The sequence below is a fragment of the Pristis pectinata genome, chromosome 14 (assembly GCF_009764475.1).
Source record: "Pristis pectinata isolate sPriPec2 chromosome 14, sPriPec2.1.pri, whole genome shotgun sequence".
Classification (NCBI taxonomy): domain Eukaryota; kingdom Metazoa; phylum Chordata; class Chondrichthyes; order Rhinopristiformes; family Pristidae; genus Pristis; species Pristis pectinata.
In genome coordinates, this window is record NC_067418.1 from 2,009,352 (window position 1) to 2,492,713 (window position 483,362).

The 483,362-nt window shown below is 47.8% G+C and overlaps 4 protein-coding genes across 9 annotated transcripts in view; 3 read left to right on the forward strand and 1 right to left on the reverse strand.

Annotated features, from left to right (window-relative positions):
- usp47 (ubiquitin specific peptidase 47) overlaps positions 1-94,849 on the forward strand; it is a 151,263-nt gene extending 56,414 nt beyond the window's left edge. For 2 of the 4 annotated variants that reach the window (XM_052028850.1, XM_052028847.1), the window contains exons 2-28: positions 5,010-5,213; positions 9,150-9,263; positions 14,256-14,406; positions 17,987-18,083; positions 19,538-19,683; positions 19,797-19,876; positions 22,700-22,849; positions 24,241-24,336; positions 24,416-24,568; positions 30,240-30,407; positions 32,367-32,498; positions 34,443-34,519; positions 39,955-40,010; positions 41,378-41,490; positions 42,374-42,478; positions 42,697-42,904; positions 47,598-47,713; positions 59,419-59,538; positions 67,767-68,550; positions 80,830-81,005; positions 82,189-82,269; positions 83,549-83,664; positions 85,963-86,081; positions 88,058-88,188; positions 91,092-91,139; positions 91,739-91,869; positions 93,355-94,849. In XM_052028850.1, coding sequence (XP_051884810.1) covers positions 5,010-5,213; positions 9,150-9,263; positions 14,256-14,406; positions 17,987-18,083; positions 19,538-19,683; positions 19,797-19,876; positions 22,700-22,849; positions 24,241-24,336; positions 24,416-24,568; positions 30,240-30,407; positions 32,367-32,498; positions 34,443-34,519; positions 39,955-40,010; positions 41,378-41,490; positions 42,374-42,478; positions 42,697-42,904; positions 47,598-47,713; positions 59,419-59,538; positions 67,767-68,550; positions 80,830-81,005; positions 82,189-82,269; positions 83,549-83,664; positions 85,963-86,081; positions 88,058-88,188; positions 91,092-91,139; positions 91,739-91,869; positions 93,355-93,529 — 4,047 coding nt within the window. In that variant the 3' untranslated portion in view covers positions 93,530-94,849. Of the gene's footprint in view, positions 1-5,009; positions 5,214-9,149; positions 9,264-14,255; positions 14,407-17,986; positions 18,084-19,537; positions 19,684-19,796; positions 19,877-22,699; positions 22,850-24,240; positions 24,337-24,415; positions 24,569-30,239; positions 30,408-32,366; positions 32,499-34,442; positions 34,520-39,954; positions 40,011-41,377; positions 41,491-42,373; positions 42,479-42,696; positions 42,905-47,597; positions 47,714-59,418; positions 59,539-67,766; positions 68,566-80,829; positions 81,006-82,188; positions 82,270-83,548; positions 83,665-85,962; positions 86,082-88,057; positions 88,189-91,091; positions 91,140-91,738; positions 91,870-93,354 lie in introns of all 4 variants that reach the window. The other 2 variants (XM_052028849.1, XM_052028846.1) reach the window with 1 other exon arrangement.
- Positions 94,850-97,054: 2,205 nt separating this feature from the next.
- On the reverse strand, positions 97,055-112,915 carry LOC127577594 (dickkopf-related protein 3-like). Of its 3 annotated transcripts, none has more exons than XM_052028854.1 (6): positions 112,727-112,915; positions 107,551-107,673; positions 104,430-104,522; positions 102,584-102,728; positions 100,345-100,501; positions 97,055-97,719 (listed from the first exon to the last, which is right to left on the reverse strand). In XM_052028854.1, exons 1-6 carry the CDS (start codon positions 112,886-112,888, stop codon positions 97,431-97,433), a joined length of 969 nt encoding a protein of 322 aa, XP_051884814.1. In that variant the 5' UTR covers positions 112,889-112,915; the 3' UTR covers positions 97,055-97,430. The 3 variants fall into 3 exon arrangements, with proteins under 3 accessions (XP_051884814.1, XP_051884815.1, XP_051884816.1); XM_052028855.1 differs by having other exon boundaries at positions 104,430-104,519; positions 112,727-112,910; XM_052028856.1 differs by lacking the exon at positions 104,430-104,522 and having other exon boundaries at positions 112,727-112,910.
- Positions 112,916-145,834: 32,919 nt separating this feature from the next.
- mical2a (microtubule associated monooxygenase, calponin and LIM domain containing 2a) lies at positions 145,835-367,069 on the forward strand. Its single transcript, XM_052029660.1, has 32 exons — positions 145,835-145,982; positions 202,462-202,813; positions 229,583-229,790; positions 231,772-231,888; positions 238,083-238,184; positions 238,654-238,809; positions 241,103-241,203; positions 244,373-244,630; positions 246,864-246,979; positions 253,295-253,421; positions 254,165-254,255; positions 255,886-256,033; positions 257,388-257,587; positions 260,473-260,585; positions 263,238-263,306; positions 263,908-264,036; positions 282,314-282,500; positions 286,770-286,864; positions 287,777-288,159; positions 302,867-303,204; positions 311,331-311,505; positions 316,748-316,908; positions 320,273-320,347; positions 322,175-322,272; positions 326,505-327,900; positions 333,919-334,004; positions 334,376-334,462; positions 338,876-338,968; positions 351,123-351,131; positions 357,308-357,405; positions 362,645-362,718; positions 364,385-367,069. Exons 2-32 carry the CDS (start codon positions 202,550-202,552, stop codon positions 364,567-364,569), a joined length of 5,739 nt encoding a protein of 1,912 aa, XP_051885620.1. The 5' UTR covers positions 145,835-145,982; positions 202,462-202,549; the 3' UTR covers positions 364,570-367,069.
- A 12,869-nt stretch (positions 367,070-379,938) lies between these two features.
- On the forward strand, positions 379,939-463,178 carry LOC127577673 (alpha-parvin). Its single transcript, XM_052029076.1, has 13 exons — positions 379,939-380,335; positions 431,489-431,578; positions 431,668-431,738; positions 433,877-433,979; positions 439,199-439,339; positions 443,719-443,834; positions 446,156-446,214; positions 447,319-447,338; positions 448,513-448,574; positions 453,018-453,086; positions 457,295-457,396; positions 460,914-460,986; positions 461,887-463,178. Exons 1-13 carry the CDS (start codon positions 380,203-380,205, stop codon positions 461,961-461,963), a joined length of 1,116 nt encoding a protein of 371 aa, XP_051885036.1. The 5' UTR covers positions 379,939-380,202; the 3' UTR covers positions 461,964-463,178.
- Positions 463,179-483,362: the final 20,184 nt, after the last annotated feature.

The window sequence follows — 483,362 nt, forward strand, 5'->3', positions numbered from 1 at the left end:
GAATATTGAAAGTTGTTCTGGATGCCACACCTTGGGATGGATATACGGGTTTTGGAGGGAATGCAGTAATTTACCACTGTAATGCTCTACCATTGGGCCATTAGCTACAAAACTCCAGCTGAAATTCCCGGGACTGAGACCTGTCCTGCTCCTGTTGCTTCCAAGCTGTTCTGTCAGTTGTTTGCTGGTCTGTTGAATCAGACATAGACTTGTGGATTGGCAAGAGTTTAATTTCTTTGTTATAGATGCCAGCAGATATTGGCCTTTGAATGCAATGCCTTTGAAGCCTTTCAGTAACTAAATGAGAAACTATTGGAATGAATAGTGCCGTGGACTCTCCCTGCAGCTATTGAGGATCATCGGTTCAGTTTAATGCCATCCTGCTTATCTCATGGCCAGGAAGCAGCCATTACTTGACTTTGTCTAGCATTTGTAAGCAGCTTTGTGGAGCCCTACTGCCTGATTACTTCACTGGTAAAGCCAAGATACTTAGCACATTTACTCAAAGAAAATTACCTTCAAGAACATTTTGTCAAATGCAGCTCAAGATGCCTTGCCTCCCCTTATTGTAAATGAGTCTATAAGCAAGCCATTTATTATTGTGCTGTCAGTAGCATATGTTGTAAAATTTGACTCATTAGTTTTTTCTAATATTGCATAAAATGTACAACCCCAACAGGCTATTTAGCCCAACCTGCCCATGTTACTGTTTATTCTCCACGTATGCCAACTCCCATCTCTATCACCCCTTTTTGACATGTATTCCTTTCTTACAGTTGTGGTTTCCCCTTAAATGCTTCTCTGCTATGCAGCTCAACAGTTGTCTGAAATTTTGATTAGTGACTACCTTGGTGCTGGTAGAATAAGAGATGCTTTGCACCCCTAGTGAGAGGCCGGTGATGCCTTGATGCACCCTACACTTTTAGTCCTTGTGTTTTATGACAGCGTCACTTGCAGGTTTGGGAACTTCATGCTTGCCATGCCTAACATATGGGTTTGTTTTGTGTTGGAGAGAGAGTATTTTCTGTCATCTGCAACTAATATGGTAAAGGGCAGAATGTAAATTTATTCAATTTGTGTCAAGTTCTTCAACCTGTTACAATTGTAAATTATCACATTTGCCAGCCAGTTGAAATGAGGTAATTATTGCTATTAACCTTAGGGTTTTATTGAATCTATTAACACAGTACAAAAATATCTGACTCTTCATTGTGTTTCTTTGAAAACTGTGGTACCTGCCAATTGGCAAACAAAGCACAACAGATTGTACATGCACAGGGCCTTGCATCTCTAGGGAAATATCTGCGTGTTTAGAAGTCTGGTCCTTGTTGTGCACACAAGTGGTAGCCAGTGTACATGGAGGAACATCCCACAAAGTGCAATGAGCGAATGGTGTGGGAAGATGGTGGTGAGAATCTCCATTACTTCTGTTCAGATCATATGGTATTGTTTACATCCACCTGAACAGAGATTTTGTTTGACAGCTCCTAAAACCTGCAGTCTCCCAAATACTTTATGATTAATGCTGACTCTGAACTCAAATCATGGAATGTGACTTGAACATACAGCTTTTTTTAACTCAAACAAGGGTGAATGCATCAAACCCAGTTAGTTGAAGTAAAAATTAACCTCCTTGCATTCCAAGCCAGGCTGACTTCTGTGCTTTTATTATAGTGAGTTTTGTTGCTATTCTGCAAACAGCACTGCATCGGATGTCCAAAACTGCACGTTTGGATAGAAGTGCTGGCAGTGTCCATATCACCTTCAATTCTTGAGTCACTGTTGACCCGTGATACTCAACAATTTTTTGGATGGATTTTTACAAAGTTTTTTTGTGGCTTAACAAACTTACTGTTAGATTAACCAGACTAAATGGATTCACACCATAAGCAGGGGATGGATATAATGACTATTACTTCCAGAGCACAGATTTTAAGTTGATAATTGATGTTAAAAACATTTCTATAGAAGAAAAATCCAATTTTCTATCAACTATGTTGGTAAGGCTGTGAAGAATGCCTGATGTGTTGGAAAGGCCACCTGTGCCTTGATACGGGGTAGGAATACATACCTATAAACCAGAATCTTGCTTCACAACTGTCTAAGGTGCAGTCTCAAAGTTTGCACTGGATCTTGTCCAGGGTAACCAAGTTCTTTTGTTGCTGCTTTGTCTGTTTTCAATAATACACATAGAACAAGATACTTCCAATTCTGAGACTGCTATTGTGTGAAATCTTTTGTCTTCCACTAGTAGTATTTTACAGAAACACATAATTAATGTCCATGGTAAAGTTCTTTAAGCTTCAAGTCACATTGCAGGGTTAGGGGCATTTTCAGTAAGAGTAAGGTGCAGCAGATTTGTTATATTTTAGATTATTCGATAAAATCATGTCCATTTATTGCCATGATATGGAATGAATACTGTTGCATTAGCAGTGAATAAGGAACAAGTTACAATCAAGTCATGAAACAAATTCAAGGACTTCGTAGTTGCCATGGGATTCTTTTTCTCTTCAATTCAGGTTTGGTTTATTGGTTTATTATTGTCAGGTGTACCAAGACACAGTGGATAAACTTTAGTTGCGTGCCATTCAGGCGGATCATGCTGTACATAGGTACATCAGCATAATAATGCAGAATATCGTGTAAGAAGCTACAGAGAAAGTGATACATTGAAGAGGATAGCTAGAAGTATATTTGGTGCAAATTCTGTCGGGTCAGAACCGGCCAGTTTCCGTCATTGCCCGGACTGGTCCTTGATCTCCATATACAGCTGTGGTAACTGCCAGGTTTCAGATATAAAAGAACTCGTGTGACTGCTGCAGCTGTCTATTCTGCCATGTCAATGAGATGAAAGAGAGCCTAACGTAACTGTTACATTCCCATGGAAGATAGACAGTGGCAGAGAGCATGAGAGGGGGAAAATAGGAAAAGATGCCATATTGTAGTGGAGGGGGAAGAGCTGTCATGTTGTGGGGAAAGGTGTTGATTTGTCAAGGAGGGGTTGAAAGGGGAAGTGATGTATTGTGGGGGAGAAGTGTAATGAGAGGAGGGGTGTGTACAGTGGAGGGGAAGAAGGAATGTGTAATGTGCTGGGTGCTGCTGTGGTGAAAAGATGGAAGTGATTTGCACAATTTTCAGTGGGGGGGAAACTAATAAACATTCTTAGGCACTTTCTCTGGATTGAGGATGATTTCCTTTCAGTCAGGCTTTCTGGGTTCTGATGATGCCAATGTGAGAACCACAGACTCTTCCACAGATAGGGCAGGCAGATGCAGGGGGTGAGGTGTTGCACTTGGGCAGCTTACACTAAGTTTCTCTGTGCATAGGCTTGAGGTTCACAATTCCGTCCCAAAGGCTACTTCTCCAGTTTGTGTGGTCATGATCCAGAGATTCCGAAGAATCAAAGGAGATGTTGCAGTTCATCAAGGAGTCTTTGAGCCTATCTCTGAATCTTTTCCTCCATCCTGGTAGTCTCTTCCTGTTTCAGAGCTCAGAATAGTGTCTACCTGTGTCAGTCTGGTGTCAGACATACAAACAATGTGGTCTGCCTAACGTAGCAGACTGAGTGTAACTAGAACCCCAGTGCTCGGAACTGTTGGCCTGGGAAGGGACACTGATGTCAGTTTGCTCATCATGAGTGAACGTGGAGGATTTTGCAGAGACGGCATCGGTGAACCTTGTATGATGACATGATTGTTTTAAAAATTAATCATAATTAGCTCATAACCTCTTATCCATAAAAGCATTTTGAAGTGCAAAACTTCATTCCCTCAGAATAATTGTGTGATTTTAAAATTAATGTTATCTTATTTTTTTAAAGTAATGCCTTTTTTAATCTTCCCTCTGATTTTTACTTGCCAATGCTGTCTATATGAATTATTTAATCTGAATAGGTGGTCAACGTGTTGTTTGACACCCCAGATGGTTCCGAAGTGAAATTTACACTGGAATAAAGCAAAGCCATGCTGTAGGGGCCATGAAATCTTTTCTTGAGGTTGGCAGCACACACAGTACTTCCACCATTGACCACAGTGTTGGTGTGAGAAATTCACTGATGGAGGTACTTCTCTCCTGATTAAGCACATGAGATAGAAGGTCAAGATTACATAACTAACCAGGGGCTGAGACACCCCACAGCAAGAAACTGGAGACCATATGAAGTTGGGAAAAAATGTATGATAAAGGTAGTGACAGAAGTGTTAGTGACTGGAGTATAAGATGAGTAGCAAGAAGACGGGAGCGAAGAGGAATTGTTTCTCAGTGCCTGCAGTGGAAGCAAATTCAGTAGTAACTTTCAAACAGGAATTGGATAGGTACTTGAAGGAGAAGGTAAATTACTGGGCTACAACTAAAGCAACAGGAGTGGAAATGATGAAGTCAGCCCAGGCACATCAGGCCGTGGACACACAAATTCACGGAGCATGGAAATGGGCCCTTCAACCCACCAAGTCTCTGCCAACCAATTTAAATTCTGTACAGCATCAGAGGTCAGGATCAATCCTGGGTGCTGGAGCTGTGAGGCAACAGCTGTCCCAACTTTGCCACTGTGCCACCTACATGTCTGCTCAGCCTCCCTACCGACGTTTAACACTTCTCAAAATTAAATTTCATTTGCTGCCTGTTTGCCCATTTCACCAGCCTGTCTATAAGTAGTGATCCCAATACCAACCCCTGAGGAACTCCACTGCAGATGTCCCTTCAATCTGAAGAATAAATGTTCTTTCTCACTCTGATATTGTGGATTCCATAGGTTTAGAGTATGCATTTTTTGTTTACGAAGTTTCTGATGTGTGCAAATGATTTCAGTTGAGTTCTGTTGCTTGTTCTGGATATTTACTTCAATTCTATTGTCTGTAGGGACAAATTCATGTTGTTTTGTTTATTATAACTGGGTGAGACAGATATGGTGCAGTCAAAAGCCTTGAAAATAATGAATGGTGAAGTTTTGTTTCTGTGATCTATAAATGCTGCTACTCTGTATTTAAAAATAACTAATGTCTTTGCAGTCAGAGACAGCAGCAGATGAACCACGGGTGCTGTGTATTGTTCAGGACACCACTAACGCCAAGGTGGTCACTCAGCGGCTCACTCTAAACCTTCCCGCGTCAACTCCAGTCAAGCAGCTGTTCGATGACGTCTCGGCGAAAGCAGGCTACGTCAATGGCACCTTTGAGTTAGTCTGGAGCAATGGTCTGAACAACCCTGACCAGGTGAGCTTAAGAGTGAACTCTCACTTCTTGGGGCAATGATGTCCAACCTCATCACATATGTTTAGTGTGGTTTCCAACAATCTTGATCAAGAAACAAGTAGAGTAAGTCATAAAGTGCAAAAGGAATCTCTCTGCAAGCTAACGGCCAAGGCCATGAGCCATGGACTCTCCATAGATTCTGGTGTTTTCTCAGCTTTAGAACAGTGCATCTCTACTGAAGGATAATAAAGCTTTTACCTTAAATTGTCTGTTTGCTTACAGTCTGAGTTTGCCCTTGAAGCCTGCTTATTCCTGGAGCGTGTTTCTGGGTGCTGTCTCTCCCAATGCACCTGGGAGGCCTTGGCTCAATTGCGAACTTGCTCCTTGATATTGTTCCCACTAATGGATGATCTATATAGTCCTAGTGGTGAACTTGGACCTCTTATTTCTTAATTCTAGGTAGATAGATTCTCTCTCTCCAGCACAGCAATGTTAATGATGCTCTCCTTGACAAACCTGCTGCTACCTTCCCTTCCTTTCTTAAAGCACCTTTGAATCAGGAATTTTTGGAATCCATTCCTGCCCTTTAAACAATTCTCTGTTACTACCACAACATAGTAGTCACTGTCCCTTCAATTCGTAAACATGTTTCTTGCATTTACCCACTATAAACCTATCTTCGACCTTGCTGCACGTTTTCTTCAGCTGGTTTGTCAATGAATGCTTATTTCTTATTCTGGAGCTATTTATCTCACCCAATTCTCTTCATGCCCTTTTTTCTCTTGTTCAATGCTGCCTCATGCCGACCTCTTGTTTGTGAGCATCTCAGTTGGAGCTTCCCCACTGTTAAATAGATAAAGGGTGGTAGTTCTGAGACCAACATGGGTTGCATGCTGGTGCGGCAGATAGTGCTGCTGCCTTCCAGCTCCAGCAAGGCAGCTTTAATCGTGACCTTGGCTGCTGTCTGTGTGGAGTATGTGTGTTCTTCCTGTACCCATGAGGGTGTCTATCAAGTGCTCTGGTTTCCTTTCACATCTGAAAGATGTAGATAAATTGACCACTGTAAATTACCCCTTGGTTGGTAAGATCATCAGAGGGGAAATGATGGGCATGTGAGAGAAAATAAGTTGCATGGGATTGCATCTCTGGGATCTGGCGTGGACCCAGTGGGCTGAATGGCCTCCTATGGTCATGGTAAGAAAACTCACCTGACAAATTTAAGTAGATTATCTGGGCCAGTATTGTATGAGTATTGAGAGAGTCCCCTAATGCGATTGCTTTCCTAGTCTTGCTATTCTGTAGTCTCATTTGTGGCCAAAGGAGTATGTTGCCTCTCTGGTGCTAGAGTCAAAAATGTCTGAGCAGTAGACTATGACACATGTTCTGCTCCCTGGCCTGTAGTTTTCCTGCCTTGTCTCCCTTTTTTGAATAAAGGGGTTATATTTACTGTTTTCCAATCTAATGGAACCTTCCCTGAATCAAATGTGCAAGGGTAACCTTGAGAACAAGTACTGAGTGTATTTGGGATGGTCTCTGAAAGCATTGGGTTGAGGAATCAACCAGGGAGCAGGCTGTTTTAGATCTGGCATCAAGTAATGAGACATGATTAATTGATAGGAAAGTAAAGGAACCCCCCAAGAGTAGCATGCTAGAATTTCAAATTTAGTTTGAAGGTGGGAAACTTGGGTCTGAAACTAATGTCCTATGTTTAAATCAATGCAATTACAGTGGTAGGAAGGCAGAGCTAGCTAAAGTGAACTGGCAGAATAGATTAAAGGGTGGAATGGTAGATATTTGCTGAGACTTTTAAAATATCTCCTTGAAGGTATATACCGGTGAGAAAGAAAAGCTCTACAAGGAAGCATTATCCATGACTAAATAAGGAATTTTAGGATGGTATCTGATTGAAAGAAAAGGCATACAATGTTGTGAAGACTAGTGGTAATAAGAACTTCTACAGGGATATAGAAAGAGAGCAGCTAAAGTAAGCATCAGTGCTTATTGGATGACACTGAGAAATCAATAATGGGAAATGGAGAATTGGCAAGGATTCAAACAAATTGTTTTGGATCAGCCCTCAAGGTAGGAAACCAAAACTATCTCAGTAGTAGATAACCAAGGGGCTAAAGAGAGGGGGAAAAATTTAAAATGATCTCCATCACTAGAGGAAAAAGTGCTGGCCAAACTAGCAGGCCAGCAAATCCCTTGGTTTTAAAAGAAGTGGCTGCAGAGACGGTGAATGCTTTAGTTGTTATGTACCAAAACCCATCATTGCAGTAACAGCAGAATATTTGGAAAGTTGTAAGACAGTTAAGCAGAGTCACTATGGTTTTATGTGAGGGCAATAGTGTTTGACAATTTACTAGAGGTCTTTGAAGTATTAACATAGGCTGCATAAAGGGGAATCAGTAGATATTGGTGTTTGGATTTGCAGATGGCCGATGGTAAGGTTCTAGATAAAAGGCTGCATCGTAAGATTGCAGAGGATTGAAAAGGATAGGGGATTGGCTAACAAGTGGCAGGATACATGGATCATTTTTGGATTGACAGTGAATAATTAGTGGGTGCTCGAGGCATCAGTACTGGTACCTCAACCATTCACAATCTCTAATGACCTGGATGGAGGGACTGAGTGTACTCAGGCCAAATTTGCTGCTGATTCGAAGATAGGCGCTTAGCAAGTTGTGAGGATGGCACAAAAGAGCCTGCAAAGGGATATAGGTTAAGAGAGTAGGCAAGAAGTTGGCAAATGGAGTATAATGTAGAAAATGTGAGGTTAGCCACTTGGGAAGGAAGATGAAAAAGCAAAATATTTAAATAGTGAGATATAAGGTTTACTCAGTTTTACAGGGCTCCTGTGGGAGCACACATAGCATGTTCCTAAAATATGGCCTCTATTCAAGGCAGTGCAAAGATGGTTCACTAGATTGATTCGTGGGGAAAGGTGTTCGACTTGTGCGTAAAGATGGAATGAATTGACCCTATGCTCACTGGAGCTTAGAAGAATGAAGTGATCTTATTGAAACACAAGATTATGAGGGGGGTTGACAGGGTGGAAAGTAAGCTAATATTCACCCTAGTGGGGATATCTAGAACTAGGGGCTTAGTCTAAGAATAGGAGTTCATTCACTTAAGACGTGACGAAGAGTTTCTTCTGAGGGTCTTGACTCCTTGGAATCTTCTACCTGAATGAGCTGTAGAGATGGAGTCATTGAAGCAGTAAGTGACAGATGTTTGAAGAGAGAGTCAGGGTATGTAGAAAGAGCAGGAAGGTGGTGCTGAGGCTTAGATCGAATATTCCATGATATTTGTTGGATGGCAGAGCAGGCTTGGCAGGCTGATGGTCCACTCCTCCTGTTTCATGTGTTCTTGTGTATTTGGTGCCTTTGGTTACTCAAGCTTGGGATCCCAAATGCTTTATTAATCTGAATTTAAAAATTGAAAATGCTTGGAAACACTCAGCAGGCCAGGCAGCATCTGTGGAAGAAAACAAAGTTAACATTTCAGATCCAAGACCCTTGTTAAGAACGGGAAAGGAGAAAGCAAGTGTCTGCAGTAGAAGGGAAGTAAGTGTAATAAAGGGAATATCTTTGATAGGGTGAGACCAGATGAATTAATATGGCATTTAGAATCAAATTATGGTTCTTTGTTTGTGTAATGTGTTGCATGGAGAGATGTGCGACATGCCTAGCAAGCCAGACTATACTAATGGTTTTGGACCTGAAACGTTAACTGTGTCTCACTCCACAGATGCTGCTTGACTTGCTGAGTGTTTCCAGCATTTTCTGTTTTTATTTCAGATTCCCAGCATCTGCAGTTCTTATTTTGCTTTATTCACCTGTCCCACCACTTGCATTTCGTGTACATCCTCCCCCTAGGCATGTTTGGTTTTAGTGTCTAAAATTGTACTGTTTAGCCTGTATTGTTTCTCTGTAAACATTATTTTGTCTGTTCCAGAGCCCCCTGGATTATACCAGTGAAAAATCTCTCACTGATTCTGGATTTGAACCAGGAAAGAAAAACTTCCTTCATCTCACAGATAAAGATGGAGAGCAGCCCCAGTTTGCATCGGTAGGTGGCCTTGCCCTTTGACAAGGCATTAATTGTCGTCGGAGCTAACTAATATTTAGAATTGATTCGCTTTCTGGTTCGTGTAGGTTCCACTTCAGTGAGTTTTGAGACTCCACTACAAATACGAACAAGTAAGCTTTACAGCCACTTCAGAATGTTTGTTGTGTGTGTGATACTTTGGGTGCTGGAGAGATCTTGAGGTATTAGGCAGTATACAGGCATAGATACATGGAAGTGCTTAGCAGGTCAGAACATAGAACAGTACAGCACAGTACGGGCCCTTCAGCCCATGATGTTGTGCTGACCTATATTAACACCTACTCCTTGATCAATCTAACCCTTCCCTCCTACACAGCCCATAACCCTCCAGTTTACTTGTATCCATGTGCGTATCTAAGTCTTTTAAATTTCCCTATTATATCAGTCTCTACCACCAACCCCGGCAGTGTGTAAAGAACCTACCTCTGACATCTCACCTGAACATTCCTCCTCTGACCTTAAACAGATATCTGGTATTGGCCATTGCTGCCCTGGGGAAAAGGTGCTGGCTGTCCACTCTATCTATGCCTCTCAAAATCTTGTACACCTCTATCAAGTCGCCTCTCATCCTGCATCGCTCCAAAGAGAAAAGTTCTAGCTCATAAGACGTGTTCTCTGATTCAGGCAGCATTCTGGTAAATCTCTTCTGCACCCTCTTTAAAGCTTTCACATCCTTCCTATAATGAGGTGACCAGAACTGAACACTAAACTCTAATAAGTGTGGTCTAACCAGAATTTTATAGAGCCGCAACATTACCTTGCGGCTCTTGAACTCAATCCCCTGACTAATGACGGCCAGCACACCATATGCCTTCTTAACCATCCTAGCAACCTTGAGGGATCTATGGACTTGGACCCCAAGATCCCTCTGTTCCTCCACACTGCTAAGAATCCTGCTATTAACCTAGTACTCCACCTTCAAGTTCGTTCTTTCAAAGTGTATCACTTCACACTTTTCCGGATTGAACTCCATCTGCCACTTCTCCATCCAACTCTGCATCCTGTCTATATCTTGTCGTAACCTACGACAACCTTCTACACTATCCACAACACCACCAACCTTTGTCATCTGCAAACTTACTAACCCAACCCTCCACTTCCTCATACAAGTCATTTATAGAAATTACAAAGAGCAGGGGTCCTAGAACAGATCCCTGCGGAACAACACTAGTCACCAACCTCCAGCCAGAATACTCTCCAGCTACTGCCACCCTCTGCCTTCTGTGGGCAAGCCAATTCCAAATTGTACACAACCAAGTCTCCATGGATCCCATGTTCATGACTTTCTGGATGAGCCTATCATGGGGAACCTCGTCAAACGCCTTACTAAAGTCCATATACACCACATCCACCACCCTACCGTCATCAATTTGTTTTGTCACCTCTTCGAAAAACTCAGGCTCGTGAGGCATAACCTACCCCTCACAAAGCTATGCTGACTATCCCTACTAAGACTATATTTCTCCAAATGCTTGTAAATCCTGTCCCTAAGGATCCTCTCCAATAGCTTGCCCACCACTGATGTAAGACTCACTGGTCTCTAATTCCCAGGATTATCCCCATTACCCTTCTTGAACAAGGGAACGACATTTGCCATCCTCTAATCCTCTGGTACCACTCCTGCATCCAGGGAGGACGCAAAGATCATTGTCAGCGCCCCAGCAATCTCTTCCCTCGCTTCCCGTAGTAACCTGGGATATATCGCAACCGGCCCCGGGGACTTATCTATCCTAATGTTCTTCAGAAGTTCCAACACTGCCTCCTTTCTTAACCTCAATATGCTCCAGCACATTAGCCTGTTTTACACTGACCTCACATTTGTCAAAGTCCCTCTCCCTAGTGAACTCTTGATGCAAAGTATTCATTAAGGACCTTCCCTACCTCCTCCATCTCCAGGCTCATGTTTCCCCCTTTATCCCTGAGCAGTCCTACCCTCATTCTAGTCATCCTCCTGTTCTTCACGTACATGTAGAATGCCTTTGGGTTTTCCTTTATTCTACTTGCCAAGGCCTTCTTGTGTCCCCTTCTAGCTCTACTAAGTCCCCTCTAAAGCTCCTTCCTGGTTACCTTATAATTCTCAAGAGCCCCATCTGATTTTTGCTTCCTAAACCGTAAGTATGCTTCCTTCTTCTGTTTGACTAAATCTTTCGCCTCTCTGGTCAACCATGGTTCCTTTACCCTGCCAGCCTTTCCCTGTCTCAGTGGGACAAACCTATCCAGAACCCCATGCAAGTTGTCCCTAAATAGCCTTCACATTTCTGCTGTGCATTTCCCTGAGAACATCTGTTCCCAATTTACGCTCCCAAGTTCCTGCCTAATACCATTGTAATTAGCCCTCCCCCAATTAAAAACTTACCCATGTCACCTGCTCCTCTCCTTGTCCATGGCTATGCTAAAGGTCAGAGAGTTATGGTCACTATCCAACTTGCTCACCCACCGAGAGTTCTGTCACCTTACCAGGTTCATTGCCTAGTACTGGATCCAGTATGGCCTCTCCTCTAGTCGGCCTGTCCACATACTTCCTGGACACAACAAATTCTGCCTAATCTAAACCTTTTGCACTAAGGAGATGCCAATCAATATTAGGGAGTTTGAACTCTCCCATGAGAACAACCCTGTTATTTTTTGCACCTTTCCAAAATCTGCCTACTTATCTGTTCCTCAGTGTCCTGGTGGCTATTCAGGGGCCTATAGAATACTCCCAATAGAGTGATCACTCCCTTCCTGTTTCTGATTTTCACCCACACTGACTCAGGATACAATCCCTCTCCGACATCCTCCATTTCTGCAACTATCCCTGATTAGCAATGCCGCTAACCCCCACCACCCCCCCACCCCCTTCTTTTACCTCCCTCCCTATCCCTTTTGAAACATCTAAACACCGGAACATCAAGCAGCCAGTCCTGCCCTTGCAACAGCCAAGTCTCTGTAATGGCCACAACATCGTAATTCCACGTACTAATCCATGCTCTCAGTTCATCACCATTATTCTGAACACTTCTCGCATTAAAGTAAAGACATTTCAACCCATCCAACTGGCTGTGTTTATGACCCATCCACTGTGTGTCCGTCTGCACAATGCATCTACCTTTCCACCAACTGCTCTATCATCTGACCTAACACTCTGGTTCCCATCCTCCTGCCAACCTAGTTTAAACCCTCCCCAACAGCTCTAGCAAACCTGTCCACAAGGACATTGGTCCCTCTCGAGTTCAGGTGCAATTCATCCCTTTTCTACAGGTCATACCTTCCCCAGAAGAGATCCCAGTGATCCACAAATCTGAAACCCTGCCCTCTGCACCAACTCCTCAGCCATATATCTGTCTGTCATACCTTCCTATTCTTACCCTCGCTGGCATGTGACACAGGCAGCAATCCAGAGATTACCACACTTGAGGTCCTGCATTTTAGCTTCCTTCCTAACTGCCTATATTCCCTCTTCAGGACGTCATCCCTTTTCCTACCAATGTGTACCATGACTTCTGGCTGTGTACACATCCTGCAACCTAGATGTGACTGCCTCCTGGTAACTCCTTAAGAATGCTGTGGACCCAATCTGAGACGTCTCTGACCCTGGCATCTGGGAGGCAACATACCATCCAGTTTTGTTCTCGTCCATAGAATCTCCTATCTGTTCCTCTAACCAATGAACCCCCTATCACTACTCTACTTCTCTTCTCCCCCCTTCCCTTCTGTGCCACAGAGCTGGACTCAAGTGCCAGAGACCTAGCTGCTGTGACTTTACTCTGGTAGGTTCTCCCCTCCTGCCCCCAAACAGTATCCAAAACGATATACGTTATTGAGGGGAACGGCCACAGGGGTACCCTGCACTGACTGCCTGTTCCCTTTCCCTCCCCTGGCGGTCAGGTCACCCAGCTACCTTCATCCTGCAACCAATAGAGTGATCACTCCCTTACTGTTTCTGATTTTCACCCACACTGACTCCTGGTAACTCCTGTCTATCACCTCCTCAGTTTCCTGAATAATCCGGAGTTCATCCAGCTCCAGTTCCCTAATGCAGTCTGTAAGGAGCTGCAGCCAGATGCACTCTTGCAGGTGTAGTCATCAGGGACACTGGAGGACTCCCTGACTTCCCAAATCCTGCAAGAGGAGCATACTACTGCTCTGACTGCGATTCCCACTGCTCTAACTCTGCAATACCAAAGAAAGGAAAGACAACTTACCAGAACCTCACCTTAGTGTCCTCTCACTTCCTCCACCTCTTCACGCTGAAGCCTCTTGAGCCAAAGCCTCAAGGCCACACTCTTACACTGAGCCACTCACACAATGACTGCTCCACAATGGCTGCTCTGCTTGAGCTTACCATTTTATTGGCATCTGTAGGGAGAGAAATAGGGTTCATGTTTCCAAACAATGGTCTTTCATCAGAAAAGTTCCATTTCTAATGAATGGCCGTTAATCAGAACACTAACTCTGTTTCTCTCTCTGCAGATGCTGCCTGACCCACTAAGAACTTGCAACATTTTCTTTTCTTTCAGATTTCCAACATCTACAATGTTTAGATGATGCACAAACCAAGTGAGAATTTTTTTTTGAGCTAGTCCAAGAACATCATTAAAGCTCGAGTGTAGTGGCAGCAAAGATGAAATGAAGTCATAGCTCTTAGTCTGAGGCACAAGATTAATATGCAGCACTTTCTTATATCCATTTGGTGACTCGATTAATACTAGTACTGACCTGGAGAACAGATTGTACCTAATATGAGGCAGGAACTGATGAATTGCTGCATTCTCAAGCAATAAAATGATGTACTAAACATGCCAGTAGGAATTCTTTGATTGCAGAAAAATTACCTCTTCCATCAAATTTGTAATTATGGAGTGACAGTTTATCAGCTGTAATTTACTTAGGACCCCTTCAAGCATCTCTTGATGGTCTTAATCATTTGTAGGCTAGAAGGATATATGACTTGTGTATGCAATATCTCTGCAGGATGAGTCTGGTACAGCAGAAAGCAGTGGACATGATGACAGCACTCAGGAAAGGATTATTGGCCCTCAACTGAGGGAAAACTCTGTGGGTTGTGGAGATTACAGTAATCACAGCTACTCGTACTCTCCCATCCTGGGAAAGTCGGAAACGGGTGAGTGAGAAATGCACATCAAGTGTCCTCTGCCCAGAACTATACTTTTGTAATGTTTTTCTATTTATTTCACTGCTGGGCTTTTTGAGAAGTTACTTACTTATCAGGAATGTTAAAAATTATGCAAAAGTTTACATGGAGTTTGAAAACGAAAGCAAAATGTAATTCTTTGGGTGCTAAGATGCAGTAATCTGGGAAATGTGAAAAATCCACGTGGAACTATTGTTTCCTGGAGTCATTCACATCTAAAAATATGGCTTTTCTTTGAGAGCATTTGGGCCATTGGAGTCTTCATCTTGTTGTCTGGTGTGCTTCTTTGTTTAAAACTTCATTTGAAAGTTTGTGGTTATTTTTGCATTGTGCCTTGGTTTGTTCATGGTCTGGCTTTGACTGGAGATGAAGTATTAACTGAATACTATAATTTCCCATTGCCTAATACACGGTCACATCGACTTCCTGCTTCTTGCTTGGTCTATTGAGTAACACAACTATAACTAGTAAAGAGAGAGATGACAGGTTATGCTGTTTCTCACAGTGTCAGTTAAGAGGTGAATGCTGGTTAGCACATAGGATGGGAAGACAATGAATAACTTTCTGCTGTTCAGATATCTGGGCATTATGTCTATTTCTCAAGCAGATGGGGGATGGTGGTGGTTTCTCAGTTTAATGTCTCCTTCTGCACCATTCATTAAAGTCATGGCTATTCTTATTACCACAGCACCACTTTCCTGCACTAACTCCATACCCTTCTATTCTCTTAATATCTAAAAATCTTATTGATCCCTGACTTGAATGCACTCAGTGACTGAGCCTCCATAGCCTTGGGTAAAGAATTCCATAGAGTTGCTGTCCTCTTGAGTAAAGATACTTTTACACTGATCTGAATCACTGAACCCTTTATTTTTAATCCTGTGAACCCTGGATCTAGACACCTGAGCAAAGAGAAACATCAGTTTCACATTTACCTTGCCAAGACTAGTAAGAATTCTGTTTGCTTCATTGAGATCACTTTGCATTCTTCTGAACTCAAGGGGTACAGGCTTAATCTATTTACTCTCTCCTAAAGGACAAATAGCCCCATCTCAGATATCAATCTGGTAAACATTCGCTGTACTTGCTCTATCATTATCCTTGCAAAGGGAGACCAGACTTGTGCATAATGTGTCTGACTAGGCCCCTATTTAATTGGAGAAAGACATTTGTACCCTTGTATTCAGATCCTTTCGCAATAAAGGCCAATGCATTGCTTATTGCCTTACTTGTATCCTGAACCCACATGTTGTTTCATGCACGTGGGCACCCACCTTTCAAATGTTTAAAATAAAAGTGTTGCCTTTCTACCAAAGTGAACGACTTCCCATTTTTCCATATTATATATTCCATGCGCCATCTCCTTGTCCATTTGCTTAGCCTGTCCAGATCTTTATGAAGCCTTTCTGCAACCTCTTCACAGCCCACTCTGCCACCCAGCTTAGTTTCATGAATGAACTTGGATAAATTACACTTGATCTACTCATCCAATTAATTGACTTTGATTGTGAACATCTGGGTCCCACTGGTCACAACCTCCCAACCCAGAAATGAACTCTTTATTCTTGCAGCATTGTCTGTTAACTAATCACCAGTCCAGACCAGTGTATTACTCCCAATACCATGCATGTTCTTTTAATTTACTAATCAGTGTGGCACCTATTAAAGTCCTTCTGAAAGTTCAAATATACATCAACTGATTTTCCCCTTACCTACTCTGCTATTTGCAGCCTTGAACAAAACGAATAATTTATCAAAGAGTCCCAAGTGGCACATTGCTTAAAACAGGACCTGTCAAGGAAATCTTCACTGCTTTAAAATTATTTAAATCCCATTTAAATATGACATGGTTGGCACCTGCCCCAGCTGTTAAAGGATGGTGCATCATGTGAATTTATAATTATTTTAGTCAAAGGTCCAAGCAGCTGACCTCTCCTTGCAGCAATGTGGCTATAAATAGTGCTGGTAAATGCTCCGCCACTGTACTGTATTTGTAAAGTGTGAGAGCATCATCTAGTGGTGGCAAGGGTTTTTACTTCATATGATTTAAATAAGATTACTTCTTCCCTGGGTACCAAACAACTCTGTTCAAAGTTATTAATGATATCTAGGTGATTGCAGCAAATGGAATCTAACCCCCCCCCCCCCACAGTCTTCTTTAATCTGCCACAACAGTTAAACAAGCACTCAACTGGTTCCATTCTTGCCTGAACTGTTAGATCTGATGTTCACTAAGCACCTATCCTTGGCCTCTTCCAATTTCTCATCTCAAAGTTGCCTGTCATCAATGTCAACTGAAAACACGGCATCTGTTCCCATGTGTGTGCATGCTGCAAGCATCAAGGGTTATTTTGTTATAACCTTTTGACCTCCATCCAGTTCTGGGGGAGCAGAAATTTACTTCATCTAAATATTGGGAAGAAATCTGTTCCCCTGCTACTGACTCCATCTTGTTTCTTGCAACAGGCTGAAAGAGAACCTCCAGTGCATGTTTAACCCCAAGTAGTTTCCACCTCCTATTCATCTCGTCACTAAGTTTGCTTGTTTTTACTTCCTCAATGCCGCCTGATCCCCACCACGTCTCCACCTACTTACTGTTGAAACCCTCAGCCACATCTTTATTTAATGCAGTTCCAGTCATCCACCCTCTGTTCTCTCTAAGCTTAAGGTGATCCTTGCCTTAATTCAAACTGTGTTGTGTTCACCCAACACTTGTGCGTGCTGCCTTATCCTGGCTTCCATTTAAGTAAAGATCATCTAGTTTTCAATCTCCCTGTGGCCCTACTCGCTCTCCTGGCCCCTTCTCTGGCACTCTCTTTGATGCTAAATGATTTTGCATGGTTATATATCTCAGAAATGACCCTCTGACAAAAGAGCAATTCTCCCAGAAGAGAGCAGGCTGTTTTGTGAGGATCTGCATGACATATTAGTGAAGAGGAAACTAAATCGTATCCAATCTGATACCTTTTGTTATTTATAATGCAAAATTACTTGTTTAAATTGGCCATATCTGATCGTTTGGAAAGATGGTGGAATGCTTTGAATAAAAATACTGGTCAAAGTCTTGCCACTTGAGTGCTCAAGGTTCACTAAGCAGTTTTCATTGGAATAGAGTTGCTGGCTGTTTTGAGATATTTTATTTCTAGGGTCGTAAATTTGTCCAAATTATAGGAAGTACCATTAAAGAATGTTTGAATATACAAATTAATATTTGCAAAGAAATAACAATTCCCAGTGAATAAAATCTTGCATTTTTATAGCACTTTTCACAATCATTGGATGATTAAGATTTTTTTGAGGCATAATCACAATTGTGTGTAGAAGGTATGGCGGTAAGTTTCCACAAGCAGTGATGTCACAATGACACACAATTGTGGTTCACTAAGAGAAAGCTTATTTCGCCCATGTTCATTGATGGAATTTTTGTGATGGGGCAGGCAGTAAATGCTTGGCTTACTGGTAATGCTGATGTCCCATCGATGAAGTAGAATATTTTCTTAAAGTTGTGAAATTGAAATTTCAAGTGTGACTGAATTTCTGATTCCTGCAGGATATGTGGGATTGGTGAATCAAGCTATGACCTGCTACCTGAACAGCTTGTTGCAGACGCTCTTCATGACTCCTGAGTTCAGGAATGCACTGTATAGGTAATGTCTAATTACTTAAGCATTTCAAAAAAGAAATATTATTAGACTGGTTGAAACATGAGAGTGTTATTTTGCTGAAAAATTAAAACCCCCGTTTGTAATTCAACCTTTGATCAACATTTGCTCTTGTACATTTTCTGGAATGGAGTCTAAGCTTTCATGATCCTAGACCCCTCATGCAGATGCTATGGAACCTCAGGAACGTCATGCAATATTGTTCAGTTCATCTCCACAGTGTTGGTTACAAGTACAGTATCAGTTGTGATTTGTCAGATTTGGGATTTATCCATTGAGTCAAGAACACATTCTTTAAAGCCTCCAGTTCTACAAAGTTCACACATGGTAATAAAACAGGGTTAATTTGGGCTCTGATGTGCCATGTTTATAGGTCTTGGGGAAATGTGTGGGAGCCATAGGTGCTCCACCATCTGCAGTCTGGATATTCTGCTTTTAACTTGAGCATATATGTCTGGGAGAGCAGGGATACGAAGAAAACCAATCTGGGAGAGAAACATTTCTCTTTCTGTTTTTATTCTCCTATCTGTTGAGGATAAGTGTGAGATTATAATATTGCAAGCTGAGATGGCAGCTCTGGGGAAAGTACTGGTTTGAATCCAAAGGTGACCATCCTGACCAGAGTCCGAGAGCAATACAGCATGGATACAGGCCCTTCGGCCCAACCAGTCCATGCCGACCACGGTACCCACCCAGCTCATCTTAATTTCCTGCATTCAGCCCATATCCCTCCAAGCCCCGCCCTCCATGTACCTATCCAAGTTCTTCTTAAATTATACTGTTGTACCTGCCTCACCCACTTCCTCTGGCAGCTCTGGGTGAAAAAGTTGCCCTTCCGGTCCCTTTTAAATCTTTCTCCTCTTACCCTAGACCTATGCCCCCTAGTTTTGGACTCCCCTACCCTGGGGAAAGGACTTACCGTTCACCTTATCTATGCCTCTCATAATTTTAAACATTACTATAAGGTTGCCCCTCATTCTCCTACGTTCCAAGGAATAAAGATCCAGCCTGTCCAACCTCTCCCTATAACTCAGGCCCTCTGGTCCTGGCAACATCCTCGTAAATCTTCTCTGCACTCTTCCATTGTAACCACATCTTTCCTCTAACAGGGTGAACAAAACTGCACACAGTACTCTAAGCGTGGCCTCATCAATGACTGTGTTGTAAAATTGCACTGATTTTTTATCAATGAATTGGTTAGGATAAAATATATTATTGTTTGCATTTATATTTAGTCAATAATCCAGTCATGTTACAACCTAGGATTATATATTCTGTAAATAACCCTATTGGGAGCTCCTTGGCCACCGTCTCATAAACTGTCAGCCTCTGAGCTCTGAATCTTCTGACCTAATGATTTTTAAAGGTTGTTAGGCAATAATTTCCAGGAGCTGGTATATTCCAACTGGTTCCTTGGGCTCATGTGGATGTTTTCACAGGTGGGAGTTTGAAGAATGTGAGGAAGATCCAGTTACCAGCATTCCCTACCAACTCCAAAGGCTCTTTGTCTTGTTGCAAACAAGTAGAAAAAGAGCAGTGGAAACAACAGACGTGACACGGAGCTTTGGTTGGGATAGCAGTGAAGGTGAGCAGTGCGTGGTGAGCAGTATAGGGGAACATATTCCCAATGTTGTTGTAATTGATTTTCTCTTGATGTGCTTTATCAAGGCCTAACTATGCTCATGTTCCTCTTGCTAGCCTGGCAACAACATGATGTTCAGGAACTCTGCAGAGTCATGTTTGATGCACTCGAGCAAAAATGGAAGCAAACTGAACAGGTAACTAATATTGTAGGTGTCCTTGCAAAGTCATAGTCATACAACACGGAAACAGGCCCTTCAGCCCAACTGGTCCATGCCAACCAAGATTCCCATCCAAACTAGTCCCATTTGCCCATGTTTGGCCCACATCCCTCTAAATCTTTCCTGTCTATGTACCTTTTAAATGTTTTTAATGTACCTGCCTCAACCCCTTCTTCTGGCAGCTTGTTCCATATATTGATTACCCTCTGTGTGGAAAAAGTTGCCCCTCAGATTCCTATTAAATCTTTCCCCTCTCACCTTAAACCTAATTCCTCTAGTTCTTGATTTCCCCAATCCTGGGGAAAAGACTGCACATTGACCCTATCTATGCATGATTTTATGCACCTGTAAGATCACCCCTCATTATCCTACACTCTAATGGGGGGGAAAGTCTCAACCTACATCCATAATGCAGTCCCTCAAGTCCTGAAAACGTTCTCGTAAATCTCCTCTGCACTCTTTCCAGCTTATGGCATATTTCCTATAGCAGGCTGACCAAAACTGAATACAGTATTCCACATGAGACCTCACCAGTGTCTTGTACAACTGCAACGTAATATTCCAGCTTCTATACTCAATGCCCTGACCGATGAAGGCCAGCATGCCAAAAGCTGCCTTCACCAGCTAAGCTGAAAAGGATATACCCCTCCTGTCTTTTGTCAGATACCAATTCTCTATTGATCTTAATATGTTGCATTTAATACCTGAACCCTTATCTTGTACAGGAAACAATTATGTGGCGTTTGGAAATTTAAATGTACTGCATTGATTGCTTCCCCCCTCCCCCATGTCCATGCTAGTTACTGAAAAAAAATTAATACATTTTCCACATTTTCCTTTTCATAAAAACATATTGACTGTTTAATTGTATTATAACATTTGTGTCTGGTTAATATTCCCTTAGCAAGAAATCCAGTTTTTTTTCTTTCCTCAGTAGCTGCCTAAACCAGCTACAAAATAACACCTTCCTCCCTATTTCCTCCCTCCCACCCCAACCCGTGCCCTTCAGTTTAATTTTGCCTAGGTTCCATTATGCTTAACCACAATACTGTGTTCATTTCTTTTCCTCCCTGTAGTTCTTGCTCTCACCCACACAGGCTGCAAAAACCTTATGCCCTTTGGATAAGTGTCTGTGTTCTCAACACTACCTTCCAGGTTTCTAGGCCTGCCTATCTGATGGTCAGGTTAATACCTAACCTAAGGGGTGTAGCTGCTCTCTGGATTAAAGTATCCAGTTAATTGGCTTCCTACCGCCATCACTCTGGCCCACTCCAAAGTATTGTGTGTCTACCACACAAACATTAGCCCAGCAGTCCTGGGCCAAAGCTCCTTGAGATGTAGATGCTTACTACAGATGTGAATGTTGAGGGTCTTACAGATCTTACAGCTGTCCTGCGATCAACATCTATTCTTTCTGTGTTTACACAAATTTGTTTACATTTTCATTCACCTAGTATGTAGTTTATTTTCTGACCAATTACTAAAAAGCCTATTCTACTTTTAGCCTTCTATAAACTTTAAATATAACACAGTACGTTATGCAAAGCACTAGATGTTTAAATATTTCCTACCCTGAAGCTAGCACAACACCTCACTTGGCGATATGAAGCACTACCTTTATTCTCCCTACTCACCAAAGTCGCAATGCTAACGAGGAACTCCAGTGCCTGGAGTCCTGCTCCAAGCCCAACGTCACCTTGCTGGAGGTCACAGTCGTGGAATTCCCAACCCAATGGCACTGTGGGAGCACCTGCATCCAAACTGCAGCAACCTGAGGTGGCTCAAGTAATGGACAATAAATCTTGTCTTTGCCAGTGATGACCACAACCCATAGAAGAGAATAGGAAGGCTGTCGAGGCTTTAGAGAGGGTGCAGAGGAGGTTTGCGAGGATGCTGCCTGGATTAGAGGGCATGTGCTATCAGGAGAGGCTGGACAAACTTGTGCTCTTTTGTCCGGAGCGACGGAGGCTGAGGGGTGATCTGTTGGAAGTGTATAAAATTATGAGGGGCATAGATAGGGTGGACAAGCAATATCTTTTTCCCATTATTGAGCGATCCAATACCAGAGGACATGCGGGCTCACTCTTAAGTTTTAAGAATAAATCGGATAGATACATGGATGGGAGAGGTCTGGAGGCTTATGGACTGGGTGCAGGTCAATGGGACTAGCGGAATAAAGTTTCGGCACAGACTAGAAGGGCTGAATGGCCTGTTTTCTGTGCTGTAGTGTTCTATGGTTCTATTTAAGGTGAGAGGGGGTAGGTTCAGAACAGATGTGAGGGGTACGTTTTTTACTGAGAGAGTGGTGGATGCCTGGAATGTGTTGCCTGATAGGGTGGTGGAGGCAAATTCATTGGGGGCTTTTAAGAGGGGCTTGGATGGGCACATGAGAGGAAAATGGAGGGATATGGGTATTCTGTAGGTAGGAGGGAATAGCTATGTCGGCACAACATTGTGGGCCGAAGGGCCTTTCTTTGCTTTACTGTTCTATGTTCTGTTTAAGAGTCAAGGAAGCAGAAGTTTGGCAAAGTTAATTTAATGGGTGCTGTTTTGTAGATTTCCTCATTGCATTTTATTTTCAACTTCTGCCTTCATTTGTTGCCATTGGGTCATAGCTGCTGACTGTCCTGCAGCAACTTGTCATCTTAAGACCAAAATCTGATGTGAGCACTGAGTGCTGGGTCCAAGGGAAGAGGTGTTATTTGCATCTTTGTGCTGTAATGTGATGTGGTAGAATTTAGTCATACTGTAGCAGTGCTTCATTGTTCATTCCAAGGAATCTTTTACCTACTGTTTCAGGCTGACCTCATTAACCAGCTGTACCAAGGAAAATTGAAGGATTATGTCAAGTGTCTAGAGTGCGGCTACGAGAGCTGGAGAATTGATACATACCTCGATATCCCACTGGTGATCAGACCATATGGTTCCAGTCTGGCGTTTAACAGTGTGGTAGGTGCTAATCACTAAATAAGGTTATGCAATGCAGATGGACAGTGGAGATTCATTGGATTTATATGATACAAATTGGTCCACAAGGGTAACCAGTGAAATAATTTCTGTTACTTATGACACAGAAGGAGGTCATTAAACTAATTGTCCATGATGGTTTCCAGCACAGCAGTGGCATCATTTTCCCCCTCTCCTTATTTCTCTGCAGTCCTACAAATTATTCTCTCTTTCATGCCCTTCAACTCTGATTTTTTTTTTGTTTGCCACTTAGCTACACCAGAGAGCAATTTACAATTTGGGGTGTGTGAGGAAACCAGAGCAGCCTGCAGAAACCCATGAGATCACAGAGAACTCTGCACAAATACCACCCAATGTCAGATTGGGTCCCAGGAACTGTGAGGGAGCAGTGCTAACTGCTGTGCTACCTGTTCAACCCTGATACTTCTAGCCCTTGCTCTTAATATATTGACAACGGTCAAGTGCAGACACATGACAAGATGCTGCACAGCAGGGGGTTAAAGATGTGATTTGCTTTGGGGATATTAGTTGAGGGATAAATGTTAGCTGGATGTTAGTTGAACTCTCCTCTTCAAATAATACCCTGTCCAAGGCAAAAGGTATCATTCGCACCTTCGTGCTATAATTTGCTGTGGTAAAATTAGTCAAGTTGCTGAACTTGCCTGACGGGTCCTTGTGTCCAAGAAAAGCCATTTGAAAGAATACAGCTGTTACTACAGTACAGCACCATAGCGACTGCAGTGGGACTAGAACCATTGTTTAATTATACAGTTGCCAGCTGAGCTGACGTTTTTGTAATCAGTAGGTCACTTAAAGCACGCTGAGAGATTCAGCAGTTATCCTGCCAAGAATGGAAACTTGAGCACTATATGTAAACCTTTCACTTCTCGTGGTACTGTTGATTGATCTAATTGAACAATTAGACACATGGAGCAAACCTCTGCTTCATCCAATGTGTTCCTGACAATTATGATTGCTGTGTGTCATTGTATCTACACTCCCCATCTCAACCAAAACCAGGTGGTCAAAACTGATCCAGGATGTCCCTAGCCCTGAAATGCATACCTTTTGTGTGTGTTGATGTCTGCCCTTGTCAGAAAAGTCCATGAATCAGAGTCTACCGCATGGGATGGCAGCCTGTTCTATTGCCAGGAATAGACCAGGCTCTGGCATCCAAACTCCCAATGAATTTGAATGACTCAAAATTGGGCTGACTCCTTCTGAATCATATCATTGAAACAAGCTGTGTACACAATCTTTTCCCTTCAACGTCCTGCAAATCTAAAATTGTTGTTGAAGGAATGAGTGATTGGAATACAGTTAGCTGTTGGTGTGCTGATGTGTTTTTTTTTTTGCCTGTTCTCTTATTCCAGGAAGAAGCTTTGCAAGCATTTGTCCAGCCTGAGACTCTGGATGGCCCCAACCAATACTTCTGTGAACGCTGCAAGAAAAAATGTGATGCCCGCAAGGTAAATTGCTTCTGGCGATGAAAATTTGTCAGTGCATTTAGAATTACAAAATCTGATTTGTGGTCTTGTTTCCTTGCAGGGACTGAAGTTCCTTCATTTCCCATACCTGCTGACTCTGCAGCTGAAGCGGTTTGATTTTGACTACACCACAATGCACAGGATAAAGCTGAATGATCGGATGACGTTTCCAGCCGAGCTGGACATGAGTCCTTTCATTGATGTGGAAGAGGAAGTAAGTTAAACACTGTTTAAGATCCACTTATTAGATACAACAGAACGGTTTTCTGAGTTCCTGATTCAGCTGCCAGTTGCAAAAGTGGCAGGAAAGTTAGATGAAAGCAGTAAAGGTGCACAGGGTTTACATTTATTTAACATTTTATCAAAGTCTTGTGATATCTGAGGGCAGTTGATGTAGTTTTGAAGTGCAGTCTGGTATTGTTGGAATGCAATAGTCGGCTTCTACAGAGCAAGTTCACACAAACAATGATATTTCACTGGATGTTGGATGAGTAACAGAACTTGTAGAAGATGGGCATATTTAGAGCTCCCCAATCTTGTGAGCATTCAGGCCATTAAACGAGAGCTGTGTTGATGCTGCATGTGGTGTCGTCCTTTTATCCAGGTGAAGGCTTTGAAGAAAGGATGATGCAGTGGTGCAAGTAATAGAGCTGCTGCCTCACTGCTCCAGTGACCCAGGTTCAATCCTGATAGGTGCTGTCTGTGTGTAGTTCGCATGTTCTCCCTGTGACCTCCTGGCTGCTCTGGTTCCACCCACCGCCTTCCCCCTCCCCCACACATCCCAAAGATCTGAGAGTTGGTAGGTTAATTATCTGCTATAACTTGTCCCTTGTGCAGATGATTGGTAGAACCTGGAAGGTGTTGAAGGGAATGTGATGGGGATAAAATAGGTTAGGGAAGATTAGTGCAACACTGGCGCTTGATAGTCAGCGCTCTGTTCTGTATACCTCTGTCTTTATAAAACCACCACAGATGATATTTTTTGCATATATCAGGAACTGAGATAACAACAAACAGGTGGCTTCATGAAAATTATGGTGATTGTTAACAAAAATTTTTGGAGGACTTAAGCTAAATTGAGTTTGTGAATAGATGTAATGTGGTGGATCTTGGATATGTTCTTTATTGGAGAGACTTGCCAGTAAATGTTAGCTCTGAAGCAAACGGTGTAGATTAATTTTACAAAATGCTAGATCAGCATAGAGAAAGGAATAGAAAGTAAATCAAAACATTGCAGATGTTGGAAATCTGAAACAAAAATAAACTGCTGGAAACCTTCAGCAGGTCGGGCAGAATCTGTGGAAAGAGGAATACAGTTATTGTTTCAGGCTGAAGAAAGGTCTTTAATCTGAAACAGTAACTCTGTCTCTTTTTCCACAGATGTTTCCTGACCTGAGTGTTTCCAGTATATTCTGTAATGAATAGAAAGAGTTGTTGATAGGGTGAGACAGAGTGACGAGAGGAGACCCAGAGCATTAGCACCAATGTAGATTTGTGGGTTGATTTTTCTCAGTTCTATATAACATATGCGTAACAAGTATTATCCCTTTTTCTGGTACATAGCTGGAAATTTGCAAGTTCCCCGCAGTCTCCAAGCTTCCCATGCCCAACTTGGGCTGACCTTTGTGGTTCTGACCAGTTCCAACAATTACACTTCCCTGTAGAGATTAGTTAAGTAACAGGTGGAGTAAAGAGGCCCGCCCTCACTAAATACAAAGTGCTGCAGGTGCTGAAACACTCAGCAGGTCAGAAAACTTCTCGAGAAGAGAAAGGGTTAATGCTTCAGAGTGATGTCCTTTGATCAGAATTGTTGCTCCAAAATGTTAGCTCTGTTTCCCTCTACGCTGGTGCATGCTGCCTGTCGGTTGCTTCTTCATTCCTTCTATTACCGCTGCTTCAGTGTTGTAGCAATTGGCTAGATTGTGAATAATAGAATGCAGTAGCTTCAGATCAGCTGCCTCTTTTGCCTTCTGGCAGCTGTGACAAATATTGACAGCAGAGGTGGTTATTTGATTTTTTTTTGCCTGAGGGCTTGGTTTAATTCAACAGTGCATTTGTTGAGAAAATAACTAAAAAGAGAGATGAGCTGGCCCAGTTAAATTGGAATCAAAACTTGCCATTGAATAATGGGAGGCTTTAAAGTGTGTTTCGGCTACAGTCTAGGTAACTTCCATGTAAAGAAATGGAGGGGAAATTAAAGATCTCCATGAAGAGCAATAGTGAAAAGTTTCTTTTCTGGACTGGAGGGAAGTTTATTGTGGAGTGTCCCAGAGGTTAGTATTAGGACCACTTTTTTTTTCTTAAGATGCATTAATGATTTGGCGTGAATGTACAGAGCACAATTTCCTAATTCACAATGACAAAAAAATTGAAACTTTAGTAAACTTGAGGATAGTAATCATAGAATCATAGAACAGTACAGCGCAATACAGGCCCTTCGGCCCACAATGTTGTGCTGACCTCTAAACCTCTCCTAAGACTATCTAACCCCTTCCTCCCACATATTCCTCTATTTTAAATTCCTCCATATGCTTATCTAGCAAGCTCTTGAATTTAACCAATGTATCAGCCTCCACCACCACCCCAGGCAGCGCATTCCATGCCCCAACCACTCTCTGGGTAAAAAACCTTCCTCTGATATCTCCCTTGAACTTCCATTACTTTAAAGCCATGCCCTCTTGTATTGAGCATTGGTGCCCTGGGAAAGAGGCGCTGGCTGTCCTCTCTATCTATTCCTCTTAATATTTTGTACACCTCTATCGTGTCTCCTCTCATCGTTCTCCTCTCCAAAGAGTAAAGCGTAGCTCCCTTAGTCTCTCCTCATAATGCATACTCTCTAAACCAGACAGCATCCTGGTAAATCTCCTCTGCACCTTTTCTAATGCTTCCACATCCTTCCTATAATGAGGTGACCAGAACTGAACACAGTACTCCAAGTGTGGTCTAACCAGAGTTTTGTAGAGCCGCATCATTACCTCACGGCTCTTAAACTCGATCCTGACATCCCATAAGCTTTCTTAACTACCCTATCCACCTGTGTGGCAACTTTCAGTGATCTGTAGATATGGACCCCCAGATCCCTCTGCTCCTCCACACTACCCAGAATCCTGCCATTAGCCTTGTACTCTGCCTTGTAGTTTGTCCTTCCAAAGTGTACCACCTCACACTTCTCTGGATTGAACTCCATCTGCCACTTCTCAGCCCAGCTCTGCATCCTGTCAATGTCCCTCTGCAGTCTTCAACAATCCTCCACACTATCCACACCACCAACCTTTGTGTCGTCTGCAAACTTGCCAACCCACCCTTCCACCCCCCTCATCCGTCATTAATAAATATCATGAAAAGCAGAGGTCCCAGGACCGATCCTTGTGGGACACCACTAGTCACAGCCCTCCAATCTGAATGCACCCCCTCCACCACAACCCTCTGCTTTCTACAGGCAAGCCAATTCTTGAATAATAGACTTGAAGAAGATATAGACAGTGGTGGAGTGGGAAGATAGGTGGCAGATGACTGCTGAGAATCATGGTGCCTTTTGGTGGGAAGAATGAGGTAGTATAAACCAGAGGAGCAAGAGCAGCGGGCAGTGTAGGTGGAGGAATGGTTACAAAGAAACAGCCCCATGAATAGCCATAGAAAACAAGAGTAAGGAAGTCATGATGAACCATTACAGGTGGAGCGTCGTGTCCACTTCTGGGTACTGGACTTCAGGAAAGCTTTGGAGAGGATTTGCCAATGATTCCAGGGATGCAGGCTTCAGTTATGTGACAGGCTAGAGAATCTGTGCTGCTTATCCTTGGAACTGGGGGAGATTGCAAGATTTAAGAGAGGTATTTAAGAACACAAATGACGTAGGCAGAGGAGTGCAGAAGTAGGGGGTGGAGAATGGAAGTGATTGGCAAAAGATCCAAAAGTGACACATGGAAAACTTAAAACAACATGTGGTAGCGCCAGGAATGTACAGCTGCGGTAGTGGTGGAGAGATTGTCAGTTGCAATATGTAAAAGGTTGCTGGTTAAGTAGCAGAAGCAGGGAAGTAGATTAGCCAGAACCACCTCACATAGTGCTGACTTGTTGGAGCAAACAGTTTGTCTTGAAGTAAACATTGGGATTCTGTATCCAGGTAGTGGATTCTTGAGCCAAGAATCCTCAGTAAACAGAATGGAGAAGTTGTGGATGTTTATGACCGAATTAATCACACACGTTCAGCCAACAATAGTTAGGCAAATTGGAGGTTTGATCTAGTGTTCAATCAATTCATTATTTTTTAAACATACCATATCTTGCGAATCAGTGTTTTTTGCAGCCTGCTTAAATACATCACTGGATTTTAGTGCACCCTGTCCTCTCCAGGATGTGGGTGCCATTTGAATTTGTTTATTGGTTGCTTCTGGTTATCCTGACAATTGAATAGCATTTTAGTCACAAAATGAAAGCCTGAAGATGCTGTTGGAAGCAAATTCAAAGCAACTTTTAAAGGAAATGGATGCATTCCTGACACCAGGGACTGTGTGCACAGAAGCAGACCAGCTGAATAGTTCCTCAGAACCAAGGTTTTATTAGCCATGAAGAGTGGGACGGAGCTGTGTGTGGCTCAGGATGGCAGTAAATCGGTAGGTGCCTCTGTACAGCCAGCATAGTCAAAGACCCCACCCACCCGGACATTCTCTCTTCTCCCCCCTCCCATCGGGCAGAAGATACAAAAGCCTGAAAGCACGTACCACCAAGCTCGAGAACAGCTTCTATCCCGCTGTTATAAGACTATTGAATGGTTTTCTAGTACGATAAGATGGACTCTTGACCTCATCATCTACCTCGTTATGGCCCTGTACCTTTATTGTCTGCCTGCACTGCACTTTCTCTGTAACACTTAATTCTGCATTCTGTTATTATTTTCCCTTGTACTACCTTGATGTGCTGATGTGATGAAATGATCTGTATGGATGGCAGGCAAAACAGTGTTTCACTGTACCTCGGTACATGTGACGTAATAAACCAATTTACCAGCTCTTGCCACCAGCTTACAATGAAATGAATTTATTGAACAAAACAAATGGATGCTGGAAGCCTGAAATAAAAGCAGAAAGTGCTAGAATACTTGGCTAGCATCTGCTTCGAACTTTTTACCATCATTTTCTGTTTTCTTTTCAGATTTAGTGAATTCAATCCCCACAATATGACACACTCGGTTTTTTGATGAGCATCATGACTACTGCAGTATTGCCCCTCTTGGGATAACACGTTACTTAGGCATAACAATACAATGCCTTTGCTCCACCTAAATCACTTCGCTTGGATGCACAATGTGTCTTTGTTTGGTGATGAATGCAAAAGAGCTTCCCAAGGCACCTGCCAGGAGTGTGAACACTTAAGAGTGAATGCTAAGCCAGACAACCACCAAACGTCGGGGAGTAGGAGCAACAAGCAGTCTGCTGGAGGAACTCGGTATGTTGAGCAGCATCTGTGGGAAGAAAGGAATTGTTGTCATTTTGGATCTAAACCCTGCATTATACAGGGTTCCAATCCAAAACGTTAACAATTCCTTTCCTCCCACAGATGCTGCTTGATCTGCTGAGTTGCTCTAGTGGACTGTTTGTTTCTCCAGGTTCCAGTATCTTCAGTCTCTTGTTTCTAGCGGGAGTAGGAGTTGGGTAGGTGAAGAAGGGAATTACGGAATCAAACCTAAGGGAGGGGGAGAACAGGAAGAGAGATGGGAAGGGGGGAATTGGGAGAGGAGGATGTACAAGATGTCATCAGGCTAATTTTGATGAAAGTTGTGATGATAGCTTGAGCTCTCGCCAAAGATGCTACCTGACCTACTGAGCATTTTTTGTTTTTATATCAGGCTAATTCTGTGATCTATCCAGGACATTTTGCTTTCACAGAAATCTCCTCAGACCGAAAGCTGCACGGATAGCGGTGCTGAAAATGAAGGGAGTTGTCACAGTGATCAGTTGAGCAATGACTTCTCAAACGATGATGTTGTGGATGAAGGGATCTGCCTGGACAACAACAGTGCTGGTGATAAAACATCAAAGGCAGGGAACGAAAAGGTACATGGTATGATCAGTGACATTGCTCTGGGGTTTATTTCAATGGGTTTGAAATTCCAGTTCTTTCTAAATGTGTTGATGAAATGGTCTGAGAATGGCAGATGGAGTTTAATCCAGATAAACATGACCTGATGCATTTGGAATTTGAAGGCCAGAGCTATAATGAGGTGCTTTGTTTTTTTTGTTGTCTGTAAAATTTTAATCTTTGTGTTGACACTCTCGTCAAAGTCCTTAAACCTTATGCCGTTACACCATTCAGAAAGCACTTGTTTCCTGTGAATGACCTTGCATGTACCTAAATGAAATTCATCTGCTACCATTTTGCCCACGTCCACCAATATTCCCCTCTAATTGAATGTTTCCATCTGCACTATTTGCAGTTCTGCCATTGGCAAACTTGGATAAGTGCCTTTCTGGTCCTTATGTAAATCTTTTATAAGTAGTTGCACGTTATGACAATATTTGGTTTCTGACCTCTTTGCAAAAAAAAAAGTCTTTATCAACTAAAGGTAGCGATTAGTATTGGTGTTTAAAGGGAGTGGAAGATGTGCTCCAGCTATAAAAACCCTGGTGCAGAGAAGTTATGGCAGCAGGGTCTGTAAAATGAATGCAGTGTTGCAAGAGATTCCTACTGCATATTTTTCTTTTCTATATTTATTAGTGCATTGATAGAATCATAGCATTGTACAGCACAGAAATAGCCCCTTGTATCGACACTAATCCCACTTGTCTGCATTAGGCCCATATCGCTGTATGCCTTTCCCATCCAAATGTTCTTTAATGTTGTATTTCTATCTGCCTCTACCAGCACCTCTGGCAGTTCGTTCCAGATAACCACCACCCTCAGTGGAAAAACTTACCCCAGATCACCTTTAAATCTCTCCCCCTCACCTTAAAACCCTATGCCCTGTAGTTCTAGACTACCCTGCTCCAAGGCTCTAGCTATCCTATAATATATCTTATAATTTTATAAACCTCTATAACATTACCCCACTGTGTTCCAGTGAGAATAAATCCAACCTATCCAGTTGCTCCTTATAACTACAGCCCTTCACTCCACGCCACATCCTGGTGAATCTCCTCTGCACTTTCTGGAATGCTGCCACATCCTTTCTGTAGTGTGGTGACCAGAACTGCACACCAGGTGCGGTCTAACCAATGTTTCGTACGGTTGCAGCATTGTTTTTGATATTTTAAGTGTTTCACAATGACTACACTCAGTAGCTGCTGCTCTCAGAATTCCAGGGAGTATAACAGAGGACCCTGGGAGAGTACCCAGTACTTGCAAAGGTCCATGAAAACCACATGCACTCAGTGGTGTTGCAGTAGTTCACTCATCCATGGTTTTAAAATTGTGCCTAAAATACTGTAGGGTTTTGTTATATATTAAAGGGTTTTCACAGAGCAAGTAAAGTGGAACTGAAACCAGCAGCAGAAGGGTTGGTAACCAGGAGATACAGATTTAAAGTGATTGGTGGAAGTGAGAGGGATGATGAGAATTCTGCTTTGTGCTGCTGTTTGGAATGAATTGCCTAAAGGGGTTCTGGGGAAGTTCAGGGGATTGGGACTAATTGGATTCTTCTTTCTAATAACCAGCACAGGCAATGGCTGCTTCCTGTGCTGTTGTATCACACTCTGATTCTATGAAAGCCAGCTTATAACTATGGTTATTTAAGGTTTTTTTAAAACTTTATTTATGCGGCATAGTAACAGGCCCTTCCGGCCCAACGAGCCCGCGCTGCCCGATTATATCCATGTTAGCCTACTATCCCATACATCTTTGGAATGTGGGAGGAAACTGGAGCACCCGGAGCAGTCATGGGGAGAACGTACAAACTCCTTACAGACAGTGGCAGGAATTGGAAGCCCAATTGCTTGCGCTGTAATAGCGTTACACTGACCGCTACACTACTGTGCTGCCTGTTACTTCCTATTTTTTCCATTGTGTTTTACTTTCAGAGTGGCTGGATTTACGAACTCTTCTCAGTTATGGTTCATTCGGGGAGTGCCGCTGGAGGACATTACTACGCCTGTATTAAATCATTCAGTGATGGACAGTGGTATAGTTTCAATGATCAGCACGTGAGCAGGGTAAGTAAGCAATGAGATCTGTTTCAGAGTGTGCCTTATACAACAGTGTATCAGTGGAGCAATACTTGGTCTGATTTTTGAGTCCCCCTCGTCTTTTTCCCAAAACTACTGTCGTTCCTGTTCCATCTGTTGTTTCTTAGCTATCAGCTAATCTCTCATTCCCTTCCGTCTCTGTAAGCTGCTTGCTAGCTGTCACCTGTATCCATTGGTCCAGACCTGCTCCCTTTCTCTGTAATCTCCTCTACCCATGTAGGCACTTTTCCATCTCTGGCACATCAAACACTCCTGGTTTTAATAGCTCCGCCATTGATAGAACTGCCAATGTCCTAAGTTCTGAAACTCCCTCCCTAGACCTTCCTACCTCTCTAATAGAGCTTTTGGTGTCCCAATGTCTCCTAATGCTGCAGAGTGATATTTTGTTTTGATTTTTGCCCCAGTGAAGCACTATGATGTATTAAGTCCTGTACAAGTGTTGTTGAGATGATGGCTACTTATTTAAAAGCAAACCTCAATGCAAATAAATCGATACTTCTGTAGAGAAGCAAGAAGGAATTTTATTTAAATTCACTTTATTGGATCTGGGTGATGTGGGAAGGCCAGCATTTGTTGCCCATCCCTAACAGTCCATGAGATGGTGGCAGTGAGCTGTTGATTTAAGCCTTTTGGTGATGGTGCTGCTGCAGTGCTTCTGGGTGTTCATGGAGGGGAACTGCAGGTCTTTGGTGGTTGGGAGTTGAGTTGGGAGTATCCTGGGTGAGTAACTGCAGTGCATTTTGTAGGTGGTCCATACTACAACCACTGCACTAGTGGTGGAGGGAATGAATGTTTAGGGTTGTTGACTGGGTGTGAAATTTAGTTGTTTCCTACTCTTGGTGTTTAGAATTCATTTTGTAAATGAAAGTGATGAACAACAGGGGAAGAAAAACATTGCTGAGTTTGATTATTTAGATGGTGGCATTTTTAAGGGAAATATATAAGAACAGAAACACAAATTGGCTATTTTGTCCCTTGGGCTTGTTCTGACGTTCATTACGATCATGGCTAATCTTTTAGCAGAGCGCCATTTTCTTGAACTAACCCCATTTCCCTCATTCCTTCAGTATCTATCGTGTACGTGGACCTTATCTAGTTAAGTTATTGCTGTTGAAATATGTTATAAATATACACTTATATCATAGACATTTCATCGAAGATTTCTTAAAATGTAAAAAAGAATTGCTAAGTTAAAGCAGTTTCCAAACGTGACAAGTAACACTGAATATCCAGATTTCAGTATGGAGTGTTGGCCTTCATTAGTCGGGGTATTGAGTTCAAGAGGCCGTGAGGTGATGTTGTTCTATAGAACTCTGGTCAGACCACACTTGGAGTATTGTGTTCAGTTCTGGTCACCTCATTATAGGAAGGATGTGGAAGCTTTAGAGAGGATGCAGAGGAGATTTACCAGGATGCTGCCTGGATTAGAGAGCATGTCTTATGAGGATAGGTTGAGCGAGCTAGGGCTTTTCTCTTCGGAGAGGAGGAGGATGAGAGGTAACTTGATAGAGGTGTACAAGATGATAAGAGGCTTAGATCAAGTGGACAGTTAGAGACTTTTTCCCAGGGCGACAATGGCTAACACGAGGGAACATAATTTTAAGGTGATTGGAGGAAAATATAAGGGGGATGTCAGGGGTAGGTTTTTTAACACAGAGAGTGGTGGGTGCGTGGAGCGCACTGCCGGTAGAGGTTGTGGGGTCAGGTACATTAGGGACATTTAAGAGACTCTTAGACACGTGAATGATAGAAAAACAGGGGGCTATGTGGGAGGGAAGGATAGATCTAAGAGCAGGATAAAATGTCGGCATGATGTTGTGGGCCGAAGGGTCTGTACTGCGCTGTCGTGTTGTATGTTCTATTTCAGGGTTACTTTAATTGGATCTAATAATGAAACTATTTTCCTTACAGATTACTCAAGATGATATTAGGAAAACATACGGCGGCTCTCCAGTGACCAGAGGTTATTACTCAAGCGCCTTTGCTAGGTGACTACACGGCACACACTAAACATTATTCACTGAGGACCTTTGGGACTGTTGGATGTAAATATTAACATTGGCAGATTCTGTAGCAGTAAACTATTGCCTTGGTTTCAGTTTTCAAGAACCATAAGATCAGTAGGAATTTCTTAACACCATTTATCTGCTTTGTTCCCGCAATCCCTGACCTATCAATACTTAATTTTAGTTTTGAAATTTTCAGCTACACACAAAGTGCTGGAGGAACTCAACGGATCAGGTAGCATCTGTGGAGGGAAATGAACAGTCAACATTTCAGGTCAAGATCCTTCAGTCCAAATGAAGAGTCTCGACCCAAAACATCAGCTGTCCATTTCCCTGCACAGATGCTGCCTGACCTGCTGAGTAACTCAAGTGCTGTATGTGTTGCTCCAGATTCCAGCATCTGCAGTCTCTTGTGTCTCCATTTTAAAATTTTCATTTGATCCCAGTCTTAACAGCTTTGTGGGAGATAGCTTTTGATCACTTTTGAAAATCTGTCTGTTCCCCTGCAGTTCCTCAATACTTAGAAAGCTTTTAAAATCTCCCCATGGTTTCACTCTTCTCCATCTCAGTAACCTCCTCCAAACTCACAATATGGGCCTGCAGTTCTGACCTCGTGATCATTCCTGAGTGTTATCACTCCATCATTGGTGGCCACAGCTTTAAGGTCTGGAATCCCTAAATCCCTTCACCTCCATTGCCATTTCTTAAAACCTGATACTTAAACCAACACTTTGATCACTTGCCCAATACTTCTCTGAGTGACAAATTTTGAGATAGGAGATGCTGTAATTTTCAGTTGGTCCTGGTCCTGATGCAGGGTCCCAACCCAAAACTTCGACCATCCCTCTGCCTCCACAGGTGCCGCCTGACCCACTCAATTCCTCTAGCTCTTTGTTTTTTGCTTCACTGCCACATTTTGTTTGATAACACTCCTATGAAAGGCTTTGGGCTATGTTAATTTTGTGACCTAAACTCGCCTCTGCTGTAATGGATACATCTAGGCCATGAAAAGGTGAAGTTTTTGAGTGAGAATTTTAAAATTAAGTTGCTTATCTGAAAGCTTAATATTTTATTCTTGTCTTTAGACTTGTGTTTAGACATAATGATTAATCATAATGGTCTTGCTCATGCAGTCTGTTGTGCAGCTGTATAAATAATATTACTTGTAAACAGAGTAATTTATTTTCTTAAGCAGAGGTTTTTCTCCTATCTTTGTAATGTAGACCCAAGAATTTAATAAAATCAGATACTTCAGTGTTGAGGATATATCTGTGCTGGCAGTAGTGCAGCACTGGAAGAGAGCCACACTGCTTTTAATTTCAGATGCTAAGGGCCCCTGTCAGCTCCTCATTTGGACATAAAAGGTACCATGGTGCTATTTGAAGAGCAGTGGCGTTCTCCCCTGTTTCTCAGCTCGTGCTTATGCTTCAGGCCACAAAACCAATAGAGGATTTTCCAGTCACTTTCCTGTTGCTGTGTGTCGCTCGTGCACAGATTAACTGCCACATTACTTGCCTTTAGAAGGACACAGATGTACAGGTGAATTGACATATGGCAAATGAAATTTAATTTGGAAAAGTGCAAAGTAATCATTTAATGGAAAGTACAGGTTTAAAGGGAGTGTAGGAAAAGAGACCTAGAGATGCAAAGACACATTTTTAGAGGTAGGAGGATAGTTGAGTCTGTTAATGAATATGAATGATCCTTGACTTTTTGAATGGAAAGGTGGAATGCAAAATGAAGGAGGTGATGCTGAACATTTATACGCTGCAGCATCAGCTGAAGGCCCCATATGTCAGGAAGGGTAAGGAGGACTTGGAGAGGATGCATAACTGATATTGGTCTCGGAGGTTGGACCTTGGTTATGTTAAGGGTTTGGAGAAGCTGGGATTGTGCTCCTCGTGAGCAGATCTCCATTAAGAGAAGATTTGATGGAGGTGTTCAAACGTATATGGTTTTGATCGAGGAAATAAAGATGTGCTGTTTTCAGTGATTGGAAGGTTGATAACCAGTGATCAGAGTTACTGATCAGCAAAAGGTCAAGAGGTGAGATGAGTAGCTCAGGCTGATCACAGGAGAGGACGTCAAGTTCCAATTCTGTGACGTGGAATTTTATCAATATTTCACTGGTCACTTAATTTGGTAATTGGTTTATTGTTGTCCTGTGTACTGGGATACAGTGGAAAAACGTTGCATGCCATTCAGGCAGATCATTCCAAACATTAGTACATCGAGGAAATACAAAGGGCATAGCAACAACAGAATGTAGTGTTATAATTACAGAGAGAGTGCCGTGCAGGCAGGCAGTAAGGTGCAAGGGCCGTGACAAGCTAGACTGAGAGATCGTTCATCTTTATTGTACAAGAGGACCGTTCAAGAGTCTGATAACACCAGGATAGAAGCTGTCCTTGAGCCTAGTAGTGTGTATTTCTGTGTCTTCTGTCCAATGGGAGGGGGGAGACAAGAGAATGTCCGGGGTGGGTGGGGTCTTTGATTATGTTGGTTGCTTTACTGAGGCAGCGAGAAGTGTAGATGGAGTCAATGGAGGGGAGGCTGGTTTGTGTGATGGACAACTCTCTGCAGTTTCTTGTGGTCCCGGGCAGAGCAGTTGCCGTACCAAGACATGATGCATCCTTTTACTGTTCTTGCATAAATACCATAAGTTAATATTTGATGGTGACCAAATCACCACCTTATAGCAAAAAAAGAAAATGCTGTGAGTACTCAGCAGGCCAGAGAATGGAAACGGAGTCAAAGTCTCAGATCGGGGATCCTTCCTCAGTTTTCCAGCATCTAGCAGTTTTGTTGGTTTTCACCACTTTACAGCAGTCCCTTTTTTAAGCTTTTCTGAAGGAAGTCCTTTAAAAGTCAATGCCTCATGATGGAACTTTTAACAAAAGAAACCAAGTAAAAGCTTGAGTTAATTTTATCATTAAATTAAAAAAAATTAAAAAGTCGGAAAATGCTAGATCAACTTAGTAGGTCAGGCAGCATCTATGTTTCTCTTTCCATAGATACTGCCTGAGTTTTTCCAGCATTTTCTGTTTCCGCTTCAGATTTCTAGCATCTGCAGGAAAAATGTTTGCCAAGGTGTGTGGTGATTAACATCAGACAATGTGACCGTGAAGTTGTTGGCTGCTTTCTCCCTGTTCCATGAACATAACGGTACAGCACAGGAACGACGTCTGTGCTGAACACAATGCCAAATTACACTAAATTTCTGCTGCCTACACATGATCCATATCCCTCCATTCCCTTCATATTCATTTGTCTATTTAAACGCCTCTCAAATGCCACTGTCGTATCTGCTTCCACTACTACCCCTGGCAGTGTGTTGAAGGCACCTACCACTCTCTGTGTAAAAGAAGAAAAACGCCCCCATATCGCCCTTAAGCTATCCCCCTCTCATCTTAAATGCATGTCCTCTAGTGTTTGACATTTCTACTCTGGGGAAAAGATTCTGACTGTCTACCCTATCTATGTCTCTCATTATTTTATAAACTTCTATCAGGTCTCCCCTCAGCTTCCGAGGCTTCAGAGAAAAAAAAGCCAAGTTTGTGCAACCTCTCCTTATAGCTCATACCCTCTAATCCAGGCAGCGTCCTGGTGAACCTCTTCTAAACCTTTTCCAAAGCCTCCACATCCTTCCTATCATGGGGTGACCAGAACTGAACACAATATTCCAAGTGCGGCCTAACCAAAGTTTTATACAGCTGCAACGTGACTTCCTGACTCTTGTACTCAATGCCCCGACCAATGAAATACAGCATGTCATACTTCTCCTTTACCACCCTTTCTACTTATGTGGCCACTTGAAAGCTTTGCTTACTCTGATCTAACAGCTATCCACTGGGACCTATTACTCTGCCTTTCTGCGTATTTTAAATATTCCCTTTAAACACATCTGTCATTCCTAAATAACAGCTATTAAAAATGATTCTGCCTTCACTGCTTCCAATTAGCAATTAAAATAGTGGTTGGGAATTTTGTTTTATATTAAATTTTCTCCTTCTGGTTAATATGAGAAGACTGTTTAAACCTTCAAGCCTGTTCTAGCATTCAGTGGCTGATTTTTTTCAACCAAACTCCATAGAGCTATCATTTCCTTGCATGGTAATGTAGTGGTCGGCGTAACCCTATTACAGCGCCAGCGACCCGGATTCAATTCCGGCTGCTGTCTGTAAGGAGTTTGTACGTTCTCCCTGTGTCTGCATGGGTTTCCTCTGGGTGCTCCAGTTTCCTCTCACATTCCAAGGATATACGGGTTAGGAAGTTGTGGGCATGCTATGTTGGTGACACTTGCGGGCTGCCCCCAGAACACTCTACACAAAGATGCATTTTGCTGTGTGTTTCGATGTACATGTGACTAATGAAGATATCTTTGTTGCTCTTAATAGCATTAATTTTTGTTAACCAGTGTCAGATTTTAAATCTAACAACTCTTTGTTCTGTGGTGTATTTCCAAATTTCACTCTGGAAAGGTCTGACTTTAGGTTTGAGACTTTGCCTCCCATTCATTGTCTCCCCAGTCAGCAGGAATATATTTCTTTCTATCTGTCTTATTTGTTCTCTTTTAGAAAACTTGAAGAAAATGGCTACTTATTTTCTGGACATTTAAAAAAATATATAACTACTTTTGTAATTTCTATCACTTGCTAAGTAAGTAGAACATAGAACACTGCAGCATAGTACAGGCCCTTCGGCCCACAATGTGGTGCCGACATTTTATCCTGCTCTAAGATCTATCTAACCCTTCCCTCCTACATAGCCCTCCATTTCTCTATCATTCATTTGTCTAAGAGTCTCTTAAATGTCCCTAATGTGTCTGCCCCCACAACCTCTGCCGGCAGTGCGTTCCACGCACCTACCATTCTCTGTGTAAAAACAAAACATCCCTGACATCCCCCCCATACCTTCCTCCAATCACCTTAAAATTATGCCCCCTCGTGTGAGCCATTGTCACCCTGGGATTTGAGAGAGATTCTCTGATTTCACAACCAAAACCCCTTCTCCTTTTGAGTCACTAAAGTCTTGTACATAGTGAAAATATGAGGCGGCTGCAGTAATATAGTTACCTTAATGTCATCATCCATTTAAGATAAGATTTCTTTATTAGTTACACGTACATCAAAACACAGTGAAACGCATCTTTGCGTATAGTGTTCTAAGCACATTTGCCTCACTGTAGCTATGCGTGCCTATGTTTTCCTATTCTAATGGTGTGTGGTATTCTGCTGTGGCAGTTTATATTTCTGAGATCATTTGTAAGGAATTCAAAACGAGCCTAAACAAATGTGCATTTGGTGTGTGTATAGATATTTAGTAAGGGATCAAGCTGGAAAGTTATCCGTTAGCTAATGTGGCAAATTCTGAGCTGAGAATAGTGTGGTTAACAGCTGAACCTTCTCTCTCACCAGCTCAACCAATGCGTATATGTTAATTTACAGACAAAGGGAGTCCACGAGGAATGCAAGTGAGTGAATTTATTTTATGCAGGTGAAAAGTTTCACCACAGCATCGTGTTACTCTTATTGGTGTTTGCAGAAAAGATATTCTTTAAATGTTTTTCCATTATATCACACTAGTTTAATCTTTGCCCATGGATGGATATCCACATTTGTGCTGTCCTTGATCAGAATCACACGATTTTATGCCCTCTTCATTCAGGCACTTGTCAACCTCTAAGAATGGAAATGTGAATTATGGATACCCTAAACTTTTGGCTGAACTGGACAGATATTTGATTGAATTATGTAATGAAAAGGTGTTTTTCAGATGTGATATTAAAAGGAGGCCTTCGTTCCCTCTTTTGGTAGACACAAATGAACCCATGCAACTAACTGGAGTAGAGCAGGGGAATTCTTAGTGTTTGGGCCAATATTTGTCACTCGCCACCTTGAAAACGTATTATCTGATCACTGCCATTGCTTTATTTGTGAGCTTGCTGTTTGCGGGTTTGGTACTGCACTTTCTGCTTTACAACAGTCTCTGCATTTTAGAAAGTGTCTACAAGACTGTAATGTGCTTTGGCACATTCTTAAGTCTTGCAAGGTGCTTCCTTCCTCTGCAGTGCTCATACATCTGTGGCCTCCCAAAGTAATGAACTATTGGCTGCAGAGCTGCACATCTGAAGTGATGCAGTTGTCCCAAGCTAAGATTCTCTTCAGTTAAATTCTCTGGATACTCCTTGCCGTATATTTGATTGTTCCATAAAGACTGGCATTGAAATTTCATTTTTCTAATCTGTAGACGTGTCTCTGGAGTTTGATAATTTCCATTGTTATGGGAGTTCAGCTCACTCATTTCCTTAAGGATTTCCAACCTGTGAATCACTTCCTCTAACATTTCTCTCCAACCTCCAAGGAAATTCTCCTCCTCTTCACTTTTTTGGATGTCTATTTTGTTGTCCTCAGCATTGCCTGGGCATGGCAATTGTAAAATGGTTGTTTAGACCAATAAAGTGTGTGATCCAAACGTTTAAGTGACCTAAATTTATATATTGCCTTTATCAAAGGCACCCATGCTTTTTACACATTATCAAACTGAAATTTAACACCATATGCCAGAAGAGACTACAGCAGACTGGTGCCCGAGAACACTTTCAAGGTTCATCACTAGCTTCTTTATCAGCACCTAGGATTTAGGTGTCATCCATCCAGGGACCTATTCCACAGCTCACTTACTGCTTCCCCACACTCCCTTAGTTTTAGTGAGTAATCCTTTAAAACCTTCAATTACTGTTGTACAATGACCCATAATGCAAGCCCATAAGAAGGGCATCTTGAATGTGTAGCTATTGTCGTGTTTGGGGTATAGAGCATAATTTTTCTTCTTTGGTAGAGTTCTTGGAGGTGCATGATTTTCCAAAGCACATTGAACGTCTGGTCCAGAGGGAGAAAGAATCAGAAGAACAAGAGAAAAGGCAGAAGGAAATTGAACGCAACACATGCAAGGTAATATACTTAGTCACTTTCAAATTTAACATCTTTGCTTCAGTTTAAAGGCAGCAGCTTTATGCTAATCTTTCAATTAAGTATGAAAGGAATAATAGAACCCTTTTAGCAGTTACTCATTTCTATTGATGTACTTTGAGCTGTGAGACCAGAGTCAATTACAATAATGAGTTTAACATATAGTGAAAATCAAAAGGGTACGTGAGGGAGAAGCAGGGAGACGCCTCCAGGTTTACATTCCAGGCAGCTGCATGGAGGAATGATGAGATCTGTTGATGTGGAAGAGGCAGGAAATGGAAGGTCTCGGAACAGCTATAGGGTGGAGGAGGTTTTGGCTTTGACAGCACCAGCCAAGGCAAGCATTACTGAATCCCCATTCCGTGTGCCCTATTCCTGTGTAAATACTTCCACACTGGCAGTTTATTTTGCACCTTCACTGACATCTGTGACAAATGTCTAACAGCCTGTTTTCAGTGTCGAAGGCTTTATCCCTGTTCTTGAATTTGTAACTACATTTTTTCTAAATATTTGATCTGTAAATGTATGTGTTGCTGACAAGACCTATGCTATTTTGTCCATCCATCTTGGCTTTGGTTTGATATAACTGGACAGCTTGATAAGCCAGCTCATCTTCATGGATTATCAAACTTGGTGGCGTGGGTCTAGACTCAGTGTTGAGTTTTATGTAATGCTTTTTACATAACAAAGTATCCTAAGGTTGTTCACAGAAGTGATTATTAACTAGAATTTTCACCCTGAGTCACATAAGAAAATATTGGAGCAGTTGACTAAAAGCTTGGACAAAGGGAGAGATATTTAAGTGCGTTAGAGGAGAGTGACGTAGGTCAATCCTCTAATGGTTTGTGCCATTTTTCTGTCACAGATAAAGCTGTTCTGCATGCATCCCGTGCGACAGATCATGATGGAGAACAAACTGGAGGTCCACAAGGACAGAACATTACAGGAAGCTGTGGAGATAGCATACAAGGTATGAAGATGAGGAAAGAGTTTGGACTAACCAATCTTCTATCAGAGAGGGGCTGTTTTCTTTTAAAAGCAGAATAACCAAATTCCATTTCCATTTGGGAAACTTCTCTTTTTTTTTGTCTCAAAGACAGCTGGGCTGTTCACGGAGAATGTTACACCACCATAGTTGATGGTGCATTAACAGTAAATAATAACTTCTGTTTCTCTGCCATTTTGAAGCTCATGGACCTGGACGATGTACTTCCGCTAGATTGCTGCCGGCTGGTCAAATATGATGAGTTCCATGATTACTTGGAGCGTTCGTATGAGGGAGAGGAGGATACCCCTGTGGGCCTGCTCCTGGGTGGAGTCAAGTCATCTTATATGTTTGACTTGTTGCTGGAAACGAGGCGACCTGATCAAATTTTTCAACCGTACAAGTCAGGGGGTAAGTTTCCTGCGCTGGTGTCGGGAAAGCAACACCATTGTTTAAATTTCAAAATAATTGTTGAGGAATAACCTGAATTAAAATTGCATTTTCATTTTGGAATGCTCTGCTGATAAATCACTTCAGAAAGAAAGGAACTGCAGTAGTTAAGCACTCCTTCAATCTTGCCCTGAACATCCAGCCTACATTATGTCTAAAACCTCCTTGTGAAGTTTTCCCTCTTCAATTTTAGAAGCTGATTCAACAATATCTTTCAAAGTCCTTTCAACCATTGGATCCCTGGTCATCACCCCTTATGGAATAATCAGAATCAGATTTATTATCACTGACTTAGACGATGTGAAATTTGTTGTTTTGCGGTAGCAGTACAGTGCAAAAGCACAAAATTACTATAAATAACAAAAGTAAATAAATAGTGCAAAAAACAAAGGAATAATGAGGTAGTGTTCATGGACCGTTCAGAAATCTGATGGCGGAGGGGAAGAAGCTGTTCCCGAATCATTGAGTGTGGGTCTTCAGGCTCCTGTACCACCTCCCTGATGGTAGTAATGAGAAGAGGGCATGTCCCAAGAAGGTGAGGGTCCTTAGTGATGGATGCTGCCTTCTTGAGGCACTGCCTGTTGAAGATGTCCTTGATGGTGGGAGGGTTGATGGAGCTGGCTGAGTCTACAACCCTCTGCAGTCTCTTGTGATCCTGTGCATTGGAGCCTCCATACCAGACTGTGATGCAACTAGTCAAAATGCTCTCCACCGTACATCTGTAGAAATTTGGTAATATACTGAATCTTCTCAAACTCCTAATATTTCTCTTGTGCTGCCTCTAATTCTTGCCAAGTAGCTTCATCCATTCTGATGGAAGTCATTGAGCTGGAACATTGACCCTGTTGCTTTTACCACATGTGCTGCCTGAGTTGCTGAGCACTTATGGAATTGTCTGTTTTTGTTTCATATTTCCAGCATCTGCGGTATTTTGTCTTGCTGCGTTCCATCTGTGTTCTCTGGTTACTGACCCACCTGCCAGTGGGAGTGGTGTCTTCTTCATCCTACTGATTAACACCTAAAAGGAGAACATCCTAGCTTCTCCAACCTCTGATGTCTCTTGTCCATAGGACCATTTTAATAAACCTTCTCCAGCAATCATTGAAGTTGGATACCCAGAAATAGCTGCAGTTGTAGCTGAGTTCTAACCACTTTGCTTTAAATGTTTGCCATAACTTCCTTGGCCTTGTGCTCTTCTCCACTGTCCATAAAGACAAGGATCCTCTATGCCTGCAATAGTTTTCTCAACTTGTGTTCCTACCTTTGTGTACGTAACTTTCCACAGGGATCCAAGCTTTTAAAGTTCTCTAAGACTGCAGCATTTAGTATGGCTCTCAAACACTATTCTTTTCCTATCCCTCTGATATTCAGATCCAAATGGTGTTTCTCCCCACAAGCTCTTGTCAATGCCATGACACCTGTTGTGAATAGTCCCTTCAGGTACCTTCTGCCTGTAAGTGCTAGTGCAGTAAGTTCAGCTAGAATTTGCTCTATGGACATTCCCTAGAGAAGGGGAATTGAACTATAGTTTTGAGGGCTGAAACATCAGTATTTAGGTTTTCATGGCACTGACATTACCGTCCTCAAATCCCCCATCTCCATATGTCCTGGGGTCACCATTGGCCAGAAACGGAACTGGACTACCCACATGAATACTGTGGCTACAAGCACAGACCAGAAATGGAGTACCCTTGGGTGAGTGATCCAGGGACTTTCCACTGTCTTTGAGGCACATCAGGAATGTGATAGAATACTCTCCAGTTGCCTGGATGAGTGCAGTACCATTGACTCTCAAGAAACTTGACAGCATCCAGGATGGAGTAGCCCACTTGATTGGCAACCCATCAACCACCCTAAACATTCATTTTCTTCACGACTGGTGCACAGTGTCTCCTGAGTGTAACATCCACAAAAGGCACTGCATTTACTTGCTCAGGCTGTTCTGACAGTGCCTCAGAAATGTGCAGTCTCCACCACTAAGAAGGACGAGGGCAGCAGGCATGTGGAAATCTTATCTCCTGCAGGTTCCCCTCCAAGCCGTGCACTTCGAAATAAATCACCGGTCCTTCGTCACTGTGTATAAATTCTGGAAGTCTGTCCCTAACAGCACTCTGGGAGTAACTTCACCAGATGGACTGCTTACCACCACCATCTCGAGGGCAGTTAGGGATGGGCAATAATGCTGGGGTTACTGGTGACACCAATATCCTGGACCAATGTCATTTTAAAAAAAAACAATGTTCAAAGTTGGGAGCAACAGGGTAAGGTAGCATGCATTCAGTATGTCTGAAATTTAATCAGATCTTATATATACTTGTCACCAGGGCAATATTTGGCTCTCCAAATGATGATGCAAAACCACAAATTAACCAAAGTTAAAGAATCAATTCTTGATTTAATACAGGATATGTTTATCAGCCAGTTAGTTCACTTGTGCAATCAATCTTCACTTGGACATTGAAGTGAGCCGAGACTTTGTTCTTCAGATGATTGAACCCATATCAGGCCGATGCACCAAGATTGGAATCTCTCTTGTACACCATGAGAAAATCAGAAGGTGACCTTGCTTTGAAAATACTGCTCAGGGTTGCATGGCATATTTCCATGTCATCTGGTTTCAATGTAGTTCCATCCACTTAATAAAAATCATTGTGTACATTCCTTGCAAGAGCCCAGAACCCTGATGTCCCAACACTTCAGTGTATCAACATCAAGTCTGTGAAGTATTCTGTCAAAGTATTGCTGCAGATTTCTAAGTTGCATGACAGACACAATGTTAGAGGAGGAGCTCACTCTGGATCTTGGTGGGGACCAGGTGATTTTCTCCTCGCGTCACACTGAATGTGAAGCAGACATTTGGAAATACTGCAGTAACGCTAGACGTGACCTTAATATCAAGTGACTTGACCTGGTCGCAGCGATCGTGAGATGACTGGCCATCTTCCACCTTGCCAGTTACCCATCGTTTCCAGCCTGTGGCTGTTAACTCCACAATTGAGCCATTTTTCCATTCCAGCTAATTCCAGGGTTAACCCCATTAAAACTGATGGATAACCCTATTAGAGATTCTAATTGGTAGCCAGAAGCAACCTCTGAACCCCAGAAAGCACGCATAGACGACATAGAACATTACAGCACAGTACAGGCCCTTCGGCCTACAATATTGTGCCGACATTTTATCCTGCTCTAAGTACTAATAAAGATCTTATCTATCTAACCAACCCTTCCCTCCCACATAGCCCCCCCCCCCCCATTTCTCTATCATTCATGTCTCTATCTAAGAGTATCTAAAATGTCCCTAATGTAGCTGCCCCCACAACCTCTGCAGGCAGTGCGTTCCATGCACCCACCACTCTCTGTGTAAAAAACTTACCCCTGACATCCCCCTTATACCTTCCTCCAATCACCTTAAAATTATGTCCCCTCATTTTAGCCAATTTTTAAATAATTTTTAATTTGATTAGCTAATTTTTAAAAAAGAGACACAGACTGCAAATGCTGGAAACTTGGAGCAACAAACAATCTGCTGTAAGAACTCAGCAGGTTGAGCAGCATCTGTGGGAGGAAAGGAATTGTCGTCGTTTCAGGTCAAAACCCTGCATCAGGACTGATGAAGCAAAAATCTAAAAAAATTGTTGCTTGGGCTTTTTTGAGACCTGAGTAACTGCCGGAAGCGTGGCAACACTTGCTGGCTGCCCCCAGAACACTCCACGCAAAAGATGCATTTTACTGTGTGTTTTGATGTACATGTGACTAATAAAGATCTTATCTTAAATCTTAACTGAATGTATTGTATGTTATAAGTTACTGAAGGAAGCAGTGATAACAATGCTCCTTCCTTGTATTCTTGCCCATGTATCATTTTATGACTGAGGAACAGTTTAATGGATAAGCAGTTTCAGAGCACAGTTTATTTGAGGTAGAGCGATGAGGTAACACTTTGGCAGCGGGTAATGTATCAGCCTTTATTCGCTGCTTCCCTGCTAAGTTTATCCATTCCTCCTGGGACTGCAGGGGCAGAAATCACACTGGTGGTTAGCAGCAGAGACTGCGCAAGGAAGCCCAAGATTTGATTGCAGTAAAGATTATTTTCCATGCACCAACTTTCAGCGCTGGATCTTGCAGTCGTGTATGAGTAAATGGTTTAAATGGGGTGGAGATGCTATTTTTCTGCGAGTAATGTTTGGAATCCTGCAGATCTCCTTGCGTACCTCATGCTGCTGTTTCCCTGGAGATGGTGGAGGCTGTGTAGGTGATCCCTGGGTAGCCATGGTGGAAGTTTGGGTGAATGCCAGTCATTTAAAAGGAACATTTACATCCATCAGTTGAATTTCTCTGGGCAGCTACAGAACTTACTCAGGGCTTTATCGACAATTTAAAATCAAAAACACCGAGTACAAGGAAAAAAGATTAGGGCAATTCCTTGTGTATGCTGACTAAGTGTTATGAGCTTTAGAGGCACTGTATATTCAGCGGTCGGCATGTTTTAAGTTTAGAATATTCATCACAAAATATTCAACTTTAGAGCTTTATTTGTAGCTGAAACATAGTGTCAATAGAGGCCATAAAATGGTGTTGACAAAGGTCAGCTGCAGAACAAACATGTCATTGTCATTCTTGCCCATCTCATGTTCATCCATTACTTTTTGTTCAGAAGTGATGGTGAAGGTGCACGTGGTTGACCTGAAGACAGAAACGCTGGCTCCACCCATCAGTGTTCGGGCCTATCTTAACCAAACAGTGGCCGAGTTCAAACAGATCATTTCCCAGGTAGGAGCTGTGGGCCGTTTGGTTCACGAGTTTGTGTGTGTTTTTGTAGTTGTGTTGCATCTGCAGAGTCCACAGTGCGTTGTTGTCACGGTAGACTGAATGTCCACCTGCCAGCAGTGCTGGCTCAAGTCATAAGTTTCAATATGATTAGCAGTAGACAGATGTGACCACCTGCTCAGTATGAACATTTAGTTTTTATCTGACCCATGTACCTGAATCAGGAAAGGATAGCTCGGAATATTTATTGCCAGGCAGCAGTAAAGGAAGTGAGGATTTTAAGATAAAGACAAGTAGCAAGTACAAAATTGATATGTGACATGAGGAAAAAATGACCTAACAACTGGTGAAAGGCACTACTGGGGTGATAGAAGCCAATTCAATTACAGCTCTCAAAAAAGAGCCAAGTAACAAGCTGAAGGGAAAGATTTTACAAGGTAACGGGGAGTGGATCTAACTGGATGGTTCTTGCATTGAGCCCATATGACTTGACTAGCCAAATGGCTGGCTCCTGTGCTGTAACTGTTCTGTGATTCTGATCAAAAAAATTTGATAGAGAAATTAAGTCATGAGAGCAATTTAGCTGGAAAAGCACAACCGACTGAGCTACTATAGCTCTGTGAAGTGGCAGGTTAGCAAAAATACTTAGATCCCATTGAGGCAATAGGTGAAAATATTACAGAGAATAAGGAAATAGCAAAGCAATCAAACAATTTTTTGGTGGGGGGATGGGATCGGTGATGACCAGCATTTCTCGTCCATCCTTAATTATCTTTGAGATGGTGGGGTGAGTCGTAGTTTTCTGGTGAAAGCAGCTCTGCAGTGCAATCAGGGAGCGCGGTCCTGGGTTTAGACCCAGCGGTGATGAAGCGCTGGCTATATGTGTGTGTGGTGCACCTGATGCCCTTGCTGTTGGGAGGTGGGTTTATGAGGTGCTGTCAGAGTAAACTACACCAGTCCCTGTTGTGTAGATACCACACAGTGCAGAAGTTGTTCACTAATAGTGGAGGGAATGAGTTTGTTTACATTTCTTCACTGCACAGAATAAGAGTAGCAGAATTGGGGTAGGGAATCAAAATCTAATGACACAGAGGAATTTATCATTTAATATCAAATACCCTTGGACTGGCTGCCTGTATCTTGGGTTTCTAAAAGAGGTGACTGCAGAGATGGTGGATGCCTTGGTGATGGTCTTCCAAAATTCCCTGGAAATGTCCCAGCATATTGGAAGGTAGCAAATGGAACACTGTGTTTTAATGTGGGGTGGGGGGAGAGAAAAAATTAGGGAACTAAATGCTAGTTAGCCTGATACCTTGCCAGCAAAATGCTGGAATTTGTCATTATACCAGTGGTAACCAGACTGAAGTAGTTATAAGAATGAGCAGAATTAACATGCTTGTCTGAAGGGAAAATCTCGTTTGATAAATCTGATAATTTTTTTCTGAGGATATAACTAGCAAGGTAGATGAGGGAAAATCGGGCGATGTGGCATATCTGAATTTTCAAAGAGATTTAATAACAATGGTTACAGCTGAGAGAGGCCGTTCATCCCATCAGGTCCACACTGGCTCTATGTGGGGGATCCAGACAGTCCCATTTCCTCGTAGGTGTGCAAGTCGTTTTTCGGGTGGTTATCCACCTCTCTGGATTGGGGTAATTGAATCCACCCTTCCTGCTACCCCTGCCCGTGCACTCCAGATCCCAACCACTCACTGCATTAAAACATTTTTTCTTGTGTCACTTTTGGTTCTTGACCCTCCTATCAATGGGAACAGTTTCTCTTTATTTGCTCTGTTTGGACACTTCCTGATCTCACGTATCTCTATCAGATCCCCCTGAACCTCTGAGAAAGCTTTGGAGAGGGTGCAGAAGAGATTATCCAATGATTCCTGGGTAGTTGTGTGATAAATTGGAGATGCTGGGACTGCCCTCCTTGGGGCAGAGTTTAAAGCCAGAATTGGTCAGTTGTGGTGAACTAGTGTTTCCTAAAGCTTCCTCACGACTTCCTTGTCAATAAAATCCTGGATCTTGTATGCTTTTAACTACAACTTGGCCTTCCCTGGTATTTTCAAGAACTATGTACATATAGGAGAGAAACAAAGGACTGCAGATGCTGGAATCAAGATGAAAAACATGATGATGCTGGAGGAACTCAGCAGGCCAGGCAGCATCTGTGACGTAAAGAAGTCGGTTATTGACCTCCTGCTTTTCTCCACGGATGCTGCCTGGCCTGCTGAGTTCCACTATGCACATACACCCCAGTTTCCTCTGTTCTTGTACCTTGTTTAGAATTGTGTCCTCTAGTTTCTGTTGCCTCTTCGTTCTTCCTGTCAAAATTCAGCCCTTCCCATTTGTCAGCAGGAGGTTTCATTTGACACCTACCCACCCATTCCATCGGCTTGAAGGCCAGCGCTAGTCTCCTCACCGTTCACCTTACCTCCAAGTTTTCCCAACTGTAAATTTGGAAAATATGGAAACCACAAGGTTGTTACACAAAAAAAAAGTACATGAGATGGGGGGAAGGATTGTGAGATTGGCTGAAGGGCACAGAAAAATTGGGCATTCACCCAGTGGAGTGTCACAGGGAAGGGTGCTGAATCCTCAGCAGTTCCTAGAAACAAAGTAAAATAGCAGAAGTAGACTACTCAGCTTTTCGAGCCTGCTTTGTCACTCAGTGCTATCATGGCTGAGGCTCGACCTCAATATGATATCCCTGCTGTTTTCCCATGTCTCTTGATTCCTTTTGTGTCTGGAAATCTGCCCATCTGCTACTCCATTATATTTAGCGATTTGGTCTCCACAGCTTTTGCTGGTAGACAATCCCACAGATTCACCGCCTTCTGAATGAAGAAATATCTCCTCCCCTCAATCTCAAATGTCTTATCCTGTATCCTGAGATTGTGACCCTTGGTCCTAGACCAACTCCCATCTAGGGGAAACATCCTCCTTGCATCCAGTCAATTCCTATCAGATGTTTTTGCATTTCAGTGAAGTAATCTCACATTCTTCTAAACTCTGTTGAATAAAGTCTGTCTAATCTCTCCTCGCATGACAGTCCTGCCATCCAGGGATCAGTCTGGTGAATCTTTGTTGCACTCATACTCAATGGCAAGTATATGCTTTCTTGGGTAAGAAGACCAAATCTCTGCACATTGCACCAGGTGTGGTCTCACCAAGGCCCTGTATAATTGTAGGAAAACATCCTTGCTCCAATACTCAAATCCTCTTGCAGTGAAGACCAACAAGCCACTTGCCAACTGATTGTACGTTTTCTTTCATTGACAAGGACAACCAGATCACGTTGTCCATCAACACTTCCCAATCCAATGTAATTTAACCACACTGCCTTTCTGGTTTTCCTACCAAAACCAATAACTTCACCTGTTATGTATCTGCCCACTCACTTAACACCTTGAAGCCCCTGGACCCTTCTCATAACTCTCAATCCCATCCAGTTTTGTGCCAGCAACAAATTTGAAAGTGTTGTATTTGCTTCCCTCATCCAAATCATTGCTGTGGATTGTGAATAGATGGGGCCCAAGAACTGATCCCTGCTGTACCCGACTAGTCTCTACCTACCACCCTGAAAATGTCCCATTTATTCCTACTGTATCCTGTCAAACCATGCTGGCCAAGCACATATGCTTTAATTTTGCACACTAACATCACGTGAGCCTTCTGAAAATCCAAATACACATTTATCTAGTCTGCCACTTACACCTCAATATCCTCCATGATTTCCCTTTCATAAATTCACAGTGTTTAATGGAGATGCAAGAGAGACTGCAAACGGTGGAAATCTGGAGCAACACACACAATGCTGGAGGACCTCAGCAGGTCAGGCAGCATCTATGGGTGGAAATGGATGGTCGATGTTTTGGGTTGAAACCCTTCATCAGGACAAGGGTCTCCTCAAAACATTCTGTTTACCACCCTCCATAGATGCTGTCTGACCTGCTGAATTCCTCCAGCATTTTGTGTCACTCGTGTGGTTTAATCCTGTTGATATTTTCTAGGTGTCCTGATATCACATCCTTTATAATAAACAACTTACATTAATGCTTAAGTTGAAAGGCAATGTAAGTTGTCCAGGCGTGCTAATGCTACAAAACTAGGTGGGAAAGAGTGCTAAAGGGGACGCTAAGAGTCTGCGAGTGGTTGCAAGCGGGATGTGTGAATGGCTGAGGACACTTTGTGGGAAAATTTATTGTTTATTGCTTGGTACAAAGAATAGAAAAAGGTTTTTAAGTGGTGAGAAACTAATGTTTTGTGTACAGAATCATCCTGGGTACTGGTTCATGAGACGTAGAAAGTAAACATGCAGGTAGAGCAATCAATTAGGATGGCAAGTGATATGTCACATTTTATTACAAGGAGGTTAAAGTGAACTTAAAAAAAGATTGTACTGTGCTTCAGAGCAATCCTGTTTGAACTCTTGTGAACAGTTTGGATATCTGAACTGAAAGGACATTATACTTGGATTCAGTGCAGCGCAGATTCATTTGATTGATTTCTGCCATGGGGGAGTTGTCCTCTGAGGAGAAGTTGAGAAGACGTGTTCCTGTTCCTTGTATGATCACAGATTTCACTTACTGGAATTAAAAAGCAAAATGAAAACTGCAGATGCTGGAATCTGAAATAGAAACAAAAAAATGCTGGAAGCTCTCAGCAGGTCAGACAGCATGTGTGGAAACAGCCTCTTCAGAACAGTCTTTAATCTGAAACCTCTGCTAAGCTTCTGTAATGATGGCTGAATCACAGGTTTTTAATCACAGATGTCCATGGATTAAATGTGCGCTGACTTGTTCAACAGGGAAAGAACCGAGTTACTGGCGAGACCACGGTAATGGGGGAAAGAGAGGCCCACTTGAGGGAAAAGATGAACTAAAATTGCAGTTCAGGAGCATGGGAAAAGAACCCGAATGGTGCAAATTTGGGTTATTAAATAGCACAAAAGTCAAAGTCGAGTTTATTGTCATATGTGCAATGAAAACTTGCTTGCAGCAGCATCACAGGCACATAGAATCATATAAGCAGCATTCACAAGAAAAACATAAATGAAACACACTTTTTATAGGAAAGAACACGATTAGAACAAAAAAAACAAAGTCCATTGTAGTGCAAAGTGATCAAAGTGGTCCCAGTGTTGCTATACCAAGGTAGTGATTAGGGTTGGTTGAAGGGAAGTAGCTGTTCCTGACCTGGTGGTGTGGGACTTCAAGCTTCTGTAGCTCCTGCCCAGTAGGAGCTGTGAGAAGATGGCATGGCCCAGATGCTAGGGATCTTCGATGATGGATGTTGCTGCCGTGAGGCAGTGCCTCCTGTAGATACTACCAATGGTGGGGAGGGATGTGCCCAGAAAGAAAATTTACCAGGAGAGAAAATGAAGGTCAATATTGGGCCACTTGTACTGACTAATCTCACTTTTGCATTTCCAATGCCTGTTCGCACTCTGCATTTGTTGTCTGAACATCAGTGAACTGATTTGATCTGTTGTCAGTTCTGAGCAAAGTGGATGGTTGAAATGTTCGTCTCTCTCCCCGCAGCTGTTGAGTGAGTGATTTGTAATTAAAGGGACAGTTAAAATTAGGGCACGAAGCTATAAGCATTACTCTATCAGCACATTTTTTGCATATTCCCCACTGATATTTAGCACCATAAGGAATTTATCAAGTTTCTTTGAATTAATCACAATGGAGATAAAGCTTTGATCAGGCCAGAGCTGGAGTACCTTGTACAGTTCTGGTGGCCACAGTGGAAATTCATTGGGATGTTATATTTCAGTATGAGGTGAGATTAGGTACGTTGTGTTTGTTTACATTGAGGCAGAAGAGGCTTGAGGGGGGAACTGATAGAGGTTCAGGCTGTCGCCAGGTATGAACACCCGACATGGACATCCCTACTTAAGAACGAATTCCCATAATATTACAAAATTCAAATGTCTGATGTACATTCATACATTTGTTCCTACAAACAGCAGACTTAGTTTCCTCTCTCTCTCCACTTCCAGTAATTCTTTATCAGTCTTGTACTTCTGATGCCACACTGAGTGATTCCTGTGTATTTGCTGACTTATGGACAAAGTCAACTAATGGATGACTGTATAAACAGAACCCATTCATTACCAAGGGATGACCTGTATGCAAAATTATGAGTGGCAGAGATAGGTTAGATAGTAGGAAATGTCTCCCCATTGCAGAGATGCCTAAGAGAGGTAAGAAGTTTAGAGGGGATCTGAGGAAGAACTTTTTTCCACCTGGAATCTGGAACGCGCTGCCTGAGAGGGTGGTGGAGGCAGGTACTCTCTCAACGTTTTAGTATCTAAATGAGCACTTGAATTGTCAAGGCATAGAAGGCTATGGACCAAGTGCTGGTAAATGGTCAGCATGGATATGATAGGCTGAAGGGCCTGTTTCCATGGTGTGTGATCTGAAAATTTACAGAAATGGATGATTTAAATTAATTTTTATTGATGCAGGAGTCACTGTGGAGAAACACTGCCATTCATGGGTGGGTTTGAATGTTTTTTGCAGGGAAACACATTCTATTCCAATATATCCAGGTGAAACATGGACTTCAGAGAAGTTGTTTGTAGAAGTGTGGTGTGAACTTGCAGTTGTTCAGCTTGAGTCTTTGCCCAGGCTGCATCAACATCAGCTGCAACATTGTCGAGTTGTTCCACTCCCTTCTCTCCCTGACATTCCTCTCCGCTCCCTTCAGTCCCCTTCCTCCCTCTGCCAATCCCCTCTCTCTCTGCCACATGGAGAATTATGTTGGCAAAGGTGAGGTTATCCACTCAGGTAGGATGAATGGAAAAGGAAAATATTGTTTAAATGGGAATGTCGCTGTAGAACGTCCTCACACATGAAACACAAAGTTAGCCTGAGGTACAGCAAGTAAATAGAAAGCTGAAAGGGATGAAGTATAAAACTAGTGAAATCTTGCTACAACTATACAGAGCATCACACTTGGACTTACTGTCTGCTATTTGATCTCTTTAAATACTTGCATTAGAGGCAGTTCAGAGAAGGTGCACTAGGTGAATTCCTGGAATGAAGGGGTTGTCTAACGAGGAAAAGTTGTGCAGGTTTGGTTTAAACGTGGTGGAGTTTAGAAGAATGAGAGGTGACCTTATTGAAATGTATTCCGAGGGGGCTTGGTGCTGAGGGTGCTTCCCCTTCTGGAGGAATCTAGTAGGGGCATAGTTAATCTGACTGAATCATGTGGATCTAACCAGAATATACTAAAAGCCAAGATAGGTTATTTTTGGTCTGTAAGGGATTCGAGGGTTATGGGAAACGGTCAAGATCAGGACAGCAGAGCAGATCATCTTTTTTGGGTTCATGCTCCTGCCGAGTGCCAACCACTTACAGCGCCCACACCTTCTTGCTGTCCACCATTGCCCAAGGCTCCCCATACCATTGCCCATAACCAAGCTTCTCAGAAGGATGGCCAGCTAAACCCCCCCCCACTCACTTTGCATGTATGGATGGCTACAGCTGATTTTTCACCACCTTTCTCCTGCTCTCTGCTTCTACCTGTTCCTTGACCCAGTTGCACTCACTATGTGAATCTAAACTGCATGCTGTTCTAGATCCTGCCTACCAGTGAAAAGAATGCAAAAAGCTTGTTCTGTTTTCAGGAAATTTGTCTCCTAAGCTATCACCACACCTTGCTGCATAGCAGTTCTCGTATTTAATGACAAGCTTTTAGGTGGTGGTTCCTTTGGATATGGATGTACGGATGTGAGAGTATTATCTGGCCACTCCAGTTATCACAGAGCTCAGTGATCACCTGTTCTAACTTCATGCTTGATCAGTCTTTGTCCACAGAGTGGAGCTCTAGGCTTTCACATCATTAGTGTGAAGTCGACCAACTGCATTATCCATTGTTTCATTGGTGATATCCTTGATGCTTTGGTGTGCACTGCATGTTGATGCAAGTTTTTGCATGTGATGATTATAAAGGCAGATGCTCATAAATCTTCTGTTTATCAATTTTATTTTGGATTAGTGTTGTAATGTTATTCTGAGAGCATATTGAAACATTTGCAGAAGCAAGAATGTTTAGTCTACGAGCAGTGAACATTTCCATTGGGACATTTGGGCTGAAAGTGTTTAATGTGACCGTGTGCAGTTGGCACTAACCTCAAACATGGGACTTTGCTCAGCCTGCTCACGATAAAGTTGCTTGGCACTTTCATCAGAGTCATAGATGCAGCTGGAAACAGACCCTTCAGCCTACTGAGTCCACACCGACCAGCAACCTCCCATCTACACTAATTCTACATTAATCTACATTAATCCCATTTTTTATTCTCCCCATGTTCTAATCAACTACCCCCCCCCCCCCCCCCCCCCCCAGATTCTGTCACTCACCTACACATTCGGGACAATTTACAGCAGCCAAGTAACCTACTGACCCGCACGTCTTTGGGATGCGGGAGGAAAGCTATGTCACAAGCAGAATGTGCAAACTTCATACAGACAATAACCAAGGTCAGGATTGAACCTGGGTCTCCAGCACTGTGAAGCAGCAGCTCTTCAGATGCTGCCTGACCCCATGGGTTTTTCCATCATTTTCTGTTTTTATAATGGATTGGATGGTGGCTAATGTAATCCCATTATTTAATAAAAAGTAGAGAGGGAATGGTCAGCCTGATATAAGAACACAAACAAGTTGTAGCAGGTGTAGACCACCTCTCAGACTCTGGCTTACCATTCAATGTGATCGTAGCTGATCTTCCCCAGGCCTCAATTCCTCCTCTACCAGATCTGCATAGCCCTCAATCCCCCGATCTTTCAAAAATGTATCTTCTAATGATCCAGTCTCCACAGCTCTCTGGGGTGGGAAATTCCAGTGACTCACTGCCCACTGCGAGAAGAAATTTTTATGTACCTGTTTTAAATGACCAACCCCTTTTCTTGAAATAATGTCCCCTCATTAGCAGATACATCTCGGCATCTGCCCTGTCTGCCTCCTGAGGATCCTATATGTTTCAATAAGATCACCCCTCATGTAAACTCCGAAGGATACAGACCCAACTCTTGATAGGGGGAATTGCTGGAGTCCATTATAGAAGATGTAATGGCAGAGCTCTTGGAGAACTGACGTGGACTTGTGAAAGGGAAACCAAGCTTGACAAATCTTGAATTTTTGGAGGATATAACTAGCTGAATAGATACACGAGAACCAGTAGATGTGGTTTCAGAAAGCTTTCAGTGAGATCGCACATAAGAGATTAGCATGCAAAATTAAAGCACATGGTATCAGGGGTAAGGTGCAGATATGGATGAACAATTGGCTGGTGGACAGGAAACAGTAGGAATAAACAGGTGTTTTCCAAGTGGCAGACAGTGACTAATGGGATACCACAGTGATCAGTGCTGGGACCCCAGCTATTCACAATACATATTAATGAGTTAAATGTAATAGCTCCAGGATTGCAGAGGACACAAAGCTGGATGGAAGGGTGAGCTTTGAGAAGTTTGTGGAGAAGCTGCGGGTTGATTAGGACAGGCTGAGGGAGCGGCCAGACACACAGCAGGTGCAGTATGACGTGAATAAACACGAGGTTATCCACATTGGCAATAACAGGAAGGCAGATTACTATCTGAAAGGCAATAGATTTGGAAAAAGGGGAGGTGCAATGAGACCTGTGTCCTTGTGCACTGCTTGCTGAAAGTAAACATGCAGGTGCAAGAGGCAGTTAAGAGGCATCTTGTACACTGGCCTTCATATCAAGGGGATTTGAGGGCAGAAGCAGGGATATCTTGCTGCATTTCTACAGTGAGACCCTACCCATGAGTATACTGTGCAGTTTTAGTCTTGTCTGAGAATGTTTTTGCTATGGAGGCAGTTCAGCAGAGGATCACCATCCCTGGGATAGCAAGGCTGATGTATGAAGAGAAATTGAGTCAATTAAACTGAATTCGCTAGTGTTCGGAAGAACAAGAGGGGATTTCTCACAAACATACTAATCGGATTGTACATATTAGATGCAGGAAGGATGTTCCCTATGGTGGGGCAGCCCAGGATCAGGAGTCAGTCTTAGCTTAAGGCGTAAAGCACAAGGTTGAGTGGTGAACCTGTGGAATTCTCTACCAAGGAAAACAGTTGAGGCCAAATAACTATAGAACATAGAACACGACAGCACAGTACAGGCCTTTCAGCCCACAATGTTGTGCCAACATTTTATCCTGCTCTAAGATCTATGTAACCCTTCCCTCCCACACAGCCCTCCATTTCTCTATCATTCATGTGTCTAAGAGTCTCTTAAATGTCCCTAATGTATCTGCCCCACAACCTCTGCCGGCAGTGGATTCCACGCACCCACCACTCTCTGTGTACAAAAACTTACCTGACGTCCCCCTTATACCTTCCTCCAATCACCTGAAAATTATGTCCCCTCGTGTTAGCCGTTGTCGCCCTGGGAAAAAGTCTCTGACTGTCCACTCGATCTATGCCTCTTATCATCTTGTAAACATTATATGTATTCAAGAAGGATTTAGATAAGGTTTTTATTGCTAGAGGGGTCAAGAGATACAAGGAGAAAGCTGTAACAATATTTGCTATGTTTCAGTAAGAAGATATTAGGGGAGATGATAAAAAGCTTGCCCAAATTTGCAGAATATAAACTTCCCGGTTAAAGGAGAGGTGAAAGCAGAGTTTGCAGAAGCGAATTGTGGAGTTTGGGCTCAGCAGCTGAAGGCTCGTCCACCAACGGTGCTGGGGTTAAATTCAGCGATAAGCAGGAAGCTGGAGCTAGAGGTGCATAGAGATGTTGGAGAGCATTAGAGCTAGAGGATGCTACAGTGATCAGAGGGGGTAGTATTGGAAATGAGAATGGAAATATCTAAATTGAGGCTTTGCTGAACTGGATGTCAGTGCACAGAGCTGATGGTGAATGGGACGTGGTTAGGATATGGACAGCAAAGTATTGGATGAGCTCAGAGTTACAGTGGGGGTGAGGGAGGCTGTAGAACAAAGGAGGTCATCTGGGACCGAACCGGGAATAGTCAGATCATTAACAAATGCACGGGTGAAGGTCACAGCAGCAAATGAGCTGAAGAAGGGGCAGAGCCTCCTGATGTCAGGAGGGTGGAAGTAAACGGTCTTGGCAATGAATCATTTCTTAAGATCAAATAAGGTACCAAATACAGTGCAACAAACAATCTGCTGGAGGAACTTAGTGGGTTGAGCAGCATCTTTGGGGGGGTGGGGGGGGGTGGTAAGAAAGAATTGTTGATGTTTCGGGTTGAAACCCTGTATCAGGACAATTTGCCCTGAACCTAGTCTTTACACACCTCTATCCCCCATGGGGGAAGGTATTAAAGCCCTCTGCTTTCTGCAACAAAGATCCAACCAGTTCCCCTCCACCAACACGCTCTTCTGCCTGGCTGAACTTGCTCTTACCCTGAACAACTTCTTTTAATTCCTTTTCTCTCACAGATGCTGCTCAACCCACTAAGTTCCTCCAGCAGATTGTTTGTTGCTCTAGATTCCAGCATCTGTAGTCTTTTGTGTCAATCAAAAAATGGTTCAGTGTCAGACAGATAGTAGAAGGAAGAATGGGGCTGTGGTAGTGTTTGGCTGCCATTTAGTAAGGATATTAATAAAAAAAAGTGTTTTCCTTAATTTGAAAGTTAGCGTGGTTTTTTAAAAGCTATCCCTTATGGGAATCATTTGCCTTTTGTTTCAAATCACAGGCAACAGGACTCTCTGCTGAACACATGCGTATTGTACTAGAGCGCTGTTGCAATGACCTGCGGTTGCTTCATGTGCCCAGCAAAACACTGAAGGCTGAAGGATTCTTCAGGAGTAATAAGGTGAGTTTACAAGATCAGTAAAAGGATGATGGAGAAGCAGAGGGAGCTGGATGGTTGCAGGTGTGTGATTTAAGCAACTCCAGTTTAATAAGAGTGGAGCAGGTAGTGTTAAAACCTTTTGGTATGAAACCACCTTTAAAAGAACTGTATAGGATGAAGTGATTAAATACAGATTATAAAATACTGCTTTGCTGAAGGGAAATATTTTAATGTGGAATATGATTTTCATACATTTTTCATATTCATATTTTCCTTTTGACAGGCCGTTCAGCCCATTGTGTCGATGCTGGCACTCAGAGCAATCCCCATTTATTTTTCTGTACCCTATTCTCTCTCCTGTGCTCATTAATTCTCCCTGATTCTCTTACCACCTACCTACGCTAGGTGCAATTTATAATAACCTACCAACCCAGGTCTTTGGGATGTGGGAGGAAACTGGAGCACCCAAGAGAAGCCCATGCAGTCACGGGAAGAATGTACAAACTGCCACAAACAGCACTGGAGATTACGATTCAACCTGGGTCGCTGGTGATATTGGGCAGCAGGTATACCTGCTGTTCCATTGTGCTGCTCCTGTTGTGCAGCTAATTGTGAGATTATACAGAGAGGGACTGTGTGTGTGAGTACATTTGTGCTTGTGTGTATGTGAATGCACAGTTATATTCTTTAGTTAATCTAGATTCTAGATTTCTTTATTAATCACATGTACGTTGAAACACACAGTGAAATGTATCTTTTGTGTAGTGTTCTGGGGGCAGCCCTCAAGTGTTGCCACGCTTCCGGCGCCAACATAGCATGCCCACAACTTCCTAACCAGTAGATCTTTGGAATGTGGGAGGAAACCGGAGCACCCGGAAGAAACCTACGCAGACACGGGGAGAACGTACAAACTCCTTACAGACAGTGGCCGGAATTGAATCTGGGTCACTGGCGCTGTAAGGTGTATGCTAACCGCTACACTACCATGCCTGCCTGTCACATAATACACCAGTTTAAATAATTCATTTCCTTTGGGAAACCGATTGTTTAAGCCTTTATACTTCAAATAATCTGTGCTTTTAAAAAAAAGGATACTGCAATTTGTGAAACTTTTTATGTATTTTGTAGATCAAGAAATCATTAATCCAAAGCATTCATAATTCATCCAGAATTTTACTACATGCATTGATCCAAATTTTGAAAAATGTGCAAAGGCATATATGTAATCTCACAGAGCCTCGATGATTACAAAATGATTTGCAGTCAATGAAATTATTTTGAAGTGGAGGAAATGTGACAGTTAATCTGTGCAGAGCAAACCCCCACAAGCAGCAAAGGGATAATGATCAGATCTGCTGTAGCAATGTTGTTCAAAGGACAAATATCAGCCTGTGACACTTGGGGGAGCTCGCATTTCATCAAAAATATCAACACTGGCATATTTCACAACCGTGTAAGAGAGCGCACTCCCAAGTCTAATTAAATATCAGAATTCCCGCACTTCTTAGTGTGTAGTACACCTACAGTATTGAATATGGTCATAGTCAAGTTTATTATCGGCACAAGTACGTGTGTGCACAGGTGCAATGAAAAACTTACTTGCAGCAGCATCACAGGCACATAGCATCAGATAAGCAGCATTCACAAGAAAAACAAATTAATCATAAATTGTACACAATTTGTACAAGAGAGAACACATTAGAACAAAAAAACAAAGTTCATTTTAGTGCAATGTGGTCATTGTGTTGCTAAACTAATGATTATAGTTGTGCCGGTTGGTTCAAGAGCGGAATGGTTGAAGGGAAGTAGCTGTTCCTGAACCTGGTGGTGTGGGACTTCAGGCTTCTGTACCTCCTGCCCGATGGGAGCTGCGAGAAGATGGCACGGCCCGGGTGGTGGGGATCTTTGATGGATGTTGCCTTCTTGAGGCAGTGCCTCCTGTAGATACTCCCAATGGTGGGGATATACAGTGGTGAGCAAACCAGTGCAAGGGATAAATCCACTGAACCTTGTTCTCTCCAATCCCCCTATAGTGATGCATCTATTCTGGACAGCAGTGGTAGGAGTGAGCACTTTAATATCCTCACATTGAGGACACTTGCTATCATGTGTGGCACTGTCATCATGTTTATGAGCTAGACTAAGCATGGATTTGGCAGCTCAAAGCATGGCCTCCAGGAGGCATTGTTGACCATCATCAGCAACAGAAATGTACACCAGCACAAACTTCATGGCCTGCCATATCTCAGACAGCACTACAGTCAAGCCAGAGGATCAACCCTTGATTAATAAAGAATGCAGATGGCCATGCTTGGAGCAGCACCAGGCATTACCTAGAAATCATGTGCTAACCTGGTAAAGCTGCAGCAGAAGTCCATATGAATGCTAAACCATAGGGGCAGCATGTAGAAGGCAAAACTAAGTGATCCCGGAAGCAGTGGATCAGATGAGTGACTGTAGTCCTGCCATGGGCAGTTCTGAATGGTGACAGACAATTAAATCACTAATGAGTGAAGGCATTTCCAAAACAACAACTCATTAATGTTAGCAGGCCCAGCACAAGCACTAAAGATGAGGCCGAATGTGGCTACAAATTCTTCAGCCAAAAGGAGTGAGTCGATGGTTCATCTTGGCTTCCTCCTGGATCCACACATCAGAAAAAACAAACCAGCTAATACAATTCAATCCATTAATACAGTGGCATGCAAAAGTTTGGGCACCCCTGGTCAAACTTTCTGTTACTTTGAATAGCTAAGCAAGTAAAAGATGACCTGATTTCCAAAAGGCATAAAGTTAGAGGACACATTTCTTTAATACTTTAAGCAAGATTACTTTTTTATTTCCATCTTTTACAGTTTCAAAATAACAAAAAAGGAAAAGGGCCCGAAGCAAAAGTTTGGGTACCCTGCATGGTCAGTACTTAGTAACACCCCTTTTGGCAAGTATCACAGCTCGTAAACGCTTTCTGTAGCCAGCTAAGTGTCTTTCATTTCTTGTTTGGGGGATTTTCACCCATTCTTCCTTGCAAAAGGCTTCTAGTTCTGTGAGATTCTTGGGCTGTCTTGCATGCACTGCTCTTTTGAGGTCTATCCACAGATTTTTGATGATGTTTAGGTCAGGGGACTGTGAGGGCCATGGCAAAACCTTCTGCTTGTGCTTCTTGAGGTAGTCCATTGTCAATTTTTGAGGTGTGTTTAGGATCGTTATCCTGTTGTAGAAGCCATCCTCTTTTCATCTTTAGCTTTTTTACAGACAGTGTGATGTTTGCTTCCAGAATTTGCTTGTATTTAATTGAATTCATTCTTCCCTCTACCAGTGAAATGTTCCTCGTGCCACTGGCTGTAACACAAGCCCAAAGCATGATCGATCCACCCCCGTGCTTAACAGTTGGAGAGGTGTTCTTTTCATGAAATTCTGCACCTTTTTTCTCCAAACATACCTTTGCTCATTGCTGCCAAAAAGTTCTATTTTAACTTCATCAGTCCACAGGACTTGTTTCCAAAATACATTAGGCTCGTTTAGATGTTCTTTTGCAAACTTGTGACGTTGAATTTTGTGGTGAGGATGCAGGAAAGTTTGGAGAAAAAAGGGTGCAGAATTTCATGAAAAGAACACCTCTCCAACTGTTAAGCACGGGGGTGGATCGATCATGCTTTGGGCTTGTGTTGCAGCCAGTGGCACGGGGAACATTTCACTGGTAGAGGGAAGAATGAATTCAATTAAATACAAGCAAATTCTGGAAGCAAACATCACACTGTCTGTAAAAAAAAAGCTGAAGATGAAAAGAGGATGGCTTCTACAACAGGATAACGATCCTAAACACACCTCAAAAATTGACAATGGACTACCTCAAGAGGCACAAGCTGAAGGTTTTGCCAAGGCCCTCGCAGTCCCCTGACCTAAACATCATCGAAAATCTGTGGATAGACCTCAAAAGAGCAGTGCATGCAAGACGGCCCAAGAATCTCACAGAACTAGAAGCCTTTTGCAAGGAAGAACAGGTGAAAATTCCCCAAACGAGAACTGAAAGACTCTTAGCTGGCTACAGAAAGCATTTACAAGCTGTGATACTTGCCAAAAGGGGTGTTACTAAGTACTGACCATGCAGGATGCCCAAACTTTTGCTTCGGGCCCTTTTCCTTTTTTTGTTATTTTGAAACTATAAAAGATGGAAATAAAAAAAGTAATCTTGCTTAAAATATTAAAGAAATTTGTCCTCTTTAACTTTTTGCCTTTTGGAAATCAGGTCATCTTTTACTTGCTTAGCTATTCACAGTAACAGAAAGTTTGACCAGGGGTGCCAAAACTTTTTCATGCCACTGTATCAAGGAATGGCTAAGATACAATGTAAGCTATAGGACTTGGCAACATCCCTGCTGTAGTACTGAGGAATTGTGCTTCTAGTCATATCTGTACAATTACAATAGGACCATCTATCCAACAACGTTGAAACTTGTCCTCTTAAAAACAATAACTCTAGTCTGACTACTGTGAATCATAAGCAATGTGGTGGGAGGTGCTATTATCGCTGTTTCCTGGTACAGCACACAAACAGGCCCTTTGGCCCATCTAGTCCATGCCAACCTGATCTTCTGCCGAGTCCCATCTACCTGCACCTGGACCGTATCCCTCCAAACCCCTCCCATCCACGTACCTATCCAAACTTCTCTTCAATGTTCCAATTGGACCCGCATCTACCACTTCTGCTGGCAGCTCGTTCCACACTCGCACCACCCTCTGAGTGAAAAAGTTCCCCCTCAGATTCCCCTTAAATATTTCACCTTTCACCCTAAACCTGTGACCTCTAGTTTTAGTCTCACCCAGCCTTGGTGGGGGGAGGAAGCCTGCATGCATTCACCCTATCTATACCCCTCATAATTTTGTATACCTCTATAAGATCTCCCCTCATTGTCCTGCATTCCAGGGAATAAAGTCCTAACCTATTCAACCTTTCCCTATAACTCAAGTCCTGGCAACATCCTTGTAAACTTTCTCTGCAGTCTTTCAAGCTTATTGATATCTTTTCCGTAGGTAGATGACCAGAACTGTACACAATACTCTAAATTTTGCCTCACCAACGTCTTGTACAACTTCAACATAACATCCCAACTCAATGCCCTGATTTATAAAGGCCAAAATGCCAAAAGCTCCCTTTATGATCCTATCTACCTGGCACTACTGTCAAGAAACAATGGGTCTGTATTCCCAGATCCCTTTGTTCTACTGCACACCTCAGAGCCCTACCATTCACTGTGCAAGTCCTCCCAAAGTGTAACACCTCACACTTACCTGCATTAAATTCCATCTGCTGTTTTTCAGCCCATTTTCCCAGCTGGTCAACGTCACACTGCAAGCTTCGATAGCTTTTCTCACTGTCCACTACGGCCCCAATCTTGGTGTCATCCACAAATTTGCTGATCCAGTTTACCATATTATCATTTAAATCATTAATATAGATGATAAACAACAATGGACCCAGCACTGATACCTGTGGCATACCACTAGTCACAGGCCTCCAGTCAGAGAGGCAACCATATACTACCACTCTCTGGCTTCTCCCGCTAAGCCAATGTTGAATCCAATTGGCTCCTTCATGCTGAATGCCAAGCAACTTAACCTTCTGGACCAGCCTCCCATGTGGGACTTTGTCAAAAGCCTTGCAAAAGTCCACGTAGACAAATGTCCACCGCCTTTCCCTCATCGACCTTCTTGCTCACCTGGTCAATTTGGGTTTTGCTGGAACCACTGGATTCCAGATTTCTTCAGAACCTTAGTCCAAAGGTGGACCAAAGCACTGAAATCAGAGGTGACATGCGAGTAACTGCTCCTGACATTGGGGCAGCATTTGAAAGAGAGTGGTGTGAAGGAGCCCTGGTAATTCTGAAGCCAATCTGCGTCCTGTGGTTAGTCACACATGGGTCAAACAGAGAGATGGTGTGGTTGTTGGAGGTGGGTCATCCCAATCCGTAGACATCACTGCAAGAGTTCCTCAGAGCAGTGTTCCTTGGCCCAAATGTTTTCAGCTACTGCAATGACCTTCCCTTCCTCATAAGGTTAGAAATGGAGATGTTCGATGCTGATCCCATGATGTTCAATTCCATTCGCAACTGCTTTCAAATAAAGCAGCCCATCCCTATGTGCAGCAAGACCTAGATAACAATCTGAGCATGGGCTGTAACATGACAAGTAATATTCATGCCATAAAAGTACTAAGCAATGCCCATCTCCAACAAGAGCGCCTAACCACCATCCTTGACATTTAATTGCCACCCCACCCATCATCCTGTGGGTCACCATTGACCAGAAACCCTTACTGGAATGCCTCTATGTATACCGTGGCTGTAAGACCGGATTAGAGGCTAGAGGTATCCTACAGTGGACGATTCACCTCCTGACACCCCAAAGCTTGCAACACACAAGTCGGGAGTGTAATGGAATGCTCTTCAGTAACATCGATCAACGCTGAAGAGTTTTGTCAACAAAGCAGGCAGCTTGATTTGCACACCATTCACCACCACTGCACTGTGACTGCAGTGTGCACCACCCACAAAGTACATTGCAGGTTACTTGTCTCAGCTACAATGACATTATTTCCCAAACTTGTGACCTCTATCAACAGGTGCATGGGAACACTACTGCCTTTAGATTCCATTCCAAGTTGCACACCATCCTGACTTGGAAATAATTGCAATTCATTCATTGTTGCTGGATCAGCGTCTTGGAACTCTCTCCCCAACTACATTGGGAGAGCACCTTCAACCTAGTGACCACGGTGGTTCAAGAAAGCAGGTCACCATCTTTACGTGGGACAGTTAGGTTTGGACAATAAATGCAGTCTTTACCAACAATGTCCAAATCCCCCCAAAAAAAATTTTAAAAAAGGACACAGTGGGGCAGCACGGTAGCATAGCAGTTAGCGCAATGCTATTACAGCGCCAGCGATCGGGGTTCGATTTCCCGTCGCCGTCTGTAAGGAGTTTGTACGTTCTCCCGTGTCTGCGTGGGTTTCCTCCCACATTCCAAAGACGTACGGGTAGGTTCATTTGGGTTTAAAATGGGTGGCGCGGACTCGTTGGGCCGGAAGGGCCTGTTACCACGCTGTAAATAAAAATTCAAATTTAAAAGACACTGAAGATGCTGAAAATCTGATGTTAAAAATTGCTGGAGTTACTCAGTAGACTGGGCAGCATCTGTGGAGAGAAATTGAGCTAATATTTTATCTCAATGACCTGTCATCAACTGCAAAGTTAGCTGTGTTTCTGTTTCTATAGATGTTGCCCAACCTGCTGTGCTAATTTAAGGTTTTTGAGTGGTTTGTGTTAAAGTGGACATCAACATAACATTGTAACCAGTAATTCATTGGGGGTGTTGTGACTGAGTCACCAGAGAGACACTGTGAAGCTGGTGATATAAGAGTCTTTATTCAACACAGCGGATCTTCTGAACAGAATCTAGTTCTCTCCTCACACAACATTTTATACTTTTTAAACGTAAAGACAACAATAAACGATTAACTACAGTTTCAATGGCTATAATTACCTACTTTAACATTTTGAAAGTTAGACAAGTGCTTTTGCAGAGTTACATATTTACAATGGGAGCACATCCCAACTAGCAGAACCCCTTTGACTATCAGTGACTGGTCTGAAAGCTTCTCAACACAAGCTCCAGACACCCAAAATATACCCCTTTTGTTACAGTGTTGAGGGACGGCTCCCTGATTATACAACTAACCAGAATATTAAGTGACAAAATAGACCTGTCCTGAACTGCGCATTAAGTGGCAGGACGTGTCTTTAACAGTGTGTTAATACACAGGATGGCCACTAATTGCCTTCCCTGATCTCATCCTGAAGTTTCCAATGACCACAAATTAACGTGAATGTTCGTCTGTTGTCTTCCCCTGCGTAGTTTCAATGGGACAGAACCAGAATGTCCCACATCCAATGATTGGTTTTAATGGCAAAGTATCATTTGAAGTTAAACAGGTTTTATTTCCTGAAGACTGGTTCTCATTTTAATTAATATCTCCTATCCATAATTTCATAACACTAGAATAATCCCTAACATTCATGAAAAACCCATAACCAGAGTAGTAATGCATGATCATGGAGCAGTTTGCCTTAAATCATACATATGTTTAAGAACAATGCTAGATAAACAGGAAGGTTTAAGATGGCATTTATTCTGTGTGAGACTGCAGAACAGTGATTTCAATCCATGTTAACCTGAGTTTTACTGTGTTCTAGATATTTGTCGAAAGCATGGACACGCAAGATAATCAGGCACCGTTCACTGAATCTCAGCTCTGGCATCTACTAGACCAGCATGCCAACACCATTCGGCTGTACGTTTCGTTGCCGGAACAGTCGCCGGGGTCCCAGGGGCTGAGGTGTCCACATCAAAAAGCGGCAGGAGATCCAGTCAGCCAAGAAGACAGCTGCGAGTCTGCAAGGGGGTCTTCAGCCCGCAGGAAGCCTGTGGAGGCTATTTTGGAGGAGAGCACAGAGAGACTGAGAAACCTTTCACTGCTGCAGCACCAGCAACAGTCATCCTGCACGTTGGGAGGGAACGGCGATGGACTGAAAAGCTCAGAAGGCAGTGACTTTGAAACGATCGAGTCCCCGTCACAAGAGACCGAATTGTCGGCCTCTGTGGACAACAGGGAACTGGAAAACCGGATTCCCTCCTCGGATGCCGAGGCCCCGCTGCAGTCGGAGGAGCGGTCGGATTCTGACGTGAACAATGATAGGAGCACCAGCTCCGTGGACAGTGATATTCTCAGCTCCAGCCACAGCAGTGACACTTTGTGCAATGCGGATACGGCCCCCATTTCCCTGACCAACGGCCTGGACTCTCACAGCATCACGTACAGTCGCCGCTCAAAGGCCAGCGAGGGGAAGAAGGAGACGTGGGACACGGCGGAAGAGGATTCGGGGACGGATAGCGAGTATGACGAGAACGGGAAGGGTAGAGGATTAGCGCGGTACATTTACTTCAAAGCAGAGCAGTGCACATCTGAGGATGGATCAGGTGATGGACAGAAAAGTATGTTGCATTCTGTGTTTAGTGCTTATTAAAGGAACTGTTTCTGTTGTGTGATGACAGGATTGTCTGTCTTCTGACACCACCAACCTGCTAAGTAATGAATAATATAACTGCAAAATGCAGTGACTGTTTCTACTGACCTAAGATGCATCGTGCTATTGCCTGTTCCAGCAAAAAAACTTGTATTTGTATTGATGTAGTTTTCATTTGATTTACGTTTTAGGATGTGGGTTTTGCTGGACTGGAGTTTATTGCCTGTCCCTAATTGCTCTTGGTAGTGATCCTCCTTGAACCACTGGAGTCATTTTTGGTGAAGGAACTCTGACCATAGCATTGAGAATGGAGACACTAGGGACTGCAGATGATGGAATCTGGAGCAACACACAAAACGTGTGGGTTTGACAGTTGGGATTGGTGTGGGGAGCAGTGCATTCAGAGGGGTGAGGTTGGAGTGGGCAAGGGGAGTGAAGTTGAGTTGGTTGATGTCCCATCAGTAGTTAGAAATGAAAGGATCCAGAGAGTGCAGAAGAATTGGTTTATTATTGTCACATATACTGAGGTACAGTGAAAAACTTGTGCACTCTTCATACAGATCAATTCATTACACAGTGTATTGAGGTAGTACTAGGTAAATCAATACAGAATGCAGACTAAAGTGCCAAAATTTCAGTGAGAGTGCAGTGCAGGCAGACAATAAGGTGCATGGTCATAACGAGGTAGATTGTGAGATCAAGAGTCCATCTTATCGTACTAGGAAACCATTCAATAGTCTTATGATGACAGGATAGAAGCTGTCCTTGAGCCTGGTGGTACGTGCTTTCAGGCTTTTGTATCTTCTGCCTGATGGGAGGGGGGAGAAGAAAGAATGTCCCAGGTGGGTGGGGGTCTTTAATTATGCTGGCTGCTTTACTGAGGCTGTGAGAAGTGGAGGGGAGACTGGTTTCTGTGATGTGCTGAGCTGTGTCCACAACTCTCTGCAGTTTCTTGCGGTCCTAGGCAGAGCAGTTGCCGTACCAAGCCATGATGCATCCAGATAGGATGCTTTCTGTGGTGCATCAATAAAAGTTGGTGAGTGTCCAAGGGGACATGCCAAATTTCTTTAGCCTCCTGAGGAAGTAGAGGCACTGGTGAGCTTTCTTGGCCGTGGCATCTACGTGGTTGGACCAGGACAGGCTGTTGGTGATGTTCACTCCTAGTAACTTGAAGCTTTCAACCCTCTCCACAGCACTGTTGATTTAGACAGGAGCATGTACGCCGCCACCCTCCCCCACACCCCACTTCCTGGTCAATGACCAGCTCTTTTGATTGGCTGCCTTTTTTTGTGGGGGTGGAGCTTTTCCTGCCACCTTTTTTATGTGGCTATCTCCCCTCTTTCTTTCCAGCCCTGATGAAGGGTCTTGACCCGAAACATTGACTGTCCATTCCCTCCATGGAAGCTGCCTGTCCGGCTGAGTTCCTCCAGCACTTTCTGCGTTGTTGCCTTTACTTGTGCTTAGAACAGTGCAGTCCCGGAACAGGCCCTTCGGCCCACTGTGTCTGCACCAACCGTGATGCCAGTCGAACTAAGCCCATCTGCCTGCACGTGGTCCTGGCCTCTTCATGTGTCTGTCTAAATGCCCCTTAAACATTGCTGTAGCATCTGCTTCCACCACTTCGCTTTGTAGCAAACTGCTCCAGGACCGTGCTTTCAACATTGTCCCCACTCTATGCTTGGAGGTTTCTCCTGAATTCCCCATTAGATTTATAGGTGGCAATATTACGTTTCTATCGAGTTCTTATCTTTTCCACGTGTGCCTGGCAAGTTACTCCATAATTTTTAAAGATCTTTAAAATAAAGTTCAGTGCTGGTAAATGTGAGGTGATTGCAAACTTAGATATTCACCAGTTTGCCATCTGGCTGGTGTCTGCCCTTTCATTTGCTGTCTCTCTGCTTCACCCATCCCCCTCCACTGCCCTGCCCCTTTTCTCACCCTCTCCCAATTATTTTGTAAGGAAGTAGCATCATTTGCTTTCACCATGACGTAGTTTAGACAAGGAAATTGCAAACCCAATAATCTGGGAGCTAAGGTTATGTTTAAAGCCTGTTATTTCTTATCTGTCAATATAAGTATCCGGTCTGTTCATCGCAGCGACGATGTTAAAAAGAAATAAATGAAAAATACAGATGGTAATTTCCTGCAGATTTCTGATGTTGGCAAGGATATGAAAAAGCAGTTGCCAACCTACAGAGAAAACTCTCCTGACAGAAAATACTCACAAATTAACCTCCTGTACCTCTTAGCAACGGATAACCGTGCAGCCAGATTACACATCTTGGCAACAAAATAGTAAACTTACACGTTTGGTAATCCTGCCTTCGTAAAACTTACCATGAGTAATGCCACAGGAATTGTCCTTGTTTATTTTAAAATACCAGAATTACTGAGTAAGTAGATTAAGAAGGATGTGGTCTTCAATTTTGCCGTTACTCTGCCGTTTAAATAGCTTTCCTGTTTAAAAGTTTAATTCCTAGGACTTTTTCCTAATGTTAATCTGCTCCCCCAGTGGAGATATGATAATTGTCAACGATCTTCACCACTACCATTCCCCCATCACTTTCAAGTCAGAGCAGCAATTGACCCTCGCACAGTTCTTCTAATGTGGCTGCTGATAGGGAGAATTTTGAAGTTTGAAGTTAGAAGTGCAATAGTTGAAGGGCCTGCTACGACTCTGGGCAGAGGCTAGAGTGTGATTTGGGACTGTAGTTTTCAAGCAAGAGCGTGTAGTTGTGGCAAGTTGCAGGGGCAGGGTCGATGAGGCCACAGAGGGTTTTTGATGCCGATACAGTACGTGGGAGAGTTTCTGACTGGAAATGATGCAAGTATTACCAGACAGAAAAATAATGGGTGTAAAAAATGTTGGTACTACAACAGGTAGGAGAGAAAAATAGTTCATATTGTATGTTAATGGTATTTGCAGCTAATGTGAGCTGGGTGGGGATCTTGAGCAACTTTTAAAACTATTTTTGTCCTTCAAAGCATTAACATTTAATATGGAAATAGTTCAAGATACTTAAACTGTATGAACCATATGTTTAGGCTACAAGGGACAAATACTCCTTTACTTTTTAGAATTTGCTTAGTGGTTAGACAGCTTTAAAGTGCTATCCAAGTATAATCACTCCCTAAAACCCACTTCATCATCATGAGTAGGTCTTGTTTTTCATGGCTTACTTGGATTCTAAGGTTATTGAGGATCAAGCTTTCAAAATGATTTAATTCGTCCCTTCCACTTTTCTGCATTAGTTATTTGGCTAAGATACCATTCTGTAAGCTAAATGCCCACACTTAGCAATTCTTCAGTTTTGTAATCCCCTTTTCTCATGGGCTACTATTATTTTGTCAATCAGTAATCATATGAACAGATTAAGACACTTCATAAAACCTAACCCTTTCACCAAACTTTTTGATTGATCCTTTTGTGTCAATTTATATTCAATAACCTTGTCTGAAGCACTTGGAAAAGAGTAGGACAGTTAGGGTTCTGACGAAGAGTCTTTGATCTGAAACGTCAGTTCTGTTTCTCTTCCCACAGATACGGCCTGACCTGCCAAGTGTTTCCAGCATTTTCTGTTTCTATTTTAGGCTACTTAGCTTCTTGAGCCTTTTGCACCATTTATCACCAACCATAGACATTACTGCACATAACTGCTTGTAACCCAGATCGCTGAATAACATTTAGTTAATGGAAACCTATTAATTTCTGATTCAAAATTAATAATTAACTCAACGTTTCCAACAGTTTGTTAGAGGAGAGTTGCAGTCTGTGTAGAAGTGTCTCCTAATTTTACTTGGGTCCTGTCACCATACTCCCTGGCCAGCAAAAATGGTTTCTCTCTACCTACCTCTTAGTGTCATGAACATGTTGATCACATCGCTCTTTAAATCTTCTAACTCTATTTTGTGTAATTCCTCTTTGTAATATAATCTTTGGGTGTGAGCATCATTCTGAGATGTGCACTGCTCTTCCTCCTAGGCCAGTATATCCTTCGTAGGACATAAAATAGAACAGGAACGGGACCTTCCACTCACAATGTCCACGCGGACCATGATGCCAATTTACACTATGCATCTGCCTGCACGTGGTCTATATCTCTCATCTTCATGTCTCAGTCTAAATGCCTCTTAAACATTGCTATCAAATATGTTCCTACCACTCCCTGTTTTTTTTAAATTGCCTTGTAAATCTCCTTTAAACTTTCTCCCTCAAACTTATGCCGTCAAGTATTTGACATTTCTGCCCTGGGAAAAACACACTGACTGTCTACCATATCTATGCCTCTTATAATTTTATAAACTTCTATCAGGTCTTCCCTCAGCCTCTGACATTCCTGGGAAAACAGTCCAAGTCTGTCCAACCTCTCCTTATAGCTAATACTCTCTAATCCAGGCAACATCCTGGTGAACCTCTCCTGCATCCTCTCCACAACCTTCCTGTAATGGGTTAACCACAACTGCACACAGTACTCCAAATGTGGCCTAACCACAGTTTTATACCTTCCAAAGATGTTTTGCCCAGAAGAGAAAACAAATGTTCAAGTGTGATCTAATCCTGGGGCTGTAACATGTTTTAACCCCTTGCATTCTGATCCTATCCAGCCTGTATCCCTGTTATAGGAAAGATGTGGTTAAACTGGAAAGAGTGCAGAGGAGATTTACGAGGATGTTGCCGGGACTCAAAGGGCTGAGTTATCGGGAGAGGTTGGCCAGGCTGGGTCTTTATTCAGATAAAGATAAGATAAGATCTTTATTAGTCACACGTACATCGAAACACACATCTTTTGCGTAGTGATATTTTGGGGGGCGGCCCGCAAGTGTCGCCACGCCTCTGGCGCCAACACAGCATGCCCATAACTTCCTAACCCGTATGTCTTTGGAATGTGGGAGGAAACCGGAGCACCTGGAGGAAACCCACGCAGACACGGGGAGAATGTACAAACTCCTTACAGACAGCGGCCAGATTGGCAGTTACAGAAAACCATTAAAAAGACTAATAGAATAAAATCATAGAGCATTACAGCACGGATACAGGCCCTTCAGCCCAACCAGTCTATGCTGACCACAGTGCCCACACAGCTAATCCCAATTTCCTGCATTTGGCCCATATCTCTCCAAGCCCCCACCCTCCCCCCCCCCCCCCCCCCCACCTCCATGTACCTATCCAAGTGCTTCTTAAATGATTCTATTGTACCTGCCTCACCCACTTCCTCTGGCAGCTCGTTCCATATACTCACCACCTTCTGCGTGAAAAAGTTGCCCCTCAGATCCCTTTTAAATCTTTCCTTTCTCACCCTAAACCTATGCCCCCCCAGTTTGGGAGCCTCCTACCCTGGAGAAAACACTTTTACCATCCACCTTGTCTATGCCTCTCATAATTTTAAACACTTCTATAAGGTCGCCCCTCATTCTCCTACTCAGTTATGAGGAGGGATTACACAAAGTGGAATTTGGAAGGTAAATTGATGGAAGTTGTCCAGATATTAAGGGGAACTGATTAAGGAGCTATTTCATCATGAAAGAGGAATCCAGATTGGGTTTAAAATTAGATTCAGGTTTCTCCAGAGAGGATGGTATAAATTTGGAAGTTCCTCCAACAAATCATTGTTGTTTCTAGGTTAATTTTTAGTTTTAAATCTGAGGGTTGCAGATATGCCCACCAAACGTGTTCATGGGGCAGATGTGTAGAATTCATTTACTGACAAACCATAAATGATGGAACAGCCTCAGCTCTCCTATTCCACTGGATGTTTTGCCATTATTTTCTTTACTAATCTACTTTTAATTTTATTAAGATGGATTTTTTATGCCTCCCGTGATGGCTTCTTCCACTACAGCAAGTACTGATACAAAATAATTATTTAGTCTGCCCTATCTGATCCCTTTTTATTTAAATCACCATGGGTATATCTCTATGGGCATATTTTTTTTAAAGAACCACATTTGTCTTAAACAACTTTTGATATAATTTGATTTTTATGTTTATCTTATGTTGTAAGTCTTATTATGCAGTATTGAGGCTTTGAAGTGTTTTACCACTACAATGGCATGAAGTCCAATTTGTTGCTGTTATATTAAAATATCGTGTGGGATGTCCATTATATGGTCATCTTATAATCATAAATCTAACATATATCAATCTAACATATCACTGCATTTAATTAGGTTTTCAGACTTTGGATGTTTGTCAGGAATTAAACGATAACACTGAGTAAACAATGATGAAACAAGTCCTAATGAAGTTTACAAATACTGATTGGCAACTGACACAGCTGCACCATCTTTTATCTTTAAAGACAGAACAACCAGTCTGCATTTCCCAATATTAATCCTTGATGACTCCATTTCCAAAATATTTGTAACAAAGGAGGTTATTTAGATTTTTCTAACTCCAATTGGAAATTCTCCATAATCCCCAATTAAGTTTACCCGCCACACATTGCATAAGAATCTGACTTGCATCCTAAACAAACTCTGACTTGACCCAGTGTTTATTTGAAGCCACTTGTTTAGAGGCATAGCCTGTACCTAGTGCCAGAATAATACATTGTGCATCAAACAAAATGAAATTGGTGCTTTTGAAAAAAAATCATACATTTTTCTTAACACAGGGGAAATCTACTGTTATACCTAATGTAGAATCACAGTTACAGCAAACTATTCTGTATGAATACAATTGAAAAATATTTAAGAAATCAGAGGATTGGTCCCAATCACTCTTGAGCCCTTTGCAAAATAACAATAACTAAATGCTGCCCAGTGAAATCCCACAATCATTGGACAAGAAGCACTTGAGAGGCAACAAATGACGGTAACATTTAAAGATGATTGCCCTTCTTTCAAGAATCATGGTACATGTGGACCATTTGTCCCTCATTCCTGGAGCTGCTCTCTGGTAGAACTATTGGTTCCATTCCCCTGCTCTTTCCCCAAGCCCTCTAAATCCTTTCCTGTTTGTAGGTTGTTGAGGAATCTGCTTCTGATACCCTTTCAGATCTAGTATTCAATATACAAAATAAGTTTGCTTATCTTTGGTTTGTTTGTTAAGTGACCATAAATCTACATCCTCTTGTTACCAACCTTCCTGTCCCTGGAGGAGGTTTTTCCTTACTAAAGCCAAATCATATCTCCCCTTACCACCTCTGTAGGAAAGAGAACAATGTCAATATATGCAATCTCCCACTTCTGGAACCACTTCAATAAATCTCTTCTCTGGAGCCCTGGCATCCGCCCTTGGGTATGCTGTCCAGAATTATTTAAAGTAGTTCTTGTGTTTGTATTCTGTGCCCAGCTGAACAAGGCCAAGAGCTGTATCTGAACTTTTTAAATCACTCCATAGTATCTCTGTCCTGTGGAGTTCTTCATGCTCCCGTGAAGAATTCTTCATACAATGACATTTTTATAGAAAAAGTGTGACTGTAAATGACAGTTCAAAAGAAGTTTTAAGCTACTTTGTGGTTAAACTTGAGTCTTTTTTGTCCAAGGGGTCTTGAGTTAAATCTGATGTCACACACTGGAGTGATAGAGTAGGATGATCTGGTTGGTAACCAAATGTGTGGTAAATAATTCCAGTAACAGTAATGAAAGCTCCTTTTCATCTCCAGCAAGATTGCCAGCCCTTAAATTACATCTGGAGTTTATTACACCATAATATGGAATCCTTGAAGTAAAATAGCAAGTCCATTGTTAGTGATGCTAATTTAATTGGAGCTATCAGATGTGCGCCTACACAAGGTGTCTGACCACATTCAGAAGCCATAAATATAAGTCTGTCACTGATAAATCTAGCAGAAGCCTCTTTACCCAGTATGGTGAGAATGTGAAAGTTGCTACCACTCAGTGGTTGAGGTGAATAGCAGCAATGGATTCAAGCAGAATTTGTATAAACATCAGGACAGAGGAAGAAACAGAAGGGTGTGGTGATGGCTCGGAGGTAGCTTGTGTGGAACATAAACACTAGCTTGGAACAGCTGGACTGAATAGCCTGTGTAGTGTAATTCTGTATATGCCCATCTTTTTTATTTAATATTATTTCTCCTGCTAGTTACAAAATAATCCATAAATTCTGCTCATCCAATCGGTATTTCTTCATCATGTCACCGTCTTCCCTCGACTGAATTAATGAGAGGTGTGCTTGGCTGGGTTAGTAAGTGACATTTTTATTGCTTTAGTATTGAATGCCAGAAGTAGTACAATGCTGGAATAGTTTGTTCTGTGTTATAAACTCTGGCCATTTCCACATTTAGTGCCCCAGTAGAATGTGAACATTAAAATAAAACTAATGGATTAACACACAAGTTCCTTGCAGTCTAATTAAGTGGAATAAGTCCTTGGGAGAGTATACCAATCAAAACATTGTTTTGTTGCTACTGGCAGATTTTCAGAATGACTTCTCTCTACATCAGTTTCGGCTCAGTTCACTTTGCAGCTTTTAGTCTCCAAGTCAGCATAGGAAAAGCCTCACCAAGGCGTGGGCAGGACAGAAGTTAGTGAACTTGTTTCAACCTCAAGCTACTTTTAAAACTGCCAGTCCCTAGCATGATTGTATCTCACGGCAGGTGGTGAACATGAGGGATGGGAGAGGAGCAGGTTATTTGACCTTCAGAATCTGGTTGATTTTCTACTTTGGTTCTGTTCCCTTGCACTATCCCTAGATCCATTGATTTTGTTAATAACCAGAAATTTGGCAATCTGTTTGAATGAACTCTGTGACTGGTATGTATGTTCTAAAGATTCAAACAGTTCTCTGGGGTAGAGAATTTTAAAGATTCATCACCCTCTGAGTGAGGAGACTTCTAAGTGGCCTCCCTGTATTTTGAGACTGTGACCCCTTGTCTTGGACTCTGATGGGAAGCATCCTGCATCCCGCCTGCCAAGTCTCATAGTGATTTTTGTAAATTTCAATGAGCTCTCCTCCCAAATAGAGAATACAGGCCAGATCTATTCGATCTCTCCTCACTACAGGAAGGATGTGGAAGCCATAGAAGGGGTGCAGAGGAGATTTACAAGGATGCTGCCTGGATTGGGGAGCATGCCTTATGAAAACAGGTTGAGGGAACTCGGCCTTTTCTCCTTGGAGTGATGGAGGATGAGGGGTGACCTGATAGAGGTGTATAAGATGATGAGAGGCATTGATCGTGTGGATAGTCAGAGGCTTTTTCCCAGGGCTGAAATGGTTGCCACAAGAGGACATAGGTTTAAGATGCTGGGGAGTAGGTATAGAGGAGATGTCAGGGGTAAGTTTTTTACTCAGAGAGTGGTGAGTGTGTGGAATGGGCTGCCGGCAACGGTGGTGGAGGTGGATACGATAGGGTCTTCTGAGAGACTTTTGGATAGGTACATGGAGCTGAGAAAAATAGAGGGCTATGGCTAAGCCTAGTAATTTCTAGGGTAGGGACATGTTCGGCACAGCTTTGTGGGCCAAAGGGCCTGAATTGTGCTGTAGGTTTTCTATGTTTCTAAATGGCGAACCCGAGGGTTAAAAGCATCAATATTACCAGTCGCAGGAAGTCTAGCATTATGCACGGGTGCATTAAATGCACGCTTCTGATAAACCAGCTGAGAATAAGAACCCTGTGCACTTGTGGCCCAGGATTTGTAGCCGCATGGTGGCAGGTTTGATGCCATTCACCGTCCTTTGAATTGTGGAGAGGAAGAGCTACCCAGTGAATTGTGAATTGTTCCAGGTTTCAGGACGTTCTCCTCACAAAAATTACTATGACCTTAACCTCGAGTGAATCTCATGAATTTGAAGCACTGATATCATTAGAGTTATAGGGTAATTCAGCATGGATATAGGCCCTTCGGCCCAACTAGTCCATACCGACCACAGTGTCCACCCATCTGGTCCCAATCTCCTGCATTCGGCCCATATCCCTCCAAGCCCCGCCCCTCCATGTACCTATCCAAGTGCTTCTTAAATGATACTATTGTACCTGCCTCACCCACTTCCTCTGGCAGCTCGTTCCATACACTCACCACCTTCTGCGTGAAAAAGTTGCCCCTCAGGTCCCTTTTAAATCTTTCCCCTCTCACCTTAAATCCATGCCCCCTAGTTTTGGACTCCCCTACCCTGGGGAAAAGACTGTTACTGTCCACCTTATCTGTGCCCCTCATGATTTGATAAACCCCTATAATGTCTTAATTTTTTTTTATTTCCAAAATAAACTTTATTCATAAAAAATAAGTACAAAAGAATAAATACAGTGCAAAACTTTGTATGTACATAATCAATACATTCAGTAATGTTACATTTTTTTACAACCATAACACTTGTCACTCATGTGGCCCGTGGGGTGATCTCAATATTTGAGGGGCTTCCCCAACCGACTCAGCTCCTCCATGTGCGGTAGCGGAAGGAGCCCAGACTGTGGACCTTCCCCACAGAGCGTTAGTATTGACTGCACCGAGCTTCGGTGCCTCTCTCGGCACGTACTCCTGCAGCCTGGAATGTGCCAGTCGGCAGTGTTCCCTTATAGACACCTCACTGTGCTGGAAGACCAACAAGTTGCGGGCAGACCAAAAGGCGCCTTTCACCAAGTTGATGACCTTCCAGCAGCACCTGATGCCTGTCTTGGTGTATGTCCCCGGGAACAGCCTGTAGATCAGAGAGTCTTCTCTTATGCAGCTGCTTGGAATGAACCTAGATAAGGACCCTTGTATCCTTCCCCACACCCTCTTAACAAATCTACAGTTTGCAAAGAGGTGGGTGACCCTCCCCCACTGCTGCCGTCCCGAGGGCTGCGTGCGTTGATGTGTTAATCATCCATTCAACTTGACACAAAGTTAGGACTGGTACCTAGCACCGTTAATGGATGGCGTAAAGATCCTGTCAATAGCTCGCTTTATAATCACAATGCCACTGAGGTTCTCTAGCCCAGAAAAGAAACAAGTTACTTAAACTAGTAATTTGGATTATTTTTTTGTCTCCTAATCTGTCATATCTCTCTTTCCCCACCCCCCCCCGCCCCCCAGCACCTGCTTTGAACTTTCATTCTAAACTTTTTTCACTTGTAATCTTTCATCTGAGCCTTTCTCAGTCTTCTCATTGGTTGAGATGAGAGCCTATTTGTCTGGTCATTCAGAGCCAGATACCCCCCCCCACCCTCTGCACCATAATAGGCATGTTGCTGACCAAAGCATTCTCAGGCTGAAGGGTGAGGGAAGCAGTGTACCCAGCAGGACATGCTCTGATCACCACATCTGAACTGATGTTTGAAACAGAGTCTTCCTGGTCTTTGTTTAACACTGGTCTTGGTCAGAATCAGGTTTATTATCACTGACTTGTATGACATGAAATGTGTTGTTTTGCAGCAGCAATGCAGTGCAAAGACAAAAAGTTACTATAAATTACAAAAATAAATAAATACTCCAAAAAAAAGAAATAACGAGGTAGTGTTCATGAACCATTAAGAAATCTGATGGCGGAGGGGAAGAAGCTGTTCCTAAATCGTTGAGTGTGGGTCTTCAGGCTCCTGTACCTCCTCCCCGATGGTAGTAACGAGAAGAGGGCATGTCCTGGATGGTGAGGGTCCTTGGTGATGGATGCCACCTTCCTGAGGCACCGCCTCTTGAAGATGTCCTCGATGGTGCGAAGGGTTGTGCCCGTGATGGAGCTGGCTGAGTCTACAACCCTCTGCAGCCTCTTGTGATCCTGTGCATTGGAGCCTCCATACCAGGCTGTGATGCAACCAGTCAGAATGCTCTCCACCGTACATCTGTAGAAATTTGTAAGAGTCTTATAACCAAATCTCCTCAAACTGCTAACAAAGTAGAGCTGCTGGTGTGTCGCCTTCGTGATTGCATCAATGTGTTGGGCCCAGGATAGATCCTTGGAGCTGTTGACACCCAGGAACTTGAAGCTGCTCACCCTTCCCACCACTGACCCCTCAATGAGGACTGGTGCGTGTTCTCCAGACTCCCCTCCCTGAAGTCCTCAATCAATTCCTTGTCTTGCTGATAGTGAGTGTTGTCTATACTGGAACTGGGTCTAGGGAGCCAGCAGCACAAAAGATCGTGATAAAGGACCTTGTTGCGGTGTAGCAGTTCCATGGTAACATCCTGTTCCACTCCAACTCTGTTTGTAGTTTAGCTTACACAAAGACACTTCATATGCCTACATAATGTGCAAATGAATGCAGAAGTTTTGACTGAGTGGAAATTGTTCTAATACTGTGTGCACTGAATGCTTGGTTGTCATGTTATTTTTATATCAATTTTATTCTTGCAGATTTGTTGGTGTTTGTTGATAAGCGTATCACACTGGCTGCATTCAAGCAACAGTTAGAGCCTTATACTGGAGTTCCATCATCCCAGTTTAAGATCTTCCGAGTCTATGCTAATAGCCAAGAGTTTGAAAGTGTTCGATTAAACGAAACTCTTTCATCATTCTCTGATGACAACAAGGTGAGAAATGGAATTTAATGTTAGTTCTGTGGAGCCAAGACCTCTGTTTTGGGTTATATGTTTAGCTTTTCTACATCTGATGAATTAAGTAATTTCAAAGTGTTGCAAGACTCTTAAGTAACTTTATCCTCCAGTGTTACATCAAACTGGTTTAGGAACAAAGGCAAAATAGAATGAATGCTGTGACTCGTCAAAAAAGAACAACTACTGGCAATAATCCCAGAGAGAGAATTATTGATTAAGTTTGACCTTGCATCAGAATTGGAGCTCTTCAAGTTTTCAAATCCTTTGTAGACATTTGCAGTATTGACAGAGGTTATTCAGCCTAATGAAGAGCTCTCACTTTCTAGTTTTTAGTCTGTGTTCATTCAAGTAATCCACAATATAAAAACAGGCGAAATGGGTACAATAACAAGGAATGTCTCCGTCATTCAATAAGGTTAGGGTTGACCCTCCAGTTCTATCTCCCTTCCAATTCCCATATCCTGATAGCATCCAAAGATTTATCACCGTCATTCCTGAGTAAATCATTGACTGGAAATCCACAGTCAATGAGCTTCCCATAAGTGGAGAATTTCAAAGATTTGTCGTCACCTTGTGTCTCAAGACTGAATTCCTAGTTTTAGAGTGAGCATGGGGAGTTGTAGGTTAAAGGGGTTTAGTACATGCAGCATAGTTCACAGCTTGCAGAGGGTGTGTCAAGATGAGATACTGGATAAATGCCCATTCCCACTGTGTTCATGCAGAGAGAGGATGTGTGGAGTAACCTGCATTCTGATCCACACACACGATGAGAGAAGTTGGGGACACCTTGCTTATCTCACCCATGGTCAGCCAGTTAATGCAGACATTGGCGGCATCTAATTTTTAGATTAAGAGCAATAATAAGAGCAATATGTCAAAGTCGAGTTTATTGTCAGATGCACAAGTCCATGTGTGCACAGGTGCAATGAAAAACTTACTTGCAGCAGCATCACAGGCACATAGCATCAGATAAGCAGCATTCACAAGAAAAATGTAAATTAAGCATAAATTATACACAATTTTTACAAGAAAGAACACAATTAGAATAAAGTCTATTTTAGTGCAAAGTGACCAAAGTGGTCATAGTGTTGCTAAACTGTAGTGATAATTATAATAATTTGATATTAACAAAATCCAATCTTTAAAAACAAACCTACAGATAACCGTTCGACTTGGGAGAGCTCTGCGGAAAGGAGAATATCGTGTTAAAGTGTACCAGCTACTGGTGAATGATCCAGAGGTAAGGCTGGTTACTTCTGTGTAAGCTTAGTCACAAAGCTGAGAAAGCACTTGAACTGCCAGCCTTCGATTTTGTGCTCAAGCCTCTGAGATGCAGATTGAGCACAGAACCGGGAGGGGAGGGACTGCCAGTCACTGAGCACAACTTCAAATTTAGGTGAATTAATTTTTTGTATATAAGGCAACTGTATGAACGTTGAAACAGATTTAATTATCTCTACTGTGAACTTAATTGACCATTTGAAATTTAGATAAGATGAAAAGGTTGTGATTTGTGGTACTTTTGGCTGTACGGTGGTCTTGTAAGCAACTCATAAACCATGTTTTAAGATACTTTGAAATGCTGTGAAATTTAACCTGTGGGACCTATTACATCTGAATGTCAGAAGCTTGTGAATGCATCCTTGGCTGGTTCATTTTAAAATTCCCACTAGGGCAGTAAAAATGGAAAATTGAAGTGAGGTAAATTTCTGTGTAAATCCTAAAGCATTTCCTTCAGGAGTGGAGATTTTCACAATTTTCTATTTCAGTTCCCATTTGGGAGCCACACTTTACCCGACAAAATAACATTCCAGTGTCACTGGTTACTTGAGAGTGCTATAAAGTATTGCCTGCTATGGTTCATGTTACAACTTGCAGATGTACTTAAAACCATGCAGATCTGGGCATTTCTAGTGAGCTGCCTCTGCTTCTGTATTGAGAGGCAGAAAATTGTCTGGAAAATTGGGGCAGATTATTGAAAATTGTCAACTTGCAGTTAGGCAGTGATTGGTACAAGAATAACAAGGAGCCAAGTTATCCACCCCTCCCCAGTGACGTTTCACTGAGCAGTCCCTACCATGGCAATATAACCCGCGTGATCCTGAATGATGCGCCACAGCAGCCGCTGATCCCTTGTGGTCCTGAATGAGCAAGAAGGTGCAAGTCTGAATCCTCGTGAATGGTGAACTGAAGGCCATAGCTGGATTGTTACTTTTATAAAAAAGCCTTGGCTTCACTAATGTCCTCTTGTAAATGGGATCTGTGTCTATAATTGCCCCTCTTCTACTTTGTGGTTGAATCAATGCCTCTGGATAACTGGGGGCGGGCAGCAAATACTTCACCCATTTTGGTTGAATAAATGCAACATGAGGGCACCTTTTGGATGTATGTTTCTGACTAAATATAATAACAAGAGTTTAGTCTGGGTAGGCATGTTATTTCTAATAAATTTCAAGCCAGAATTGTATTTGCATCAAAGATTGTTACGCATATACTGTACATGTGCTCTTGTATTGCAGCCTTGTAAATTTCTCCTCGATGCTGTGTTTGCTAAAGGCATGACAGTGCTTCAATCAAAGGAAGAGCTCCTGCCCCAACTGAGAGAGCAGTGTGGGCTAGATCTCAGCATCGACAGGTAGGAATTGGGATGAAACACATTAAAGCAATAGGTGCCTATTTCTAAACCATTTAACACATTGTCATCTGGTCCATCTTATCTTTTCCAGTCTGCAGTTCTTCTAATCTGGCAGGTTTACATCCATATCCCTAACTCAGAATTTTGTATGAAAATGAGAGATGTTACCAAACCAGCAAGGACTGATATTCCACTTTGTTATGACAAAGGACACTTCCAATGTGCTACCCAAATAGGTGAAAGCATAGATGACAAACAGATCTGGCTGGATTCAGAATGTTTAGTAATGAATGATTAATTAAGACTTATTTCTGTGGTATCATTCATATCCCTTTCATTATGTCCTTAAAAAAAACCAATACCAATACATCCCAGCCAATGAAGTCCCTTTGAAGTGTGGCCATTGTCGGAAAGTTAGCAGTGAATTTTCACATGATCCCACCATCAGCAATGTGATAACGAGCAGATAATCTGGTATTGGTTGGGGAATAAATATCAGGTCACTGGATTAGCTTCTCTGTTCTTAAAAATAGCCGTGGTATCTTTCTTTTATACTCATTCAAGGGACGTGGGCTTCACAGGTAGAGCCAGCATTTAATTGCCTGTCCCTAGTTGCCCATGAGAAGGGGGCGGTGTACTGCTGCCTTGAACCGCTGCAGTCCTTGATGCGTGGGTATACCCGCAATGCTGTAGGGAGGGGATTCCAGGGTTTTGACCCAGTGACAGTGTAGGAACGACGATATATTCCCAAGTCAGGATGGTGTGTGGCTTGGAGGGCAACTCCCAGGGGGTGGTGTCCCCGTTGCTTTTGCTGCCCTTGTCCTTGTAGCTGGTAGAGGTGGTGGGTTTGGCAGGTGCTGTATAAAGAGTCTTGGTGAGTTGCTGCAGTATGTCCTGTAGGTGGTACAGGCTGCTGCTACTGTGCGTAGGTGGTGGAGTGAGTGGATAATATCTTATCCAAAAGATACTGCCCCCCTCAGTGCTGCTCTGGTGTCAGCCTGGATTTGTCTTTTCAGGGAACCATAATAATTTGCAGCACGGGATTGGGGAGAGGAGTGGGGCGCATTCATAGAATCATAGGAAAGGATTGGGTTGGGAAGAGGCCATTTGACCCATCTTGTACAGTATATACTGATGAGTCGCCCAAATATTCCCACCTTCCAGCACTGGGTTGGTAGCCCTGTTGTTCCAGTGCACATCCAATACTGTTTAAACATGGGGAGGGTTTCTGCCCCACTGCCCTTCCATGCAGTGAATTCCAGGCTCTCACTACCCTCCGGGTAACTTTTCTTTATTTACCCTCTGATCACACTACCAATTACTTGAATTTTTTTGTCCCCTCTTTTTATTCTCTTGCCCTTAAGTGAAGGAAGTAGGTCCTTCTTATTGACTGTATCTAGGTTCTTCATAATTATGTTTGCTAACCTTAATTACATTTCTCCTCATCCTCCTTTATTTAAAAAAAAACAACCCTAACTCATCCAAGTTACATTCTTGTAAGTCTGGAGACACAAATGGAATCTGGAGCAAAAAATAAACTTCTGGAAGACCTGCTGAGTTCTTCCAGCAGTTAATTTCTTGTGAATCACCTCTGCACCCTTTCCAGGACAGTCACATCTGTCGTGCAATGTGGTGACCAGAACTGTACACTGTGCCCAAGCTAGTGTTGTATACAGTTCCAGGTTAGGAGAGAGCATGTGCTTGGGGACAGGGAGGGCTCCTGTCATCTGTGGCTTGAGCATGCAGATTGGAAATGGTGCATACAGATATTTATTATAAAGAAAAGAACAAATTTATTTCATTAACATTTTTCACGTGGAAATGTATATCCAGTTTATTTCCAGCAAGCTTCCAAAAACAACAGTGTGATTAATGGCCAAATCTATTTTTTGTTGACTATTTGAAGGAAACTTTCCTTTTCTGGAATAGTGCTGGGAGATGTTTTGAGTACATTCATGAGAACAGATGTTTGAGTGAAAGTTGGCTCTTTGTCAGAACTCCCTCAGCACTGCACGAGGAGTGCAAGCTTGAGGCTGCGGAAGGGGGGCCTGAACACAATCCATCAACACCGAGGAGCAACCAGAGTCATGCAAAGATCAATGACAGTAAAGTGGTTTGCTCATTGTCCGAAAGGGATTATATGGTACTGTTAGTGAGTATGGTTCAGTACATGTTGGCTGAATAGAGGGTGTAAAGCTGAAGAAATTGCAGCACTTTATACTTTATCAGTCCACTTGTACATTACTGTCCTACATCTTCCCATGGTATATTGGCTGACAATCTCTTATGTGTTGACAGGTTTAGACTCAGGAAAAAGACCTGGAAAAATCCTGGAACAATCTTTCTGGACTACCACATCTATGAGAATGACATCAACATCTCCAGCAACTGGGAGGTTTTCCTTGAGGCACTTAATGGTAATCTTCCTTGGGGAAATGTTGGGAAGGACATTCCTGATTCTAGATCTGAAACAGCTGAAGGCATGTCCACCAGTGGTGAGGTTTCAGGTTGGGGCGTAGTGAGATTGTGAATAAGAATTCTAAATTAACGTGTTAGGGACAAGAAGCCATGTTAGGTCAATGCACACAAAATGCTGGAGGAACTCAGCAGGTCAGGCAGCATCTATGGAGGGAAATAAACAACGTTACGGGTCGAGACTTGACCCATAGACGTCGACTGTTTATTTCCCGCCATAGATGCTACCTGACTTGCTGAGTTCCTCCAGCATTTTGTGTGTGTGTTGCTCCAGATTCCAGCATCTGCAGAATCCCTTGTGTCTCCACGTTAGCCAGCCATTGGCTCACTTTAAGTATTGATAGAATCAAGTACATTAATTGCCCTTTAGTATTGTGTTTGTTTCATGTCTGGTGTGGATTCGAATGACTCCCTTGGTATTGAATACCTTCCCAATGTTTGTACAGACGTGGAGAACAGTGATGGTTTGCCACTACAGCCTTCAGCTGAGGAAAGATAACCCATAGTGTAGGACGAGGGTTATGGGGCATTCTTAATCACAGCTTCTGTTGGGTTGCTCCCACTGATTGCCCATCCCCGTTTAGTCCTTGAAGAATTAGTGGGCCACACACAGCATATATTTAACGAGTTCATGGTATTGGGGGAAGTGTGTTAGCATAGACTAAAGATCGGTCATTACATTGAAGGCAGAGTTGGGATAAATGGGTCTTGTTCAGGGTGGATGTAACTAGTGGAGTGCCTCAAGGATCAGTTTCTGGCCCTCAGTTACTTACAATTTATATTAACGATCTGGAGGAGAGGGCAGAGTGTAAAGCAACCAAGTTTGTCAAAGACATGAAAGTAGGTGGGAGGGCATGTTGCGATGAGAATATTTGGACCCTGAACAGGATAGAAATGGGTTGAGTGAGTGGGCAACAGCTTGACAAATGGAGTTTAATGTAGCAGAAGTGTGAGGTCATGGACTTAAGTAAGAGGAATCTAAAGGCAGAAAGTGCAGGGGGATCTCGGTGTTCTAGTGCATGAATCACAGAGTTAGCAGGCAGGTGCAGCAAGTGGTTAGGAGAGCCTTTATTACAAGAGGATTGGCGTTGAGAAATAGGAAAGTATTGTCACAGTTGTATAGGGTGTTGGTGAGGCCACACCCGGAATACTGTGCCGTTTTGGTCTCCTTAATTAAAAAGGATGTACTGGCATTAGAGGCAGTTCAATAGGGATTCACCAGGGTAATTCCTGGGCTGAGAGAGCTGTCCTATCATGAATGGCTAAAGAAATTAGATCTGTGTTCTTTTGAATTTAGAAGAATGAGGGGTGAACATTGAAATGCAAGTTCCTAAGGAGCCATGATAGGGTAGGTGCAGAGATGTTTCCACTAGTTGGAGAGTCATGAACAAGCGGACGCAATTACGAGGTTAGAAGGTGGAATATTAAACTGAGGTATGTAGAGGCTTGCAGAGTGGGGTGGTGAATCTCTGACATTCTCTTCCTCGAGAGGTGGTTGTGGAGGCTGGGTCAGTGGGGGAATTTAAAGAGGAGGTAGATAAAGTTTTGAAAGATCAGGAGATTGAGGGTGATGGGGAACTGTGACCGGAGGTGCCTGGGCCAGATCAGCCATGATCACATTGAATGGTGGAAGAGGCTTGAGAGGCTAGAGGCCTGCTCCTACTTTCTTCTGCTCTTACATAGCAGCTGCAGGATGGGGTCAGGTGTGCACAGAGGCCACAGTGAACCAGTGATGTGCACACAGTGGCTGCAGTGTGTCTTTGGCGAGAGTGGGGTAGATCGTAGGACTAATTGAATGGAAGCTCCCTGTCACTTTACCGGTGAGTGACGGGCATTTGTAGCACCGAGGTGTTTCTAAAGGGCAGTAACTAAGTGCCACTTCCCAATTTTCCTAACTCTGTTTTGGCCTTTCTCATAGAACCTGAGAAGATGAAATCCTTGTCCCAGCTGGCAGTGCTGACCAGGCGATGGAGGCCGTCACAGATGAAGCTGGACTTGTTCCAGGAGGTTGTCCTGGAGAGCAGCAGTGTGGAGGAGCTGAAGGAGAAGGTCTGTCACTTATAGTCGCACTTGCTTTTAAATCCGTCGGAAGGTATCGGTGCCTCATGGTGAATCGTTTTCACTGTGGAGCTCCTGTGACGTGGTCCTAATGTGTGGTGTGGAAATTAGACTGTGAGCTCAGGTAAACACTGGGCTACGGATGTCCAGAGTCAACTGGTCAGTTTATATCACTGCATTAGCCTCACACATCTCACCTGGCTCCTCTTTTAGCTGTGTTTGGATTTTCACATTAATTGTCACAGGAAGTTAGAGCTTGTAATTCTCACTATCGGACGTTGTAACCCACTGCCTGTTGGGTGGTGGAAACTGTTAATCGGGGCTTTCAAAAGAGAATTGGATAGGCACTAGAGAGAATAACTGAGGTCTACAGGGAAAGGGCAGAGAATGAGACGTGTTACATCATAGGAGGCGGCTGTTCAGCCCATTAGCTGCATGCCAGCTCCTAACAGAGCAATCCCATAAATCCCTTTCCCTGCCTCCATATTTCCCTTTAGCCCACAACATACTCTCACAGTCCCATCAGCTCCCCTGCGATTCTTTTTGCCACCTCCCTACAACGAGGGGTAATCTAAGGTGACCAACTCACCTACTTGCACATGTGGGAGGAAGCCAGAGCACCCGGGGAAAACCCGCATGGTCAGGGGAGAACGTGCAAACTCCACACAGACGATGCCCAAGGTTAGTATTGAACCTGGGTCCCTGCACCCACTGCAGGAGCATAGACCTGATGGGCTGAATGAACTCCTGCTATGTAATATTTGTTTAAGCAAAACCAGTTAACAATGGACAGGAAAGATAACAATTGTTTAATTCATTCCTGCATGTAATCATTTATTAGGCATGTAATCATTTATCAGCTTGTGCCAGGGGTAGAGAGCATGGAGGGTGAAGAGCATGGTACTGGCGTGAGACAGGCTGTACCTCAATGCTCAATACAAGATGCTGGAGGAACTCAATGGACGAGAAAGCATCTGTCGAGGGAAATGGACAGTCGACATTTTGGGTTGAGACCCTTCACTTGGATTGATAGATGGGAGATGGCCAGTATAAAGAGGGGGGGGAAGGGGTGGAGCAAGAGCTGGCAGGTGATAGGTGGATCCAGGTGAGATGGAGGAGGGAAGAGTGGAAGCAGTGACAGAGGCTGGGAGGTGAGAGGTGGAGGCAACAAAGGGCTGCAGATGGTGGAGTCTGATGAGAGGAAGGTGGACCAAATAAGGGAGGTGGGGAGGGCAGATGGGAGCAGTGGGGGAGAGGACCCAGTGGGAGGGGTGTGTGAGTGGAGTACCTTGATGCAGAAACAGCTACAAAATTGACAGCTGTGGATTTCAAGGGGGATGTGATGACCATTTGGAAAAATAAACATTTAAAAACGTGCTGGAGAATGGGATTAAGAATATGGCCTGCCTTTGTGCTCTGGAGCAAGGGATAGGTGGATGCAGATCTGTAGGAGGGAAGGGTTAGATAGATATTAGATCTAAAATGCAATGTAGAGATGCAATGTAGATCTCTGTCTTTACCTCTCGTTGTCTTGGTGTAGCAGCCAGCATAATCAAAGACCCCACCCACCTGGGACATTCTCTCTTCTCTCCTCTTCCATCGGGTAGAAGATACAGGAACCTGAGGGCACGTCCCACCAGGCTCAAGGACAGCTTCTACCTCACTGTGATAAGACTATTGAACGGTTCCCTCAATATGATGGACTATGACCTCACAATCTACCTTGTTGTGACCTTGCACCTTATTGCACTGCACTTTCTCTGTAGCTGTGACACTTTACTCTATATTGTTATTGTTTTTACCTGTACTACCTCAATGCACTCTGTACTAACTCAATGTAATTGCACTGTGCAATGAATTGACCTGTATGATCGGTTTGCAAGACAAGCTTTTCACTGTACCTCAGTACAAGTAACAATAATAAACTAATCCCAATACCAATAGAGCAGGATAAAATGTCGGCACAACAACGTGGGCCCAAGGGCCTGTACTGTGCTGTAATGTTCTTTCTGTTGTGAAGTGGAGATTCTGGAGCACACATTGGACGTCTGTGTTGGGTTCCAAATTCATACCACATAAATTCAAATTATTATAAAGGACATAGAGGTTTGTGTGCCCGACCATTTGTATTGCCTGAAGACAGGTCCTTGGTACTCATTTAAAATGACTGTTTTAAATCATCAGGCTGTGCCATTTAATATCAATTTCTTTAGTTTGAGCAAAGGGCACATCCCCTTCCCTTCAGGGAGCATAGAGTTGTAGAGAAATGGGCCCTTCAGCCCACCAAGTCCATGCTGTCCATGTGGAAAGTGACCCTGGCGCAAGTAGTTCAGCCTTTAAGTCCCATCTCTGAGGGCAGATAAGCCAAGGAAAGTGATTAAAGAAATCGACTTATCAACACAGTCTCATACAGGGTGCAGTTTTACATGTGACATGGAGACGCAAGAGACTACAGATACTGAAACCTGGAGCAAAAAACAAACTGCTGGAGGAACTTCCAGATGAGGGGTCTTGACCCAAAATAGAACCATAGAACACTACAGCACAGAAAACAGGCCATTCTGCCCTTCTAGTCTGTGCCAAAACTTTATTCCGCTAGTCCCATTGACCTGCACCCAGTCCATAACCCTCCAGACCTCTCCCGTCCATGTATCTATCCAATTTATTCTTAAAACTCAAGAGTGAGCCCGCATTTACCACGTCAGATGGCAGCTTGTTCCACACTCCCACCACTCTCTGAGTGAAGAAGTTCCCCCTAAACCTTTCCCCTGTTGACTGTCCATTTCACTGGAGGTTCTGTCCGACCCACTGAGTTCCTCCAGCAGTTTGTTTTCTGCTCTGTTTGTGACGTGTTGTGCTGTGGTTGATGACTGGTTTGTTTCTGTTTCTAACAGTTACACGCAATAAGTGAAATTCCCATTGAAAACATAGAATTTGCCAAGGTAAGTGGTCTTTAAAACAAATCAAAAATAAGTGCTAGAAATCTGAAATAAAACCGGAAATGCTGAAAATACTGATTAGGCTGCTGTTAATGTTTTTAAAGCAAAATTGAGCTAAAGTGTTAACTTTCTGTCCACACAAATACTGACCCAGGTATTCCAGCATTTTGTATTTGTTTCCCTCAGAGTAATTAGATTTTTCTGGTAATTAATTGCAGAGTATGATACCACCTTTATATTACCCACAGTATACAGTAGAGAAACAGACCACAGGACCCAATTGGTCCATACTGTTCATTATTCCCACAAAGAAACACCCTTCCACCTAACCCTATCAGCATATCCTGTATCATGGTACAGATGCTATCTAGGGTTCCTCTAAGTCAGGAGGAGGTGCTTGAACATAGCACATACAAACGTAGACAGAGTAGTTATCTGCTCCATCTCCCTGTGGTATAGCTTCAGCCACAGTAGGCTACTGTCATGACTAGGCAGTGATTTGTTCTGAATCGACGTGTTGGTTTGAATGCTGATCATCAGTGTAGGATTTGGACGAGCATTGTTGCTAAGTTATTAATGGTGCGTTATCTTGTGTTGCACAGGGCAGGGGAACATTTCCCTGTGACATTTCAGTGTTGGAAATTCACCAGGATTTAGACTGGAATCCCAAAGTCACAACTCTGAATGTCTGGCCACTTTACATCTGTGACGATGGAGCAGTCATCTTCTACAGGTAACTGAGATTCACTGAGTGGTATGGGGTAATGCAACAGTCTAATACTGTAACACCTCACCTCTGGAAACAGCTAGCCCAGCTGCCTGGTTGTCTAGTGCACACACTGTCCCCGTGCCGGCCATCTCTGGGTAAATCCCATGTACCATCACTTGGCCTGTAGCCTTCTCTGCCAAGACATCTTACAAGATGTTGTGTGAATATCTGCCTCCACTGCCCCCTCGAGCAGTGCTGGGGGTCCAGACCAAACCTCATTGTTGGATGTGCTGCCCAGTTTCTCATTCTTTGTTTACGCTGACACCACAATCAAAGGTTTGCATCTCCAGGGTGAGCGAAAGAGGAATAAATCGCTGTTAAAACCTGTGCAATTTTTTACTACAATTTTATTTTAGTGTGTGAGGTTATTACAGTACAGCAGTTTGTATCTGCATGGTGCCTCCAGGCTGCCATCTCAGGCAGCCCTTCAGGATCGAGGGCAACGTGCTTTCACCCTGGTCCTGTGGGGTAAGAGGAAGCCAGTGTGGGACCCGCAGACTCTGTGGGTGGGCCAGGAAATGGCTGATGGCTGGTATTGTGCTCCTTATGCCACTTGCATTGCAATCCTTCAAGGATGCTTGAGTCTTTTTTTTATCTCTGCCCACCTGGTAATCACCTTGCACAGCAGAGCTCGGACTAGAGTGTAAATCAGAAGTCCAGTATTGGGTGTGTGAGCAATACGGTGTGACGGTGTGGTGAGTGAGGGTAACTCAGTGCTGGAATCACACAAGGTAACTTTGGTTAGGCTGCACTTGGAGTACTGTGTGCAGTTCTGGTCACCCCATTACAGGGAAGGATGTGGAGGCTTTGGAGAGGGTGCAGAAGAGGTTCAGCAGGATGCTGCCTGGATTAGAGAGTATTAGCTTTAAGGAGAGGTTGGGCAAAGTTGGAGCAGTTAAAAATTGATGAATTTTCTCCGGAGCAGCGGAGGCTGAGGGGAGGCCTGAGAGAACTTTATAAGATTATGAGAGGCATAGATAGGGTAGACTTGTCTTTTTCCCAGGGTAGAAATGTCAGATACAAGAGGGCATAGGTTTGTGAGGAGGGAAAAGTTTGGGAGATACGTGGGGCAGGATCTTTCACACAGAAAGTGGTAGGTACCTGGAATGTGCTGCCAGGGGCGGTGGTGGAAGCAGATATGATAATGGTGTTTAAAGACTTAGGTATATGAACATGGAGGGCTACAGATCACGTGCCGGCAGATGGGGTTAGTTTAATTTGGCATTATGGTCAGCACAGACATGATGGGCTGAAGGGCCTCTTCCTGCGCTGTACTGTGTAACGAGCAGTATTCAAACCTGACTTTTGTAAGACCATGCGATTCACAGCTTAATTAAAAGAGGTGGTTTTAACCAGCTCATCTTGGTCAGAGTAAATGACTGCTGGCTGTGACAGATGTAATTTAATGTGCACTCCCACTACCTTTGACTCTCCCCTGTCCCTCCACAGGGACAAGACTGAGATGCTGATGGACATGACCGAGGAGCAACGCAATGGGCTGCTGAAGAAAGAAAGCAGCCGACTGCAGAAGTCGGGTCACCGGGTCAACTACTCTCCCCGCAAAGAGAAAGCACTGAAGATCTATCTGGACAGCGGCCCCAGTAAAGACTCAGGCCAGGAATGAGACCCAGCCTGGCCTGCTCCAGCTCAGCCCTGCTGCTCTATGGAAATGGGACCGATTCACCACTGCTGTGTAGAACTCCTGTGGCTGTCCCATTCATCATTAGGTCTACCTAATGACACCAGCACTGATTGGCTTATTGCCCACCAATCGGAAGCCCAGTGGGGATGACTGACTCTGAATCATGTCGTGCACTATAGTCTATTGTACTGTAAAGTTCAAAAGGACGTGCAAACCACAGGGAAAAGTTTGAATATAATGTGGGCTCTGCACAAACTCGCTGGAAAAGCTAGACGCATTTGCAAACGGGATTTTGTAGCTGAATAAAACCTGTGCACAGTCCAAAGAATTTGTCATTTATTTTATTCACGTATGAGCACGTATCTCATTGATGAATTTTAAAATAAGGCGTACTCTATGTGGGATAGGGAGGGAGAGCTTTGGGGACGGAGTGCTATTAGAACTGGAGGAAAGGGCGCGATGATAAACCAAATGAATGAGTGTTGTTAGCGACTTTTGCTTGGCCTGGAGTTCTGTGCATGTGGTTTGAAAGTCTGTGCCCTCGCATCTTGTCAGAGGCATCGTGATTGTAACTTATTTTTAGTTCCCAAGCTGTGATTTCGAGGATCTGGCACTCGTATTGCTCGGCAGATGTTGAGACATGGAAAATAGCTGCAGCTTGGCGGATAACTCATTGGGCCAGGGCAGGAGATATATCCCCTCCCAACCCCTGTCTGCCTCAGGTACGCACACCAAGCCACACCGCGCGTGTGGTGCACTCTTAGAGGGCTGCTTGAACTTGTATTTTTAGGTGTTTTCTTTCCTGTCTGTTTGGTTGATATTTGGACATCGATAATTATTATGCCTTTGTTAATTCTTTTGGTTTTTATCACCTTCTAAGTCCATCTTGGTTCCAATACTGTATGCTGTACTTTTGTGACCCTGTGTCAAATGGTTTAATTGGTTTGTGAATCTTGTTCCATGAGGAAGCATAGATTGATTTTAATTTTATGCTGTATTTAATTCACTTAACAGAATAGGGAAGATCATTCTCATGTGAATTTATTTCAATCAGTTCAAAAAGCAGTTGAAACAATTTTGTTTCATGGCTGGCTCCACCTCAAACACTTGTCCAAGAAGCTCTAGCAAGTGGAAACACCACTCTTGCAAAACCTCCACCGCTGTTCTCTTTTGAACTTTGCAGGAGTTCTCAATTTTTAATGACACAAATGGATCATCAAAGATGCATTTTGGTGAATATTTTTTCATACCCAATGCTGTTCACAAATGAGTAACATGCCAATAAAACATTTATTCATTCTATTTCAATTCTCAAGTTTGCATTTTATGGCAACAGAATCGAGCTGCTTTTGCCCGGTAGCTTTAATGGCCTGTGATGTCTGTTGTGAAGTTTCAGTGCAACCACAGCACCGTGCTTCTACTTGCAGAACTATACGTATTAGTGGGTTAGAATCATTCATGCTTTAATTCATTGTGGGAATTGTGTCCAATTCTGGGCCCATGCTGCAGGGAAAATTATTGAAGTGGAGAATTGTAGGTGAGAGACTGGAGAGGCAGGTGGCTGAATCCCATATATTGTCATGGTGGAACCTCTGGTTATGGTGACTGTAATTTTCCCTCATTGCTTTTTAGACTTGCTTCCACTCCAAGCCAGAATCAAACAGTAGTGAATGCAGGGACTGTAGGATCTGGTTTATGTTTCAGACTGAGTGGGAGCAGTTCAATGTTGTTGTGGTTCCAAGTGGAAAATTCCTACACTGAATGTGGAGGGGGTGGGAGCAGTGCTGACTGGAGGAACATTTGCTTTGGGGGATTGGGTTCAGCCCAGACAATGGTGAGGTACTGGGGCTGTTGGAAGGGAGCCTTTGGGGAAAGATTCCTGGAGACAGTAGGGCATTCAGTCCCACTGCCAGACACCCCGAACCACCACGATGCCTGGCTCTAGCTGCTGTGTACACAGCAGGTCTAGCTGTCACTGTGGTTTACAGTGTACGTCAGTGTCGTACAGGCTCTCACCAATGAAGCAAGTCACCACCAGCTGTTGAAGGATTTGTATGTCATCTTGCAGCCAGCAGTGGAGCATTAGCCTTTTTGCAAGGGGATGGAAAATCAATGTTCAGGGTGTTGGGAGACCACATTTAAAATGCTGCATGTGTTTTACATAAACCAGTACAGCACAGGGACAGGCCCACAATGTCTGTGCCAAGTTAAACTGCACATCTACCTGTATGTGGTCCAGGTCCCTTCAATCCCTGCCTGTTCATGTGTCTATCATATCTACTTCCTCCAACTCTCTGGCAGTACATTCTCTGTAAAAAAAAAACTTGTAAATGTCCTTTGAACTTTCCCCTCTCACCTTAAAGCTATACCCTTTAGTATTTGACATTCCCAGCCTGGGGAAAAGACTCAGATTATCCATCTATACCTCCCATAATTTTATGTACTTGGATCTCCCTGAAGTTTGGGTAGATACTTCAGCTCAACCGCCCAAAGAATGTTTGTGGGTCACATGCTGGGGAAAGTTCCAAGCGCAGAGAAGCTGAGTAACCCAGGCACCTGTGTGGCTCTTTCTGGTTTGAGGCTTCACTGATTTCTATGTCAAGATCTGCTCTAGGATCAGGCTCCTAGGCAGCACAATGTCCACCCCAACTGCTGCAGTGACCAACACTTGAACCCACCTGTGATCAGAATAGATTCAGAAACCACTACCATACTGACACTTTTTAAATGGGTTGTCAACAAGGAAACTGGTTCATTTCTATGGGAAGAGAAGCGAAAAGCAAGAGTCTGCTTTGTATAAAAGGCCCTTCGGCCCAACTCATCCCTGTTGATCAAGGTGCCTTCTCGAGCTAGTCCCATTTGCCTGCATTTCACCCATAATCTTTCTAAACTTTTTCAAATGTCTTCTAAATGTCATTATTGTACCTGCCTCTACCACTTCCTCTGACAGACCACCACCCTCTGGGGAAACTTACCCCTCAGGTCCCCTTTAAATCTTTCCCCTCTTACCTTAAACCTGTGCCCTCTAGTTTTAGACTCCCCCACCCTGGGAAAAGGGCTGTGATCATCCACCTTACCTGTGCCCCTCACGGTTTTATGCACCTCCAGACCACCTTGATATTACAGGCAAAGCTCCAGCAGTAAACTAGGAGCAACGCGTCCCATGGGCAGTGGCTATAGCAGAAGCAGCAGCAGTGGGTCGAAGATGTACCAACACACAGGAGCAAGGAATCAGCAGCAGTACTGTTGCTTCGGCTCATGGGTCCTACTTCAATCTTACCCTGAGACGCTGTGTTTGTTCTCTCCCTGACTCTGCGCTCCAGTTTCATCCCACAACACGCAGGGGAAATGAGGTGGATGCAGGTCCCCAATGGCATTGCTGTCCTGGGAGAAGACATGGAGTTGATGGGCCAAATGTCTGCCTCCTGTGGGTCATAAACAGCAGCAAAGGGCACAGGCATGATTCTGGGTTGTACAGTTTACATCAGTAATACCAAGGTCCCAACATCACTTCTGAAAGATGTTCCTTTTATTGATAACAGATTTGTTACACAATATGTTTAGAACATGCAACTAACTGCTGACAGTTCTAAACACAAACCTGGAGCCAACAGAGTGGACTGTGTGGTTGCAGCAGTGATGATCTGTACTGCTCCAACCTGACAACCCATCCACAACCAGCAAAGTTATGTCAAAGAATTTGAATTGGAGCCTAATTTACTGACTGTGAGCAGACCAGATCGCTAACAGCTAAAGATGTTACTAAAAATGCCAAAAAAAACTACACTTTATTTCAACAGAGCATTAAAAACAATGAGCTTCTGTTCTCCTTGCTTCCCCGAGTTTGGACAGACTGTGTGCAGGCAGGGACTGGAAAGCAAGGTTAGCTGTGAGTGTCCTCTCCTGCCTCCAACACAACCTCATATTCAGCGACACCTTCCGGATTCTCCCAGTCGTAGAGGTCCCTCGTGGAATCCAACATAGCACTCATTGCAGTCTGAATCTCAGCCTTTTTCTCATCTGGTGTCATGTGGTGATAACCTTCCCCAGCGCTGGGGTCCTCATGCACAACGACACTGAGGAGCGGTAGGTCTTCCATTTCCATGTAGTCAGAGAGGTCCCTAGTGACTGCTGCCTGCTGCTGGTCCTTGCACACAGACATCAAGGTGTTACTAAGAGGGAGGGATAAAAAAAAAGATTAACAATTGCTGTATAATACAAACTTGTACCTACAGAGCACATCCCTACTGCCCAATCCTTGCAGCTGTGGGCATGAACCGGAGACCCACAGTTCCTTGGGCCAACCCAGAAGATCAGAGTCCTTGATCACTCTGATGTGCAGCCCCTTGTGGTTCAAATGCCTCTGAGCCAAACACACATTAAAGGAGCTTGGGGAGAGAATTTCAACCCCGATGCACAACAACATTTCTCATCAGTCCTAAATAAGTGACACTTAGCGTCCTACAGCACAGAAACAGGCCCTTCGGCCCAACTCATCCATGCCGACTGAGCTAGTCCCATCTGCCCACATTTGCCCCATAGTCCTCTAAACCTCTCCTATCTATGTGCTTATCTAGATGGCTTTTAAATGTTGCTAATGTGCCCACCTCAACCACTATTCCTGGCAGCTCCTTCCAAATACACACCACCCTTTGTGTGAAGAAGCTGCCCCTGATGTCTCTCGTGTCTGATCTTAAACCTATGCCCTCTTGTTTCTATCTCCCCCTCCCTGGGAAAAAGACTGTGTGCTCTCACCCTGTCTATGCCCCTCATGATCTTATACACCTCTATCAGGTCACCCCTCAATCTCCTACATTCCAGGGAATAAAGTCCTAGTCTATACAACCTCTCCTTGTAACTCAGGACCCCAAGTCCGGGCAACATCCTGGTAAATCTTTCCTGCACTTTTTCCAGTTTAATAACATCTCTCCTACAACATGGTGACTGTAGGCATGAGAGAGGAGCTGACCAGAGTTGACTGGAAGGGGACCCCAGCAGAGATGACGGTAGAGCAGCAATGGCAGGAGTTTCTGGGAGTGATTTGAAGACGCAGGATCAGTTCATCGCAAAGCAGCAGCAGCATTCTAAAGGGAGGATGAGGCAACCGTGGCTGACAAGGGAAGTCAAAGGCAGCATAAAAGCAAAAGAGAGGGCATGCAATATTGCAAAAATGAGCAGGAAGCCAGAGGATTAGGAAGCTTTTAAAAACCAACAGAAGGCAACTAAAAAAAGCAATGAGAGAAAATATGAAGGTAAGCTAGGCAATAATATAAAAGAGGATACCAGACGTTTTTTCAGATATAGAAAAAGAGAGTGGACATCGGACCAGTGGAAAATGATGCTGGAGAGATTGTAATGGGGAACAAAGAAATGGTGGATGAACTGAATGAGTATTTTGCTTCAGTCTTCACTGTGGGAGACACCAGCCAACATGCCAGAAATTTGAGAGGGTCAGGGGGCAGAAGTGAGTGTAGTCGCTATTACTGAGGAGAAGGTGCTGGGGAAGCTGAAAGGTCTGAAGGTGGATAAGTCACCTGGATCGGATGGACTACACCCCAGGGTCTGAAAGAGGCAGCTGAAGAGATTGTGGTGGCATTAGTGGTGATCTTTCAGGAATCACTAGAGTCAGGAATGGTTCCAGAGGACTGGAAAATCACAAATGTCACTCCACTCTTTAAGAAGGGAGGGAGGCAAAGGACAGGAAATTATAGGCCAGTTATCCTGACTTCAGCAGTTGGTAAGATGTTAGAATCCATTAAGAATGAGGTTTCAGGGTACTCGGAAGCACATGATAAAATAGGCTGAAGTCAGCATGGTTTCCTTTAGGGGAGATCTTGCCTGACAAATCTGTTGGAATTCTTTGAGGAAGTAACAGGCAGGATAGACAAAGGAGAGTCAGTGGGTGTTGTTTACTTGGATTTTCAGAAGGCCTTTGACAAGGTGCCACACATGAGGCTGCTAAACAAGATAGGATCCCATGGTAATACAGGAAAGGTACTAGCATGGATAGAAGACTGGCTGACCCTCACCAACTTTTATTGATGCACCATAGAAAGCATCCTATCCAGATGCATCACGGCTTGGTACGGCAACTGCTCTGCCCGTGACAAGAAACTGCAGAGAGTTGTGGACACTGCCCAGCGCATCACAGAAACCAGCCTCCCCTCCATGGACTCTGTCCACACTTCCTGCTGCCTCAGTAAAGCAGCCAACATAATCAAAGACCCCCACCTACCCTGGACATTCTCTCTTCTCCCCCCTCCCATCAGGCAGAAGATACAAAAGCCTGAAAACACGTACCACCAGGCTCAAGGACAGCTTCTACCCTGAACGGCTCCCTAGTACAAGAAAGTAGACTCTTGACCTCACCATCTACCTCATTGTGACTTTGCACCTTACCGTCTACCTGCACTGCACTTTCTCTGTAACTGTGATACTTTATTCTGCATTCTGTTACTGTTTTACCCTGTACTACCTCAATGTACTGTGTAATGAATTGATCCGTACGATCGGTATGCAAGGCAAGTTTTTCACTGCACCTTGGTACACGTGACAATAATAATTCCAAGTGACAATTTACAGTGGTTAATTCACCCACCAACCTGCACGTCTTTGGGATGTGGGAGGAAACCGGAGCACCCGGGGGAAACCCACGCAGTCACAGGGAGAACATGCGAACTCCACGCAGTGCCGGAGGTCAGGATCGAACCCGGGTCTCTGACGCTGTGAGGCAGCGGCTCTACCCGCCGCCCCACTGTGCCGCCCCAGCCAACTGGCCTATTGTACAGATTCCTTACCCTTCTGGCAGACACAGCAATCCCCTGGCACAGGGACACCTGTCCAAAGCTCCATCCGGCTCCATTTCCCAAGTGACAAGGTCCAACAAACGGTGGGCAGGGTCATGACATGCCTGCTCCCTCTCGGCCAGTAGGGTGCACACAGGGAACAGGAGATCTGAGCAACACCAAGGAAGATCTTGTGAGACCCTTACAGCAGCGACATGAGCACTCAGGCAACGAGCACTCAAACACAAGCACCAAAATTAATAGTGCATTGTTGTAGAATAATAAATATTTGCAACAGATCTGATTTATTGATCGTGACGGCTCAAGTGAGTCAATGAGAACAGAAGTACTGGGTTTAAATAATTTAATCTATTTATTATGGGCCTCACAGTCCCTGTAAACCATCTGATTTAATGTAAACTTAACATAGTCTCCGGTCAGTCAGAGTTGAATTTTCTTCTTGAGGTGAGAATTTGAACTTGTTTTCACCAGTGGAAGGGTCACAAACAAGGGGACATAGTTTTAAATGACCACTAATCTCTGGAAGTCTCTTCCCCCGGGGCTGGAGCATTAGATATACTCAAGGTGGAGATTGCAGAATGGAGGGGGACGGGGAACTGGGGCCAGTGAAGACCTGCCATGGTCACATGGATCTTAGGATCAGGATTTGAGAATCATGATTTGAGAATGGTATTTGGGGATCGTGTTGTTAAATACCAGAGGACGTGCATTTAAGGTGAGAGGGGAGAGTCTTGTTCTCATACAGAGAGTGGTGGGTGCCTGAAACAGGCTGCCGGGGCTGGTGAAGGAGGCAGATATGAAAATGGTGTTTAACAGGCTGTTAGACACGTGAATGTGCAGGGAACGGAGGGATGTGGATCACGTGCGGGCAGAAGGGATCTAGTTTAATTCAGCATCACGTTCAGCACAGACATCGTGGGCCGAAGGGCCTGTTCCTGTGCTGCACTGTTGTGTGTTCTACACTGAATGGCAGGACAGGTTTGAGGGGACTGGTGACCTACTCCTACTTTGCGTTCTTGTGAAAAATTTACAGGTCCTGGATCATGTCCAGAAAACTGCCAGCTTTAAATGGCTTTATTTTTGTGTTACGATAATTTGTGCTAAGTTGTATCTGGTGACTTCAAGCGAGTCAATGTTCAGCGCAGGCACATTCCGTTAATTCAGCACACCCAGACTGACAGATCTCCCAGACTGTCAGGTGTCTTTTATTAATACGCCAAGACACCGCATTCATTTCGTAAAACATCACCCAGGAACTTCAGCGGACCCAGCGAGGGGAGGGAGAAGTGGAACTGGGGCCCCGGTGAACGTGCAAACGTCACCTGGTAAGCCATCAGATTTCCCAACAGTCAGGCAGTGGATGACTGGGGTTTTGCTGTAAATGATAACAATTCGGAAACTCAGGTTTGGCACAGCAGAGAACAGTGAGCCCAGCCGCTTCCCAGTGTTATGGACTCAGTGAAAGTCCCTTTAAGATAGAGAGTGTGTGTGTATGTGTGTGTGGGGCGTGCTTACGTCAATAGAAGATAAAGGACGTAATGACGTTGAAGAAGAAGTTAGAAGAAGAAGAGAGAGAGAGAGAAGGGAGAGAGACACCAGCCTGCTTGTTTTCTCTATCGTTGGATGAGAAACAATAACTGTGTTTGCCACTGAAATCCATGTATGGAAGTTGGAAGTAATCCGGTGGAGTTCACTTTGTTGCTGACCTGTAGAAGGAAACAGGTATTTGTGAGTGGACGACCACGGTTCGGATGCTTTTCGGGGTGAGGAAGTCACTACCGAGTAAACACTGAAGTGTCGTTTGGGTTCCATCGTGGAACATTTGGATTTCGTATGTACTCTCTCTATGTTTTTCTACATCTACATCTTATCTTCAGACAACGGTGGTTGTTGAAGAAGCCCTTGCTCATGTTTCACCTTATGGCTTGCGGAACGGAACTTTAAGAACCATTCAGGAACTGGGAGTTTTGGACTTTGTCACACACACACACGAAGAGTTTAGTTTTGGGGTTAACGTTCAAGGTTTAACATTTTTGAATTCTAACATACTAACATTTTTACTTTTATTTTACGTATTATCATAAGTAGTAATTAATAAAATAGTTTTTAACACTGAATCATGCTCAGTGTGTTTCTTTTGTTGCTGGTTTGTGACACCAGTCAGTTACGTTGGTGTGCGACAAGGGTTAACAGTACGGAAGGGTCCTGCTTTGACGTCTGGAGAACTCACCGGTGTGGAAGGCACAGCACAGGTGTGGACCACAGTCCTGCTGGTGCTCACAGATGGAGCCCAGTTGTCCCCTGACTGCATTCATTCTGCACTCTCCCCAGATACACAAGTGGTCCCCCTTACACTGGGCGTCCCGAGTACAATTCTAGGAAAATTCAAAACCAAATGTTAACAGACAGACAAAATCTGTTATCGATATTGACAACAAATGAACAATTCCAACTTCATTGGTCATTGGGCGAGGGATGTTGGCAAATGTGCACCAATTCCAAGGGAACACTCGATGAGCTGTCGAGGGAAGAGGGGAGAGAAGTGACACGGGAGGCTGGGCTGAGGCCGCTCGGAGGGGAGATGTGGAACTTTAGTTGTTTCCCAGTGCTGAATATTCCAGTAATTCAACAACAAAAGGTAGGGATTGGCTTTGCTTTGTTCTATTCTTCACACAGGGGATTTTACCAAATTTGTTCTTGGGACATGAAGACCAGCAGCAAGTCTGCACTGACTGCAGGTGTCGACAGATGGGGTGGTGAGGGAGCTGGAGTATCCGTCTAGCATGTTCACGGCTCCGAGTGTAGCTCTCCAACAACACACTGAGATACAAGCCGCCCCTTGTGACGTTGCAAACATTTTCTGATTCCCTCTGCTGGCAGAATTGAGGGATGTCGTATCAATGATGTAGTGGTGTTTCGAGCAAAGGTAGAGCCCAGACCGAACTCTGAGCAAATCTGCATGGATTCAGCCCCAGCCTTGGGCACGACGACAGCACAGCATCGCCCCACAATGCTGCTTCCTTTTCTGACCCCTGACACGAGGGCCACAGCATTACGTCACTGCCCAAAGACCCATAAATCAGGAGGGACTCCTCGGAACTCAACCCCAAATGATTCTCATTCTTGGGAAGGTGGGAAATCCTGATTCCAGAACCCAGGGGTTAATTTTAACCCTTTCCACACAGTGCAACGCTTACTGCAGCAGGAACCTACACTGGGAGTGTCTGGATCACTCCAATCTCCCCTGGATAATACTCCCGAGGTTAATGTCAGAAACACTGGGTCCCAACATTTCACCTCGTCCCGTCCCACTCACAACAGGCCTTTACACAGACCATCCACAACCAGTCACAAAGTTAGTCCAATCATCGAGTACAAGAGTTGGGACAACACGTTGCAGCTGTACAAAACATTGCAAAGAGAATTGTGTACAGCTGTGGTCACCACACTACAGGAAGGATGTGGGAACAATGGAGATGGTGCAGGAGATATTCACCAGGGCATTGCCTGGAATGGAGGGCTGTGGTTTCAAGGAGAGGTCGGACAGGCTGGGACTGTTCTCACTGGGATGTAGGAGGCTGAGGGGTGACCTTGTAGAGGTTTATCAAGTCATGAGGGGCAGGGATAAGGTGAATGATCACTGTCTTTTCCCAGGGCAGGACAGTCTAGAATGGAGGACACAGGTTTGAGGTGAGAGGGGTAAAGCAGATCTGAGGGGTAAGTTTTCCCCCCCCACAGAGGGTGGTGGGTATCTGGAATGAGCTGCCAGAGGCAGTGGAGGCATTTGGACTGTACTTGGACAGGAACAGAGTAAGGGGACACAGGCCTACTGCAGGCAGGTGGGATTAGTGTACATAGAATTACGGTCGGCGTGGGCCAAAGGGCCTGTCTGTGCTGTACGTTTCGATGAAAGACGACCTGGAACGACACCGTGCATTCGGACTCCCACACACCTTCTGCTCTGAACACCTCACTTCTTTTTCCCTCCTGTTTAACGTTATTTGGTTCATCACCTCCCCGGGATAGTCACTCCCACATCCGAGGATCAACCAACCCCAGCAACCGGCAGAACTTGCCTCTTCCCCTGCTCTCCGTGGAAGGCACTTGGATTCCAACAGGTCGGTCTGGCAGAACCGGTCTGTCCCACAGTCCTCATCCACGATACACTGCTGCAGGAGACAGCAAACTCCATCAACAGTGGCACTAACCGGCAACGGATACAAACAGTTCCCGTGTGTACCTACATCCCAGGTACTACAAGAAGTCACCCTGCAGTGGGGGACACTGCGCCAGTGGGACAAGTTTAGCAATGGACAGAGCTCCAGAGAACAATCAAACAAAGTTGTCTGGGCCTCACGGATAGAGTGTGGCAGGTGGTCGGAGGAGGGCGCTTTAAGGAGCATCCTAAAAGGCATGAGGAGGGTTCAGGAAGGAACTGACGAGGCTGTGGCCAATAATTCCCAAGGAATTGGACGTGGAGATCCCGGAAAGCTATGAGACCCAAGGCAGGGAGGAGTGGGATCAGGGAGGGATATGGGGTGTCAGTGGACTGAGGGCTCACGTGCGCCAGCAAGCTCTGGGTTCACCTTAGGGTGAACAACGTGGCTGGGATCCGCTGGTGATCGGCATGGGTACAGACAGCGGACCCAGTCACTGGGACAAGGCACCCACTACCCTATGCATGCCATCCAACACAAAATACCCATGCACCCAATACCCAACACAAAATGCCCAATGCCCCACACACACCACCCAACACCCTATGCACCCAATACCCTACACACACCACCCAACGTCCAACACCCTATGCACCCAACGCCTTATGTGCCCAACACCCAGCACACACCACCCAATACCCATCACCCAGTATATTTGAACTAAATACCACTATGTTTTCCTATCACAAGTGTGCACAGTTTACACACCGGGGAAAGAATTAGACCACAGGCTCATCGATGAAAACTGATGAGGTGCTGGAGCCCCTCCCACCCCAACACTTGCTGCTGTGACACCGGCCCTCGCAGAAGGCTGGGCCACACCCAGAGCCCCGCACAGTTTTGATCTCCTTAGCCAAGGACAGACATACAGGCAGTCCCCGGGTTCCACAACGGTTCCCGTCCTGGGACCTGTCTGGAAGCAGATTTCTCCCCAAGTCAAAAATGTCTGTTTTCCATGGTTACCCACATGGCATTGCCCTGCAGACAGAAGGGATTAGTGTAGTTAGGTGTCATTGGCTCAATGAGTTCGGCACAACACGGTGGGCCGTACTGTCGTTTGTTCTATCCTGCCACTGACAGCAGGCTGCCTGGTGATGCCGTCACGGTTTGTGGGATCTTGCTGTGTAAACGCTGGCTGGGGTGTTCACTGCATTGCCCCACGTTCGGCCAGTCGGGGAGATGCTTTGAGTCAGCGGTGGGTCCTGGAGGAGCCTTTCCCACCCTGGGCCTGGGGTTTGCACAGTTCTGTCATTCCTGTGGCTTTGTCTCTGGTCAGAGCTTGTCTTCATTACTGGAAGAAAACCACACTGTGAATCACATTTTCCAGGCTTGGGCAGCCGTGCCAGACTGGAAGGCAGCGAGTACTCCAGGCGTGACTGACGGCTGCTGACCAACTCTTGGAAAGCCCCCGCTCCCGACGGTTCCACTGGGAGAGGAACAGCGAGCCGTCGCAGAGAGGGTTCAAACCCACCGCCCTCCTCCTGCACCATTCCAAGGAACTCCACCTCAGTGAAAGCTTCTGGAACACAGGCACCGACCGTCCCACCGCAATGAACAGGCTGCCCAGGCAGCAGCACAAGAAAGGCCTTTAACCCTGTTTCACAGATCGCGGTGAAGCACAAGTTCTGACCGTTCACCGGAGACTGCTTCCCATTTAGAAAAGTCCCACAGGAGCTCAGGGAACCTCCAACTGTGCATGGGGAAGACAAAACACAGAACAGGCCCTTCGGCCCACAATGTCTGTGCTGAACACGATGCCGAATTAAACCAAATCTCTTCTGCCTGCAAATGATCCACATCCCTCCATATTCAGGTATCTACCTAACAGCCTCATAAACCCCACTACTGTATCTGCCTCCACCCCCACCCCTGGCAGAACATTCCAGGCACCCACCACTCTCTGTGTAAAAACCTTGTCCCACACGTTTCCTTTGAACTTTCTCCCCTCACCTTAAATGTATGTCCTCTAGTATTAGACATTTCTACCCTGGGAAAAAGATTCTGCCTGCCTGCCCTATCCCAGGTAGGTTAACTGCACAGTTAACTTCCCTTATGACAGAGGAAGCCATTTGGCCCATCAAGTCTACGTCAGCTTACTGAGCAATTCCATTGTAACCTACAATCCTACCACCTACACCAGGGGTAGCTTACAATAACTGATTAACCCACCGACCCCCGCACGTCGTTGGGATGTGGGAGGGAACCACAGCGCCCAGGGGAAACCCACGCCATCACAGGGAGAACGTGCAGACTCCACACAGTCTGTTCCCTATGTAATTGACTGCTGTGTGGGTAAGGGGTGGAATCTGGGGGGAGTCGATGGGGATACGGGGAGAATGGGTTGTGGGTGGCACTGGGAAATGGGGCAGATGGGATCGGTCTGCTGGGAGCTAGCAACGAGCCTGTGGGTCGAATGGCCTCATTCTGCATTGAAGCCGGTAACACAACATTCCCGACTACAGTGTACACCATCCACACGGTTATTTTATCCCGGCAGAGACTGTTCCCCTGGGAGCAGGAGTACTCCCATCCCATCAGGAGGGGTTGTAACAGGGAACGGGGAGGGGGGTGGCCCCAGAGTGTTCTCCCTCTCAGTCCTGCGCTAGTGTTGCGTTTATCTGTTGCACACACGCTAGTTGTGTGTTGTTTGTTAACTTGTGTCTGTCATCACCTTGTACTCCCAGGGCAATCAACTCAACCAGGAGGGGAGAGGGTTGACCGGGGAGGGGGATGTCCAGGGGAGGGGGTGTGAGCAGGGGAGATGAGCGGGGTCACCAGGGGAGGGGGGTGGGGGAATTTTTCCCGCAGGGAGCTCGTGCTCTGGGATGTGCTGCAGACAAGGGCAGTGGGAGCCAATTGGACAGCTCTACATTTGACGGGCTGAACGGCCCGTTTCTGTCTGACACATCCCATGTGAGAGCGGCGTGCACAGGAGGAGTCCACCCTCGCCAACAGATCCCAGACCCTGGGATCAGCCTACCTTCCTGGCCTCCTGCCAGCTGCCGACGGCCTCTCTCGTCCCGGGGCGAGAGGCGAGTTCCCCACGCTGGTCCACCGTGGTGGGCTCCGGCTCCCACGTCGTCCTCCCCGGCACCAGGTCCATCTGTGGCACCGGACACGAGAGAGGTCAGAGCAGTGAGACCACCCCTCCACCGTGCTGGGGGTCTGAGCCCCTCACCTCGCTGCTTCTCGCCCCCGGAGGCCGTCACTTAAAGGTACATGTCTCAATTTACAAACCAGCTTAAACAAGTAAAACCACCCTCGACACGAGAGACGTGAATCCCTGAAGCTCACCCAAAGAGGGAATACATCCCGGGTCGTGCAAACTGCCCGGATATTTCTTCTTGTAGGGCAGGCACGGTAGTGTAGTGGTTAATGTAACACTTTACAGTGCCAGCGACCCGGGTTCAATTCCGGCCGCTGTCTGTAAGGAGTTTGTACGTTCTCCCCGTGTCTGTGTGGGTTTCCTCCGGGTGCTCCGGTTTCCTCCCACATTCCAAAGACGTACGGGTTAGGAAGTTGTGGGCGTGCTATGTTGGCGCTGGAAGCGTGGCGACACTTGCGGGCTGCCCCCAGAACACTCTACGCACAAGATGCATTTCACTGTGTTTCGATGTACGTGTGACTAATGAAGAAATCTTCTGCGCGATGAGGATTAATGAGCTGATGGGCACTTTCACCTTCACCTGATGTGGTTGCTCTAAGACAATGCTGGCTACACGTTGATGCTGATTTACAATCGTAGTTAGCGATTGTTGTAGAAGAGGGACCTAGGAGTACAGGTACACGGTTCCCTGAAAGTGGCGTCACAGCTAGACAGGGTGGTGAAGGCAGAGTTTGGCACGCTGGCCTTCATCGGTCAGGGCACTGAGTACAGGAGTTGGGAGGTCACGGTGCGGTTGTACAGGACGCTGGTGAGGCCGCACCTGGAGTATTGTGTTCAGTTTTGGTCGTCCTGCTATAGGAAAGACATTAATAAGCTGGAAAGAGCGCAGAGGAGCTTTACAAGGATGTTGCCAGGACTCGAGAGCCTGAGTTACAGGGAGAGGTTGGACAGGCTGGGACTTTATTCCTTGGAATTTAGGAGACTGAGGGGTGAATCAAAAGAAAGTGCTGGCTACATGGGACATAGAACAGTACAGCACAGAACAGGCCCATCAGCCCACAATGTTGTGCCGACATAGTTAATCCCTCCTACCTACAGAATGCCCATATCCCTCTATTTTCCTCTCATTCATGTGCCCATCCAAGCCCCTCTTAAAAGCCCCCAATGAATTTGCCTCCACCACCCTATCAGGCAACACATTCCAGGCATCCACCACTCTCCCAGTAAAAACAAAACATACCCCTCACATCTGTTCTGAACCTCTCCCCTCTCACCTTGAATACATGCCCTCTGGTATTGGATCGCTCAATAATGGGAAAAAGATATTGCTTGTCCACCCTATCTATGCCCCTCATAATTTTATACACTTCCAACAGATCACCCCTCAGCCTCCGTCGCTCCGGACAAAAGAGCACAAGTTTGTCCAGCCTCTCCTGATAGCACATGCCCTCTAATCCAGGCAGCATCCTCACAAACCTCCTCTGCACCCTCTCTAAAGCCTCGACATCCTTCCCATAGTGAGGTGACCAGAACTGCACGCAACACTCTAAATGTGGCCTAACCAGAGTTCTATAGAGATGCATCAATACTTCTTAACTCCTGTACTCAATACCCTGACTAATAAAGGCAAGCATTCCATAAGCTGCCTTAACCACCCTGTCTACCTGTGTAGCCACTTTCAATGAGTCATGGACTTGCACCCCAAGGTCTCTCTGCTCTTCAACACTGTTAAGGGTCTTGCCCTGAAGAGCGTACTGCCTCTTGACATTAGTCCTACCAAGGTGCAACCCCTCACATTAACCCTGTTCCCATCAGCTGGGGTGGGGATGTGGTTAAAGTGAAGGCCTAACAATGAGAGGAGGACACACCAGGTACCTCACCTAACGCACCGTAACAAGAGCACTCTGGAACCACTGAAACCTCGACTGCCATTTCCCCACAGACGCTGCCTGACCCGCTGAGTTCCTCCAGCAGTGTGCTGCTCCAGATTCCAGCAGCTGCAGTCCCACACGTCACCTGGTAAGCTTCGATAATTTTGTTTCCCGTTTTACTCTGGACAGATGTTTCCTTCCCTCTGGGTCAGAGTGCCACAACAGAGCAGCAGCAGATGAGCAAACCCTTTCCGACCTGGAGCTCACCGCAAGGGAGATCCACCCTGGGCCGGGAGAAGGACCTGTACCAACACCGGGAGAGAGAGAGGCTGATGGGATCGCTCCACAGACAAGACTCAATGGGCCAAATGGTCTCCTCCTGCAACATTATAGAGTCATACTGCATGGAACCAGGCCCTTCAGCCCAACTCGTCCATGCTGACCAAGGTACCTACCTGAGCTAGTCCCATTTGCCCAGGTTTGGCCCATATCCCTCTAAACCTTTCCTATCCATGGACCTGTGCAAGTGCTTTTAAATGTTGTTGATGTACCTGCCTCACCCATTTCCTCTGGCAGCTCGTTCCATGTACTGACCACCCTCTGCGTGAAAAGGTTGCCCCTCGGGTCCCTTTTAAATCTTGCCCCTCTCACCCTAAACCTACGCCCCCTGGTTTTGGACTCCCCTACCCTGGGGAAAAGACTGTGTGCATTCACCCTATCTGTGCCTCATGATGTAATACACCTCTATAAGGTCACCCCTTAGTCACCTACATTTCAAGGAATAAAATCTTAGCCTGTCCAACCTGTCCCTACAACTCAGTCCCTCGAGTCCTGGCAACATCCTCATAAATCTTTTCCACAGTCTGTCCAGTTTAATGACATCTTTGCTACAATGGCGACCAAAACCGAACACACTACTCCAGGTGTGGCCTCACCAACGTCTTGTACAATGCCAACATAATGTCCTGACTCCTGTACTCAGTGCCCTGACTGACGGCCAGCGTGCTAAACACTTTCTTCACCCGGTCTCCCGTGACTTTCAGGGAACAGTGTACTCGTACTGGAGACACAGCAGACCGCAGATGCCGGAACCTGGAGCAGCACAATCTGGTGGAGGACCTCAGCAGGTCGAGCAGTGATTCAGGGTTTCGACACAAAACGTCAACAATTCCTTTCCTCCCACAGAGCTGCTCGACCCGCTGAGTTCCTCCAGCAGATTGACTGTTGCTGTGTACTTGTACTCCTCGGTCCCTCTGTTCTACAACACTCACTGTGATTATGATTCTAACTGAACATCTGATTCCACTCAAAGAATAACCAGTTGTTTTTGTTTCTGCTGTGTAAGCACATCACGTGAAGGTGGAACTCCGATCAGCCCAATTAACCTTAGGTGTCATCGCTGGAAAGAAATGATACAGGAACCACAAGTTCCATCCAGAATTTGTTTCATCTCCCAGGGATAAGTGAGCTCTGCGGAGACCCTGATGCAGCCCATTTTTTGATCAGTTAGCTACTGAAGGACTCTATGCAGCTGATGACATTCGGCCCATTAAGTTAATGCCAGCTCACAGCATTTCCATTCCTGCAGCAATCTTCCCCGCTACCTACAATCCTGTCAATTCTACACTGGGGTAGAATTACAGTAACCAATTAACCCAACAACCTGCACCTCCTTGGACCAGAGCATCAGAGGAAACCCACGGCGTCACAGGGGGAACGTGCAAACTCCACAGTGCCTGGGGGTCGGAATATAACTCAGGTTGTTGAAGCTGAGGTAGCAGCTCAATCACTGACACCCCGGCCACCCCCTCCAGCCCCTCTGTGACCCCACTCCGCCTCGCCCTCTCCACCTTCAATGCCCTGCAGTTTCCCTGTTCCCGACCCCTCCCCACACCAACGGGGAGGTGCATTGGATAGTCATCATTTGGGGCACCGTCACATGGGCTTCACAAACACCTCGTGTTGTTTGTTGCGTACGACGCATCAGGTCCCACACTGCCAATCAGCCACAATATGAGAGTCACACAGCACGGAAACAGGCCCTTCAGCCCAACTCATCCCTGCTGCCCAAGTTCCCCCCGAGACGGTCCCATTCGCCCGTGTTTGGCCCATGTCCCTCTAAACCTTTCCCATTCATGTACCTGCCTGGGTGTCTTTTAAATGTCATAACTGTACCCGCCTTTACAGCTTCCTCTGGCAGCTCATTCCACACACCCACCACCTCTGGGAGGAAAAACTTGCCCCTCAGGTCCTCTTTAAATCTTTTCCCTCTCACCTTAACCCTTTTAGACTCCCCGACCCTGGGAAAAAGACTATGACCATTCACTTTATTGATGTCCCTCATGAGTTTATAAACCCCCTCAGCCTCCTTCACCCCAGGGAAAACAGCCCCAGCCTGTCCAGTCTCTCCTTATAACCCAAGCCTCCCAGTCCCGGCAACATCCCTGTGAATCTTTTCTGAAGCCTCTCCGGCTTAATCCCATCCTTCCCACAGCAGAGCGACCAGACGGTGACTGACCCACCGTCATAACCCACAGCCATCCACTCCCTCCCGCACACAGTCAGATCCTACACCAGTGCGGGCAGTGCATTACTCCCGTGGCTGCACTGGTACCGGTGCATTGCTCCAGGAGCTGCACGGCTGCCGCTCCGCAGCCGGTACCGGTGCATTGCTCCAGGAGCTGCACGGATGCCGCTCCGCAGCCGGTACCGGTGCACCGCAGCCGGTGCATGGGTCCCGGCGCTGCACGGATGCCGCTCCGCAGCCGGTACCGGTGCATCGCAGCCGGTGCATTGCACCCGGCGCTGCACGGATGCCGCTCCGCAGCCGGTACCGGTGCATTGCTCCAGGAGCTGCACGGATGCCGCTCCGCAGCCGGTACCGGTGCATCGCAGCCGGTGCATGGGTCCCGGCGCTGCACGGATGCCGCTCCGCAGCCGGTACCGGTGCATCGCAGCCGGTGCATGGGTCCCGGCGCTGCACGGATGCCGCTCCGCAGCCGGTACCGGTGCATCGCAGCCGGTGCATTGCACCCGGCGCTGCACGGATGCCGCTCCGCAGCCGGTACCGGTGCATTGCTCCAGGAGCTGCACGGATGCCGCTCCGCAGCCGGTACCGGTGCATCGCAGCCGGTGCATGGGTCCCGGCGCTGCACGGCTGCCGCTCCGCAGCCTCTCACCTCCCGGGCCGCTCCCTGCAGCTTGTGCCGAGTGTCCTCCATCAACTCGCCCACCTCCTGCAGCATCTCCCGCAGGCCGGCTGCCCCCGCCGGTACCGGGGCCGGGGAGCCGCGGACACAGCGAGCCAGACACAGCAAGAGCAGCAGAGCCACGGCCGCCATCCCTTCCGCACCGCCCACCCGCTTCCGGGTCCCGCCGCCCCACGTGACCGCCCGCCGCCAATCAGCGGCGCTGCCGCCGCGGGCCCGGCGGCGCCACGTGCGGAGCGGAGCCGCCTCCCCCGCGGGAAGGTGCGGGGACGCTGCCGGAGTCTGCGGAATGCACGGGGGCGGGGGTACCCGCAGAGGTTGCAAAGGCAGCAGGAATGCCCGGGGAGTGTGCAGAATCCGCAGGAATATCTGCAGAATTTGCAAAAGTTGGCGGAATATCTGGGAAGTTTGCAAAAATGTGCCAGGAGTTTGCAGAATCCGCAGGAATATCTGCAGAATTTGCAAAAGTTGGAGGAATATCTGGGAAGTTTGCAAAAATGAGCCGGGAGTTTGCAGAATCCGCAGGAATATCTGCAAAATTTGCAAAAGTTGGCGGAATATCTGGGAAGTTTGCAAAAATGAGCCGGGAGTTTGCAGAATCCGCAGGAATATCTGCAGAATTTGCAAAAGTTGGAGGAATATCTGGGAAGTTTGCAAAAATGTGCCAGGAGTTTGCAGAAACTGCAAAAATATTGGCAAAGTTTGCAGAATTCGCAATAAGAATGCAGAGCTTATGGAGTCTGCTAAAAATATATCCAGGGAGTTTGCATGAACAGGCGAGGCATTTGCAAAATCTGCAGAAATATTGGGGGTGTTGCAGAGATGCGACGGGAGTTTGTAGAAACTGCTGAAACTTTGCAGAAAAGGGTGGGGAATTTGCAGAAACAGGCAGGGCGTTTGCAGAAATACCCAGCAGGTTGTGGAGATGTGCAGGAATTGATGAGATGGGTGTTCACGGGGGGTATGGAAACGCAGCTGTTTGTAGAAACTGGGCATCTCCTGTGGTTTTCGTTTGGCTTATCCCAGCTTCCCAACAACATTGATCAGTGACTGTACCGGTGATCGGCTTGGTCAGTGGGTGTTAAACACTCACCCCTTCACACCGTGCAGAATGAACAACTTCACCTCGGATGCTCCCCCTCCGGCAGCAGACTGCCAGTGTTAGAGTCATAGAGTCACACCACACAGAAACAGGCCCTTCAGCCCAACTGGTCCATATCCTATCTAGGCTCAACCCATTTGCCCACATTTGGCCCATATCCCTCTAAACCTTTCCTATCCATGGACCTGTCCAAGTGCCTTATAAATGCTGTTAATGTACCTGCCTCAACCACATCCTCTGGCAGCTCGTTCCATATACCCACCACCCTCTGGGTGAAAAAGTTGCACCTTAGATTCCTTTCAAATCTTTCCCCTCTCACCTTAGACTTGTGCCTTCTAGTTTTTGGTTCCCTTTCCCTGGGAAAAAGACGAGTGCATTCCCCCTGTCTATGCCCCTCGTGATTTTATACACCTCTGTAAGGTCACCCGTCAGCTTCCTACACTCCAAGGAATAAAGTCCTCGCCTGCCCAACCTCTCCCTATAACTCAGGCCCTTGAGTCTTGGCAACATCCTTGTAAATCTTCTCTGCACTCTTTCCAGTTTAATGACATCTTTCCTATCACGGGATAACTAAAACTGTACACACTGCTCCAAGTGCAGCCTCACCATCGTCTTGTACAATTGCAACTTAACATCCCAATATCTAAACTCAATTCCCTGACTGATGAAGGGCGAGCGTGCCAAAGGTCTTCTTAATAATCAGGATCAGGTTTATTATCACTGACTCATATGACATGAAATGTGTTGTTTTGTGGCAGCAGTACAGTGCAAAGGCATAAAATTACTGTAAATTACAAAATAAATAAATAGTGCAAAAAGAAGGAATAACGAGGTAGTGTTCATGGGTTCATGGACCGTTCAGAAATCTGATGGCGGAGGGGAAGAAACTGTTCCTGAATCGTTGAGTGTGGGTCTTCAGGCTCCTGTACCTCCTCCCCGATGGTAGTAACGTGAAGAGGGCATGTCCCGGGTGGTGAGAGTCCTTAGTGATGGATGCCGCCTTCTTGAGGCACCGTCTCTTGAAGGTGTCCTTGATGGTGGGGAGGGTTGTGCCCGTGATGGAGCTGGCTGAGTCTACAACCGTCTGCAGCCTCTTGTGATCCTGTGCATTGGAGCCTCCATACCAGGCTGTGATGCAACCAGTCAGAATGCTCTCCACCGTACATCTGTAGAAATTTTCAGGAGTCTTTGATGACAGACTAAATCTCCTCAAACTCCTAATGAGGTAGAGCTTCATGATTGCATCCTGTCTACCTGTGACTCTACTTTCAGGGAACCATGTACCTGTACTCCAAGGTCCTTCTGTTCTGCAACACTCCCCAGGGCCCAACTGTTCACTGTGAAAGTCCTACCCTGGTTTGACTTCCCAAAATGCAGCACCTTGCACTTACCTGGATTGAACACCATTTGCCATGCCTTGGCCCACTGACCCAGCTGATCAACAGTGGGTGTTCTACAGTGAGTGGCTGGTGCTGGTAGGAGAGGGGAAGAGCTGGCCAGCCTCTACATGAATCACACAGAGCAAACCTGCAGGGTTTATCTTTGCATTGAAGGCATGTGGACACGCCAGCAGTTATTGCCCATCCCTAATTGCCCCCGATTGAGAAGCCAACCACAGCTGGAGTCATGTACAGCAGAGTCCCCTCCCTGAAGGACGTTGGTGAACTGGATGGGTTTCATGACAATCCGAGAGTTTCATGGTCAAAGTTGGTCAGAGTTCTATTTAGAGAAAACATTCATTCAACTTCTTGAGTTCAGATTCTCCAACAGCTGTGCTGGGATTCGAACTCCCGTCTCCTCGCCTTCGCACAAGAAAACAGGAGCAGGAGGAGGTCACTCGGCCCCTCAAGCCTGTCCTGCCATTCAATATGATCATGGCTGATCTACATTGGCCTCAACTCCCCATCACCCTGAACTCCTCCATCTGTCAAATATTTACCTCCCTCCACCTGAAGTCTATCCAACGCTCCGGCCTCCTCCACCCTCGGGGACAGAGAATTCCAGGGATTCACCCCCCCACCGACAGAAGAAATTTCTACACCCCTAAGGTTTAAATGACCAGCCCCTTATCTTGTATCTATGTCCCCTTGTCCGTGACTCTCCCACCGGTGGAAACATCCCAACATCTACCCTCTGAAGCCCACCTAGGATATTTGAATAAGGTCACCCCACCCCTGATTCCTCTGAACTCCAAGGAACATAGACCCAACCTGTCCACCCTCCCATGATAGGATGACCCTCTGATCCCAGGGATTCCCCTGGTGAATCCCTGTGGACTGCCTCCATTGCTACTTCATGACGTGCTTCCTTCCTTAGGTGAGGGGACCACCGTGGTCCAGATATAGTCCAGGTGTGGCCTCACCGACACCCTGTACAACTGGAATAAAACCTCCGGATTCTTAAACTCGTCAGAGAGACACCTTCACTGCAGGAGTGCAGAGGTGTTGCTCTAACTCTACAGGACTCTGGTGTGACCACATCTGGACCACGGTGTGCAGCTGTGCAGCCCGCGCTGAGGGATCGCAGAGTTACTGGGGAGGGTTTGGTGGGCGATGGGATGCCTCCTGCCTCTGCTCCCTGCACTTCAGAGAAGGAGAACTGACCTCAGCAGAAGACGGGAGTCGAGGGGACTGGAAGGTCAGGTGCTGATGCAGGTTCCTCTGTATGGAGGGTCCCGTTCCCAGGATCAGGGTCCAACCAATCAGGGCCAAGGTGAGTCGTTCACTCAGTGGGTTTTGAACCATTGGAATTCACTCTCCTGGAGGCTGTGGATGTTCCTTCACCGAGGATTTTCCAGGCTGGAACGCACAGGTTTTTAGACTATCAGGAAATCCAAGGATAGAGGCAGTGGACAAGGAAACGAATCAGCCATCATCACAGAATAGGTAAGATAAGATCTCTTTTTTAGTCACATGTACATCGAAACACACGGTGAAATACATCTTTTGCGCAGAGTGTTCTGGGGGAAGCCTGCAAGTGTCACCACGCTTCCAGCGCCAACATAGCATGCCCACAACTTCCTAACCCAAACGTCTTTGGAATGTGGGAGGAAACCGGAGCACCCGGAGGAAACCCACGCAGACACGGGGAGAACGTACAAACTCCTTACAGACAGTAGCCGGATTTGAACCCCGGTCGCTGGTGCTGTAATAGTGCTACGCTAACTACTACACTACCCTGCCTGCCCTTGAAGGGGCCATAAGACCTGGGAGCAGAATCAGGCCATTCAGCCCATTGAGTTTGCTCCACCATTCGATCATGGCTGATTTATTTTTCCCTCTCAACCCCATTCTCCTGCCTTCTCCCCGTAACCTTTGACGCCCTTACTAATCAAGAACCTATCAACCTCTGCTTTAAACACACCCAATGAATTCCACAGATTCACCACCCCCTGGCGAAGGAATGGCCTCCTCCTTACCCTGTGTCCTTCCTCAATGTCTCCCTCCTGGTTTTGAAAATTCCTCTGCCCCGTCACCAGTTGCCTCTCCCCGGGGATCAGACACAAGACCGCCAACAGCCCTTCCAACCAGCCAGTCAAACAAACGTGTTGCCTGTTGTTTACTTTCCAAGGGAGGGACTGGAGCACAGTGAGTCGGGTATCTGTTGCCGGACTTACTGAATTAAAACTCTGTCTATCATCCACTCTCTGGGGAGAAATGGGACAATCATTCATGTGGCTGACAGCCCCCACTGTTCCCTAACTCTGCCATTGGGTCTCAGGATGAGACCATCCTGTTCCTTTTTGCTGAGCATCTGAGATCTCCACGCAGACCCAACCTCTGGCAGTGTTCCTCTGTCAGTGACTGAGCTCCTTCTCTCCCTGTCTGTCTGCTCCTCGTGACTTTGGCAGTAATGTCAGCTGCTGTAATAAAGCAGAATGCACAGTCTGTGTACAACAAGCTCACTGAAAAACTGGTGGGAAAATAACTCATTGTCAGTCCTGGGAGCTGGTTGGGAGATTTGGGAGAACCATCTGCCCCTCACCAAGTAATGTTGCCAGGTTCAGGATTCACTATAGAGGTCGGGTGGGATCTCATTATAACATCCCAGGATAAAAGAGGGTTTCTCTGGTAATGCAGCACTCCACAGAACTGCACCAGTCACTCAGTACTGCCCCTCCCACGGTGTGACCCTCCCTCAGTACTGCCCCTTTTTTTTGTACAAAACATTTATTCGTTAAAAAAAACACTACAAAAACAACCAACAGCAAACACGCTACATCAAGTACAGAAAGAAACAACCCGGCCGAAACCAATACCCGCGCAACACTACGCCCGCAACCGCAAAACGCACGACACTTCACACCAGAATCACATCCGTCTCGTCCACCACACACGTGATCCCCTGAGGGGCCCACCGAGCGCGGAACTCGGCCAGGGCGCCCGAGGAGACCGCGTGCTCCCGTTCCAATGACACCCGCGCGCGCACATAAGCGTCAGTACCGCCCCTCCCACAGTGTGACCCTCCCTCAGTACATCACTGGAGCAGCAGTCTGGGATCACCCCTGGTGATGACCCTGAGCCCTGTCCCCGGTGACACACTCTCCACTGGGCAATGGACAAATTGGGTGAATGTCTCATTCTTGTTCAATTTCCAAGCTGCTCCTCGACTGCGCAAGGTGCAGGAACGGGCAGGGTCTGGCTGTCCTGGAGGTACTTGCCGACGAGTTGGAGGAACCTGTAACCACTGCAGACTCTGTGGCTGTGCTTCGAACAAGTTCACTCACAGAGCAACAAACAACCTGCTGGAGGAACTCAGCAGGTCAAACAGCATCTGTGGGAGGAAAGGAATTGTCGACGTTTTGGGTGGAAGCCCTGTGTCAGGACTTGTGAAGAATGACAGAACACTACAGCACAGTACAGGCCCTTCGCCCACAAGGTTGTGCCGACACTTGATCCTGCTTTAAGTTCTATCTAACCCTTCCCTCCCACATAGCCCCCTATTTTTCTACCATTCATGTGTCTATCTAAGAGTCTCTTAAATGTCCCTAATGTATCTGCCCCCACAACCTCTGCCGGCAGTGCGTTCCATGCACCCACCACTCTCTGTGTAAAAAACTTACCTCTGACATCCCCCTTATACCTTCCTCCAATCACTTTAAAATTATGTCCCCTCGTGTTCGCCATTGTCGCCCTGGGAAAAAGTCTCTGACTGTCCACTCGATCTATGCCTCTTATCATCTTGTACACATCCATCAAATCACCTCTCATCCTCCTCCTCTCCAAAGAGAAAAGGCCTAGCTCACTCAACCTATCCTCATACCGACCGTTGCCCATCTACACTCATCGCATTTGGCAGCATTAGGACCTTGCCTATTTAAGTGCCTGTCTAAATGCCTGTTCAATGTAGTAATTGTATCTGATTGCGCCACCTCCTCTGGCAGCGAGTTCCAGATACCAACCACTCTGTGTGAAATAACTTACCCCTCAGATCCCCTTTAAAATTCCTTGCTCTTACCTTAGATCTATGCCCTCTAGTTTTTGTGGTGAATTGTGACTGTCCGTTCTGTGAAGCTGGTGTGTGACACAGACCAACAGGTACACTTGTCCCTCAGTGCCAGTGAAACCCCCTCCTCAGAACTGAACCACAGCTCCCGGGAGTGACGCACAGAATCCCTGCACTGGGATCAGATTTACACTTGTGAATTCCACAGAATTATAACCTTCAATTACTAGTGGCTTTGCTCGATGCTCTGTATTTAATTTGAGGATTTCCTTTCTTGGACAAGGAACTTGAGCCTGGTGTTGAAATTGTTCAATCCAGCATTAGAAAGGGGGGGGCAGCTGGAAGGTGACAAAGTTCGACAGAAGGTGGGGCTCTGGATCAGCTCTTGGTATTGGAATTGGTTTATTATTGTCACTTGTACCGAGGTACAGTGAAAAACTTGTCTTGCACACCGATCGTACAGGTCAATTCATTACACAGTGCATTGAGGTAGTACAGGGTAAAAACAGTAACAGAATACAGAGTAAAGCGTCACAGCTACAGGGAAGTGCAGTGCAGGTAGTCAATAGGTACAAGGTCATAACAAGGTAGATTGTGAGGTCAAGAGTCCATCTCATCGAATAAGGGAACCGTTCAATAGTCTTATCACAGTGGGGTAGAAGCTGTCCTTGAGCCTGGTGGTATGTGCCCTCAGGCTCCTGTATCTTCTACCTGATGGGAGAGGAGAGAAGAGAGAATGTCCCAGCTGGGTGGGGTCTTTGATTATGCTGGCTGCTTCACCAAGACAACGAGAGGTAAAGACAGAGTCCAAGGAGGGGAGGCTGGTGTCCGTGATGCACTGGGCTGTGTCCACAACTCTGCAGTTTCTTGCGGTCCCGGGCAGAGCAGTTGCCGTACCAAGCCGTGATAACGTTTTTCAGGAGTTGCTGGACTCTGATATACATGAGATTGTCTGTTAGATTAGAGACAGTGTCCTCAGAGGTTGCTGTCACATGTCAGGGTGCTGGTCTGTTGCGTTACACATTCTCTCTGCTCTGCAGGTTGTGGGCTTCTGTTCTGGCCGACTCTCTTCTACTGCACCTCATACAGTGATGTGTGGTTCTGATGGACTGGATGCAGGAGAATGTGTCCACCTGTGCAGGACTGTGCAGCCAGAGGCCGGCCCTCCCCCTCTCCTCTCTACACCGCCCATCTCCCCTCTCCATTCTCAGTCCTGATGAAGGGTCTTGACCCGAAATGTCGACCATGCATTTCCCTCCACAGATGCTGCCTGACCTGCTGAGTTCCTCCAGCATCTTGTGTGTTGCTCCAGACTCCAGCACCTGCAGTCTCTGGTGTCTCCACTTCAATGGTCACCGAGAAGTCCAACTGGGAATTCAGAAGAAACCTCTACCCAACAGTGGGACAGTGGGGAGAGTGTGGAACTTGCTCCCAGGAGGATGTGCTAAACTGGATATTGAGTACTGAGTATACACACACACATACACACAGACATAAAGATGAGTCCTTGAGAGATTATGAGAGCAAGGTCAGAGGGGCACAAGTTGGGTATGTTTTAGATTTCTTGGAATGTCGATGTGTGTCCAACATCGAAGTTAGGAGCAGGATTAGGTCATTCCATCCTTCGAGGCTGCTCCACCGTCCAATACGATCACAGCTGAAACGTCCCTGGGCGATGAGGGTCAGGTTGTGGTTGGTGTTATGTGTCGTTGTGGGACATGTCCACAGATCACTCAGAATCCACCCAGCTGGTCTCACCCTATCAGAGATATTCCCTCTGTTCTACATCCCCCTCCCACCCTCTCTGTACTGAAAACTAACTCGTTCTCTGATGAAGGGTCTCAAATCTGAAACATCAACTGTGTCTCCACAGATGCTGTCTGACCCACTGAGTGTTTCCTGCATTTTCTGTCATTGCTCTTCAAATGTCTCCCGACCAACTTTCCTGCTCATCACGTGGCTCAGTCCACCTTCAGTCCTTTCCAATTCCCTTTATTTCAGTTAAACACATCTGTTTCCTTCGCTCTCACACTGAATATCAAAACACAATCACTAATTCCTTGGGGAGCTTTCATTCTGCCATGTTATTATCCTGTGCTACCTCAACGCACTCTGTATTACCTCAATGCACTCTGTATTACCTCAATGCACTCTGTACTAACTCAATGCGCTCTGTACTACCTCAACACACTGTATTACCTCAATGCACTCTGTACTAACTCAATGCACTCTGTACTAACTCAACGCGCTCTGTACTACCTCAACGCACTCTGTACTACCTCAATGCACCCTGTACTACCTCAATGCACCCTGTACTACCTCAACGCACTCTGTACTAACTCAACGCACTCTGTATTAACTCAACGCACTTTGTACTAACTCAATGCACTCTGTACTACCTCAACGCACTCTGTACTAACTCAATGCACTCTGTACTAACTCAATGTAACTGCACTGTGTAATGAATTGACCTGTACTATCGATATTCAACTCTCCTTCATGCACTCTATGATTTCATTTTTGTAGTTACCCTTTCCAACACGATTAACCCAACATGAAGATTGAAGTCTCCCAGAATTGCCCTTTTCACAAGCCATTATTTGTTGATCTGTACCCTTTCCTACTGTGGGCTACTGTCTGGGCTGTGTAGACTACCCTGACCGATATCTTCTCTCCCTTGCTGCCCAAATGGACTCATCATCTTTGGAGCCTAGATTGTCCCTCACAACTGGACATTCCATGGCGTTTGTTCCGACATTAGATGCAGGAAGGGTGTTCCTGAGTGGGGGAGTCCAGGATCAGGGGTCCCACTTAAGGAGAAGGGGCAAGTTCCTTCAGACTGAGATGACAGAGCGGTGAACCTAGTTCTCCACCATAGGAAACAGTTGAAGCAAATCACTAAATATGTTCACAAGGGAGTTAGATAAAGTTCCTTGGGATAGAAGGACCAAGGGATAGCTGGAACAGGGGAATGAACCTGAATGACCAGCCATGGATGATGGAACAGATTCAATGGGCCAAATGCTCTGCTCCTGCTCCTGGTTTCATTGATGTTCTATCAATGTGTGTGCAACTTGTGGCAAGAACCTTTTGCCCATTCCATGGTGAGCCTCCTGCAGTCCCAGGTTCAGACCCACCAATGATGAGGGAACAGTAACGTGTTCCCAAGGGTGGTGGTGTTACCCTTGGGGCAACTCCCCCGAGCTCCTTTAGCTCCCGCAGTAGACAGCATCAAGTCGACATCTCACGAGGCAACAGAGCCATGCTCCCTGGGCACACACTGGGGGTAGGAGGTTGAATTTCACACTCCAGTCTTTGGAACAAAATGTGAACCCCTCTCCTCGATGCTGCCATCAGGCAGGAGGTACAGGAGCCTGAAGACCCACACCTCAAGGTTCAACAACAGCTTCTTCCCCACTGCCGTCAGGTTCTTGAACCCACCTGAACAACCCCAATTCTACCTCCGGCTATATTTCTGTTTCTCTCTCTCAACTTGTAGGAGTGTCGTTATATTTAATTTGTTTATTTTGCAAATGTGTATTTTATGTATAATTTAAGTTTGTGTTAACTTATCTTTGTCATTCTTGTAATGTACTCTGCTACTGCTGCAAAAAGTGGATTTTCATGGCATTGATACCCTGGTTATGTATGTCCATGACAATGAATGAACCCGTGGATTCTGAGAGCTCCACTCTGGGCCCTCCTTGGCATCTGGGTTGTCCATGGGCTGGAAAGGGTAGAAATATCTGACCGCCCCACCAGCACAATGTGTGGACGTTTTTGTGTTCATGAGGTGTGGAAATTGCCAACAGTGGGGATTGTTCCTGTGGGAGGGGGCCAGAGTGTTGACCTCACTAGGCTGAGCAAGCCTACAGTGTGGAATATCACAGAGGTGCTCAGGATCCCCTGTCCACTGATCATAATTCAGCCAATCACAGTAACAACATAACCAGGTCACTAACAGGAGGCCACCCAGCCCCTGTGCTGTTCGGTATGATCACACCACTCACCCATATCACTTGATTCCCTTAATATCTAAAACTCTATCGATCGCTCTTGAATATACTCATCAAGTCAGGTCGAGTTTACTGTCATGTGTACAAGTGCGGTGAGGTACAGGTACAACGATAAACTTGTTTGCAGCAGCATCACAGGCACGTAGGCACAGACAGCACACAGAACATAAATTATACATACATTATATACTAGACAGTGAAGAGAGAAAAGGAGACTGTTCAAAAACAAGGCATTCGTGCAAAAACAAAGACACCGTCAGAGCCTCTGACCTCTGACCTGTCACCTGCCATCCCCCTGCCCAACCAGTTCAAACCCTCCCCAACAGTTCTAGCAAACCTGCCTTCAAGAATATTGGTCCCCCTCCGGTTCAGGTGTGACCTGTCCCTTTTGTACAGGTCGTACCATCCCCAGAAGAGATACCAATGATCAACAAATCTGAAACCCTGTCCCCTGCACCAACTCCTCAGTCACGCATTCACCTGCCAAATTACTCTATCCTTCCCCTCACTGGTGTGTGGCACAGGCAGCAATCCGGAGATTACTACCCTTGAGGTCCTGCTTTTCAGTTTCCTACCTAACTCCCTACATTCCCTCTCCAGAACCTCATCTCTTTTCCTACCTATGTCATTGGTATGAATATGTACCATGACCTCTGGCTGTTCACCCTCGCCCTTCAGAATGCTATGGACCCAATCCGAAACCCTGACCCTGGCACCGGGGAGGCAACATACCATCCGGGAGTCTCTTTCACATCCACAGAATCTCCTGTCTGCCCCCCTTACTATGGAATCCCCTGTCACTACCGCTCTCCTCTCCTCCCCACTTCCCTTCTGCGCCACACGACCAGGCTCAGTGCCAGAGACCTGGTCACTGTGGCTTTCCCCTGGTAGGCCGTCCCCCCCCAACAGTATCCAAAGCGGTCTACCTGTTATCAAGGGGAACGGCCCCAGGGGTTACTCTGCACTTCGTCCTTCTCCTGACAGTCACCCAGCTACCTGCCTCCTGCAGCCTCAGAGTGACTGCCTCCCTGTAGCTCTTATCTATGTACACCTCGTTATCCCGTATTGTGTGGGGATTAGTGTGGGGACTGATACAGGGCTGTGGGGAGAGAGCGGGGCAGTGGGATCAGTGTGAGATGGTTTTTATCAAAGAGCCAGTTCTGATGAAATGGGCAAACAATTTCCTTTGCTCTAAAAGCCGTGTCCCTATGAATATTCCCACCTCCACCACCATAACTTGGACTGATGTCAGGTGCCGGGGAACAAGGGTGTCAGGTGAATGTGGTCATCCTGGGCTTACAGCTTCAACAGTAGACCTTGGCTTTGCCTGCTGTTTTGCCTTTCTGAGCTGGGATCTGTGTATGGATCAAAGACAATGCCGCACAGGTTGATAGGGTGGTAAGGGAGGTGTGTGGCATGCTTGACCTTATTGGTCGAGGCACTGACTTCAAGAGTCAGGAAGTTATGTTGCAGCTTTATAAAACTCTGGTTAGGCCACATCTGGTGTATTGCATTCAGTTCTGGCCACCCCATCATAGGGAGGATGTGGAGGCTTTGGAGAGGGTGCAGAAGAGGTTCACCAGGATGCTGCCTGGATTAGAGGGCATGAGCTATAAAGAGTCTTGTCTCCACAAGCTCTTGCCCCACGGAGATTGTATCCTCGTACGAGGACACTATCCCGTCCCCCTGGTCCAATCCCTTCCCACCTATGTCTGTGACATATCACACGCTCTCCAACTCTTCCATAGCTTTAAGTTCTCCGACATGCACAACCTCATCTTCACCATGGACGTCCAGTCCCTATATACCTCCATCCCCATCATGATGACCTCTCCGCCCTCCGCTTCTTTCTTGACCAGAGACAGAACCAGTCCCCTTCCACTAACACTCTCCTCCGCCTGGCTGAACTTGTCCTCACTCTAAACAACTTTACTTTCGATTCCTCTCACTTTCTACAGACCAAGGGTGTAGCCATGGGCACTCGCATGGGCCCCAGCTATGTCTGCCTCTTTGTTGGCAATGTTGAACAGTCTCTGTTCCAAGCCTACTCCGGCCCCATTCCTCAACTCTATCTCCGCTATATCGACGACTGCATTAGTGTCGCCTCTTGTACCCGTGCGGAACGACGGTTTCATAAATTTCGCCACAAATTTACACCCTGCTCTCCAATTCACTTGGACTACCTCTGACGCCTCTCTCTCCTTCCTCAATCTTTTCATCTCCAACTCAGGAGATTCCTCATCCACTGACATCTTCTACAAACCCACTGATGCCCACAGCTGCCTCCATTACAGCTCCTGCCACCCTGTCTCTTGCAAGGACGCCATCCCCTTTTCTCAATTTCTCTACCTCTGCCGCATCTGCTCCCATGACGAGGCTTTCCACTCCAGGACATCCGAGACATCCAACTTCTTCTCTAACTGTGGCTTTCCCCCCCGACTGCGGTCGATAGAGCTCGCACCCGTATCTCTGCCATTTCCCGCACCTCCGCTCTCACCCCCACCCCTCCCAGACCCAACAGGGGTAGGGTCCCCCTGTTTCTCACATTTTATCCCACCAACCTACGCATCCAACACATCATTCTCCGCCACTTCCGCCACCTCCAACAGGACCCCACCACCAAGCACATCTTCCCCTCCCCACCCCTTTCTGCCTTTTGCAGGGACCGCTCTCTCCACGACTCCCTTGTTCACTCCTCACCCCCCATGCGTCCCACTCCCACCCCGGGAACTTTCCATTGCCTCTCCCCACCCCCCCCCCTCCCCCCACCATAGGTGCAACACCTGCCCCTACACCACCTCCATCCAGGGACCCAAACGGTCCTTTCAGGTGAGACAGAGATTCACCTGCACCTCCCTTAATATCATCCACTGCATTCGGTGCTCCAAGTGTGGCCTCCTCTACATTGGGGAGACCAAACGCAGACTAGGTGACCGTTTCGCAGAACATCTGCACTCCGTCCGTAACCGCGACCTGCATCTCCCCGTTGCCGGTCACTTCAACTCCCCCTCCCACACTATCACTGATATGTCAGTCCTCGGCCTCCTCCACTGCCGGGAGAATTCCAAGTGCAAACTGGAGGAACAGCTCCTCATTTTCCGTCTTGGAACCTCGCAGCCTGACGGCATGAACATTGAATTCTCCCACTACCCCCTAGGTTGGACAAACTTCGGTAACCCCCACCCTCCCTTCCCCGCAAACCCCACCCTCCACCCCCCCACCAGGCGTCTCTTCTTCCCTTTCCCAGCCTCTCTCTCTTTTTTCTACTTCCCTTTTACCCTCTCTCCCCTCACCTGTGACCCATCCCCGGTGGATCTGCTCTCCCCTCCTCCCCCGCACCTGCCCATCACTATCTCTTACCTGCATCTACCTATCCCCATCCTGTGCCCACCCCGCCTCCCCTCTTTTGTCCACCTATCACTGCTCTGCTTTTCCCTCCTATATATCGGGCTTCCCCTTTTCCTATCTTCAGTCCTGAAGAAGGGTCCAGACCCGAAACGTTGACCGCCTGCTTTTCTCCACGGATGCTGCCTGGTCTGCTGAGTTCCTCCAGCATCGTCGTGTTTTTCATCTAGATTCCAACATCTGCAGTCCTTTGTTTCTCCACTATGAAGAGAGGTTGGACAAACTTGGGTTGTTTTCTCTGGAGCGGCAGAGGCTGAGGGGAGACCTGATTGATAGAGGTTTATAAAATTATGAGGGGTATGGATAGAGTAGACAGCCGGTATCTTTTTCCCAGGGTCGAAATGTCTAATACTAGAGGCCATGCATTTAAGGTGAGAGGGGGTAAGTTCAAAGATGTGCGGGGCAGGATTTTTCCACAGAGAGTGGTGGGTGCCTGGAATGTGCTGCCAGGGGTGGTGGTGGAGGCAGATACAATAGAGGCATTCAAGGGGCTCTTAGACAGGCACATGAATGTGCAGGGAACGGAGGAATACAGACATTGTGTAGGCAGAAGGGATTAGTTTAGTTAGGTGTTTAATTACCAGTTTAATTAGTTTGGCACAACATTGTGGGCCAAAGGGCCTGTTCCTGTGCTGTACTGTTCTGTGTTCTGTGTTCTAATATCTCCCACTCATCAGGAGGCCTTTCAGCCCATTGCATCCATGTTGGCCTCCTCCCCCTCCTCCCCCCACCTTACCACACTGGCCTCCAAATGTGGGGAACATTCTCTGCCTGCCCCAGCCTTCCACACCGCCCACCAATTATCTCAGTCGAACCCTGCCACCGGTGACTTTGTTGTCAGCAGAGGGAGCGGGAGATCTTCCTTCCCCTGCTGGTGACTTGATCTGCAGAGGCAGAATCAGCATAGGTTTATCAGACAACGCTCGGTTCACTTGCACAGAACCCGTCCGCAGCAGTGAATCCCAAATGCGTCACAGACGACAGAGTGTGAGCAGCAACTGGGGTGGTCTCAATGCTGCCTGTCAGATAAAGCAGCGACTCCATTTGGAAGGCTAATCTTTCAAACATGTTTTTATGTGCTGATGATACATCAAGTGATCTCTGTCAATCCTGTGCCAGGTTTAACATTTCTTGGCCAACTGTCTTAACAGATATAACTTCATCATAAGCTTGTCCAGAGATTTCTCATTAGATATTTGCTCCTACAGCATAACACTGCTCTCTGAACTTCATCACTCTTAGAAGTTTTAACTTAATTTTCGAGAGATTGTATAACACTCTCCACCAGCAGGAAGTCCCAAAGCACTTGTGACCAGTGAAGTACTTAAGAGGTGGACTCACTGTGGTAACATGGGAAATACTGCAGCTCAGCAAGATCCCTCAAAGAATCTAGAATAACAACAGGGTGTTTTAGTTCAACAATCAGTCTGCTGGAAGAACTCAGCGGGTCGAGCAGTCCTGACGCAGGGTCTAGACCAAAAACGTCGACAATTGCTTTCCCCCTACAGATGCTGCCTGACCCGCTGAGATCCTCCAGCAGATTGCTTGTTGCTCCAGATTCCAGCGTCTGCTGTCTCCTGTGTCTCCGAGGGTTTTTAGTTCTTGCTTGAGAGATAATGGCAGATGAGATAATGATGCAAGGCTCCTTATGGTCTTTCAGATGGAGATAAAAGATCCCTTGGTACTATCTGAAGAGATCAGAGTTCTCCACTGTGACCTGGGACTGACATTTACTCTCCTATTAACATAAGACCATTAGATATAGGAGCAGAATTAGGCCATTCGGCCCATCGAGTCTGCTCTGCTATTCAATCATGGCTGATTTTTTTTTCTCAACCCCATTCTCCTGCCTTCTCCCCGTAACCCTTACCCCGCTCACCAATCAAGAACCTACCAATCTCTGCCTCAAACACACCCAATGACTTGGCCTCCACAACCGTCTGTGGCAATGAATTCCACAGATTCACCACCCGCTGGCTGAAGAAATTCCTCCTCATCTCAGTCCTAAAGGGACGTCCCTTTATTCTGAGGCTGTGCCCTCGGATCCCGGACTCTCCCACTGACGGAAACATCCTCTCCACGTCCACTCTATCCTGGCCTTTCAGTATCCAGTGGGTTTCAGTGAGATCCCCCCTTCATCCTTCTGAACTCCATCAAGTACAGGCCCAGAGACATGAAATACTCCTCGTATGTTAAGTCTTTCATTCCTGGGATTGTTCTTGTCAACCTCCTCTGGACCGTCTTGAGGGCAGGCACATCGTTTCTTCAATATGGGGTCCAAATACCGCTGAAGGGCTGGGTTGATCTATCCCCTTCCTCCTACGTTCACCCCCTCCCCATCACCCTGTTTCTTTCCCCTCCCCCACCCCCTCCATCTGCCCGCCACCCACACACCCCTCCCACTGGGTCCCCCCCTCCCCAACTGTCCCCATCTGCCCTCCCCACCTCCCTTATTTGGTTCCAGGCTCCACCTTCCTCTTCTGTCAGATCCCACCATCTGCAGCCCTGTGTCACCTCCGCCTGTCACCTTCCGGCCTCTGTGGTTATTCCCACTCTCCCCTCCTCCATCTATCCCCCCTCCTGCCCTGGATCCACCCATCACCTGCCGGCTCGCCCCACCCCCTCCCCTCACCTCTTTATACAGGCTACCTCCCCTCCATCTTTCAGCCCAGATGAAGAGTCTTGACCTGAAACATCGACACACCATTCTGACTCGGAAATATATCCTCGTTCCTTCACCATCACTGCGTCTAAACCCTGGAACTCCCTTCCCAACAGCACCGTGGGAGCACCTGCACCAAGACTGCAGTTCAAGAAGCCCACCTTCTCCAGGGCCGGTCAGTTATAGGCAATGAATGTTGGTCTTGCCAGTGAACTCACATCTCCTTAAAAAATCCTGCCTCTTTAATCACTACTGATCATCTAGGGCTGGTCACTGGACCAGGTGCTGTGTAATTGCAGATTGTTGTTGATCTTGATACTGGGCTTTGCTTGGTTTGGGAGGTGACTGGAGCTGTAGGTAAATAGACCCTGACCCAACACGGGGAGTGGGTTCCCCTGGGGTCTCAGAAGCAATAAGAGGTGTAGCACAGGATTGTGCTAATTCATTGCTAACAGGGCAATTCATCCAATTCTCCTGCTCCGTCTCCACAACCTGAACCATTCCCTTCGGAAAGCTTCTGCTGAAAATCTGCCTCCACCAGCCTTTCAGGCAGCTCGTCCCCAATCACACCAGCTCACTGCGTAGAAAAAGGTTTCTCCATTTCCAACCCCTCTGGCTCGTTTGCCAATGTCTCTCTGGTTACCAACACTCCTGTCACTGGAAACAGGTTCTCTTTATTTACTCGATCAAATTCCCTCCCGGTTTTCAATGCCTCTATTAAATATCCTTTTAACCCTCCCAGCTACAGACACTTAAGTGGTGCCGTTGCAAAGGTCTGCCTTTGTAATGTGGATGGGAGCACAAACAGTTTGAGAAGCTCCCTGGTATTTCCAGTACCTGGAACAGACTCTGTTCAAGAACAGGAATTTCTGGCCCATATACTCAGAATTCCTCGCTGCGATTGCTTCTCTAATTGCCTGTCTCTATTTTCGGTTTTATCTGTTAATGCAACGCTCAGGTTAGTGCCGTTGCCATTGAGATGATGCTTTGACCTTCTCAGAGTTTGTGAAGTCAATCTGACCAATTTGAAAAAGGAATGTACCAGCAATTCTCGGAGGTTAAAGTAAAGTACACAGCTTGTGTTTACCATTTCAGGCAGGTGACTGGGACAAGAGTCCAAGTCCAAGAATGTGCTCGTTGTATTCCTGAAGGTGACACCCTATCCCCTTCCCGTGTGATTTAAATGCTGTTGGTGGGATCGCACAGTGTTGGGGAGAGGGGTGCAGGACCACAAGGTGTAGAACAGGCTGCCTTCATCTACAGCCGTCAGAAGGTAAGAGACTTGCTGGGGATTTGGTTCTGTTGTATTAGTAGCTCAATTGAAGGGACTGCGATGTAATTGGTAATTGGTCCATTATTGTCACATGCACCGAGATAGAGCGAAAAGCTTGTGCTTGCGTGTCATCTAGTCAGATCGTTCCATACATCAGCACATCGAGATAGTACAAAAGACAAAACAATAACAGAATGCAGAATATAGTGTTTGAGGAAGTGGCTTTCTCAATGCTCTGCACGTGTCTGCAACTCAACAAACAACAATCCCATAGGAAGAGATAAGGACTGGGGTGATAGGTGGCAAACGCCTCTCACTCCAGTCACGTTCCTGGTAATGTCCACCTCGAGCACAAGAGAGACTGAGCACAAACCCTGACTAATTCTCATGACCGAGTTCCCTGCCATTAACAAACTGGGGGTGGGGGGGGGGGGTGGTCAACATCAACCAGACCAGGCACATAAATTCTATGGCTACAATAGTAAGTCAGGGGTGATCAAAGGTGTTTGCCTGGAAGAACTTTTCCACAAGGGGCAGAACATCCTGCAGATACTGTGGGACAGGGACTCAATGGTGACCGTGGGGTGGTTCCTTGAGCAAACTCTCCAAACCATCTGGCAGACAACCTCAGCGCAAGAACTCACCAACAAGCACCAAGGCCTGGCTTGGGTGGCGGTGAGAGGGGACCTCCCAGTCAGATCCTTCCTGGACAGACGAAATATCATCTCCAATGCACGCTGCCCTCGGGACGGTGGGGTGGAGATTGTCACCCACCTCTTTGCAGACTGTGGATTTGCTCAGAGGACGTGGAGACAGATGCGAGGGTCCGTGTCTCAGTTCATCCCCAGCAGCCGCGTGACAGAGGACCCTCTGATCTACAGGCTATTCCCGGGGACACACACCGAGACAGACGTCAGGTGCTGCTGGAAGGTCATCAACTCGGTGAAGGACGCCCTTTGATCTGCCCGCAACTTGTTGGTCTTCCAGCACAGGAAGATATCCGTAAGGGAATGCTGCCGGCTGGCACAGTCCCGGCTGCAGGAGTCCGTGCTGAGGGATTCACTGAAGCTCGGTGCAGCCAATGCTGAGGCTCTGTGGGGAAGGTCCACAGTCTGGGGTCTTTCCGCTACCACACATGGAGGAGCTGAGTCAGGTGGGGAAGCCCCTCGAACAATGAAAGGGGCATCACCCCGGGGCCACATGAGTGGCAATGGTGCTATGATTAAAAAATGAGGTTAACACATCTGAATGTATTGACCAAATAACACTCAGGATGTAAAGAGTTTTTGCACTTCTTTTTTTCTTTTTGTGTATATATTTTATTATGAATAAAGTTTATTTATGAAATAAACAAAGGTAGGTCAGGGGTTGGGTGTCTTTAAGAGAGTGACACCTGACATTCCAAGGCACCAGTCAGGAGTGTCCTGGGACACTCTCCACGTGCCTGGCTGAGAGCAGCTCCAACAGCTCCCAAGAGGCTCAACACCATCCAGGGCAAAGCAGCCCGCTGGACAGGTGCCCCATCCACCCCCCTCAACATTCATTGCCCCCTGCTACTCGCTACACAATACACTGCAGTTACTCGCCCAGGCTTCTCCAAACAAACCATCTCCATCACCAAGAAGCACAAGGGCAGCAGGTGCCTGGGAACACCACCTCCTACAGGTTCCCCTCCAAGTCACACACCATTCTGATTTGGAAAGATATCGCCGTTCCTTCATCGCCACTGGGTCTGTCCCATAACTCACTCCCCAACAGTACTGTGGGAGCCCCTTCACCAGAAGGACTGCAGCGGTTCAAGAAGGCAGCTCACCACCACCTTCTCAGGGGCAGTTAGACCTCGGTAGAAAATGATAAGAACCATAGAACACAGAAAACAGGCCATTCGGCCTTTCTAGTCTGTGCCGAAATGGTATTCCGCTAGTCCCATTTACCTGCACCCAGCCCATAACCCTCCAGACCTCTCCCGTCCATGTATCTATCCAATTTATTCTTAAAACTCAAGAGTGAGCATGCGTTTACTACATCAGATGGCAGCTCGTTCCACACTCCCACCATACTTTGAGTGAAGAAGTTCCCCCTGATGTTCCCCCTAAACCTTTCCCCTTTCACCCTAAAGCCATGTCCTCTCGTACTTATCTCTCCTAATCTAGGTGGAAAGAGCCTATTCGCATTAACTCTGTCTATACCCCTCATAGTTTTGTAAACCTCGATCAAATCTCTCCTCATTCTTCTCCGCTTCAAGGAATGAAGTCCTAACCTGTTCAATCTTTCCCTGTAACTCAACTCCTGAAGACCCGGCAACATTCTAGTAAATCTCCTCTGCACTCTTTCAATCTTACTGATATCCTTCCTATAGTTAGGTGACCAGAACTGCACACAATACTCCAAATTTGGCCTCACCAATGTCTTATACAACCTCACCATAACATCCCAACTCCTATACCCAATACTTTGATTTATGAATGCCAGGATGCCAAAAGCCTTCTTTACAACCCTGTCTACCTGCGACGTCACTTTCAGGGAATTATGTATCTGAACTCCCAGATCCCTTTGTTCCTCCGCACTCCTCAGTGCCCTACCATTTACTGTGTATGTCCTACCTTGATTTGTCCTTCCAAAATGCAACACCTCACACTTGTCTGCATTAAATTCCATCGGTCATTTTCTGGCTCATTCTTCCATTTGGCTCAGATCCCTCTGCGAGCTTTGAAAGCCTTCCTCACTGTCCACTACACCTCCAATCTTAGTGTCATCAGCAAACTTACTGATCCAATTTACCACATTATCATCTAGATCATTGATATAGACAACAAACAACAATGGCCCCAACACAGATCCCTGAGGCACCCCACTAGTCACAGGCCTCCAGTCTGAGAAACAATCATCCACTACCACCCTCTGTCTTCTCCCACACAGCCAATTTCGAATTCAGTTTACAACCTCTCCATGGATACCTAGTGTCTGAACCTTCTGAACTAACCTCCCATGTGGGACCTTGTCAAAGGTCTTACTAAAGTCCATGTAGACAACATCCACAGCCTTTCCTTCATCTACTTTCTTGGTAACCTCCTCGACAAACTCTACAAGATTCGTTAAACACGATCTACCACGCACAAAGCCATGCTGACTATCTTTAATCAGCCCTTGGCTGTCCAAATACTTGTATATCTGATCTCTCAGAACACCTTCCAATAATTTACCCACTACTGATGTCAGGCTTACTGGCCTGTAATTACCTGGTTTACTTTTAGATCCTTTTTTAAACAATGGAACAACATGAGCTACCCTCCAGTCCTCCGGCACCACACCTGTGGCTAAGGACATTTAAAAATTTAAAATTTAATTCTGAACACCCTAGACATCTTCAACACATGATGCACCTGCAATGTCTGCAGAATCATAGATCACCCCTCTCATACGTCCCACGACCTATGTGTCCCACCGCCGTCTTGCAAGCGGTACTGGAGCATCCGGGCCAGAACGACTAGACTGTACAACAGCTTTTTCCCCCAGCCTGTCAGCCTCCTGAATACCCTGGAGGCAGTTTCAGACAAATGCCGCATCAAAAGCCCTGGTTTGCACAACGGCGTCTAAGAACTTTGGCTGCTGCTGAACATGTTTATACACTTAGCGCAACACACCGAGTTCTGTATTTTCTTCGTCCAACTCGGTTTTGCACTAACCCTGCACTAATTTTGTATCCTGTATATACCATTTTTTGCACTATTTGTACTTGCAGAATGTTTCTGTCTGTGGTTATTGTATGTCCTCTGCTCTATGTCTGTTCTATGTCTGTCCTCTGTTCTATGTATGTTCTCTGTTCTATGTCTGTCCTCTGTGGTGTGAGTCTGGGGGAAACAACATTTCGTTCCTCTATGTGTTTTACAGCATGTGGGTGAACGACAATAACGTATAACTTGAACTTGACTTGACTAAATTAAAATCTGGCATAAAAACACAACATGTTGGCAATACCTAGTCAAACATCAGCATTAAAGCAGGGAAGCAGGAGTGACCTTTCAGCAAGTTACAGATGCTGAGTTTCTGACTAGCTGGGGGGAAGACCCATGTAACAGGCAGGCAGTGTGCTGTTGTGATCAGCGCACACTGCTGATGGGGCAGTGTCACCACTTCACCCAGAGGGGATTGGATATCCTGAATACCCTGGAAGCAGTTACAGACAAATGCCATGTTAAAAGTCCGCAGAGCTGTGGGAGAGGTGCAGAGATGTGGGAATGTCCAGAGTGTTTCCAAAGCCTCTTTGCTGTTAGTTGTTGCTTTGAAGAGCAAAGTGTTCTTTCTGCTTTTTAAACCCGTGGTTATTTTTTTGTTTTGAAAATTTATTGACAAAGAAACCCATGGTGTATTACGTCAGCCTGGCACCTGCTTAGCCTGTCTCACAAGGCTTACTGACAGAGAGAAAGAAATCTCAGCCACTTGCTTGGAATTAAAGTTTCAGCATTTCTGAGATTTAACTTCTAATCCGATTATACTTCAACTAACAACATTTTCCAATAGATGTCATTGCCAAGATGTAGACCATTTCAATCAAATCTGTGTGTTTATAGAGCTGTACACACAGAAACAGGCCCTTCAGTTCACCACATCCATGCTGACCCTTTGGCCCATCTACATGAATCCCGTTGGACTGCCTTAGGTCCACATCCTTCTACACCTTTGCCCATTTAAGTGCCTGGCTAAGTGTCTCTTAAACATTGTAAGTGACTCCACTACCTCCTTTGGCAGCAAGTTCCAGATACCAACCACTCTCTGTGTAAAAAAACCTTCCCTTCAGATCCCCTTTAAAACTCTTTCCTCTCTTATGAGGAGAGACTAAGGGAGCTCGGGCTTTACTCTTTGGAGAGGAGGAGGATGAGAGGAGACATGATAGAGGTGTACAAAATATTAAGAGGAATAGATAGAGTGGACAGCCAGCACCTCCTTCCCAGGGCACCAATGCTCAATACAAGGGGGCATGGCTTTAAAGTAATGGGTGGGAAGTTCAAGGGAGATGTCAGAGGGAGGTTTTTCACCCAGAGAGTGGTTGGGGCATGGAATGCGCTGCCTGGGGCGGTGGTGGAGGCAGGTACATTGGTCAAATTCAAGAGATTACTAGATAAGCATATGGAGGAATTTAAAATGGAGGGATATGTGGGAGGAAGGGGTTAGATAGTCTTAGGCAAGGTTTAAAGGTTGGCACAACATTGTGGGCCGAAGGGCCTGTTTTGTCCTGTACTGTTCTACGTTCTATGTTCACCTTATACCTACACCCCTTTGTTTTTGATACCCCAACGGACTCTGACTATCTACCCTATCTGTGCCCTATAATTTTATATCGCTCCATCAGGTCATCACCAGCTTCAATTTTATTTAGAAGAATTACACATCATTGTATAAATTGATCTCTTGGAAACTTGTGGTGCTGTGGGTGAATCACCGTCAATTCTAAATAGCTCACAACTCCTGTTGTGCCCTGTTAATGTTCAATTATTCACAGCACGTAAAATTGACTTTCTACTTTCTGAGGATAGGTTGAGTGAGCTCGGGCTTTTCTTTTTGGAGAGGAGGAGGATGAGAGGTGACTTGATAGAGGTGTACAAGATGATAAGAGGCATAGATCGAGTGGACAGTCAGAGACTTTTTCCCAGGGCAACAATGGCTAACACGAGGGGACATAATTTTAAGGTGATTGGAGGAAGGTATAAGGGGGATGTCAGGGGTAAGTTTTTTACACAGAGAGTGGTGGGTGTGTGGAACGCACTGCCTGCAGAGGTTGTGGGGGCAGATACATTAGGGACATTTAAGAGACTCTTAGATAAGCACATGAATGATAGAGAAATGGAGAGCTATGTGGGAGGGAAGGGTTAGATAGATCTTAGAGCAGGATAAAATGTCGGCACAACATTGTGGGCCAAAGGGCCTGTACTGTGATGTAGTGTTCTATGTACGTTCACTTTTTTACGTGTAATCAAAATACAGAGTGAAAGCATTGAGTGCAGGGGTTGGGACCTTATGTTACAGATGTACAAGACGTCAGTGAGGCCGCACTTGGAGCACTGTGCACAGTTTTGGTCACCCTGTTATAGAAAGGACGTGATTAAACTGGAAAGAGTGCAGAGGAGATTTACGAGGATGTTGCCAGGAATCGAGGGCCTGAGTTATAGGGAGAGGTTGGGCAGGTGGGGACTTTATTCCTTGGAACGTAGGAGACTGAGGGGTGACCTTATAGAGCTGTATAAAATCCTGAGGGTGAATGCACGCTGTCTTTTTCTCAGGGAAAGGAAACCAAAGACTAGAGGGCACAGGTTTAAGGTGCAAGGGCAAAGATTGAATAGATACGATAAGAAAAGATAAAATTTCTTTATTCGTCACGTGTACATTCAAACTCATCTTTTGTGTAGAGTGTTCTGGGGGCAGCCCGCAAGTGTCGGTACACTTCCAGCGCCAACATAGCATGCCCACAACTTCCTAACCCGTACATCCAGGGACCCAAGGGGCAACCTTTTCACCCAGAGGGTGATCCGTATATGGAACAAGCTGCCAGAGGAAGTGGTTGAGGTGGTGACAATGACAAAATTTAAAAGATATTTGGAAAGGTCCATGGATGGGAAAGGTTCAGAGGGATATGGGCCAAACGCAGGCAAATGGGACCAGCTTAGCTGGGCACCTTGGTCAGCATGGACGAGTCAGGCCAAAGGGCCTGTTTCCATGCTGTGTAGCTCTATGAGTCTAAGACTTAAATAAAACTAACACAGGATGTTGGTAGAAATGGGAAGGTCAGAATTCATAGCACATCCCCAACTGGGGCATAGAACCAATCAGCCCCTTGTGTGTGCTGCACCATTTAACAAGATCATGGCTTATCTTTTAATTCAGCATCATTTTTCTGCACTAGTTCAGCACTGCTTCTCTCCCTAATTCTGTACTGAATATTCTCAGTGACCGAGCCTCCACGGCCCTCGGGGGAGAGAATTCCAAAGATCACCTCCCTCTGGGTGAAGAGATTTCTTCACATCTCTGTCCCGAATGTCCAACCCCTTAATTTGATATTTGTGGGCCCTAGTCCTGGACACCCCAGTCACAGAAATGGGACCATATTGGATGGACATCTTGGTCGGCATGGACCAGTTGGGCCAAAGGGCCTGTATCCATACCGTTCAAATGTAAAAGGTCAGTACACAGTTAATGGCAGGGCCCTTAAAAGTGTTGATGTGCAGAGGCATTTTGGGGTCCAAGTCCATAGCTCCCTGAAAGTTGCTGCATAGGTTGATAGGGCGGTAAAGAAGGCGTACGGCATGCTTGCCTTTATTAGTCAAGGCACTGAGTTCAAGAGCCAGGAAGTTATGTTGCAGCTTTATAAAACTCTGGTTAGGCTGCATCAGGAGTATTGCATTCAACTCTGGTCGCCCCATTACAGGAGGGATGTAGAGGCTTTGGAGAGGGTGCAGAAGAGGTTCACCAGGATGCTGCCTGGATTAGAGGGTATGTGCTATGAGGAGAGGTTGGACAAACTTGGGTTGTTTTCTCTGGAGCGGCGGAGGCTGAGGGGAGACCTGATAGAGGTTTATAAAATTATGAGAGGCATAGATAGAGTAGACAGCCGGTATCTTTTCCCCAGGGTCGAAATGTCTAGTACTAGAGGGCATGCATTTAAGGTGAGAGGGGGTAAGTTCAAAGGAGATGTATGAGGCAGGGTTTTTTACACAGAGAGTGGTGGGTGCCCAGAATGCACTGCCAGGGGTGGTGGTGGAGGCAGATATGATAGAAGGGTTTAAGAGGCTCTTAGACAGGCACATGAATGTGCAGAGAATGGAGGGATACAAATATTGTGTAGGCAGACTGGTTTAGTTAGGCCTTTAATTACTAGTTTAATTAGTTCGGCACAACATCGTGGGCGGAAGGGCCTGTTCCTGTGCTGTACTGTTCTATGTTGTATGTTCTATGTAGGACTCAATGACCCCAACGTGTGAAGGACACCCAGGTCTCTCAGAACACCAACACCTTCCAATCTCCCACTATTTCAAAAATACTGTGCCTTTCGAACATTAAAGTCCATCTGCGGCTTCACTTCTCTCTATCCCCCCTCAAGCCCCTCTCTGCAATCCTCCTCTGCTACCAGTCTTGGTATCATCAGCAAACTGCATCCACCATACTTGGATAAACCAGTCCTCATTGAGGGTCAACGGTAGAAAGGGTGAGCAGCTTCAAGTTCCTGGGCACCAATATCTCAGAGGATCTCTCCTGGGCCCAACACATTGATGCAATCATGAAGAAGGCACGCCAGTGGCTCTATTTCATTAGGAATTTGAGGAAAATGAGACTCTTGCAAATTTCTATAGGTGTACAGTGGAGAGCATTCTGACTGGTTGCATCACTGCCTGGTATGGAGGCTCCAATATACAGGATCACAGAGCGTTGTAGACTCAGCCATGGGCACAACCCTCCTCACCATTGAGGACATCTTCAAGAGGCGGCGCCTCAAGAAGGCGGCATCCATCACTAAGGACCCTCACCATCCAGGACATGCCCTCTTCTCATTACTACCATCAGGGAGGAGGTGCAGGAGCCTGAAGACCCACACTCAACGATTCAGGAACAGCTTCTTCCCTTCCGCCATCAGATTTCTGAACGGTCCATGAACCTCATTATTCCTTTATTCTGCATTATTTATTTATTTTGCAATTTATAGTAATTTTATATCTTTGCGGTGTACTGCTGTACTGTCATAAGTCAGTGATAATAAACCGGACCCTGATCCTGATTCCAGTGCCTACACTGATGCAGCTTGTGACCGGCATTCCTGGTCATGTCTCCCAACCTGAAACGGATCCATCCATCCCCGCTCTGTTTTCTGTCCCTTCACCAATCTCCTCAGTCCAGAACATCGCCCCCAGTGCTGTGCATTGTTTAACAATTTCTTGTGGTACCTCGTCAAAGGCTCCAGGCACATGTCAACCCCTGCGATCTCTTCTGCCAGTTACAACAGATTCCAACAGATCTGTCAAACACACTTTCCCTTTCATAATTCCATGTTGACTCTGTCCAACCCTATTACTATTTTCCACGTCTGTTCTTACCACTTCCTGAATAGATTCTAGCATTTTCTGTGGTACCAATGGCAGGCTGACTGTTCTGTCGTTCCCTGCCCCCCTCTCCTTTTCAGATAGTGGGGTTACATTTGTTACCTTCCCATCTGTTTCAACCATTCTAGAATCCGTGGAATTTTGGAAGACGATGACAAGTGCATCCTCTACCTCCATTGCCACACCTTTCAAACCCGGGGTGCAGGTCATCTGGTCCTGGGGGTTTATCCCCTTTCTCTCCTATTAATTTCTCCAGTACTGATATTACAATAATGCTAATTCCCTTGAGCTCCTTAGTCACTCCACTATTTCCAAACTGTCTGTGTCCTCTTCCAAGAAGACACAGACATAATATTTCTTTAGTTATGTAGTATCGTGAGTTGGAGAATTCCTTGTGTCGGTCTGCCTTGGGTTGCTGCAGTGTTGAGGATCACCAGCAGGGGGAGTCCGGAGTAGGCGATGACCGTATGGAGAACAGCGTGCGACTTCACCTTCCCAACACGGATTACTGCAAATTTCTCTGCCTTGCTTATCCCACAGGTACCTGCAGGCACAGCTAGTCATCACATGGAAACAGGCCCTTCGGCCCAACTGGTCCATGCCAACCAGGGATGCCCCACCCAAGCTAGTCCCACTTGCCAGCGTTTGGCCCATAACCTTCCAAACCTTTCCAATCTGTCCAACAGACTTTTAAAAGTTGTTATTGTACCTGCCTCACCCACTTCCTCTGGCAGCTCGTTCCACATAGATACCGCCCTTTGTGTAAAAAAAAGTTGCACCTCAAGTTCCTATTAAATCTCTCCCCTCTCACCCTAACCCTATGTCCTCTAGTTCTTGATTCCCCAGTCCTGGGAAAAAGACTGTGCGCATTCACCCTATCTATGTCCTTCATAATTTTATACACCTCTATAAGATCACCTCTCCGTCTCCTACGCTCCAAGAATTAGGAAGCTAATGTTATGTTGGCCTTCAATGCAAGAGAAGTTGACTGCAAAAATAGAAAGGCATTATGTTATGTATAGCCCTGTTGTGACCACATGTGGAATATTGTGTCCAGGTCATCTCTCCACCTCACTCTGTAGGGGATACACATTATTTACGTTTCTCATTAGATTGCTTTTGTAGTCTGCAGTTCCTTTCCTCTCAATGCCTTAGTCCTCCTTTGTTGAGTTGCCCTGTAGAAGGTGGTGCTGAGCTGTCTCCACCTGCTGTTGGTTCTCCCACACTGTCCATGATGAAGGAACAGTGGGGAACCTGTAGATTGTGGTGTTCCCCTACATCTGCTCCCCTTTTCCTTCTGGCTGGTGAAAGCTGTGGGTTTGGGAGGTGCTGTCGAAGTAACTGCAGTGCATTGTGTAGATGGTCCACACCGCAGCCACTGTGTGCTGGTGGTGGAGCAGGCAGTACAGGGTGTGGACAAAGTGTCAGTCAAGCGAGCTGCTTTGCCCTGGATGGCGTTGAGAACTGTTGGAGCCACATTCACCCAGGCAGATGGAAAGTGTTCCATCACATTCCTGCCTGGTGCCTTGGGAATGGTGGAAAGGTCAAAGTCAAAAGTCAAAGTCAAGTTTATTGTCAGATGCACAAGTCCATGAGTGCACAGGTGCAATGAAAAACTTACTTGCAGCAGCATCACAGGCACATAGCATCAGATAAGCAGCACTCACAAGAAAGACATGAATTAAACATAAATTATACACAATTTTTACAAGAAAGAACACAATTAGAACAAAAAACACGGTCTATTTTAATGCAAAGTGATCAAAGTGGTTGTAGTGTTGCTAAACTGTGGTGATTGAGGTTGTGCCGGTTGGTTCAAGAACCAAATGGTTGAAGGGAAGTAGCTGTTCCTGAACCTGGTGGTGTGGGACTTCAGGCTTCTGTACCTCCTGCCCAATGGGAGCTGTGAGAAGATGGCACGGCCTGGATGGTGGGGATCTTTGATGATGGATGTTGCCTTCTTGAGGCAGCGCCTCCTGTAGATACTCCCGATGGTGGGGAGGGATGTGCCCGTGGTGTATTGGGCAGAGTCCACTATCCTCTGCAGCTTCTTGCTTTGTCTTGCCTTTGCTTTGCTTTTCCTTGGAATGTCAGGCGAAGCAGTGTCGTTACACTGTCATTACACATCACACTCTGTTACTTTCCTATTTTTTATCTTCAGTTTACAGCTCTGGCAGCTCCCTCGGTGTATTCTGACCCAGAACATGGGGCTCCTGAGACTCCAACACATCTTTCAGACCCACATTTGCTGCAAGGTGCTGAGGGATGCTGCACTGCAGGAAGCACTCTCTGCTGGATGAGACATTAAATTTGTAAATTGGTTTATTATTGTCACCTGTACCGAGGTACAGTGAAAAACTTTGCTTTGTATGCCACCCATACAGATCAATTCATCACATCAGCGCATCGAGGTAGTACAAGGGAAAACAATAACAGAATGCAGAATAAAGTGTTACAGTTACAGAGAAAGTGCAGTGCAGGCAGACAATAAGGTGCAAGGTCATAATGAGGCAGATTGTGAGGTCAAGAGTCCATCTTATAGTACTAGGGGACTGTTCAATAGTCTTATAACAGCGGGATAGAAGCTGTCCTTGAGCCTGGTGGTACGTGCTTTCAGGCTTTTGTGTCTTCTGCCTGATGGGAGGGGGGAGAAGAGAGAATGTCCCGGGTGGGTGGGGTCTTTGGTAATGCTGGCTGCTTTACCGAGGCAGTGGGAAGTTAAACCAAATCCTTGTCTAGTCTGTAAGGTGAATTTTAGAGGAGAGGAGCAGAGGTTTCCTTACTTGCTATTGCTTTCCCTTGGTGCACACAAACTGACGTGGTCATCGTCATATCACTGATCGTAGAAACCTGTGGTGTTAAACCTGCTGCCCTGTTTGCTGCATTACAACAGAGATACGCTTCAAAGGAATACTTCCTTGGAAAAGTGCCTTACAGTGGGAAGGTTGGATAAGGAAGGAATACATATAGAGTTATCTAGCATGGAAACAGGCCCTTCGGTCCAACTGGTCCATGCTGACCAAGATGCCCCATCAAAGCTAGCCCCATTTGCCAGCATTTGGCCCATATCCTTCCAAACATTTCCGATCCATGTACCTGTCCATCTGTCTTTTAAAAGTCATTATTGTACCTGCCTCAACCACTTCCTATTAGACCATGATATAGGAGCGGAATTAGGCCATTCAGCCCATCGAAGATGCTCCACCATTCAATCATGGCTGATTTTTCTTCTGGCAGCTCATTCCACAAACATACCACCCGTTGTGTAAAAAAGTTGCCCCACAAGTTCCTGTTAAATCTCTCTCCTCTCCCCTTAAACCTGTGCCCTCTAGTTCTTGATTCCCCAACCCTGGGAAAAAGACTGAGCGCATTCACTCTGTCTATGCCCCTCATGATTTTATACACCTCAGTCTCCTACGCTCCAAGGAATAAAGTACCAGCCTGTCCAACCTCTCCCTATAACTCAGTGCCTCAAGTCCTGGCAACATGCCAGTTTTTCTCGCTCAGTGCTGCTGCTCCAAACCCTCTGTATTATGGACAGAACAACCCATGGAAAAATACAAAGACAGATTCAGAGGAATTTCTTTTCTCACAGAGTTGTGACTTGTTAAGTGTATTCAAGGCCGAAACAGACTTCAGGGATCCCAGCGATATGGGGAAAGGTGCGAAAGTGGAGCTGAGGCAAAGATGAGATCAGCCCTGGCCTTGTTGACTAATGGAACAGGCTCGAGGGGCCAAGTGGCTCCTCCTGCTCCTGTTCCCTCTGAACCATGCCAGAAGGGTGGGAGTGGTGCCAGTAAAATTTTACAGGAACACCCACACCCTTGATAATTTAGTCACAGAGTTATACAGCCCTTCGGCCCAACTCATCCCTGCTGACCATGTTGCCTACCTGAGCTGGTCCATTTCCCTGCGTTTGGCCCGTGTCCCTCTCAACCTTAGAGACCACAAGAGACTGCAGCTGCTGTAATCTGGAATATTGGCCCTTCCCCTCTCCACCCTCGGTCCTGATGCAGGGTTTCAACCTGAGACCGAACATTTCTCTCCCCCTTCAGACGCTGCTCGACCCACTGAGATTCTCCAGCATATTGTGTTGCTGCCTCCAAACCTTCCCAGCCAGGTACCAGTCTGTGGCCAGGAGTGTTCCCATCCAGGTACCAGTCCGTCGCCGGGAGTGTTCCCATCCGGGTACCAGTCCGTGGCCAGGAGTGTTCCCATCCGGGTACCAGTCTGTGGCCAGGAGTGTTCCCATCCGGGTACCAGTCTGTGGCCGGGAGTGTTCCCATCCAGGTACCAGTCCGTCGCCGGGAGTGTTCCCATCCGGGTACCAGTCCGTGGCCAGGAGTGTTCCCATCCGGGTACCAGTCCGTGGCCGGGAGTGCTCCCATCCAGGTACCAGTCCGTCGCCGGGAGTGTTCCCATCCGGGTACCAGTCCGTGGCCGGGAGTGTTCCCATCCGGGTACCAGTCCATGGTGGGTGTGTTCCCATCCGGGTACCAGTGTGTGGCCGGGAGTGCTCCCATCCAGGAACCAGTCTGTGGCTGGGAGTGTTCCCACCCACGTACCAGTCCGTGGCCAGGAAGTGGTTTGTTTTTAAATTTTAATATTTCAAGGTAACTATTTTTCTTTCAATTTTTGGAAAAAAAATTCGGTGGCCACACAGTCTGAAATGAGAAATATTCTAAGTTTTGGAGTCAAATGGGTTTACAGTTCTGATATAAACTGGGCAGCAGCAGTGCCAAGGGTGAGTGACTGTGTCCGGGGGCGGCACTGCGCTGGGGCTCAGGGTGGATGGGAGACCAGGTGGAGGGGGGGGGGGGGGGGGGGGGGGAAGGGGGAGGGGTGAGGGTTGGGGTTGGGGGAGTGGCGCTGGCTGGGGACCAGAAGTGCGGATGCAGTCACACCTCTGCAGTGATGACAGGATGAATGCACTCAGTCTTATTCCCAGGGCTGAGGAAAGAGGAAGCAGACGGTATTGGTATTGGTTTATTATTGTCACTTGTACCGAGGTCCAGTGAAAAACTTGTCTCTCACACCGATCGTACAGGTCAATTCATTACACAGTGCAGTTACATTGAGTTAGTACAAAGTGCATTGATGTAGTACAGGTAAAAACAGTAACAGTACAGAGTAAAGTGTCACAGCTGCAGAGAAAGTGCAGTGCAATAAGGTGCAAGGTCACAACAAGGTAGATCGTGAGGTCAGAGTCCATCTCATCGTATAAGGGAACCGTTCAATCGTCTTATCACAGTGGGGTAGAAGCTGTCCTTAAAGTCTGGTGGTACGTGCCCTCAGGCACCTGTATCTTCTGCTTGATGGGAGAAGGGAGAAGAGAGAATGTCCCAGGTGGGTGGGGTCTTTGATTATGCTGGCTGCTTCACCAAGGCAGCGAGAGACAGGTTTAAGGTGAGAGGGGAGATATTTACAAGGGACCTGAGGGGCAACTTTTTCACCCAGAGGGTGGTGCGTACATGGAACGAGCTGCCAGAGGAAGGTTGAGGCAGGTACGTTAACAACATTGAAAGGGTACTCGGACAGGTACATGGATGGGAAAGGTTTAGAGGGACATGGGCCGAGTGCTGGTAAATGGGATTGGCTCAGGTAGGCACCTTGGTCAGCATGGACGAGTTAGGCCGAAGGGCCTGTTTCCGCGCTATATTGGGGTGGAGGAGTTCACCTGGTTGGGACACCGACTCCCCATCCCTAGGACCCGGGGTTAAACCACCCCCCCCCCCCCCAACCTGGTCTGGGACGGGTTAGGCGCCAGGAATCCGCTGAAACCCCGCAAGCGGTGCGGCTAATTAGCGGGGCTTGTGTCCACCGGTGACACCAGAGTGCAGGCTTCCCGATGCAACTCCGAGCAAAGACTTCCCCCTAATAAAAAAACAAGCTCTGGAGAGCTGGCAGCGGAGGGACGGGTCTGCCCGGGGTATTTAAACCCAGGCTGCCCGTAGTTGGGGAGCTGGTGAAGGCAGCTCCTGCCGGCAGCCGGTGTGGAACTTCCTACCGTGTGATTGGACACTGGCAGCCCAACCCGACCGTGCACAAATGGGAGGAACCAGGGCTCTCAAACTTGTTTGTGTGTTAAATGCATCGAGCTTTGGGGGGGGGGGAGAGAGAGAGTGCTTGTCGTTAGCACAGAGCCTGGACTCACAGAAATGTGCTAACTCCGTCTAACCAAGGGACTCTTCCAACGACTCCAGCCTTTGGGAGGCTCAGTGGCTGCCAGGAAGCTCTGTAAGTAGGAGAAACAATCTGCTGCACCCCCTCCCCTTCCCCAACAAGTGTCAATCAGTCAAGTGAGGCTAATTAAACTGGCGCTGCCTCTTCATTAACCCTCATACTGAAGGGAGCGTGGAGTTTCCGGGCTGTGGCGGTGCCTCTGCTGTTGTGTGAGGGAGCCGGCGCTGCTGTTTAATAATTAACCCCCTCAGCAACAGCAGCCCAGCAGAACTATTTCTGTTCCCAGCTATTAATAAAACAACCCGCGGGTGGTTTTCCAGGAGGGTGTGGGGAGAGGGGGTGGGGGGAGAGAAGGAGGGAGGGAGGGAGAGCAGGGAGGGGGAGGAGGAGGGAGAGCAGGGAGGGGGAGGAGAAGGGAGGGAGAGGGGAGAGAGGGAGCAGAAGGCAGGGGGAGAGGGGAAGGAGGGGGGAAGAGAGAAGGGAGAGGGGAGGCGGGGGGGAAGAGGGAGAGGGGAGGAGGGGGGAAAGAGGGGAGGGAGGGGAAAGGGGGAGGAGAAGGGAGGGGAAAGGGGGAGGAGAAGGGAGGGTGGGGGGGGTTGGGAGAAGGGAGGGAGGGATGGGGGTGGCTGTTGCTGTAACTGAAATGGTGCCAAACTCTTAAAGAAGGAAGCTGGGTTTCTGTAGCGCCTATCTCATCCCTTTCAAGGCATCCCAAAGTGCTTTGCAACCAGCGGGTGCACAGTAAGCTCCCACCAGGAGCCATGTGAGAGTGACTGGGTCATTTGGTTCGGTGATGTTGGTCGATGGTAGATTTTCAGTGGAATTCTAAATTGTCCATGAGAGTGGGGAGATGGGGGAGGTTCACTGCCTTGTCTGTGGAAATGGATCATGGATCACCGGAATGGTTTTGCTGGGGGTTGTGGCAGTTTCTGTGGGGTTTATAACCCTGGTGAGGCTGGCTGCAGGAAATCCTGTTGACAACCGGTGGTCTCGCTGCCAGCATACAACGTTACTTGGGAGAAGGATTTCAATGTCCATTATGTAGCACTCTCAATGTACCTCTTCACTGGAGAGCGATCCCAGGGACCTGCGTGAGGTAGTGGGACAGGTTATCACACCCTTGTCAGTGGAAGCTTTAAGAAGTTTTTAAAAGGAGCAGAGTTAAGGTTAGGGCAGGTACTGTGGATCTGGGAGCACAGGTAGCTGAGAGCACAGAGTGACAGAGATGGGGAGGATCGAGAGGTCTGAATAGAGGCTACAGAGAGGGAGGGGGTATTAGAGACAGGGAGGTGTGCAGGAGCCGGATGGGGTTGCGGAGAGAATGGGGTGTGGAGGCTCGAGGGGCTTACAGAGACGGGTGCAGGGGTTAGAGGGGGTGATAGATGGGGAGAGGTGGGCAGTGGAGTGGCTTTAATGTGGACTGTTGCAGTGTGAGTCTGAGGGAAAGTGACGGTGTATTTGGAACTGCATCACTTTCACTCCGCAGTGCCGGAGGTCAGGATTAAACCTGGGGTCTCTGAAGCTGTGAGGCAGTGGCTCCACCAGCTCTGCTACGGTCCTGCCCCGTGGATTTACATACCAGCACTGTTTCCATGGATGATGTCCATGCGGCAGAACCTGTCTTGATCCAAGTGGGTAGGTGGTGGAGAATCTGTTCCCGTTGGCAGATAGTTCAAAGACCGGAGGCATGGATTAGACGGGACAGGACAGTGACCTGAAGCTTGGATGGCACTGCAAACAGAGTCAGTCAGGATCTTCAGAGGAAGATCTTGTCTACAGTAAATGACAGGACTGTTAGCAGCATCGATGTACAGAGGGACCTCTGGGTTCAAGTCCATTAGCTTCCTGAAAGTGGTGACACAAGTAGACAGGGTGGTAAACATTGATTAGGCAACAGTTGGAGTATTGTGTACAGTTCTGGTCACCCCATTACAGGAAGGATGTGGAAGCTTTGGAGAGGGTGCAGAGGAGGTTCACCAGGATGCTGCCAGGATTACAGAGTATTAGCTATAAGCAGAGATTGGCCAAACTTGGGTTGTTTTCTCTGGAGCAGTGGAGGCTGAGGGGAGACCTGATAGAGGTTTATAAAATTGTGAGAGGCAGAGATAGGATAGACGGTCAGAATCTTTGTCCCAGGGTAGAAATGTCAGATACTAGAGGGCGTGGATTTAAGGTGAGGGGGGGAAAATTAAAGGAGATGTTCGGGGCAAGTTTTTTTACACAGGGAGTGGTGGGTGCCTGGAACAGGCTGCCAGGGGTGGGGGTGGAGGCAGATACGATAGTGGCGTTTAAGAGGCATTTGGACAGAAACGCGAACAGGAGGCGAATGGAGGGATATGGACCTTGAGCATTCAGAAGAGATTAGTTTGGAATGGCATTATGGTTGGCATAGACATGGTGGGCTGAAGGGTCTGTTCCTGTGCTGTTCTATTCTATGAAACAGGATGGAAATGAGGGACTGAGTGAACCACTCTACAAAGAGCTGGCAGCAGGTCAAAGGAATGAATGGCCTCCTATTTCTATGGTAGTGTGATTGGAGGAATGAATGACACAGCCCAGCACGTCACGGAAAGCATCCTCCCCTCCATGGACTCTGTCTATACCTCTCACTGTCTTGGCGAAGCAGCCAGCATAATCAAAGACCCCACCCACCCGGGTCATTCTCTCTTCTCCCCTCTCCCATCAGGCAGAAGATACAGGAGCCTGAGAGTACATACCACCAGGCTTAAGGCCAGCTTCTTTCCCACTGTGAACGGTTCCCTTATATGATAAGATGGACTCTTGACCTCACAATCTACCTTGTTGTGACCTTGCACCTTATTTTCTGCCTGCAATGCACTTCCCTGTAGCTGTGACACTTTACTCTGTATTCTGTTATTGTTTTACCCTGTACTACCTCAATGCGCTGTGTAATGAATTGACCTGTACAATTGGTATGCAAGACAAGCTTTTCACTGTACCTCGGTACAAGTGACAATAATAAACCAATTCCAATACCAATGATTTGCCCTCGCAGGGCAGCCCTCGATCCCTGGTTGCACTGATACCGAGTGCCTGCAGTGTGGAGCCACTCACCTTGGCTGCGGTTCCCCACTTGGTGCGTCTGCCCTTGCTTGCACCCCGACCCACAGGCTGGTCTCTGTGTGCCCGGTCACTTTCTCCCTTTCACTGTGGAATTACTGTCACCTCTGTGATCTTCCCACCAGCCTGAGCTGCCCCACCTTCCATCACAGCCCTCCTGGCAACGTGTATTTGTGGAATGGCAGGCTATTTATGTTCGAGCAAAGGCTCCCAGAACTAATCCCAGGGGAATGAGTTCCCAGGCCACCTCGCCTCCGCACTGAGGCTGCAGTCAGGCCATGGCCAACTGCAGGGGAGTGGTTGGGTGGGCGGATGATGCTGGAGATTGGCAAGGGCTAGTTTTAGCTGTCTGTGAACTTCCAGAGAACTTGTAGAACTGGTGTGGTTTTGGCAGTGCTGGCTGGTTTGGGGACTGACCTCTTCTCCCCTATGAGCTGGCTAGGGTTTGTTCAGCTGTTTTAGAGGGCTGCATTTTAGAGAGTCATACAGCATGGAAACAGGCCTTTCAGCCCAACTCGTCCATGAGCTAGTTCCATCTGCCTGTGTTTGGCCCATAGCTCTCTAAACCTCTCCTATCCATATACTCACCTAGATGGCTTTTAAATGCTGCTAATGTGCCAGCATCAACCACTATTCCTGGCAGCTCGTTCCAAATACGCACCACCCTCTGTGAAGAAGCTGCCCCTGATGTCCCTTTTAAGTCTCTCGCCTCTGATCTGAAACCTATGCCCTCTTGTTCTTAGCACCCCTTCCATTTTTTATTGGCCAGTATTGGTTTATTGTTGTCACATGTACTGAGGTACAGTGAAAAGCTTGTCTTGAATTAAATACAATTTTTACAAGAAAGAACACAACTAGAACAAAAAAAAACCACAAGGTCCATTTTAGTGCAAAGTGGTCATAGTGTTGCTAAACTGTAGTGATCAGGGTTGTGCCGGTTGGTTCAAGAACTAAATGGTTGAAGGGAAGTAGCTGTTCCTGAACCTGGTGGTGTGGGACTTCAGGCTTCTGTACCTCCTGCCCGATGGGAGCTGCGAGAAGATGGCACAGCCCGGACGGTGGGGATCTTTGATGATGGATGTTGCCTTCCTGAGGCAGCGCCTCCTGTAGATACTCCCGATGGAGTATCTATCTAAAGTGAGGAACAAGATGTTTAGAGGGGATCCAAGGAAGAATTTCTTTTCACCTGGAGGGTGGTTGGAAACTGGAACGAACTGCCTGAGGGGGTGGTGGAGGCAGAGGCTCTTGCAACATTTAAGAAGAATCGGAACAAGCATTTGAATCACCAAGGCAGAGAAGGTCCAGACCGAATGCTGGGAAATGGGGTTAATGTAGATAGGCACTTGATGGCCAGCAAGGACACTGTGGGCTGAAGGGCCTGTTTCTGTGCTGCGTGACTCTAATACCCCACATGTACACTATTGTAAGAGCGGCAGCGCTCAATTTGTGCACAGCAAGATCTCACAGATGTGGTAATTATCAGATTGTCTGTGCTTTGGCGATACTGAGGGGTAAATGTCCGCACCATAACACTGGGGAGAACGCCCCTGCTTTTCAGAGCAGTTGCCTACAATCTTCGCTGCCCACCTGGGAGAGTGGGCAGGGCACTTAATGTCCAGTACAAATGACAGCACCTCCAGCAGGGTGGCACTTGTTGGACTAGGGTTTTGTGCTCGGGAACTTGGACCCACAACCTTCTGTCTCGAGGCAAGAGTGTAGCCCACGGTGCTAAAGCTGACCCACCTACAGTCCCAGGGAAGGGTATAAAGAGATTTCTGGATAATAAACAGCTTCCTCGTTGACCCTCAGAGGGTGAAACTAGGGACTTAATAATGGGAAATAGGCTGACAAAGATGGCATACGGCACGCATGCCTTCATTGGTCGGGGCATTGAGTACAAGAGTCAGGAAGTCACATTGCAGCTGTATAAAACGTTGGTTAGTCCGCGCTTGGAGTGCTGTGTGCTGTTCTGGTCGCTCTGTTGCGGGAAGGATGTGGAGGCTTTGGAGAGGGTGCAGAAGAGGTTCACCAGGATACTGCCTGGATTAGAGGGCATGAGCTATAAAGAAAGGTTGGACAAACTTGGGTTGTTTTCTCTGGAGTATTGGAGGCTGAGGGGAGCCCTGATAGTTTATAAAATTATGAGAGGCACAGACAGGGAGGACAGTCAGTCTTTTCCCCAAGGTAGAAATGTTGACTACCTGAGGGTGTAACTTTAAAGTGAGGGGGGAAAGTTTTTTACACAGAGAGTGGTGGGTACCTGGAACAGGCTGCCAGGGGTGGTGGTGGGAGCAGATGCGATAGTGGTATTCAAGGGTCTGTTAGATAGACACCTGACCATGCAGGGAATGGAGGGATGTGGATCATATGCAGGCAGAAGGGATTAGTTTAATTTGCCATCGTGCTCGGCGCAGACATTGTGGGCCAAAGGGCCTGTTCCTGTGCTGTACCGTTCTGTGTTCTAGTTAAGGAAGTGGAAGAGACTTAAAAGAAATATTTTTCATCTGTCGTCATTGTAGAAAAAGCTAAAAACATTTTAATAATAGAAGAAAATCCAGGGGACAAAAGGAAGGCAAGAATGTTAACAATCTCAATCATTCAAGATAAGGCACCAGGCAAACCAATGAGATTAAAGGTCAACAAATCTCTGGACCTGACGGCTTGTACCCGAGAGTCTTAAAGGGAAAGGTGGCAGAGGTGACGGATGAGTTGGTTGTAATCCGCCATCCCCTCAAATCTGGGGAGGTCCCAGGGATTGGAAAACCACAAACATAACGCCACTCTTCAACAAAGGGGAGGGATAGAAAGCGGTTAGTCTAACATTTGTCATTATGCAAATGCTGAAGTCAATATTAAGGAGGCTATGGCAGGGCATTTGGAAAATGAAAAACTATTTGAGCTGTCAACCTGGTTTTATGAAAGGAAATTGTGTGTTGACAAATTTGTTAGAGATCTTTTGATGATATCATGAGCAGGGTGGATAAAGGGGAACTAGTAGATGTAATATATTTGGATTTCCAGAAGGCATATGATAAAGTGCCACATTAAAGGTTACTGCACAAGAACTTATGGAATTGGGGTTACTATTTTGGTAAAGGGTTTAATTAACTAACAAAACAGAATCAGGATAAATGGGTTATGTGCAGATTGGTAACCAGCGAGTAGTAACTAGCCGCAGAGCTTTGGTGATTACAGTCTAAGTCAATGTCTTGGATGAAAGAAATGAAGGTACTGTCAGCAAACCTGGCTGTCATACAGAGATGGGTAGGAAAGCAAGGTGTGGATAGGGCAACGTGTCTGCAAAAGATATGGAATGGTTCAGTGAGGTTGCAAAACTGTGGCAATTACGTGAAGGAAAGTGACACTGTCCACTTTGGTAGGAGGAATCCAGCAGAACATTGTTTAAGTGGAGAGAGCCTGCAGAATGTGTGGTGTAGAGGGAACTCTATGTGATCCAGAAGGATCTGCTTGCAGATGTGGCAAGTGATTGGGAAGGAAAGTGGGACCTTGGCCACTATTAGAGAGAGTGAAAATAAGGCAGCTGTGCTGCAACTTTACGCGGAATTGTCTGACCACACTTGGATCACACTGCACGGTTTCTGCTGCTTTATTTAAAGGTTTCACTTGCACTGGAGGCAGTTCTGAGAAAGATCACATTCCTCGTATGATGAGAGGTTGAGCAGGCCCTCAGGTACACATGCTAGTGGAGAAGATGTTTGACACTCTTCCGTCCATGGGTTGGGACACTGAGTACAAGAGTTGGTATGTCACGTTACAGTTGTATAAGACATTGGTGATACTGCACGGAGTATTGTGTGCAGTTCTGGTCGGCCAGCTTTAGGAAGGACGTCATTAAGCTGGAGAGGGTGCAGAAAAGATTTACAAGGATGTTGCTGGGACTGGAGGGATTGAGCTATAAGGAGAGCCTGGACAGGCTGGAACTGTTTTCCCTGGAGTGAAGGAGGCTGAGGGGTGACCTTATGGAGGTTTATAAACTCGTGAGGGCTGTCGATAAGCAGAATGGTCACAGTCATTCCCCAGGGTTGGGGAGTCTAAAACTAGAGGGCACAGGTTTAAGGTGAGAGGGGAAAGATTTAAAGGGACCTGAGGGGTAAGTTTTTCACCCAGAGGGTGGTGGATGTGTGGAACGAGCTGCCAGAGGAAGTGGTAAGAGGTGGGTACAACTACAATATTTAAAAGACATTTAGATGGGCACATGGACAGGAAAGGTTTAGAGGGATATGGGCCAAACGCTGGCAAATGGGGCTCACTCAGGTAGGCGGCTTGGTCAGTATGGACGAGTTGGGCTGAAGGGCCTGTTTCCCTGCTGTATCCCTGCTGTATAATTCTGTGACTTTAGGCCCGTACTCATTGGGGTTGAGAAGAATGAGAGGTGATCTCATTGAGGTGTTAGACTAGGAGGGGATTGGCGGGGTGGATGCTGAGACAATGTTTCTCCCAGTGGGGGTATCCGGACTAGGAGGATCATCGTTTCAGACTCAGGGATTCGGACAGATGAGGAGGAATTTCTTCTCTCGCAGGGTTGGATCTTTGAAATCCTCTGCTGCAGAGGGCTGGTGAGGCAGAGACTGAAAGTATTCAAAGCCGAGAAAGCTTTCTAGTTAAGAAAACGTATGGGATGTTAGCTTTCATAAGTCGTGGGATCGAGTTTAACAGCTGCAAGGTAATGATGCAGCTTTACAAAACTCTGGTTAGACCACACTGTGTCCAGTTCTGGTCGCCTCATTATAGGAAGGATGTGGAAATGTTGGAAAGGGTGCAGAGGAGATTTAACAGGATGCTGCCTGGTTTGGAGAGTATGGATTATGAGGAGATACTAAGGGAGCTCGGGCTTTACTCTTTGGAGAGAAGGAGGATGAGAGGAGACATGATAGAGGTGTACAAAATATTAAGAGGAATAGATAGAGTGGACAGCCAGCGCCTCTTTCCCAGGGCACCAATGCTCAATACAAGAGGGCATGGCTTTAAAGTAATGGGTGGGTTGTACACTTTGGAAACAGAAATAAACGTACAAAGGGACCTGGGGGTACTCGTGTAGGATACCCTAAAGGTTAACCACCAGGTCGGATCAGTGGTAAGGAAAGTGAATGCTATGTTGGCATTCATTTCGAGAGGTATAGTGTATAAAAGTAGGGAGGTGTTGATGAAGCTCTATGGGGCAGTAGTGAGGCCTCATTTGGAATACTGTGTGCAGTTTTGGGCCCCATATCTTAGGAAGGACATGCTGATGTTGGAGAGAGTTCAGAGGAGATTTACGAGGATGATTCCTGGAATGAAAGGGCTTACATACGATAAGCGTTTGTCAGCTCTTGGACTGTACTCACTGGAATACAGAAGAATGAGAGGGGACCTCATAGAAACATTTCGAATGTTGAAAGGACTGGACAGAGTAGATGTGGCTAAGCTGTTTCTCTTGGTGGGTGAGTCCAGGACCAGAGGGCACAATCTTAGAATTAGAGGGTACCGGTTTAAAACAGATGAGGAGAAATTTCTTTAGCCAGAGGGTAGTGAATTTATGGAATTCTTTGCCACGTACAGCAGTGGAGGCCCTATCATTGGAGGTGTTTAAGGAGGAGATAGATAGTTATCTAATTAGTCAAGATATCAAGGGATATGGGAATAAGGCTGGAAATTGGGGCTAGAAAGGGATAGTTTTTTTCTCTCTCACGGACATTCCCCCATTTCTCATTTCTTTTTCTTTTTTCGCTTTCTTTTCTTTGGAGCAGACTCAATGGGCCAAATGGCCTACTCCTGCTCCCTTGTGATCTTGTGAGATATCAGAGGGAGGTTTTTCACCCAGAGAGTGGTTGGGGCATGGAATGAGCTGCCTGGGGTGGTGGTGGAGGCAGGTACGTTGGTCAAATTCAAGAGATTACTAGATAAGCATGTGGAGGAATTTAAAATAGAGGGATATGTAGGGGGGAAGGGCTTAGTTAGTCTTAGGCGAGGTTTAGAGGTTGGCACAACATTGTGGGCCAAAGGGCCTGTACTGTACTGTACTTTCTATGAAACTATGAGACAGAATCTCGCACTGTCGGGAGTGGATCAAAATAAGATCGAACCCATCGTGATATTATTGACTGGTGGGGCAGGCTAGTGGGGCTGAATGGTCCACTCCAGCTCCTTTTTTTACATTATTAAGAAGCCATCTCCTCTCCCAATTAATCTCACAGATTAAAGGGAGCTGTGTGACATTATTTCACATCAATGCCAGCTCAGCACTCCTTATCTCTGGTGACCATTTTGGGATGGCCCACACGTTTGACAGTTGTTATCGTTCGGCAGGGTGTCGGTTTAACCGTTTCAGAGCTGTGAGGGATCTGCTGCAGAAGCAGGATTTACTGTTGGAACCGGCAGTGCAACAAACCTCCACAGCATCTGATGGGCTCTTTTGGAAAAGGTTTCTGATAAGGAAGATTTACTGGCAGAGATTTTGAACATAATTCACCTGATATTATTGAAGCGTTGTTGAGTCATCCATTGATTGGGTGTGACAGAACACTGGTCTCTCACCAGGTGGCTGATGCTGAAGTTTACTGCTAGGGCAATTTAAGAATTAGAATTAAACCTAACTCATTTGGAAGTTTAAAAACTGGAACTAATTTTTAAATTTAAAAAAAACACTGGTTTGTTGTATCCACTGGGGAAAGCGACCAGCTTTCCTTCTAACTTCTGGGCCTGTCTGTGACTCCAGAACAACAAGCTTTGACTCTTCAATAAAAACAAAAAATGCTGCAAATATTCAGCAGGTGAGGCAGAGTCTGTGGAGGGAGAAACCATTTGTGTTTCAGGTCTGTGGCCCTTCATCGGTACTGGGAAGGAGAGAAATCCAAGGAGGGTTTCATTGGGAGAGGAAGTGGGGGAGGGATATGTAAAGCAAACGTCTTGGCTCTTGTTTGAAATCGAGCACCTAGGTGTGTTAAACTTGCTTTGCCAAGTTGAAGAAGCAGTTCTCTGCAATCTTATCAGGACAGGGAAATATCTCTTGCAGATACTGGGAATGAACAATAAAGTATTTGTTAAATGACAGCGGAGCTGGCGTGTGTGTTGTGGGATTGTGATTGGGCTGTGTGACGTATCGTGTGTTTTCTGTGTATTGCGTGTATGTGTGGTGCCTCACACAATCTGACAGTATTAAGTTCATGTTCTTGAAAAGCATTGAGAAAGATTTCTAATTAATGAATTGGTGTCAGTCTTCCAGTATCATATTACTGTAACTAACGTGAGGAAATGAAAGATAAACTACTTAGCGAGAATGTAAGGAGCAGAGAGGCTTTAATAAATGTCCGGGAAATTGATTGGTTTCCTTTCAAAAAGCTGAAGTCAAGTGGAATTGTTTCAAACTAGAAATGATTTATAAACCAGAAGGGGTCCTGAGATAGAGGCACTGAGACATGAACCAGCATAGTAACCAGACCATCGGCTCACTGAAGTGCAGGGATTTTGGCTCTGGACAGTTCTTAAAACCTTGATGCATCCCTGCAGGTTCCCCTCCAAGTCACACACTATCCTGACTTGGAAATATATCGCCATTTCTTCATGGTCTCTGGGGTTAAATCCTGGAACTCCCTTCCTTACAGCACTGTGGGAGCTCCTTCACCAGAAGGACTGCAGCAGCTCAGGAAGGCGGCTCATACCCACCTTCTCAGGGGTTGATTAGGGATGGGGAATAAATGCTGGTCTTGCCAATCTCACCCTGAGGAAGGAATGACTTGTATTTCTATGGCACCTTTTGCAACCTTGGGATGTCTTGCAGCCAGTGAATCCTCTCTTTCCCAAGAAAGGACCTTTTAACAAACAATGTGCTGGAGGAACTCAGCAGGTTGAGCAGCATCTATGGGGGGGGAGGTTGGGGAAGGAATTGTCAACGTTTTGGGCCAAAACCCTGCATTGGGACTAGAAACATGCACAAATCCTTTCCCTCCACAGATGCTGATTGACACACTAAGTTCCTCCAGCAGATTGTTTGTTAATCCAGATTCCAGCATCTGCAGTCTCTTGCGTAAGTACTGCCGAGGTTTTATGAGGTGTTGCTCAGACCGCGTTTGGAATATTGTGAGCAATTTTAGGCCCCATATCTGAGGAAGGACGTGCTGACCCTGGAGATGGTCCAGAGGAGGTTCACAAGAATGATCCCAGGAATGAAAGGCTTAACCTATGAGGAGCGTTTGATGTCTCTGGGCCTGTACTTGATGGAGTTCAGAAGGATGAAAGGGGATCTCATTGAAACCTACCGGATACTGAAAGACCTGGATAGAGTGGATGTGGGGAGGATGTTCCCATCAGTGGGAGAGTCCAGGATCTGAGGGCACAACCTCAGAATAAAGGGACGTCCCTTCAGAACAGAGATGAGGAGGAATTTCTTCAGCCAGAGGGTGGCGAATCTGTGGAATTCATTGTCACAGATGGCTGTGGAGGCCAAGGGTGTTAAGAGTTATGGGGAGAAGGCAGGAGAATAGCGATTGGGGGAAAAATTCAGCCATGATTGAATGGCGGAGCAGACTCGATGGGCCGAATGGCCGAATTCTGCTCTTATATATTTATGGTCTTATGATCTCCTGTGTCTCCAGGACCTTCTCTTTACCCACTGTGACTTAGCACCTCAGTCTGAAACAGCTTAAATCAAAATAGTTTGCGTTCAGACTGGGTTATTCATCAGAATGGTCAGTGAATTATGACAAATGCATTTATAAAACTTGAAGGAGCTTGTTGGGACTTGACATGTGGCCCTGAGTGGAACAGAGAGTTGTTTTTGTTTTCTAAAAATATACTTTGTTTAATTGCAAATTTTATGAACAGAACATTCATCTGTGTCATTGACTGGATGTGGTATATCACCACGTCTGCTCCAAGTATTTACATCCTGTCGACATGGTATCAGTTCTTCCTGCCCAATGTTCCATCAGCGATAAGTTTGAGAGCTTTACACAGGGACCAGCCCTTCAGTGTCCAGTGTCTGTGGACCTTCCCCACAGACTCTTCGCATTGGCTGCACCGAGCTTCAGTGCGTCCCTCAGCACGTACTTCTGCAGCCTGGAATGTGCCAGTCGATTGACCTGTACGATCGGTTTGTAAGACAAGTTTTTCACTGTACCTCGGTACAAGTGACAATAATATACCAATACCAGTCGGCAGCATTCCCCTATGGGCATCTCGCTCTGCTAGAAGACCAACAACTTTCAGGCAGACCAGAGCATGTCTGTCACCAAATAGATGATCTTCTGGTGCTAGGTAATGATTGTCTCAGTGTGTGTCCCTGGGAAACAGTCCCCAGATACAGAGTCTGCTTTCCTCCAATGTCCCAAAGACGTGCTGCTAGGTTAATTGGCTCCTGAAATTTACCTCTTAGTTTAAGTAAGTAGCAAAAGAATCAGATGGGAGTTGAGAGAACAAGTTGCAGACTGCAGAGAAATAAGGAGGGGCAAATGGGACTGATGGGATTGCTCTATTGGGAGCTGGCATGGGACTCAATGGGCTGAACGGCTTCCTTCTGTGTTGTGTTAAGTAAGGAAGTTCGGCAGACATAAGAGACTGCAGATGCTGGAACCTGGAGAACAAACCGGCGAGGTCGGTGGGTCAGGCAGCATTTGTGGAGGCAGAGGGATGGCCGAGGTTTTGGGTCAAGGCCCTGCATTAGGACTGAGTGGGAAGAGAGTCAGTGGAAAGAGGAGGGAGGGAGGGGTGAGGCAGGAGCTGTTAGGTGATAGGTGGATCCAGGTGAGGAGGGGTTGATGGACAGATGGAGCGAGGTGGGGAGGGAGGGGCGGAGAGGGTGACAGAGGCTGGGAGGTGGTAGGCGGAGGCAACATGGGCGATGAAATCTGATAGGAGAGGAAGAAAGTTTGTCGGCTATTGGAGACAAGTTCAAGCCCGGGGGAGTGGTGTGTAATACAGGTAATAATCTGTCTTTCAGTCATGTTAAAGAATAAACAGTGTCAAGAACATACTGGAACCTAAGATGTCAAAGCAGTTGGAGGCCATTCAGCCTGCTGTGTCTGCTCCTCAATCAGATTGTGGCTGATCTCTCATCCTGCCACCACTTCCCTGCACTGATCCCATTGACTTTGATTCCTTGAAATCTATCAGTTGTTGCCTTGTATGTACTCAGCAACCGAGGCCCCACCTTCCAAAGATTCCCCACCCTCTGCGTGATGGAATTCCGTTTTTATCTCGGCTCTGAATGGTTGGTCCCTTATTTTGAGTCTGTGACCCCAGCCAGGGGAACCATTACCCCTGCATCTAACCTGTCTGATCTCTTAGTGCTGTATTTTTGAATGAGATGGTCACTTATTCCTCTAAACCCTTGAGAGTACCGACTCTCCGCATTCCAGGAATCAATGCACTCCCTCTATTGCAAGTAAGGCCTTTCCTATAGGGAGACAGATCACTGGGTGAAATTCCAGATGTGGTCTCACCAGAACTGTATGTAATTGGAGCAAGATGTCTCTATTCTTGTACTCAAGGTCCTCTTGTGAAAAGAGCCAACGTGCCGTTGACCTTCCTAGATACCTGCTCTACCTGCATGTAGCTTGCGGTGATTCATGAACTCCCAGGTCCCTCTGAACACCAACGTCCTTCACACCATTTAAAAAAAGATTCTGCATTTGTATATTTTCTACAAAGTGGACGATTCCCCTTTCTTCATTTGAAATTCAATCTGCCATGTCAAAGTCAAGTTTATTGTCAGATGCACAAGTCCATGTGTGCACAGGTGCAATGAAAAACTTACTTGCAGCAGCATCACAGGCACAGAGCATCAGATAAGCAATGTTCACAAAAACATAAATTAAACACAACTTTTACAAGAAAGAACACAATTAGAACAAAAAAAGTCCAATTTAGTGCAAAGTGGTCACAGTGTTGCTAAACTGCAGTGATTAGGGTTATGCCGGTTGGTTCAAGAATCAAATGGTTGAAGGGAAGTAGCTGTTCCTGAACCTGGTGGTGTGGGGACTTCAGGCTTCTGTACCTCCTGCCCAATGGGAGCTGTGAGAAGATGGCACGGCCCGGATGGTGGGGATCTTTGATGATAGATGTGGCCTTCTTGAGGCAGCGCCTCCTGTAGGTACTCCCGATGATGGGGAGGGAGTCCTTGCCCAGTCTCCCGGCCTGTCTGAGGAGAAGGTTCCTGCCTCAATTTTACACTTATACCTGTACTGCACATTCTCTGTAACTGTAACACTTTATTCTGCACTCTGTTATTGTTTTCCTTTGCACTACCTCAATGCACTGTTGTAACGAAATTATCTGTATGGACGGTGTGCAAGACAAGTCTTTCACTGTACCTCAGTACATGAGACAATAATAAGCCAATTCACCAATGTAATTTACTTCACCCTGACGGACATCTCTGCCATTGTGGCACACCATCCACATCTCCTCTCCAGCCCAGCATTCCCTTGACCCCTTGCCCTGGGTTGCTGTGGGCTCAGTCCCCAACACAAGGCTCATTCACTCTCGGCTGAGGGCTGTTGAAGTCTCTAGGGTGGGAATTGAAGCCTCCAGCTGTGGAGAGGGTTGTTTAAGTACTGTTGTTTGAGTGCACCATCCTAGGAGCTGTGATTTAATGGCCACCCACTTCAATTCTTCATCCCACTCCCGCGCTGACATGTCTATCCATGGCCTCTTCTACTGCCACGTTGAGGCCTGGCACAGGTTGGAGGAACAACACCTCATATTCTGCCTTGGGAGTCTCCAACCTGATGGCCCCAACATTGATTTCTCTAACCCCACCCCTTCTTTTTCTCTCCCCCCCCCCCCCCCCCCCCCCCCCCCCACTGTCTTCCCTTACTCCTGTAGCTCCCTTCCCCTGCCTGGATGACCTGCCCATCTCCTCTCCTCCCCTCCCCCATCCTTTATTCCACGGTCCACTGTCCTCTCCTACCGGATTCCTCCTCTTTCAGCCCTTTGCCTCTTCTACCCATCACGTCTCAGCTTCTCACATTCCCCCCACCCACCCCCCCTCACCTGAACTCACCTGTCCCTTGCCTGCGTGTGCTCCTCCCCCTCCCCCCACCTTCTTATTCTGGCTCCTGCCCTCTTCCTCTCCAGTCCTGATGAAGGGTCTCGGCCCGAAACAGCGACTGTTTATTTCCCTCCACGGATGCTGCCTGACCTGCTGAGTTCCCCCAGCACTTTTGCGTGTGTTGCTCCAGTTTCCAGCATCTGCAGAGTTTCTTGTGTCCCCACTTAATGGACTTTGCTGTTTTCCAGTGTTTCACATTGTTGCTTCAACCTTTCAGAGAATGTATTTCCGGAAGTGTATCACTAATAAAGGGTTGTTAGGACAAGCCTATCGTGACGTTGGCAAGTAGTGCTGCCTGTGTCTTTAGTCTGACATTTTCGGTGGGAGCTGTTCAAATCAGTTTCAATTTTTTTTTGTGAATAGATTTCCGGACAGGATGAACTGGTAAGACAGCATGCTGAGAGCCTGGTGAGCCATAAACAGCCTCGGGTGGCGAGGGAGGTTCTGGGAGGGAGCTCCAGAACTCGGGGCCCGGGCTGCCAAAGACACAGCTGCCAGGGGTGGAGTCAGTGCTCTGGGGGACGAACAAGTGGCCAAATCAGGAGGAATGCAGAGATCTTGAAAAACGTTGTCAGGTTAAATGAAGTTACAATGGTGGGGCGGGAGAAGGGTTTGGAGTCGTTTGAAAATAAGGATATGAATTGTAAAGGTGAGGTGTTTTCATCCAGTGAGAGGAGAGATGGTGGAGGGCAGGTATACTTCGAGTCAAGCAGTTTCCATTGTAAACAGCAAAGTGGAAGAGTGAAGTTAAATGAGAAAGCAACGAGAGGGGTGAACAAATATGGGCAAGTAAAATCAGTGAGAATCCAGAGATGTTTTGTGAGCGTGTGAATCTTGGGGAAAGGGTAGGGTCCAGTCGGAATTAAGTGGATAACGGTGTCACGGTGGAGAATGTGGGTTGGATTCTTCTCGACCTCAAGAAGTTGTAGAGAGTTGTGGACACAGCCCAGGCCATCTCGCAGACCAGCCTCCCCTCCATTGACCCCATCTACATTTCCCACTGCCTCAAGAAAGCAGCCAGCGTAATCAAGGATCCCTCCCACCCCCGGACATTCTTTCTTCTCCCCCCTCTTTATTGGGCAGAAGATACAAAAGCTTGAGAACATGTACCACCAGGCTCAAGGACAGTTTTCATCTGCTGTTATTAGACTCTTGAATGGAACTCTTCTACGCTAAAGAGGAACTCTTGATCTCCCAATCTACCTCGTTGTGGCCCTTGCACCTTGTTGTCTACCTGGACTGCACTTTCTCTGTAACTGTTACATTATATTCTGCATTCTGTTTTCTTTTTGCTATCTTGATGTAATTATGTATGGAATGATCTGTCTGGATGGCACGCAAACAAAAGCTTTTCACTGTACCTCGGTACATGTGACAATGATAAACCAATACTAATATCAATCTTGGATGGGATAAATATAGTAAAGGAGGAAGTATGAAAAGGTTTAGCATCTTTGAAAGTGGATAAAACACCAGGCCCAGATGAAATGTATCCCAGGCTGTTAAAGGAAGCCACGCAAGGTGGGGAGGGGGATTGCAGATCGTCATTGTTCAATCCTCCCCTGGCCACAGCAGTGATACCGGGAGATGGGAGGACTACTGACGCTGTACCATTGTTCGAGGAGAGAGGAAAGGGTTCAACTAATCACAGGTCAGTTGGTTTAACTCTGGTAGTGGGAAATTTGTTAGAATCCATTCTGAGTGATGGTGTGCACCCTTCACTTAGAAAGGCACAGATTGTGCCGGGACACTTGGCATGGATTCATTAAGAGAAGGTGGGGTTTTAGTAATGTATTGAAAGTGGCTACACAGGTAGACAAGGTGGTTAAGAAGGCTTATGGAATGCTTGCATTTATTAATCAGGGTATTGAGTACAGGAGTCAAGAAGTGTTGATGCATCTCGATAGAATTCTGGTTAGGCCGCAATTAGAGTATTGTGTGCAGTTCTGGTCACCTCACTATAGGAAGGATGTTGAGGCTTTAGAGAGGGTGCAGAGGAGGTTTACCAGGATGCTGCATGGATTAGAAGGCATGTGCTATCAGGAGAGGCTGGACAAACTTGGGCTCTTTTCTCTGGAGCGGTGGAGGCTGAGGGGTGATCTGTTGGAAGTGTATAAAATTGTGAGGGGCAGAGATAGGGTGGACAAGCAATATCTTTTACCCATTATTGAGTGATCCAGTACCAGAGGGCATGTATTTAAGGTGAGAGGGGGTAGGTTCAGAACAGAGGTGAGGTGTAAGTTTTTTACTCAGAGTGGTGGATGCCTGGAATGTGTTGCCTGATAGAGTGGTGGAGATAAATTCATTGGGGGCTTTTAAGGGGAGCTTGGATGGGCACATGAATGAGAGGAAAATGGAGGGATATGGGTATTCTGTAGGTTACGTCGGCGGTTTAGCCTAGTTTAGCAAGGCTTTTGACGAGGTGTCACCACATTGCAGGCTGCTCAAAAGAGTAAGTGCCCATGAAGATCCATGGGGAAAGTTGGACAGCATGGAAACAGGCCCTTCGGCCCAACTCATTCTGCTGACCAAGATGCCTACCTGAGCTAGTGCCATTTGACTGCGTATGGCCCAACCTTTCCCATCCATGAACCTGTCCAAATGTCTTCTTATTGTACTTTCTACCACTTCCTCTGGCAGCTCGTTCCACACACCCACCACCCTCTGTGTGGGGAAAAACTTGCCCCTCAGGTCCCCTTTAAATCTTTCCCCTCTCACCTTAAACCTATGCCATCCAGTTTTGAACTCCCCTACCCTGGGGAAAAGACTGACCATTCATCATATCGATGCCCTTCATGATTTTAAAAACCTCTATAAGGTCACCCCTCAGCCTCCTTCGCTCCAGGGAAAAGTGTCCCAGCCTCCCCTTATAACTCGAGCCCTCCAATCCCGGCAAAGTCTCTGTGAATTTTTTCCGCACCCTCTTGTGCTTAATCACCTCCTTCCTTCAGTGTGGTGATCGGAACTGTACAAAGTACTTCAAGTACAGTCACACCAACATCCTGTACAGCCGGAACATGCCGTCCCAACTCCTGCACTCCATGCCCCAACCAATGAAAACTAGTGTGCTATAAACCTACTTCACCACCCTGCCTACCTGAGTTGCCACTTTCAGGGAACTATGTACTTGTACCCCGAGGCCTCTCTGCTCTACAACACTCCCCAGGGCCCTGCCATTCATCGTGAGTGTCCTGCCCTGGTTTAACTTTCCAAAATGCATCACTTTGCACTTGTCTGTGTTAAATTCCATCCGCCACTCCTTGGCCTGCTTTCCCAGTTGATCTCGATCCTGTTGTAAAAGTGACAAATCGGCTCCAATATTGGCTCAGTGTCAAGTGATTTATGACTGGAAGCCTGTGACCAGTGGAGTTCCACGTGACTCACGACTCAGATCCCTTTATTTTTCGTAATGATGTGGACTTTAACGTATGGAGCACATAAAAGAAGTTTGCAGATGATAGAAAAGTTGGCTGTGTGATTGACGGCAAGAAGGACCGCTTTTGACTGCAGGTCTGGTCATTTGGGGAGAGAAAGGGGCCATGAAACATCCTTGGCGAGTAGGATTAAGGAAAATCCAAAGGTTTTTTATGCATGCCTGAAGAACCAGAAAGCAACTAGGAAGAGGGTACGACCACTTAAGGATAAAGTAGGGAATTCACGTCTGGACCCAGAGGATTGGTGAGCTACTAAACAAGGACTTTGCATCAATTGTCCAAGGAGATAGCCATGGAGGATAGTGCAGCCAGTGTGGATGATGCTGATATTCCAGGGCATGTTGAGATCAAGAGGGACCAGCGTTTGGTCTATGGAAGAACATTCAGGTGGATGTCCCCAGGTCCTGATGGGATCTATTCCAGGTAATTGAGAGAGGCAGGAGAGGAGATTGCTGGGGCCTTGACAGAGATCATTGTGCCCTCCCTGGCCACAGGCGGGGTCCCAGAGGACTGGAGAGTAGCCAATGTTGTTCATTTGTTTAAGAAGGACAACAGGGACAAACCAGGAAACTCTATGCCAGTGAGCTTCATGTCGGTGTGAAGGAAGCTCTTGGAGAGGATTCTTAGAGATAGGATTTACCCACAGTTGGAAAAGCATGGGCTTGTGCGGGAGAGATCCGGTCTTACCAACTTGATTGAGTTTTTTTGAGGAGGTGACAAAGATGATTGAGGGTAGGGCAGTGGATGTGGTCTACGTGGATGTTAATGAGGCATTTGACAAGGTCCCTCTTGGTATGCTGATCCAGAAGATTAAGATGCATGGGATTCATGGTCACTTGATAGATTGGCTTGGTCATAGAAGATAAGAGGATAATGGCGGAGGGATGTTATTCTGACTGAAGGTTCGTGACCAGTGTGATCTGCAGGGATCAGTGCTGGGACCTCTGTTTGTGATCTATATAAATGACTTGAATGTATGTGGGTGGGTTAATAAGTTTGTGGATGACACAAAATTTGGTTGGAATTGTGGACGGTGTAGGAAGTCGTCGAAGGACACCGCAGGTCGTCGAAGGACACCGCAGGATATAGACCAGCTACGGATATGGGCAGAGAAATGGCAGATGGAGTTTAATCTAGGCAAATGTGAGGTGTTGCACTTTGGGAGGTGAAATGCAAGGGGAAAGTATATAGTAAATGGAAGGACCCTTAACATCGATGTGCAGAGGGATCTTGATGTGCAAGTCCATAGCTCCCTGAAAGTGGCAACACAAGTTGATAGGGTGGTAAGGAAAGTGGCATGCTTGCGTTCAATGGTTGGGGCATTGAGGATTGAGTAAGATGAAGCTGAAAAAACTATGGTGAGACCGCATTTGGAGTGCTGTGTGCAGTTCTGGGCACCCTATTAGAGGAAGGGTGTGGAGAGGGTTCAGAAGAGGTTCACCAGGATGCTGCCTGGATTAGTGAGTATGAGCTATAAGGAGAGGTTGGACAAACGTGTTGTTCTCCCTAGAGTATCGGAGGCTGAGGGGAGGCCTGATGGAGGTTTGTGAGATTATGAGAGGCACAGATATAGTAGACAGTCAAAATCTTTTTCCCAGTGTAGAAATGTCAAATACTAGAGGATGTGCTTTTAAGGTGAGAGGGGGAAAGTTTAGAGGGGATATTCGGGGCAAGTTTTTTTTACACAGAGAGTGGTGGGTGCCTGGAACGTGCTGCCAGGTGTGGAGGTGGAAACATTAGAAACATTTAAGAGGCATTTAGACAGGCACATGAACAGGCAGGGGATGGAGGGATATCGGCCATGTGTAGACAGACAGGCAGGTTTAGTTTAATTTGGCATCATGGTCAGCATGAACATGATGGGCTGAAGGGCCTGTTCCTGTGCTGTACTGCTCTGTGTTCCCATGCTGCCTTTGAGCTGCTTCAAATTCCTTCCATCCCCGGCAGCCACCAACAGTGTTGGCTGAAGCTGGCTGTCCTCACACCAATGGAGCGCTGCATGGATATAGAAACACAGAAAAGCTACGGCACAATTCAGGCCCTTCGGCCCACAAAGCTGTGCTGAACACATCCCTACCCTAGAAATTACTAGGTTTACCCATAGCCCTCTATTTTTCTCATCTCCATGTACCTATCTAACAGTGTCTTAAAAGACCCTATCGTATCCGCCTCCACCACCGTTGCCGGCAGCCCATTCCACACACTCACCACTCTCTGAGTAAAAAACTTACCCCTGATGTCTCCTCTGTACCTACTCCCCAGCACCTTAAACCTATGTGCTCTTGTGGCCACCATTTCAGCCCTGGGGAAAAGCCTCTGACTATCCACCCGATCAATGCCTCTCATCATCTTATACACCTCAGTCAGGTCCCCCCTCATCCTCCATCGCTCCAAGGAGAAAAGGCCGAGTTCCCGCAACCTGCTTTCATAAGACATGCTCCGCATTCCAGGCAGCATCCTTGTAAATCTCCTCTGCACCCTCTCTACGGCTTCCACATCTTTCCTGTAGTGAGGCGACCAGAACTGAGCACAGTACTCCAAGTGGGGTCTGACCAGGGTCCTATATAGCTGCAACAATACCTCCCGGCTCCTAAATTCAATTCCCCAATTGATGAAGGACAATACACCATATGCCTTCTTAACCACGGAGTCAAACTGTGCAGCCGCTTTGAGCGTCCTATGGACTCTGACCCCAAGATCCCTCTGATCCTCCACACTGCCAAGAGTCCTACCATTAAGACTATATTCTGCCATCATATTTGACCTACCAAAATGAACCACTTCACACTTATCTGGGTTGAACTGCATCTGCCACTTCTCAGCCCAACTTTGCATCCTATGTCTCGCTGTAACCTCTGACAGCCCTCTATACTATCCACAACACATCTAACCTTTGTGTCATCAGCAAACTTACTAACCCATCCCTCCACTTCCTCATCCAGGTTGTTTATGAATGATGGTGAACACTGTTGGCAACACATTCTAATTAACAATTTGCAGGTATCGCATTGTGTTCTGAGGCATGTGGCTCCTCTGGTGAGACAGGCAGAGTGCATGGACTGGGCTGACTTAAAATGTTGGCAAAGACAGCCCGAAATTGGGATGTTTCTCCTGCATAATCGGGCGAGGGTTTCAGTGCAGGACCAACATTTGTCTGTCCTCGACTGTCCTCCAAGTAATGGTGGGGGTTAACCACATTGTTCTGAGTCCCACACCACCCCACCCACTCGCTGCATTTGTCCAATTTCTGTTTCTAAACTTCCTGCCGACTATCCTGACAGGCAGACACCCCAGGTCACAGCGGCTCAGCCTATGAACGTGTGAACCAGCAGGAGTAGGCCACTCGGCCCCTCCAGTCTGCCCTGCTGTTCAATAATATTACGGTTGACCTCCCTTATTGCAACCTTGACTCCATTTTCCATCCAGTCACAATGACATTTCACCTCTTGCAACCTCCCCTGCCTTAAAATTATTCAAAGATACTACTTTCTCTCTGAGGAAGGGAGTTCCAACGACAACTCCTGTAGAAATAATTTTTACCAAATCTCTTTTAAGTGGGTGACCATTTATTTTTGAACAGTGACCCCGAGCTCCAGACTTCCCCCTGAGAGGAAACACCCTCTCCCCACCACCCTTTGGATAGTTGGACAGGCACATGGATAGGAACAGTTCAGAGGGATATGGTCAAATGCAGGCAAATGGGACTGGCTTAGATCTTGGTCAGCATGAAGGAGCCAGTTTCCATGCTGTGTTACTCTATGACCCTGTCAAGACCCCTCAGGGCCCTACATGTTTTAACCAAGTTGCCTCTTGTTCTTCTAAATGACCCCATTTTGTCCAACCTCTTCCCATTGGGCAACCCACCCATTCCAGGTCTCAGCCCAGTAAACCTTCTCATTAATGTTGACCCTTAAGTCAGGAAACCAGTGTTGTACACCATACTGCAGATGTGGTCTTGCCCGTGCCCTATATAACTCGAGTTATGAATTCATTTCATAGAACATAGAACAGAGGACACTATAGAACAGTACAGGTCCTTCGGCCACAGTGTTGTGCCAACATTTTATCCTGCTCTGTTATCTATCTAACCCTTCCCCCACATAGCCCCCTATTTCTCTATCATTCATGTGTCTATCTAAGAGCCTCTTAAATATCTCTAATGTATCTGCCCCCACAACCTCTGCCGGCAGTGCGTTCCACACACCCACCACTCTCTGTGTAAAAAAAAAACTTACCTCTGACATCCCCCTTATACCTTGCTCCAATAACCTTAAAATTATGGCCCCTCGTGTTAGCCATTGTTGCCCTGGGAAAAAGTCTCTGACTGTCCACTCGATCTATGCCTCTTATCATCTTGTACACCTCTATCAAGTCACCTCTCATCCTCCTCCTCTCCAAAGAGAAAAGCCCTAGCTCGCTCAACCTATCCTCATAAGACAATGAATTCCCTTAGCAATAAATGGTATCAATTACTTGTTATATGTGCATGGAGCCTTTGGCAAATCGTTAACTAGGACACCCAGATCTCACCTTGTCTACTTCTTTGGTTGTCTGGCTACAGAGCCCTAGCCACTGGAAACTTCCTTTTTCTCATTTTTTTCCATCAAGCCCCTTCACTGACTCTGCAAGTGCTGTTAAAATGAAAAAGTTACTTCCCACAGCTGGGAACGTTTACCATCCAGTGTGTCGTGTGTTGCGGTTGTTGATGATTGCGTCAATAGTCGGTGAGAGTTGTCACGGTTTGCCCAGGGCTGGACGGTCTGGGTGCTGGTAATGGTGAAGGCTGCACTGCCAATCACCTGAAACTCCTCCAGAGTGGATTAAACTCCTGTTGTCAGGTCGGGGGAGAGGGGGATGGTGTTGTTGGAGGTGTTTACCTGCAGTTTGGTACCAAGACCATAAGACATAGGTGCAGAATTAGGCCATTCGGCCCATCGTCTGCTCGCCATGCAATCATGGGCTGATTCTTTTTTTTCTCTCAACCCCATTCTCCTGCCTTCTCCCCGTAACCCTTAACCCCCTCACCAATCAAGAACCTATCGATCTCTACCTTAAATACACCCAATGACTTGGCCTCCACTGCTCTCTGTGGCAATGAATTCCACAGATTCACCGCCCTCTGGCTGAAGAAATTCCTCCTCATCTCAGTTCTAAAGGACGTCCCTTTATTCTGAGGCTGTGCCCTCTGGTCCTGGACTCTCCCACTGATGGAAACATCCTCTCCACGTCCACTCTATCCAGGCCTTTCAGTATCCAGTAGGTTTCAATGAGATTCTCCCTCATCCTTCTGAACGCCATCAAGTACAGGCCCAGAGACATCAAACGCTCCTCATACATGAAGCCTTTCATTCCTGGGATCATTCTTGTGAACCTCCTCTGGACCCTCTCCAATGCCAGCACATCTTACCTTGGATACGAGGCCCAAAACTGCTCACTATACTCCAAATGCGGTCTGACCAACGCCTTATAAAGCCTCAGCATTACATCCTTGCTTTTATATTCTAGTCCTCTCGAAATAAACGCTAACATTGCATTTGTCTTCCTTACTACCAACTCAACCTGCAAGTTAACCTTTAGGGAATCCAAGTCCCTTTGCACCTCTGATTTCTGAATTCTCACTCTATTTAGAAAATAGTCTACACCTTTATTCTTCCTACTGAGTGCACAACCCCACACTTCCCTGCGCTATATTCCATCTACCGCTTCTTTGCCTACCCGAAACGACTTTTCTGTGCCAGAACGTGGTAAATATTGTCCAACCATCAATGGCTTCCTTCAGTGAAGATGGTTGCCTCCGTTGGTTTAGACCCACTGCTGCCAATACACAGAGGCAGGTGTGAGCGAAGGGTGATGCTTGAAAAGTTAACCCTTTCTGCAGCTGTAGGGTTGAGGACAGGGTTAACTGTTTCCAAAGACCACCATTGCTTTGGTTGAGTTGGCCCAGGACACTGGGAGGATTCTCCTGTTGTTGGCCTGAGCAGAATGGGCCTCGAGTTAGCACCTCATCCCAAAGGTGATGCACCCCTCCCACCCAGTTTAGAGTGCCTTGTTTCCCCAACCACACCCCCTGTCCAACCTCCTGACTCAGAAACAAGACCATTGTCCACTGAGTCACATGGGACATGGCCGAAAGGAAACAATTGTTTAAAGTGTTGTCCCAACCCTTCTGGAAGCCGCCCCCCCCCCCCCCCCCCCCCAGAGCACTTTACTGCAATTGGATGCTTTGGACGTATGGCAGGAACCACAGCAGCTAGACTGTGCACAGCAGGATCCCACCAATGGCGATGAGATTCTAGCAAGATTGATTTGGCTTGAGTGGCAGTTGTCCTCTGCAGCTGGGCTGGTTGACATTGCATTTGCCTTCCTTACTACCAACTCAACCTGCAAGTTAACCTTGAAGGAATCCTGAACTGGGACTCCCAAGTCCCTTTGCAACTCCAATTTCTGAATCTTCTCCCCATTTAGGGATCAGAGTGTAGAAGTTTTGACTGTCAATGCCACCCGCTTCCTCCACCAGCCCCCCACCAACTCCACTGAGGCCTTGAAGCGGCTGCACAGTGCTGTGTGCCATCGGCTGCTCTTGTGCTCTGCCCCGAGTAACTGCTCAGAAGGCAGCGGGAGAGTGCTAGGGCACACTCATGACTGTGCAGAAACAATGTGTGCTTGTCTGTAGATCTCTATCGCGCCCTGCCAACTCAGAAGGATTAGCTGCAGCTGAAGGAGCCGTGTTCAGTCACGTTAAGGACTGCCTACTTTGTTGCTGGTGGAGCGGAATGGGAATCGACATTTATCTTCCAGGGGCCTGTCACAGTCAGGTTCATTATCACTGACTTGTGTGATGTGAAATGTGTTGTTTTGCAGTACAGTGCAAAGGCATAAGATCACTCTATATTACAAAATAAACAGTGCAAAAAAAAGGAATAACGAGGTAGTGTTCATGGGTTCATGGACCGTTCAGAAATCTGATGGCAGAGGGGAAGAAACTGTTCTTGAAATGTTGAGTGTGGGTCTTCAGGCTCCTGTACCTCCTCCCCGATGGTAGTAACGAGAAGAGGGCATGTCCCGGGTGGTGAGGGTCCTTATTGATGGATACCGCCTTCTTGAACATAGAACATAGAACACTACAGCACAGTACAGGTCCTTTAGCCCACAATGTTGTGCTGACATTTTATCCTGCTTTAAGATATATCTAACCCTTCCCTCCCACATAGCCCCCTATTTTGCCCCCTGAGGCACTGCCTCTTGAAGATGTCCTCAATGATGGGGAGGGTTGTGCCCATGATGGAGCTGGCTGAGTCTACAACCCTCTGCAGCCTCTTTCGATCCTGTGCATTGGAGGCTCCGTACCAGGCGATGATGCAACCTGTCAATGCTTTGATCTTCAGACCATCACTAAACCAGCCCTGCTCTGTAATCTGTTGAATTCTACCTGGACTTGCCATAAAGCCCCTTTCAATTAAAATGAAGACAGATATTTTACAGTCACTTAAGGAGGTAACCTTTCAATAAGGGAGGGAATGTTTAAATCAAGTCACCTCACTTCACCCTTTGCTGAAGGCTCCGAATGACAAACTTTGGATGTAAAATATTGCTGTGGTGTTATTTTGACCATGGGAGCTGTCTGTGGTGTCCGAGGGAAAATGTTCCCCTTCAAGGTCACTGATGTAGATCACCCTGTCGTTATCTCACACTTGTTACTGGAATCGAGCTCCACACAAATACTTCCCACCACTCTAGAAAAGCATTTAACCTGACTCTGCAGTGTCCTGGGAGCACGGGTATACAGTAGCTGCCACTGTGTTGTGCCTTGGAGGCGCAGTGCTCCCTCGGCCCCGACAGTGGGATGGCTCTCCTCCAGCACTGCCCACTTGATGGTCAGCCTGGGTCTTCCTGTTCAGATGTTTGGAGCAGGGGTGGGGGTTTGAGCGGTCTGTGTGGCCCACGCCGCTCACAGAAGGAAGGGAAACATCTGCGGCATCTGCTGGAGCCTCTGGCAAAGATGTAACGCCACTTATAGTACTGTAAACCACGGGAGCTTCCTGTTTGGAGAAAGAGGACGTGAAGGCTTCCTGCTTTGTAGGGGTGCACGGTGACACAGCTAGTACTGCTGCTGCCTACGTCTCCAGAGAGCCAGGTTCAGCCCTGACCTCGGGTGCTGTCTGTGGGGAGTTTGCACGTTCTCCCTGTGACCATGTGGGTTTTCCCCCCCCGGGTGCTCCGGTTTCCTCCCACATCCCAAAGACGTGCTGGTATTGGAACTGGAATTGGCTTATTATTATCACTTTTACTGAGGTACAGTGGATAACTTTGTTCTGCATGCCATCCCTACAGATCACTTCCTCACATCAGTACATCGAGGTAGTACAAGGGAAAAGCAAATAGAATGCAGAATGAAGTGTTACAGTTACAGAGAAAGTGCATGCAGGCAGACAATAAGGTGCAAGGTCATATCGAGGTAGATTGTGAGGTCAAGATTTCATATTTAATGTATAAAAGATCCATTCAAAAGTCTGATAACAGTGGGATAGAAGGTGTCCTTGAGCCTGGTGGTACGTGTTTTCAAGCTTTTATATCTTCTGCCCGATGGGATGAGGGAGAAGAGAGAATGTCCGGGGTGGGTGGGGTCTTTGTATACACTTCTCGCTGCCTCGGTAAAGCAGTCAACATAATCAGATTCCATGGAGGGGAGGCTGGTTTCCGTGATGCGCTGGGCTGTATCCACAACTCTCTGCAGTTTCTTGCAGTCCTGGGCAGGGCAGTTGCTGTAACAAGCCGTGATACATCTGGATAGGATGCTTTCTGTGGTTTTTCTTACTGAACAGCAGCACAAGTGATGGGCTGAAAGGCCTTCTGTATTCTAATGTAAGTGTAAATATTAATCAATGAGGCACTGAGAAAAAAAATGCAGAGCTGTGAAAAAAATGAGTAAAATTTAAGTCTCATGAGATTAAAGGGAGGGAGACGAGGAGCTGACTTGGGGACGGACTGGGAGAGATTTACTGTGTTGTCTCCTGGGAATGACCTGGCCTTGACTGAGTGTGGAGAACATTATTTCAATGGTGACACAAGAGACTGCCGACGTGGAATCTGAAGCTACGCACAATCTGCTGGAGGGTCTCAGCAGGTCGAGCAGCATCTGTGGAGGCAGAATGGTGGTCAACGTGTTGGGTCGAGACCCTGCATCGAGTTCTGCTGCTGATAGGGGCTAGGCAGCTGTGAGGGGCTTTTAAACCAGTTTTCAGGATCAGGGTTTTGCTGGCAAGGCCTCCATTTCTTGTCCATCCCCAATTGCCCTTGAACTGTACGGCTTGCTGGGACATTCCAGTGGGGGTTCAGGTGACACCCAGTGTTGGAGCTGGATGGCAGGTTTCCTCTGCTGAAGAGCAAGTAGATCAGGTGGGTTTCTAAAATAATCTGCTGGCTTGGACAACATCCAACTTTCCTTCCTCCATCTTATTAACATTTTAACTTCCACATCTGATATGGTGGGATTTGAACTCGAGCCTCAGGTTATCAATCAGGTACCCAATAAAGCTTCAGGATTCTGGCTGGTGAATTGGGCAGCTGAGTGATGAGACACAGCTCTGAGAAGTGTGGAGTAGATTAACTCGGTGAGAGGAATAATGCGAGAGAGCAGATTGGATGGTCCAATTCTAAAGGCAGGAAGCCTGAGGTGTATGGTGGCTGGAGAGGTGTCATAAATGGATGGATGTTTCAACTGGTTCTATAGAAAGGAGTAATTCTACCAATGATCACTTTGATTATGGATCCCTGAAGGAGTACAATGGAATAACTCTACCAGGGGAGTCCTTTGTCAGGGGACTTTGTGGAAACTGGATTTCATTTTCCAGATTGGATCAGATGGACAACTAGGAACAAGTGGAAAGTCTGATCAACAAGAAGTCTCCTCACAAGTTGAGATGTTGACAGAACACCAGACTCCAAGTGATCCACTCAAAGAAGGAGGAAGTGTTGGGTGTCTTGAGAAAGGTCAAGGTGGATAAGTCCCCAGGGTCTGATGAGATCTGTCCCAGGATACCGCAGGAGGGAAGTGAAGAGATTGCTGGGGCCTTGACAGAGATTTTTGTATTTTTAGTCATGGGCGAGATATCAGAAGATTGAAGAATATCAAAAGTTGTTCTTCTGTTTAAGAAGGGGAACAGGGACAAACTAGGAAATAATAGGCCGGTGAGCCCTAAATCAGTGGTAGGGAAAATATTGGAGAAGATTCTTGGGGATAGGATTTATTGACATCTGGAAAATTGTGGACTTATTAGGGATAGAAAAAAAACACGATGATGCTGGAGGAACTCAGCAGGCCAGGCAGCATCCGTGGAGAAAAGCAGGCGGTCAACGTTTCGGGTCAGGACCCTTCTTCAGGACTGAAGATAGGAAAAGGGGAAGCCCGATATATAGGAGGGAAAAGCAGAGCAGTGATAGGTGGACAAAAGAGGGGAGGTGGGGTGGGCACAGGGTGGTGATAGGTAGATGCAGGTAAGAGATAGTGATGGGCAGGTGTGGGGGAGGAGGGGAGAGCAGATCCCCGTGGGAGGGGTCAAAGGTAGGGAGGCAGGTGCCCCATGGGGGGAGGGGAGAAGAAGAGAAAAATCATTGGTGAGGAGAAAAAGAGAGAGAGGCTCGGAAAGAAAAGAGGCATGGTGGGTGGGGTGGGGGTGGGGGTTGTGGGAGAATTCGATGTTCATGATGTTAGGCTGTAAGGTCTAATGTTCAGGCCTAACAGCACAAACATCGAATTCTCCCACGTTAAGTAAACCCAACCCCACCCCACACCATACCTCTTCCTTTCTTCCCTTTCCCAGCCCCATCTAAATTCTCTCTGTTTCTCATCTCGATTCCAGCACTGGCAGTCCTCTCTTTCCCTAGACTTACTGGGGACAGTCAGCATGGCCTTGTGTAGGGGAGGTCATGTCTCACAAACTGGTTTGAGTTTTTTGAGGAGGTGACGGAGGTGATTGATGAGGGGAGGGCAGTGGATGTTGTCCGCATGAACTTTCCTAAAGCTTTCAACGAGGTCCCTCATGGTCGGCTGATTCAGCAGATTAAGGCTCATGGGATCCATGGAGACTTGGTAGGTTGGATTCAAAACTGGCTTGTTCACAGAAGACAGAGGGTAGTGATGGAGGGGGGTTCTTCTGACTGGAGGTCGGTGACCACTGGTGTTCTGCAGGGATCGGTGCTGGGACCTCTGTTGTTTGTGAAGAAAGTGTAGATGGGCTGATTAGTAGGTTTGGCTGCCAAGGATACAGCGGGGTATAGATGTGGTTGGAGAAATGGCAGATGGAGTTTAATCCGACAAGTATGAGGTGATGTACTTTGGGGAGGGGGAAGTGCAGGACCCTTGGGACCATCGATGTACAGAGGGATCTTATAAGATAAGATTTCCTTATTAGTCACATGTACATCGAAACACACAGTGAAATGCATCTTTTGCGTAGAGTGTTCTGGGGGCAGCCCGCAGGTGTCGTCACGCTTCTGGCGCCAACATAGCATGCCCACGATATCCTAACCTGTACGTCTTTGGAATGTGGGAGGAAACCGGAGCACCCGGAGGAAACTCACGCAGACATAGGGAGAACGTATAAACTCCTTACAGACAGCGGCCAGAATTGAACCCGGGTCGCTGGCGCTGTAAAGCGTTATGCTAACCGCTGCACTACCGTGCCTGACATCAGGGGTTGATATCTGGATTCTCTCCTGCTGGATATCATCATTGCCTGGCACTTGTGTGGCATGAATGTTACTTGCCTCCTACCCAGGTTACTGTCTGTTCCTGTTTGTGGGATCTTGCCATGCACAAATTAGCCACTGCATTTCCTACGTTATGTGAGTGGCTACATCTCTTTGGCTGAGAACACTTTGGGGCATCTGAGGTTGTTGGCACTATGGAAATGCAAGTCTTTCAAGCACAGACAAGAAGCGGAGCCGTTAGTAATCTGTTCCTCTTAGTAAATGTTACCAAAACAAGTTAATGTATGAACTCCACAGTGGTGATCTTTTGGAAAAACTGTACAGAGTCAATTATGCTGGGTGTGCCTCAGGTTGCACAATGGATAATCTCTTTCTGAATGGTTCTTCAGGTTTCTGATGATGTGTTGACCTTTAAGAACTTTAAAAAATATCTGCGCATTCTTGTTTTAAGTTCCCATTTAGCGAAAGTGTGATCTAATGGAGGTACAGCAGAGGTCTTCCTTTTTGGCATCTGGGTGTTACTGGCAAGGCCAGCATTTATCACCTGTCCCTAATTACGTTTGAGAAGGCGGGGTGAGCTGCCTTCTGGAACCTCTGCAGTCTCAGTGAAGGTGCTCCCGCAGGGCTGGTCGGGAGGAAGTCTCAGGACTCAGGGAACTGAGTTATAGGGAGAGGTTGGACAGGCTGAGACTTTATTCACTGGAGTGGAGGAGACTCGTTTTATCCTTGTAGCATAGGGGTGATGTTGTATAGATCCATGAGGGGCACAGATAGGGTGGATGTGCACAGTCTTTTCCCAGGGTTGGGGAATCAAGAACTAGAGGGCATAGGTTTAAGGTGAGAGGGGAGGGATTTAATAGGAACTTGAGGTGCAACTTTTTTACACAAAGGCGGTATGTATGTGGAACGAGCTGCCAGAGGAAGTGGTTGAGGCAGGCAGTTGGACAGGTACATGGATAAAAAAGGTTGACATATATTCTTATGTACTTAAGTAATAGGAGCAGGAGGAGGCCATCTGGCCCATTGAGCCTGCTCCGCCATTCAATAAGATCACGGCTGATCTGTCTGTGGACTCACGTACCTGCCTTTTCCACATGACCCTTAATTCCCCTACTATACAAAAATCTATCTAACTGTGTCTTAAATATATTTAATGAGGTCACCTTCTAACTGCTTCCCTGGGCAGAGAATTCCACAGATTCACTACTCTCTGGGAAAAGCAGTTTCTCCTCATCTCCGCCCTAAATCTACTCCCCCGAATCTTGAGGCTATGTCCCCTAGTTCTAGTCTCACCTACCAGTGGAAACAACCTGCCTGCCTCTATCTTATCTATGCCTTTCATAATTTTATATGTTTCTGTAAGATTCCCTGTCATTCTTCTGAATTCCAGTGAGTTTAATTCCCGGCGACTCAATCTCTCCTCATAGGCTAACCCCCTCATCTCCGGAATCAACCCGGTGAACCTCATCTGCACCACCCCCAAGCCAGTTTAGAGGGATATGGCCCAAATGCAGTCAAATGGGATTAACTTGGATGGGGCATCTTGGTCAGCATGGACCATATGGGCTGAAGGGCCTGTTTCTGTTCTGTATGAGTCTGAGTTGCACGATTCAGACCCAGCGGAGGACCAGTGGTATATTTCCAACATCGTGACTTGGAGGGGAACTTGCAGGCGGTGGTGTTCCCCTGCACTCGCTGTGCCTGTCCTCGGTGGCAGAGGTTATGGGTTTGGGAGTTGCTGTGGGAGTAGATTGTTTGAGTAACTGCAGTGCATTGTGTAGATGGAGCACACTGCAGCCACTGTGTGCCCGTGGTGGAGGGGAGGGAGCTTTCAACAGGGGGATGACCAGCTGATCGAGCATTTCAGCTGAATTCTCCCACCCGGTGTTTGAACAGAGACACACTTAACATTTAAATTAAGCAAGAAATTAAAAACAGAATCCTGCAATGTTCAGTTGATCAGGTTGCATCCATGGAGGGAGATACGGAGCTGGTGGTTTGGGTTGGGGGCTGCATTATCTCCTCTCTCTCTCTCTCTCTCTCCACAGATGCTACCTAACCCATTGAGCATTCCCTGTCTTTATCCCAGACTTCCAGCATCGACAGGATTTGCTTTGAAATCGAACAACAACTCGATGCATCGTACAGTCACACAGCAGGGAAGCAGGCCTTTCGGCCCAACTCATACGTGCTGTGTTGAGCATCATGAGTTGAGGAATGGGAAGTGGAGACGACATGGATTGAGGTGGAAGGTTGCACTCCTCTCAGGAGAAAGTGCAGGTCTGAATAACAGATGGCAAAGTGGTTAGCATCCTGCAGTGTGCCAGGTCAGGGCAAAGGGGGGGAAATCCAGGAGGATTCGGACATCTCAGCTACCGGCTGGCACAGGAGTTGGAGAAGGATCATTTGAACAAACTGTTCGCACCAGAAAGGAATATCTGGCCCCTTCCCAGGAGATAGGTAGGATGGGGTGGGGAGGGGGGTGATCGCCAGTCAGCTTGGAAACGTTTCATTCAACAGGAAGTTGTCAGAAATTGGAAGGCCCTATTGTTAGTCTTCCTGCTCTGAGATTATTATTGAAGATAGGCTGGTTACGTAATGGTTTCTAGCACTGAAGCTAAAGGGTGCTGACGTGGTGTCATCCGTACGGGGACCTCTGCTGTTTGTGATGTATATAAATGACGGGTGAAAACGTGGATGGATGGGTTAGTAAGTTTGTAGAAGACACAAAGATTGGTGGTGTTGTGGATAGTGCAGAAGATTGCCAAAGGGTACAGCGGGATATACATCAGTTGCAGATATGGGTGGAGAAATGGCAGGTGGAGTTTTATCTGGCCAAGTATGAGGTGTTGTATTTTGGAAGATCAGGTGCAAAGAGAAAGTATTCAGTTAATGGCAGTGTTGATGTGCAGGGGGATTTTGGGGTCCAGGTCAATAGCTCCCTGAAAGTGGCTGCACAAGTTGAGGGGGGGTAACGAAGGCATACGGCATGCTTGCCTTCATTAGTCAAGGCACTGAGTTCAAGAGTCAGGAAGTTATGTTGCAGCTGTATAAAGCTCTGGTTAGGCCGCATCTGGAGTATTGCATTCAGTTCTGGTCGCCCCATTACAGGAAGGATGTGGAGGCTTTGGAGAGGGTGCTGAACAGATCTACAAGGATGTTGCCTGGATTAGAGGGCATGTGCTATAAGGAGAGGTTGGACAAACTTGGGTTGTTTTCTCTGGAGAGGCGGAGGCTGAGGGGAGACCTGATAGAGGTTTATAAAATTATGAGAGGCATGGATAAAGTAGACAGCCGGTATCTTCTTCCTAGAGTTGAAGTGCCTAATACCAGAGGGCACTTGAGAGGGGGTAAGTTCAAAGGAGATGTGCAGGGCAAGTTTTTTTTTTACACAGACTGGTGGGTGCCTGGAACAGGCTGCCAGGGCTGGGGGTGGAGGCAGATATGATAAGGTGTTTAAGAAGCTCTGAGATAGGCCCATGAGTGTGCAGAGAATGGAGGGATGTGGACATTGTGTAGGCAGAAGGGATTAGTTTAGTTAGCTGTTTAATTAGTTTGGCGCAACATTGTGGGCCGAAGGGCCTGTTCCTGTGCTGTACTGTTCTATGAAAAGGGAAAATTTGTGCGTGAAGAGGGGGATGAGGTAAATAGATCTGTAGGAAGGGAATTGGGAAAATAATGTAAACACTCAGCAGGTCAGGCAGCAGCTGCGATTGGAGACACAGAGCTGACATCTCAGGTTGATGACCTCCAGAACAGAAAATCAAACAATCTGCTGGAGGAACGCAGCGGGTCAGGCAGCATCCTTGGGGGGGAAAGGAACTGTTGAAGTTTGGGGTTGAAACCCTGCATCAGGACTGAGAGTGCAGAGGGGGAGATGGCCGGTACAACGAGGCGAGAGGGAGGGGTGAGGCAGGGGCTGGCAGGTGATGGGTGGAACCAGGTGAGGAGGGTGATGGGCAGATAGAACTGGGTGGGGGTAGGGGGATGGGTGGAGTTGGGAGATGGTGGTTGGTGGGTGGGGATTTCCTGTGGTTTACCTATTACTGTATCCCCGCTGCCAGTGCACAGTTTAGATTAACAAACCGTGATTCCATTAAAGGCAGCATATTAAGCACAGAAAAACACTGAGAAGTCTACTCCAGTCACATACCCAACCACCAACTGCGACAGTACATCCCAGAATATTTTATTCCACCTCCTTCAAATAGAAATAACGTTTGTGCATTGCAAGAAGCAATGGATCAGGCTGTAACCTTTCAACCCCACCACTCCTGCCCTGCAGAACCAGAACTGGAGGCAGTTGCTTGGCTCAATGAGCCTGGACCAGGATTCAGTTAGAACAAGATGGGTCTGTATCTCAACCCCATTCATCGCTCTTTGAACATTCTCCGTCAGTACTCCGGATCAAACCTACCTAAGTTATCGTTACAACTTCCAGTTGATGCCCAAGGGGCGTCCCCATCTCCCTGATTGCAAGCGTCTCAATCAGATTTGTACTGGCTAGTTGGGTCCATACTCACTATCTCCCCTCTAGACTCCTGAGGCAGGGTCTCAACCCAAAACCTCATCCCCCTGCCCCACAGATGCTGCCTGACCCACGGAGTTCTTCCAGCAGATTGTTGTTGCTGCAGATTCCAACATCTGCGGTCTCTTGTGTCTCATTTAGATTGGTTCTGAATCTCTTGTACCTGGTGAATGAGGATTATACAATGTGTTTTATCCCTTGTTGGCCCATTTTGTGTTCTGGCTGACCTCTTCTACAACTGCTAGACTGGTACATCTTTGTGAAGATGCATCTGACCAACAGCTCACTGTGTCTGCACTCAGCCAAGACGTAGCAAAATCTTGGTTGGTAACCTTTTGTTCTAATCCACAAGAAACTGCGAAGAGTTATGGACACAGTCCAGCGCATCACAGACACCAGCCTCCCCTCCTTGGACTCTGTCTTTACCTCTCGTTGTCTTGGTGTAGCAGCCAGCATAATCAAAGACCCCACCCACCCGGGACATTCTCTCTTCTCTCCTCTTCCATCGGGTAGAAGATACAGGAGCCTGAGGGCACGTACCACCAGACTTAAGGACAGCTTCTACCCCACTGTGATAAGACTATTGAACGGTTCCCTTATACGATGAGATGGACTCTGACCTCACGATCTACCTTGTTGTGACCTTGCACCTTATTGCACTGCACTTTCTCTGTAGCTGTGACACTTTACTCTGTACTGTTATTGTTTTTACCTGTACTACATCAATGCACTCGGTACTATCTCAATGTAACTGCACTGTGTAATGAATTGACCTGTACGATTGGTGTGCAAGACAAGTTTTTCACTGTACCTCGGTACAAGTGACAATAGTAAACCGATACCAATAATCTGCCTTTCATGATTGCAAACCCCACAGCCCACAGATACCTTCTGACAGTACAGACTTGATTGTAATGTGGCAGAATTTGAGTGTTTGAGAAAATTCCACCAACTCCAGGCAGCATACCAAGGCTCTGGAAGCTCCTGCAGCTGACCTTGCCTGAGAATTCTCTCGTGGTTTGCTCCTGACTGTTCCAGAGGGTTCAAAGATAGCTCAGAGATTGGGAGGGGAGTGGAGAGGCTGGGTGGGGACTGATTTTGATCCCTAACTCAGCCATAAAAGATCTGAAATATTTCTGCAAGTTTATGTAAAGGAGTAGTCCCTGTTTTGTAACCAACAGTAAGTATCGAGGGTGGAATGCAAGACTTGCCGTACAATATTTACTTAATAATTACCAGATTAAGTGTCACATTTTTTTGATGTCTCAGAAATTCAGAAAAACAGTTTTTGAATTTGATCATTGGCAAAGTTTACAAGAGAACTCCCTCACCATATAGAATCTTAGAAGGAGGCCATTTGGCCCAATGTACTTGTGCCGGCTCTTTGATACAGCTCTCCGGTTTGTCTGCACGCTGTCCCTCTGCCAGTCACCTTAACCCTGTCCTCTCTGTTACTGACTGTTCCTTCCCTCGCTGCATTTGAACACTTCTGTTAAATCTTCCCTGATACAGTGGTGTAGCCAATTGCCTCGCTGCCTCACAGCTCCAGAGATCCGGGTTCGATCCCGACCTCTGGCGCTGTCTGTGTGGAGTTTGCATGTTCTCCCTGTGACCGCATGGGTTTCCCCCAGGTGCTCCGGTTCCCTCCCACATTCAGAATGTGGAATCAGATTTATTATCACTGACTTATATGACGTGAAATGTGTTGTTTTGCGGCAGCAGTGCAGTGCAAAGGCATAACATTACAAAAATAAATAGTGCAAAGAAAAAAGGAATAATGGATCGTTCAGAAATCTGATGGTGGAGGGGAAGAAGCTGTTCCTGAATCATTGAGCGTGGGTCTTCAGGCTCCTGTACCTCCTCCCCGATGGTAGTAACGAGAAGAGGGCATGTCCCGGGTGGTGAGGGTCCTTAGTGATGGATACTGCCTTCTTGAGGCACCGCCTCTTGAAGATGTCCTCGATGGTGGAGACATCCCAAACACTTGTGGGTTGGTACGTTAATTGCCCGCTGTGAATTGCCCCTAGTGTGTAGCTAAGTGGTAGAATCTGGGGGGAGTTGATGAGAATATGGGGAGAACACTGGGAGATCAAATTTGAAGGCAGAATACAAGGTTAATGGCAGGACTCTTCGCAGTGTGGAGGAACAGAGAGATCTTGAGGTCCATGTCCATAGATCCCTCAAGGTTGCTGTGCAGGTTGATAGGGTTGTTAAAAAGGCGTATGGTGTGTTGGTCTTCATTATTCAGGGTATTGAGTTCAAGAGCCGCGAGGTGATGTTGCAGCTCTACACTTGGAGTATTGTGTTCAGTTCTGGTCACCTTGTTATAGGAAGGATGTGGAAGCTTTAGAGAGGGTGCAGAGGAGATTTACCAGGATGTTGCCTGGATTGGAGAGCATGTCTTTGAGGATAGGTTGAGTGAGCTCGGGCTTTTCTCTTTGGAGAGGAGGAGGATGAGAGGTGACGATAGAGGTGCACAAGATGATAAGAGGCATAGATCGAGTGGATAGTCAGAGACTCTTTCCCAGGATGACAATGGCTAACATGAAGGGACATAATTTTAAGGTGATTGGAGTAAGGTATAAGGGGATGTCAGGGGTATTTTTTTTTACACAGAGAGTGGTTGGTGCATGGAACGCACTGCCGGCAGAGGTTGTGGGGGCAGATACATTAGGGACATTTAAGAAACTCCTAGATAGACACATGAATGATAGAGAGAGGGCTATGTGGGAGGGAAGGGTTAGATAGATCTTAGAGCAGGATAAAATGTCGGCACAACATTGTGGACCGAAGGGCCTGTGCTGTGCTGTAGTGTTCTATGTTCTAATAAAAAATGGAATTTAAATTGGTGCTCAATGGTCAGCATGGAGTCAGTGGACCAAATGGCCTCTTTCTGTGCTGTAAAACACCATGAATCCCCTCAGGTGGTGAGCATGTTAAAGGTGTTAGGAGTTGGGAAGGAGTGGGTCAGAAGTTGTAGGGGATCAGGAGCAGCAAGTAACTAAATAAGCATCTTCTTCACAAGACTACATCTCTGCATCCATCAGAGATTTGCCACGGGGCCTGCTCCTGATGGTGTTGTCTTTTGAATGGAGAGAGGGAGGAGATCTTGTGCTAACGTCTAGGTTAAGAGCTTGTCCTTGGCTGTGAGCTGCGGTCCTGTAGTTATAATGAAGCAGTCCTTTAAATGATTGGAACATCTTGGTGGAAGTGGTTGTGGGATTTTACAGCCGTGTCTCTCCCGCCTCCTGGTGCCTTCCTGGAGCAGCCAGCGATGTGGCTGCTCGGCTGTGCTCCGTGCAGGGAAGTTCAGGGAGTGAGTTAGACCAGCGCATTCGGGACCAGAACACTGTGAACTTCTGTAGCACCTTTCTCCACCTCTGACATCCCAGAGCTCTGGGCAGCCATTGAAGGGCTTTCAAAGTATAGTCACCGGAGCTCATGCACAGCAAGATCCCTAAACGGCGTTAATGTAATCCCCACCTCCGATCTGGAGACGTGCGAGACCGCAGATACAGGAATCTAGAGCAAATGAACAAACTGCTGGAGGAGGTCAGCGGGTCAGGCAGCATCTGTGGAGGCAGAGAGATGGTCAAGGTTTCGGGTTAAGACTGTGGAGGGGAAATGTCCAGTATAAAGAGGTGAGGAGGAGGGGTGAGGCAGTGGCTGGTAGGCAATAGGTGGGACCAGATGAGGAGGAGGATGATGGGCAGTATTAAAAGACAGAGGGAAGGGGTGGAACAAGAGCTGGCAGGCGATGGGTGGATCCGGGTGAGCAGCAGTGATCCTCACCTAGATCAGAATCAGGGTTATTATTTGGAATTGGTTTATTATTGTCACTTGTACCGAGGTACAGTGAAAAACTTGTCTTGCAAACCGATCGTACAGTTCAGTTCATTGCATAGTGCAGTTACATTGAGGCAGTACAGAGTGCATTGAGGTAGTACAGGTAAAAACAATAACAGTACAGAGTAAAGTGTCACAGCTACAGAGAAAGTGCAGTGCAATAAGGTGCAAGGTCACAACAAGGTAGATCGTGAGGTCAGAGTCCATCTCATCGTATAAGGGAACCGTTCAATAGTCTTATCACAGTGGGGTAGAAGCTGTCCTTAAGTCTGGTGGTACGTGCCCTCAGGCTCCTGTATCCTCTACCCGATGGAAGAGGAGAGAAGAGAGAATGTCCCGGGTGGGTGGGGTCTTTGATTATGCTGGCTGCTTCACCAAGGCAATGAGAGGTAAAGACAAGAGTCCAAGGAGGGGAGGCTGGTGTCCGTGATACGCTGGGCTGTGTCCACAACTCTCTGCAGCTTCTTGTGGTCCTGGGCAGAGCAGTTGCCGTCCCAAGCCGTGATACATCCAGATAGGATGCTTTCTATGGTGCATCTGTAAAAGTTGGTGAGAGTCAAAGGGGACAAACCAAATTTCTTTAGCCTCCTGAGGAAGTAGAGGCGCTGGTGAGCTTTCTTGGCCATGGCTTCTACGTGATTTGACCAGGACAGGCTGTTGGTGATGTTCACTCCCAGGAACTTGAAGCTCTCAACCCTCTTGACCTCAGCACCATTGATGTAGACAGGTGCATGTACACCGCCCCCTTTGCTGAAGTCAATGACCAGCTCTTTTGTTTTGCTGACATTGAGGGAAATGTTGTTGTCATGACACCATGCCACTAAGCTCTCTGTCTTCTTCCTGTACTCTGACTCATCGCTGTTGGAGATACGGCCTACAACAGTGGTATCATCTGCAAACTTGTACATGGAGTTAGAGCAGAATCTTGCCACACAGTCGTGAGTGTATAGGGAGTAGAGTAGAGGGCTGAGGACGCAGCCTTGTGGGGCACCAGTGTTGAGAATAATTGTGCCGGAGGTATTGCTGCCTATCCTCATTGATTGCGGTCTGTTTGTTAGCAAGTCAAGGATCCAGTTAGAGTTATCACTGACGTATGTCATGAAATTTCTTGTTCTGTGGCAGCGGTACAGTGCAAGGCATAAAAATTACTATAAGTCACAAAAATAAATAAGTAGTGCAAAAGTGGAATAACGAGATGAGAAACACGACGATGCCGGAGAAACTCAGCAGCCAGGCAGCATCTGTGGAGAAAAGCAGGTGGTCAACATTTCGGCTCAGCACCCTTCTTCAGGACCTTTTCTCCACGGATGCTGCCTGGCCTGCTGAGTTCCTCCAGCGCCATCCTGTTTCTCATCTAGATTCCAGCATCTGCAGTCCTTTGATTCTCTAGAGGAATAACGAGGCAGTGTTCATGGGTTCATGGACCGTTCAGAAATCTGATGGCGGAGGGGGAGAAGCTGTTCCTGAATCGCTGAGTGTGGGTCTTCAGGCTCCTGTACCTCCACCCCGATGGTAGTAACGAGAAGAGGGCATGTCCCGGATGGTGAGGGTCCTTAGTGATGGATGCCGCCTTCTTGAGGCACCATCTCTTCAAGATGTCCTCGATGGTGGGGAGGGTTGTGCCCGTGATGGGAGCTGGCTGAGTCTACAGCCTCTTTCGATCCTGCACATTGGAGCCTCCATACCAGGTGGTGATGCAACCAGTCAGAATGCTCTCCGCCGTACATCTGTAGAAATTTGAAAGTTCTTGGGGACATACAAAATCTCCTCAAATTGCTAATGAAGTAGATCCATCTATCACCTGCCAGCCCTTGCTCCACCTTCCCTTCACCTTTATATACTCGGTACCTCCCCTCTGTCAGTCCTGAGTCAGAGTTTTAACCTGAAACATCGATCATTCCTTTCCCTCCCACAGATGCTGCTCGACCCACTGAGTTCCTCCAGCATCCTGTGTGTTTCAGCATCTGCCGTCTCTTGTATCTCCATAAAAGACGCACCTCTTTGGCCAAGCCTTCATCTCCCTGCACTCCCATGTATCTCACTGCCTGTGCAGGAGCCTCAAATGTTTCGCTATATAACTGTGGTTTGTTGCTGATGCTCATCTCTCCAAACTTATCTTCTGGCAGATCCAGTTCTGATCTGAAAAATTAATCTCCCATTCCATTTATTTCCTGCGTTAATGATTTCTGCTTACTGTGCAGTGCAATGTGGGCTGTTTTGGGCTGTCTCCATGGACTATACTTAGTGCAGTAACCCAATCTCAAGCAATGTACCACTGTCGTGGAACAGTCAATTATGACCTTGTGTTCAGACTCAGCTGGTGCTTATCACCTCCCCATCATCTGCTCCTCTGGGTTTATTTGTTTACACAAGTTAATGCTGCGATGGGCACAGTCCAGTGATGGTGTCAGCACTGTGTCCCAGGGTGAGTACAGCTGGGCCCCAATCCTCTTCTCCAGCCTTTATAACGGAAGGCTGGACAATTATTGGATCCTGACCCTGCCTCGGTATCCATCCCTCTCTGTATCCCCCTCCCTCCATCCCTCCCTCCCTCACTGTATCACCCTCCCTCTCTCTCTTTGTATACCCCTCCCTCCCTCTCTGTATCCACCTCCCTCCATCCCTCCCTCTCCCTCTGTATCCCCCTCCCTCCATCCCTCCCTCTCGCTCCCTGTATCCCCCTTCCTCCATCCCTCCATCCCTCCCTCACTGTATCACCCTCCCTCTCTCTCTTTGTATACCCCTCCCTCCCTCCCTCCCTCTCTGTATCCCCCTCCCTCCATCCCTCCTTCTCCCTCTCTGTATCCACCTCCCTCCATCCCTCCATCCCTCCCTCACTGTATCACCCTCCCTCTCTCTCTTTGTATACCCCTCCCTCCCTCCCTCCCTCTCTGTATCCCCCTCCCTCCATCCCTCCTTCTCCCTCTCTGTATCCACCTCCCTCCATCCCTCCCTCTCCCTCTGTATCCCCCTCCCTCCATCCCTCCCTCCCTCTCTGTATCCCCCTCCCTCCATCCCTCCTTCTCCCTCTCTGTATCCCCCTCCCTCCATCCCTCCTTCTCCCTCTGTATCCCCCTCCCTCCCTCTCTGTATCCACCTCCCCTCCCTCATGCTCCCTGTGATACGGGCACTTGGTAAGCTGGTTTGTGGAGCTGGTTCCATGAGATCGAGGTGATCTTCACCAAGCCAGGGGGTGATTTACAGTTAAAAAGCAAAAATACTGCAGATGCCGGAAACCTGCAGAAAAACAAAGGAGCAAACTCCACACAGACAGCAGCGGAGGTCAGGATTGAACCTGTGTCACAGGAGCTGTGAGACAGCAGCACTATCTGCTGTCCACCATGCCACCTGTATAGTTCTTTGCTCTCGTTGAAAGTCTTTGCCCCAACGGTCAGGGGCAGGTCACCAGTGCCTGAAAATTTCCTCTAAAACCAACAGACTTGTGGAAATAAAGACAGAAACTGCTGGAAATACTCAGCAGGTCAGGCAGCATCTGTGGAGAGAGAGACGGAGTCGATATTTAGGGTTGAAGACCCTTCATCAGAACTGGGAATGTAAGAAATCAAATTAGCGTCAAGTTGCAGAGAGTGTGGTGAGGGATGATAGGACCAAGGGAACGGGGGGGGGGCAGGGTCGATGGGGTCCATCGAGTCCATGCCGACCAGCTGCCCACCCAACTAGTCCCAATTTCCTGCATTCGGCCCATATCCCTCCAAGCCCCACCCCTCCATGTACCTATCCAAGTGCTTCTTAAACTGACACTGTTGTACCTGCCTCACCCACTTCCTCTGGCAGCTCGTTCCATACACTCACCACCCTCTGTGTGGAAAAGTTGTCCCTCAGGTCCCTTTTAAATCTTTCCCCTCTCACCCTCAACCTCTGCCCCCTTGGTTTTGGACTCCCCTACCCTGGGGAAGAGACTGTTACCGTCTGTGCCTCTCAGAATGTTGAAGAGGATCAGAACTGGAGTCCTGCCACACAAGGCTACAACCACCTTGTCTGGAGATCCCCACAGCACCAGCTCGTAGCTAACTGGAAACCTCTGCTGCATGCCATGACGATTTGCATTTATCCAGCAAATTTATATAATATAGATGCTGGTCGGAGCATAAGTCAGGCACCGGGCTGGATGATGAAGAACAAAAGGATCTGGTCAGTGTTGTCGAGACACAGAACACTGCAGATGCTGAAACCTGGGGCAGCACACATAAAGCTGGAGGAACATTCGAGGGCATTGGAGGATTAGCAGCATGTGCTATATGGAGAGATTGGACAGACTCGGGTTGTTTTCTCTGGAGTGGTGGAGGCTGAGGGGAGACCTGATACAAGATGAGATAAGATTTCTTTATTATTCACATGTACATCGAAACACACAGTGAAATGCAGCTTTTGCGTAGAGTGTTCTGGGGGCAGCCCGCAAGTGTCGCCACGCTTCTGGCACCAATGTAGCACGCCCACAACTTCCTAACCCGTATGTCTTTGGAATGTGGGAGGAAACCGGAGCACCCGGAGGAAACCCACGCAGACATGGGGAGAACGTACAAACTCCTTACAGACAGCGGTCGGAATTGAACCCGGGTCGCTGGCGCTGTAATAGCGTTACACTAACCGCTACACTACTGTGCCTTTAACACACTACCATGCCTTATGAGAGGCATAGATAGAGTAGACAGCCGGTATCTTTTTTCCCAGGGTCAAAATGTCTAATGCATTTAAGGTGAGAGGGGCTAAGTTCAAAGGAGATGTGCGGGCAAGTTTTTTTTACACAGAGAGTGGTGGGTGCCTGTAATGTGCTGCCTGGGGTGGTGGTGGAGGCAGATATGATAGAGGTGCTTGAGAGGCTCTTAGATGGGCACATGGTTGTGCAGAGAATGGAGGCCTACATTGCGTAGGCAGAAGGGATTAGTTAGGCATTTATTTACTAGTTTAATTAGTTCAGCACAACCTCGTGGGCTGAAGGGCCTGTTCCTGTGCTGTACTGTTCTATGTAACTCAGTGGGTCAGGCAACACCTGTGGAGGGAGATGGGCGGTAGACATTTCAGGTTGACACCCTTCATCTGGACAGATGCTGCCTGAACCACTGAGTTCCTCCAGCTCTCTGAGTGTTGGTCAGTGTTGTCTGTGGGATCTTGCAATGCACATTGGTTGGCGTATCTCCGACCTTGCGGCTGGTTGGTGTGTTGGGACTCCCTGATGCATGAAGGGTCTGTAGACACGGCCAATGTCTTGGTTCCCTGAGTGGGCTGTCCGACGGATTGGTGTTCTTGCTGCCCTCTCCCAGCCCCCTCGGGATAGACCGGGGACCTTGTTCCTGCTCTCTTGGACACTGGTCGCACTGGATGCTGGTGGCAACTTGGTGGTCGGACGGGGTGAGGCTTGGTTTCGTACGGAGGTGGTGCTGTATGTGTGGCTGCTCACCATTACTGGAAGGAGTGGTCCACAGAAAGTCAAAGTCGAGTTTATTGTCAGATGCACAAGTCCATGTGTGCACGGGTGCAATGAAAAACTTACCTGCAGCAGCATCACAGGCACAGAGCATCAGATAAGCAGCACTCACAAGAAAAACATAAAGAAAACATAAGTTAGCCAGAGGAACTGGTTGAGGCAGGTATATTAGTAACATTTAAGAAGCAATTGAATAGCTAGTGTAGTGGTTAGCGTAACGCTCTACGGCGCCAGTGACCTGGGTTCAATTCCCGCCGCTGTCTGTAAGGAGTTTTTATGTTCTCCCCGTGTCTGCGTGGGTTTCCTCCGGGTGCTCCGGTTTCCTCCCACATTCCAAAGACGTACGGGTTATGCTATGTGGGCGTGCTATGTTAGCGCCAGAAGTGTGGCGACACTTGCGGGCTGCCCCCAGAACACTCTACGCAAAAGATGCATTTTACTGTATGTTTTGATGTACGTGTGACTAATAAAGAAATCTTATCTTAACATGGAGGGGCGGGGCTTAGAGGGATATGGACCGAATGCAGGAAATTGGGACTAGCTGGGTGGGCACCATGGTCGGCATGGACTGGTTGGGCTGAAGGGCCTGTACCCATGGTGTATTGCTCTGTGACTCTAAATATAAAAATTGTGCATAATTTATAAGGAAGAACGCAATTAGAACAATCAAAAAAGTCCGTTTTAGTGCAAAGTGGTCATAGTGTTGCTAAACTGTAGTGATCAGGGTTGTGCCGGTTAGTTTGAGAAGTAACTGTACACGGAATGTGCTGTGTGATCAGAACCGAGGGCTCCGTGAGGTGAGGAGGCGGTGGCTTTGTTTCCCCATATGGGGAAGCTCCACAGTCCAGTCACGGAGAACCTGGTCTGAGTGAGTGAAGGCAGCTAAAGTTGCATTCTGCTCTTTGAATTCTGCACGCTTCACTTCCAGTCGCTGCTTCCGACTGTGAGCTGTAATTAAGGCTCTAATTATACCCCTCCAAGGGAAGTGCGGTAATACATTGCAAAGTGAGCGTCTTTTTTCTGTCTAAATCCATTCTTGAATGCCGGCTGGTTTATATTTCCCTCATCCCTCCTTGTGGACCGTTGGCCTTCTGTGGCTGGTCACGTCAGGTGTGGGGGTCCCCACACGCCGAGGGCCTGAGTTTGGCCGGTGGTCACTGACTTCAGCTGTCGAATACGCGAGTGAGTAGGGGTGCAATGGTGCACACTGCAGACCCCAGGGAAGTGCCCACTGATCTCTTGGGTTTCCTCTGAGAAGCTGAATGGTGGTACCTACCCCCGCCGGCAGCCAGAGAGCTGGTGACCGGAGAGTTCGCAGACAGCAAGCCAGAAAGATGTGGAGGCTTTGGAGAGGGTGCAGAAGAGGTTCACCACCATGCTGCCTGGATCGGGGGGCATGAGCTATAAGGAGAGGTTGGACAAACTTGGGTTGTTTTCTCTGGAGCGGTGGAGGCTGAGGGGAGACCTGATAGAGGTTTATAAGATCATGAGAGGCACAGATAGAGCAGACAGCCAGTATTTTTTCCACAGGGTTGTTATTGTCTAATACTAGAGGGCATGCATTTACGGTGAGAGGGGGAAAGTTTAAAGGAGATGTGTGGGGCAAGTTTTTTTACAAGGAGAGTGGTGGGTGCCTGGAATGTGCTGCCAGGGGTGGGGGTGGAGGCAGATACGATGGAGGCATTTGAGAGGCTCTTAGACAGGCCCATGGCAGAGAATGGAGGGATATGGACCATGTGCAGGCAGGAGGGATTAGGTGTCATTAGTTTAATTAGTTCAGCACCACATGGTGGGCCGAAGGGCCTGTCCCTGTGCTGTTCTATGTTGTATGTGAATCATAGGAGGAAGCCATTCGGCCCATCATATCCATTCCAGCAATGAAGAATGTTGGGCCAATCCCACCTCCCTGCTCAATGCTCATCCTCCTGTGGAAGGCTTGCTGCTTCCACAATTGACTGTGATCTGTGTCCTCTCCTCACTGCCCCCTCTACTGTGTGTCCTCTCCTCACTGCCCCCTCTACTGTGTGTCCTCTCCTCACTGCCCCCTCTACTGTCTGTGTCCTCTCCTCACTGCCCCCTCTACTGTGTCCTCTCCTCACTGTCCCCTCTGTTGTCTGTGTCCTCTCCTCACTGCCCCCTCTACTGTGTGTCCTCTCCTCACTGCCCCCTCTGCTGTCTGTGTCCTCTCCTCACTGCCCCCTCTGCTGTCTGTGTCCTCTCCTCACTGCCCCCTCTGCTGTCTGTGTCCTCTCCTCACTGCCCCCTCTGCTGTCTGTGTCCTCTCCTCACTGCCCCCTCTGCTGTCTGTGTCCTCTCCTCACTGCCCCCTCTGCTGTCTGTGTCCTCTCCTCACTGCCCCCTCTACTGTCTGTGTCCTCTCCTCACTGCCCCCTCTACTGTCTGTGTCCTCTCCTCACTGCCCCCTCTGCTGTCTGTCCTCTCCTCACTGCCCCCTCTGCTGTCTGTCCTCTCCTCACTGCCCCCTCTACTGTCCCCTCCTCACTGCCCCCTCTACTGTCTGTGTCCTCTCCTCGCTGCCCCCTCTACTGAGGTAAATAAGATAAGATATCTTTATTAGTCACATGTACATTGAAACACACAGTGAAATGCAGCTTTTGCGTAGAGTGTTCTGGGGGCAGCCCGCAAGTGTCGCCACGCTTCCGGCGCCAACATAGCATGTCCACAACTTCCTAACCCGTATGTCTTTGGAATGTGGGAGGAAACCGGAGCACCCGGAGGAAACCCACGCAGACACGGGGAGAACATACAAACTCCTTACAGACAGCGGCCGGAATTGAACCCAGGTCGTTGGCGCTCTAATAGCGTTACGCTAATCATGCCTGCCAATGGATTCTTCACCCTGTCTAGTCCCCTCATAATTTTATGCACCTCTGTTAGATCTGCCCTTCAGTCTTCCCCGTTCCACAGAAGATGGCCCCAATTCGGACAGACTTCCCTCGTGACTGAAACCGTCCAGCCCCGGGGAACACCTCACAACTTCCCTCTGTCCCTTTCTCCTGTGCTCTCGTACCTGTCCTGTGGAGCGCACCAGAACTGTAGCCGGTGATCCAGCTGTGAGCCAACCCCTGCTTTGTTCAGCCCCAGTGTGGCCTCCCTGCTCCTGGACTCTTGTCTTCACCAATAAAAGCAGTTACAGTGCTGGAATGGGATAATTAATCCCAGAGGTTGGTTCAGAATTCCCTGCAGTGTGAAATCTCGTGTTGGATTCAAGTTTATCGCCAGCATTCAGTTCGAGTTAACTGCTGGACCAGAGAGGGCGGTGGGGGGGGGAGGGGGGGGGGGGGAGGGAAGGAGAGCGAGGGGCACAGAAGGAGAGGGGGGCACAGGGAAGGAGGGGCACAGGGAGGGGCACAAAGCGGGAATGGAGGGAGGGGTACAGAGAGGGAAGGTACAGGGAGGGGGGAAAGGGAGGGAGGGAGGGGTGGTAATGGCAGGGAGAGAAAGAGGGAAGGGCAGGGAGGTAGGGGGAGAGAGAGGGGTAGCCACTCTGTTAGTGAGGGTTGAACTGCTGGTCAAGTCCCTAACGTGGGGCTTTTGTACTTACTTCTCTGACGTTCCCCTTCAGGGGTCACAGTGTGAAGTGTTTTGGGACGGTCCTGCTGGTCACAGTGTGAAGTGTTTTGGGACGGTCCCGCTGGTCACAGTGTGAAGTGTTTTGGGACGGTCCTGCTGTGGGCATGGTGCTGGTGGGGGGACATGTGGCAGTTGCTGGCGACAGGACGGCAGAGTCACAGCCGATAATCCAGTCTCAGTGCTGCTGAGACCTGTGGGTGGTGGGTTCAATGTGACCCAGGGGCTTTCTGTGTAGGTCTAGGGACCGTCACCACCGGGGGTCTGACTGGGATTGCACAAAACCCAAGTAGTGTCCCAGCACAGAAGGAGGCCATTCAGCCCAGCTAGTCTGTGCAGGCTGCTGGTAGTACAGTGATCTCACCAGTCCCACACCCCTTCCCATGGGAATTTCTCTCCCCCAGAGCTCCTCCCAGATGCACCCACTGCTTCCATCCCCAATAAGTTCCAGGCCATCCTGCACTCCGAGTGGAAAGGTTCCTCCTCATCTTCCACCCAGGGTGTTAATTCTGTGCCTCTTGCTCCTTGAACCACCCTCTAACGGGAGATCTTCCCTCTGTTCACCCTCCCTGATGCACGGGCCAGTCCCAGTGAGGGTGGGGGGGATCTGGATGTGTCTCCCTTACAATCGGACTACCTCACCAGACCCAGCCTGTTTCTGGAGACAGCAGGGACTGCAGACACTGGAACCTGGAGCAACACACAATCTGCTGGAGGAACTCAGCGGGTCGAGCAGCATCTATGGGGGGGGGGGGGGGGGCGGAAGGAAACCTCGACAGTTCCTCTCCCCCCACAGATGCTGTTCGGCCCGCTGAGTTCCTCCCACAGATTGTGTGTTGTTTCTGGTTCTGGAATTGTGCGAGCTGGATCTGATGCCTCGGACAGTCCCAGTGAGATTCAAATTTGTTTGCTGAGTCTTTGGTGTTGTCCTGTGGTTGGAACGTCATAGGATCATGAGCAAGGAAACAGGCCCTTCGGCCCACTGTATCCACGCTAGTTGTCATGTAGCTATTGTAAATAAATCAGGTTTATTATCACTGACATAAGACGTGAAATGTGTTGTTTTGCGGCAGCCGTACAGTGCAAGACATAAAAATCTATAAATTACAAAAATAAATCAATAAATAAAGTGCAAAAATGAAAGGAATAACGAGGTAGTGTTCATGGGTTCATGGACCGTTCAGAAATCTGATGGCGGAGGGGAAGAAGCTGTTCCTGAATCGTTGAGTGTGGGTCTTCAGGCTCCTGTACCTCCTCCCTGATGGTAGTAATGTGAAGAGGGCACGTCCCGGATGGTGAGGGTCCTTAGTGATGGATGCTGCCTTCTTGAGGTGCCACCTCTTGAAGATGTTCTCGATGGTGGGGAGGGTTGTGCCCGTAATGGAGCTGGCTGAGTCTACAACCCTCTGTGGTAAATTGGTTTATTATTTTCATGTGTATCGAGGTACAGTGAAAAACATTGTTCTGCATGCCATCCATACAGATCATTACAGTACAACAGTGCGTTGAGGTAGTACAAGGGAAAACGATAACAGAATGCAGGATAAAGTGTTACAGTTACAGAGAGAGTGCAGTGCAGGCAGACAATAAGGTGCAAGGCCTTACTGGCCCAGTTCTCAAACTGCGGCCTTCTGTGCCTCAGCTAAAAACCTGTTAAATGTTGTGGAAGTCTCTCCTTCCACCACCCCTGTTCCAGGTTCCAGCCACTGTCTTGGTGAAAAGTATCCTCCCTTGTACCCCATCTATCTGACATCACATGACAGAGAACAGTACAGCACAGGAACAGGCCCTTCAGCCCACCATGTTGTGCCGAGTTAATTAAACTAGTAACTAAACGGGTAACTAAACTAATCCCTTCTGCCCACACAATGTCCACATCCCTCCACTCTCTGCACATCCATCTGCCTGTCTAAAAGCCTCTTAAACGCCTCTATTGTATCTGCCTCCACCACCACCCCTGACAGCACATTCCAGGCACCCACCACTCTGTGTGTAAAAAAAAACTTGTCCCGCACATTTGAATTTACCCCTTCTCACCTTAACTGCATGCTCTCAAGTATTTGACATTTCAACCCTGGGGATAAAGATACCAGCTGTCTACTCTAAGATGAGATTTCTTTATTAGTCACATGTACATTGAAACACACAGTGAAATGTGTCCTTACGTAGAGTGTTCAGGGGGCAGCCCGCAAGTGTCGCCACGCTTCTGGTGCCAACATAGCACGCCCACAACTTCCTAACCCGCACGTCTTTGGAATGTGGGAGGAAACCGGAGCACCCGGGGGAAGCCCATGCAGACACGGGGAGAACGTACAAACTCCTTACAGTCAGTGGTGGGAATTGAAAGCTTGTCACTGGCGCTGTAATAGCGTTACGCTAACCGCTACATACTGCCTCTCATAATCTTATAAAGTTCTATCAGGTCTCCCCTCAGCCTCCACCGCTCCAGAGAAAACAACCCAAGTTTGTCCAACCTCTCCTTATAGCACATGCCCTCTAATCCAGGCAGCATCCTGGTGAACCTCTTCTGCACCCTCTCCAAAGCCTCCACATCCTTCCTGTAATGGGGCGACCAGAACTGAATGCAATACTCCAGATGTGGCCTGAGCAGAGTTTTATAAAGCTCCCCTCACCTTAAACCTATACCCTCTGGTTTTAGACACCTGTACTCGGGGAAAAGGTCTCTCACTTATTCTATCCTTGCCCCTCATAACTTCAAAGTCAAAGTCAAGTTTATTGTCATATACACAAGTCCATGTGTGCACAGGTGCAATGAAAAACTTACTTGCAGCAGCATCACAGGCACAGAGCATCACAAGAAAAACATAAATGCAATTTTTACAGGAAAGAACATAATTAGAACAAAAAAAAAGTCAATTTTAGTGCAAAGAGGTCCCAGAGTTGCTGTACTGAGGTGGTGATGAGGGTTGTGCCGGTTGGTTCAAGAACCGAATGGTTGAAGGGAAGTAGCTGTTCCTGAACCTGCTGCTGCGGGACATTGTCCAGCTGAGTCAGGTGGGTGGAGCTGTGTTGGGAGCCCAGTACTCGGAGGTCGGGATTAACCCCACTCAGAGGACTTGGTGTTTGATGCCTTGAGTTCGTCGCCCTGAGTTCACGGACACAGAGGGCGCCAGAGCAGTGACAAACACGCCAATCCCAGCCCAGTTATGAAATCTGAGATGATTAACGTGGCTCCGTGATCAATTACATCAGCTGGAAGCGATGTGCCAAGTTACAGCAGAGGCTGTACTGACCAGTTGCGGGGCAGGATATGTAAAGCTTCCTGCACCGGCCCCTCTCTGTAGCGGGTGTCCTCACCAGAAGCACTGACGGGGACACACAGGTAAGCAGCCGCCTGGCTTTAACTCCACAGTCCGACGGGAAGTCTGATAGTTTGGGGAAACTCTTCAGCAGTTGAGTGGGATATTTTTACACCGCCTGCATCTGTTGAGCCAGTTCTGAGAACAACGCTGTGGGAGAGGGTTATTGAGTGTGGGCCAGTGATTGCCCGCTCTCTCAGTTATTGATTATCGATCAGTTGTGATCCTCATTTGGAGGAAGGTCTTTGTCTGGGGTCCGGGCAGCTGTCAGATCCCGAGGTGAAAGTGTCCTGGTGTCAGGAGAGTGGATGAGAGGGCACCATGACAACCCTCCCTCCTTCCTTCCGAGTGTGCGGCTCGGGAATCCACATTCTTCCTCATCCAGTGGGTGCCTACCAACGCGGCTCTGCTCGACCTGTGAACGGATTTAACATTTCTGCAGCATTTTACACAACCTCAGGGCTTTCCCAAGTGCTTCGTGGCCCGGTAGGGTAGGTTATGTGAAGGGTAGTTATTGTTGTATAAAACAAGGCAGCTAAGTTAGCAGCAGCAATCTCCCACACACACTATTAAAAGTTTGATCAGATAATCCATTTGTGTGAAGTCAGTTGACCGATTTGAATACTAATCTCTAGGCACAGGGGAGAACGTATTTCATAACTTTTATATTTCTTTACGACAGAGGCCTTTCAGCCCATCGAGTCTATACTGACATCATTCCCCCACTTATCTCTCTGTAACCGATTCTCTCTCACACGCCCATTAATATCCCCCTGATTCTCCAACTACACACCTACACACAGGGCAGTTTACAGCAGGCAGTTAACCTACCGACCCGCACGTCTCTGGGATGTGGGAGGAAATCGGACCCCCCCCCCCCCGGCGGTGGGCGGGGGGAAACCACACGGTCACAGGGAGAACGTGCAAACTCCACACAGACAGCACCGGAGGTCGGGATCGAACCCGGGTCTCTGGAGCTGTGAGCAGCTGCACTACCCGCTGCACCACCGCTGCCTACTGGCCGTGGGATCTCTTCCAGTCAGGGGAGGGGAGGGGGGACTCAGTTTAGCATCCAAAGCATGGCCCCTCCAACGCTGCAGTACTCCCTCAGTCCTGTTCCAGGAACACCAGTCCATGCCATCCACTGTAGGTGGACGTGATTGGGCCGTGGATCCTGATACATAAACCTGGCTAATGATAAAAATAAATTTAAACTTGTTTATTAATGTCACCCGTACCGAGGTACAGTGAAAAACTGTGTTTTGCATGCTATCCATACGTCAGTGCGTTGAGGTAGTACAAGGGAAAACAATAACAGAATGCAGAATAAAGTGTCACAGTTACAGAGAAAGTGCAGTGCAGGCAGACAATAAGGTGCAAGGTCATAATGAGGTAGATTGTGAGGTCAGGAGTCCATTTTATCGTACTAGGGGACAGCTCAATAGTCAGGATAGAAGCTGTCCTTGAGCCTGGTGGGACGTGCTTTCAGGCTTTTGTATCTTCTGCCCAACGGGAGGGGGGAGAAGAGAGAATGTCCGGGGTGGGTGGGGTCTTTGATTATGCTGGCTGCTTTACCGAGGCCGTGGGAAGTGTAGACAGAGTTCATGGAGGGGAGGCTGGTTTCTGTGATGTGCTGGGCTGTGCCCACAACTCTCTGCAGTTCCTTGTGGCCCTGGGCAGAGCAGTTGCCGTACCAAGCCGTGATGCATCCAGATAGGATGCTTTCTATGGTGCAATGATTCATGACTTGTGATCAAAAGGTGATGAAGTTTCAAAGTGTTTTTATTGGGTGTAAATGTTGTGGGATGTGTAAGGCACAGTAGATACATTATATTCTTTTTAAACTTAAAATTGCAGTTGTTGATGGCAAGGATGTTTCCTGAGATCATTTACACAATCCATTTAGATCTCTGATTCTTTAATCAGGTCTGGGGTCCCTTTCGTGCACTGTTGAAGTGAGGGAACAAGTTGAGGAAAGAGTTAAGGGGCCAGAGGAAGTCACTGTGTCTGAGCTTCCATCAGTTGAAGTGATGTAACAAATATTTAATACTCTGGAGAGCAGCAGAGGGTCCTTGAGCACATTCAAAAATTGGCAACATTCCCAGCAATCCGAGCTGCTGGTATATTTCCAAGTACTCAGGTAAAATTGGGCAAGTTTGGGAATGTCTGGTGCTGTTCAGAGATCCCAGGTGCAAGGTTGCCAGCTCTGGCTACACAGGGGCCTGTGGCTGTGTGGCCTTGTGTGTAGGAGGCAGGTGTGTGGTCCAGGCCCCTGTGGAGTGCTGCGGGAGCGCAGCACTGTCAGGGGAGCCACCTTTCAGGCAAACTGAAACATTAAATCTGTTTCTCCTTCCATGTATTAAACCAGACCAGGGAAGGACACAGACTCCCTTCATAGAACATAGAACACTACAGCACAGTACAGGCCTTTCGGCCCACAATGTTGTGCCGACAGTTTATCCTGCTCTGAGATCTATCTAACCCTTTCCTCCCCTATTTTTCTATCATTCATGTGTCTATCTGAGTCTCTTAAATGCCCCCAATGTATATGCCCCCACAACCTCTGCTGGCAGTGCGTTCCACACACCCACCACTCTCTGTGTAAAAAGAAAACTTACCCCTGACATCCCCCTTATACCTTCCTCCAATCACCTTAAAATTATGTCCCCTCGTGTTAGCCACTGTCACCCTGGGAAAAAGTCTCTGACTGTCCACTCGATCTATGCCTCTTATCATCTTGTACACCTCTATCAAGTCACCTCTCATCCTCCTCCTCTCCAAAGAGAAAAGCCCACTGAAGGATGTTAGTGAACCAAATGGAGTTTATGACAATCTGGTAGTTTCATGGTTACCAGTTGTTTGTTCCAGATTCATTTAATTAATTTTAATTCTACAGCTGCTTAGTGGGAACTAATCACATGTCTGCAGATGACTAGCTACTTGTCCGCTAACTTAACCATGGCACCCACCTCTGCTCCTCATTGTGGAGATTTGGGGATCTTGACTTCTCAAACTGCGGGGGGGGGGGGTTAATAGCCAGCAACTCGGGGTGGGAGCGCGGTGATCGGAGGATATGGAGTGGAGGGATTCAGCCGATGGACCGGAGGGGAGAGGAGGGGGGTGTTTTTCCACAGTGAGTTGCTGTGATGTGGGCATCGTTCCTGAAAGGGTGGTGAAAGCAGGTTCAACAGGAACTTAAAAAGTAGATGTGGTAAATGTGAAGGGAATGTTTCTAGGTATTATTGGGCAGGAGCAGCTCAGAGAGTCATACAGCACGGAAACAGGCCCTACGGCCCAACTCGTCCTTGCCGACAAAGGTGTTTAGCTGATCTAGTCCCATTTGGCCCATATCCCTCTCAACCTTTCCTATCCGTGTATCTTTTAAATGTTGTTAATGTGCCTGCCTCAACCACTTCCTCTGGCAGCTCGTTTCATACACTCACCACCCTCTGTGTGAAAAAGTTGCCCCTCAGGTCCCTTTTAAATCTTCCCCCTTTCACCTTAAACCTGTGCCCTCAAGTTTTTGATTCCCCAACCCTGGGAAAAAGACCGAGTGCATTCACCCTGTCTATGCCCCTCATGATTTTATACACCTCCATAACGTCACCCCTCAGTCTCCCTGTAACTCAGGCCCTCGAGTCCTGGCAGCATCCTTGTAAATCTTCTCTGCGCTCTTTCCAGCTGAATAACTTCTTTCCTTTATCTGGGCGACCAAAACCGTCCACACTGCTCCAGGTGCAGCCTCACCAATGTCCTGCACAACTGCAACATAACGTCCCGACTCCTGTACTCAGTGCCCTGACTGATGGCCAGCGTGGCAAACGCCTTCTTCACCACCCTGTTCTCCAAGCTTTCTTGTGGGGTGGTGGGTGGGGTGGGTGGGTGAGAAAGATACAACGTCACCACTAAATCCTGACAAGATGATAAGACAGAGGGGCAGAATCAGGCCATTCAGCCCATCAAGTCTGCTCCATCATTCGATCATGGCTGATTTATTTTTCCCTCTCAACCTCATTCTCCTGCCTTCTCCCCGTAACCTTTGACGCCCTTACTGATCAAGAACCTATCAACCTCCGCTTTAAATATACCCAAGGACTTGGCCTCCACAGCCGTCTGTGACAATGAATTCCACAGATTCACCTCCCTCTGGCTAAAGAAATTCCTCCTCATCTCTGTTCTAAAAGGACGTCCTTCTATTCTGAGGCTGTGCCCTCTGGTCCTAGACTCTCCCACTACTGGAAACATCCTCTCCATGTCCACTCTATCCAGGCCTTTCAATATTCGGTAGGTTTCAATGAGATCCCCCCTCATCCTTCTAAACTCCAGTGAGTACAGGCCCAGAGCCATCAAACACTCCTCGTATATTAACCCTTTCGTTCCCAGGATCATTCTCGTAAACCTCCTCTGGACCCTCTCCAACGCCAGCACATCCTTCCTTAGATATGGGGCCCAAAACTGCTCACAATACTCCAAATGTGGTCTGACCAACACCTTATAAAGCCTCAGCATTACATTCTTGCTTTTATATTCTAGTCCTCTCGAAATGAATGCTAACATTGCATTTGCCTTCCTTACTACTGACTCAACCTGCAAGTTAACCTTTAGGGAATTCTGCACTGGAACTCCCAAGTCCCTTTGCGCCTCTGATTTCTGAATTCGCTCCCCGTTTAGTAAATAGTCTACGCCTTTATTCCTTCCACCAAGGCCCATCCCTTGAAGGTGGGGGGTGAGCTACCTTCTTGATCCACTACAGTCCAGTGTAAAGACTTAATGCTGCATTGCCAAAATAAATGGCCCCCACCCAGCGTAGAGTTTGCGTTTGAACACTGCATAAGAAATATAATTAAAGTACATGCAGGGTGGCACCAAAGTGTTGTGACTCGTTGCAAGCTGCTCTCTTCAGATCTACTCAATAATTACTTCTTTTTTTTGTCTTTTCTGTAGCAATAAGTTTTGTAATGCAGAATGCCCAGATTTAACCCTTTGAAGTTTCTGCAGGGTTAAATTGGAAAACTGGTTTATTATTGTCACATGTACTGAGGTACAGTAAAAAAACTTTGTTTTGTATGCCGTCCATACAGATCATTTCATCACATCAGCGCCTTGAGGTAGTACAAGGGAAAACAATAACAGAATGCAGAATGAAGTGTTGCAGTTACAGAGAAAGTGCAGTGCAGGCAGACAATAAGGTGCAAGGGCATAACGAGGTAGATTGTGAGGTCAGGAGTCCATCTTACTGAACTAGGGAACCGTTCAATAGTCTTATAACAGCGGGATAGAAGCTGTCCTTGAGCCTGGTGGTACGTGCTTTCAGGCTTTTGTATCTTCTGCCTGATGGGACGGGGCAGAAGAGAGAATGTCCGTGGTGGGTGGGGTCTTTGATTATGTTGGCTGCTTTACCGAGGCAGTGAGAAGTGTAGACAAGAGTTCATGGAGGGAGCTGTGTCCACAACTCTCTGCAGTTTCTTGCGGTTTTACACTGGATTAATTTTTTGATGGTCTAATTGTGCTTTGTCTCTGCAAATGTTTCAGAGTCAATGATGCGTGAGGGTAAATGTTAGTGCACTCGGCCAGAGGTGAGCAGTGGGAGTCCGACCTTGCTCTGCTGAGTGGCTGAGCCATGGGTGAAAATGACGGTGATAAAGGCAGCCAGGCCGGACAGCTCTTCGAAAACTTCGTGCAGGCCTCGACGTTCCGGGGAACGCTGCAGGCTTTCCACATACTTTGCCGGCAACTGGACCTTGACCCCCTGGACCATCAGATGTTCTACTCCACGCTGAAGTCGAGGGTCAACACTTGGAAAGCCAAAGCCCTTTGGAGCAAACTCGACAAGCAGAGCAGTCACAAGGAGTACAAGAAGGGCAATGCATGTCCGGACACACAGGTGAGCACTGTGGACACACAGTGGCCCTTACTATCTTCCAAGGGGCGTGCGGTCAGCTAGTGTATGAGCCAACAGGGAGCCTTAGAAATGGGATTGCCATTGGAATTGATTTGTTATTGTCATATGTTCCGAGGTGTGTGAAAACCGTCGAGGTAGTTAATAATAACAGGGAAAGGGAGCTAAAAACTAGAGGGCACAGGTTTAAAGTGAGTGGGGAAAGGTTTAAAAGGGACACAAGATGCAACGTTTTCACACAGAGGGTGGTGGGTGTGTGGAACGAGCTGCCAGAGGAAGTGGCAGAGGTGGGTACAATTACAAATGTTTAAAAGGCATTTGGACAGGAACATGGATAGGAAAGGTTTAGAGGGATATGGGCCAAACGCGGGCAAATAGGACTGGCTTAGATGGGAATCTTGGTCAGCATGGACCAGTTGGGCTGAAGGGCCTGTCTCTGTGCTGTATTACTCTATAATTCTATGGGAATGTAGAATCTAGTGTTACAGGTACAGAGAAAGTGCAGTGCAGGCAGACAAAGTGCAAGAGCCATGACGAGGTAGATTGGGAGATCAAGTCTTCACCTTTTAGTGTGTGAGAGGTCTGTTTAAGAATCTGATAACAGCAGGGTAGAAGCTGTCCTTGAGCCTGGTGGTACGTGTTTTCCTGCTTTTGTGTCTCCTGCCCAATGGGAGGAGGGAGACGAGAGATTGTCCGGGGTGGGTGGGGTCTTTGATTATGTCGGCTGCTTTACCAAGGCAGCGGGAAGTGTAAATGGAGTCGGTGGAGGGGAGGCTTGTTTGTGTGATAGACTGAGCTGTGTTTACAACTCCCTGCAGTTTCTTGCAGTCCTGGGCAGAGCAGTTGCCGTACCAAGCTGTGATGCATCCAGATAGGATGATTTCTGTGGTGCATCTGTAAAAGTTAGTGAGAGTCTGTGGGGATATGCTGAATTTTCTCGGCCTTCTGAGGAAGTAGAGGCATTGGCCTGCTTTCTAGGCCATAGCGTCAGCTGTGAAGAGAGAAACAGGGTTAATGTTTCAGGTCGATGTCTGCTGAGCGTTCCATCATTTTTTGTTTCCATTTCTGATCCCCCTTGCCTGTTTTTGCAAGCCTTTGTAAGTCAGGTCTGAGCCCCAGCGGTGATTGGCTCCAGATCAGGGGAGGCTGTCCTGGCTGCGGAGAGGGTGCAGAGGACACCTCGCGGGTACCACCCCAGAGATGGGGTTTGGAGTGGCGGAGAGACTGCAGGAGTTGGGCTTGTTCTCACTGGGACGGAGAAGGTGATGAGAAGTTGGGACTTTGGAGTTGAGGAGAATTTCATCAAAACTTCCAAAATTCCTATAGGGTCCACAGGTTGGATGCAGGGGGATGTTTACCCCTGACTGAGGAGTCTAGGACCAGGGGGCATGGTTTGAGCATAAGGGGCAGGGGGGAGAGATCATTTAGGTCAGAGAGGTGAAATTTCCTCACACAGAGGTAGTGAATCTGTGGAATTCCCTTCCCTGGAGGGCTGACAATTCCACAGGTTATTGTGTTCATGCAAGGCCAAGATCCTGGGCTTTCAGGGAATCGAGGAATGTGGGGAGAGTGCAGGAAAAAGGTGCAAAGGTAGATCACCCATGATCTTGATGAACAGCAGAGCAGTCTCGATGGGCTGAATGACCTCCTCCTCCTGGTTCTGATGTAATGGACGTGTTGAACATCCTGAGGGGTCTGATAAGGGGAAAGGGGAACCTTGTTTCTGGTCTTTGGTGGGTGATTTGAAGACCTGGAGTGAAGGGGATCGGCAGGAGGACCGGAGCGGAGCAGAGTGGAGGGGAATGTTTTCCCACAGGGAGCTGCTATGGTCTGGGATGCGTTGCCTGAAATGGCGGAAGGAAATAGATCCAATGGGAACTTACAAAATGGAATTGGAGAAATATTGGAAACAGCAGTATTTTGGTGGGCTGTGGTGAGGGAGCAGGGGAACTCTTTCATGGAGCTGGTAGATGATAGGAGCAGAATTAGGCCATTCAGCCCATCGTCTGCTTCGATCATGGCCGATTTCTCTCTTTCTCTCTCTCTCAACCCCATTCTCTCGCCTTCTCCCCGTAACCCTTAACCCACTTACCAATCAAGAACCTATCAATCTCTGCCTTAAGTACACCCAATGACGTGGGCTCCACAGCCCTCTGTGGCAATGGATTCCACAGATTCACCGCCCTCTGGCTGAAGAAATTTCTCCTCATCTCAGTTTTAAAGGGACGTCCCTTCATTCTGAGGCTGTGCCCTCAGATCCTGGACTCTCCCACTGATGGAAACATCCTCTCCACGTCCACTCTATCCAGGCCTTTCAGTGTCTGGTGGGTTTCACTGAGATCCCCCCTCATCCTTCTGAACTCCAGTGAGTACAGGCCCAGAGACATCAAACGCTCCTCATCAGCCATGATCTTGATGAACAGCAGTGCAGTCTTGATGGGCTGAATGGCCTTCTCCTAATTCTGATGTAATGGACGTGTTGAACATCTGGAGGGGTCTGATAAGAGGAAAGGGGAAACTTCATCCTTATGGAATGCAGCAAATCTGGTTCAGACTCCCAGTTCTCACGCTGATCCGTAGTATGAATGAGCCTTGGTGTGCAAGGCTGAGGTACGTTTAATAGATGCCAGACTCACTTATGGAGAAGCACAGTGACCCAGTACAGATAACCTCTGAATTCCAGAGATCCGGATTACCACCTTAAATGGGAAGAAGAGCAGGAATGGCTGCAGCCTCCTCCCTTTCTCAGACCTGTGCTATTTTGGGCTGGTATCCCTACACCGGGGACAGAATTCCACAGATTTTTGCGTTGCAATTTCCCGAGGTGACGGTGATTGTCTGTGACCAGCAGCGTTCACTGGCAGTGTGGCGGAGGGGAGACACTGGGCTGTGAGTGGGGTCAACGTTACCCAGCCCAGACCCCAGCCTCACCACCACTGAGGTCACAGCAGGGTCCTCTGGGCATAGACGCCTCATTTGATTGTCACTGAGGCAAACAGAATTCCAACCCATCCAGAGAGGGCATATTAAAACAACATCTCGCCACCATTCGAAGGTCCCAGCATGGCTCCTTCGCAGTTGTGATGCCCTGAGGATACACAAGGTGCTATAGAAATGCAATCCCTTCACTTCCTCTCTTTTTCAGACTCTCAAACTTATTCTCTCTCTCTGCTTGCTTCCTCTTTGCCCTCCCCCCTCCCCCCTCCCCCTCTCCCTCTCCCTCTCTCCCTCTCTCCCTCTCCCTCGCGTCTTCTCTCGGGCTCTCCCTCCTCTCCCTCACCTGCTATCTCTCTGCTAGCTAGTTGGCCAGCGTAAATTGCCCCTTGCGTGTAGGTGAGTGGTACAATCGAGGGTGGGGGGGGTGTTGATTGTACGTAGGGAGAGAGGTATCAGTGTAAATGGGTGGTTGATGGTTGGCATGGCCTCGATGGGCCAAAGGGCCTGTTTCTGTGCTGTACCTCTCTGTGGCTGTAAGTAAACGGGCTGTGTTGGCTGGTCAGGTAAACGAGCCAATGGCAATATCTGAAGAGCCGACGGGCCACTCCGCTGCTGGGAGTGCCGGGAGCTGGGAATGAGTGTTGGAGGATTCACTCCAGTATGGAATTCTCAGAACCAACCAGGATCCCAATGTCCTTGCTGGGCAATGGTCCAGGCAACCCATTCCCAACTCCTTCTACATGGGCACAATTCCCCTTGTCGTGGCAAGTGTGTTGACACTTCCTGTGCACACTGGGGGCAGAGGTTTAAGGGAGGTGTCACTTGAAGTGATGGCGAGAGTAACCTCACGCAGTGAGTTGTGAGCTGGGAGAAGCAAATGTAGCAGCAAATTTCAGAAGGGACTTGGATAAACATTGGAAAGGGAAGTAATTTTGAGAAGCAGGAGGTTTCACTGGGATCTAAAACTGTGCTGAATTACTCATATGGTGTAGAATGATGAAGTAAATCACCTCTGAATGTTCTGACTCTCCTGAATCCCCACCATCCTCTCAATCTCACTAACTGTAACACTTTATTCTGCATTCTGTTATTGTTTTCCCCTGTACTACCTCAATGCACTGATGTGATGAAATGATCTGTATGGATGGCATGCAAAACAAAGTTTTTCACTGTACCTCAGTACATGTGACAATAATAAACCAATTTGCCAATTTTAACTGAATTATCTTAAATGTTGTTACTATTTACTGCAGGGCGTGTGGCAGCTAACTTGTGCATAGCAAGCTCCCACCTAGTGCAGAGCCAAAGTGTCCAATGTTCTGTTCTAACAGTGTTGGTTTGAAGTGTGTGTGTTGCCCCAGAACACTGAGGGAATATCCTTGGGTTTCACAACATTGCTGCATTTGCATTAATCCCACCTTGATCCCAGAGGTGCAATCCAATGGAAGAGATGTTAGTAAATAATCCCATGGCAATTCATCTTTAGGGGCACCCCCCTCTGCTGATGTGGCCAGTAATAAGGTTTCTGGAACAAGTTTCAGTTTGATTTGAATTGTGGTTTTCTGGTTGAAGTGAATGTTGAGGATATGTCACTAAATGTGCCGTGAGGTTCCATCACTGGGAGAGTGTGTGGTTGCAGTCCAGGTCTGAATCATCTTTTAAACCAACGAGGAACAACTGTAATACGACCAGACAATGCTGGAAACACTCAGCAGGTCAGGCAGCATCTGTGGGGGAGAGAGGGAGAGAGAGAGAGAGAGAGAGAGAGAGAGAGAGTATTCACACACCTAGTTGATGACACTTCATTAGAACTCACAAAGGTTCTAATGGACGGTCAACCTGCAACATTACCTGTTTTTCTCTCTCCGCAGAAGCTGCCTGACCCGCTGAGAGTTTGCAGCATTTTCTGTTTTTATTTCAGATTTCCTGTATCTGCAGTGTTTGATTTTCAATCTAGTTGGCATGTTTAGTAAGTTTGCAGATGACACCAAAATTGGTGGTGTGGCGGACAGTGAAGAAGGTTGTCTATGGTCACAACAGGATCTTGGTCAACTGGGGAAGTGGGCAAAGGAGTGGCTGATGGAACTTAGCTCGGACAAGTATGAAGTGATGCATTTTTGGAAGCTAAACCAGGGCAGGACATAGTGAATGGCAGGGCCCTGGGGAGTCTTGTAGCACAGTTGAGACCTAGGGGTACAGGTATATAGTTCCCTGAAAGTGGTGATACAGGTAGACAGTGTAGTGAAGAAGGCGTACGGCACACTTGCTTTCATCGGACAGGGCGCTGAGTACAGGAGTTGGGACGTCATGTTACGGCTGTACAGGATGTTGGTTAGACCGCACCTGGAATATCGTGTGCAGTTCTGGTCACCGTACCATAGAAAGGATGTGCTTGAGCTAGAGAGGGTGCAAAAAGATTCTCAAGAACGTTGCTCGGACTGGAGGGCATGGATTAGAAGGAGAGGTTGGATAGGCTGGGACTGGAGTGAAGGAGGCTGAGGGGCGACCTTGTGGAGGTTTATAAAATCATGAGGGACTTAGATAAGGTGATGGACACTATCTTTTTCCCAGGGTAGGGGACTCTAAAACCAGAGGGCATAGGTTTAAGGTGAGAGGGGGGAGATTTAAAGGGGACCTGGGGGGCAAGATTTGCCACACAGAGGGTGGTGGGTGTGTGGAACGAGCTGTCCGATGAGGGGGGTACAATTACTTCGTTTAAAAGACACTTGGACAGGTTCTTGGATAGGAGAGGTTTATGGGCCAAATGCAAGCAAATGGGATTAGTTTGGAGAGGCATCTTGGTCGGCATGGACGAGTTGGGCCAAAGGGCCTGTTTCCGTGTTGATGACTCTGATAACTGAGAAACCACTGTCGCTGAATTCAAATTTAAAAAAAGCGACTGAACAGTGTGTTGTCAGGTGGAGTGTTGTGTTGTATGATATCCCAACACTGTGTTCATGTTATCTGCTCGCAGTCAAAGTCCGTCTGTTGTATTAACAGCGTTTTAGATTTTTAGATATCTTTATAGTCACATGTACATTTGCTCAGTAAATGTCTGAATTATTCACGGCTGTGGTCACCTTGTCTGTGAATAATTATGTTTCTGGCATTGCCTTTTTTAGTCTGTAGTTAACGCAACGTCACAATGTTAGTTAGTCACTGCCAGACCCTGGATGCAGAGTTGGCTCATTCTGAGTCATAGCCATTTCCTCTTGTTTGAACATCATCTGGGCACCGCAGAGGTGCAACCAGTTCCATACTGTCAGTTGGAACCTCGAGAGAAACTGTCCGGTTTTAAAAATAATGCGTCAGCCTCAAGTAAAACTTTCAATTTCCAGTCAGGCGATTCCTGTTACAAAAGATCTTGATGCATCATCCAGGCTGATGCTCCAGGGCAGTACTGAGGGAGGGTCTCACTGTGGGGGGAGCGGTACTGAGGGAGGGTCACACCATGGGAGGTCTCTATACGAGGGAGTCCTCCCGCTGTACATCAGGGACCTGGGGTGGCGGGTGCTGCACCGGCCGGTACCGTGCAACCAATTCTTAAGCTGGTTCACCGACATTCCGGCCGCCTTTCACTTCTGTAGCTGAGACGAGACTGTGTACCACCTGTATGCAGAATGCGAGAGACTGCAGCCCCTCTTTGCATATCTGAGGGGGCTGCTGCTTAAGTTCTGGCTGCACTTCAGCCCGACGCTGTTGGTTTACGGACCCCAGTGCGGCATGGGGCGGGGCGCGTGGAGGATCTCTTGGTGGGTCTTCTGTTGGGCCTGGCCAAGCTGGCCATCCACGGGACGCGGCGGCGGGCAGCTGAAGGTACCGGTCAGCCTGCCTGCCCGTCTTCCACGCTTACGTGCGCGCTCGGGTGTCTTTGGAACGGGAGCACGTGGTCTCCGCGGGCGGCCTGGCCGAGTTCCATGCTCGGTGGGCCCCTCGGGATCGCGTGTGTCGTGGACGACACCAATATGATTTTGATATGAAGTATTGAGCGTTGTGGTACCGGGCGTAGTGACATATGTGTGTTTTCGCGGGTGTTAGTTTACGGTAATCTCTGAAGTTCTGTAGTTGACTAGCTGATCCTTTCTGTATTAGATGTCTACATTTGATATTTGTAGTCTTCTGTAGTGCTTTTAGCTAATAAACGTTTTCTAAAAAAAAAGAAGCAGTACTGAGGGAGCTTCGCACTGTGAGGTGGGGGAGGGGCAGTCCTGAGGGATTAGGGTGATCAGCGGTTAGTTGGCCTCAGTATCCCTGGGTCGGCAGCTGAAGGAGGGACTGGGATGGATGGCGAGGGGGGTTCTGAAGGAAGGGTGTATAATCTGTCTGTTATGTGGTGAACCCTCTGGTGTCTCTGCTGTCGTGAGTGTGGGTGGGATGTCCCCAACCCCTCCAGAGTCTGCACCCTTGCTCAGGCTGCTGCTCGGAGGTTTGTAACAGGTGACCGCCCTGATCGCCCGCATTTGTTGATAACTCCCACTTGGCACAAACAGGATGGGAACAATCCCCGATGTGCAATCTGTGGTCTTTGCTTTTCCGTGGATTGAACCTGCCCTCAGTCAGTTCCCTGGCTGAAGTCACGTTCTCAGCGCACTCGATTACCGTCCTGTGGTTACACTGGAGGCAGGAGTCCTCCCTGGAGATGTGCTATTGTTTGTGAGCTGTGGCCGGGACCTTCTGTGATTGGCTTGAAGCCCATCGTATTCCTCTGAACTGTCCCGGTGACCGGCAATGTTAACCATTTCCCTGCACTGATTGGGGGCTGGAAATGTAACACGTTACAAAATCAGCAGCGTCAGGAGTGACCACATTTGGAGTGTTGTGTTCAGTGTTGGTCACCCTGCTGCAGGAAAGGTGACATTAAGCTGGAAAGAGTGCAGAGGAGATTTACAAGGATGTTGCCAGGACTTGAGGGACCGAGCAGGTTGGGACTTTTTCATTGGAGCATAGGAGAATGAGGGGTGATCTTATAGAGGTGTATAAAATCATGAGGGGCATAGATAGGGTGAATGCACACAGTCTTTTTCCCAGGGTTGGGGAATCGAGAACTAGAGGGCACAGGCTTAAGGTGACGGGAGAGATTTAATAAGAACTTGAGGGACAACTTTTTCACACAGAGGGTGGTCCGTATATGGAACGAGCTGCCAGAGGAAGTGGGTGAGGCAGGTCCATTAACCACATTTAGAAGGTAATTGGACAGGTACATGGATAGGAAAGGTTCAGAGGGATATGGGCCAAACACAGGCAACTGGGACTAGCTCAGGTGGGTATCTTGGTCAGTATGGACCAGTTGGGCCGAAGGGCCTGCTTCTGTGCAAACCACTCGTCCCATTGTATGTGTGCTAGCCCTTTGAAGGAACTCTCCAAGTGGCCCTGATCCCTTGCTCACATCATGTATTTTTATGTTTCCATAGGACACAGACAGGCTCACTTATCCTGCTCAGTCACCATCCAATCCCCTTTGTAAATGGACTGTTGTGCCTGGCTCCAGGCAGCACGTTCCATGTTGTAGTGATGCTGTGTGGAAAGGCATTTCCGCAGGTCCCCCTCTGGTTCCTCGACAGACGTCATCAATCCTCCTGCCATTCTTCAGCTGGGGAACCATTCTGTACTTCAAACATCTCCATCCAATCTCCGCGTGACCACCCCCCCTCCACCCCGCCCCTCCATTCTCTCCACAGGGCGTGGTCTAGATGTGGCACAGAGGGGCCTGTTTCTGTGCTGGGAGGCAGACAGAGTCTGTTTCAACCATAGAGCCCCCATTCACACCTGTCCTACACTTCATCCTCCCCACATTCCCATCAACTCCCTCCAGATTCAATCCCTCAACTACGCACAAGGGGCAACTTACAGCAACCAATTAACCCCCAGACCTGCATGTTTTTGTGACGTGGGAGGAAACTGGGGCACCCGGGGGGAAACCCACGCGGTCACAGGGAGAACGTGCAAACTCCACACAGACAGCACCGAAGGTCAGGATTGAACCTGGGTCTCTGGAGCTGTGAGGCAGTGGCTCTACCCGCTGTACCACAGTGCTGCTTTAATATCTAGTGGTACATAGAGTCATAGAATCAGACCTTTCAGCCCACAACTGTCTATTAAGTACCCATCTATACTAATCCCATTTCCTAGCACTTGGTCTGTAGACATTTTTTTCCTTGACAATTCAAGGCCTTGTCTCGATTCTTCTCAGATGCTGCGAGAGTTTCCACCTCCACTGTCCCCTCAGGCACTGAGACCCAGATTCCAACCACCCTCCAGGGAGAAAATCCTTCCTCGGATCCCCTCTAAACCTTTTGACTTACCCTAAACCTGGTCATGGACACCTCTGATCAGGGGCATAGACAGTAGGAAACTCTTCCCCTTGTGATTTTGTGTCTAATGGGTTAACAAATAACTTGAGGCAAAGGTCAACAAAATCTTGAAGTTTGACCTGCAAAATGTCCAGTGAACCCTAATCCGGAACCAGTCTCCTTGATTCCTGAATACACAGAACACAGAACAGTACAACACAGGAACAGGCCCTTCGGCCCACCATGTCTGTGCAGAACACAATGCCAAATTAAACTAAATCCCTTCTGCCTGCACATGATCCACATCCCTCCATTCTCTGCGTACTTATGTGCCTATCTAACAGCCTCTTAAACCCTACTGTTGTATCCGCCTCCAGCTATCCACCACTCTCTGTGTTGGGGAAATAAAAAATTTTCCCTGCACATCTCCCTTCAGCTTTCCCCCTCTCACCTTAAACCTACGCCCTCTAGTATTTGACATTTCTTGGTATTGGTATTGGTTTATTATTGTCACTTGTACCGAGGTACAGTGAAAAACTTGTCTTGCACACCGATCGTACAGGTCAATTCATTACACAGTGCAGTTACATTGAGTTAGTACAGAGTGCATTGATGTAGTACAGGTAAAAACAGTAACAGTACAGAGTAAAGTGTCACAGCTACAGAGAAAGTGCAGTGCAATAAGGTGCAAGGTCACAACAAGGTAGATCGTGAGGCCAAGAGTCCATCTCATTGTATAAGCAAACTGTTCAATAGTCTTATCACAGTGGGGTAGAAGCTGTCCTTAAGTCTGGTGGTACGTGCCCTCAGGCTCCTGTATCTTCTGCCCGATGGAAGAGGAGAGAAGAGAGAATGTCCCGGGTGGGTGGGGTCTTTGATTATGCTGGCTGCTTCACCAAGGCAATGAGAGTCCAAGAAGGGGAGGCTGGTGTCCGTGATGCGCTGGGCTGTGTCCACAACTCTCTGCAGTTTCTTGCGGTCCTGGGCAGAGCAGTTGCCGTACCAAGCCGTGATACATCCAGATAGGATGCTTTCTATGGTGCATCTGTAAAAGTTGGTGAGAGTCAAAGGGGACAAACCAAATTTCTTTAGCCTCCTGAGGAAGTAGAGGCGCTGGTGAGCTTTCTTGGCCGTGGCTTCTACATGATTTGACCAGGACAGGCTGTTGGTGATGTTCACTCCCAGGAACTTAAAGCTCTCAACCCTCTCGACCTCAGCACCATTGATGTAGACAGGTGCATGTACACCACCCCCTTTCCTGAAGTCAATGACCAGCTCTTTAGTTTTGTTGACATTGAGATACGGCCTACAACGGTGGTATCATCTGCAAACTTGTAGATGGAGTTAGAGCAGAATCTGGCCACACAGTCATGAGTGTATAGGGAGTAGAGTAGAGGGCTGAGGACGCAGCCTTGTGGGGCACCAATGTTGAGAATAATCGTGCCAGAAGTATTGCTGCCTATCCTGACTGATTGCGGTCTGTTTGTTAGAAAGTCAAGGATCCAGTTACAGAGGGAGATGTTGAGTCCTAGGTCTCAGAGTTTGGTGACAAGCTTGCTTGGGATTATTGTATTGAAGGCAGAGCTGTAGTCAATAAACAATAGTCTGACATAAGTGTCTTTATTGTCCAGATGCTCCAGAGCTGAGTGTAGGGCCAGGGAGATGGCATCCGCTGTAGACCTGTTTCAGTGCAGGTAAATGGGACTAGTGGAATAAAGTTTCAGCACAGACTAGAAGGGCCGAGTGGCCTGTTTTCTGTGCTGTAGTGTTCTATGGTTCTAACCATCTCTTCTGCACCCTCTCCAAAGCCATCACCACTTCTCTAACGTGCTGCACCCAGGATTGGACACAGCCCTCCAGTTGGGACTGTACCAGTGCTTATAAATGTTTATCACAACGTCCTTGCTTCTCTTATCCGGAGTTCAGGATCCCGTGTGCTTTTTAAACCACTTCCTCAACCCACCCTGCCACGTTATATCCACAGGTCTCTCTAATTTTGAACTCCTTTTAGAAATATTCCCTCTAGATTTTATCACCTCGTCTCATTTCTCTGACCAAAATATAACACCACATTTCTCAGCATTACGTTTCATCCCACCTATCTGCCCATTCAGCAGCTGCCTCGGTCTTGTATCTTTGTATAGTCTATTAATATCTTCCTGCAGCTCACGATGTTTCCAACTTTTGTGTCATTGGCAGATTTGGTAGTTGTGCCCTGTCCAGTCATTAACACATCTTAAGAAAATGAGTGATCCCAGTAGTGACCCTGGTGAACTCCACCCCGCACGTCCGTCTGCTCTGAGACAACCTTTCACTGCCACAAACGATCTGCTGGAGGAACTCAGCGGGTCGAGCAGCATCTGTGGGGGGAAAGGAATTGTCGACATCTCGGGTCGAGACCCTGCATCGGGAGAGGGGAAGTGGCTGGTATAAGGGGAGAGTGGCGGGACAGGAGCCATTGGTGGACTGAGGTGGGGTGTGAGAAGATGGGCAGGTTGGGCCTGGTAGGGGAGGGGAGTGGGTTGGAGTTGGGAGACAGTGGCAGGTGAGTGACAGATGGAGGGAGAGAGGGAAAAGGGTAAAACTAAACGGATGGAGCGAGGGAGGGGGAGGGGGATGGTGGGAGACGGCTGCTGGAGGGAGATAAGCAGGAACACAAAGGGCTCCCAGTGCTGGACTCTGATGTGTGAAGGACCTGAGACTGGGAACCACTGGGGGAGAGGCGTACGGCAGTCGGAACTAAATGGGGTGTGGGGGGGGGGGGGGGAGTCCTGTGTGTATAGTGGGTGGATGGAACCAGGAGGGGGAAGGGAGTGAAGATGGGTGAAAGGGGGTTGGGGGGGGTGTTGGAAAGGGGATAAAAATGGGAGGGCCGTAGGAAGGTCAGAGGGAGAGGGGTGGGTGTGGGAAGGGGGAAGAAAGGGTTACCTGAAATTGGAAAACTCAATATTTACGCGGTTGGGTGGTACACCTCCCCGCCGGAACGTGAGGTGATGTTCCAGTACACAGACCATAGAACACTACAGCACAGTACAGGCCCTTCAGCCCACAATGTTGTGCCGACATTTTACCCTGCTATTGTTTTTACCTGTACTACATCAATGCACCGTGTACTAACTCAATGTAACCGCACTGTGTAATGAATTGACCTGTACGATCGGTGTGCAAGACAAGTTTTTCACTGTACCTCGGTACGAGTGACAACAATAAACCAATACCAATACCAAATCTATCTAACCCTTCCCTCCCATACAGCCCCCTATTTTTCTATCGTTCATGTGTCTATCTAAGAGTCTCTTAAATGCACCTAATGTATTTGCGCCCACACCTCTGCTGGCAGTGCGCCCCACGCACCCACCACTCCCTGTGTAAAAGAATACTTAGCTCAGACATCCCCCTTATACCTTCCTCCAATCACCTTAAAATGATATCCCCTCGTGTTAGCCATTGTTGCCCTGGGAAAAAGTCTCTGACTGTAGAGAAGGCCGTGTGGGAATGGGACCTGTCACACTGACCTGGTGAGGGGGGAATGTTCAAAGGAGATATGTGGGGCAGGTTTTTTTACACAGAGAACGGTGGGTGCCTGGGACGGGCTGCTGGGGGGGGGGGGGGGGGTGGTGGAGGCAGATACGGCAGAGGGGTTTAAGAGGCTCTCAGAAAGGCACATGAGTGGAGTCTGCTGGGGGAGCTCAGCGGGTCGAGCAGCATCTGTGGGAGGAAAGGGACTGCTGATGTTTCAGGTCAGAACACTGCATTAGGAGCCGCTGAGCCCCTCCAGCAGATTGTTTGTTGCTCCAGATTCCAGTGTCTGCCGTCTCTTCTCTCTCTCTAGAGAATGGAGGGATACGGACCATGTGCAGACAGAAGGGATTTGGCGTCATTAGCTCAATTAGTTCAGCACAACATTGTGGGCTGAAGGGCCTGTTCCTGTGCTGTACTGTTCTATGTTCTATTAGGCCTGTACAATTTCCTCCCTTCCCTGATTATCCTGGGATTCATCCCACCAGGACCATTAAGTGCACCTTGCCTTTCTGGCACCTTCTTGCAACCACACTTATTCCAAAGAGACTAGGTCCATTGCTCAACTCTGACACGGCCTTGTGAACAAGGCTGCTTTCCTGCTCCAGTCAGGAGGCTGATGTTCCAACCCTCCTGGGCAACTTGAAGGGAAGTCACGAGCTGTGTTCTGAGCACTGAGAAACTGAGGAGCAAAAGAATGTTCTAAGAACATCTGGCATTTGTCCTCTTAAGTATTTTGTCTGGTTTCTTGATTAGCGTTCAACTCTAGGCCAACGTCACCTAAACCAGTCGATTATCTCATTGCTAGAATGAAAACAGAAAAATGTTCAAAAGGCTCAGCAAGTTATTATCTGTGGAGAGAGAAACAGAGTTACAGCTTCAGGTCAAAGACCCTCCGTCAGAACTGGGAATGAGAGAAAAACACGTTAGTGTTATGTTGCTGGGGAGTGGGGTGGGTAGAGTTATACAGCACAGAAACAGGCCCTTCGGCCCAACTCATCCATGCCAACCAAGGTGGCTACCTGAGCCAGTCCCATTTGCCCGCGTTTGGCCCACATCCCTCTGAACCTTTCCTGTCCGTGTACCTGTCCAAGTGTCTTTTAAACATTGTAATTGTACCCACCCCTACCACTTCCTCTGGCAGCTCGTTCCATACACCCACCACCCTCGGTGTGGCGAAGGGAAAAGTTGCTCCCTTTAAATCTTTCCCCTTTCATCTTAAATCTATGCCCTCTAGTTTTAGACTGTGCACATTCACCTTATCGATGCCGCTCGTGGTTTTATAAGCCTCCATAAGGTCACCCGTCAGCCTCCTTCGCTCCAGCGAAAACAGTCCCAGCCTGTCCCGTCTCTCCTTACAACTCAAGCCCTCCAGTCCCGGCAACATCTTCATGAATCTTTTCTTCACCTTCTCCGGCTTCCTATGCAACTGCACACAATATTCCAGGTGCAGTCTCACCAATGTCTTGTACAGCTGTAACTTGACGTCCGAACTCCTGTACTCAATATCCTGTCCAATGAAGGCTTCTTCACCCCCTTGTCTGCCTGTATCACCACTTTCAGGGAACAATGAACCCCTAGGTCTCACTGTGCTACAAGACTCCCCAGGGCCCTGCCATGCACTGTGTATGTCCTGCCCTGGTTTAACGTCCAAAAATGCATCACTTTGCACTTGTCTGAGTTAAACTCCATCTGCCGCTCCTTTGCCCACTTTTCCAATTGATCTCGATCCTGTTGTAACCTCAGACAATCTTCTTTATTGTCCACTATACACTGATTTTGGTGTCATCTGCTAATTTACTCATCAGGACAAAGGGAGTATCTGTTAGGGCGAGGCCAGCGTTGCCATGGTGGTAATCTGGTGATGAAGCCATCTGTCTGATATGCTAATGAGGGCAGTTAAGGAGAGAGAAAAGGGGAGTGTAAAAACTGTGAAAGATGGGTCAGGACGGTGGGCAGTACCCAACACGTCAGCAGAGAGAGAGAGAGAAACCTCCAGTGGGACGGGTCAGTTCTGATCCAGAGAGTGAGTCCTTGGTCCGTTGAAGCCTGAGGGCTGCAGTGTGTCCAGTTGTAAGGTGAAGTGTTGGGCCTTGCTAGAACAACCCTGGAGACCACAGACAGACAGGTCAGAGGGGGATGGAGATGACCTTGTTGTTTGTTGAGCTTGCTGTGCACAGTTCAGCTGCCATGTTTCCTGCAGTGTAGGGGTGACTTCAGTTCAAAGCCAATGGAAAGCTTTTGGAGGTTACAAAAGATGGAAGAAACCTCTCCTTGCTCCCCTTCTCCTCTCCCAGTCCCCTGGAGGTGACCAAGATGCTGTCTGGCTTGCCTTTAAGTTGGTCAATGAAGGCAGAAGTGAGGGCACCAGAGTAGGCCAGGGTAGAGAGGCAAACCAGTGCTGGTAGTTGGTGGACGATGATTGACGGCAGTGGATTCTCCACATAAAGGGCCGTTGGTATTGGAATAATACCTCAGTAAGGCAACAGAAGTGAAATGCCTCAAGTCATTTGGAGTCAGCGGGGAATTTACCTCGTGGTTCTGACTACAAGGGCCTCCTTCATTGTGACAATCTTGTGATTCGCTTCCTTTTTTAAACACAGGACAAGTGATTATCTTAAACTTGAAAGGAGATGCCGGGGGGGTATGTTGAGACAAATAAACATTTAAGCTCCCCAAGTACTAGAGGCAGTGCATTTAAGGTGAGAAGGGGAAGGTTTAAAGGAGATGTGTGGGTCACCGAGAGTGGTGGGTCCCTGGAATGTGCTGCCAGGAGTGGTGGTGGAGGCAGATTTGATAGAGGTGGTTAAGAGGCTGTTAGATAGCTACACAAGTGTGCAGGGAGTGGAGGGATGTGGATCATGTGCAGGCAGAAGAGATTTAGTTTAATTCGGCATCGTGTTCAGTACAGACATTGTGGGCCGACGGGCCTGTTCCTGTGCTGTACTGTTCTATGTTCTGGGAGGTTTTCTGGGGTTTGGTGGGGAGTTTCTGAGGTTGACGAATCCTAGAATCACTGAAATTTTTGGTGTCAGGAGAGCTTCGAGTCGTGTCTGCTGAAGACGAAACCCAGCCCAATCCCAGCAGCCCAATCCCAGCAGCCCGCTCCTGGTCCACCTGCCCACAGGTTGCTTCCGAACGATCGTAGGTACTAAACCGCCACTGCCTCACTGAGGGGTCCGTCCTTGTACTCGCATCTCCAGGTGGGGCTTGGACATGGGGAGGGTTTCTCCTTCCACTGCCCCCTCGGGTACACCACCCCCTCGGGTACAGAGCCGCAGAGGCCCATCGTCCTGGGTGAAACAGAGTCATGCAGCACGGAAGCACGCCCTCTGGCCCAACCGAGGGTGCAGAAGAGGTTCACCGGGGCACTGCCTGGATCAGGGGGCTATAAGAAGAGGTTGGACAAACTTGGGTTGTTTTCTCTGGAGCAGTGGAGGCTGAGGGGAGACCCGATAAGGAGTTTATAAAATTATGGGAGGCACAGATAGAGAAGACAGCCGGTATCTTTTCCCCAGGGTAGAAATGTCTAATACTAGAGGGCATTGAATTTAAGACGAGATGGGGTAAGTTCAAAGATGTTTGTTAGACAGAGAGTGGTGGGTGCCTGGAATGTGCTGCCAGGGGTGGGGTGGGAGGCAGATACAATAGAGGCGTTTAAGAGGCTCTTAGACAGACGTGGTTGTGTCAGGAATGGAGGGAAATGAACCATGTGTTGGCAGAAGGGATTAGACGTCATTAGTTTAATTAGTTCGGCACCACATTGTGGGCCGAAGGGCCTGTTCCTGTGCTGTACTGTTCTATGTTCTAACGTCCATGCCAACCAAGATGCCCATCTAAGCTCATCCCATTTCCCTGTGTTTGGCCCATATCCCTCTAAACCTTTCCTGTCCATGTGCTTATCCAAATATCTTTTAAAGGTTGTCATTGTACCTGCCTCACCCACACCCTCTGGCAGCTCGTTCCATATCCCCACCATCCTCTGCGTGAAGAAGTTGCCCCTCGGGTCCCTTTTAAATCTTTCACCTCTCTCCTATGCCCTCTAGTTTTAGGTTCCCCAACTCCCCTTAAACTCTTCCACAGATTACTTCAGCCCCTTGCCCCAGAGATTTAAGGCAGACAAAGTGGTGCCAAAGGTCCTCCTGAGGGGCCGATACAGTAGGTTTGAGGGTGAACTATCTCTGCTGAAGGACAGGATCTCAAATTTCTTCCAACCTGGAGGTGCACAATGGTGTGGAGTGGGTCAGCAAAGGTCTCAGGAGGGGATTGATGGAGGCAGGGTCTATGGATGAGCGCACTCCACTCCCCTGCACACTTGCATCAGAACAGAGGAAGCAGGAGTCGGTTATTCAGCTGTACAAACCTGCCCTGCCATTTAGTAAGGTCATAGCTGATCGAATCTCGGCCTCAACACTACTCTCCTGCTCTCTGCCCACACAAGGATTCAGCAAGACGTTGCCTGGACTGGAGGACTTTAGTCATGGGGAGAGATTGGACAGGCTGGGCTTTTCTCTGGAGCGTCGGAGGCTGAGGGGTGACCTGATAGAGGTGTGTAAGATTATGAGTGGCGTAGATAGACAAAATCTTTTTCCCATGGCAGGGGTGTCAAAAGGACAGAGGTTTGAGGTGAGAGGAAGGCGGTTTACAGGGGATCTGAGGGGTAAGTTATTTTACACAGAGAGAGGGTGATATCTGGAGCTCACTGCCGGAGGAGGGGGTGGAATCAGATACTGTCACTGCGTTTACAAGGCATTTAGAAACACACTTAAATAAGCAAGGTAAAGAAGGATATGCACCTAATGCGGGCAAATGGGATTAGTGTAGATGGGGAAAGGGGTTGGCATGGACATAGTGGGCTGAAGGGTCTGTTTCCCTGCTGTATGACCCTATGACTCTAACCAATGCTCGGGTTCTTTTGAGCTGAGACTCCTTGTATCAATGTTGGGAGAGATCTGGTTCTGCAGGGCGTTGAGTTGCTCCAGCGTAATAGTGCTGTCTTCAAAGAGCCAAACCCTCAACAAGGCTAGAAAGTTTGGAATGAGAGTGAGTTATGTGAGGACATCGCAAAATGTTGCTGAGTGCAGCCAAGAATCTCGTTACAAAACAAATGGAAACTATTTGGTGAGGTACCAGGAAATCTCTGCAGCTTGCCATAATTGCTGCGTTTGCAAAAGATTGCAACTTCTCAGGCCTTTGATGTTGGAATATTTTGATATATTCCTGCAAACTTGAGCACATTCTTGTCCAGCCTTTGAATCCTGAGGAGGCGGATAGCATTGCATCTCCCAAAATACACATTCTTTTTGATCTTTGAGAAATAAAACAGCTAAATTGGGATTGACTGGTGTTGGTGCAGTTAAAGAACCTTGCCCAGACATCATTCTCAGGGTTGTGCTCCTATTTATAACAACACATCTCTCTGAGCTTCACTGATCAGAGGTCTGTCACTTAAACAAATGCTGAAGTACCTAAACTGAATGTTTGTTCTGTAGTTTAAGCGCGATGTGAAGTCGCAGGCAACCAGGCTGCCATTCAGCCCAGTGAATCTGTGCTGATCTTTCTGCATCACGTGATCCTCCCCCCAATCCTTCCATCACCATTTCCATTCTAGTGTGATGAGGTGGACTCTTGACCTCACAATCTACCCCGTTGTGACCTTGCACCTTATTGTCTGCCTGCACTGCACTTTCTCTGTAACTGTAACACTTTATTCTGCATTCTGTTATTGTTTTCCCTTGTACTACCTCAACGCACTGTTGTAATGAATTGATTTGTATGGACGTTATACAAGTTTTTCACTGTGCTTCGGTACATGTGACAATAATAAACCAATTTACAAATCTATTCCTTCCTTAAATCCAGGTTCTGCCGCGCACCATGACCGCAGAGTCATAGAGAGATACAGCCCAGAAAGAGGCCCTTTAGCCCATTGAGTTGGTGACAACCATCAACCACCCAACCCTACATTCCATTTTTAATCTCCCCACATTCCCACCAACTCCCCACAGTTTCCACCACTTTACCCACAGAGCTAATTGCCCTTGAGCCACTGCAGTCGTCCTGGTGAAGGGGCTCCCAGAGTGCTGTTGGGGAGGGAGTTGCAGTGACAAAGGACTGGGGAGCACCTTCACCAGAAGCCCTGCAGTCATCGACAATTTCAGTGATTCTAAGATTCATCAACCTTAGAACATACAGCACAGGAACAAGCCCTTCGGCCCACATTGTCTGTGCTGACCATGATGTCAAATTAAACTAAGTCCCTTCTGCCTGCACATGATCCATCTCTCTCCATTCTCTGCACGTTCATGTGTCTATCTAACCGCCTCTTAAACCCCTGTATCGTATCTGCCTCCACCACCACCCCTGGCAGCCCATTCCAGGCACCCACCGCTCTCTGTGTAAAAACAAAAAAAACTTGCCCCACACATCTCCTTTAAACTTTCCCTCTCTCACCTTAAAGCAGTGCCTCTAGTATTTGACATTTCTATCGATCTCTATTTCAAATGAACTCAGTGACCAAACCTCCACAGTTCTCTGGGTTAAAGAATTACAAAGATTCACCGCCCTCTGAGTGAAGAAATTTCTCCTCAGTCCTAAATGGCCTTCCCCTGCTTCCCAGCTCGATACAGGCACAGAGTATTTGCTGAATGCCTCTATCATTTCCTTATGACAAATCCTCTGGTCTCGACCTGCGGTGGGGAGTGAAAGGCCATTGCTAAACGTGTTTCCCTCTCCACAGACACTACCTGATGTTCTGACTAGCCCCCTCAATTTGTGTTACTTACAGAGAACCTGATTCCAGTTGTAGGAGGGTGTGTCGGCAGTTGGGATAGATGGGTTGGTGCTGGGCCCATTGCTGTTTGTCATCGATATCAATGATTTCGATGAGAATGTACAAGGCGTGCTTAGTAAGTTTGCAGAGGACACTAAAATAGGTGGTATAGTGGACAGTGAAGAAAGTGATCAAAAAATATCAGGGGGATATTGCTCAGCTGAGTAAGTGGGCCGAGGAATGGCAAATGGAGTTTAATTTGGATAAGTGCGAGGTGTTGCATTTTGGAAAGTCAAATCCAGGTGGGATTCTCACAGTGAACGGCAGGGCCCTGGGGAGTGTTATAGAACAGAGGCACCTTGGCGTAGAACCATAGAACAATACAGCACAATACAGGCCCTTCGGCCCACCATGTTGTGCCGACCTTCAAACCACTCCTAAGACTATCTAACCCCTTCCTCCCACATATCTTAAATTCCTCCATATGCTTATCTAACAATCTCTTGAACTTGACCAACGTATCAGCCTCCACCACCACCCCAGGCAGCGCATTCCATGCACCAACCACTCTCTGGGTAAAAAACTTTCCTCTGACGTCACTCTTGAACTTCCCCCCCATTACCTTAAAGCCATGCCCTCTTGTATTGAGCATTGGTGCCCTGGGAAAGAGGCGCTGGCTGTCCACTCTATCTATTCCTCTTAATGTACATGGTTCACTGAAAGTGGAGTCACAGGTAGACAGGATGGTGAAGCAGGCTATTGGCACGCTGGCCTTCAGCAGTCAGGGCACTGAGTATGAAAGTTGGAAGGTCTAGCTGAGGTTGTACAGGACGCTGGTGAGGCCACACTTGGAGTATTGTGTTCAGTTTTGGTCGCCCTGCTATTGGATAGATGTTATTAAATTGGAAAGGGTGCAGGAAAGATTTACAAGGATGTTGCCACGACTCAAAGGACTGAGTTATAGGGAGAGGTTGGAAAAGGTAGTCCTTATTTCTTTGGAACATAGGAGACTGAGAGGTGATCTTACAGAGGTGTATAAAATCATGAGGGGCATAGATAGGGTGAACGTACTCAGTTGTTTTCCAGGGTTGGGGAATGAAGAACAAGAGGGCACAGGTTTAAGGTGAGAAGGGAGAGATTTAATTGGAGCTTGAGGAGGCATGTTTTTGACCGAGAGGGTGGTTCATATATGGAAAGAGCTGCCAGAGGAAGTGGTTGAGGCAGGTATAGTAACAGCATTTAAAAGGTATAGGTACACGGATAGGAAAGATTTAGAGGGCCAGACGCAGGCATATGGGACTGGGTTGGATGGGCATCTTGGTCAGCATGGACCAGTTGGGCCAAAGGGCCTGTTTCTGTGCTGTCTAGCTCTTTGACTGTGGGGGATGGTCAACGAGCAGGAAGGTAGAGCTGGGATAGACTCATCAGCTGTGAGTATACTGAATGGAAAGGCAGGAGTGAGGGCTGAATGTCCAAGTCCTACTTTAACCAGAGGGAAGTTGAGACATCCTCAGTGGAGACATCCTCTCCATGTCCGCTCTATTCCAGAAGACAGGGTTTCTTCCCCTGGAATTCGCTCCCCTAGTTTTCCCTCGGAGATTGTTTGAAGTTGAGATCGGGCATCTGGACACTGGAATCAGGATTGAGCACTGGGTGGGAGCATGGACCTGAGGCACAAGGTCAGCCAAGATGTTGTAGGAGCAGGGTGAATGTGCTGTCCTGCTGCTAGTGGGCTGCAGACACCAGCTAGAGAGGAAGCCCGTAGCTTTTAATGGGAAAAAAATCGACTGAAACAATGCCAAGTTTCACATGAAAACTGATTTACAGGTTAAGGAAGGAGCCTCCTTTGGGACTTCCTCTCCTTTGAATGGAATGGGAAATAAATAATAATTTTCAGTGCAAAATATTTCCGGCTGGTGTGAGCACTGTTGATGAATTCTCCTCCTGGTGCCTGGGACTGGGAAGTAGAAGTGAGCCAAGATAAACAGGATGACAACATCATTGGGAAGGGAAGGAGCAGCGAGGTGCGGGTCCTCTCATCCCCACAGGCCACACAGGAGGAAGGTGCTTCTGTAGCAATGAAGCCTGTCTACAGCACAGACGTGATTGTAATGGGGGGGAGAAACACGGCTGACAGATTGTACACAGCAAGATCCCAGAAACAGCAGTGTTAAGGTAACCAGATCATCTGTTTTAAAGATGTTGAGTGGGGGCTTGAGTTTGGACTGGACACTGGGGAGAAGGTGGCAGAGATGCAGAGAACAGCAAATAGTACCGATGTTTAACATCTTAGCTGAAAGTGTGTCCCTCCCACAGTGTGACCCTCCCTCAGTACTGCCCCTTTTGTTTTGTACAAAACGTTTATTCGTTAAAAAAACACTACAAAAACAACCAACAGCAAACATGCTACATCGAGTACAGAAAGAAACAACCCGGCTGAAACCAATACCCGCGCAACACTACGCCTGCAACCGCAAAACGCACGACACTTCACACCAGAATCGCATCCGTCTCGTCCACCACACACGCGATCCCCTGAGGGGCCCACCGAGCGCGGAACTTGGCCAGGGCACCCGAGGAGACCGCGTGCTCCCGTTCCAAGGACACCCGCGCCCGCACGTAAGCGCGGAAGACGGGCAGGCAGGCCGACCTGCCGGAATCAGTACTGCCCCTTTTTTTTAATAATAAACGTTTATTCACTAAAAGCACTACAAAAGACAACCAGTGTCAATACACGACATCTAATACAGAAAAGAAGAAACTATGCACCGACATACTATGGTAGAGAATGCAAACTAATACTAACGAAACACACACGCGACGCTACACCCGTCAACGCAACATGCGACACTTCAAATAAGAATCGCGTTCGTACTGTCCACCACACACATGATCCCCTGAGGGGCCCATCAGTACCACCCCTTTTTATTAATATAAACATTTATTCGCTAAAAGCACTACAAAAAGACAACCAGTGTCAATACACTACATCTAATACAGAAAAGAAGAAACTAAGCAACGACATATTCCAGTAGAGAATGCAAACTAATACTAATGAAACACACACGCAACGCTACACCAGTTAACGCAACACGCAACACTTCAAATAAAAATCGTGTTTGTACTGTCCACGACACACGCAATCCCCTGAGGGGCCACGGTACTGCCCCTTTTTTTACAAAACGTTTATTCGTTTAAAACAAAACACTACAAAACAGCCAACAGCAAACACGCTACATCGAATATAGAAAGAACCAACCCGACCGAAACCAATGCCCGCACAACACTATGCCCGCGACCGCAAAACGCACGACACTTCACACCAGAATCGCATCCATCTCGTCCACCACGCATGCGATCCCCTGAGGGGCCCAGCGAGCGCGGAACTCGGCCAGGGCGCCCGAGGAGACTGCGTGCTCCCTTTCCAATGACACCCACGCGCGCACGTAAGCGCGGAAGACGGGCAGGCAGGCCGACCTGCCGGGACCCTTGGCCGCCCGCCGCCGCGTCCCGTGGATGGCCAGCTTGGCCAGGCCCAGCAGGAGACCCACCAGGAGATCCGCCGCGCGCCCCTCCCCGCGCCGCACCGGGTGCCCGTAGACCAACAGCGCCGGGCTGAAGTGCAGCCAGAACTTCAGCAGCAGCCCCCGCAGATACCCGAAGAGGGGCTGCAACCTCTCGCACTCCGCGTACGCGTGGTACACCGTCTCCTCCCGGCCGCAGAAGTGACGGGCGGCCGGGGTGTCGGTGAACCGGCTCAGGAACCGGTTGCACGGCACCACCCGGTGCAACACCCTCCACCCCAGGTCCCCGATGTACAGCGGGAGGACTCCTCAGTACCACCCCTCCCACAGTGTGACCCTCCCTCAGTACTGCCCCTCCCACAGTGTGACCCTCCCTCAGTACCACCTCTCCCACAGTGTGACCCTCCCTCAGTACTGCCTCTCCCACAGTGGGACCCTCCCTCAGTACTGCCCCTCCCACAGTGGGACCCTCCCTCAGTACTGCCTCTCCCACAGTGGGACCCTCCCTCAGTACCACCTCTCCCACAGTGTGACCCTCCCTCAGTACTGCCCTTCCCACAGTGGGACCCTCCCTCAGTACTGCCTCTCCCACAGTGTGACCCTCCCTCAGTACCACCTCTCCCACAGTGTGACCCTCCCTCAGTACCACCTCTCCCACAGTGTGACCCTCCCTCAGTACTGCCCCTCCCACAGTGGGACCCTCCCTCAGTACTGCCCCTCCCACAGTGTGACCCTCCCTCAGTACTGCCTCTCCCACAGTGTGACCCTCCCTCAGTACCACCTCTCCCACAGTGTGACCCTCCCTCAGTACTGCCCCTCCCACAGTGGGACCCTCCCTCAGTACTGCCCCTCCCACAGTGTGACCCTCCCTCAGTACTGCCTCTCCCACAGTGTGACCCTCCCTCAGTACCGCCCCCTTTTTTTTGTACAAAACATTTATTCGCCAAAAGCACTACAAAAACCAACCAATAGCAATACAGTACATCTAATACAGAAAGAAACAACTAAGCAAAACCAATACCCACGCAACACTACGCCCGCTACCGCAACACACAACACTTCAGATCAGAATCATATTAGAGCCACCCATGACACACGCGATCCCCTGAGGGGCCCACCGAGTGCGGAACTCAGCCAGGGTGCCCGTGGAGATCGCGTGCTCCCTTCAGTACCGCCCCTCCCACAGTGCGACCCTCCCTCGGTACTGCAGTGGAGGTTTAGACCGGATTTTTGCAGGAAGTCTCGGATTAGGATTTGAACTCGGAATCTGCCTCAGAAGAAGAGGAGCTCAGCTGGGTGAAGCACAGGAAGAGGGAACAGGCAGTGAGGGAGGGGAGTGGGGAAGAGCCTGCGGGTTAGGGGAGCAGTGTGGAGAGGAACCACACCCACCCCCGGGGGATCTCAGCTGCTGAAGCTGCTGTGGGTTGTGACTGACCGGTCTGGGACAGGGACCCACCGCGGTCTGGGACAGGGAAACAGGAGAAGGGACCTGTCCGGTGGTGATACTACAGTGAGGGAGGGCGGCGAAAGATTTCGGAGTGGTCAGGGTCCACAGTGGGAGCAGGGTGACGGAGGGCTGGCACAGACTCAGTGGGCCAAATGGCTTCTTCCACACTGTGACCAGTTTGTGGTTCTGCCCATTGGTCTGCTGCTGCTGTACCCCGGGAATGAACAGACAGGGGGTGTCCCTGCCCTTCCCCCTTCTCAGCACCCTCCTGGATAGCCTCCTCCACGATCTTCCCCCCCGTCTCTCCACCCCCACCTCTTGCCCCCCATCTCTCCCCCTTCCTCTCTCGCCCCCCCCTCTCTCTACCCCTTCCTCTCCCCTCCCCCACCTTTCTCTCCCATTTCTTGTTCCCTCCCCCCATGCCTCTCTACCCTCCTCTCCACCCCCCCCTCCCCAATATCTTGACCTTGAACACGTTCCGTGACACCTCCTCCAAGTGTTCACCAACCCTCTGAACAAAGAAAGTCCTCCTCATGCGAGAGGGCATGGCTTTAAAGTATTGGGTGGGAAGTTCAAGGGAGATATCGGAGGTTTTTTACCCAGAGAGTGGTTGGGGCATGGAATGCGCTGCCTGTGGCGGTGGTGGAGGCAGGTACATTGGTCAAATTCAAGAGATTGCTAGATAAGCATATGGAATTTAAAATAGAGGAATATGTGGGAGGACGGGGTTAGATAGTCTTAGGCGAGGTTTAAAGGTCAGCACAACATTGTGGGCCAAAGGGCCTCTATTGTGCTGTACTGTTCTATGTTCTATATTTCCATCGGAAATGGGAGAGCCCTCATTCTGAGACCGTGCCGGCTGGTTCCAAACCCCTCCACCAGGGGAGACACCCCCCTTCACTGCCTTGTACATTTTGATAAGAACATCTCTTGTTCTTCTGAACCGTGGCCAGTGAGAGTCGTGGAATTTGGGAGACGGTGAGTGTCGTCACTGTCTGTGTGGTGAAGGGAACTCGGAGAGTGGGCAGGAGATGCGGTACAGGGGTTGAAGATCCTCCTCCGCTGCCTCCTAAATCGTTCACCAAACACACGGCTGCCTGCTCGCGGGTTTTCACCAAGGAACAAAGCCCCAAGTGGCTGAAGGTAGACAAAGTGTGTGTGTGCGTGCGGAATCCCCGAGTCTGTCTGTGTGTTGAGGTGGGAGTGTGTGTGGGCACCAGTGTCTGTTGTGGTGCGTGGAGAGCTGGTGATAACATGAGCTGTTTGGAATCCTGGCTGGTTATGTCATTTTCTGCAAGGTTTAATAAACCACCAAAAAAGGCAGCAGCTCCTCCCTTCCCGAACTGGAGCTGCTCCAACTCCGTGCGGTTCTGATGAATCAACGGCACAGGAATTCCACCAGAGGTTCTCCAGAGCTCCGTAGCATTGGGTCACTGCACGTCCACGTGGTACAGTGAGGAGGGGGATGGGCTTGCAAAGCAAAGTGCCCACCTTAAATTATCATCACTTCTCCCCCTTCTCCCCCCTCTACCTCAGCACCGCCCCTCCCTCAGCGCCACCCCTCCCTCAGCACCACCCCTCCCGCTCCCTCAGCACCACCCCTCCCTCAGCACCGCCCCTCCTGCTCCTTCAGCACCGCCCCTCCCGCGGAGCTCCCTCAGCACCGCCCCTCTCGCTCCCTCAGCAACTTCCCTCCCGCGGAGCTCCCTCAGCGTCGCCCCTCTCGCTCCCTCAGCAACTTCCCTCCCGCGGAGCTCCCTCAGCGTCGCCCCTCCTGCAGTTCACTGAAGATAGGAAACAGACTCCTGTGTTGTGTGTCAAGGTTTGTGCCTCAGTTGGTGTCATTAAAAGGAATGTGATTTGCCAGTCGATGTTGGTGGGAGCTTGCTGTGCACATGTGTATTACCTGCCCTGTTTGCTACAATAACTATATTCACCACAGTTCAACATTGTCTGTAATGTCCTGGGGCAGAGTAAGGTGGTCCATGACCTTGGGCCCTAGTCTGAGTGGGTCTGCATTAACTCCCTCCCCCTCCCTCCCACGCCAGTGCACTTGGTTTCTCTCTCTCTCTTCTCCCTGTTGCATTTTTCCTCTCCCTCACCTGCACTCTCGTTTTCTCACCTCTCCTCGGTCTCTCGCTCGCTCTCTTCTCCCTATCCAGCTACTTCCCTTCAGCCCTGTGACTTTCCTCTCGGTGCACCAACGCCTGACTTCCACCCCCTGTCTCTGACACGTTGTCTCAGTGTGTGTTTCTGCCCTCCCAGTGCCTGATCATCGGGGCCGGTCCGTGTGGACTGCGCACCAGCATCGAGTTGGCCCTGCTGGGCTGTAAGGTGGTGGTGCTGGAGAAGAGGGAGACCTTTGCCCGTAACAACGTCCTGCATCTCTGGCCATCCACCATTCACGATCTCCGTGCCCTGGGAGCCAAGAAGTTTTATGGCAAGTTCTGCGCTGGATCGATAGATCACATCAGTAAGTGTGCTTCGTCTACAGAACCAGGTTTATTATCACTGACAGACTATGTGAAATTTGTTGTTTGCGGCAGCAGTACAGTGCAAAGACATAAAATTACTACAAATTACAAAAATAAATAGGAATAACGAGGCAGTGTTCATGGGTTCATGGACCGTTCAGAAATCTGATAGCGGAGGGGAAGAAGCTGTTCCTGAATCATTGAGTGTGGGTCTTCAGGCTCCTGTACCTCCTCCCCGATGGTAGTAACGAGAAGAGGGCATGTCCCGGGTGGTGAGGGTCCTTAGTGATGGATGCCACCTTCTTGAGGCACCGCCTCTTGACAATGTCCTCGATGGTGGGGAGTAGGAAGCCTGGGTTTACATACAAATCAGTAAGGGTATAGACAGGGTCGTTTTCCCAGGGAAGGGGAATTAAAAACTAGGGGGCATGGGTTTAAGGTGAGGGGGAAAAGATTTAAAAGGGACCTGAGGGGCAACTGTTTCATGCAGAGGGTGGTGGGTATTAGGAATGAGTTGCTCGAGGACGTGGTTGAGGCAGGTACAATATCATTTAAAGGGTACTTGGACAGGTACAGGGATAGGAAAGGTTTAGAGGGATATGGGTCAAACACAGGCAAATAGGACTAGCTCAGGTGCGCACTGGTTGGCATGGATGGGTTGGGCCGAAGGGCCTGTTTCCTTGCTGTATGACTTGGGAATAGGAGTAGGCCATTCAGCCCTTCAGACCTGTGTCACCATTGAATAGTATCATGATGGATCTAACTATAACCTCAGCTCCATCTTCTTGCTGACCCCCAAGTGACTCCCCCCCCCCCCACTTCCTCTACCTCAAGTATTCAGGGATTCTGCTTCCACCCCCATTTGCCAACGAGAATCCGAAGGCCCCGTCCCCCTCTGAGTGAGCCCCACTTCCAATCTGGTTTTCCCTGGAGCAGTGGAGGCTGAAGGGAGACCTGATAGAGGTTTATAAGGCCATGAGAGGCAGAGACAGGGTAGACGGTCAGAATCCTTTTCCCGTCGTAGGGATACCTAAAAAACAAGAGGGCAGAGGTTTGAGGAAGGAGTTTAAAGGGGATCAGAGGGGTTTACTCAGAGAGTGGGTGATATCTGGAGCTCACTGCCAGAGAGGGGGTGGAATTGGACACCGTCACTATGTTGAAGCGGTCAGACACTTAAATAGGCAAGGTATAGAAGGATATGGTCTGACTGTGGGCAAATGGGATTAGTGTAGGTGGGCAGAAGGGTAGGCATGGACGTGTTGGGCCGAAGGGCCTGTGCTGTACGGTTCTATGGAATAAACCCCACACTTCTGCTATTGCTGGGTGACCTGTTATTTTTAAACGGAGACCCCACAGCTTCTAGATTCTCCCTCTCTCGAGGAAACGTCCTCTCTATGTTTCAAATCCTCCAGTGTAGGAGGTGATTCAGCCCATCCAGACCTGCCGGCCCTTTGAAAGTGACTTCCAATTCATCCCACGTTACAGCCTTTCGTACCCCTGTGGATGGTCGGTCTTTCTCCCCCAGGGTAGCGGGGTCTAAAACTGCAGGGCACAGTTTTAAGGTGAGAGGGGAAAGGTTTAAAGGGGACCTGAGGCACAACTTTTTCACGCAGAGGGTGGTGGGGATGTGGAACGAGCTGCCAGAGGAAGTGGGTGAGGTGGGTACAATTACAGTGTTTAAAAGACACTCGGACAGGTCTATGGACAGGAAAGGTTCAGAGGGATATGGGCCAAATGCAGGGAAATGGGACTTGCTTAGATGGGAATCTTGGTCAGCATGGACCAGTGGGGCCGAAGGGCCTGTTTCTGTGCTGTATGACTCTAGGACTCTGTGAACTGTGAAGAATGCTCTGGCCATAAGCTGCATGCTTATAGCCATTTTCCAGTTGGTGTTAATGTGTGGTTGGGTGGGCAGTGATGGGCCAGGCCAGGTGTGGGGGACCATTTGCTGACGGGACGTGCTCCTTTTTCTGTTGACAGGTATCCGGCAGCTGCAGCTGATCCTGGTTAAGGTGGCCTTGTTGTTGGGGGTGGAGATCCACGTCAATGTGGAGTTTGTGCGGTTACTGGAGCCTCCCGAAGACCAGGAGACACAAGGTTAGTTGGCAGCATTTCTCTCCCCTGCTGAGCCCCTCCGCCCTGATCCTCATGCCCCCTCCCTTGGTGTCTCCTCCCCCGAGTCCTTGTATAGCAAACACTTCAGACCTGGTTTTGCTTACCCAGTCATTCAACTACAGAAGGCAGCGCCCCCTTCCTCCCCACTCTTTGTACACAGGCAAGGGGCAATCAGATAGCACAGGTGGACTCCAGGAGATCAGTGACCATTCTGTGGGGAGTGGTCACTAATCTTCTTCACCCAGTCCTGATGCAGGGTTTCAACCCAAAACGTCGACAGCTCCTTTCCCTCCACAGACGCTGCCTGACCCGCTGAGTTCCTCCAGCAGACTGTGTGTTGCTCCAGATTCCAGCATCTGCAGTCTCCTGTGTTTCCAACTCTCTGTAGACACTGGGGATGAAAGTTTACTGTCACAGCCATGGAGAATTAAGAATATATGGAAGCCAGGCCATTCTGCCTCTGGGGCCTGCTCTGCTATTGTAAGGCCATTCAGCCCATTGAGTGTGCACTGTCTCTTTGAGAGTGTCCACAGGTCAGCCCCACTCTCCCGCACTTCTCTCGGTGCCTTTGGAAGCTGCTCGTGGACCTGCTTCCACTGACTTTACACACACATCGAAGCAGATTGGCGGTGTGATAAACTCCCCTCACCGCCTCGCCCCCACCTCGCCCCCGCCTCGCTCCCTCCAACAGCTTCTCTATCCCACATCAAGGTCTTCAAGCTTCTGTATTCCAGCAGCTGCCATTTGCACAGGAGAACAGTTTCTGGAGTTAGGAAATAGCATCAACAGCTAGAAGCAGGAGTTGGCCATCAACACCCTGTACCTGCCCTGGCTCAATAAGATCGTGGCTGATCTTGTACCTTTTAATTCAGATAAGTGAGAGGTGTTGCATTTTGGGAAGTCAAACCAGGGCAGCATGGTAGGTCGCTGGGGAGTGTTGTAGAACAGAGAGGCCTAGGGGTACAGGTACGTGTCTCCCTGAAAGTGGCGTCACAGGCAGACAGGGTGGTGAAGAAGGCATTTGGCACGCTGGCCTTCATCAGTCAGGACACTGAGTATACAAGTTGGGATGTTATGTTGCAGTTGTACAAGGTGTTGGTGAGGCCGCACCTGGAGTACAGTGTACAGGTTTGGTCACCCTGTTATTGGGAGAGGTCATTAAGCTGGACAGAGTGCAGGGAAGATTTACGAGGATGTTGCCAGGACTCAAGGGCCTGAGTTATAGGGAGAGGTGGGCAGGCTGGGACTTTATTCCTTGGAGCATATGAGACTGAAGGGTGACCTTATAGAGGTGTATAAAAGCACGAGGGACATAAGATAGGGTGAATGCACACAGTACTTTTCCTAGGGTTGGGGAATCAAGAACTAGAGGGAAGAGGTTTAAGGTGCGAGGGGAAAGATTTAAAATTGACCTGAGGGATAACTTCATCACACAGAGGGTGGAGGGTTTATGGAACGAGCTGCCAGGTACAATAACAACATTTAAAAGGTACTTAGACAGGTACATGGATGGGAAAGGTTCAGAGGGATATGGGCCAAATGCAGGCAGATGGAACGAATTTAGATGGGCAACTTGGTTGCTATGGACCAGTTGGGCCGAAGGGCCTGATTCTGTGCTGTACAACTCTCTGACTCTATGCACTGGTGCCCCTGGCACTAGTGCTCTACACTGGCGTTCCATTGCAGCAATGTCTCACTGCATCACTGCACCTCATTGCATTTGCAGTCTGCTGCAACAGTGCCTACCACGTCTATGTAGCTGTCAAACTCAAAGTGTTGGTTTGTGCCCAACGATAGACCACTCTGTGGACTCTGTGCAGAATGCTTACTCCTGATCTTTCTGCTGTGATGGACGGAGCAAGATGAGGCCATTCAGCGCCTCTGACCACCACACTCCCTCCACCCTGCCCCCCCCCACCCCCCCACCCCCGAAGGGCTCGGCTGTAACCCAGAGATGGAACCGCCGTGCCCCTGACGATCCCTTGTGCTCTGCTGATTCTGCTGGTCCTGGGAGGGTCCAGAGCAGGTTCACAAGAATGATCCCAGGAATGAAAGGGTTAATGCATGAGGAGTGTTTGATGTCACTGGGCCTGTGCCTGTACTCACTGGAGTTTAGAAGGATGAGGGGGATCTCATTGAAACCTACCGAATATTGAAAGGCCTGGATAGAGTGGACGTGGAAAGGATATTTCCATCAGTGGGAGAGTCCAGGATCTGAGGGCACAGCCTCAGAATAGAGGGACATCCCTTTAGAACTGAGATGAGGAGGAATTTCTTCAGCCAGAGGGTGGTGAATCTGTGGAATTTTTTGCCACCGAGGGCTGTGGAGGCCAAGTCATTGGGTGTATTTAAGACAGAGATTGATAGGCTCTTGATTGGTGAGGGGTCACAGGGAGAAGGTGGGAGGATGGGGTTGAAAAACAAGAAAAAAGCCATGATTGAATGGCAGAGCAGAGCTGATGGTCCGAATGGCCTAATTCTGCTCTTCTAACTCATGGTCTTTTAACCACCAGGTTCCTCTCGTCCATCCAGTGCTGATGGGACGGGAGGTTTGTTACTGGATGGAACCAGCGTCTGTCCTGGGCTGTCTCGCCTTGTCTCGCCCGCCAGGCGCTGGCTGCCTTGTTTTATAAACTGTGACGCAGGGCAGGGTATCTGTTACATCTCCTGCACTCCGAGAGACATTTAAAACCCTCCATTTGTTCCAGTGAACAAGATGTACAACTGATAAAATGTAAATTAACCTAACCCCTGAGCTCCTAAATCGAGCTACTCAAAATACCTGGATCAGTCCACTGAGATTCCTCGTGCTCTTTCCGTTAATCCATCACCGATGTCCCCTCTCATCCCTGCAGTGGCCCCAGTCCACTGACCATGCGCCTGGGGCTGGTTTGATGTAAAGTTGGGGTGAGGAGGGGCAAGGTTGTCCCGTTAGCTCTCTCTGGAGTTGGGCATGATTCCTTGCGGACTCACCGGAACACAATGGGAGCGGGGGGAGGCCATTGGGCCCCTTGTATCTGCTCGTCACTCAGTAAGGTCCTGACTCATCCTCTGCCTCAGTTCCACTTTCCTGCACTGACCCCATCGACAAAGATATAGAACGTCAAACAGTACAGCACAGGAAGAGGCCCTTCAGCCCACCGTGTCTGTACCAGCCCTGCTGCCAATCTAATCCTGTCTGCCTGCACATTTGACCCATTTCCCTCAACTTCCAGCCTATTCATGTGCCTTAGATGCCTCTGACACACCACTATCATATCTGCCTCCACCGCCTCCCCGGCAGTGCGTTCCAGACATCCACCCCTCTCTGTGTAAGATAAAAAATCTACCCTGCACATCTCCTCTAAACTATCCCCCTCTCACTTCAACCCACGCCCTCTAGTATTTGATGTTTCCACCCTGGGAAAAAGACTCCAACTGTATCTATGCCTCCCATAATCTTATAAACCTCTATCAGGTCTCCCCTCATCCTCCGCCGCTCCAGAGAAAACAACCCAAGTTTGTCCAACCTCTCCTTATAGCCCATGCCCTCTGATCCAGGCAGCATCCTGGTGAACCTCTTCTGCACCCTCTCCAAAGCCTCCCCATCCATCCTGTAATGGGGCGACCAGAACTGCACACAATACTCTAAATGTGGCCCAACCGAAGTCCCTGTACAGCCACAACTTGACTTGGATTCCCTTAATTTATCAATCTCTGCCTTGAACACACTGTATATGATCCGCCACACTCTCCAGGATAGAGAACTCCACAGGTTCCCCACCTTCTAGGTGCTGAGATCTCTTCTCATCCCAGTGCTGATTGGCTGACCCTTGAGATTTATGACTGTGACTCCTGGGTGCAGACCCCTCCCCAGCCAACGGAAACATCACCCCCCACATCCACCCAACTCTTAGTAAACAGAGCTCTTTGTCCGACCTTCTTCTCTGGATTGGGGTGAAGGCCATCCTACCCTCGCAACGTGCAGTCTCAGAACATCCAAAAGCTTCACCCAGTGGCTTTTATCACAGGCCCTTCAGCCCAACGCGTCCATGCTGGCCAAGATGTCTACTCAAGCTAGTTCCATTTGCCTGCATTTGGCCCATATCCCTCTAAGCCTTTCCTATCTGTGTAACTGTCCGAGTGTCTTTTAAACATTGTGATTGTAGCCGCCTCAGCCACTTCCTCTGGCAGCTCGTTCCACACACCCACCACCCTCTGTATGGAAACTTGCCCCTCAAGTCCCCTTTAAATCTCTCCCCTCTCACCTTAAACCTGTGCCCCTTAGTTCTTGATTCCCCAACCCCGGGAAAAACTGAGTGCATTCACCTTGTCTATGCCCCTCATATGATTTTATACACCTCTATAAGATCACCCCTCAGTCTCCTACGCTCCAAGGAATAAAGTCCCAGCCTGCCCAACCTCTCTCTATAACCCAGTCCCTCTCATCCTGGCAGCATCCTTTGTAAATCTTTTCTGCACTCCTTTCAGCTTAATAACGTCTTTCCTGTAGCAGGACGGCCAAAACCTAAATACCTGAGCATTTATTGTCCATCCCAAGCTGTCCCCTGAACAGGTGGGGGTGAGCTGCCTTGTTGAACCACTGCAGTCCTTCTGGTGAAGGTGCCGCCATGGTGCTCGTGGAGAGGGGGTTCCAGGGTGTAGACCCAGTGACAGTGAAGGAAGGGCAATACATTTCCCAGTCAGGGTGGTGGGTGACCAGTGCAGGGGTTGTGTTCCCCTCTGTCTGCCACCCTAACCCTTCCTGCTGGCAGGGTCACCATTCTGAGTGGTGCTGTGCCCTGGGTGAGCTTCGAGTTGGTCTTCTGTCGGCTATTTTAGGTTGAAAAGTTTTTGGGAGATTGCGTGGGTGCAGTGCTCCTGGGGCGCAGGGATGGGCAGAGGGTCCACGGGTCACTGGAGGGGTCCTGATTATAAAACTCTTGCAAGGTAATAATAGAATCACAACCTGAAAAGTATTTCAGGAATTCCTGGTATGCAGGACACAGCTGGTCCAAAGCCTCTCGAAGATCAGGGCCTTGCGTCCAGTTCGCTGCTGTTTCCAAAACAATCTTCACGGGTGTGTGCACAGGGAGAGAGTGTGAGAGTGTGCGCGTGCAGGGAGAGAGACTGTGTGTGTGCACGCGCAGGGAGAGGGAGTGTATGTGTGCGTGCAGGGAGAGAGTATGCACGTGTGCAGGGAGGGAGTGTATGTGTAAGAGAATGTATGTAGGGAGGGTTTCTGTATGCAGTGTGTGTGGAGAGTGTGGAGGGTGTGTGTGTGTTAAAAACGCCACATTCTAAATCCAGCCCGTGATCTATATTTGGCCACTGATCTCCGGTGAGCAGCCCTGAAGGGTTCTGGGGAATGTGATCGTGTGTGTGCGGTTCCATCCTTGGTCTGTCCACACAGTCACTGCTTTGGGAAGAGCTGTTGCCTCTTTTGTGAGTCGATTCTAAACCACTTGTTCCATCACCATGACTGTCACTAAAGCTGCCACCTCCATCCCTGTGCCACAGGTGGGCACAGAACTCGGGTCAATGACCTTTCATCAGACCTGGGGAGAGGTTCCATTGAAGGGTCACCGACCTCAAGCATTCACCCCGACCCTCTCTCCACAGACGCTGCCTAACCTGCTGAGTGTTTCCAATGGTTTCTGTTGCATTCTGTACAACTTCACCAGAGTCATAGAGTCATACAGCACAGAAACAGGCCCTTCGGCCCAACTGGTCCATGCTGACCAATTTGCCTGTCTAAGCTAGTCCCATATGCCACGTTTGGCCCTTATCCCTCTCAACCCTTCCTATCCATAAACCTGTCCAAATATCTTATAAACATTTGTAATTGTACCCGCCTCTGCCACTTCCTCTGGCAGCTCGTTCCACACACCCACCTCCCTCTGTGTGAAAAACTTACCCCTCAGGTCCCCTTTAAATCTCTCCCCTCTTGCCTTAAACCTGTGCCCTCTAGTTTTAGACTCCCCTACCCTGGGGAAAAAGATTCCCCCCCCAACCTTATCTATGCCCCTCATGACTTTATAAACCTCTATATGGTCACCCCTCAGCCTCCTACGCCCCAGGGAAAAGGGTTGGTGGGGATGCAGGGTTTATGTCTGAATATTTATGGGATATTAAAGTGTTTTTGAATGTAACCATTTGGTGTGTGTTCCTCACGGTGGCCCCTGTCCTGTGTTCAGACGTAGGCTGGCGAGCTGAGGTTCATCCCAAGGACCACCCCGTCTCCGGGTTTGACTTTGACGTGATCATCGGCGCAGATGGTCGGAAGAGCAGTTTGCAAGGTGAGAAATGCCCATCAAAGTCCCCTCCTCCCTGTCTCCATCCCTCCCTCTGGCTCACCCTCTTGCCCCCCCCACCCGTCCAACTCCCTCTCCGCCGTCCTGCCCCTCCCAATCTCAGCCCCAGCCCCTCTGACCTTCCCATTTCTATCCCTTTTCCCCTCCCATCCCTGTGGAGCTCCGCATTTGCCCTTGGGTGTTTCTGCGGGCTGGGCGAGGGAGACGGGAGAGGTTCACCCCGTCCCACCCCACCACCCTCCCCAGGGGTCTGCCCCTGCTGGGCAAGATGGAAAGTAAACCGGAGCCACTCTGAGCTTGGTGGTGTGGCTGGTGGAACAGCGGGAGCTGGATGCTCGAGGGGTCTCTGAGCAAGTCCAGAGCGATGGTGTGGGAAGGTGCCGTACATGGCAGGGAGGAGGTCTTCGCCGGTGGGTGGTGCAGAGGTTGCCCTGACAGGACATTCCCCCTTCAGGTTTCAGGAGGAAGGAGTTCCGGGGGAAACTGGCCATCGCTATCACGGCCAACTTCATCAACCGCAACACCACAGCCGAGGCCAAGGTGGAGGAGATCAGCGGCGTCGCCTTCATCTTCAACCAGAAGTTCTTCCAGGACCTGAAGGAGGAAACAGGTGGGGTTGGCCTGGACAACACGTTGGGTGGTGGGTGCCATGGGGCCAGGTCTCGGGCTGCCCGTGCGACGGTCCTGAGGGGTAGACAACCAGGAGTTCCCCCTTTCCCAACCATTCCCAACCATCCCCCCAATTGCCGAGATGCTGCAAAATTCATCTCTCAGCCCAGCTAAAGAATGAAGGGGTTCTGCCTCCACACACACCGCCACAGCCAGGGGTGTGGAAGTTCATCCCTGATTGCCCCACAGCTGAGGAGGGAGTTAGGTCTGAACCACATGGGTTGGACAGGAGTCACCAGATCGGTTGAGGACAGCAGGTTTCCTCTCCTGAAGGATGTTAAGATAAGATAAGACATCTTTATTAGACACATGTACATTGAGGCACACAGTGAAATGCATCTTTTGCGTAGAGTGTTCTGGGGACAGCCCGTAAGTGTCGCCACGCTTCCGGCACCAACATAGCACGCCCACAACTTCCTAACCTGCGCGTCTTTGGAATGTGGGAGGAAACCTGAGCACCCGGAGGAAACCCACGCAGACAAGGGGAGAACATACAAACTCCTCACATACGGCGGCGAGAATTGAACCCGGGTCACTGGCGCTGTAATAGCGTTACGCTAACTGCTACACTACCGTGCCTGCCCACTACTGTGCCTGATGAATTTTACAACAATCTGGGAGTTTCAAGGTCACTGTCACCACTGCTTCCTTTGTATTTCAGGTTGATTTAGTTACTTGACTTTCATTCCCAGCTGCAGTGATGGGCTTGGACCCTCCAGGTCAAGGCACCAGGTCTGTGGATACCTGCAGACACCGGAGAGTTCAGATGCTGGAAGCTGGAGCAACACACAATCTGCTGGAGGAACTTGGTCCTGATGCAGGGTTTCGACCCAAAGCATCAACAGTTCCTCTCCCCCAACAGGTGCTGCTCGACCCGCTGAGTTCCTCCAGCAGATTGGGTGTTGCACTAGATATCCAGCCCAATAAATTGGTTTATTATTGTCACATGTACCGAGGTAGTGAAAAACTTGTTTTGCATGCTGTCCGTACAGATCAATTCATTACACAGTGCACTGAGGCAGTGCAAGGGAAAACAATAACAATGCAGAATAAAGTGTTACAGAGAAAGTGTCGTGCAGGCAGGCAATAAGGTGCAAGGTCATAACAACACACACACACAAAATGCTGGAGGAACTCAGCAGGTCAGGCAGTAGCTATGGAGAGACGCTGATGAAGGGTCTCAACCCGAAACATTGACTGTTCGTTTCCCTCCATAGATGCTGCCTGACCTGCTGAGTTCCTCCAGCATTTTGTGTGTGTTGGTCCAGATTCCAGAATCTGCAAAATGTCTTGTGTCAAGGTCATAACGAGGTAGATTGTGAGGTCAAGAGTCCATCTTATCGTACTAGGGAACTGTTCAATAGTCTTATAACAGTGTTGATAGAAGCTGTCCCTGAGCCTGGTGGTACGTGCTTTCAGGATTTTGTGTCTTCTTCCCAATGGGAGGCAGGAGAAGAGAGAATGTCCAGAGTGGGTGGCAGGGGGATTATGCTGGCTGCTTTACTGAGGCAGCGAGAAGTATGACAGAGTCCATGGAGGGGAGGCTGGTTTCCGTGACACGCTGAGCTGTGTTCACAACTCTCTGTAGTTTCTTGCAGTCCTGGGCAGAGCAGTTACCGTACCAAGCCGTGATACATCACGTGTTCTACCACTGATCCCCATACCGGGGAGGGAATGACAGTGGCAGCTGTTCCCTTCACCTCAACTGCTCTGTCCCACCCTCGTCACCAAGCTCCTCACCGTCAGCTAACCTCTGTTTGCCCACCCTGACTGGCCCAGGACCGTGTGAGCCAGGCAGTATCTGTAGGGCAAGAGTTTGGCTCGCGTAGAGCTTTCCCTTCCAGGTGCTGACTGACCTGTAGCCCTCACCCTCTGGCGGTACTGGACAACGCAAAACCCCTGCCTCTGGAGTGGTCTTCTGCCTTAACCCCACAGTAACAGAGTCACTGAGCAAGCCCCAGTGATGAGCCTCCAACAGACCCCAACATAAGGTGAGGACACCCCCATGGTGCTGGGAACCAGAGATCCTGTTCCTCCCCACAACAAGATCTGATTGGTGGTGGAAATCTGGGACTGCCTGATAGTGGCAGAGCTACTGGCCAATGGGAAACTGGGGCTGAGGTGCACATGGGCCACGCTTTTGTTAATGGGCTGAATGTCCTCCTGACCCAATGAGAAGAGTTTTGGTGTTGAATGTTGGATGTTCCATGTTGGATTCTGTGCTCCGGTTTCAGGGATCGACCTGGAGAACATTGTTTACTATAAAGACAACACCCATTACTTTGTGATGACAGCAAAGAAGCAGAGCCTGCTGGACAAAGGGGTAATCGTCAATGTGAGTGGAGACGTCCTGCGGTAGGTGGGGTGGTGGAGGGGGTTGGGAAGAGCAAATGGAGATCATATCCAGTGAGGTCAAAGGTTTCCCAGACTCCGACTTACTCGGCAGCAAGACTGCGCCACAGCGCAGTCCCTGCACCAACGCACCACTGCAGCACCCTTGGCTGGGCCATGGGTCAAACCTTGCTGGACGCATCATCCAACTGTGGGGAGCCTGGCCTCAGCCTCAGTCCTCCACTCAATTGTTCTCCCCTCCCCCTCACTCTTCTAGTTTACTTGTTTCTGGGGCCTTGGCCTGCTGGAAAGGACAGCAGGAGCTGCCCCTGAACTGCAGGACTTGCTGGGACATTTCAGGGGGCATCTAGGTGTCAATGACACTGGTGGGTCTGGAACCGCGTGCAATCCAGGGGTGAGGAGAGCTGACTTCCTCCTCTGAAGGAGGTTGGTGGATGGAATGGGTTTTTGTGACAATAGCAGTCACGGTTACTAAGACCAGTGCCCATGCCAGAGTTATTTAGTTTCTTTAAACTTTTTTTTATTGTGGACAGTGTGCTAGTGTCAGCCTGGTCATTACAGGTCAGCATGGAAACAGCCCCTTTTCCATCTCATTCCACACACCCACCAGCCGTTGTGTGAAAATCTTGCCCCTCAGATCCACTTTAAATCTTTCACCTTAAACCCATGCCCTCCAGTCTTAGAGTCCCCTTGGAAAAAGATAAGATATGATATCTTAATTCGTCACATGTACATTGAAACACACAGCGAAATGCATAGAGTGTTCTGGGGGCAGCCCGCAAATGTCGCCACGCTTCTGGTGCCAACATAGCACGCCCACAACTTCCTAACCTGTATGTCTTTGGAATGTGGTAGGAGACCGGAGCGCCCGGAGGAAACCCACGCAGACACGTACAAGGTCCTTACAGACAGTGGCTAGAATTGAACCCGGGTCGCAGGCGCTGTAAAGCATTACGCTAACTGCTACACTAGGCTGTGACTATCTAACCTTCATGATTTTATAAACCTCTCTGTCAGGTCACCCTTCAACCTCCTACCCTCCAGGGGAAAAAATCTCAGCCTATCCAGTCTCTCCTTATAACTCCTGACAACATCCTAGTGAATCCGTTCTTCACCTCTCTAGTTTAATCACCTTCCTCCAATAGTGTGGTGACCAGAAACTGCAGACAATAATCCAGTTGTGGCCTGACGTCCCAACTCTTGTACTCAATGTCACTGCCGGTGAAGGCAAGCATGCCATACGCCACCTTCTCCACCCTGGAGTTATTGTTAAGGCCCAGTCATTATTAAGCCCAATGTTCCCTTTTAAATTCCAGATGATTACCTGAAATTAAATCCCACTCTGGCCACAGTGGGATTTAAACTCTGGTCTTTGGGGTGTTAGTCCAGCATTATGTGGGTAGTAAACACCACAGTGTGCACCAGGTGCTGTGCTGGGATCTGAATCTGTTTAGAGTCATACAGCACAGAAACAGGCCCTTCAGCCCAACTCGTCCATGCCGACCAAGATGCCCATCTAAGCCAGTCCCAGCTGCCTGCATTTGGCCCACATCCCACTAAACCTTTCCTATCCATGTGTTTCCATGTCAATTGTCCTGATCTCTGGCTACTCATCTAGAAGCAGAACCACTCTCCCTCCATACCCTTGATTTCCCCCTCCGCTCCCTCCCACACCCAACAGAAGTCTGTCTCAAAGGTTTTTGGCCATTGTGTGCAGGGGTTCCCGCACTCTGGCCCTTGGGATCTTAGCACACAGGACAGCGCAGCACAGGACCAGGGCCTTCGGGCCACCATATTGTGCTGAACTAATTAAACTAGTAATTAGAACCATAGAACCATAGAACAATACGGCTTTCGGCCCACAATGTTGTGCCGCCCTTCAGACCACACCTATGACTATCTAACCCCTTCCTCCCACATATCCCTCCATATGCTTATCTAACAATCTCTTGAACTTGTCCAATGTATCAGCCTCCACCACCACCCCAGGCAGCACATTCCATGCCCCAACCACTCTCTGGGTGAAAAACCTCCCTCTGACATCACCCTTGAACTTCCCACCCATTACCTTAAAGCCATGCCCTCTTGTATTGAGCATTGGTGCCCTGGGAAAGAGGCGCTGGCTGTCCACTCTATCTATTCCTCTCAATATTTTGTACACCTCTATTATGTCTCCTCTCATCCTCCTTCTCTCCAAAGAGTAAAGCCCCAGCTCCTTTAATCTCTCCCCATAATCCATACTCTCCAATCCAGGCAGCATCCTGGTAAATCTCCTCTGCACCCTTTCCAAAGCCTCCACATCCTTCCTATAATGAGGCCACCAGAACTGGACATGGTACTTTAAGTGTGGTCTAACCAGAGTTTTGTAGAGCTGCATCATTACTTCGCGGCTCTTAAATCGATCCCACGACTTATGAAGCTAACATCCCATAAGCTTTCTTAACTACCCTATCCACCTGTGAGGCATAACTAATTAACTAATTAATTAAATGCATAACTAAACTAATCCCTTCTGCCTACAAAACGTCCATATCCCTCCCATCTCTGCACATCCACGTGCCTGTCTAAGAGCTTCTTCAACACCTCTATTGTATCTGCCTCCACCCCCACCCCTGGCAGCATATTCCAGGCACCCACCGCTCTCTGTGTATTTAAAAAATCTTGCCTTTCACATCTCCTTTGAACTTTCCCCACTCACCTTAAATCCATGCCCTCTAGTATTAGACATTTCGATCCTGGGGTAAAGATACCAGCTGTCTACCCTATCTCTGCCTCTTATAATCTTATAAACCTCTATCAGGTCTCCCCTCAGCCTCCACCGCTCCAGAGAAAACAACCCAAGTTTGCCCAACCTCTCCTCACAGCACATGCCCTCTAATCCAGGCAACATCCTGGTAAACCTCTTCTGCACCCTCTCCAAAGCCTCCACATCCTTCCTGTAATGGGGCGACCAGAACTGAATGCAGTACTCCAGATGGGGCCTAACCAGAGTTTTGTAGAGCTGTAGCATAACTCTCCGACTCATGAATGTTTCCTTTGCGCAAGTTGCCTGCTGTTTATTACCCCACTGGCTACCCAGAGGTGCCCCGGGCTGTGATTGACGTGTGGGGATTTTCCACTCCCTGACTCCTGTGTGCGTGCTGTTCCTGCAGGACTACGTTGACACAGAAATGCTTCTGTGCACCGAGAACGTGAACCAGGAGGCCCTCTTGTCCTACGCCAGAGAAGCAGCCGATTTTGCCACGAAATACCAGCTTCCGGCCCTGGACTTTGCAATGAATCACAACGACCAGCCTGATGTGGCCATGTTCGACTTCACCTGCATGTATGCCTCGGAGAACGCCTCACTGGTCCGTGAGCGGTGGGGCCATCAGCTGCTGGTGGCTCTGGTCGGTGACAGTCTGTTAGAGGCAAGAGTCTTCCCTTTATTCCTACCAGGAGGGCATTATTCCTTTCACCTGAGGGGAGGAGGTGGCAGAGGGGGTGGTTAATGAATGCGGCAGGGGTGGGGCACTGGGATGTAGCATTGTAAAGTCGAAGAGTTATACAGCACGGAAACAGGCCCTTCGGCCCAACTGGTCCATGCCAACCAAGGTGCCCCATTCAAGCTAGTCCCTTTTTGTCAGCACTTGGCCCACAACCTTCTAAACCTTTCCAATCCATGTACCTGCCCAACTGTCTTTTAAATGTTGTTATTGTACCTGCCTCAACTGCTTCCTCTGGCAGCTCGTTCAACATAGATACCACCCTTTGTATATAAAAAAATCTGTCCCTCAATTTCTCATTAAATCTTTTCCCTCTCACCTTAAATCTATACCTTCTAATACTTGATTCCCCACCCTGGGAAACAGTCAGTGTGCATTCACCCTATCGATGCCCCTCATGATTTTATACACCTCGACAAGATTACCTCTCATTCTTCAACACTCCAAGGAATAAAGTCCCAGCCTGTCCAAACTCTCCCTATAACTCAGTCCCTCAGGACCTGGCAAAATCCTTATTTTCCATCCCAACTGCACTCTTTCCAGTTGAATAACGTCTTTCCTAAAGCAGGGTTGTCAAAGCTAAACACAATACTCCAGGAGAAAGGTGCACAAGGATTGGGAGAGAGAGCGTTTGAGAACAGCAAAGGGCTTGAGATGAAACACTGTAGGTTCTGGAAATCATTTCAGATTCAACAAACAGTGTGCTGGATGAACTCAGCAGGTCGGGCAGCATCTGTGTGGGTGGGAAAGGAATCGTCGATGTTTCAGGTCAGAACCCTGCATCAGGTTGTGTATTGTTCCAGATTTTAGCTTCTGCAGTTTATTGTGTCCCCAATTACTTCAGATTACCGTTTAATTCACTGCCACCTCCCTTCCAGGAATTCCTACTTTGGAAGAACTCTGCTCCTCCCTCCAATGGGATTTCCATCTGTTCCTTGGGTTCTTTAACCTGAAACATTGCTCCCATTTCTCTCTACAGTTGTTGCCTGCCCTGCTGGATGCCTGCCAGTATATTCTGTTTTCAAAGTTTTAGATGGGACTGGATTCTGATAGGGAAAGGGAAGCTCTGAGCTATGTTTACCATGTGTGTATGTAAACTCACAGCGTGTGATAAAGTCGGAAAGCTGCAGGTACAATTACCCATTTGGGGAAGCAATGTTGTACAGGTCAGGTCGCCCCACTACAGGACCAATGTGACTGCTCCGGAGAGGGTGCAGAGGAGATTCACCAGGATGTTGCCTGGGATGGAACGTCTCAGTCATGAGGAGAGACTGGAGGGTTAGGTTTGTTTTCCTTGGAGCAGAGGAGTCTGAGGGGGGACCTGATAGAGATATAGGAATTGGTTTATTATTGTCACTTGTACCGAGGTACAGTGAAAAACTTGTCTTGCACACCAATCGTACAGGTCAATTCATTACACATTGAGGTAGTACAGGGTAAAACAATACAGAATACAGAATAAAGTGTTACAGTTACAGAGAAAGTGCAGTGCAGGCAGACAATAAGGTGCAAGGTCATAAGGAGGTAGATTGTGAGGTCAAGAGTCCATCTTGTACTAGGGACAGCTCAATAGTCTGATAACAGTGGGATAGAAGCTGTCCTTGAACCTGGTGATACGTGCTTTCAGGCTTTTGTATCTTCTGCCTGATGGGAGGGGAGGAGAGATTGTGTTAGAACAGCTAAGGATTGAGAACAAAGAGTTCAGATTCAACAAACATTTGAGGTCTGCAACTGCCCAGATGAAGGGTCTTGACCCCAAAAGTTGACTGTGCATTTCCCTTCACTGATGCTGCCTGCCCGCTGAGTTCCTGCAGCATCTTGTTTGATGCAGGGAGTTCATTGAACCTTGGCCACCCCTCATGGTGAGGCACCCATTGAACCAATGAACCTTAGTCACCCTCATGGTGAGGCACTCATAGAACCAAAGAACCTTGGTCAGCCGTCATGGTGAGGCAGCCAATACTGTGGCGGGCCATACCGACTCGTTTGACCTTGGTTGGTGCCCGTCTCAGTGAGGAGCAGCTTTGTTGGGACCCTTCTCTCTGACAGCCCGTATCTGGAGAAGAATGGGCGCTCTGTATACACCTGGCAATCATCGGTTGCTGGTAACCGGCTGTGCACTCTAACATCTCTCTTTACTTCTCTGAACCAACTGCAGCCATTTTGGCCGATGGGGACAGGGTGTGCACGTGGGTTCCTGGCTGCCTTGGACACAGCATGGATGGTCAAGAGGTGGGCAGAGAAGGTCCCGACTCTGGAAATCTTGGCGGAGAGGTGAGACGGGGATTGGGGGGGGTCATCTGAACTCCCTGTGGGGGTGGGGGGCGGTCCATTATTACTTCCAGTAGGGTGGGGGTTATCACTGCTTCCTGTGGGAACGGTGGGAGGAGCAAAAGCATGGCTACCTCAGGTGGGTGAAGTGTTGGTGTGTGTGTTGCATGTTGAAGCGTGTAGGCACTGAAGAGTGGTGGAGTTCATGGGCATGTTTGAGTCATCGAGTCATGCAAGCACAGAAACAGACCCTTCAGCCCAACATGTCCATGCCTCTCGTTGTACCTACCTACACAGATCCCATTTGTCCGTAGCCTTATCTGCCTCACTGATTCAAGTATTTATCCAGGTCCTTCCTAAATGTCCTGAGAGTCTCTGCCTTCACCAGCCCCCCTCTCAGGTCCCCTCTAAACTCCCTTCCTCTCACAAACTGTCCCCCTCCATAACCTTAGAAACTTCAGGTCAGGTCACCTCTCAGCCTCTTTCGCTCCAGGGAACACAAGCCCAGCCTGTCCAAATCCCTCCCCATAACTAAAGCCCTCCAATCCAGGTACCATCCTGGTGAATCTCCTCCACACTCTCTCCAGTATAATCACATCTTTCCTATGGTTTGGTGACCAGAACTGCACACAATATTCCAGTTGTGCTCTATCCAGTGTTACGTCAAGGTCAAAGTCAAGTTTACTGTCATCTGCACAAGTCTGTGTGTGCACAGGTGCAATGAAAATCCTACTTGTAGCAGCATCACCGGCACAGAGCGTCAGGTAAGCAGCTTTCACAAGAAAAACATAAATGCATAAATTTAACACAACTTTTACAAGAAAGAACACAATTAGATCAAAATAAAGCCCATTTTAGTGCAAAGTGATCAAAATGGTCGCAGTGTTGCTAAACTGCAGTGATCAGGGTTGTGCTGGTTGGTTCAAGAACCGAATGGTTGAAGGGAAGTCGCTGTTCCTGAACCTGGTGGTGTGGGACTTCAGGCTTCTGTACCTCCTGCCCAATGGGAGCTGCGAGAGGATGGCATGGCCCCGATGGCGGGGATCTTTGATGATGGATGTTGCCTTCTTGAGGCAGCGCCTCCTGTAGATACTCCCGATGGTGGGGAGGGATGTGCCTGTGAGGTATTGGGCTGAGTCCACTACTCTCTGCAGCTTCTTGTGTTCCTGTGCATTGGAATTGCACAATGTAATGCAGTAACATGGCATTGCAACTCTTATATTTTATGCCATGGCCAATGAAGGCAAGCATCCTGTGTGCTTTCTTTTGGATTGATGAAGGGGGGGTCGGAACACGTATGTGTGGGTGTTGGAAACGTGTGTGTGGGTTTTAGGCTGTGTGGAGGCGTGTGTGCATGCCGTTGTCTTGATGTTTCAGAAAGGACTTTGACCTGGTGCACACAGCAGAGCTCCAGCAGAGCTCCAGCTGACTCAAGAAGGTCTGAGCTGAGAGAAGTCCATGAAATAATGGAGGGGTTAGTGGAGTTACTACTCTCTCTGAGGAGCAGAACCAACACTATCACTGTCACGCAAACCAGCTTCCCCTCCACTGACTCTGTCTACACTTCCTGCTGCTTCGGGAAAGCAGTCAACATAATCAAGGACCCCTCCCACTCTGGTCTTTCTCTCTTCTCCCCCCTCCCATTCAGCAGAAGATACAAAAGCCTGAGAGCATGTACCACCAGGCTCAGGGACAGCTTCTATCCCGCTGTTATAAGACCTCTCATACGCTAAAAGGTGAACTCTTGATCTCCCAACCTACCTCATCCTGGCCCTTGCACCTTATTGTCTACCTGCACTGCATTTTCTCTAACTGTAACACTTTATTCTGCATTCTGTTTTCCTTGTACTACCTCGATGTACTGATGTATGGAATGATCTGTCTGGATGGCACGCAAACAAAAGCTTCTCGCTGTGTCTCGGTACATGTGACAAATAAACCAATACCAATAATAAACCAATACTAATACTGTCAACAGTGGGGAGTCAGGGCATTCCCGGGAGAGCAAGAAGCGTGTGGAGCTTGTTCCCACTGGGACAGAGGGAGGAGAGCAGCAGAGATGGGTTTAAGGGGAAGCGGGAGGGAGGGTTGGAGGGAGGTGGAGAGAGGCGCTGAAAGGCCTCTTCGATTGCTGTAAGATTCCACATGACTCGTTGTTTATTCGAGGATCTGGCTCCCTCGAGGAATAAGCCGTTTCTAGGTTGCAACCGAATGTTTAGGACAATAAGCCATGTGAAGTGCTCGAATGTTTTATTTTCCAACTGGAGAACCAGCCCTGGGAGAGAGAGTCCAGACCATCACCAAACATAGCCTGGAATTTCTTTTGCTATTCTGTGTTGCCGTGGTGATGGAGTCAAACCAAATCTTAATGCATGGACTCAGAGCTGGAATGATTCCCAGGATTTTGCCTCCCGATATCCAGAGTCCACTGGGCTCCTGTGTCGAGGGAGCTGCTTCGGAGGGTGTGAAGGGTCTCCACCTTTGTCGAGCCTGGGGTGGAGCCACTTTTCTTTCTCTGGTGGATGTCAGTAAATCAACGAAAAGAAAGTTGGAGGAACACTAGAGGGATGAAGGAATGGGACAGGCTGATGGGGTGGGAGGAGACTCCTGTGGAGGTTTGGAGCAACAAATAATCTACTGGAGGGACTCAGCTGGTCGAGGGAGCATCTGTGGGGGGGAAAGGAATTGTCGTCATTTTGGGTTGTAACCCTGACTCAGGAATGAGATGCTGTCAGTTCTGATGCAGGGTTTCGACCCGAAACATCAACAATTCCTTTCCCCCCCACAGACGCTGCTCGACCTGCTGAGTTCCTCCAGCAGATTGTGTGTTGCTCCAGATTCCAGCAGCTGCAGTCTCTTGTGGAGGTTTAACAGCACAGAGCAGAGGGGTGGAAGGGCCTGATTCTTTGCTATAATTTATAGATGGATCCCTCCCTAATACCAGCCAGGAACTGACAGATTTGAGCTTGAGTCAGCCAGGAACTGAGTTTGAGCTGGTGGTTGGCTGTGGTTTAGGTTTGAACTCACAACCCCACAACCGCAGCATGACCATGTCCTGCTCCAACTCCCTCCCAGCTGTGCCTTGATGACAACAGGGCTTCTCCACCAGATGTGCACCAGACTTTGCCACTCGGTTCCGCTGGGAGCATTAACCCTTTCAAATTCAACTCGTTGGCAAAGGGAAGGGAGTAGCTGAGGCAAAGTGACCCCATTGTGGGAACTGGTCATCCAGGGGACCGGACCAACAGTCTGCGTTGTGGATTCAAACCCCACCACAGCAGGAGGGGATCTCAGATCTGCTTTGTTAAATAATCACAGATTGTACACTGTCCGTTCAGGAAGGGCACCCCACTCAGCTCGGACCTTGTGGGGTAAGTGAGTGAGGGACTGAGGTGAAAGGTCAGTCCTCATTATTGGCTCAGTTACATCAAAACCCCCTCCAGAAGGACAGACGACCAACGCTGGCCACATACAATCTCCTAGAAGAATAAAAAAAGTGATAGTAGCAGGAGTAGGCCATTCGGCCCCTCGAGACTGCTCTGCCATTTCATGTAGTGACTGACCTTTCACCTCAGCCCCACTTACCACAAATCCCTCAAATGTTGTAATATCCCTAAAGCTACGGCTCCGACTCAGTGAGGTTCCTCTATCTGTCTGGTCTTCGCTGGTGGGAAGAGGCCAGAAGTCCGAGGTGTTCAGTCAGCAGTGGTGGTGGTGAAGGGTGTCAACAAGTAGCCACACAAGTAGACAGAGTGGTAAAGAAAGCGAATGGCATGCTTGCCTTCGTCGCTAGGGCACAGAGTATGAGGGTCAGTAAGTCCTCTTGCAGCTGTATAAAACTTTGGTCAGGCAGCACGGAGCATTGTGTGTGGTTCCGGTCGCCCTGTTACAGTAAGACTGTGGAGGCTTTGGAGAGGGTGCAGAAGAGGTTCACCAGGATGTTGCCTGGATTAGAGGGTGTGAGCTATAAGAAGAGGTTGTCTTCTCTGGAGCAGTGGAGGCTGAGGGGAGACCTGATAGTTTATAAAACTATGAGAGGCAGAGATAGGCAGTCAGAATCTTTTCCCCAGGGTAGAAATGTCAAATACTAGAGGACACAGCTTTAAGGTGAGAGGGGGAAAGTCCAAAGGAGATGTGCGGGGCAAGTTTTTTTTACACATAGAGTGGTGAGTCCTTGGAATGGACTGCCAGGGGGAGTGGTGGGGGAAGCAAATTTGGAACTTTTAGACAGACACATGAGTGTGCAGGGAATGGAGAGATATGGACCACCTGCAGGCAGGAGGGATTAGTTTAATTGGGCATTGTGGTTAGTACAAACATTGTGGGCTGCAGGGCCCGTCCCTGTGCTGTACTGTTCTACGTTCTATCTTCTAACACTGGACCCTTCTACCTGTGGATTTAGTGGGGGGGGGGGCAGAGTTACAGAGGGAGCTGGAGCTGGGCTGTAGGGTGTAGGTCTCCCCTAATCTTCACGGAAGGGCAGCAGGCTCAGTGGTCTCCTCCTGACCCAATGACTACGATCTGTTTGACCCTAGCTGGCCGTCAGCTCCAACACCGATCAACGGCCAGAGGGGTGGTGTCTGCTCGGGAAATGCAAGAAATGGGTTTCTAACCGGTCCCCCTCGTGTGGTTGGAAGCCATCAGACTAAAAGAGCCACCCTGTTGCCATCCCTGCACAGACAGCACACTAATCCATACGACTGTGAGGACTAGGCTGTGTGTTTTGGGTCTTTTCCAGCCAGCGGGTTTGTAACCTGCTGAGCGCAGTGTTTGTACAGGGTCTGTCCGATTCACTGATAACACATGAATGTAGTTTTGGCACCAGGCTGTGCTGGATTTTGCAGTGACATTCCTACATCTACACCCAGTTTCTTTCCCAACAACATGGGAAGATTTTCAAGTGATGTTTAGACTCTTAAACAAACCACTCTGAGCTGTCAGTCTCTGCTGCTGTGATGCACGGTCTCGTTCTGACATGTTACTGCATTGTGTGGGCAGGAACAAAGTCTGCAGGCTTGGGGAGGGAGAGTGAGCAGGCAGGGATGTTCTGTGCCATTCCTCTCCCTGAGACGTCCTGAAGCTTTTAACAACCAGAGAAATGTTCATGAAAGAGTTGCCATTATAGTGCATACCTACATCAGCTCGTAGAATCTGCACAGGAGGAGACCATTTGGCCCATCAATTTGTGCTGGCATTCCAAAACTTCCCACTTTCCTCACAGTCCTGCAAGTTATTTTCCCTCAAGTGTCAACCCAGTTTCCTAATGAAAGCCCTGATTAACTCTGTCAGTGAGTTCCACACACATTAAAAAGCTTTAGGTATTGGTAATTGGTTTATTATTGTCACGTGTACCAAGATACAGTGAGAAGCTTTTTTTGTGCCATCCAGACAGTTTATTCCGTACATAAGTACATTGAGGTAGTAAAAAGAAAAACAGAATGCAGAATAAAGTGCTACAGTTACAGAGAAAGTGCAGTGCAGGCAGACAATAAGGTGCAAGGTCCATAACGAGGTAGGTTGGGAGATCAAGAGTTCATCTTTTAGTGTGTGAGAGGTCCATTCAAGAGTCCAATAACAGCAGGATAGAAGCTGTCCTTGAGCCTGGTGGTACGTGCTTTCAGGCTTTTGTATCTTCTGCCCGATGGGAGGGGGGAGAAGAGAGAGTGTCCGGGGTGGGTGGGGTCTTTGATTACATTGGCTGCTTTACCGAGGCAGCGGGAAGCGTAGACAGAGTAAAGGGAGGGGAGGCTGGTTTCCTTGTACCCACTTTGTGTCTTTTATATTATATTGAATTAGCGTCCCCAGGTCTGAATTATCTGCTGATGGGAACGGCTTCCTTCTCTCCACCCTCTGCAAGGTCAGAATGATCCTCTCCACTGGAGCAGGTTGAGTAACCCAGGTTCGATCCTGTCTGCCAGTGCTATGTGTAGGGTTTATGCATTCTCCCCATGATCCCGGGAGCTCCCGTTTCCTCCCACATCCCAAGGGCGTGTGGGTTGGTGGGTTAATTGGCTGTTGTAAGTTGCCCCTCGTGTGTGGGTGAGGGGTACAATCTGGGGGCAGTTGATGGACGTGTGGGGAGAATAAAATGGGATCAGTGTAAATGGGTGGTCGGCATCGACTCGGTGGGCCGAAGGGCCTGTTTCCATGCTGGATCTCTCCATGACGCTGCCTTGGCTGCAGGTTCTTGTACTACAACAGTGATGTCTCACCAGACTCCAGGCCTGAGAGGGGCATGGAAGCCGAGGGGCATTTCTGCTGCTCTTCGATACAAGAGTTAGAAACATGAAATGTGACTGAATTTCCACCTGTTTCCAGGGAGAGCATTTATCGACTGCTGCCTCAGACCACAACTGAGAACATCAGCAAGAACTTTGAACAGTACACGATAGATCCTGCTTCACGATACCCCAAACTCAACTCCAACTGCGTCCAGCCGCACCAGGTGAGACTATCGCGCTGGACCCGCAGGTAGCTCTACGCAAACATCCAAGAGGCAGGATTATAGAGGAACAGAATTGTCATCCGCCCCTTTAAACCTGGTTCCAGCCTTCTTCCAACCTGACTCTTCCTCCTGACCCCCTGGACTAGCCTAGGAGGAGGTCATTCAGCCCATTGAGCCTGTGCCAGCTCTTTGAATGTGCCTCCAATCAACACCACCATTCTTTCCTCACTGCCCTGCCAAAAAAATTCTCCCTCTATGTTTATCCAGTTCCTTTCTGAGTTGCGATTGAATCTCCCCAGCGTAGAGGAGATTGTGCTGAGGCCAAATAAAGTACCCAGGGTATTTTAGATAAGATGAGATTTCTTTATTAGTCACATGTACATTGAAACACACAGTGAAATGCATCTTTCGCGTAGAGTGTTCTGGGGACAGCCCGCAAGTGTCGCCACGCTTCCGGCACCAACATAGCATGTCCACAACTTCCTAACCCGTATGTCTTTGGAATGTGGGAGGAAACCGGAGCACCCGGAAGAAACCCACGCAGACACGGGGAGAACGTACGAACTCCTTACAGGCAGTGGCGGGAATTGAACCCGGGTTGCTGGCGCTGTAATAGTGTTACGCTAACTGCTACACTACTTCAGAATTAACCAACTGCTTTAGAACTAACGAACCAGCTTGCTAACCTGGTCTGTCTTGGGGCTAAAGGGAATTAACCGCGCATTTCCTCTCACTTCTCCCAGGTCCGCCAGCTCTACATTACGACTGATCTGAAGAGCTGTCCTCTGGAGCGGGTCAACTCCATTCGCAAGTCTATCAAAGTTTCCCGCCATGGTGAGTCAGGTCCACAGTCAGGGTTAGGTTACCTGGTGCTCTTAGTCCTCCTCCAACCGCCTGCTCCTGTTCTCTCCGCCCCTCCCCTCCAGCGGAGAAACCATGGGCAGGGTGTGGGTTATCAAACGGGGGGTTTACAGGGAAAACTAATGGGAGGGTTTAGAAGGAGAGAGACGGGAGACTGCAGACGCTGGAAATCTGAAGCAACACACAAAGCAGCTGGAGGAACTCAGTGGGTCAGGCAGCATCTGTGGAGGAGAATGGACAGTCGATGTTCAGAATCAGATTTATTATCACTAATGTATGGCATGAGGTTTGTTGCTTTACAGCAGTAGTACAGTGCAGAGGCATAAAAGCTGTAAATTATAAGACTTACAGGAGTGAGATAGATCAGCTGGTTGAGTGGTGTCGCAACAACGACCTCGCACAACGTCAGCAAGACCAAGGAACTGATTGTGGACTTCAGGAAGGGGAAGTCGGGAGAACACACACCAGTCCTCATTGAGGGGTCAGCGGTGGAAAGGGTCAGCAGCTTCAAGTTCCTGAGCATCAACATCTTGGAGGATCGATCCTGGGTCCAACACATTGATGCAATCACGAGGAACGCACGCCAGCGGCTCTACTCCATTAGGAGTTTGAGAAGATTTGGTATGTCGCCAAAGAGTCTTCTAAATTTCTACAGATGTACGGTGGAGAGCATTCTGACTGGTTGCATCACCGCCTGATGTTTTCAGGTCGCGACCCTTCATCTGGACTGGAAAGATGGGAGATAGCCGGTATATACAGGTGGGGGGAAGGTGTGGGGCAAGGGCTGGCAGCTGATGGGTGGATCTAGGTGAGGGGGGTGTGAGGCAGATTCCCATCAAGTTCCATCATCTTCAGCCCTTTGTCACTTCCACCTATCACCTGCCAGCTCTTGCTCCACCCCTTCCTCCCACGTTTTTACACCAGCTATCTCCCCAAATTCTTTCCAGTTTAGATGAAGGTCTCAACTCATATGTCAGTGAAAATAAATCTGATTTAGCGAGAAGAGAGCACGTTCCGGATGGTGAGGGTCCTTAGTGATGGATGCCACCTTCTTGAAGCATCACCTCCTGAAGATGTCCTCGATGGTGGGGAGGGTTGTGCCCGTGATGGAGCTGGCTGAGCCTACAACCCTCTGCAGCCTCTTGTGACCCTGTGCATTGGAGCCTCCGTACCAGGCGGTGATGCAACCAGTCAGAATGCTCTCCACCGTACATCTGTAGAAATTTGCAAGAGTCTTTGGTGACGTACCAAATCTCCTCAAACTGTTAATGGAGTAGAGCCACCGGCGTGTTGCCTTTGTGATTGCATCAATGTGTTGGGCCCAAGATAGATCCTCTGAGATGTTGACACCCAGGAACTTGAAGCTGCTCACCCTTTCCACCACTGACCCCTCAATGAGGACTGGTGTGTGTTCTCCTAACTTCCCCTTCCTGAAGTCCACAGTCAGTTCCTTGGTCTTGCCGACACCAGTGCAGTGTGGGAAGAGGTTCAAATGGAGGGAAGACCAGCTTGACTGAGTGACCTTGATCCTGTATGAGTGTACGCATCGGAGGAGACGTTGACAGACCGCTCACCCGTTACCTTGTGCTTGTGTATGTTCCAGATTCGGAGATTCGCCCCAACAGGTTGCTGACGTGGTGTCAGAAACAGACGGAGAGCTACCAGAACGTGAAGATCACCGATCTGACCAGCTCCTGGCACAGTGGCCTGGCACTGTGCGCCATCATTCACCACTTCTGCCCACACCTCATGTACTCTACACTTCATGCATCATCTGTAGGGTGGGGTGGTGTGAGGGAACTGAGCTACAGAGACCTGCGATCTCTCCCACCCAGGACAAGGGGGAAGGGGGGGGCGGGCATGTGGGATCTTCACCCCCTGCACGTTCCCCTCCAAGTCTGATGCGGTCCTGGGTCCAAATCCTGGAACTCCCTCCCCAACAGCACTATGGGGCACCTTCACCAGAAGGTCAAAGTGGCTCACCTCCACCTTCTGGAGGGCAGTTAGGGATGAGCAAAATGTGCTGGCTTTGCCCACAACGTGCAGATCCCAAAAACCTAATAAATACTAGCCTGATGATATTCATTACCTGTGGGGCTGAGGTTCCATTGTAAAGGAATACTGTGGTCTGTTCATGGGGTGTGAAGCTGAATTTGTTTTGCTGAGTTGGTGGTGGGTAGGTACCATAGAACGTAGACCAGTACAGCACAGGAACAGGCCCTTCAGCCCACAATGTTGTGCTAAACTACTTAAGCTAATGACGCCTTGTCCCTTTTCCCCACACAATGTCCATATCCCTCCATCCTCTGCACATGCATGTGCCTACCTGGGTCTCTTAAACGCCTCAATCGTATCTGCCTCCACCACCACCCCTGGCAGCGCATTCCAGGCACCCACCGCTCTCTGTGTAAAAAAAACAAAAATTTGCCCTGCACATCTCCTTTGAACTTACCCCCTCTCGCCTTAAATTCATGCCCTCTGGTATTAGACATTTCGACCCTGGGGAAAAAGGTGCCAACCGTCTACTCTATCCGTGCTCTCATAATTTTATAAACCCCTATCAGGTCTCCCCTCTGCCTCCGACACTCCAGAGAAAACAGATGTTTCCTTGTTCCCAAACGTCTTTGAATTTTCAAATCCTCGTGTTTAACTCCCTCCATGGCCTCATCCCCTCCTTCCTCTGTAACCTCCCCAGCTCTAACCCCTCTGAGACCTCTGCATTCCTCCCGTTCTGACCTCCTGATTGTCTCTGGATGTGATCGGTCCACCACTGGGAGCTATGCCTTCAGCTGCCGAGGTCCTAGGTTCTGGAATTCCCTCCCGAATCCTCTCCTCCTCTCTCCATCCTGGAAACGTCCCTCTCTGAATGAGCTTCTGTCTGGATGTTCTGGAGTGTGGTGTGGTGTGAATTTTCTTCACCCCTGTGAAGTGTTGAGAGAGATTTGCCACACTCAAAGCACCACAGGGGCACACTTGGGAGTGGTGACCATGTTGGTATAACTCAGTGGGAGTAGGCTTGCTGTATCTGAGCCTTGGGCTGGTGATTGTGAGTGAGCCGGTGTCAACCCCTGCCCTGCTGACGTGAACCTCCTCCTTCATTCCCAGTGACTTTGACTCCCTGAATAAGGGAGACATAGCCAACAACAACCAGCTGGCCTTTGACATTGCGGAGCGGGAATTTGGAATCTCCCCGGTTACCACAGGGAAAGAGATGGCCTCCGTCAGTGAGCCTGACAAACTCAGCATGGTCATGTACCTCTCCAAGTTCTACGAGCACTTCCGAGGGAACGCCTCATCGGCTGCCTGTGAGTAATCGTTCTCGGGATGTGCCTGAGTGTTGAGTCTTGGCTCAGCAGTTCGCCAGAGTGGGGCCAGAGTGGAGCACAACGTCCCGCCTGTCCTTCCTGCACCACACCCCAGTGTCAGGGACACCACCTGCCAGCCAACACCTCTCTGCTCTCAGCTGCATGGAAACGATCTCCTGGCTGTTGCTGGTGTCTGGGAGCTGACTGTTGTGTTCCCTGCAACCATTCTGTCAATCAAAGTCGAGTTTATTGTCATAGACACAAGTCCATGTGTGCACGGGTGCAATGAAAAACTTACTTGCAGCAGCATCACAGGCACAGAGCATCAGATAAGCAGCACTCACAAGAAAAACATAAATTAAACATCAATTATACAAAATTTTACAAGAAAATTAGAACAAAAAAAGTCAATTTTAGTGCAGTGATCAAAGTGGTCATGGTGTTGTTAAACTGTAGTGATTAGGGGTGTGCCGGTTGGTTCAAGAACCAAAAGGTTGAAGGGAAGTAGCTGTTCCTGAACCTGGTGATGATAAGATGCATGGAGCATGCGATAGAACAGGGTGTGAGGAAGTGACCCTCTCCCCGTGCAACGTAACAGACCCCAACATCCTGCACCCGTGCTGACCCCATCAATTTCATCAACTTTGCCTCCAACTTCCACCCTGCCCTCAGATTTACATGGTGCGTCTCTGACACCTCTCCCCTTTCTGAATCTCTCTGTCTCCATCTCTGGAGACAGATTAACCTCTGATATCTTTTACAAACCCACTGACTCCCACAGTTACCTTGTCTACACCTCTTCCCACCCAGTCACTTGCAAGGACACCATCCCCTTCTCCCAGTTCCTCTGCCTCCACTGCATCTGTTCCCATGATGAAGCTTTCCATTCCAGGATATCCGAGATGTCCTCCTTTGTCAGTAAACGGGGTTTCCCTTCCACCGCCGTCAATGCAGCCCTCACCCGCATCTCCTCCATTTCCCGCACGTCTGCCTTCACCCCATCCCCCCCTCCCTGACATAACGGACAGGGTTCCCCTTGTCCTCACCTACCACCCCACGAGCCTCTGCATCCAGCACATCACACTCTGCAACTTCCGCCACCTCCAACGGGATCCTACCACCAGGCACGTCTTCCCCTCCCCCCCCCTGCTTTCTGCAGGGATCGCTGTCTCCGTGACTCCCTTGTCCACTTGTCCCTCCCCACCGATAACCCCCCCCCCGGCACTTATCCCTGCAACCGCACCAAGTGCTACACCTGTCCCCACACCTCCTCCCTCACCACCATTCAGGGTCCCAGACAGTCCTTCCAGGTGAGGCAGCGCTTGACCTGTGAGTCCGAGGGTGACATTTATTGCATCCGGTGCTCCCGGTGCGGCCTCCTGTACATCAGTGAGACCCGACTCAGACTGGGTGACTACTTCGTCGAGCATCTTCGCTCCGTCCACGGCAACAGCAAGGACCTCCCGGTGGCCGCCCACTTCAATTCCACATCCCACTCCCGCACTGACATGTCTGTCCACGGCCTCCTCTGCTGCCACGTTAAGGCCAGATGCAGGTTGGAGGAACAACACCCCGTATTCCGCCTTGGGAGTCTCCAACCTGACAGCATCAACATCGATTTCTCTAACTCCCGGTAACCCCTCCCCTCTCTCCCACCCCCCTTTTAGTTTCTCCTTTCCCTTCCCTCATTCCTGAGGCCCCTTCCCCCTTCTCTTTTGCCTCCCCCATATGACCTGCCCATCTATTCCCCACCTCCTTCCCTTTATTCCATGGCCCACTGCCCTCTCCGACCAGATTTCCCTCTGCCATATCTACCTATCACCTCTCAACTTACTACTCCCCCCCCCCACCCACCTACCATCCCCCTCCCCCCACCGTCTTATTCTGGCTTCTGCCCTCTTCCTTTCCAGTCCTGATGAAGGGTCTCGGCCTGAAAGGTCGACTGTTTATTTCCCTCCACAGATGCTGCCTGACCTGCTGAGTCCTTCCAGAATTTAGTGTGTGTTGCCCCAACATTCCAGTTGTTTTCTCTCAGAGTTGTACTTCTCCACAGTGTCCCTGTTGTTTCCTGGGTTTATCTGCCTGTAGACTATGGCAGCAATAACTTTCATGTAGATAGTGAAAGCAGAAAAAGTTGGAAACACTCAGCAGGTCAGGCAGCGTCTGTGGAGAGAGAGACAGAGCTAATGTTTCAGGTGGAAGATACTTCTGAGTTTCTGGTATTTTCTGTTTTTATTTCAGATTTCCAGCTTCTGAAGTTTTTTTGAGTTTCATTTCCTTCCATGTAGAGAGCGCTTTCAATGTGGTATCGTGTCCCAAGGAGCTTCCTGCCCCAGGACCTCACACAAGGGACCACTTGCTTCAAAGTTCGGTCAGAGACAGAGGTTTGAGGGAGAGTGCGGAGGGGTTTAGGGAAAGAGTTCCAGAGCAAGGCTCTGCCAACTGAAGGCATGCCTGCCAGTGGTGGAGTGATAGAAATCGAGGATTGAGCAAGAGGTCCAAATTAGAGGAGCTTGCAGCAGATCTGGGAGAGGTTAGAGCCAGGGAGGGGTGAGTCCGTGGAGGAATCTGCCAACAAATGATAAGACTAACTACACTGAAACATTGTCCGAGCTGTGAGTTTGCACAAACAGGATGTGGGTGAGGAGTGACCCATGGTATCCCGGATAACCTCTCCATTCCCCACTCTCCTGCTGTCCCTCCAGTGTCCAACACCTTCCTGTTGAACCTGCTCCCTCCGTCCTTGAAGTCTGCAGGTTCCAGAGAGCAACTTGCTGCGCCTCAACAAATGAATAAGTAACTGCTCCTGATCTTTAGAAGGGAAAGCATTGCCAGTGGTGTCAATGGGTTGAGTTCAAGAGAACATGTTTGTCTTTTGCCATCAGCTGTCTTCAGACACAGGAAGGAAGGAAGTAATGACGTCCCTGCACTGCAGTCCAGGCAGTCGAATTCCCTCTGTAACGTTATCAACCTGCTGCCAAGAAAACGGACGCCAAAGGTACGCACGCTACTGGTCCCACAGTGCATTCTGCGCAGTTGCTGCGTGGAGCATGGGGTGATGTTTGATGGGGGAGGAGCTGAGCAGGTGTTTGCGGCTGTGGTCACAAGACCCAAATTAGAAACCATAAGACAGTCACTAACGAACTCAGGGAAACTCCTTCCCCCAGAGAGCAGGGTGAATGTGGAGCCCCTCCCCAGGGAGGGGAACAACAACAGTGGGTTCATAGACTCACACAGCACAGAGAGAGGCCCTTCGGCCCGCCGTGTCTGTGCCATCTACACTAATCCCATTTGCCCACAGTAGCTCCCGTGTCCTTCTGTGCCTTGCCTATTTAAGTGTCTATCTAAAGACATAGTGACTGTATGTAATTCCACCACCTCCGCTGGCAATGAGTTCCAGATATAACCCTCTCTCTGTGTAAAAATAACTTCCCCCTCAGATCCCCTTTAAAGCTGCTTCCTCTCACCTTAAACCACTGCCCACTTGGTTTTGACACCCCTGCCATAGCAAATCCTGACTATCTACCCTGTCTACGCCTCTTATAAATTTATAAACCTCGCTCAGGTCACCCCTCAGCCTCTGCCGCTCCAGGGGACACAAGCCCAGCCTCTCCAGTATCTGTCCATAACCAGAGTCCTCCAATCCAGGCAATATCCTGGTCAATCTGAGACCCGAGAGGTTCTGCAGATGCTGGAAATCTGGGGGCAACACACAAAACGCTGGAGGAACTCAACAGGTCAGGCAGCATCTGTGGAGGGGAATAAACAGTCAACGTTTCAGGCCGAGACCCTTCATCAGGACTGAAAGGAAGAGGGCAGAAGCCAGAATAAGAAGGTGGGGGGGAGGGGGAGGAGCACGAGCTGGCAGGTGATAGGTGAGTTCAGATGAGGGGGGCAGGTAGGTGGGTGGGGGAGGGGGGATGAAAGGGAGTGATGTGAGAAGCTGGAAGGTGGCAAAGGGCTTGGGAAAACGGAATCTGATAGGAGAGGACAGTAGACCATGGAATAAAGGGAAGGAGGTGGGCAGATCCGATTAGCCAGCTCACCTCGGTTCCCATGTGCCTTAACCTTCTGGGGCAGTTGACCATCCGGGACCTTGTAACATTCCCTTAGCAAATTCCATATAGACAATATCTACTGCCCTGCCTTCATCAATCTCCTTACTCACCTCCTCAAGTTAGTGAGACAGGATCTCCCCCACATTGAGCCACACCGACTGTCCCTGATCAGCCCCTGCCTTTCCAAAGGTACATAAATCCTATCCCTTTGGATTTTGTCCAACAATTTCCCTACCACTGACTTAGGGCTCACTGGCCTGTAGTTACCTGGCTTATCCCTGCTTCTTAAATAAAGGAGAAACATCGTCTATCTGCAGTCTTCTGGTCCCTCACTAACGAAGAAGCAAAAATCTCCGTTCAGGCCCCCAACAATCTCATCACTTGCTTCCTGTAGCATACTGGGATAGATCTTAACTGGCCCTGGGGATTTATCAATCCTTCTGTAGCCCATGACATCTCCCCCTTCTTAATACCAACCTGTTCCTGTCTACCGATGTACCTGTCCCTTAATTCACTGAGGGGTGAATGGGAAACTGGATAAACACATGAGGGAGAGAGGGAGTTGGTGATGGGGAAGGTGGAGGGGGGAGGGAGATGGGGAGACGGGGAGGGAGATGGGGAGGGTGGAGGGAGATGGGGAGGGAGATGGGGAGGGTGAGGGGGGAGGGAGATGGGAGGGTGGAGGGGAGGGAGATGGGAGGGTGGAGGGGGGAGGGAGACGGGGAGGGTGGAGGGGAGGGAGAGGGGGAGGGTGGAGGGGGAGGGAGATGGGGAGGGTGGAGGGGGGAGGGAGGATGGGGAGGGTGGAGGGGGGAGGGAGATGGGGAGGGTGGAGGGGGAGGGATGAGGGGAGGGTGGACGGGGGAGGGAGATGGGGAGGGTGGAGGGGGAGGGAGATGGGGAGGTGAGGGGAGGAGTGGGAGGGTGGAGGGGAGGAGATGGGGAGGGTGGAGGGGGGAGGGAGACGGGGAGGGTGGAGGGGGGAGGGAGACGGGGAGGGTGGAGGGGGGGAGGGAGACGGGGAGGGTGGAGGGGGGAGGGAGACGGGGAGGGTGGAGGGGGAGGGAGACGGGGAGGGTGGAGGGGGGAGGGAGACGGGGAGGGTGGAGGGGGGAGGGAGATGGGGAAGGCGGAGGGGGGAGGGAGATGGTGTTGGGGGTGGAGCAGAAACACCAGCACGGAGCACAGGTGCAGAAAGGCGCAGTTCACTGCTGTACAATCTGCACAGCAGATGTTGGAGCTAGTTCCCCACTGTGGACGGGTCTAACACACAACAGCAACAATTTACGACAATGATAATAGTAATAATGTGCACACAGCAGAACAGGGCTGTGGGGAGGGAGCAGGACAGTGGGATCAGTGTGGGGGCTGTGGGGAGAGTGCGGGGCAGTGGGATCAGTTGCCATTCAGCTAACAGCTGTCACAAAGTAATGGCCTGACCCTTGCCTTCTGTAGCTGTAGTTCTCCAGGGGCGTGTTCCTTGTTGCTTGGGCGGTTGGATGAGTGGTGAGGAAGAGAACCACCAAAGGGCCCTTGCAGATGGCTGCTCCCGTGCGGGACCAGTGTTCTGATGCTTTGCTTCTTTGTGATAGGAAAAGAAAAGTGAAGATAAAGATGCAACGAGCAAGCGGAGGAAGAAGGCAATGAAGGACTGGCAGGAGGTGAGCGAGAAGGTTGACTCTGGGTTTGGACGAGGCGGAGTCGTTCCCTCCCCGGACGATTCCCGGCTCACGTTGGTGGACTCCGCCTCCCTGGCTGGAGGTGGGGCGGGGTGTACAATCCTGATAATGAGATAGCAAAAAACATCGGGGTGTTGTCGGTCAGGAAGAGGACAGATTCGAGAACAAGGGTGAGGAACTTATTGAGCCATGCAGCACGGATACAGGCCCTTCGGTCCATCACGTCTGTGCTGTCCATCAGCACACTGATCCTCTCCCTACGTCACCCTCAACTCCCAGCAGACCAGGGGCGGGGAGTGGAGGGACATAGACCATGTGCAGGCAGAAGGGATTAGTTTAATGAAGATATAAGATAAGATTTCTTTATTAGTCACACGTAGATCGAAACACACAGTGAAATGCATCTTTGCGGAGTGTTCTGGGGGCACAATTCGGTATCATCGACTTAGTTTGGCACAGCTGTTCCTGTGCCGTACTGTTCGATGAATTCTGGGCCAGCTTGTAGTTCCAGTTGCACTGTGGGTTCAGTGGTGTGTTGCCTTTGGGTCCGACTGTCTGTACGCCGTTCTGTCTCTCCATCCAGGCTGCGGATCCCAGGAGTGACGGGAATGCTGGGAAGGGCACCGTGAACCACAACAAAGTCAAGTCGATGGCCAGCCAGTTACTGGCAAAGTTCGAAGAGAATGCGGCAACCACGTCGCTGCGGAGACAGGTGAGGAACAAGCCACCGGGCTCCTCTCTGCAGCACCCCCTGCGGAGTGGGGGTCTGATGTCCGCTGGCAAATCATTCAATTCTTTTCAGGAATGAGTTGGATCATTTGTTTGGTGTAGGTTGGAGTGGGCTGCCACTGTCTGATGGTTGTGTCTTGTGCTGGTGTCCGTGTGCTTGCATTATTTGGTAACCAAGTCTGATACAGCTGTAGGTGGGATTCCATTGGTTAACCAGTGGATCCAGTACAGCTGTGGATGGGATTCCCTTGTCCGATTCTTGGATCCTGTACATATCTCTGAGATTGCGTTGGTCTATCAAAGGTGGGAATCGATGACGAAAATTCTGTTGGTACGGTTCAGTTTTGAAAGTTGAGGTTGTGCGTTTTACCTCTGCGAAGATTTGGAGTCGAAATACTGAGAGTGGCTGAGCTAAGTCTGCTGGGTGTTGGCACAGGCTGGATGGGCGGAATGGTCTCCCTGTGCAGTAACTGTGACTCTATGATGCACTGATGGTGGAGCTGTTTCACAGTAAGGTTCCAGCTTTGATTGATGCAAGTCCTTGAGGTGCAGGCAGCAGGTTAGGTCTTCCAGTCAGATCCTGCATTTCGCTCGATGCCCAGAGATTCCTCGGACCATGTCCTAACGGCAGAATCCGTTACTGTGGCAGAATCCGTGGCCTCTCCACTGCTTGGGGCTTCAGGCCCCTTAGACAGCCTGACCCGTGAAGCTGAAAACAGGACAAGGGCACAGGATCATCTCCTCACTGCTAAAGTAGTAACATGTCAGCAGGAACTTCAGGGTAAGAGAACATAAACTTGCATTTCTATGGTGCCTTTCATGGGTCAGGGTTAACAGAGTCTCGGATCACCTCCACTTGATGCAGGGTTAGATGGTGTTGCAGTGGTCAGCTCTGGCTATCAAAGGGAATTGGTAATTGGTTTATTATTGTCACATGTACTGAGGTACAGTGAAAAACTTTGTTTTGCATGCCGTCCATACAGATCGTTTCATCACATCAGTTCATGGAAGTAGTACAAGGGAAAATCAATAATGGGACGCAGAATATCAAATCACAGTTACAGAGAAGGTGCAGTGCAGGCAGGCAGGCAATAAGCTGCAAGGGTCATGACAAGGTAGATTGGGAGATCAAGAGTTCATCTTTATCATATAAGTGGTCTGTTCAACAGTGGGATAGAAGCTGTCCTTGAGCCCAATGGTGCGTGTATTCAAGCTTTTGTATCTTCTGCCCGATGGGAGGGGGGAGAAGAGAGAATGTCCGGGGTGGGTGGGGTCTTTGGTTATGTTGGCTGCTTTACTGAGGCAGCGAGGAAAATGAGAGAGTTGCAAGTAGGTGAACTGAGGTGAGGTTATGGAGTGGAGTGAAGCTAGTCGTGGCAAGTGTGAATTCTTGAGCCTCTACAGAGGGTTTCTGTGGGACCATCAACACTTCAACGCCCAGATACTGTGTTGTCCTAAAGGTCGCCTTCAACACTGTGTCTGCTTTACTTCTTCATATCTTTGTGTTCTTCATGATAAAAGTCACCGACTCTCTCTTTTCTCCTCTTCCTTCCTGGTTTCTGCCTCTCTCCCGTCTGTCCTGTAAGGGGCAGGTCCCTTCCTGTGCAACGAAACCTTCACCACCCCTTCCGTCCGAGTGTCACGTGAACCCTCGCTTTCTTAACTCCCAGGACCAGGCAGGATCTGACCTCTGCTCACGGCCCAGGCAGGTATGAAGAACGAGTGCCACCGCTTTGTGATGTAACTAATGGTGAGACTGAACGCACAGTCACCTGTTGGTACCTCAGGTCGAACACCAGCAACTCACTGCTGCCTCTGTGATCCCAACCACAGGCATAGTTCACAAATAGTTGGCAGGGAATTTAGTGAGGGTTGGTTTGCAAAGAAATGTAGAACAGCATATTTAAAATGGAAAAAGTGGGAGTTTTAAGTTTCTTCAATTAAGTGATGCTTCAAATTAAGAAGGGAAGGGACATACTAGTGTAGACTTCTTCCCAGGGAGTCATAGAGTCAACAGCACAGAAAGTCCTCCACGTCTATAATGACCAACAAGTACCCATCTTCACTAATCCCACTTGGTCTGTAGCCTTCTGTACTTGAGCGATTCAAGAGCTCATCCAGATGCTTCTTAAATGTTGTGAGGATCTCGCCTCCACCTCCCCCTCAGGCAGTGCAGTCCAGATTCCAATCTCCTTTCTAAAATTTCTGACTTGGAACCCCTCTAAACTTTTTACTCCTCACCTTAGACACAAGAAATTCTGCAGATGCTGAATCTGGAGCAATACACACAAAGTGTTGGAGGAACTCAGCAAGTCGGGCAGCATCTATGGAGGGAAATAAACAGTTGACGTTTCGGGCCGAGATCCTTCATAGATGCTGCCTGACCTGCTGAGTTCCTCCAGCACTTTTTGTGTATTGCTCCTCACCTTAAACCCTTGAGGGACCGGTGGGGTGGGAAGGAAGAGGTGCAAACAAAATATAAGAGGTCATAAGCTCTATCATAAATTCACCCGCAGCGTGACTAGTTCAACGTGTGAACTGGTCTCACTTCAATCACACTCCCAGTGGTGATGAGAGAGGGCCACCAATGGCCTGACATGGCGACAGAGGTAATTTTCCATGTTCAGTGTTGACATATGAATTTATAATGGAAATCTGAAACTAAACACAGTACATGAATTTTTAAAGTAGAATTATATTTTGGAGAACCTTTCACAGGATGTAACAGGCATTAGTGTACATAAGGTCCAGTACATTGCTCCCAGGGATGGTTCTAGTGAGGAGATACAGTGTAGAAGGTCGAGCAGGATCTCGCGTTCTGTCCGCCTTCCCGCGCTTGTTTGCCTCTGACTGTCGATCATTGTGTCAGGACATGCGATGATGGCCTGGATTATGTCGACACTGAGGAAGCAGCATGCACCTCTGACGGTGGGGAACAATCTAGCAATGTCTGCTGTGTGGTCCTGCCCATTATTGATACCCGTTGCAGCCAAACAGTGGTCCCTGGTGCCTATTCTCAGCAGAGATGAGGAGCCAATCAGATTAAAGATTTCTCCCAGAGGGCAAATAGACAAAAACATGATGTTAACTTGCATTTTGTAGATCGCTGTATAACATCGAGGGGGAAGGTGAAACAATATAGAGTTTTAGAAATACGCATATTATTTTAAAAGTTATTTATTTTTGAAAAGTAAGTTATAATCTCCACACACAAAACTGGTGGTAGGAAGCAGAGAGGAGTGGTGGAGGGCCGTTTTGCTGATTGGAAGTCTGTGACCAGTGGTGGACCGCAGGGACCCTTGTTGCTTTGATGTATATTAATGACTTGGATGCGATTGTAGGAGGGATAATTAGTAAGTCTGTGGATGAGATGAAAGTTGGTGGTGGTGTGGACAGTGAAGTTTGTCAAAGGCTACAGCAGGATATAGATCGAAAGTAAAGTTGGGTGGAGTATTGACAGATGCAACTTAATCCTGATAAGTGCAAGGTGATGCATTTTGAGAGGTCGTACAGGGGTAGGACACACACAGTAAATGGTAGGGCACTAAGGAATGTTGATGAACAGGGGTCCAAGTCCATAGTTCCCTGAAAGTGGCAACACAGGTGAAAAGGTGGTACAGAAGGCAGATAGCATGCTCGCTTTTATAAGTCGGGGCACAAAGTATAAGATTTGGGATGTTATGTTGCAACTTTACAAAACACTGTATGGACCACACTTGGAGAACTGTGTGCAGTTCTGGCCACCACACTATAGGAAAGGTGTGGTTGCGCTGGAGAGAGTGCAGGGGAGGTTCACCAGGGTGTTGCCTGGATTGGAGGATTTAGTTACGGGGAGGGATTGGACAGGCTGGGACTGTTTTCCCTGGAGCGAAGGAGGCTGAGGGGTGACCTTATAGAGGTGTGTGACAGGCATAGATAAGGTTGATAGCTTTTTTTAACACAGAGAGTGGTTGATATCTGGAACGTGCTGCCAGATGGAGTGGTGGAGTCACTTACAATTTACAATGTTTAAGAAGCGTTCAGACAGACACTTAAATAGGCAAGGCAGGGACCTAATGTGGGCCAATGGGATTAGTGTAGAGGACCAAAAGCATGGAAGTGGTGGGCCGAAGGGCCTGTTTCTGTGCTGTTCAACTCTACAACTCTATGACTCTAAAGTTATTTTTTTTAAGGCCCAGAGAGTCTTCTCAGCTATAATTATGGCTTTCTTTCTTTTTCAGTCTTTTTACTAGTTTTCAAATTAATACAGATTAAATATATAACGTCAACGTTTGTACGTAATACAAAGAGACCAGGAGAACAATCATGACATGGATAATCATAAAGAACAATAAAGTATAAAAACAATCTGTAGATCCAACGATCTGTTAGTGAATGAATATTAATATAAAGAAAGGAAAGAAAAAGATTTATTATATAAATATAAAAGAAAGAAAAAAAATCCCCAAAACAATAAGACAGATTATAAACAATCTATCAAACCAAACTAAGCTAAACAAAAAAAAATTTCAAAAAAAAAACAAACAGAAAAAAAACTGGACTGAAGTTTCTCAGTGGAAACAGAGCAATATTATGTCGTCAACTCTGTTCCTCGAGCTATAATTATGGCTAAGGACACTTTAAAACTTACACTGCATGGCATGAGGGTAGGTAACATTTTCAGGGTATTTTACAGCAAGAATAGTTAGTGAATGCTCAAAGCTCTTGCCAGATCACTAATTCTGCAGATTATGCTGGAGAAGGCTGCAAAACAGTGTTCCCTGGGGAGGAACACCGAACCAATCGACTGTTATCTCTAGATTGTAAGTCTTCAAGTACTCATGTGCATGTTTCCAAAGGTTTCTGTCAGTGTCACAATGTAGTTGTGCCTGAGGCAGACAAGTACTGCTGTCATTGTAACCACAAAATCCCCGGCCAGTGGTTCTGTCCATGACATGTAGAAAGTGACGAGGCTGGAGCAAGGTGGAAGACTCCTCTACAGAGCGAGTAACCTTTAGTAACTACGCTGGTTCAAGGTACCAGTAAAGTGAAATCCAAACATAGATGAGCAGAATTAATCATTTTTACCAGGTTTCCTGTTATTACTCATTGATACCCACTCCACTTGTGTTTCCTCGGATAGATATTTGTGGAATCAACATTAGTCATTGCAAAACTTCCTACGTGCACACTCTTAAACGTGTAAACGATGTCATCAGTCACGGTTAGATGACGTCTTTAATATACATTTTTAAGGCCAGAATGTGATGTGAATTCGCAAATTCCTCAGCCTTGTCTGTTTACATTATAGTGTTTGCAGATCAGATCATTAATGACAGGACTGCCATAGTTACACTCCCTGCAGGCAATTCAGTTCCTTCAAGTTGCCCAGTACTTCCTGTTTGAAATTCCAGTGTGTTTATTTATAACACTGACTGTCCTTTGTGAAATTAAAATTCTGCATAATCTTTATGTTCGTCAGTACTTTCTGGGATCACCAGTTTTGTGTAGTGCTCTCATATCCCCTGCCTGCTTCTGTGTTCCTGTAGGTGACAGTCTACCAGCAGAAGGCAGTGGTCAAAAAGGCAGGCGACACAGTGGTGCAGCAAATAGAGGCGCTGCCTCACAGCGCCAGAAACTCGGGTTCGATCCTGACCTTGGGTGCTGTCTGTGTGGAGTTTGCACGTTCTCCCTGGGACCCCGTGGAAAACTCCACACAGACAGCACCCGAGGCCAGGATTGAACCCGAGTCCTTCGGAGCTGTGAGACGGTGGCTTCTACCAGTTTTGCCAATGGGTTGCTCCAAATTCCAAGCCTGGCCAAATTTAGTGGGCAGTTTGCATTAATGGAGGTGAAAGTGTTAGAATGATGGTTTATAACCACAAAATAACGATGTTCTGCATTCCCGCTGTGTTCTATCTGCTGCCTCTGTCTCCCCTCGGCCTAGCCTGGCCTCCAGGCCTTTCTCCTGATCTGCGTTGCTAGGGACAACTGCCTGGTGCAGGCTCCCACCTTTCCACAGAGGGTTTGGTTACTTCTCACAGGGTCACACTGTTGTGTTTTGTCTGGTAGTCTGACCTCGCAGCCAGGGCTGAGCAAGTGATCAGAGAAGCGAAGTACGTCAGGAAAATGGAGAGTCAGGCAGGGCTGAGCAAGCGGCTGTCAGGAACCCCTCACTCCGCCTTCGCTCTGACTGGCGTCCTGCAACGCCTTCAGCGCCTAGAGGAGACGCTTGAACAGGTGATGAGATGCTGCCCTGTGTTTGCTGCTGGTCTTTGCACGCTTTGCACTCTCTCTCTGCTCCCTCCACACAATCTCTCTGCACTCCCTCTTGCTCTTTCTGCTCTCTCTCTCTCTGCCCTCACCCCTTTCTCTCTCTGCTCTCTGCCTCTCTCTGCTCTCTCTCTGTTCTCTGCTCTCTCTCTCTGCTCTCTCTCTCTGTCTCTGTCTCTCTCGCTGTCTCTGCTCTCTCTCTGCCCTCACCCCTCTTTCTCTCTCTCTCTGCCTCCTCTTTCCATCCCCTGTCCTCTCTTTCCCCCTGACCTGCTCTGAACCCTTCCACGTTTACTAACAGTTGTTCATTGGAGTGTCTTTTAAAAAAAATCACCTCTTTGTCCCTCCAACCGCTGTGCATTTCATACACCACTCTGACAAACTCTCCACCAGCCCCCACTTCCCTGACTTTCCCCGGAGTCTTGTGGTTCTTTTCCTTGTTCAAATATTTATCTGTTTCTCTTCCAGAAGTTCCTGCTAAATCTGCCTCCGCCCTTCCTGATCACAGCAACTCGCTGATGAAAAGCATTTCCCCTCAATTTCCCCTCTGCCTCTCGGGCAGGTTACCTTTGATCTACATCCTCTGATCATCAATGGTCCTGGCACTGCAGGCATTCTCTCTTCACGTACCCCATCAGAATCTCCCTTGGCTTTGATCACGTCCCATCAAATCTCCCCAGAATTCTGCTGTGAGACAAACCCCTCCAACTTGTCCCGTCTGTCCACAGAGTGGAGGAATTGGCCCTGACGTGTTGTCGGATTTGCTCCCTGCCCTGTAACTCCAGGAGTGAGTGGATGGAGTGCACAGGGCCAGGGGGTGCCCCATGGGTCCTGCAGGGCCAGTGAACCAGTAGCTACTACTGACTTGTTGCATGGTTCGCTGCTGCACCTTTTGAAGGATTGTTGTGTGTCTCCCCTTGGGCTGCCTTGCTAAGCTAGTGTGAAGTGAATTTGCACGCTTGGTGTGCAATGGAAGATTAATGTTCTTGCCTGCTGCCTAATCACGCTCACAACTGAACCAGGTCATCTGGAGACGGCAGTAAGACTGGAAGAGAAAGATCTGCATTTCTCTAGCACCTTCCATAGCCCTTTGATGATGTCCTTTAATACACAATCAGCCCTATGGCAGGAAACACAGCAGCCAATTTACGCACAGCAATATCCCATAAACAGGCAGGTTATAGTTGGCCAGGAGGGAAAATCAAAACACACTGCAGATTCTGGAAACACTCATCAGGTCAGGCAGCATCCGTGGAGAGAGAAACAGAGGCAACTTTTCAGGTCAGAGACCCTCTGTTGGGAATGTCCTTGGTGGTAGAGGTGGTGGGTTTGGGAGTGCTTTCAGCTAAAGAGATGGGGAGGTGTAAGTGTGGTGGGATCGTTCTGTGGAGTACCTCCTCTGTGTTAGAGATTTAATACCAGAGGGCATGCATTATAAGGTGTGAAAAGGGGTTAAATTTGTGTCATCTGCAAACTTACTAACCATCCCTCCATTTCCTCATCCAAGTCATTTATAAAAATCAGCAGGGGTCCAGAACAGATCCCTGTGGAACACCACTGGTCACCGACCTCAGGCAGAATCACGCTCCATCTACCACCACCCTCTGCCTTCTGTGGGCAAGCCAATTCCGAACCCACACAGCCCAGTCGCATAGTTTCATCTCACACATTGGAGTAAAACCGAGCCGTGATAGTTGTTGTTTCGTTCAGCCTTGTATCACCAGCATGTATTGCCCATCCCTAACAGATCCAAGAAGATGGGGGTGAGCCGCTGCCTTGAACCATTGTGGTGCTTTTGATGAAGATGCTTCACAGTGTGTTGGGGAGGGAGTTCCAGGATCTACCATAGAACAATACAGCACAATACAGGCCCTTTGGACCACCATGTTGTGGCTGACCTTCAAACCACTCCTAAGGCTATCTAACCCCTTCCTCCCACATATCCCCCTACCTTAAATTCCTTCATATGCTTATCTAACAAGCTCGAACTTGACCAATTTATCAGCCTCCACCACCACCCCAGGCAGCGCATTCCATGCCCCAACCACTCTCTGGGTAAAAAACCTCCCTCTGACATCTCCTTGAACTTCCCCCCCCCCATTACCTTAAAGCCATGTCCTCTTGTACTGAGCACTGGTGCCCTGGGTAAAGAGGCGCTGGCTGTCCACTCTATCTATTCCTCTTAATATTTTGTATCATGTCTCCTCTCATCCTCCTTCTCTCCAATGAGTAAAGCCCGAGCTCCTTTAGTCTCTCCTCATAATTCATACTCTCCAAACCAGGCAGCATCCTGGTAAATCTCCTCTGCACCCTTTCCAATGCCTCCACATCCTTCCTATAATGAGGCGACCAGAACTGGACACAGTCCTCCAAGTGTGGTCTGACCAGAGTTTCGTAGAGCTGTATCATTACCTCACGGCTCTTAAACTCAATCCCATGATTTATGAAAGCATTAGACCCAGGACCTACGTAGCACCATAGTTCAAGTCAGGATGGTGCATGACTTGGAGGGGAACCTGCAGGTGGCGGTGTTCTCCTGCAACTGCTGCCCTTAAGAATCCCAGAGTGATACAGCATGGAAACAGGCCCTTCGGCCCAACTTGTCAATGCCGACTGTGTTGCCCAGCGAGCTGGTCCCATCTGCCCGCGTTTGGCCCACAGACCTCTAAAACCTCTCACTATCCATGGACTTATCTAGGTGGCTTTTAAATGTTGCTAGATTGTGCCCGCCTCAACCAACTATTTCTGGCAGCTCCTTCCAAATATGGCACCACCCTTTGTGTGAAGAAGCTGCCCCATGATGCCCCTTTTAAATCTCTCGCCTCTGATCTTAACACCCTATGCCCTCTTGTTTTTAAGCTCCCCCTCCCTGGGACAAAGACTGTGTGCTTTTACCCTGTCTATGCCCCTCATGATCTTATATACCCCTTCTCCTTGGTGGTAGAGGTGGCGGATTTGGGAGGTGCTCTCAGCTAAATATGTGGCGAGGTGCAAGTGGGGCAGGATGATTCTATGGAATGCCATTAATTCCAGGGAATGCTGCTTTTCCTGAACGTTGCCACATTGTTCTGGAAGTAAAATTTCACCTTTGGCTCCAGAAACCTCTGTATGAACACTGTCTTTTTCCCAAGGAAAGGGAACCAAAAACTAGGGGACGTAGGTTTAAGGTGCGAGGGGAAAGATTTAGAAGGGACCTGAGGAGCAACTTTTCACACAGAGGGTGGTGGGTGTATGGAACGAGCTGCCAATAACAACATTTAAGAGACATTTGGATAAATATGTGGATAGGAAAGGTTTAGAGGGATACAGGCTAAATGCAGGCAAGTGGGACTAGCTTAGGTGGGCGCCTTGTTCGGCATGGACGAGTTGGGTCGAAGGGCCTGTTTCTGTGCTGCACTTCTCTGGGACTCCCTAGCAGGTACCTGGCAGGGTAGAAGGATCAGAACTGATTCCCATTCCACTGAGGTCAGTAAAATGAAGGTAGGCTGTGTTACCAGGGTAACCATATCCCACAATAACCCATCGTCCTGGGAGGGACGAGGGGAGGTACCCTGGGGTATTCCAGATAATCAGTGCATTCGGGATTGTGGCCACAGTCAAATACTTCCTCTGGGGTGGAGACTCGGGAATAAGGGGGCAGAGCCCAATGGGGTGATATCAGGAGGCCCCACTCACATTGAAGGCCAAGGGGATCTGGAACCCTCGCACCTGGGGGCAACTGGAGGTTGATTTTCATTGGAAAAGGACCTTGTTCTACTAGCAAGGTGGGTGGCTGGAGATGATATGGATTGGCTATCATCTGCTTCAATGGTGGATCAGGTTTGAGGGGCTGAATAGCAATGAGGGGCGATCACTCTTGCCAGGCTACTGCCCACACTCCATTGGTTGGATTTAATCGCCAGCGAAGTTGTCCCTCAAACGTTGTGTGGTGCTCTTGGTCTTGTGTTGCCAGCGGTGAAATTGCCCCCTGACTGCGCCAGACCTGCCTGTCCGTGCTAACCTGCTCCCTCGCACCCGTGTCATCATACTCCTTCCTTTCTTGCCTTAAACTTGTCTTGCTTTCCTCTCATGCCTTCCACGCCGCAGAGGAGGGCTCTGTCTCTCGCACAAGGTGACGTTCCCTTTAGCAAGAAGAGCATTAAGGAACGAGGAGCTCACCTGACTGCACTCTTTGGGGGCAGGACCCTTAAGCAACAGGTGTGTACTCTCTGGTGCTGCATTACTCTGGGTCTCAGCGGCTAGGCTGACTGGAGCAGTCCCTGAATAAGTCCACAAGATGCCTGCACTGCAAGCCACAATCTCCAGGTGCACAGCACACTGAGATGGATAGACTCAAGGCACAGAACTGTCTGATGTTATTGGTAAATTGGTTTATTATTGTCACAGGTCCGAGGTACAGTGAAACACTTTGTTTTGCATGCTGTTCGTACAGATCATTTCACCACATCAGTGCATTGAGGTAGTACAGGGGAAAACAATAACAGAATGCAGAATTAAGTGTCACAGTTACAGAGAAAGTGCAGTGCAGGCAGACAATAAGGTGCAAGGTCATAACGAGGTAGATTGTGAGGTGGAGTCCATCTTATCGTACTAGGGGACCGTTCAATAGTCTTATAACAGCTGGATAGAAGCTGTCCTTGAGCCTGGTGGTACGTGCTTTCAGGCTTTTGTATCTTCTGCCCAATGGGAGGGGGGAGAAGAGAGAATGTCCGGGGTGGGTGGGGTCTTTGATTATTCTGGCTGCTTTACCAAGGCAGCGAGAAGTGCAGACAGAGTCCATGGAGGGGAGGCTGGTTTCCATGATGTGCTGAACTGTGTCCACAACTCTCTGCAGTTTCTTGCGGTCCCGGGCAGAGCAGTTGCCGTACCAAGCCGTGATGCATTCGGATAGGATGCTTTCTCTGGTTTTTCTTATTGAATAACAGCATAGGTGATGGGCTGAATCACATCCTTTATCCCCATCGTACCACATGAGAAATTGACTGTGGATGTCTTGTTTGAGTGGACTCATTGTCCAGCAGACAGAATCCCATTGTTCCAATGAACAATCAGAAGCACTGCAAGCTACTGAGGTAAAATCAGTGAAAGTGCAGGAAATGCTCAGCAGGTCAGGCAGCATCTGAGGGGGGAGAACCAGGTAACGTTTCGGTCGAAAATCCTTCAACGGGATCAAAACGTCGTCTCTCCACCGATGCTGCCTGACCTGTTGATTGTTTCCAGCGTCCTTGGGCAGTCAGAAGGCCACCCTGTTACCCTTAGGATCTGGGCATCACCGGCGAGGCATTTCTTGCCCATCCCTGGAGGTGGTGGGCTGCCTCCTCGAACGGCTGCAGTTGGTGTGATGAAGGGGCCGCACTGTTTGCACCAGGTTCCCTGCAGCTGAGTGACTTGCTGCGGACCTCCCCAGGGACAGCAGGACCAGTCACATTGCAGTGTCTGGGCTCCCACTGAGACCAGGCAGGGTGACAGGTCTGAGCTAACGAGACGGCTCCTCGCAGCAATCCCTTGGTGTCGGGGTCACCTGTCGGAGATCAGCTGTAACTGGGACTAATTTACTGAAGATCACTCCCAGCCAGCACCAATGGCACGGCAACATTCAGGGGCTACCGAGGGATGTGGGTAACCTCACTGACCCACTGCCCCCTCCCCACCAGGTCACCAGGAGACCGCCGTGCCCCAACTGGTGCTGATGTCAGTGATGGGTCCCTCCCCACCCTGGGGATTAACCCCCTCACCCCCACACGATTACCCCCCCTCACCACCCTGGGGATTAACCCCTCTCACCCCCTCACCCCCCACCCTGGGGTTTAACCCTCTCACCCCTATCCTGGGGATTAACCCCCTCACCCCCACACAGGATTAACCCCCCTCACCCCCCACCCTGGGGATTAACCACCCCCACAGGGGATTATTCACCCCCCACACTGGGGATTAATCCCCACTCCAACTGGGGATTAACCTCCACCCCCACACAAGGGATACACCCCCACACTGGGGATTAACCCCATCACCCCACACTGATTAACCCCTTCTGCCATCTCCTGTGACCTGATCTCCTTCAGTACATTGGACCCCACAAGGGTTAAACTTTGAGGTTACCTGTGAGTCATCAGCCCCCTGTAATTCCAAGTGGGAATCTCTGTGCTGCCGAGTTTTGCTGAGAATGAAGCAGAGCGTTGAAGTTTGGCTCTAACCCCTACCGGATCCCGGGATAGTTCCCACCACAGCCCAGGAGGCACTAACCCAGATTTGCTTTGTGCATCATTCTGTTAACACAGCTCTTGTTTATTCACCTTTGCTCTTGTTTTCTCGGTTCCGTCCTGTACATTCCATCTCGTGTTGCTCTAACAGTCGGCTCTGCCGGACTCCACCTCATCCCATCCTGTCTCCACCGCTGCTTCCTCCATGCCTCCAGCTGTGCCTCATCCGCCTCACCCTCCAACACAGGTACCGCCGGGCAGGGACCGTCCGCACCCACGCGGAGCTATGTCGTACGTGCGCCCTGTAACCCCGCCCATCGTCGGCTAAGACTAACTTCAAACACCCGTGGGTGCCAAAAGGGGCACATTAACCTGCACGCTCACCGATAACTCTCTCCGTGTTGGCCATCTATGCGAAAGGGACTTTGGTATTTCTATAGCACCTGCTGCATCCCTTTCAAAGACCAGTCAGGAAACGAGAGAAGTGCGGCAGCCTTGTTGGGAAGAGGGAGGCCCCACGATGCGATAACGATCGGAGCATTGGCTTCAGTGAGGTTGAATGAACGGTGTATGTTGGCCATGTGTCAGTCTTCCATCACGAGGAGACTCTCGCAGACTTTCCGCCTACAACCGAGAGGCAGAAGGCTGTCAGTTTAGCACCTCGTCTACTTCCCACAGTGTGACCCTCCCTCAGTACCTCCCCTCCCACAGTGTGACCCTCCCTCAGTACCTCCCCTCCTACAGTGTGACCCTCCCTCAGTACCACGCCTCCCACAGTGCAAGTCTGAGGTCCTCACTGAACCACAGCCTGTCGTTTGGGTGTTGTAGAACCCCACCGCACAGGAGGCCATTCAGCCAGTGTGCTAGTTTCTCACCCATCTGTCCCTGCCAAACATCCCCTTTCCCACATTTCTGCAGGATCCACCCCCCCCCCACTCCCCCAGTCCCTGCAGAATCCACTCTCTCCGCCCCTTCAGGCTGTGTGTCACACATCACCGTGATACCCCACGGGATCTTTCACACCCCTCCCCTCTGGTTTGGCTATGTGCAGTTTCAGGGCATGGTTACTGGGTGTTAACCACAGTCCTAACATACCTTTAATCTAACAAACACAGCAATATTGTCAGGGCCTGTTAGTGTCAGACTTGTGAGACTGAGTCCTTCACCTTGTGTTTACTGAACTACAAGCTCACTGTTTTGTATCTTCTCTCTCACTGTTGTACTTTCCCTCTGCTCCTTTCTCCACCTGTCCTTCTGTTCCTGTTTCTACTCTGTCCGGGTGACCTTGTCCCTCCGAGATCAGGTACGTGATATCAGGGAGGCCGCCCTTAATTTGGAAAGGATGTTTCTCAGTGGAAACGATGAACCGAGTGTTCGAGGCAAGGCGAGAGCCGAGGTGAGTGTGAGTCGGATTCTGGGGTCCTGCAGAACTCTGATGACGTTGGTAACCCGCTGCAGTGAGACTGAAGTCCAGTCAGGTCGAGCTTATTGTCATGTGCACAGGTACGGTGAGGTACAGGTTACAACGAATTCAATTGCTTGCAGCAGCCATCATAGGCATGTTGCAGGTACAGACAACACACACAACATGAATTGTCCAAGACATTGAAGAAAAAGAGGGACTGCAAAACAAGAACCCTTAGTGAACATAACAATACATCAGGAGGACAAGTCCACAGCAGTGGCAGGAGGGTGGTCCGTGAGTGTTATGTGCTGAGGTAGGGTTTGAGGGTTGTTGCAGAAGGTCGGTTCAAGAACCTGATGGTTGAAGGGAAGTCGTCTGTTCCTGAACCTGGTGGTGTGGGACTTCATAGGCTTCTGTACCTTCCTGCCCGATGGTAGCAGTGAGAAGAGGGCATGGTTCTGGATGGTGGAGATCCCTGAGTGGATGCTGCCACTCTCTCAAGTGCTAGTACCTCCTGTAGATGCTGTCAGTGGTGGGAGAGAGCAGTGCCCCGTGATGGACCCGGGCAAGTGCCGTGATGGACCCAGGCAGTGCCCGTGATGGACCGGCTGTGCCCGTGACGGACTGGGTAGTGTCAGTGACGGACCGGGCTGTCTCCCTCTATGCCATTTGGCCCACAGAGCCCTGTAATGTTTTCAGTCAGAGTTTTCAATTAGTCTCGTTCCCTCTCTGTCTTCCCGATTGAAGGTTCCCATTGATTCTCCTTCCACGGGCCCTTTCAGGCAGCTAATCCCTGATCTAAGTGTCTTTCTGTGGAGAACATTCTCCTTCTCTCCCCTCTAGTTCTTTTGCCAATGACCTTCCATCTGTGGTCCTGATAACACTTTAACTGGTAATGGTTTTTTCGATGAATTTAATCAAAACTTATTGATTGTGTTCAATTTGCTGGTAATCCCTGCTCTCAGGGGAACAAGCCCAGTATCTCCAATCTCCCCCCACTAACTGAAGGCCCTCGCCCTGCAAGGAAGCTCCTGAAGTTTGATGATATCTTGGGAACAATTAAATGAGAATGGAGCCAAATTCTGGGCTGCCAGGAGCTGTAGTTGAGTTCTGTCTGTTCGCTCCTTGTAGACGCCTTGTACCAAACCCTGTCCCTCGAGTGAAAATGTGAGCTCTCGGTCTACAGACTCCAGCCAGGCAATGTCATAGACAGGTAGTCCTCCTGGTGTGGATCGGCAGGTTCAGCTCTTGGGTCCGCAGTGCGTGCAGTGCTTTGCTTTATGGAACATTTATCCATTGAGTTCCACCAGTGTGTTTCCATCACCACCAATGCCTATCCTCACACTGTTCCTCTCTCTCATATTGTTGATGCACATTCACATGCATAAGTACTGTATAACCCTCCACATACACAAGCACACACACACACAAAATCTTTTAGATATGCAAATTGAGAGATATTATCCAAGTGCTAAATATAACATTGAAGAGACATGGGATGGGGTGGGAAGGGTTATGAATGGCCTTATTGTCTTTGGTGCAGAGTTAAAAGTCAAATCCACCTGATCCCAATCTGGGTTCCTTCTGGAATGCTGAGGGGTGGACAATGTGAGTGCAGAACTGGACTCTGGGCTGGTCCAAAACTGCCAGTATCTGGCCGGTATTTTCCTGGTGTGACTCTTGAGTGAGAACAGAGAAATAGGAGCAGGAGAAGGGCTTTTGATCCTTTGACCCTGCTGAAACTATTTCAACAAGATCATAGCTGATCTACCTTGGGACCATTTTCCTGTACTGTCCGCAATTCTCTTGATATCCAGTAACGAGGAGAGGTTGTGTAGATGAGGACTTTATTCCCTGGAACATAGGAGATTGAGAGGTGACCTGACAGATCATGAGGGGGCATAGACAGGGTGAAAGCACACAGTCTTTTTCCCAGGGAGGGGGAGCTAAAAACAAAGAGGGCATAGGTTTAAGATCAGAGGTGAGAGATTTGAAAGGGGCATCAGGGGCAGCTTCTTCACACAAAGGGTGGTGCATATTTGGAACGAGCTGCCAGGAATAGTGGTTGAGGCGGGCACGTTAGCAACGTTTAAAAGCCATCTAGATAAGTAACATGGATAGGAGAGGTGTAGAGGCTGTGGGCCGAAAGCGGGCAGATGGGACTAGCTCGCTGGGCAACACAGTCGCATGGACGAGTTGGGGCCGAAGGGCCTGTTTTCCGTGCTGTATCCGTCCTTCTTGGTAAATACCGACACAAAGTACTCATTAAGGACCTCACACACATCCTCTGCTTCCAAGCACATTCCCTCCTTTATCCTTGAGTGGTCCTCCCCTCTCCCCAGTTATCCTCCTGCGTCTCCCACTTGCAATTGCACTTTTTCTTTCTTTTTTTTGCTCACTTGGATCTACTTCTCTTTTATCCCTCTCTCCATCTGGATATCTCTCTCTGTTTTCTCTCTCACTTTACCCTCTCACTTGTTTTCCACACCCTTGTTTTCTTTCTCCTCCCCCTCTCCCCTCCCCCTCTCCCCTCCTCCTCCGTTCCTCCCACTCCCTCTCCTCTCCCCTCTCCTCTCCTCTCCACTCCCTCTCCTCTCCCTCTCCTCTCCTCTCCACTCCCTCTCCTCTCCCTCTCCTCTCCTCCTCCACTCCCTCTCCTCTCCCCTCCTTGTCCTCTCCTCTCCCCCCTCATCTCCTCTCCTCCACCCCATCCACTCTCCCCCCCCCCCCCCCGCCACACCCGGTTAGATGACGGTGGGGAAAGTGTCGGCAGTGGTTGGAGAAATGGCCGAGATCCTGGTTACACTTTATCGGACGGATCACAGGCCCAAAGCAGTGGTCACCCCTCTCTGAGCAGGTGAGCTGTAACCCGGGGCAGCGAGACAGTGCCCTGCACACGTCCTGGGGCTGACTGATGTCCTCCCAACACTTTGCTGGGACGTTCATCAGTGCTGATGTTCATGTCACTGCAACAGAATCAGATACAGCAGTGACGATCCATCTGATTGTTCTCTGACACACATCCAACGATACCGGTTGTTCTTTATGACTGTACTGCAGGTCACTAAATTCATCTCAACACACATTGGATTGTTTTAATATTAGTTCCATTGAAGTAGTGGATCTGTAGTGGCACGGTTAATATTAGTTCTATCCAAAAATATTGTTTAATGCTTAGTTTGGAATGGTACATAGTTGTGAGGTTAATTCCTACTACAGGGAGGCAGGGCTTAATCCAGGAGTACCCTGAGAGTGGGGCAGTACTGAGGGAGGGTCACACTGTGTGTTGGGGGGTGGTGTGCGCGATACTGAGGGAAGGTCACACTGTGGGAGGGGCGGTACCAACGCAGAGGATCTCCTAGTGGGTCTCCTGCTGGGCCTGGCCAAGCTGGCCATCCACGGGACGCGGCGGCGGCGGGCGGCTGAGGGTTCCGGCAGGTCGGCCTGCCTGCCTGTCTTCCGCGCTTACGTGCGCGCGCGGGTGTCCTTGGAACGGGAGCACGTGGTCTCCTCGGGCGCCTTGGCTGAGTTCCGCGCTCGGTGGGCCCCTCAGGGGATCGCGTGTGTCGTGGACGAGACGGATGCGATTTTGATATGAAGTGTTGTGCGTTGTGGTAGCGGGTGTAGTGTTGTGTGTGTTTTGCGGGTATTAGTTTGCTTAGTTGTTTCTTTCTGTATTAGCTGTACTGTATTTGATATTAGTTGTTTCTTGTAGTGCTTTTAGCGAATAAACGTTTTGTAAAAAAAAAGGGGCAGTACTGAGCGAGGGTCACACTGTGGGAGGGGAAGTACTGAGGGAGGGTCACACTGTGGGTGGGGGCGGGGAGGGGGTTGTAGGCTGGTTGAGATGTTAATTGGTCTGCAGCTAACCCTCCAGAGTGAAGCAGCTATTGGGTGCCGAGGACTGGATTTAATGGAGGATCCAGCATCTTTCTGCAGAGGGGAGAGGGAGGGAAAGTGGGAACATCCCAGGATAACGTGCAGAAACAACAGTGGTCAAGCCGTAGTTTCCATTAAAGGAGATCCACTGGTCAGCTATCTCTCTGCTGTGGATTGGATCTTCCTGTGCAAACATCGGTGGCAGAGTTTCCAGCTGTTGTTCATCCAGTCAGTGCTTGTTCCCAAGCCGTGTGAAGGTGGTTGTTCAACAACGCAGCAGTGGGAGCCGCCTGTAGCCAGACTCTCCTGGTGACCACTCCTGGTACCTGCCGGGGTAAAGGGCAGCTGGTTCCGCAGCAAGCGACCTTGCACTTGCCGTTGAGCCTTGACAGTGGATCAGATCGTTGGTGGAAAAGGGAGGAGGTTGGGCGGAGAGGGGAACACGGACAGGTAAGGCCTTATGGATGCCACGTTGTTAGACCATGGCTTGTAATACCCTTGGGTATGTTTTTTGGGTCTTGCAGGGGTCACTGAGGAAGGAATTCCCCCAGAACCTCGGTGGCAGCGACATCTGCTACTTCTGCAAAAAGCGTGTCTATGTGATGGAGCGGCTGAGCGCAGACGGGAAGTTCTTCCACCGGGAGTGCTTCAAGTGTGACTTCTGTGCAACCACACTGCGGCTGGGAGCGTACGCTTTCAGCGTGGAGGAAGGTAACCCTGGGCCATTCGTGTTCAGTTCAGGTCGAGAAGGTGCTAGGGCCTGGCGCATGCTCACTGAAGACCAGCGGACATGTAACTGGTTCCCAACCTCCCAGGTGTCCATTACTGGCCATTGACTTGCCAACTGTGGTTTGCTGGTCAAATCACGGAGATGCCATGGCCAAGAAAGCTCACCAGCGCCTCTACTTCCTCAGGAGGCTAAAGAAATTTGGTTTGTCCCCTTTGACTCTCACCAATTTTTACCAATGCACCATAGAAGGCATCCTATCTGGATGGTATTGCAACTGCTCTGCCCAGGACCACAAGAAACTGCAGAGAGTTGTGGACACAGCCCAGCGCATTATGGACAGCAGCCTCCCCTCCTTGGACTCTGTCTTTACCTCTCGCTGTCTTAGTGAAGCAGCCAGCATAATCAAAGACCCCACCCACCCGGGTCATTCTCTCTTCTCTCCTCTTCCATCAGGCAGAAGATACAGGAGCCTGAGGGCACGAACCACTAGACTTAAGAACAGCTTCTACCCCACTGTGATAAGACTATTGAATGGTTCCCTTATACAATGAGATGGACTATGTCCTCACGATCTACCTTGTTGTGACCTTGCACCTTATTGCACTGCACTTTCTCTGTAGCTGTGACACTTTACTCTGTACTGTTATTGTTTTTACCTGTACTACATCAATGCACTCTGTACTAACTCAATGTAACTGCACTGTGCAATGAACTGACCTGTATGATCAGTGTGCAAGACAAGTTTTTCACTGTACCTCAGTACAAGTGACAATAATAAACCAATACCAATACCAATGATGACCAAACCTTAGCCAACTTGTTAAAAAAACGGGAATATAACTGTGCAAAGACCAGGGGCTGGCCAGAAGATTGGACTGAATATATTTAAAAAGTGCAAATGACTAAAGGGTTAATAAAGAAGATAACATTGGACCTTTGCTGGAAATATTAAAACCTGGTTGGTATTGGGGAACATTGCAACCACCTGGGTCAGTCTGTGAACTAGCAGGTCCGAGGTTGTTCCTCCAACTCCTGGTGGAAATTGGTAAATTGGTTTATTATTGTTACCGAGGTGCAGTGAAAAACTTTGTTTTACATGCCACCCATACAGATCATTTCATCACATCAGTGCATTGAGGTAGTACAAGGGAAAACAGTAACAGACTGCAGAATAAAGTGTTACAGAGAAAGTGCAGTGCAGGCAGACAATAAGGTGCAAGGGCCATTTCGAGGTATATTGTGTGGCCAAGAGTCCATCTTATCGTACTAGGGAACTGTTCAATAGTCTTATAACAGTGGGATAGAAGCTGTCTTTGAGCCTGGTGGTACGTTTCCTTCAGGCTTTTGTATCTTCTGCCCAATGGGAGGGGGGAGAAGAGAGAATGTCCTGGGTGGGTGGGGTCTTTGATTACGCTGGCTGCTTTACTGAGGCAGCGAGAAGTGTAGACAGAGTCCACGGAGGGGAGGCTGGTTTCTGTGATGTGCTGAGCTGTGTCCACAAGCTGCAGTGTCTTGCAGTCACGGGCAGAGCAGTTGCCGTACCAAGCTGTGATGCATCCGGATAGGATGCTTTCAAAGCAGACATGGCAAGTTTCAAATATATTGAGGGGAAGGCGTCAGTGGATAGCACCCTGTCCCATAGGTTGCTGGTTCAAATCCGAGTGTCATCCCAACCTTTTAGTCTGCTACAGTTCTGAGGGAGCGCTGCAGTTCTGAGGGAGCGCTGCAGTTCTGAGGGAGGTGCTGCAGTTCTGAGGGAGGAGCTGCAGTTCTGAGGGAGGTGCTGCAGTTCTGAGGGAGCGCTGCAGTTCTGAGGGAGGTGCTGCAGTTCTGAGGGAGCGCTGCAGTTCTGAGGGAGGTGCTGCAGTTCTGAGGGAGGTGCTGCAGTTCTGAGGGAGCGCTGCAGTTCTGAGGGAGCGCTGCAGTTCTGAGGGAGGTGCTGCAGTTCTGAGGGAGCGCTGCAGTTCTGAGGGAGGTGCTGCAGTTCTGAGGGAGCGCTGCAGTTCTGAGGGAGGTGCTGCAGTTTCTGGGGAGCGCTGCAGTTCTGAGGGAGGTGCTGCAGTTCTGAGGGAGCGCTGCAGTTCTGAGGGAGGTGCTGCAGTTCTGAGGGAGCGCTGCAGTTCTGAGGGAGTGCTGCAGTTCTGAGGGAGCGCTGCAGTTCTGAGGGAGCGCTGCAGTTCTGAGGGAGGTGCTGCAGTTCTGAGGGAGCGCTGCAGTTCTGAGGGAGGTGCTGCAGTTCTGAGGGAGCGCTGCAGTTCTGAGGGAGGTGCTGCAGTTCTGAGGGAGGTGCTGCAGTTCTGAGGGAGGTGCTGCAGTTCTGAGGGAGCGCTGCAGTTCTGAGGGAGGCGCTGCAGTTCTGAGGGAGCGCTGCAGTTCTGAGGGAGGTGCTGCAGTTCTGAGGGAGCGCTGCAGTTCTGAGGGAGCGCTGCAGTTCTGAGGGAGGAGCTGCAGTTCTGAGGGAGCGCTGCAGTTCTGAGGGAGCGCTGCAGTTCTGAGGGAGGTGCTGCAGTTCTGAGGGAGCGCTGCAGTTCTGAGGGAGGTGCTGCAGTTCTGAGGGAGGTGCTGCAGTTCTGAGGGAGGTGCTGCAGTTCTGAGGGAGCGCTGCAGTTCTGAGGGAGGTGCTGCAGTTCTGAGGGAGCGCTGCAGTTCTGAGGGAGCGCTGCAGTTCTGAGGGAGGTGCTGCAGTTCTGAGGGAGGTGCTGCAGTTCTGAGGGAGGTGCTGCACTGCTGGAAATACCAGTTCCATCTCCCTTCGTCCATCTCCCCAGGAAAAATTGCTGTGTTTCTGTTTTGGGGGAATCGTTGGATCCCAGCAAAAGTTATTTCATTAACTATTTGATGCAACAGGGAAGAGCTCCCCTCCACTTCCAAATATTGCCATGGGGTCTGTTACATCCGGGAGGGAAGGGAGAACCTTTATTGCATGTCGCAACCAAACGATGTCCCCTCTGGTGCTGCTCTTCCCCAGACCAGCTACAGTGAGTGGGTCACCCTGGAGCCTGGTGCTTCAGGGTCTGCAGGGAGACTTGAACCCACAACCTTTTGGCTCAGGGGTTGAGAGTGCGACCCATTGAATCACAGCTGGGCAGGTGAGGCCACGGGGAAATTTAGTGATGGAATGGGATTGCTCTGAGAGCCAGCATTGTCTTGATGGGTTGAATGGCCCCCTTCTACGTATAGAAGCATGGAGGAATTAATTTGTGTAGCAGGGCAGCAAGGTGGTTAAGCAAATGTTTCAGAGCAGAAGACAATTCTTTATCCTTCCAGGAAGGAATATATCCCTTTGGTCAAATGTTTCGGGATTGGGCTCGGAGACCTGTTTTTTAACCTTTCCTTGTGGAGAACTTTACCCCCAGACTTCACTAGGAAAACACTCTGTTTATTCTGTACTGGGCTGTGCTGCACCTTGACTTGTTCAAGGTGACCCAATCTGATTTCTTACCCAACTGTAGGTACCTTGCTCCTTCCTTCTGTCTCGATCAGAACTGACCACTTCCACCAGTCTTTATATTGGCTATGTATTTCTGTGTAGTCTGGCCTTCTGGACATGTTGCACAAACTTGTCATTAGCAATACACAGGCCAAGAAGCTTAATGTGATCTTAAGCACTCCTTAACTGCCACAATAAGTCATTTAGTCTTGCCCTATCAGAGATATTCCCTGTGTTCTATCCACATATATATAATCCAGGTGTATAAAATCATAGGGAGTGTAGATAAGGTGGATGGTCACAAGTGTTTTTCTCGGGAAAGGGGAATCAAGAACCAGAGGGCATAGGTTTAAGGTGAGAGGGGAGAGATTTAAAAGAGACCTGATGGGTAACTTTTTCACGCAGAGGGTTGTGCGTGTATGGAACGAGCTGCCAGAGGAAGTGGCAGAGGCAGATACAATAACATTTAAAGGACAGGTACATGGATAGGACGTTTAGAGGGAGATGGGCCAAACGCAGTTAGGTGGGGCTAGTGTAGATGGGCATCTTGGTCAGCAAAGACGAGTTGAGCCGAAGGGCCTGTTTTCCTGCTGTATTCGACTCTTTCTCTCTCCCCCACCTTCTCCGCTACCGAAAGACTAACGTCTCTCTTTCCAGTTCTGTCGAAGGGCCCCAGTCCCGAGATGCTAATCCTGTTTCTCTCTCCACAGACGCTGCCTGACCTGCTGAGTGTTTCCAGCATTTCCTGCTTTTGTTTCAGATTTCTAGCATCTGCAGTTTGTTTTCTGATTTTTCATAGTCTGATCTCTTCCTCCCTCAGGGAAATTTTACTGCAAACCTCACTTTACCTACTGTAAATTGAATAACAAGACAAGACAGCGGCGGAATCACCCCTCAACACTGACGCACAAAAAGGTAGGAATCCTCTCACCATCTCCTGCCATTGTAAAGAGAGAATACAATCCTCCTGACACTCAGGACCAGAGGACCCTCACATCAAAGTATCAATGTTACTCCAAACGTTTGGGTGTGGGGAACTCCTGGAGACATTGGTCTCAAATTCAAGTTTATTGTCATGGGCACACACACCCAGGGTATAAATGCCATGAAAATTCTCTTTTTGCAGCAGCACAGTACGTTACAGACACGACAAACATCAATTACATAAACTTAAGTTATACACAACTTACACAACACAAATGAAAATAACATAGTGATATCTGTGCAAGTTGGGGGAAATAGAATTCGGGTTTTTCAGGTGGGTTCAAGAACCTGATGGCCGTGGGGAGGAAGCTGTGGGGATTCCCAGCACAACCTTAAATGGGTCAAATGGCAGTGTACAAGTGTCGTCACACACACTGAAGCAATGTACAAGTGTCACACGCGGACCCAGTGCACAAGTGTCGTCTCACACACGGACACAGTGTACAAGTGTTTTCATACATGGATGCAGTGTACAAGTGTCGTCACACACACGGACGCAGTGTACAAGTGTTTTCATACACGGATGCAGTGTACAAGTGTCGTCACACACACAGACGCAGTGTAAAGTGTCGTCACACACACTGAAGCAGTGTACAAGTGTCACACGCAGACCCAGTGCACAAGTGTCGTCTCACACACAGACGCAGTGTACAAGTGTCGTCACACACACAGACGCAGTGTACAAGTGTTTTCATACACGGATGCAGTGTACAAGTGTTTTCACACACACTGGTGCAGTGTGCAAGTGCCGTCACACACACGGACACAGTGCACAAGTGCCATCACACCTGTGCACAAGGATACACTGAACGCATATTTCAGCTCCTTTGCTTTATCCTGCAGGGTGAGGCCGTGCCTTTGGGTAAAACTGACAGCGAGGCGTCGGCCAGCACAGAGAGCCTCTGCACTGCCAGCACCATGGCCGATGCACCCCCAGGTATCGTGAGCTCGGTGTGTCGGAGAATCCTCAGCTGGCCTCTGCGGGCCTCGAGGCTGTTGCTGGGTGCTCCCAAGCGCCTGTCTAACTGGATGCATAGTGTTCTGCATGTCGCCAGCTCCCACTTGCAGGACAACGCCTACAACTATGGCTACCTGTACGAGTTGCTGAGTCTGACTGTGCCTTTGCTCTCAGTGCAATTCGAGGTTCTCCTACACATGTGCCAGGAAGGAGGCTGGTCCCCCGAGCATCTGATTGAATGGGTTCACAATGCCCTGGGGTATAAAACGTATTGAAGTGCCTGCAATTAGTGGCAGACTGTGCAGAGGGACTACAGGGTGTCAAGTGGCAAAATGCAATCAAACTGAAAGCTATTTATTTAAAATTTCAAACTAATTACTATTTTGGACAATTGATGACAGCCAATCAGGTACATATTATGCAATATAGGTTTACAACCAGGCAGTGATGATTGTGCTAACCATGTTACCAAAAAAAATCTTTTTTACAAATTTAAATTTATATTGTTTTGCTTTAAACTGTTTACATTTTTATACAGGGGTCATTTTTAGACAAGGCAGGAAAGTTTTATTTGTTTGATCCATGACACAAAATGTAGATTCAAAAAAGGGTGACGAATCCAAATGTCCTCATTGTTTACTAGCTTGAACCAATAGAATGGACGGACACCAACTGATGTTCCTAGGGCAATTTTTGCCAGTTAAGATAGGATAAAGTCCACTGTAGCCAGCCGCAGATGTTAGAGTGAGTTATCGGCCAAGGCAGCAGACAAGCTGATGCCTGCTACTGTTGCTTGCAGTGCTTCACTGCAAGTTTCCAGCCCACACTGGCAAGCTCGTTCAGGGCCTCTGCATCCCTAGCCAGTGTCACAGACATTTTAGTTCCGTTTACAGTGGGAGGTAGAACTCCCTGTGACTAGAGAGCTCCGCAATGTTGCTGAACAGCCAGACTGTTGTGAATGATTTTAATATTTACTTATCGCTTTGCTTGAAGTGAATGTTACGATGTCCCCTTGCGCCAGATGCTAGGGATGCTTTTTATTGATTGTACCCTTGAGGTCCGTGCAATTGTTTTAAACACGTTACTGCAAGTTATTTATGGAGAATTTGCTGACAGAAAAGTTGATCAGTATTGCAATTTGCTCTGGAGTTTTGTGTAGAAGCCGCCTCAGCCAACAAACCAAAACTGCCGTGAACCCGAACCTGCTGGGACAGTTCCCTCTGCTGTTGTTAAGGAAGCAGAGGGATGCGAGGGTCCTCTGGCAGGACCCAGAATGGATCAACCAATATCTTGATTTTTGGCACAAGATTTGGAGCCTTGCACTGATTGGAGTTACTGTAGTCATGTAAAAAATCTGTACTCATAAGACAAGTGTTGCTCTTTTATCAGAGCCCTCCTGTTTTCTGTGACATTGCATTTAGTTTGGTGGTCTCTCACTTTCCCCTCTGCCTTCACCCACTGCTTGCAATTTGTCCAGTCTCCTTCCCCGCTGCTGTAATGATCTGCCTCTCGAGCTGCGCCCTTTGGTTGTGCCTTGACCTTCATGTCCCGCCAGTGACACTGCATGTCAGGCTGCATGCTGAACAATGCAACCCTCTGCACTCTGAATAATGCAACCCTCTGAACAATGTAATCCTCTGAACAATGCAACCCCCTGCAATCTAACCTGTGCCACCTGATCGTGGCCTTAACCAACAAATAGCAAATAACACTGATCCTCAGTAGCATAGCTTTCAGGATTACTAGTCTTCCAATAAACTGCCAATTTACAGCTAATTATTAGTGAACAAACCAGTTACAACTCCCACCAATGGTGTTAAATCCATCTTTTCCAATATTCTTTCAATACTTTTAATAACATCAGACAAGGCTGGGAGTCCCCCCTCTGGTGAATTATGAAATAAATATTAGCAAGATGCAAGACCTGTGATTTTATTTAACAGCTGTATTCCTTAAATTCACTAAAACTGAAATAAGTTTCCTTTTATTAAAAAACGTAATGCTAAAAATATAAATTGAATTGACAATCTAAACCTGTAAAAAAAAGAATAATTCAAAAGCTTTTCCCTCAATGTGACTCGTTGTTTCTGGAGAACTCTATAAATTTAACACAAAGGAGAGGATGAAATCCCACTGTGTGACGGTCAGCCATAGGTGTTTTGTGTACAGTTCCTCACTACTTTGTTACTGGTCAGTTTGAGTCCCTTTCTAGCGTAACAGAGTGAGGAATTTCAGGTACTGTCCATCTCCCAGTGTGATTTCCCCAAACTTACCGTACTTCCAATGTAACAAAGAGAGAGTTCTGGTGTAAATTCCTCTCTGCATAACATTTCTGGACCAAACCACATCTGCACGTGAGTTGTTTTAGTGGAATGAATAAGGAAGTTCGACAGCTGGAGGGCTGTGTACTAACAGACTAAAAAAGCTTGCGTCAGCTGTCTGCCCATAAATGAAGCGTCAGCCCAGTTATGCATGAGCTACAAGTGCACTCTATGATTTATAAATCAAACCTGCTCCCCCTCAGCCAGCACACTCTATACTCTGCTGTATCTTCTATTACAGAGTCCACATATCTTTAAAGGATGAAAATGAAAGGATATTTGAATCCCAACCCATCTGACAAAGGTTTAACAGAAGGGTTCCTATTTCATAGCAGAATATAAATAAGGAAAATGTTAAGAAGCTTTGTTTTTTTCCCCAGAAATGTGTATTTTTTTTCCAAAGTCTCACAATCGGTGCTGTATCGTGCACGCAATGGTATATGTCTTTATTTATGAATCTTAAAGCTGTAAGCAAATACTAAATTAAAATAGACGCTTTGTAAAGTACTTCCTGTTTCTCTATCTTTCTTTCCTGAAGGTGTCCTCCCGCGAATTCCCCTCAAAGCCGCGAGTGAGCTCTCGATTGCAAACCCATTATACTCCTGGAACCTTGTGATGCACTATCGTCACCTTTGCTGTTCATCAGTGTAATCAGTTGGGGAAGCTTTTCCCGAGATTCAGTTGTGACTTGATAACCGTTTAAGTGGCAAATGATGGTCCCAGCTAAGTTTGTTCATCATACAGGGAAGCGAGTTAGAATTATTACTGATACAATGGAGACCTGTGTGTGTGCTAAGATTCATACTGAAATGCAGTCCGGTAACATCCTTGTGAATATTTTCTGCACCCTTTCTGCTTAAGGACATCTTTCCTGTAGCTAGGTGACCAGAACTGCACACAGTGCTCTAAGTGTGGTCTCACCAACATCTTGGAAAGCCGTAAATATTTGATTTTTGTTGCTTCCACAGTGGATTCTTCCATGTTTCCACATGGTGCCTCTCAGAAGTAACTGCCTTGAATATTTTTATGTCTACCTTAGAGAGCTGATGTCCCAGACAGTACTGCCCCTCCCACAGTGTGACCCTCCCTCTCCGCTTTGAGTGGATCGAAGTGAGATACACTCCTGTCCATCTGCCACTCCTGTTTGGAGAACTGGTGTGTTTACGATGTCAGTCTCTGGGTCACAGGGTGACTTCAGCTGCCGAGGAGCTGCTTGGTCGAGACAGAGCAGCTGAATGAGAATTTAATATAATGGGATAAACTTGGTTAGCAGCTGAGCAATGCCAGCACCTCCAAACCCCTGGTCACCCTAGTAATGGACAGCTCCTTAGATACAAGGAGCTCCCCCTGCGAACCACAGGTTGCTGCCCAGTCTGTTTTCTATCAACATGGTGGTCAGGATATGGAACGAGCTGCCAGTGGAAGTGGTTGAGGCAGGTACTCTAACAACATTGAAAAAGCACTTGGACAGGTCCATGGATAGGAAAGGTTTGGAGGGATATGGGCCAAATGGGACTAGCTTAGATGGGAATCTTGGTCAGCATGGACCAGTTGGGCTGAAGGGCCTGTTTCTGCGCTGTAGGACTCTGTGACTAAGTCACAACTGAATCACGGCTCTCTTCCTCCCAGGTCACTCTTGTGATTCTACCAGAACTGGCCACACTCACTCGCGTCTTCTAACAACAGTGGCCACATGCAGCTGTTGTTATTAATCTGCATCTTCCTTCCCGTTCCAGGTGATCTCAGTGCTGGGAGCTCGATCTGCATTACACCCTCGGCAGCTAAGGGCGGACAACTTTCCTGGCTCCGGTCTCTCAAGTTCTTGCTTCTTTTTTTGTGTGTAGGAGGGAGGGACTTCTCTTCCAAACCTTTCCATCTTGTGTTGACAGGCAGGGGAAACTTTCTGTAAAGAAGTTTGAATGTTCTGTACCCCGTGAACCTGCTGTGTGACCAGGACTGTGTGGGATCTTAGGACTGGCAGCAATGGAGGTGCCCATCAATCCCACTGCCCAGTGAAGGAGCACTCCAACCTGCCCCACTCCCTAACCCCGAAACCTTGTGTGGTTACCCTGTTCTCTTGTGGAGGTTCCTGTTGGATTTGTTCCTTTCAGGCCACGTTCCAACAAAATAATCTCCTGAAGATCAAAAAAATTGCAGATGCTGGAATTCCAAAAATAAAAACACAAAACACTCAGCAGGTTGGGCAGCATCTGTGGAGAGAGAAACAGTTGATGACCTGTCGTCAGGACTGGGAAAGTGTTCTTTGACCTGAAATGGAATCAGATTCAGAATCAGGTTTATTATGCCTGATGTATATAATATGAAATGTGTTGTTTTGCGGCAGCAGTACAGTGCAAAGACGTAAAAATCTATAAATGACTAAAATAAATAGTGCAAAAAAAAGGAATAATGAGGTACACAAGAGACTGCAGATACTGGAATCTGGAGCAGCAAACAATCTGCTGGGGGAACTCAGCGGGTCGAGCAGCATCTGTGGGGGGATAGGAATTGTCAATGTTTTGGGTTCTGATGCAGGGTTTTGACCCAAAACATCGATAGTTCCTTTCTTCCGACAGATGCTGATTCTGATTCTGAATCTGATTCCGTTTCAGGTCAAAGAACACTTTCCCAGTCCTGACGACAGGGCATCAACCTGTAACGTTAACTGTCGCTCTCTCTCCACGGATGCTGCCCAACCTGCTGAGTGTTTTCTGAGTTCCTCTGGCAGATTGTCTGACACATTATCTGTTTCTCTGTCCAAACTCATTCTCCTCCTCATTTTCACAGCCTCCTTGGCCATTGCCTTCAATCCGTGTCGCCAGTCACCGGAGCCTGCCTCCAGAGTTTCATTGTTCAGTTATAAACCACAGTCCCCAGTCTTTGGGCCTGGAATCGTCACTGGTGGTTCCTGCACTTACCTGAGGCAGAGGCAAATCGCCTCGCACTGGTCATAGAGTCATAGAACAGTACAGCATGGATACAGACCCTTCGGCCCAACCAGTCCATGCCGACCATGGTGCCCACCCAGCTAGTCCCAATTTCCTGTGATTGGCCCATATCCCTGCAAGCCCCGCCCCTCCATGTACCTATCCAAGTGCTTCTTCAATGACACTGTTGTACCTGCCTCACCCACTTCCTCTAGCAGCTCGTTCCATACACTCACCACCCTCTGTGTGGAAAAGTTGCCCCTCAGGTCCCTTTTAAATCTTTCCCCTCTCACCCTAAACCTATGCCCCCCTAGTTTTGGACTCCCCTACCCTGGGGAAAAGACTGTTACCGTCCACCTTATCTATGCCTCTCATAATTTTAAACACTTCTATACGGTCACCCCTCATTCCCCTACACTCCAAGGAATAAAGACCTAGCCTCGCCAACCTCTCCCTGTAACTCAGGCCCTCTAGTCCCGGCAACATCCTTGTAAATCTGTAGTCTCTAGTCCTCCACACCTCACCCAGCAGGGTAGTTGGGACAGAGCCTTGCCCTTGGGAACCTGAACGTACAGTTCTCACCGCAATGGTAGCAGCACAGCGGAGGAGCAGGTAATGCTGCTTCCTTACAACTCCAGGGGCCCGTGGTTTTGAGCCTCGATGTTTGGACGTTCTCCCTGTGACCACGTGGGTTTCCCCTGGGTGCTCTGGATTCCTCCCACATCCCAAAGAGCGGGCTGGTAAATGAATGACAGGAGCATCAGGGGAGTGCTGATGGGAATGTGGGACAGAAAAGGATACAGGGAAATAAATGGGAGAACGGGATTGATGGGGATGCTCTGAGAGCTGGCATAGACTTGATGGGCCAAATGGCCACCTCTTGTCGTGTATGGGGTAAGTAAACCCTGGAAGGCAATGTGGGGTGAAGGGATGAGGTGGGGCTTTACCAGCTGAGGAATCGGTGATTGATTTTAATTTGAATAACTTTCAGACACATTTGCAAAGTAAAATTATTTATTTTATTTAAATCTTTAGTTAAGATCAATTTAAAAGCATGTACATAACTTAAAACATTAAATATTTTGATGTTTGATGTACCGAGGGATCTTGGGGTCCAAGTCCACAGTTCCCTGAAAGTGGCCATGTAAGTAGACAGGGTGGTGAAGAAGTTGTAAGGCGTGCCTTCCTTCATCGGTCGGGGCATTGAATATAAGAGTCGGGAAGTCATGTTGCAGCTGTATAAAATGTTGGTCAGGCTGTACTTGGAGTGTTGTGTGCATTTCTGGTCGCCCCATTACAGGAAGGATGTGGAGGCTTTGGAGGGGGTGCAGAAGAGGTTCACCAGGATGCTGCCTGGATTAGAGGGCATGAGCTATGCGGAGAGGTTGGACAAACGTGTTGTTTTCTCTGGAGCGGTGGAGGCTGAGGGGAGATCCAATAGAAGTTTATAAAATTATGAGGGGCATAGATAGAGTAGACTGTGAGAATCTTTTTCCCAGGGTAGAAATGTCAAATGCTAGATGTCATGCATTTAAGGTGAGAGAGGGGGTTTAAAGGACCCTTTTTACACAGAGAGCGGTGGGTGCCTGGAACAGGCTGCCCAGGGTGGTGGTGGAGGCAGATACGATAGTGGTGTTTAAGAGACTGTTCGGCAGACACCTGACTATGCAGGGCGTGGAGGGATGTGGGTCATGTGCAGGCAGAAGAGATTTAGTTGAATTTGGCATTGTGTTCAGCATAGACATGGTGGGCCGAAGGGCCTGTTCCCGTGCTGTAATGTTCTATGTCTGTGTTAAAGTAAAATAATTAAACAAAAACTTAGTTTTCCCCTCAGCTTCCTAAGCCAGTGGTTGGAATGCCTGGAAGGGTAGGATCTCTCATCCATCTCCAGCTCTGTCACTGTGTGGGGAACAGGGAATGGTGGGGATCTCACATCCCTCTCCGGTTCCATCCCAGTGCAGAGTCCAGGAGGTGAGACCTCAGCTGGACAATCCCAGGGAGATGGGTTAGGTATTGCTATGGCATCCAAGTTTGGGGAACAGTGAGGGACGTGGTCCCATCTGTCAATCCCTCCCTACTACTGCACAAATGTTTTCAAGCACAGAAGCCACGTCAGTTCAAACAGCTGTGCACAGCTGGCTCTCCACAGAACCGAAGCAAAAACTCCATGAGATCTGGCACAAGACCCTCCACAGTAACCAGCCTTGCTTCATTTGGGAGGAGGCCTTGTTTAGTCTGTTTGAGTTCTGAGTTCTGGTCCAGGGGATCCGTGTCCATTTTAACTCGGGCGCTTTGAGGAAAAGTCAAATATCTCTCTGTCACTAAAGGAAAATGTCTTTTCACAATGAGCATGTCTTGTCACCACCCACGTAGGTACATGTGGTCACAGTGATGCAGCTGGCAGAGCCGCTGCCTCAAAGCTCCAGGGACCCAGGTTCAATCCCGACCTCTGGTGCTGTCTGTGTGGAGTTTGCATGTTCTCCCTGTGACTGCGTGGGCTTCCCCCCCGGGTGCTCCAGTTTCCTCCCACTGAGGTATGAATTGGTAGGTTAATTGGCCGCTGTAAATTGCCCCCAGTGTGTAGGTGAGTGGTCTCTTCAGGTCTGATCACTGTGCTGCTGGTAACTGTACATTCAGCTGTCTAAGCCCCAGACCTCTCCTCCCACAAGATGTGCCTTTGGCTGTTGCCCTGCTAGTGGCTCAGCACCGGTTTGTTGAATAAACCTCTGACAATCCAGTACTTTTGGGACTGAGGAAGTGCTGGACCAGCAGATTTTCTGGACCGTTGGGTGTTTATAATACCCAAACATGTTTTTATTTCACTTTTATTTACATGTTGCACATCAGTATAGTTATACAGCACGGAAACAGGCCACTCGCCCAACTTGTCCATGCCGACCCACGGGCACCCCATTGCCCAGCATTGCCTCGTAGACCTCTGTGCCGAAGGCATGCAATGAATTGTCCAGTGTACCCAGTACATTTAAAGGGAACAAGCACTCTGGACCTTGGCTCCATGCAAACCACCCATGTTCCTCACAGAGTCACACAGCAGGGAAACAGGCCCTTCAGCCCAACTGGTCCATACCAACCAAAGTGCCCATCCAAGCTAGTCCCATTTGCCTGCATTTGGCCCATATCCCTCTGAACTGTTCCTATCCATGTATCTGTCCAAATGTCTTAAACATTATAATTTTTTTCCTGACTCCTGGTGTTCTGAATCCCAACCCTGCCACCCTATCTGTCCCACTCAGGGATTGCTCCTGGCTGGAATCAGTCCCGGTGTTGAGGAGGCCCACAGGTCCAGAACTCCCCTCCTCCTCACCACCGATCTCCCGGAATGTTTCCCCATGTAGATATTGACTGTTCTGGAGACCTTTCCTCAATCCCAGACCATCCAAAGACATCACAGATAAATGAGTGCTTTGGAATCACGGTTGCTGCTTTGATATAGGAAATACAAAGGTCAATTTGTACACAGCAAGATCCCACAAACTAATGTGAAAATGGCCAAGTAGTCTAATGTTGATTGAGGGATAACAGTTGGCCAGGAGACTGGGGAGAACTCCATGAGATAATGGCCTTCAAATCTTTCCCCCTTCCCCCGGGGAGATGCATGGGGTGTTACATTAACACCTCACCAAAGAGATGACACCTCCAACAGAGCTGTGCTCCCTCAGCACTGAAGACCCCACCGTGTCTCAGTTCTCAGGGTATGGCTTGAACATGGATATTCAAGGGTGTCTGCTAAATGTCTCAACAGGTTGGATACAGGGATGGAGATGCATCCCCTTGGCTGAGGGTCTAGGACCATGGGACAGCCTCAGAATAAGGAGAGGGAGATTAGGGGAGGGTTCTTCAGTCAGAGGGTGGTGAATCAGGAGGGCCATGGTGGTTCAGTCATTGACCATGGATAAAGGAATCCAGGGACATGGGGATAGGGCAGGAGAGTGGTGCTGAGGAGGAAGATCGGCCATGATCTTCATGAATAGCAGAGCAGTCTCGAGGGGCCGAATGGACTACTCCTGCCTCCAAATCTCAGGTTCTTATGAACCCCCTGAACGTGAGTGCATTATTCAGGCTAATGAATGTCATACAGCACGGAAACAGGCCCTTCGGCCCAACTCGTCCATGCCGACCAAGGTGTCCATGTAAGTTATTCCCATTTGTCCACGTTTGGCCCATATCCATCTAAAACTTTCCTATCCATGGACCTGTCCAAGTGTCTTTTAAATGTTGTTATTGTACCTGCCTCAACCACTTCCTCTGGCAGCACGTTCCATATACCCAACGCCCTCTGTGTGGAAAAAGTTGCCCCTCGGGCCCCTTTTAAATCTTTCCCCTCTCACCTGAAACCTGTGCCCTCTAGTTCTTGATTCCCCAACCCTGGGGAAAAGACTATGTGCATTCACTCTATCTGTGCCCCTCATGATTTTATACCCCTCTATAAGGTCACCCCTCATTCTCCTAGACCTAGCCTGTCCAACCTCTCCCTATAACTCAGGCCCTCAAGTCCTGGCAACATTCTTGTCTTTGGGATGTGGGAGGAAACCGGAGCTCCCGGAGACGACCCACGTGGTCACAGGGGAACGGTCTAAGGGGTTCCTGAAGCTGAAATGTGGGACCTTCAGCACACTGACTGTTTCAGTTCTTATTTACGTGTTTTGGGATGTGGCCGTTGCTGGGAAGGCCAATACTTATCATCCATCCCTAACCACCCCTGAACAGGGGGGCCATTTCAGCCTTGAAGGAGTCAACCATAAGTCACACAGAGCAGGGTACGGAAGGCAGATTTCCTCCCCTGAAGCTCGTTAGGAGAGCCAGCTGGGTTTTTCTGACTTGTCTGTTTTGTGGTTATCATTAGTAGAACCAGCTTTTCATGGTTTGAAAACTTGGTTATTAACTGGCTTCAAATTCCACAGTTGTTATAGTGGGATTTGAATTCAGGTCTCCAATTGGTTAGTCCAACCCTCTGCATTCCTATGCAATAACTTAACCTCTACACCACCATCACCAGAGACCTGGTCCATTGATCCAAAGATGTGGTTTCAAACCTCACCACAGCAACTGGGGAATTTAAATTCAGTTCATTATTGTGAAGTGTGTGAGCTCATTGGAACTTTTGACCTCCAACACAGCCAATTGATGTGTGTGGACGTGTACACCAGACATTTGTGTGGTTTATTTGCAAACTGTATCCAGAAACTTATACAAAAAAGGTTGGAAACTAGAGATTATTTTGTCATGGCACAGTCGTCAAAGGGCTAACGGCCTTAAAGTATCAACCATCATAGCGAATACTTCACAGCTTCCCCTTTTATCAAAACAAAACAGAAATAAACTTAATGTGTTTACAAAGCGAGCCCTGGAATTGTACGGCATAGTAACAGGCCCTTTGACCCACCACCTCTATGCTGGCCACCATGTCTAGCTACACTAATCCCACTTGCCCACATTAATTCCATATCCCTCGTGTCATCTGCAGACTCACCAACCCGCCCTTCCACATCTTCATCCAAGTCATTTATAAAAATTACAAACAGCAGGGGTCCCAGAACAGATCCCTGTAGAACACCACTGGTCACTGACCTCCAGGCAGAATACGCTCCATCTACCACCACCCTCTGTCTTCTATGGGTGAGTCAATTCTGAATCCACACAGTCAAGTTTCCCTGGATCCCATGCTTCCTGACTTTCTGAATGAGCCTTCCATGAGGAACCTTATCAAATGCCTTACTAAAATCCATGTAAACCACATCCACTGCTCTACCTTCATCAATGTGCTTTGTCACATCCTCAAAGAATTCAATCAGGCTCGTGAGGTATGACCTGCCTCACACAAAGCCATGCTGACTGTCCCTAATCAGCCTATGCTTCTCCAAATGCTCACAAATCCTATCTCTAAGAATCTTCCCCAGTAATTAGCCCACCACTGAAGTAAGACACACTGGTCTGTAATTCCCTGGGTTATCCCTACTCCCTTTCTTGAACAAAGGAACAATGTTTGCCACCCTCCAATCATCTGGCACTACTCTTACGGACAGTGAGGATGCAAAAATCATCGCCAAAGGCACAGCAATCTCTTCCCTTGCTTCCCGTATTAACCCTGGATATATCCCGTCCGGCCCTGGTGACTTATCTATCCCACTGTTTTTCAAAAGTTCCAGCACATCCTCCTTCCTCACGTCGACATGCCCCAGCGTATCAGCCTGTTGTACGCCATCCTCACAAATGTCAAGGTCTCTCTCACTGGTGAATATCGAAGCAAAGTATTCATTAAGGTTCATTAAGGACCTCCCCTACCTCTTCCGACTCCAGGCACATGTTTCCTCTTTTATCCCTGATCAGTCCTACCCTCACTCTAGTCATCCTCCTATTCTTCACATACGTGTAGAACGCCTTGGGGTTTTCCTTAATCCTACTCGCCAAGGCCTTCTCATGCCCCCTTCTAGCTCTCCCAATTCCATTCTTAAGCTCCCTCCTGGCTACCTTGTAACTCTCCAGAGCCCTGTCTGATCCATGCTTTCTAAACCGAGGGTAAGCTTCTTTCTTCCTCTTGACAAGATATTCTACATCTCTTGTCAACCGTGGTTCCTTCACTCTACCATCCTTACCCTGCCTCAATGGGACAAACCTATCCAGAACCCCATGCAAGTACTTCCTAATCAACCACATTTCCACTGTGCACTTCCCCACGAACATCTGTTCCCAATTTACGCTCCCAAGTTCCTGCCTAATAGCATCATAATTCCCCCTCCCCCAATTAAATACTTAACCATATCGTCTGCTCCTATCCCTCTTAAGGTTATGGTAAAGGTCAGGGGTTTATGGTCACTGTCTCCAAAATGCTCTCCCACTGAGAGATCTGAAACCTGATCAGGCTCATTGCCTAGTACCAGCTACAGTACGGCCTCTCCACATACTGTGTCAGGAATCCTTCCTGTACACACCTAACAAACTCTGCCCCATCTAATCCCTTTGCACTAAGGAGGTGCCAATCAATATTAGGGAAGTTGAAATCACCCATGATAACAACCCTGTCATTTTTGCACCTCTCCAAAATCTGCCTCCCGCTCTGCTCCTCAGTGTCTCTGCTGCTATTTGGGGCATCTGTAGAATACTCCCAATAGAGTGATTGCTCCCTTCCTGTTTCTGACGTCCACCCACACTGACTCAGCAGGGATCACACGATCCCTGCAGGACGTCCTCCCTTTCTACAGCTGTGATACTGTCCCTGATCAGCAAAGCCACTCCCCCACCTCTTTTCCCTCCATCCTTGTCCCAAATAGGATTGGTGTAAATGGGTGGTTGATGGTCAGCATGGAGTTGATGGGCTGAAGGGCCTGTTTCTGTGCTGTGTGACTCTAGATCTATAACGTTCTGGTGGATTAATTGGTTGTTGCAAGTTATCCTGTGGTGTGTATAAATTGAAAAAAAAAGTTGATGGGCATGTGAGAGAATTTTACAGATTGAAAGAAGGGGTTAGGAACTGGATGGGCCAAATGGTCTCCTTCTGTGTCATTATAAATTAGAGAAAAATTCTGCAGGTCGGTGCTTGATGGTTACGGGGAACAAGGAAAGGGCGGAGGAGTCAGATAGATATTTTGCACTAGTTTTTGCGGTAGACGATACTCGGCACATCCCATTAACGTTAAAAGAAACATCATTATCGCGAGAGAATTCACATTAGGCAAACTAAAAGGGCTAAAGGCTGGTCAGTCCCCTGGACCTGATGGTTTACATCCTCAGATCCTAAAAGACACAGCTGCAGAGATGGTTGGTGCATCTTCCAAAAATCCTTAGATTCTCAAGAGGTACCAGAGGAGTAAGGCGTTTGACAAGGTTCCACATGGTAGGCTTCTTCAGAAGGTCAGAGGGCATGGGATCCAGGGAGGCTTGGCCATTTGGATTCAAAATCGGCTTGCCTGTAGAAAGCAGAGGGTTGTGGTGGAGGGGGTGCATTCAGATTGGAGGGCTGTGACTAGTGGTGTCCCACAAGGATCGGTTCTGGGACCTCTATTTTTTGTGATATTTATTAATGACCTGGATGAGGGGGTAGAAGGGTGGGTTAGCAAGTTTGCAGATGACACAAAGGTCGGTGGTGTTGTGGATAGTGTGGAGGACTGTCGAAGATTGCAAAGGGATATTGATAGGATGCTGAGCTGGGCTGACAAGTGGCAGATGTTGTTCAATCCGGAGAAGTGTGAGGTGGTACACTTTGGAAGGACAAACTCCAAGGCGGAGTACAAAGTTAATGGCAGGATTCTGGGTAGTGAGGAGGAGCAGAGGGATCTGGGGGTTCATATCCACAGATCACTGAAAGTTGCCTCACAGGTGGATAGGGTAGTTAAGAAAGCTTATGGGATGTTAGCTTTCATAAGTCGTGGGATCGAGTTTAGGAGCCGCAAGGTAATGATGCATCTCTACAAAACACTGGTTAGATCACACTTGGAGTACTGTGTCCAGTTCTGGTCGCCTCATTATAGAAAGGATGTGGAAGCGTTGGAGAGGGTGCAGAGGAGATTTACCAGGATGCTGCCTAGTTTGGAGAGTATGGATTATGAGGAGAGACTAAAGGAGCTCGGGCTTTACTCATTGGAGAGGAGGAGGATGAGGGGAGACATGATAGAGGTGTACAAAATATTAAGAGGAATAGATATAGACAACCAGCGCCTCTTTACCAGGGCACCAATGCTCAATACAAGAGGGCATGGCTTTAAAGTAATGGGTGGGAAGTTCAAGGGAGACGTCAGAGGGAGGTTTTTCACCCAGAGGGTGGTTGGGGCGTGGAATGCGCTGCCTGGGGTGGTGGTGGAGGCAGGTACATTGGTCAAATTCAAGAGATTGTTAGATAAGCATGTGGAGGAATTTAAAATAGGGGGATATGTGGGAGGAAGGGGTTAGATAGTCTTAGGTGAGGTTTAAAGGTCGGCACAACATTGTGGGCTGAAGGGCCTGTATTGTTCTATGTTACCATAGATAGAGGATTGGTTAATAAGCTGGAAGCTATGAATAGGAACAAGGGCGACACGTAAAATTCTGGAGGAACTCGGCGGGTCGGGCAGCATCTGTGGAGGGAAATGGACAGTCGACGTTTCGGGTCGAGACCCTTCATCTGGACTGGGAAGAAAGAGGGGAGATAGTCGGTATAAAGAGGTGGGGGGAAGGGGTAGCAGGTGGTAGGTGGATCCAGGTGTGGAGGGTGATAGTCAGATGGGGACCAGGGATGATGTCAGAAGCTGGGAGGTGATAGGTGGAAGTGTCCAGGGGAGTTCAGGGATGGGGTGTCCAGGGGAGTTCAGGGATGGAGTGTCCAGGGGAGTTCAGGGATGGGGTGTCCAGGGGAGTTCAGGGATGGAGTGTCCAGGGGAGTTCAGGGATGGGGTGTCCAGGGGAGTTCAGGGATGGAGTGTCCAGGGGAGTTCAGGGATGGAGTGTCCAGGGGAGTTCAGGGATGGAGTGTCCAGGGGAGTTCAGGGATGGGGTGTCTGTCTGGTGTCTGTGTGTCCAGGGGATGGAGTGTAGAGTCATGGGGTAATATAGCACGGAAACAGGCACTTTGGCCCACTGAGTTTATCCCCACCATTAACCACCCAATTACTCTAATCCTACACTAATTCCATTTTTTCTTCCCCCCCCACCCCCCCCCCCCCCCACATTCCCACCCAGAAATGATGGATGTGTCACCCTCTTGTCACTCAATCCCAAACCTCCACCTTCACTACAGGTGCTTGGGGACCGAGTCCACCCGGTTTCAACAGCTGAAAGCCCACCGTTCCTGTCGGAACCAGCAACAGTGGCCAGTGGTGGCTTGTGGAGGCCGGTGGCCAGTGGCGGCTGGTGGTGGCCAGTGGAGGATGTTAGTGGCCGGTGGTGGCCAGTGGAGTATGGTAGTGGCGAGGGGTGGCCAGTGGAGGCCAGTGGAAGCCGGTGGTGGCCAGTGGTGGCCGGTGGTGGCCAGTGGTGGCCAGTGGAAGCTGGTGGTGGCCAGTGGTGGCCGGTGGTGGCCGGTGGTGGCCGGTGGTGGCCAGTGGTGGCCAGTGGGATTCACAGCGTCAGCTCTGGGCAGGTTAAGGGCTGGAACCTCAGTGCATCAACGCATCTATCGAGAAGCTTTATGTTCTCACAACATCACCCAGCTCCTGGGTCACAGAAAGGGAACATTCTAGACTGACGGAGACACCAGAGACAGCAGATACTGGAATCTGGAGCAAAACACAGTCTGCTGGAGGAACGAGAGGTGTTCTTCTTGATCTGCTGACTTCCTCCAGCAGATTGTTTGTCATTCCAGACCAATGTGTCTGTCCTTTAGCTGCTTAATTGTATTTAAAGAATAGAATCACAGAATTAAACGGCACAGCAACAGGCCCTTCAGCCCATCATGTCCATGCCGGCCGTCAAGTACCTATGCAACACATCATTCTCCGCCACTTCCGCCATCTCTAACGGGACCCCACCACCAAGCACATCTTCCCCTCCCCACCCCTTTCTGCCTTTCGCAGGGACTGCTCTCTCCGCAACTCCCTAGTTTGCTCCTCCCCCCCCCCACCCATCCTGATCCCACCCCGGGAACTTTCCACTGCCCCCACCATATATACAACACCTGCCCCTACACCACCCCCATCACCTCCATCCAGGGACCTAAACAGTCCTTTCAGGTGAGACAGAGATTCACCTGCACCTCCCTTAATATCATCCACTGCATTCGGTGCTCCATGTGTGGCCTCCTCTACATTGGGGAGACCAAACGCAGACTAGGTGACCGTTTTGCAGACACCTGCGCTCTGTCCGTAACCGCGACCTGCATCTCCCCGTTGCCGGTCACTTCAACTCCCCCTCCCACACTATCACTGATATGTCAGTCCTCGGCCTCCTCCACTGCCGGGAGAATTCCAAGCGCAAACTGGAGGAACAGCACCTCATTTTCCATCTTGGGACCTTGCAGCCGAACGGCATGAACATTGAATTCTCCCACTTTAAGTCATCCCCACACCCACCCCCAACCGTGCATCTTCTTTTCTTCCCTTTCCTAGCTTCTGTCTCTATTTTCTACCCCCCTTTTTTCCTCTTTACCTGTGACCCATCCCCCGGTGGATCTGCTCTCCCCTCCTCCCCCACACCTGCCTATCACCATCTCTTACCTGCATCTACCTATCACCACCCTGTGCCCACCCCACCTCCCCTCTTTTGTCCACCTATCACTGCTCTGCTTTTCCCTCCTATATATCGGGCTTCCCCTTTTCCTATCTTCAGTCCTGAAGAAGGGTCCTGACCCGAAACGTTGACCGCCTGCTTTTCTCCACGGATGCTGCCTGGCCTGCTGAGTTCCTCCAGCATCATCGTGTTTTACATCTAGATTCCAGCATCTGCAGTCCTTTGTTTCTCTACCTCTCCGTACTGATCCCATCTAGCCGCAGTTGGTCTGTACCTTTCTATGCCTTGGCGATCCAAGTGCTCGCCCAGATAGTTGTGAGAGTCTCTGCCTCCACCACCCCCTCAGGCAGTGCGTTCCAGATTCCAACCCCCCTCTGGGTGAAAAAAATCCTCCTCAGATCCCCTATGAACATTTGGAACTTTTTCTTATCTTCTCTCTTTTTTTCTCTCTCATTCTCTCTCTCAATCTTTATTTCTACTTTTGTGGTTGATTTGATGCTAATTCACCCACTTTCTTCCTCCACTGTTCCTGTCCCTGGGTGGATGAATCTCCTGGGTTAAGGCAATGAACAGTTGGTGCCTGTCCTCAGTGAGGTTCTGACAACCCACTATTCTTTCAACACCTGCATCACCTCGTGTTCCTGGCGAGTTACAGCAGGTAAACGTGCTGGGTGTCGGTGACGTCGCTAACTCAGATGCCAACATCAAGAGCCAAACAACTTCACCAGTTTAACAGCTCGGAGCAGGAAGCGCCAATAGCGACCAACGTGCCCAATCACAATCCCCATTCCCCACTTCAGGATTTACAACTTTGCTTTCTGTGTTGATCTTCCCTCCTGGGCAATTTTTCACAAGCTGCAACAGATAAGCATAATTATCCCTGACGAGGATTGTTTTAGTGTAAACTTGTATCAGAATGTTTGCAGAACAACTTGTTCATCTGAACCGAGCAAGGTTGATATTACACGGTTCCTGGAGTCATATCTCCCCTGGAGGTTGCTGGGGGCAGTTGTGGGCAGGACAGCAAATGTGCACATCCATCCCTCCTCCTCCTCTCTCTCACACTCACCCTCCCTCCCTCTCTCTCACTCTCCCTCCCTCTCTCTCACGCCTTCCCCTCTTTAATCATGCAGTTGCTCTTTTTCAGTCTTTGTCAGTCTCTTTTCTCATGTTTTTTTCTCTCACTCTCTAACTTTCTCTCACACACACACAAACACACACACACACACACACACACACACACACACAGAAATAGACACACTCTCTTTCTCTCTCATTCTCTCAATTCTCTCAGACTTTTTCTGTCTCTAGTTCTCACACCCTGTCTCTTCCTCTCTCTATCTTTCTCTCTCTCTCTCTCGGCCTCTTTCTCCCTCTCTCTCTCTGTCTCTCACTCTCTATCTATGTATCTATCTGTCTGTCTGCCTCTCTATCTATCTCTGTCTCTCTCTATCTGTCTCTCTGTGTCTCTCTCTCTCTCACCCTTGCTGTCTTGCTTTCTCCCTCTCTCTGACATTTATTTTACATATTTCAAATTCCATGCATTCATGGTTTTGTTTGCTTAAATTAAAAAATGATCTCCTGACATTCTTTTCTGCACAGTCATGGATAAATTTATTTTATTTTAGTTGACTGGTAATTCAGTGAACCTGGGCTGATGCTCGAGTGCAGCAGCGGGGGGGGGGGGGGGGGGGGGGCACTGCGCTGTCGGGGCTGCTGTCTTTTGCAAGTAATTTTAAACCAGGGCCCCATCTTTCCTCCTGGAAGAATGTCAATCAACCCATCACTTACACTGAACAACTGCGGAGGAATTCTCCTTGGTGACCTGGCCAGTATTTATGCCACCAAGCAAAAATACCCGCTGTTCGTGGGATCTTGCTGTGCATAGATTGGTTGCTGTGATTCCTACATTACAGTAGTGATCACATTTAAAACCAAAAGTACCACCTGCAGAGCATTTGGGACTTCTGGAGGTTGTGGAAATGCAACACTTTAAAGTGTCAAATGTTTTTGACTCTTAGAACTCAGGACATAGAACAGAACAGTACAGCACAGGAACAGGCCTTTTGGCCCAACATGTTCTGCCGAACTAATTAAGCTCATGATGTCCAATCCCTTCTGTCTGCACATGGTCCACATCCCTCCAATCTCTGCACATCCATGTGCCTATCTAAGAGCCTCTTAATCACCTCTATCGTATCTGCCTCCACCACCACCCCTGGCAGCACATTCCAGGCACCCACCGTTCTCCATGTGAAAAAACTTGCCCCGCACATCTCCGTTAAACCCCCCCTCACCTTAAATGCATGCCCTCTAGTATTAGACATTTCAACCTTGAGAAAAGGATACCACTGTCTACCCGATCTGTGCTTTATAAACTTCTATCAGGTCTCCCCTCAGCCTCTGCCGCTCCAGAGAAAACAACCCAAGTTTGTCCAACCTCTCCTTATAGCACATGCCCTCTAATCCAGGCAGCATCCTGGTAAACCTCTTCTGCACCCTCTCCAAAGCCTCCACATCCTTCCTATAACGGGGCGACCAGAACTGAACGCAATACTCCAGATGTGGCCTAACCAGAGTTTAAAGCTGCAACATAACTTCCTGACTCTTGAACTCAGTGCCTTGACTAATTAAGGCAAGCCTGTGGTATGCCTTCTTTACCGCCCTATCAATCTGTGTAGCCACCTTCAGGGAGTTTTGGACTTGGACCCCTCTTAGTTCATACTGGAGTTTAACCCTTGCAGGGTATTTGGGGCTGACACACTGTGACAGGACAGCTCCCCCCCCTTTTTCCCCATCGGGACAGCCCCTGAGATCCAGCCTCCAGTTCCGTGATGTCCTGATGTCCTGACTGGGAGAGATTACCTGATAGACACACAGCAAATTGTGCTGCTCCCAGTTTCCAACCATTTTAATTCCCCTTCCCATTGCCACACTGACCTGTCTGTCCTCGGCCTCCCCCACTGCCAGAGTGAGGCTAAACACAAACTTGAGGAACAGCACATTTAGACAGACACATAAACACGCGGGGAATGGAGCGCTATAGACCGTGTGCAGGCAGATGGGATTGGTTTAAGTTGGCATCATGGTCGGCACAAATACTGAGGGCTGAAGGGCCTGTTCCTGTGCTGTACTGTTCTATGTTCTAAATCCCAAGCCCCAATATGGGAATGAACTCAGTTTAAAAGGAAAGTTGGAAATCAGCAGGTGCTACGGATAACAGTGACGTCAGTGTCAAATACTTTTGTAGTGTTATAACAGTGTTAAAAACAGCTGGTTCATGAATGGCTTCGATATGCTGCATTGTTGTATCTTACAACTCTATTACAGAAGAAACTGTGCTGTGCTCTCTGGCCTGTGTCTCTAGGTTACTCCAGTCCCTCAGCATTGCCTGAGCCATAATCATCCTCAGAGATGATCTGGACAGCACCAAATTGTATCCAATCCAGGCACCAAGGGGTGACCAATACTGTGACTCCAGCCTTGTGCCAATGCACAGGTTGAGACATGGAGAGCCACACAGCACGGACACAGGCTCTTCCGCCCAACTAATCCCTGCCCACCAAGATGCCCATCTAAGCTAAGTCCCATTTCCCAGCACTTGGTCCATAACCTCCCATGCCTTGACGATTCAAGTGCTCATCCAGATACTTCTTCAGTGCTGTGAGAGTCTCTACCTCCGCCACCCCCTCAGGCAGTGCGTCCAGATTCCAACCACCCTCCTCAGATCCTCCCTTACCCTAAACCTATGCTCTTTAGTTTTAGACTCAAAAAACTATGGGGAAAAGTTCCCTACTATCTATCCCCCTCTGTCAGGTCCCCCTCAACCTCCCCTACTCCAAGAAACACTAACCCAGACTCTCCAATCTCTCCCATTTTAGGCAACGTCCTGGTGGATTTCCTCTGCACCCTCTCCAGTAACCACCTCAAGGCCAACAGCTGTGTTCTTCTGGCTTATCACAGATAGTTATTCAGCACATATCATTCCTACAGATTTTAGTTCTTGGCAGGAATGGAATTAATATGTGTATAAAAAGATAAAGCTATGTTAACAGACCAATCGTGGCCAGGACAGTGTTAGACACATGACAGTGATTGGGTTGAATGTTCTCCTGGAGGAATGCATCACAACTTCCTGCAAACACGCTCACCATTGGGTGCTTGACTTCAATCCCTGCCAAGCTCCATCCACCCCTAGCCAATCACAGCAGATCATTCTCCACCTGATTGGATGTTCCTTATCCATGACTCCAACATTTTTCTAATTGGTCAAAGAAAAGAAATACGTATTTTTCAACAGCAGCCTTTCAGTGTAAGTGTTCAATGCCAAGGCAGGCTTTAATACAACATGGACAATATACAGCAGCCATAGCAACAATAATTTGCATTTAGAGTTATAGAGTCACACAGCACGGAAACAGGCCCTTTGCCCCAACTGGTCCATGCCAACCAAGTTGCCCATCTAAACTAGTCCCATTTGCTGGCATTTGACCCATATCTCTCTAAACCTTTCCTATCCATGGACCTGTCCAAGTACCTTTTAAATGTGGTTATGTACCTGCCTCAACCACTTCCTCTGGCAGCTCGTTCCAAATACTGATCACCCTCTGGGTGAAAATGCTGCCCCTCAGGCTCCTATTAAATCTTTCCCCTCTCACCTTAAAACTGTGCCCTCTAGTTCTTGATTCCCCAACCTTGGGAAAAAGACCGAGTGCATTCACCCTATCTCTGCCCCTCATGATTTTATGCACCTCTATAAGGTCACCCCTCATTCTCCTACACTCCAATAAATAAATTCCTAGCCCGCCCAACCTCACTCTATAACTCAGTCCCTCAAGTCCTGGAAACATCCTTGTAAATTTATTCTGCACTCTTTCCTGCTATAGCAGGGCGACCAGAACTGAACACCAGACTCCAAGTGTGGCCTCACCAACATCTTGGAAGTGCAACATAATGTCCTAACTTGTACACTCATTGCCCTGAGTGTACAAGTTGGGACTGATGAAGGCCAACGTGCCAAACATCCTCTTCACCACCCTGTCTACCTGTGACACCACTTCAAGCTGTTGAATGGTGGTGCTAGGTTTTGTACTGTTGCCTCCCACTGACCCAGGGAGGTTGGGTTGGGACACAACAGTTCCTGACGTATGTTTAACGGCCATAAACTGGTCAATCGTTGCCTCGGGGAACCAGCTCTCCCTTCAGTCCTGATGTTTACCAGGAACCGGCTCTTGCTGACCCCTATGTTTCGGTTTGTCTGTGGGTTGGGACAGGATGCCAGCTCCTTCCACTATTGCACACAAGGACTTCACTGAGTGGCCTGGGAGTGATTCCAGAGAAAAGTCAGTTCCAAACAAAAAAAATCGGAACCATGGAATGATACTGGAGAGACCCGGGCATTTGTCTTGCTCTCCTGTGACCTCTCCCCTGCCTTCTCCTCCCTGACCTCTCTCCCCCCACACAGCAACCATGACTAATCTGTTGTTAACTGAGGGTGGGTCAAAGCAACACTTGAACCCACAGCCCCACATGTTTCCTAAAATCGAGGAATCAGGCAGCAGGGGCCATTCTGCCCATCATTTCTGTACTAGCACTCATTCTCTGTGAGACCAGTCACAGAGAGGTACAGCACGGACACAGGCTCTTCAGCTCACTGTCCACATCAACTACCTGTTCAGACCAATCCTACCCTAACCCACTTCATCCTCCCCACATTCCCATCAACTACCACCCCCCGCCCAGATTCTACCCCTCACCCACACACTAGGGGGGCAATTTACAGCGGCCAATTAACCCACCGACCCCACACATCGTTGGGATGTGGGAGGGAAACCAGAACACCTGGGGGAAACCCACACGATCACAGGGAGAACGTGCAAACTCCAAATTCCAGAATCCCTCCAGCTCCCTTTTCAAAGTCCCTGTCGAGCCGGCTCCCACCTCCCCTTCAGGGAGACCCTCCCAAGTCACAGCAGCTCATTGTGGGGAACATTCTCTCCTCACCAACCTCCTGCTGATGGAGGCTGTTTCTCCTCCTCACTCCATCTTGCTCCGACTGTACTGACCCCCGGGAGACTGCATCAGGAGGACTGTAGACATCCAGTCTCCCTGTCCCGGGAAGGGAGTCCCTGTGGTCAGGAAAGTGCAGCCATGGTTCACCAGGCTGACTCTCAGGATGTTGGGCTTGTCATCTGAAGAGAGTTTCAGCAGATTTGACCTCTCTCGAGTTGCGAAAAATCCCTAATGGTCTCTTGAAATGTAAAAGATCTTATGGGGCTCGAAGGGCTGGGCTGTCAAGATAAGTCTCAAAATAAAGGATTGGCCATTCAGGACTGTGTGGGGGGGTGTTACTGAGGGAGGGTCACACTTTGGGAGGGGCGGTACTGAGGGAGGGTCACACTTTGGGAGGGGCGGTACTGAGGGAGGGTCACACTGTGGGACGGGCCGTACTGAGGGAGGGTCACACTGTGGGAGGGGTGGTACTGAGGGAGGGTCACACTGTGGGACGGGCGGTACTGAGGGAGGGTCACACTGTGGGACGGGCCGTACTGAGGGAGGGTCACACTGTGGGACGGGCCGTACTGAGGGAGGGTCACACTGTGGGAGGGGCAGTACTGAGGGAGGGTCACACTGTGGGAGGGGGTGGTGAGGGAGCCATTTGGAGACATTTGTTCATCAACATTCTAGACATCCAGGCCATCACAGCTGATGTCTTCAGTCGCTCGATTTCAGGACATGGGCGTCACTGGCAAGGCCAGCATTTATTGCCCATCCCTAGTTGCCCCTTGTGAAGTTGGAGGTGACCACCTTCTGGTGGAGCTTCTCCTACAGTGCTGTTGGGGAGGGAGTTCCAGGATTTAGACCCAGTGACGGTGAAGGAACAGTGATATATTTCCAAGTCAGGATGGTCCGCGAGTGGGAGGGGAACCTACAGGTGGTGGTGTTCCCCTGCACCCACAGCCTTTGTCCATCCTGGGTTTGGGAGGTGATACCTCAGACCTTTATTGACGACCACATCCATCTCCCTTATTCCACAGTTTCTCGTTCCCAGCCTGAACCAATCTGCAGCAAAAGGTCTAAGTGTGCATCTGGAGACTTGGACCTTCCTGGAGCACCCCCTGGCCTGGAGAGACACTCCCCTGTGCGATCTCCAGATATGACAGGAAGGAACCTGCTGGCAGTCAGAGTGATGGTGACTAGTGACGGGAGCAGGTAGGTCTGCCTGGGGCTTCGGACCACCAGATCTTTCCTTAAGATAAGATAAGATTTCTTTATTAGTCATGTGTACATCGAAACACACAGTGAAATGCATCTTTTTGCATAGATTGTTCTGGGGGCAGCCCGCAAGTGTCGCCACACTTCTGGTGCCAACATAGCATGCCCACAACTTCCTAACCCGTACGTCTTTGGAATGTGGGAGGAAACCGGAGCACCCGGAGGAAACCCACGCAGATACGGGGAGAACGTACAAACTCCTTACAGACAGTGGCCGGAATTGAACCCGGGTCACTGGTGCTGTAATAGCGTTACGTTATCTGCTACACTACCGTACCTGCCCTTACCTCAGCCATGCAGAGTCAAATAACATGGGACAGGAACTGGCGGAAGGGACTGGGAGCAGCTGCCAGAGAGGAGAGAGAAGAGTCAGCGAGAAGCAATGTTGGTAAAATGACAGAGCCTTGGTTAACAAGGGGAATTGAGGATTTGATCAGGAAAAGGAAGGAAGCGTATGTCAGGTGGAGGGAAGTGGTATCATGAGTCCTTTGAGATTTGAGGTGGGTGTAGGAGAGATCCTAAGAAACAGGAGGGCATGAAATGGCCCAGGTCAACAGAATTAAGAAGACTTCCAAAAGCTTTTATAAATATTTCAGAAGCAACAATGTGGCTGGGGAGAGTGTCAAAGCCAACCCGCGCTTCTGGAAAGAATCAGACAACAGAAGAACCAAAGAACTTACGATAAATGCTTTATTAGCTTTCGCCAGTGGGAGTGGGAAAATAAAGAGACAGAGTAAACCATGTAACTCTAACTCTATACCAAAACCCACTCAAAGAAGGCTTGGCTACAGTGTATTTTTATACCCTTTTTCGTGGGAACGCTCGGCGAGAAACTACCCTTACACAGGCAAGTGTTTACATAAAGTTTCGAACATAACAAGATATAGGTAAAAAAACTTCTTCCCACTTGCACCTGCTATTAAAACCAGACATAACTAAATCACACCATAATGAAGTCATTCTTTACCTTGAGAATCCTCTCGCAGTGAGAACCATACTAAAAAAAAGCATACTATTAACCCTTACGCTGCCAGCTGTTAACCCTTGCATTCCCAGCTATCTTTCACAAGAGAGTAGGTCCCCTCTGGGACCAAAGGGGATGTCTTTGTGAGGAGCCAGAGGACATGTGTGGTGTCCTGAATGAATTCTTCACACCGGTCCTTCACCGGGAGAGGATGGGCAAGGATGGGGGGTTAGGAGGGGTGCATGCTAGTAGTCCAGAGGAGGTGTGGGAGTTATTGACAGACATTAAGTTGGACAAATCCCCAGGACCTGACAAAATCTATCCCAGGATATTATGTGAAGCAACAGAGGAGATTGCTGGGGTTCTGACGGAGATCTTTGCATCATTTTTAGCCACAGGTGACGTACCAGAAGACTGGAGGGTGGCTAATGTTGTTCCCATATTCAGGAAAGGTGCTAGGGATAAGCCAAGATCCGTGAGCCTTATGTCAGTGGTAGGGAAACTTCTGGAAAAAGTTCTGAGGGTTATTGACCACTCGGAATGGCAGGGGAGCTAGCACAGCTTTGTGCAGGGGAAATCCTGCTCACAAGTCTAATTGCGTTTTTTGACAAGTTACAAAGAAGATTGATGAAGGCAGGGCAGTAGACGTGGTTAACATGGACTCTAGAAAGGATTTTCACAGGGTCCCACACAGTTGGTCCAGAAGATTGAAGCAAGTGGGATTCAAGGTGTGTTGGCAAACCTGGTCCAAACGCGGCTTGGTGACAGGAGGCAGAGGTTACAATTACAGTGTTTAAAAAACACTTGGACAGGTACATGGATAGGAAAGGTTTAGAGGGACATGGGCCAAATGCAGGCAAATGGAACTAGCTCAGGAAGGCATCTTGGTCAGCATGGGTGAGTTGGGCCGAAGGGCCTGTTTCTGTGCCGTATGACTCTATGAGTGGTGGAGGTGAACCTGACTGGACAGCTGTGACAAAGAGCTGGTGTCTGCACAGGAGTCAGATGGTGTCCTATTGGGCTGAAGGTTTGCCGATTCCGTTGTTGCCTCATTCGTTACCTCGTCAGCACCATCCAGAGAGCGACGAATCTCCACACCAAATCCTGATCAATGCAGCAGATTGAACCCGTCATGAAGCACCAGGAAGCCTGGGCTGGTGGTGAGGGATGGCTGCCGAGTGGGATGTTGGTATCTTCAATCCATTGTGCAGTTGTTCAGCCTCTGACCCTCTGAGTCCTCACCAACCACTCAGAATCAGGATCAGATTTGTTATCACTGACATGATGTGAAATGTGTTGTTTTGTGGCAGCAGGTACAGCGCAAAGATATAAAATTACTATAACTTACAAAAATAAATAAATAGTGCAAACCAAAAGGAATAACAAGGTAGTGTTCATGGACCGTTCAGAAATCTGATGGCGGAGGGGAAGAAGCTGTTCCTGAATCATTGAGTGTGGACCTTCAGGCTCCTGTACCTCCTCCCTAATGGTAGTAATGAGAAGAGGGCATGTCTCAGGTGGTGAGGGTCTTTGGTGATGGATGTCACCTTCTTGAGGCACCACCTCTTGAAGATGTCCTCGATGGCGGGGAGGGTTGTGCCCGTGATGGAGCTGGCTGAGTCTACAACCCTCTGCAGCCTCTTGCGACCCTGCACATTGGAACCTCTGTACCAGGCGGTGATGCAACCAGTCAGACCTCATTTATTCTAATCCCATTTCATCGTCCCCACACTCCCATCAACATCCCCCCCCCCCCCCAGATTCTACCCCTCACCCACACACCAGGGGCAATTTACAGCGGCCAACTAACCCACCAAATTGCATGTCGTTGGGATGTGGGAGGAAACCGGAGCACCCGGAGGAGACCCACACAGTCACGGGGAGAACGTGCAAACTCCACACAGACAGCGCCCGAGGTCAGGATCGAACCTGGGTCTCTGTGAGGCAGGGGCTCTGCCCGCTGCATCACTGCACCACCCACCCTGCTGCTTCCTCAGTCTGCTCTGAGTTCAACAACAAAGCCTCCCTGCTGACTAGATTGAAGGAAGAATGAGTCATTTGGTCTGGAAGCTGGTGAATCTGTTCCTGAGAAATGTATCTCTGTGGTTTCCTTGTGGTTTCCTGTACCCCACAAGGTACAGACCCTGTGTAGGATTGTTGCTGACAAGAGTTCAGTGAAAAGATTATTAGAAGCAGAAGCTCATAAATGTAAGTCTAGACATGATGCCATCCTCTGGAGAAGCCACCTCAGGCTCCCTGTTGCAAGAACAGCAAAACAAACTGCTGGAGGAGGTCAGCGGGTCAGGCAGCGGCTGTGGAGGCAGAGGGATGGTCAAGGTTTGGGGTCGAGACCCTGGATCAGGACTGGGAGTGGAGAGGGGAGATGGGCAGGGTGCAGAAGTGATGTTCTATGTTCTGTACCATGTCCCATGTTCTATGTTCCGTGTTCTATGTTCTATGTTCTATGTTCCATGTTCTATGTTCAATGTTCCATGTCCCATGTTCTATGTTCCATGTTCTATGTTCTATGTTCTATGTTCTGTGTTCTATGTTCTATGTTCCATGTTCTATGTTCAATGTTCCATGTTCTATGTTCTAACACCCTGAGGTACTGTTAACAAGCAAGAGGAAACACCAAGCCAGACACGGCAAGGAGACCAGTGACTGACGGCTCAGACGAAGGTTCAGCAGGGGAGGGGGTCGGAGGGGTTTAGGGAGGGAATTCCAGAGCTCGGGGCCCAGGCATGGACACCACTGGCAGATTGGAATTGGGGGATAAAATCGGAAGAGTCATTAGGTTGGAAAGAGTGCAGAGGAGATGTTGAGGATGCTCCCAGGACCCGAGGGCCTGAGTTATAGGGAGAGGTTGGGCAGGCGAGGAGATTTGAAAATAAAGCAAAACCTGAGGATGCTGGAAATCTGCAATAAGAACAGAAAATTCTGGAAGCACTCAGCAGGCCAGGCAGCATCTGTAGGGAGAGAGAAACAGAGCTGACATTTAAATCTGAGATCCTTCATTCGAATCTGTGTCTGACGAAGAGTCTCAGACTTGAAATGTTGACCCAGTTTCTCTCCCCATGGATGCTGCCTGACTTGCTGACTTCCAGAATGTTCAGTTTATATTCCAGGGAAGATCTGCTCCGTCTCCCTCCCCACTGTTTCCCAACTTCTCAGAATCAGAATCAGAATCAGGTTTATTATCACTGACTTAGATGACATGAAATGTGTTGTTTTGTGGCAGCAGTACAGTGCAAAGACACAAAATTACTGTAAATTACAAAATAAATAAATAGTGCAAAAGAGGAATCACGAGGCAGTGTTCATGGGTTCATGGACCGTTCAGAAATCTGATGGTGGAGGGGAAGAAGCTGTTCCTGAATCACTGAGTGTGGGTCTTCAGGCTGCCCCATGGCAGTAATGAGGAGGGCATGTCCCGGGTGGTGAGGGTCCTTAGTGACGGATGCTGCCTTCTTGAGGCACCGCCTCTTGAAGCTGTCCTCGATGGTGGGGAGGGTTGTGCCCGTGATGGAGCTGGCTGAGTCTACAACCCTCTGCAGCCTCTTGTGATCCTGTGCATTGGAGCCTCCATACCAGGCGGTGATACAAAACCAGTCAGAATGCTCTCCACTGTGCATCTGTAGAAATTTGTAGGGGTCTTTGGTGACGTACCAAATCTCCTCAATGTCATTAGAAGTAGAGCCACTGGCGTGCCTTCTTCATGATTGCATCAATGTGTTGGGCCCAGAATAGATCCTCTGAGATGTTGACGACTAGGAACTTGAAGCTGCTCACCCTTCCCACCGCTGACCCCTCAATGAGGACTGGTGTGTGTTCTCCCGACTTCCCCTTCCTGAAGTCCACAATCAGTTCCTTGGTCTTGCTGACGTTGAGTGTGAGGTTGTTGTTGCGACACCACTCAACCAGCCGATCTATCTCACTCCTGTACACCACCATCTGAGATTCTGCCAACAACTGTGGTGTCATTGGCGCATTTATAGATGGCATTTGAGCTGTGCCTGGCCACACAGTCATGCGTGTAGAGAGAGTAGAGCTGTGGGCTAAGCACACACCCTTGAGGTGCGCCTGTGTTGATTGTCAGCGAGGAGGAGCTGTTACTACCGATCCGCACTGACTGTGGTCTTCCGATAATATAGCCGCTGTACTATGGCCTCTGATTCACTGGGATCCCAATCTTTTCTTTTTTATCCGGAGCAGCTCTGAAGCAGAGACAGATCCACCAGCCCACTCCCACAACCTGAAGGACACCTCAAGACCAGGAGACCCGTTATCAGGTGCAGAGCGAAGTGGACCAAGAGTTCAGAGCACAGAAGAAGCAAAGTCTTGTCAACACAACACAAGCTCCAAAGCCCAGGAAGGTAAAACAACCCTGGTCAAGTTCAAGGCTCGAAATCTCTCAGAATGATGGTTGGTGGAATGCGTAAAATGCTCCTTTCATTCAAACATTTAAAGGATCACTACGTTGTTTATGGATGACAATTGAGTTGTGTTACAAATTGTACTACTGTATTGAATTACAATAAAAGTAGTTCAACTCATAGAGTCATACAGCACAGAGACAGGCCCTTAGGCCCAACTGGTCGATGCTGACCAAGATGCCCATCTACGCTAGTCCCATTTCCCTCCGTACCAATGGAAAATGCTGGAAACACTCAGCAGGTCAGGCAGCATCTGTGGAGAGAGAAACAGATAATGTTTCACGTCCAGAACTAATTGTCAGAACTGAAAGGAAGCTGAGGGGAGACCTTTTCACCCAGAGGGTGGTCAGAATATGGAACGAGCTGCCAGAGGAAGTGGTTCAGACCTGTCAAAAGGCATTTGGACAGGTCCATGGACGGGAAAGGGTTAGAGGGACATGGGCCAAACGCAGGCAAATGGGACTAGTTCAGGTAGGCACGGATGAGTTGGCATGGGAAGAGTTGGGCCGAAGGGTCTGTTTCTGTGCTGTGTTACTCTAAGACTCTATAACTGGGAGAGAAAGAAACGTTAGTTGAGGTCAGAGGGAAGGAGGGGGAGATCAATGGGCATGTCCCTGATAGTGACAGGGCAGGCGCGGTAGTGTAGTGGTTAGCGTAACGCTTTACAGCGCCAGCGACCCAGGTTCAATTCCCGCCGCTGTCTGTAAGGAGTTTGTCTGTTCTCCCCATGTCTGTGTGGGTTTCCTCCGGGTGCTCCGGTTTCCTCCCACATTCCAAAGACGTACGGGTTAGGAAGTTGTGGACATGCTATGTTGGCGCCGGAAGCGTGGCGACACTTGCGGGCTTCCCCCAGAACACTCTACGCAAAAGATGCATTTCACTGTGTGTTTCGATGTACATGTGACTAATAAAGAAATCTTATCTTATCTTATAGTGTGGAGACTGGGTGACCTAACCTAGCAATTAAAATCTGAGTTGGCTTATCTTTGACTTTCAAGTAATTAGTGTCACAAAAATAAAAATAGGGGAAGTTGTGGCTCGGAGAAAAGTTAAAGGTGGTGTCAGCCGATGGAAAAATTTTACAATGTTGCTGGAAAATGTAATGTCTGAGGATGGGAAATATTCAAAATTCAGCAAAGGATTGAGAGGGGGACCAAGGCGGTCCAGCTAGAAATGTAAAGAGATTGTAAAATCTGCCATAAAAAGAAAAAAAGATTAGCTAATGTTAATCTGTGTCCCTCACAGAAGAGCTGTATTGGTAAATAAGGAATGGCAGAGAAGCCGAAGAAATATTTTGTGTCTGTCTTTGGGAAGATACAAACAAAATTCCTGGATATGGAGACAAGAGACCACAGATGCCGGAATCCAGATCAACACCCAGTCTGCTGGAGAAACTCAGCGGGTCGAGCAGCATCCGTGGGGGGGGAAAGGAATTGTCGACGTTTGGGGTCAGAACCCTGCATCAGGACTGACGGAGGTCAGATCAGGTCCCGATGCAAGGTTCTGACCCTAAATGTCAACAATTCTTCTCCCCCCACAGACGCTGCTCGACCCGCTGAGTTCCTCCAGCAGACTGGGTGTTGCTCGAGCCTTCAGGATGTAGGGAGGAGAACAGGTCGATGAATGAGACACTGAAAGAAACTAACATTAGTACCGAACTTACACGGGGCTTTGCTGAGACAAGACATCTTTATTAGTCACATGTACATCAAAACACACAGTGAAATGCGTCTTTGCGTAGAGTGTTCTGGGGGCAGCCCTCAGGTGTCGCCACAGTTCCGGCGCCAACATAGCATGCCCACAACTTCCTAACCTGTACGTCTTGGGAATGTGGGAGGAAACCGGAGCACCCGGAGGAAACCCACATAGACACGGGGAGAATGTACAACCTCCTTACAGATGGCGGCCGGAATTGAACTCGGGTCACTGGCGCTGTAATAGTGTTACACTAACTGCTACACGACCGTGCCTGCCCTTAGGAATAGTAACGGGAAAAAATCACTGGTGGGAGTTGTCTATAGGTCACCACATAATAACATTACAGTGGCACAGGCAGTAAACCAAGAAATAGATGTAGCAGAGGATGCGGAGAGTCTGCAGAGAGATATCAATAGGTTAAGTGAGTGGTAAGGGTCTGGCAGATGGAGTACAATGTTGGTAAATGCAAGGTCATCCACTTTGGAAGGAAAAATGGAAGATCAGATTATTACTTAAGTGGTGAAAGATTGCAGCATGCTGTTGTGCAGAGGGACCTGGGAGTGCTTGTGAATGAATCACAAAAGGTTGATTTATTGGAACTGTACAGTTGGAATGTTCTGAATCCGCCTTGTATTACACATCAACGTCGGACAACCTCTCGTCAGGGGTGTCCTCAGAGAGAGCTCCAGAGAGGGTGTGACGTCTTCAATGTTGTGAGAGCCTCTGCCTCCACAGCCCCCTCAGGCAGTGAGTTCCAGATTCCAACCCCCTCCTCTGGGTGAAAACGTTCTTCCTCAGACCCCCTCCAGACCTCCTCCCTCATTTCCTAACCCCATGTCCCCAGATCCTGGACACTGGAGATCCCCAGGATGTTTCTCAATCACTGACGGTGATAGTTGATAGGACGGTACAGCACAGGAACAGGCCCTTCAGCCCACCATGTCTGTGCTGACCATGATGCCAATTTAAACTGATCCCATCTGCGTGCACATGGTCCATATCCCTCTATTACTTGCCTGATGCTATTGATTGCTTAGGGAAAGTGATTAATCTTTTGCTTGGAGCATCACGTTTCCAACATCATTGAAAAGAGAACAATTTAAGGATCTGTGAAGGACCTTGGCTTGTCTTCAGGTTTGTGACAGGAGCCAGATTAACATCAGTGACCATTTGGTGAACTACATTACCACCTGGTGGCATATTCAAGTAACTGCACCCTTTCTCTCCCCACCGCAACAACGTCCTCTGACAGCAACACACGAGATGCTGGAGGAACTCAGTGGGTCAGGCAGAACTTGTGGAGGGAAATGGACAGTCGAGGTTTCAGGTCAAGTCCCTTCATCAATGTCCAGGTGAGGTTCTCGATCCGAAAGGTTGACTGTTCATCTCCCTCCACAGATGCTGCCTGACCCACTGAGTTCCTCCAGCAGGTTGGATGTTGTTCCAGATTCCAGCATCTGCAATCTTCTGTGTCTCCAACTTCCTCCTTAAGGTCTTTTAACAGAAGTAAAATCTATTTTATAGAAGTGTTTTCAAAGAGAACAAGTATAGATTTTTTTCAAACCCATTCATTAATATTTTCTGCTTTTTAATCTCTCATCCACAGCCCTAAGGCGAGCTAACAGCTTCCATTCCCCAGCCACGGACAGGCAGGAAAAGTGGAGGAATAAAATCCGTAACAGTAAGGATGGGAATATCGCATCCCTCAGCCTGTCACCCGCTTCCCTCTCACCATCCCACTGTTAACTACAGAGGGAGAGTCACTCTGTGGGAGGGGCAGTACTGAGGGAGGGTCACACTGTGGGAGGGGCGGTACTGAGGGAGGGTCACACTGTGGGAGGGTGGTACTGAGGGAGGGTCACACTGTAGGAGGGTCAGTGAGGGAGGGCGCGTGGAGGATCTCCTGGTGGGTCTTCTGCTGGGCCTGGCCAAGCTGGCCATCCACAGGACGCGGCGGCGGGCGGCCGAGGGTACCGGCCGGTCTGCCTGCCTGTCCGTCTTCCGCGCTTACGCGCGCGCGCGGGTGTGTTTAGAGAGGGAGCACGCGGTTTCCGCGGGCACCCTGGCTGAGTTCCACGCTCGGTGGGCCCCTCAGGAGATCGCATGTGTCGTGGACGGTACAAACGTGATTCTTATTTGAAATGTTGCGTGTTGTGTTAGCGGGTGTAGCGTCGCGTGTGTGTTTCGTTAGTATTAGTTTGCATTCTCTACCGTAGTATGTCGTTGCTTAGTTTCTTCTTTTCTGTATTAGATGTAGTGTATTGACAAAAAAAGGGTCAGTGAGGGAGGGTCACACTGTGGGAAGGGTGGTACTGAGGGAGGGTCACACTGTGGGAAGGGCAGTCCTCATATCTGGAGCCATGTTCCAGAAGTCAGTGCAGTGAGCCCTTGTTGTACCCCTGCTCTGGTTCTGGCAGTGTTCCGGGGCTGGATTCATTAACGCCTGGATAGGAGCTGCCAGACATCCGACACTCCAACCCCCCTGCAGGGAAACAGGTGGGAGAAAGAGCCCCGAGTTTCCCTGCTGTCCTTTAATCTCCCTCAAGGGGGCAGTAAAAGCTCATGTGACTTCATAGCACAATGTTTGGTTATTTCTTATCCAAATAATAATTTAATTACAGATCAACCTGATTACAGATGTATACACTAACATATTATTTGTTAATGTTATAGCCAACCTGTTGGTTAGCAGTGATAACCATTTTTATTTCCGAAGTGACCTTGGCTCCATTGACTGTACTGGAAGCTCCCTCAGGAGATGTGATGAAGTTCAAGGCTGCCAACCCTTCCAGGAAATTCTGTCAATTAAAGATTAATTCCTACACAAGTGTCTGGCTGAAAATCTGGGACTTAAAATAATTGAGTGACCGTAGCAATTTGCTTGGACACTTTCCATTACTAGTTTTAAAAATATTGGAGGAGACATTCTGAATTGTCCAATCAAATAATGAAGATGCTTGCTCCTTTCCCATTGGCAAGGAAGTTGGTTATCTGCTGGGATTGACAAATGGTGTGGCCAATGGGAGCAGAGGTCATATACTGATGGTCCCAGCACAGGGTCAGAAATTCGTTCATTGGTTGTGCCCCCAACACTGACAAGGCCAGCATTTATTGACCATCCCTAATCACTCCCCCCAGAAGGTGAGGGTGAACTGCTGAAGTCCTTCTGGTGAAGGGGAGGGAGTTCCAGGACTCAGACCCAGTGATGGTGAGGGAATGGTGATGTATTTCCAAGTCAGGATGGGGGGTGACTTGGAGGGGAACCTGCCCCTGTTCTCCTGTTTGGCAAAGGACCCCTGGTGCGTTGGCGTACCATGTAGATGACTGGGTCCTTGTGAAGTTCATGGTGTTGAATGCCAAGGGGGGGGGGGGGGGTGTGTGGAGTGTTTAGGCCAACCTCATCACCTGCCACAGGTGTAGGACAGCTTCATCAGGCGTCTCACCGAGGCCACAACATGGTCACTTCACCCTCGGGGCTGACAGTTCTACTCTGTGTTTCCGATTAAAGAGCTGCCACAGTTGTTGCGAAGGAAGGTAGAGCAGCCGGTGAGAGAGGGAGCAGTGAATCCACCGACCTCTCCCGGGGATCCGGAACATGGATCGCAGGTATGTGTCACCAGCATCACCGCTGGGGGGCTTCGCGATGGTTCCCTGCAACTGACTGACCAGCTACTGGGAAGGTCAGTTTATTGTCAGATGCACAAGTCCATGTGTGCACAGGTGCAATGAAAAACTTACTTGCAGCAGCGTCACAGGCACAGAGCATCAGATAAGCAGCATTCACAAGGAAAATGTACATTAAACATAAGTTATACACAATTTTCACAAGAAAGAACACAATTAGAACAAGAAACACAAGGTTTATTTTAGTGCAAAGTAGTCACAGCGTTGCTAAACTGCAGTGATTAGGGTTGTGCCGGTTGGTTCAAGAACAGAATGGTTGAAGGGAAGTAGCTGTTCCTGAACCTGGTGGTGTGGGACTTCAGGCTTCTGTACCTCCTGCCTGGTGGGAGCTGCGAGAAGATGGCACGGCCCGGATGGTGGGGATCTTTGATGATGGATGTTGCCTTCTTGAGGCAGCGCCTCCTGTAGAGCTGTTTGACTTCACAATCTACCTTGTTACGACCTTGCACCTGCAATGCACTTCCCTGTAGCTGTGACATTTTACTCTGTATTTTGTTATTGTTTTACCCTGTACTACCTCAATGCACTGTGTAATGAATTGATCTGTACGATCGGTATGCAAGATAAGTTTTTCATTATACCTCGGTACAAGTGACAATAATAAACCAATACCAATACCAGATACCACCGATGGTGGGGAGGGATGTGCCTGTGATGTATTGGGCAGAGTCAACTACTCCCTGCAGCTTCCTACACGCCCGTGCATTCGAATTGCTGTACCCGCAACATCGGTGAGAATCCCTCCCCATTCAAGAGTCTGATAAAAGCAGGATAGAAGCTGTCCTTGAGCCTGGTGGTACGTGCTTACAGGCTTTTGTATCTTCTGCCCGATGGGAGAGGGGAGAAGAGAGAATGACCAGGTGGGTGGGGTCTTTGATTATGCTGGCTACTACACCAGGACAGCAAGAGGTATAGACAAGAGTCCATGGAGGGGAGGCTGGTTTCCGTGACGTGCTGAGCTGTGTCCACAACTCTCTGCAGTTTCTTACGGTCACAGGCAGAGCAGTTGCCGTACCATGCCGGGATGCATCCGGATCAGATGCTACAGAACAACGCCTCACAGCACCCAGTATCACATCTTCAATGCTTTGCTTTTATTGGTTCTTTGAGATCACTGACATGACCAATATTTATTGTCCAACCCTCTCTGCCCCTGAGGTGGGGCTGAGCTGTCATCTTGACCCACTGCAGTCCTTCTGGGGAAGGTGCTCCCGCGGTGCTGTTAGGGAGGGAGTCCCAGGGTTTGGACCCAGTGACGGTGAAGGAACAGTGATGTATTTCCAAGTACGGTGTGTGACCGGGAGGGGAACCTGCAGGTGGTGGTGTTCCCCTCCTGCCCTTGTTCCCCTTGGTGGTGGGGGTCACCAGTTTGGGAGATGCTGTGTGCATTTTGTAAATTTCAGATAAGGTTCAGAGGGACATGGGCCAAACGCGGGCAGATGGGACCTTGTTCGGCATGGACAAGTTGGGCCGAAGGGCCTGTTTCCATGCTGTGTGACTCTAAATGGTGCACACTGCAGCCACTGTGCGCTAGTGGTGGAGGGGAGGGAGTGTTCAGGGGGGTGGGTGGGGTGTGTCAGTCAAGTGGGCTGCTGTGTCCTGGATGGTGTCGAGCTTCTCAGGAGTTATTGGAACTGCACTCACCCAGGCGAGCGGGGAGTGTTCCCTCACACTCCTGACTAGCTGTTCGAAAGGCCTTGGGGTGTCAGGATGTGAGTCACTCACTGAGGGACGCCCAGCCTCACTGGTACAATGGTGCAACACCTCCTCACCTCCAACTGGGGGTCATCCCCTCCGTCTGCAGCTGCCTGGAGTATTTGTTTAGGCCTGTTAGGTGGGAGCTCCTGACTCAGAAGTCAGAGGGAGTGATGTACGGAGCTGTGTTGTGCAGGGAATGATCTCCATGGACAGCCCTTCGGGTGAGACAGAAGAGGAGACAAAATGAAGGAGTATTATTGAAGGGCTCCAAGATGGAAAGATGAACATTTAAGGCTGTGACTACTGTGGCCGAGTTGCACACTCCATCACCACCTTCTCCGGTGGTTCAGGGATGGGCTCTGACTGCCAGAGCTGTCCACTTCCCAGATATGGCTGCAAACCAACAGCGACCCCACCTCTGCCACGTCTTAGAACATCCATCCTTGAGGCTGACTGTCTGGGAGGTAACTACGGAGTTTACAGGGAGGTCAAGAGGGGACAGGGCTGAGGTACGTGAAATAAGATAAGATAAGATCTCTTTATTAGTCATGTGTACATCGAGACACACAGTGAAATGTATCTTTTGTGTAGAGTGCTCTGGGGGCAGCCCGCAAGTGTCGCCACGCTTCCGGCGCCAACATAGCACGCCCACAACTTCCTAACCCGTATGTCTTTGGAATGTGGGAGGAAACCCACGCAGACACAGGGAGAACGTACAAGCTCCTTACAGACAGCAGCCGGAATTGAACCCAGGTCGCTGGTGCTGTAATAGTGTTACGCTAACTGCTACACTACTGTGCCTTTATGAGGGGTTTAGATAGAATTGACTGTAGGAACCTTTCCCATTATCAGAGGTGAATAAAACTGGAGGTGAATAAAACTGGAGGTCATAGATTTAGGGAAAGGGAGAGGGGACCTGAGGGCGACCTTCTTCACCCAGAGAGTAGCTGGAACACACTGCAGAGAGAGTGGTGGGAGCAGGGTCACTGCCAACATTTGAGAAGTGTCCAGACCAGCACAAATCACCCAGGTATAGAGGGCTACGGGCCAAGTGCTGGAAGGTGGGATTAATTATGGGTCAGCATGGACTTGGTTCATGGACAAAGTTTATTCTTGGCTAGCATAGACATGATGTGCTGAGTCAATCAGCACAGAAACTGTCCCTTCAGCCGACCTGGCCTGTGCTGGGCGTCGAGGATTTATCCAATCCCATTCGCCAGCGCTGGGGCTGTACCCTTCCACACCTCGGCCATTCAAGCGCTCGTCCAGATACTGAAATGTTGTGAGGGTTTATGCCTCCACCTCCCCCTCAGGCAGTGCGTCCAGATTCCAACCCCCCACCCTCAGATCCCCTCTAAATCTTGTACCACTTACGAATCATATCTCCAACACCCATCACTTACGAATCATATCTCCAACACCCACATCCAGATCACTAATATATAAGTTTTAATGGTTTCCTTTCAACGAAAGGTGGAAATGGGTTAGTGAGAGGAAGGTGGACACCTCTCTGCAAATGGTAATGTAGGCTGGGTCAGTGGTAAGTTCAAACCTGGGCTTGTTAGATTTCTGTTAACCAATTGGATTAATGGAAGTGTTTCATTTGTATATCAACCATGTTCTCCACCGAGGTAGAGGTGTGGGCCTAATTTTCTAAAGAGGGGAATAGAGTTACAAAATGGGGTGTGGAATTAACAGAAGGAAATACAGTTAACTCGAGCAGGCAGCACCCGTCACTGAGGGCCCTCACCACCCAGGACATGTCCTCTTCTTGTTACTACCATCGGGGAGGAGGTACAGGAGCCTGAAGATCCACACTCAATGATTCAGGAACAGCTTCTTCCCCTCCGCCATCAGATTTCTGAACGGTCCATGAACCCTCCCTCGTTATTCCTTTATTTCTGCACTATTTATTTATTTTGTAATTTATAGTAATTTTATGTCTTTGCACCGTACAGCTGCCACAAAACTACACATTTCATATCCTCTAAGTCATGATAATAAACCTGATTCTAATTAACTAGTGGGGTAATGGGATTGACCAGTTTTGATATTATTTGAAATATTTTGTCACTCCTGATAGAAGTTTATAAAATTATGAGAGGATTACATGGGGGAGATAATCAGAATCTTTTTTCCGGGGTAGAAATGTCAAGTACTAGAGGGCATGACATTTAAGGTAAGAGGGGAAAGTTCAAAGGAGATGTGTGGGGCAGGTTTTTTTACACAGAGAGCGGTGGGTGCCTGGAATGTGCTGCCAGGGGTGGGGGTGGAGGCAGATACGATAGTGGGGTTTGTTAGATAGCCACCTGAATGTGCAGGGAATGGAGGGATGTGGATCATATGCAGGCAGAAGGGATTTAGTTTAATTCAACACAGACATGGTGGGCCGAAGGGCCTGTTCCTGTGCTGTACTGTTCTATGTTCTATGTTCAATGTTCTATGTTCTATTTCAGCTCCGGCCAAAGCTGATGAGGGGTCACTCCTTACCAATTAGGTCACCACGGCAACAAAGAGCTGTCACGAGTCCAGAGGTTGCGGTCCCCGTTCCCCAACCTCCTCTGGGAACCAAAGCTAAAGCCCAAGTGACCACCAGGAGGCTGCACCTGCCCCCCGCAAACCAGTCCCCCCGGATGGTCCACAAGTTGTCTTCCTGGGAGAGCAGTGGCCTTGCAAAAGCTGGGGAGGGACATCCGACAGATTCGCGCTTTAGGACCAAACTGACCGTGAAGCTCAAGGACACCCTTGGCCCAGAAACCAGCTCGTCAGAACATCATGGCACCTCAGAAGGTGAGGTGGGAGCAAGCAGCTCAGTCCAACGAAACCCGGTGTCTGCAGATGGAGAGAGCATCAACTCTCCCACAGCGCCGGCCCACTCACCGGACCAGAGCTCTCCAATCACGAGTCATGCATCCACAGGAACGGAGCAGGAGGATGCGGTGTCCAGAGGAATGGAGTACAGTGCCGGAGAGATGTACCTTTCAAACCGTGACGGAAAGAATTCAGGTGCAACTGAGACTAGGTCCTCGGTTTTAACCCAACCAACCATTTCAATAACTTTGGACAAGTTCAGCCCTCCAGTCTCTCCCAGTGTGGAAGGTGCCCCTGCCAAAAGTCCAGGCCTGGAGTCTCCCAAGTCACCTCTGAGTATTTTGGTGAATGCATTCAGGAAGTCTTTCTTTGACAGCAAGAGCTCTGGGTTGTCAAACACAGTGGAACAGACCCATGAGAAGAAGACAAGGATGAGGTGGGCGAGACCCTTCTCGAACAGTTCCTTCCATGGATTGTCTCGTGGGGTCTTCAACCCTTCCACAGCGGACACGTCCCTGGCACCAAAGGACAGCCACTGGTTGCGCTCCATTAGACCACGATCTCCTGTTCCAAACCAGAATGGCGGATCGACTTCAGAACCTCTCGCTTCACCTTACCCAGGGGACTTCCCCAACTCCTTGTTGCTCAGCGCCTCAGCCGAAGATTCCAGCAGCAGCGGCCGGAATGACAACCGACCTTCCAACGCCAGAGAGATGGAGAAGGAAGACGAGCCACGTTTCGGGGGGAATGTTTCATTAAAGGCAGTCAGTCCTGGTTGGGGAAACGTTCCCAGCTGGAGGACCAAGGGTTTGTTTCCCTCAGTGAAGAAGGGAAGCCCAACCCAGGAGATCAATGAGAACCCAACCTCTGCTTTGGATGATGCTAAGGAGGGGACCTTGAGGGGCGATATCTGGAGGCTGATGACCAGCTTTAAGAGGAAGAGCTTCAGGCATAAAGAGATGAAGAGGTCGATGCCCAAAGCGTTCAGCTCTACATGTCTTCCCAAGCTCCAAGATGCTAACGGACTTGACACGCTCCCAGGTATCTCTACACCTCGTGGGCACAGGCTTAAAGTGAGAAGGGAAAGATTTAGAAGGGATCTGAGGGGCAAGTTTTTCCACACAGAGGGCAGTGGGTATATGGAACAAACTGCCAGAGGAAATGGTGGAGTTATGTTTAAAGACACTTGGACAGCTACAAGGACAGGAGTTGAGAGGGATATGAGGCAAAAGCAGGCAATGGGACTAGCTTAGATAAGAAAATCATGGACCAGTTGGGCCGAAGGGCCTGTTTCTGTGCTGTGTGACTCTATGACATGTCTTGTCAAAATCTTGGATCTAGGAGTATTCAATCCGAATATCTTCCAAATGGCAGGAGAACACAAGTGCAGAGCTGAGAGGTTGAGGTGCCTGTGGACAGGTGATAAATTGGTTTATTACAGTCACAGGTACCGAGGTACAGTGAAAAACTTTGCTTTGCATGCCACCCATACAGATCATTTCATCACATCAGTGCATTGAGGTAGTACAGGGGAAAACAATAACAGAATGCAGAATAAAGTGTTACAGTTACAGAGAAAGTGCAGGGCAGGCAGACAATAAGGTGCAAGGTCATAACAAGGTAGATTGTGAGGTCAAGAGTCCATCTTATTGTACTAGTGATAATCAAAGGACTGTAGATGCTGGAAATCTGAGATAAAACAGACAATGATAGAAACACTCAGCAGGTCAGGCAGCACCTGTGGGGAGAGAGACAGAGTTAACACTTCAGTTTGAAGAAGACTTCTTCTGAAGGGTCATAGAGTCATACAGCATGGAAACAGGCCCTACCGCCCAACTCGTCCATGCCGACTGTGTTGCCCAGCGAGCTAATCCCATTTGCCTGCGTTTGGCCCACAGCCCTCTACACCTCTCCTATCCATGGACTTATCTAGACGGCTTTTAAACGTTGCTAATGTGCCCACCTCAACCACTATTTCTGGCAGCTCATTCCAAATACGCACCACCCTTTGTGTGGAGAAGCTGCCCCTGATGTCTCCAACCTGAAACATTCACTCTCTCTCTCCACAGATGCCGCCTGACCAGTGGTGTCTGTTTTATCTCAGATTCCCAGCATCTGCAGTTTTTCTTTGCTCTTTGACCACTTCCCTCTGATCCTCTCTCCCTTGTGTTCACCCAGCTTCCTGTTAACCACTCTCTGGGAAGAACTTTCCCCCGGTTGGAATTATTGGCCCCAGGTTGCTCTTTCCGCACCAGTGGGAATAAATTCTTCGTCAACACCATCAAAATCTTGCATAATCAGAAAACCCTCTCGTCACACCTCTCCTGATGCTCCAACTCTCTCACCAACAGTTTCAAGCTAACATTTTATTTCTCCTTATTATGACATAGAAGGAAGCCATTCAACCCATTGGTCTATGCTAGCTCTCACAGCAATCCTATCAATCCCATCCCCGTTACCTATTCACTCTCACATGCCCGTTAACTAGCCCGACTCTCCTCTCAGCCGCCTATACTCAGGGTAATTTACAGTGGCCAATTAACCTACACACCAAACCCTATCACTGCAATGGATTAAACGTGTTGTGAAACATCTCCCGTTCTCAGGAAGCCTGGCCCAGTGGTCGGGGTTATAGGTACTTTTAGCTCAAATGGGTCCTCTTGGCCGTAAGAATCCTCACCAACCAAACACTTACACCGATCCCATCTCATTTCCCCTCCCATTCCCGTCAACTCCCCCAGATTCTACCCCTCACCTACACACAAGAGGCAATTTACAGCGGCCAGTTAAGACAAGATCTTTATTAGTGACATGTACATCGAAACACACAGTGAAATGCACCTTTTGTGTAGAGTGTTCTGGGGGCAGCCCGCAAGTGTCGCCACGCTTCCGGCGCCGACATAGCATGTCCACAACGTACGTCTTTGGGACGTGGGAGGAAACCGGAGCACCGGGGGAAACCCACGCGGTCACAGGGAGAACATGCAAAGTCCACACACGGACAGTGCTGGAGGTCAGGATCGAACCCGGGTCTCTGGAGCTGTGAGGCAGCAGCACTACCTGCTGCCTCACCGTGCCTCCCCCCCACACTTTCTGCAGCATTTGCTCTTCGCAACACTGGATTAATGGTGCTGTGTTGAAATGTGTTAACATTGGCTTGTGTCATACCCACAAACCTGCGTGTAACTGCTCATACAGCAGGCACAGGGCAAATATGAATATTTATGTTGTTAATTTGTGTTGTTGGTTAGCAAGTTATCAATATTTCATCACAGCACAATAGTTTTCAATTACCCTATTGAAATGTTTATTTTTAAATCTCACTAGACAGGATGACGCCAAATGTTTTCCATCCAGCAGATGTCTGCAGTGTGAATACGTTTTCCAGATGCCGCAGTGCCAAAGGCTATTTAGTTTAAGACAACAGGAATTAACAGGGCTGCTGAGCCAATGTAACTTGGAGCCCTGCAGCATCTGACTGAAATATTATTTGTGCTTTATATATTCGTGTATTAAAGTACAGCTTTCAAAACTCACCAGCCAAACTATACTGCAACAAATCTTGACTCTGTGCATGTGAAACCACAGATGATTTTACACCTCTTCTTATTTTTAATTCCCCTTTGAATTCAATGGAAATAAAATCCAGGGGAGAAGCAAAATCCCTCGCCATCACTCAACTTGACTGCACAAAGTCGCACTCCACACAAACCTGTAAAGTGATACGCAAACACAGCTCAGCGGCTGGGGATAGATAGACAGATAGAGTCAGACAGAACGGAAACAGGCCCTTCGGCCCAACTAGTCCATGCCGACCAAGATTCCCAGCTAAGCTGGTCTCATTTGTCTGTGTTTGGCCCATATCCCTCCAGACCTTTCCTATCCATGGACCTGTCCAAGTGCCTTTTAAATGTTGTTAATGTACCTGCCTCAACCACTTCCTCTGGCAGCTCGTTCCATGTACTGACCAGCCTCTGCATGAAAAAGTTGCTACTAAATCTCTCCCCTCTCACCTTAAACCTATGCCCCCTGGTTCCACAGAAATCAAAAGGTGTTCAGGGATACCTGGGTGTCCATATGTATAAAGTTAACCTGCAGTACAGCAGCAGTTAGGAACTACAGAGGATTTGGGTGGATGGATAGAGACCTGTATAGAGGCCATGTCTGCAATATGGCTCTGGCTTCCCAACCCAGGGAGATATATACCTGTGTCAGAGGGAGTGTAGCAAACGTTCACCAAACTGGTTGTTAGAATGGCGAGTGTGCAGTATGAGATAAATTTGCCCTGTACTCAAAAGTGTTCTGATGTGAGGTGGTCTCATTGAAGCATCCAAAGTTCTTATAGGGTTGACAGGGTAGATGCAGGGGGGTGGTCTCCCATGGCTGGGGAGTCTAGAACCAGGGGTCACCGTCTCAAAGTGAAAGGTCTGCCGTTCAGGACAGAGATGTGCTGCACTGTTCTATGTAATATGGTTACCATATCTAACTCAGGTGGTATGATGGTGCAACAATTAGTGTCACTGCCCCACATCTCCAGAGACCCAGGTTCAATCCTGACTTCCGATCCTGTCCATGTGGAGTTTGCATGTCCTTCCCGTGACCCCCGGCTGCTCCAGTTTCCTCCCACGTCCCAAAGACGTGCAGGTCGGTGGGTTAATTGACCTCTGTAAAATTGCCCCTAGTGCAGGTGAGAGGTAGAATCTAGGGGGAATCGGTGGGAATGTGCATAGAATAGGTTTCAAGACTATAGGGGAATAAGGACAAGGAAAATTGGACTGATGGGAATGTTCTGCTGGGACCCAGAATAGATCCAAATGGACTGAATGCCCTTGTGTTATATTAAGAAAGTTCAAAAATACATTTGTAAGTGAGAAGCTCCAACATGTGTACACTCCTGCTTCAGGCTTCCTGATCCCTATTCATCCTCATTCCACCAGTGGCTGCTGTACCTTGTGCTGTAAATGTCCACAAGAGCCCACACTACTGGGGGAGGTGTGGAGCCATGGACTGGAGATCGGTTATCGCACTGAAGACAGAGTTGGAAATAAATGGGTCTCGTTCAGGCTAGAAGGATGTAACTTGTGGACTACCCCAAGGATCAATTCTTGGCCCTCAAATTATGGGTACATTGATCTATTATTGTCACATGTATTGAAGTAAAGTGAAAAACTTTGTTTTGCATGCCATCCATACAGATCATTTCATCACATTGTTACAATGAGATGGACTCTGACCTCACGATCTACCTTGTTGTGACCTTGCACCTTATTGCACTGCACTTTCTCTGTAGCTGTGACACTTTACTCTGTACTGTTATTGTTTTTACCTGTACTACCTCAATGGACTCTCTACTAACTCAATGTAACTGCACCGTGCAATGAATTGACCTGTACGATCGGTGTGCAACTCAAGTTTTTCACCGTACCTTGGTACAAGTGACAATAATAAACCAATACCAATACCACATCGGTACATTGAGATAGTACAAGGGAAAACAATAACAGAATGCAGAATGAAGTGTGACAGTTACAGATTATATTAACGGCCTGGAGAAGAGGGCAGAGTGTAAGGTATCTAAGTTTGTCAATGACGTGAAAATAGGTGGGAGGGCATGTTGTGATGAGGTTACTTGGACTCTGAAACTGGACAGTGATGGGTTGAGTATTGGTATTGGTTTATTATTGTCACTTGTTCCGAGGTACAGTGAAAAACTTGTCTTGCATACCGATCGTACAGGTCAATTCATTACACAGTGCAGTTACATTGAGTTAGTACAGAGTACATTGATGTAGTACAGGTAAAAACAATAACAGTACAGAGTAAAGTGTCACAGCTACAGAGAAAGTGCAGTGCAATAAGGTGCAAGGTCACAACAAGGTAGATCATGAAGTCATAGTCCATCTCATTGTATAAGGGAACCATTCAATAGTCTTATCACAGTGGGGTAGAAGCTGTCCTTAAGCCTGGTGGGACGTGCCCTCAGGCTCCTGTATCTTCTACCCGATGGAAGAGGAGAGAAGAGAGAATGTCCTGGGTGGGTGGGGTCTTGGTGAAAACTTGGCAAATGGAGTTCATTGCAGGAAAGCGAGAGGTCATGCACTTCAGAAAGAGGAATCTAAATGGAGTCAAAAGAGGAATCTAAATGGAACTGCGTGAAGTTCAGAGAGATCTAAGTGCTCTTGTGCATGAATCATAAAACGTTAGCAGACAGGTGCAGCAAGCGGTTAAGAAGGTAAACCTCATAATGTTGAAGTCGAGTTTACTGTCACATGCACAGGTCCATGTGTGCACAGGTGTAATGAAAAACTTACTCGCAGCAGCATCACAGGCACAGAGCATCAGAGACACAACATTCGCAAGAAAAACATAAATTAAATATAAATGATACAAGAAATAACACAATTAGAACAAAAAACAGTCCATTGTAGTGCCAAATGGTCGAAGGATGAGAGATAGTATCAATGTCTCCAAGGAGGGGACATAGTCTCAAGATCAGGGGCTGGTCATTTAAACCTGAGGGGTGTAGAAATTTCTTCTCTCAGAGGGGTGAATCTCTGGAATTCTCTGCCCCCGAGGGTGGAGGAGGCCGGAGCATTGGATAGATTTAAGGTGGTGGATAAATACTTGAAAGATCAATGAATTGAGAGTTATGGGGCACAGAAGAGGAGCTGAGGTCAGCATAGATCAACCGTGGTCACATTGAATGGTAGGGCAGACTTGAGGGCCCAAATGACCTACTCTTGCTCCTACCTTGTGTTTCTCTCTGTCTCTCTCTTTCTCTCTCTAAGATGATTTGTAAAGTCTTTCCTTTTAACAATCTCTAGGCCATTCGCCTTCATGTGTTCCATTTAGACTTGGGGCCAGACTTTCTCTGGACATTCCTGCAACACAGTTTGAGACTTTATTTCCAAATTAAAGGCGCTATATAAAGGCAGGTTGCTCTTGGCCAGCAACGCTCAGAGTGCGAGAAGCAGGAGTAAAGATAAAATGGTTTAACTTGCCCACGCTGTGTGTGGTGACAAGGGCAGGCTTGTCTCAGACTCCCTCCTCCTATTGCAGGTCCCGATGTTCTGCTGGTGGCGTCCCAGTTCCCTGAAGATGAGTCCGAATCTTCCTTGGACGACCCATCTGAAGACAAGCAAAAGGTGAGTGTTATGTTTGTTCTTCATCAAGAGACAAACTTCGCGTGGGTTTAACATCTGAACATTTTATTAACCAACACCAGACGGCTTGCTTTCCCTCCCTTTTTACAGCCGCTTCCTGTACCCCCATGTGACCCCTTGCATTGCCTACTGGGAACTGTAGTTCTTTATTATGACTACAGAATAACACAGTGAGGTCCTCAGCAGCTGATGTTCTCTGCCACCCGAGGATTTCTGGCTTCTGTTTTGTTCCTGACTTCCAGCATTTGCAGTAATTCTAGCACCCCGACCAATCCGTGGCTCTGCAACCCTCCCTCCCGTCGTCTCCCTGACTCGGGCCGTCAGTTCTCATGGGTTTCTGTCTCCTCTTTCAGGAGAGTGGAAGGAGGCAGAGGAAGGTGCGGAACATCGCCCTCCAGCAGCTGAAACAAGAGGAAGTGAAGCGACTGCACCGAGCGCAGGTGAGAGTGCGGAATGGAAGGCACGTCACCCTCGGCATGCTGGGTGATGAACTGGGAGGTGCCCACGCCTACCAAAGGAAGCACCGTGCTCTATCTGGGGCTCTCTGACCTACTAATGTGCATTGTTAATGATCCAAGTAGTTTCACAAGAGACCTTTCAGCCAATCTCACTCTTGCTGTCTATTGACGGCAATGGGGAGCAGGGTTGGCTGGTATATGTATAAAACCATCACTGCACCAACTCAGTTACATGCGGCCAATTGGCAATCCAGATGTGGCATAATGCAGCCCACTCAGTGAATAGAGTGAAATAGATCCAGAGGCTGTTTCTCTCTCCACAGGTGCTGCCCGACCCGCTGAGTGGTTCTAGCATTTCTCTGTTTTTGTTTTGTTCAGTTATTTTTGGACTTACAAAGACCAACATACCATTTACCTTCAGGGTTGTGGTAATGGGAAGGGACTGGACCAGGGGGGACAGGGGTCTCAACCCGAAACGTCAACTGTCCATTTCCCACTGTAGATGCTGCCTGACCCACTGAGTTCCTCCAGCATCTTCTGTGTGTTGATAATATTTACCTTCCTAACTGTTTGCTGTATCTGCTTCTTAATTTTTAGTAACTTATGTACGAGGCCACCTCTAAACCCCAATGCCTTTTAATCTCTCACTATTTAGAGTCATAGAGTACTACAGAAGAGAAACAGGCCCTTCGGCCCATCTAGTCCATGCCGACCTGATCTTCAGCCTCGTCCCATCTACCTGCAGCCGGACCATATTCCTCCAAACCTCTCCCATCCATGCACCTATCCAAGCTTCTCTTAAAGGTTACAATTGAACCCACATCCACCACTTCCGCTGGCAGCTCGTTCCACACTCGCACCACCCTCTGAGTGAAGAAGTTTCCCCTCAGATTCCCCTTAAATATTTCACCTTTCACCCTAAACCTATGATTGCGTGCATTCACCCTATCTATACTCCTCATAATTTTGTATAAGATTTCCCCTCATTCTCCTGCGCTGCAGGGAATAAAGTCCTAACCTATTCAACCTTTCCCTGTAACTCAGGTCCTCAAGTCCCGGCAAAATCTGTGTAAATTTTCTCTGCACTCTTTCAAGCTTATTGATATCTTTCCTGTAGGTAGGTGACCAGAACTGCACACAATACTCTAGATTCAGCCTCACCAACATCTTGTACAACTACATAACATCCCAATGCTCTGATTTATGAAGGCCAAAGTGCCAAAAGCTCTCTTTACGACCCTACCTACCTGTGATGCCACTTTCAAGGAATTATGGATCTGTATTCCCTGGTCCCTTTGTTCTACCACATACCTCAGTACCCCACCATTCACTGTGTAAGCCTTACCCTGGTTTGTCCTCCCAAAGTACAACACCTCACACTTGTCTGCATTAAATTCCATCTGCCATTTTTCAGCCAATTTTCCTAGCTGGTCAACGTCACGCTGCAAGCTTTGATAGCCTTCCTCGCTGTCCACTACGCCCGCAATCTTGGTGTCATCCACAAAGATGCAGTACACCATTAGTCACAGGCCTCCAGTCGGAGAGGCAACTATCTACTACCACTCTCTGGCTTCTCCCGCTAAGCCAACGTTGAATCCAATGGCCCCTTCATGCTGAAAGCCAAGCGACTTAACCTTCTGGAGCAGCCTCCCATGTAGGACTTTGTCAAAGGCCTTGCAAAAGTCCATGTAGAAAATGTCCACTGCCTTTCCTTCATCAACCTTCTGGTGACCTTCTTGAAAAACTCTATGACATTGGTTGGACATGACCTAGCACGCACAAAGCCATGTTGACTATCCCTAATCAGGCCCTGTCCATCCAAATATATATCCTGTCCCTCAGAATGCCTTCTAATAATTTCTAATGACATCAGGCTTACTGGGCTATAATTTCCAACTTATTCTTGAATAACAGAACAACATTAGTTATCCTCCGGTCCTCCGGCACCTCACCCATGGCTAAGGATGTTTTAAATATCTCTGCCAAGGCCCCTGCAATTTCTGGACTAGGCCCCACAAGGTCCAAGGGGACACCTCGTCAGGCCCTGGGGATTTATCCACCTTAATTTGCCTCAAGACAGCCAGCACCTCCTCTTCCATAATCTGGATTCAGTCTATGACCTCACTACTCTTTTGCCTCAGTTCTATAGTCTCTGTGTCTGTCTCCAGAGTAAATATGGATGCAAAAACTTCACTTAAGATCTCCCCCATCTCTTTCGGCTCCACACATAGATGACCACGCTGATCTTCTAGAGAACCAATTTTGTCCCTAGCTACCCTTTTGCTCTTAATGTAGTCAGAGAAACCCTTGGGATTCTCTTTCACCCTGTCTGCCAGAGCAACATCATGTCTTCTTTTAAACCTCCTGATTTCTCTTTTAAAAAAATATTCTTTCTGCAAAGTGGATGACCTCCCATTTTCCATCTGCCACATCTTTGCCCATTCACCTTCCAGTCTTTATCCCCCTGAAGCCTCTCTGTGTCCCTGTGACAGCCACTTTGCCACCCAGATAAAGATCAACAGCAAACTTGGATATATTGCACTTCGTCCTTTTCCCAAATTGTTGCTACAGATTGATGAGGCATCCAATCATCACAGCCTGGCAGCTGAAAAATGTTTACTCCCACTTTCTGTTCTGTGCACGTTCCTCAGTGCACAACAAATCTTTCACCACCCAATCTAACTTGTGCCCTATCTTTGTTTAATAATCTCTTGGACAGCATTTTATCAAAGACTTTACTGAATCTCCAACTACACCACATCTCTAGGTTCCCTCTAATCTATTTCTCAATTGTATCCTCAAAAAAATTCCAACAGAGTCGTCAAGCATGTTTTCTTTTTCGGAAGTAGCAACACAAGTCGATGGGGCGGTAAAGAAGGCGTACGGCGCACTTACCTTCATCGGTCAGGACATTGAGTCCAAGAGTCAGGAAGCACGTTGCAGCTTTATAAAACTTTGCTTAAGTCACATTGGGAGCACTGTGTGCAGTTCTGGTCACCACATTACAGGAAGGATGTGGAGGCTTTGGAGAGGGTGCAGAAGAAGTTCACCAGGATGCTGCCTGGATTAGAGAGTATGAACTATGAGGAGAAGTTGTTTTCTCTGGAACATCAGAGGCTGAGGGGAGATCTGATAGAGGTTTATAAAAATTATGAGAGGGTAGATAGCCAGAGTCTTTTTCCCAGGGTGGAAATGTCAAATACTAGAAGGCATAGGTTTAAGGGGAGAGGGGGGGGTTTACAGGAGATGAGCAGGGAAAGTTTTTTAAACAGTGAGTGGTGGGTGCCTGAAATGGGCTGCCGGGTGGGTGGAAGCAGATATGATAGCAACATTTAAGAGGCATTTAGACATGAACAGGCAGGGAATGGAGAGATATGGTCTTTATGTTCAGGGAGATGGGATTAGTTTTGATTGGTATCATAGTTGGTATAGACATGGTGGACTGAAGGGCCTGTTCCTGTGCTGTACTGTTCTATGTTCTATGCTCTAAATCAGTTGTCTCTTCCCAGTCCTATTATTATTTTCTTAGTGCCCCGGTAACATTTCCTTAATAATAGTTTCTATCATGATACCTTCCATTGATATTAGTCTGACTGGTCTGTAGGTTCCTGCTTCCTTTCTTAAGTAGTTTAAGAATGATCCCAGAAATGAAAGGGTTAACATATGAGGAGTGTTTGATGTCCTTGGGCTGTACTCACTGGAGTTCAGAAGGATGAGGGAGGATCTCATTGAAACATACCAGATACTGAAAGGCCTGGATAGAGTGGACGTGGAGAGGATGTTTCCATCAGTGGGAGAGTCCAGGATCTGAGGGCACAGCCTCAGAATAAAGGGACGTCCCTTTAGAACTGAGATGAGGAGGAATTTCTTCAGCCAGAGGGTGTGAATCTGTGGAATTCGTTGCCACAAGAGGGCTGTGGAGGCCATGTCATTGGGTGTATTTAAGGCAGAGATTGATAGGTTCTTGATTGGTGAGGGGTCACAGGGAGAAGGTGGGATAATGGGGTTGAGAAAATGCCATGATTGAATAGAGCAGACTCGATGGGCCGAATGGTCTAATTCTGCTCTTGTATCTTCTGGTCTTCTAGAGGTTTTACATTTGCTGCTCTCCACCCCGTGTTGTAGAAACTCTGGAACTTTGGAAGATTCACCATCCACATCGCCACCTCCTTCAAAACCCTGGAATGCAGATCATCCGGTCCTGGTTATTTATCCCTTTTTACTCAGGTTAATTTCTCCAATGCTTTTGTCAAGTACTAATGTCAAATTTCTTTCAGCTCTTCATTCTTTATAGGTCTGCGCCATCTGCTATTAGTGGAAGAATTACTGTCTTCTACAAAGAAGGCAGACACAGAACCTTTGGTTAATTTCTCTACCTTTTACCTTTTGGGGCAGATTATTCAGCGGCAGCTGCAGGAGGTGGAGGAGAAGCAGCGAGTGTTGGAGGACCGCGGCGTGTTGTTGGAGAAAGTCCTTCGGGCGAGTCAGGTATTTATCCCTGCCTAGGTTCACCTCTGTATTGCTCCTTGGGGTGTGGGCATTGCCCACAGGGCTGGCATTTAGTATCCAATCCAGGCTGGTGTGTCGGGGATGAGGCACCAGCTGAGAGATCTCCTCTGACCACTTCACAGGGCAGTTTAGGGGTAAACACATCTGCATGGGCCTGGAGTTGTGTAAGAAGATCAATTTTTTTTTATTATTCATTCAAGGGATGTGGGCTTCACAGGCTGAGCCAGCATTTAACTGCCCATCCCTAGTTGCCCTTGAGAAGGTGGTGGGGAGCTGCCTTCTTGAACTGCTGCAGACCCTGAGGTGTGGGTGCATCCACAGTGCTGTGAGGGAGGGAGTTCCAGGACTTTGACCCAGTGACGGTGAAGGAACAGCGATATATTCCCAAGTCAGGATGGTGCGTGGCTCGGAGGACAAAACCCAGGGGGTGGTCCCCGGGCTTCTGTAGCCCTTGTCCTTCTAGCTGGTAGAGGTGGTGGGTTTGGAAGGTGCTGTCTGAGGGGTCTCGGTGAGTTGGTGCAGTGCCTCCTGCAGATGGTACAAACTGCTGCTACTGTGTGTCGGTGGTGGAGTGAGTGGGTGTGGATGGGGTGCCTGTCAGGTGGGCTGCTATGTCCAGTATGGTGTCGAGCTTCTTGAGTGTGGTTGAAGCTGCACTCACCCAGGCACGTGGAGAGTGTCCCATCACACTCCTGACCTGAGCCATGTAGATGGTGGACGGGCTTTGGGGAGTCAGGAGGCAAGTTCCTCACCGCAGGGTTCCCAGCATCTGACCTGCTCCTGTAGCCACACTGTGTATGTGGCTACTGCAGTTCCGTTTATTAAAATAAAAGAAAACTACAGATGCTGGAAATCTGAAATAAAAACAGAAAATGCAGAAATGTGGAACGAGTCCCGGTGAAGGGTCTTCAACTTAAAACATTAACTGGTTCTCTCTCCACAGATGCTGCCTGACCTGCTGAGTGTTTCCAGCAATTTCTGTCTTTGTTAGAAAGAACAAATGTGCTTCTGAAGTGGGCTATCAGTGAATGGGTTGGGTGTTTTACACAATCTAACTGCTTCCAGCTGCTGTAAATGCAATCATTTTATATTCCAGCTTTTGTAGTCTGCCTTTGGTTGGATTTGAACTTCTGTTCTCTGGAGTTGTTGGCCCAGTACCATCAGCTGTGCAGTTGTATCTCCACACAAAAAACACCTCTTTTTGTTCCCCTTGGGATGTAATCTGCATTTTTTACCCCTCTGTTGGAACAAAACAAAGAGGATGTTTCAGCAGTCCTTGGTTCCCATAGACAGCAAGAACAATCTACCTGCTGAACTCTGTGTATGGAGGTCTTTGGGATTGTCCCAGTTTACAACCTTACAGCACAGAAGGGGTCCATTCAGCCCATCATACCTGTACTGACATTCCAAATACCCCAGTCCCTTGCTCCTTCCCCATAGCCATACAGATTGTCTCTGAGTTCACATCCACCTAATTTTGAGGGTTCCCATTGAATTTGCCTTGGTTTGAGAGCACACCAGCCCTCTGTGCAGAGAAACGTCTGTTCTGAAACCGCGGTTCCACCCTTCTCTCACCTTTCGAGGATGCTGTTGCCTGTGTCCAGAATATGCCCATCAGTTTTCCCCTCAAGTGTGGTTTACCCTTCCCTCTGTTGGACAGGGACCTCAGCCCCATTTGCTCCATGTCCTGCCCTTGTACTTCTTCTCCCACCCAGATCGAGGACAGGGTCCTGCCCCGCCAGCCTCCTGGTGAGTGAGTCATCCACCATAATTTCCCCATCTCCAACATGGTGCCACCACCGGACACGTCCTCTGCCCTTCCACCGTTCCATGGGAACCAGTCCTCTGCCTCTCCCTGTTTCACTCTTCCATCTCCGCCAACATTTAAGGACCATCAGAACTGAAAGCATGAGGGCTGGGGTGGGTTGGAGACCCCTCACTGGTTCTGATGGAGTTGTCAACTTGAACCATTGACGCCCTGTTTTTACCTCAGATTTCCAGCATCTGCAGAGTTTTTCTGGGGTCTCTCTGCTCTTCAGTGGTGTTGCTCCAGAAATCAAGACCAGGGTTTGTCTGGTTCTCGGTCTTACGGCACCCAGCGACACCCCTTCGATGCTCTGTAGCAGGAGACCAGGAGCTTCTACTCCTGCCAACTTCTCACCTCAAGATGATTCTAGATGTTTCCAGTTACAGGCCAATTCTGCAATTTCCATATATCTTTTCGTGCTTTGCCACCATCCTCTGCAGTTGATGTCCCAGACTGTACCCAACCTCCACCACGTCCCTCCCCTCCCCTCCCTTGGGTTGATGTCATCTGCAGACCCTGCAGAGCTGCTCCTCACTGCCTTGTGTACATCAGCAGGAGAGGTGGAGGCCAGCGCTGAAACCACCTCTCACCTTTCGCCAGGCAACATTTAACCCCTGCACTGGGCTTCTAGCACTGGGGATGGACAGCATCCATTCTACTACCTCCCCCCCAAACTTAATGCCACACATTCTGACTTTAGTCATAACTCTACCATAGCCAAGGCTTTTTGTGGTTGCCATGACTACTGAAAGCCTAGGGCTAACTGTTAACAAGTGCAGTTACAATAGTGACATTCTATAATAACTTGCTTCCATCAAGGTCATTTAATATAGCTTTCAACTCTTTAAATGTTGAATCTTGTAATATCATTTTTCAGACTATAACAGCTTTGAGGGTCTCTCATACTACAGGAGAGAAATCTTCTCCACTTATCTTGATATTACCTGAAATGTCATAACACTTCAATTACCGTGTCAATCAACGACTTACGAGCTCCAGCCTTGCATTCTCTGTGAAGTCCGCCGCAGCCAGGTCCTGCTGGCAATTCTGGTCAAGCAGCAGGAAGGGTGTGATGAGACTGGGTTCAATCCCGACCTCTGACTTTGTCCACGGAGTTGCGGGGGTTTTCCCTGGGTGCTCCAGTCTTTCCCCACATCCCAAAGAGATGCAGTTTGTTCGAGTCATAGAGTCATACAGCACAAAGACAGGCCCTTCGGCCCAACTGGTCCATGCCGACCAAGATGCCCATCTAAGCCAGTCCTATTTGCTCATATCCCTTTAAACCTTTCCTATCCATGGACCTGTCCAAGTATCTTCTAATGGTAATTGGTTGAATTTCCCCTAGTGTGCAGGTGACGGGTAGATTCTGGGGGGAATTGAAGAGAATCTGGGGTGAATGAAATGGGATTGATTTAATGAGGTGTTTGGTGGTGGACAGGGACACAGCGCATTGAAGGACTTGCTCCCGTGCTGCATAGGAGAGGGAGTAGAGGAGCTTCCTGAGGATATTGTTGGGACGAGGACTGTAGTTATCAGGGGAGACTGTCTGGGCTGGGGTTTCTGTGGCACAGTGGCCTTGCACCTTATTGTCCTCCTGCACTACACTTTCCCTGTAACATTTTATTCTGCATTCTGTTATTATTTTCCCTTGTACTGCCTTGATGTACTGTTGTACGTGTGATGGTTCTGGGCCTGCACTCGCTGGAGTTTAGAAGGATGAGAGGGGATCTCATTGAAACCTACCGAATATTGAAAGGCCTGGATAGAGTGGACGTGGAGAGGATTTTTCCAGTAGTAGGAGAGTCCAGGACCAAAGGTCACAGCCTCAGAATAGAAGGACATCCCTTTAGAACAGAGATGCAGAGGAATTTCTTTGGCCAGAGGGTGGTGAATCTGTGGAATTCATTGCCACAGACGGCTGTGGAGGCCGTCATTGGGTGTGTTTAAAGCGGAGGTTGATAGGTTCTTGATTAGTAAGGGCATCAAAGGTTACAGGGAGAAGGCAGGAGAATGGGGTTGAGAGGGAAAAATAAATCAGCCATGATCGAATGGCAGAGCAGATTTGATGGGCTGAATGGCCTAATTCTGCCCCTGTGTCTTATGGTCTTATGATAATGAAATGATCTGTATGGGCGGCATGTAAAACAAACCACCTCGTTACATGTGACAATAATAAACCAATTTACCAATTTACCAATCTACTGAAGGGAGGTTTACGTGAGGCGTCTAAAATTATGAGTGGGTTGGAGACGGTGAACAGAATTAATTTACTTCCCCTATCAGGAAAGATGAATTAGTAGGAAATTTGAAAGTAGAAACAGAAAATGCTGGAAACACTCAGCAGGTCAGGCAGCAGCTGTGGAGAGAGAGAGAGAGAGAAAACGACGGACAGACAGACAGAAAGAGAAAGCGAGAGGGGGAGAGAGAAGGAGAGAGAGAGGGAAACAAGGAGAGAGGGACAGAGAGAGAGAGAGAGAGAGACAGTGAGAGACAGATGGACAGAGAGCGCTAGAGGGAGAGAGAGAGAGACAAAGAGAGAGACGGAGAGAGAGAGAGAGATCTGGAATAAATGTTTCAGGTCGAAGATCTTTTATCAGAACTGAGAGGGTGGAGAGGATTAGAGACCTTCCCTCAGTTCCGATGGAGTGATCGACTTGAACTGTTGACCAGAATGTTTCAGGTTGAAGACGCTTCTGACAACTTGCACCTCAAACCTCCTTCCTCACTCAAACCGATCTCAGATCCTTCCCGCACCTGCCATTTATTGATTTTTGTTTTGAATATTAAATATTCTGATGTTGAAGGGAGGTTTTCCACATGAGGTGGCCGGGGCAGAAACCGTCCCCACATTTAATTGACAAGCACTTGCTATGTTGTAACATGGGGGCCAGTGAATGCAAGATGGCAAGTGAGATTAGCCTGAAGTGATTTTCAGCCACGAGGGACAGGATGGGACAGGACTGTGGCACTGCTAGTGGAGCAGCTGACTCAAACACCAGAGCACGAGAAGACAGGAGCATGCATCGGCCACTCGGCCCCTCAGACCTACGCCACCATTCAACATGATCATGCTGATTTAGAACATAGATAGAACATAGAACAGTGCAGAACAGAACAGGCCCTTTGGCTAATCCCTCCTACCTACAGAATACCCATATCCCTCCATTTTCCTCTCATTCATGTGCCCATCCCAGCCCCCAATGAATGTGCCTCCACCGCCCTATCAGGCAACACATTCCAGGCATCCACCACTCTGAGTAAAAAACGTACCCCTCGCGTCTGTTCTGAACCTACCCCCTCTCACCTTAAATGCATGCCCTCTGGTATTGGATCACCCAATGATGGGAAAAAGATATTGCTTGTCCACCCTATCTCTGCCCCTCATAGTTTTATACACTTCCAACAGATCACCCCTCAGCCTCCGCTGCTCCAGAGAAAAGAGCCCAAGTTTGTCCAGCCTCTCCTGATAGCACATGCAACATCCTTCCTGTAGTGAGGCGACCAGAATTGCACGCAATACTCTAAATGCGGCCTAACCAGAGTTCTACAGAGATGCATCAACACTTCTTGACTCCTGTACTCAATACTCCGATTAATAAATGCAAGCATTTCATAAGCCTTCTTAACCACCCTGTCTACCTGTGTAGCCACTTTCAATGAGCCATGGACTTGCACCCCAAGGTCTCTCTGCTCTTCAACACTGTTAAGGGTCTTGCCCTGAAGAGTGTACTGCCTAATGTCAAGGCCTCTTCTGTACAGTTGATCGTTCCTTGATCTTTCAAATATTTACCTCCCTCCACCTTAACTCTATCCAATGCTCTGGCCTCCACCACCCTCGGGGGCAGAGAATTCCAGAGATTCACCCCCACCCCCCCGAGAGAAGAAATTTCTACACACCTCAACTTTAAATGACAATCCCCAAATCTGGTATTTATGCCCCCTTGTATGTGACTTTCCCACTAGTGAAAACATCCCAACGTCTACCCTGTGAAACCCCCTTAGGATGTTTGAATAAGGTCACCCTTCGTTCTTCTAAACCCCAAGGAACAGACCCAAACTGTCCACCTCTTTGTGGTAGGGCAACTCTCTCATCCCAGGGATTAGCCTCCTTTGAATCAGAATCAGATTTCAGAATCAGGTTAATTATCACTGACGTATGACGTGAAAGTTGTTGTTTTACAGCAGCAGTACAATGCAAAGACATAAAATTACTATAAATTACAAAATTAAATAAATAGTGCAAAAAAAGGGGGAATAACGAGTGTTCATGGACCATTCGGAAATCTGATGGTGGAGGGAAGAAGGTGTTTCTGTGGACTGCTTCCACTGCTACTATATTCTTCTTTCTGTAAGGAGACCACAACTGTGCAAAATGTTCCAGGTTAAGCCTCACAAACACCCTGTACAATTGAACAAAATCTCTCGATTCTTAAACTCCAACTCCTTCACCGAAAAGGCCAAATTGCCTTTTGCCTCCTTAACTCCTTGTTGGACCTGCCTGCTAACCTCTTGTGACCCACGCACTAGAACACCGAGATCCCTCTGAACTTCACCCATTTGCAGTCTCTCTCCATTTGGATACAATCGACAGAGCAGTAATACCATGGCCTTGAAAATCAGAGCCTCTTGTGTATGACTAGAAGGCTGATGTCATGTTGGCTTTTACTAAAGTCAATGGTTACTTTATATAATGTTGCAAGCTCTGGCAAAAATCTGATTATCCATTGAAATGTTGTCAAGTGACTTCATTGTTTGGAGAACAATTTGGGATGGCTACTGATTAATCAGAAACATTCCCTTTTTAAATTTTAATTTGTGTTTTTCCATGAGGTTGTAAAGTGCTTTTTTAATAGCTTAAAGTAGCCAATGTTAGTTCCCACAGGGAACACTATTAGTCAGTAAACAGCATGAAATGATCTGCAACTCATGCAATAACTTGCATTCATGTAGAGCTTTAAATAATAAACCATCCCAAGATGCTGAGACAGAGTGTGATCCAGCAAAAGTTTCACATCAGGACAGAAGCTTGACTAAAGAGGTAAGTTGTAATGAGGTTCTTAAAGGAGGAAAGATGGAAAGGTTTATGAAAGGAGTTCTGGGCCTTAGGAACTCGTGAATGCAAGATGCTGGTAGTGGATTCACCGTTGCACAGAGCTAGCAACCCAGGTTCAATCCTGACCTCCAACGCTGTCTGTGTGGAGTTTGCACGTTCTCCCTGTGACTGCGTGGGTTTCGTCCCACATCCCAAAGATGTGCAGGTTAGTAGGTAAATGAGCCACTGCGGTTGGACAAACTTGGGTTGTTTTCTCTGGAGAGTTGGAGGCTGAGGGGAGACCTGATAGAAGTTGATAAAATTGTGAGAGGCTAAGATAGAGTAGACAGTCAGTGCCATTTTTCCAGGGTGGAAATGTCAAATACCAGAGGGCATGGGTTTAAGGTGAGGGGGGAAAGTTTAAAGGAGATTTTTGAAGCATTCTTTTACACAGGGGAGGTGGTGGAGGCAGACACAATAGCAACGTTTAAGGGACATGTAGACAGACACCTGAACAGGTAGGGAATGGAGGGATATGGACCTTGTGCAGGCAGATGGAATTAGTTTGGTCAGCACAGACATGGTGGGCCGAAGGGCCTGTTCCCCTCCTATACTGTTCTGTGTTCTCTGTAAATTGCCCCTGGTGTGTAGGTAAGTGTAGAATTTGGGGGGAGTTGATGGGTTCCAACCCTTTGTAGCAAGGGTTGTCTACACCGGTCGGAAATACACTCAGCACTCACTCGAAGGAATTCACCCAGTCCGAGCCACACCACAGAATGACAATCCGTTCCCAGGAAAAGTACCACTTTCTGAATCCTAACCTTCATCTGGCCTCCTGCAATTTCAAATGGTTCCCAGATCTATTTCTTTGGCACAAAGTGAAGCAAAATCTAGTCCCTTCGCCATCGTACAAACCTCCATCACTCCAGCCTCTTTCTCTGAAGTGTAGAGTCTAATCTCTTTGAAATTGCATTCTACAGAGTTTACAGATCAGGATAAGGCCATTCAGCCCTACTCTTTGGTGGTGTTGTGTCTCACATGAGCCTCCTTCCACCCCTCCCCATCTGCCGCCATCCTCATTGTGTTTGTTCCTCCCCCCCCCCACCCCACCCCCGTGTCTTTATCCGTCTTCCCCTAAAGCCCATCACTGCCTCTTTCTCTTGCACTCCACAAGCAGAAAATCCACACGCACTCTGTGGGATAAAGAAGCTTTTCTTTAATTGGTTATTGAGAGAAATGCAATCTTACCTCGCTACAACCCCTTCCACACACTCAGGATATCTCAATGGGCAAGGGAATAGTTTGAAGTGCAGTCACTGTTGTAATGTAGGACATCGAGTTGGATTTATTAATGACTGTTTTATATCTGTGATCGCTAGTCTGTCCACCAATCCACATCTCCGTGAACTGCAGCTAGTAAGTCATACAGCATGGAAACAGGCCCTTCGGCCCAACTCGTCCATGCCGACTGTGTTGCCCAGCGAGCTAGTCCCATCTGCCTACATTTGGCCCATATCTAAACCTCTCCTATCCATGGACTTATCTAGTGGCTTTTAAATGGTGCTAATGTGCCCACCTCAACCACTGTTTCTGGCAGCTCATTCCAAACATGCACCACCCTTTGTGTGAAGAAGCTGCCCCTGATGCCCCTTTTAAATTTCTCGCCTCTGATCTTAAACCTATGCCCTCTTGTTTTTAGCACCCCCTTCCTGGGAAAAAGACTGTGGGCTTTCACCCAGTCTATGCCCCTCATGATCTTATATACTTCTATCTGGTCACCCCTCAATCTCCTACGTTCCAGGGAATAAAGTCCTCGTCTACGCAACCTCTCCTTGTAACTCAGGCCCCCAAGTCCTGGCAGCATCCTTGTAAATCTTTTCTGCACCCTTTCTAGTTTAATAACATCTTTCCTATAACAAGGTGACCAAAACTGTACACAATACTCCAGGTGCGTCCTCACCAACGTCTTATATAACTGCCCTTGATAGATGTGATTAATTAGAAAACAGTCCTGTGGAACATAGAACAAATGGCTTTTTGAGAAGCAGAGCTTTCTCAGAACTTTACACAGTCTTAAAGAGGAAATATTGTATTCTTAAAAAGAAAATGTACTCACATAATAAGAACAACACATCATCCCTCCCTGTGTTAATGACAAAAATCATTCCAATCCCCTCAGTCTTTGTTTCAAACACTCTCCGATATGAAGCAGCCATGGATTGAAAGATGTTGGGTGTGTCACTCAGTTCAACCTCACCTTTGAGATTATCCATTTTGATGCAGCGAAACTGGGCGGTGCCTCAAAGAATGTTGTGCTTCATCTGGTCCTTCACAAACCGTGAAGTGTTGTGATTGGGGAACCTGTCAAGTTGGAAACTTCAACGGTTGTGTGTCACATGGAGTTGGTTGTTGTGTTCCATCAGGCTGCATTTGCTTCCATGGAGCTCTCCTTGGCTTTCCCACGCTGCAGTAGATGTGGGTCACCAGGCTCACTGGGATGTTCTGGAAGATGTGTACACGTTGGTTATTCAGAAACAAGTCTAGCCATTGTTGTGTTTCTGACTTTGAATGTGGCATTCTCTGTAGTCCTGTAAGACAAGTGTGACGTGGGCGGCTGCTTTAGGGTTGACCCGAATCTCTCTACTTCACCTTTGGCTCCTGGGCAGTGAGTTCCGGTCTTGTGATGTGTGAAACCCAAGTAATTTGCAAACCTCTTGAACTCTTCACTGTTGAATGGCTGCCATTATTTACCCTCATAACTTTGGGGACATCAAACAGTCCATGATACGAGTGAGCTCTGTAGCTTTCACAGATGAGAATTGGCAAATATGGTGACTCTACTATGGTCATTGATAATTTTAAGCACATGACCACCAGGGCACCAACAGCAACGCAGATCCTTTAGGTCTCTCAGATAATCTGTATCACTTCTCATAGATCTGACGTTGTGAATGTTTGTCACACTAGACATTTGATGATCTTGTGTTCAACCAAAGGATCTGCTCTGGGAACCATATCTCTTCCATTAACGACTGTGGCATTTTCGGGATTCTTTGCTGATCTGCATTAGCTTTGTCTGTATGGCATTCCGATAGTGACTCTGGGATGACAATGCAATCATCTCATAGCACAAGGTCTGAGGTGGATGCATGTTTGTCTCATTGCAAACTTTGTGCAAAATCTTGCAGTGTATGTGTGACATCACTAGGGAGTGAATTTTCAGTGACTTGCTTCCGTCTTTTTGACAGAATTTTAATGTACCGAGGGATCTAGGGATCCAAGTCCAGAGCTCCCTGAAAGTGGCCGCACAAGTAGACAGGGTGGTAAAGAAGGCATATGGTATGCTTGCCTTTATTAGTCGAGGCATTGAGTTCAAGAGTCAGGAAGTTATGTTGCAGCTTTATAAAATCCTGGTTAGGCCGCATCTAGAGTATTGCATTCAGTTCTGGTCGCCCCATTACAGGAAGGATGTGGAGGCTCTGGAGAGGGTGTAGAAGAGGTTCACCAGGATGCTGCCTGGATTAGAGAGTATGGGCTATAAGGAAGAGTTGGACGAACTCGGGTTGTTTTCTATGGAGCGGTGGAGGCTGAGGGGAGGCCTGATAGAGGTTTATAAGATTATGAGAAGCATGGATAGGGTAGACAGCCGGTATCTTTTTCCCAGGGTCTAAATGTCTAATACTAGAGGGCATGTATTTAATGTGAGGGGGGAAAGTTCAAAGGAGATCTGTGGGGCAAGTTTTTTTGTGTAAGTGGGTGCCTGGAATGTGCTGCCAGGGGTGGTGGTGGAGGCAGATAGAATTAGTCTAGTTATGCTTTTAATTACTAGTTTAATTAGTTTGGCACAATATTATGGGCCGAAGGGCCTGTTCCTATGCTGTACTGTTCTATGTTCTAGAGTTGGTGTTATACACAGAGACAGGACTTCTTGCTTCATTGCAATCTTGCCTTTCCTCAGTGTTGTTTCAGGTACAGCAGCCAAATGTCGTCCTGTGGTTTCTCTTTGTAAGTAACAGGGTTGGTTATGGGTGTAACACCAGTCATCCCTGTAATATGAAAAGCTGATACAGTGCCAAAACTGAGAATACCACAGTCACCTGAAATTAAATAGAATGTTTTGTTCATAACAAGGTAGATTGTGAGGTCAAGAGTCCATCTTATTATACAAGGGATAAGATACCTTATAGTCTTATAACAGTAGGATGGAGGCCGTCCTTGAGCCCGGTGGTACGTGATTTCAGGGTTTTGTATCTTCTGCCCTGTGGGAGAGGGGAGAAGACAGAATGTCTGGGGTGGGTGGGGTCTTTAATTATACTGGCTGCTTTACCGAGGCAGTGAGAAGTGTAGACAGAGTCCATGCAGGGGAGGCTGGTTTCTGTGATGCGCTGGGCTGTGTCCACAACACTCTGCAGTTTCTTGCAGTCATGGGCAGAGCAGTTGCCATACCAAGCTGTGAAGTATCTGGATAGGATGCTTTCTATGGTGCATCGATAAAAATTGGTAAGGATCAAAGTGTAGGAATACAATGAAGGTTGCAAATGGTTTGCTGGTGAATGCTCCCATTTCAGCCAGTTCATCTCTCCCACATGTTGCAAATGTTCACTTCTACCCATGGCGGAGTGATCTGTGTGGTGAAAAACAAACGTGCATTCGGGAGCCTCAGAATCTACTGCTGATCTCTGTGTTGGCTTCAACACTACATGGTCTAAAGCTCATGGTAGCTTGAGAACCTTCTCAAGGACTTTGCATTGAAGTTGCTTCGATCTACAATAGAGTCATGGAGTTGTACAGCACAGGAAGGGACCCTTCAGCCCAATTTGTCAGCTAATGCAGATGAAGGGTCTCGACCTGAAACGTCGACTGTCCATTTTCCTCCACAGATGCTGCCCAACCCGTTGAGTTCCTCCAGCAGATTGTGTGCTGCTCCAGGTTCCAGCATCTGCAGTCTCCTGTGCCTCTGACACTACATGGTCTACTGAGTTCTGGTGCCTTTTGTTTGATGAATAACAAACTGGTTGAACTTCCTACCCGGGATGGGTAGACCACAATAAAAGCACGACTTTGAGTTCTGCTTATCATGACGGAAATTCTTCTCAGTTGATGGTTTCCTGTGTAAAACTCAGTCCTGCCGTTCACCTTCCCTTCTGATCATATTCTCATGAGGATCTTGTGGCCTTTCTACCTCTGCTGCTCACTCCTCTGAAAGTGACAACTTTCTTGCTATCTCAATCAGCTCGAGTAGCTTGAGATCCTTCTCAGAGACTTTGTGTTGACGTTGCTTCGATGTACAACAGAGTCATAGAGTCATACAGCACGGTAACAGGCCCTTCGGCCCAACTTGTCCATGTTGACTGAGATTCCCATCTGCGCTAACCCCGTTTGCCTGCGTTTGGCCCCTACCCCTCAAAACCTTTCCTATCCATGGACGTGTCCAAGTGCTTTTTAAAAACTGTGATTATACCCACCTCTGCCTCCTCCTCTGGCAGCTCGTTCCATATACCCACAATGCTCTGTGTGAAAAACTTGTCCCTCAGGTCTCCTTTAAATCCTTTCCCTCTCACATTAAACCTATGTCCTCGAGTTTTAGATTCCCCTACCCTGTAATTAAGACTATGACTAACTACCCTATCGATGCCCCTCATAATTTTATAAACCTCTGTAAGATCACCCCTCGGCCTCCTTCACTCCAGTGAGAACAATCCCAGCCTGTCCAATCTCTCCGTAACTAAAGCCCTCCGTTCCAGCCAACAGCCTGGTGTGTCTTTCCTGCACTCCTGCAGAGTAGACAGCCAGCACCTCTTTCCCAGGGCGCCAATGGCTTTAAGGTAATGGGTGGGAAGTTCAAGGGAGATGTCAGAGGGAGGTTTTTCACCTAGAGAGTGGTTGGGGCATGGAATGCGCTGCCTGGGGTGGTGGTGGAGGCTGGTATGTTGGACAAGTTCAAGAGATTGTTAGATAAGCATATGGAGGAATTGAAGTTAGAGGGATATGTGGGAGGAAGGGGTTAGATAGTCTCAGGTGTGGTTTGAAGGGCAGCACAACATGGTGGGCCGAAGGGCCTGTATTGTGCTGTATTGTTCTATGGTTCTATGGTATTTCCAGCACCCTCGCATCCATCCTGTAGTGTGGTGACCAGAACTGCACACAATATTCCCAACGTGGCCTAACCAATGTCTTGTCCAGCTGCAACATGATATGTCAACTCTTATACTCAGTACCTCTGCTTCTGAGGGTAAGCAAGCGAAACGCCTTCTTAATTACCCTATCCACCTGTGTCACTGTTTTCAGGGAAATATGAACTTGCGCCCTAAGGTCCCTCTGTATATCAACGTTTCTAAGGTCCCTGCTGTTTACTGTATACATCCAGCCAGTATTTGACGACCAGGATACCACCACATTCCCATTTTGCAGCAAATTGTCTGTCAGTGGTGACATCGATCGTTTGTTTCACTTGCTCCTTGCCTCACCTAACACATTCTGCTGTGGAGTGAATTATGCAGTCAGTGTGGCTGTCACTTTGATGTAGTTAGCAGTTGTAAGTTAAGTTTCATAAATATCCTGTAACCCTTCACCACTTTAGTGTGAACCGTAACTGATGAACTCTTGCTACATGAGATTCATTTGCTAACTGCTGTGTGGAATAGAACAAGCGGATGTTTTTTCTTGTTACCACACCCAAGACAGTGGTCCTGCTCTGTCTTAAAGAGAACTGCAGAGTGTGCTTGAAATGAAAATGTACCTTACATAACAAGTAACAACTTCTTGGGCAGTTGATCGATCTTTTGCTTCCACCAGAGTTCTGTGGGTTGGGAAGTGGTTGATGAGGCCACTGTGGGACTGCACACTGCCACAGATGGGGCTGGAGGTCATAGAGTCATGCAAACAGGCCCTTTGGCCCTACTGGTCCATGCCAACTATTGTACTAATCAATACTGATCTGATTTACCCATAGACAGACTCATAGAGCCATAGGGCGAGATAGCATGGAAACAGGCCCTTTGGCCCATCAAGTCCGTGTTGACCATCAACCACCCATTTTCACTAATCATACATTTATCCAGTCCAGGTGAAGGATCTCGACATGAAACGTCAACTGTCCATTTCCCCCCACAGATGCTGCCCGACCCGCTGAGTTCCTCCAGCACCTTGTGTGTTGCTCCAGGTTCCAGCATCTGCAGTCTCTCGTGTCCGCATTTGTCCCATTCTCCACACATTCCCATCAACTCTGCCCAGGTACCACCAGCGGCCAATTAATCCACTGACCTGCACGTCTGCTTCTTTTAACCCAATTAACCCACCGACCCGCACACAAGGAGAGCTTCTATGCCGCTGTTATAAGACAATTGAATGGTCCCCTAGTACGATAATATGGACTCTTGACCTCACAATCTACCTCGTCATGACCTTGCACCTTATTGTCTGCCTGCACTGCACTTTCTCTGTAACTGTAACACTTTATTCTGCATTCTGTTATTGTTTTCCCCTGTACTACCTCAATCCACTGATGTGATGAAATGATCTGTGTGGACGGCATGCAAGACAAAGTTTTCACTGTACCTCAGTACATGTGACAATAATAAACCAATTTACCAATTTACGTCTTTGTGATGTGGGAGGAGACCAGAGCACCCGGGGGAAACCCACGCGGAACGTGCAAACTCCACACAGACAGCACCGGAGGTCGGTATTGAACCTAGGTCTCTGGCGCTGTGAGGCAGTGGTTCTACCAGCTGCAAATGAAACTGCATAACTGAAACTGTCAAATTCCAACTCTGGTGGAACTCAAAGCTCAACCTTTGAATTAATTGTTGATTCACTTGTAGAAGTCTAACACACTATCTGTTGTGCTGCAAATGCTGGTGCAACTGTGTGAATTGTGGCACCAATGTGGAGATGCACTGTCACTCCTTTGTGTTGTAGGAAGTTACAAACAAACTGCCGGGGGAACTCAGCGGGTCAGGCAGCATCTGTGGCGGGAAATGGGACAGGGTGATGGTTCACATCGAGACCCTTCATTTTAAGTCCAAATTAGGGATCTTGATCTGAAACATCCCAAATAAATGTGAAGTGATACACTTCGGGAGATCGAATTCGAAGGCAGAATACAAGGTTGATGGCAGGACTCTTAGCAGTGTGGAGGAAGAGAGGGATCTTGGGGTCCACGTCCACGACCTCAAGGTTGCCGTGCAAGTCGACAGGGTTCAAATCCGGCCACTGTCTGTAAGGAGTTTGTACGTTCTCCCCGTGTCTGCGTGGGTTTCCTCCGGATGCTCCGGTTTCCTCCCACATTCCAAAGATGTAAAGGTTAGGAAGTTGTGGGCATGCTATGTTGGTGCCAGAAACGTGGCGACGCTTGCGGGCTGCCCCCAGAACACTCTACGCAAAAGATGCATTTCACTGTGTGTTTTGATGTACATGTGACTAATAAAGATATCTTAACTTATCTAGGGGTGTTGGTCTTCATTAGTTGGGGTATTAATTTCAAGAGCCTGAGGTGATGTTGCAGCTCTATAAAACTCTGGTCAGACCACTCTTAGAGTATTGTGTTCAGTTCTGGTTGCCTCATTATAGGAAGGATGTGGAAGCTTTAGAGAGGGTGCAGAGGAGATTTACCAGGATGTTGCCTGGATTAGAGAGCATGTCTTATGAGGATAGGTTGAGTGAGCTAGGGCTTGGGGAGAAAGAGGATGAGAGGTGACTTGATAGAGGTGCACAAGATGATAAGAGACATAGATCGAGTGGACAGAGACTTTTTCCCAGGGCAACAATGGCGAACACGAGGGGACATTACTTTAAGGTGATTGGAGGAAGGTATAAGGGGGATGTCAGGGGTAAGTTTTTTACACAGAGAGTGGTGGGTTCGTGGAACGCACTGCCTGCAGAGGTTGTGGGGGCAGATACATTAGGGACATTTAAGAGACTCTTAGATAGACACATGAATGATAGAAAAATGGGGGGCTATGTGGGAGGGAAGGGTTAGATAGATCTTAGAGCAGGATAAAATGTTGGCACAACATTGTGGGCCGAAGGGCCTGTACTGTGCTGTAGTGTTCTATGTTCTATGTTCTATTGAACGTCCATTTCCCTCCACAGATGCTGCCTTAACCTGTTCAGTTCCTCCAGCAGTTTGGTCCATCCAGACTCTTGTGTCTTCTGTTGCTGTTCATTCAGGAAACCAGGCAGTTAGTTCAACATCGGGAAAGAGCAGCCATTATCATTGGACTCACCACAGACACCAGACCATCAAACCGGTCTCCCAGAACAACACAGCAACTCAAAGCAGTCAGGGCACAGATATGTTCTCCCCATCTTTCCAATGCAGAGAACATCTTTGTTTATACAGCAAGAATGCCCTTGTTTTCCTTGCTATTTTTTCATAGCATCCTCTTGTTTTGCAGAATTGTTTTAACAAAAGCAGCTGAATGGAAGTGCTAGCAGGCAAAGCAAATGATCCCATCAGCACCATAAATTGAAGGTTTCGGATATATCCCAGGGGAAGGGTTACACTACACAATCCAAACTCAGCCCACACAACACTGCCAAACAATTAACACCACACCTAGGCTTTCGGGGCTAGAACTGCAGCTTTCTAAAAATATAAATCACAGCATTAAAGACACAAAAGCCAATTGCAGAGAAAATGTAATCATGCCATTATGACACATAATTTTGCAAAATCTTTGTCTTCAAATGCTTATTTTGTAAATTATGTGTTTCTGGGTGTGGTGGAGGAGAGTGCCTGTAAGCATCCTCTGTGAGTACTCTTAGTGATCTTTATATAGTCATACAGCACGGAAACAGGCCATTTGGCCCACTGAGTCTGTGCCATCCCAAGTCTGTGTCAAAGGCCCCAGCCACCCTGGACATTATCTCATCTCCCCCCTCCCATCAGGCAGAAGATACAAAAGCCTGAAAGCACGTACCACCAGGCTCAAGGACAGCTTCTATCCTGCTGTTACAAGACCATTTAACAGACCTCTTGTACGATAAGATGGACTCTTGACCTCACAGTCCACCTCGTAATGACCTTGCACCTTATTGTCTGCCTGCACTGCACTTTCTCTGTGTACTGTAACACTTTATTTCTGCATTCTGTTATTGCTTTTCCCTTGTACTACCTCGATGTAATGACGTGATCTGCTTGGGTGGCATGCAAAGCAAAGTTTCTCACTGCACCTTGGTACCGGTGACAATAATAAACCAATTTACCAACTTACCAACCATCAAGTACCCATTTTTACACTAATTCTTCCCATATTCCCAACACCCCCACCCCCCCCCCCCCAACCCTATCAACTTACATCTGCCAATTAACCTACAAATCCACACATCTTTGGAATGTGGGAGGAAATCGGAGCATCCGGGGGAAACACACATGGTCACAGGGAGAACTTACAGACTCCACACAAACAATCCTGCCACACTGGAGTACAGGATTGAACCTGGAGCCCTGGGGTTGTGAGGCAGCACCTCTACCAAGTTTATCAGGGACCAAACTGCACAATCACAAATGTAATGTTACCAATAAGGCAAGCAGCCATTGCTGCACACAGGGAGAATGTTACTGAAAATATCTATCATTGCATAACCCACACGAATAACCAGCATTATATTTGCTTTATGATAAGTTTTTGATGAAACGTGTACCAAATGTAATGGTCTCTGGTTAACATACAGGCTGACAGAAGTTTGAATAAGAAGAAATAGGGCACTGAGGAGTGCGGAGGAACAAAGGGATCTGGGAGTTCAGATACATAATTCCCTGAAAGTGGTGTCACAGGTAGACAGGGTTGTAAAGAAGGCTTTTGGCTTCCTGGCATTCATAAATCAAAGTATTGAGTACAGGAGTTGGGATGTTATGGTGAGGTTGTATAAGACATCGGTGAGGCCAAATTTGAGTATTGTGTGCAGTTCTGGTCACCTAACTATAGGAAGGATATTTGTAAGATTGAAAGAGTGCAGAGGAGATTTACTAGAATGTTGCCGGGTCTTCAGGAGTTGAGTTACAGGGAAAGATTGAACAGGTTAGGACTTTATTCCTTGGAGCATAGAAGAATGAGGGGAGATTTGATAGAGGTTTACAAAATTATGAGGGGTATAGACAGAGTAAATGCGAGTAGGCTCTTTCCACCTAGATTCAGAGAGATAAGTACGAGAGGACATGGCTTTAGGGTGAAAGGGGAAAGGTTTAGGGGGAACTTCTTCACTCAAAGAGTGGTGGGAGTGTGGAACGGGCTACCATCTGATGTAGTAAACGCATGCTCACTCTTAAGTTTTAAGAATAACGGATAGATACATGGACGGGAGAAGTCTGGAGGGTTATGGACTGGGTGCAGGTAAGTGGGACTAGCGGAATACTGTTTCGGCACAGACTAGAAAGGCCAAATGGCCTGTTCTCTGTGCTGTAGTGTTCTGTGGTTCTATGGTTCTAAGAAAACTGACCTGCCACTAACTGGACCTTTTATCTGAATGTTTAGAGCTTGACTCAAAGGAAGAACCTCAACTCATGCAGAAATGGTTCAGGCTGGTGATGCAGAAGAACGTGCTGGTTTGTTACGAAGCTGAACTGATCATATTGTGAGTATTCCATCTGATGCTTCAGTAGGGGTCTGGGGGAGTGAGACTGATGGGATCACTCTGAAAGCTAGCTTTGACTTGATGGGCCAAACGGTCACCTCCTATGTTGTAAGGAAGTACGAGAAATTACATTTTGATCAGTAAGGAAAAGACTTGCCTTTCTGTAGCACCCGTCACAACCTCTGGACATCTCAAAACCTTTAACAGGCCCATGGAGTGTTCATCATGTTGGAATATTGGCAGCCAGTTTGCTCAGAGCAAGATCCGACTGACATAAATACTTTTCATGGTCAAGAACCAAAAAGCTCCTGATGCTGGAAATCTGAAATAAAAACAGAAAATGCTGGAAATAATCAGCAGATCAGGCAGTGTCTGTAGGGAGTGAAGCAGTGATAATGCTTCCAGATGATAACCCTTTGTCAGAACTAGGAAAGTCAGAAAATTTTTACTTCTCCGTTTGTAATGAAGGGTCAACAACCACAAACATCAACTCTGTTTCTTTCTCCACAGATGCTGTCTGACCTGCTGAGTGTTTCCAGAATTTTCTGGTTTTATTTTGCTTTCCACAACTTTAGTTGATGAGACATTTATAAAACTTTATACTGTTTCTATACCACGCTGTAGGTCAGGAGTGTGAAATTACCTCTCCAATGGTAACCAAGATATCGCTCCCCCATATATGTAACATGTATATAGATAATCAGAATCAGAATCAGGTTTATTATCACTGACATATATCATGAAATGTGTTGTTTTGCGGCAGCAGTACAGTGCAAGGCATAAAGACAAAAATTACTGTAAGTTACAAAAATAAATAAATAGTGCAAAAGAGGAATAACGAGGTAGTGTTCATGGGTTCATGGACCGTTCAGAAATCTGATGGCGGAGGGCTTCGAAGAAGCTATCCTGAATCATTGAGTGTGGGTCTTCGGGCTCCTGTACCTCCTCCCCGATGGTAGTAACGAGAAGAGGGCATGTCCCGGGTCATGAGGGTCCTTAATGATGGATGCTGCCTTCTTGAGGCACCACCTCTTGAAGATGTCCTCGATGTTGGGGAGGGTTGAGCCTGTGATGGAGCTGGCTGAGTTGACAACCTCCTGCAACCTCTTGCAGCCTCCATACCAGGCAGTGATGCAACCAGTCAGAATGCTCTCCACCGTACATCTGTAGAAATTTGTAAGTGACATACTGAATCACCTCAAACTCCCAATGAAGTAGAGCTGCTGGTGTGCCTTCTTCGTGATTGCATCAAGTGTTGGGCCCAGGATAGATCCTCTGAGATGTTGATGCCCAGGAACTTGAAGCTGCTCACCCTTTCCACCGCTGACCCCTCAATGAGGACTGGTGTGTGTTCTCCCGACTTCCCCTTCCTGAAGTCCACAATCAGTTCCTTGGTCTTGCTGACGTTGAGTGCGAGGTTGTTGTTGCAACACCACTCAACCAGCCCATCTATCTCACTCCTGTACACCTCCTTGTCTACCAACAACAATCGGCGAATTTATAGATGGCATTTGAGCTGTGTTTAGCCACCCAGTCATGAATGTAGAGGGAGTAGAGCAGTGGGCTAAGCACGCATCCTTGTGTTGATTGTCACTGAAGAGGAGATATTATTACTGATCAGCACTGACTGTGGTCTCCCGATAAGGTAGTTGAGGATCCAGTTGCAGAAGGAGGTACAGAGGCCCAGGTTTTTAAACATTATATTATTATATATTACAGAAATATATATTACAGAAATTACCGCTTGTAATCAAGGTATTGTTCATCCATTTAGATTATAGATATTAGCTCCGATTGGGATATAGTAATCATCCCTTTAGTGAAGAAGTGGACATTACTTTTCAGTAATGATGTTCTTATTGTTTTCCATTCACGTAACCCAGAAGGTTAGGTTGGAGACCATCTACACATAGGTGATACAGATGAATAGAGCAGTGAAGAAGGCATTTGGTAAGCTTGCCTTCATGAGCCAAGGCATTGAGTTTAAGAGTTGGGACATCATGTTTCAGTCGTACTAGACATTGGTCATGCCGCACTTGGAGTGTTGTGTACAGTTCTGGTCACCACACTACAGGAAGGATAAGGTTGCAATAGCAAGAGTGCAGAAGAGATTCACCAGGATGATGCCTGAAATGGAGAGCTTTACTTATAAGGAGAGATTGCTCAATATAGAATCTTTTAGGATTCACCTTTAGCTTAACTTCAGAATCAGAATCAGATTTATTATCACTGACATATGAAATGAAATTCATTATTTTGGCAGCAGTACAATACAAAGACATAAAATTACTGTAAATTACAAAGATAGTGCAAAAAAAAGGAATAACGAGGTAGTGTTCATGGGTTCATGGACTGTTCAGAAATCTGATGGCGGAGGGGAAGAAGCTGTTCCTGAATCACTGAGTGTGGGTCTCCAGGCTCCTGTACCTCCTCCCCGATGGTAGTAACGAGAAGAGGGCATTGGTATTGGTATTGGTATTGGTTTATTATTGTCACTTGTCTTGCACACCGATCGTACAGGTGAGTTCATTACACAGTGCAGTTACATTAAGTTAGTACAGAGTGCATTGAGGTAGTACAGGTAAAAACAATAACAGCACAAAGTAAAGTGTCACAGCTACAGAGAAAGTGCAGTGCAATAGGGTGCAAGGTCACAACAAGGTAGATCGTGAGGTCATAGTCCACCTCACTGTATAAGGGAACCGTTCAATAGTCTTATCACAGTGGGGTAGAAGCTGTCCTTAAGTCTGGTGGTACGTGCCCTCAGGCACCTGTATCTTCTACCCGATGGAAGAGTAGAGAAGAGAGAATGTCCCGGGTGGGCGGGGTCTTTGATTATGCTGGCTGCTTCACCAAGACAACGAGAGGTCCAAGGAGGGGAGACTGGTGTCTGTGATGCGCTGGGCTGTGTCCGCAACTCTCTGCAGCTTCTTGCGGTCTTGGGCAGAGCAGTTGCTATACCAAACCGTGATACATCCAGATAGGATGCTTTCTATGGTGCATCGGTAAAAGTTGGTGAGAGTCAAAGGGGACAAACCAAATTTCTTTAGCCTCCTGAGCAAGTAGAGGCGCTGGTGAGCTTTCTTGGCCGTGGCATCTACGTGATTTGACCAGAACAGGCTGTTGGTGATGTTCACTCCCAGGAACTTGAAGCTCTCAACCCTCTCGACCTCAACACCACTGATGTAGACAGGTGCATGTACACTGCCCCCTTTCCTGAAGTCAATGACCAGCTCTTTTGTTTTGTTGACATCGAGCGAAAGGTTGTTGTCATGACACCATTCCACTAAGCATGTCCCGGGTGGTGAGGGTCTTTAGTGACAGATGCCGCCTTCTTGAGGCACCGCCTCTTGAAGATGTCCTCGATGGCAGGGAGGGTGGGAGAAGACAGAGAGTGGTAGTGGATGATTGTTTCTCAGACTGGAGGCCTGTGACTAGTGGGGTGCCTCAGGGATCTGTGTTGGGGCCATTGTTGTTTGTTGTCTATATCAATGATCTAGATGATAATGTGGTAAATTGGATCAGCAAGTTTGCTGATGACACTAAGATTGGAGGCGTTGTGGACAGCGAGGAAGGCTTTCAAAGCTTGCAGAGGGATCTGAACCAAATGGAAGAATGGGCCAGAAAATGGCAGATGGGATTTAATGCAGACAAGTGTGAGGTGTTGCATTTTGGAAGGACAAATCAAGGTAGGACATACACAGTAAATGGTAGGGCACTGAGGAGTGCGGAGGTACAAAGGGATCTGGGAGTTCAGATACATAATTCCCTGAAAGTGGCGTCGCAGGTAGACAGGGTTGTAAAGAAGGCTTTTGGCATCCTGGCATTCATAAATCAAAGTATTGGGTATAGGAGTTGGGATGTTATGGTGAGGTTGTATAAGACATTGGTGAGGCCAAATTTGGAGTATTGTGTGCAGTCTGGTCACCTAACTATAGGAAGGATATCAGTAAGATTGAAAGAGTGCAGAGGAGATTTACTAGAATGTTGCTGGGTCTTCAGGAGTTGAGTTACAGGGAAAGATTGAACAGGTTAGGACTTTATTCCTTGGAGCGTAGAAGAATGAGGGGAGATTTGATAGAGGTTTACAAAATTATGAGGGGTATAGACAGAGTAAATGTGAGTAGGCTCTTTCCACCTAGATTCGGAGAGATAAGTACGAGAGGACATGGCTTTAGGGTGAAAGGGGAAAAGTTTAGGGGGAACTTCTTCACTCAAAGAGTGGTGGGAGTGTGGAACGGGCTGCCATCTGATGTAGTAAACGCATGTTCACTTGAGTTTTAAGAATAAATTGGATAGATACATGGATGGGAGAGGTCTGGAGGGTTATGGACTGGGTGCAGGTAAATAGGACTAGCGGAATACTGTTTCGGCACAGACTAGAAGGGCCAAGTGGCCTGTTTTTCTGTGCTGTAGTGTTCTATGTTTCTATGGTTCTATGGGTTGTGCCTGTGATGGAGCTGGCTGAGTCTACAACCCTCTGCAGCTTCTTGCGATCCTTGGAGCCTCCATACCAGGCTGTGATGCAACCACTCAGAATGCTCTCCACCGCACATCTGTAGAAATTTTTAAGAGTCTTTGGTGACGTACCAAATCCCCTCAAACTCCCAATGAAGTAGAGCCACTGGCATGCGTTCTTCACGATATCTCATGTCCCCTTTTTGCCCTCCTGATTTCCTTCTTCAGCGTGCTTCTACATTAAGGGATTACTCCTCAAGAGAATCACTTGACCCCAGCTACATATATCTGACATGTCCTGACGAAGGGTCTCGGCCCGCCACGTCGACTGTGCATTTCCCTCCACAGATGCTGCCTGACCTGCTGAGTTCCTCCAGCAGTTTGTGTGTGTTATAACTGACATGTGTCTCCTTTTTTTCCTGACCAGAGCCTCAATATCCCTCATCAACCAGCGTTCCCTAATCCTGCCAGTCTCACCCTTCACTCTAACAGGAACATGCCACCCCTGAACTCTCCCTATCTCACTTCCAAAAGCCTCCCACTTGCCAAACGTCCCATTACATACTAATAGCCTCTCCCAATCAACCTTTGCAAGTTCCTGTTTGATGCCATTGAAGTTAGCCTTGGTCCAAATTAGGACTTTAACCTGTAGACCAGTCCGATCTTTCTTCATAATTACGTGCTCATTCCGGATCGACCGTGTTGTGCTGATCCACATGGGATGTTAGGGCGGTTCCCAAACTGGCAACATTCCCATTTCTTTCCCTTTGTGCCTTCCCAGAGCCCGGGAGCTGGAGCTGGAAGATCATCAGAGCCGGTTACAGCAGCTGCTTCGCAGTCGGATGGCAGTCGAAGGTGAGGGAGGAAGTGCGTGGCGTCTTAATTAAATCACTCCGGTCTTGGTGCTTGTAATTACCAGCAACAAGCTGTTGGCTTTTCCTGCCAGTGTTTAATTAAATAATCGGCTGTTAGCCATCTGCGTAATCTCAGGGATAATTGGCCACCAGGTGAGGCAGTTCAGCTACGATCAGTAACACAACAGTGACAGCAGCTCATTCACCTGGCGCCCTGACCATCCCCTCCCTCCACCACCAGTGGCCACAGTGTGCTCCATGTACACAATGCACTGTAGTTCTTCACCCAGGCTACTCCGACAGCACCTCCCAACCCGCCAACCCTCCCGCCAAGAATGACTAGGGTAGCAGGTGCAGGGAACACCACCACCTGCAGGTTCCCCTCCTAGGCCCACACCCTCCTGACTTGGAAATATATTGCCGCTTCTTCATTGTCACTGGGTCTAAGCCCTGGAGCTCCCTTCCAACAGCACACATGGGAAAACCTTCACAGGTTCGAGGTGGGAAGCTCAACCCAACCCTCTTGAGGATAACTTTGGATGGGCAATAAATCTCACATCACGAGAACATCAAACACTCCAAAAACACTGTTTCTGTCCTCTAGAGACCCTTCCCTAGGAGAATAATGCCGGCCTGCATCGGAGGGTGGATAAAGCCCATAAATTTCTGACCTACAGTCAATCTTGCTACCAATTGACCAACAATTTGAAATTATCACAATCTGAAATGGCACTTGGGAAAGAGTCTGTTCTACTGGTCAGTTATCTCATGAAGGGTCTGTTTACAGATCCCATCTACCTACCCTGGTTCCATAATGTCTATTAACTTCAACTTTGAAATGTTCACCGGAGCCCACCTGGGCAGCACTGTTGTGGGGCGAGAGTTAGTGGTACAAGGGGTGGCATTCTGCTGCCTCCCGGTTCCAGGTGTCCAGGTTCGATCCTGACCTCAGGTACTGCCTGTGTGGAGTTCGCACGTTCTCCCTGTGACTGCGTGGGTTACCCGCCAGGTGGTCCGGTTTCCTCCCACATCCCGAAGACGTGCGGGTAGGTTAATTGGCTGCTGTGAGTTGCCTCTCATCTAGGTAGGTGGCAAAATAATCAACAGAGAGTTGCTGGGCACGTGAGAGAGAAGTGAGTGGGGTAATGGAACTGATGGGACTGCTCAGCTGGGCTTGATGGTCTCTCTCTGTGTCTAAGTAAGATTTCCATCACTTTTTGTGTGAGGGAGTTGTCCTGACACCCCAAACGCCCCACTCTAGCTTCAAGTTATCGCCCTCTCACTCTGGACTCTCCCTCCAGGGAAGGAGTTTCTCTCCAGCCACCCATCACACCTTTAAATTGTCTTAAACACATCAATTAATCTTCCGGACTGGAAGCCCAGCCTGTCCAACCTGTCCTCGTGATTTAATCCCATTCTGGTGAACTTGGGCTGATGTCTCTCCCGATTCACTTCCTCCTCCCAGCGGGGCAGAACCCAGGGCTGATCCTGGTTCTCCCGGTGAACTCCAATCAGACCTTTGGAGAGCAGGATCGTAACTTCCTCTCCCTTCTACTCCAGCTCCTTGACACCAAACCAATATTCCAGGAGCGTTTAAGTTATTGCCCAAGTTCATCCATGACCCGCGAAGTTCGTTCACTATCTGGATGTTATCATTCCCCGGACAGGCCTCCGGAAAACCGAGGAGGAGATGGCTGAGGAGAAGCAGATCCGAAGTGAAATGTTGGAAGTGAGGGAACAGAGAGACAAGTTGGTAGCACTGCTGAGGCAGCAACACCAGCAGGAAGAGAAGGAGAACCAAGACTTGGAGAGCTGGATGTTGGCCAAAGGCTACAAGTTCAACTGGTCCTGAGTCACACGACTGACAAGAGGGTTCACAAACGGAGAACATCTACCTGAGACTTCCACCAGCATCACTAGTAGATGAGGGGGCCACTTTAACCTAAACCACCCACTGAGAGGGGGCTTGAGAAGGAACCTCCCTCCACTTTACAGACCGTCTAATTTCACTTGCCTCTGGATTGCGAAGAACCGTGTTTGCGAAACACAGGTCAGGCTGATGTGGTGACCTGTTCTGGCACCACACTTCGGGAAGGGCACGAGGGAGGGGAGAGAAGCGTTCCCGGATCAGCCCCAGGGATGGAGGGGGACTTCCAGCTCACGTGGAGGGGTCGGGGAGGTGGGTGTTTTTCTCCTAGAGGAGCTTACGGAGAAATTTAACAGAGGTGTGCAAGATTGTTTAGTCTATCGAAACCCTTGACTAAATAAGGGGAAACTAGTTTCCAGAGGCAGGAACGCTGGTGAGGGGAGGGTGAGGAGCGAAGGGGGTTGGTGGTGAATCAGAAGGAAGAGGACGAAAATGTTTTCTATGGTGAACTGACATGATCAGGTGCTCACTCCTTAACAGGGTAGTGAAACAGTGGCAAAATAGGGTCAGCATGGATATGATGGGAAGAAGGGCCTGTTTCTGTGCTGTGCTGGATGATGAACTGGAAGGAGATGATTTGCAGAGCCATGGGGAAAGAGTAGGATTGGTGGAGGGTGTTTGGACCAATTGAATAGCTCTCTCAACAGCCACAACATGAAGGGCTAAGTAGTCTCCCACTGCGCAGTGCGATTCTTTAATGTCAGTAAAATTAGGTTAAAATCGCCCCCCTTTTGTCACGTCTCCTGAGATTTTAGAATCATCTGACAAGAGGTTCTCCAGTTTCACTAATTGGAGAGTCTGCCTTGGGGTAATGTTCCCAGGTGAAATGTTTACGTGTGATATGTTAATTCTGGGCTTGCTATTTTAGTGCAGCCTCCACTGTTGGAGTGCAATGGTTCGGCAGAAAATGCGCTGCTTCGCTTACCGTCTACTGCAACCTCGCTGCACTGGGCAGAATGGCTTACATTGTGCTGGAGCTACTAGAACTGCTGGTTTATTGCTTGTAGAACAATCCGCAAAATCAATTGCAGGCGCCATTGTAATCTGTGGCCCGGAGCTTAAAAGTCCTGCTCAGTTTCTGCATTAATATGCAGTAATCTGTAATAAAAATGTTTCTGCAATTATGAAAAAGAAAATATAGTCCCATTAAAGGAGAGATTTGCTGAATCTTTTGGGGACTCACTGCACACATTGAAGGTGTTGTCTGTCAGTTGAGAAGACAGACAAGGTTGTAGCGAAAGGTCACTCACTTAACCACTGACTGCTCGATCAGGTGAGCAGGTCCAGCGTTTTCTGTTTGCATTTTATAATCGACCTTGCAGTTGTGGGTAAAAACCCCGTGGCCATTTTTGCAAAGGACGGCAGGGGAATTCTCACCAGTGTCCTGGGACAACAGTTATACTTCGCTCAAACCCACTGAAACAGATTTCTGGATTTGATCATCTTGCTGTTTGTTGGAATTTTCTGTCCAGTTCCCACATTGCAACACCGATCCACTCCAAGTGTATTTCATTGGCTGTAGAGCACGGGCCGGAGAAATCTTGTACTGTTCCATCAACCTCTCCTGTGGGGTTTATCCATCTCCCCCACCACCCATTACTGCCGAACCTCTCAACCCCTCATTATTCAGTCATAGAGTCATACAGCATGGAAACAGGCCCTTCAGCCTACTGGTCCATGCCGACCAGGTTCCCTCCTGAGGTTCTCATTTGCCAGCGTTTGGCCCACATCCCTCTGAACCTTTCCAATCCATGTACTTGTCCAAATGTCTCTTAAATGTACCTGCCTCAACTACTTCCTCTGGCAGCTCGTTCCATGTACCCACCACCCTCTGTGTGAAAAGTTGCCCCTCGGGTCCATTTTAAATCCGTCCCCTCTCACCTTAAACCTGTGCCCTCTAGTTCTTGATTCCCGAACCCTGGGGAAAAGACTGTGTGCATTCACCTTATCCATGCCCCTCATGATTTTATACACCTCTATAAGGTCACTCCTCAGTCTCCTTCACTCCGAGGAATAAAGTCCCAGCCTGCCCAACCTCTTATTAGTCACGTGTACATCAAAACACACAGTGAAATGCATCTTTTGCGTAGAGTGTTCTGGGGGCAGCCCGCAAGTGTCGCCACACTTCCGGCGCCAACATAGCATGCCCACAACTTCCTAACCCGTACGCCTTTGGAATGTGGGAGGAAACCGGAGCACCCGGAGGAAACCCACGCAGTCACGGGGAGAACGGACAAACTCCTTACTGACAGCGGCCGGAATTGAACCCGGGTCGCTGGCGCTGTAATAGCGTTACGCTAACCACTACACTACCGTGCCTCAAGTCCTGACAGCATTCTCGTAAATCTTCTCTGCACGCTTTCCAGCTTGATGACGTCTTTCCTATAACAGAGCAACTAAGACCATACACCAAGCTCCATGTGTGGCCTCACAGATGTCTTGTACAATTGCAACATAATGTCCTAACTCTCATACTCAATGCCCTGACTCAATTTTGGACTGGTATTGTCTCTTGGCATCTCTGATAGCTTTATGGAGGTCGTATCTTGATTTCTTGTAAAGGCCAGGGTCACCTTACTAGACTTCAGTAGGGAGTGGATCTCCCAGTTCGTGCATAGTTTCCAGTTTGGGAACACCCGGATTGACCTCTTTGGTACACAGTCCTCAACACTCTTGCTGATGGTGGTGACATCCTCATCTAGGCTGGCAGCTGAGTCTTTGAACATGGACCAGTCCACTGACTCAAAGCAGTCGTGTAGAAGCTCATTAGTTCCTCAGACCAGCACTGCACGACTCTCTGTACCGGATCCTCCCGCTTCAGCCTCTGCTTGTATGCAGGGAGGAGGAGCGCAACCTGGTGGTCTGACGTACCAAAGTGAGGGTGTGAGAGGGCTCGGAAGGCATCTTTAAAGGTTGTATAGCAGTGGTCAAGGTTGTCTGAGCCCTTGGTGTGACAGGACACATGCTGGTAGTATTTTGGTAACAAACTCTTGAGGTTGGCCTTGTTGAAGTTACCTGCAATAATGAAGAGGGCCTCAGGGTATCCTGTTTCAAGGTTGTTGACCACAGAGCATAGTTCATTGAGTGCAGGCTTCATGTCCGTCTGTGGTAGGATGTAGACTGCCATCAGGATAGCTGAAGTGAACTCCTGTGACGGGTGGTATAGGTGACACTTCACCGTTAGATATTCCAGGCTGGGTGAGCACATCCGAGCACCACGAATTATTGATTAAGAAGCAGACCCCTCCACCCTAAACTTTGTCCGAGGATGCCCTACAGTCGAGTCGATGGATTGAGAAGCCCTCAGGTTGAATAGCACAGTAAGGTGAGGCAGGTGTAAGCCACGTTTTGCTGAGACGTAGCACACAGCAGTCCCTCAGTTCTCTTTGGTAGGTCAGCCTTACCTTCAGTTCATCAACTTCGTTCTCAATGGCCTGGACGTTAGCTGAGGATAGATGTATGTAAAATTATGAGAGGCATCGATAAGTGAGAGTCTTTTACCCAGGATGGAAATCTCAAGTACTAGAGGGCATAGGTTCAAGCTAAGAGCAGGAAGGTTTAAAGGAGATGTGCGAGGTAATTTTTTTGCACAGAGAGAATGGTAGATGCCTGGAACGGGCTGCCAGGGGAGGTGGTGGAAGCAGATGCGATAGGAATGCTTACAAGGCATTTATTCAGGCACATGACAGGCAAGGAATGGAGGAATATGGACCGTGCGCAGGCAGATGGGATGTGTTTAGATTGGCATCATGGTCGGCACAGACATGGTGGGCCGAAGGGCCTGTTCCTGTGCCGTACTGTTCTATGTTCTCCGTCCTCTGGGGAAAGAAGTTTTCCCTGAATTCCCAACGTTGATCAATGATTATTTATGCTAAAGTTGCTGAAAATTGTCTTTAATTCGTGAGAAATTGGGATCGTTTTACACTGGTTTGAGGCACCAAAGTCTTCAGCTATTGTTGGCCTAAAAACGTCCCCTCAAAAGCAGAGCTGGGGGTGGGAGGCCGTGGGAAGAGGCAATCGGCCTCCCCCCACAGCCCTCCGAATACACTCACCGCACCCTCAGTGGAGAACATGTGTCCCTAGTCACCCCATCTCTACCATTACTGCTCTTTCTCCAGTGTGAAGCAGCCCAAGGGAACAGGTTTCGCATTGTCAGAGATGGCCCAGTGGTACAGCAGGTAGAGCCGCTGCCTCACAGCGCCGGAGACCCAGGTTCAATCCCGGCCTTGGGCGCTGTCTGTGTGGAGTTTGCACGTTCTCCCTGTGACCCCCGTGGGATTCCCCCGAGGTGCATCCCAAAGTCGTGCGTGTCAGTGGGTTAATTGACCGCTGTAAATTGCCTCTAGTGTGTAGGTGAGGGGTAGAATCTGGTGGGGAGTTGGTGGACGTGAGAGAGGAAAGGTTATGGGGTACAGGGAAATGAGGAGAGGAGAAATGGGACTGATGGGATTGCTTCCCAGGGAGCTGGCATGAATCCAATGGGCCAAATGGCCTGTGTCTTCATGTGGACAAGATTGGAAAATTTTGATTGGGTGTCATGGGAAGGTAAATGGTCTAGATGGGCTGAGTGGCCTTGTTCTCATGTTGTAAACCTGAAGTACGTCTGGCAAAAGAATCCGAGGAGCGTTGTCATAGAGCAATGCAGCACAGAAACAGGCCCTTTGGCCCAACTCATTCATGCTGACTGAGTTGATTACCTACAGTATGTTAGTCCCATTTGGCCTATATCCCTCTAAACTTTCCTATCCATGTACCTGTCTAAATGTCTTTTAAACATTGTAATTATACCAACCTCAACCACTTCCTCTGGCAACTTGTTCCATATACCCAACATCCTCTGCTAGAAAAAGTTGTTCCCTCAGGTCCCCATTAAATCATTCCTCTCTGCTTTAAATCTATGCCCCCTGGTTATGCCCTACCCTGGGAGAAAGACTGGAACCTTTCACTTTATCTATGCCTTTTGTAGAGTTTATATTCCTCTCCAAGGTCACCCCTCAGCTTCCTACGCTCCAGGGAAAAAAGCCCCAGCCTTCATTTCAATAAATGACGATTAGAAAATGAACCACTCGATATTATTTTCGTACTGATAACTAACACTTACACTAACACTTACTAGTGGGGCATGTGTGGGAGAGTGGGTTGCAGGGGTACAGGGAGAGGTGGCATTGCTCTGCTGGGAGCTGGTGTGGACCTGATGGGCCAAATGGCCTCCTTCTGTGTGGTAAGTAAACCAGTAAGTAACCACGAGGAGCTTTACACCCACATCTGGGGAGCTCTCTGTGAAAACGCCTCGAGTGCAATAGATTCATTTCTCCTTCATGGTCCATCAGTAAACTTAACGTGTGTTATTCTCGGCGATGTTCTTCGCCGGCTCTGCACCGAGATGTGACAACTCAAGCACACTAAACACTCCCATCTACGGCCCATATGTAGTATTGCAAGTTAGTGAAAGGCAAGTGGATTGTCTCCAATGTGAGGAGGGAACCACAAACTCGCACCGTGCTCGGTTGGTATGGCAAAACGAGGCCAGGTTCTCGGACATCTCTCTCCCTCTCTCAGACTCAGAGTGTCATGGGTTCAAGTTCCAATCGAGGGAAATGAGCACAAAAAGCTGGACTGGGAGCACGCGGTATCCGCGGGCATCCCGGTTGAGTTCCGCGCTCGGTGGACCCCTCGGGATCGCATGTGTCGTGGACGGTGAGAATGCGATTCCTATCTGAAGTGTTGCGTGTGCATTTAGCAGTTGTTAGTTAGCATTATTGCTGTAGTCCTGTAGTTTGCATAGTTTTTCTTCTACTTTCTGTATTAGTTGTAGTATTTTGATACCGGATGCTTTTAGTAAATAAATTTTGTTAAAAAAAGGGGCGGTGCTGAGGGAAGGTCACACTGTTGGGGGGCGGTACTGAGGGAGGGTCACTGTGGGAGGGGCAGGACTGAGGGAGGGTCACTGTGGGAGGGGCAGTACTGTGAGCGCAACGTAATGTAGAAATTTCCATCCATTGGACGAGACGCTAACACTCATCCACATCTGCACTCTCTGGTGCTTGTAAGGTGACACGTGGCCGATGTTTTAAAGAGGGCCAGGACTGTTCTCCTGGTGTGCTGCAGCCAATACTCACCCTTCAACCAACATCTGGACATTATGACACTGCTACTTTTGGGAGCTTGCTGTGCACAGATTGGCAGCTGTGCTTCCCACATTTCAGCAGTTACTTCACATCAGTCCATCATTGGCTGTGAAACTCCCTGAGACTGTGGAACATGTTGTACCCACAGCTCAGCCTGTCCTCCTTATCTTTTCTGTTGGAGCAACGTGTTTGAGGTGTTTAAGTTCAAGTTTATTGTCATGGGCACACACACCCAGTAAATAAATGCCATGAAATTGAGCTTTTTGCAGCAGCAGCACAGGACATTACACACATGACAAAGACAAATTACATAAACTTAAATTAAATGATACATAATTTACAGGACAAGATAAACAAAAATAAATATGCCCCACGAGGCTGTGTCCTCAGCCCTCTACTCTACTCCCTATACACTCATGACTGTGTGACCAGATTCTGCTCTAACTCCATCTGCAAGTTTGCAGATGATACCACTGTTGTAGGCCGTATCTCAAACAGCGATGAGTCGGAGTACAGGAAGGAGACAGAGAGCTTAGTGGCATGGTGTCATGACAACAACCTTTCCCTCAATGTCAACAAAACAAGAGAGCTGGTGATTGACTTCAGGAAAGGGGGCGGTGTACATGCACCTGTCTACATCAATGGTGCTGAGGTTGAGAGGGTTGAGAGCTTCAAGTTCCTGGGAGTGAACATCACCAATAGCCTGTCCCGGTCAAATCACATAGACGCCATGGCTAAGAAAGCTCACCAGCGCCTCTACTTCCTCAGGAGGCTGAAGAAATCTGGTTTGTCCCCTTTGACTCTCACCAACTTTTACAGGTGCACCATAGAAAGCATCCTATCTGGACGTATCACAGCTTGGTACGGCAATTGCTCTACCCAGGACCGCAAGAATCTGCAGAGAGTTGTGGACACAGCCCAGTGCATCACGGACACCAGCCTCCCCTCCTTGGACTCTTGTCTTTTCCTCTCATTGTCTTGGTGAAGCAGCCAGCATAATCAAAGACCCCACCCACCCGGGACATTCTCTCTTCTCTCTTCTCCCATCGGGTAGAAGATACAGGAGCCTGAAGACATGTACCACCAGGCTCAAGGACAGCTTCTACCCCACTGTGATAAGACTATTGAACAGCTCCCTTATACGATGAGATGGACTATGACCTCGCGGTCTACCTTGTTGTGACCTTGCACCTTATTGCACTGCACTTTCTCTGTAGCTGTGACACTTTATTCTGTACTGTTATTGTTTTTACCTGTACTACCTCAATGAACTCTGTACTAACCCAATGTAACTACACTGTGTAACGAATTGACCTGTACGATCAGTTTGTAAGGCAAGCTTTTCACTGTACCTCAGTACAAGTGACAATAATAAACCAATACCAATACCAATACCAAATCAGGGCAAATTGAGGGAAATATAGACGGAGGTAGAATTGGTGTTTTCCAGGTGGGTTCAAGATTCACCGCCCTCTGGCTGAAGAAATTCCTCCTCATCCCTGTTCTAAAGGGACGTCCCTTTATTCCGAGGCTGTGCCCTCTGGACCTAGACAGTCCCACTGATGGAAACATCTTCTCCACGTCCACTCTATCCAGACCTTTCAATATTCGGTAGGTTTCAATGGGATCCCCGCTCATCCTTCTAAATTCCAGTGAGTACAGGCCCAGAGCCATCAAACACTCCTCATATGTTAATCCTTTCATTCCCAGGATCAAACCTCCTCTGGACCCTCTCCAACACCAGCACATCCTTCCTTACATATGGGGCCCAAAACTGCTCACATTACATCCTTGCTTTTATATCCTAATCCTCTCAAAATGAATGCTAACATTGCATTTGCCTTCCTCACTACCGACTCAACCTGCAAGTTAACCTTCAGGGAATCCTGCACTAGGACTCCCAAGTCCCTTTGCGCCTCTGATTTCTGAATTCGCTCCCCGTTTAGAAAATAGCGTATGCTTTTATTCCTTCTTCCAAAGTGTTGGCCGTACACTTCCCAACGCAACATCTCAGGCACATAGCATCAAACACACAACATTCACAAGAAAAACGTGAATTAAGGGCCCATTTTGAGAAGAAAAGATGGTGTCACCACGACAACGCCCCCTCAATCTTTCTCAGCAGTTTGCTTCACTGCACCCCAACTGTCCCAGCCGGAGTGGACCTAAACTACAGCATGCACCAGTAACGTCTTCTGCTACCTGCAGTCCAGGACCAAGGTACCTCCCATCCCAGTCTTCGAGCTGCAGTACACAGACAGCACCTGTAACCGTGGGCACTTGGACGTCAATCTCTGTCAACAGCAAGTTGTTCTCTGGGACATGTGAGAGGGTGGGCCTCAGCAAATCAAAGGTCCTCAATCAACCTGCCCCCTCTGTACACCACCACCCTCCAACCACAGAACCAATCATGGTAACCAGCCTCCCCTCCATGGACTCTGCCTACACTTCCCACTACCTTGGGAAAGCAGTCAACATAATCACCGACTCCTGATGAAGGGTCTCGGCCCAAAATATCGACTGTTTATTTCCCTCCACGGATACTGCCTGACCTGCCGAGTTCCTCCAGCACTTTTTGTGTGTTGCTCCAGATACATCGAGCACCTGCAGAATTTCTTGTGTCTCCTACCCCAGTCACTCTCTCTTCTGCCTCTTCCATCAGGTAGAAGATACAAAAGCTTGGGAGTACATACCACCAGGCTCAAGGACAGCTTCTATCCTGCTTTTATGAGATTCTTGTACAGACCTCTCGTACAATAACGATGAACTTTTGATGTTACAATCTACCTCGTTGTGGCCTTGCGCCTTATTGTCGGCCTGCACTGCATTTTCTCTGTAGCTGTAGTACTTTATTCTGCATTCTGTTATTGTTTTCCCTTGTACTACCTCAATGTACTGACGTGATGAAATGATCTGTATGGATGGCATGCAAAGCAAAGTTCTTCACTGTGGCTCAGTACACGTGACAAGAATAAACCAGAGGTCCATGATGAGACTTTGGGTAACATAAGTCACCTCTCACATCGCCACCTCTCATTGAAGGCAACCCATCACTGCCATCGCTGGCACCAATACAGCCCTTGGCTGACTGGAGGAAAGAATCTTTAAAGATCAAGACCTCACACCTGGCACTAAGCCTGTGGTCTTCCAAGCAGTGATGATCCCTGCCCTCATACAGTTATAGAGACATACAGCATGGAAACAGGCCCTTCGGCCCAACTCATCCATGCCGACTGTTTCCCAGCGAGCTAGTCCCATCTGCCCGCATTTGGCCCATAGCCCTCTAAACCTAGCGTAGAGGTTAGCATAACACTATTACAGCGCCAGCGACCCGGGTTCAAATCCGGCCGCTGTCTGTAAGGAGTTTGTACGTTCTCCCCGTGTCTGCGTGGGTTTCCTCTGGGTGCTCCGGTTTCCTCCCACGTTCCAAAGACGCACGGGTTAGGAAGTTGTGGGCGTGCTATGTTGGCGCCAGAAGCGTGGCGACACTTGCGGGCTGCCCCCAAAACACTCGATGCAAAAGGTGTATTTCACTGTGTGTTTCGATGTACATGTGACTAATAAATAAATCTTATCTTATCTTAACTTATCTTATACAGGTGGCTTTTAAATGTTGCTAATGTGTCCGCCTCAACCACTATTTCTGGCAGCTCATTCCAAATATGCACCACCCTTTGTGTGAAGAAGCTGCCCCTGATGTCCCTTTTACATCTCTCGCCTCTGATCTTAAACCTATGCCCTCTTGTTTTTAGCTCCCCCTCCCTGGGAAAAAGACTGTGTGCTTTCACCCTGTCTATGCCTCTCATGATCTCATACACCTCTATCAGGTCACCCCACAATTTCCTACGTTCCAGGGAACAATGCTTCTGAGACCTGGACTACGTACAGCAGGCACTTCAAGGAACTGAAGATATACCACCCACCATATCTCCACACAGTCCTCCAGATCCAATGCAGAGAAAGGGAATCAACATCAGCATCCTTCCCCAGACCATCATCCTTAGCACTGAGGCCCTGATTACACTCAGAGCTTCGACACCGTTCACCTGCCCAGCACCAGACGCTTTGCCCCAAACTCTGACACAGGAAGACATTATCAGACAAACAGAGGAAAAAATTCGAGGATGTTCTCAAATCCTCCTTGGAACTCTTCATTGACTCCTGGGAATCTGAGGTCCCAGCTGGTCAAAGTGGGGAAGGAGCATTCGGAATGGCACTGAGGATCTCAATCCCATGGATCCGGAGCACTCAGAAGCCCTGAGTAAATGGCGGAAGGAGTGCACCACCTCTTGTTGTTGACTACCTCCTCCTGAAATATAGAAAGAGTATCTCCTTCTTTAATAGGAACCTGACGGTCAACTTTTTCACCCAGAGGGTGGTCAGTATATGGAATGAACTGCCAGAGGAAGTAGTTGGGTCAGGCACATTAACTACACTTAAAGGTACTTGGACAGGTACATGGATAGAAAAGGTTTCGAGGGATACGGGCTAAACGTGGGCAAATGGGACTGGCTTAGATGGGAATCTTGGTCGGCACGGACCAGTTGGGCCGAAGGGCCTGTTTCCGTGCTGTAGGACTGACTCCATGACTCTTAATGTGATATCCACAGTGGCCCCAACTGCTGCTCAAGCTCCAAAACCCAGAACTTCAGCTCCTGCAGTTGAGACATTTCCTACACACTTGTTTGTCCAGGACACAAGGTGTGTCCTCAAATTCCCACATGGTACTGTATGTGTGTTCCATGGGACTGAGACCCCACGTGCCTAATTATCAGAGCATAAGTTAATAATTATTCTGATCTTGCTTTAGTTACTGTGTAGATATGCCAACCACTTGTGGTCAACCTCAAAGTCAAAGTCAAGTTTATTGTCATCTGCACAAGTGCATGTGTGCACAGGTGCAATGAAAAACTTACTTGCAGCAGCATCACAGGCACATAGCACCAGATACACAACATTAACAGAAAAAAAAATAAATTAAACATAAATTTTACACAATTTTTACAAGAAAAAACACAAAACAAAACACAAAGTCCATTTTAGTGCAAAGTGGTCATATTGTCACTATACTAAGGTAGTGATTAGGGTTGTGCTGGTTGCTTCAAAAACCAAATGGTTGAAGGGAAGTCGCTGTTCCTGAACCTAGTGGTGTGGGACTTCAGGCTTCTGTACCTCCTGCCTGACAGTAGCTGCGAGAAGATGGCACGGCCCGGATGGCGGGGATCTTTGATGATGGATATTGCCTTCTTGAGGCAGCACCTCCCGTAGCTACTTCTGATGGTGGGGAGGGATGTGCCTGTGATGTATTGGGCTGAGTCCACTACTCTCTGCAGCTTCTTACGTTCCTGCACATTTGAATTGCCGTCCCAGACCATGATGCAACCGTTCAGTGACCTACAGCAATCTACAGTGAATGCTTCAGTGTCTAGGTCCACGTGGTGCTGAGGGTCCAAGTACAACTCATGCAAATGGAACAAAGATGGTGATAGGAAATGGCATCAAAAGAAAGAGACTAATCGATACAGATTGTCCAGCTGTAATGATAATTGTCCTCAGATACTGAAGCACACATTGTAGTTTCCATGCTCTGCGCTGTCAACCCCGTTGTCTTTGCAATATCAAAAACATGATCCACCTGCCCTCGCAGATGGGCTTAAACCGATCTCCCGGTATGATTCAGAAGAGCAGTGAGGTTCTGGGGTTGTTTTCTTTGGAGTAGAGGAGGCCAAGGAGTGGGACCCACTTCAGTGGATGGGAAGGACCTATTTCCCTCGGCAGAGGGGTCAAGGTCCAGGGAGCAGAGATCTAAAGTCATTGGGAGAAGGATCGGAGGGTGCTGAGGGTCTGGAACTCGCCGCCTGAAGAAGGTGGAGGTAGAAAGCCCTCCCCACATTTAAACAGTACTTGGGGAGACTCAAGTCCAGACACTTCTTGAATGTTGTGAGAGTCTCTGCCTCTAGCACCCCCTCAGGCAGCGCGATCCAGACTCCAACCCCCTCTGACTGAATATAATCCTCCTCAGATCCCCTCATCTTGTGCCACCAATCAAGCATTTTCTATTTTATTTCAGAGTTCCAACTTTTGCACCTTTCCTTTGACTTTCCGAAACCATTCCCTTTGGTTTGACACACCTCTGCTATGGGAAACGTTTCTCACCATCTTCCTCGTAATTTGGTACGCCTCTGTCAGCTCTCCCCTCTGCCTCATCTGCTTCACCTACAAACTCAGCCTATCCAGTCTTGTTCCATCCCAGGCAACATGTGATTAAGCTAAAGTGGCTGCTGAAAGGATTCACAAGGATATTACCAGAACTGGAGGGTTTGAGCTGAGCGGAGAGACTGGACAGGCTGGGATTGGTTTCCCTGGAGCGAAGGATGCTGAGGTGACCTTATAGAGGTTTATAAAATCACGAGGGGCATAGATGGGGTACATTGAACAGTACAGCACAGGACGGCCCTTCGACCTACAATGTTGCGCCAAACTAATTAAACCAATGACTCCTAATTAATCTAATCCCTCTTCTCTACAAATTAACCATATCACTTCCTCTCAGCATATTCATGTGCCTATCTCCGAGTCTCTTAAACAGTCCTATACCATCTTCCCCCACCACCACCCAGGCACCCACCACTCTCTGTGTAAAAAACTTGAACCATACATCTACTTTCACCCTTTCACCTTAAATACGTGCCCTCTGCTGTTAGACATTTCATTCCTGGGAATAACATACCCATCTCCCGGTGGATCCCTTTCCTAGCATTTTCCCCTCTCTCTCCTTACCCTTGACCCATCCCCGGTGGATCTACTCTCCCCTCCTCCCCTGTACCCGCCTATCACTATCTCTTACCTGCATCTACCTATCACCACCCTGTGCCCACCCCGCCTCCCCTCTTTTGTCCACTTATCACTGCTCTGCTTTTCCCTCCTATATATCGGGCTTCCCCTTTTCCTATCTTCAGTCCTGAAGAAGGGTCCTGACCTGAAATGTTGACCGCCTGCTTTTCTCCACGGATGCTGCCTGGCCTGCTGAGTTCCTCCAGCATCATTGTGTTTTTCATCTAGATTCCAGCATCTGCAGTCCTTTGTTTCTCTAGTCTATTCTATCTCTGCCTCGCATAATTTTATAAACTTCTATCAAATCTTCCCTCAGCCTCCGCCACTCCAGAGAAAACAACTCAAGTTTGTCCAGCCTCTCCTTATAGCTCATGTCCTCTAATCCAGGCAGCATCCTGGTGAACCTCTTCTGCACCCTCTCCAAAGCCTCCCCATCCATCCTGTAATGGGGCGACCAGAACTGAATGCAATACTCCAGATGCAGCCTAACTAGAGTTTTGTAAAGCTGCAACAGTAACTTCCTGATCTTTGTACTCAGTGCCTCGACTAATAAAGGCAAGCATGTCATACACTTTCTTTACCACCCTATTGACCTGTGGAGCCACTTTTATGGAACCGTGTACCTGAACCCCAAGATCTCTCCCTTCATCAATGCTGTTAAGGATCCTGCCATTAACTGTGAACTCTCCCTTTATGTTGGATCTCCCAAAGTGCAGGGTAGATGGTCACAAGTCTTTTTCCCAGGGTAGGGGAGTCTTAAACTAGAAGGCACAAGTTTAAGGGAAAGATTTAAAGGGGACCCGAGAGGCAAGTTTTTGAAAAGGAGGGCGGTGGGTGTATGGGGTGAGCTACCAGAGGAAGTGGTGGAGGCAGGTAAGATACAGGAGCTTGAAAGGCCAGACATGCAGACTCAGGAACGGCTTCTTCCCCACTGCTGTCAGACTCCTGAACCAGTCACCTCTCTCACATCCCCTTCCCGGTGGTGCTGCCACAGTCTCAGACTCTTAACTCTCCCTCTCTCAGTTATTCCACTATCATCACTTCAGCATTTCTTTCTGCACTGCCTCAGTTTGCGTACAATCTCTGCAGCCTTCTGCTGTGTTGTGCTCCTCATTGTACTTACTCCACCTACAAGTTTGCAGGTGATACCACCGTTGTCGGCCGTATCTCAAATAATGATGAGTTGGAGTACAGGAAGGAGACAGAGAGCTTAGTGGAATGGTGTCATGACAACAACCTTTCCCTCAATGTCAGCAAAACAAAAGAGCTGGTCATTGACTTCAGGAAAGGGGGCGGTGTACATGCACCTGTCTACATCAATGGTGCTGAGGTCGAGAGGGTGGAGAGCTTCAAGTTCCTGGGAGTGAACATCACCAACAGCCTGTCCTGGTCCAACCATGTAGACGCCACGGCCAAGAAAGCTCACCAGCGCCTCTACTTCCTCAGGAGGCTAAAGAAATTTGGCATGTCCCCTTTGACACTCACCAAATTTTATCGATGCACCATAGAAAGCATCCTATCCGGATGTATCACAGCTTGGTACGGCAACTGCTCTGCCCAGGACCGCAAGAAACTGCAGGCAGTTGTGGACACAGCCCAGCGCATCACGGAAACCAGCCTCCCCTCCTTGGACTCTGTCTATACATCCCACTGCCTTGGTGAAGCAGCCAGCATGATTAAAGACCACTCCACCCAGGTCATTCTCTCTTCTCTCCCCTCCAATCAGGCAGAAGATACAGGAGCCTGAGGGCACGTACCACCAGGCTCAAGGCCAGCTTCTATCCCACTGTGATAAGACTATTGAACGGTTCCCTTATACGATGAGATGGACACTTGACCTCACAATTTACCTCGTTATGACCTTGCACCTTATTGACTACCTGCACTGCACTTCCCTGTAGCTGTGACACTTTACTCTGTATTCTGTTATCGTTTTACCCTGTACTAACTCAATGCACTGTGTAATGAATTGACCTGTACTATCGGTTTGTGAGACAAGTTTTTCCCGGTACCTTGGTACAAGAAACAATAATAAACCAATACCAATACTCTGTTAGCTACACATGAGCAAGGAATTTCGTTGCACCCTGGTGTATGTGACAAACTCATCTGAATCTGAATTTACATGGATAGCAAAGGTTCAGAGGAATATGGGCCAAACGCAGGGATATGGGACAGGCTTCGATGGGCAACTTGGGCCGAAGGGCCTGTTTCCATGCTGTACACCTCCATGAATCTCCTGAGCAGCTCAGCGTTGAGTTAAGCAGGATACGCAAGCCGAGCCTCCTGCCGTATGAGCGAAGTTTCCCAGCCTAGCGCTGGCTGTGACTTTCGACACGTCCCACTCCGGAGCGGGGGCAGTGGAGGCCGGCGGGGTGCGGGAATGGGCAGGGTGTGTATCAGGCCCGGAGCTGAGACTGGGTGGGAGTGGCGCTTTGGAGACAGGCTGGGCTCCCTTCTAACGCTGGAATTCGGAACTCGGGGCGAATTCCGTTTCCGTTCGCTGATTCTGCGCTAAACCTGTGTGTGTGTGTGTGTGTGTGAGTTCAGAGCTCAGCCTCCGACCCGGGCAGCGCACGGATCCAGTCCCCACACCATGGCCAGTTCCCCGCAGAAATCTCCGTCCACTCCCAAATCCCCCGTTCCCAAATCCCCTTCCTCCAGAAAGGACGAATCTTTCCTGGGCAAACTCGGCGGGACTCTGGCCAGAAGGAAGAAAGCCAAAGAAGGTAATTAAATAAAAATCTGTGCATTGTTTCCATCGAGAACGCTGCTCTTATTTACTCGGAAAAAAGAAACTTTTAAAAACTGTTTGCAAAGTTTATTAAAGTCTTCGACTTCACATTAAACTATATTGGAGTCTGCATCACAGGGCGGGCTGAGTTGTAAAGTGCTTTCGTTGCTTGTGCCCTGACTGGGTGTAGCTACACACTGGAATGTTTTTCCGGTTGTGTGTCACTCGCTGGGTTATAAAGTTGTGCTGCGGTTAGAGCTGAAAGTTTGTGAATTACTTGTGTTTGTCACTGATGGAAAAAGTGGGGTGGTGGGTGGTGGTGGGGGTTATCTGTGGGCAGGATCGGTGGAAGGTTGATCACACCTCCCAGTACATTGCAGTGTGGGGAGAAGGGGCTTCAAACACACCCCTCGCCCCCCACTGCTGAGGCAGTTAGTCCTCAGAACAACTCACCGATTTCTCCCGACACTTAAAGTTTGCTCACTGTTGCAACCCAGTGAATAATTGGGGGTTTTATGTTAAATACCAACTTGTCTGGAGTTTGAGGATGTCTTGTTCAGTGGGAGCGGCTGATCCGTGAACTAACCACACGGACGCTGGTGGGACCAGTGGGCTGTTCTGCTGTTGTAGGCTACCTACTGGCTCCTGTCAACCCCTCTTGGTTCCCCAAACCTTGATACTTTAAGGGAGATGCGAGAGACTGCAGATGCTGGAATCTGGAGCAACACACAACATGCTGGAGGAACTCAGTGGGTCGGGCAGCACCTGTGGGGGGAAATGGGCGGTCGACATTTCGGGCCGAGACCCTTCATCGGTCTCTTTCCCTCCACGGATGCTGTCTGACCTGCTGAGTTCCTCCAGCACCTGGCTTGATACTTGGTGTTGGTGTTGGTGTTCAGCTTCAGTGAGCTTGCAGCAACAGTGACTGGTGGGCTGTGCCAGTGGGATGTCCGGTGGAGGAGGCTTCCATTCTTGTCTGGTCCACTCCCAAGGTTGCTATGCGATGGGTCAAAGAGCAGTGACGAAAGGAATTGAAGCAGGCATTAACCAGCTCTCCATTTCTTTATCTCAGTCCACTTTCTGCACTAATTCCATGTTCGTTAGTTCCCTGAATATATAAACATCTGTCAACCTCTGACTTGAGATCTTGGGGTGCGTCCATAGGTCCCTAAGTGGCAGCACAAGGAGGTAGGGTGGTAAAGAAGGTATATGGCATGCTGTGTTGTCACTTTCAGGGAACTCTGGACTTAGATTCCATGTTCCTCCTGCTCATCAACATTCCTTAGTACCTTACCTTACTGGACATGTCCTACCCCTGTCTGACTTCCCAAAATGGCTTTCATGTTTTCTACATTGCAACAGTGATTGACCTACAGAATGTATCTCACTGGCTGTGAAGTGTTTAGGATAACACAGTAACAAAGTCGCTTGAGAAATGTGCTATCTTTCCAACTGAACTAAATCTGCTGAAATATCAAAATCAGGTTTATTGTCACTGACTTGTATGATGAAATGTATTGTTTTGCGGCAGCAGTACAGTGCAAAGACATAAGATTTCTATAAATTACAATAGTAAATAGTGCAAAAGAAAATAACGAGGTAGTGTTCATGGGTTCATGGACCATTCGAAAATCTGATGGCGGAGGGGAAGAAGCTGTTCCTGAGTCATTGAGTGTGGGTCTTCAGGCTCCTGTACCTCCTCCCCGATGGTAGTAACAAGAAGAAGGCACGTCCCAGATGGTGAAGGTCCTTAGTGATGGATGCCACCTTCTTGAGGCACCGCCTCCTGAAGATGTCCTGGATGGTGGGGAGGGTTGTGCCCGTGATGGAGCTGGCTGAGTCTACAACCCTCTGCAGCCTCTTGCGATCCTGTGCATTGGAGCCTCCGTACCAGGTGGTGATGTAACCAGTCAGGATGCTCTCCACCTTACATCTATAGAAATTTGCAAGAGTCTTTGGTGACGTACCAAATCTCCTGAAACTCCTAATGAAGTAGAGCCGCTGGCATGCTGCCTTCATGATTGCATCAGTGTGTTGGGCCCAGGACAGATACTCCGAGATGTTGATGCCCAGGAACTTGAAGCTGCTCACCCTTTCCACCGCTGACCCCTCAGTGAGGACTGGTGTGTGTTCTCCCGACTTCCCCTTCCTGTAGTCCACAGTCAGTTCCTTGGTCTTACTAATGTTGAGTGCAAGGTTGTTGTTGTGACACCACTCAACCAGCCGATCTATCTCACTCCTGTACACCTCCTTGTCGGTGAATTTATAGATGGCCTTGGAGCTGTGCTTAGCCACATAGTCATGAGTGTTTTTTAAAATCCTGTGTCATGAAAGTGGTGAATTTTTTTGCTGCTGATTTAAATATGACCAAGTCTGAGCTCATCCCCTGTGGTGCAGTAAATGACGCAATGGGTGTCCTGGAGGTTGGACTGGGTGTGTGCGGGTTCCCTGTGGTGGAGTTTATATTTTGTGTTGCCTCAAACTCTGGGGTTAGAGACCAAATTGGAATTGGAAAGATTTATCTTCTGCTCTAGGACAAGTAAAATTTATTTGACGAAATAAATACTTTTTGGTAGCTTTTGCTGTTCCTTTGATGATCATCCAAGTCATAAAACATTTCAGGGTGTGTGATAACTAGGCACAACTTCAAAATGACAATACTGCACAGGAAATCGTTCTGGATGTGTTTGTTTTGGCTTAAGTTGCCCTGATCAGGAGATTTATTAGCTTGGAGTTTTATCATCATGGGACCTTGGTGTTCAGGTACATGATTCTCTGAAACTGGTGTCACAGGTAGACAGGGTGGTGAAGAAGGCTTTTGGCACGCTGGCCTTCAGCAGTCAGGGCACTGAGTAAAGAACATGGGAGGTCATGGTGCGCTTGTACAAGATACTGGTGAGGCTGCACTTGGAGTATTGTTTAGTTTGACCACCCTGCTATAGGAAAGATGTTATTAAACTGGAAAGAGTGCAAAAAAGATTTACGAGGATGCTGCCAGGACCTGAGGGACTGAGTTATAGGGAGAAGTTGGACAGGGTGGGACTTTAATCCCGTAGCGTAGGAAACTGAGAAGTGATCTTATGGAGGCGTCTAAAATAATGAAGGGCATAGATAGGGTGAATGCACTCAGTCTTTTTCCCAGGGTTGAGGAATCAATAACTAGAGGACATAGGTTTAAGGTGAGAGGGGAGAGATTTAATAGGAACAAGGAGCAACTTTTTGTTTGACATAGGGGGTGGTGAGTACATGGAACGAGCTGCCAGAGGAAGTGGGTGAGGTGGGGACAATAACAACTTTTAAAAGACAATTGGACAGGTCCATGGATAGGAGAGGTTTAGAGGGATATGGGCCAAATGCGGGCAAATGGGACTGGCTTAGATGGGAATCTTGGTTGGGCCAAAGGGCCTGTTCCCATGCTGAATGACTTTATGACTCTAACTCTTTCACTGCTTCAAATCTCATGATTAGGGCTTGAATTTTCTGGCTTTAACAGATTTAGAAACTTGTAGGCGATGGGGTGGGGGGTAAGACTCTGTGCTGGTAATAAATGCTGGTAATAAATGACAACGAGGCAGATTCAACTTTGCTTATAAAGCAACTTTGCTTATAAATCTCTGGGATGCAATAGTGACGTAAACTGGTAGAGTAAGGTCTGGTTGGAGATGGGGATGGGATGAGATGTTAAGCCAAAGGTGTGCATGAATTCATGAGGAAAATGAAGTGTTTTACCAAAGTTGTTCAGTGTGAGGGATCTCACTTTGACATTGCAGGAAGTTTGCGAATGGTCTCCAATGTACAGCCAATCAGCCCCAGGGAATGAAAATGAACAGACGTTGTGAGAGGTGGGCGTCGCTTCCACTGCGAAGAACGTTTCCTGACAGATTGCACAAGTTCACTTAAACTCCGGTGCATATTTAGAAAATTGCCAGAAGGAATGGGATAATCCATACAGCCAAACACAGCAAGTGTTGGAAACACTCAGCAGGTCAGGCAGCATCTGTGGTTTTCGTTAACGATGGAAACAGTTTGGAGAATTCCTGCTGGGAAGCGGTGTGACTGAAGTGAAACCCCAGACCCACTGAGTGTTTCCAGCATTTTCTGTTTTTGTTTTGGATTTTCAGCATCTGCGGTGTTCTGACATGCTAGTGCCAGCCTTTGTCACCGTGACCAACGTGTTGCAAGGGCCTCCACGTGTAAATCCCTCTAAAATCAAGTAGTAACTCAGATTGCAGTGTATTGCCCAGTGTGGTGTGTCAGAGGCTAGACAGTTTTCAGAGTGCATAGAGTTATATAGCATGTAAACAGGCCATTTGGCCCATTGGGTCCATTCTGACCACATATTTACAGTAACCCTACCCTAACCCATTTTATTCTCCCCACTCTCTCCCCAATTCTGCCACTCGCCTCCAGACTCGGGGCAGTTGACAGCGGGCAATTAACCTACCAACCTCCAATTCAGATAGGTTTATTATCACATATACCAAGGTGCAATGAAATTACTCGGTCACGTGAGGCTCACAGACTAAACAGTGTCCATGGTAATAATAAATACAACAATATGGGGGCTATGTGGGAGGGAAGGGTTAGATAGATCTTAGAGCAGGACAAAATGTCGGCCCAACATTGTGGGCCAAAGGGCCTGTACTGTGCTGTAGTGTTCTATGTTCTAATAAGTACAGTGACAAGCACAAAACAGCAGAATGGTGCAGAGATTGTAGTGCAGTCTGAGGTCATGCAAAAAGAAATGCTAAGGTGACAATAACGGAAGAGGTAGAATTAGGTGTTGCATTTTGGAAGGACAAATCAAGGTAGGACATACACAGTAAACGGTCGGGCACTGAGGAGTGCGGAGGAACAAAGGGATCTGGGAGTTGAGATACATAATTCCCTGAAAGTGGCGTCGCAGGTAGACAGGGTTGTAAAGAAGGCTTTTGGCATCCTGGCATTTATAAATCAAGGTATTGAGTATAGGAGTTGGGATGTTATGGTGAGGTTGTATAAGACATTGGTGAGGCCAAATTTGGAGTATTGTGTGTAGTTCTGGTCACCTAACTATAGGAAGGATGTCAGTAAGATTGAAAGAGTGTGGAGGAGATTTATTAGAATGTTGCCGGGTCTTCAGGAGTTGAGTTACAGGGAAAGATTGAACAGGTTAGGACCTTATTCCTTGGAGCGTAGAAGAATGAGGGGAGATTTGATAGAGGTTTACAAAATTATCAGGGGTATAGACCGAGTTAATGCAAGTAGGCTCTTTCCACTTAGATTAGGAGAGATAAGTACGAGAGGACATGGCTTTAGGGTGAAAGGGGAAATGTTTAGGGGGAACTTCTTCACTCAGACAGTGGTGGGAGTGTGGAACAGGCTGCCATCTGACATGGTAAATGCGTGCTCACTCTCAAGTTTTAAGAATAAATTGGATAGATACATGGACGGGAAAGGTCTGGAGGGTTATGGACTGGGTGCAGGACAATGGGACCAGTGGAATAATGTTTCGGTACAGACTAGAAGGGCCGAATGGCCTGTTTTCTGTGCTGTAGTGTTCTATGGTTCTAGGGGTTCAAGAACGTGGCAGCACCACTGGGAAGGGGGTGTGAGAGAGGTGACTGGTTCAGGAGGCTGACAGCAGTGGGGAAGAAGCTGTTCTCGAGTCCGGACGTCCGAGCTTTCAAGCTCCTGTATCTTCTCCAAGAAGTTGGAACAGAGAAAAGGGAATGGCAGGCATCCTTGATGATGTGGGAGGAAACCGGAGCACCTGGGGGACCCCACGTGGTCACAGGGAGAACTTTAAACTCCACACAGGCAGCGCCGGAGGTCAGGAATGAACCTGGGTCTCTGGAGCTGTCAGGCAGTGTGAGGCACTGCCCATGTCCTGGTTGTTCTGATTTAGTTGCATCTTTGAGGATCGAAAATTGGTTCAGTTTTATAATAACCAAAGTTAACTTTTTTTTCTGAATGCTATTTAAAACGAAACCCTGAATTGGATCCAAAATAAAAAGTAGAGTCATACAGTACCTAGAATCTAGATTTGCATTGTCCATCAGAAATCACTCATCAACCAGAGATTTTCATCTATTTATATTTCCTTCTGATGAAGAAGGAGGCTGTTTGGCCCGTCAATTCTGTGCTAGCTCCCAGGGGGCACCCCTAAGTCCCACCGCCCCACTTTTTGAGTGAAGACACATTCACTGGATTCAGTGAGAAACTGCACACTTTACAGGAAGTAGAACACAGGAGGCAACTCAGTCCATCACGTCTAACCAGGCAAAAGATAAACTCCTTTTAGAATAATTTTTAGAATACTTGCACTTACTTGCTCTGATCCTTGGGTTAGGGTACTCAATGCACAGCTATAGGAAGCATGGCAGATACATTAGGGACATTTAAGAGACTCTTTGATGGGCACATGAATGACAGAGAAATGGAGGGCTGTGTGGGAGGGAAGGGTTAGGTAGATCTTAGAGCAGGATAAAATGTCGGCACAACATCGTGGGCCAAAGGGCCTCTACTGTGCTGTAATGTTCTATGTCATTAAGCTGGAAAGGTGCAGGAAAGATCCATGAAGATGTCACTGGGACTGGAGGGCTTGAGTTATAAGGAGAGACTGGATAGGCTGGGACCGTTCTCCCTGGAGTGGAGGAGGCTGAGGGGTGATCTTCTGGAGGTTTACAAAATCGTGAAGGGTATGGATAGAGTGGATGGTCACTGTCACCTTGGGTTGAGTTTAGTGCCCACCCAGTGCAAGTCCTCATCGTCCATTACTCTCTTCTTCCTCTACTACACTTTCAACCCGATATTTTGGGTAAAATTTACCCTGGAGACATTTATTGCAGAAACTTCAACTTTTGCAGCCTTGTTTCTGAGATTTGTAATTCTGCTGTGGATTTTGTCACCACATTACATTTACGTAGCACCTTTTAACATGGTTACAATGGTCCGTGGTGGTTCACTTCTGTATTTACATACTTTTCATCTTTATTTACTGTGGGGAAACTCATGGACACCAGGGAATTTGGGGAAGAGAACGGTGAAGTCCTGAAACATACAGATATTACAAAAGAGGAAGTGTTGGCAGTCTTGAGGTGTATAAAGGTGGATAAATCCTTGGGCCCTGACCGAGTGTATCCCAAAAAGCAAGGGAAGAAATTGCTGGGGCCCTGGCAGAGATTTTTGTATCATCGTTAGGTACCAGAAGACTGGAAGGTGGCTAATATGTACCTTAAATAAAGGGCTGCAAGGACAAGCCAGGGAAATACAGGCTAGTGAGCCCAACATCAGTGGTAGGAGAATTACTGGAGGGGATTCTGTGAGATGGGACCCGTCTACATCTGGAAAGACATACTGACCAAGGTGCCCTACTGAGAGAGACCCATTTACCTGCGTTTGGCCCATATCCCTCCAAACCTTTCCCATTCATGTTTCTGTCTAAATGTCTTTTAAATGTTGTAATTGTACCTGCCTCAACCACTTCCTCTGGCAGCTCGTTCCATATACCCACCACTGTCTGTGACAAACTTACCCCTCAGGTCCCCTTTAAATCTTTCCCCTCTCACCGTAAACCTGTGCCCTCTACTTTTAGACTCCCCTACCCTGGGGAAAAGACTGTGACCGTCCCTCATGATTTTATAAACCTCTATAAGGTCACCCCTCAGCCTTCTTTGCTCCAGGGAAAAGTCCCAACCTGAGTGCAGCTCCAGCACCCGAGGTTTGGCACCACTCATGTCCGAGCAGTCTGCTTGATTGGTAGCTCCTTACCTAAATATTCAACTCACTTCATCACTAGCACACAGTACCATCTACAAGATGCATTCCAGTTACTCACCAAGGCCGCTCCGGCACCTCCCAAACTCTCAACCTCTTCCATAAGAGCAAAACAAGGACAGTAGGCACAGGGGAACACCATCAGCTGAAGGCTTCCCTCCACCTCACACACCATCCTGACTTGGCAGTATATCATCGTCACTGGGTCTCAATCTGGAATTCATAAAGCTTAGTCCGAGGTGTGGGTTTGAAGTCGCTATGGTGAATGCAAATGGGGAAATGGGACTTGCCTTGGGAGATCCTGTAGTTTCCGAGTTGGAGAATTTGGGGTGGGTGATGGTGGAATTCCTGAAAATTCTTGAAAAGGAAGTATTGGATGTCTTATTGGGTTTAAAGGTAGATAAGTCCCTAGGGCCTGAAGAGGTGTGTCCTGACTGCTGTGGGAGGCAAGGGAAGAGAATGTTTGGGCCCTGACTGAGATTTTGAAACCTTTGCTGGCTACAGGTGAGGTGTCAGATGACTGGAGGACAGCAAATGTCGTCCCTTTATTTGAGAAGGGCAGCAGGGATAAGGCAGATAGTTCCAGGCCAGTGAGTCTAACGTTGGTGTTGGTTTATTATTGTCACTTGTACCAAGGTGCAGTGAAAAACTTGTCTTGCATACTGATTGTACAGGTCAATTCATTACACAGTGCATTGACATAGTACAGGGTAAAACAATAACAGAATAAAGAGTAAAGTATTACAGCTACAGGGAAGTGCATTGCAGGAAGACAATAAGGTAAAAGAACATCCATGATAGAGAAGTTATTGGAAAAACCTAAGGGACAGGATTAATCAGCAGTTGAGAGGCAGGGATTAATGATGTTGAGTCAGTGTGGTTTTGCTAGGGGGAAGATCCTGACTAATTGAATTTTTCGTAGAGGTAACTTTTGCGTGTCAATGAGGGCAGTTCAATAGACGTAGTTTGACCAGGTCCAACATAGATACTGGTCTAAATGATCCCATGGGATCCAAGACAATTTGGCAATTTGTATCTGAAACTGGGTTGTGATAGGAGGAATGGGGTAATGTTTGAGTGTTTTGTTCTGCGATTTTTGAAGTTTGTGTACTGCAGGGATCGGTGCTGGGATCCGTGGTGTTTCTTATATACATTAATACTTGGATATGAGTGGAGGAGGTACGACTGGGGAGTTCACAGATGGTACAAAATCAGTGGTGTTGATAGTGAGGGGAGTAACATTTGGCTACAAAACAATATTGAATTGTCGGTAATATGGGCAGGAATATTGGCAATTCAACCCTGAAAAATGTGAGGTGATATATTTTGGGAGGAGAAATAAGTCTGGGATTGAGACAGGTAGAGAGGGAATGCATCCAGTAATTCCTGAAGGCAGCAGCACAAGGTGCTAAGAAGGTATATGGGAAACCTGGCTTCATTAGGGGCGTGGAGAACAGGGAGGTTGTGGTACACATTAGTTAGGCTACATTTGGAGTAGTGTGTGCAGTTCTGGTTGCCATGTTATAGGAAGGAGAGGGTGTAGAGGAGAGTCATCAGGATGTAGACTGGGATGAAGTGCTTCAGTCATGAGGAGACACTGGAGAGGTCACAGGTATACAGAATTATGAGGGGCATTAACAGGATGGATGAATTTTTCCCCTTGAGATGTCCCTAACCAGCGGGCAAAGACATTGGAACTGGTTTATTATTGTCACTTGTACCGAGGTACAGTGAAAAACTTGTCTCGCCTACCGATTGTACAGGTCAATTCATTACACAGTGCATTTGAGGTAGTACAGGGTAAAAACGATAACAGAATGCAGAATAAAGTGTAACAGCTACAGAGAAAGTGTAGTTCAGGCAGACAATAAGGTGCAAGGTCATAACGCAGTAGATTGTGAGGTCAAGAGTGCATCTTATCGTACTAGGGAACCGTTCAATAGTCTTATAACAGCGGGATAGAAGCTGTCCTTGAGCCTGGTGGTACGTGCTTTCAGGCTTTTGTATCTTCTGCCCGATGGGAGGGGAGGGAAGAGAGAATGTCCGGGGTGGGTGGGGTCTTTGATTATGTTGGCTGCTTTACCGAGGCAGCGAGAAGTTTAGACATGAAGGGGAGGCTGGTTTCCGTGATGTGCTGAGCTGTGTCCACAATTCTTTGCAGCTTCTTGCGGTCACGGGCAAAGCAGTTGCTGTACCAAGCCGTGATGCATCTGGATAGGATGCTTTCTTAGAGTAAGGGGCAAGAGGTTTAAAGGGGATTGCGGAAGAATGCCTCGTCCTGAGGGTGTTGGAGTCTGGAACACACTGCCTAAGGGGATGGTGAAGGCAGAGACCCTCACAACATTTAACAAGTATTTAGATGAGCACCTGAAACACCACTGCATAGAAGGCTGCATGCCGAGTACTGGGAAATGGGATTAGTGTAGCTAGGGCCACCATAGATATGGTGGACCGAAGGGTCTGTTTCTGTGCAGGAACACAGTACGGCACAATACAGGCCCTTCGGCCCACAATGTTGTGCTGACCTTTAAACCTCACCTAAGACTATCTAACCCCTTCCTCCCACATATCCCTCTATTTTAAATTCCTCCATATGCTTATCCAGAAATCTCTTGAATTTGACCAATGTACCTGCCTCCACCACCACCCCAGGCAGCTCATTCCATGCACCAACCACTCTCTGGGTGAAAAACCTTCCTCTGATATCTCCCTTGAACTTCCCACCCATTACTTTAAAGCCATGCCCTCTTGTATTGAGCATTGGTGCCCTGGGAAAGAGGCGCTGGCTGTCCACTCTATCTCTTAATATTTTGTACACCTCTATCATGTCTCCTCTCGTCCTCCTTCTCTCCAAAGAGTAAAGCCATCGCTCCCTTAGTCTCTCCTCATAATGCACACTCTCTAAACCAGGCAGCATCCTGGTAAATCTCCTCTGCACCCTTTCCAACGCTTCCACATCCTTCCTATAATGAGGCGACCAGAATTGGACACAGTACTCTTGAGTGTGGTCGAACCAGAGTTTTGTAGAGCTGCATCATTACCTTGCGGCTCTTAAACTCGATCCCTCGAATTATGAAAGCTAACATCCCATAAGCTTTCTTAACTACCCTATCCACCTGTGAGGCAACTTTCAGGGATCTGTAGATATGGACCCCCAGATCCCTCTGCTCCTCCTCACTACCCAGAATCCTGCCATTAACTTTCAAGTACAAAGTGTACCACCTCACACTTCTCCGGATTGAACTCCATCTGCCACTTCTCAGCCCAGCTCTGCATCCTATCAATGTCCCTTACCACCAACCGACCATCCTTTGTGTCATCTGCAAATTTGCCAACCCACCCTTCTACCCCCTCATCCAAGTCATTAATAAAAATCACGAAAAGCAGAGGTCCCAGAACCTAGTCACAGCCCTCCAATCTGAATGCACTCCCTCCACCACAACCCTCTGCTTTCTACAGCGTTCAGCAGGATGATATGAAATTGCATCATGTTCCTGGTGGATTCCAGCCAATCTCCAGCGCATTCCAGCCAATCTCCAGCGCATTCCAGCCAATCTCCAGCGCATTCCAGCCAATCTCCAGCGCATTCCAGCCAATCTCCAGCGCATTCCAGCCAATCTCCAGCGCATTCCAGCCAATCTCCAGCGCATTCCAGCCAATCTCCAGCGCATTCCAGCCAATCTCCAGCGCATTCCAGCCAATCTCCAGCGCATTCCAGCCAATCTCCAGCGCATTCCAGCCAATCTCCAGCGCATTCCAGCCAATCTCCAGCGCATTCCAGCCAATCTCCAGCGCATTCCAGCCAATCTCCAGCGCATTCCAGCCAATCTCCAGCGCATTCCAGCCAATCTCCAGCGCATTCCAGCCAATCTCCAGCGCATTCCAGCCAATCTCCAGCGCATTCCAGCCAATCTCCAGCGCATTCCAGCCAATCTCCAGCGCATTCCAGCCAATCTCCAGCGCATTCCAGCCAATCTCCAGCGCATTCCAGCCAATCTCCAGCGCATTCCAGCCAATCTCCAGCGCATTCCAGCCAATCTCCAGCGCATTCCAGCCAATCTCCAGCGCATTCCAGCCAATCTCCAGCGCATTCCAGCCAATCTCCAGCGCATTCCAGCCAATCTCCAGCAGATTCCAGCCAATCTCCAGCGGATTCCATCCGGAGAGCTGGGAGCTGTTGTAGCTGCCACAGTGGATGAAGCATCTCGGAGAGAACATTAGTTCCTGGGCTCTGGTCCATCGTTAAGTAAACATCCCACTGCTGCCATCCTCTGTGAAACCTCCAGGAGATGCCTTTGTGAGGTTTTCTGCCAACTATAGGAGTCTTTGTCACACAGTAGAGGGCCACCCTGAGAGAGCAGAAACTTGCAATTCTATAGCACCTGTCACAACCTCTGATATCCCAAAGTGCTTCACAACCAATGTAAGAAACTCAGTAGCCAAACTGAGCACAGCAAGCTCCCACAGGCAGCAATGTGATAAAACTGGGATAGTCTGACTTTAGTCATAGAATTGTACAGCACAGAAATGGGTCCTTCAGCCTAACTCGTCTGTGCCAACAAACTTGTCTACTTGAGCCAGTCGCATTTCCCCATGTTTGGCCCATATCCCTCGAATACCTTTCCTTTCCTACCTGTGTAAATGATGTTTATTGAGGGATAAATATTTAAGTTAAATTTTTTTTTTAATTAAATTTTATTTACAGCGTGGTAACAGGCCCTTCCGGCCCAACAAATCCGCGCCGCCCATTTTAAACCCATATTAACCTACCCGTACGTATTTTGGAATGTGGGAGGAAACCGGAGCACCTGGAGGAAACCCACACAGACGCGGGAGAACGTACAAGCTCCTTACAGACAGCGACGGGAATCAAAACCCGATCGCTGGCGCTGTAATAGCGTCGTGCTAACCGCTACGCTACTCAGGGCACCAGGAGGAAGTCTCCTGCTCTTCCAATTGGTGTCTTGTGATCTTTCACTTCACCTGACGGAGCCGACTGACATGCTTATTATGACAGAGGAGGAGGCCGTTCAGCCCATCGAGCCTATGTTGGTTCCCAGAGAGTAAACCCATCAGTCTCATTCCCCTCTTTTCTTTTCCCCTGCTATTCGGCAACCAGTTGTCTCCTACCTGCTTCCCCTTTTTATCTTGCCAATGCCTACACTAATGTACAGCACACCTTTGGAAACCGGAACGCCTGGGGGAAACCCACACCATCACAGGCAGAATGTGCAAACTCCACACAGACAGCACCCGAGGTCAGGATCGAACCCGGGTCTCTGGCGCTGTGGGACAGTGGCACTAATTACTGTGCCACTGTGCTGTCCTTTAATCTAACTCCCTGATCCCGAGATGGGACCTCCAACTTTGCAGAGCTCCAACTCAGCCTTGGAGGCAAGAAGGCCACCTACTGAGGAGTGGTTAAGCTCTTGCTGGAGGTTTTGTATCGCCAAGAGGGAGGCAGTCTTTCCAAATAAGAAGTTGGTATCCTCAGTGAGTTTGTGATTACAAGTAACTAGTTATGTCCTGGGTTAGATAACTGGCATAACAGACTAACCAACGATCCCAGGTTCAAACTCTCCCACCATGATCTCGGACCTCCATCACCTTATAGAACAGGAACAGGCCCTTCAGCCCACGATGTCTGTGCCGAACACGATGCTGAATTAAACTAAATTCCTTCTGCCTGCACATGATCGATATCCTTCCATTCCCTGCATAGTCAGGTGTCTAACAGACTCTTAAACACCACTATCGTATCTGCTTCCAACACTACCCCTGGCAGCCTGTTCCAGGCACCCACAACTCGCTGTGTAAAAAAAAACTTACCCCACACATCTCCTTTAAGCTTTCCCCCTCTCACCTTAAACGCATGTCCTCTAGTATTTGACATTCCCACCCTGACTGTCTACTCTATCCATGCCTCTCATAATTTTATAAACTTCTATCAGGTCTCCCCTCAGCCTCCGCCGCCCCAGAGAAAACAACCCAAGTTTGTCCAATTTCTCCTGATAGCTCATGCCCTCTAATCCAGGCAGCATTCCAGGAGGATCTCTTCTGCACCCTCTCCAAAGCCTCCACATCCTTCCTGTAATGGCGCGACCAGAGCTGCACACAGTGGCTGGTGACAGAGTCTGCTTCAGGCTCGGGACAGGGCTAGGTGCTGCTTCATCCCAGGAAATTAGGAATAGGAGGAGGCCACTTGGCCCCTTGAACCTATCCCACCACTGGTCAGATTGTAGATGATCTGCATCTCCGCTCCATCAACCTTTGGTAACTCAAACCAATCAGAAAATCATTTATTTGGAGACACAAGAGACTTCAGATACTTAAATCTGGAGCCACAAACTATATGATGGAAGAATTCGACGGGTCAGGAGTAATTATGGAGGAAAATGGATAGTTTACGTTTCGGGTCATGATCCTTCATCTGGACTGAGAGAGAGAGGGGAGATAGCCAGTATAGAGAGGTGAGGGGAAGGGGTGGGGCAAGATCCGGCAGGTGATGGGTGGATCCAGGTGAGGAGGGGTGACGGGCAGATGGAGGAGGGGAGGGTGGAGATTGGGAGGTGAGAGGTGGAGGTGACACGGGGCTGCAGGTGGTGGGATCTGATAGGAGGAGAAGGTGGAGCCTGGAGCCAAATAAGGGAGATGGGGTGGGTCTATTCCTCCCTTATTTATTTCCCATCTGCCCACCCAGAAATGTGGACTGTCCATTTCCCTCCACAGATGCTGCCTGACCCACTGAGTTCCTCCACAGTTTGTTTTTTGCTCCGAAAGTCAGTTTTTGATTTGATATTTTCAGAGGGTTGAAGGGGTGGTTGGTGGAGGTTCCTCTGCTGGGAGGGGGGAGGGGGTGAGGCAGTAAAATCAGGCCAAAGGCCCAGCGTGGATGTGGGAGCACGGGGGCGATGGGTGAATGGAGCTTGCTCGAGGAACTGTTTGTGAAAGCGTGTGCTGGCTGCATTCTCTTTCTTAGCTTGTGCTCTAGAGCTCGGTGAGCTCACTTATCCTTTTATGGTTGAAAGTTGTGGATATTGAGCAGAGATTTAACTACCCAGACAGCGAGTGTTGACTTATGTTAGCGTTCAGTCCAAATATGTCCTTGGTTACATCAGCTCCTGCCCTTGGCTCCCGCTTCAAACTGAATTGAAAGTTCAGCTGGCGATGCAGAAGTGCTTCAGGGAGAGCCCAAAGCAATCAAACCGGGAAAGTAAATCAGAGCAACACAACTTGGGCCTGTTTTCCTGAAGAGAAATTCCTACCTTTTAATGCTAACAGTAACGTTCTGTTCAATGTGCAGCACTGAATTGGCTCCACTCCAGTTTCAGGAACAACTAACAGTGAAAAATCCCTGCAGTATTACATCCACAGATCCCGGGTTCTGGTGTTTACTATAAATTTGGTGTCCAAACCACCTTCGATTTATTTGCCAACTTATTAACTGTTTTTTGGGCTTCCCGAGATAGTTAAGAGATTATTGATGAATTGTTTCCATGAAGGTGATAGAAATCCAGGATTCTTTATTCCAAACTGGTGTGGAAGCAGAGGTTATGTATCCTTTTAAAAGGGAATTGGGAACTGAATGGATGTTTGTAAAATAAAACCAAAGGAGTTCAAAGAGCAAGTGAGTGCGCAGTATCGGGCTGGTGGGTTACTAAAGAGGGAAGGGAGAGAGTTTACGTTTATTGTCATGGGTGTACGTACCCAGGATATAAATGCCTTGGAAGTTGGTTTTTTGCAGCAGAATCTCAGTACATTACAAGCTCGACAAACATGTTAACATAAACTTAAATTAGTATAAATTTATATATAACTGGCATGACAAAGTGAGCATAACAACACTAGTACAAGTTGAGAGAGAGAAAAAGGAATATAGTCCGAGGTGGTGTTGGGGATTTTCAGGTGGGTTCAAGAACCTGAGGGCAGTGGGGAAGAAGCTGTTGTTGAACCTTGAGGTGTGGGGTCTTCAGGCTCCTGTACCTCCTGCCTGATGGCAGCATCAAGAAGAGGGCACGGCCCAGATGGTGGGGGTCTCTGATGATGGATGGCGCCTTCCTGAGATGTCGCCTCTTGTAGACGTCCTCGATGGTGGGGAGAGCTGTGCCCGTGATGGAGCTGGCTGAGTCCCAACACTCTCTGTAGCCTCTTGTGTTCCTGTGCTGTGGAACTCCCACACCAGGCTGCGATACAACCAGTCAGAATGCTTTCCCCTGTAGATCTGTGGAAGTTTGTCGGTGTCTTCGATGACATGCCAAATCTCCTTAAACACCTGAATTCAGCTGGTTGGGATGTCAGTGGGTGCAGGGAATGAGGGATCAGCAGGTGGGTTTTTAAAGGCTGTGGCAAGAGTGGAATTAGACTGCAGAGGTGGTTGAGGATGGGACAGATGATATAAAGATTATAATGGTTGGGATATTAGAGGGTGCAGGGAGAGTGGGATTAGACTGGATGGGAGCAGGAGGATTAGTGGGTGGGATATTAAAATTGAGGGGAGAGTAGGGTCGGTCTGGGTGGGAATGTGGAGTAAATCAGGGCAGGATCGTAAATCAGAACCTATCGAGTGCATCGAAGCTGTTAGTCGACGTGAGGACTGTGTGTGCCGTCTGGGAAGCTTTATATTACACAGCTGTACTGGCAGCCGCCGTTAGTTGAGTGCTGACGGCGTCAGTAGGGAATGACCTGCTGGTTACGCGTCTCTACTCGATGGGGCTGCGTGGATGACGAGTTTAGGATGTTGCTGCTTCAGGGAGTAGAGCAGTGATCAGGAGCGAGAACGGTGTTCCCCCGGCAGACCAGTGACGATGGCAGGCATTGGATGGACGTCCCCTCAGTCTAAACAAAGAAGAATACAAAGGGATTAAAAAAAGTCAAAGTGGAGTTTATTGTCAGATGCACAAGTCCATGTGTGCACAGGTGCAATGAAAAACTTACCTGCAGCAGCATCACAGGCACAGAGCATCAGAGACGCAAAATTCATATGAAAAACATAAGTTATACAAGAAAGAACCCAATTAGAACAAAAGAAAAGTGCATTGTAGTGCAAAACTGGTCATAGTTTTGTTATACTGAGGAGATTAGGGTTGTGCCGGTTGGTTCAAGAACCGAATGGTTGAAGGGAAGTCGCTGTTCCTGAACCTGGTGGTGTGGGACTTCAGGCTTTTGTACCTTCTGCCCGATGGGAGCTGCGAGAAGGTGGTGGGGATCTTTGAGTGAGCTGCGTGTGACAGATTAGGGAGCTTCATTGGAATGCGTGGAAATGAATGGACAATGGCTGGTATTTAAGGAATGAATGTTGCACAGTTACACATGCCACAGTTACATGCCAACTGCCACAGTCACACATTCCCACCCGGAACAAAAACAGAAAAGGAAATGAAACCCAACTATGGCTAATAGAAGATGTTAAGGATGGTACAAAGTCCAAAAGAGGGTGGAAAAGTAGCAAGCCTGAGGATTGGGAGAACTTCAGAACACTTCCCAGCTCCAGGAAGGATGTCATTAAGCTGGAACAAGTCCAGAAAAGATTGACTGGGATGTTACCAGGACTGGAGGGCTTGAGTTACAAGGAGGTACTGAACAGGTTGGGATAGTTTTCCCTGGAGTGTCGGAGACTGAGGGGTGACCTTATAGGGGGCGATAAAATCATGAGGGGCATAGATAAAGTCATAGTCTTTCTCCCCATGGATGGGGAGACTTAAACTAGAGGGCATAGGTTTAAGGTGAGGGGTAAGCTTTTTTACACCAGAGGATGGTGAGTATATGGAACGAGCTGGTAGAGGTGGGTACGATTATAATGTTTAAGAGACATTGGACAGGTACATGCAAAGGAAAGGTTTAGAGGGATATGGGCCAAATGCAGGCAAGTGGGATGAGCTCAGGTAGGCAACTTGATCAGCACAGACGAGTTGGGCCGAAGGGCCTGTTTCCACACTGTATAACTCAGTGACTAACAAAAATAGAACCCAAAGATTGATTAAGAAATCAAAAATAAAGTATGAAAGTAAACTTGCAAGGAATACAAAAGCAGGCATTAAAAACTTCTAGAAGTATGAACAAATAAAAGAATTAATAAAGACTAATGCAGGTAAAATGGTCAGAAATGGGAGAATTTGTAATGGGAAACATAGAAATGGCAGAGCAATTCAACAGATGCATTCCATGTCCCCTGAATCCTCTCTGCATCCTCCTCACAACTCACACAACCACTCAAAGTCAAAGTCGAGTTTATTGTCAGATGCACAAGTCCATGTGTGCACAGGTGCAATGAAAAACTTACTTGCAGCAGCATCACAGGCACAGAGTGTCATATCAGCAGCATTCACAAGAAAAACATAAATTAAACACAATTTTTACAGGAAAGAACACAATTTGAACAAAAGAAGCACAAAGTCCATTGTAGTGCAAAGTGGTCAAAGTGGCCCCAGTCTTGCTATACCGAGGTAGTGATTAGGGTTGTGCTGGTTGGTTCAAGAACCGAATGGTTGAAGGGAAGTAGCTGTACCTGAACCTGGTGGTGTGGGACTTCAGGCTTCTGTACCTCCTGCCCGATGGGAGCTGCGAGAAGATGGCACGGCCCAGATGGTGGGGATCTTTGATGATGGACATTGCCTTCTCGAGGCAGCGCCTCCTGTAGCTACTCCCGATGGTGGGGAGGGATGTGCCCGTGATGTATTGGGCAGAGTCCACTACTCTCTGCAGCTTCTTATGTCCCTGCGCATTCGAATTGCCGTCCCAGACCGTGATCCACCCAGTCAGGATACTTTCAACAGTACATCTGTAGAAGTTTGTTAGTGTTCAGTGACAAGCTGAACCTCCCTAACCTCCAAAGAAAGTAGAGATGTTGGCACACCTTCCTTGTGATTGTGTCTATGTGCTGGGCCCGGGACAGGTCATCGGATATGTTAACTCCCAGGAATGACCTTGGTCAGTATCCTCAGCAGACCTGGATATATCACTTGATTCCCTCATCGAAAGCCTGGATGCAGATCAGTGACAGCTGGGTCCCAGTGGGATCCCAGTGGCAATGCCCTCTCAACCCAAAAATGACCCATTTGTTCCTCTAATCTGTTAGTTACCCATGAACCAAACTCAGTCTGTTCAAATATTTAAATACTAATCCCATGAGCTCTAATGTCATTTAATAGTCTCTTGCATGTCTCTGGCCTGTTTTGTGCTGTATGGTTCTATGGTTCTAAATGTTGAATCGTGTGGCACGATGGGGCTCTTCGGGCACACCTCGCCATGCTGACTGTGATGCAGATCTACACTAATCCCATTTGCCTGCATTAGGTCTGTACCCCTCTGTTCCTTCCTATTCAAGTATCCGTCCAAACACCTTTAAAACTTTGTATCTGCCTCCACAACCATCCCGGACAGCTCCTTCCAGATAACCACTATCTTCTGTATGAAAAACCAGCTCCTCAGATCCCCTTTAAATTTATCCCCCCTCACCTTAAACCTGTGCCCTCTATTTCTAGAACTGGAATTGATTTACTATTGTCACTTGTACCGACAGTGAAAAACTTGTCTTGCGTACCATTCGTACAGATCAATTCTTACACAGTGCATTGAGGTAGTACAGGGTAAAACAATAACAGAATGCAGAATAAAGTGTAACAGTTACAGAGAAAGTGCAGTGCAGGCAGACAAAAGGTGCAAGGTCATAACGAGGTAGATTGTGAGGTCAAGAGACCATTTTATCGTACTAGGGGACCGTTCAATAGTCTTATAACAGTGGGATAGAAGCTGTCCTTGAGCTTGGTGGTACGTGCTTTCAGGCTTTTGTATCTTCTGCCCAATAGGAGGGGGGAGAAGAGAGAATGTCCAGGGTGGGTGGGGTCTGTGATTATATTGGCTGCTTTACCGAGGCAGCGAGAAGTGTAGACAGAGTCTGTGGAGGGGAGGCTGGTTTCCGTGATGCGCCGAGCTGTGTCCACAACTCTCTGCAGTTTCTTGTGGTCCTGGGCAGAGCAGTTGCCGTACCAAGCCGTGATACATCCAGATAGGATGCTTTCTGTGGTGCATTGATAAAAATTGGTGAGGGTCAAAGGGAACATGCCAAATTTCTTTAGCCTCCCAAGGAAGTAGAGGCTTCTATCCTATATGCCCCTCATAACTTTACAAACCTCAGTAAGCTCACTGTCAGTATCCTACATCCCAATGATAATAAACCCAGGCTATCCAATCTCTCATTACAACTACAGCTCTCCATTCCAGGCAACACCCTGGTGAATCTCTTCTGCACTCTCTCTATTGCTGCCACATCCTTCCTGTAGTGTGGTGACCAGAACTGTACACAATACTCCAGGTGCTGTCAGTCCAACGTTTTGTACAGCTGCAATGTGGCGTCTCCTTGTTGAAGGCTTTCTGACTTCCCAGTGAGTCAGGTTATCCACCTCCAGCAGCACCCAGTGGTGCAGGCAACTGCTGCGGCTTCTCCGACAGTGCCTCGCAAATCCGCAACCTCTGCCACCAAGAAGGGCAAGGGCAGGGGGGGCACCGCCACCTGCAGGTTCCCCTCTAAGTCACACACCATTCAGCCTGGTTGGCACGAGAGACGGCAGATGCTGGGAATCTGGAGGAACTCGGCGGGTCAGGCAGCATCTGTGGAGGGGAATGGACAGTCGACATTTTGGGTCGAGACCCTTCTGGACTGGATAGAAAGAGGGGAGAGAGCCGGTATAAAGAGGTGAGGGGAAGGGGTGGAGCAAGAGCTGGCAGGTGATAGGTGGATCTGGGTGAAGGGGGGTGAGGTGATAGGCAGGCGAGGTAATAACGGAAAGGCAGGTATAACTGGGCCCAGGCGAGTGCCCATGGCCACACCTTTGGTTTGGAGAAAGTGAAGCACCATTTCTATCAGAGGGAGGGGGGTGGTGGTGGAGGGGAACTGGTCGGATCTGTTATCCAGAAAGAAACACAGCCCTGAGGACTTCCTCATTTGCCTATCACCCCCCACCCCTCACCCCTCACCTGGATCCACCGATCATTTGTCAGCTCTTGCTCCACCCCTTCCCCTCCCCACCTCTTTATACCAGCTATCTCCCCTCATTCCAGTCCAGATGAAGGGTCTCGACCCGAAATGTCGACTGTCCGTTTCCCTCCACACGTGGTTGGTTGTTGCTGCAGATTCCAGGGTCTGCACTCTCTTGTCTCAACACACATATGTGTGGAAGCACTTACTCCGCAATATAATTTGTCTTGTCCGCCTGCTTCTTTGTATCAATAAAATAGAGAGCTTAGTGACATGGTGTCATGACAACAACCTTTCCCTCAATGTCAGCAAAACAAAAGAGCTGGTCATTGACTTCAGCAAAGGGGGCGGTGTACATGCACCTGTCTACATCAATGGTGCTGAGGTCGAGAGCTTCAAGTTCCTAGGAGTGAACATCACCAATAGCCTGTCCTGGTCCAACCACGTAGACACCATGGCCCAGAAAGCTCATCAGTGCCTCTACTTCCTCAGGAGGCTAAAGGAATTTGGCATGTCCTCTTTGACGCTCACCAATTTTTATCAATGCACCATAGAAAGTATCCTATCTGGATGCATCATGGCTTGGTACGGCAACTGCTCTGCCCAGGACCGTAAGAAACTTCAGAGAGTTGTGGACACAGCCCAGCACGTCATGGAAACCAGCCTCCCCTCCTTGGACTCTGTCTTTACCTCTCGCTGCCTTTCTGAAGCAGCCAGCATAATCAAAGACCCCACCCACCCTCGGATATTCTCTCTTCTCTCCTCTCCCATCAGGCAGAAGATACAGGAGCCTGAGGGCACGTACCACCAGGCTCAAGGACAGCTTCTATCCCACAGTAAGACTATTGAACGGTTCCCTTATACGATGAGATGGACTTGTTTGACCTTTGCACCTTATTGTCTACCTGCAATGTACTTCCCTGTAGCTGTGACACTTTACTCTGTATTCTGTTATCGTTTTCACCCTGTACTACCTCAATACACTGTGTAATGAATTGACCTGTACGATCGGTATGCAAGACAAGTTTTTCACTGTACCTCGGTACAAGTGACAATAATAAACCAATACCAATAAAAGCTTTCACATTCTGTTTTCATGTTCATTGCTGGATCACTCTGCTTGTTCATCAGTTTCTTGGTTCTCCTTTGCTGAATTCTGAAAATTTCCCAACCCTCAGGCTAACTGCCTGTTGTGACAACAGTTTGACCTGATAGAACCTTCAACTTGTTCATCTGGTTGGACCACTTTTCCTTTTGTGTTTCTGTGCCTCGGAGGGATGAATAAACTAGGTATTAATGATTGAACTGTTAACCGTCGCTAGTTTAGTATCCTCCCATGTTACTGTAGTTTTCCAACCTGCCTTCATTTCTTTACATTTAGGCTCCTGGTTTTAGATCGAGCAGAACAATTTTCAATCTTTATATATATTGTTATATCGGTTGGTGAACTGGTCAGGTCAAAGAAACTGGCAAAAAGGTACAATTCCCAGGTCTTGTAGATCGAGTGCGCCAGAATTGCTTGTAAGACCATAAGATATAAGAGGAGGATTAGGCCATTTGGCTCATCAAGTCTGCTCCGCCATTCAATCATGGCTGATATTTTTTAACCCCATTCACGGTAGTGTAGCGGTTAGCGTAACGCTTTACAGCGCCAGCGACCTGGGTTCAATTCCAGCCACTGTCTGTAAGGAGTTTGTACGTTCTCCCCATGTCTGCATGGGTTTCCTCCGGGTGCTCGGTTTCCTCCCACATTCCAAAAGACGTACGGGTTAGGAAGTTGTGGGCGTGCTATGTTGGCGCCGGAGGTGTGGCAACACTTGCGGGCTGCCCCCAGAACACTCTACGCAAAAGATGTATTTCACTGTATGTTTTGATGTACATGCAACTAATAAAGATATCTTCTCCCCATAACTCTTAATCCCCTTACCAATCAAGAACCTGTCAATCTCTGCCTTAAATACACCTAATGACTTGGCCTCCACAGCCTTCGGTGGCAACGAATTCTACAGATTCACCAACCAGTGGCTGAAGAAATTCCTCCTCATCTCTGTTCTAAAGGGACGTCCCTTTATTCTGAGGCTGTGCCCTCAGATCCTGGACTCTTCTGCTGATGGAAACATTCTCTCTGGGTCCAATCTATCCAGGTCTTGCAGTATCCGATAGGTTTCAATGAGATTCCCCCCCCTCATCCTTCTGAACTCCATTGAGTACAGGCCCAGAGACATCAAACGCTCCTCGTATGTAAAGCCTTTAATTCCTGGGATCATTCTTGTGAACCTCCTCTGGACCATCTCCAGGGTCAGCACATCCTTCCTTAGATGCGGGGCCCAAAATTGCTCACAATATTCCAAATGAGTTCTGACCAACGCCTTATAAAGCCTCATCATTACATCCTTGCTTTTATATTCTAGTCCTCTCGAAATGAATGCTAACATTGCATTTGCCTTCCTTACTACCGACTCAACCTGCAAGTTAACCTTTAGGGAATCCTGCACTAGGACTCCCAAAACCCTTTGCATCTCTGATTTCTGAATTTTCTCCCCATTTAGAAAGCAGTCTACGCCTTTAATCTTCCTGTCAAAGTGCATAGCCCCGCACTTCCCTGTGATGTACTCCACCTGCCACTTCTTTGCCCACTCTCCCAACCTGTCCAAGTCCTTCTGCAGACTCCCTGCCTCCATGACACTACCTGTCCCTCCACCTATCTTGGTGTCGTCTGCAAACTTGGCCATAAAGCCATCAGTTCCTTCATCCAGATCACTAACATATAAAGTGAAAAGTTGCAGTCCCAACACTGACCCCTGTGGAACACCACTGGTCACCGGCAGCCATCCTGAAAAGGATCCCTTCATCCACACTCTCTGACTTCTGCCAGTCAGCCAATCTTCTATCCATGCTGGTACCTTGCCTCTAACACCATGGGCTTTTTCTCATTTAGCAGCCTTGTGCGTAGCACCTTGTGAAAGGCCTTCTGAAAATCCAAGTAAATAACCTCCACCGACTCTCCTTTGTCTAACCTGCTTGTTACGTCCTCAAAGAATTCTAACAGATTTGTCAGGCAAGATCCCCCCTTAACGAAACCGTGCTGACTTTGTCCTATTTTATCACATACTTCCAATTTTGTCCTTAATAATGGACTCTCAAATCTTACTAACACCAAGGTCGGGTTAACTGGTATATAATTCCCTGACTTTTGCCTCCCTCCCTCCTTGTACAGCAGTGTCATAAACAGCTTGGCGTGTAGGCAGGCAATTCAATTAAATTGGTGGCTTTAAACGCACGGTATATAACCCACACTTCAGTGTGCAAAAATTCCATTGAACATGCTCAATGACATTCCATTCAGTGTTGTGAAGAAGCCCTGGCATCCAGCAGACTCCCAACACTCCATCTTCATGCCTCTGCAATCACTCATTCCCAGTTTCCCATGCACACTAGCCCTTCCTCTTCCCTGCTAACCCTTTTGAAGTTAGAGCCATTGCCTGTGACCTTCTCTCTCTGGATTGCTTCCAAGACTTGCACCACAGACACCCATTGGTCTCAATGACAAACGAGTCGCCGGAGGAACTCAGCGGATTGGGCAGCATCTGTGGAGGGAAATGGACAGTCAACATTTCGGGTCGAGACCCTGTATCTGGACTGGAGGGTCTGGACCTGAAACGTCGACTGCCCATTTCCCTCCACAGATGCTGCTCAACCTGCTGAGTTCCTCCAGCAGATTGTGTGTTGCTCCAGATTCCAGCGTCTGCAGTCTCCTGTGTCTCCAGTCATCACTGTTCTCAGCCTCTCGCTACTGAGCCAATGTCAGCCAGACCATGGTATGTTGACACACTCAGGACCTTCGGGAGTCTCACATCACCTCTGCATTGCTATGTACTCTTCCCTCAAGACACCCAGTTTGATTCAGCCCATTTGGTAACTAATGGAGTGGAGGTGGAAACAGGCCATTTGGCCCAACAAGTCTGTGCTGGCCATCAACTATCCATCTATAGGTATCACATTTTATTCTCCCCATATTCCCATCAACTCCGCCCAGATTCTACCATTCGCCTACACGCACACTTTATAGCAGCCAATCAGCCGACCAACCTACACATCTTTGGGATGTGGGAGGAAACTGGAGCACCCGGGGGAAACCCACGCAGTCAGAGGGAGGACGTGCAAACTCCACACTGACAGTGCCGGAGGTCAGGATCGAACTTGGGTCTCTGGGGCTGTGAGGCAGCAGCAAATTACTGTGCCACTGTGCCAGCCTACCCAGTCTAATTCCATGATGCACACGTCCAACAGTGCAGCTCACTGGCCACACACTAGGTGTCATGTTGGACTTTTGAAATTTGTGGAGCTCGTTCGTATGTAGGGGGTGTTCATCAGTCAGATCTTCATAACCCAAGGATGGCCAAGTCAGGGGGTGGTGGTCCCCAGGCTTCTGCAGCCCTTGTCCTTCTAGCTGGTAGAGGTGGTGGGTTTGGAAGGTGCTGTGTAAGGAGTCTCGGTGAGTTGGTGCAGTGCCTCCTGTAGATGGTACACACTGCTGCTACTGTGTGTCGGTGGTGGAGTGAGTGAGTTGGTGTGGATGGGGTGCCTGTCAAGTGGGCTGCTGTGTCCTGGGTGGTGTGGAGCTGCTTGAGTGTTGTTGAAGCTGCCCTCGCCAGGCAAGTGGAGAGTGTTCCCTCACACTCCTGACCTGGGCCGTGTAGACGGTAGATGGGCTTTGGGGAGTGAGGAGGTGAGTTACTCACCGCAGGATTCCCAGCCTCTGACCTGCTCTCGTCACCACACTGTGTATGTGGCTACTCCAGTTCAGTTTCTGGTCAATGGTAACCCCCAGGATACTGACAGTGGGCGATTCAGTGATGGTGATGCCACTGAATGTCAGGGGGTGGCAGCTGGATTCTCTCTTGTTGGATATTGTCCTTGCCTGACACCTGTGTTGCGTGAATGTTACTTGCCACCTATCAGCCCCAGCCTGGATGTAGTCCAGGTCTTGCTGTGATTGGATGTGGACTGCTTCATTACCTGAGGCGTCTGCAAATGGTGCTGGACATTGTGCAATCGTCAGCAAACATCCCTACTGCTGACCACCCAGAGGTCCTAAGTGTGTTACCGCACTGTGGACTGGCTGATGTTGGCTCAGTAGAGAGAGGCTGAGATCAATGATGTCTGTGGTGCAAGTCCTGGAAGCAATCCAGAGAGAGAAGGTCAGAGGCAATGGTTCGAACTTCAACAGGGTTGGCAGGGAAGAGGAAAGGCCAGTGTGAAAGGGAAACTGGGACTGAGTGATTGCAGAGGCGTGAAGACAGAGAATCAGTCTGCTGGAGGAACTCACAGGGTCAAAGTCGAGTTAATTGTCAGATGCACAAGTCCATGTGTGCACAGGTGCAATGAAAAATTTACTTGCAGCAGCATCACAGGCACATGGCATCAGATAAGCAGCATTCACAAGAAAAACATGAATTAATCATAAGCTGTACACAATTTTTACAAGAAAGAACACAAAACAAAGTCCATTTTAATGGAAAGTGATCAAGGGTCATAATGCTGCTAAACTGTGCTGGTTGGTTCAAGATGATAAGATAAGATCTCTTTATTAGTCACATGTACATCGAAACACACAGTGAAATGCATCTTTTGCGTAGAGTGTTCTGGGGGCAGCCCGCAAGTGTCGCCACGCTTCCGGCGCCAACATAGCATGCCCACAACTTCCTAACCTGTACGTCTTTGGAATGTGGGAGGAAACCAGAGCACCCGGAGGAAACCCACGCAGACATGGGGAGAACGTACAATCTCCTTACAGACAGCGGCCGGAATTGAACCCGGGGTCGTTGGTGCTGTAATAGCTTTATGCTAACCACTACACAGGGAAGTAGCTGTTGTTGAACCTGGTGGTGTGGGACTTCAGGCTTCTGTACCTCCTGCCTGATGGGAGCTGCGAGAGGATGGCACGGCTCGGATGGTAGGTCGAAACCATGCATGAGGACGATTCCTTCCTCTCTCTAGCTGCCGATGGGTCTGCCCTTCTTCCTTCAGTGAACGACAACACAAAAGATCCCATGGCTACTATGGAGACCAGAAAGGTAACCTATGTGCAGAGACAGAAAACATTGGCTTACTTGTCTTCACGATGGAGGCGAACAATAGATGCTCAGTGCTGAAGGAATGTGAAGTATTGAATGAGATATACAATGAGTGGAACATGGAGGAGTTGCCTTGTTGCATAGATAAATTGTCAAAAGAAGTGCTGGAAGGGAAGGGATGGAGGACATGGCCATGGTTCTGACCTGCAAGTATTCTTTAGAGGTGATGAAGGTTTCTGCTTTTCAGGCACCAACCCCTGGGGGAGACATTGCCCCTTGTCACCCCTCTGTCTTCTTGCAATCCTACACTCCGTTCAGAAATCTGATGGCGGAGGGGAAGAAGCTGTTCCTGAATCGTTGAATGTGGGTCTTCAGGCTCCTGTACCTCCTCCCCGATGGTAGTAACGAGAAGAGGGCATGTCCCGGATGGTGAGGGTCCTTAGTGATGGATGCCGCCTTTTTGAGGCACCACCTCTTGAAGATGTCCTCGATGGTGGGGAGGGTTGTGCCCGTGATGGAGCTGGCTGAGTCTACAACCCTCTGCAGCCTCTTGTGATCCTGTGCATTGGAGCCTCCATACCAGGCGGTGATGCAACCAGTCAGAATGCTCTCCACCGTACATCTGTAGAAATTTGTAAGAGTCTTTGGTGACGTACTCCTAATGAAGTAGAGCCACTGGTGTTCCTTCTTGTGATTGCATCAATGTGTTGGGCCCAGGATAAATTTCATGACGTATGTCAGTGATAATAAACCTGATTCTGATTCCAAGATGTTTGCTAAGGAAAGTGCCTCTTTCCTGTTTTCTCTGCCTTGCCCTTCCATAATTTTGGTCCTCTCAGTTAACCCCCTCGGCCTCCTCTGTTGCAAGTGAAACACCCTCAGCCTCACCGGTCTTTCCACATTGCTACCATTCTCCAGCCCTGACTCCAATCTCATGCTGCAGCCTGAGTGGTGTTGTATACAGTGTTAGCGTAACCTCCCTGCTCTTTTGGAGACACCGGAGACTGCAGACGCTGGAATCCGGAGCAACAAACAATCTGCTGGAGAAACTTGGTGGGTCGAGCAACATCTGTGGGGGGCAGGGGAGCTGTTGACGTTTCGGATGGAAACCCTGCATCTGGGTTGGATGATTGCTTACTGCGCTGTGAGGCATGCGCTGTGACGGATAGGATGGATGCTTTCTGTGCTGCATCTGTAAAAATTGGTGAGGGTTATCGGGGACATGCTGAATTTCCTTAGCCTTCCGCGGAAGTAGAGGCATTGGTGTGCTTTCTTGGTCGTAACATCCGCGTGGCTGGTCCATGACAAATTGTTGGTGATATTTACACCTCGGAATTGAAGTTCTGTGATTAAGTTAGAGAGGGTGCAGAAAAGATTCACAGAAATGTTGCTGGGTCTGGAGGAGAGACTGGACAGGCTGGGACTGTTTCCCCGGAGCGAAGGAGGCTGAGGGGTGACCTTACAGAGGTTTATAAAATCATGAGAGGCATCGATAGGGTGGATGGCCGCTCTCTCTTTCCCAGGGTAGGGGAGCCTAAAAGGTAGAGGGCACAGACTTAAGGTGAGAGGGGAGAGTTTTAAGTGGGATCTGAGGGGCAAGTTTTTCACACAGAGGGTGGTGGGTGTATGGAACGAGCTGCCAGAGGAAGTGGTGGAGGTGAATACAATTAAAAGACACTTGGACAGATACATGGATAGGAAAGGTTTCAAGGGATATGGGCCAAATGTGGCAAATGGGACTAGCTCGGAGAGGCAACTTGGTCAGCATGGACGTGTTGGGCCGAAGGGCCTGTTCCTGTGCTGTACAGTTCCATGACTCTATCTTTAAACCTCTTCATTATGGTCCATGTATTTAGATCCAGATATATATATGTGTGTGTATGTATGTGTGTGTGTGTATGTGTGTGTGTGTGTATGTGTGTGTGTGTGTGTATGTGTGTGTATATATGTGTGTGTGTGTATGTGTGTGTATATATGTATGTGGTGTGTGTGTGTATATATGTGTGTGTGTGTGTATATGTGTGTGTGTGTATACACACACACACACACACACACACACACACACACACACACACACACACACACACACACACACACACAGTATTAGATTTCGATTTAGGCCAATATTTTAGATTGGTGACCTTTAATCATAACCACAAAAAATTACAGATCAACAGCTCTAAGATGCAGGGAAAGTGGGAGGGTCAAGAAAAAATAAAACAGTGACATTATTCAATTGAATCCCTCTTTTAACCCACCATAGTCTGCACAAGAAGAGTACGGTGGGCAAGGTAGCTCTGTCCTGGGCTCATATTTATCCCAAACCAATGTCACTGAAACAGGTTATTTGGTCACCATCAAATTGAGAGTTGTGGGATCTTGCTGTGTGCACATTGGCTGCCACCATGCCTCAAATGTAATAACAGTGACAACTGCGCAAAAAGACTTCAGTCTAAGGTGCTGTGGATGTCCTGGAGTTCTGAACTGTGCTAATGAATCCTGATGGAACTCCTTATGGAGGGAGTAGATAGAGAAGGAGCTGCCTACAACTTTAAATTAAACAAGATCCAAACTGGGAATTCAGGAGAAGCTCCTTTCCACAGTGGGTGGGGGAGTGTGGAACAGACTCCTGTAGGGGATCAGGAGAGATGAGGTAGGGAGATGGGGAAGGGAGGGGGTGAGATGGGGAGAGAGGGTGCACTACGGGGAAAAAGAGGAAGGGACATGGGAGCGAGGGGGGAAGGAGAGAAAGGGAGCGGGAGCTAGAGTGTGTGGTAGGAAGATGGAGGCAGAGGAGATGAATAGGGAAGATGCACCTACTTGGAGCAGTTGAACTCTTGATGTAATTCTTTGAAACGTAAATGCAGTTTAATTTCTGCTTTAAGCTCGTTGAACAACTGCCCTCAACAAGAGGTTGCATTGTTAACCTTTAAGGTGGCAAGATCTCCCAAGGTGCTTGACAGACACTTATGAGAAACCATGTGACACAGCAGGAGATAAGTGTCCTCCATGTTGCATGAGAGCTAGTAGTTTACCCGTTGGTGTCTGGAAACAAATGGTGAGGTCCACGTTTGGTCCATCTTTGGTTGGGTGTTGGGGGGGGGGGTGGGTGGTGGGTGGAGGGGGCTGGACAATGATTTGGAGAAAGCTGAGAAAGGGGAATGGTTAACGTTGGTCTGTCTCATATGGTTGAATATTCTGGAGGGAGTTGGAGAGAGAGAATTCGTTATCAAACACTCACCTCCCATTTCAACTGTAATGAAGAGAGGTATAGAAACGAGTTTTTCTGCTGCCAACTTCTCACTGTGTCACCAGGAGACAACCAGTTTTAAGTTCCATCCCTTCCAGGTGACTTAAAGGCTGATTAGCCAGAGACAGGTTCTGGAGTTAATTGGACGTCATGTTTCTTTTAATTGACTGCAAGGCAACACTGCTCTGAACAATATGTTACTGCTAAGGCCAGCATCTATTGCCTGACGTTAATTGCCCTTGAGAAGGGGAGGGTTGGTTGCCCTCGTGAACGGCTGCAGTCCTTCTGGGGAAAGTAATTCCACGGTGCTGTTGGGAAGGCAGTTCCAGGATTTGGATCCAGTGACAATGAAGAAATGGTGATGTATTTCCAAATCAAGATGGTGTTCCCCGGCACCTGCTGCCTTTGCCTTATTTGGTGGTAGAAGTTGAGGGTCTGGGAGGTGCTGTGTGAGGAGTCTGGGCAAGTAACTGCCGTGCATTTTGTAGATGCAGTTCTAGAGTGTCAGTGTTGAAGGGAGTGGGTGTTCAGGGTGGTGGATGGGCACGGGGTGAATGGGCTGCTGGGTCCTGGATGGTGTCAAGCTTCTTGTTGCTGGAGCTGCATCCACCCAGGCAAGTGGAGAGTGTCCCATCACACTCCTGACTCGTGCCTTGTAGATGGCAGAGAGATCTTGGGGTGTCAGGAGGTGAGTCACTCACTGCAGGATACCCAACCTCTGACCTGCTCTCGTGCTCGTGGTATTTATTACACCTAAAAGCTTTTTCAATGCAAATAAAAATCTGTAAAATGCTGAAATGTTCTGGTAAGCAAGCTTCAGCATGAGGCACGGTGATATTTACAGGAATACCCATCTGGGGCATTTCAGTTTGAGGAAGGGTATCAGTCAAAATTTTAAGTTACAGATTGGATTAGATGGATCTGAATCTGTCAATCCCGGAATCAGGGAATTTGAAACAAGTGTTTTGGAAGGTGACAGGGATGGAAGTGGTCGGACCTGTCTGGAACTGATTCAGATTTGGAGGATTGCATTGACTCCTTTGACAACAGCTCTGTTGTCACCCCTGTCCCGTGGGTGGTGTGCCTCCTCTCTGCCAGTTTCGTCAATAGGCCAGGTCCAGACTGGACTGAGTCCTTTACATCTGCAGAGACAATCGGTAATCGGATCTCAATCCCCACTCTAGTTGTTGGATTAGCAGGTGAATTTTTGTTCCGTGGGCATCGAGTCTGAAAGCCTGAAGCTAGGTAACCTTGGCAACGTAATTGAATTTAGTTGGTGAGGGTGGGGGTTGTTTTGGAGAAACAGCTGTACATCAGCACGATTTTGTTTCTGTACGAAATATAATACTGCCATAAACAACCTAACAATTCCTTGCCATCCCCTGCATCCCAGCTTCTGTGTGACCATTTACTGGCAAAAGATTACAAGCAATTGTGGGTTAGTAAGTTTGCAAGACACAAAGATTGGTGGTGTTGTGGATAGTGTAGAAGGTTGCCGAAGGATACAGTGGGATATAAATCAGTTGCAGATACGGGCGGAGAAATGGCAGGTGGAGTTTAATCCGGGCAAGTGTGAGGTGTTAAACTTTGGGAGCTCAAATTTAAAAGGAAAGTACACAGTTAATGGCAGGAGCCTTAACAGCGTTGATGTACAGAGGGATCTTGGGGTCCAAGTCCTTAGCTCCCTGAAAGTGGCTGCACAGGTTGATAGGATGGTAAAGGAGGCTTATGGAATGCTTGCCTTCATTAGTTGAGGCATTGAGTGCAAGAGTCAGGAAGTTATGTTACAGCTTTATAAAGCTCTGGTTAGGCCGCATCTGGAGTATTGCATTCAGTTCTGGTCGCCCCATTACAGGAAGGATGTGGATGCTTTGGAGAGGGTGCAGAAGAGGTTCACCAGGATGCTGCCTGGATTAGAGGGCGTGAGATAGAAGGAGAGGTTGGACAAACTTGGGTTGTTTATTCTGGAGTGGCAGAGGCTGAGGGGAGACCTGATAGAGGTTTATAAAGTTATAGAAGCATAGATAGCGTAGACAGCGGTTATCGTTTTCCCAGGGTCAAAATGTCTAATATTAGAGGGTATGCACTCAAGGTGAGAGGGAGTAAGTTCAAAGGAGATGTGCAGGGCAGGTTTTTTTTTCCCCATACAGAGAGCAGTGGGTGCCTGGAATGTGCTGCCTGGGGTGGCAGTGGAGGCGGATACATAGAGTCATTCAAGGGGCTCTTAGACAGGCACATGAATGTGCAGAGAATGGAGGGATGTGGACATTGTGTGGGCAGAAGGGATTAGTGTAATTAGCTTAATTAGTTTGGCACAACATGGTGGGCTGAAGGGCCTGTTCCTGTGCTGTTCTATGTTCAGTACTCAAAGTCTGGCGCGGATCCCTGTCATAGAACATAAGGTCAGACAGCCAAGAGCTTGGTCAGAGTGGAAGGATTTGACGTGTGTCTTGAACGGAGGAGAGAGTTGGAGAGGTTTGGGTAAGAACTTCCAGGGCTGAAAACACGCTGCCAAGATTGAGCAATGAAAATCTTTTTCTTTTGATCCTGATTTATTTGCATTTGGAGAAATGTAGTGTTTCTGGGGAACAGAGGATGAGGAGAGCACACTGCAAATGTAGTGGCACTTCTCAGGAAAGGAGAGAGACAGAAAGCTGGAACCTTTAGAGGAGCTAATCTAACATCTGTCATTGGGAAAGTCCTTGAATCTGTCATTAAGGAGGTAGCAGCAAGAGGACATTTAGAAAATCTTTAGACAGTGAAGCAGGGTCAACATGGTTTGTGATTGTGTTTGACAAATTACCAGAGCTCATTGAGAATGTAACAAACAGCGTGGATAAGGGGGGACAAGTAGATGTAGTATATTTAGATTTCCAGAGGGTGTTTCATAAGGTGCCACAAAAGTCGAAAATTGAGTTTATTGTCAAATGCACAAGTACATGTGTGCACAGGTGCAATGAAAAACTTACAGCAGCATCACAGGCACATAGCATCAGACAAGCAGCATTCACAAGAAAAACAAATTATACACAATTTTTACAGGAGAGAACACAAATAGAACAAAAAAAAACAAAGTCCATTTTAGTGCAAAGTGATCAAAATAGTCCCAGTGTTGCTAAACTGTGTGATTAGTGTTGTGCCGGTTGGTTCAAGAACCGAATGGTCGAAGGGAAGTAGCTGTTCCTGAACCTGGTAGTGTGGGGCTTCAGGCTTCTGTACCTCCTGCCCGATTACTGTACAATGTAAGAACACAAAGGGTTGGCGAAAGTATGTTGGTGTGGATAGAGGATTGGCTGGCTAACAGAAAACACAGTTGGAATAAATGGATTAGCATTGGATGCCATGGATCAGTGCTGGGTCCTCAACTGTTTACAGTCTACCCTGATGGTTTGGGTGAAGGGACCATATGTAGTGTGGCCAGATTTGCTGAAGGGGAGTTAGTGAGATGTGAGGAGTGTATAAGGAGCCCATAGAGAGGTGTGGATGGGTTAAGGGAGTGGGCATGTAGTTGGCAGGTGCAGTATAATGTGGAAAATATGGGGTTGTTCCTTAGAAAGAAGGGAAATATTAAATTATTAGAGTGAGACTACAAACTGTTTGGGAACAGATAGATCGGGGAATCCTAGTACATGAAACACAAGGTTAGTACACAGGTACAGCAGGTCATTCGACAGGCTAATGGAAGGTTGACCTTGTTGTAATTAGTGAATCAGATTTATTATCACTGACTTATATGACGTGTCTTGCAGTAGCAGTACAGTGCAAGGATATAAAATTACTATAAATTACAAATAAATAGTGCAAAAAAGAAAGAATAACGAGGTAGTGTTCATGGACCGTTCAGAAATCTGATGGCAGAGGGGAAGAAGCTGTTCCTGAATCACTGAGTGTGGGTCTTCAGGCTCCTATACCTCCTCCCTGATGGTAGTAACGAGAAGAGGGCATGTCCCGGGTGGTGAGGGTCCTTAGTGATGGATGCCGCCTTCTTGAGGCACCGCCTCTTGAAGATGTCCTCGATGGTGGGGAGGGTTGTGCCCGTGATGGAGCTGGCTGAGTCTACAACCTTCTGTAGCCTCTTGCAGTCCTGTGCATTGGAGCCTCCATACCAGGCGGTGATGCGATCAGTCAGAATGCTCTCCACTGTACGTCTATAAAAAATTTTTTAAAGAGTCTTTGGTGACATACTAAATCTCCTCAAACTCCTAACAAAGTAGAGCTGCTGGCTTGCCTTCTTTGTGATTGCATCAATGTGTGGAGTAGGATAGTAGGGAAGGTTTGATACAACTTTGCAGAGGGCTGGTGAGACCACACAGTGAGTACTGTGTAGAGTTTTGTCGGGTTTGGTCGAGTCAAGTCGTTGAGTTCATTGTCATGTGCACAAGTACAGTGAGCTACAGGTACAATGAAAAACTTGCTTACAGCAGCATCACAGGCACATAGGTACAGACAACAGAATATAAATTATACAAGACAGTGAAGAGAGAAAAAACTGCAAACACAAGACATTAGTGCAAAAATAAAAGACTCAGGCCAGTAGATGGTGCCTCTGGAATGGAGGAGAATGAAGCCTGAAGTCCCAGAAAAGGACAAGGGCTGAAGATGTGGGATGTCTGAAATAGCTGACCTCTGTGCCGAGTCCAGGGAGCTGTCATGTACCCAGTTGGAAGATCAGGTGCTGTTCCTTGACCTTGCATTGGGCCAAAGCTGGAGAGATCAGAGTGGGAGTGGGTCAAGAATTAAAGTGACGGACATCTGGAAGTTCAGGGTCACGCTTGCAGACGGAATGAAAAGCGTTTGCCTAATCTGTCTTTGGTTTTCCCCAAATCAGCCAGGTGTAAAATTTTAAGGTGGTAGAGCAGTAATTTGTCACCGAGGCCCTGGAGCCAGTACGTGTATATCTGAAACCCTGCTCCTTGCACCAATTCCTCAGCCACACTCATCTGCTAAATCATCCTATTCTTACCCTCGCTGGTGCATGGCACAGGCAGCAATCCGGAGATTACTACCCTTGAGGCCTGCTTTTCAGCTTCCTACCTAGCTCCCTTTATTCCCCCTCAGGACCTCATCTCTTTTCCTACCTATGTCATTGGTACCGATATGTACCACAACCTCTGGCTGTTTGCCCTCCACCTTCAGAATGCTGTGGACCCAATCCAAGACATCCCTGACCCTGGCACCTGAGAGGCAACATACCATCCGGGAGTCTCTCACATCCACAGAATCTCCTGTCTGCCCCCCTTACTGTGGAATCCCCTGTCACTACAGCCCTCCTCTTCTCCCCCCCCCCCCCCTTCCCTTCTGCGCCACACAACCAGGCTCAGTGCCAGAGACCTGGTCGCTGTGGCTTTCCCCTGGTAGGTCATCCCCCCAAGCAGTATCCAAAGCGGTCTACCTGTTATTGAGGGGAACAGCCACAGGGGTTACTCTGCACTACCTGCCTATTCTCCATTCTTCTCCTGACAGTCACCCAGCTACCTGCCTCCTACAGCCTCAGAGTGATTGCCTCCCTGTAGCTCTTATCTATGTACTCCTTGTTCTTCCATAGGAGCCAAAGGTCATCCAGCTGCATCTCCAGTTCCCTAATACGGTCTGTAAGGAACTGCAGCTGGATGCACCTCGTGCAGATGTAACTATCAGGGAAACTGGAGGTCTCCCAGAACTCCCACATCTCACAGGATGAACACATCACTGACCCTGGAACCATTCTAATTACTCTGTCCTGGCACTGAAGGAACTATCAGAGAAAGAAAGTAACTTACCAGAGACTTACCTTAGCCTCCACCTCCTCTCGCCGAAGCCGCTTGAGCAAAAGACTCAAATGCTCGACTCTAACCCTGGTCCACTCACATAATGGCCACTCTGCTTATACCTACCTTCCTTTTATTTGCTGCTGTTAATTAGCCAATCAGCTAGTAACAATTTGCAAGTGTTCCTCTCTTAGACTCTTGCAAGGTGAAACTCACAAGCACACGCAGAGACTCACCTCTTTTCAAAGCTCCTGCTGGAAATCTCACTCCAACTAGTTAGGAGGAAACTTGGTAGCTTAAAGTTGTGAGGAGTTGTAGTTGAGTAAATGAGGAGTGGCGGGAGGGCTGGTGACCAGAGGACATGGGGATGGGGGGAGTGGGGGGAGTGGGGGGGGTGGGGTGGGGTGGGGATGGGTTTGACACCAGAAGGACGGGAGAGAAAGGACAGGAGAGAACAGTGAGTGGTTGTGACCTGGGATGTGCTTCCCAAGTGGACAATGAAAGCAGATTCGGTGGGACTGACTGGAGTGCTCGTTCAAAGAGCTGGCACAGTGATAGTGGACCAAGTGGCCCCAACCTTCAGCCCAATCCCTTCTCCCCTTGGTCTGACCTTTCAGCCACTCTCAGTACGAAGACCCTTGCATCACTTGGTCCAACGTCCCCCTCAACCTTCAGCCCCATGAAATGACCTCCTTCTGTGCTCTCTGATCCTCCAAAACCCAGGGGCTCAGCTCAGTGGTGGCGAACTATCCACCCAGACTCCTTAGAGCAAGGTGCAGTCAGGAGCCAGCATTGTGTGAGTGGGTTTATTTAACGTGTAGAACATTTCTTGGGTCCTGATATATGTGAATGGGCGTGAGGGAGTCTCTGATGTTAGACGGCACTGAAGTCCAGTCTGACACTGCAGAATAATGGACTTGGAATGTGAATTTCTTGCCTCCAAATTTTGTAAAAATAAAAACAAATCACTGGTGGTTCTCTGAGGTTGCTAAGTATAGATTATTGAGTTTGAGGGCCAGGGGTTGAGCTGATTGGTCGGTGGATTTCCTTCTGCATCATCTCCACAAACAAATTGTGTAATGACTCGTGTCAGGTCAATGACTGTGTTCAAAATAATGGGATTAAAGCCTCTCTCTGTTTGAAAACAAACCACTGGTCCTGCATCAGATGTGGAGAGAAGTAGAATCCATGGCTTCTCAGCTGGAGATGGCGAACTTTGGTTAGGCTGTGCCTGGAGTACTGTGTGCAGTTCTGGTCACCCCATTACAGGAAGGATGTGGAGGCTTTGGAGAGGTTGCAGAAAAGGTTCACCAGGATGCTGCCTGGATTAGAGGGCATGAGCTATGAGGAGAGGTTGGACAAACTTGGGTTGTTCCCTCTGGAGCGGCGGAGGCTGAGGGGAGACCTGATAGAAGTTATTTAACTGGACTGTAATTGGTTCTGGAGTTGGCCTATCAATTAGCAGCAGTGCATATGATTAATCTGACAACAAGTTAACAGGTTAATGTTTTTAATGTAAAAATCAAAAAAAAAGATGCTGGAAATCTGAAATAAAAACAGAAAATGCTTGAAACACTCAGCAGGTCAGGCAGCATCTGTGGGGAGAGAAACAAGGTTAATGTTTCAGGTCAGGTGTTGACGAAGGGTCTTCAGCCTGAAACATTAACTCTGTTTCTCCCCCACAGATGCTGCCTGACCTGCTGAATATTTCCAGCATTTTCTGTTTTTATTGACGTTTTTAATGTTAATTTATGCCTTTTAAAACTTAAGAAAAAAGCATCGAAAAATAAAATTTTGTACAATACCTCCCCAGGGAACACAGCAGGTAGAGTTGCTGCCCCTCAGCTCCAGCGACCCGGGTTCGATCCCGACCTTCGGCGCTGTCTGTGTGGGGTTTCCACGTTCTCCCTGTGACCGCGTGGGTTTCCCCCCAGATCGCCCACATCCCAAGGACTTGCCGGTTGATAGGTTAATTAGCCACTGTAAATTGCTCCAAATCTGTGGGTAGGGGGGAGATCAATGGGAATGTGGGAATATATAACGGGAAAAAATTAGTGGGGGAATGGGACTGACAGCATAAACTTGATGGGCCAAATAGCCTCCTATGCCATAAGGATATAAATAGATTAATTCAGCACAGAAACAGTTCCTTCAGCCCACTGAGTCCGTACTGACCACCCACCACCCATTTCCGCTGACCCTACGTTAGTCCCATTTTATTCTCCCTACGTTTTCTGCCTCAGTCTTCCTGGGAGAACAATCCAATCCTTCTCCAGGACGAGGGCAGCAGGGGAACACCACCCCTTTCGGGTTCCTCTCCAAGTCACACACCACCCTGACTCGGGACTGTATCGCCGTTCCTTCATCGTTGCTGGGTCCAAATCCTGGAGCTCCCTCCCCACAGAGGGAGAAGCAGGGCAGCAGTTCAAGAAGGCAACTCACCACCAGCTTTGCAGGGGCAATTAGGGATGGGCAATAATACTAGAATGTTGCCGGCTCTTCAGGAGTTGAGTTACAGGGAAAGATTGAACAAGTTAGGACTTTATTCCTTGGAGCGTAGAAGAGTGAGGGGAGATTTGGTAGAGGTTTACAAAATGATGAGGGGCATAGACAAGAGTTAACGCGAGTAGGCTCTTTCCAGCTAGATTAGGAGAGATAAGTACGAGAGGATATGGCTTTAGGGTGAAAGGGGAAAGGTTTAGGGGGAACATCAGGGGGAACTTCTTCACTCAAAGTATGGTGGGAGTGTGGAACGAGCTGCCATCTGACATGGTAAATGCAGGCTCACTCTTAAGAATAAATTGGATAGATACATGGACGGGAGAGGTCTGGAGGGTTATGGACTGGGTGCAGGTCAATGGGACTAGCGGAATAAAGTTTTGGCACAGACTAGAAGGGCCAAATGGCCTATTTGCTGTGCTGTAGTGTTCTATGGTTCTATAGACAATGAGTAAACAAAACAAGCAGGTATATTTGGAACATCCTGGCAGATCGATGTGGAGGAACAGAGGGATCTTGGGGTCCACGTCCATAGATCCCTCAATGTTGCCACGCAGGTCGATAAGGTTGTTAAGAAGGCGTATGGAGTGTTGGCCTTCATTAGTCGGGGTATTGAGTTCAAGAGCTGCGAGGTGATGTTGCAGCTCTGTAGAACTCTGGTTAGACTGCACTTGGAGTATTGTGTTCAGTTGTGGTCACCTCATTATAGGAACGATGTGGAAGCTTTAGAGAAGGTGCAGAGGAGATTGGATTGGAGAGCATGTCTTATGAAGATAGGTTGAGCGAGCTCGGGCTTTTCTCTTTGGAGCGAAGGAGGATGAGAAGTGACTTGATAGAGGTGTACAAGATGATAAGAGGCACAGACTTGAGTTGGACAGTCAGAGACTTTTTCCCAGCACGACAATGGCTAACACGAGGGGGCATAATTTTAAGGTGATTGGAGGAAGGTATGGGGGGCATGTCAGGGATAATTTTTTTTACACAGAGAGTGGTGGGTGCATGGAACGCACTGCCGGCAGAGGTTGTGGGGGCAGATACATTAGGGACATTTAAGAGACTCTTAGAGAGACACATGAATGATAGAGAAATGGGGGGCTATGTGGGAAGGAAGGGTTAGATAGATCTTAGAGCAGGATAAAATGTCAACACGACATCGTGGGCCGAAGGGCCTGTACTGTGCTGTAGTGTTCTCTGTTCTAAATGCTGCTGCAATGAATGACATTAGGGTTAATAATGTTATGGAATTATATACAGCATGGAAACAGGCCCTTCAGCCCACCAGATCTGCACCAACCATCACCCCCCATTTACACCAATCCTACACTAATCCCACTTTATTCTCCCCACACTCCCATCAACTCCCCTCAGATTCTACCGCTCACCCACACACTAGGGGCAATTTACAGCGGCCAATTAACCCACCGACCTGCACGTCTTTGGGACGTGGGAGCGGCCGGGGGAAACCCACACGGTCACAGGGAGAACGTGCAAACTCCACACAGACAGCACCGGAGGTCGGGATTGAACCCGGGTCTCTGGGGTTGTGACGCTGTGGCTCTACCTGCGGTGTCACCCCTTTGTACTCAACTTGAATTCGTACTGGTGAGGTGATGCGCAGTGCAACAACCAATCTACTGGAGGAATCCTGCGGGTCGAGCAGCATCTGTGGGGGTGAGAGGAATTGTCGACGTTTCGGGTCGAAACCTCGCATCAGGAATCAGCAAGTGATTTGGGGTTATCCCACCTGGAATGTGGGCCTGCCTCGTGCCCTGGTTTACATCTTGCTCATTGCGGTTCAGCGGATCTGTCAGAACTGGGCAGGAAGACTATTTGCCTGCTGCTGCATCTGTGTGTTTGTGTAAAGGAACATGAGGGGCGAAATGCCAATCTCGTCAAGATTGGCAGCCAGCTGATTTGATTTGCAGTAGTTAGTTATTGAGTCAGCGAGCATTTACTGTCTAGAAACACACAGGAAGTCAACATCAGCAACTACAAGGGGCGCGATCTGCAGTCTGCAGCATTACAACTTTCCGATTTACTAGCCTGTCATTGTGTTGAGAAACAAATTAAAAGTATTGCATATTTAACAGAGTGCACACAAGCACAGCTGCTGAAGACAACTGGGAGGAACAGTGACTCAGCCTGAAGGTTATTAAAATATTTCAGGCTTGTTCCCAATTTTCAGCCAGAATGAAGGTGAATTGGTTTCAGTGCAATGGGCTGTGGAGCACTTTGTTGTAAAGGTAAGGTGTTATCTGCCCTCGAGTATTTTGAGGCATTGAAAGGTTCATTTAATCATCATTCCCATTTGCTGTAGCAATTGTTGTCTGCATGTGTCAATGCTGTGGGTTGCAATCTCATAATAGGGATGGAAACTCCTTCAGATCCTTTGGAGAATGTAGTTTTTTTAAAAAAAATAATGAAATTGAAAGCTTTGTCCCAGTAAATGCAGACTTGTTACACTCTGAATTTTCTATGCCTTTTGTAATCTTTGCATTCGTCAAGGCAATCCATGGCAGGGCTGCTCCAGGTAATTGAATTTTCTATCTGAACTTGCAACAGAAGTTTTATTTGATTATTTTGAAGGGGAAGAAAAGAAAAGCCCCGCTCCTTTGTTCATCTGTCTTTGTAAATTGCATTGTCTACTGCCCCATAAGGCCCACATTTTGTACAGGATAAAACAACAAGGTTGTTAAGAGTTATTGGCTATTGAATTCCGCACTGAACAGGTTTGATGCGATTAAGGATTTCAGCAAAGAAGCAAGGATGAGAGAGAAAAACGGGGTCACACAAAATGTGCTCTCCTGGTTCCTGTATTCATTGCTTACTGTTATTAACAGCTTTCCAAGCCCAGCTTCCAATTACAGGAGTCCTCTTCTCTCCCCTCTTGCAATGTGAATAAGAAAATCATCCAACTTTTTCACTAATCTATCGGGAAGCCGGTGGCAGAGCGGCGGAGATGGGGAGCAACAGCGAGGTGGAGAAGAGCAGGGATGAGGGTGTTGGGCGTCCGTCACTCCACCCACTGTCACACCCTCACCCCCTCCCTCGCTGAGAGAGTGAGCTCAGTGAGCTATCGAACCCAATGAATCCCTTGGAAAGTAAAGGGGTGCTTTGACTGGAATTTCCGAGGAGTTTAAGGGTCTGACTGGGTGGAGAGGTGGGTCAGAATTTTATGTTGGTCGTACAGTCTGGGACCAGGGGGCAGGATCTGGAGGTTAGAACCTGGCTTTCATGGGTCAAACTTGGAAACTCACAGTGGAAGTTTGGAGCTCTCTTCCAAACTTAATTGACTATTTCCAGGTCAAGTAATTTTACTTGTCATGGCACAGAGAGAGGCCATTGAGTCGATGCCGGCTGCCAACTGAACGGTTCTGTCAGTCCCATTCCCCGCTCCTCACTTCCCTGTGACCCTGAAACTTTGTCTCCATCTCCAACTCTGTCTCTCTTGCATCCTTCAACTGTTTTTGTTTGGTTCTTTTGCTAATAACCTACATTAGGGTCAATTTACAGCAGATGTTTAACCTATCAGCAGGAGGTTTTGCTATATTTAAAAAATGCTTTTTTAAATAGTTATTGAGTAGAATTCTTACCTAAGGGAGAAATAGTTCTACTTCGTAGCTGTCAAGCAGTATTTGCGTCTAACCTCGGCGACCCATTCTCAGATGGGACCCTAACATGCTCTCCCACGACAGCCCCAGGATGTGCAGACTGGCTATCATGCACTGTGTCCAGTCAGGCTGTAGGACAAGAGAGAATTAGGTCTAAGGTAGGAGGGAGGAGATTCAGAGGAGATACATTATAAGGGGGAACATTTTCCCCCAGGGTGAGTGGTTGGAATCTGGAAGGTGCTGTAGGCAGATACTCCCACAACATTTAAGAAACATCCAGACAGGTTTTTGAACCACCAGGGCTTTGTAGGCTACAGATACAATGGAAGTGAATGGGATTGGTGTAGGTAGATGGATGTAGTGGGGCCAAGGGGTTGTGCTGTATGACTTTATGACTCTATGTAACTTCTCATAGGGTTATCGGTGTAAACATTTCTGTTGCCCACCAGCCTCCTCCCGCCCTCCTCCACCTCCTGTCCTTACGTGTTCATCCAGCCTCCCCTTAAACCCATCCTGACTGCACTACAATCTCTGCACCATTCTGCTGTTCTGTGCTCGTTGCTGTATTTATTGCTGTATTCATTATTACCATGTACATTGTTTCCTCTGTGAGCCTCACGTGAGCAAGAGATTTCATTGCACCCTGGTACACCTGGATTCAGGAGTCCATGTCCCCTTGAGCTGGTTCTGCCATTCAGTACGATTGAGGTTGATCTAGTCTTGGCCGCAGCACTGCGTTCTTTCTCTCTCCCCATACCCCTAACTCCCTTGTCGTTGAAAGATCTGTTAATCTCCACTTTGAACGCATTTCCTGACTCCTCTGCCTCAGCTCTCTCTTGGGGGGGGGGACCTCCAAAGATTCACCGCCCTCTGAGAGAAGAAGCTCCTCCTTATCTCTGTCTGAAATGGGCGACACCTTATTCTGAAACAAAGTCCCTAATTCTGTATGCCCCCAGTAGGGAAAACCCCTTCTCAGGATCCACCCTATCTGTTCTGACCAGCCCCCGTAAAGTTGCATCAAAACCCCTCTGCTTTTACTCTCCATCCTCCTTGAAATAAAGCCACCTATTGATGTTCCATTACCAAGAAATCCTTTCTTACACTAACCTCATTTCTCCTGATCAGAATCAGGTTTATTATCACTGTCATGATGTGAAATTTGTTGTTTTGTGGCAGCAGTACAGTGCAGAGAGATAAAAATCTATAAATTAAAAAAATAATGGGGGAGAAAAAGGAATAATGAGAGAGTGCTCATGGACCATTCAGAAATCTGATGGCGGAGGGGAAGAATCATTGAGTGTGGGTCTTCAGGCTCCTTTACCTCCTCCCTGATGGTAGTAACGAGAAGAGGGCATGTCCCGGGTGGTGAGGGTCCTCAGTGATGGATGCCGCCTTCTTGAGGTACCGCCTCTTGAAGATGTCCTCAATGGTCTCTTAATGTTAAAAAATCTATCTCCCCTTGTGACTGAATCTACACAGCCTCTCAGGTAGCAAATTCCAAAGATTCACCACCCTCTATGGGAAGACATTGCTCCTCAGTACGGAATGGCTCCTATAGTGTAGCGGTTAGCATAACGCTTTACAGCGCCAGCGACCCGGGTTCGATGCCAGCTGCTGCCTGTAAGGAGTTCGTACGTTCTCCCCATGTCTGCGTGGGTTTCCTCCGGGTGCTGCGGTTTCCTCCCACATTCCAAAGACGTACGGGTTAGGAAGTTGTGGGCATGTTATGTTGGCGCCGGAAGTGTGGCGACACTTGCGGGCTGTCCCCAGAACACTCTACACAAAAGATGCATTTCACTGTGTGTTTCAATGTACATGTGACTAATAAAGATATCTTATCTCCTCCTTATTCTGACACTGTGACCCTTGGTTCTAGACACCTCAGCCAGGGGAAAGCTCAGCTCTGCATCCATCCTGTCAAGCTCCATGAGAATTTTGTGCTTTACCTAAACTTTACATGGAACATAGAACAGTAGAGCACAGGAACAGGCCCTTCATTCCATCATCTCTGTGCCAACCAGGATGCCAAATGAAGATAAACCCTTCTGCCTGCACACGATCCACATCCCTCCATTCCCTGCGTGTCATGTTCATGTTCATGTCTAACTAACTGCCTCTTAAACGCCACTATCGTATCTGCATCCACCACCTCCCCTGGCAGCCCCGTTCCAGGCACCACCACTCTCTGTATAAAAAAAACACTTGCCCCACACATCTCCTTTAGACATTCCCCCTCTCATCTTAAAACCACGCCCCCTAGTATTTGATATTTCAGCCCTGGGAAAAAGACTTTGACGTCTACCCTATCTATGCCTCTCATAATTTTATAAATTTCTATCATGTTGCTCCTTAGCCAACTCTCCAGATTAAACAATCCAAGTTTGTCCAAACTCTCCTTATAGCCCATGCCCTCCAATCCAGGCAGCATCCTGGTGAACCTCTTCTGCACCCTCTCCAAAGCCTTCACATCCTTCCTGTAATGAGGCAACCAAATATCAAAGTACTTCTTTGTGCAGTTTTACCAGATCCACAGATCTACCCTTATGGAATTTTTAAGAACTTGATAAACCTGGCCCCTTCCATTTTGAAAGAAAGTCCACCTTTTCATTCTTGCCTGATCGTTGTAACCTCTTGGGTCTGGTTTTGCCCTGGTAATAGTGCCTTTTTTCTTTCTGCAATGGAGTTACTGTTTTACCTGATGAATCCTGTCACATTCATCTTGAAGGAACTGTTCTCTATGTGTCATATTTCACTGGAATGGTTGCAGGAATGTGTGTGGCTGTTCACTCCATCTGGCACAGTGTCACTGTGGTTAGAGCTGCCGCCTCACATCTCCAGAGACCCAGGTTCAATTCTGACCTCCAGTGCTGTCGGTGTGGAGTTTGCACGTTCTCCGTGACTGTGAGGGTTTCCCCTGGATACCCCAGTTTCCTCCCGCATCCCGAGGATGTGCGGGTCAGTGAATCGGCTGCTGTTAATTACTCCTCAGTGTAGGTGAGCGGAAAAGAATTGAAGGAGGATTAAGGAAATGAGAGGGAACAGGGTACAGGGGGAATGGGACTGATGGGGTTGCTCTGGTGGGAGCTAAAGCAGCAACCCATGGGCTGAATGAGCCTCCTCTGTGAAACACCCGTGTGATACACTTCAGGAGGTCGAATTTGAAGGCAGAATACAGGGTTAATGGCAGGACTCTTAGCAGTGTGGAGGAACGGAGGGATCTTGGGGTCCACGTCCATAGATCCCTCAAGGCAAATCGATAGGGTTGTTAAGAAGGCGTATGGAGTGTTGGCCTTCATTAGTCGGGGGATTGAGTTCAAGAGCCATGAGGTGATGTTGCAGCTCTATAGAACTCTGGTTAGACCACACTTGGAGTATTGTGTTCAGTTCTGGTTGCCTCATTATAGGAAGGATGTGGAAGCTTTAGAGAAAGTGCAGAGGAGATTTACCAGGTTGTTGCCTGGATTGGAGAGCACATCTTATGAGGATAGGTTGAGTGAGCTTGGGCTTTTCTCTTTGGAGAGAAGGAGGATGAGAGGTGACTTGATAGAGGTGAACAAGATGATAAGAGGCATAGATCGAGTGGACAGTCAGAGACTTTTTCCCAGGGTGACAATGGCTAACATGAGGGGACATAATTTTAAGGTGATTGGAGGAAGATACAAGGGGGGTGTCAGAGGTAAGTTTTTTACACAGGGAGTGATGGGTGTGTGGAACGCACTGTTGGCAGAGGTGGTCGGGGCAGCTACATTAGGGACTCTTAGATAGACACATGAATGATATAGAAATGGGGGGCTATGTGGGAGGGAAGGGTTAGATAGATCAGAGCAGGGTAAAATGTCGGCACAACATCGTGGGCCGAAGGGCCTGTACTGTGCTGTAATGTTCTATGTCATAATAGATAAGTCCCAGCATCCCAGTTTGATGGGCCAAATGGCTACCTTCCCTGCTGCTTCAGTCCATGATTCACCTGCTGATCATTTTACTTGCTTACACTGAAGCCACCCTCAGCAATGTATCTCTACCTGAATAAGATTGAATTATCGAGCAGTAACTGGTGATCACATTGACCCTAATGGAGAAACAGTTTGCAGATGCATTTTGTTGCATGAATTTTGCTAATGCAGTAATTCCTGTTTTGAAAAGCGCCTGTAGCCAGGACAGTGATAGCAGCAAGGTATTTGATTTATCAAAGTTTGGCTTTGAGTCAGCAGCTAATGGAACGATCGTAATGCTCCTTTTATTAAAGAGCTTCCTGCAGAGTCTAATAGAATATTCAACCTGTGATGGCAAGCAATTCTTATCCAATGTTTGTATTTACAACTAAAGTTACAGTGTGGGAGATGAAATGTATCCGGTCAAATTTGCAAAGTGGTAGCACTGCAGAACGTAGAACGGTACAGCACTGTTCTACCTCGGTACAAGTGACAATAATAAACCGATACCATGGTTTATTATTGTCACTTGTACCGAGGTACAGTGAAAAACTTGTCTTGCATACTGATCGTACAAGTCAATCCATTACACAGTGCATTGAGGTAGTACAGGGTAAAACAATAACAGAATACAGAGTAAAGTGTCACAGCTACAGGGAAGTGCAGTGCAGGTAGTCAATAAGGTACAAGGTCAAACAAGGTAGATTGTGAGGTCAAGAGTCCATCTCATCGTATAAGGGAACCGTTCAATAGTCTTATCACAGTGGGGTAGAAGCTGTCCTTGAGCCTGGTGGTACGTGCCCTCAGGCTCCTGTATCTTCTGCCTGATTGGGGGGGGGGGGGGTGGGAGGGGGGAGAAGAGAGAATGTCCAAGTGAGTGGGGTCTTTGATTATGCTGGCTGCTTCACCAGGAGAGCAAGAGGTAAAGACAGAGTCCAAGGCGGGGAGGCTGGTGTCACCAAGGCAGTGAGAGGTATAGACAGAGTCTATGGAAGAGAGGCTGGTTTCCGTGATGCGCTGGGCTGTGTCCCAAACTCTCTGCAGTTTCTTGCGGTCCTGGGCAGAGCAGTTGCCGTACCAAGCCGTGACGCATCCAGATAGGAACAGGGCCTTCAGGCCATATTGTTGTGCAGATCTAATCAACCCAGTAACTAAATGCCTAACTTATCTAATCCCTTCTGCCCACATATCTATATCCCTCCCATCTCTGCACATCCACGTGCCTATCTAAGAGCCTCTTAAACACCTCTGCTTCCACCACCACCCCTGGCAGCATGTTCCAAGCACCCACCACTCTCTAAAAAAAAGCTTGCCCCGTACATCTCTCCCTCACCTTAAATGCATGCCCTCTAGTATTAGACATTTTGACCGTGGGGGATAAAGATACCAGCTCCCTACTCTATCTATGCCTCTCATAATCTTATAAACCTCTGTTTGGTATTGGTATCGTTTATTATTGTCACTTGTACCGAGGTACAGTGAAAAACTTGTCTTACAAACCGATCCTACAGGTCAATTCATTACAAAGTGCAGTTACGTTGAGTCAGTAGAGAGTGCATTGATGAAGTACAGGTAAAAACAATAACAGTACAGAGTAAAGTGTCACAGCTACAGAGAAAGTGTAGTGCAATAAGGTGCAAGGTCACGACAAGGTAGATGGTGAGGTCATAGTCCATCTCATCATATAAGGGAACCGTTCATCACAGTGGGGTAGAAGCTGTCCTTAAGTCTGGTGGGATGTGCCTTCAGGCTGCTGTATCTTCTACCCAATGGAAGAGGAGAGAAGAGAGAATGTCCCGGGTGGGTGGGGTCTTTGATTATGCTGGCTGCTTCACCAGGAGAGCAAGAGGTAAAGACAGAGTCCAAGGCGGGGAGGCTGGTGTCCGTAATATGCTGGGCTGCATCCACTACTCTCTGCAGTTTCTTGCGGTCCTGGGCAGAGCAGTTGCTGTACCAAGCCGTGATACATCTAAATAGGATGCTTTGTATGGTGCATCGGTAAAAGTTGGTGAGAGTCGAAGGGGACAAACCAAATTTCTTTAGCCTCCTGAGGAAGTAGAGGCGCTGGTGAGCTTTCTTGGCCGTGGCTTCTATGTGATTTGACCAGGACAGGCTGTTGGTGATGTTCACTCCCAGGAACTTGAAGCTCTCAACCCTCTCGACCTCAGCACCATTGATGTAGACAGGTGCATGTACACCGCCCCCTTCCCTATCAGGTCTCCCCTCAGCCTCCGCTGCTCCAGAGAAAACAACCCAAGTTTGTCCAGTAAAAGTTTTTCCAGCAGAAACTTTGCTCACACTTGGGTTTCTCAGACAAAATCGTGGGAGAGATCTGTCGGTGAGCCACCCTTCATTGCTGCCATTTTCTGTTTCTGTTTTCGGACCCATCTGTTGTCCCATCTTCCACTCCTCACCAATCTGCTCCAGCCCCACGACGTCCGAGCGATCAGTGCTTTTCCACAGCCCTGAATACATTTGCAGTGTCTTCATTCCCTCCCCAACCTCTTGGCCTCTTCTTTTTCTCCATAGGATACTTCAAAAAATCTGCTGAAGGTGAACTCATGATCTCCCAATCTACCTCATTGTGCCCTTGCACTTTGTCTGCCTGCACTGCACCTTCTTTGTAACTGCAGTGCTATACTCTGTGTTCTGTTTTCTTTGTACTACCTCACTGTAATTATGTATGGTATGATCTGTCTGGATGGCATGCAAACAGAGTTTTTCAGTACGTAATCCAATGCCAATGAAAAAATCTCTGGCTGAGCTTTAACTGCCTTTACTTGGAGTATCATGTTCAGTTCTGGTCACCTCATTATAGAAAGGATGTGGAAGCTTTAGAAAAAGTGCAGAGGAGATTTACCAGGGTGCTGCCTGGATTGGAGAGCATGTCTTATGAGGATAGGTTGAGTGAGCTCGGGCTTTTCTCTTTGGAGAGAAGGAGGATGAGAGGTGATTTGATAGAGGTGCACAAGATGATAAGAGGCATAGATCGAGTGGACAGTCAGAGACTTTTTCCCACTGCGACAGTGGCAAACACAAGGGGACATAATTTTAAGGTGATTGGAAGAGGGTATAAGGGGGATGTCAGGGGTAAGTTTTTTTTACACAGAGTGGTGGGTGTGTGGAATGCACTGCCGGCAGAGGTTGTGGTGGCAGATACATTAGGGACATTTAAGAGACTCTTAGATAGACACATGAATGATAGAAAAATAGGGGGCTATGTGGGAGGGAAGGGTTAGATAGATCTCAGAGCAGGATAAAAGGTCGGCACAGCATTGTGGGCCGAAGGGCCTGTACTGTGCTGTAGTGTTCTATGTTCTATGTACATGGCTGGGTGTAAAATCTGAAAAGATTGTACTGAAGCAACTTGGGACACTTTGCTGTTACAAAGACACTTGTGTAAGTTGTTGTCGGCATTAAGCTGTCCCCCATTAAACAGTGAAGTGGTCATGTACCGGAGCACGCCTAGAGCCTTGGGAACCCCATGCTCGGTTCAGATGGAGGATAATACATCAAGGGTCTATCCTCACCAATTTTTATCGATGCACCACGGAAAGCATCCTATCCGGATGCATCACCGCTTGGTATGGCAACTGCTCTGCCTGGGACCGCAAGAAACAGAAAGTTGTGGACACAGCTCAGCACATCACAGAAACCAGCCTCCCCTCCATGGACTCTGTCTACACTTCTTGCTGCCTTGGTGAAGCAGCCAACATAATCAAAGACTCCTCCCACACCGGACATTCTCTCTTCTCCCACCTCCAGTCAGGCAGAAGATACAAAAGCCTGAAAGCACGTACCACCAGGCTCAAGGACAGCTTCTATCCCTCTGTTATAGACTATTGAACAGTCCCCTAGTACAATGAGATGGACTCTTGACCTCACAATCTTCTTCATTATGACCTTGCACCCTATTGCCTGCTTGCACTGTGCTTTCTCTGTAGGTGTAACACTTTATTCTGCATTCTGTTATTGTTTTCCCTTGTACTACCTCAATGCACTGTGTAATGAATTGATCTGTATGAACAGTATGCAAGACATGTTTTCACTGTACCTTGGTACAAGTGACAATAATAAACCAACCAATCTATACCTGACACATGCCTCCTTTTTCCTGACCAGAGGCTTAATATCGTCAACCAGGGTTCCTTAAACCTGCCAGCTTTGCCCTTCACTCTTAAAGGAACTTGCTAGCCCTCAACTCTTCCTATCTCACTTTTAAAAGCCTCCCACTTGCCAGATGTCCCTGAACCTGCAAACAGCCCCTAAGTACCAGAGGACGTGCATTTAAGGTGAGAGGGGAAAGTTCAAAGGAGATGTGCAGGGCAAGTTTTTTTACACAGAGAGTGGTGGGTGCCTGGAATGGGCTGCCAGGGGAGGTGGTGGAGGCAGATACGATAGAGGCGTTTAAGAGGCTTTTAGGTAGACATGTGAATATTCAGGGATTGGAGGGATATGGACCATGTGCAGGCAGAAGGGATTAGTTTAATTTGGCATCATGCTCAGCACAGATATGGTGGGCCGAAGGGCCTGTTCCCATGCTGTACTGTTCTATGTTCTACCAATCAACCTTTGCCAGTTCCTGTGGAACGCCATCAAACTTAACCTTGCCTCAAATTTATGACTAACTTGTGGACCAGTGTGGAGCTCACTCCCTGGGAATGGGCAGTGGGGGGGAGTGAGGAGCTCACTCCTCGGGGCGAGTGTAGATTCACTCCCCAGGGAGGGGGTCGAGGGACATGAGATTATAGGGAAGCCTGATAAAGTCTGGAGGAAGAGAGGGACAGAGGAGAGCTCACACAGCACTTGGGCTTCACATCTGCTGAGGGGTGAAGGGTTGATCCTGCTCGGTTCCTTGATTCCAGATGTGGTCAACTACTAAAGGTCGGCGTGCAGGGGGGATCTAGCTGCTCTAATCACCAACCGTTGACCTTAAAGATAAGATAAGATATCTTTATTAGTCACATGTACTTAGAAACACACAGTGAAATACATCTTTTTGTGTAGTGTTCTGGGGGGCAGCCCGCAAGTGTTGCCACGCTTCCGGCACCAACATAGCATGCCCACAACTTCCTAACCCGTATGTCTTTGGAACGTGGGAGGAAACCAGAGCACTTGGAGGAAACCCACGCAAACACAGGGAGAACGTACAAGCTTCTTGCAGACAGCTGCCGGATTTGAACCCGGGTCGCTGGCGCTGTAGAGCATTACGCTAACCGCTACACTTCTGTGCCTGCCTTTACCTGTGTGTGTACGCTAAGCGCTACACTACCTTTACCTGTGTGTGTCTCTCTCTCGCAGTATCCGAGCTGCAGGAAGAAGGGAAGAATGCCATCAACCTGCCTCTCAGCCCCATTCCCATTGAGTTGGATCGCGAGGACACCGTGTTGGGTAAGAGACCCCCATTAATGCAGCCAATGAAGTGGAGGTTGTAAAGGTCGGGCCAGCAGTTCATCACTGTCTTGTTCTTTCCCGTCTAGAGGAGAATGAGGTGCGCACGATGCTCGATCCCAACTCCAGAAACGACCCCAAGCTACAAGAACTGATCAAGGTAAGAGCAGACCATGCAATGTGTGCAACAGCCAACATGCTCAGGGTGCCCCATGATGTGTTGCATCCAGCCAGGTCATCTGCAAGATGTGGTCACTGTTATAATGTAGGGCTTTTCAAAGTGAGATAGGAAGAGTTCAGGGCCAACATGTTCCTTTATGTGATCTGTTCATGCACAGTAAGCTCCCACAAACAATGAAGTAATTAAACAACGTTCACTGAAGAATTTTGTGGAGAACTCCCTTGCTCATGCCTGGATCATTGGCTTGGGATCTTTTATAGTTGCCATTTTAAAAACAAAAGTAAAAAGAAACTAAAATACATTTAAATTGTTTTATATAGTTAAAAACATAAAGTAAAATGAAGAAAAATAATGAAAATACTTAAGCAACAAACAATCTGCTGGAGGAACTCACTGGGTCGAGCAGCATCTGTGGGGAAGGGAAGGAATTGTCGATGTTTTGGGTTGAAACCCTGCATCAGGTCCAGTAGATCGTAGAGGAACAGCATGTTCCACCTAGAACAGTGTCCAGCCTGGTGCCATGGAGATTGAATTCTCCAACTTCCAGTGACTGTTCCTGTGTTATACCAGTCTCACCTTTCTCCTTCTCCTGATCAACCTGGCTCCCACCACTGTATCTCTTTCCCGTCCCCACCCTCTCCACCTGCCCCTCACCCACTGGTTCCCCTCCCCCCCCCCCCCCCCCCCCCCCCCCCACTATTCCCTCCTCACCTCCCTCCCTTTATTCCAGGCTCCACCCTCCCCCATCAGATTCCATCACTTTCAGCCCTCTTCCACCTATCACCTGCCAGCTTCTGACGCCATTCCCACTCTCCCCCCTCCCCATCTGCCTATCACCCCTCTCACCTGGATCCACCTATCACCTGCCAGCTCTTGCTCCACCCCTTCCCCCCCCACCTGTTTACACCAGCTATCTCCCCTCTTTCTTTCCAGTTTAGATGAAAGGTCTCAACTCATATGTCAGTGAAAATAAATCTGATTTAGCGAGAAGAGGGCACGTTCCGGATGGTGAGGGTCCTTAGTGATGGATGCCACCTTCTTGAGGCATCACCTCCTGAAGATGTCCTCGATGGTGGGGAGGCTGAAGATGTCCTCGATGGTGGGGAGGGTTGTGCCTGTGATGGAGCTGGCTGAGTCTACAATCCTCTGCAGCCTCTTGTGACCCTGTGCATTGGAGCCTCCGTACCAGGCTGTGATGCAACCAGTCAGAATGCTCTCCACCGTACATCTGTAGAAATTTGCAAGAATCTTTGGTGACGTACCAAATCTCCTCAAACTGCTAACAGAGTAGAGCCACTGGCGTGCCTTCTTCATGATTTCATCAACGTGTTGGGTCCAGGATGGATCTTCTGAGATGTTGACGCCCAGGAACTTGTAGCTGCTCACCCTTTCCACCAACTTACTCTTCCTGAAGTCCACAATCAGTTGTGTCTTTCCTTTATTTATCTATTCTTCTGACATGGCCCCAGTGTCCATGTTCCCACCATGATGGCAATGTTAACATCTGGTTATAATGTGCTTCTAACGTGGTAAAATATCTCACTGCACTACATGAGCTCAAACCTCTTTTGGCACCAAAGTAATGAAGATGCCTGGACTGATGACAAAACGAGGTACATTTTCGAGAGAGAGAGGAGGAGAGGCAGAGGTCTGGGGAAGTTCCAGCGCTCGGGGTCCAGGCAGCTGAAGGCAAGAACCATCGCAGTAGATCACAATTATCTTTTACAATATTACCAATGTTCTCCATGGTAATTTATTCAGAAAACTCTACAATTTTTTTACTGAGCGGATCAGTTATTTGGAGAGCGGTACAGTCGTTGACCATCGAGGTAGAAGCTTTCAAAGTTCGGTCTTTGAGGATTGATGAGGAGAGATTCTTTCTAAGCATCTGTAGAACTCTGAAGGCCACATATGGATCAAACCTCCTTGACCGAGTGCCACTGTGCACAGTGATGTATAATTATGTTGTCCCTTCTACCTGGGGTGAGCTTGACTTTTGAACTCTGCCCTACAATCTGAAATTCCACTGTACCATGTACTGGAATGGGTCACACGTGGGGAAGGGCCTTGCGTTGTCAGCCTAGGTTTCATTGGACCCCTCCCTCTTCTCCGTCCAGGTTTTCATAGACTGGATTAATGATGAGCTAGAGGAAGAGAGGATCATTGTGAAGGATTTAGCTGAAGATCTCTACGATGGTCAAGTCCTACAGAAGCTCTTTGGTAAGAATTGTGTATCAATACAGTACGGAAGGAGGCCATTTGGCCCATCTGTCTGGTTCCTTGTGGAGCAATCTAGTCGGTCTCGGTCAATTCTCTTTACAGGATAGAAGTTGTATCCCTGCAGTAGCAGAATGTTGATGTAAAATAGAAACGTAAAGTCCTGATGAAAAGTTTCTAACTTCCCAACTCCAATGAAAGGTTGTCGTCACTTCGGAAACCTGAATATATTTAAACCCAATCAATGTAGTTTTTATGAAATGTAAATCATGTTTGACAAATTTGCTTGAATTCTTTGAGGATGTGACAGGGAGCATTAATAGAGGGGGAACTGTAGATGTAATGTATTTAGATTTCCAAAAGACATTTGACAAGGTGCCATATAAGAGGCTGATACATTAATTAAGAGCCTAGGGAGATGGGGGAAGTGTGTTAGCACGGATTGAAAATGGGGTGTCACATAGAGAATTGGAATAAATGGGCCCTTTTCAGGTTGGAGGGTGCAGCATGCGCCAGGAATTGGTTCATGGCCACCAACTGTTTACTATTTATATTAATGACCTGGAGGAGGGAACAAAATGTCAGGTTTCCAAGTTTCAGTCTCAGGTATAAGAACAGCACAGGAACAGGCCCTTCGGCCCACCATGTCTGTGCCGACCATGATGCCAAGTTAAACCAATCCCATCTGCCTGCAGACGGTCCGTATCCCTCCCCATTCCCTGCCTGTTCATGTGTCTGTCCAAATGCTTCTTAAGTGTTGCCTTTGTATCTGCCTCCACCACCTCCCCTGGCAGCCCGTTCCAGGCACCCACCACTCTCTGTGTAAAAAAAAACTTGTTACACTTTCCCCTCTCACCTTAAAGTTATGCCCTCTAGTATTTGATATTTCCACCCTGATAAAATACTCTATCTATGCCTCCCTTGATTTTATAAACCTCTATCAGGTGTCCCCTCAGCCTCGCCGGGGAGATACTCCAGAGAAAACAACCCGTTTGCCCAATCTCTCCTTAAAGCCCGTTCAGTCCAATCCAGGCAACATCCTGGTGAACCTCTTCTGCACGCTCTCCAAAGCCTCCACATCCTTCCTGTAACGGGGCGACCAGAACTGCACACAATACTCCAAGGCAGCCTAACCAACGTTTTATCCACCTGCAACGTGAAGAGGAGTTGAGGCCAGCATAGAGCAGCCATATTGAATGGTGGGCCAAGTTTGTAAAACAGAAAATTCTGGAAATATTCAGCAGGTCAGGCAGCTTCCGAGATCGCCTGCTGAGTTCTTCTGGCACTTTCTGCTTTTATTTCAAATTTCTCACATCTGGACTCTTTGGATCTTCAGTTCTGTATCTCAGAGGCACAAGGGCAAAATTCAAACCGACGCAGAACTCTGTACGAATCAGTTGTCTCTAGTTGCAGAGAAGGTTAAGGGGAGATTCAGTGGAGATGATCAAAACTGTTAAATAGTTTTCAACACGAAAATGAGGAATTTTTTTAGTTGCAGGAGGGTCAGTGACTAGGAGATGTGTTCTTGATTCAATCGGCAAAAGAGGAGGCAGAGAAGCACTTTGACACAGTGCTGCAGTCTGGGAGTGGACTCAACAGGAACTTCCATGTCTGGGGAAATGCTCGAGCGGTGGCAGGCAGGAAGGGTAGAACATGGAACAGTACAGCACAGGAACAGGCCCTTCAGCTCACCATGTCTGTGCTGACCATGATGACAAGTTAAACTAAATCCCTTCTGCCTACACGTGATCCATATTCCTCCATTCCCTATGTTATTCATGTGTCTATCTAATGGCTTCTTAAACACCTCTATCATATCTGCTCCAGGCACCCTATCACTCTCGGTGTAATCAAAATAACCCTGCCCCACACATCTCCTTTAAACTTTCCCCCCTCAGCTTACATGCATGTCCTCTAGTATTTGACATTTCTAGCCAGGCAAAAGGACTGACTGCCTACCCTATCTCTGCCTCTCATAATTTTATAATCAGGTCTCCCCTGGACCTCCGACGCTCCAGAGGAAATGACCCAAGTCTGTCCAACCTCTCCTTGCAGCTAATACTCTCTAATCCAGGCAACGCCCTGGCGAACCTCTTCTGCACCCTCTCCAAAGCCTGCACATCCTTCCTGTAACGGGGCGACCAGAACTCCACACAGCGCTCCAAGTGCAGCCTGAGCAAAGTTTTATACAGCTGCAATGTGACTCCCTTACTCTTGTACTCAGTTCCCCGACCACTGAAGGCAAGCATATCTTACACCTTTCTCTCCACTCTGTCCACTTGTGTAGCCACTTTCGGGGAGCTATGGGCTTGGACCCCAAGGTCTCTCTGCACATCAAATGCTGTTAAGAGCAGGAGACAGACTAATTGAATTGCACTTTCAAAGAGCTAGCACAAGGTTGTTGTTCTCCTTAGCTCTGTTTAAAGTCTCTGTATACATTTTATTCACCAAACGTAGAAAGCAGCTGTAAATGTTCCCCCATTATAATCCAGCTCCATCCTTTATACCCTGATTCTAGCCAGGACTTTAAAGATGATTCCATATTGGTGTTTTCTGTCTCTCATGCCAGCGCAAATGGATTACAAAGCACGGTTGCTATTTATCTATTGTTAGAGCTCTGCTTTGATCAAATGGGAGTACAATTTGTCAAGGACACTCGGCTCTTCACTCGCTTTCAAAGGACATTCTTTCAATCTGCAAGTATTTGCAAATGTTATTGGTTTTCTTCAGAAGTCTTTTTAAACAGTTGATATGAAATCTCCCACAAATATATATCACACATGTATTAAAGTTTGTCATTCCTCGGTGAGTCAGTGTCATACAGCACTGGAGGCTATTCAGCCCATTGTATCTGTTCTAGCTCTTTGGAAGAGCTGTCCAATTAGTCCTCTCCCCGTGCACTCTCCCCCTTGCCCTGCTAATCCAGTTCCCTTTTGAAAGGTCCTTCCACCTGAAATGTCAATGCTGTTCCTCTCTCCACAGACACTGCCTGACCTGCTGTGTGTTTCCAGCATTTTCTGTTTTTTATTTCAAATTTCCAGCATCCAGAGTTTTTGATTGTCCTCTTTTGGAAGTTCCTGTTAGGTCTGCTCCCACTGTCTTTTTAGGAAGTGGGTCCCAGATCCCTGCGACTTGTTGATAGAAATAAGATCTCACCAACTCCCCTACGGAATGGGGAAAAGAACTTTGGTTCTTGATGACTTGAGGGCAGAGCTTGACAGGATTCCCAGTCGACAGACTTCCCTTACTAAACAACACTGAAGCTCTCCTTGATCTGGAGCAGTGTTGAGGGACAGGTGCCCAAAGTCTGCCCCTTATGAGGGTCATAGCTGTTACGATACCCACACAAGAATTTGGGAGGGACTCCAGAGCGGGGGTAGAGCGAATCCCCCAGCTCCAGCAAGTTCAGCTCTCCTGATGCTGGTGGGGGACAGAGTGTGGAGGACGCAGTAGGAGGCAGGTGGAGAAGTCCATGCAGGTCAGATAACCCTGGTCTCCGTGGGATTTGTCCCATTCTCTCTGTTTTCCTCTGCTCTTCCCCTGGAACCCTGCAGATTTCCCAAGGATTTACCTCCATGTACTGATGTACGGAATAGTCTGTCTGGACAGCACGCACACAGAAGCTTCTCACTGTATCCCGGTACATGTGACCAGCCACTCGATCAGAGGGCAATTAGGGATGGGTGAAAATTGCTGGCCTTGCCAGTGATGCCCAGATTCTGGGGGGTTGGGGGGAGAAATAAAACTGACAAAGGGTTCTTCACCTGAAGCATGACTGCTAGTTCTCTCTCCCACAGATGCTGCCTGACCACCTGGTATTTTCAGGTTTTATTTCAGATGTGCATTGTTTGCAGAGTTTGGCTTTTCTAAAACCTACAGTGGCTTTAGAAAATGAGGTTGCAGCTGAGGACAGCAGAACGCAAAGGCCTGTACAACAGATGTGGTTTGAAAGGAACCTCTCCCTTGCAGCGGAGCACACTCTCCGAGGCTTGTGTCCACCTTGAACCCACCGAGTGTTGGCATTGCACCTCGCCAGGGTTGCTGCTTTTGTCCCTAGAGTCCAAGGGACTGATATCCCCACATCGACACTTCTAATGATGCTGGCTGGTTTCATCATGTACCCCCTGCCCTTGATCCCAGGACCCTGCACTCATTGATCTGCACCAGCTCGTTCCAGCAATGCTGTCATTTTCCAATCCTTCCATGACCTCCACATCTCACTTACTCTGTAACCCACACTGACCCCTACACCTCTCACCGTCTCTGTAACCCCCTCTGGCCCCTACACTGCTCCCCGTCTCTGTAACCCCCTCCAGCCCCTACACCCCACTGTCTCTGTAACCCCCCCCTCCAGCCCCTACACCCCTCCCTGTCTCTGTAACCCCCTCTGGCCCCTACACTGCTCCCCATCTCTGTAACCCCCTCCAGCCCCTACACCCCTCCCTGTCTCTGTAACCCCCTCTGGCCCCTACACTGCTCCCCGTCTCTGTAACCCCCTCCAGCCCCTACACCCCTCCCTGTCTCTGTAACCCCCTCTGACCCCTACACCCCACCCTGTCTCTGTAACCCCCTCTGACCCCTACACTCTACTGTCTCTGTAACCCCCTCCAGCCCCTACACCCCTCCCTGTCTCTGTAACCCCCTCTGGCCCCTACACCCCTCCCTGTCTCTGTAACCCCCTCTGACCCCTACACCCCACTGTCTCTGTAACCCCCTCCAGCCCCTACACCCCTCCCTGTCTCTGTAACCCCCTCTGGCCCCTACACCCCACTGTCTCTGTAACCCCCTCTGACCCCTACACCCCACTGTCTCTGTAACCCCCTCCAGCCCCTACACCCCTCCCTGTCTCTGTAACCCCCTCTGACCCCTACACCCCACTGTCTCTGTAACCCCCTCCAGCCCCTACACCCCTCCCTGTCTCTGTAACCCCCTCCGGCCCCTACACCCCACTGTCTCTGTAACCCCCTCTGGCCCCTACACCCCTCCCTATCTCTGTAACCCCCTCTACCCCTCTGGTCCCTCTGTGCTCTAATTCTGACCCATCTCCCCACTGGGCGTGAACCTGTGGAACTCTCTCTAACCCCCTCGGTCTCGGCCTCTCTCTGCTCCTTTGACCAAGCAATCTCTCTCTGGACGGCGTGGCTTCTTGCTGCCCAGTTACCGTCGCTGTGAGGTCCTGCCAGTCGCTGCTGATTTCACCCTTCTGTCTGTTCCGTGTGCAGAGAAGCTGGAGGGAGAGAAATTAAATGTGGCGGAAGTGACACAGTCGGAGATCGCCCAGAAACAGAAACTACAGACTGTCCTTGAGAAGATCAACGAAACCCTCAAGTTACCACCGCGGAGTATCAAGTGGACGGTGGACAGTGAGTCTGCTGGGTCGGAGGGAGGGAAGGAGGGGTGTGGTGTGGCTGAGGGTTTGGTCTGCCCTGGAGCAACTTCGTGGGTGCATAAACAGCATCGACTTGTGGTGCCGAGTGAGGCAGCTCATCGCTGCACTCAGCAGGACCTGGACAGCATTCAGACACTGGCCGATACGTGGCAAGTAACGTTCATGCCACAAAATGATGAGGGGTATAGACAGAGTAAGTGCGAGTAGGCTCTTTCCACCTAGATTAGGAGAGATAAGTACGAGAGGACATGGCTTTAGGGTGAAAGGGGAACATTAGGGGGAACTTCTTCACTCAGAGAGTGGTGGGAGTGTGGAACGAGCTGCCATCTGATGTGGTAAATACCGGCTCACTCTTAAGTTTTAAGAATAAATTGGATACATGGACGGGAGAGGTCTGGAGGGTTATGGACTGGGTGCAGGTCAATGGGACTAGCGGAATAAAGTTTTGGCACAGACTAGAAGGGCCGAATGGCCTGTTTTCTGTGCTGTAGTGTTCTATGGTTCTAAAAGTACCGGGCAATGACCACCCCCAGCAAGAGAGGGTGTGAGCACCTTCTCTCAACATTCAGTGTCCACGTCATCACCAAATCTCCCAGCACTACATCTGCGAGGGTCACCCTCGTCCAGGGGCTGGGAACCTTGTGGTAAGTGACTCGACTTCCGACACTTCGAGGTCTTTCCACCACCCACTAGGGTGTGATGGGATGCTCTCCCCTTGCCTGGGCAAGTGCAGCGCCAACAGCTCTTCAGCTTTCATAAGTCGTGGGATCGAGTTTAAGAGCCGCGAGGTAATGATGCAGCTCTACAAAACACTGGTTAGACCACACTTAGAGTACTGTGTCCAATTCTGGTCGCCTCATTATAGGAAGGATGTGGAAGCATTGGAAAGGGTGCAGAGGAGATTTACCAGGATGCTGCCTGGTTTAGAGAGTATGGATTATGAAGAGAGACTAAGGGAGCTCGGGCTTTACTCTTTGGAGAGAAGGAGGATGAGGATATATACAAAATATTAAGAGGAATAGATAGAGTGGACAGCCAGCGCCTCTTTCCCAGGGCACCAATGCTCAATACAAGAGGGCATGGCTTTAAAGTAATGGGTGGGAAGTTCAAGGGAGACGTCAGAGGGAGGTTTTTCACCCAGAGAGTGGTTGGGGCATGGAATGCGCTGGCTGGGGCGGTGGTGGAGGCAGGTACATTGGTCAAGTTCAAGAGATTGCTAGATAAGCATATGGAGGAATTTAAAATAGAGGGATATGTGGGAGGAAGGGGTTAGATAGTCTTAGGTGAGGTTTAAAGATCGGCACAACATTGTGGGCCGAAGGGCCTGTATTGTTCTATGATAAGAAACTCAACACCATCCAGGACAGAGAGGCTCATCCCATTGGTTCCCCATCACCCAACCCCTCCACCGCTGGCACTCAGTGGCTGCAGTGTGTCCTGTCTGCAAAACACACTGCATTACTTCACCAGGCTACTCCCACAGCACCTCACGATCTCTTGACCTCTGCCAGCAAGAAGGACAATGGCAGTAGGTACAGAGAGACACCATCGCCTGCAGGTTCCCCTCACACCCCACCACGTCCTTCGTCGTCACTGGGTCTAAACCCTGGGACTCCCTCCTTGACAGCACTGTGGGAGCACCTTCACCAGAAGGATATCAGTAGTTAATATCTTGAGGTCCAAGTCCACAGCTCCCTGAAAGTGGCTGTACAGGTCAATAGGGTGGTAAAGAAGGTGTACGCCATGCCTGCCTTCAGTAGTCAAGGCACTGAGTTCAAGAGTCAGGAAGTCACGCTGCAGCTTTATAAAACTCCGGTTAGGCTGCATCTGGAGCATTGCACTCAGTTTTGGTCGCCCCCGTTATAGGAAGGATGTGGAGGCTTTGGAGGGGGTGCAGAAGAGGATTACCAGGACGCTGCCTGGATTAGAGGGCATGTGTTATAGGAGAGGTTGGGTTGTTTTCTCTGGAGCGGCAGAGACTGAGGGGAGACCTGATAGGAGTTTATAAAATTCTGAGAGGCATAGAGAGGGTAGACAGCCGGTATCTTTTCCCCAGGGTCGAAATGTCTAATACTAGAGGGCATGCATTTAAGATGAGGGGAGTAAGTTCAAAGGAGATGTGTGGGGCACATTTTTTACACAGAGAGTGGTGGGTGCCTGGAATGTGCTGCCAGGGGTGGGGGTGGAGACAGATACAATAGAGGTGTTTAGGAGGCTCTTAGATAGGCACGTGGATGTGCAGGGAATGGAGGGATACCGACATTGTGTAAGCAAAGGAATTAACTTAGTTAGCCATTTAATTACTAGTTTAATTAGTTTGGCACAACATTGTGGGCCGAAGGGCCTGTTCCCGTGCTGTATTGTTCTATGTTAAAGAGGGTGTCTCACTACCACCTTCTCTCGGGCAGTGAGAAGGTGAGGGATGGGCAGTAAATGCTGGTGTTATCAGTGATGATCATTTCAGTGGTGGTATAATAGGCTGAATGTCCTTCTTTTGGACTGTTTTATGGAATTGTCACACAGAAAGCAGCAGGTGAAGTCGTCAGTCTGTCAGGCAGATGCTAGTTATATCAATGGTTCTTCCAATCATTGTCAAAAGTCAAAGTCATAGTAACAGAAGAAAGGTTTTCATTTAAATAGCAACTGCCACATCCCTGGCATGTTCTCCTTAAAGTGCCTTGCAGTTTATGAAATACATTTGAAATGAAGCCACGTGCCAAGAATGGCAACAAGTGCATGCACAGCAAGAGCCCAGAAATATTTGGCAGGAGGAAAGGGTTCTCCCCTTCTTCCCAGCAGTACCTGAATGGTTCTCTGTGTGCGCCTGGGCACTGGATTTAACACCTCAGCTGTAGTCTAGGATCCTCCTTCAGTCCTGCACCAGATGGCCAACCTGGATTGTGTGTTGATGTCTCTGGAGTGGGGCTTGAACCCACAGACTTCAAGGCAAGAGGTGCTCACTGAGCCAAGACTGACCCCTCTGATGCCAGCAACAAATGTGTTCATGCCACTGTGTGAAATTCCTCTTTCCAAGAAGCGACGGTTAATAGAAATGTTTGTCTTTTTCAACCTAAAGCAATTTCACGGATGCATTTTGCCACTGATATCTCAGTGCTGTTCCAACACACTCGTGGTGCTGTTCTCTTCCACACACATTCTTGCCACAGAGTCATACAGCACGGAAGCAGGCCCTTCTGCCCAACTGGTCCATGCCGACCAAGGTGCCCCATCCAAGCTAGTCCCATTTACCGGCGTTTGGCCCATAACCTTCTAAACCTTTCCCGTCCATGGACCTGTCCAAGTGTTTTTTAAATGTTGTTAATGTACCTGCCTCTACCACTTCCTCTAAGATAAGATGTAAGATTTCTTTATTAGTCACATGAACATCAAAACACACAGTGAAATGCATCTTTTGCATAGAGTGTTCTGGGGGCAGCCCGCAAGTGTCACCACGCTTCTGGCGCCAACATAGCATGCCCACAACTTCCTAACCCGTACGTCTTTGGAATGTGGGAGGAAACCGGAGCACCCGGAGGAAACCCACGCAGACATGGGGAGAACGTACAAACTCCTTGCAGACAGTGGCGGGAATTGAACCCGGGTCACTGGCGCTGTAATAGCGTCACGCTAACCGCTACACTACTGTGCCTGCCCTGGCAGCTCATTCCATATATGGACCACCCTCTGTGTGGAAAAAGTTGCCCCTCAGGTTCCTATTAAATCTCTCCCCTCTCACCTTAAACCTGTGACCTCTAGTTCTTGATTCCCCAATCCCGGGAAAAAGATTGTCTGCATTTACCCAATCTGTGCCCCTCATGATTTTATACACCTCTGTAAGGTCACCCTTACGCTCCAAGGAATAAAATCCTAGCCTGCCCAACCTTTCCCTATAATCCAGTCCGTCAAGTCCTGGCAACATCCTCTGAAACCTTTTCTGCACTCTTTCCAGATTAAAGACATCTTTCCTATAACAGGATGACCAAAACTGAACACAATACTCCAGGTGCGGCCTCACCAACATCTTGTACAACTGCAACATCCCAACTTCTATACTCAATGCCCTGACTGATGAAGACCAACGTGCCAAAAGCTTTCTTCACCCTGTCTACCTGTGATGCCACTTTCAGGGAACCGTGTACCTGTACTCCTAGGTCCTCTGTTCAACATTCCCCAGGGCCTTACTGTTCACTGTGAAAGTCCTACCCTGGTTTGATTTGCCAAAATGCAACACCTCGCACGTATCTGAATTAAACTGCATTTGCCATTTCTTGGCCCAGCCTTTGCGAGTGAGATGGAGTGGAGTGCCGTGCTCTTTCATTTGATTGCTAACTTTTGTCTTTTCCCTGTGTTCAGATGTTCACATGAAGAGTCTGGTGGCAATTCTCCATCTCCTGGTGGCTGTCTCTCAGTATTTCAGGGCACCCATTCGGCTCCCTGATCACGTCTCTGTCCAAGTTGTGGTCGTCCAGGTAAGTGACCAAAAGCAAGGGAACCTCTCTGGAGTTCAGGTGGTAACCCCCCCTCACCCTCCCCAAAGTGTGGCGCCCACAACTGTACACAGCGGGGGCCCAGCCTGCAGTGTAACGATTTGCTTAACTTCCTTATATTTGCAGTAAGTGGTCCCACTTATTGGCGTGTCCCTCTTAACCCTCACCAATCTTTATCAATGCAGCACAGAAAGCATCCTATCCAGATGCATCACAGTTCAATGTGGCAACTGTTCTGCCTGAGATTGCAAGACACTGCAGAGAGTTATGAACACAGCCCAGTCCATCACAGAAACCAGCCTCCCCTCCGTGGACTCTGTCCACACTTCCCACTGCCTTGGGAAAGCAGCCAACATAGTCAAAGACCCCACCCACCCTGGACATTCTCTCTCCTCGGCAGGAGATACAAAAGCTTGAGAACACGTACCACCAGGCTCAAGGACAGCTTCTATCCCGCTGTTATCAGACTCTTGGACAGACCTCTCACATGCTAAAAGATGAACTCTTGATCTCCCAGTCTACCTCATTGTGGTCCTTGACTTTATTTGTCTGCCTGCACTGCACCTTCTCTGTAACTGTAACGCTACATTCTGCATTCTGTTTTCTTTCACTACCTTGATGTACTTACATGTGGCATGATCTGTCTACATGGCACGCAGGCAAGAGTTTTTCACTGTATCTCAGCAAGTGACAATAATAATAACCCCATTTGCATTCTTTACCACCTTGTTAATGAGCCTTGCCACAAAGCCTTATCCCTAGGCACCTCTGCACTTGCACCCCTACCACCTGAGTATTCCATTAGCTCAACTAAAGAGCAACACCTCAGACGTGTCCCCACTAAACGATCCTCCTTGTCCCTGCCCGTTGCTTCCTAAGGATGTGTGATAAAAAACTGAACTGTTGTCACTGGAGTTTAAAAAATGAGAGGTGCAATAGATGCTGAGAGGATATTTCCTCTGGTGGGGGTTTTGAGAACATAATGTCAGAATAAGGAGACACAGGAGACTGCAGGTGCTGCCATCCTGAGCTAAAAACAAGCTGCTGGTGAAACTCAGTGGGTCAAGCAGCGTCTGTGGAGGCAGTTTCAATACAGGATCCTAATGCAGGGTCTCGACTATTTCTTTCACCCACAGATGCTGCCTGACCTGCTGACATCCTCCAGGAGTTTTTTTGCTTCAAAATAAGGCGTGTAGGAGCCAGAGGGGGTTGCAGAGACAGGGAGGGGTGTAGATGTTGGGGGGTGGGGTGGGGTGGTTACAGACACAGAAGGGTTTAGGGGCTGAGGGGATTATGTAGATAGGGAGGGGTGTAGGAGTGGGAAGGGTTAACAGAGATAGGGAGGGGTGTAGGGGTGGGGGGGTTACAGAGACGGGGAGAGGTGTAGGAGTGGGAAGGGTTAATAGAGATAGGGAGGGGTGTAGGGGCTGGAAGGGTTACAGAGACGGAGGGGTGTAGGGGCAGGAGGGGTTAACAGAGATAAGGAGGGGTGTTGGGGCTGGAGGGGGTTACAGAGATGGTGGGGGGGTGTAGGGGCCAGAGGGGGTTACAGAGACGGTGGGGGGGTGTAGGGGCCAGAGGGGGTTACAGAGACAAGGAGGGGTGTAGGGGCAGGAGGGGTTACAGAGATGGGGGCGGTGTAAGGGCAGGAGGGGTTAACAGAGATAAGGAGGGGTGTTGGGGCTGGAGGGGGTTACAGAGATGGTGGGGTGGGTGTAGGGGCCAGAGGGGGTTCCAGAGACAAGGAGGGGTGTAGGGGTAGGAGGGGTTACAGAGACGGGGGCGGTATAAGGGCAGGAGGGGGTTACAGAGACAAAGATGGGTGTAGGGGCAGGAGGGGGTTACAGAGACGAGGAGGGGTGTAGGGGCAGGAGGGGTTACAGAGACGAGGAGGGGTGTAGGGGTAGGAAGGGTTACAGAGACGGGGGCGGTGTGAGGGCAGGAGGGGGTTACAGAGGGGGGCGGTGTAAGGGCAGGAGGGGGTTACAGAGATAGGGAGACAAATAAGTAAAGAAAGGTGAGAAGTTTGAATGGAGCCGTAGCTGGATTGGGAGACGGAGGGGATGTGAGCCTGGAGCGAGGGGTGAACGTGTCGTCCAAGTGAGGTGCTTGAGATGCCAGAGATTTGGATCTGCAACACTTTGGGTAGAATTAATGGTGCCGGGTCACTGGGCTCAGCTCCATGCGTCAGAGGGAGGGAACTGTATCGTGGAGGTTTAATTGAACCTGTTGTTGGAAGGGAAACCGATTTGAAACAAGCGGCTGGTCACTCCAATGCTTCTAAATTCATTTTATTCCCACAGAAAAGAGAGGGAATTCTCCAGTCTCGGCACATCCAGGAGGAAATCACAGGCAATATCGAGTATGTAAACACACTTGTCTCTGAGCTGCTGTGTAATGAACCACAGATGTCGGCTCTCCAAACACAACTGTCAATCTGGATTTCGTAATGTAGATGAAGGAGATCGGGAGCAGCCAGGGAAGCGAGCTGCTGCTCGAATCCACCGAGCCGGTCACAGCACCTGTGTCAGGGAACTGTGATGCAAAAGCATTCCCAACTTCCCTGAAAAGTCAGTCCCTGGAATCCTTTTCCAGAATACTTTTAGATTATATTTTAGTTTATTCCCTTTCTCCTGGAGCTCCCTCCAGTTACAGAGGCTGAATGTATTTCTAAAATTGGAGATTTAGTTCAGTTGCATTAAGCTGAAGCTTGCTGCCAATTTGCTTTAACTGATGCTGTCTGTGTGGAGTTTGCACGTTCTCCCTGTGACCGCGTGGGTTTCCCCCGGGTGCTGCGGTTTCCTCCCACATCCCAGAGACGTGCAGGTTGGTGGGTTAATTGGCTGCTGTAATTTACCCCTAGTGTGCAGGCAAGTGGTAAAATCTGGGAGTGTGGGGAGAATAAAATGGGATTCATGTGAATGGGCCATCAATGGTGCAGAGCCAGTGACTGAAGTCAAGGTCGAGTTTATTGTCAGATGCACAAGTCCATGTGCGCACAGCTGCAATGAAAAGCTTACTTGCAGCAGCATCACAGGCACGTAGCATCAGATAAGCAGCATTCACAAGAAAAACATAAATTATACACAATTTTTACAAGAACGAACACAATTTGAACAAAACAAAGTTCATTTTAGTTCAAGGTGTTCAAAGTGTTCATGGTGTTGCTAAGCTGTACTGATTAGGGTTTTGCTGGTTGGTTCAAGGAGATTGTTTCTGAAGGCACTGTTCCTGTGTTGTACAATTCTCACAGCCTTGCCTCCACACTCCAACAGATACTGCTAGAAGAATTCCTTTATTTAATTTATTCCCTTTCTGGGGAGCTACCCGAGTGTTGCTGGTTGCCCATTCCCATTAGCCTTTAAACTACCTGATGTGCCATTTGAACGTAACCAAATTGTCGTTTATTCTGTAAAGTCATTATTCAGTGTGCTATTGCTAACCCCTGCTTTCTGTTTACTCCCAGGGCTCTGTCGGGGAGGCACGGTAAGTGGTTGAAGGAGTGGCTGGCCTTATCATGTTGGTTAGTTGCAAATGTTGTCTTGTTTTTGCCATGCCTTCACTCATTGACATGCCCATTCACTGATACCTATGCACCTTACCGCGGTGAAGACACCCCAGCGCACATCTTCACTGGAGGTACTGCAGAGGTCATCCAGATCCTGGGATGATAACCCAGGGAATCGAGTCCAAATCCTATTAATAATCCAGATTTTGAAAACAACAGCAACTAGTTTTAGTGAAAGTACTGCCATGTCAGAAAAACCCATCAAGTTCACCAACGTCCTTGTGGGGAGGATATCTGCTGTCCTCACCCACTGGCCTGTATGTGACTCCAGTCCCACCAACGTGACTGGCTTATAAATGTCCTCTGAACTAGCCACTCCGTTCAGGGATGGACAGTAAATCTCATCAATGCACCGGTGATCCAAATCCCATTCCCGCAACTTTGCTTTGGACCTGGGCTCAAAGAATGACGGAAGAGGTTTGAGCGAAGTGGTCACCTTGTATCGTCAGAGCAGAGGTTGGATAGGCTGGGACTGTTTTCCCTAGAGTAAAGGAGGCTGAGCGGTGAGATGAGAGACGTAGGGTAGATGGTCAGTATTCCCCAGGGTAGGGGTGTCTAAAACTATAGAGCACAGGTTTAAGGTGAGAGGGAGGAGGTTTAAAGGGGACCTGAGGGGTTGGTATGGGGAGCAGTTGGTATCGGGAACGAGCTGCCAGAGGAAGTGGTGGAGGCAGGAACAGTAACAACGTTTAAGAGGCATCGGGACAGGCGCTTGAATGAGCAGAGCACAGAGGGATGTGGAATTAATGCAGGCAGGTGGGATTAGTAGAGGTTGGCATGGATGCGGTGGGCCGAAGGGTCTGTTTCCATGCTGTACGACTGTATGACTCTTGACTAAACTTTGACTTGGTTCTCTGAAAATGGGCAAAGTTATGCACAACCTGAAAACAAGTTTCTTGTTGGCTGTGGTACGATTCAAACTCGTGTCTCGATATCAGTGGTCCAGAACTCTGCTACTAGTCCAGTAACTTATCCGCTCCACTGCCATACCCCTGCTGTTGGTGGATGTTTCAGTGGCAATCAGGAGCCGTATGTCTGTAACGATCTAACCCTGCATGAGCCCTTCCTGTGTGACTCTAACATCTCTTTCAGAGCGAGATGCCTTCGACACGCTCTTCGATCACGCTCCAGACAAACTCAACGTTGTCAAAAAGGTTTGATATAACTTTGCTCTTTGTCTGCCGAGCGGCCCAGTGTGCAGTTGAGTGAAAACCTCCAATAAATGGGTGGTAAATGGATGCTGGTCCCCTGTCCATAGAATTGCCCCCATGTTGACTGGCATTTGTTTTATTTCAAAAGCAGAAGTTCTCAGAGTCCTCCCTGAACCCAACTGCATATTGTGTTCCTTTAAAATTCTCCGTAAAACCAACCACTTTGACCAAACCTTTGGCATCTGTTGTAAAGAAGTTAACCTCCTGTGTTTATTTTCCCTGGACCTGTGTAACTCCTGTCCCACCCCATCATACTTAACTCTGAATTGAGGTGGCCCCTGAGCCTCTGTTCCAGGAGGAGATCCATGCTCCTACCTCAGGGCATTTCATGCTGGTCACTGGTGCCCTCAGCTGCAAATGAACAGTTTCAAATGTTCCTCCGCTGGGCTGTAGAAGATAAACTTGCATCCTTTTCAGAACAGTTCTTGAGGTTTAGCACATTCTACATTTGAGAAAGGCCAAATGTTATTTATATGAGCTACAGAGAGATCTTGGGGTGAATGTCCACAGCTTTCTGAAAGTGGCCATGCCAAGTAGATAGGGTAGTAGAGAAGGCGTACGTCACGCTTGCCTTCATTGGCTGGGGTGTTGAGTATAAAAGTCGGGAATTCATGTTACAGCTGTATAAAACGTTGGTTAGACCACACGGAGTGTTGTGTGCTGTTCTGGTCGCCCCATTACAGGAAGGATGTGGAGGCTTTGGAGAGGGTGCAGAAGAGGTTCACCAGGATGCTGCCCGGATCAGAGGGTATGTGCTATAAGGAGAGGTTGGGCAAACTTGGGTTGTTTTCTCTGGAGCGGTGGGGGCTGAGGGGAGACCTGATAGAAGTTTATAAAATTATGAGAGGCAGAGATAGGGTAGACAGCCAGAGTCTTTGTCCAAGGGTGGAAATGTCAAATACGAGAGGGCATAGGTTTAAGATGAGAGGGGGAAAGTTTAAAGGGGATTTATAAAGTAATTTTTTTTACACACAGAGTGGTGGGTGCCTGGAACGTGCTGCCAGGGGAGGTGGTGGAACAGGGAACAGTACAGCACAGGGTCAGGCCCTTCGGCCCACAAAGTCTCTGCTGACCATGATGACAATCCAATCTAATCCCATCTGCCTGCGTTAGGTCCGTATCCCTCCCCTCGCTGCCTATTCATCTGTCGAAATGCCTCTTAAATGTTTCTATTGTATCTGCTTCCACCACTTTTTCTGAGAGTAGATACGACAGCAACGTGTAAGAGGCATTAAGACTGACACATGAACAGGTGGGGAATGGAGGGATATCAACCATTTTCAGGCAGATGTGCAGTTTAAATTGGCATCGGGATCAGCACAGATATGATGGGCTGAACGGCCTGTTTGCTGTGCTGTACTGTTCCATGTTCTGTGTTGTGAGACCACTGAGTGCAAGTGTTCAATGGTCTGGGCATCCTCATTGGTAAAACACCTGCCTGGACAAAGTATTATCAGTTACAAATTATCAGTATAATCAAAGACCCCACCCACCCCAGACATTCTCTCTTCTCCCCCCTCCCATCGAGCAGAAGATACAAAAGCCTGAAAGCACGTACCACCAGGCTCAACGACAGCTTCTATCCCACTGTTATAAGACTATTGAACGGTCCCTAGTACGATAAAATGGACTCTTGACCTCACAATCTACCTCATATTGACCTTGCACCTTATTGTCTGCCTGCACTGCACTTTCTCTGTACCTGTAACACTTTATTCTGCATTCTGTTATTGTTTTACCCTGTACTACCTCAATGCACTAATGTGATTGAATTAATCTCTATGAATGGTATGCAGGAGTTTTTCACTGTACCTCAGTACATGTGACAGTAATAAACCAATTCCAATTGTAATTGCAAAATTTGCTATTTATTTTCCTTAAAGAGTCACAATTTTTTTCCATTGTTGGATCCACTAATGGCCACCTTATGTCCCCTTGTAAACATAACAGTGCCTTTCTGGGCTTGGTCACCCGTGGGTTTGGGACCTGACTCCGTCTCGGGGATTTGTGTGATGACAACACTCCATGCACAGTCCACTTTGTGGAACAACTTGCGGTTGTTCCAGAAAGGCTAGGTGTTGAGCTTTTCACTGAGTATACCACACCCCATCTCTTCCCCCACAGTGCACCCTCTCGCCCATCCATCTGCCAAACCTCCACCCCTCCCAGATCCCTAGTATCCCACTTCATGACCCCCACTCACCAACCGGTTTCATTGGCTTTGTAACCAGACTGTTACAGCTGGCCACCATCCCACATTGAGAGTACCTAAACCTGGGTACAGCAGACCATTTAAATTGATAAATTGGTTTATTATTGTCAAATGTACTGAAGTACAGTGAAAAACTTGTCTTGGATACCATTCATACGGATCATTTCATCACATTAGTGCATTGAGGCAGTACAAGAGAAAACAAGGTAGCACAAGGGGAAGTCACGGTAGTGTAGCAGTTAGCGTGACACTATTACAGCGCCAGAGACACAGGTTCAATTCCGGCCAGTGTCTGTAAGGGGTTTTTACGTTCTCCCTGTGTCTGTGTAGGTTTCCTTCCACATTCCAAAGACGTACGGGTTAGGAAGTTGTGGGCATGCTATGTTGGCGCCAGAAGCTTGGCGGCACTTGTGGGCTGCCCCCAGAACACTCTACGCAAAAGATGCATTTCACTGTGTGTTTCAATGTACATGTGACTAATAAAGATATCTTATGTTATCTTATCTAAATAACAGAATGCAGAATAAAGTGTTACAGTTACAGAGAAAGTGCAATGCAGGCAGACAATAAGGTGCAAGGCCATAACGAGATAGATTGTGAGGTTAATAGTCCGTCTTATCGTACAAGGGAGCCATTCAATAGTCTTACCACAGCGGGATAGAAGCTGTCCTTGAGCCTGCTGGTACGTGCTTTCAGGCTTTTGTCTCTTCTGCCCGATGGGAGGGGGAAGAAGAGAGAATGTCCAGGGCGGGTGGGACCTTTGATTATGTTGGCTGCTTTACCGAGGCAGCGAGAAGTGAACATTGGTCTTTATTGCAACTATAAAAATAGTGGTCTCTGTGCTCTACTGTACAGATGTTGGTGAGACCACACCTGAAGCATTGTGCACAGCCTGGGTCTCATTCAAGGAGGATGTACTGGCGCTGGAGGCAGCTCCGAGACTCTTCACGGAGCTGATTTGCAGTAGGAGGGGTTGTTTCATGAGGAAATCTGAGCAGATTGGACCAATAGTGTCCTGAGGGGGGTCGACAGGGTGGATGCTGAAAGGGTGATTCCCCTGGAGGAGTATCTAAAATGGGGGGTATAGTCTCAAAATGAGGGGTCACAATTTCAGACAGTAAATATTGTGAGTTTTTGGAATCCTCTGTGGCAGCGAGCTCTGGAGGTGGAGTCCGTGAATATATTCAAGCACAAGATTTTTGGTCTCGGGGTATCAGTGGTTCTGGGAAACAGGCAGGGAGGTGAAGCCGAGGCCGCATGTTACTGAATGGCAGTGCAGGATCGAGGGGCTGAATGGCCTGCTTCTGTGTCACTGTTATAACATTGACAAACATGGCACTGTTGTGCATACAGCAGAGACCAGAAAACATCGCAAGATCACAAGACAAGGGAGCGGACTCGATGGACCATTCGGCCCATCGAGTCTGCTCCATGAGCTAAACTAGAACTATTCCTATCTAGCCCCAATTTCCGGCCTTAACCCCATATCCCTTGATACCTTGACTAATTAGATACCTAACGATCTCCTCAAACGCCACCAATGATCGGGTCTCCACAGCTGTACGTGGCAAAGAATTCCATAAATTCACGACCCTCTGGCTAAAGAAACTTCTCCTCGTTTCTGTTTTAAACCTGTACCCTCTAATTCTAAGACTGTGCCCTCTAGTCCTGGACTCACCCACCAAGGGAAGCAGCTTAACCACATCTACTCTGTCCAGTCCTTTCAACATTCGAAATGTTTCTATGAGGTCCCCTCTCATTCTTCTGTACTCCAGTGAGTACAGTCCAAGAGCCGACAAACACTCATCATATGTAAGCCCTTTCATTCCGGGAATCATCCTCGTAAATCTCCTCCGAACCCTCTCCAACATCAGCACATCTTTCCTAAGACAAGGGGCCCAAAACTGCACACAGTATTCCAAATGAGGTCTCGCACGTGCCCCATAGAGCCACAGAGCGCGATTGTCCGTGTCACGGAAGTTGTTAAATATTGTCCTGCAGGGTGAAAGTTCTCAAGCCCAGAGTGAACACTGCCCCCTCCCCACCTTGCCCGCCCCCCTCCCCCCTTGGACATCAGAGTACAGCCCCCCCTTCCCCTCCCCTCTCCCTGCCAACGCACACCTCCAGAGCAGGCTTGGCTTCCATCTCTAAAGCTGTTTGATTTCTCTCCACAGACACTGATTACGTTTGTGAACAAACATCTGAACAAACTGAATCTGGAAGTCACTGAGCTGGAAACCCAGGTGAGTGGACAGCAGGACTTGGCTGGTAGCACAAGCCTGATGAGCTGAATGGCCTCCCCAGCGGCTGGGAGACTTGAATAGCTCCTGGCCAAGGCCACCATTGCAGCCTCCCCTGCACCAGCCCAGTGATGGGTTGCGGGGTGTCCGCCTGTGAAGGACACACTGCTCCAAGGTGCACCAATGGGGCCAGAGCTTGTGTTGGTGATCTCCCTGTTCCAGGAGTTGGGCCTCGGTGGAAGTCCCTAGGACCGCTGACTCCGATTCCCTGAGCTTGGCTCAGTCATCGACAGCCGGGCACGCAACGCTCCGGTGACCGAGCTGAGCAAATCCGAGCAGTCACCATGGGAACACTCGCTCCATGGGGGCAAGTCCAACGTTAGAGGCTCGAGTGTAAACTCCAGCCTGCTGTTCACTCGTTCAATGCTGCCCTCTGATGGAGTGCTGAGGGAGGGTCGCACTGTGGGGGGGGCGGTGCTGAGGGAGGGTCACACTGTGGGGGGGCGGTACTGAAGGAGCACTATACCATTAGTTCTGCCGTCACTTGGATGGGACATTAGACCAAGTGAGAGCAGAACTAACAGCATTAAACCAAACCTCAGCAACTGAGTCTCAGCAGGGAGTTTTCTGTGACATTTTTCATGGGGCTGTATGTGGGATCTCACCATGTATACCTCACTGCAGCCTCGCCAACACCAATCGCACTTCCCTCGCCAGTAAAGCCTAGGTTGGTAAAACGCAAGTTCCTTCTTGTCCGGGGTTCTGTGCACACCATGTATCCCACCCCCTCCCACGTGGGCCTGGTTTTCCTGAACCACAGCCATTGGGGAGGGAGAGAGGACTGGAGTCCTGTGTTAGCCAGCTTGGACATAACGTTTGTATCCCGAGGGATGGTGGGGGTGCAGTGGGGTTTTATAGCCTGAGACCCCTCTCAAATACTTCTTTTTAGGAAGCAACTGGACACAATGGGCTTTGACCTAATTCTGCTTCTGACCCAGATCTATGTTAGTAGTGATGGTGTTGATAACAATTTTGAGTTGTAACCCTCTTCTTGTGTTCCTGGGCATTTGGATCTTTCGCAGTGTCTATAGTCGGCATGGACCGGTTGGGCCAAAGGGCCTGTATCCATGCTGTATTGCTCTGTGTCTGCACAGAGCTTGTATGGCTGTGTGGAGGATGCAGAGGAAGGCTCCAGCAGACTAGAAGGGCTGTGGGGAAAGTCAAAGTTGAGTTTATTGTCATCTGCACAAGTCCATGTGTGCACAGGTGCAATGAAAAACTTACTTGCAGCAGCATCAGAGACACAAGATTCACAAGAAAAATATAAATTAAACATAACTTATAGAAGGATTATGCAGTGAACAAGGGTGGAAGATGGAATGTAATGTGGGATAAATGGGAGGTCCTACACTTTGGTAGGAAGCATAGAGAGACAGAGGATTTTTAAGTGGTGAGTATTCAAAAGGTGTTGGTGTTCAGAGGGACCTGGGTGTCCTTGTACTCCAGTCACTGAAAGTTGACATGGGGCACTAAAAGGGATTAGGTAGGCATCTGTTGCAGGAGGGTTTGGATACAAGAACAGGGACATCTTGCTCCAAATTTGTCGGGCTCTGGTGAGACCACATCTGGAATATTGTGTACGGGTCTGGTCTCCCCTCCTAAGGAAGGATATGCTTCCAAGGAAAATTCACCAGATTAAATCTGGAGCTGATGGATTTGTGGTGTGAAGGGAGATGAAGCAGAATTGGTATGTACTCTGTTGTGTTTGGAAGAACAAGAGGTGATCTAAGTGAAAAGTTCAGGACTTGACAGGACAATGTTTCTCCTGGCTGGTGTACGGTGTATCTAGAACAGGGATCACCATCTCAAAATAAGGAGTCAGCCATTCAGGACCGAGATGAGAAGAAATTTCTTCACGGTGAATTCAAGGTGAATCCTCGGAATTTGCTGTAGTAGAGGGATGCAGAGAATCAACTGTGGAATGCATGCAGAACGCTGATCTATGGGTTTCTGGATGTTGTGGATACAGGGTGAGTGCAGGGAAGTGGTGCTGAAGTAAAGGATCAGCCATGATCTTATGATGGAGCAGGCACAATGGGCCAGATAGCCTGGCCCTGCTTCGATTTTTGTTCTTAGTTCTTCTAGCACAGAAAAGGGCCATTCGACCCAACAAGTCTGTGCTGGTATTTTTGCCCCACACAAGCCTCCTTCTTCCTCCCACCCCCCCCACCCCCTGATCTCCCCATCACCATATTCTTCTCTCCCCAGTGTTTGTCCAGCTCCCCTCGTATTGAAAAACTTGTTTGTGTGCCATCCAGACAGATTGTTCCATACGTAAGTATATCAAGGCAGCCAAAGGAACAGAATACATTGAGGTAGTAAAAGAAACAATGCAGAATATAGTGTTACGGTTACAGAGAAAGTGCAATGCAAGCAGACAAATAAAGTGCAAGGGCCACGATGAGGTCGTTTGAGATATCAAGAGTTCATCTATTTAGTGTTTGAAAGAGTCTGATAACAGGATGATAGTTGTCCTCAAGTCTAGTGGTACGTGTTCTCAGGTGTTTAGATCTACTGCCCGATGGGAGGGGGGAGAGGAGAGAATGACCGGGGTGGGAGCGGTCCTTGATTATGTTGGCTGCTTTCTCCAGGCAGTGGGATGTGGAGATGGAGTCAATGGAAGGGAGGCTGGTTTGTGTGATGGACTGGCTGTGTCCACATCTCTGTAATTTCTTGTGATCTCAGGCAGAGCAGTTACCATACCAAGCTGTGATGCATCCGGATAGGAAACTTTCTATGATGCATCTGCGAAAATTTGTGAGGGTTATCGGGGACATGCCCAATTTCCTTCATCTTCTGAGAAAGTAGAGGTGTTTGTGTGCTTTCTTGCCTGGAGTGTCTATGTGGCTGGACCAGGACAAGTTGTTGGTGATATTTACACCGCTGCTCACTGGATAAAGAAGTTTCCATTGAATTCCAAGTGAGATTTATGGTTGGATTATATTTACACTTCTTAGTTTGGGTCTGTCTCACATGCCTGGATCTTTTGGAGACACTGTTCTGTTGAACTTTGTTCCCCTCTGGGTGTGAACCTTTGCAGTGGTCAGAGCCTGACCTGCATGGTCGTAACTGTTAGCAGTTACCTCTTGTGTGCATCTTCCCAGTACCTGCGTACCCCTTCTACATCGCACACTGCCCAGTGCTCCGGTGGCCTAAAATTTTGTTTGTTCTTCCTGAGTCACTCAGCTCAAGGCGGACTGGTTGAGCTTGTTCAATCTGTTACGAGCCAGGTTGGTACTTGGTGAATGTCCCTTTAAGGCACCTGGACAGTAGTGTAGAGGTGTGTGTGTGGTGTTATCTACAAGACGGCAAGACTATAATTGGAGCGTGCTGGCTGCTTGCACAGAGTCGGAAAGAGAGAGAGAGGGAGTCACTGACTGCCGGTCTCTGTATCTATGGATGAAGAACAATAACTGTGTCTGTCACTGAAATCCATGTATGGATTTTTGGAGCAATCTGTGGAGTCCACTTTGTCGTTAACCTGTACTGGAAAACAGGTATATCTGTGGGCGGCCACGTATCGAATGCCCTCGGGAACAAATGCTTCGGAACAAAGCAGTGGAGATCTTCGGAGATTGAGGTGTCGTATGGGTTCCATCGTGAAGCATGTGGATTTCGTAATTTCTCTCTACATTCTCTCTCTACATTTTCCCTTCAGTCAACGGTGGTTTTGCAAAAGCCTTTGCTCACATTCTACCTTATGACTTGCTGAACTGAATTTTGAGAACTATTCCTAGACTTGGGGTTTGGGAATTAGCCACACACACACTTCGAGTTTATATTTTTGTGGTCAATGTTTAATTTCTAACGTTTTTACTTTTCTTATTATTACAAATAGTTATTAATAAAATAGTTTCTAACACTTATACGTGGCTCGTTGTGTTTCTATTGTTGCTGGTATGTAACAAACCATAACATGGACTACAAAGGGAGAGGTACTTATATTCATATTTTCCCAAGACGTGATATCACTGGATGGCTGCCCATTCATGGTGGACTCTTGAAGCTGATGGTTGGCGAGGGGGGTGGCGGGGTGAAGATTTTTGGGGAGGTGAGTCTCGAGTCATTGTTTCAGTGGTACTTTACCTCTTGGGCCATTGTGATATTGGTTTGGACCAACGTTAATGTCTTGACTCAACTCTCTCTTGCAGTTTGCTGATGGTGTCTATCTCGTGTTACTAATGGGGCTTGTGGAGGACTATTTCATACCTCTGCACAACTTCTTTCTCACCCCGGACAGCTTTGAGCACAAGGTAAATACATGTTGAAACATTGATGGTTTTCCACCCTGGAGTTGTGGGCAGGTGCTGAGCCCAACACGAGGCCACTCGTTTCATGTGATCGGTCAAGTGAGAGAGGATGTGAGGCAGGACTGGGTCCTGGAGACCTGTTGTTTGCTCCAAAAAGTCATCCAGTTCCACGGGCAGCTGCTGCCCCGTCCCTTCTCCTGCCCTTTCCACTGGGGAAGGTCTATGAACGGAAGCAGTTCGACCAGGAGCCGGATCTGACGTCCAGGTGGATCCTCTGTCTCGTGGACATTCCCACTGAAGTGCCGCCTTCTGCTGCCCTTCATGTCGAGTAATCCATGAATCCCAGTCTTCTGTCTACCCAACCGTCGGCACCCATTGTCCCTGGGCTACAGAATTCTACAGATGCATGGCCGTCACAGAGGAAATAGAGTCACACAGCACAGAAACAGGCCAATCGGCCCAACTGGTCCATGCCGACCAAGGTGCCTTCCTGAGCTAGTCCCATTTGCCTGTGTTTGGTCCAGATCCATCTAAACCTTGTACCTGTCCAAGTGTCTTTTAAATGTTTTTAATGTACCTGCCTCAACCACTTCCTCTGGCAGCTCGTTCCATATACTGACCACCCTCCATGTGAAAAACTTGCCCCTCAGGACCCCTTTAAGTCTTTCCCCTCTCACCTTAAACCTGTGCCTTCCAGTTTTAGACTCTGCTACCCTGGGAAAAAACTGTGACCATCCACTTTATCGATGCCCCTCATGATTCTATAAACCTCCATAAGGTCACCCCTCAGCCTCCTTCACTCCAGGGAAAACAGTCCCAGCCTGTCCAGCCCTCCAGTCCCGGTAACATCCTCGTGAAACTTTTCTGCACCCTCTCCAGCTTAATCACATCCTTCCTATGGTACGGTGACCAGAACTGCACGCAATATTCCAGGTGCGGTCTAACCAACATCCTGTACAGCTGTAACATGACGTCCCAACTCCTGCACTCAGTGTCCCATCTGACAAAGGCCAGCATGCCAGACGCCTTCTTCACCACCCTGTCTACCTGCGTCGCCACTTTCAGAGAACTATGTACTTGTACCCCGAGGTCTTTGTTCTACAACACTCCCTGGGGCCCTGTGCAAGTCCTGCCCTGATTTAACTTCCTAAAATGCATCACTTTGCACTCTCCTCTGTTGCAGAGCTAACCCTTTATTCTATGTCGGTACCCCTGGCTTGACACTCTGAAGCCTTTGAATCTACTTGGCCAATCCTGCTCCAGAATCTTGTACAACCTCCAGATTCCAACATTCTTTTCCTCGCAGACTCTTTGCCACTGTTCACTCTATGTCCAGTTAATGAGGCAATATTGCTGGTCAGTGGGATATTGGAGTCAGCCCCTGTCATTTAGTAAGGTCAAGGCTGATCCAATCTTGGCCTCAGCACCACGTTCCCCCTCTCTCCCCATACCCCTGACTCCCTCGTAGTTCAAATGTATATCAGTCCCTGACTTTAATACATTCAATGACTCCGACTCCGCAGCTCTTTGGGATTGAGAATTCCAAAGGTTCGGAACACTCTAGGAGAAGAAATTCACTCTGTCTAAAGTGGACGACCCCTTACTCCAAAGCTACACCCCCGATTCTGGATGACCCCACTGGAAACGTGCACCTTGTCAATCCCACTCAGAATTTAACATGTTTCAATGAGATCACCTCTTATTTTCTGCGTTAACCCCTTCATCCCAGGGGTTAACCCAGTGACCCTTCTCAGCACTTGTCTCCAATGCAGGCACATCCTTCCTTCGATATGGAGACCACAGCCGCACGCAGTGCTCCAAATGTGGTGTCACCAGCACCTGATAAAGCTTCTTTTCATTCAAGGGATGTGGGCTTCGCGGGCTGAGCCAGAATTTAATTGCCCGTCCCTAGTTGCCTGTGAGAAGGTGGGGGGTGAGCTGCCTTCTTGAACCACTGCAGTCCCTGAGGTGTGGGTGCACCCACAGTGCTGTCAGGGAGGGAGTTCCAGGATGTTGACCCAGTGACAGTGAAGGAACGGCGATATATTCCCACGTCAGGATGGGATGTGGCTCGGAGGTCAACTCCCAGGGGGTGGTGGTCCCCGGGCTTCTGCTGCCCCTGTCCTTCTAGCTGGTAGAGGTGGTGGGTCTGGAAGGTGTTGTCCTTAGAGTCTCAGTGAGTTGGTGCAGTGCCTCCTGTAGATGGTACACACTGCTGCTACTGTGTGTCGGTGGTGGAGTGAGTGGGTGTGGATGGGGTGCCTGTCAGGTGGGCTGCTGTGTCCTGGATGGTGTCGAGCTTCTTGAGTGTCGTTGAAGCTGCCCTCACCCAGGCAAGTGGGGAGTGTCCCATCACACTCCTGACCTGAGCCTTGTAGATGGTGGACGGGCTTTGAGGAGTGAGGAGGTGAGTTCCTCACCGCAGGGTTCCCAGCCTCTGACCTGCTGTTGTAGCCACAATGTGTATGTGGCTACTGCAGTTCACTTTCTGGTCAACAGTAACCCATAGGAGTTGCATCAAAACTTCCCTGCTTTTATACACCATACCGCTTGCAATAAATGCCAGCATTCCATTAGCCCTCGCCATCACTTGCTGTACTTACATGTTATCCTTTTGAGTTTCATATACGATGACTCCCAGGTCCCTTGGTACTGCAACATTTTGAAGTCTCCCTCCATTTAAATAATCATTTCCCTTTTCATTCTTCCTTCCAAAGTGGAGAACCTCACCTTTTCCACAGTACAATCCATCTGCCAGCTTCTTGCCCACTCACTTAACCTATCGATATCCCTCAATCCATTCTCCCTTCTCCCCCCTCCCATCAGGCAGAAGATACACAAGCTTGAGAACACGTACCACCAGGCTCAAGGACGGCTTCTATCCCACTGTTATAAAACTCTTGAACGATAAAGATGAACTCTTGATCTCTCTGTCTACCTCATCGTGGCCATTGCACTTTATTTGTCTACCTGCACTGCACTTTCTCTGTAACCGTAACATTCTGCATTCTGTTTTTTTCACCTTTTGTTCAGCCTTGATGTACTTGTGTCAGGAAAATGATCTGTCTGGATGGCATGCAAACAAAAGCTTTTCGCTGTATCTCAGTACAGAGAGTCATACAGCAGGGAAACAGGCCCTTCAGCCTAACGTCCATGCCGACCGTGCTACACTCCCTGTAGTCATCGAGGGATTCACTGGTTCCCAATTGCTTACACGCAATGTATGCCTCCCTCTTTTTCTTAACCTGAGCCTCAATATCTCTCGTCGTCCAGGGTTCCTGAAACCTGCCAGCCTTGCCCTTCACCCTAACAGGAACACGCAGGCCCTGAACTCTTGACATCCCACTTTTAAAGGCCTCCCACTTGGCAGGCGCTCCTTTCCCTGCAAACAATCTCGCCCAGTCAACCTCTGCAAGATCCCACCTAATGGCTCCAAAATTTGCTTTGTCACATGTAGTATGTCACAATAATAAACTGATACCAATGCCCAAGTTCTGATCTCCCAATAATTCCTCAACAGGTCCACAATGTGTCTTTCGCCTTTGAACTCATGCAAGATGGGGGTTTGGAGAAGCCCAAGCCTCGATCGGAAGGTAGGTAGTTACATAGCTCATCAGTTCCGATATGTAAAAGACTTGCAATCAGCATGCATCGTGATCTGGCCCTGGTTTCTAAAGGTCTAACTGCTCAGACACCAGCCGGTAATCAGAATGAGGGATGTCGACTTTCACACAGCGGGTAGCTGTAATCTGGGACCTTCTGCCTGAACAGGAAGATTTGAAAAGGGAACTGGATAAGTAGGAAGGAGGGAGATGTACAGAGCTGAGGAGGAATAGGGAATTGGCAAAATAGGGAGGAAACAACTGCAGGACAATGGGGAGAGAGCAAGGGGCACAGGACTATTTAGAGGGCTCAAAGAGCCAGCACAGGAATGATGGGCAGATTGGCCATGTTCTTTAAAAATAAGTCTGACCCTCACTAAAACTATAAGCTTGAGGGAGATACAAGAGACTGCAGATGCTGGAATCGGGAGCAACGCACAATCTGCTGGAGGAACTCAGCAGGTCAGGCAGCATCTGTGGGGGGAAAGGAGCTGTCAACGTTTCGGGTCAAAACCCTTCATCAGGACTGAGAGTGGAGAGGGGAGGTGGCCGGTATAAAGAGGGGAGGGGGAGTGGTGAGACAGGAGTCCGAGAGGAGTGGTGGACTGAGGAGGGGTGTAAGATGATGGGCTGGGGGAGGGGAGCAGGGGTGGAGTTGGGAGACAGAGGCAGGTGAATGATAGATGGAGGCAGAGAGAGAGAGAGAGAGAGAAAATATATGGGGAGGATGATGGTGGGAGACGGCTGCTGGAGGGAGATAAGTAGGAACACAAAGGGCTCCCAGTGCTGGCCTCTGATAAGTAAAGGTGGTGAGACTGGGAACCATTAGGGGAGAGGTGTATGGCAAACTATAAGCTTGCTCCAAAACCTCCGTGTTCCTCCCACTTGCAGATATCGTGAACTGCGACCTGAAGTCCACGCTGCGCGTACTCTACAACCTGTTCACAAAATACAGGAATGTGGAGTAAAATGGGAACCTGTGCACCAAGCCCTCACCCTCCAGGGACCCGCTGAACATGCAGCCACACTCACGGGAGCCCTGAGCCAAGCGATGACCCAGAAAACCAATCACCGTCTTGCTAAAACAATCGATGAGTCATGTTTCAAGGTTCTTGTCGGTTGCAAAAATGTTTTAAGTCTGTTTTCGATATATGTGTATATAAAAACAAGCACTTGAGTTACGAAGAGCAGAAGTATTGGTGCCAGTACCTTAACGATTAACGTGTTTCTTTCTCACATGAAGTGTAATTTGGTTATTGTAGAAAATCTCCCCTGGAAATAGGAAATGAGATTTCCAAACATGCCAGTGTTATGAGTACTAAAGACCTGTTACAGATTGGAAGAGTTGCTCAGTTTCACAGTCAAGCCCCTGAAATTTCCATGATTGAGCTAATTAGAGTTACAGTTTCAGAGTATTTATTGACAGCACACGTCAGTCAGGAACTGGAAGTGGTACCGCAACCAAATCAGTAGGCTGACAAAGCAAAAATTGATTTAAAGAGTGGTTTGAACTGAAACTACAGCAACTTCTCCCAGCAAAAACAGAGACATTTCTCCAGAATGCAGTGAGTGGAGGATAGTTGCATGTAAAATATGTGCAAAAAGTCAATCTCAAATCATGTACGACAATGTAGGCTTCCAGTATGAAGACAAAAGAGAAATGTTGGCTCCAAGCCTGATTGACAAGAGAATTATCCAGTCGTCTGTGTCCTGATGAGCTGTGGCATTGTCACTCCATGCAACCTTATTTTTATGTTTGGATTGTCTCCGTTTAAAATAAATGTTGTTAAACAAATAAGCCACGTTACTGGGACAACCTTCTGTATATGGAAACACTGCTGGGATTAGTTGTCGCTGTGTTTTTGTTCCTGACTTTGTAGAATTAATCAGTTTCCTGTTGTACTGATGCTGAAACTTTAAATGTGTGTGTATTTACAGTGGACACGTGCCTCATTGGAGCATTGCTCAATGTTAAGTTTTATTTAATCTGTCATTGCCTTGCCAAAAAGCTTGTCATAGTGTTTCGTTTATGGATTCAACTTGGTCCGGAGCTCAAACCCCACTGAGATCAGAATCAGGTTTATTATCACTGTCTTATAACATGAAATGTGTTGTTTTGCGGCAGCAGTACAGTACAAGACGTAAAAATTACTATAAATTACAAAGTAAATAAATAGTGAAAAAGAAAAGAAATAGTGAAGTAGTGTTTATGGGTTCATGGACCATTCAGAAATCTGATGGCGGAGGGGAAGAAGCTGTTCCTGAATCATTGAGTGTGGGTCTTCAGGCTCCTGTACCTCCACCCCGGTGGTAGTAACATGAAGAGGGCATGTCCCGGGTGGTGAGGGTCCTTAGTGATGGATGCCGCCTTCTTGAGGCACCGGCTCTTGAAGATGTCCTCGATGGTGGGGAGGGTTGTGCCCATGATGGACCTGGCAGAGTCTACAACCGTCTGCAGCCTCTTGCAATCCTGTGCATTGGAGCCTCCATGCCAGGCTGTGATGCAATCAGTCAGAATGCTCTCCACCGTACATCTATAGAAATTCGTAGGGGTCTTTGGTGACATGCCGAATCACCTCAATCTCTTAATGAAGTAGAGCTGCTGGCGTGCCTTCTTCATGATTGCATCAATGTGTTGGACCCAGGATCGATCCTCCAAGATGTTGAAACCCAGGAAGCTGCTCACCCTTTCCACCGCTGACCCCTCAATGAGGACTGGTGTGTGTTCTCCCGACTTCCCCTTCCTGAAGTCCACAATCAGTTCCTTGGTCTTGCTGAAGTTGAGTGCGAGGTTGTTGTTGCGACATCACTCAACCAGCCCATCTGTCTCACTCCTGTGCATCTCCTCTTCGCCGCTGAAATTTTACCAACAACAGTGGTGTCATCGGCGAATTTATAGTTGGAGATTGAGCTGTGCCTAGCCACACAGCCATGGGTGTAGAGAGAGCAGAGCAGTGGGCTAAGCACGCATCCTTGAGGTGCGCCTGTGTTGATTGTCAGCGAGGAGGAGATGTTATCACCGATCCTCACTGACTGTGGTCTCCTGATGAGGAAGTCGAGGATCCAGTTATCTCCTACTGATACCAACTGTGAACCTGACTTTAATACATATTCCCAGTGAATGCCCAGTTAACGAGATAGATTGAATGGCCACGTTTCTATCAGTAACAGCCCATCAGTTCAGTGACACACTCCGGGGAACCAAGCCTGTTGTGCTTCCCACTCTGTCCTATATGTGACTCCAGACCCACATTAGGAGCTGACCTTCTGAAGTGACTTTGCAGCCTGTTGGGGCTTGAAATGGACAAGAGATCAGAGCCTGGGTTCCCAGCCTCAGCCTGACAGTATCGGAATGTGTGTTAGGCTTAAATTAGGTCAACTGTATTTTCTGTTTCGAGTTCAAGTTAAAAGACATTTGGATAAGTACATGGATAAGGAGGGGTTCAGAGGGATATGGGACTGGCTTGGTTGGGCAGCATGGACGAGTTGGGCCGAAGGGCCTATTTCCGTGCTGTATTACTCTGGGAACTTAAGTTCAAGTATATTGTTGTCACAGGCATACATACACCGGGTATAAATGCCATGAAAATTAGCTTTTTACAGCAGCAGCTCAGTACGTTACAAGACAAGGAGAGACATAAGTTAACAGCTGCCTAAATTGACATAAATAATACATAACTTACACACGTGCAGAATAAAAAACGATACTAATGCAAGTAGAGAAGAGGGGAAAAATCAGTACGAGACTGTGTTGGGGTTGTTCAGGTGGGTTCAAAGACCTGAAGGGCAGTGAGGAAGAAGCTGTTGTTGAACCTTGAGGTGTGGGGTCTTCAGGCTCCTGTACCTCCTGCCTGATGGCAGCATCAAGAAGGCATGGCCCAGATGGTGGGGGTCCCTGATGATGGATGTTGCCTTCCTGAGACGTCGCCTCCTGTAGATGTCCCTCGATGGTGGGGAGAGCTGTCCCCGTGATGGAGCTGGCTGAGTCCCAACACTCTCTGTAGCCTCTTGTGTTCCTGTGCACCAGGCCTTGATGCAAACAGTCAGAACGCTTTCCCCTGTACATCTGTCGAAGTCTGTCAGTGTCTTCGATGACATGCCAAATCTCCTTAAACTTCAAAGAAAGTAAAGCCGCTGACATGCCTTCTTCATCTATGTGTTGGGCCCAGGACAGATACTCTGAGATGTTGACACCCAGGAACTTGAAGCTGCTCACCCTTTCCACCGCTGACCCCTCAATGAGGACTGGTGTGTGTTCTCCCGACTTCCCCTTCCTGAAGACCACAGTCAGTTCCTTGGTCTCGCTAACGTTGACTGCAAGGTTGTTGTTACAGCACCACCCAACCTGCTGATCTATCTTACTCCAGGTGTTTTATATATAAATGTACTAGTAATGCTTGCATTTAATCTTCAATTATAGAATTTAAGAGCTCAAGGAAGGCCATTCAGGTCATCTTCTCTGGTGTTTCAGCACTAGTGGGGCTCCTCCCTCAACATCATTTCCTTCTGCCGTCACCTGCTGGTCAGATTTCCCCGAAGTAGATCGATGTTTATCCAGCAGCAGTATCAAACTAGGTCTTAAGCTCCCCGAGTCTCTTGATGCTTGACGATTAGTAGCAAACTGGTGCATTACAGTGAGGTGAGAAGTCAAAGTCGAGTTTATTGTCAGATGCACAAGTCCATGTGTGCACAGGTGCAATGAAAAACTTACCTGCAGCAGCATCACAGACACAGCATCAGATAAGCAGCACTCACAGTAAAAACATAAAGGTAAATTATACACAATTTTTACAAGAAAGAACACAATTAGAACAAAAAAAGCACAAAGTACATTTTAGTGCAAGGTGATCAAAGTATTGGTATTGGTTCATTAGAACCATAGAACAATACAGCACAATACAGGCCCTTCGGCCCACCATGTTGTGCCGACCTTCACTCCTAAGACTATCTAACCCCTTCCTCCCACATATCCCTCTATCTTAAATTCCTCCATATGCTTATCTAACAATCTCTTGAACTTGACCCACGTATCAGCCTCCACCACCACCCCAGTCACTTGTACCGAGGTACAGTGAAAAACTTGTCTTGCACACTGATCGTACAGGTCAATTCATTACACAGTGCAGTTACATTGAGTTAGTACAGAGTGCATTGATGTAGTACAGGTAAAAACAATAACAGTACATAAAGTGTCACAGCTACAGAGAAAGTGCAGTGCAATAAGGTGCAAGCTCACAACAAGGTCATAGTGTTGCTGTACAGAGGTAGTGTTTAGGGTTGTGCCGGTTGGTTCAAGAACAGAATGGTTGAAGGGAAGTAGCTGTTCCTGAACCTGGTGGTGTGGGACTTCAGGCTTCTGTACCTCCTGCTGAAGTTGAAAGTGCTGTATAATTGTCTATAAATGTTTGTGAGTACAGTCTGCAAGGTGACATGCAGGGCCATCTGGCCAATAACCCAACGCTTGGAGCCCTGGTGAGAGTGACGGAGAGTTTTAAGCAAACTCGATCTGTTTTTATTTACAGGACAAGGCACTGTTGCAAATTTATGAGGACAGATTCAGGGCACAAGTGGCAGTTTTTAATCTACCCCAGATACTGCAGCCACACAGTACAATAAACAGCAGCTCGTCCAGGCTGTCCAGGAAATACAATTAAGACCATCACTTTAATGATTCCAGCAAGTTAATTGGACACAGCCAGAAAGACTCCAGAACCTCCCAATGCTCTTCCATTCAGTTTCAGCCCCAGGTCTGGCTCAAGCAGAGTCAGATAAATGCATCTCAAAGATATTTTTCACACCCGTTTTAATAATACACCAGCAGATCATTGGATAATGATGGTGTATTCAGGCTTAATACAAGGCATCATTCAGCACTTATGAGCCAGCAGGGCCATTGACAATAGTGTAGAGTAATGAATGGCTTGGAGGGAGTTGTAACATAATTGAGAATATGAGATGGCATTGAAAACTATGGGAGCGAAACATGGGACATTTATGAGGCGTCTGATGTGGAGATTGTGTTAATGTTGAGAACACCTGCCGGGCACATGGAGATCGAGGGGAGATAGACGAACTGGAGAGGAGAGCTTGGATCTCTCTCTCTCTCTCTCTCTCTCCCTCTCTCTCACTCTACCTTTTTTTCTCTCTCACTCTCTCTCTCTCTCTCTCCCTTACTCACTCTCACTCTACCTCTCACACACTATCCCTCTCTCTCTCTCTCTATCCCTTGCTCTCTATCCCTTGCTCTCTCTCGCTCTCTCTCTCTCTCTCGCTCTCTCTCTCTCTCTCTCTCTCGCTCTCTCTGTAGCACTCACTTCTGCTGTGATGAGGTGCTTTGAGAGGTTGGACATGGCTAGAATTAACCCCCGCCTGAGCAAGGACCTGGACCTGCTGCAATTTGCCTACCACCACAACAGGTCCACAGCGGACGCAATCTCACTGGCTCTCCACTCGGCTTTGGAGCATGGAGACAACAGCAGAACATACGTCAGGCTGCTGTTTATCGATTACAGCTCAGCATTCAACACCCTTATCCCCTCAGTACCAATCAACAGGCTTCAAAACCTTGGCTTCTGTACCTCCCTCTGCAACTGGATCCATGACTTCCTCATCGGGAGACCACAGTCCGTGCGGATCAGTAGTAACATCTCCTCCTCACTGGTAATCAACACAGGCGCACCTCAAGGATGCGTGCTTAGCCCACTGCTCTACTCTCTCTATACTCATGACTATGACTAACTCCATCCATAAATTCACTGATGTTGGCAGAATCTCAGGTGGCGATGAGGAGGCGTTACAGGAGTAAGATAGATCGGCTGGTTGAGTGGTGTCGCAACAACAACCTCACACTCAACGTCAGCAAGACCAAGGAACTGATTGTGGTCTTCAGGAAGGGGAATTCGGGAGAACACACACCAGTCCTCATTGAGGGGTCAGCGGTGGGAAGGGTGAGCAGCTTCAAGTTCCTGGGCATCAACATCTCAGAGGATCTATTCTGGGCCCAACACATTGATGCAATCACGAAGAAGGCACGCCAGATTTGGTATGTTACCAAAGGCTCTTAAAAATTTCTACAGATGTATGGTGGAGAGCATTCTGACTGGTTGTATCACCGCCTGGTATGGAGGCTCCAATGCCCAGGATCACAAGAGGCTGCAGAGGGTTGTAGACTCAGCCAGCTCCATCACGGGCATAACTCTCCCCACCATCGAGGACATCTTCAAGAGGCGGTGCCTCAAGAAGGCAACGTCCATCATTAAGGACCCTCACCATCCGGGACATGCCCTCTTCACGTTACTACCATCGGGGAGGAGGTACAGGAGCCTGAAGATCCACACTCAACGATTCAGGAACAGCTTCCTCCCCTCCACCATCAGATTTCTGAACGGTCCATGAACCCATGAACTCTACCTCGTTATTCCTCTTTTGCACTATTTATTTATTTTTGTAACATAATTTTTTTATGTCTTTATGCCTTGCACTGTACTGCTGCCGCAAAACAACACATTTCACGACATACGTCAGTGATAATAAACCAGATTCTGATTTTCCCTCTCTGTGCCTCACTCTCCCTCTCTATACCTCCCTCAGTACTGAAATTTTTGCTTCGATTAAGATATCTTTATTAGTCACATGTACATCGAAACACACAGTGAGATGCATCTTTTGCATAGAGTGTTCTGGGGGCAGCCCGCAAGTGTCGCCATGCTTCCGGTGCCAACATAACATGCCCACAACTTCCTAACCCGTACGTCTTTGGAATGTGGGAGGAAACCGGAGCACCCGGAGGAAACCCACGCAGACACGAGGAGAACATACAAGGTCCTTACAGACAGTGGCCGGAATTGAACCCGGGTCGCTGGTGCTGTAGTGTTATGGTAACAGCTAAGCTAGTGTTAATCACACCCTTCCTACAGTTTGGTGACTAGAACTGTACACAATACTCCAGCTCCACATTGGAAACTTAAATCCCCTTCAAATGATTATGTATAAATGTTAGATTCCCTTGTAATTATTTTAGGATGTTGCAAAACAAGTCTGTCCGGAATCTGTGCATGGCATAAACTTAACTTCCACAATCCAGGACATCATCGTCCATATTAGTAGTGATCTTTAGTCAAACATTAGCTTGCATCACTTGGACTACTTTTGGCATTCATCTTGGAATTTGAACGTATTATTACTTTCTTTTATAATGGAAAACACCTGAAAAAAGTTAAATTTACATCAAAGGAGTTTTAATGCATTAAAACATTACACAATAGTGCTTTATTATCAGAACCGTGAGCCTGTCGGTCTCTGTTTGTGGTCGCATGTCTGTGTGGGAGTGTGCATGCACCATGCACACCAATATTCCTTTCATCAGACTGCTCTATAGGAGCAGCAGGTGAACCAGTCTTTTCAAGTTGCAGCACTTGAAGCACTCTCTGTTCCTCTGTGGGCAGAAGAATTTTAAATTTCTACTGTAACAAGAAAAAAGAGGAATTATTTAAAGATCAAAGTGCACTTGACTGACAAACCATCAGGTTTTTGAAAAAGGACTTCCAATTATTGTAAATAAATTTGGAAACACTCATCAGGTCAGGCAGCATCTCCGGAGGGAGAAACAGAGTTAATGTTTCAGTCAAAGATCCTTCATCACAGCTGGAAAAGTGAGAAACAAATGTTTTAAGTTGCAGAACAGACCAAGATTGTCCAGGTTATACAAATGCTGTTGATATCATCTAAGAGGGGAATGATGAATGCTTTTTAATCACAGCTGGACCGTCAGGAGAACTGTAACTAGGGAGCTGAATAAGGGTGGTAGACAAAGGGAAAAAACTGTAAGGTGCAGAACACTGAGATAAAACAGAATGCTGGAAATAATCAGCAGATCGGGAAGCGTCTGTGGAGACAGAAATGGAGCCAGCATCACATGAAGATGAACTGGCCATTTCTGATAGAACCACAGAACCATAGAACACTACAGCACATAAAACAGGCCATTCGGCCCTTCTAGTCTGTGCCGAAACTTTATTCCACTAGTCCCATTGACCTGCGCCCAGTCCATAACTCTCCAGACCTCTCCCATACATGTATCTGTCCAATTTATTCTTAAAACTTAAGAGTGAGCCCGCACTTACCACGCCAGATGGCAGCTCGTTCCACACTCCCACCACTCTCTGAATGAAGAAGTTCCCCCTAATGGTCCCCCTAAACCTTTCCCCTTTCACCCTAAAGCCATGTCCTCTCGTACTTATCTCTCCTAATCTAGGTGGAAAGAGCCTACTTGCATTTACTCTGTCTATGCCCCTCATCATTTTGTAAACCTCTATCAAATCTGCCCTCATTCTTCTACGGTCCAAGGAATTAAGTCCTAACCTGTTCAATCTTTCCCTGTAACTCAACTCCTGAAGACCCGGCAACATTCTGGTAAATCTCCTCTGCACTCTTTCTGATGCAGGGTCTGAGTTTGCACTTGCCTTCTCCATGCAGAGGAGATCACCTCGTGAACGCCGAATGCAAAGCAGTAGGCCAAAAGAAGTGCGAGGGGAGTGGTGCTTCATCCAGAGGGAGTGTCTGGGTCCCAGCGCGGTGAGAAGGGGAGAATGAAAGGGCGGCTGGTCCACTGGGTGTGGAGATGGAAGAGTGAAGCAGGGAGTCCCAGTGGAATGGTCCCCTCTGAGTGCCAGGAAGGAGGGCAAGGGAAGAGATATCCAGTGGTGTAACCTCATTGGAGTTGGCACGAATTATGGAGGATAATTTGTTGAATGTAAAAGGTGATGGGTGGATGGCGAGGACCAGGGGAACCCTCACCATGGCCTGACGGAGGAGAGAGGGTGAGAGCAACGATTGGGAATGGGAGCCGATGTGCTTGAGATTGTTATAAACCGGTGGAGGAGAATCTGTGGTTAAAAGCTTTATTAAAGTGCCTTTTCATTGCCTCCAGCTTCCCAAAGTACTTACCAATCTTGAGAAGCTGTAGAGAGCACATCTTTTGTAGAGAGCTCTGACATATAACAGAACGACAATGATCAGTGTTCAGGGCACTGAGGAGAATGTAGCACAGGGGGGCCTCAGTTCGACGTCCCCTCTCACCACCTTTCCCTTGGACAGTGCAGCACTCTTCCAGTGCTGTTGGAGGGGCAATACTACACTCCCTCAGCATTGCCCCTCACCACAGTGTGACCCTCCTTCAGTACCGCCCCTCCCACAGTGTGACCCTCCTTCAGTACCGCCCCTCCCACAGTGTGGCCCTCCTTCAGTACCGCCCCTCCCACAGTGTGACCCTCCTTCAGTACCGCCCCTCCCACAGTGTGACCCTCCTTCAGTACCGCCCCTCCCAGAGTGTGACCCTCCTTCAGTACCGCCCCTCCCACAGTGTGGCCCTCCTTCAGTACCGCCCCTCCCACAGTGTGGCCCTCCTTCAGTACCGCCCCTCCCACAGTGTGGCACTCTTTCAGTGCTGCTCCTCTGACAGTTCTGCCCCTTCCACCCTCTCAGAACTGCCCCTCCATCAGCCTGGTTGTTCCCCTATTTCTGCACCTTCAACGATGTGGCATTCCCTCATTCGGACTGGACCTTGTTCCTCATACCTGTGGAGTGAGGCTTAAACCCTGGAAACAACAGTATCCCTCCCTCCATCTCCCCACTAAGTCAACCTGAAGCAGACTTCAAACAGGGCAAGTCGCCACCATACCTGATGCAGAGCTGAGACTGGAGAGTATTAGCCATAAAGAGAGGTCGGACAAACTTGGGTTGTTTTCTCTGGAGCATCAGATGCTGAAGGGAGACCTGATATATAAAATTATGAGAGGGGTAAATAGGGCAGACAGTCAGAGTGTTTTTCCCAGGGTGGAAATGTCAAATACTAGAGGGCACAGGTTTAAGGTGAGAGGGGGAAAGTTTAAAGGAGATTTATGAGCCAAGTTTTTTTACGCAGAGAGCGGTGGGTGCCTGGAACGGGAAGCCAGGGGAGGTGGTGGAAGCAAATACGACAGTGGCGTTTCAGAGGCACAGACAGACACCCGAACAGGCAGGGAATGGAGAGATGCGGACCACGTGCAGGCAGATGGATGTTAAATGGTAGGCACAGCTATGGTGGGCCGAAGGGCCTGTTCCAGTACTGTACTGTTCTATGTTCTATGAATGCATGGCTTCCCAGGGAAGTGGGAGGGAAAGCAGGAAGCATCTGGGAAGGAACTGACGGCAACGCTGTCTGCAGATGCAGGTGTTGTCTGCAGCTGAATTCCCTGGCTCCTTCCCTCTGTGCTCAAGACCATTGTACCCACGTCAATGCTTCTCTTTGATTTGCTAACTGGGATATGCAGTGTTTCCGTGGATATCAGTGTAGTCTGTTGAGGCCGACACTTTCAGTACAACTCTGAGAGAGTGCTGCACTGTCAGAGCTACCTTGTTTCAGGTGAAAAGTTAGTTTAAACCAAGGCCACATCTATCCCCAGGTAGCTTTCAAAATAGTGCCACAGGAATTTTTTTTAATGAAGAGCAGGAGCAGTGTTTGGGCTGTACACACTCCTCAACAAACAACAGCTAAACAGCTTATCTGCCAGTTACCACATCAGTGCCTGTGGCTCTCGCTGTGTGTACATTGGCACAGTGTACTCCTGCATTATAAACAATGACCACACTTCCAAACTACTTTATTCCCATTAAAGTGCTTGGGCTGCCCCTGAATTAATGACACATGCTGTAAAAATGCCAGGTTTCATATCCTTAGTTTAACAATCTCCTTTCAGCAGACGTTTAATCACCTTGTGCCTGTGAAACCATTCCAGTAAGATCTTTTGCCTCAGTGCCACGTTCCTGCATTAACTTATCAGCCTCATTTGCTTAATATTCAAAATTCTATTGACCTCTCTTTTGAATATACTCAGTGTCGCAGCCTGAGATCACCAAGATAGAGAATTCCAAAGATTCATTAACCTCGGGATGAAGAAATTTCTTGTCCTCTCTTTTGTTAGACACTGTTGTTTGTAAAATCTCAGGTTTACAAAATGATGAGGGGCATAGACAGAGTTAATGCAAGTAGGCTCTTTCCGCTTAGATTAGGAGAGATAAGTACGAGAGGACATGGCTTTAGGGTGAAAGGGGAAAGGTTTAGGGGGAACATTAGAGGGAACTTCTTCACTCAGAGTGGTGGGAGTGTGGAATGGGCTGCCATCTGATGTGGTAAATGCGGGCTCGCTCTTAACTTTTAAGAGTAAATTGGATAGATACATAGATGAGAGAGGTCTGGAGGGGTATGGGCTGGGGGCAGGTAAATGGGACTAGCAGAATAATGTTTCGGCACAGACTAGAAGGGCCAAATGGGCTGTTTTCTGTGCTGTAGTTTTCTATGGTTCTATGGCGATGAGGAGGTGTACAGGAGTGAGATAGATCGGCTGGTTGCGTGGTGTCGCAACAACAACCTCGCACTCAACGTCAGCAAGATCAAGGAACTGATTGTGGACTTCAGGAAGGGGAAGTCGGGAGAACACACACCAGTCCTCATTGAGGGGTCAGCGGCGGAAAGGGTGAGCAGCTTCAAGTTCCTGGTCGTCAACATCTCGGAGGAACTGTCCTGGGCCCAACACATTGATGCAATCACGAAGACATGCCAGCAGCTCTACTTCATTAGGAGTTTGAGGAGATTTGGTATGTCAGCAAAGACTCTTACAAATTTCCACAGATGTATTGCGGAGAGCATTCTGACTGGTTGCACCACTGCCTGGTATGGAGGCTCCAATGCCCAGGATCACAAGAAGCTGCAGAGGGTTGTAGACTCAGCCAGCTCCATCACAGGCACAACCCTCCCCACCATCGAGGACATCTCTAAGAGGCGGTGCCTCAAGAAGGCAACATCCATCACTAAAGACCCTCACCATCTGGGACATGCCCTCTTCTCATTACTACCATCGAGGAGGAGGTACAGAAGCCTGAAGACCCACACTCAACGATTCAGGAACAGCTTCTTCCCCTCCGCCATCAGATTTCTGAGCTGACCAAGAACCCATGAACATTACTCGTTATTCCTTTTCTTTGCACTATTTACTTATTTTGCAATTCATCATAAGCTTTATGTCTTTGCACTGTACTGCGGCCGCAAAACAACATATTTCATGTCAAATAAGTCAGTGATAATAAAGATAAGATGATAAGATAAGATTTCTTTATTAGTCACACGTACATCGAAACACACAGTGAAATGCATCTTTTGCGTAGAGTGTTCTGGGGGCAGCCCGCAAGTGTCACCACGCTTCCGGCGCCAACATAGCATGCCCACAACTTCCTAACCCGTACGTCCTTAGAATGTGGGAGGAAACCGGAGCACCCGGAGGAAACCCACGCAGACACGGGGAGAGCGTACAAACTCACAGACAGTGGCTAGAATCGAACCGGGGTCGCTGACGCTGTAAAAGCGTTACGCTAACCGCTACACTACCGTGCCTGATTTGAATTCTGATTCCCTGTTTTGAGGTATGTGACTCCTGGTTCCGGGCACCCGAGCCAGCGGGAACATCTTCCCTGCACCTCCCCTGTTAAACTGATAGGGATGTTTTATTTTTCAATGTGGCTTGTAGTGCATTTGCTTTTGTGTTGATAATACTCTTCAAAATCAAAGTCGAGTTTATTGTCAGATGCACAAGTCCATGTGTGCACAGGTGCAATGAAAAACTTACCTGCAGCAGCATCACAGGCACAGAGCATCAGATAAGCAGCACTCACAAGAAAAACATAAATTAAACATAAATTATACACAATTTTCACAAGGAAGAACACAATTAGAACAAAAAAAATGTCCATTTTAGTGCAAAGTGGTCATAGTGTTCTAAACTGTAGTGATCAGGGTTGTGCTGGTTGGTTCAAGTACAGAAGGGTTGAAGGGAAGTAGCTGTTCCTGAACCTGGTGGTGTGGGGACTTCAGGCTTCTGTACCTCCTGCCCCATGGGAGCTGCGAGAAGATGGCACGGGCCCGGATGGTGGGGATCTTTGATGATGGATGTTGCCTTCCTGAGGCAGCGCCTCCTGTAGACACTACTGATGGTGGGGAGGGATGTGCCCGTGATGTATTGGGCAGAGTCCACTACTCTCTGCAGCTTCTTATGTTTCTGTGCATTTGAATTGCTGTACCAGACCTGTGAAATACCTCCAACTATTGTGGTATATTGAAGATGTTAAGTAAATTTAAGTTGTTTCTGTCATGGTAGTGGTCCTACAGCACGGAAGCAGGCCCTTCAGCCCAACTGGTCCATGCCAACCAAGATTCCTATCTAAGTTAGTCCCATTTGCCTGTGTTTGGCCCATATCCCTCTAAACATTTCCTACCCATGTACCTGTCCAAGTACGTTTTAAATGTTATGTCAACTACCTCCTCTGGAGCTTGTTCCATAAACTAACCACCCTCTGGGTGAAGAAGTTGCCCCTCAGGTTCCTATTAAATCTCTCCCCTCTCACCTTTAACCTATGCCCTCTAGATTCTTGATTCCCCAACCTTATCTATGCCCCTCATAACTTTATACACCTCTATAAAATCACCCCTCACTCTCCTAAGCTCCAATGGAAAAAGTTCCAACCTGATCAACCTCCCTCCATAACTCAGTCCCCTCGATTCCCGGCAACATCCTCATAAACACACATAAAATGCTGGAGGAACTCAGCAGGTCAGTCAGCATCCGTGGAGGGAAATAAACAGTCGATGTTTTGGGTCGACACCCTTCATCAGGACTGGAAAGGAAGAGGGCAGAAGCCAGAATAAGAAGGTGGGGGGAGGGGGAGGAGCACAGGCTGGCAGGTGATAGGTGAGTTCAGGTGAGGGGGGCAGGTAGGTGAGTGGAGGAGGGGGGTGAAAGGGAGTGATGTGAGAAGCTGGAAGGTGATGGGTGGAAGAGGCAAAGGGCTGAAGGAGAAGGAATCCGGTCAGTGAGGGCAGTGGACCACGGAATAAAGGGAAAGAGGTGGGGAACCAGAGGGAGGTGACGTGCAGGCCATGAGGGCAATGGAGGGGAAAGGGGGCCACAGGAACGAGGGAAAACAAAGAGGGGAGGGGTTACCAGAAGTTAGAGAAATCGATGTTGATGCCGTCAGGTTGGAGACTCCCAAGGCGGAATATGAGGTGTTGTTCCTCCAACCTGCGCCTGTCCTCAACGTGGCAGCAGAGGAGGCCGTGGACAGACACGTCAGTGTGGGAGTGGGATATGGAATTGAGGTGGGCGGCCACCGGGAGGTCCTGGCTGTTGTGGCGGACGGAGTGAAGGTGCTCGACGAAGCGGTCACCCAATCTGCGTCGGGTCTTCCCGATGTACAGAAGGACGCACCAGGAGCACCGGATGCAATAAGTGTCACCCTCGGACTCACAGGTCAAGCGCTGCCTCACCTGGAAGGACTGTCTGGGGCCCTGAATGGTGGTGAGGGAGGAGGTGTAGGGACAGGTGTAGCATTTGGTGCAGTTGCAGGGATTTTTGTAAATCTCCTCTGCACTCTTTGCAGCTTCATGGCATCTTCCCTATAGCAAGGCGACCAAAACTGAACACAAAATTTCAAATGTGGCCTCACCAATGTCTTGCTGATGAAGGCCAGCGCGCCCAAAGCCTTCTTCTCCAGCCTGTCTACCTGTGATGCCACTCTCAGGGAACCATGTACTTGTACTCCTAGGTCCCCCTGTTCTACAACACACGTCCCAGGGCCCTACTGCTCACTGTGAAAGTCCTACCCTTGAGAGACTAAAGAGCGAGGCACAGCCTGAAGGTTATGAAAGACACCACAGTGATTGGGATTCTATCTTTCCTCTGGTCTGGAGTACAAGACAGTTGAATCCGATGTAAAGGAGATGTTCCTGAGCCCATTTATGGAGGAAGGTTGGATAAGTTCCTTCAAAAGTAGGAGCTCAAAAACATTTAATCCCCACAGCTCCTGTATTCATCTGAATTAGGGACCTGGGCTGAAACAATAGATCACACTCTTTACTGTCCTGCACGGCATTAACCTGTCAGAATGCGGCATGGTGGTACAGCAGGTGGTGCTGCTGCTTCACGTCTACAGTGATTGGTAAATTGGTTTATTATTGTCACACGTACCGGGATACAGTGAAAAACTTTGTTTTGCATGCCATTCATACAGATCATTTCATCACATCAGTTCATTGAGGTAGTACAGGGTAAAACAATAACAGAATGCAGAATAAAGTGTTACAGTTACAGAGAAAGTGCACTGCAGGTGGATAATAAGGTGCAAGGTCATAACGAGGTAGATTGTGAGGTCAAGAGTCCACCTTATCACACAAGAGATCTGTCTTTGATCCTGACTTCCCGGTGTTGTCTGGAGTTTGCATGTTCTCCCTGTGACCAGGTGGGTTTCCCCTGGGTGCTCCAGTTTCCTCCAACATCCCAAAGACAGATTTGTGGGTTAATTAGCCACAGTAAAACTTTTGGTATTGGTACTGGTATTGGTTTATTATTGTCACTTGTACCGAGGTACAGTGAAAAACTTGTCTTGCACACCGATCGTACAGGTCATCGTACCCCATTACTGTGGGTAAGTAACAAAAAGGAGCAAAAAGAGATAGTGGCCATGTCGACATGTACAAGGGAATCAGGTAGTGGGATCAAGGGGAATTGGACCAATGGGATTGTGCGTTGGCATGGACTTGATGGATCAAATGGCCTCCCCCGTGCCATAATGTATTGAGAGCCAAACCTGAACACTCAGTGTAATCCTAGCTTCACGCCTGGTCCCAACCCTTCCACAACAGGCAGCTTCTCTCTGTAGTTCTGGCTTCCCATGACTTCCTAATCTCCATCTCTCTGCCATTGGCATCCGTGCCTTCAGATGCCTGTCCCCCGAGCCCTTGAGTCCCCACCGCCCATTCCCAAGCCCCCTCTAATTCTCCCCACTTCCGTACAATGCTCCATAAATACCTGGTGCTTTAACCAAGTCTCTTCTCCTCCCTTTGTGTCTCAGTGCCAGTTGTTTTTTAATCTGACCATACCCTGGGAAGTGTCTTGCTGGTCGGTTTAAACATAGAACATAGAACATAGAACATTGAACACTACAGAACAGTACAGGCCCTTTGGGCCACGATGTTGTGCTGACATTTTATCCTGCTCTAAGATCTATCTAACCCTTCCCTCCCACATAGGCCCCCATTTCTCTATCATTCATGTGTCTATCAAAGAGTCTCTTAAATGTCCCTAATGTATCTGCCCCCACAACCTCTGCCGGCAGTGTGTTCCATGCACCCACCACTCTCTGTGTAAAAAACTTACCCCTGACATCCCCTTTATATCCTCCTCTAATCACCTTAAAATTATGTCCCCTTGTGTTAGCCATTGTCACCCTGGGAAAAAGTCTCTGACTGTCCACTCAATCTATGCCTCTTATCATCTTGTACACCTCTATCAACTCACCTCTCATCCTCCTCCTCTCCAAAGAGAAAAGCCCCAGCTCGCTCAACCTATCCTCATAAGACATGCTCTCCAATCCAGGCAACATCCTGGTAAATCTCCTCTGCACCCTCTCTAAAGCTTCTACATCCTTCCTATAATGTTGTCCAATCCTCCTGGGCTTGGCCAAGGTGGCCATTCATGGGTCCAGGCAGCAAACAGTCGAGGGTTCTGCCCCAGCCAACTGCCTGCCCCTCTTCCGGGGTTACATCCGAGCACCTGTGTCCCTGGAGAAGGAGCACGCGGTATCCATGGGTACATTGGGGGCCTTCCGGGACCAATAGGCGCCAAAGAGTCTTGAGGACGTTCTGGATAAGGCTGATCCATTGTAATTTGTTGACTGTAAGTTATGTGAATAGTGAGATATTAAAGTAATGTAATAATGTGCTGCTGTAAAAAACTGAATAAACCTCCTTTGAAAAAGGAAAATTAAAGGAGTGTTTGGTACATTAATGGAGTTGTTTTCTGACGCTGTGAAGGCTGTTTGTTACGTTGAGTCCTCTAATGCTGTGTGGTCACTGACAGTGGCCGCGGCAATCCCTGGTCTTACACCAGCCAGCACAGACCGCCACCATTGTGCGTCTGTCACAGGTTGTAGCAGCCCACCAGCAGACGGTCCTACTGATGAAACACAAGCTGGATTCAAAAAAAGTAACCAGAATTAACACTCTATTTTAGAGCAAATTATTTTTGTAAAGTAAAACACACAAAATGCTGGAGGAAATCAGTGGGTCAGGCAGCATCTATGGAAGGAAATGAACAGTCGATGTTTCAGGTCGAGACCCTCCAGCATTTTGTGTGTGTTGCTCCAGATTCCAGCATCTTCAGAATCTCTTGTGTCTATTATGATTATAACAGCTGCCTATTCTGTACAAGGTGTTACACGGAACATAGACCAGTACAGCACAGGAACAAGCCCTTCGGCCCATCATGTCTGTGCCGACCGTGATGCCAATCCAAGCTAACCCCATCTGCCTGCACATAGTCCATATCCCTCCATTCCCTGCCTGTTCATGTGTCTGTCTAAATGTCTCTTGAACATCGCTATTGTATCTGCTTCCACCACATCTCCTGGCATCGCATTCCAGGCACCCACCACTCTGTGGATCCCCCTCGTAAATCTTCTTTACAGTTTCCCCCCTCACCCTAAAACTATCTCAAAACCGTATTTATCATTAGTCATAGATTCATAGAGCAATACAGCTCAGATACAGGCCCTTCGGCCCAACCAGTCCATGCCGACCACAGTGCCCACCCAGCTAGTCCCAATTTCCTGCCTTTGGCCCATATCCCTCCAAGCCCCGCCCCTCCATGTACCTATCCAAGTGCTTCGTAATTGATACTGTTGTACCTGCCTCACCCACTTCCTCTGGCAGCTCGTTCCACATACCCGCCCCCCTCTGCATGAAAATGTTGCCCCTCAGGTCTTTAAATCTTTCCCCTCTCACCCTAAATCTATGCCCCATAGTTTTGGACTCCCCTACCCTGGGGAAAAGACTGTTACCGTCCACCTTATCTATGGTCCTCATGAGTTAATAAACTTCTGTGAGGTCACCCCTCATCCTCCCGCACTCTAAGGAATAAAGACCCAGCCTGGCTGACCTCTCCCTATAACTCCGGCCCTCTAGTCCCCAAAATATCCTCGTAAACCTTCTCTGCACTCTTTCCAGTTTAACCATGTCTTTCCTACAACAGGCTGACCAAAACTGTACACAGTGCTCCAAGTGCAGCCTCACCAATGACTTGTACAACTGCAACATAATGTCCCAACTCCTGTACTCAGTGACCTGACTGATTAAGGCCAGTGCACTAATCGCCTTTTTCACCACTTTGTCTTCCTGTGATACCACTTTCAACAATTATGCACTTGTACTCCAGGTCCCTCTGTTCCATTACACTCCCTAGTGCCCTACCATTCATAGTATAAGTCCTACACTGGTTTGACTTTCCAAAATACATCACCTCACACTGATCTGTATTGAAATCTGTTTGCCGCTCATCGGCCCACTTCCCAAACTGATCAGGATCCCTCCTCACTATCAACAACACCTCCTAATTTCGTGTCATGCACAAACTTACTGATCAAACATTGTGCATTCGCATCCAAATCATTTATATAAATAACGAATAACAAGGGTCCCAACACCGAGCCCTGCAGCACAGCACTAGTCACCGGCCTCCATTCCGAGAAACAACCTTCAACCACCACCCTCTGCTTCCCACCTCTAAGCAATTTTGAATCCACCTAATTAGCTCTTCCTGGATTCCATTGGACCTAACCTTGCAGACCAGCCTACCATGTAGGACCTTGCTGAAGGCCTTGCTGAACTCCAAATAGACAACATCCACTGACCTCCCCTCATCTACCTATTCTTTGTCCTTTGAGAGTATATGATGTGCAGTTAATGGACTTTCAAATGGCATTAGATAAAATACCACATAATAAAACTGGTTAGCAAAATGGAAGCCCATGAGAAGGAAGGGCCACTTGCTGCGGCCAAGGAATGGAAAGCAGAAAGTTCTGAGGAATGTCAAAAAAAAACATTCAGTTCTGACAAAAAGTCTTCAACATGAAACATTAACTCTGTTTCTCTTCCCATAGCTGCTGCCTGACCTGCTGATAATTTCCAGCATTCTCTGCTTTTATTGTACTGTGAATGGTCAGACTAGTGGTGTCCCTCAGGGCTAGGTACTGGGACCACCATGCTTCTGGTAACCATCAATGGCCTGGCTTCAGGTATACATGACATCATTTGAATGCTTGCAGATGAAACAGAAACCTTATCATCTTCTCCTCCTAGGTGGTCCCAAGGGAACAAGGATGAGTTGTTTCCACTCTAGATCTGTGGGTTCCAGGGTGAGTTAGGAGACCAATATGGGACCTAGAAACTCTTCCATAAATGGGACAGGGGATATAATGGGCTGAGCAGGTGGGTACTTTGGCAGACAGTACGTTTCTTCCTCCATTTTTGCCAGGCTTCTACATACTAACATACCAGAACAGGAGGAGGCCACTCGGCCCCTAAAGCCTGCTCTGCTATTCTGTAAGACCATGGATGATCTGATTGCAACTTCAAATCTGCACCTATTTACAGTAATCTTCACTCTCTTGTCTGTCAGGTATGTCATTACCTCTTCCATCTTCTTGAGGAAGAGAATTGCAGAGACTCAGGACACTTGGAGAGAAAATATTTTGCCTTATTTATGTCTAAATTGGTGACCACACATTGGGGATCTTGTCCCAGGAGAGGACACTAATGGTTGGTGCTGCCTGCATGTCTCTAGAGCTGTTGTGTGGTGAACCGATCCCTCCTTTCCTCAGCTCCCTCTATCCCACAGAATGCTGATCCCTGTTCTACCAACCTCCGAATCTCTCTTTTCCCTGACCCCTGTCCCCCCTCTCCACCCCATGCCCGATCTCTCTTTTCCTCCCAACCCCTAATGTCTCTATTCTTCATGACCTGAGATCCCACTCTTCCTCCTGTCCCTCAATCTCTCCATTCCCCCGACCCCAAGTCCCTCTATTCCTCTATCCCACTTAGGTTCTGGGTCTGTAGCCTTCTTGCCCCCCTTGTCAATAGGTACCTCACACTAACCGTTCCCTCTAGTTCGCTATGAAACCAATAGGATACAAGCATTAAGAATTCAATGCTACAATATTTACCCAGTAGGATGTACTATATAAACACATAAAGGATGCTTGTGGATTTTTGAGCCTCCACCAGATGGCAGTGCCCATGACATTTCTTGTTTGTTAAATGTAGTTTGGTATTAAATTAAAATTACTCTGTTCTTATTGTTTTGGAGTAACAGACAAAAGGTTCTCTCTAATTTTTCCCACCCTCCAGTAACCAACTTTCCTATAAGATTGGTATTGGTTAATAGTTGTCACGTACCAAGATAGAGTGTAAAGCTTTTGTCTGTGTGCCATCCAGACAGGTCGCTCCATACATAAGTACATTGAGGTCGTAAAATGAAAAGCAGAACGCAGAATACTGTTGCAGCTTCATAGAAAGTGCAGTGCAGGTAAACAAGGTGCAAGGACCCTGACAAGGTTGATGGAGCGATCAAGAATTCACCTTTACCGTACAAGAGGTGTATTCAAGAGTCTGATAACAGTGGGATAGAAGCTGTTCTTGAGTCTGGTGGTACATGTTTTCTGCCTGATGAGAGGGGGGAGAAGCAAGAATGACCAGGGTGGGAGGGGTCCTTGACTATGTGAACTGCTTTCCCAAGGCAGCAGGAAGTGTAGACAAAGTCAGTGGAGGGGAGGCTGGTTTTCACAATGGACTGGGCTGTGTTCGGAACTCCCTGCAATTTCTTGCGGTCTTGGGCAGAGCAGTTGCTGTACCAAGCTGTGATGCATCTGGATAGGATGCTTTCTATGGAGACACAAGAGACTGCAGGTATCCTGATTCCAAACATCTGAATCCTGAATCAAGTGTCCTGATGCAGGATTTCAACCGAAAACACTGACAATTCCTTTCCTCCCACAGATGCTGCTCGACCTGCTGAGTTCCTCCAGCAGATTGTAGGATGCTTTCTGTGGTGCATCTGTAAAAACTGGTAAGAGTTTGGGTGTATGTCAAATTTCATTAGCCCTCTGAACCTCATGAGGTGTGATTGATTAAAAGGTGGGCAGGTGTGAGACAACACGGAACAGTATCTGGGATCATTGGCTCCAAATCCCTGTGAGGCTCACAGTGGTCAGATCCCAGCCTAGTTCCTCGTGGTTGGCCAAACCTCGGCCCACTGTGACCCATGAGCCTGTGACCCACGAAGGAACAAGTGGCAGACCCTGATATTGGGAATGCCATGACCTTCCTACTCCATCTCCATCCACACTCTCTACCTGAGCCAAACTAACTCAATGCATTGACTAGAAAGAGAAACAGAGTTAGAAAGGGTTTTCCATTTGAAACGTTGGTCTGTACCCGACCACAGACATTC

Excerpts from the sequence above, each read along its gene's own strand:
- LOC127577673 (XM_052029076.1), top strand. The coding sequence starts at position 380,203 with ATGGCCAGTTCCCCGCAGAAATCTCCGTCCACTCCCAAATCCCCCGTT. Across the intron at positions 431,579-431,667 it reads TCGCGAGGACACCGTGTTGG|AGGAGAATGAGGTGCGCACG; the intron begins GTAAGAGACCCC and ends TTTCCCGTCTAG. Across the intron at positions 443,835-446,155 it reads TCCAAGTTGTGGTCGTCCAG|AAAAGAGAGGGAATTCTCCA; the intron begins GTAAGTGACCAA and ends TTATTCCCACAG.
- mical2a (XM_052029660.1), top strand. The coding sequence starts at position 202,550 with ATGGGTGAAAATGACGGTGATAAAGGCAGCCAGGCCGGACAGCTCTTC. Across the intron at positions 241,204-244,372 it reads ACAAAGGGGTAATCGTCAAT|GACTACGTTGACACAGAAAT; the intron begins GTGAGTGGAGAC and ends CTGTTCCTGCAG. Across the intron at positions 282,501-286,769 it reads CGCTTTCAGCGTGGAGGAAG|GGAAATTTTACTGCAAACCT; the intron begins GTAACCCTGGGC and ends TTCCTCCCTCAG.
- LOC127577594 (XM_052028854.1), bottom strand. The coding sequence starts at position 112,888 with ATGGCGGCCGTGGCTCTGCTGCTCTTGCTGTGTCTGGCTCGCTGTGTC. Across the intron at positions 104,523-107,550 it reads GCTGGCAGGAGGCCAGGAAG|CAGTGTATCGTGGATGAGGA; the intron begins GTAGGCTGATCC and ends TGTCTCCTGCAG. Across the intron at positions 102,729-104,429 it reads CACGGAGAGCAGGGGAAGAG|AATTGTACTCGGGACGCCCA; the intron begins GCAAGTTCTGCC and ends GAATTTTCCTAG.